Source organism: Tyto alba, unplaced genomic scaffold (genome assembly GCF_018691265.1).
Source record: "Tyto alba isolate M040663 unplaced genomic scaffold, T.alba_DEE_v4.0 Super-Scaffold_1, whole genome shotgun sequence".
Classification (NCBI taxonomy): Eukaryota; Metazoa; Chordata; class Aves; order Strigiformes; family Tytonidae; genus Tyto; species Tyto alba.
The window spans coordinates 33,369,359-33,891,766 of record NW_024881261.1 but is presented as its reverse complement, the minus strand read 5'-3'; the positions used below and the strand labels follow the sequence as shown (position 1 = coordinate 33,891,766).

Below are 522,408 nucleotides of genomic sequence, written 5' to 3'. Positions count from 1 at the left end.
GATACCTAAACTCCAGGATGGTGAAATATTTCAGTTCTTCTAGACTTTGAGATTAGAGTCTGGTGAAGAGATTTGCTTTGTCAGATGAAACTACAGTTTTGTCCCCGTTCTGTCCCCTTTTTTTCTAGATCACAGTCTTTATACTGTCACTGGATAGGCCAGCATTTATTTACTCTGGGTTGGAATCCAAGGTATGTACTATGCAGTGAGATGTCTTTAAGGTGGCTGCTTACCACTCCTGAATCCTCTTAGAGTTCTGCTCTATTAAAAGGATCGAACAGCATTTGCATGGGTCTGTTTCTCCTGCAGGCAAAATTCCTATTGAAATGGATGAGATACCACACACACACTTTGGGCTTTGAGGTGCCACCTAATGAATTTACACGTTATCACTTGCCTGTGTTCCAAATCTGCTAACAGAAGTTTGCTCTTTGTACTGCATGCAGGATAAGACAGTGTGTTAGCAGCAATAATCCCCATCCTTCAGGCTCTACAGTAGGATAATTCATTGTCAGTTAACTTATGCCTTTGCCTTCAGCTAAGAGAATATAACTCATGTTATAGATTCACTTTGCACTAGCAACCAGTGTAGTGAGACTATTGTATATTTATACATGCAAATTAAATCCCTCACTGCTGCTTACATAAAAATCTTGATTTCTGGTAGAAATATGAAAAGCTTTTGGATCAAGGCTGCAGGAGGCGAAGAAGAAAATTTGAACATCAGAAGATGCAAGAATGATTATGCTAATGTATCTCAGCTCTAGAGAAAATCAAACCAAGATAAAGATGTGATTCAGAGAAAGCAGTTAGCATGGGACAACAGAATTGTGATGGCTCCTTTATAATTGCTCAGCCTTACTATTTCATTTCTAAACAGGCCATACAGCTACACCATCCGTCTGGGCTGTTCTGCAGCAACAGATGTTCCCAGGTGCAGGTCCTGCATCCTACCCCCCACAACATGGGAGGGGCACAGGTTACAGTGAAAACATTATAGTATATTGCTGATTCATCTCAAGTCCTTTCCTGTACAGCACTGGTACCCTACAGTCTGTCCTTGGGCATTCAGAAGAGCCCTGTAGCACCTGTTGGACATGGTATAGCTATTTTTGTCTCATACTGAAGGATATTCCAGAACAGCAAGGACTTTACCCCAGTGTATGAAGGATCTCTGGCCAGTCTTCTTCACTGGAACAGCAGAGAGTGGAAGAAGAAAAGTTCTGTGGCAGCCAGGTATTGGCCTGTTTCGGGATTTCAAGATAAAAAGTATAAAATAAACAACTTTCAAAAAACACTCAGAAAGTCAGAGACTGAGTCACAGAACACACAGGGACCAGTTGAGTGACAGCCTGGACAGCAGTATTTCAGGTACCATTTAAAGATTCTAAACTGGGGAGAGGTAGATTCCCTGTAGATAGCAGCTGTGGTTTTCAGCTTAAAAGAAAGGCAGCCTTCACCATTAGATAAAATTAGCAAGCTGGGTGCCATCCCTCCATACTGCTCAGGTCTGAACAGACACATTGGAGAATTTTCTTCCCCCCTGCCCCCATTCTAGCTGCTCTGAAGTTTTAGATAAGCAGGCAGGTGACAGTACTTCACAGGGAGGAATTTCTTAAGAAATTTCTTGTCTTTAACACTTTTTAAAAAGGATTCTTTATTCCCCATGGGGATTGATATTTTTTTAAGTTATAGCTGTTTAATAAGGATTACAGGGCATTCCAGGTATTAGTGCTGAATAGTCAAATTATCCTCCCAGGTTAAAAAAAAACCCTGCAATTAGCATCAGTTTAAGAGTATATGATTAAATTTGCATCTTAGTCATTAAATATAAGCTGGTCATTCTGACTGGATGATCAGATGTGATTGCCCCAACCTCCCAGCTATTATAAATATTAGTTGTATACTACATATTACAAAGATATTTCTTTAAGTTTCTCTCCTGGGTCCATAATTAGACCTACATACAGCCTGCTTAAAAAGTTTTGTGGATTCTTGTGCTGATTACAGTTGAAAACGTTGATGTGATACAGAGTGTCTGGGGTTAATTTTTAAATACTTAACAGATTTCATCATGTGAGGAAAGTCTGTTACATGATGATGCCTTTTCCCACAAGCAGTATAAAGAGGTTTCTAAGGGGCCCCCAGGGACTCTCCAAGGCCAGGGGAGCTCTGTGAGTCCTTCCAGTTCCTGCACAGCAGAGGCCACAGGAAGAGCTGCACTGGCTTGCAGGGGATGTGATCGAGTGTCACTAGTCCTGCGGTCTGTAAGACATCCAACAGCACTCTGTAAAACAACCTCAGATGTAAGCACTCACACACTTACTATTCATCTTCAGAGATTAAGATTTGCTTCTACTTCGTAGCTGTCTGAGGGGTACACAGAGCTTTTCCTGCCTCCCTCGGGCAGCTCGGCTGAGGCAGGTACTCCCCAGTTTTGTTCCCCCTTTGTTTTGGCTGGCCAAGAACAGTAAAATTTAAGTACAGTGAAGTGCTTGCTGGACAGAGTGCATCTCTCCGGGAGGTGCTGCTGTCAGTGGAGCACTGCAGTTCCCTCAGCTGCACAGCCTTTCCTTTCTCAGGTTCCAGGGCTAGAAAAGGAACAGTGGTAATGAGCTGTAGAGACTGATCTCTGCACTTCACGGGGTTTTTATTTGCTCAGGGGGGACTGTTTGTTTGTTGTAGTCATAGCAAGGTTTGTTTTGTGGAAACTAATTCGTTAATAAGGTAGGAGGAATAAGAAATAAAAATGACTCCATCAAGAGATAAGTGGGTGGTTACCAAAAGATAATTGAGTAATTAAGTTAAAGACTTGCTTTCCTTTCTTCTTAGGCCTCTCCAGTGTGTCTGAAGGTGAGGAAGGGTGAAGCTCAGCACAGGTGTTGCTGGGCAGAACTCCCCTGTAACTAGAACTATTTGTTCCCCCACAGTTGGAGAGAGGCGGGGAGGCTGGTGCCTCAGAGTTTGTTAGAAGCCATAAAATGGTTCATCTTCAATCTTTTCTGCTACCTATTGGCTAGAGACTACAATAGCTGTTGTTGGCCTGAGCTTGCAGCAGGGCTCCAGGGAGGTTTCTGTGGCCTGCACTAAGTGGTGGTACGTGGAGCACATGTGCCACGCACCTGTAAAAGACAGGCACTTGCTGCATAAGCTGCAACTATAGGGACAGCATTTGATGACCTTGCTGTTCTCTCCTAGCTCCATGGCTTTTGTTTTTCTCTAGGAAAGGATACTAAGGAGACATTCCTCACCCTCCCAGCCCATTAACCCAGGGTAAGACTCAGACCAGGAAGGCAACTTCTTAGTTAGAACTACATTCTCCCCCCTGGCTTCAAAAGCTTGTTTTCTTAAACAGGCACCAAGGAGAAATCCAGCAGTTCTGCCCATTGCCCTTCCATTCCTTCTAAGCTGTTCTTCAGTTCTTGTCAGCCAGGCTGCCCACACAGAGCAGCAGAGCTGCAGAACTTGCCACATGACACTGGGGATGTGAAGAGCTTGCACGAGTTCCCAGATAATCTGGAAGGGCTCATGGACAAGAAGCTTTCTGGGAGTTAATAAATACACAGAAAGTATGCCTCACTGAGCAATTTCCAAAGTCAAACAAATAGCTGGGAGTTTTCAGGAGAGGTATCACCAACTGGTCTTGCTGTTCTTTGTTTCTATGGGCATCAGGTTTTGGCCACTGTCAGACAGCGTAAGGGTCAGATGAATCCTTGGTCTGACCCAGCACTGCTGATCTCTGTGCTCCAAAAATGCTGGGATGAAGGTTTCAGTGCAAGGGGGGAGATTTTCCCACTTATCCACGTGCTCCTTTGCAATGACCTCTCTAACTGGGTTCCTTCCATGCCATTCTGCTGATCACCTCCATTATTGGAAGTTCTCGTGAATGATGGCAGCGTGCATAAAAATAAATCAGTCACCTGTGCTTTTTGCAGGTTAACATGCAGCACTTCAGTGTGCCTTTACTGCACCTCCTGCACTTAATGGGATTACTGCCCATTCACAAAGACACATCTTGACTGGCTGTCCATCATCCACAAGAGTCCGTAACTGCTCTAGCATACCTTACATATCCTGGATATTTATTCAAAAGCTGTACCATACTGGCTCTGGATCGTTATCTTTATTTTGGAGCAGAGTTGAAACAGATGGCTTTACCAGGGTCATGCAAGTGATCAAGACCTGCCCCTGATCTCTCCTACAGGTACACAGCTAGTCATAATCAATTCTTGAATGGACTGTTAGGTGGAAGCTACAGGTTCTACTAATTTGCTCTTTCAGTGTTTCATCCACTGCTGTTTTCTTTCAGGGACCCATCACTGTAAGACAGATCCTCTCTTTTAATTCCCTTCTGGTCTTAATTGCAATACCTAGGGAGAAAAATGCAGCCACAACATTTTCCCCCTTGTCCCTTCAGCAGTCAGCTATACTGTCATTTGATTTGGCAGCATTTGAGTAAAGTGCTAATCAAGTCAAAACCATTTGATATGGGCACTTGACATTTCATGAGCATCCTTATTCTTTGATACAGGCTATAATTGGGCATAGGAAGGGCAGGCTGGCACAATCACTGTATTTGTGCCGAGTTGTCTGCACATTTATAAGGAGGGATATACTCCAGGAAACCAGAAGGCTTTTCAGGAAGAGTTGGCCCTTCCAGCCTGCTAAGAAAGCAGGCATCTGTACTTAAGAGTTGTGTTTAGCTTGGGGCGGGGGGGGTGTGGGGTGTGGAATTGGATAAGCCCAAAATCATGGAAGGTGGAAAGGCTATCAGGGAGTAACTAAGCAGTCCAGTAGCATGAGTTGAATGGCATTAAATGAAACTAACACATGGCAGGTTCACAACCAAAAGCATCTCTCCACACCAGTGTTAGTTGAGCTGCAAAATTTCTTGCCAGAGAACACTGGCTGGAAGCTCACACAGCTCCCAAAAGAAGCCTTTGGGGAGAAATGCTCTCCAATACAAGATCATCACCTCTGCTTCGGGGACTTGAGCCCAAGGCACTGAAAGTTGGGAGTATACCACCAAATACCATTTCATGCTTACCTTTGCTGCATGTTTCCCCCAGCATCTGCTGTTGGCCACTGTCAGAGGCAGGATTTGAGGCTGAGCAGACCTTTGGCAATCTGCTTGTGCCCGTTCGTCCCTGCGACCCTCTTGTTAAGGACACTCCTACTCCACGGCAGAAATACCCAAGTCTGCTCTTTCTCTCCCTGTGCTGCAGGTAGCCTCTTGTATTTGAGGAGGTTGGTCTTCTATCTGGTGTCAGTTCAAGAGCTCATCACTTACCTGTTGGCCAGTACAGGCTCAGCCCATGAAGGGGGGATGAAGAAAGGCGGAGGAATTCATCCCTCATCCATTCCTGGAAGATTATAATCTTCCTGTGTTGTTCTGTACAAGGGATTAAGTCTTTTTGAAGAGGTCAGATCCATGAAGTGATTGTGTCCACAGACAGAAAGACTGCAAAACACAAGTCCCTTTGAGCACGGGAGTCAGACCAAGGTACCAGCTCCTGGAAATAAACTAGACTAGTCCTGCCCAATATACTTAATGATAAAATCTGGCCTTACAGTCTACAGCAAACACTGGTCGTTGTTCTGGATGATGCTCAATTACATGAGAACACACAGCATGAATAGGATGTCCATCAGGGATTTTGAAGCACCTCGAATTATTTTGCCCTAACCAAGTACTTAAGTAACATGCTCTTAGTGTTGTGATCCCCAGACTCACCTACGCTGCCCTGCTCTTTAGGAGGCCCTTTTGCCCTCTGGGAGTTAATCTTCCAGTTCTGCAGTTGCATAGTAGCATATTTCTTTAAAAGAATAAATCACTGATATCAGCAGTGAGAGCAGGGAGATATGGAGATGGGTCTTACCTTAAGTGTAGCCATTAGCCTGTTGCTGACTGTAGAGCGCCAAGGTAAATACTGTGTCCAGCCACCACTTCTGCCTACCCTCTTTGTCTTGCTTCTTACTTACTTTGCTTATTTTCACACACAAGGCTGACAAAGTACTGTCACTGGGTGTGATACACATCTCTTCCATTGCACTGGGAATAATCTTTCATTATTAAAAGGTTTTTCAATTTTCTTAAGGCCTTCTACCACTTTGCCAGTGTAGCATAATCTATTTTGTTGAGTGGTTTACACATTAAAGTGCATGAAGTTGTATTTATATGTCTCTGATGAGCTCTTCACTGGCTAGTGGATCAGTGTTGTGCTTTTTTTTTATTGTAGCTTTCTACGTTTGCAGTGCAATTTTTCACCTAAAAATGAGGCTTCAAACCTGCTGACTTCTGCCACCTCACATGAGTTCCATTCTCAGCTCCTGACAGACAGTGTAGGACCTAGCATCCTCACTGCAGCAGGAGCTTCTCACTTCTGTCCAGAGCAGCTGAGGACCCTTCAAACAGCAAGCTGCAACTGTCCCTCTAAGTTGCTGTCCTTTGGTTTTCCAGCTTCATGCTCTTACATTAAGTTTTCTTAACCATGTATTTATATATAGTTTTAAAAGTTTAGGTTCTGCCTACTGTTGCCTTTTAAATTGAAATGGTTCTTTCCTCCCCATACATCCTCCTCCCTCTTGTAGCTTAAGATTTTCTTAAGCTATGTAGCAAAGTGTGGGCATTAAGCGTGATTAAAGATGACTGAGTATACTCACATCAAGGTACAGGGAAATTTAACTCAGTTTTGTGCAAGTGCGGTACGTGATGGAGAGCTTGTGCAGCGCATTGGGTAGGACAGAACATGGTGGTCAGAGCCATCAGACACAGACGAGCCCTCACTATTTCTTGTGAAAGAAAAGGGGAAACACTCCTCCCAGGTAAGCCAATACCAAACTGCAGTCACAGCACATCACTTGATCTATCATAAGTGACTTTTGGGAAGTGCCCAGGTTCAGTTAACTGAGAACTATGTTTATGTAAAGTTCAGTGCCAGGTTTTTTTACTAAGGACCCAAACCTTAGGCAGAACACTTATACTGGTCAATAGAGTAAACATTGAGTCTACTGATACCAAAGTGGTTAGCAAAAAACACAGCTTTTCCTAAAAACAGGTTCAGAGAATTTAGAGTTCAGGCAGCATGGTGTCTTTTGTCCTTGCTCTGCATCAGTGGCATCCTGTTTTGCAGACTGGGCCCTTGGAAGTACTGTGCATACTTCACTGCCTTCCGGACTGGGGAGGGGGAAAAGGAAAATAATCTTTAGAGGCTGAGGAGTAGATGGTAGGCAACTCAGGAGAAGCCAGGGCTTCTTATTACACACGTAATCACCACTGCAGGTGGATTCACCTGCATTCACCGTAGCCAAGAAGGGTGTTTGCAAGCCTGCATGCACACAGCTCCTAACCCTTCCTCTTGCACCATCCCTCTGACCTCCAGCTGCAGGGAAGCAGTGGAGCAGCTCGCTAGGCAGTACCACAGGTGAGCCATCAGGACAACCTTTACACCATTCCCTTTGGGTGTGTGCCAGCAGCACAGGTGTCTTCTGTTTGGCTGTGCTTTCTGCTGAGTTGCACATATTAAAGCCTGCCTCAGATCAAGTCTGCCTTTGCATAGCTAGCATGAACATAGCTGTGCAGATAGTAGGGAAAGAGCATCACATTCCCTCATAAATAGGCTCAGTTCCTTTGTTTTGGGATATTTTACCCACCTGCTGAGGGTTTTGACGGTTGCTAGGAGCAGAGGAAAATGTGTCAAACAAAAAAAATGCATTACAACATCTAAAAAGGGTAAATTAGAAGCTGAATGGGATGTTGAAAGCCTGATTCAAGCAATAGGAGTGGCTGATCATTAACTTTTCCATAGTAGATGAGGCAGTGTTATAAAAGCATATTACTAAGAGTAATTAATTTAGCACCATAACACCACTTTTAAGTAGGTAAATTACCCCACTGAATAGGGGAAAAGTAGTAGATAAAAATACTCTGTAGAAGCTAATTCTAAGTACCTCAGCTACACAGAGAGCCCCACGCCTGTTTGTTCCCAAGCATTATACAGCACTACAGCAGCAATACCCTCTGTAACTTTGAGCAAAGCGTTTTCCCTGCTCTAAGGGATCAGCTAGGATTCACGGTCAAGATATCCCACGTGAAAACTCATCCCCACAGTCGTTAGATGTTTTACTACTCATTTCTTAATTAACACCTCTTTCTTCAGCACAACAGTGTAGTATAGCAGCAGGAAGCAGAGACTGAAGTCTTAAGACAACAGGAGCCCACAGCTGTTTCCTTACAAGAGGCATCCTACAGTGTTCCAAACTAGCCCGAGGCCAACCCCAATCAAACCAGGAGGAGGAGGTTTCCAGCAGGCCAAAGTCTTAGATGCCAGGCTATAAGGAACCCCTAGCTCAGCCTGTCAGTTCAAGCCAAGTAAGTATGAAGCCATTTACCTTTCATTTCCTTTAGCTCGAGTACCACCTCTCCCCACCATCCACAAGCTTTCAACTGGACAGCTCTGGTGCTGGTTTGGGTTTTATTCCCCTCCCGTCCCCCTGAAGCCTCTGCAGCCTCTGCTCTGCCTCTTCCTCCTCCCCCGGGGCCTTCATTCCATGGCCTTTCACCTGCTAGGAGAGTGAATATATTTCAGATATAACATAGGTTTTCATTTATGTTTCTGTCTATCTTTTTCTGCTGAAATCGTGTTCTATTAAGCACAGTAATATCTTATTTCTTTCGTTATGCAAGATAAAATGGTCTACACGGAAAAAAAGTTTTAGGCTTATTTTTTTAGCAGAGGTCTATTCATAAGTTTTGATATGTCCTGTAAGGAATTCTCTACTACAGACCAGCATAAAATTTGGAGCTTGGATCTCAAAATGAGCCTCAAACAGGATCTTGAGGAAAAAAGGCAGAATTCTGCTGACCAGGAAGGAAAGAGATAGGGGTGTTTAATCCTTTGCTGTGGGCTACTGCTTTTCCTTCATTCTCCAGTTGAAGTTTTCCTCAAATTGTTCAAGTATAACTTTTTTCTTGGTTCCATGAGGCAGTAAAGTGTGAGGGAAAAGTCTGTTTCAGTGTTATTGTCCTTTGTACGATAAAAGGAAAACAATCCTTCATAGTTGTTCTGTGACCTACTGTACAGGTGACAGGTTCACCACTTCCTCGGCAAAGCAATTCCTTTGATGTTCTATCTACCCATATCATATATGCTGCATTTGTTAACAGCCTATGGTTTTGTAGGGAATATATGCGTGTGACTGAATATATAGTGAAAGTATTTGGGACATTCATGTATTTTAGATGTGCTTATCTGAGGCTCTCTGGAACTATGTTTTTATCAGCATGGTGAAGCTCTCGGGGATGCTCTGTCAATCTGGTATGTGGCCTAGGTGAACATTCCTCACGCTGTAATTTTACCTGCTGTAGGGAAGATGCTTCCTACCATGAAAGCAATTGTTTAGTGGTTTATAAAACAGATCTGTATGGGTTTGTCTGGCTCTCTTCCCTTTGCCGACTCCTTTCCTGCCACAAGCAGGGTTTGCTACTGGGGCAGCAAGGGACGCAAGACAGTCTGGGGTGGCAGCTGGGAGAGCTGCCCACAGACCTGGGAGCAGGAGCACTGGGGAGGCCAGTCCCTGCGCGGGGATGGGGGCGGCTGAGCCGAGCCCCCGGCCGCCTCCCCGGGCCCTTGCAGAGGGCTGCAGTGGGGCCGGGGCTGCTGTGGGGCCTGGGCTGCTGTGGGGCCGGGGCTGCTGTGGGGCCAGGGCTGCTGTGGGGCCGGGGCTGTTGTGGGGCCGGGGCTTTGCATGTCAGCACGGTGCCTGAGGCCCTTCGCACAAAGCGGTGGCTGTGTCCTGCCAGCAGATCCAGGCTGACAAGCCAGATTCCAGTACAGCTGGTTACTATAATGGTGGGGCATTTTGCCTTCCAGTCCCTCTTGTGAGGTCTAGAGACTTTAAAATGAAACAAGAAGCCTTCTAAATGAGAGCAGAGACCCTGATAAACCCTTGTATCTATAGGACATTAAGCCCACGGTATTGATGCCTCAGTTTGGTTCTGGTAACTGGTCAGAAAGCCTTATGAGTCCAATAGAGATCACATAGCTCATCATTTATAGCCAGAAATCAGTAGAATAATTATAATTAATAAACCTTCACTTACTTTTATGTCAAATCTTTCTGACACTGACCGATTCCTCCAGCTTGCGTATAACTCCCATAGCCTGAAACTCTTCTGAATGAGTCCCACACTCATGTTCAACAATCTCATGGGTAAAATCTAAAAAACTGACTTTAACTCCTCAATAGGTGAAAGGCTTTTGGGGCCCTTATAAGGGATTTCACTGAACGGGAAAAAGCTTTCCTTTGGAAGCCAACTTATTAAAATGGCAAAGTCAAGCACTGTCAAAATCATGGCAAATGCTGTGAGCCTGTCACTTTGAAATTGTAGGGGCAGATGGTGAGAAACTTCCCTGCTGGTCAGGGAACTTTCTGAAGGCTCAGTTACTTAGACCAGACTGATTTTTTTAATAGCTTTTTTTTATAAGAACTAAACTTGGATTACCTCCCACTTATCATAGTCTAAAAGCATATATCACCTAGTATAGGCCAGCTGCTTCACGGTAATGTCACGTCCCAGAATAACCTTTTAATTTGATCGTGCCTTTGGTAAAGCAAGGAAGCCGGTAAGCTTGTGCCTTGTTCTGCATTCCTCCTCAATCTTAGCAAGCCAGAACTGAAATGCAGTGGCATGTTGGTTTTGTTTTGTTTGAGGTTCCCCCCCCCCCACCGAGAGACTTGAAGTAACAGAATAGTTTCAGGACAGGGCCTAAGAGCTAGACAGCAAGACAGTCCCTATTCAAACACAAAGAATGACTGGGAGAATAACCATTGCTGAATGTGGGCTTGCTACCGAACTGGGAGCTGCCCTGAATATGCTGATAACCTGCTCTGAAGCTGTTCAGAATTTTGGAGGTTTGGTGTAGTTTTGTTTATCCTGTTGCTGCTGAAGAAGCTTTCCTTTCCCTGGTATTTTAAAGGCATGTGTTGTGACCTGTCACTTGCTAGATTTGTTTGATGTGAAATTTGAGTCTGGCCATGGAAAAGCACGCTGCAGGAATGTGTTTATTTTGCTCTCTGCTGGAGGTAACACTGAAGAGCTTAGTTGCCAGTTTTGTTGAAGTTTCAGCTCAGATTTGTGTTGTAAATGTAATAATCACATTTTAAGAGGAAAATTGGCATGCGGTGTCTACAAATAGAAGGTCCAGAGCCTGCAACTTCTCTTTAGCTTCCTCCAGACTGTGGCTTTCCCCAGGCAAACAGCCATATTCACATGAAACTCATTGCAGAAATGGTGCTAGAAACACCAAAGCCCAAAGTCACAGCTAATGTAAATCTTCCCTCGACACTAAGGGAGTCTAAATCACATCTACTAAGACTGTTGGCTTCGTCAGCTGGGAGATACTCTCCAGATTTCAAAAGACCAAATGGATTTTAAGTCCATTTACTCCTATCCCAAGAATTAAAGAAATCAAATCAAACAAACAATGAAACCAAAGCAAAAACATTTGTTAGTGCTGCTTGGCTGCAGAGAGATGGCAAAACAGGATCTCTTGCTTTGCAAACACTATTTAAAATAACTGGTAGAAATGGGCAGAGAATACTCTCACTTTCAGTTCAAATGACAATACAGTGGTGTTGAGGACTAACTAAAGCATTTGATGTTTGTTCAAATCTTAAAGAAGGAACAAGCACTGCTTTCTATTATCCATAAACTTGCCTTTTTCTAATCCAGGGCTATTCCTAACTACGAAAGTATTTTCAAACTGTGGGACATGCATGACATGAGAAAATTTTACATAGTGCTTTACTCATCTGTGTAAAATGTTTTTTAATTGCAGTAGACCATGATGCCGGAGCTAAAATTCATTATTCTTACTGACGTGAGGGCAAATTAAACCCTACCTTATTTCTAGGCTTGTTTTGGTTTTTTTTTTTTTTTGCTTTGAAGAGCCCAGCATAGCTTTTATTGTACATGGCAGGAGCAGCCAGAGGACTCTAGTTAGGACACATGGAATAATTTCCTAAGAAAAAAAAGCATTTTCCATATTTTTCTTTCTAGTAGCCATTCAGTAAGAAGTTGAGTGATGTCTCGAGCTCCCCAAACACAGGGTCACTGCCACCTGCAACGCTTGCTGGTGCCTCTCCCCAGGGTGCCTGCGTGCAGCCTCTGCTGCCCCATGGCACACCGCCGCCGAGAACGCGGCTCTCCAACGGGACAGGCGGAGCTGCAAGGCTCAGCGCGCCCGCGGGGCAGGAGCACAGCCTGGCTCACCCTCTGGGGTTTTGAAGATGCACGGTAAGAGTTAAATCACTGTGTTGATCTGATCGTTGGCAGGGTTGCCATGAGTTGAAGAATGATGTATGGCGACTCTCTGAGTTAAGCCAATGACAGATTTTACTAAAGACTCTCTTTTTCTTTGTACTCAATCTCTGTCCTTAGATTTGATGTTACTTGTGGAGATGAGTACATTATGTGTGATTTTTACACCTTTCAGTGGAAAAACGCCCCATTATAAAGAAGCAGCATTAGTATCTTTTTCCCACTTAACAGAACAAGTACTTTGCCAGGGCCACATGTTATAAGGGAGGACACCTGCTGTATATTTACATTTCTTTATGCTCTTTGGCTATGTGTAAAATGCATTTTTACCTAGATCATATTATAAGCACTTGAATGAGAATTGGAAAATGATTGGTGTATTTTTCCATTCCCAAGGACAGCTATCAAAGTGCATCTCCAACACCTTAGTGCCTGCATTTCTGCCTCAAGCAGCTCAGTGAGAAGAATTATTAGTGCAAACTTGTGTTAGTTATGTATGTGTACCTCACTTTGTACATTATGAGGAGGAAAAAAACCCTAATGCTTCAGGTACCAGCACTGGGGTGAATTTTACCAGGCATGTGACCGTACGATCCCATGCCTCTGAGAGCAAATCGAGTCATCTGGGAAGTATTTTACATAGTTCTGCTTTTAGCCAAAAGCTTTTGCATTTAGCAGAACACCGTATCAACAAATAAAAACAAGACCTTATATTTATAGTCAGTGCTGAGGACCAGATTCTCAACTGCTATAAATTTGATTTTATTATATTTTTTTACCAGCAGAGAATATAATCAAGTTTATGAAAGGTACTTAGAAAATGACAGACTGCAAAACAAAAGCAGAGGCACAATTTTGCACATGCATATCAAGTACAGAATGGGAAATCTAGAGGTTTAGCATGCAGACTTCAGAAAAAATCCACTGTGAAACTGGCCACTGTGGACAATTGATAGGGATTTGTGAGGCAGATTATGAGCCTGTTGTAGTTTAACTATATTGACTGGCACTTCTGTGATATTTGCTTTATTAAGCATAGTCATTCTGATCATTAATTTCAGCATGAAATAGTTTTACAGAGGCTTTTGTGTGTTAGCTTAAGTGATTCTTCACTAAAGAAAGAAATCAGTATGTCAGTATGGTACTGGACATCTTTGAAGTTAGCAAAATTTAACTGCCCAGATGTTTCATGAAAGGCTTTCAATTCAGATAGTATTTTCAGCCTGGCTGCCTACCAGAAAATAAATACCCTTCAATTTTTCATGGAGCCAGGAGAGTCTGATAGAGTTTTTCTCCTCTTCCCTGCCCCCCTGCAGTGGTGGTTCGTACTGAGGTACCAGAGTGACACCTCGTGGTCAGGAGGGAGGCAAAACAAAGAAACTTTAGGAATAATAGGAGAATATAATTTTTATACTAAATACACATCAGGACTTTACTAGGTCTTGTCATAGTTCATCTAAAATAATATTTCCTACAGCTCCATTATTTTTATTTTCATACATTTATGTAGTAAACTCCAAATATTAAGAAAATAATCCAGAGAAAAGTAGCAGATTTCTGCAGTGAGATTAAAAACACACTTCCACAAGTGGAAATTTTTTTTTACTAATAAAATCATTATTATTTCTCAGAGAACTTCTAAGAAAGGCTTCCCCATAAGTTATTTGGTTTTCCCCCTTATGGGAATGTAAAATAATTTAAGCTTTCTCATCCATCTGCTAGTTTTATATGTTCTACACTGTTTCAATTCTTCCTTTTATCCTTTTGCCTGTCACCAAAGGATGCTGAGTAACTATTAACTTCCCAGCAAGACAGTAGTCCCAGTACATCTCGGGGTGAGATTCTGAGCTGGGTGAGGTCATTTGTAGAAGCTGTAATTCCTCATCCTCAGATTATAGTTAAAAAATAGGATCAAGACAAATCTAGTAGAAGAGAACCCCTCTTTTTTTTTTTTTTTTTTTTTTTTTTAAGCCAGTGAGTTAAAAGACATTTCAGAAACACATGCCTGCATTGGGGAGAAAAAAGATTGGCAGGTGTCAGGCCCATTTGTAATACAAAGTATTAAATGTTGAGAGCCCAGAACAAACGTAGTTCAGCAAACAGCTGTGAAATATTTACACTACTGTCCACAGTTTACACAGCAAGGGGTTGAAATGGAGCACAGAAGCTCAGGGACTTGCTCACACTGAGTGATGAGTGACTGTTCCGAGATAAACACAGAAGAGGTCGAGATCCTGTAGGAAGCAAGCAAAGATGACCCATGAAGAGGGACACTAAGAGACTTAAGCCTTTTCCCTGCCTGCCTTCAACTAGTCAGATTCTTTCTGATCTCCACAGGTGTCTGAGGACCTGCTAGGTCACAACAGTAAGCTGTTCACAGTATGATCCATTAAGAGAGCCTACAGGTTGAAAAGGACTGACCTTTCCTTTTATCTCCCCATGCCACCAATTGGGAGCATTTTACAGCCCGAGCTGTCCTCCAGTCCAGTATGAAAGAGTCAAGATGGGTCAACCTCAGGTATTAGATAACCCTTCTCATTGTCTTTGCTCCCTGTTGGAAGCAAGACAGGCAGAGTCAGCCCATGGTTTGGTTATGATGTTCTTCCTCTAATCACAGTCAAGGAGACTGGCCTTGAAAAAAATCCATCTCTGATGCCTCTTAAGTCAATAGGCTCAGATGACAGAGGGGAAGAAAAGTAGCACTGAAGGGCAGTTGGAGATGGAGGGAATAACAGCAAGGACTCCTAATAATACAGGCACAAAATCTTTCGTTTTTTTTAAGGCAAAAATAGCTCTTCTGAAAGACAAACAATTGGTGGGAAAAGGGATAGTTAATGGGTCTTGTACAAAGAAAAACAGTAGGTGCAGAGCAAATAAAAACCAGGGAAGCTCCTTTACACCCCAGTGGATTGTAAGGGTCCATGGGGCATTGCTTGCTAAACACATCCAAGCTGTCATGGGAAAAACATGTTCCTCCAGGACTAAGGATCCATGCTGGAAATTGCCAAGATCACAGGTTTTGATTCTCCGTCACAAACACTTTGCCTTGCACATACTGGATATTTTGGGAGTTGTAGGGAGGACCTTTTAAAAATTAAATTCAACAGGTTACCACTTAAAATAGTTTGGAAAAATATTTTCTTAAACAACCCCCTCCAACAGTCTAGTCTAAACCCTACAGAGGTCAGCAGAAAGACTTTCACTAAATTCAAAGAACTGAATGTAACTAATCCTGTAAATCCACTGATTATTGCCAAGGGATTAATACCTGTCATTTAAGCAACTAGGAGAGACCAGCTACCACTTCCCATTCTTCCATTAAAGGCAATCAGTCACCTATACTGGATATATTGGAGATCAGTCAATCAGTAACAGCATCAATAGAGACTGCTACTGATTCAAACACAATGAGAATACATTGAAATAGCCAGCAGACCACGCTGAGTAAAATATGCCCAGCAACAGAGGTGAACACCCAGAACCCTGCTGACATTTACATGTTAGGAAACCATACTTTAAACAGGAATACACAGTGGGAACAAAACCAAGAGTCATTACCTGAAATCAGCTGTTGACACAACAGATGTAAACCAGAGCAGCTCACAGTCAAAGCAATGGGAAATTTTTACATTACTCCGTAAATCGATGCAGCTTGTCAGAAAACAAGGCAAGGAACCTGGTTGAGAATGAATAGTTAGGCTTAATGAAGTACGGCCTCTGTATCAGTGTTTTGTTATTCTCAGTCTTCACAAAGTTGATGTAAAATAAAATCAAATAGATATAGTAGTAGTGCTATGTCTTCAGGCAGGTCTGTAGACACCAAGCAGGCAATCCTGCCGTTCAAGACTGGCTATTCAGAAGTAACCCCAGATACTGATACAGGAATGCCAGTAAGTTCTCAATCATTTGCTGCATAAGTTTTATTTGCTGCTTAAAAGTAATTTTAAGTGTAGCAAATGCAGCTACAATCTGGCTGAATAGATATTTTCTTTATGCCTCCAGCAGATACATTTCCCATCCTCTCTGGGCCAATATAAATCTTACACCTACCCCATGCTTCAACAGATGGAGTAGGAAGGGAGCCCCTTTGTAGTGCACTCCAGGTCAACCAGGAGGTTCCTTAAGTAATTAATGGAGGGGGAGGTTGTTTACATGCTCCTCTTTAGCACTGTCACAATAGCTTGACATCCCCTCCTGGAGAAAACTGATAATACAGATGCTGAAAAGAGATCTACACACAGCAGTGAAAAGCTAAACTCAGTCCTCTTTTAGCACTGTAGGAATTAGATCAAACATGCACTTACCAGCTGCTGCAGGACTGTCCCAAGGCAGTGCCTCTTCAGCCCCTAAAAGCGTGGTACCTCCCCAAGCTGCTCTCTTGAGGTAGTTCACAGCAGCTCTAGTCTTCAGTCAGAAACCAATTTTTGCATAAGGGATATTTTCCAATTTTAATTTTTCAGAGGTGTGCAGCATTTTCCTTTGCCTAAGATTTTTTTTTTTTTTAATCATTAACCACCTTCCTTTTGTCACACACATTATTACCTTAACCTTATTCCCTTTGGCACTAGCTCTCTGCACAGTGTAAAGCAGCAGGTAACATTCTCATTTCCTGGCAAACTGCGTGGTGTTCCAGAGGACTCAGCTTTGCCAGGTGCAGTAAATACACTCTTCTGGTTCCGGTTAACTGCGGTTGCATTCTGTTGAAGTTTTTCTTTAGCAGCTCAGAGTGAGACTAGTCCTTTACTAGTACTGGCAAATTATCACTAGTTGTACCTTGGGTTAGGACAGACATTTAATACCAGTTTTAGGTGCTGTAAAAATATATTATCAAGCCCTCTAGATGCAACTATAATCCACCTAGTGAGGGACATGGTTATGGATTATGAGGTACCATGCTTAGCCGTATGCTTTCAGAGCTGGGTAGGTAGGTAGGTAAGTTGTGGGTGAGGGTTGGTTGGTTGTTTTTGCCTTTTTCCTCTAGATCAAGTATTACCAGATGGTCTGGTAGGGCCAACAGAGCAGGTTACAAATAAATCAGCTGCACCTTGCTGACCAGGCTCAGAACAGTCATATCTAACCAAGCCTTAAACAGACACTGCTTTGGTAACAAGAAGTTGGTTGGCTGGAGCAGAGGTGTCGGCCCCCTGCAGCAGGGTGCCAAAGACACCACACAGACCCATTTGGGAAAGCACAGCACAAGGCTGGTGAACAAAAGCCAGGACAGGTCAGGAGGGGAAGAAGTTCCTGACTCAGGTCTGAGAAGCTTCTGCTTTCCAGAGGCAAATAAAAAAAAAAAAAAAAAAAAAAAAAAAAAAAAAAAAAAAAAAAAATCTCTCCATAAGGTGCTTCCCAGATCCGACTGAGATTTAAATAGTGCTGTTTCAATCTCTAATTTAGAAAAGAAATTAGAAATTCTGCTACGCTGCCCTTAGAAGGGTTCTGATATCAGGTTTAGACCAGAAAGGAAAGAGCAAGAGTCTCAAACTAAAAGCTTTCTCCATTGAAAAAATATTTAGGAAACTTCTCACCTGTATTTCACCCTATTCATTGCCTTCAGATCACCCTTTCTTTCTTGCATTCTTTCTGGTGCCCGCATTTCTTTTGTCCTGTGCTCTGAGCAGCCTCCCACCTGCTTATAAAGATCCCTTTTTTTTCTCATTAATAACAGTTCCTCCTTCAGATCCCCTCAAGAACTCTTCCTGCCTCTCCTCACAAGAAAAAGATGAAACCCACAAAACACCACTGTGTTGAACTACCAGACTTAAGAGCTAACATTTTTTTTCTCCTCCAGACAAACCACTAGACCTCTCTCTGCCCCAGCCCTGACTACTCTAAGATGGCACATGCTAATGCAGAGCGTTCCAACCTATGGGTGGGAAGTGCTGGGTATCAGTCTTCTTGGACTTGCCTTTACCGGAAACGTTGTTTTCTCATTCATGAAACTTCTGGCATTTCCTACCCTAGGAAATACTGGGCAAACAGTATGATTTGTAACAGCACACACAGCCAATAGGGTTTAAGAATGAGAGCCTCTGAGAAGATGAGAGACATTTACACTTTCAAAACCCAACATGACTCTAGGAGTGGCTGATGTATGACAGGGGAAAATATTTAAGACATGAAAATAAGCAAGAAAGAGATACCAGTTATGATCAAATTTCTAGGTGTTGCCAAATGAGAAAGAATCTGGATTAAAAGGGAAATGCACAAAGAGAGGAATTCTGCACATTTGATAGCAGCAATTTCAGGAAAAGTTATCTGCTGACATTGTTCCATCTCCAGGTGCTGTAAAGACACATAGCCAATGATAGGAAAACACCCACAAGAGGATAAGTCACTAGAAGAGAACAGATTGTAAATGAAACTTTGTTTGGAACGGGTTAAGTCTGCAGCAGAGCATGCCTATCATCTAACCCTGCTGTACCTGTTTGAATTAAACTGGATTCATTGAACACTGCAGCACAAAGGCATTGCTAGACGTACTGTCCCAGGAAGGACCACCGCTGACCCTGACATCTGCACCAGCACGTGAAGAGGTACAGGTTCATTTTTATACCAACTTTTGCAGTATTCACCCTTCAAGGATTTGGAAAGTAAAGTTCTTTCTCTTTTCTTTGTTCCCTGTAAGATCTCTATTTTTAAGAGCCACTTATTTTAAAAGCAGCAGATGGTAATAACATATTCTCCCTAAAATGAATGATGTCTGAGTAAAATAAAAGCAGCTGAGCTCAGTCTACAAGTATCTAGTAGGAGGTTGGCTATTTTGAAAAGAACAAAGCTAGCTAGCACTTGAAAACTTTAAAAAAACACCACCAAAACCCTAATTTGATCCTATGTAAAAGCCTGTTCTTATATACACTGAACTTCATCTGCACTACTTTTTAATGGGATGGAAGACAAGCAAGTTAAGTAAAACAGCAAGGTTATTCCCTGCTGGGGTTTGCCTGTGCTCTAGTAGAAAACATGCTTACTGAGCAGCAGCCATAGCACCAAAGGTAATACTGATGCCACATTCTGGAATTTTGTTTAAAATAATTTTGCTCTTGGTTGAAATAAAGTAATTTCACTCCCAGTTCTTAGAACATTCACAAGAAAGATATTGCAAACTTGTGGAGCCTTTAGAGAGGATGGCTATAGAAGCCCATAAAGGTAACTTTAAATTCAACAGTTACATTATTTACTAGCAAAACAGTCATTTAATTACTAAGTAACTTTTTACTTAATCTACTACACTTAGAGTGGGGACAGGGAAAAACACACTTACTACATTAACTTCTAGTAACTTCAGAAAAGGTACAATGTTTTCTATTTCCAGCTAATCATTCTCCATCTGCAGCTATGAAAAATATACTAGCTCTTGCCTGGTGGGCCTATATCCAACTGTTTAGTACGATCCAATTGTCTGGACATCCTAATAAAAATTAAGAACCAGTGAAATCCTGCCAAGCACTATTATGTCCTCAACTGAAGGACAAATGTTGTACTATAGCAATTCAGTTCTCACAATACACAGCCAAAGCGCTATCAATAAATAGGGCTGCCAATTATTACCCACAGTGAGGTAAAATCCCAAAAGTACAAGGCACAAGTTTTCACCAGTGTACAATGGAGCTTCAGATGGCCAAAACTGAGCATCACAAACCTTCCACATACGAGGTCTAGACAGCAGGGCAGTTACAAAGTGTAGATGATGTATTTTTCTTTAAGGCAAGTTATTTGCATCATTGATAACTTAGCTTCATTTGGAAATAGAGTGCAATTAAAATGAGTCATGTCTTTGGGTATGATATTCACCACCTTATCTGACACAGATGGACACACCTTTCTCTGTCCTATTTGTTAGGAGTACTACAATGGTTCATTCAAAGCTACAATGCTAGCTGTGTTATTCCACCAGTCATAACAGTGCCTGGGTAAGCAAGAAAGAATGCAGACTTGTAGGAAATGATTGTCTGAAGAAGCTTAAACAAGCTTTCTTTAGAAATTTTAGTACTAAAATCTTAGTTAAGATAAGCTAAGGAGTTCACTGTACCACATGAAACAGAGACAGACGCAAGTACTGACATGACAAAAATAGGGCTTTATCAGTACTGCAAGCAACAAAAATATCTCAGTTTGCCTATCTGAATTCTTCTCCACACAAAGAACTTCGTCTGTCCATTATGAGGAGACAAGCTAAATGTTAAGGTGCCCAGTATTTGCTTAAACAGATTAACTTCTGATTTTCAGAACAGATGCTAGCAGGTTTTCCTCATTTTCCTACACTAAGGTAACCAACCACCTAGCACCAGCCATCCAATCCCTTGGCCTGTAAAGCTCCTGTCAAGTTACAACGTTCAAAAGCAGATAAATTAAGTCCCTAGTTTAATTTTTTCTTGAAATTGCATCCTATCACTGGTGTTAATAGAAAGGAGTCAGCCATAGCAATCTAATTCCCCTCTGCCTTCAATTAAGAAGTAACTTTCTATACACACTATTTCAGAAAAATCTCTCCTTGGCTCTCCTTTGCTACATGATTCCATTAAGCCGGCAGTATCTTGATGCTTCTACAGATTAAGAACCACTCTGCAGAGAACAATGCTAACATCCCAACTGGTATTTACATCTAAAAATGCTACTTGTTAACAAAAACTAGGTCTAACACTAATACTTTCAGTTACTCTATAGACAACACAATAAGCAGCTGAGGGACAGGATGTCATCTCCACTACTTCTGTTTCAAAGCATCTTCAGCAGCAGTAGGACAGGGCTCTTGCAAACCTCAGTTTATGAAGAGTGCATTGTTTTCCTTTCACATGCCTGATTTATAAACTTAAAATACTTTCATTACTATTCCACACTTTGCTGCAAGCTTTGGCTCCTAACCACCAAGTGAAGTAGCACCACAGTGCTTAGATCCAATAAAACTTAGGACAGAGGTGCATCCTGCTCCTATTGATCTATCTGAAAGCCAAGAGTAGAGGTAGCAATTGCAAATCTAACATACAGTCAATTATTAGTATATACCTTTGAGTTTTGGTTTAACTTTTTACAGTACTCTCACCTGTAAAGTTAAATGCTGTGGAGCTTTAGAAGGCTCCTGCTTGAATCACGGGAAAGTCTACAGCATCTCAGTCTATAATTCCGAGCAGTCGTGTTAAGTCAACATTCTCTTGACTACTCCTGGGGACAGACTAGTTTTCAAATTGAAGCATAATCCAGGGGGCTCTACCTTTAATAAGAATCAGAAGAGAGCTCTATTACTGTTAGCAATAGGAAGGGGCCCTGTTAAGCAGTTACACATCCATGTAAAATTTAAGATATCCTACCTTAAACTGCTCCAGGAATTGAAACTATGCCAATTCACAAGTTAACATGCCAACATCTAGGTAAATTCTCAAACCCTAAAATTAATTTGGCCATCTACTTGGCTTAAGTAGTAAGCTGCAATTCTTGAGTTCAAAAATATCTCGATTTATATGTCCTTTGGCACATTGACTGCCGTGCTCAAGTAAAATTCTAACTGACATTATACTGAAACAACTCAAACTTCCAAGGAATTTCCTATCGTATCTTCCTAGCATATCAGGAAGAGGAATTTAATAGTTCAGGTTAGCTGCTTTTTTTAGACAAGTGATAACTTACAAACACATTCCAAGAAAACAGAGTCCTTTTGTGGAGCATACATAGAGTGGAAATAAGTTCAGTCCTTCACTGGCTTTAAAGCTTTATTTATATAAAGTTCACTGCATTAATGGCAGCAATATTTGCATTGAACTCAGAACTAATAGGTTAATATTTACATAACACTTAAACCAAAACAAACTAAAACACAGCCACAATTTTAGAACATAGACACACACATACAAGTTACAGACAAACTTAATAATAAAAGTAATGACAATTATTTCACTCTGGATGATTTAGTCCAAAGGTCTATTTCTTAATCAGATTAGCAGGAAGAGTGGATTTGTCCAAGTCGTTAAAATATGGATGGTTCAAGGCCATTTTGCCAGAAATTCTTTTTGCAGGATCGTAAATTAACATTTTCTGGAAGAAAAAGGAAACACATTTACTCCCTTCTGAAATGGGAATTAAAATCATGTTAAATGGATAGATATTTAACCATAGCAATAATGGGGCAACCATATAGACAACTTCTCCCCCTATGCTCCATGGTTTCTCATAGAAGGAGAGGTTATTTCCACCTACAGGTCAGTAGTGGTGCATAACATCTCAGAAAGTGAAAGAACACATTTATCCTCCTAATCAATAACCAAGCCCACGCCTCGATCAGGGTACCATATGCACTAAGCTAAATCCAGAACCAGGCATCAGATGGCAATCATAATTAGTCTCAGCTTCTCAGCTGAGGGAAATTAATAATCTTTAGACTGCTAAAGCCCAAAATGCTTACAAGGACTGGAAAAACTGATGTTAGGTTGCTTCTATTCAGCTTGGTACAGCTGTTTACAGTTCAAATACAAGAGTGATCACTCAGTTTCAGAATCCAAACAGGGAAGTATACAAGCAGGTAGAACCGAAGAAACCCAGTTTTAAATTGAAGTAGCATATTGCAAAGAAACTCAAGTTTTAAGACCTCAATAATAAAGTTGATGAGAGCAAATAGAGGGGATGCTATAGCTGTTAAAATAGCCTTCGAAACTTTCTAGAACAGGCAAGAGATTTGTTTTGCTAGCAGTTTAAAAAAAAACACATCTACAGTTTATATCATATAACAAGAAGCCAAAAAGAATAAAGGAATGCAGAATTTAGCAGTTTTCTACTAGACCTAAACCTAGCAAAGTCCCTACAAAATCTTTTTGCTTTTATTTCTTCTTAAGAAAGGAAAGTAATTTCCAATTCAAGTAATCAGAATTCTACCAGCTGCTTCTCCCCTATTCCAACAAATTAGTCTTCCAGAAAAAAGCTTAACCAGTATTACTCTGCCCAGTATTCAGTCTTGACAGTTAACTTTCTCCAGACTTCATCCAACAGCGAGTCTTCCAAGTTGATTTAAATCTCTGAATTTGCATTTATATTCTCTGAACTCCTGCCAAATACAACACTGTCTCTGGATTTAACCTTGCATGTCCAATTTTACCTTGTGACAGGTTCCCATTAGCTATATGCCAGAACAGCAGCATCCTATATAGCTTATACTGATATCAAAGGTTCTCTTAAAATTGACTCAAAAAAGGGCAAAGCAGTCTGGGACAGTTTTTCCTGGAACTTAGTGTCTGATAGACAAAAGCTTTTGATGACAGACATTAAGTGCTTTGAAATGCTGACCATATAAGTCATTTAGCTTATGAAGATCTTAAGTTTATAACCTCACTCAAGCAATTGGTCTTAACAAGACTATGTAGCCCATTTTCAAAGATAGCTATTTCACATACTACTTCCATCCGCAATAGTCTATAGGAGAAATTAAGGTTTTCAGTGACACATCTGAGCTTGTGCTCTAGAATGAAATATTCAGTTTTGTTGCCTTTAAAGTTTTATTACTGCTTCAGGCTTAAAAGTGCTATAGGAAACTTAAATAGATTCCAGATGCTGAAGAATTCAGCCATGCCACTGTCACCAGGCATTAATAAGAAGCTAAAACTCCCAACATTTATTAATTTAAGGCAAAACTATACAAAATTTTACAGAATTTAATATGCTTTGAGATTAGCATTGTGTTAACACTATTTGAGGAACTAGTAATTTCTTTTCCCATTTTTAGCAGCAGCCCAAAATGTTGGTTTTACACAATGAAGCAACAAGGTCAGATGAGTACTTAGCAGGCCAGTTACATGACTATCAACCAGATTCACTTGCCTGTTCAATTGATTTTACTTTGTAAATACAATCAGTAACAATGCTACTTCAAACTGATTTAATAATGATGCTGTCAGTGGACACAGAGGAATTATTCGCACCATAAGTCAGTTATCTCTGTAAAACAATACTTCTACAAGGTTCAGAGAGCTATCCAACACAACCTTGCTTAACAAATGTTGTTCAGGTTGCCAGGCTGAACTGTGGTTCTGTTCTCACAAAGAACAATTGTGCGAAATGGTGGTCATTTGAGCTTCTTGGGCAACACTGCTTCATTCAGAGTATTTTGCCATAGCCATACCAATATGGGTAATAAACTACTTTGTGACTGCTTAAAAACATGAGCCAGCTACACAGATTGTTGTACAAGGTTCCCCTTGGACCAAGATCATTCTAAAGTTTCAGCTTATCTTCCAACACGTAAAGCAGCCACCCCACATCCCCATATGCAAGTGTGCACTGGCTAAATGCAGCTTTAGGAGAGCCAAAGGATGTCACCAAGGTACATTGTTATACTTAGGTGCATCTAGGCTCACACCTAAGATGCGAGCTGAATTAGTTCACAGTGGCAGCACATGAGCTAGAGGAGCACTAAATGGAAAAGCCTAATGAAGAGTTCGTCAAATAAAAGCTTAGTGGAATAGTTCAACTGCATGGGCACAGAATTAAAATAAACTCACACTAGATAAAAAAAAAAATACAAATTAAAAGTTAATCCACCACAGCCAAAAATCTTTAATTCAAAGGTTAAAGGCAATTGAAACAGACACTAGACTGACTTAAACTAAATGCCTGGTTTCACAGCTGATCAATAAATTCAACTGAATAAACAATGACAGAATCAGCTAAGACCACCATGAAAGCTTAACCAAGATGAGCCCACCCAGATTAATCCACATAGAAAAACATTTCCAACTAGGTGAGCAGTCATACAGCCACATCACAATCAGTGCTGTCACCAGGAAGGCGACAGCTCCAGTTTGTGGTCAGGTGCCTGGACTTAAACCTGTTTGTAAAAGCTCATCCTCATTTTCAAGTTGAACCTGACTTATTAGTATAAAATAAGCTGAGGCATAATTGCTTAATAAGATGAAAAGTAGTCTATTCATCTCTTGTGAAAGTGAGTCAATGTCACACAAGTTCTACAAGAATGAGAGCCCATACTACTGCTGAGTTTGAAGACCTCCATGTCTTCATTCTAGCCAGGACCAATTAGTATAACTTCATGTGTTCTAGCATATTTGAAACAACCTGTTCATTCTCTTAATCAGCAGTTTAAGAAAGACCACTTACAGACAGCAGATCGAGACCATCTTCATCTAAGTTTTTGACATGTGTTCCAAGGCTGCTGGGTTTCCACTTGGGGAATGTGTTTTTATAGTCCTGCAGGGATTCCACGTCAGGCCATACCTCATTGTTGGGGGTCCCTAAAGCTCTATGCAAGTATAAGCAAAATATTAAGCACTCCAGTCTGAAATCTGTATGCACCATGATTTTAATAAGCTCACAGCACTTGCACAATGCTGCACAAGTAGAAAGGAAAGGTTCAGCCTGACATACCTGAAGATTCTGAATAGCTGGTCAATCTCCGAGTCCCCATGGAAAAGCGGCTTTTTAGTTGCCAGCTCGGCGAATATGGTACCTATGCTCCATATATCTACTGGAGTAGAGTAACGAGCAGATCCTAGCAACACCTCTGGAGACCTGTACCACAGTGTCACTACCTATTGAACAAAGAAATTTTCATACATTTATAGAATCATGTCCTCTAATTGACTGCAAGCACAATGGCTCATTCATTATTAAGCAGCATTCACAGGTGGGGTTTTTTTTTGTTAAAACAATAGCCAGTGCTAGAAGTTTTAGTGAAAAATATTAGTTTCAAACTTTTTTTATAGACAAACTCCACTGCAGTAGTTTCAACTGCAAGCAAAGCCGTTGCCTACGCTACTTCCCAAAGAGCAGGAAGCCTTTAGCACTTAGCCACTAAAATCCTCAAACCAAAGCACTCTATGAAGCAAAGATGCCCTTATGAAAGTGAGCAACGAGTTCCAGCCCATCTGATTCAGTGTCAAGGTAATAATGGGATTCATAAGATGGTTTGGAACCTTGGAGTAAAAATCAGTCAGGGAGATGGAAAACCACTGAATAAAACAAAACTAAAATATAACTTCTTGATAGTTATGACTTCAAAAACTGTGATTCTTTTTTAGATGTTTCATATTCAGTTATTATCAGGAACCTAGGAAGCGTTGTCCAAATCACAAAGAGGATGTTCCAACTCACTTCATGAGTGTATACCCGCACTGGAATTCCAAAGGCTCGTGCCAATCCGAAGTCCGCCAGTTTAATCACTCCCTTGTCATCTATTAAGAGATTCTGAGGTTTTAAGTCTCTGTGCAGAACTCTTCTTGAATGGCAGAAGACAATACCTTGCAAGATTTGATACAAGTAACTCTAGAAAGGATGAAGTGGGAGGAAAAAAAAAAGTAGCCTTTAATACAAGTTAGTACTCTGCAACATAAAGCTGCTCCCTTACATCAGCTCTCCCCAAAGTAGAAGCAAATGGAGATCCAAAGCACAGCAGATATTGAGTTAATATCAATCTTAAAATACTGCCCCACACAACATCCTTGTCTCTAAACTGGAGAGACATGGATCTGATGGATGGACCACTCAGTGGGTAAGGAATTAGCTGGATGGTCACACTCAGAGAGATGCGGTCAACGACAAACGGCGTTCCTCAGGGGTCGGTGTTGGGACCAGCACTGTTTAACATCTTTGCTGGTGACACGGACAGTGGGAGGGAGTGCACCCTCAGCAAGGTCACCAACGGCCCCGAGCTGTGTGGTGGGTGACACGCTGGAGGGCAGGGATGCCATCCAGAGGGACCTGGACAAGCTGGAGAGGGGGGCCCGGGCAAACCTCACGGAGTTCAACAAGGCCAAGGGCAAGGTCCTGCCCGTGGGTCGGGGCAATCCCCAGCACAAACCCAGGCTGGGCCCTCGAGGAGCGGCTGGAGAGCAGCCCCAAGGAGAGGGGCTGGGGGGGTTGGTGGGGGAAAACTGCCCGTGAGGCAGCACCGTGTGCTCGCAGCCCAGAACCCACCCGTGCCCTGGGCTGCAGCCAGAGCAGGGGGGGCAGCAGGGCCAGGGAGGGGATTCTCCCCCTCTGCTCTGCTCTGGGGAGACCCCCCTGCAGTGCTGGGGCCAGCTCGGGGGCCCCACCAGCAGAAGGACACGGAGCTGCTCGAGCGGGGCCAGAGGAGGCCACAAAGATGCTGGGGGGGCTGGAGCAGCTCCCCTGGGAGGCCGGGCTGAGAGAGTTGGGGGGGTTCAGCCTGGAGAAGAGAAGGCTCCGGGGAGACCTTCGAGCAGCCTCCCAGTGCTTAAAGGGGGGACAGGAATTGTGGGGAGGGACTCTTGATCAGCGGGTGAAGCGGTAGGATGAGGGGTAACAGTTTCAAACTGAAAGAGGGCAGATTTAGATTAGATGTAAGGAAGAAATTCTTCCCTGTGAGAGTGGTGAGGCTCTGGCCCAGGGTGCTGAGAAGCTGTGGCTGCCCCCTCCCTGGAAGGGTTCAAGGCCAGGTTGGACGGGGCTGGGAGCACCCTGGGCTGGGGGAAGGGGTCCCTGCCCATGGGAGGGGAGTGGGACTGGGTGATCTTTAAGCTCCCTTCCAACCCAAATGATTCTATGGTTCTATAAAGCTACACAAAATGAATTCGTTACTTAAGCTTAGTTTAAGGCAGTTTAATTTCAGTATTTAGAAGAATTTGAAGTGACATATGAGAGCAAAACTTGCATTCATCTTATCCAGAGCTGCTGCTTTAACCTCTCATTTCAATGAGTTAATTATACTGAAAATAAGAGCTGTTTATAGCCTTGTAGGTCATCTTTAGATTAATTTCTCTCTTACGTTAAGAAATTGTCCTGGTTACCTTAACACGTGAACGATCCATATATTCGCCAGATGGAATAGTATCCAAGTATTTCTTGAGATCCATGGAAAGGAATTCAAAGACGAGGTACAGTCTTGAATCCTGCATAAGAACATCCTGAAGACTAAAAGTTGAATATACAGTCAACTCCATTGCAAAATGGACAGACTCACTGTCACATTTCCCCTCTCAACAGGGATAGAAGCTGGCATATCCACATTCCTATTATGAAAGTCTTAAAAAGCTTTCAGTCTTCAAAGATTAACAGACTTTGTGAGTTATACTATCATGTAGAAAATCGAATCTATCTGAAATAGTGTCAGATAAAAACCTATATGCCCCTTCTTAAACTTGTGTTCCCTCGTGCCTAGAATCAGACAGAGGAAGTTTGAGGAAAAAATATTGTTGCCTTTCAAAAGAGACTGTGGGTGTTGGTGCCTAGCTTCTGTTTGAAGCTGGCTTATTACAGCAGAGCCTGAATTACTAGGAAGGTTTAAGGAATTATAACAGGGACCTAGTCAACAGCGCTAGATTCGCACAGATTTTCAAGTATCTCCTTCATCCTTAATAGATTATAAGGGTTTCTAAACCCAAGCACACATACATTGAGACGCTCCACTGCTGCAACCTGGCCAGTTCAAGGCACATAAGAAAAAGTATTTTGCGGCATCAAAGAGCAAGTAAATATTTTGTGGGGAAGGCAATAGCTGCAATCAATTCTACATGTCATGTAGTCACCGATGGAAGTTTCACTCATACCTCAGATGTGCCAGCTATGACAGCGTCATAACGCAACGTGTAAATCTCTGCTACAAAACAGCAAGGAAGTGATTGATGACACAGGCTCATGCAAGAACACTAAAGTCAAATGATCTATTCCAAGGTGGCAAATGAAATTCTGAGCCTGACTAAAGTAACAGCTTCAACCAGCTTTCATGAGGTATGATGTCTCCATTCTGACAATAACGACTCGGAAGATAATTTACATAAATTATGAAATCAACAAAAATTTGTTCAATTCCTAGAATGAGAAGCACCATGAATCTTAACTGGAAAACTGGCATAAATACAGGATTTAGGACTATAGCTATTTGCTGCAAAGCAGACACTGTATTGAGTAGCTCTCACCTCACTAGAATGATGGAAAAATTTCTTATCTGAAGGGACCTAGACTTCAAAGAGTTTAGCTAAATACCAGTATATGCATACCAGACTATATTGGGATGATGCAGCTCTTTTAATAAAGAAATTTCTCGGATAGCAGTACTTGGAACACCTTCCTCCTCACTTTCTAGACGTATTTTCTTCATTGCAACCACTTGGCCTGTGATTTTGTGTCGACCTTTATACACAACACCATAGGTACCTGAACAAAAAGACAGTAAAACGCATATAGGAAATACCAGCTTCAGGTACAGGTAATTCATTGCAAATAAGAACTGCTAACATAGGCAAGAGTCCTTGCAATCAGGTATTTTTTGTTTAGGTTTTTGGCTTGATTATGAAATACTACTTAGTTTTGGCAGTTTAACCATGCAATAGTTTTGTTTGTTTGAAGCATGCCACCCCTAAATAGTATCAGTTGTTAGGACAGGGTACTTAGTAGCTGAAGTGCGAAACCCGGCTATTTGGAACATGTAGTTGTAAGATCAGATACTATTCGAGTTTCTGGTTGATTAATTTTCAGGCAAGATCACTATACCTCTTCATCCCCAAGGGGTTATGATTTTGCCATTGATACATCATATCAAAGTGTTAAAGGTTTAGCTGCAAAAAAAAAAAAAGTAGCTCTCCCTCTGTAATCAGATCTATCCATCCCTTGGTCAGATCTATACAAACACCTCTAGCACAATCCTCAGTGCAGGAGAGAAGGTAGTGCTGTAGGTCCCAGCAGAAGCTAAAATTGGAACCAGGAGTAAATTTCAAATCAATAATCTATTTTAATCATTCAGCATTCACAGCAGAAGCCTCAACAAACTAAGACAATTTAAGTGTTCTCTTTTCACTCTTCTTGAAGCATTACTCCCTCAGATTAAGCTCAAAATAGTTTCAGGAAGAGTCATGCTCAAGGCTTCAGTTACAAAGTTTTGTTGTAAGATTCAGGCCCACACATTTTGCAGTTACCTTAGAGAGTGCTGCCTTAGAGTAACATACTGCAAATTCTCAGGTCTACGTAAGGCTAAAGCATTAGAAAACATGCTGACTTCTACATTTAACATAGGCTGGATTTCCAGTGAAAGGCAGGTTGTGACCAACATCTGCACTGAAGCAGTCGTCTTAGTGCCTTACAGTAAGTTAATTGCTAAAATTCACTTCTCCAGAGAGGTTTACAATCTGCTCTTTCCCTTACCTAGATATAAGCTGAGCAGAACTATCCACAAAGCACTACTCCCTACCACCAGGTCTGAGCAAAATAAGCATACCATGCAGTACAACTTCAGGAGCAACTAGTAAACAAGTTCAAACACAAAGGAATGGAGGAGCTTCCTAAATTGAAAAGCTGGTTTCAGGCCTCAGACCACATTTTCTTTCCTTCTTGGAGGCAAATCACACCATTAGCCATTGATATGAAGGCAGACGCTCTTTACCCTGATCAATTGTTTCAAATAGACCATGCCATCTTCAAAAGAAGGGCAGTCTGAAAACTTCTACATAGAGATAATTACTGCAGTAAACCACAGGCTTATTTAGCCAGTTAGTTGAATGTTTGCAGTTCCTCTAGTAGCCAGAGTGCACAGAGCTTCTGCAGCACCTGAGAACTCAAACAGTGGAGCATTGCAAAGCGCTCAGTTCTCCATACTTACCTTCCCCGATCTTCTCTATTTTTGTGTAATCTTCCATTGCTGTGGTTATCTCTGAAACGAACAGGAAAAAAAAAAAACGTGAGGGTGAACAGCTGTTGTCCTGAAGGCAGATAAGTCACTGAAACTATGCCAGGTCTTCAGAAGCTAGTTTTGTCTTCTGTAATTAGGATGTAACATGGAACACTCACAACTCTCCTCAACAGAAATACAGGGTTTTATTCAGCGTTCCAACTAGAAAAAACTCCATCCCAAAGCATGGGTGGGCATTAACTCCAAGGAAAAAGATGCGTTTGTTAAAAAAGCTCCTCCAAACAACTACGCACCTACTCATTACTTTTATGTAGTTACTCATTAGCAGGGACCCTACTATCTAAAAATCACAGGGTTTGGCGGTAGCAACAGAAGGGAACACCAGCTGCGTATCGCTTGAGAAGTACAACCTTGCGAGCTGCAAAGCTCAGCTAGGGTGCCAGGCGCGAGGAGGCACTACCGCCCGGAGGGCCGGACGGCTCACCCGCTCCGCGCTGCTCCCGTCCGCCTCGGCTGAGCTTTAACGCCGGGGTCGGACGCGGTAGGAGGTAACGAGGGAGCGCGCAGCTGCCGACAGCCCCGGGGGGGGGGGGGGTGTTTCCCGAGCTCAGGCAGCCGCCGTGCGAGGGGGGAAGGGCAGCGACCGCTCGCCCCTCGCCCGCTGACCGCGCCGCCGAGCTCCCCGGAGCGCGTTTCGGGTGCGGGCCCGGCTCCCGCCCCGCTGTCACAGCGAGGGGCTCAGCGCGGCACCGGGGGAAGAGCACCGACCCCGCTGCCGGGCCGGGCGGGCTCAGCCTGGGCTGAGGAGAAAACGACCGACCCCCACCACCGCCCTCGCCCGCCCCTCCCGCAGCCGTTGCGCGGCCGCGCGCACCAACGGCCGCCGACAAGCGGCTCCCCAGCCCCACCGCGGGGCCAGCGCTGGCCCACCCGGGCTGGAATCCCCCCGGTGTGGCGTTCCCCACAGCGCTCCCCACCACCACCGCCCCCCCGGTTCCCCTCACCTGCAGAGCCGCCGCCGCTCCCCGCTGCAAGGACACCCCGGGGCTGACGGAGGGGGAACGGGGGGGCGGGCACAGCGCATTCGAACTAGCCGCGCGCCGCCGCGCTCCGCCAATGGCGCCGCGCCGGGATGATTCAAAGCGGCCAATCAGCAGCGCCCCGATACGGCGGCGCCAAAGCCCGGCCGAAAGGCGGCTGCTTGCTTCTTCGGTAGAACCGGCGCGGCCGGGCGCGGCAAGCTGAGTTGACGCAGCGGGCGTCCGCTTGGTTGGCGGCCGGTGTGGGGGGGGAGGCAGGACTGGCGGCGCGGGCGGGTGGTTTCCGATAGTCTAAAGCATTTTTGCCCAAATGTCGGGGTGCGAGGGCACTCGTGTAATGGGCTGCGCTGGGACGGCTCTAAGGGGTGAACTGGTCGCTGCTTAAATAACACGTTAGCCTGCTTGCGTGATATGGGGAATATAACCATGTTTGGATCGAGCTGGGCTTGTGGCTGCGGCTGCTGCTTCTAATCAGACAGATCTGTTAGATTTCGGTGCTGCAGATGGCCAAAGCATAAATTAATTACTTCTGGCGGCAGAGGTGCTGATCTGTGAAGTACTGCTGTGACTCTTGAAGCTGGTTTTAAAGTACGCACATTAATAAAAGGTCATCGGGTAACTTAATTCCCCAGAAGCTGGGACATAGGTCTGTAGGAGAATCAAAGCTCTGTATCACTGCTCCCAGGTTAAGAACAATTAGTCCCTATGCTATCATGGTTTCCGAAAGAAGGGTCGGAGATGTAAATAGAGGCACCTGCGCGCTTTGCTCAGGGAGTGCTCTGGTGGTTGCAACCTCACTCCAACAAGTACCCAGGATGGAGTAGCCCTTGTGTTTAAAAAAAAAAAAAAAAAAAAAAGCCTGAGAAAATACTATTCCAAACATTGCAAAACTATGTTACTTAGAAACTTCAATGCTAAATAGATTTACCAAGCAAATGTGTTTCTAGTTTTATGGGTCTTTCCCCCACAGGATAGTTTCACTGTGGATTCTGTGATGCTGCTGACCCACCCTGGCACCCGTTTCTCACCGGGACCCACAATCCTGGGCCAACACGCTCCTGTGGAAACCTACAGTCCCTGCAGCAGTGAGGTGCAAGCACCACTCCACATTGTTGAAGTAAGTGCGTTTCTTAATTATTTCACTGCACTGGTTTACAACATCCTTGAAGGATGACGTTGCTGCTCCTCTTCAATGTAAGCAGGGCAGGCTGCTGTATACAAAAACATACAGCTTCTCCCCTAAAAACATTTCTTCGGGTGGGTGATTTCAGCAGGCAGGACTGTTTGTAGTGTACTTTCTTCTTCTCTTCCCTAGCCCATGGCAGAGGCGAGAGGCAGCTCACCCAGCTCCTTCCCGCCCACACGTTTCAGGGGTAAAAATCCTCTGCTTTCCCCTCCCTCCTGGGGAATTTTTGCAGCATACAATGCGCATGCTCTCAGGTTTCTATTTACCTTGAATTGTGCATTCCCAGCAGTTGCTGGAGATTTACCAGCCTAGAACAAGGCTTTTGTATCTCTGGGAAATCCCAGATGGAAATACGGCCTCACATCTTGTGCAGTTCTTAGGAAAATATTCTGACATTCCCTGTCCTGCACAGCCACAGAGAAACTCTTCCCTAGGAGTGTGACGCCCAACACAGCCAGGGCAGCCCAGGCTCAGTGATGCACAGCTCAGACAAAGTGTGTGTGACACGGCCCTCGGGCCTGACTCTGCACCAGCAGCACCCTCAGGCTTTGCAGTGCCCCACAGCTCCCCCCAGCCCTGCCCCGGGTTGCTTTCTACAGCCAGCACAGGGCCAGAGCTACTGCTGCTGACTCTGCTGCAGTAATCCTTGTCCAGAGACCTTAGGAAGGTGGCCAAAGTGCACCTTCTTCAGATAAAAAGAAAACATGTCTGGGAAATCCCAGACATATGATAACCTTAATTAACTGGGGGGGGAGAGGGGAAGGGAGGGAAGGAAGGAGAGGATAGCAGTATCATGAATATTTAATACCATAAATTAAATTATATTAAAATATATACAGATTATATTTATACATAAAATATACTGTGTCTGAAAGTACTGAATACACTGATCTGAATTTTCTTAAAAGCAACATTTTCTATTTTTTTTTTCCAGTTTAAGCCAGCTTTATCTTAAATATACATAAATATTTCCTAGTTGTGCTCGTACAGTCATTTCTGTTAGACCCTAACCGTTCGTTCTCAGAGTGCTCACTGCATTTTCAAATTCTTTGAGACTACGTCTTTTTCCTGTATATCCCACTGGCTCATGAGTTTTGAGTGGTAAAGACCAGGAGGCACCAGAAGGAAAGCTGGTCAGAGGAGGACAGCTATCTCCTACCCAGGAGCCTGGTAGCCTTACTTCTGTTTCATGTGCCAGGAGACTGCTCAACCAGCCAGCGCCATACAATGCTGTGACCTGTGCGAGGCGGTGGTCCCCTCGACTGGTGCCTGAGATGACAAGTTTAGCCTCTTCTGCTACCTCAGAAAAACCCTAGGAGGTGGATGGCTTTGAGATCCGCCCGATTGCCATGGCGCTCGAAACCCAACATAACTGCCCCTGCCTTCCCGTCTGCTCTTGTGATGCTGCCTCAGTGCACATATTGTGCTGGCTTAATCTCAGGTAAGCAACTCAGGGAGATTATTTTGCTGCGGTCTCAGTGTTCGGTGGACTAGCAGCTGTGTACAAACTCCTTATAGCAAGGGGGAATGCCGTGGTGTGCAGTGGTTTCCTTCGAGAACAGCAGAGGTTGTTTTGCCCTTAGGGCGTGCTGAGAGCGCTCAGTGGCCATGGCAGAGGGTGTTGACCGAAAGCAGCTTATGGCAATTTCAGCTTGTCCCTGTCACTTCACAGCACGGGGTAACTGTGCGTACACCAACAGAGCTCCATGCTCACACTCAATGTGCTCGCTTTCTCCATCCTTCTCTGTATAACAGTAAGCTCTAGCTGGCTTGCTTATAAAGCAGAGTATGTGTAAGGATAGACCCGTCGTGGCATTAATTTGTCAAATATCAGTCTGACAGTCCTGTTTACCTAGCATTTTCCTCCCTCTCACTGTTGCCTGTGTATTCTTAGGATATGAAGCATGTCTCCTTTCTGACTGGACAGTGCTTATCTCGGGTTGATCATTGCTTTAGATGTGGCAGTAGCTAATGATACTGCTTGAGATGAGTGATACAACTATTGACTTTTGCGTGTGAAGGGATTTACTGTTCTGCTGGAAGGAATAGTCAGTGGGCTCACTGCTGCAACTGAGCCGCAGATGGACAGAGATGGAGAGATGTGGGACTCCCTAGGACCGCTGCTCCCCTTTACAGCAAAACAAGGATCCAAGTGCAAAACAGAGGGAAAACTCAAAGGCAAACAGCAAAGGAATGTAGGTCTACCTTAACAATATGATATGAATTACCATTATATAAATGAGCAAAGGGCACATAAGTTAAAACCTCTTCAGCATCCAAAACTTCCACTTGCTTGAACGGCAATGCTATTTGTGCAGGGCATATAGGATCAGACCTACAATGCCAAGCTTGGATTACAGTATTACAGTTGCATTCGTGGCTAAGAACCCAGTGTAATACTCTGAACAGCTCCTTCTATGCCGAGTAGAGAGCAGCTGCAAGAGTCAATATCGTCTTGTCTTTTGTATATTAATCATGTTCTTCTCAGCAATAACATCACTGTAAGGAAGAGAGAACGTGTTTTCTGTCTTTACATAATTACGTGATTAAAAAAGGTCAACTGCTTTGTGAATACCAATGAGCATATCTAAAATTGATTGTGTTAACTGTACCCAGAAGCAGATAAATACAAACATTGACTGGCTTCTTTTAACATTTATTAAAAACAAAAGATTATTTTGTTAGTATGACAATGCAAAAGTACAGCAAGAGAGACTTAGTAGCATTTAGGAAAGCAAGGTAATATTAGAGGGATGATATCTCTTTAATGCATAGCTCAGGTGATGCATTTAACCTCTTAAATGCCTCTTGTTATGCAGGACAGTTCCCACGATCAAGAAACACGGAGAACTCCTCTGCTGCTCTTACCCTGTATCAGCATTTTGACTGGATGCCAGAAAGCAAAGTGCTCCCAAGAACTGTTTGAAAATAAAACAAAAGGATGGAAGCTACTAAGAAAAAAAGAATTGAATTGTCACTGTCTTATGAAATCATGAATATAAATATTTAAAATACATTTAAAGTACTTGCATTTAGGTTCAAATTATTTTTAAGTATCATTTTTTGTAGCATAGCATATAGCATGCACTAAACCACTTTACCTAAAAACCCCAAACATTGATATGATCGCAGTAATGAAAATATCATAAACTATCCCTTCATTTCAAATAATGAAATCGTAGATAGAAGGAAATGTCAGCGTGATGGTTATTCAGGGCCTTGTATCTTCCTGCAGCAGACCCTGGCTGAATTTGAGATCGGGGGAAGCTTTACCATGAACCCTGCAGCAGCACAGGGAGAGGAGCGGGGCACACAGGGAGCTTGTGGGAGGGAGCAGAGGGGTGCGCAGAGCCCCCCCGCGAGCACATTGGGGTGAAAGCTGTGCGATCCCTAGATGTAAAGTCTGAAACCTTCCGTCAGCTCTGGCCTTGCAGAACTCCCATCCCACAGTAGGGAATGCTTCTCTGTCACTGGAGCTCTTCCTCTATCGTGGGACACACAGCTGATTACACACAAAGCTCTAGAGAAATACCGGTAAACACCTAACCTGGGTTTTACTTTAATAATTGTAATTGAATGAGAAAGGTGAACAGGGCATATGTACCAAGACAGGTGGGGGAAGAAAAAAAAAAAAAAAAAAAGGCACCTTTTGTTTCTCTAGATCATCTGGGCAAAAAGCCAGGCTCCACTGAAGTTATTGGCAAAACTCCCATTAACTTCAGCTGGGCAAAGCTTTCACTCCTGACCCACGTAAAACCAACCTTAGGAAAAGGTGGCTGCTTCCTGATTTTAGTTTTTGCATGTCACGTGGCTGACAAGCCAAGGAGAAAAATAGCAGAACCCAATAAACTGCTTTTAAATTGCTGTTTGGATGTATAACAGCAGGAGCTGTGTATCCAGAGTAGCGTTTGGAGTTTGGCTCCCAGACCCTGCTGGAGGCCAGCAGCCCCCCAGGGCTGGAGAGGGCTGGTTTTGGGGTAACTGCGGAGGGGTGGTTAGCAGAGCCCCCCAGCTGAACAAGGCAATCTCAAGCCCCATTCCGTTGGGCTTTGTCCAAATGTAAAGCCCTATCACTATAGCCATAGCAATATAACTCCATTAGCCACCTTCCTCAGGTGGAGATGATTATTCTAGCTAAAAATCTTTTTGCCAGTACAGCTGTTTCATTTCAACCAATAATACTTTTTTTTTTTTTTTTTCCAACTACCTCAGGTTTTCTCTGTGCTCCTTATCTGTTTATCCTTTTTCATCTTTCGACAACCACCTGCTACTGTGCTCTATCAGATCAAATGCACTGCAATAGCACATTTAAATTCCGAACCTCTGTGGGGGGAGTCTGGCCTGAAACCGCTCCTGAAGTAAGGGAAGTTAACTTTTTCCTTCCCTCGAGGTATTATTCCAGCTGCCAAAACAAGGAGGTATACTCTTCCAGGTGAGGCTATGCATGAGACAAATGAGGTATGTAAGCCTGTGGAAATGGACTCTGGATTTACATATACACGTCATTGAATTTGTTTAAAAATGATTCCTCCTATTAACTATGAAAATAGAATTACAAAGCACTTTTTACTTCAAGTAAAAATGCTTGGTGTTTTTTTCATTTGTGGTTTTTTTTGGCTTGTTTTTTGTTTTTGTTTTTGTTTCATTTTAAGATGTTCCTTTCTTTTACAGTCTGCAAATCTTTAATCTTAAGTCTTTATAATTTTATTTTCCAAGGAGCGATGGCAGGTGGCATGCAATAATGACATGGTATGTGAGTTGTATACAAAGAGCGTGTGGCCCAGCCCCAGAGCTGCTAATTGCCAGTGACAGCACCGCTTGTCGGTGGATGGGACCAGCTCTGCCTCAGGCTGTCTTTTAGCCAGCATGGAGGTAGGTTGTGATCCTTTCTTGGCCCATCTCCTCTGCTTCCCTGAGTGGGCTGAGGAAATGAGTCACATCCAAAATAAAAGGGGTAAAGACATTCCGGGGAATTAACTTCTACATATAAGACACAGCCAAGGTCTTTAGTTAAATATTTTTATTTGGCTTTATATACAAAGGAAAAAAAGTGTATGCTTTCTAGAGAGAGTGGCAAGCAGTTAGTTACACAGTATCACAAAAATGTATAAATGCCTATAGTCAGTTTATACAGCTGGGTATCTAGCTGTATAAATTACACCTAGAGCATTGAGGCCAGTGGTAGTAAAAAGTAACTGCATTAAGCTGTTATCAGCAATATTTCTAGGTAAATTAGCTTTTAATGGCATTTGTTGTGTCTAACCGTTGCTAATTGGTAAATCAAGTTCTAATGAAAATGGGAAAATAGGTTGGTGCACCAGAACAGGCTTTTGAGATGGGAGGAAAAGCAAGATGATCATCAAGTCATTTAAGTCAAAACTAAGATAATCTTCTTTTACAATAGTGTCACAATTTTAAGTCCTGTGATAAATCACACTTTAATAAGCTCGATTAAAACATTTTTTTTAATGCTAGGAGAAAGTAGAAGCAGAACTGCTGTTTTGATGAATAGAGCAGGTCCGTGGTGTGAGGTTGGTAGAGCTGTCGGCCTCGGGAGGGGGGGAAGAACAGCCCCAGGCTGACTGAGCCGGGCTCCAGCGCGTTGGAGTGAGTATCAGCTAGTCATCGTCCCAAGGAGCAGCTCCCGATGGCGCTGGGTGTGCGAGGTATTCTCCTGCCGCTTCTCGCGCGTGAGCGACTCGGAGTTTGCATCGGGCGTAAATCGACTGCCCTGGTACCACCCGCCGTGGAAAACCAACGGCAGCCCTTTAACGCTGGTAAGGAATTCGTCGGTGCCATGCGAAGCGATCTGGCTGGCTTCTTAGTTTTGTTTAACCCGGTTGAGTCGGGCTCCCCCACCGGCACCTTCCAGAGTGGTTGTGGGGGGGGAGAGGGGCAGCGAGCCTGCCCGCCGGGCCGCGGCTGGGCGGGGGGGGGGGGAGGCTCCGCTGCTCCCCGACCCTCCAAAGCCCTCCAGGTAACAGCCTCCCCCCCCCCCCCGTTTTTCCCCCGGGAGATCGCGTTGCGGGGGGGCCGGGGTGTCCGGCCGCTGCCCGGCGACGGGGCGGGTCGGCCCGGCCCGGCCCTGCGGCGGGAGGAGCGGGGAGGCAGCGGCGGGGCTCGGCTCCACCTGAGGGGGCGGCGGCGGCGGCGGCGAGGGGCCGTCCCGCCCGCCGGCGGGGGTGAGCCCGGGCCGGCTCTGCCCCCGCGCTGGGCGAGGTGAGGAGAGGTGCCGGGGAGCGCTGCAACATGGCCTCCGCCTCCTCCGCCTCCTCCGCCTCCCGTCCCGCGGGACGGGGCGGCAGGGACCAGGTGAGAGCGCGCTGCCGTCGGGCGGGGTGAGGGCAGGGGCGCCCGTACCGGCGGCAGATTGTGCTTTTCGTCTTTATTATTATTATTCTTTTTTTTTTTTTTTCCCCTCCGTTCTCCTCCCCGCTCGCTCTCGGGCAGAGCGGGGCCAGCACCCGCCGGGCTGCCAGCGGCGGCACCGACGGCGGAGCGGGGAGGCGGGGGGGGTTGGGAAAGGGGGTCGGTCGCGCTGCCGCGGCCGTTAACGGTCGCCGCCCTCAGCGCCGGGGCCGGGCTCTGCCCCCGCCCCGCGGCCAGGTGCGAAGGCCGGGAGCGGGAGCGGCCGCCTCCCCCCCGCCGCCGAGCGGGTGTGCCCGGCTCCGGGCGGGGAGGATCTCCTGGAGCCGGGAGCGTGGCGGCCCCGGCAAAATGTCTTTTTTTAAAAGCCACGGCGCGGCGGTGATGGCTTGGCGGGTCGGGTGGGCGTCGCTGGCGCGTTGTTCGCACCTCGGTCACCGCGTGGCGACCGTGGGGGCTGCGGGCCCCCGCCGGGAAGGGCCGGAGCCGCCTCCGTCCTCACCCGGTACTCGGCCGCCCGTCGCGGGTCGCGAAGGGGGCGGCGGAGCCGCGCCCTGCCGCTTTGGGGGAGGGGGGCGGGGGCACCGAAGGGGTGTCCGCGCCCAACCGGCCTCAGCGGGGTGGGCAGGGAGAGAAGATGCTGCGAGAGGCTTTGCTGGAACGTGGCGTGGGCGGCCACCGGAGCTGTTTTTCCTCCTCCGCAGCGGTTAGACCCGGGCCACGGGGTCAGGTGAAGGAGCCCTACAACAACGTTGTCTGTCCCTTCGGTATTCGATGTGATCGCTTTCTGTTTATTGCTCTAACAAATGCTGCCTTGTGTCACGAGAGTGCGGGCTGGCCTGACATTCTTCCAGCTGAACACAAATGGCACGATCGATTTTAACTGTGAAGACTTGTGTTCTCAGGGCAGAAAAAGAGCACACTTGGGCCCATTACACAATGTCTGACCAGCAAAATGACACTTATCCCACTAGAAGTAAGTTTTAAGGGATTGGGAAAGTGTGATAAATGTGAATGATTATTTGGTTGGTTGTTTTGTTTTGTTTTGTTTTTTTGAGGGGGAGAGGGGGCAGACTGTATGCCCAAAAGTCCTGAAACTAAAACTGAAAACTCTAAGATTAAAGCTATAATTAACCAAGGGTGAATAAGCTTTATCCTTTGTTCCTTTTTTTTTTTTTTTTTTGGTGAAGTTGGTATCTTTTGAATCATTAAACCTCCCTGCTTTATAATGCCACTTTTGCTGCTGCTTGAAACACTTAATATCCTATCTTCTCTGCCCAGTTATCTCTTTCCTGGTAGAGTGCTATGGTTTCTCATGTTTCTTCTTCCTCAAATCTGTCCAGTGTTCATGCTTTAAAATGGAATGTAAGTTAATGCCCCAAGAGGACTGATTGACTAGAAGTAAAGCACTGCTCTGGCAGTCACGTCCTCTAAATTCTGGCTCAGCAAGCTGCTGTTTGCCCTGTCCATCACTTCTTCACTTTATGAAACCTGTGGTTGAAGGAAAGCTCCCAGGATGTGAAGATGGAACTTCTTACTGTGGTGTTGGTACTCCAGGCATTTTTGATTCCTCTTTCAACTGTTAGCTCACAGATAAATGGGTAAAATGTGGCCTCTTGTGTGTTCAAAGTGGGCAGCTTCCAAACTTCCTCTGAAGGATTTGTATTCTAGGCTGTGTTGAAGCACCTAGTCCTTAAAGAAGGTGACAGTTCTCAGTCTCCAAAGTGCTGATGTTACATCTTGGGCTTGGAGTAGCCTCAGGACTGTTGGGGAGACTCAGCTTTGTTGTCTAGACTCTGATCTTTCAGAACATCGAGGGCAGTAGATTTCCCATTGTCTTGAGAAGGCTGCTAGGTCACTTTTAGGGTGTCTCTTTTTTGTGGTGGAGTGTTTGTTTTTTTTTTTTTTCCCCCCATAGGGTGGTAGGTGTGCAAGATGCTCAGACCTTGACACTTAGTGCCCTGTGTTGAAAATGGGGGCATGCTTTGAAACAAAGCTGTCAGTGGTTTTAGTGAGTTCCTTACAAGAATCTTTTCTGCCATCGTAAATCTCGCTCTGATGTCCTAGATAATTTCTGTGGGAATTTGCTAACGCTCATTGCTTGATTTCAGTTACAAAATTATACTGTACTATTGTGTGCCATTGCTCTGTTGATACTTGCCAGAGGATAAGGCTGGGTATTCTTGTTCCTGAAAAGATTATCACTTCTCCCATCTTTTCCACATATTAATTTATTTGCCATATGCTTTTTTTTTTTTTTTTTTTAAGATGAGATCTATCTGTTACAATGCAGTGATTTGCAAATTCATATGAATAATTACATGTGGATAAGTATTTTCCTTTTTTTTTTTTTTTTTTAATTAGATTTCCAGTCTTTCCAAAGATAACTTCTAAGTTTTGCAGAGGGAGTCAAAATTGTCATAATGGCATTGGGAAGAAAATAACTTGCCATTGAAGATATTTTTCTATTACTGTAATGCTTTGCTGTTAATTATTATGGTGGCTCTGTTTGCTCTTCATTTCATTTCAATGTATTCTAAGATGTTTTGCTCAGAAGTTTGTATTTTTAAAAAGCAACAGGAAGAATAGAATGCACTTTCTTTTTTTTTAGTTCTTTTGCTGTGACAGTTCTGAGCCTCAACACTGAGTACTACTAAAAGTAAGTTAATTGTGCTTGTAGGTCACTGCCAGTGCTGTGTTTTGTTCTTCAGTGTTTCTCTGGTCAATTTACAGTGCTGAAAGTTTGGGGATTGTCTATAGTTTACAGGAGACCTGACTTTGAATTTTTGAAATGAGAAACTTACATATACTTTTTTTTGCCACTTCAAATTGGAACGTTGGTGGGAAAAGAGGTGGCAGTGGTCATATTGCTGTGCAGGGGAAGAAAAAACCCAAACTCTGTTTAAATATGAAAGCCATGTTGTTCTTGCATAACAAAAATAATTTACTGTTGAGGTAGAAAATGTATTTCACAGGATAAGCTTTCAACTGTGATCCATAAGACTGCAAGTCCAGTCATAGCTGGTCTCAAAAACCAATAATAAACCTAAATTCTCTTCAATAATTGAAAACTTTGGAGAAAATTGTAGCTTTGCAGTTAAACAAACAGACAGTCCCCCCCAAACTCCCTGTCTGTGTAGTACGCAGATCAGACTACCTGAGTCCCAATTCTACGCAAAAATTCAATGTAGGCCAGTTCCGGCTACTGACGTCTATTCTGGTTTTATCCTACGTTTTTATCAGTTTGTCTTTGCTTTTTTTTTTCCACTCCAAAGTTCTGCTCTTACTTTGTTTTTCAAAATTCAGTGATCTTGACACCATGTAAAAACTGTTGACATACTAATCCAGTGGTTGATCACCTATTAAAAACTATTTTTGCCACTCTGAGGTGTGAATATTTCCCATATACATTAGGTTTCATGATAAGCTGTTGACAATGGTACTTGTATTCCTGTTGGCATGGCTCTCGGAATGACAAAATAAGACCTGGCATGTTCCATTAATTCTGAGAAAAGCATGGTTTTGCAATCTTTAATCAGGCAAAGTTTCATTAGCTCTTTGAGGGAGTTTGACAACGATTTGGCCCAAGGAATCTCTTTTTTTTTTTAACAGCTCATGCCACTTGTTAGCTTTTTCCTGAGAAGCAGAGTGGCATAGAATCTGGGGCATGAGATATAAAATATTTCTGTGGGTTTTATTCTTGAATTCTGCAATGCATAATGTTAAATAGGTATTTATGGTGCTGATGTGTCTGAGGAAAATGAGAGTCTTGAAGTCTGAATTTTCTGAAACAAAATCTTCATAATAGTTTCAAATATTTTTTTTTTTTAAGGTAATAAAACTAATTTGAATTCCATTCCTTTGTTCCTTGAAAAAATTGAGAAATTAGGCAAAAATTGGAAATAAAATATTACTTTTTTATCTAGGGAGGAAGGGGGAAAAGAAGGAACTCCAAACTGTTATTCTCATGTTCAGTAGTTAAATGCCAGAACTTTGCTACTCTTCAGATAACTTGCATGTACTGCCTGCTGGTTGGTGCTAGTAGCTCTTGCTCTCGGATGTTGAATTACATTAGCATTCACATAAAACACGTAGCAAATAATAGTTGTTTGCACTGTATGTTTCTGCTGTCCTTGCCGTTGGGATGCAGTATGACTGTGTAGAGAGGATATGTTACAGGTTGAGAATAATGGGTGAGGAGAAGGAAGTGGACAGCAAAGAAAATTGCTTTATTAAAATATTGGCTAGTGTGATGGTGACATTCTGAGGAACCTTGCTCTGCTTGTGTCAGTCATTGCTTCCTTGTTCACGTGATAATTGCGTACTCTTATAATCTTGTCCCGTTTTAGTAGTGTCTTGAGCAAAACGTGACTTGGAGTAGCGGCTGCTCTTCCTTCCTTCTTGTGACATCCCAGAAAAATAAATTCACTATTAGCTACTTAATTATATTGTAATTTCTTCTATTAAATTTATTTAAGACTTAAGTTCTCACTGGCTTGGCGAAGAGAAAAAGGTGTACCTTCTTTCCTTCGATCTCCTTTTAAAATTCAAAGTTATTCTCCAAGGGCATGCTTAGGTTGGTGCCCCTCAGAGGAGAAATTGTTCAAAGTTTCCATGTAATATCTGATGTATGCATTATGACTTTATCTGTAGTTGTACCGATTCTATCTGATAATGACTTAGAAAATGTTATGAGCTAATGAAAGTTCTGCAGAGCTGTAGTTGGGAGCATTTGTGGGCTGAAACCTTCCCATCCACTCTGTGTGCTAGTGCTAAAGCAAGAGCTGGCTAAGCTTCTGCAGTGACCTTCTGTATTATTTTAAACAGGTTGTGATGACAGCTCCTTTTAGTAGGAGAAACTAAAGCAACATTCTGCAGTGACAGAGTAGTTGATAGCATATGCATGTCATATGAGAGCTTGTTTCTTACCAAGAGTCTTCAAAGACACTTGATTTTAGTTTTTAAAATGTCTGTGATGTAGCATCTATTTTTGGAAGGCATTTTTAAAGTAATCTTAATTTCCAGATAACTTGCATAGAGCAGTTATAAGATCTTTGAATACTACAATACTACTGTTAATAGCACTCTTTTTTTTTTTTTTTAAAAAAAAAAAAAAAGGATTATGGATTCTCTAGCTTCCATGACAATTGGTTTGCTCTAAGAAAAAATACAAATTGGAAAGGTTATGAGTGACCTTACTGGGATCTAATAATAACAGAAGTTGTTCTGCTTTTAATTTTTGTGGGGTCAGAATTTCTGTCTGCTACTGTGTTGAGGGTCCTGATTATGCAGTTGGTGAGGAATTACTTAGCGTTAGGAAGATGTTCAGACATGTGTCTCTATTTTTCTTCTGAATTTGAAAGTTAGAATTCTGAAGTCTTCTGTGGTGGGAAACCTCTGTTTTCATAGAAACACTATATGCAAATGGCTCATTTGTTTTTGCCACAATTTACTATTCTGTAGATTTTTGTTGCATGTCTCGCTCTTAAAAGATTATCTACTTTTCTCAAGCCTCACTTGGGGAGAGGGGGGGAGAAGAGAGTTTATTTAATTTCTTTTTCACCCTGTAATCTCAGACTCATTTCTGTCACTAATAGTTTTTGCAGCCTCAGGCAACAGAGCAGTTTCTGTGCAGATTCAGTTTCCTCAAAACACTTGTTTAGTTTTAGGACTGGGTCTGAGAAAAATAATCAGGCTATTGCTGGATTTACTATGCAAAAAACTCCCAGTCACACCAGAGAATAGATCTGACAAAGCTGAAAAAATAATAATTAGTTTTAGCCTTTCCTTTTCTCGTAGAGATGAGTCTGGTCTATGTATGAATCCACAATAAATTTTAAAAGCACAAAAATTGGGCTTTTGTAATGGGAAGGCAGGGATTGTGGGCAGAATGGGGAGGGGGGCAAGCAGCAGAACTGCAGGTGTTGCTTATTGAGTACAGTTAATTTGAGTCATTAGAATTTTCCTTGTTTCTTCACTTTCTCCATTCTTTTAGAGCTTTCTGTTTGTGTTGTGGAGGAATCCCAAGAGGCAGACTGCTTTGTTTCTGTACTGCAGGACTGACCCACCCTTTTATGAAGGTGTTTTGGGGATTGATGCGTAAACTGCTGAGCCAGTTAGGCGAGGAGGTAAAGAATAAGTCTTGTGCATGGGGAGGGGGAAGTATACAGGGCTGAGTGACCCTAGCATGCTCTCTAAATTATATCTTTGGGGCGTAATAAAACACTAAAAACTTAACATAAAAGGTGAGTCAGCTGGCCTTCCTTTCTCACAGTCAATGCTGCATTCAGGGAAAGAAAAAAGAGTGCTAAAGAAGAGTAATCCAATTACAGGTGGAAGTAATCTATAATATTAAAAAGTAATGGTAATAACATATAGTGATAATCATGTGATGGGTGTTAAGGGAGAGGTTAATTAACTTGGCAAAACCAGAAAGAGCAGTAGTGTGACTTGACAATAATATTTGAAGGAAAAACTATAGGAATGAATAAATCTGGTAACTGTTTCCTGAAATTATTAACTGCTTGCCCTCCGGTGACCTCAGTGCTATTCTATAAAGGAAAACATTTTATTGACAAGCTTAAAAATAAAAAAAGAAGAGGGCTCAGTATGAGTTTTTGAATTTATTTTAGAAGAGAAACTACATGGCATGTTTTATTTTGGTAGTGGTTGTCATTTTCTTTTGTTTTTGTAGATATCTTGGGCCATTTCTATAAGTGACTGTCTCTCATCAGAATTTACATTTGAGGCACAGCAATTATGTCATTGCTCCATATCTTTACTCATATGATTCCTTTGTGTAATATCTGAGGTACATAAACTGGTACATATATCACCCAGAACTGTGGAGCAAGTTGCCTTTAAGGTGTGGTAAGTGGTGAGGTAAAGGAAGTCCAAGATGAAGATACTCTTACACCACTTCACTGGAGAAGATTACATGCACCTAGACTTGCTCCTGAAGTTGTTGGAGATTTTAGGCGTAATAGCTACTAAGAGATTGTGTTTAAGTTTTGTTGGATTTTAAATTAGGAAAAGTTAAATATCCACATGGCTTATGAGTATCTGGCCTTAAACTTTTTGTTAAGTGTTTTTAAATCTACACCAACATGTCAGAAGTTCTTGCTTTCAGTGTCCATTCTAGTACAATGTGGAGCAGCTGCTCCGTGCTTTGACTGAGGTAGCATAGGCAGCTTGCTTTTTATTTAACCTTGGCCTCTGTAGCAGCATACTTTGCCTCATTACATTCGCACTGTTGAATAAGAAGCTGCCTCTTTTTTTTTTTTTTTTTTTTTCTCTGCACAGCCTTATAAACCTCAATTATTTTATTTGGTGAATTCAGCTCAAATTTTTAGGGGACTGTACCTGCAACCTGACAAAGATGGGAACAAGTCCAGCATGTTTCAGGATGTGAACTTACTCCTTTTGTGACATTCATTTTTACAAGTGATGACTTGTTGTGCCACAGACTTCACCTCATTTTGTAGGTGAACAATCTATAGGTGTGATTCAGTGTTTTGAATCTCCGATGGCAGAGCTAATTTCCTTTTATTCTTCTCTACACCTTGATTCTGCTTGCTTCTGTTCAAAGAATACTGCAGAGAGAGCACATATGCATGTGTCTGAGAAGGCAAATAATTTCACAGGTCATGACTTTGCAAATGCATGAATCAGCCTTACACTGGAATAGGAGCCTCTGGTGGGAACAAGTTACAGTGAATAAGGAAAAGGCAAGAACTTCCTAAATGGCACCCGCCTCTTAAAAATTTGCTGTGTAGAACAGCACCAACCAGTTCAGGTGCTCAGCTTTTATATTCAGGAGCATATGTAGCCCACAAGGCTCAACCTGAGACTTGCTTGGTCTTAGACTCGGTGCTTGTATCCTCAGTTGGGAACTCAACCTGTGGCTTCAACATCTCATTGCAGTGCCATAGTTCCTAATACCCTAACACAGCAGAGACCTTTGTCTTTTCTGTTTTGCTGTTTTTTTTCTTTGCCTTATTCCCTGTACCCACCCACCCACCCCCACCTTGAGGCTTCAAATCTACGGTGCTCTGGTGATTCTTGCAATCCTTTCCTATAAACATGTCTGTTCCCTGTTTTCCTTCCCTCTGGTATCACTCTGTGAAATGACTTTAATTCAGTAAGGTACTATTGTTCTTGAAGTTATTGCTTTTCCTTATATTGATACAGGTTAAACTTTTTTCAGCCTTTAGTCATTTTAGTGATGTGGCTTACAGCCCAGTTTTGAAAAGTGTTTTGTTGCTGTAGTTGAGGAGAGACGGACTGTAGCAATGTTGTTACAGGGAGCGGTGGGGGAGCAGGGCAGGTCCTTTGCCACCTGGTTTCATTGCTGCCAAAAATGTTATGTAAATACATTGAGACTTTCCTCTGATTTCCGTGATGTAATGTTTCATAAATAAGCACTAAATTGTTTAAAACGCAGGTGTCAGGCATAGTGAGTTAAATACATTCAGAAACAATGTGACAAGTGTCATGAGTAATATGCTTTTCCAATGATCTTCATGCAGCATGCAGGAGCTAATCCTGAATTCTGGGGAAACTCACTGGAAACAATAGCTTTCTACAAGAGTATGAACAATAGTTATGTGTTTAACTGTGTTTGATTTAGTGGTTGGAAAAGTCTGGCACGAGCAATAGGAGGGTCAGTAAGTCCTAAATGAAGCTGTTTTACCAAGTCTGATGAAAAACAGTGATAATTTCAATATAAAAATGATATATCCATCCTACTATTCTAATTGAGTCATAAATCAAACAAGTCAAAAAAAAAAAAAAAAGGGAAGAATGCACATGCATCAGTCTGTGTCAGTTCAGCATACTTTCTCGTGTGTGGCCTGTATTTCTTTTCATGGACTCCATCCCTGCAAAGCCACTTTGTGGTCTCAGTCTTGATGTGGGTCAAAAGGGGAAGATTGTTAACATTCCTCCTGCCCCTCTCCATCACCTTCATCAGCTCTCAATGGGTATCAGTCTTTTGGGCTCGTGTGGGAGTGGTCAGTGGAATTTTGTGCCACTTGTAATCACTCCTCCAAATATTTCTCTCAATCTGTGTCTCATCTGGACAACAATCCAGCTACCATTTTTTTTTTGTTATTATTATTATGATTTGTGATTGATTTAGTAATTGGAATGCAACTATTGCTGGTATACTAGTATTTTCATATTTTATTAAGGTTCACATGCCCATCAGGAAATCTGTGATACAGCTAAAGAAACAACTTTTCTAAAAGAAAATAATAATTCTAGGTTGTGTTCTCTGTAATTGCCCTTTAAAAGTTGTCTTGTCCTTGGTTGGCAGCTTTAATACTTTGCTTATCTCTATGGCTCTTTCTCCTCACTTCAGTGATTCTGCTGTATTTGTTTTGATACTAGTATAGTTTCACCGTGACATCTTTGGTTTTACAGGATAGAAACAGCCACATTTTTGGGGCTAGATTTAAACTGCTTTCAAAGTGAAGTGCCCTTTGTTCTTCAAGAGAACTATACTGGATTGTTATAAGCAGTTTAGAATTGCTTGTTACAGTGATACAAGTAGCTAGCAACGTGACCCTGAAGAGATGAAGGACTTTTTATTTTATGTGGCATTTGCTCCAATGATCATAATTCTCATGAAATGCATGTCTCTTCTGCAGTCTCTTGTCTTTAATGTGTCCGTCTTGCTAAAGAACTTGTTAAAGAACATGGTGTTGTTGAACAATATTCCCTTGATCAAACTGGAACAAAAGAAAATACAATATTCAGTAGTGGTCTATAACTTGAAAAGTAAATGTACAAAGATCATTAACCTCATACAGAGCTCAAATATATTCCCTGTTGGGAGGGGTGGGGGGGAAATATACCAAATATTGTTAATTGAAAGGTTAGATATTGGGGGCAAAAAAGCTTAGAAACAGAACCTGTTTTATGTATCCACTATAGATAATCATTACTTAAGAGGAATATGTGTAAAAAAAGATACTAATAAGTAACAGCAAATTCCATAAAGCTTGTGCCTTTTGTTGTTAATATTTCTTTTATGCCCTGCTTTTACTACAGTTAACAAAACCAGTGTATTGTAGTGGAAGACTGAAACATGGTAATTTTATTTAGTCATCTGATGATATGTTTGACTAGACTGTGACATTTAAGCATCAAAAAGGAATACTATTCAGATTGTTCCATGGAAGGAGAAGTAATTGTGTTGGACACCTGTAATTTTGTCATCTGCTTATTTTTGTGTCAGTTCCACACACTGCAGATGATTTTGGCAGTTGAGCATGATAAACATGTTAAGCTTTCTGCATGAAGGATGCCAGTATCTGAAAAAACCTTCAGTGCTAGTGTAAATAAACCACTTGAATATGTTGTGGTTTATTATGTAAAACCTCTTTGTTCTTGTTTGTGACAGTTGTTGCTGATGTAAGTATAGCAAATCCAGCTGTACTAGTTACTCAGAAGTCCTTGCTAGAGTGTTTTGATGGTTAAAATTACATATAGTACTCTTCAATAGAATGCCAAACTTTAAGAACCTTGGAAAGCACTGATATAGGTCATGTATTTTTGAGTATAATGTATGAAGAAGTTTGAACTTCCTGGAAATATGTCCTCATGTTATAGTGAGTTTCATATAGTGAGTTCTGTTAAAATAACAATAGGGGAACAGCTAAGAAATAGTAATAAATTTTACTGCAACTGCCTCTAACTAAAGGATGAAAAGAAAATATTGTGTGACTACTGCTCTATGTCATGACTTCCATTGGCTGAAACAAAAAATGCAATCCTGTTATTTCTTAGCAATACTTTATAAAAAAGTTGCATGTTTGTATTTAATGGGATCACAGGCTTTAGTCGTTGTCATCTGTACTCATCACAGTCACTGACTATTTATGCCTTTCTCTACTCTTCATTCTGTGGCAGAGTCTGTACAGTTGAGGAAGTGGAATTGGCTTTGTCCCTTGTGTGCAGAGCTGCTGACTGGTTTGACTTCTCATAGGTGTTGAATGGCAGTGACTGTCACCAGACTTGGAAGAAATGCAACTCCTCTTAATAACAGACCTTGAGACTATATGATCCTATTGTTCAATACTAATTTAGGTGATAGAATGAACAGGGAAAGCAGTGATGGCAGTATTGAGGATTGACAGATTATTTATTATTATTAAAAAAAATAAATAAAAATCTGTGCCTATTTTTTGAGACTTGATTGGAGAAAAGATTGGGATGAAATGTAGAACAGCTTTTCAGAGCTGCTGAAATATCTAGAGAAATAAGTGATTGATATACACGTAACTTTTTATATTTAAAAACATATATATTTGAAGTTTGTTCAATAGCTGGGAAAGAAGAAATGTCAGAGACATGAAACAAAGGGAGCAAATAACCAGACAGTATATGTGGCCAGATTGCTAGGGCAGTAATGTTGGTAGGAGGTCTCGGCAGCCAAATTATTTCTACCATAATGATGTTGATGCCTGAAACTCTGACTCCAGCTGCTCACCTCTGTCCTGCTGGCTTGTATTTTTGGCAATCACCTTGTAGGAGTTTCAACCCAGAATATTGGGGTGTGTTAATGAAGGAAGGAGGGGGCCCATGGAGTGTGGCCTCTGAAAGTTGAGAGATAGAGCAGAAGGCAGGGTAGAAAATGAATTAAACTGAGTCTTTCCTGTCCATCAACAGTACCTTCAGCACTTAGCTGAATGGAAGCTCTCTGCTAGCAATTCTGCCAGGTCCTTCACGTTCAGTTGCTGGGTTTGGCAAAGTCTATCCTGTACAGATGCTGTCTTCCATGGTTTTATGGAAACTTTATTGTTCGTTTTTGCTGCTTGCGATGCAGGTGTTTATACCCTGTATAACTAAATGTGTTTGGCTGTGATTGCAATTAATCTGGTACAGAAATCTGGTCACTAAGAAATGAACCATGCCAAACAAAGCTTGGGCTCAAAAACCTACTGACATTGATAGAAAACTTGAAGCTGATTAGAAGTGCTGAAGTGGGTCTCTTTGTAACTGGCGTTATGGTAACCTTCTCTACTTCAACATCAGTTTTTTGTTCTCTTTCATAGTGAATTAGGTAGGTAATGATAAAACTTGCACTGCTTGATATTGTTCTCCTCTCTGTTTTTGAGTAGAAACACATTTAGAAAGTAATTCTGTTGGGTTCAAATGTCTATTCACACAAAGCCCATAAGAGAAAGGCCATCCTTGCATTTATTTTATTAGGAATCCCTTAACTTCTAGTGTAATGCAAGACTTGCGTTCTAGTGGAGTAAGCTGCAGTTTTACCTCCCCAAGCCCATTGAGTCTCCTTCCCCAAAAAAACTCCACCAGATAGTGAAAATGAATGTTTCCTTTCTCTTCTGAGTTCTTGACTCTTTTCTCCATTAGGGTTATAGGGAACTTTCGAATACTGCTGTGAGTGAACTCTGTGCTTTCTGGTACTTCTGTATGCTCTGAAGTCTTGGTGTGAGTACCAAACCAGAGAGGACCATCCACAGCATTGATATCATATTTTCGTAAAAGCCTACATTTTTTCCCTAAAGATCTGTAGTGGAAAAGCACTTTCTGCTCTTTGAGATTGGCAGTAATGCTGTCAAGCACCCATCTGAAATGTATTCTTCTTGTTTGTTTTTAACTACGACTACTTAACTCTTGGCACTTGTCAACAAAAATATCTATCTATGCATTTTTTATTTTTTTTTTTTTTTTTGGTATTTAGCATTGTGTTCTGTGTAACCAGGCAACCCAACATGAAGTGAGGATATAGAACTTAAAATAGAGAAGTGTGCACCACATGTCTTGGTGAGGTTAGTGTATGGGGCCAGGTGAGGAAAAGTGGAGGCTGAATTTTTAGTGCCAGTCTGGCTGTGAGCAGTGCCTCTGGGACAGCAGTTCCCCCAAAACCTGTGCCAATATGTAGGTGTCTTGCACTTCCTCTGATGGAAAGAATGTCTTTGCTGTTTTACCTGGATTTGTCAATATAGCTGTCCCCCCCTCGCCCCAGCAGCTCGCCAGCTGCTTTGTTTGTGATCCCTCCTGCTTACAAGGGTGGGTAGATGTTTGTCACTCTTGTCATCATGTTTCTTCTGCTCTGCTTTCCTGGCAGACACTTGTACCTACCACGTGGCTGATGACTCTGTGCAGTCAAAAAGCTTGTTGAATGCTGGTTGGGCTTTTGTCCATCTGAACTAGTGATCCCCTCAAAACACTAGTGATATTCTGATCACACTAAATATTTTGCAGAATGTGTTCTTTCCTATTTTTAGAAACACTTCCAGTTAATTATTGGTTTACTTAATACAGACATTGATACTTGTTATAGTTTGTCCTGCTGATAAACAGATCTTTGTATACTGATACATGGCAGCTTGGGAGGACAAACTAATTGGAATGTCTAATAATAAGCAAAAGCTTTTATTAAAGATGGGAAGGCCACTAGACTGCACACCTGCTAGTTATAAATAATGAATTTAATTTGAAAATTAATCAAGGGATTTGTTTAATTTTACTACCAGTTAAACCTGTTAAGAGCAAAGGAATTAGGTAGCAATACATTACTTATTTCTTTTTAATGTATAAGGATTTTTAAAATCTGTATTCAAACTCATAGGTTGTTATTCCTTATGAAAGATTGTACTTTATATTTAAATAACAATTACCATAAATAACAATAAGTTTTAAAACCAATTACTAAAGAAAACAATGTGCTGCACTATTTTTTCTCCTTCCCACATCCCCCCTCTCAGCTTAAGGAGAAAAAAGAACAACTGTATGAAAACTGATCTTGTTTGGACATTAGCAGTAAAACTCCATTTATCTGCTTTGGTTTCTTTGACATGGCTAACTTCTAACAAATGAGCTGTGTGCTCTTCAATTGAGACTCAGTGGTGTGTGTATTCTTGTTTCATAATCATGTTTAAATGATTAGCCAAGTAGAAAATTGCATGCTTAGTAGAAAAATAAATTGAAGAGGGTAACATTGTAATATCAATCTTCACTAAACTGTAGTAAAATGCTTTGAAATGGAAGAAACATGTATTTCATGACATACTTTAGTGCTAGGAGAAAGTTCTCTAATTTGCATTTGTATACAAATAGTTTTTCTCCTGTGCTTAATTAGGTGAACAAGTAAAAATAAATCTTGAAATTCAGAATGTATGTAATATTTGGGAATCTTTTAAATGTATAAACTCCAAATATCTTAGATTATTCTATCCCTTCTTATTGCTTAACCTCTCCCACCTCAACACTTACTAGCAAATATCAGATTTAAAGAAATGCTTTTGGTATGTTATGCATTTTCCTAGTTCCTTCAGGATTCTTTAAGATTTATCGTTTCAGGAGGAATTATAAACTATCTAGGACTGCACTGATTTTGGCAGATTTTCCACTGCTCTTAGGACATGATGAACATCAGTTATGTTCTAAACAAATGGCTTCAGGGTGCTTTAGGGCACAAATTACACCAGCCTAAGGACAATGATGTTTATGGTCACAAACAGCTCAGGAACATCCTCTAACATTCACTCTGTGATTACAGGGCAGTCTGCACTACTTGTCTCTCAGAACACTGGATGTTTAGGTTCATGTATTCTCATTTTTATGCCTCAGGAGGATTGTGAAGATTACTATTGTCAGTTCACGCCTTATTCTCAAGGCAATGTTCATTGCGCTGCTGGCCTAAGCTGGGAGTCATCTTGGATGGGGTCTGTGCATTGTAACACCCTGTGATTGGAGGTTGTCTTAAAACAAAGTTATTGCTTTAAAGTGCAAGATACTTAAGAAGAGATAAATTTTAAATTGTCTTAACAATAGATATCACCCACACTATCGTAGTGTTACCAACACTTCTCAAAGTCCCAGGGTTCCTAGGGATAAAGTGTGGGTCTCCGCATTCACCTGATTTCTATAACTGGGGGCCTTTCATCTGTAGCAATGTTTATTTAGGCACCTACAGGGATTTTTGACTGGTGTGTGGATGCTCATGCCAAACAGGTTAGAGACAGGCTTAGGAAAGAGTCAGCCACAGGCATGGGACTTGGGAGAGTGTAGGGAAGGAACCAGAGTGCCAAAGGAATTCCGCCTGCTAAATGGCCAGGCAATAGCATGGTTAGAAACAAAGCTAAAGACTAGGAAATTGCAAAGTTGGCATCATAAAATAGGGTGCAGGGGAAGCAAGCAGGACTTGGCTGGTGTGAGAGGTTGAGAACTAGAGCAGGTACGAGAAAGATCAGACTTATGAGCAAAACTGTAGGTGAAGACTCTCCCTCATGGTAGATTCTCCTCATGTGCTGGTCCTTGGTCTCCTGGCACATGTGTCTGACAAGGACTACGTTGTCCAGATGACATCTGGCCAGCTTGACATTGCCTTTGGATCTTTAGGGACCTGTGCAAGACAACATCAAGGTTTTGGAGCCCTTTAAAGACATGATGCTATTTTTGTGTGTGATTTGGTCTCTAACATCATTGACATAATGGGATTTTATTTGTCATAAGTTTAAAATAGTAGCCAACATATGTATGAGATGATATTTAATTTAATGGTCTTGTACTGTGGAGCTATTGATTGTGATATGTTCCTGTTGAAATGAGATGTTTTGACGGATTTCTAACTTTGGATCACATGCAATACTGGGAATCGCAACTATTTCCCCCTGCTAAACAAGCATCTTGCACTGTAAGTCGGATCCAAATGCCAAAGTCTATGAAAATGTGATGCAGTCTTTTTTTCTTTCTCTTTTTTTTTTTTTTTTCTTTTTTAGCACGTTCTTTCATGTCCTACAAAACTTAAAATATAGCTTGTTGAGTGCTGGGACATGCTATTGGAGTGGAGCACTTCGGGATTAGCAGATGGACTTTGTTTTTGATTAAGAAGGGCTGGGTTTTTAGGGGAGCGAGGGAAAGGAAGATTCTTTTAGTCTTCAAAACCTTGTATTTTTAAAACTAGTGTGATCCTGGAGAACTGTAGGTGCAGTATATGTACATAAGCCAGAAATGTATATGACTGTTGGCTTCAGATCCATATTTGTAACAGCAGTCCTAAACCAATGCGAAGAGGGGAAAACCCACCACATTTGGAAAAATAAAATAAAATAAAATAAAAATCTATTTCTTGGTGCTAATGGAAACCCAGGTCAAAGTACTGTAAGTTAGAAATAGATGAAAACTGTAGAGCAGGCAGAGAATAGGTCTAGCTTCACATCTTTTTCTAAATGAGTGATAAATGTTTTGCTTCTACAAGCCATATTTGTATACATAAGCACTGACTGTAATGTGTTAGAAATTGCTAAACCATCCAAACTGTTGTAGAGTTGATGCTTAGAAGATGTAGTGAAGCCATTTCAAAGCTAGACAGTGTGGCTTGATTTGGTCAGACATTTTTTATCAAACCAGACCTCAGTATATCTGTTTCTCACTTGTCCGTTCCTCCCCATGCCCAGCCAGGTGGCTGTAGGGTGGCTTGTGGTGAAGGAGCCTTAGTTTCCCTGTCAAAAAATGAGATGTTCTTTCCAGAGAATCTGCAACATTGTTTTACTTGCATTTTCACTAACACTCAGATTTATTTGAAAGGCAAAATACAGTAAGTTTTTCTTGTGGTAAAGAGAATTGTGGGAAGGAAGGTGGGAGATTTTACCTGCAGTTTGTGATGTTTCACAGGTATTTCATAGTTTACTGTTACTCTGATGCACTGGATGTGCTTGGGGGAGAAGAATCTAAACAGAGTATTCTGAGAGATGCCATGAAAGAAAAGAAAAGAGCAACTGGTCTCAGACATAGCCCCAGTTTGTGTTTGCTTGTTTGTTAAGCCTATTACAAACCTTAAAGAGCTTAGACTTACATGTGTCAATAATTCACTTGTGATGCTCATTGATGTTTAACTGGTGTCTGAAGCAAATGAGTCCAGCAATTTTTTGGGATGCTTTCACTTCCCTAGAAGTTACAAACACAATAGATGTGATGTTACTTCTAGGTAACTGGAACTCAAAAGAAGTAGGAAAAGCTGGGAGCTGGGGGATGGGATGGGGACTTGTTTCTTTCCATCCCTCCCTCCCTTCTGTCTCAACAGTCAATTTGAATTCAGGCAGGCCTAAGTGAACAAACAGGGGGGAAAAAAAATCTGATGTGTACTGAGAGCCAGCCTGATACAGGACATGGAGCAGAGATAAAGCAAGAACCTACAGCTTTGGGTAAACCACGTTATGGTGGACTTCAGCCTTGATATTTGGAAAATAAGCAACATTAAATGATGTGTTGTGGTAAACTTTGCAGCTGTATCCCAGACAGATATCTAAGAGACTGCTGGTTTAAGATGTTTATCAAGTGTCACAAAAGTTGGTTGCTGATCTTAACCCTATTTAATAGGACACTAGGGAGAAAGACCAGAAGCCTATTTTGCAAATAGGTCTTCCCCTTCAAATTAAATATGGTCAAAGAAATGCTTAAAATGCTGGTGAGCATAAAGGAGACTTTGATGAATTACATTTAGGAACTTGATTCCAGATTTCTGGAGTCACTTTCTGAAAATTGTGTTGCTGTTTTGTGGGTTGTTTTGTTTTGTTTTTTTTTTTTTTTTTTTGTATGTGACCAAAGCTTTGTCTAGGTTGCGATTTAGTAAGGCTTGTATTTTTGGTGTTTTTTTTTGGTTTTGTTGTGGTTTTGTTTTCTCCTGTGTTTGGTTTGTTTGTCTTTTTAATCAGAGTACAGATTTGCTACAGGAGAGGAGAGGGGACTGTAGGATCCTTCTTCCCCCTGCTAACTTGATGTGGTATCTCACATGGGCTCAGGTCCTGTGATGGGAATTCCCTCCCTTCCCTCTTTGCCCTGTGGTTCTGAACATCCCTGGATAGCGCTAATGAAGGTTTGCATTTAAGTGTATAAACATTGACTACCCCTAGTTGTTCTAGAGGTATAAATGACCATTCAGCTTGAATTTTAAAAATCCAAAATTGTGCTACATGATCTGGTATTACTGACATTTATTGCAGGTGGGTTTGGATCTAGGAGGAAGGCAGTTTTTACCCCCTTTAAGAAATTGGTCTTTTCCTGTATGTACGCATAGACAATCTGAGTTCTTTTCCAAGACATCTTGCTGTTCACACTCTTTTTATAGAATTGTTATAAGTGCTTTTATTTACTCTTGTGTGTGTGTGTGTTATTCTGTAGTTTGGATCTTTGTGCAATAATGGAAATACAAATTGCTAGTCTATTTTCAGTGTCTAGTAATCTTGTACATTATTTCTCTCCAGGGTGTTTCCAAAACTACTTCCTTTGCTCAGAATAAGTGGTTTTTTTCTATATCATCAGGCTAAGGCAAACAAAGTAAAAGGTTTTCTTGTATATTCTTAATATTTCTGTAGTGTTACAAAAGAACACCAGTCATGTCAGTACTGACAATTATCAAGGACTCTCTTGGTGAATAGATAGATAAGGAAGAAATATAGAAGGAGAACTTTAAGACAGACTTGCATGTTTCTGCAGTGAATGGAGAGTATGATTGTTTGAACTAGTGATAGAAGGAAACTCGTCAGGTTCTCTGAATGCTAACTTAAAGAAAAAAAAATAGAGCTAAAAATATTTTAGTCACCTAACAAAGAGCAAGTTGTAATCCCTAAGTTTTGATGTAAATGGTTATACTCAATTCTATAGTGTACATCTTGAAGTGAGGGGAGAAATATGAGGCCTTGTTTAGTTTGAAATGTTGGAGGATTCTTTTAGTTTGTTTTATTTTTCTGTGAAGGGGGTTGTCCCCTCCCTGGGAATAAAGTAAAAACAGAAATTGGCTTACTCCAGTGGCTGCAGAAACTAGAAAGTGGGAAATGCTTACAATTTATCAGAGAGAGAAGGTCCTTAATTCAGAAATGTGAAGTATTTTTGGCATAAAAACCTGCAAAGATGGCAACAGCTATTTTATCTTAAATTTAAGACTCTGGCCTTAAGCCATTTGACTGTGTTTGGATCTTGCCAATTTAGGCCCAGTCTATTTTTCATCTAATATAATCCAATTCCAAATAGTGCTGAGAGTTCCCTCCAACAGCTGCATGAAAAGGCATTTTGGGCACCACAAGTGATACAATTGAATGCTGTATATCCTTTTGTCAAGTCAGGCTTCCAAGAACCAGCTTTTATGGAAGAAAAAGATAATATGTGTGCATTTCTATACTTGCCAACTATTCTTACCTTGCCGTTGATTTATTTGGCTAATCTGATTCCTTTTAGTCGCAGGATTTTGGGGTTCACTCTTTCAAGAAAGTGAGCAAACAGAAGTCCAATGTAGAGAGGGATCTGAGAAGCAAATTCTTTGGGGCTGTGTAGATAATGTTCATAAAATGTAAGCAAAAATAATGTCTTGCAGAACTGTGAGGTCCCCAAGAGTGGGAGGTAGAATAAGCTGTTTCAGGACCTGTGTGGACAGTTCTGTACACTGAAGATCTCATATATGAAAATTTTGTACACTGTATTTTCTTTGTAGTTTTATCTGTAGGCTAAATTAATCTGCAGAGTTTAGCTATATTTTCATGTATAAACTTAACGAACGTCATCACTTAGCTATAAGAACTCAAGCATGGATTATCCACTACAGAGCCACAAGTATTCTTGCAGGACTGTTTTTAGGGGAAAACATAAAAAATTGCAGGATAAAAGCTCCCTCAGAGCTGCTGCCTTTTTTTTTTTTTTTTAAGCTTATTTCTGTGATCCAAGTTTACTGTATTGTTTCCTGAATAACTATTCAGAGCCTGGAGTGGGTGCTTAATTTTACACTGAAATTAAAGTCTTCTGGATCACTTTCTACTATTTTCACTGCAGCATACTTTAATACAAATATCTCTGCCTCATAACAAGAGCAGCAGAGTAAAAGAATTGCTACCCAATTAATACTAATATCATGCTATTTCTCTTGCTTTTGGCTGTCTTTCAGGAAAGTACCTGAAAATATCTGTGCCTCCTGTTGGACTATAGCACCTGATGAATTGTTTTCCAGAACAGGGAAATATATCTGACCTGGAGGTAGAAATCAGTAGCAGTGTTGTGACTGTGAATTGTAGTCTTCCTGGAAGACTCAGTGTAAGATGTAGAAAGTTGAAGTGAAGTCTTATAGCTGAAGCTAAAACACATATCTTGTGCTGAGTTCGTGTAATAAATAATAGGGTTGTTAATCAGTTACCATAAGGAAGTTTGGTTCAACTAAGTGTTGTAGGCATGAAAAATTCTCTACTATATTTTTGCTATAAAATCTCTCCAGCAGAAAGTGAAAGGAAAGAACTTTTTTTTTTTTTTTGTTTCCAAAGCATAAATGATTCCAGAGGTAGCAGGTTGAACAGCTCCAGGACTAGGAAATTACAGGTTCCTTTTATTGTTTGTTGCTGTGAGTTTTTTTGGTCATTAAGGATGCATAAGAACTGTTTAATGTGGGCACTTTGTAGGCTGTTGAATCACGGTACCAACATTCAGCCATCCAGCTAAATCACTGTTTAGACTTGCAATTGTTTCTTTAGGGGAGGAATTGCAAGTAGGAGGTAGAAAGTTCAGGGTAATAATTTTTCTACTGTGTTAAAAACAAGCTCTATACCTATTGTATGCACTTGCCTCTAAAGTATAAACAATTTATACTGTTGAAAGCACCGAAGGCACTGGAGAAAGGGTGTGATTTGTAGCTATTTAGGTGAAGGAGAACTATTATTTCCATTTACACTTAACTGATTCAGCCGCAAAATTGGTGCTAAACTAATGTATAGCTCGACCTAATGTATGGGATCTGATATGCAAAGTATCTTTATTTGCTTAATGCCCCAGAGAGGCTGAAGCTGTGCAGGTCTGAAGAGCTTTTGTAGCAACACAACTCTTCCGTGAGGAGGGCCGTGAGGGAAAGCTGTGAACCTTGCTGGTAGCTGCTTCTGTTCCTCTTGTCTGTGTCCAGCTGATTTACTGTCTGTGTCCAGCTCATGTGGCTGCTGTCAGCAGCAGTGCTGGGAAGGCAGCAGCCAAGCCACAGGAGCTGATGGGAGCCGGGGGAGAGAGGGGAGTGTGCAAGACTTGAGTTACAATGACTTGTTCTCCTAGTTCTCGTTTCCTCAGCCTCTGCTGGCTGGTAAGCATGCTGGTAGGAGCTGCCAGGTGCAAGAAGGAAGATGGAAATTGCGAGCAAAGCCAAGTATGGGAAGAAGACTGATTCCTAAAACTGCCCATGGTGGCTCTGCTAACAGAATGTAATTGTATGGGGATAACTAGTTGAGAAGAGAAAGATCCCGGTCAAACCATGTATATATTTTAATCTGCTGAGTGTGCTATTGTATGACCTGTTAGATACATAACTCTGCAATGAGCTGACAGAATGTTTTTGGTGAGAGAATGTACTTTTCAGCTAAATTCTCCCGCACAGTATTCCTTTCTGTCAGCCCCTCCCTGCTGACACTCAAGACATTTGAACTTCTTGTCTGCTTTTAATTAAATCTGACAGAGCAGGAACAGTTCAAAGTTAGTTTTCTACAAGCTTCATGAAAATAGGTGGGCAGGCATATTCACATTCCCAGTTTATCCATTGTAGTGCAAGTTTAGCCATATTACTACACAGCAAAGAATCTAAATGGGGGTGGGGAGCAGACAGGGTAAGTTCCAGTGTTTACAAAATGCCTTCCTTAATTGTGTCACATGCTCATGAAACAGTTGTAGCACCAAGCTTTGTTAAAGTTTACCAAAAAGAGAGTTGAGAACCAGCTCTGAGGCTCTGTTCAAAGCTGTGAAGCACATTTAAGAACCTAAGAAGTGTTTTGTTCCCTTTGTTATACAGTTACTAGGACCATGTGCTCAATGGGAATACACTTACCATTTTCACAAGAAGAAGGTTATGGCATGGTCCGGGACTCCTAAAAAGTTACAAAACAGACATCATGGGATCTTCATGGTACTGGCTGTGGACTTGTCTTCCTGTAGCTTTGCCACTGTAGCACCTAAGCCAATACTGTCCAGTCTTCAGACCTCCTCCTCTGGGGACCTAACGGTGCTTTGCAACAAGCCTTTCAGAATCAGCACTTTGCTTTTATTTCCTGCTAGTTGCATTTCCTTGCTTGTTACTTCCTGCTTCCTCTTGTCTGTGCTTTTGTTCCACTTATGTCAATGAAAAACGTGGTTTATTTTTGTTAGTTTGGTGTTTCATGAGAATGGCGCTTTTTTTTTCTTTTTTTTTTTTTTTTTTTTTTTTTTTTTTTTTCCTCCCCTCCTTGGCTTGGTAGTTCCATTATCATCCATACAACTGGGCTTGGTGGTTTTATAGTGTGGGCAGAGGGAAAAGTGAGGTAGTGATTAGTAACTGCTGGTACAAGTTTAGGGGCTTAAACAGAGTGGTCTCTAATTCCTTCAGAAATCAGACTGAGTCCTTTGGATGTATAACAGGAACATGCAGGCAGAGTAACTGAGAGTGCTTCCAAGTCTTCGAGGTTATAATCCTTGGAATGAAATAAGTATGCAGTGTGCCAGGAGGAGGGACAGACATTTTTAGTTTATCTCTGGGGGAGAGGCCAATTACCAGTCTTGTACCCGTCAGAGAGCAGAACTGGATTTATATTTAGGGAGAAATTAGACTGGCATGAAGATTTGCAGATTTATTACAATGAAGTATTTTGTTAAGCAGTGGTTAATTATTAGTGAGCTGGGAAGCTTGTCCAGTATGAGACTTCCTTTTAAGCCTGCTGTAGGCTGTTGTGAAAACTCATTTGAAGGATCTGCAGTTTTCTCACATAGTTTCTGTTTTTATCCATAACAGGCTTTGTGTCTTGAGTCATGTTGTGAACTTGAAGTAATACAATCCCCTACCATGACATAGGATCTAAGCACTTCATTTTCTGCAATTTGACTTTTTTTTTTGTTTTACACTAAAAAAAAAAACCTGTCAGGGAAAGTTTGTTTTACCACTTCTGTTAAAGTAATAATTGGAGTGTATGTTATCTCAGAATATGGATTAGATATTGAGAATATGTAAAGGCAATGTGTGTGTGGAACTTAAGATAACAGTAGTAAAAATGAATGCATTTTATGCTAAATGGGTAGATGTGGAAACATCCTACCATACTAATTTTATTGATTGAGATGCAGATGTGCTTAGAACTGAGCCTTTAGAAAATGAGTAGATTGTATTTACACCGTTCATAGTAGAACCATGCAAATCAGAGACAAAGTTTAAAACTGTGCTTAAATGCATGGAAAGAACTGAAAGAAAAATGAGTGTTTTGTTTACTATTTTTTTTACACAAATACCCATTATGTAAAAAGATCAACAGCGCAGTTGTGATCTATTTTGTGCTTATTTGCCATAATGTTAAGCATGACACTTGGAATTCTGGCCGTGTTGGGAACACTAAAAAGGATGGATCTATTTTTGATATTTAATACACTGATGAATATGGTGTTTTGATTAGTGTGTTTATATGAGCCTCTTTGTCAAGGAGAAAAATAAAAACTATAAAAATGTTCAGTAGCCAAATATGCTTTTATAAAATAAAAACATTTGTTGTGTTTTGCACACAGTTTTAGAAAATACAAGAGTTTCATCTTGCCTTTTAGGTCTACATTTTTGTTGTAACTTAAGAACAATTTATGGTAAGAGTTTCTGCCTCTGGCAGTTTTGGTTCAATTGATTTATTCAGTCACCTATCTGTTTGCTTTTTAAAACTTAAATTACCAGTTTGTATGAGGCAAGTCCGTATTAGATCTACCTGGCAGATCAAGGTGACGCTAAAACTTAGTTACTTGGTTAAATGATTGTTTTACATTGTATTTGTAGCCTTTGTATTGAATGGACATTTCTATAGATTCTCAGTCAAAAATCTTAAATCTAGTTTTCTTAAATTTGGATTCAGAAGCCTAAGTTAAATGCTGTACTACAAATGATCATTAACGAACTAGGTTTTTATAGAACATGTTAACGTCAGTATTGTTAAACATGCTTTTTGTATTTTTGTCTTACTTTATTTCCTTATTACTGGCTTGGAAGCTCTCTACAAGCCTAATTTTAAACATTTTTCCAGTTCTTTAACTTCATCCATAAATTGAGTTTCAGTACTACATACCCTACAAACTTGCTAGGCACCATCTTAATTACAGTTATCTTTGCCATCTTTGTAACCATCAGGAAAAAGCTATGCCATATGGAAAAAGAAAGAGTGTATACTTTCTATTTTAACTTTTATTTGCAATTTCTATCAGTTCAGTCTTAAAACTGTATAATATACTAGTGCTGATGTAGTGTACATGGTGGAATGCTTGCTTTCACTTGTGTCAAAACCCAAGCTACCTGGATAAGAGCATTTGGAGAAGTGTAGTTTTGCATTATTTGTTCTTAAAACAAATGCGTTCTTTTGAAGTGGATACACACAGGTCATGTGACTCTTTAAGAAAAGATTGGGGAAGAAAACCATTTTCCTCTTGCAGTAAGTTATAAATAAAAGTGATGTATTAAAACTGTAGCACTGCATCAGAATGCTGTGGTCTTATGAACTGTGTCTGCATAGGTAAGAACATACAAGGATGATGGCTGCAAACAGTGAGGTTAATTATATGACCTATTTCATAATGTGTGCATTCATATATATTTATAACGACCATTTAAAAAGTTTTCTAGTCATTGACTTCTTTCATACATGTCACATGAAAATAAGGCATGGTGATTTTTCTGTGCCACTTTTTGGTGGTAGGATCTGAACCAAGATTTTATTAGATTATGTTTTCTGGTTTGCACATAAACAGAAAACTATTAAATAAATTCTTCTAGGTACTTATTTGTATCACAGATATGAAACCTAGCCTATAGATTTAGTGATGTGTTTAGAGCTAAAATACAGTGTAGTTCCCAAACAAAACTATTTAATATAAATACTTTTGTTCAAGCATGGTAAGGAAATTGATTAAAGAACTGACTGTGCACAAATATCTAGTGGTGTTTTTTCCTCTGGTGCTATGATAAACTAATGAAAAAGATCTACCAGAGTGCAATTGCTGCAGTGTTTGTAACAGGTTTATTTCCCTAGATACCAGTTTCAGAGATCTCCTGGTGCCTTTCACCTAAAGCATTTAAGTCTGAATTCTCACTGGCTTTAATTTCAGTGCATCCCTGGTGCTTTGCTGGATCAGAGATTTAGCTCCTTGTTGCTTCTTTTGAATTTTTTTTGAAGGTATTTAATAATTGACTTCATACATCTAATGCTGTTGGTGATCTTGGTGTGGCTGAGCTCTGAGTGTGCTTGGAGTCGTGCACCCGGATGGCTTTCATGGGCTTGTGTGTAATATGAATTGAATGTATGTGACTTCCAGTGCAAAAGGAGCAGAGCTTGTGTCTGAGTGGTGAGGTAGGAGCTGCATGCTCCACTTTGGCCTAACATTAAATGAGGCTTAAAAAAAAAAAAAAAAAAAAGGTAGTATGCAGCTGAAAGCTTCTCAAAAGGCAGCTGACCATATAGAGGTCACTGCAAAAGGGAGGATTTTGTGCTTCTGGACTAATGCCCTTGTGCCATCTCAGCACTTGCTAGCTGAGAGAGCTCACAAAAATTACAAATATAGCAAAAAGATTTTGGTTGTTTTTTTGGTTGTTGGTTTTGTTTGGTTGGTTGTGTGTGTGTGTGTGTGTGGTGATTGCCACTTTAGTGAGTTAAAAAGGCTTGCAGGGGGTCTGCTGAGTGCTGGGGGGAGGCAGGAGTAACACTGGAGGAGGGTGAAAGGGGACCTCTCCCCTCTGATGGCAGTTTTGGGTGGAGCTGCATCTCTCCCAGTTTTCCAGAAACCCGAATCCTTCATTTCTTGTGTATGAAGAACAGACCTCTTTGCAAAGTGGCTAGTGTCTTGACCATTAGCCTGAGGATTAACAGTTGTTGTTTTGCAATAGAGTTGCAAAACAAAACTGTTTGCTGTTTTAGTATAAGGCGGCCCTCATAGTTGTGAAGTACATAACCAAAGATGTCTTTTCATAATGGGTATGATTGTATTTAAACCTGCTATGTAACATATATGTCAATGGACATATCCAAAGGCATATTCACATCTTGGAAGGGCTATGAATAACATCAGTAATGTTATTCAGAAAAATCACTTTACTAGAAGTGGTATTTAACTCCCTAATTTTGAAATTATTTTTCAAATACTCCCAAGTATATGTTTGAACATAATCACTGCAGAGTATATCTCAGTTCTCCTCTACAGGAAATCTGTAATTTGTGATTGATGCAGTTTTTCACTAGAGAGGGACATTAGTAAATGCACAGAAACTTCATAAAAGGGTTTTTATACTACAAGAGGCTTCTCATTAGATAGTCCAGATATCGAGAGATATCAAGAAAAATACACAACTCACTTAATGAAAAGCTCTGGATCTCTAATAATTGTTACTAGCAGCAATTTAAATGTCAGTGGCAGTAAATGGCTGTTCTGCTAAGCTGACATTTGCATGCATTCCACCTATGATTGCACAAACCTAGTAACCAATACAGGGTTCTCCATGTGTGGTGTACAGTGCAGTAACATGATGTGTATTTAGTGAGTCACTGGACTTTAAAGCGGATAGTATTGGTTTTAGAATTCTTAGGATGGGCACATTGGTACTGTAAAGGTCATCTACACCAGTCTGTGGTGGTCTGCACTGAATGGGGTTAGTAGTTTGAAAACATATTTGAAATAATAATTGTGTTGCAGAACTTTGTCTTATACCGTTTGGCCAGGAAGTGAGAAGGGTCTTGGAGAATGGCAATCAGCAGGAATGCTTTTACAGCAGTAGGAATTTGAATTTGATTTTAAGGTATTAATATTAATCACCTGTTCTCGTGCTTTTAGACATTCAGCTCAGCTCCCTTGTCTGGTATGTGCCTGCACAATCACAGCAACAAAGCTTACTGCATAACCTGAGGTGTTACATGTTTAACCTTCACAGAAACCACTTGGTTAGTACTTCTTAGCCGACCTGACTAAATTGGTAAATTTACTTATTTAATCCATTTGCTAATGGTGATTTACTATTGCATTTACTGGGGGGGAAAGAAGCCCAACAACCACCCAACACACACACCCCAAAGACCCCAACAACAATGAAGAAAATCAGGGAGAGGGGTGTGTTCAGTCTGTAGTCTTTTAATGGTGTAGTTAGAAACCTGTTGACTTCAGTCTTTTGTGCTATTTTTCAGCTGAAAGACATGTTTTCTGCAGACCATGGATAAGTCTATGATAAATTTCTAAAACTTATGATGATGACCAAGACCTTTAAATTGCTTAGCAGGCTAGGTGGTCAGACTCGATATCAAAAACAGTGAACATAGTTGGATATGATGGCTCTTATATATGGCTTTTCTCTCCAGCAGGAGTGTGTGTAGAGCTCTCTATTTTCTATAAGCAAATACAAATGTGTGTATTTGGTTTTGTGTGTTAAGTTCAGTGCTTCTAGGAAGCAGCAGACTTCGAGTGCATCTGTTGTTTCACCTTTCTGCAAACATTGCAGGAAGGATTGATGCAAACCAAAATCAGTGCATTTGCTGTGCACATGGAAAACTTTTTTAGTATGTGCTGTAGACCATTGCATATGCACAGACCAGTGAGGGAGAATGCATGCAGTACAGTTTCTCTTAACACTTTGACCAAAAAGTATACTGCCCTGCATTGCCAGCTCCAGTGTGGGATGACAGAATACGCATACTGCAGTTGTGTTTAGGATTTCTTTGCTCTTAAATTATCTTAGAATAACGCTTGGATAAAGGTAATTATTTCCCCCTATTTTTTTTCTAAAACTTTTTCTGTAGATAGATAAATTTTTTGTGAATTACATAGGTAACTTTCCCTTACTTGCCAGAAACCAAGCTTATTCCTTGTTTACTTCCTTAATAACACTTTCACCTCTGTGTGTATCTTTCTTTGCCTGCCGTCAGCATCAAAATGTCCTGTGACCACCTTTGCTGCTTAATTGCTTCCTCTAAGTTATGCTCCGTGTACTCAGGCCATTTTGGGGAACAGAGGGAGGAAGCTACTTTAATTTCCTGCATATTTGCTAGAAGCAATCACCCATTCTATCACTTTTTTTTCCATCAATCACTGTATGGTATTATTTTGCCACGTTTCACTGATTCGGGTCAAGTAGGATGACTACAAAGATGTATATCCATTTCCAGATGAGTACTGGAATATAGCCTGAGCACCATGTTCCAATTATTAATTGTACTTAGTGCTTTATTTCAAGAATTCTAGTCTTTCTTTTTCTGCAAGACATGTAGCTTTCTGTGAATAGCTTACTGCTTTTGAAAGATTAAAAAAAAAAAAAAAGTGCAAGGCTGTGTCACCACCTTTGATCAGGATTTGGTGATCTTAATAAAAAACTAGAATGATAAATCTAGATTTGGTCACTCCTGTTTATGAGTCCCCACTTTACTGTTTCTCCCTCTGCCTAACTATATTTTACAACTTGTTCATCAAGTATGTAGGATGTGCTACAAACCCATTCCATTTTTCATCACCTTAAAAAAAATAAAAATCCACCTCTATGCCTTCCTGCAAGTCTCTGAATAGTGTTTGCCAGAACATCCCCTCCCCAATGTTTGTAACAAAGTGTTATAAATCACATGCATACTTTTATAGTGTCATAGGACAGTGGTAATTTTGCCAAATATCACTCGTATCATGTGATGTTGCACAGCAACCTTCGTATAATGGCAATACCAGACACTCATCTCAAAACAAATATCCTGGAGCTGGGAGACATATACTAAGAAAAAGTAGAAGAACTTGAGTCCTAGAGCTGCTAGTGGGTGGGTGGTGTTAGTAATTCCAGTGGTAGTGTTTTAGCAGTAGTAGTTTCAAGATCTATAAAGAAAAGGTCTCATATAAACTTGTAAAACCTTTGGCTTTTACGATATGTCAAGAACAGGGGAAACAGTACAAGGTTTTTATTGTGTGAAATGTCTTTCTTCTTTTCTCTTCTCCCACCTATATCAGTTAGTTTAATAAAAGGTAACGCCCCTCTGGTTTATTGTTGGAACTTATAACTACATAACAGCTCTGAAGTTGGTATCATTGGGAAATGAATGAAAAGTGTAGGAGAAAGACTAATTCATGCATTGAATAAGTGAAAACAGCAGGAACAAAACTGAACAATAAGCCATTGTGATTTTCACACTTAGGTAGAATTTTTGTACTACCAAAATCTTGAGCAAGCATATAGAGAGTTGTTTTAAACACATACCTATCTGTGAAAAGGCATGCCATTTAACACTATCCAGTGTTTTCAATCACTGTATAGTTAATTGGAGGACACTTGCCCACATTCAGACGTTTTGAGAGTGTATCTTTCCATGACAGCCTGTCACAGATGAGTATTTATGATGCTGACAATTTGTCACAGATCCTGATTTATGATAGCTTTAAAGCGACAACAGAGTTTGATGGCATGGTTCACTCCTACTTACTTTATGAAGGAAACATACAAAGGAAAATCAGCCTAAAATTGTTTTAGAATGATTTACACAGAGATCAGAGGTGCAAAAAGATAAGGGAGACCCTCTTGTTGATTCATGAGGTTCAAAATGGACCCCCTAAACTCCTGATGAAGCCTAGGAGTGGCTGGGTCCAGACTTAGTCTGAGGCTTGGTCAACAGTTGGCATCTAAATACAAAGAGTAAGGAAAACCTTCTGCTGAGTCACGAGGTTCAGAATGGACCCCCTTGCTTTCTCAACTTCTCAGAGAGGAGTCTAGGTGCAGCTAGATCCAATACTAGTCCCAGACTTGGTCAATGGTTTATGTCTAAAAGGTTATATGTGCACAATCAATCCTTATATCGCTTAGGATTTAAAAGTGTAGTATGCTATTAAGCACTTACTGATCCATCTGGGCATCTGATGTTAGTTTGCTCCAAAGTTTGAGCCCTCAGTTTCCAAAAAGTGGGGTCTCAGGCATCAAATCTTATAAAAATAAATAATTTGTGTGATACAGCAGCAGGATCAGCTTGATCTGGGTGCCTCTGGCAAAGGATGGGGCTGGAACAAAGAAATCCTGGGGCAATGATACCCTTACAGATGTTCTCCCACCCCTCACTCCCTCCATGTGCCTTTAGTCCAAAGGTGATTCTGGCCTGAGCTGTCTGACGTGTTACTGGATTCCTTCACTGTCTTCAGGCAGACTGTTTGTTATTGTGTCTAGTTGCAGGTGCTGTTCATAGTTCTATCCTTGAAGCCTCCTTATCTTCTGATTTATGCTGGATCTGGAGGCCCCTGTTTTGAATAAGTAGTTACATGTCAGTAAATCTATGGAAGTTTACAACTTGTGGCCTAAGGTTTCAGCAAATCTAACTGCTCATGCTAAGTAAACAGCATACTAAATCACACAACATTATAAATCTAAGTGATTCATTCTATTTCAAACTTATTTATTGAAGCTAAACAACTAATATCTCTTACTATTGGGAGGCATCCCCGCTCAAGGGGAGAGTTGCCTGGTGTGCAGTCCAGTTGCCATCCAAGGAGAACTTAAACTGGGCTCATCCAATGATTTGTTGTTGGTGAAAGATCTCTGCCTTGAGGAGCAACCTTGAGAGGCATCCCAGCTCAAGGGGAGATCATATTTATGGGATAAATGATATGGCTGCCTTATTTATGGGATAAAGTGGTTGGCTTGTAGTCAAATTGCCTACAGTGGGAGAAGTATGCATGAGACTCTTTGTACCCACAGCTTTCACTGTGTTGCTCTGCTCCTTTGTGGGTTTCCTAGAGGAGGTCTTGGCCCGGCTATGGTTCAGACCTTTACCTCCTTTGGAGCCTGTACCAAACTACTACTGGTTTGGTTAAGGGTGGGTGGTGTGGATCGGTCGTGCAGCTTAGCACCTACTTGCTCATAAAAAGATGTAGTAGAATGTACAAATGGCCAGTAGATGGCATTGAGGCCTCGCTGCTGCAGAAACCTTAGTGTGTCAAAGTCCCCTAAATGCTGTTGGAGTTGTAGAATCATGTGGCCTGACTGTATTTTTCTGGTTTAGATAGTTGCATGTTTAGATACATATCTTGTTTGAACAAGCATATTTTAAGTGGTATGCCGAGTAGTTCAAAGAGGGCACAATTTTGTTCCTTAAAGCTATTGAATAACATCTGGCCATTATACAGAATCAGGAAATTCCCTTAAGATAGTGACAGATTTTGTGTTTGGGGGTTTTCTTCTTGGTTTGTGAGGTTGGGGATTTTTTGGTCCCACTTAAAAAATGGCATGCTTTTTATACTGGGTATTGTTTTACAAAACATCTTGTCTGAAAAGTAAAGAAATTACTGCTTTGCTTTGAAGCATATGCTTCTGAGGGCTATTCCCACACACAATCTTTAAGTGCTTTACTGAACTGGGTAACTCTGCACTCTGGAAGGTTGTAGCTTTGTCTCCTATGCTTTTCTCATACATTTAAACAAGGAGATTTGGAAGCTGATGTCTTTTATCTGTAATGTATCACTAATAGGCTTTTAATGTCTTAATGGATGGAGAGATATGTGTTGAATGAAACATTGGAAAGACCAAAGCTCATCTGCTTCTGCCCAAACCTGCAGGTCCTGTCTATCCTGCTTCCTTCTGAGAAATTCAGTTTGTAAGTATGTGTTGCTCTTGTATTACTGTCTTGGTTGAAGATGGATACCTTTGGCTACAATGAAGAAAGCATTTCTAAATGCTTCTTTCTTATATGTGTGTGTATATATATATACACACACGTTCATTATTGTAGTACAGATTGTGTCTACGTAGGGGCAGTAGTAGCTCTTTGTTCTGTCTGCAGTGTGTTACATATGACTCCCCTAGCTTGCCTTTCTCTGATAATTGATCCTTCTTTTCAGCTTTTAATCAGTTTAGCAGGTTCAAGTGCCATCATTCACATCTATGATTAGTCCCTAATGTAAGACAGCTATTCAGTAACTGTAGTGTTGGGGGGGGGGGGGGGGAAGTAAGAAGTCATCACAAAGTATATTAACTGAATAGAGGGAATTTAATTAAAGAAAATGCAGAAGGGTGTTATTTTTATTTTTTTTTTTTACAAGGAAACACAAAATAAGTAATAAGGTGGGAAGGATTAACAAGATTTAAGGCTCTCATAGTCCAAGCTGACTGGGGCAGATCTTAATACATGTTTCTTAGATGGGACTTATGGGAATTCCCACCACTTCCAGGAGATGAAACCTTTCTAATTCTTAATAGAATTATCTCAGTTACACAGAGAATTACTGAGACACTTTAATTTGCTGTATTTGGGATATGGCACCTTGTTAATCTTCTTAACTTACCTTGCTTTCCTGATCACCATCTTTATCAGTGCTAACAATTCTCCTTGTATGAGACAGGTCCTTGCATTTTCCAGAGTAACACGGAGAAGTCTACAGACCTTTGTCCCACACCAGTCACGTCGTGCAGCCCACATATGTAAGACTGCTCTTCTGTGTGCATATGTCATGCATGTATATGACCTAAGTGGATTTTTAAATGAGATCCTACTGTTCTTCACATGCAAGAACTGAAATGAACGGTATGTGGTGGTGTGGTTTCCATATGTTGTGTATGCTCAGTGCCATGCAGTGGGAAAGGGTTAAAAGGTTCCTGACAGAGGTGGTGCCACCTAGCAGGGCATATGTGGAAAAGCATCCTGGATCAAAAACCCTGTGCAAGACATTCAGGTTTGGTGGAAACAAGGAGGTAATAGCATTCTCTTGCATCTCACTTGGAAAGTGGAGAGACTCTTAGGTGGAACAAGAACTGTGTAAATTTGCTTTACATACAGCATAACTACCAACTATTACTTGGCATTTATTATTGTGAAGAAATAGAAAGTCCAGACATACAATCAGGCCTCTATCCCTAGACATGTAGAAATTCTTCTTTTAGGACAGCTGTATCCTTTGGTACAATATTCCAGGTCCATCACCAACTGCCCATCCTGGTATGCTAGACCATTAGCATGAACACAGAATTCCTGTGCTTCAGCTCAAGGAACCAGAAAGAGATGAGGAAACCTGTTGTACAGAGCACTGATTGGATAAGATTTACTCCTGCTTGTTGGTGTTGCAACTTTGTGTGCAGGACTGTCTATCCTGCTAAACCTTCTCAGGTTAAAGGAGTGCTTTCAAGACCAATGCTCTTCCTTGGTTAAGTAAAGAGGTTTGTTTGAATTCTGGCTTTCCTTAGGGTTTCTCTTTTATTGCTGTTTGAGGGGAGCTGTCATTTTTTGTGGCCACATGATGCAGTCCCTTAAAAAAAAATGACCAAAAAAAAAAACCCCAACCAACAACAAACCAAACAAACAAAAAAGAAAAAATAAAAAACCAACCAACAAAAAAAAAATACCCCAAACCAAGCAAAAACATTTCTTCCTTTAATTCATTAGCGAATGACATAAAGCATTCTAGCGAACAAGTCTGTCTTTTTTTTTTTTTTTTTTTTTTTTTTTTTTTTCAGTAGTAATTGCTATTGCTGACCCCAGATCAGTTAAATACTGTATTTTTCTATGTAGGAGATAATATTGAACTACCTATCATGTCCCCTTATGTAATATAAAGCTGTCCCAAAGAAAGAGGAGTGCAAGAGAATATCAGCTTGGAAAAAACAAACAAGCAAACAAACAACAAAAAAAAACCAAACAAAACAAAAACAAACAAACAACTCAACCTAAAATATTAATGGAAGAATAGGGATTGGAATAAAAGAATAGTTTCTGCCACACACATATTGGTGTGCTGTTGTGTAATCTTGAAATTCAATGCAAATACATTTTTCCTATCTTGATAGCCAGTTCCTGTTAAAACTAGATCTCTGAGTGCTGACAGAAGAAAGGCTGGGTTGTATACCAGGCACTACAGTATTTAGTAGAATTAGTTAAAAATTAATGACTGTGCAGTCAGTCCTGTGCAACCAGGTTAGATACAAGAAGATAAATTTTGCACTAAGTAATGCCATATGTTATCATGAAAAATAATGCAAGCTCTGTTTCTCTGTGGAAAACTTTGTTGCCTGAAGGCCCACCCCAGGTTACCTTTGTTGCAATTTGTTAATCTGCAGTGTGTTAAACTGCTTAAAAAAGCAGTTTGACTTTTTCTCTTTTTGTTTGGGATTTAATCTATACTAATTGAAGTTTATGAAACAAAAATGTTCATTTAACTTGATAAATTTTTTTTGGTCCTGTGATACAATTTCAAGGAAATGGATCCCAAACTCAACACCAGGTCTGCATTTGTTGTTGCTATTTCATCCCTCACCTTTTCCTCAGCTCTCTCTGAACATGTCAGTTAACATGTTTCTGCAATTCACTGAAAACTCTTAATGTAATCATAGCCCATGATTACACTAATCTGATAATTCCGAATGTGATTACATTGATTTAATGTTATGTGTTTGTATGCATTGATTCAGTCCATTGCAGCCACAGCCAGCAGTGTTTGGAAGCAGAAGAGGGATTTGCCAGATTAGCCCGGTTTAGTTTTGTGATGTAAGATACACTGCTACTAAGATATATCTATTCTGTAACGCTTTGGCCTCAGATGAAGAAAATCTTTCCATCGTATCTGTTTTTGACATTCCTGCAGCAAACTGGAGAATGACTTGTGTTTGGGTTACAGCTGTGAGATAATTCTCCGTCAGTGAATGAAGATGTCTTTTTGTACCCTACCTTGTGGAGTTCACACAAGTTGTGAGTACTTGTGGTTCCTTCTGGCCACTGCAAGCTAAAAGTAGATTAGAAGATGGATGAGTAGAACTCATAAACCTGATCTAGGTCAGAAAGATGTCTGTCATGTGGGGCTGCCTCCTCTAGGTTTAAGGACTTTGGCTGAAGGGACAGTGGCTTGGGGTTTCTGCCACTGGGACTGCAGTCATTCAAAAGCAGTGAGAATCTGACACCTGAGCAGCTCTGCAACCAGGACACCATTGTGAAATATCTTATACGAAGCACGTTTCTTTATCCCTTTTTGTTGACCTCTGTGCTCTGTCATTTAGGAAATGCAACAATTGATCTATTTACACCTGGAGGATGGCTAATAAATACCTGTTACAGATCATCTTTCAAATGCTCTTGCATGGATTTTGAGGGTGAGAAGAAAATAAATCTTATATCTAATGCTTGTCCAATGTTTATATTTTTTGAGGAGGAACTCCTGCGAGGAGGCTTAAGGTTATAAAGGCAAATAACAAGATATGAGGAAAAAAAATATTATATAGAATTACCTTTGGTTTCCCCACTGCTGGTGTGAGCTGGATCTTAGCACTTGTGATCTCTGGGAGCTCTTCAGTCACCTAAATTTTTGCTGTCTTGATGTGACTTATCACATATAGTGCTTCTGGGACAAGCAGCACTGTCTTTCCAGCTGGTGCCGCCTCTTTTCTTAAATGATAGGCAGTTGCTGGCAGGGTACCTGAAGATGTCTTAGATTTTGATAACTTGTGTAAAATATCTAGAAAGTGTTCTGAAATTCATCTTTAGAGTATTAAAAAAACTAAATTGCAGCAGATGTCACTTAACTGATAATTTTATCACTTTTAATATCAACATTTTGTTCTGATATTTAACTTTCAACACTGGATCCTTTTTCTCTAGACAAATAAATGAAAAACTCTGCTCACACATGGAGTTGCTGGAACACTCCTGTAAAGTAAAAGGGATCTCTTGTCATAAGCCTCTTCTGAAATACCAAAGCAGTTTCCTGTCCTTGCAACGTGAATTGCAGTAGTTGTCATATGGAGAATAGATACAGGCTCAGTACAGCATTCTGTGCTGGGTAATAATAGCACCTTTTTGGTGGCTGCAGAAAACACCAAGCATTGTGTACAGATAACTCTGTTACATCATGGACTGATGATAGTGTTTATGTACAAGTTGATGCAAACTTTGGGTGTGTTGACTACAGATTTTTGTTGTTGTTGTTTGTGGAATTGAACTTCAACCATAGAATTGCCTTGAAATAGGTTTTTTCCATTTATACTACAGCCATGTAATTTTTACACTTTGCCATATTACTGCATATGTAACATTTTGCAGGGTTCCAAAAAACATCGAATCTCACACAGGAAATGTACAAATATATTTATAGTTTTTCTTCTAAATGATACGTGAAATATTTGGTCTCCAGACATCTTGTCTTTTAGGTTTGCGTTGCCATGGGCACTCATTAGTATTCCAGGGAGGCCTGGTTGTCATGGCAAAGTGTGTAGTTGTACCGTGTTCCCATGGCAACCTCCACCATTCTGTACCTTTAGCAGATCCGCTAACAAATCTGCCTGGGTAAATCAAAGATGATTTTATGGTAGCATTAATGTTTTAAATAGCATTACCATCCTACCCCTAGGTGATTTGCATTGCAAATGTATTTGGTAGGTTAATATGGACCATTGGGTCAGTATAACACTGCGCAGTTTTGGATTTAAGGAAAATTGTTTTCAAAAAGCAGCAGCAGGGGATAACTTGACCTCTAAAGAGGTTAAAACAAAATTGTGGTGTTGAAGCTGTTTACATTTTTCACATGTTCTTGTGTGTGTCTGGATTTGAAATGAAAACATTTCTGAGCTTGCAGCTCCTGCCTTGAATGACCTTCAGCAGTAATAACCTTTCTGTGTACATCCTGGTGCATGTGGCAGAGTTTTGGTCTTTGAACCTTTTTTTTTTTTTTTTTTTAAGTAAGAGAAAGCAAATTGGTACACAGCTTGCTCTGGTTTGTTTAGGGAGCAAGGTATTATTGCTGATGTGGAACTACACTGTTGACAGCTATCTTTGGATCAGTAAAGTTTTCTATCCATTGCTGAAGAAGTCGTCTTGATGTTGGAGATGTTTAGAAATGTGGTAGACAAATTAACATCTGTCAGCTCCTTGCTGATGACAGGCTGTTTACTTGTCTTAAATTTTGTTCCCCAGTGGTACATTTTTTTTTAGTTTATGTAATATACCCAGTCAAGGAGCTGATGAAAAATATGTGTCTTTCTGAAATGCTCTGAGATGTGAAGTGCTATGCATTCAGAAGTGGAATATGCCTATGTAGCCTGTTTAGACCGGACAGCTTGACTAGCCCCTGTACAGATGCCCATCCAGTGTCTATTGGTCACTCATAGAAATTAACTAGAAAAAGATACAATTGGATGGAATATAAAAATCTGCCCAATTGTTAAAATCAAATATCAAAAAATTATAATGCTGTATTCCTGAGAAATGACACATCTGGGAGAATTTCATTCTGCTTAGCCATAAAGTATAAGGCTTTCTGCAGCCCTAGAGAGTATGTTAATTCTGTTGTGGTTCTGATTGTTTTTTCGTGGTTAGCAGATAAAAACAGTGACTTAAAACAAAAAAGACTTTTAAACTGATTCAAATTATTTGAAGATTTATACATTAGAAATCACTTTATCAGCTCATATCCTTATTCTTTTGCTTTAGGTTGATAAAGTGGGTTTGCACAGATCCCTTGGCCTCTTTCCCAACTGTATTTAGAATTTCAGATATTTTGTGGAGTCTTTTTTCTGTAAGCTGTTTCATTTTTCAAATATCTGTGCTGAAAAAGACTTTTTTGAAACCCTTGCTTAGGGAACACCATGAACTTAAACGTGAATTGATAATCAAACCAACTAAGTTATGTTTTCAACCAACTCTGTCTTTCAACATATTGAAAGCTGACAACTAGGAAAGCTAATGCTTTTTCTCTTCTACATTTCTTCAAATTGGGTTTGCTTTCAAATTGAGTCAGACTGCACGGCCTGAATCACACCAGTACTTCTGGAAATGCTATCTCGCAGTACTCGTAAAATTGAATAAAAGCAGCATGCTTTTAAGCACTTGGTTAAAAAAAGAAATACACCATGTGAGGGGAAAAGAAGGTACTTTCATTTTATAAATTTGTTAATTCATTTAAAAAATATCTGCAACATTGATGAAGTTTTGTTTTGCAATGGCTTAAGAATCTCCTTCAGTAAGCAGCTGCTAGGTTTGTTTAATAATTGTAATTTGTATGTAGGTGTAGCAACAGTTAAACACATGGCTCCTTTGAATCAATGAGTGTGAAGAGGGGCGTCTGCAATGGCCAGGACAGGCTTTCTTTTTGTCCTGGCTACCACTGATTCTTCATGGAGTCCTTTCTTATTTTAGGTAGAATTTTTTCAATGAGCGGAAAAGGATTTTTTTATAATGATGATTTATAAAAAAAGTAAAGGCAAGAAGTGCAATATGATTAATTTGCACAGTGAAGAGCTGTGCTGATATGAGCAGACATTTAAGCATCTTTTTTATATAAATCTAGAATTGAGCAGTAAAAAGTGATGGAAAGCTCATTTTTATATATTTCCCTTTCTGTCGATCACTTTTTTTCCCTCAGTGACTGGCAGACTAGTTTAGAAAAATTAAGAATAACTGATGGAAATCTGGAAACAAACACTTTTAAAGGTATTAAGACTGTGGAATAAATTGCTAGAATTGCACTGGGATTGTGGGAGTTTTTAGCAGGCGTCACCTGCTGTAACACTTTTATCCTACTTCTGTACATTGCTGATGTTGGTTGTGGGGGCATTTCTGTTTGTTTCTTTCTATCTTTTGTATTTAGTCCCAGTTAGATTAAGAAGATGGAAGGATAGAGGAGGAGAGGATAAGACTTCTCAATCATCCTCATAGGTATAGAAACAGAAAAAACGCCAAGAGACACTTGATTGTAGCCTGCATTTTTGGTGCTTGTAGTTTGGAAGATGAAAACACTTCTCAAGTTTAGAGCTTTCCTGAAGGGAGCTCCCACAGATTTCTTTGTCTACTGCCAGAAATACTAGGGGCATGCTCAGGCTCTGCCAGTGGAGGGCCTTTCCCTGAAGCACTGTATTATGAATTAATACAATTAATTCATATGTATTTACATAAATGAATGTACAAATGAAAAGGAGAGTCCAAAATATCTCACATAAGAATGCATGGCGCTTCAATGTGCATTCTTGTGCCCTTAATCTAACCTTGCAAGCAGAGCTGATGCTTGACTATTTAGAAATCTATTGTCCATGATCTTTTACATAGAAATGTAACAGTTGCATTTACTGAATGACCCAAGCTTATTGCCTAGTAACTTCAAATTGTGAGTTTTGTTTTTCTTGTCAACTGAAACAATATATTGAAAGCAAAAATCTTGAAATCTACTCTTGAAATAATTTTAGTCTGTAGGTGGTTCATAAGCAATTGATTTTGAAGTGCTTGCTCAGAGTATGAACAGTTCTTATAGAATGATTCCATTCACCAGGAAGAATATAACCTTAAGCATTCACATGAAAAGTTAAATTTATGTTACATAACTTAAACTTTTTGAATAGCCTATCATAATCACTTTAGCTGTCATTGCAGATAAGTGTTGTTTGTTTGTAGCAATCAGCTGTGAAGCATATTATGTGAACACTCTGTATGCACTCTTTATTCACTGCAAGCATTTGATTGCTAAATGTATTAATGATGAGATTTCTTCATCAACAGCGTCTTCCTCAACTCAATAATAATATAACCATAAATGTAGACCATTGGTAGAGGAGATCAGTATCTCTCTATATAGCCCGTTTGGGGACAGTAGAGTAGAAAACGTGTCTGTCCAGCTTACTGTCAAAGAAAGGGAAGTGACATGGTTGTCTCTTCCGTGATTTGAACTTGGAAGCCTCTTACCTTAAGTCATGGATGTAGCTAAAAGTTATACATGACCAGGGCACTATCCAGGTCTTTGTCACAAGTGCTCAGCATTCAGTAGTGGCTTGCTTGTTTACCAAGCTATTTTCTGGGTTTTATTTTGGCTTTTCTCGATTCTTTTTTTTTTTTTTTTTTTTCCTTTTTTTCTTCCCCTGCAGCAATGAGTGAATAATGGGCTTTATTCCTCTCGTATCTAAATACAGAGATTTCTGTTGATGAGAGTACAGGGCTAATTGCATGAAATTAGACACAGTCCATAAGCATGCTATATGAGCTCTTTCTTTCAATGTAAATGTTAGGATATTATGCTTAGGTAGGGGGGAAGGGGTTTGGTAAAGTAAATCTTACATAATGATACACATGGAATTTTGTTTGCCACTATTTTTGCTGTCCTAATATTGATGATACCCTTATACAAGTGCCTTTTGAATAGAAGCTAGTTGAAGTAAATTGTGTGGCATGAGATGACTTTGATTTTCACCATTCTATATGCTAAAAGTCCTTATCTTTTAAAAATAGCAAGTGTGAATCTAAATAATATCTGGAACACTTATTAAGAGCTTTCTAATTAGCTATTAATTAGCATGTCAGTAGATTGTAATGAAATGTTAAACTAGATGCTGAGCCTACTTACAGGTCTTTAACTTAGAAAACATGTAGATTGTCTAATACAGCACTTCTGTACAAGTTATTACTGTAAAAGAAGGCAGCAGGTTGGATCTTGAAAGGATTTTTCTTTTAATTGAGCAATAAAATCCAAGCGAATAGTCTGTTCTGTTGTTGATATACTGGAGCTGTAATAAATTAAAATGAGGAAAGAGAAAAAGGCACAAAGCTTGAAACAAACCAACCCAGACAACTTGAACCATATAACATGCTAGAAATGCAGTCCTGTAACATGTTAAATAATGAATATTACATGCATGTATTATTATGACAATACTGGGAGAGAAGATACTGTTTGTCTTGATAATGTTTTTATTTAAGAGAAAATTCTTTTTGTTAGAAAAGTGCTAATTCAGATAATAATGCCATTTTACCAGTAGTCTTAAAATACTAATCATGTTTTAAAAAGTCTTGCTACAATGCAATTTAGAAGATAGACATCAACAACTGTAAGTACTGGCTAGTATATGGGCGTCTCTAGGGGCACTTAAAATGGTTTGGGTGGTCTCCTGGATTACCAGTCGAGACAGAAAATTATTTTTCCTGTATGTGTGACCTGAACAAACCCAGTTCTCATTAAGGCCTTGCTGGGATGAGTTTATAAGTGTGGCTTGCACTGGAGATAAAAAAAAAAAAAAAAAAGTAATTTCAAAGATTTGGACTTCAGGCTCCAATTTCTGTGGATATGTTCTACTCTGTACATACGGAGGAGCAGAAGGGGCATAGAAGGAAGGATTGAGGGTATCTGTCATTGATTAGCATGCAGTTATCTAGAGAGAATTCAGAAAATGGGTGACTCACCATCCCAACTTTGGTATGTATCTCTAGCAACAGTGCTGTGCTCAACAGTGGTGGTTGAGTGAAAATACTCTGCGTGCTGCCGTTGTGTCAGTAGTTGCAGACCTGCATACGTGCACAGAGGAGCAATGCTTTGAAGCTAGTCTTCAGAATGCTGCCGGTGCCAAAGGCAGCCTTAACAGGATTGGCATCTCCCACTGCAGCCAGTGGTGGCTCTCATCATGTGCTTTTCTGACACTGTGTTTTTAACCCTTTCTTAAGGAGAAGCATGGATACAGAGGTACACTGGGAATTATTATAGTCTTGCAGGACTCTTGTTCTAAAGCAGTACTAAACTGCATTGTGGAGGTTTTTCTACATCTGTGAAAGTGTAATCATATGAGGGGGGTTTCTGCTGCTGAGAGAACCCTGAAAACTGAGCAAGAATGTGACTTCTGTCTGGTAGCCGACTACAGCACGTGCTGTCTTGGTTCTGGAGCTAGCATTGCTCCTTTGAAACATGCAGGCAAGCTGGGGATTTTGCTGCTTTGGCAGGTAACTGTGTCAAAACCGGTGTTGATGTGCTTATGGGTGCTGCAGCCGTCTGTTGAAAGCAGTGTGACTGCGGCAGCATGTGGCACAGGTAACCAAGGTGGACGCAAACAGTACAGGCATACTAGCAAGCTGGGAGGTAGTTGCATACCTTGAGTGGGACAGCTTCAAAAAGATAACAGTGTCCGCTGTTTCTGCGTAGCCTTTAAGTGTATTTTTTCCAGTAGAACGCTCTGAATAAAAGGTAGTTTTAAAATGGGAATAGGAAAGGACTGTATGTGGAAATGTGTCCAGCTACAGGACTTGAGGTATTGGATGTGACCTGCATAAATTTTGTGCAATGTCTTTATCCTCTAATAAGTAGGAACCTAGAAATAGAAATATGATTGTGGCCCCTACTTACCACTTGTGGAGAAGTCTCCTTTAGTCTAAGCATTGGACCGTAATGAAAGGAGGTTTTTCCCTTTGGGAATCAAGCCCTTTATACAAAAATGTAGTTCAGCAATTGAGCTAAAGAATATCCATTAGCTACCAGTAATAGCACTCGTATCCCCTTTGCTAGATTCTAGCTACTAAATGGCAAGACATTAAAATGCTACAAAAGCCTGTGTTGAAATGGGACTAGGCACATCATTTAAACATTTAAAATGTACTAGTTCCAAGTGATAAAGAGCTCCTTAGAATTCATATATCAGTTGATGGTGCAGGCACCAATTTATAGGGAAAATACTAATCTTCTGTAGCATAGACAAACTTCTCAGAAAGGGTTGCTAATATATCCATGCCTGTTTTCTGTATTTTGATTAACTGTGCTAGTGTGTGATAGGACTAACCTGAGCCTCCCATCTGATTTCAGCACAAAGAATGTGCTGTGTGAGAGGGAGTACGGGACTGGAAGGTGTGTCCCTGAGAAAAGGAGCTCAGGAATATTGAAACATTTCCCAGAAATGTTATGATATGGGCTTTTATTATTTCTGAAATACAGAAGCAATAAGACAAATGATTGTCTAAAACTTTTACTCCTCCATAAAAATTCAGGATTTCTGTCAACAATACAGAGAAATATTTTGTTTAATTTGAATCATTATTGAAAATGCTTAATTTTTTTCTTGTCTGTGTCTTAAAAAGATGAAGCTTCAGAAGCCTGTTATCAAATTGCTCTACTCATTATTGGATTGGCAAAGCTTTTTTGTGGCTGTGTGTATTGTTGTGTTTTGTTCAAGCTATAAAATAACCCTTAGTGTTATATTCTTTTTCTCCTTCTCTCTCATGAGAGATATTGGGTGTGTTCCATATAGTTCAGCTCAGTGTCTTGGTGAATGCGGAAAATAAGTTTCTGCCTCAGGGTGAGAGACTGAGGGGACTCCAACTGTTGCTGAAAATACTTCCATCTGCGTGCATACCACTAGCTAGTACTTACTCATCACTACATTGCTGACCATCCTTTAATAAAGTCCTTTCTGCTGCTGTTGGTATCCTGTGATTTACTTTCGCAACTCATTAGACCAAATAATTCTGTTGCATAACAGGTCTTTCGTATTGGCTGTCTGACATAGTCAAGGCGGGTTTTGTTGAAGAATGCATGGAAGTTTGGTAGGTCCCCAAATTTTTCTTCTTGATCTTCTGTTAATTTTTTTCACTGATGTTCCAGTTTAACTGGTCTTGGCTGGCATGTGGATGTTGTAGTAACTGTTCCAGGTAATGGGAAACATTGTATGGTTCTAATCCCTTTTCATCATGGAACAGATGTCAGGGTAGACCTTGTTTATGGTGCCTAATCAGGAGCTAAATTATCTAAAGTTGGAAAGCGATTAAATTTCTTTCCTCAGAAATCTATTTACACTACCTGAAAATGCTGCCTAACATCTTCACTGATGTCTGTTATTCTAGGCTTACGGGTGCCCTTTCATAAGTATCAACTTAAAATCAGTATTGCATGAAATAGCATACAAACCATGTGTGCATCTATATGCACATAGAAACACTTCATTTAGACACATGCACACACATGTATTGGACCACCACTCAACAGAATAATCATGGGCATAAACCTATACTGTGGTGCTTTCCCTTAACCATCTGCTGCCAAGTATTTCTATGGGAGCCAGGATGCTGTACATCTGTGTTCTGTCAAACTCTGCTTTTATATTGGAAAAGGCACACAAGCAGCCGCAGGAATAACTGACTATTGCAGTATTGTCATTTGTAGCCTAAAAGTAGATGGATGAGAAAATAAATCAAGAGCAAGAAGGAGTCCAGCCTATTAAAAATGCTATCATTCAGAGTACTCCTTGTACCTTCTGTGTTTATGGAAAGTACAGATATATTCCACTTCTCCCCTCACTGCAAATCTACAAACCAAATTCCTCAACGTCTGGATTGTCAAAAAGATTTTATAGATGTCTGAAAGTGATAATGCTGGGAACCTTGATTATAGAGTTCAAGAGTTGTCAAAGGAAAACTTCTTTCCTGAAGCAAATTCTAGGGAATATGAAGACTGACATTTCTATGGAGTGTAAGAAACATGGTGAAGAGCTAAGCAGCAAGGTATACTTGTCCTTTTGGCTACTACAAACACACAGCAACAATTTGCTCCAATACCAATGCTCCAAGGATTGACGTGCTTGGTTTTATTGAGCCACAACTCTTTGGTAACCAGAATCTTGTCTAGGGATGCAAACAAATATACTATAAACATTTAATTACTTTATATATTTTACTGTGCAGCCTCTTGTTATCTTCTTTTATTAGTCCACTGTCATAATTCTTCAATTGCTGGATTCCTTTACCTATATACCAAGCATGGAGAAAAGCACCAGTGCTCACATCAGTGAGATGCTTGTATAAAGTAGCTGGTTAAAGTCATATTATATATTCCCTGAGTGTTATGGGTGAATGCTTCTCTACCCTCTGTATATTCTCTTTACAATACCATAGGCATTACAATATCACACACAGATTGTAAGAAACCACACAGGTTGCACAGACTACAGAAAATACTGATTACTGGACTGTTTGGCTGTTTTGATTTTTCTTATGCTTTCCATCATGCAGATTGCAAAGGTACAGCAATGTATTCCATTCCATTCATCTATTTCCAGTCTTTTGTAGCATTTCTTCCTGTTCTGTGGAAATCAGTCAAGAATCTAGTGCTTTTAGCTGGTCTGTAATTTGTTCTCAAATCTAATGTGCGGCTTAGTTTACCAAAAACTATAATAACTGCCAAAGCAACATATGTGAGTGACATGAACAGTATTGTAGTAAGCAGCCAGCTACACTAGCATCTTAATTCATCACTCAGTATGGGAGAGTGACAGTTTAGCATATGGTCAATCTCTTCAGAAGCTGGTTTGTTATTTGAGATATATTTAGGACTATTTTGTTCTTCCATTTGGGAAGTAGCTTGAGTTCGTAAAGCAAATTCTCCTTGAGCTATTTGACTATTCTTTGGTGGTGTTCAGATCTCAAAGTTAGAGCCATGACTGAATTGAAGTTGCTTCTTCTGTGCTGTAAGAGAATGGCAAAATTAAAACATGAATCATTCACTAGGAATTGTAAAGACCTCTTCAGGTGTATTAAGGATGTATTGTTGAGTGATCTGTGTAATATTTTGCATAACTTATGAATTAAAAGCAGAACAGTATTTACAGAGGCAGAACCTATTGTTTGTTCAGAATTATAGCCAAATAATTACTGAACTGTTTTGACTTTATGGTGAGAAAAATTAATGAATAGTTCAACAATGCTATTTGGTTTGGTTTGGGTTGTGTTTTTTTTTTTTTTTTTTTTTTTTTTTTTTTTTTACTGATTAATAGTAAAGTGTTTTATATTAAAGTTAAATCTTGGAATAAGAACTTGAGAGACATGAAAATACTTTATTCTTTATTGGTGAGGTTATTGGACAGAATACATTAATTTGGGAAAGGAAATACTCTGAACTACTTGGATTTTCATACGATATACAAAGAAATAGCTAAGTTTTATGTAGATACTGTTGATAATTCATTCTGAATTCCCACTCTAAAAGAAAATTTACAAATTATTACATTCCTGCTGTGACAAAAAAAAACAACCAACCAAACAAAAAACAAACAAAAAACCCCCCACAAAAGCAAGTATGCATCTCGATCTTAGCTTCTCGGGGGGATTTTAAGTAACTTGTGTACAAACAGTAGTAAATGAGTAATTCTAGGCAGTGCTCTTTCAGTGGGACTGTTTCTGTAATAAAGGTAGTAATTTTGATTAGTTGATATTCAATCTGAGCAGTCAGTGACCGTACAAGTATACAGGCATTACAACTAAATTTTATGATATTATATGTTTTACTTGGAAAGCAGAGATGTGGCTGCAATTTAAAGCTTAGCGAAATGTTTTTCAATGGCTATGGAAACTGCGGCTCTCAAAGTGAGAAACTATTCTGTGAAAGACATAAATATTGTTAAAAAAAAACAACCAAAAAAAAAAAACAACTAAAAACAAAAACAAACAAACAAACAAAAAGAACACAAAAACCAAACCCAAAACTGAGGAAAAAACCCTAACCCTGAACAACTTCTGAAATCAAAAAACTTTGCATTTCATGTTAATAGCTGGGCTGATCAGATACATATTTTTACATTTTAAATAGATTTAAGACAGCAAGTATATTAATGTTCTTTACTGGGGTTGTGTTGTCATCAATTCTTACTTTTTCAATTTTTATGTTTCCTTGTGTTTTGAGCCATAGAGTTGAGACAGCTAGACTTCCATAAAAGGCCAGTGTTTCATTAGATTGACAGGTTCAGTCTGCTGCTTTTTCACCTGAAGAACTGAACAGTTGGATAGTCCTGACTCTGTAGAGATCCAAGAAAATTCTGGGGACTTGTGTCATAACCCCATGAAATCTGCTTGACCTCTTTCCCAACCCCTACTAAGTAGTCATTGCTTACGTAGTCATGTCTTTGACTACTTGCCTTGTTGAAAAGCATTTGGTCCAGCACTGTGGGTGGCACCTGAAATGCAAAGCCACCAGGTTGCTTAAAACTAGAGCATGTGGAAGAACATGGTCTGTCCCTGTTGTTTTCTAAGTAGGTGAAGAGGATATCTCTACTGGGTTTTTTTGGTGTTTTTCATGTTGTGAGGTTGTGTGTGTGTCCATCCCCAGTCTTCATCATGCAGTTTCTTTGCCTATGTACAGGTTTTTCCAGAACTGGAGGGATGTCCTACCATCTCCATATTTCACAGCCTTTAATTTTTTTTTTTTTTTTTTTTTTTCCTTCTTGAGGAAATTAATCTTTTGCCACATGAGAATGCATGGATCTGTTTAGAGAAACTCTGTGAACTGATTTCCAGGACACAGGTATTTTTTCATGTAGGACATTTAATTGAAAACAACTGGTATGTGTAATATTCCTGTGAGATAGGAAGACGTCATAATTCTATGAGAAGTTAAACACTTACGGTGACATCACTCAATTGTGGGATGTGAAACGTGTTGTGACATCAGTCAGCTGTAATCTGTATCGTGACTTCATACTTCTGATGCTGATACTCCAGACTGTATTTTCTGTAAGGTGTAGTGTGTGTATTCCTAGGATCTTTGTTACAAAGTGATGATGGTCTTTGGATTGTTCCACAGTAGACCCTACTAATAGTATTTTTTCATGTAAGCATTATGTTTATTTTTGTACTACTATGGAGATGGTTTTGCCTATCAGTTTTAATTATTTTCAATTTAATTTTCTTTATTTTTAGGTATACCACAAATTCTACCTTCCAGGAAGCCCTAGAAAGGTAAAACCTTAAAAATCCCACTTCTGTTGATTCCCTGGGTTTACATGCCAGCATGGGTTTAGTTTTTATCTTCAAAGTATTGCTATAATACTGAGCTTACCACTGGAAAAAACGGAGAAAGGCATACTTGTAACATCTTTGGGACTGTCTGATCTTTCTGAGCAGTTGTAGAGAATGTGTTCATCTACTGTTCTTACACTTTGCCTTCACTGTTTTGAAGCCTCTTCTAATTCATCTGTTTCTCTAAGCATCTGTGGTGCTGCTCTGCACTGCTTTAGTGTTCCACATCACAGAAGTTGCTTTTTTTATGTGAGCAAATAAACAGTAACTCTTCACATGAAATCACATGAAAGGCACTGTCCATTAGGATAGCTAGTTTACACATCTTTGACGTGACAAGCACTTCCTCACTACAGACCACTTGCTACAGAACTTGTTTATGCTTAACAGCCAAAAATTCTCTGTCAGTCATTAGAGCTGTGCTCACCTGTGGTAGAAAGCCAATCTGTTCAATGGTTAGATAATATTAGGTATATGGACCTTAGTGTTTAACTATGGCCTCATCAGCTGAATGTTCAAATATTCATCAGTTCAATGAGAAATTAAGATATGCTGTTATGCCTGTATTAACAGTGTGTAGTGCTGGCATATGAATCATTACCCCCCTTTCCCTCTAAAATATCACTTGAAACCTGCATGAGAAATTTATATCTTCAAATGTTAGAAATCTCTGTACAACTTCCTCCTAATTGCCTTAGTTTTATTCCAGTAACTGGTGTATACACCTTTTTCTCTTATGTCAGGTTAGAATAAGGTGAACAAAGTAACCAGATTCCAGGAATTTTTGGACAGGAAATGTGTGTATTACTTCCCTCATTTTCTTTTCCCTCATTTGTGTTTGTTTTGTTCTTTTTTTTTTTTTTTTTTTTTTTGGTTGGTTTGTTTTTTGTGGTTTTTTTTTTTTTTTTTTGGTTGTTGTGGTCTTTTTTTTTTTTTTTTTTTTCCCCCCCCCCTCTTGTCTGGGTAACATTTTCCTTAGATGTAGCCATTGGCAAATTATAAAGCAAGATATTGCATAGGTTATAATTTACTTCGAGATAAGTTTCTCTGGTTTTGTACTGCAACTGGATAGAAGTGGTTCTTCCTTGTTGTTACTGTCATCTGTGGAAGCAAAAGTGAACAGTGGGGATACTGGGGGGCAGATGTTTAAAGATCTGTGGTATCATCCAATCAGACAGATACATTGACCGCATATCTCAGCTTTGTCTTTATTCCACGAAGGTGTGGAAATTCAACTTTTTGGGAATACAAATTGTTGCTTAATATAATAAATACCTTTTGTTCACTTAACATATATTTCTCTTTTCCAGTAAAAGCATTTAGCAGAACTGTTTCCCACCTAAGTTTCAGATTTGCTGGACCTTAAAGTATCTAATAATAATGCAAAAAGGTTCAATGGACAAGTCTGTCACCCAATTTTCCATCCTATATTTTTGTTCTGTGTTTTAAATACTAAGGCTTGGAAATGCTCTGAATTTTACTGTTATAAGCATTGTATTTTGCCATCAAAGCTGCTGTGGTTCAGCTGAGAGGGACAAACACGGGTTCTGAAAATGCCATCATCTTGGTAGAAAAGAAACATTTTTGATCATACTCAATTCCATATCTTCCAGGTGGCTGAACTAGGCTCTCACATTGACATTGTGACCAGTGACTGAGGAATGAACTGGTACAAAAGTCTCTCGGCAACACTGTTGGAACTTGAAAAGCGTAATAGATTTAAAGGAGGCAGAAAATCTGCACTGAGCTGTGGAAGAATAAGAGGGTAGAGAAGGAAATGGGTGAAGCTGGCACTGTCTGCCTTGAATCCCTTTCCATGTTCAAATTAGAGCACCTTCAGATGCCCTCTGCCGATCTTAACCCATTTGATGGAAGAGCCATGGCTCTTGTTTTTAATCTTGGGCCTGGAAGACCCTTTGAGTGCTCTGGTAATCCATTGCCCATGAGAAAGGAGGGAAGAAAGATGAAAACCTGATGCTTTTTGCTAAGGCTGGTTGTCTAATTGTTTTGATTCTGTGAAACAGCTTTTGAATTGAGGAAAATGAATTTATCTGTTAGCTTTGAACCTACTGAAGTGTTATGTATTCAAGTTGTGTTGCTGTTTCCCTGTTGTGTTGTGCTCATACTCAACCTGAAATTGAACCCTGCAGTGCCCATGATGAAGAGAAAAAGGAAGGAACTGTGGGATTTTCCAAGAAACAGCAGGAAATTGTCTTGCTTGGTAGGCAGTTCTCTTCTTACCCTTCCTGCTTATCCCATCTTAGCATTGAACAGTGGTGACAATTGACCGATAACTGCTGGTGATGGGTATCACCAAGCTATACTGACCACTGATGACCGTTTTCCTTTTCAAGTCTTGTACCTCACACAGACCATACATGAGGCCTCTGTGTCTGGTGGCTGCTGAGCTCTGTAGTAATACCGAGTTCCTATTTTTGTTCCCTTAAAAGCTTAAAATATTTTTAAAGTAGGTACCTAGATGAAATTATATCAATGTGTGAGTTATCGTATGTCTTAATAGCAGAGGCAACTACATTTTCCTTCAAATTTCACTGACAATAGTTTAAACTAAAACTCGCTTTAATTCTTTTCTGTTCAAAGAAAAATGGAATATAAAAACATCATAAATAAGGTGATGCTTAAAAATACATGAAGATTCCAAGACATTGTGAAAAAGAGCTCAAACCACTTCTTTACATCGTGTATTTTTAAACTGACAGTCCTCGTCTGCAAATGTAATTGCTTTCTCTTCTGCCTGACATTAAGGATGTTCTTTTTATTGTTGTTCAGAAGGTTGTTTCTTACTGTTATAGCTTTAACTTGTCGTGACTCAATCTAAATTCCAACATTTTACTTATTTCAGGAGCTTTGAACAAGCTGATGTTTGAGACGAAAGCTTTTTTCATTACTTAAATTACATATTTGTGTGGGATGAGAATCATATGGCAGCATTTTAGAAATCTAGTTCACCACTTCAGTCTTTTGTGCCAGTTATCTGTCTGGTCAGGACTTTGATACAAAGGTTTGGAAATTAGAGTTGGCATCTGTAGGCTTTTTTGTTTAAAACTAAATTGAGTTAATGGAAATAGCCAGAAGTAGGGACTGGGAAAAAGAAAACCAAAACAATCAATCAATCAAACAAATAAACAAACAAAAAAAAACAACCAAAAAACCAAAACCAAAGCTCTGAGGCTGAGACTTTCAGTTGAAGACAACAGCATGACACTAAGGCAGTAATGCACAACATGGTAGGCACAAAGTTGCTGGAGGATAAATGGTTCTAACAGAAATATTGTAGAATGATTAAGCACTGTTAACTGCGTCTGTTATATGGTGGTTGCTGATCCAGGTATATGCAATCTTAGATCCTGGAAGTTAGGAGGCACAGAACATTTTTTTAACCCTGCCCTTTTTTTTTTAACCTTCCACCTAGCAGATGATGATGTAGTAATTGAGGATCCTGTTGATCTCTCTGTGCAGGAATTTGTGGCACAAAAAACCCCAAACTGAACCAAAAAACAAAACCAAAACCAACCAAAATAATTTTCAGGAATATGCTGACATGGAAAGCGTTGTATTTGACTTACTTGACTTTTCTCTCTCTCTCTTTTTTTTTTTTTTTTTTTTTTTTTTTTCCCCACCATATTGTGTCTTATACCTAGGATCTTTGCCTGGGAAGTAGTTGGTTCTTCCTCCAAAACTTGATCTCCAAATAAGAATTACTGTGTATTGTCAACCAGTAGGGCAAAAAGAAACAATCAGTGTGTCAGCTTTGGTTCTTCAGCTGATACGTAACACTGCTTCTAGTTGTATGCCCTTTGTATTGACTTTTTAGCTTTTTTAGCTGTGTTCTTGCTTAGCCCTGATGTGCATCAAGATATGCATCAGAAGTCTTCTGAGCTCCTCTATGAAGATAAAAATATAATGTAACTGCATAACAAATGGGTGAGTGTTAAATGGACTCTGTCATGGTTTTCTGCCCTTTGTGCTTATGCTTATTAGAAATCTCAGGAGGTTATTTTTAACACAGATGGTGTTCATATGTTTCTATACTTAAAAGCTACAACCAGGATTTTCAGTTGTAAAATAAACCTTTATAAAGTGTAAAGTTCTACGCAGAGCGCTGCAGTTAGGAGACAAAGGTGTACTGACTGGTAGGTAGTAGAGGCAGTTTTAAGGATTTTAATTTAAATATCTGAGGCTCACTTGATATAAAAAGGACAATTTACACATACATTTTACAAAATTTTATGTAAATCAGATGTATGAGAATTGGGACAGGTGAAGTAATTTAGATGCAATGTGCTAGGTGGTAGAGCAGGAAAAAATTCCCCAATTGTGGAGGTTTTTTTGTGTTTGGTTTTGTTTGGTTTGGTTTGGGTTTTTCTTTTTGTTTGTTTGTTTAGTTTAAAAGCATATCGTAATTGGGACTTCCAATTTCAGTTTTGTCTGCTGTGTAACTGTGAAAACTCATAACCGTTGGGGGGAAGTAAGCTTTTTTTTTTTCCTTTTTCTGGAGTACAAACCAGTCAGCTAGTACAGTTATTTTTGGCAGTTGAATATTGCTTTAGCTAGGAACCTATTGTACACTATTCCTTTTGGAACAATTTCATAAATACATAAATCACAATAATGGTTCTCAGCAAGACAGGTTGTTCTTTCAAGTTTTAGATATGTTTTGGTTTACTCCATGCAAATGGACATTAAAATAGTAAATAGAAACAAAAGTTACAAAGCTCCATGACAATTAAGTCCCATAGAAATGGTAGTAGTGGCTATCAGTAACATCAGCAATCAGTAAAATCCTATCTGTTTAATTTTTCCTAGTATCAGTGACCTATGTGCTGGTTTTTTTTTTACTTATTCAACTTTTTAAGTTAACTGGTTGCTATTGGTTGTTACTTTATGTATTCACGTAACAGTAACAGTGAGTTTTAGGTTTAGTTAATATTTTCTGCCTTTCTCTAAAACAGATTACAATTTTGAATATTTCTCTTCTAATTACAAGAAAATCTTTTATTTCTTAATGCAGCAATTTTATATGCGAAGTGCTAGGAAGGAGGTTTAGGTTCCAACACTGTATTGTCCTGGCTTCCGAAGTAACAGACCAAAACCGATGCCTCGGCAGAAGATGGCAAGGCTTCTGGGCTTATCTCCAAACTTCCATTATGTGATTGCTTTGTTATATCTGGACAGCACCTGTTGGAGGATCGGTAGTAAATGAAATCTCAGTTCAAGCAACAGCTGCTCACAGAAACAATCAGCTAAGGACAAGGAAAACTCCTGGACTCAAGGAACCCTTATCTTCAGCAACATCAAGAGATTACTCAAAAGATGGAGTAAGAAAACTAGTGAAGTATGCCTGAAGTTTCTGGGGTGCCAGTCACTTTAAAGCAGTCTGCTTGAGAAATGGTGATGATTTTGTACTTCTTGTGTATAGAAAATATCTTATTTTCTAACATCCTGCCAGTAGCAAAACTGCCTGACTTCCTCAGAGCCAGAGATAGGGAAGTCCTCTGCTGAAGCAGAGAGAAGAAATTGTTGTGATGGGAAGTATAACTTTTATTGGAAATTTTTTTCAGTCAGATCAGAATTGTGAAAGGATTTCATCCCTTCCTACTATTCCTCAAGACAGAGGTGAGGACTAAGATTTCTAGTAATCCGAGGAGTGTGAGAAACTGGAGGAACATGACCCAGAGGGGTTTAATAGAGGTTGAAGCAAATGCATTGGAACCTGTGGAGGGGAAATTAAAATTGTAACTGCTCAGCAATGGTAACTTGACCAATGAATGATCTGGTACGGAGGGCAAGAAAGTCCAACTGCAGAAGGGGTTGAACTGGCTAGAAGCAGAAATGCTGGAGACAGGGTGACTCCCTGTACAGGAGTGAAGTTTCCCTTGGTGATGAGAGAAAAAACAGCCATAGCATTGTGTTGTAGTGATAGTGTAATGCCAGTATTTGAGCAGTAGAGTTGGTGCTGGGAGATGAACCCAACACTGAGCTGAAGTGTCCCATGCTGATGCTCAGGATTGGTGTTGGTACAAGTGTATATAAGGAATCAGCTCCTGATGCAGTTTTGCATACTCCTTGTAAAACTGCTTATGATGGTAGAACTGTCCATATGCATTGTTCATTACATGTTGGTTTTTTGTTTGGTTGGGGTTTTTTTGGTGTTGTTTGTTTGTTTTGTTTGTTTGTTTTTGTTTTTTGTTTTTGTTTTTTTTTTTTTTAATATATTTAAGCAGAAACGTGTATTTAATTCACCTCAAGGGATGCCATCAAAATTCCACAACACCTGGAAGATACAAAGTATGGGATAAAAGGAACTGGTTGGGTTGTTTGGAAACTAAAAGTGGAAAGAATAGCTGTGGTGGGTTTAATGGGTGTGGATGGTGAGAAAGACCTTGGAGGCAGAAAGCATATGGGAAGAAACAAATTAGGGAAAACACTAGCCTAGAGAGTGAAAAAGCAAGTGATGTTACACTGAGATTGATACCAAAAATGTAAGTTATAAGTTAGCAGGTACTCACTTTTGCCTGGAAAGGAATTAAATAGTAGGTCTGAAAGGGAAGTATTGGATGTCTCAAAACCATGAGCAAGAGAGGGGGAAAAAACTCTGAAAGTGGATAGGTGGAGAAATTAAGGGAAAATCATGTGTGTTTCATGCTAGGATGGATGAATGCCACATAGCTGTCATAAGCACTGATCCTAGAGGCTGGTATGCATGCAGAAGGCAAAGTCAGATGTGTGACCAAGGTGGCATGTGGACGGAGATGATGTGTGTACAGAAGGCATATGGAAGAGACAGGTGAAAACGGAGGGATTCATGTCAAAATTCACTGGCCAGTATGAGGTTTCAGTGGTTGTGCTGAGAGATGGAACATTGCACACACAAATCGGCAAGAGGCAGATGAAGTGGTGGAAGGGAGAGTGACAAATAACACTAGTTCAAAGGGATAATGAAGGGGAAGGAGTGTGAGTTGGAGGAAAGGCAAAAGGAAAAAGTGACAAAGTTACTTTTAAACTCCTTTGCAAAGAATATAATATTCACTGTGCAACAGTAGAAAAATTAGATGCCAACTCTATGCATATAATGTAATTGGATAAGCATAATCAAGTGAAAGATGGGATTGTACTTTGAGTAGTTCCTCTGTTCATACTCAGCCTGATAGAATCAATCAGTTGATAAGCTGTTATGGAAAGTGAACAGTGCTGTCCTTCATTTTTAAGTTACGAAAAGTATTGACACCTTGAAATGGTGTTTGCTAGCTAATTCTTGCATCTTGAAACTGAATTGTTATGTAAATTGGAGACATTTCAGTGCTTAAAAGGTGTTACATGTGCTGTATGTACTTCAGACTTCTACTGGTCTGTAAGTGTGTTAATAATGATGTCTCCATGAAGTATTTGTGACATGCTGTGGAGTTTAATAATCAGATGGGGTTAATCAGCTCACTTGGTCAGCCAGTAAGACTTTGAAAGTGGCCATCTTAAGTATAACTATTCTAGCTAAGAGTTATTTGAACTTGCATGTCATGGTAATGAAAGTGTAACTGCTTTTCTGGCTATCAAAATTGTATAAATAGAAGCTGAAATTTGCGCTGAAGAACAAGGCCACATGCAGATAGTGAAATGTGCCTTATTAATGCAGCATATGGAAAGCTGTTCCTGCTAATGCCTTCTGTTATCAGAAAAAGTATTGCCATTATTGTTGAAGACTCTTGCAGCAAGAAGATGCTGTAAGTGTTGCTATATAAATAATGTGGAAATGGCATGTGGATAATGTGTAAGCATTTGTCCTGAAAAAAGGCCAGAGGGTATGATTGCTGAGATGGAAAGATCCTTTGAGCAGGAATGCTAGTTCATGCAGCACAGCAAAATATCAAGAAAGTGGGATTATTTTTCTTTCTGATAATGATCCCCTGGAGTTATTTTAAGGGCCTAAGTAGTGAGCTAAGTGAAAAGTAACACTAAAACAAATTGTCTTCAGGTCAAAGTCAGAGCTTTCAGTCTTTTCTTGCTGTTGTTTCTCTTGCTTAGAATAGAAGCATATATTTAAACCAAACCTTTTACTGAAATTTTCATTTGATACCTCTACTTTTTTTGGTAAGATCAAAGTTACTGTCGAGGCCTGCTTCTCTTGTGAATTTTCAGATTAATGATAACACTAATCAAAAAAGTGAACACAAATGAGAAAAACAGGGAAACAAATTTAAGAACTTATTCTGTTCATTGTTGTTACAGTAGAAATTATATCTGTAAATCTCCTTTAATGCTCTGTGGCAGTTTCATTTGTTGATGGATGGAAAGAGAGCTTTTTTTTCATCTAAGGTGATTTCATGGCTATAGTAATTCACCTGTTTTGAGCTTGAAAAACTTAATGCTAACTTCCCATATTTAAAGTTCTGGAAAAGCAGTGTTTGTTTTGTGGAAATTATACCTGAAACTGGAAGCTGACCAAATGACCAACTTGAAAAGCTAAACATCCTTAGAGAAGGAGGCCATTTATAATGGCAGTGTAAAGTGAGCACACCAGTTTGAATTAACAAAGAAAGATTGGGCAGCCCTAGAGAATTAACTGTTTTGGTTTTGCAAACTCAATTTACGTTGGCGGTGTTGAAACCAATGCCAGTGTTTTTATTTATGCCATCATATGAATTACTTGCACCTGTGAATTAAAGATTTTTAACAGTTTTGACTAGAAAGCTGCAGTTGATACTCACATGTGCTCTAGACACACTTGTGACTTTTACCTACCATGGAAAATGATACTAAATGTGATGGGAGAATGCTGTTTGGAGGCCAGAGGAGCAGATCTTTCAGAATATTCCATGTTTGAATCCTATTTGGTATGACTAAGGAGGTACAGGTCATGATGTTTGTTAGCAACTCTCCATATAGAAACAAGGTGGTGGAAAGCCTTAGGAGGTGGAGGAAGCTAAGGATCCTGAGATGGTAAGAAGGAAAGAGCCTTTTTCAGCTTCTAGCTTCCCTCTCCAGTCAGTTTCCTTATGTTACCTGGGAGTTTAGCGGCTGTTGTGCTCTTTTTGTCATATACTACTTTAGCAACATTTGACTTCCACTGGCACATTGAAGGGCTTAGACATGACGCATGTTGTCCCCATGTTGACTTTTCTTTTTTCTGCACTTCAGGACATTGTTCTTCCAGAAGCTAATCTTAGGCCAGTACAGTGGTTAGAACTGCTAACAGGAGCCTAAAAAGAGAAGTAACTACAAGCTCAAGAATGTTGTCTGGATAAACAAACAAAAAAACCCCAGTGAAAACAGCAACAAAAAAAGGGCTTAAGTATGTTTGACTAGTGCTTACAGGTATCAAAAAACACCTTCTAGAAGGCTAACGGTGTGCAATTAAACAGATATGTGATGAAGAAGTATATGGACTAAAAGAATGTACTCAGTATCACCAAAAGCAGCAAAGTTCTCACTGGAAGAGTGCTTCTGATTAATTTAGGACTGGCACTGAAGAAAATCCCCAGGAGAGCTTTGTGTGCGTATCCCTTAGATGATTGGTGAGCATTGAAGATGTTTTTGAGAGGAAACATTTTGTGCAGTGAGGTAAAATACAGTGCTAGGGAAAAGACTATGTTTACTTGAATAAGATTTTAACAGTGGATTGGTATTTGAGAAAATAGTGCTTTTAAGTGGAAACTCCTGACCAGAAGGGGTTTCCTTTAATATCTCTCTGTGCCTTGGGGGGTGCAGGCTTTTCTAGATCTACTAAGTGTCTGGTTACCTCACATGTGCAGCAGAAATAGTCAAGTTCTCTTTAACCCTGAAAACCTTTTGAAACTGGAGGTAATTATCCCTTAATAGGACAGTGAGTTGGCAACGGGATTGTAAGAACTGGTTCTAATGATATTTTCCTACCTCAAAGTTTGGCTAGGGTACGGTACCGTTTTGGGTATTTTCTAAAAGGAATTCTGGAATATTTTCAGAGTCTGCAGAGAGTCTGGAGTCCCAGCAGTGAGGTTTCTGGATGCATCAATATTACTTGATATCAGTTTTGATCACTGCCACTTAAATAAGTACTGTGAAGGGTGCTATTTAAATAAAGTTTATCCTACTCTCTTGGAGAGATCTGAATTATAACTAGCAGACTTTTTCATTCAGGGAACATGCTTTTACTTTTGAATTCTCTGGCATTATTTACAAGGCTCTTTGAATGCTGTGGTGCTTACTTATAAATTTTTTCCTCTGTATTGGAATTACTATATTTTTCATGTTTGTAAGCTTACAGATTAATCTGAAATGAAAGATAGTCCAAACAATTACAAAGACCTGTTCAGCAGCAACAGGGGTTATTTGTTGTGTGTGGATGATGCAAGAGGAAATTTAACACGGGAACCCCTTTTCCCTCAGGGACCTTCTTCTGCAACCTCATGCTATATGGCTTCTATTCCTCAATAGCTCTTCAACTCTCCATTCAGCAAGTTATTAGAGTACTTGAAAGTGAACATTTCTGGAAGAGAGCAGGTTGTATGTTAAAAGCACAGCACAGGTAAACTCCTTTCTAACAACCTGGCAAAATTGGCACGTTCAGTGTCCCTTTCAGTTGTGTAACTCACATCATAGCTGCAACATTTGCAAGATGCAAATAACTACAAATTGTTCTGTTTTATTCTATGCAGCCTGGTTCATGGTTTCAGAAAGACAAAGTTATTTTCCTTTCCTGCTGCTTATGTTCACTTAAGATAAGCATTTCTGTAGTACCACTGTAAAAATTGCAGATGTGGAAGTCTAGGCCTTAAGTGCACTTTAAGCATTGCTTTGCATATGTAAGCTTTATATGCCATAATGACAAAGTACATCTTGCGTTTTAGCTATTTAAATGGTAGCTTCTTTCTCCCAGTCACCTTCCAGCTGATGAGCGGAATAGGAAAATATTCTTGGGATAAAGAGAACATTTTGGTGATAGTTATCTTTTACTGACTTTTTTCCTTTCAAGTTTTGGATCCTTCAAAATGCAAAGGGTCTTCTTTTTGGTTTCCTTAGGACTTCTTAATTTACAGAATCTGAAATTTTCATCATAAGAATTAAATGAATGTCAGTCTTGCTTTCTCGTCTGCTCCTCTAAAGAGCATAATATTGCATCTTAGGTAACTGGTTTTTATTGTGAGGTCTGTGCAATGGTTCCAGACAGCAGTGATTGGTGTTCTCTGGTATGATGGCGTGGCCTTTGATAGCAGCCAGATGTCTGCCCAGCCACACTCTCGCTTCTCTTCCTCCTCCTCAGTAGGATAGGATGTGAAACTAAGATGAAGTTGGTGGATCGAGATAAAGACAAGGAGATCACTTACTAATTACCATCATGGGCAAAACAGTCATGAGTTGAGGAAAATAAATGTCTTGCCTATTAATAAAACACAGTTGAGTGGTAAGAACGAAAGAAAAAGACCCTCTCCAAAATGGTTTGTTTCAATCTGGTATAATAGTTAAAATGAAACTGCTTACAAATTTCAGGGTCTTGAATATAAAGTATGAGAAAAGTCTATGTTACACTGAAGGAAAACATTGTACATCTGTGAGTGTAACTTCTATAGATAATGATGATCTTGTAGATTTCTAGAATTTAGTTGACTTCCTGGGAGATATTTTCTTCCTTTTATTTGCTTTTCTTCACTGATTTCAATAAAGATAATCTTGAATTATGTTAAATAGAAGAGAGCAGTTTTGGAGCCTGCAACTTGCACGAAGTTTGATACTTTTAATACCTTCTGCTATATCTGGTTGTGTTTTATATTTAATGCCAAGTGTTGTTTCCAGTTGCCATAGCATCAATTATAAGACTTCATGAATTAATTACTTAATTATGGAGCTTTTTCTGCTCATTTTATGAGAAGCTGAAAATCTCCCTTTCTTTTAAAGCTATTCAGTAACAACCCAGAAACTTGAATTGGTCCTTGGCTAAAATTGAAAATCCATATTTTGCACGAGAGATTAGATTTGTGATTACAGAAACTGGACAAGAATAGTCATGTGCACTCCCCCCCTGCCCAGTACTTCACTGATGGTTTTTGTGGGCTCTTTTTCTTAACCTGAACTTAAAGGAAAGACAGTTTTAGCTGGTGCTCCTCTGTGGTTTTTTTTTTTTTTGTTTGTATGTTTTAATAGAAAATCTTTTGTGTAGTTCCAGGTTTGAAAAGTTTCTTGGAAGTTCTATAGACACAGAAAAATCTGATTTACAGGTGGTGTTTGTTTTAAATCTTCATAATGTGTTTTAGACATAAAGCTCTATATTATTATGGTGTTATAGACCAACAGATTGTAGAAAGAAACACTTAATTTTTATAAGGTTCTGTTGAAGTAAATATTTGACAGACCTTTATAGATGAAAGTTGTTCCTCTTGAGCTGTGTGCAAATTGCTTTCATAATTGCAAGTAGAAGTGAACGTTTTTTAATTGATAGGCACTGACCTAAGCCAGTTAAAAATTATTATGATGATGTTAGTTCTTAAAATGCTGGGTTTTGTGAAGAAAATTCTTTCTGGTAGATATAGTACGTATTGTCATGTTGGGAAGAGATGAAACTCCAAACTATTTCTACTGCTTACATGAGATTTAAAAAAAAAAAAAAAAAAAGAAAATCACACCAAAGCAAGAAACTTTTGTTGCTTTTAGATGCTGAAAGTCGCTGCGACCCTTCAAATTATGGGCACAGCAATAGAGGGAAAATAAATATAACAGTGTGTCTCTCTTTTTTCATATTACCAAATGATTGGATTTAATGCATTTTCCTGTTTGACCTCTTACATGCTCTCTCCGATCTAATCTCACTTGCTTCTCCATTATCTGTGAATTTATTCCTATCCACCTGTCTTCTAATGAGAGAAATTTAATCATGGCCAGTATACAGACTTGAACGTAAATTGGATATGGCTTATTTGGTGCTGTGTGAAATAACGATGGCCATCATTTCACTTATTTTTGTATGTGTTGTAGCTGGGCAAAAACAATTACAGCTTTTGTTGCTGGAGATTTAAAAACACGCATACACAAACCAAAAAACAAACAAATAATTTGTTTACCATTAAAATAATTTTATTTTTCAATACTTTTTCCTTTCTAAAACATGGATCAGGAGAAAGATATTGTATGAGAGAGAGGAGTGAGAACAACCCCTTCCTTCTTACCCCCTGCCCCCAAATATTTTTCCTTGATGATATTTTTGTCAGAATTGTGAAATAACTGAAAAATTTCAAGGAAAATTTCCCCTTTGGAGAGGAAAAATTCAGATATGATGGCTTAAATAAACCAATTAACCTCAGGACTATATTTTAATATAGCTGTCTGTATGCAACTATAAACAGATCTATACAGGTAATGTTAAACTAAATTATAGTATAGATTAAAACTCATCTGGGTATCTAATCTGGGGGTTTTTTGTTCTTTAAAATGCACTTGGGCAGATGACTGTTAAACATCAGCTCCTGTACACATGTAAGGCACTGTTGGGCGTAATAGTGATGAGACTAGAAAAAATTTTTGTTCCTCAGTGGAAACTAAGTTTGAATGTTATGCATTTTTCAGTTAGTGCTATAACCTAATACTTTTCTTGCAGTTTTAAGTGGTGGTTACAGGAGGTACATAGGATATAATAGTTTAAAATAAAAGGTAAGAGAAGAAGAAATTGTCACCTAACCAAAATGTCATGAAGAACATTTTTCTCCCTAATTAGGGAGAAAAGCTGCTGGATACTCTTACTGTGTTATGCTTCAAATGTGGTCCCTAAGCAGAGTTGCACCAACGTAACTTTTTTCCCCATGTTTAAAAAAACCCAGCTTTTATTACTGCTGCTGCTGTGATATCACCAGTAAAATTCAGATGAGTGTCTGGCTTAAAAAAACTTGCAGCCTGAGGCCTTAGAATCAAAGCTAAATTTGGGTTGTTCAGCACTTACTAGTTCAGTGAATTTGTAGAGTTGTGAATAATCTGTCATGACGGCTTATACCATTTTCCTGGTTGGTGAAGCTACTGTCCTTTTTCTGTGATTGTCAAAAAAAGCATTATTTTGGGGAATAAAGAGGTTGTACATGCAGCTATGTATAGATTGGCTTCATCTGACTCTTACCTTCCGTTGCCCCACATACTTGTTTCAACAGGGTTGGCATTAAGCTGAATTTAATCTACACCAGCCACAGAGGTGATGTTTTGGGGCACTGTTGTCTGATAACCAAGCTGGTGAACCTCTGCAGTGGCCAGAGCCCTGCCCAGCTGGCCCGATGGCTCCCTGTGGAGGAAGCACCGTGGAAAGGTGACACACGCCTGCCCCCCGCCACGGTGCTGCGACACGGCCTGGGAGGGGGAAAACCAGCCTGGGAGGGAGAGGCAGCCTCTTGTATCTTAAATGTAAACGTGGGAAGATGCTGCATGCTGGGAAGCACTTTGTGATGGCAGATAAACTTCTAAACCCTGACACGGCTTCTAATGTAAAGGGACCTTGAAATACATAGTCTGAAATACTGCTTTGCAGGGTGGGGCTTCTTTGCCCCACACTCTGGTCCTGTGCAAGTTTGTCAAAAATGGGCTGCTCTAGCTTCCATCCTTCCTCTACAAGATTTTACTGACAGCAATATGCATACTTAGTATAAAATTTGCCATCTTAGTTTAGTAATATGGTTTGTTTTTCTAGGTTTAAACTTAAAAGAACCCTTATAACAGGAAAAAAAAGAAAAAGTCTTACAAAATGTGAAAGGGGTGAAATCAAAACCAGAATCCACCATGAGGTACTTCAGCAGGTATATAGCAATTTATAGAGCCTGGATATAAAGTATGTTCTTTTTATGTAACTATTTTCAAACAGTTGGCAGAGAATTAACATTGTTCTAGCTAACAAATTTTGTAGGAATTTTGTTGTATCATTCTTTGTTCCTTACCTATTTTTGGCTTGCTATCATCTTGTTAATGAACAGGAATTCTTACAAACTTCATTTGCTGAAGGATGTATCAAGGCAAGCTAATTTCCCCCTGTAAGGCAGTGAGGGAAGAAATTTAATATCTTGGTTTTTTTCTCTCCCCAAGAGTAACTTCCAAGTCACACTGGGCTTCGCTCCCAGACTCCCCTCAGTTCCATCCTCAAGGGATATGTTTGTTCTCAAGGTTCCTAAATTCAGTTAGCTAACATATGTTAAAGTAATTGTGAAGACGAGATTGCTTGGGTCTCGATTCATGTTAGCATCTCATGTTCAGCCCTGGACTTCAATAAAAAAAATTAATTTTAACTTGTTAACAAGAGTTAAAACCTGGGGTGCATTGCCTTTGCTTCTATTTTATTCTCAGTTAGACTTTCTAAGATCAGAATAAATATTTTTTTTAATGTAGATCTTTGTCCTGAAGGAGTTGTAGTAACTTCTTTCCTGATAGCACAAGAGTTTGCAGATCTATTGAGAGTTTGATCAGAACGCTCACACCTCCATTTAAAAGGAGGAGGGAGATCAAGTGGGGCAATGATAGCCTGTAGTAAAAAATAGTCTTCAGGTTGGTAGCTGAATCTATAGTGAACCGTGCCAGTAACGAGGCATGGTTACTAAGTGGTAACCACCACTCTATTCTCATAACCTTAGCATGAAGATAAGTAGGGTTTGGGTTGTTTTTATGTTGGCATGGAATAATGGACACACATGCACCTTGGCAAACAAGAGCAGATTGGCAAATAGGCTGTGTTTATTAAGCCTATTATAAGTTAATGAACTCAGTAATGGTAGTATTTGAATTGTCACTTTTAAACTCCTATTTTTCCCAAATTATGGAATTTGAAAAGGAATAGAGACTGACCTAAAAACTATTTTTTTTTCCTATCTTTTAATGTCTTCATGAAATGTTTCCTTTTGTATTTGGAAAGAAAATAAACATTGTATATAAAAGGGGTATGGCTTTTAGTTGTTTTTTGTTGGAGAAAGATGATTAGAGTTGATTTGCCTTCCACCCTCTCAGCAAAAATTCCATTCCTGTCTAGGTAATACTTGATTTGAATTTTGGCTTATCATAGCGCAGAATATTGCTTGAGGTACAAGAGGAAGTACTAAGCAATCCATCTGCAAAGTGATTTTATAGTAAACATTGAATGCCACAAGTTTTTGTTAAATTAAGCTTGTGGATATTGACACATAGGAAAACTAAACTGGCTTTTTGTCTGCTCTGCTCTCTCCGCATTCTTAGTCCTTTGGTTAGACTTTGAAGTTGTTTGGCTATTTGGATTTGGATGTTGTTTTAGTAAAGCAAGTAACTCTGTCATAGCTGTTCTTTTTAAAACACGTTGCACACGGTTACAGAACCGGTTACCAATAACAAGTTGCATACCCCTTGCTTCTTGCATGCAAGTCACTCTAATTTATAAATAGAGCTGTAGTGATAGACAGAACTTGGCCTATCCTCTTGTCCTCTTATGCGAGTTATTTTGATTTAAAAATAGAACTGTCCTAGAACTGATATGTATCAACGGGGCTGTGAAAGTTCACTTCTAGACGCTACTGTAATTAAGCAGTAACTTACAGGGAACATACTGTGTGTGTTCTCGTCAATAATCTAGAGGTTTCAAGGTACAGTAGTATTAATTTCAGTTTTTCAAGGAGTTATACAGTTGCACAGTGTTACACGTCTGCGTATTGTTCCTTTGCTGCAGCTTACCAAAATGTAACCAAAATAAACATGTTCACTTCTATAAAAATAACTGTTGTGAGCATTATTAAAAAGAAAATGCTTCTCTGAGCAAGGACTCTCTAGACAATAGGTAGTAACTGTATTTTGTATTTTATCGAACTGCTCCTTTGATCAATGCGGTGTTGCAGTATGTTTAAGCATTGATTCTTTCTGAATAGCAACATTTCCTTAGAATATTTTAAGGTAATTCTGCATTGGTATTGCTCTGTCTTAATTTTGTTTGCTTTTTTTGACTTGAGGCACACTTTAAATTTTTAAATCTTCCTTGATTTCTATTGTTTTTCAAAAATAATTGGGCTTCTATTCAGGTTTTATTCTCATGGCAGCATTTTAATATGCATAAGAGACTTTTCTTGGATGTTTGAAATTCTTAATTTTTTTCAGGCAGTCTGGTTTGACTTTTCTGTTTTCACTTAAGTAACCTTAGGCATTTAAATACAAAGTTACACAGAGTATACTAAAAGCCTGAGTATGGAAACCGGTTAGTTTGAATACTTTCTTTAGTATAATTTAGAGACAGACTGATGTCAGCTGTCACTTGATAGTAGCCTCACTATCAAAGGTAATATTTGTGGGTTTTGCAGAAGAAAAGAGTTGAAAGGCATGATTTGAAGATTTTTATTTTTTTTTTTTTCTAAAAACCCTTCCTAAGAAATCTCTTGTGTTTTTCTGTGAAGTACTCATATCTAATATATAAGCTTCTCCTTCTGTCATAATGACTTTATCTAGAAAAAAAGAACTGGGCAAATCTTTTGAGGCAAGGAGGAAATGGAAAAAAAAAAAGCATAAAAGGGTCTAAATGTTGACATACGAATGGTTATTTAAAACGGGAGAAGATAGAATCATTACATTTCTTTTCAGCAGGGTTGCTATGGTTAGCTGAGCAATATAGGGGGAGAGGAGTGTGAGAGATTTTCCTACCTCTCAGAGCATCTTGTGACTAAAAAATTCTTCAATTGCTTATCTGGATTTTTCCTTCATGTTCTAAATATACCAGTGATTGGGAGATTACTCATTTTTTGTGAAAATGAGAGAGAAGAGAGGAAAAATTAAAGGGGTTCTGAAATAGGTAGCCACTGAAGTTATTGACAGTTCAGAAATAACTAAGTGCACTGAGTTAGGGACGGGACATGAGTCCTAAAACCTAATAAATACAGTTTTCATCTCCTGGTCTGGACTTGAAGGTACGCAGCTAAATAACCGAAGCTCAGGGGAAACCCATGATATTCCTCTGTCTGCATACCTGAGCTCAGTGAATGGTTTGAACGTGTCAGCTTCTTGACAGCTAACAAGTTGCTATGGAAAGAGGACTTTTTTTTTTTTTCATTCCTGAAGAAGCATAACTGTTCTTTATGACCCTTTCATTTAAAAGCAATACAAAATCACTTTATATGCATACAACTAGCTAAGCATGCCACCAATTACACAGGCTTTCTTTTAGCTAGCCAATTTAATGTATCCAAGCCTTAACTTGTTCATAGAAGACATGCTTGAAATGTACTTGAACTCTACCTATTTGTACTTATTTCAGAAAATAATGTGTTGTCCAGGGGGATACACACATAGTAAAAAATAGTCTTGAAGAAAGGAGGTTTGCTTTGCATGTGTGTTGGGATAGGATGGTATTTTGAGTGTTTAAGCACTGTTTTACTCACTGTTAACCAGCAGAGAGCACTTTAGTTTATAACATAACATCTATAAAAATGTGGAATTGGGAAATGCTGGGGTTCTTTTTCTTTCTCTGAGACAGCCATTAAAAACAAACTGCCTGTGAAAATTAAATTCCTCATTTTGTGCATTATCGTCAGTGTTTGTGTTCTGTACAAAAAGACAGCCTTGTAAGTATAGATTTTATTGTATACCAATGACTTAAGGGAAGATTTGAGGTAAAATTTATCAGTAGTCTCTTGACAGTGTTTATTTAAACTCTGTACCTACAAAGCACAGTTCCTCAAAATACCAACCCTACCAGGCTCATGTGGAGAATAATCTCCCTAGTTTGGAGCCCCAGGTTCAGATGGTGCCGGTTTGTTTCCAGCACACAAAGACAAGTGAGCACAAGGACTTGTTGCCAATGCACAGAAAAGGGATTCTGTGTGGTGGTGCTGTTGTGGTTGCTCACTGAAATTCACTGCTAGAGAATGATACAAGGAGAAAGCTTTGAGGCAAATAGCATTATGAATCAGTGCATTAAATCTTCTTAGTCGGTGGTACGTGTGTTCATTGTCATGAGTGACATGCTACTGAAAATGAGGGTGAAGGGTGGGAAGATGTGAAAAGATGAGAGGCAGGAGGATCCTGATACTGACCTTAACCCCTCCCCACATCAAAAATCCCATTTATTAGTTGGAAGTTGCATGTTTTTTTTTTTTAAAAAAAAAGAAAACAACAAAGATCCCCCTCCCAAATCACAAAACCCCACCCCCCCTCATTGTCACTTGCCACCTCTGATGTGACTGGGGTCCTCAGAAATGGGCAAATTAGTGTTTTGCTAACTCAGGTCTGCTGTGTGAGTGCAGTGGATGGGGCTATTGCCTGACGTTTGCACTCCCACCTCACCATCCCCCAGCTAGCTTGGTGGGAGGGTAGAGCATCCTAAGGGGCAAGGATGTAGGCATCTGTGGAGGTACCTAAAGAGAGGTGTATAGTCTTAAACGTGGTAATGATATGATTTAGACATGTCTTGAATGACTGGTGTCGTGGCTGTTGGTAATGTGTGGGTTGTTTAATGTGTCTTAGTGGTCACAGAGAAGAGAGAATTATCACAATGAAGTCTGACCTGTCCTGTTTGTTTGTTGTTTGTTTTTTTTTTTTTCCCCATGAGATGTGTAGAAAATTAACCAAAGCATTCTATGGAGTAGGTCAGTAGCATGTGGAAACATGATCTGTAACCTGCCAGTCGTGCACATACGTGAGGCACGTAACACTTCTGTGAGAGCTGCGTTAGTAGAGAGACTGTACAAATCCTGTCATAGGAACAGGCGTACAAGGGAGGAGCAAGCTCTCACAGGCAGGGATAATTGTAAATATGTATTTTGCTGAAATATTGTTGCTGCTTTTATGAGATGAATAATTAATATTATAAACCTTACTGTTTAGAGTGGCAATTTGCAGGTCCTTTGGATGGGGATGTGGTGCTGTTGGAAACATATCTCATCTAGCAATTTCTTCAGCAGCGTGTTGTGCCTTTTATTGTTTGAATCTGCCTGGGAGTGGCTTTAAGATCCAGTAACCTGATCTTTTATCACTCTTGGAGGCTTCCTTTTCTGGTATGCCCTGATGCATTCAACACATGTCGGTATTGTACACGACCAGCAATCAGAGCAATTCAGGCTCACTTTCTCTCTGTCTGCAAGAAACGGCAAATCATCCGCTGGTGAATCCTTCTCAGACTTGTCAGCTGTCTGCAGCTAATTTCTGTGTGGCTCATCAACCCCGTTTAAGAGACTGGAAGCGCGGTGGATGACCAAGCTAGAAAGCATTGACAAGATTTGATCTCAGGAGTAAAGGCTAGTTAAGAATGAGAGAGGAAAATGGCTCTTCTGTTCTTTAGGGGAATCGGACTGATTTGAGAACACCCAGTTTCTCACCGAGGAAAACAGAGCAAGCTATGAGCAATTCAAGGCTGTGCAGGAGGAGCAGAGGCTGCCTTTAAACAGCAGTTATTCTGTTACTTGTCTGAGAAACGTCAGCAGATGGACTTCGGTTTCAGTGCTGTGAATATTTGCAGTGGCTTTGCATGTTGGAATACAAGCAGTGATCTCTCTTATTCCCCTTCCCCTGTATATTTACCTGCCGAAAAATGAGTGAGGAAGCAAAGGAGAAAAACGCTAAACCAGCTCACAGGAAAAAGAAAGGAAAAAAGGTAACTCTATATAGACGGGCTGCTGTAATGCCTTTTTTCAGTCATTTTGTGTTCTAGCAGTTCGCTTCTGGGTGTGGAGTGGCTTTGGTTTGATAATTTGTTATAAGGATGATGGTAGGATCGGGATGGTTCTGTTTATGCTAGATGCTGATGGGTGTGTTCTTTGCTAGAATCAGTAATACCATCAGAACTCCGTTGTTTTGCATTATTTAAATATTTCAGTGTTTAAATATATGTTAGGTATAGAATTTCAGTGTGGTTGTAGTCTTCATAGTGTATTCCAAACACAGGATTAACCAGTAAACAGGTATCTAAATGAAGCCTTTTTAAAAGGAGAGACTGATAATCAACATGTGCTCATGTAAATGAACATTATGGACATTGCTAAGGAAGCAAGTTTTACAATAGGCTTTTATTTATAAAAAGCTATGGTTTTTAGTGTATGCCACTTTGATCAGTTTTATATGTTTTGGGGGATTGGGAATATTGTGGTTAAACTAAAAAAATGCCAGTTTCAGTAGAATTGATTTATGTTATGGTGTCTTTTGCCTGAGACTGTACTTAAAAGGATGAATTTGATTATTATCTTCTATGTTGCCGTTTTCTCCTTTGCTGATATCCATGTAATTTCCCCCTCCCATTTTGAAATGGATGATTTTTGTGTGTTTACATTCAAGAGCCAGATTGTTAAATCTTAGAAGTTGACTTCTACAGGTTTTTCTAACTCATATTTTAAATATTAACTCAGTATATTAATTTATAATGTCAGTTTCTTCATACTGTAGAAAAAGACATCCGAAGTGTTTATCATTGTTGCAGAGAATATATTCAGACTCCCACCCTTTATTTTCTGAGCGTATGTTTGCCTTCCTACCATATGAAAGTGTATGACAGCCTCATAGTTAATCCATTTCCTTGGTGAAGGATTCAGTAAAGACTGTGGAAAAGCAGATTAAACCAGATTGCCCTCTCTTTTCTACCAGAATTGCAAAGAGCAGCTTTGGAAGGAAGCAGGGAGCAATGTAATTGAAATCACTTTTAATGGTAAATGAGGATACCTTCCTGACATACAAAATGCTTCTATCAGGCATGATAGATTGCCTCAGGGCTAGAAGATGTATCTACAACTAAATTCTGGGGTGGGTTTTAATTTTTGACTGTGTTAATATTTTTGCTGTGTTATACCAATTATTTTTATGGCGTTCAACAATCTAGCTGTAGTGTTAAAGCACACACCAAGGTTTATGGCTCAAACTCATATAGATCCATGTCTTCTAGAAGACCAACCCAATATCCAGCAAGACAGAGCAGCCCAGGTGATTTAGGATTAATCAAAGTCTGGAGTCTCACCTGTTAGTCCATCAATGACTGGTGACAGTCTACCTGTACCTTCACCTTGTAAAGGTGATACTCTCTATAGGTGGGAGGGTACACCTGCCCTGTCCAAACCCACCCTCTGTTGCCTGGTACTGTGTGTCATTGGTATTGGGGTGGGTGGGTGGGTTGGGGGGAAACTCAGGCGTGTTTACGTTTGTGAGCTACTGCTGTGAGCATTGAAGGCCAATGGCACAGCGCTCATTTGATGTCTTGCAAGGTAATGGCAAAGCCTGCCCTTCTGTCCCTCGAGCCTTTGCTGCACCAGCTGTAGCTCACGTTGGGCGTGACTGTGAACCATTACGTTTCAATGTGGAGTGGCCAGAGCTTTTTAAACCTGCAGAAATTGTTGTTTCAATGCTCTGACTGATTTTTCTTCATGCTGTTGGAATTGTTGAGACTGCTGGGATGTGCTGCGTCAGGCTGAAGTGCGTCCCTTGTGACTCGTGCACATTAAGGCTGCTTACATGTCGGTGTTAAACACAGGCCTGGGCCAGAATGTGCCCAATGGAAAGGGAACTACTTTTATTTTTTTAAACAAGAAACAGCCATTTCTTCTGGTCCCAGTAGAAATCTTCCCTACTTTTCACAGTTCATTGGGGAAAGGTTTTAAATATATTGTTTTGATTCAGAAGATAAATCTCTGACTGGTCAATGAAGAAACACTTAGTTAACTCAGGAATGCTCTCCAAGAAAAGCTTGATAAACAAATGGTGTTTGTCTGTAAACTCCTGAGTCAGGTAAAAGCTTAACTGGGTCTGGGATTCCAGTGAGTTGCACCACCTGTCCAACCTAAAAGTACATAGCCTGAAATGGGTATTTCCATGGCCGCCTTCCTGTTCTTTTCAGATAGTGACTTTCTTAGCAGCTGTGCTTTCTCCATATTTAGCCTTTCCCTCGCTTTCTGTCACATTTATCTTCAGAACTGAGTGGTGGCAAGTCTTCCGTCTGCTCTTTGACTGCTGAGGTACTCATTCATATCCCATTCCCTCTTCATCACCTCTTGGTTTTCCTGTTCTAGCACAGTTTCTGAAATAAAGATACAGAAAGAACTGGACAAGAGCAATGGAAAGGTCATGTAGTTTGCTATAGGGAAACCACAATCAGTAATGGGTGTTCTGATTTTCTGGAGCTCTGATTAGGATGTACCACAAAAGTAAGCCTTAACCTGGCAAAGTGTATCACTTTTGAGCACAAAGACATACAATAACTGCATTTAGAACAGATTGGCCAAAGCAGAAGATTTTCAGCAAGTATGCTGGAAATTTCAGTCTATATGGAGATGATGAAGATAAGACACAAATCAGTAGGTGTTGCTGAGATTTATTTTGAAGGATGGACAATTTAGATGAAAGCAGAACAATATCGTGTTTAGCACTGTGATATTAAGTAGGGATACAGCCTTCAAAGGCTAATGAAGGCACCGCATCAATATTTATTGCTGAGGCTACACTGAACAGGATTAGCTCTGATGAAATAGAGAGCGTAATTAGTTTCTCTCTTCCATTCTTCAGGGTTCTTCTCTACCAGAAGCCTGTGCCTGTTGCACTTGAGCTTCAGTTGTCCTGCAATTTCCAGCCATGCTTTTACAGAGTCAGTGTTTTGAAACTGTCAAGTTAAAACCCTAGGCATTTTGGAGAGGCTTTATCTTGTATGTTTGTGTCATCTCTTTTTGGTAAATTTTGGAATCTCAGTTATAGAAGAGCACTGAACTTGGCTGTCAGTAGATAAGATGTGTTTTGATTTTTAACAAAAGTATTCTTTCCTCTTATCCTTCAAACTACCAGAATGAAGTTAGCCATGAAAATACTTGTGGTATTCTGAAGTTTTAAAAGATAAGCAGGAATGCATGAAGAAGAAATAAATTAGACTAGCTCAAAAATTCTGTAGTAGAAGAGTTTTTTTCAATTCAATTTTACAGTGTTTTGCTGGGCACCAGTCACTCCTGAGTAGTAGGAAATTTCACATTAAACTCTTAAACCAGCAGCTTTGCTGGAAACACGTATTTTTTGTTTTGGGGAATCTTTATTTTACCTCTTCACCTACCTCCTCCAAGATCTTCAGACAACCTGCACAATTAATGTTGCTTATGTGCATCTCAGTGTATGTACAGTATAAATCAGTAATGGAAACTCTTCACAGAAATGTGTAAAAAGAGTTTATTCTTAAATGTACACAGGAGAGAGAGCTCATGCTGAACCCTTAATGTGATTCTAGAGTAATCTGGTTATCAATCTACCCGCAGATCACTGTAGCATGATTTCAGCATTGCGTTCCATTGTTTTGTGTAAAATAAGAATATGCTGTGCAGGGAGGAGCGAGTTGCTTATGCAGCAGATGGAAAATCAGTGCTTGGGGTCAGAATGTTTAGGGTGGCCAACATTATGATTTTTGGACTAATAGGAGGTTTAGCTCACTCCACTTTTCTTGAGTCGGTAGCCTGGGCTCACTACACTGGGAATACACTTTGCAATTTCTGCCAGGGAGTATGTGCTCTCTTGTAACTCCAAGGTTTGATTCAGCACCGTTAGTGGCTGTCTCCAGAGGGGACTCTTCTGTTGCTGCACAGGGTTGAAAATATGGTCAGCAATGTGTCTTTATTGGAATGAGAAGCTTCAATGGGCGTTTGTGTGGGGATAGATAGTGAGAGGTCAGAGGTTCTCAGATGTGCTGAGCCATTCCTCATTTGTAAAAATGTGATATCAATAGTGGTTTGGGAGAAGAGCTGTCCCTGACTACTGGAGCCAGACTGGGTCCTTTATAGGCAAAGCCTGCCTTTACTGAAATAGCATCACTGATTTTAGTGGGGATGGTATTAGGGGATTTGGAGTCTTGGCATTTCGTCTTCATATGGTCAAATGATTCGTGTGTGTATGTATGATTACAGTGGGACTTCTGGTGATCACAACTCGGCACCTGTGAAGACCAACTTTTGTCATGACAAGATGAGAACTGGTGTTTTGTTTCTGAGATTCATGGTGGTTTCACACTTCTTTCAAAGCTGTCTTCTACAACTAGATTTACTGATTTGGTTGCATTAATGAACCATGTTTATCTATATATGTTCAGTTCTTATACAGAGTATGGTTGTTGGGAGAGAATATTCACTGCTGTTTGCTCCCAGTGGAGAAGCATTCATTGTTAATGGTAAAGAAAATGTTCATGGTAGATTAAATATTTGGTAGCTTTTAATTTATTCATAAAATAAACTTATTACTTGGAGTGTAAATTGATTTCTAAATTTGGTTTGTTCCTGACAAGCTGAGAAATTAAAATCTGCTTAGATTTGTGAAATAAAATGCAAAAAGACTCTACAAGGAAATTGTCTCTCTTCTTGTCTTGGTAAATAAGGTTTATACTATGTTGTTAATTTCGTTTCTGTGGTTAAGAAATGGTTCTTACAGATTTAAATTTGACTGTATGGGGGATGGTCTTAAACTCTAATATGTCAATGCATCTCTATGCTGAAAATTTAATTCAGTGGCATAATAAACAGATTTGTTTTGGCCTTGCTTGCCATTTTCTATTCATTCAGCTTTAATGGCCATTTTATTGATGCAATAGATTCTTAACCTCAGGTTTTCAGCAGATATATTAAAGAAAAAAAACAGTACAAAAAGCCCCCCAGAATTTCTGGAATATAATCCTCATTTGCACGTCCAAATAGGAAAAGCTCAAAACCAGTAGAATAAAGTTTTAAATTATTTTGATAATTCTTATTTGTTCTGTTTTCTAAAACTTGAGGCTTTAAAATTGTGTTCCCTTGAACCAAACACATTTACATTTTCTTGCCATATACAATTCTCTGCATTTCCCCAGAAAATTAAAATGCATTGGTTCCTGTCACATTGATTGGAATCAATTTGGTACATAGTAATATCACTGCTTTCCTTTTATCAGACTGGAACAAAATAAAGCATATGTAATGGCAAGTTAAGCATCTTATTGTTTTGAAATGAGCCATTTCAAACGTTCATTTCCCCTGGAAAAATACTCTAATTGATGTTACCCAGCTTGAGCAGTATTAGTCAACAGCTCCTAGCCCCATATGGTTAAAAAACTGTAAGCAGATATTATTGTCATAGTCTATATTAAATTAAAACAGCAAGGTGTGTTACGTAATTGAATTTTTAACATAATTCACTTTATTGATGAGTGACAGAACTTGTAACCTGAATAACAATCCTTCCATTTGCTGCTAAATTACCACTCCTACTGCAAAAAAAAAAAAAGTGTTGTGGGTTTTTATTGTGTGTATTTTTTGTTTGTTTGGTTTGGTTTGGTTTTTGTTTTTTGTTTGTTTGTTTGTTTTTAAAACACGCATTTTTAGCAGAGGAATCTTGCAGTTTGTAAGAGAAAATGAAACCTGGGGGAGATTCTTGGATCTTGTGATACAAATTCACCCTACAGTTTTAGGCTTTCTCCGGAAAATTCAGGTGTGAATAGTTCCTTCTGAAGGATGGGTCTAGGAAATAGAAGTAAGATTATGGGTAAGTCCTTCAGCTGATTTTTTTTTTTTTTTTTTTTTTTTTCTTTTTTTAGTCTCTTCATTCACCAAACTTTGCTTCCCTTGTTGTGGGAATTTTCCCCTTGCTTCAATGAGCCATGTTTTCATCTGCTATAGGACCAGCGATTTCCCAGTGTTGCCTTCTTTCTGAGGCCTTTTTTTGCCTTTTTCTTCTTCCATTTCAGCATTTCTGAGCTGTTCCTTCCCCGAATGACCTTGGCTGTCGCTGCATATCCTCCATCAGGAAGTTGATGGCCTTGAGTCTGTTTCTTGAGTTGAATCTTCTGTTCTCTCAAGACTTTCCTCATGTTTCACTGGACGCTTTGTAGTGAGTTTCCATCTTTAGAATAGAGCCTGTACATTTTCACGGATACTATCACCCGAAGAACTGAGGCCCTGCAGGGGGTCTGGCTCCTTGGTGGCCTCTCTTGGGTGCAGTGTGGCAGAGCACATGTGCAATGGGCAGTGTTCCAGGGTGGCTTGCATGTGGGTTGTTGCTGGTGCTTGACGCCTTAGCTGGAGGACTTCCAGTGTCTCCTACTCTGTAAGTTGGGGACTTACAGTCCAGGTCAGGGTTGTCTCCTGCCATAAATTGCTTTATGTTCAATTAGATTACAGTTAGATTGGATTACAGAAAGTGGGTGTGAGCTACAAGAGATGCAGTAAATCAGCTTCAGTTACATACTGCAGTTTTGCAATCATCAGTGAGACAGGAAATGATATTAAAGTTTCTGTAATAGTCTTTTTATTAAACCACTATGTAAACTTAAGCTTGCTCCAACTTCATATTCTTCTGAATCATATAGAGACTCTTTTCAGGTTCCTGAGACCCTTTGGGTTCTGTGTTTAGCACCTGGGATTTCCTTTTTCCAAACACTGTGACTGATGCAATTATAGAATTCAGTAGATCTTAGTGATAGTACCTAGGTAGGTCTAGTAGGTGTTAAAATGCTTATCACATTTATACGATGGCTATGTCTTAAACTAAAAACACTTTGATCAATCTGTCAATTACAGATAGAGAAAACTAAATGCATCTGTGCATCCCCCTCTGACTTCCAAACAAGAGCCTGTATATCTGCACAACCCTTACTGGGCATGGGCTTGTTCCTCAGTCTGTTTCCCTCTCTTTGACTTTGTGGAGGTGGTGGTAGAACCTGCAGCTTTCCTTCACCTCTGGATGACTCCAGGCAGGAGTAGGGTATGGTGCTCTGCCAAATTTCAGGGCCTACAGTTGACCAACGCCCTGCTAGGGGGGAACTATCTTCATCATACTTTTCTTCAAAGTACCAAGGTATCTTATCCAGGAAGAGATGATCACTAAAGTAGACAATTTAGGGTTTTAAGGTGAAAAAATAGTAGAGGGTTTTTTTCTTATGTATTTGAAGTTCCATATTAATTGCAAACACTGGAACCAGGGTGCCATGCCTAGCTGTTGGATCTTTCACTTGCCAAACAGATTCAGCTTCAGGTTTTAAATCTTAATGCTATATAAAACCATTTTATTAAATTGATAAATGTTAGGTCCTTTTTTCAAGTGATGAAGCTTCTGGTATCTGATCAAACCAATAATATAATTAATTCTCCTTCGTCATTCTTCTAAACAGCTCAGATTTCGAGTTTGGAATATGAGCAATAGTTAAATACTTTATGGACGTAATAGAAATCTCCACCTTGCCTTTCAGTTATTTTCTAGCTTGCTAATGGGGGTGCAGGTTGTTGCATTCCACTGACTGCCAGGTTTTGGGTCATTCAGTTGAAAGTATTGGCTGGATAAACTGAAACAAGCACGAACTTTGCTATCCTTTCATTCCTGAAGTGGCATGGGGCAAACCCTGCCCTTTTCCCTTAGCACTGAGGAAGAGGAACAAACTGGCTGGATGGGGAAAAACTACACATGGGAATTTTTTTTTGGTCTGTAATATACACTATGTCTTATTATGTCTAAATTAAATGCATAGCTAAGTATATTTAAGATACTTAGTGTTACCATCATAGACTTATTTCAGGTTTGTGCTTACAAGAGATTTTGGTTGCTGAGAATTCTCCATAGTGCATTAGCAGTTTGTGAATGTAAACAAGGATTGATTTGTAATTTTGTCTGAGTAAATTTTTAAGGAGTCATTATATTGTGAAAGGGAATAATATAAAGCAGTGTGGTGCTTCATGTTGTTCACCATTAAGTCTATTTTGTAGTGTTATTTAAAACTGCTGTTTAGGAGGAATAAGAAGTTTTTGGGTAATAATGGTTATACAACCACTGTGTATTGCTGTTTGTGTGGCCTTTTTCTTCTCATTTGATGTAAGCTTCTATCAATGTCAAAATGAACAGATAACTGCAAGCTGTGTTCCTCCTTCTCTTTTTGGATGTGCCATTCATGTGATAATTGGTAGTGAAATATTTTATCGATTTTTTTTTTTTTTTTTTTTTTTCCTTAATGAACTAATATACAAATAAGAAGTTACAAAGACGACCAACAGTTTTGCTGTACTACCTGGTATTTGCATAATTCCCCCTAGTGGCATTTTTATGGAGATCCTCTTAGTCAAGGGGTGGTTGATGCTTTAATCAAGGTCTCATCACTTCTGTTCATTGGTTTCTAAACTAGAAAGATGTTTTCTGAAAAGATCCTGAACATATCTAGGATTCATAGTACTGATAAGATCTTGTTTATCTGAATGTTTCTAGTGTGTTGGGAATTTGTAATTATCTTGGAATTTGTATCAGGGTAGTGAATGGGAGAATCTGGGAAAGGAGGAGGTGGTGGAGAAAGTGGGATTTTCAGATCTGTCCAGGGTTGTGTTTCTGTGGGCAGGAGCAGGGACTTGCCCTCTTCTGCTGGTTTCCAGTTTTTTCTTTCTGGGTACCTTTGGCTGAGGCTGTGCCAGGGCTTTTTTGCATATTAGAAGCATATGGATATACTGATCTTTCAGGGTCTGAGAATAAATGATGTTTGCTAAAACACTCTAAAACAGGAGGTGCTATGTGTGGTGAGGATGAAATTTATCCTCACGGAGATGACCATCTTCAGGCAAAATCTGTTGTGTGTGAAGGGTGTAAACACAGAATATACAAGCCTCAGGCAGTGCTACAGGGTTTACATGTACCCTAGTTAGATGGTGATACAGAGGACTCTCTTCCCCTTTTCCCTGCTCCCCTAAACAGATCTGTAATTTCATTTACTTAATTACTGTGGTGTGTGGTTGGGAGGCAGTATTTTTACTCATTAGTAATTAATATTTGCAGTAGAATGCCACTGTGGAGTTTTCACAGGGGAAAGCCCTAGCAAATAGGGCAGTGTAGCTTTGAATGGTTTTCCAGCGGAAAATTTATCATCAAAGATGGTCTGTGTGACTCTAGCGGCTGGGTCCACTCATACTCTATTGAGTCTGAAGGACACATCCCAGAGAGGGGGTTTATTTAAGTGTCCTTTTATGATACAAAATTCTAAATATTGGGATGCCAGTCCATCTTAAAACATAGTGAGATTCAGATATTTCAATCATCCAGGCACTGCAAATTTAAGCCTATTTGTGTTTTCTTACATCATTTATTTTGTCTAACATTCAGTTTTCAAACAAGTTTTAGTTTGAAACATTTCATGCTCTTCATATGTGTTCATTACATAATTCTTGTACAGCTCCTTCAAAAGAATGAAAGAACTGGTAAGTACAAGTGACTGGAAGTAATTAACCTCTTTCCTGTCATTACTACTTATGCTACACCGTTCCTTCTTGTTTAGACCCCCTTCCACACAAGCTACATACAACTTCCAGGCATTTTCTTGCCACATGGTCAAAAAAAAAAAAAGTATAAAAAATTTCGGTCATTAGGAATATCAGCTGAAATAGTTTTGGAAGATAAAAATAGGAAGAAGTATTTCCTAGGCAGGTGAAATCAGTGAGTATCTTTGCTTGTATAGCTGACAGAATCTTTCTATTGTGTATCTAAAAATGTGCCTCGTGTATGGAGAGGAACAGTCCCAGATGAAAATGAAGTTTTTATATTATTTTAAAATGCATCCATGGAGCATGTAAGGATATTATTGGCCTTTTTTATTTAAAGAAAGGGTAGAAGTATTGTGAGGATAAGGAGAGAGATAGTTTTAAATAACAAAAAAACAGACAGCTAATGTGTATGACAAGGAAGATATGGATCTGAATCAAAATACAGTTTGAATTAGCTAATACAAACCTGCTTATCTTACTAATATTTTAACAGGAAGATAAAAGGTAATGCAAGGGTGATGCTTACTGTGGTAATACTGTAATCACCTACTAGCAAAGTATTTGAGAGAAAAGGTTTCAAAGAGCTGTAGCAAACTTGTGTTAAATAAGGTTTTGACAGTCTTGTTCTTCAAGCAGAATTCAGCAGCCAGCTTTTTTTTTTAGATACGCAGTATGAGAAAAATACTCTAAAAATGTGAAAATTCTGAGGAGTTGAGGAGTTTTTAAAAATTTAAAGACTCTTGTTGTGGAACATCATACTTAGCAGCGTGATAAACTTAGCAATTTATATACTTACATTTATTAAGTTACTGAAGATCAATTGCTGGCAATTAAAATAAAACCGAATAGGATGTCTGTTCATCCATGGGTATTGATGAAACTATACAGAATAATGAAATACCGTATTTGCAGTAAGGCTTGTAGGTGATATGTCTGAAAGCTGAACATTTGAAGGTAGAATAATGTCCTGAAACATTTTAATTTATGATGCGATTAAACAGAAACTGGGGAGAAAATCCAAGACTGACTGTTCAGTGTAACTCTTAAACAGGAGCATAACTTCTTTTATTGAATTTATGAGTATAGTTAATCTCAAGAGCCTACAACCTTTGTTTTTAGCCAGCTCTTAAGTGTACCAATCAGTTTGACTAGCTTTGTAAGTGCTAGCCTAACCAGATTTATGCTGAGCGTGTTAGCATTACTGGTCATTTACTATTTTGAGGGGAAAAAAAAATCATATGATCTTTCTGGAAACATTAAACATTACCTCTCAGGAGAGAGATTTGAAATTTCCTTTAAAAAGTTCCCAAGCCCTAGAAATAAAAGTCCATATGTGCTGCAGGATCAAGAGGGCGCAGCAGTGCCAGGCTGGGCGGCATGCGGGGTGCAGGTTCCTCCTGCATTGCCCCCTAGTGTTTTGGTCACAAGCCAAGCCAAAACCCAACCCAGAATAGAACCCAAAGGCAACAAACTTGAAAAGTTATTTGCCTCTACCTTAATTTTCTCTTACGGTGCCAAGCCTTTGTATTTATTCTCAATGGCGTGTCAATGCCACTCCATGAATTTAACTGCATGATTCTGTTCCCTGTTTTTCCTGTTAAGCTGACAATAAAGTAGGAGCCTGTGACTACAAATACTCTGTTTAACTTACTCTTTCCAGGCATCTTTTTTTTATATCCATGTCAGGATTTACCAATACAGGTATTTCCCCTCTATCAGTGTTTTCTCCTTTCCTTTATATTATGCAAATGTGTATTTAACAGAGAATGGTGTCCTTCCTATTCCTTGTCAAGTCTCAGGCTTTTTACTCAAGTGAAAATCTGCAGTTCCGTTAAATGAAAAGATGTCTTTACAATGAAACGTTTCACTCTGAGCTGTACAGCCAGCCTTTGACTTCCATACTCACAGTTTTGCAACAAGATCTTGAAAACAAAATTAAGACATGGCTCATCACTCTGTTTTTTCACTTCTGTACATGTATGTATGTATTTGTAAGGAAGATCCATTGTAGCTGAACTGACCCTCATGTCAAATGAAATACAAAGCGGGCAGGGTGGGTTTGGAGGGGCAGTCAGCAGCTCTTTGCAATGACCTTGACAGGAAGAGCTTCCGGGGGCTGCAGCGCCAAACTATTCCCTGTAGTGGAAGCTCTGAGAGTGAGAGGAAGGCAGTGCAGATTCTGCCTAATGTCTGGAGTGGGTGTTTTTATCAGCAGATTGCAAAGCATGGTATTTACAACACCTAATTTAAACTAGGGCTAAACATGGCTCATTTTCTGGAAATTATATTTAATCACAGTGACCTGTCTACTTGATAACGGGTAGGTTACTTCCACTGCATACCAACAAATGTCCATAACTGGAAGAAAAATGAGGCTAGCGATCTATAAAAGTTTGAGTATGAGGCAGGCAAGCTGGCTGCCTCTTAAAAGAGAGTTAGTCTAGCTCAAATCTTAAAAACGCTGGAGGAGATATGGCACTCGGTGTTTTGGTGGGCCATTCAGTGCTGGAAGAGCAGTGCTCTTCTGACCTGCAAGGTGGCTGGCTGTGACCCCAGCTGCTGTCAAGGGCGGTGTGGAAAGGAGGAATAGGCACTAGAGAGCTACCCTAGTCCTTGTGCATTTTAAAGACTGCATAGTTTATTAAAATACGAACTATTTTAAAATGGTGCCATTTTCCTGCAGCAGATTGGAGGGGGGGACAGGGACAGGGAGGAAGATCTGGGATGAGGTTTGGTACTAGGATGGGGCAGATAGAGAGTAGACCTTTGTTCTTATAGTGCTCACCTCACTACTTTTGTTACTGTTTTTCCTTTTTATGTATACGTTAAATTTCATCATTTGTGTGTAGCGTACTCCAAAGTAGAAGGGGAAATCTGTTTGCAAAGGATGTGAGTGAAGAATGGTCAGCATATCCCTTACAGTCCTTTTTTCCTCAGTCATATCTTAGACACCAATAGATCTGCTAGGTCCGTTTGCTACACTGTAGTATTCTGTGAGGTCTAAAGTGTGTGTATATATATAAAAGTATTCACAATGATAATAAAGTGGCTTACAGCAATGTCAGGAGTAAATTTTTGTATTGCATCTTAGGTCTTTTTCTCACCTTTTGAATTTACTGTGAGTACACTGAAAAATCAAACCAATTGATCCCAGCCTTAGTGGTCCTGAAATAACGTCCTTTTCTCATCTTGTCCAAATCTCTATAGGACAACCTGAAAGGACAGCAAATTTTAGTACACAGCATGACTACTCTGTATTACTAATGTCAGCATTTCTTCTTTGTAGTCATTCAAGCTTTATTTAGGGTTGGTGTTACTTGGTTCTATAAAATGACTCTAGAAGAAAATGGCATTATTTTACTGGTTCCATATTTATCTTGATAATACTACTGATTTTTATTGAGCAGAAGTTCATAAAAATGGGAGTTCATGCTATTGTCTGAAACAGAAACTGTGCAGGTGCTTGTCATCTTTTCTGTTTGTTCATTTTTCATAAGTCCTCCTGAGTTTGGAAATAAGGAAAGGAATTAAGATAGGCGCATAAAATATTTTTTTGCGGGGGGGGGCACGTTGTACATTCAGTCTAATGAGGAATGCTGGAAAGATGAGAAAAACCCCACAATACTTGAACTTGTGCATTGTCTTGTTATCCAGAATATCATCTCTTTAATTGCAACTCAAAACCTAGACAATAAAAACACAATAACACTTTGCCCGTGAGATGATAAAATATAGTTTGAGGGCTTTATGTCAAATGCCGTTACTGTTTTGTCTTCTGATGTTTGCTACTTCTGCTGGAAGCTATTTCACAGCTGGGATGGACAGGACTCCTTCTAAAATAGGCAACAAAATGAGGTTTTGGAGCTGTGGTGCAAAATGTCAAAAAAGATTGTTAACTACTGCTTAAGATTTGGAACTTAAAGGGTTACAGTCAAGAGCTCTAGTGAAACAAGGGTATACAATAATTTTTCCAAAGATTACCTTAATAATGATGTAGGGGAATGTGGGCAGAATCCAGGTCTGTGATACAGGTTGTTGAAAGTGAGCACACAAACCTTTGCCCCTTACACCTGCCATCACATTTCAAGCCAAAGCTCCATAACTAGCACAAAGCTAGAATAGTCCAGACTCCTACCAAAAACTGTGTGTGTTTATTTTACTCCCATGGCAAGGATTAATATTCAGTAGACTTTTGTCTAAAACCAAAATTTTCATAAGGCAAAGTAGGAGCAGAGATTACGGAGTGCTCTAATTCTCAAGTGTTGAGCACTCGGCAGCTTCACTGAAGAGTGGGAGTTGGTTGTCTGTTCAGCAGTTTTAAAATCAGGCTACTTGTTCAGCCTGACTTAGCCTGCGTGGTTTTTTAAATGCATTACAGCACACTTCTGTGAATGACTATTAACAATGCCATTATGCAATTCTTTGCCATTCATAATGACAGGCATACTGCAGAGTGCATGCAGAGATAAACCCAACAAAACTAGGAATGGATTTATAATTAGATCATGGGGGAAGGGAGGAGAGAAAGTAGCTATTTGGAACATATTTTCACTTTATGTCTTTATTTCTGAAAATGTGTGATACGTCCATCTGGAGCTAAGCAGTATCTGTGCTCAGTCTGTTGGGAAGAGCATGATGGAATGTTCTGACAAGCCTCTTCTCACAGCGGCTTCCATCCCTGGAGTAACTCTCCCCTTACTCGGTGGTACCAGTCATCTGTCTCCTTAACTGAATCAAGATCTCAGCTGCAGTTAAGAGATAGTCAGTCATCCATGGGATAGAAGAGGCTGAAAGAATCCGTTGTAGTGTTGGCTTGATTCTTCTTTCCAGGAATTTCAGCAACTTTTTGTTAAGTATCCCACTGCTATTACATGTGGTCTTGTAAGTGTTTTACTTTTCATGTTGTTACTGGGGTGTGTGCTTCAGCAGAAAAGATAGTGTCTTAAAGGCTTGGATACATAAGCATATAAATGAAGCATATTTAAGAAAAAAAAGCTCTACTAAAGATTGCATATCTGAACTGTTCTCAATTCCTAAGCATGGTGCTAGATGTATAATAAAATGAAACTGAAAAAAAAAATCAATTGATTTCTGCAGGTTAATTAGGGACTAAGGATCTAAGTGGCCACTTAGATCAGGACTGTATAGAAGAGAGTGGCCTTTTGCATTTTTTAAAAATTTCCTAAGTAAATAACTTCTTGATGCTGTGTTAATGACAACAGTAGATGAATCTGTAGTTTTTACTGAGATTGGTGAGGGCAGTTAGTGCTAGGTAGAGTGCAAGTTCAGCCTTGGCTGCATTGTGGTCTTTTCCCTAGTGTTGGAATTTAAAATGATGCCACCTTCTGCAGAGTTACAACTGTTAAACTATAAAAACATTTGAGGAGTGTTTCCATTGCTTTTGGTGAGACTGGGGTGTAGTAGTAAGCTACTCATAGTGTTAGGAGGATTGACTGAGCAGGGGAACCCAGGCCTCATGAAGACAAATGTGGGTCACGTGCCGGCTGTTGGCTGACCGTGGGAGCCAGAATCACTCCATGTACAATGATCCAAACAAGCCATGCTATGCTGCTGATCTGGATCAAAACTTGGGGGGACTGGATAGAGAAATTCTGACTTCTTTCCTGGTCAGAATTACTGTTTCTTTGCAATCACTGTGCAGAATAGCGATGTGAAGTGTTAGCAGGCAGTCAGCTTTTGTGTCTAAACCAAAGTCATGAAGAGCTGAAAACAATCACATTGCAGGATTGAGACTGTCTTGAAATTTTATGTAGTCTGATTCATTTTATCCTTGGAACATGTACACCCAGGTGGGATTTTTAAATAACCTTTAGATTTTTTCATTAAGCTAATGCATATTAATTCATGGCAGAATGAATCATATCTTGATTCATATTGTACACTGCTTGGATTTAGTCACTAATGCAGAAATTAGTGGTCCAAAAAATAAGAAAATGTCATCTTATTCACTCAATACTATTATTATATTTTTCTTCTAAGGTCAAGTTTTCATATGAAAGTATAATGCAAATAAACACATCACTCCTTCAGTCCTTTAACACACAATTTAAAGGAAAAATGAGTCCTTATTCCTAACCAAGAACCCACGTATAGAATATGTGAATATTACGCCATCAAGAATAAAAGAAATGCAGAGCTATTATTCTAATTCTGATTCAGCAAGAGAGATAGGCAAGCTGTCCTTGTTTTGCTTCCTAGAGGGGAAAAAAAAAAACAACAACAAAACAAAACAAAAAAACAAACCAAAAGAAACCCAACAAGCATGGGATGGAATAGACCCTTGGATTTCAAACTTTGCTTCAGTCATTGCTCAGAAGTGTATTGTTCATGGAAATCAATGGATTGGGAGGAAAGTATGGAAGAACCAAGCCCTTATCTGCATCTGACTGCACTGTTTCCCACAGTAAAGCATTACCAAATCCAAACCTCAGGCAACTGTCATACTTCCATTGCCAAAAGAGAAATGTGACTACCATTACAGCAGGAAAGTGATTGTAATATCCACAGTTTACAGCATGAGTTTAAATGATTGTTGTCTACAGCAGCTTTATATTTGTGCTGCTGAGGCAAGAAAAAAATGCTTTGGTAATATACATGATGTGTAACCAAGATGCAGCATTTTGTGTTTCATCCTCCAGCTTCAGTGTTAGTATTTGAAGCTTTTGTGGCTTGTAGGTTTTTGTGGGACCTTTGCATTTCACCTGAATTGAACAGAACCTGTTAACAAGTTTGTGTTTGCAAAAAATCCAAGTTGGAAAGAATGTAATCAATGATTTGGAGGAGAAAGAGTAGGTTTGGGGCATCTGCCTTAAAAGTGGGTTATCTTCTAAATCTGACATGTCATTGCCTTTCTTTGTCTGTATTGCAGTGGAAAGTGGATACATGCTGCTTCCCACCCAAATTCACCATTCATTTCCTTCATACTTGTTCTGAATGGGTATGAGCAGCTACCAAATCTGCAAGGCATACAAGGGTTGGTACCTTAATAACTAGTGTTTGCTGCCCCAATTGGGAGGGTATCCTGAAATGACTAGTAATAAAAGTAGTCAAGGATCTGTGAGCGTATGGCCTTTCAAGGCAAGCTGTAGTTGTTCCTTAAGCACACATACCTGGAAATGAGGATGTGGGGGTTTTATATCTGTTTAACAGTCACTGTAATTATACTTTTGTTCCATGTTTATAGTTCTGTTCATTTGAAATTAATAGGGCCAGTGAAACGCTTTACAACTATTATGCTGCAGTACTTACGTGCCTTCATATCTGAACTATCCATTAAAGTTAAAAATGAGAATTCAATGACTGCTATGAATATAGGAACAGCCACTCACTGTATGATGAGAAATCTGTGGGTCGTCCCTTCCAGTTTTTGATTCTATCAACACCCAGGAAATAGTAGCTTGCTAACAGTCAGGACCTCTTATGACTTGTGAACATGATATGAGGGTGTATAACAACAGTGAGTTTAAACTCAGCTGACGGTTCATCCGGTGAGGATTTGCATTTTTGACTTATCTCCAACACTTCCGTTGCTTCGCAGGGGCACGAGTGTGCATCTGAGGCAACACAGACTGTAGTGAAAGGTGGTAACCATAGTGCAAAACTTAGTCACTCTTTCCAGGTGCTATATTTTTAGTACATACCAATGGTGGTTGAATATCTAAATAGTGCTAAGTGAATTATAGTAGTTTTGAGGAATTTGGTGATTTATGTACTTGTATTTCTTTGTTTAGAATTGCTGTATATTCATTCTTTTTCATAAGACTTTTTCATAATCATTACTTTAAAACCCCACCCCTTAGAACTTTTCTTAAATGACTAGTTAATTAAGGCCCAAGTGGCGCTTAATTCTAAATATTTTGTAACCCTAAGAGGAATTTAAAGACAAGAATCCATTTCTGTTGACTAGGACAACTTTGCTTTGATTTTTGCTAGAAAATGTATGCATCTCCCTGCTGAACAAATGATTGGCACTTCACTAATTTTAAGTAATTCAAATAATTACAGCAAGCAACTTTATTCAGTAGCATGATCCATTGCCAGGATAAGCATTAGCACTAATGGCTATCTCAGCAAAATCTGTGGCAGCACAAAATGGCAGTGTTGGCAGCCTATCTTGTGATGAATTATGTTGTGAAAAATGATAAGGTCTGCAAACTTAGGGAGAAACAAGAAAGGTACATTCCGGTTCAGTTGAAATTTGGGAACCAAACCCCAGGCATATAAAACCACTTCTAACTGCAAAATGTCTTAGCTAGAGCATAGTAATCCTTTTATGCATATGTGCTACGTTTTGACTGCATACCTGTGTAGGGCCACGGTGCCAGCTAGCTACATTCAGGCAAGATGTGGCTGGAGGGGCTTGGCGTTGCTCTCGGCCCTCAGCATGGTGTTTCTGATGTGTGAGCTTTCTGATCTGCTGTACAGCCAGGAAGTCTGATGATGGTCCCTGGGGTTTGTTCCCCTCCTCTGACACCAAGAGGGTGATCCGAAGTGATCATTTCTATGCCTTGTAGTGCAGGATTGTTGTGCAGCTACTACCATTAAGTCCTCTCATTTGCTAGCTTTAGTAAACCCAAGGAACTGTAAATAAAAAATAGAGCAGATTTTTTGAGGAATTCAGAGTATATTAGGGGAACATACAGATGGAAGCCTGGTCCCTTTGACATGGTGGTATCGGCAAACTAACCTGTGTGAGCTGCCAGAGAGATGCAAGCTGGAGGGTGTGATTGCAGCCTGACTTTCCAGAATGAGCTTAAAGGGGTGTGATCAAAATTGAGTACAAACGCTGCAGGTATCATACTTATCTGCTCAACCTGGTCTATAATAAAAACTTATCATAAAGCTTGAAAAGAAGCAAAAAAGAATCAGGACAGTATTGTGTATTCATGGTAATTTATCTGTTTGTTTATTTTGGCTACTGGCTGTTGATAATTTATGTACATTTCAAGTACAGGAACTTTGGGGAAATAGTGTTTCAGTATAATATCTAAGTATAGACAAGTGGTTTTGCTAGTATTAATATCTACCAAAATATATGATCTCATTACACAGATACAGAAATATCTATGATCTGTGATGGAATGCAAGATCTATATTGTTCAGAGTAGTTACTTTATTAAGATACTTCTGTAGCAAGAAGGCCTTAATGTGTGAAGAAACCACATTACAGACCTCTATCTTTTTCTCTCCCTCTCCTCTGCATAAAAAGGACCTTTCGTTTAGGCTTTGATTATTATTTTTTTTTCTGTCATTAGAAGTCCTTCACCCAGTTATGTGTTACAGAAATGGAGGAAAATATTTTCAAATATAAATGCTGTACTTAACAGATACAGACATTTGGGCTATTGTGGTTACTATGGTGAGATCTGTAGCACATAAGTCGCTTTCTTTATGTTCTTCAAGCAGACTGTTTTGAATTTCCTAGGATCGTTTACAAGCTGTAATGGTATTAATCTATTTGTATCCTCTTACACCATGAAGCAAAGGAAGTGCTTGAAAGCCCCTTAATATAGATTGACTGGAGAAGAACAGATTTGTCCTTCTTGCTGTCTGTCTGTCTGAAGTGCCCTGTGTGATGGGTGAGCAGGGCTGTCGGGGGGAGGATGACCTAATGTACCGCAGGCAGGAAGCAGAGCTGAATGAGAGATGCCGTTACAGGGTGTGACTGGGGTAATATAAATCTGCTAAGGAAGGGGTTTTTTCTTGTAGAAATGACCATCAAAATATGTGCAGAAGGAAAAAAAAAAAGTGAGTACATACTCATCAATGTCGGCTACTTATTGATAGGAGCACATGTTAATTCCTTCCACATAACATGATAGGGATCCTCCTTTCTATTCCGGCTTCCCTAAGCCAAGTGACACTTTTTTTTTTTTTTTTTCCTCATGTAGAAATGTTTTTTGTTTTGCGAAGCAGAATAATCCTCACAGCAGACCTAACAAGGAACCATCTCAGGATAGCATGGAAATTTCATGCTTAATCCACTATCTACTGGTTCAGGCCAGGTTTGAACTGAGAGAAGCTTTTGTCTGGTAACTGGGAGATGTGTGGGTTCAAATCCCTTTATGGAGAGGAAACAGAATATTTGTCTTTCCTAAATCCTCATGAGTAGGAGTTAAGCTATAAGGTCAAAGGGAGAAAAGGCAAGAAGAGCATGTCAGTATACCATCATGACTCTTTTTTCTAGCTGTGTTACTTGACAAATTTGAAGTGTGTCTGTAATATATCAGGCTTAAATAGTCTTTTCAAGTGAAGTTTCTGTATATTGGATAAATAGTTGCATAAATTATTTCTGACATGTGGCATTATTGGCTTTATGTACACAAGCGTATTTAATATTGCTGAGTTGGTATTGCCAAAGTCTGATCTTCTCTGAGTGCTTCTATGTCACTACTTCATTCATTCAGTAGAAAATTTGCAAAAAAACCTCAGTATTTTGTCTTAATTGCCAAATGCAGTAATGATAGCAGTCAACTAAAACCAAAGTGAAAATGAAGTATGACTTGTTTATTTGTGGAACAAGAGATTAAACTTCACAACAATTATCTGAGTTTAAATGTCACAGTTTTGAACTAGTTAGCTTGCTGTCTTTAGTCTACTAGCACTAACTTCTGTTTGAAAGATTGGACTTTCAGATAGAAGCGTTAGGGCACAGAGAAATGGAAATATGGCAAACCTCTGTCTAGGAGGATAGAGGAAGAAAAAATGGCAGCAGAACATAGCCTAAAGTAACAGGGAATAGGCAGTAGACATTAAGGGTCTGAGAATTGGAGCAATATAAGAGTGACAAGAGGACTCTGATCAGCAAGAGGAAGCTTAGAGCTGATGTAGCAATACAGTTTGCAATCAAAATAGAGAGGCAAAGTAGCAGGCAACACCAGCAAAGGTTGAAACGATGAACAAATTTGCATCCTATCTACATTAATGTAAAATGGAGGATATTACTTGCTATCTTACAACTGCGTAGTACACACGTATCGGATTTAGTAATTTTCTACCTGTGTTGTAAAATTGCCATTGATACCTCTCTCTACGTCTGTAGCAAGATGTACATTTCAGTCTGTTTGATTTACACAAGTCTGACTGAGGCTTACATATAGCCAATATGTAAGCCGATCACCAGGATACCTAGATTCCCTTTTTCTACAATTCTCAGTGCCCCACAATTTTGGGTACCATGCTCGTTCTCTGTACTCTAGGTCTTGGGTAGAGTAGTTTAGAGTTGCTGTGATACTACTTGTTTCACTGCACATTGCAAATAAAGCTGGGATCAAACCCAAGAAGGTTCAGTTCGTAGTCTCATGCTGTAACATCTGAACCATTCTCACTTGTATACAATATAACTAACCATCAGAGATGCTCCATGGTTGACAACTTCAAAGGTAGCGCAGAATATTGTAGGTGATTTATTTCACAGCTTGTAGCAAAATTGTTTCCTGTATCCGAGACCTGCATCAAATGCCATTATATGCAGTTTACTGACCTCAAAGTAAACTGATACAATATAAAACATAATTATCTTTCCCAAGTACTTTAGTCTTTAGTAGGCTTATAAGAGTATACTCTGAAAGCAGTTGATTGAGTATTTTTGTAGTCTAGCAAGAATACAATTTTAACAGTAGCAAGCCCCTTATAATTTAAATGCCACCGTGTAGACAGGTACATTTGATCCTGTGAAGTCTGCATTAAACAGGCTGAGTTGGGTCAGTGAAAATGTAAGAGTTGAAATAAAACTGTTAAGTGTGGTTTTTGACTGTTGTCTACCTAGCTGCAGCGAAACAGACTGAGGCCAGCCACGAAGATCTTCCAAGCACTGATGTGATTCATAGCATGAACTACCAAAAACTGACACCGCCTCAGGATTAACAGCCAAAAAAGCTGCTGCATGTGCTCAGGGCGTGTTTAGTTACCTTGCTGTATCCCTGTTGTGGCAGGCCAATACTTTAATTCACGCTGCCTGGTTTTGCCTCTGTTGTCTTTTGTAGATTCCACCATTTCTAAGACAGTGGCACTCCTGGGACTAAATCTGGATGTTAGTTGTCTCCCCTCACTATCATCTCAAAAATCAATCTGGAAATGCTAGAGAATGGTCGTTTCAGAGGAGAAAAAAGTAGAACTCCTTTAGTTGTTCCATGTACTACTTCTGTTGTATCTTCTCTTTTTCCTTCAGTGAAATTTTCAAGGGAAAAAAGAATGTAGTTAAACCAACTTTAGGATAATCTATGTCTGCTTTCTAGAAGGCACAAGTTAATGAGTGCATCTTCCTCGGGACCACAGTGAGATATGTGAGGATAATGTCTGTTTTGCTTCTATAAAGTAGCAGCGATGAGTTAAAAAATGATTATTGAGGGAGTTACTCTTAGAACTCTTGTATTCGGAAGTTTGAAATTCTGCAAATGGGGACTCGGGACTGGAAGCTTCTGCATGAAATCATGGATGACAACATATCAGTGCTTGTTCTGTCATTTTTTTAAGACTCTTCATCTCTCGGTTATCAAGTTTTATACTGGAAATGTAAGAAAAGCATAGCTGATGGTAACTGTTTATCTGATGAACTAAATCAATAGCATCCACTTAAACTGGCACAGTTATGCTAATAAGCATGGGTTTCTGCAGATTTTATGTATAGTTTTAAGGCTTTTTATGTGATTAATACATATGCATTTTCTTATTTAAAAGAATCAGGCACATTAATGCTGGAAACAATTTGAAAATGACTGTCTCTCTTTGGGGATGTGTAAGTATGGGAATATGGAAGACAATGGGAAGAGTAATTTCATTCTCTGACTGGTACATTGTCAGATGTAAAGGCTGCAAATAAGACCCTGCTCGTTGGAAATAAAATCTGCTGCTCTCTCTTCACAATGAAGAGCACTTAGTGTGAAAACTTTCACACTGTCTTGTACTGTATGCCACAAACTTGATATAGGGAGAAACACACTCGATTAACACTTTGCAGTGTTTATGTATTCAGTAACAATTTGCCCATCTTCTCACTTTTTTGCCTTGCTTCTTCCATTTCCTGCTCTTCACTACTGTGCACAATTTCAGTGCAGTCTTGATGTCAAGTAACACCTCTCCTCAATGTAAAGGTAACATTTTTCAATATGGTTCATAGAAGAGATTTGAGAGTTTAAATAGTAACTTGGCCTCTTTCTTCATTTACGTGTCTTAAAGTGTGCCATTTATCTGAGAGGAAGGCATTTTAGGTGCAGGAAGCTAATCTTAGCCTTCCTGTTTAGGGGAAAGTGTCTTCTCTCTAGAACCACGTGTGGCTTGTGAACAGTCCCCAAGTGGCTGACGTGCCAGAGCTTATAAGCACATGATGCTGTAGGCGTGATGGCTGCTGAGAAACTGGAATTGCCAACTCTCAATTGCAGACCTCACTGGGTCTCTCTGAGACACTACTTCCTAGCAGTGGGGTGGAGCTGGGCAGTGCGGGTAGAATTTCAGGAATATTCTGTGTTAAGGGTATGTTATCATTCCTACTCAATCCCACTGTGCTCCTGTGCAGTCTCACTGGCTTTGTGGCTCTGTAATGAGAAGATGATAGGAGGACCCACAGAATTTAGTCTGTTATGTGGTTTTCTACTGGTATTTCTGATATGGCTTTGAAAAATCTCAACTCAGTTTTGCAGAAATGTCTGTGGTTCTTGTGTCCATGACAGAATAAACTATAGGAACCACAGCAACACACAAGCAGGGGGGCTCTGACCAGATCTGAACAGATCTTCTGTCAGTTCCACAAGCCAGTGGGATTTGGTAGTAGGTTTTCTAAATCTTTGCTATGCAAGAGTAAGGGGAGATGAAGGACTGATGCCATCTCATAGAAGGTCTGTGTTCATGTCTGAGATGGAAACAGAAAGCATTTCTGTCTCCACTTTCAGTATGTGGGGATAACAGGCGTTGAGGGAATGCAGACTTCCAGCTAGTACAGGCAAATGCTCCTAATCAAGTGGAGGAACACTTCCATTTTGTGTTCCAGTTAATTTTCAGTCATGTCCGGGCAAAATGGAGGAATCCCACAAAGGACCCACCGGGGAAAAAGCAACTGATGACAATCTAAGAAATTGAAAAATCCAATTCAGTCTTTGTCACCAGTTAAAGCTGAAACTGCTTAATTTGGAAAAGAAATCAAACACAGCTCTGGCTTATCACTCAAATTACTTTTGCATTATTTCAGCTGATTTCAAAGCCATGTAAAAGGGCAGGGGGTGCAGGAGGCAATGTCTCTGTTTAATGCACAGAAACTCTTAGTTCTCTTAATGTGTTTAAATAATCAATGACACTGAAAGGAAGGAATGTGATGGTTTAATACAAAATGTCTTAGAGACCCTTCAGTCTTTTCCATTGTCTCTTGCAAGGAGAAGAATTGCTGTTTCCTTCACAGGTGGTATTCAGCCAGCCAAAACCTGCTAATTATTTGTTGTCATGGTTATCTTCTGCGTATATGCCATTCACTGGACAACCATCATAAAATATTGAACATCCATGCAGGACAGTTCAAGGATATTTTGGGTAGTAAAGGGTGGTGTGTTGATAATGAGAAAGCAGTCAAGAAAAGGAAGACAGTTTGAAAAATAACAGCTTATAACTTGGGTTGCTGTTTTGATATGTAGAAGTGTCGAAGTTGAGAAATTCCTATTTAATAAATTATAATAATGATTTTTTTTTCTTAATAGTAGCATACAAGCCACAGTTTTCAGCCCCCTTTTATGCTGCAGTCTGTGTGAGGTAAGGACCTTTACATCACCTAAACTAAAAAATTGGGGAGCAAAATACGTGATCAAGGAGAGCAGAATGACCGAGACAGTTCTATGTGTCTCTAAATTTTACCTTTTAATTATTTATCTTTTGCATGGAAGATATAAATTTTGAAGGCCTATTAGGATGGAGGGCAGTAATAATAGTAACAAAACAAAAAGGTTGGAGAGCAAGCAGGGAGAAAACCTGTTTGTGGAATGAGTAGGGGTAAGGAGGAGCAAATGGTCAACCTGCAGCAGGGAAGGGCTCAGAGTTCAGTGTAAGGTGACCACTGTGGCACTGTTGCTGTCCTGGCGTTTTAGCTGGGGGTTTTGTTAGGTCCTTTGAAGGGAGTCTGTAGGATGGAGGGGCTCACTAGATATTTTCATATTTTTCCCCCCAACTTTTGTGCAGCTTCTAGGCAACTGACTGCTGCTGCTTATCCAGCAGACCTTGACCTGATCTCCAGAGCCCCTGGGGAAGCTCTATCATCTCTGCCTCCAGTGAGGATGGAAAGGGGGACAGAAACTGTCTCCATATTGTCACTTCTGTGGCTTTTCTTATGAAATCTTGTATTACCCCTAGCTATACGTTCTAGCTGTAAACCGAAAAGCAAGCTGTTTGGCAAGCTGTGATCAGTGAACCAGTAGATATTAGGACAATTAAAATAAGTTAGCTCTTAAAGCAATGACACTTTCTTCTTTACTATAAGTCATGCAAAGCCTGGAAGTGGCTACTGTAATGGTATTCTGATGTTTGTATTTCTATGTAAATCTTTTACCAGGTCTCTCTAGAAGCAATATAGACTGGGTTTGATTGATAATACCACACTTCTCGAACACACTGTAGTTTCCCAAATAGTCTTTGCAACTTGAGAACAGTGTGACGTGGGGAACTGAATCTGTGGAGCTTAATGACTTTTCTTAACCTTCATTATCTTCCCGTTTTCTACCCTCAAATAACTCATTTTCTAGAGCTCCATATGTATGTCTGCACAGAGTGGTGCAGACAGCTGTCCATTTAGTCTGAGCTCATTGATGAAAACCAGCTGTAGTGTGGAAGTTCTCCAGCCATGTTAGTACAGTGCTGCATCTGGAAGTCTGGTGTACCTTTTATGTTAGCTTTCCGTTTCAGTATGATTTCTACTAATGGCCTCAAACCATACTTTTGACAAAATCTTTCTGTAAAGGTGCCTGGCAGGCCAAAGAGGTGTGCTCTTTCTCCAGGTGGAGATCACTTGATCTGTGCAGAGCTCTTAACTGACTCACACAAATAAAAAATATTTGGCAGTGACACTGCACAGTGAATAATGTGGCACCTTTTACTTACGTTGCCAACAGCTTGAATCTCACTTGCAGAGAGTTTGTATTGTTGAACTTGAGTTACTTGCTGTTATTGTACAAAAGGAAGCTTGAGTAACAGCCTAAATAACTTAGAGAAACAAACTAGATAGCAGCCTAGCTGAGAATTGAGAAAGATGGGAGCATATAATTACCTATTAGTTCATACAGAATGCACAACATTAAACTGATATATGAAGTACAGTATATAATAGAAATTCCAGTGATTTTAACACATGTGGGAATATATATCATGTTTGAAAATAGAAGACCTAATTAAGTTGTTTTGCGTGGCGAGTTACAAGCACTGGTTTATTTTTAAAGGACTTTTCCAGCAAAGCTATGGTATAGGCTCTCCAAGTGACATAAATGAAAATCCTAGTAAACTGCACAGCTCTTCCAGAATAGCATTTTTGGTTGCTCTGTGTTCTGCTTCCATTAATAGTGTGAAGGTCAGTTCTTTGAAAAACTCTTTAGCAGGTTTGTTTTCTTGGGGTGGCTTTTTTTGTACGAGGCTTCCCAAAGCATCTTCCAGTGTCCTTATATAATACTCTTATTCAGTCTAGATCATCAATATTGAATATTACCCTTCCAAGTTTCCTACAGTGTCAAAATAAATTCTTCCTTTCTTATAGTTTATGAATCCAGGTAACCATGGCAAAATATGGTCAATATTTTATTAGCCCCACTCTTAGTATGGTGCATAATTGCTGTTGTGTATTTCACAATAGCACAAACCCACACATGCTGTATGCTTCCTAACATCTCAGCAGGATTTTTGATGCAGATAAATGTTGTGAGCTGAATTCACCTTTTGGGGAATGCTTGTCAAGAAGATTGCTGTAAACGCAGGAAGAGGGATGCCAAAATCCAGTTTTGCATGATCCTTACGCTGTGGCCCACCTGAAATTAGCCGACTCTTTCTGTCTGATGCCTTTGTGATTGCAACTTCTGAGATGGGTACAGTACCTCCCTGAGCTCCAGCTGGCTTCAGGAATTAGGACTAATACCTGCAAGCATTTTGGTCTCTTCCAGGATCTGCAAAGCATGCTTAACTTATCTGAAATTCATAAATTCATAACACACAGAGCTAGGAAGAATCATGGTGATTAAACTCTTCCACAACATGAGGCAAAGAATTTCACTCTGATTTCTTTAACCAGCTCCATAATTTGTAGTTCAACAGAAGTATGTTTTTTAGAAAGGTGTCTGAGTTTGCTTTAAAAATTTTCAAAGTATGTATTGTACTTTTCCACTAAATAATTTCCTTAAGTGTCAATTGGGTGTGTTTTTTTTGTATGCTGGCATTAGTGTAATTCATTATGATGTGCTTGTGCTTGCTGTTTAATGAGGTTGATTTGGTATTTATTGAAATAATTGAGGGATATATAACACTTGTGAATACCAGTTCCATGAGGTAAATTTTGGTACTTCTGGATAAAGTGCCAAGTGTTGTCTTGATGCCAAATAAGGCATGGTACTTCATGGAAAACAATGCCTGTGTTGTGACTGAAAGGATAAGTATTTCCTTTCATGAAATAAGTAGTGGATCAAAAGCAAGCTCCTTGTTATTTTCTTCAGCTGTGGAATTAACTGGCATTGTACCAAAAGCCATAGAAATTATTTCAGTGAAGAAAGCATTAAAACTACTATAGAGCCACTGTTTTTCTGAAAAAATTACTGAGAGAGAGAGTGTAGGAGGGAAGACTTCGATGACTGTGCAAAACTTATTCTTTTCATCAAATTTTGGATTATGTTTGTATCAGCCTTCTCAGGTAAGTGCTGCTGTCAGTATGTACAACACATGTCAGTGGATTTTGGACAATCCTTTATAACTCTCACTATATTTTCAGTCTTTACCTTTTCAAACTGTCCTTAAGAGAAGCCTAGTAGAAGGCATCAGGTTTGCTCAAGAGCCTTTTGGGATTCTGGCCATATATGCAGTGATAATGTGGAAAAACTGATCCTAGCAGCAGTTTTGTTTTTAGCAACTTCCTCGATTTTTTTTTTTTTTTTTTTTTTTTTTTTTTTTCTTTAGAGTCCTGGCCTAAAGATACTTAGCAAAGAGTGAAGAGAAGAGATAGACTGTGGGTGGGGGATATCTGTGACATGGTCAGATGATGAATTTCTAAAATGCAAATTAATGCTCAGTGCTTCATGGATTTCATTGAGAAATAAGTTTTCTTGTGTCCCAATTTCTCAGAGTTCCAGCTTGTTAAAACCTTGCATAAACTAAAGTTGGAGCCATCTGCAGTCACTAAAAAATTAAGCTCCAGGAGATAACCACTACATTCTGGTTTAGTTTGTACATCTGTTATTGCTATGTGTCTTCACAGGATTATTGGGCAGAAAAAGTATTTTGCTTTAGCCAAACAGTAAGGACAGACACTTCTTCATCCTTGATGCTCACTGTAAATTAGAATGAATGTGTTTTCCTCTAGAAAAGCATTTGACTTTTTTTTCCTGCTAAAGTAATTATATATGTAGTGAGTTTCTGTTTTCAGAAATTATTCTGGGTTTTCTTCGGCTGTATTGGGTTTTTTTTGTTGTGTTGTGTTTTGTTGTTTTTGTGTTTTGCTTTGTTTCTTTCTTTCTGTGGGGCTTTTTGCCTTTAGTAGATTGACCCATGAGCTACCAACCCATCCTCTAGGAGGATAAAATGTCCCATCAGGTATTGTTAATGAGCCCTTTGTGTTTTAATTTGGCTCTACGTGAACATGGTCACGTGTGATTAAAAAGAATGCATAGGGTGGATATGTGTTTTAATTGCAGCCTATCTAAACTGTTCAATGGTGCAAGACCAGTTAAATGTGGATGGAAAAATTTTTTTAAAACAGCTGTCTCAGTCATTTTCAGTTTAGTTGTTTTTATCTGATTGCAAGACAGCTGTGGGTTTTTTTTTTTTTTTTTTTTTTTGCTTCTAACAGCTGTGGTCAGGAGTGACTTATGACCCTCGAGTTACTTTTATGAGGTGAATAGTACTCATAATCTGTAGATAACCCTTCTCCTAAAAATAGAATAGATTTTTCTTTTCAATATAATGCAAGTCGTCTTCTGCTGTTGAAAATCAGTGTTTCAAAAAATGTGTCATTTTCAATGCTAAAGGTTTTTTCTTTCTATGTCTTGCAGTCTTTTAGACATCCGTATTTCTCAACAGTCCTTGTTTCTTAACAGTGTATTGCAAGGCATGAAAAATAATGCCTGAAAGACACAGCCAATTTATTTACTTATTTTTTTAATTTATTTTTAAATTTTTAAATGTAAACGGAGCAAAAGGGAATTTCACAATATTTAGTATTATTAACATCTGTATAGAAAAAAACTTCCCAGATTTACATTCCTTTACTGACTGCAGATAGTAAAACCTGGAACCATACTGCATGTTGATGTCATAAAATCAGAAAAAGTGAACAGAAGGAAATCTACCTTATTTGGTAGAAATCAGATCAAAAATCCACTTAATAAATCAACAATCTTGTTGAGTTTCATTAAAGGATGTGACAAATTTTATGTGAGAGTCAATGCTCCAAGATCTAGTAGTCAGCTTCTTACAGTTTGTCCTGCCAGAGTAAACCCCAGGCCTCTGCTCAGCTTGTTAACTATAGGACAACAGGAGATGATGCACAGGGATGTGAATTCACCAATTGTTGGCATTTGCAATATTTTATGTTCTGGGATGGTGGTTAATGTTGTTCAGATCAAGGTTCTATATTGCCTTTAGGGACATCATATAGGTCTCTCTTCATCTGTCTCCCCACCCTACTGGTGGGAAGTTCTTGGGGATTTGTGATCAGCTCCCGTAGGTGAATGTGACTATCAGCACTGTCACCAGTTGTGAAACAACCACCGTTGCTCCTTAAAGACAGGCTTGAATAGGGACTAGATCATGATGCTTCGGAGATGTCTGGAGTCTCAGCTGAAGTGCTGATGCAAGCCTCCGTTGACGTGTGCTTTCCTGCAGACCAGAGAACCTCAGAGTCTTTTTTCAGATTGCTTGGTTTAGACATAATGTGTAGAATTACTGGTTTGCTGACGATAGTATCTTACTGCATTTAGTGCAGTGATTTTTTTTTTTTTTTTTTTTTTTTTAGTTTTCTGTTTATTGTATGAAAAAAATAAATCAATCTTTTGGTTTTAGTTAACTTTTTAGTAGCAGAAGGTAACAGTATAATCTGGAGAACAACACTTAAGACAATAGGGTTATAACTTAAGAGCTGTGTAGAGCTGATGCAAAGTTTGACTGGACATGTCTGGAGTGGGCCCTGAAGATGTGAGATGTTCTTTCCTAAACTGTAGCTTTTTATAATTTATTGATTTGGGGTTTTTTTGTTTGGTTTTTTTTGGGGGTTGTTTTTTTTTTTTTTGCTTGCTCTATCAAATATCACCTCTGTCTATGCCAGCATCTGTTTATCTTGACAAAAGTCATAATTTTCAGAATCCTACACATTTTTGAGAGAAGATACCATGCCATTGACAGAGCTTTGACTTTTGGAGGCAATACCTAAATGGAGCTCAAAGTTGTGCTGGTCCTTTACTGAACATCAATAGGGCACTGTCACTTGACCAGACTTTTTTATGCTGCCTTTATATTAGATTCAAAACCTTGTTCGATTCCATCCTTCCCACCTCATACCCTAGCGAAGTCTTCAAAAATTGCTTACTCAAGTTTCGAAACCTCTGAAGTATTTTGTTCTTGTTCGTACTTGTTCTCCAAGATGTTTTTCTATTCTGATGCTTTTTTCCTTACTTCCATTCTGACTAGTGCTTCACTTCTTTCTACTCCTTAAATAACTGTGCTTTCCCTATCCAGATGTATTAAGAAGGCAAGAAAAGTTGCCTCTGCATTATAAAATAGTGGGTCAGTCTTAAATGGGGGGGAAAAGTAATGTGTTCCTTTTTTCATACCTATCCTCTGCTAACTTTGACTGTGCTGAGAAGTCTTCCTTCTCCTTTCTTTCTCCTATCATCTCTTGGCTTGGCTTTTCATACTGCAGAGTTCTAAAAATCTGTCGCTTTCTGTTCACTTCTACTGATGTAAAGTTGGCTTATGCAATGGTTTTCTCTTGGCTTGGTTTGTTGTAACTCATCCCTCTCCTGTCAGCTCAGACTACCTTTTTTACCCCCAGACTTGCCGGGTGTTTGGCATTTGCTTCGCCATGCTGCTCTTTTCATCTCTGTCTTTCTTCATGAAGTTAATATTCTGTATCCTGATTTCTAAGACTTTTGCCCAGCTCAGTCACTGTCTCCATCCCATTCTCTGCTTTTCACACCTTCAGAGATCTTAGTAGGGGTCTCCTGCATAACTTTCAGCTGATTAGGTTTTGCTTTTTTTTTCTTTTCATTTTGCCTGGCTCTGGTTCAGAGCAGGGACCAGCTCTTCCAGTTCTCCCCTCATCTTCTTTACAGAGCATATTCAGGCAGGTGGAAGCATATGACAAACTTGGTGTAATTTTTAACTGCTGTCATTCTGTGGAAGATTGGGCATTAGAAAGCAAATGAAAATTCTTGGTTTATCTCTTATGGGAAGTGTGCTCATTTATCCTGCGGTAACTTGTTTGCAGGTGAAGAAATAAATCTGAGACCCTTGGTTCTTCTAATTCTCTACCTAATCTAAGTTTGTTCCCTGGAAATGCAACAGTTGCAAATAACTTCATTACTAGTGCCTTTAAGGTAAAATGTAAGATTTCTTCATAAATTTATCCTCAAATTAATTACTACATTCTGTCTTTCAGAACGTCTTTTGACAATGGTCCATTTGTCTATGTGGGGTGTTTTTCTAAATAATGCTTCTGGTTTCCTCAGATAGCAGAACTTTGATAGCAAAGAAGAGCTTCCAATTCATAGGTCTTTGTAGGAATGGTGCAGGCATTTTTTGCCGAGGTAGCTGTTCTCTCCAGTGTAACAACATACTGCAAAAATTGTCCATGCAAGGAAGAATCCTAATGCAGGAGGTCCTGCTTCACATTCATTCTTTATGTTACTCTCTGGATAAAATCAATACTGAAGAAGGTCATTTGCCCTCATCTTCGAATAACCTTATGTCTTTCAGCACAGCTGCTGCTGTTGTGGTTTTCTTTTTGTGCTTCAGCCTTCCTTGCTGTTACTGCCTTTCCAAAAGAGCATAGAGAATATATGTGCACCTTGTCCTTTTCTTAGTTATTGCTGTTAATTGTGAGGTCTTGAATCGGGTCTGTTACTGTTTTGCAGAAATGTCTGCAAAATTGCTACTGGCCACTTTGTGCTCCTGAGGCCATGCTTGCAAAGCTCTTAGCCATTGCTTTTTGTCCAGCTGAGACCTTTTGTGGGATCTCTTCAAAGGCTGTGCGCATGATGGCTGTCCCCATTCCTCTCAGCTTATCCAGATCCTTCATGTGATCAGCAGCTGTGGAAGCTTTCGGAAAAGCTGTTAAATGGATATTAACTCTGTATATTGCCACTGGCACTCCAAACAGAAAGTAGTTTTCAAGAAAAGGGAGGAAATGACCTCCTGGGTTGCTGGTTGCCCCACCAGCTGAAGAATTGCCTTGTTCACTTACAGACTGTGAACTAATTTGCTCACATAAGGATGGGCCTCCAAGTGCTCAACACTTCCAGCCGAAGAACGGCTAAAGAGAGCGAATGCCTATTCACAATTGGATTCCTGGCTCAGCAGCTAAGCATTATAAAGCAGTTTAGTTCTAGGTATGCTGTGTGTCTGGAGGCTACATACCCTGTGTCAGTAGAGGTTGAGTGAGATAATCTGATAGGTCACTTTGGCTGTGGCTGTGTGACACAATGCAACATTAATGGAGACATATCAGAAATCTCTGTGCAAGTTCTTGGAAGCAATGCTGCTGAAAAGTAGATTGTACTAAACTCAGGCTTTATGTGATATACCTGGGCTGTTCCTGATATTTGGGTTAGCTTATGTACATCTTAATTTCTTATTTTCATCGTGCAGTATGAACTGCGTATAATGAGTCCCTTTTTTCAACCAGATATCTTTGAAGCTCTAATTAAAAACTTGTGAATAATATGTTCCCAAGTTACAGTAAAACTCTGTACTTAGCCTAAACAACACACTGTAAGTCTCTTTTTATATAGTGAAACCTTTACACACCTGCAAAGCTACTTCAAGGTTTAAAATTGAACTATGCATTTATTCAAATAAAAATGATAAAGTTGTGTACATTTGTGACGTGTCTGTTTATAAAGGTGTCTATATGACTAATGTGTTTACTTATGTATTTCCTTGATATTTTTCTCTGTTACGAGATTGTAGGAGGCTTTAAAATTAATTTTGACCTTATCAGTACGATACTGATATTAGTTCGGATCATGAGATTTTTCTTATATTCTGGTTGTGTTTACTTTGTTGGTGAGTCTATGCTTGTTGTTATCGAACATCTGCACCCTGCATTTGAATAACTCAGGGAATACCTTCTTCTGAAAGCATCCACATTTTATATTGAAATATATTCTAAAACTAGAATTCATTTGATTTGTTGAGAGACCTCCTAATTCTTTCCATAATCTTTCCTGCAGAACAGTTGATTTTCTATGTAAAATATTATAATGTTATATAAACACAGAGGAAACTAAGCTATAAATAAGCTTACTGTGTAGATACTCTGTAATAGTTTTTAAATAATTCTAATACTTGTTTATAAAAGAAAATAGCCATTGTTTTTACCAATGTGTTACAAGAAAATTGTTGAAGAAATTAAAAATTGTATATGATGAGCAAGCATGAATGATGAATTGTTATTCTTGGAGAGATGTAATTAAATAATATATGAACTGGTTATTCAGAACAGCTGACAGCAAATTACTCTTTCTAGGTTTTCACTTGCTATTTATTGTCTTACTAAAAATGCATGAGTGACCTAAATTTAATAAATTTATGCTTGTATTGTAGTCTAAGCAGAAATAAGTAACCGTATAAAGTCATTATAATAAATCTTCAAAATATATGAGAATATATTCTCATTTTCTGTGATGCATGAGGAGCCCAAATGAGTACTTCATATTACTAAGAAGCCTGTGTGCACTGCACTGTTGTTAATTGAGATTTTCTTTGTAAAATCTATCGAATTGGAAACATTTGTTTAATAAGCTATTCAGTTATTTTCTCACAATTGACGCACAAATCCAGTTCTTCCCAACATCTGTGACTGTAGTATGTTAAGAAAAGGAATGCATGTTTTTTTGAGCACCCGTACCTTTGCAGGATGTGTATTTTCTTGCACGGTGAATGTTACAAGTGCAAACTGCTTTGAGACTGAAATCGGGAGTGGGGTTTACTGCTTCTATTTGTGGCTCCTTTGAGCAGCCAGTTGCCTAGGAGATCACTGGCAAAACCCCAGCAACTACTTGCACCACGTTAGCCTATAAAGTAAGCGCTGCAACAGATCTAGTGACAATCATTAGACACTTCCTGAGAAAACACCCTGGAGGTTTTAGAAGGGTTTATATTTCCACCACCTGTTTCATTGTCACATCTGCTCTTCAGCAAACATAAAGGGAAATGTTTATGATCTCTAGATAAATATAATATTTGTTTCTTCCCTCAGTATGACCAATGTCTATTAAAAAACATTTCCTTTCCTTCCTCATGTAATCCTTCTTTGTGTCAGAGATAATTAGCAGCCATCTAATAAGATTAGTTAACTTCTGTGATTAGTGAGCTCAAACCCTGTGCTTTTCCTTTTGCAGGTAAGTGAATGTGGCACTGAGCATCCCTATCTGCATTATTGTCACTTTCTTTGGCTCTTGTTTCTGATGCCAATTTATGGAATGAAAACAATAAAGGCAATAGGAGAATACTGACATGCAGGTACTGTGCATGCTATTGGAGTTTATATTCTGAGGAAGATGGTAAGTGCGATATTTTCCATCTTCGCATACGTCATGATAGCATTTTTAATAATTTGCTGCTGATATCTAGCAGCAGTCTCTTGTGCTCTTGGAAACCGGCTCTATGTGGCATTGCTGAAAGAATAAAATGAGAGCTGCTTTGTTGGGTTGGTGGATACTAGTTTTCTGCAGATATTTTATTTTTTTACTGGATTGCAGGACATGCTTCTCTCTGAAGGGTTGTTAGCATTTTCCTTTGGATTTGGATGTTTCAGCTTGGAAACCAGATACCATTTGAAGAGATGTTCCAGCATGGTGTAATTAAACATTAACTGTCAAACTAGGAAGAGATGTTCCAGGGTGGTGCAATTAACTGTAGATTATCAAACTAGAAGGAGATACACACAACCAGAAATGGATAGTGTGTACCCTGCTGAAAATGATGGGATTTTTAAGCTGAGCATGTGTCAAGAAAATATTCTTAGACCACTCAGAGGCTTTGTAATTAAATCTAATTTGAACAAGATAATTGCATTACTTTTTATAAATTGGAAATTAGTCAGTCAGGTTTTAGAGGTACTTAAGTGTGCTCCAGGAGATGCCCAATGCAAGGGAGATTTTCAGTGAAAGAGAAATATACTGCTGTGAACTGATATTTAAAGGAAAAATAAACGAATTAGCTTGTTCATCTCGGTGTTAAGGCAGATGGAATTCCAAGTAAGCTTAGTATTATGCTGCATTTTCAGAGAAGGCAAAAATATGTTTAGCTTTCTACAGCAGAATTTATTCATAGTCTAACGTGCTAATGCCTTTGAGTAGGTCTACTTAAATCCTTATAAACAAGGGCTGTTACCAGGACTGTGTTTTAAATGCCATGTTTTACATCAAGTGTCTCTAGAATATAACTAGAATCATTAATATTGGGTGAATGCCTTTAAAATGTAATGTCCTCTTTAGTCCCTGCTTTGCTCACAGATCTTCTAAGGTGTTTCAAAATACTTTCAAAGAGACAAGTTACTCCTCTGTTAGGGATGCAAATTTCTAGCTCCTCATTGCCTTTTACACTTGCAGAAGACACAAAAGCCAGTCTACCCACTACTGTGATGCTTTCTCCACAGTCTGGTGGCAATGGCAAATGAGGAGTTTTCCTGGTATATTCAGAAGGTTAAAAGAAACTCCTCTAATGTTGATACACCAGTGTCTGTCACAACATTGCTTAGCCTTAACAGTCGCAACTGCACAGACCCATATTTCTGTGAATTAATTGAGAAGAGTTTTACCCCTTAAATGTGAATTTGATTATGGGAAAGGTCAGTGAGATTTGCTTCATGGAACTACTAGTTAATTCAGTGCAACATGTTTTATGATTAAACAGTAGATTCTGGGAGAGCGCCAAAATGATTTCCTACCCTTAGAGCATAGAAACCCATGAATTCTTGGGCTTTCTCTTTGTGAATGGATTTCATTGCTTGTTGTAACATCTTCTGTCATCTTTAACATATGGCAAAATAGCTGAAAACCTGTTTACAATATTAGTTAAAACTACTTACATAACCATTTTCAAGAGTCTTTATGGGAGATAAAGTACCAGAATATCAAATATACTATTCAATAGATTATAAAGAAAAAAGTATAGACACTACATATCTGGGTTCATTGTCCCTGAACGCCTTACTACAATTCTCATGGGATAATTATTTATGCATAAACCTTTTGTTTTATAGAATTTTTTTTTCTTCTGTCTATATACTTATGTCTATATGTGTGAATATATTCACATAATATAGGGTTGGGTTTTTTTCTGTACAAATGTGGGTTTTAAACAATCCTCTGGGATATACGTGAAATAATATTTATAGTTCCAGAATATTTAATCGTTCATCTGCATTTGTTGAATAGGTGGTTTACATTATGGTATTCGCTATTACGATCTCTCCTTGTTTAAAACTAGTATGATTCACAAAATGCTATGAAATGTCTGGGGTTTTGTTTTCAGCATTGCTTACATGCACAAGAAATTTCTGTGACAGGATTATCAGAACAGTAAAGATTTGAAGACTGACTGTGGCTGACTGTAAAAATAATTTTTTTCACTTTTATAAAAGTTACCTTTATTTTTTTCTAAAGCTTGGATTGTTCTCACTTATTTCATATTCTGAGGGGGAGTTAGTGGGAGGGAGGAGAAAAGGAGCAAGGAGCCCCGGTCATACTTAGGGACAATTATTCTCCTGCTCTCTCCCATGAGATGCCAGAGAAAGCTGTTTTGTTGTCATCTGACACGTACATCAGGCAGAGGGGAGGGTTTGTAATGAAACATGGGCTATGAGGTTATTGAGTGTGTTGGGACCATCCAGCTGGAAACACCTGATGGAGTGAGACAATGTGAGAGTGAGTTTGGGATGACAGTTAGCTGGCTTGATCAACTTCAACAAGACTGAGGTGGTACTGAAAGGGAGAGAAGGCACTAGAAAATATGGAGACTGTAGTGAGATCCAGCCTGACAGAGCGTCTTTGTTACTCAGGTACCATCATCTGTGTCTGTCCACTTAAGCTCATATGGCTGTTTTACAAGCTCAGGGAGTTGTGCCTCAGGCTAATTTCAGTAACTTAAATTGGTGAGCATCACTGGTTCGCCTGTCAAGCTGTCACATTTGAAATCCAAGTTGTCACAATGTCTTAAATGCACCCTGCTTTTCTTGTTAGGACATTACAAAGTAGTAAATCACTTGAACAAAACATTACACTGGGCTGTCCTAACTTTTAGTGAATCTGCAGGGATGGATGAACTACTGGCTTTGTCCTGTAGAAGGAAACTTCTAACTCCCTCAGGAAAGTCTTCCCTCTCTTTCCCCAGCAGGAAGCACGATTAGTTGTGCTCGTCAGAAACAACTAAATCAAGAACTACCAGAATAATGAAGATGGGAGAATTGTGTGAATGCCCTAGCTCTTCTAGGTTGCATTTCCTTTAGGTCGAATGGCAATGTCATATACTGTCCTGCAACTTTCAATGATGAGGGCTGTCTGACATGATGTTGTGAGGACTTGAATTTCTCTGTATTAATTTTGCTAAGCTCCTATAAACACTGGGACTGAATTACTAAAAAATACTGGCAGGTTAAAGATTTATTGGCATTCTTGTTGACTAACCTCTACAACATGCAGGTAGTTCTAAAACTGCAACGATATTCTCCCAATGGAGGCCTAAAATGGTGTCATATCACTGCAGCATTGCAATTTTCCCTTGTCATTTCTCCCATTCTGTAGTCAAAGGTCTTTGGGGAATCTATAATTGTCAGGAGGTATGGGTTACATACAGATCTGTAAACCCCTAGTTTCCGGAAGTAGCTGAGTTATTAAAAATGGATAAATTAAAACCTCTTGTTTGGAACTGCAGTGCAACAGGTACGTTAACAAGTTAAAACTGGTGAATATATTGAGTATTTTCTTCATATATTTATTGGTTACCTCTAGAACAGTGCTAATGGCTCTTGGAAATAAGTCTTCTGATAATCTGCTCAGATCATGGTAACTTGGTTAACAGCTTTGCTCTTATAACATTATATATATAAATGTACTTGCAATAGATCTATTTAGTACAACATACATAATCAAACATACTGCTTAAATTTTTAAATGAGCCTGTATTCATCCTCTGGTTTATTTTATGCTTGTGAAAAGCATTTATTACTTTAGCTTTAATTTTTGCTAATTAACTTATGCTTAGTAGAAGCTACTGTTTGCATTAAGAATTGTAAATGAGCATTAATTTTTGAAACACCACCTGCTCATTATTACATCCATGTTCTATTCTTATGGCTGCAAAGTGCTATTTGTGAATGACTGATAACTGTATATTAGATACCCATTAGCTACTTTGCATCTGAACCTACCAACTTATTCAGAAGTCTACTTTTAAAGTATGCTTATTTGATAACATGCACAAACACACAGACTCTACAGTTGTTGGTAGAATGAAACCCTGAGAAGCTGTCATTACTAAAAGTGTCAAAAAAGGGGTAGTAGTATCCTGATTCATGGTTGTTTGTTTGGTTCCCTCCCACCCCCACCCAATTTGGCCATTTATATCATGTGCTCTATTAACTCCACAGGTAATTTCCAGTGAAAGTGAAAGATTTTTCAATGTTGGCGTTGTTACGAATGTCAACACTGTCTGCCTCAGGAGTAGAAACTTTACTGAGGTCACCTGTTTCCCACCTGAGATTTTTGGTGTTGTAGCTTGTGAATTACTGTGGATGTGTGGTCATGCATGTCCCCTGAGGCTAGGTTAAGATTTGTGTGATTCATTATTTTCCTCTTTTGCTATTTTTAATTTGGAGTTCCAGAGCAAAACTTGCAGACTGAGAACCCGACTCCACAGAGGCTGATCTTTCAAGGATAAGTGAATAAATGAGTAGTTAAATTTCATTTTAATGAAAAATAACACCCAACCCTCCCCAGGTGAAAATGGCTGGTTAGGTATTTTGCAAGTGTTCCATTTAGCTGAATTTCACTGTAATATTATGTTTTAAAATGTGTCTATAGTTAGTTACTTTGTGATTCTTTTCTACTATATTCATGGGTTTTTTCTTATACAAAAATTACCATGATTAATGATCAGATCATATCTACTATTTACCCTTGCTATTTCATTAGAGGGATGTCCATACTAAAAATGCTATCCTGTTGTTTTCTGTAATATAAAAGCAGAAGGTAGTCAATTCAGTATGTTTTCCAGTAAACCTCTCGCCTCCAGTAAAAATACTGGCAAATCCTTGTTTGTGAATCACATGGGTTTGCTAAAGTTGTTGAGGTGAGAAAATCTTAGCTATAAACTTTCCATAATGATGGTATGACTTGTATATTCTCAGAAACTTGTGTGTGTATATTCTGCTTATATGGGTGATAATTATAAAAGTAGAAAAGTTGATGTAAAAAAAAATTTTTTTTGAGAGATATAACTATCTTCATCCATTGTGTTTCTCTGGTAACAATTAGAACAGAATGAAAGTTGCAAAACTCTTCCAGTCTCTCCCTTTAGCCCTTTGAGATTGGGGAGCGGATAAGGTGAGCACTGCCCTGCGTCAGTTGGGGATCCTGGTGAAGTTCAGAGCAAGGCTTGGAAAACACATAGCTTGCTATTTGTCCATGAAGGCTCTGTCTTATTTATGTTTTACTGCTCATTCCTGAGGCATGGTGTTAATGTCTTCCTTGGTGTAATGGCAAGTGGAACTGAAAATGCATTTCATGACAGAAGAACGCTCCATCTCTCCTTTTAGCAGGGAAGGCAGTGCATTATCTGCGCTTCTGCTCCTTCATGCTGACTTGTTCTTGGCTGAAGCTCTGTCCCAAGGTGCGCACTGAGGAGGTTCCCTGGTGGATCCCCCACAGAGGAGAAACACTACCGGTGTGGCATAGCAGGCCGCCCTTGCAGAGGTTTAGAAAATGCTGTCAATTCATATTGACTGCATGAAGACCATTCAGTTCCAGTACTGGAGAAAGCTATGACTATATTTCGTAGTTTCTGTAGAATTCTACCTCACCTTTAACTTTTTAATTAATGCAGTTCTTGTCTTGCTACCATATCACACCATCTTAATTTCTTTGCAATTTTTAACTTGGTGTAAGACACTGGCAATGGATTAATTAGTGTGACTACAGGCTGAAACTGGTTTTGTCTTCTCTTTTTGCTGCATCTTCTCAGTTATATACTTGCCTCATTTCTGACTGTGAGAAGAATTTAGTTCTGTAATGATGGCATAGCATTTTCTACTGTGTTGAAATGAAAGTATACAGATTTTAAAATGAAATGTGCATTAGCTACATGTTGGTAGAAAATGACCTGTATGACTAACACAATTTTATATTGATTATATACTGTGCTAATCTTGTTTGCAATTAAGTGGAGGAGGCATACCTATACAGATGTCTTACTTTTAATATTAGAGGGCTTTGTATGTTATTGTTATCCCAGTAAGATGCTTGAAGCTTAGCTTAGCTGGAAAATGTAAGTTCAAGGAATTGTTCCTGTAAGGTATTGTTTTTATGGCAGCACCATTTCTTCACTGTTGACAGAAAGCAAGTGTAACGAAACATGGGAATCAATAATCATGAAGAGCATTGCATAACTTTTCTTACTGACTTCTTACCAAGAGTAAGTCCTTTGCGAGAAAGTGATGGGAACGTGCTCATTTATGGCTATTCTTCTGGGCAAGTAGAACTAAACTTCTGGTCAGACATGGCAGGCAAACTCTAGAGTAAGAAGCCTTAGGATGTTTAGATTAACGTGATGATGATGATGTTACTACTAAAGTTGCAATGGGCGAGGCATACAATGAGGTTTGGAGGGATGTCATATAGGACAGAAGGTTTTTGCAAAGCTAGACGGAACATTGTGTTTTCTGAATCATTCCCCATAGCTGTAGGAATGAGTTATAAATACTGTAAAAGGTTCATTCTCAACAAGATGCATTTGCAGTGTATGTGAAAATAACCCTCACCTTTGTAGAGAAGATACAGGACAGGGAATTTGCACTGAAGGGTCCATTTTTATGAATGCTGAGGCTTAAATGCTTCCCCAAAAATTCTGTTGTGCTTTCCAGGGTGTTGAGAAGTTGGATTTATGCTTTTCATCATAAATTGCATAGATTCCCTCTCATGGAGGGAAGGCTATTGTACTTTTAAACCTGACATGGAAAAATATCTATATAAACCAAGTGGGTAGCAATATGCAGCAGAAAGTGAGAAGGAAGGCAACAGTAAAAGGGCCGTCTATTAGGGTTACAAAATAAAAAGTTTAGCACCTGATGTTGGAAAATGGCTGCAGTATAGATGCACATAATATTGACTGGTTTTCTTAAGGCTAGTAAGGATCGTTGTATTCAACCTGTCTTGATTTTTATTTAAAGCAGAATATAACAACTGTACATAAAGCTGTTTAAATTGCAATACAATTTTTACAAAGTCTGTTCCTTCATTTGAAGTTTCAAGTGACGGGGAGTTCACTAACTGTCTTGGTAAACTATTTTGTTAGTGAAATACCCTCACTGTTATTTTGCCAGGCACGTATGCCTGAATTGAGATAGCAACGAGGTGTATTATTAATCATCGAAATCACACAAAGGCTTTTGACTGTCTTCTGTGTCTTACTACTCTGGAAACAAAAGTAGTATGCATGTTGGAAAGGTTGTTTTCAAGAAAAAAAAAAAAGAAGGGAAATTGTTTACCACCTCAAAGGTATTTTCTTACTCAAATATCTTCTTTTGCTTTAAATACTCAGCTAATTGCTTCCCCATTAACATACTGAAGGAGGTATTTTTATTGTCAAGGGCTGGCTTTTCGTTTAGGAAATTAGTTGTTCTCAGGGGCTTCAGGTCCCCTATGTAAGTATGAATCCACAAGAAGCTTTTCTCACCTCTTAAAAATAGGCCTCTATTTCAGAAAGCAAAATTCCACCCTCAGTGATGCCTGTGTGCTCCATTTGGTGCTCAGAAATGAATTTGAAAATGTAAGCTAGAAATGGCATATGCTCTTTGCCTTTGAAAAAGCATGGATTCAAAATGGATAGACGAAAGTTCTTGTCATCTGTCTGTAACAACTCTCCTGACGGTGCCTGAAATGGCAGGGACAGACGGACAACACTCATGGATCCCCCTTTTTCCCCACCTCAGCCTCCCTCCTTCACTCCCAGCCCCTCTGCCTCTCCCAACTCCTCTCGGCATTTTCCCGCCTCTCGTCTCTCCGTCCCCCTGAGGTGTCCCCTGAGGGGCCGCCAGAACTGGCCTCCCTTCAGCCCACAGGCCGCCCTGGGTTGTGGGCACCCCATGCGCCTGGAAAAGGAGTCAGATCTTCATTTACATGATTCGCCACAACTCTCACTCGAGTGAAGTTTATTAAATTTTGGATTCTGAGCCTGTGAGTGGTGCGGCGTGGGCGAGAGCAGCACCTGGAGTGGGCCTGCAAGGGCACTGCATGTCCATTTTTTCAGTGGCTGCCTGAAGCAGGTAGGAGCGAGACTGAAATCCGGTCTCTTGTTTTGGCTGTATAACTGCAATATGGAGGTACTTGTGTAGCTTCATTTCGGGTCTGATCAGTACAGCTATGCATCATATATCTGTGTATTCTTGGCCACTGTGCTTCTGTATTATATGTGAGCAGCTACCCAAGTTGTGCTACTGGTTGTACTTAGTTCCTTCAGCAGCATTTTCCACAGGTGTTATCACTGTACTTTGCCTGAGAACAACAGGAGGAGATTGGGGAGATATTAGATTTTAAAGTCAGTGCAAGCTTGATGAAGTAAGTGGATCAAAGATAACTTCATACAGTTGAGAATCTGGCCCAGGATTTTATTCTACTTCTTTATATTGCATGAAAACAGATTTAAAGCTCTTTCAACTGCACTAATTGTGACTCTTTACTCTCACTCATATTCTCAGTTTGGGCTGAAACATGTCTGCAGGAGAAAACTTTCCTTGTAAATCAAATTTCCACAATATACAGCAGATCTCTCTCACATATGCATACACACTGTAAGAAAACCCCAGGGCTGCTTTCATGCCACTGAGTACTAATTTTCACGTATATATTTTTCAAATGTTGTTTTCAGGGTGTTGTAGTGAATACAGTAGGCTGTTCAGCTGCCTTCCTTTCTCACATCTTCCCCATTGTGTAACAGAAGTCTGCTGTGTATAATTAACCTGCTGCTTGTTGGCAGAAGAGAAGACGGACAAGCTCATTTGCTGTGGAACTGCAAAACTAAATACAGCCTGGGCTTTGCCTGTTGTAATTTCTACCATTCAGGTGGCTGAGTGGGACATTCCCCTCATGACATTAAGGGACATGTAACAATACACAGAGCTTTCAGCATTTCTTCTTAATCCTCACTGCGAAGGATGCCAGCACGTGTTGCCTTGTGCAGCCTGGCTTTAAGATATTCTCATCTGCATCTCTCAGACAAAACAGTCAGTCTAACAGGAGAAGTTAATTGGGTTGAGATGATCCACTCTTAAAATTTGCTAGCAGATCCGAGGCAATGTCCTTTATTTAACCTATAGAATGTAATTCCATGTAATTCCTGGGCCAAGTGGTTCAGAGAAACCACCTTAATTACTGCAGACAAATAAACTGGAAAAGACTCAACAAAGCAGTATTTGCTAGAGTGTGTGAATGTGGCCAGTCTGGGGTGAAACAACATTTAAATACTTATTTCCCTTTGAAAGTAGAAATTGTTTGGATTTATCTTTAATGTAGTCCCTTAAATGCAAACACTGTAGATTATACATTAAAATCCAGTTAGTTTACTGTTCTTTTTCCCCACAGTGACCTGGAGTTGTGAGATGAGAGGAATCACCTTATTCATTTAAGTCGGGGTGTTTTTATAGAGAACTTGTTTCTTATCTGTAATTTTATATGAAAGCAGATGTCTCTGTATATATGTTTGATTTCTGTTTTTCTGTGATCTGGTTTAGAGCTTTTTGCCTTCAGTGTGCATTTCCCACTATTGTCACCCAGTTTTTGCAATTTGTAACTGCTGGACTTGGATGTCTTTGTGCCAACTGGAACTGTGTGATTCCAGTTCTTAGCCAGTGAGGCTCGTTCTAAGTGGCTTTGAAGTGTTGCTCTTGATCTCTAAAAACTTTGGCAGTGTTTCGATTTTCTCTTTTGGCTTGTAGCACCATGTATTTCTGAGTCCTGAGATATTTAGTAGCTTCTGATGCATTAGGAAAACACTCTGTGATTCTTAATAAAAAAATGGAGACTTTTATGTTTTTACTTGCCTCCTGTGAGTTTTTTCTGACAAGTTCTGTACGTAATTGCTATGTTATATTTCTAAAACTCATTAATTCTTTGCAAATTATCCTATAGTTGATTACTTATGCTTGATGTTGAGAGAGAGGGTGGTTTCTTCACATTTTATTTGTAGGTATCCAGTTTAAAAAGAAAAAAAAATTCTAGAAAAATGTCAGCAGAGATCTATAAAACTGAATAATGTAATTATAGAATGATTCTTCTGTGATGAATAGAGACATGAAGAAAATCACTCAATCATTATTGTGCCAGTTTTCCATGGTACTGCTTTGAAAATGGAATCATTATAACACCTCATACTTATATCATCCTTTGACTAGATGATGTACATCCTGATTGCAAACTATATATAGTAGTGACTTCACTCACCACAAAAATGTAACAACTGTTGTTACTCTGTGTGGCACTGAACATGTTAATCTGAAACAAAAAGAAAAGAATATTATATTCTAATGAAATGGCAGTGAATGTTTAAAAATAAGTTGAAATTTCCCAAACTGGAGTTTATCTGGGTAGTGAAACTGGCACTGAGGTATCATGGAATCTGTAATGATCGCAAATGGTCAGGACCTTGCCTTGTATTTAATTTGCAACTGCAACAGGGCAGTTATGCTAACATCATGCTGGAGAACTTGTTCAGCACTCACTTGCTTTGTTTCCCTGAGTGTCCAGGTGTTCCTCCAAGCCACATTAAAGCACCAACCCAGCATAACCCTGTTCAGGGAGGCAGGATCACAACACATAGTGGTTTTGATTTGATTAATTGTTATTTTTGGCTTTCAAATACTGCTCTGTTTGTAAATCTTCTGACACCTTATTCCCAGTTCAGTCACTATGGATGGGGATGATTTTGCTTTCCTGAACAAACAGATCATACAGAAATAACTTCTCATGGAAAAAAAACAGAGTCCCACATGTGACCTGTTCGTAGAAAAACCGAGGTCATTCTGTCTGACGTTATCATGACTCATTCCTGCTTAACATTTTGATTCTACTGTGGCCATTGTATTTGCAGATTTTGATAAATACAGCTTGACAAACAGTAAACCCTGATGTATAGCAGTGGGACACAGCTGAAGCACATGGTACTTTCAATGCGTGTCTGAAACACCTTCAGGTAGCTGCAATCTTAGAAGCACTGATTTAAACTACTGTGATTATGCTTTTGCTCACCAATGTCACATTATTATTGAATGTGTTGTGATGAAGTCTCCTGAAGTTATGTTTTCAGGGCTGTAATGTTAGCTAATGTGCTTTGTAGCAGGACAGAATCGACTGAACATGTTAAGCAAAATGTCTACTGATATGAGTGTCCATGCAGTACTTACAGCTGTCAGAAACCAGCTAAGTATCGAGAGTATATGCAGGGTTTCTGAGAAAGGATATATACAAAATTTGTCTAATAATGGAACAGGGTAAATGCTCGTCAGTGCTGACCATTACTTTGGATATATAAGAATCCACGTTTATAAGAATATATACCCATTAGTGGGAAAGTGGTCAAAAAAGAAGTAACACCTGAAAATGAGACAGCACAAAAATGTGAGGTTGAAAGCCTAAGTTGATTAGAGGTTCAGATAAATTGACATTAGTTATTAAGAAAACGAAATAATTTTCCTGTGCTGCGTTCCTGTTGGTCTTTACAGGGTGTGTTAAGAGGTATCTTTGAACTATTTTAGGTGTTATAGTGCTATTGTACTAACCTGTAATACAGGACAAAACTAAAGGAAATAGTCTTCTTATAGTGGGAGTTCAGAAGTTTTCTTTCTCTCCTCCTCCAGTCAGCAGGATCTGGTTCTGAAGCAGGCAGGTCTGCTGGTATTTTTGATCCTCTCAAGTTGCTGCAAACTAGTGCCTGACAGAGGTTGCTTGTTCAGCTCACACAATGTATTTTTAGGGAGGATCATGTTCTAATATATACTTAATATTACAGATGTGAAAAATATACTCTACTGTGCATTGTACCAAAGCCATTGGCAGCTGTTTAGATCCTCCTTTGTTGTGTGTCTGTGTACACACTGTGTGTGTGACACGGGCAGCAGATTCTAATGGGAGTCAGTAAAGAGCCTGTTGTTCACTAAAAAAAACAGACTAGCTAATCATTTGACTCATCCCTTAGAGAACTATACTGGAAAGAAAACCAGCATTTGTTCCATCATTGTTTCACTTTGGATATCCTTTGTCAGATTTCAGTAGCATTGTTACATTAATAAATACCATCAGTCAGATTTCAAGAAGTGCAGATGTTTTTTGTTAACACCACCTCTCTGTAAGATGTCAGAGGGATTAGGCTGCTAAGGACTCTAGTCTACCAACACCTCCATAAGATGCTGCTTTTCTATCTCCGATCTAATTTCTAGTACAGACCTCCTATAGCATTGTACAGATCAGCAAAATAATAATAAAAATAATTTTCTTAAGTGTTAACCTATGCAGATAATATTTTAGCAAAAAAAAAGGCTATCATTGGAAAAAAATCTTACAAGGTAAATTGAATTATAAATGACTGACATCCTTAGGTATTGTAGACATGTAAAATAGGCATTGCCTAAAATGGAGTCTGAATGGAGAGAGCCTAAGGCACTTGGTAGTTTGTGTGAGAAACGATTGTGAATGCTGTGTTCCACATTCTGACGTCATCTTTAGCATCATGCTATTTTATGTAGTAACTACTACGTAAATCGTTTCCTATCCTGAAGATTTATTTTATGTGGAAAATACATGAATATTGCAATTAAAGCAGGTATGTTAGCACTCATCCATCCTGTGTTTATCTGCATCTTTATTATTGCTTGATATGAATGCAGCTAGGTCTCAGTTTAAACTTAAATCTATAAATATCATGCTTTAAAAATGAAGTTACAAAGCTTTGCGTATCACTAAGGTCTTCTGATTTAAAACAAATCCCATAGGCTGAGTGAGCCTCACTTTCAGAATTGTTGAGATGCAGAAGGAATGTTGTGCAGGAATTGTTATAGGTTGAATAGCTTTTTCTTCCACCAATGATTACTTTAATTTAAAATATAAGTAGGTAAACCACATCTTTTCTTCATCACTTCTAAAACATGGAAATGATTTCTTTTGTAATATTCTTTATTTTGACTTCTTAAAAAATATCTTCAGTAGGCATAATAAAACAATATATACTTGAATGTTAGTGTAGGAAGAATTCAGAATCCTTTACAAACAGAAGGCCTCACAAAAGGATGTAGAAAATAATATTTTGGGAAAACATCACCACATTTGGGGGAGCAGTTTTGTACTACAGTCATTATTACTTTCCTGAAGGTAAAATTCTGAGGTGAAATCCTACCGAAATCTATTCCTAAACCAGCCTTTCAGCCTTTGGCTTCTGAAACATCCAGATCTTATGTCTTTAGCCCTGCACAAGTAAGAAGGACATCTCCTTCTCCTCTCGAAAGCATGGCAGTGGGATCTCCTCAGAGCCTCTCTTGCATGCCAGGTTCGCAGAGGTGTGTGATGCATCCCACTGATATATTTTGCTGCACATATGGGTCCATCCTGGCCCAGCTGGGCTGTTTCCCTTTTTTTCTGGCAAATGATACTGTAGACTTCCTCTCTTCATTGCACCCTGTCATCCTGGTCCAAGCTGCATGCTAGTTTATATCTCTGTATCTCACTGAGACAGCTTTGTTTTGTTTGTATTTTTTTTTTCTAAATCCCACCGATATTAATAATTATTCTGTCAAGTTTAGTTAAGGTATGAAATTGTTTTTTCACTCCTAATAATTCTCTATTCAGGCAGGGACTTGCTTTGCTTCTCTGTTGGCTGATCTAGGCATGGGATATTGTGCATGTGCTTTGAAGGTGAGTTGTCTGGATTTAAATTACCAAGTCTTTCAAATAGCTTTAAATCCTTTAGCTATATGGAACTACACTGCTAAATGTATTCTGTTTGTTGTCACCAGGGGTCCTAAAACACTTATAGCAGAGTCTATACTCACCTGTACTAGCACATGGAGGTACAAAGGCCATCCAGAAATTGGGATCAGGGGAGAGACTCTTCCTGAAATTGGCCAAGTAGTCTGCTCTGGGTGTTGTATCCACCGCCATGGGCAGCTGCGTGTGTCCCTGGCACGCTGATGCACATGGAGATAGGACTGCCAGTATCTTTCAGATGGCCTAGTGAGTACTGGGCTGCCTTATTTTATTTGACTTTTTTTAAATCCTGAGAATCTTCTTTCCATGAGATATCCTTAGAAACACTGGGAGCTAAATCTGAAGGTTGTTTAACTTCTGAGTTATTTAACTGGGGAGCTGGTTGGGATGACATGATAGCAGATTTCCCTGGCAGATGAGTTTTTTTTGTTTTGTCAGTAGACAGTCTCTAATCTCTCTGTCTTCAGAGTGGTAATTGTATCTTGCCCATTTCTGTAAGATGTCTTCACTTTAGGTGAATTAGATTTATTTTGCTTTGAAGGGAAGAGCCCAACAGAGCGAATGAAGCATTTCCATGAATAGCATGTGATCTGGGTTTAATCTCACGCGTATTTTGTTTCCATTTTAACTGTATGAAGGGTTAGGCCATGACACAACATGGAATTTCACTAAATAGGTTAATCATGAAAGAAAGCAACATATATTATTTTGGGGTTTTTTTGGGGTAGAAGAAATAAGTTAACAGCTTCTATTAGCTTTTTTTTTTTTTTTTAATAATGTGAAGACAAAGCAGTGTTGTACCAGTTGGTATACTGACAGCAGAGTTTTTCCAGTAAATAAATGTCAAATGGAACCACCCTATTATGAGCATGGCAATTGTTTTATAAGCTTTGCTGTAAGCGTTAGATTCTGATTTTCAGAATAGATTTGCAATTAATTTGTGCTTCAGGGATAACTGAAAACTGCTTTTTTAGGTTAAGTAGAGTGAAAAAAACCTATTCCTTGAAATATCTAGAACCCTAGTATGCCAAAGGATATACACAGGCAGCAGAAAATAAATGTGCAGATGGGAAGGCCTGAAAAAAACATCAAGTGCAGATCATGAATTTATGCACATTTCTGACATTGTTGGATGAAAAACGCTGCTCTTATCTTCTATGGGTAACCATGGCTACCGTGTGATGATTTTTTTTTTTTCAACACAAAATTATACACAAGTGCAGGAAAGTGGTCTTGTCTCAGCTTGAACCATATGTATTTGGGTGATAAGGATTCTAGCCAGTGAATGTGGTTATCAGTGTGGCACACGTGCTTCTTTAAAAATCGGTTTGGATTTATGTCTTCATGTCTCCATTAGTCTGTAGAGGGGAAACGGCACTGGATTTCCCAAATGTACTGTTACATGAGATTTAGGCCATCTGCTTTTCTGTTAATATGTGTATGTTACCTCCTCGTATTTGAGTTAGGATCAAATATAATTTGGGGAGGGGGGGCCTTAAAAAGCAACACAAACTTAACTATAAAACACTGTAGCTTAAATTTTGCGATGGCTTGGTGCTATATGCTTAATTATCAAATACTTATTCCCTGAAGATTTATGTCCATTTTAGATGAATATGCTTCCCTGCTTGATCCAGTTTGATTTTCATTCAGATTTTCAACTTCCTCCTGAACTTTGATGGCAGCAGAGATGAGCCGTGAATTCCTAACCACTGAAATCTCTGTAACATTAGGAGGATTTGTACAGAAACCGATAACTTATGCATGGAGCTAAGAATACATTTATGTTTATCTCGACAAGTGCATGAGTTGTACTCCAAGAATGGTGACTGTGAATCAAAAGCGCTTGCCTCACATGGGCGGTGAGGTAGCCTGCTGGATCCTCAGCACTGTCCTGGTTGCCAAGCACTCTTCTGAGCAATGTTCTCTAGCATAGTGGCACATCAGTAATATTGTACCTACCGACAGTAGGGATAGTTGTTGTATGGAGAAAGCAGCTAAAACTGCAATTTATGATGTTTAAACCTTTATGAATAATTGGTTTACTAGTGGGAATTATGCTTGTTTAGAAACATAATCATTTGAATTATGGGTGCAGGTACTCAAACTTCTGGTAATAGTGCTTTTGCTGTGATTTGAAAGCATCTGAATTTATACTTACTCTCTTGCATTTTTTGCCACTTTAGGGGATTTTGTAACAGACAGTAGAAGAAAGGTTTTAAGCAATGTGTCAAAGAATGATTTACCTTTCTTGTCACAAACTTTCTGCTGCAGCACAGTGAATGCTCTTCTTAGGTGTGATTTGGCTCCTGAAAGAGGTCTATGAAATTAAAAAGGGTAATTTTGTAGAACACATTAATGAAATTAATACAGGCAGCATGTTGTAGGTCAGGCCCTGATAGCTGAGAGAGCAATAAAAGCCACATGGAGAGATACGGAATTCTGGTGGATTGGGAGAAGGAGAAGGAACAAGAATAGTTTGTTACTTGCGATAGATTAAAGCTGGTGCATGATTCACAAGCAGTAGGCTGGGAAAAACTTTACAAAATTCAAGTAGCTTTCTGCAGATGTCTTAATATTAGAGGAGATGATGTTCAAGTAGTCTTATAGTAGAAAAATCGTGACAATGTATGCACTTCTATATAAATGGATACATGAGAGGTATCTTTCAAAATGTAATCCACAACTGAAAAAGAGCACTGGGTTGCCTGCTTTGGGTAGGATAGCTGTTTTAGGCAATTATATCTTCATTAAAGTTAAAATAATTCATGGCAAATTGTAACAAGGATGAAAAATTCAGGAACATGACTGAGAAAGCAAACAAAGATCCTGCTAAAGCTCCTGAGAAAGACCAGAGTAAAGCTATGGACTTAACCTACAGCTGAAGACAATGGGTACAAAAAGAACAAAGTATGTATGGCAGACAGAAATTTCCCAAGATACTGCAGAATGAGGAGGAAAACGGTGCCACGTGACTTTTTTTTTTTTCTTTGTGAAAGTACAGATCAAAACAGGCAAATAACACATGAAAGTTGGAACCTGGGTCCAGCAGAGAAATACATAATAGTTGAAGATAGCCCTCAAAGAGTAGAGTAATTGTAGCAGCAGAAATCATAACGCTGAGGAGTGCCTTATTTTCAGGATGCAAGCAGTGACTCATGAGGATGAGGTAGCATATATGTGACATGAAAGCAGTTCAAAACAGCAGAAGTAAATGATTTGTCAAGCTCAGATTAGCATCAGATGTAATGGCAAGTCAGTGACACGCAAGCAAGCAGGAAATTGAATGCCAGAGATGCAGTAGGACATCAGTGACTCTGCGAGGCCGCAGAGTCTTCCTCAGCAGTGGGCAAGAAAAGAAAACCAAGCTGCAAGCAAACCCATGAAAATGAAAAATATCTGGTGGCTTCCTTCTACTGAAGCAGTGGCTAGGAGCAGCGCTAGCAGTCCTAGCAGAGCACCTCTGAACTGAAAGTAGTGTCTGTGCCGGAAAATCAAGGATAGAGTTTCTGTCAAATAAGAGGAGTAAACAGCTGATGTTGGCAGCCACTGCTTGTGCCCCCAGATGCTGAGGTGGCCCACCACTCGTCTGCAAGTCGTTCTGGGCTGTCCCTGTAGAAGGGTTATGACTCACAGGAACTTCTGGGGAACATTGTCAGACAATGACACTGTGACCACCGTAAACTGTGCAGACAAGCAAACTGGCAAGCAGACTGTTTCAGATAATGGACTCTAATTTTCTTACAGGGAGCTTGCCTGTGAATAGGAATTTGGGCATGTTGCAACATCAGTTTACCATGACCAGTCAAACAGTTAAGTATGGGTATTGTTTAATGATTTTCCTCCAGAAAGCTTCAAAAAGCAGAAAAACTACATGGCAACCAGTTCATCAAACAGTCCTTTGGAAGTTCATGTGAGTAATGCTGTAGGGAAAGCTTCATGTGAATAGAGAGATAAAATTCTGCCTCTGGCAACTGAAGATGATTGCCAAACAGAAGAAAAATACCTTAAGTTGGCTACCCGTAGGAAAGTACTATCTTTCCAAGTTATACCTAAAAGACACTGTTTGGATTGCATTATTACTTCTAAATGTGGTATAGAAGGAAGTCATATACATTGAACAGGTAAATCCTAGTTAATGTTAGATAACTTTAGATAGCTGCACTTAGTAAATCCACCTGATAGAATAGTTACAGGTGAAATATGTGAAAGTGTGGTGAAATATTCTACTTTGAAAAGCTTGCTCTGCTGAATGTAGTCATCAGAAAACCACAGAATATCTGGTGATAAGAAAATTACAGGAAGCAATGAATGATTTAAAATAAAAAGACAAAATAAAACAAAAAACCAACAAAACAAAACCAAAACCAAACAACCTTTGCATACCCAGAACCACTAGCATGTAGCCATGTTCTTTTCACAACAAAACATTTGATTTTGAAGTAAACCAAAATGCATGCATACACATTATTTTATAAAATAGAAAAGCAGGACAAAGCAGATCTCTCCAACTCAGAGGAAAAGATCCCTGTTCCCATTTTAGAATTTTTGACTTTTATTTCTATATGTATAATGATGACTGATACCTAAGATGATATAATAGGATATTAAATATGTAAGAAGATTGTGCTTTTCATGATTAATTTGTCAAACTCTATCAGATATGACCGAAGAGACAATATAATAGATAGCTTCATAATGGATGACACAGCAGGATATACATGGGGAGATTAATATCTAGAATCTTTGAAGATGTGACGTGCTCAATGAGGAAAGATTATATCCCTAAAGGAAGAAGCATTACCTTGATGCCTGTTTCTTGTCTCATCCTTAAACACTGACCGCTTGCTTTGCCTGTCTTCTTTTGATCCCAGTTTATCTTCAGTTGTGGAAAATCCTACCATATCACTTGCTTATGATTCTGCTTTTTCCTTTCAGTGCCCTATAAAACCCAGGTCTTTCTTTGTTTGTTTGCTGTGGGTTTTTTGGTTTTGGTTGTTTTTTTTTTTTTTTTTTTTTCTGTCTTTCTTTCTGCTTCAAATTGAATTTATCTTCTCTTCCTCACCATGGGTTAGGTAAGCTCCACCCTACTTTCTCTCTGTTTTGCAACAGCCTCAGGCTTCTCTCTTGTACTCTTTTCTAGATGCAAATCCCTTAGCTCTTATTTTTTTCTTCTTTGCAGTATTTGTCTCTTCTTTTGTTCCCTTGCTTCATCAGGGTTTATTTCCCACATGCCCAGCGTTCTACATTAGAGCTGTTTTCACAAATGCATATCACGTGTTTTCTGCCTTCTGTTTGCCCTTTTCTACTTTCTTTTATCTGGGGATTTTTGAGCTCCTGCTTATAATATGCAGACTTTCTCTTCTGCAGTGACTGAGCTGGAAGGGATGATTTTGAGGGGTGGGTAAATCTGTTTTTTCTCTTTGAAAATTATTCAGAGGCTGGAAAACTTTGTTGGACCTGCACTCAGTTAAGAGTCTGTGAAAATAAAATAGAAGAGTTTCCATCCTTTAACTTCTTGTAGTATTAGAATGGCGTGGGAATTTGTTAAAATTTACTGGGGAAGGAAAAGAAGTCAAAGGTTTAAATAATATGAAGGTAGGTTGTCATATTGGAATGTTTTTTGCGTTGCTTAACATCAGTTAGCGCACCTTGACCTTCCTCATGATGATTCTGAGAGCTCATGAAATCACATATTCCCTCTATCTGGCCCAGTTTAGTAGCTTTAAGCAAACAGGTTGTGTTATAGTGAATATGTATTTGGGAGAACTGAGCCTGTGCTAATAAGCCTTTAGGACATCCTGAATGATAATAATTGACTCTGTGTCAGGGAAGAGTTCCTTTGTGCTTTACTTAGTATTTGGGCTATGGAGAAGGTCAAAGAATGAAGTTACACAGTCAGTGATTAAACAATTCCTGGGTGTTTTGTCTGTTGAAACCTACTGGGTAATAGGCTTAAAAATGTAGAGGAGCTGATGTATGTAGGATATTGTGGGAGGTACTGTTTGACATCTGCCGAGGGGATATTATGCTTTTCCTCTAGGTTTTGTGAATGACATTCTGCTTATGGAGGCGGGACTGTGAGATACACTCTTAACGATTGCCACTGATAAACCCAAAGACTTAGTGAGGGGGAAAAAGTCCATAACTGAGATTGTCACATTCCCATAGAAGAGAATTGTCTCCTGTAGCTCAGTGTGACTGTTCATTGCTTCCTTGCAGCTATCCCAGATGCAGACCCTTCAGGCTTCCTGTGCCTTCAGATGTGCTCAGGTTGCAGTTTCACGATATTTTAACTAGATTTGGCAGCTGTTGAAGAAGGCAGTTCTGCCTTTACTCTTCTTCTTCTTTCCAGCCACTCATTCCTGCGTTCCTTATGCTGTTACTACTGTTTGAGCATTCATTGGCTTAAGTGAAAGAACTGATCCAGGCTGAAAGACTATTTTTTCTGCTTCGTTTTCAGTTGATCAATTTATTATTCCAGCTCGCTGTACACCTTGGGCCAGGAACAGGGAGCAGGAGGGAGGACAAAGCTCCTTGGTTTTTAATTTTTTGGAGGGGATGAGGGGAGCATAAAGGGGAACTAATTTTCAGGCAAATTTAGAATAATTGCAACATCTTACTGTCATAGTTTCTTCTTTTCTGACAGTGAAATCATGTGAGTTTCTTCTGGTTTGTTTTTTGTTTGTTTTTTGTCGTTGTTTTTGTGGTTGGTTTTTTGGTTTTATTTTGGGTTTGTTTTGGTTTTTTTTTTTTTTTTTTGAGCTTCTTAAGTGACAGCTTAATACCACAGACCACTGCAGTCAGTTGCGATATGTGCCGTGTACTACACCCCAAATTTCTGATTTGTTCAGACACCTTGTTAGAAGTGATTCCTGGGCCTACCCCAATCAAAGTCAAAGGAAGAGCACCAGAATGATTCTTTCTGCTGGAAAATTATAGCCTTCTCATACATAGCTGTTATCAGAGTCTCAAGTAATCAAGTAATATAGTAGCACCAAAACCAATATAAAATAGCATTAGTAATAAAAATGTCTGAAGCTCTCAGATTAAATTTTTCGTATACTTAGCATTTATGCATTCTGAATGTAGAGATAAGCCACAATATTATTAAAGAACTACTGCAGGTCCGTAACTATTGAAGAGACATCAGCCATGATTCAGTATCTAGAATTATCTGTGAGTTAAGGTTAATAAATTTACTGTGATATGTGGCTTCCCTTATGTATTTTATGTTTAGTAAATGCCACCTGTCTCTAAGAGCTACTAGTATATGAAAAAGATGTAGTGACACACAATAACTGTAAAAAAAGCACAAATGTTTTTTTATTAAGGACACAGATGAATGTAGCAAGAGGAGTAAATAGAATGTATAATACTTAATGTCTCTATATAGTGAACCGTGTTTAAATTCATATGCCTCTTGTTGCAGCTTTTGAGTGAAACACCCTTCTCTACATGACAGTTTCAAAACATCCTTTTGTTATTGATCTTAGTTTCTACCTTCCGACTCCTTATAGTGGCTCCTCTGCTTTCATAAAAATGGCTTTGTCAAGCTCACTCTCCCTATAGAAAGGACCCCGTGAAACTGGTCCTGTGGTTGATCCTGTGAAATGTTGTCACACATGAAATTTTTTGTTGCTCCTGCAGAGGAAGGTGATGTCATCTTTTAGTGAAGCTGTTGAAAATATTTTTTCTTCAGTCCTAATCCAGGGTAGTTCAGTTCTGCCCCTTCAAGTTTTGTTGCCTGTAACTTTACTTAATAAATTGCACAGAAGCAGTATTTGTTAACATACCTAGCCAATCTGTTTAATCATATTTGAATCTTCTGCTTCAAAATCCATAATGTAGAAATTGCTTTCTAATTGTTCCTGAACTGTGTTTAGACTAGAAAAGACTAAAGCAAAAATAAGTCAAATGATTCCACTTCTTCCAGTCTATGATTACAAAATGTGAATTTGAAGTAGCTGAGATATTTATTTGCAAACAGCTTTTGAGCATCACTGTTCAACAGTGTTTTCTTTAATAATGTTCACTTTCTGCTAACTTGTATTCACAGCAAGGCTTCATCACTGAAATGGACCTGATGTGGAAGTGATTTAACCCAGTCATAGTTCAGTAAGCAGTTTAGAGGAATGTAGACTTGAAATATCATTGTTACTGGTGGTCCCCCCTATATCCTGGTCAGCTGTTTGAGCCCAGCAGCAGTGCTGTACTCTGTCATGCTGTTGAGAGAAACTCTCTGGACCGCTTCTTCTGTTACTGGCATGGGCTGAAAGCTCATTCAAGCAGCAAGACCAAATCCATCTGCCTCAACCCCACTATGAATGCAGGTGTTTTACTCTGTTCCTATTAATTCCTTCTGTGGGCACTGAATTGCCAAATGGGACTTGGAAAATGATGCTGGCAAAATTAATAGCTACTGGGAGAAGGTTGATTGGAATTTGACCCTGCTTGGTCTTGCATGTCTGGTATTTTCCATGACACATCCCACAGTGCCTTTAAACAAAGGAATGGGTGGGCACCAAGTTGGGTAGGAAAATGATGTGTCGGGGTATCGTTGGATATCTACAGAATCTACAGCTGTGTAGACAATATTTCTGCAACATACTGTCTTAATCCAGTATGTCCAAGTGGTAAAATGTTCCCCAGTTTGATATAGTCCAGCAATTGCACAGAGACTGAACAAACCAACCCAATGTACTGTAGTGGCCTTCAGCATGATATTTCCTCCATGCCAGTGGCTTCTGATTAAATAAAGAATTGTTGATTGTTGGGTGAAAGATGATGTCATGTCTTGTTTAGGAAATTATTGATGGCTTTTGTAGAAGGAAAATTAAAAATTATGCTGTTGGTAAGAGGTGGAACAGGGTGCTGTTGTGTTGTCTCGCAACTTGTGTTTTGTAAGGCTCAGCTATCTGGTGAGCCTCTGCCACTTCTGCCCAAGTGCCCTTATAGGTACTGCACAGGGCACGAGCTTAGCAACTGCAGGGTTGTGTTTGGCTTCTGAACCAAGGAAACCTGTCATCTTTTCTGATTGTACTTTGTTTTCCAGAGTAAGGGGTGTTTAAACAGGAAAAGAGATTGGCAGCTCAGTTCATTCTGAAACTATTATTTGATTTGCAAAGGGGTAACATTAACTGTGGATGTCTGGAACCATGTTTCTGTCTTCTCCCTCTTTCCTGGTACCTTTTTAAGGGGTCAGTCTGTCCTGCTCAGAAGGCTTGAGCTCAGGATGGCTGACTGGAAACACTTGTAGTACTTGGACTGCTTTGTTAGCTGTTCTCAGTATGTATCACCTGTGTTGGACAAGGAATCCAAATGGCATAGAGAACTTTGTGTTTTGAGATACCATCAATTTTTTTTCAGGTTCTAACTTAATGGCAGAGACCAAAAGTGTTGGTAAAACTTCAGGTGAGTTGTAACTTAAGAATTGTTAGAACGGAAGTCTTTTGTTGATATCCAAGGTAGAGGAGAGCACACCATTTGGAGAACACGATTTGTCCAAACACTTTAATTAGTATTATGTAGCTTCTCTGTTAGTATCACAGCTGCACAGTTTAGTTTGACTGTAGGATCCAGCTAATTATGTAATGCTGTGGTGCAAAGTAATAGCTTATTTGCTAGATATAGTTCCAGAACAAGAGAAATTGCTTCAGTCATATGAAACGGGGCAAAACTTATCAACCCTGATTTGCTAAGGAGTAGAAATCAGCAAAGGCAATTTGGCAAAAGCAAGACACTGAAGTGCAGTCTGCTATTGGTGTGCAGCAATGCCTTAGCTCACTTCGGTGGAACAAGGTTTAAAATGGTTCAGTCACAAATTGTTCTGGAAAATAAATACACATTGCCTCACTTTTTAAGAGAACCAAACCCTGAGAATTAGGGTTTTTTTTGTGGCAATGAGGATTAGGCTAGTTGAAAGAGAAGTATGAGACAGAGAAGAATTCTGTATTTGCTTTTCCATGCAAGTATTCTTCTGCCAGAGAGATGAATCAGGTTCTTAACCTTTGTTTCATCACTGAAAGTGAGTACCCCGTAGAGACAATGTGCTTTTCTTGTTGCTTTAATCTGCCGCCTTAAAAATGCTTCAGGCTTTGAGGACCACAAGTTTAAAATGGTGTTATGTGCATACATAAAATATTTTTCCCTTTCTGTTTTTAGGGCATGTAGAAGTTCCAACCACAGAAGATATACACCTTAAGTACCTGTATTAATAAGACATTCAGCAGCTAAGCTTGGTCAGCAACAGCAGAATGGCATGCCATACTATCTTGAATGAATGACATAATTTGCTGTAGTTCTCATAGCAGTCACATAGCTGTGAAATACTTTGATTTTTAGACCACCATTTGCCCATGACTTGGTTGCTACCAGACTTAAGGACTTATTTTGGAGGATCACAAATATGGTACAAAACTGTGAACATCATGTATAAACTTCTATACCGTATTATTTTGCTGTGCTGACTGGCTCTTTAGCTGGGCGGGACTCTTCTCTGTTTCTTTTCTTTTCCCCTTGAACCTCTTGCCCTTTTCCTTTTCCTACTGTGAGAATGCACCAAGCGTGGGGTTGTAGGGAAGGGTGCGTCCTGGAGGGGAACCCATGCAGAGCCTCTCGGCTGCTCTGGCACGCCAATGCTCTGCCGTGTGCGTGAGTTAATTGTGGTTACAGCAGTGGAAGAGGAGGAAGCCTGAGTGATCGAGTCTGATGGCTGAAGCCTGTGATTTGACGTGTATGTTTCTTGGAAAACACACTTTATATTTCCTGTAGACTTTACTCCTCTGAAGCTTTAAGGGTGCATGTGGAAGTCCCACTGACTTCCAAGCGCAGAATCCACATGAAATGCTGTATGTGAGTAACGCTTTAGAGGCCTAGGTTTCACAGAACAGCTGTTACTGTTTCATGGTTTGGGTGCAGAGAAGAGGTTTGATCTAGACTTGTAGGTTTAAGTGCTTTTCTTTTTTTCAGTTGTACTTCAAAATATCAGTATTTTTATGGGAATTCAAAGAACCTGCATGCTTAAGGTAAGCCCATTTGGTCTCATCTTCATGTCTCCGTTACATTTGCTTTGAGCTTTACAACCGAAACGCTGTTGTTCTGCTAGTCCTAAATCTTATTCCTACTAAGCACTGCAATGGACAGTCAAAATGCTATAGGATACATTTTAGATAAGTGTATTTGCTTTTGTATATAAAGAAATTTGCTGAAAGTAGATATTGAATAATCCAGTAAAATTAGTGGCTACACATCATGTAAAAATGATCTAGATGCAACCCGATCACAGAAGTCACTGTGAAGATCAAGCTTTTTTTCCCCTTAAGCAAATTCAGAGAAAAGATGCCATGAACAAATATAATGGTTAGATAGCACTAGGTCTTCGGGGAAAATGGCCACATGCTTGTTATAACCAGTGTTTCTGTGAGTGTGCTTTTTTGCCTGAAGACTTCTTTTTGCTAACCAGAAATGTCAGTGAAAATGATGTGAATTGACAAGATGCAGCAGTATACCCTGTAGTTTGCCGAGATGATGATTAGGATAATGCATTCTCATGTTTCATTGTAAGCCACAGTACAGTGAAATGTTACTGGCTGGATTAATGGCGACTGCAGACGTGTTTAAAACTCAGTCTTACGAAATGCCTCAACTCTTGTTTGGCTTTTTAGTGCCACCAGAGAAGATCATGCAATCAGCTGTTCTGGTTTGGAGATCTGTGTAGTGCAGATTCATGGGCTTGGCTGTGGCTAGCTTTGTCTTAAAGCCCTTGCTGCTGAATTCCTGGTAGCTCCGCAGATATCCCAGGGAATGTAGACATTATCAGCCCGGAAGGATTTGCTTGTCCAAAGAGTGGCCAAGATTAGTCAGAGGAAGGGCTTTTGAGTTGTGGTCAGTCACTGATGATACAGGTTGGCTCTCTGTGGGGATGAGGACTCATGGCAGAAGGATAATACAGCTGGTTTTCTGAGTTTGAATTCTGGTCTTCATGCTCCAACTGCAAAGCAGCATGCCTAATGTTAGGGCTATTGCTCAACTTTTGGGCTGGATACCAGTTTAGCACCTGGTGAAGTGGTCAAGCAGTTGGTGCAGTCTTTTACAAGTAATAAGGGTTTAGAATACTAAGGTCACTGTTTTGTGGGAAAGAAATATTCTCTTCCCTTTCTTCAGATTACTTTGCTGTAATTCTCAAACCAGTCATGAATAACACACCCGTAGTTTCATACTCTGTTAATATCCACTGATAAATAGGTCCTAGCTTGCAAATAAGTTCACCTCTGGCTATCTCATCTTCCTTTCCTAAAATAAAAAGTATGATCCTGTAGGAAGAGATTGGAGGAATTCTGCTCTGTTCTTTGTTGGAGGTTGACTGTTTTCAGTTAGTGGCTTTTAGTGCAACGCTGTTTTAAGCTGTGAATAGGCAAGCTGCTATTTGTCTAATCAGGATTTTTCTGCTCTTCATTTAACTTTGCAATATGTTTTATGGTTTGAGATCTTTGGATGGCATCCTTTGTTAAAGCCCACAACACCGTGAACTGTTAACAGATTGCATTCACTGCTGTGTAATACAGTGTGAGGTTCAGGTAGCATTACAATGAAAAACATGAATGGTTTGAAAATCAGCCTAGTTTTGTTTTGGTTGTTTATCTTAGCATCAGCAGTAATTTTTAAACTAATTTTTAAGGAATCCTTAGTAAATATGTCCTTCGGAAGCTTCTTTTCTTTCTTTAAGTGGAGAATAGATCAATTCTAACTCTGATAACTAGGATACCTTTTTATTTTCTGTACAGTTATACATGTGTGATTAAACTTGGGTAGACTAATCTTTTTTTTTTAAAAAAAAAAAAAGATTAATGTCTGCTAGGAGCAGATATTTAGGAAGAAGCGTTCTTTGCAGTCTTCAAACTCTGTAAATGTAATGTGAAATTTATTGGACTGGACCTTAAAATATGTAGCAATTTAAGTCAGCCCAGTATATTTTTGCAAGCTCTTCCAGAAACGATGTATATGTTTAGGTTGAGTTGTACTGATGCTGGGTTATTAAAGTCTTCAATAAACAGATCTTGTTGCTAAAGCACTTCAAAGACAACTTCAGGAAAGCATTTTTGCTCTTTATCGATGAACTGTTAGTTCACAGAAGTTATAGAAACAGACAAAAGAGAAAGCATTGCGAGGAGTAAAGAAAAAGAACCCTTGAATTGGTTGAAGTGGTTTGATGAGAATATTATCATAATGCTGTATGAAATACAAAAGACCCAAGGATAATTTGGAAAATTGGATAATACATTGTCTTGATTAGAAATAAGGAAATGAAACAGGGGGGAGAAAAGCTGCATACAATTACATACTACTTTAGAAATGTAAGAATTTTTTTTTCTATAGAGCGACCCATTTTTGCCCCCCTGTGGACAGAAAGTGTATGGCATGATTTTTTTTTTATTTCTTGAAAACCTGTGGGAGATGCTGAAATCAATGAAAATCTAAGTTACACAAATTCTGAACCATAAGCTCAGTGGCATTTTAAACATCGTTTAAATTTGCAGTTGGCTGGTTTTATTTTACATTGCATTGGCAAAAATCTGAGATCAATTTTTTGCTGACCTCAGTGACCACTTCAAAGCAGCTCTCTTGTCAGTCCAATACTGAGGGCAATTCCCTGCCATGCTCTTTGAGAGCACATGGTAGAACCGTCCTTGGAGGTACAGGTTAAATGCTGATAAATGGTGTTTTTTTCTCCCTTCTTGTCCCTCATTCTCCTACCTCCCTTTCAAAAAAACCACACAACAACAGCAGCCTTCCCCCCAACAAAAAAACCCGACTTCCACCCCCCAAGAAAACCCCCCACAACCTATAAAATGGAGTCGGAACCTTTGGTTGAGTATGTTTTGGGGTTTTTGCCATGCCTGGCTTACTGTACTGGTCAGGGACCAGATGTGACCAGTCTGTGCCCTCCTGTGCTGGCTGCGTATTAACCAGAAGTTTCACTAAGCAGAGGAAACAGTCAGGCTACCTGGTCGAATAAGTTGTAACAAATACTCTTTATTGCAAAGCAGCCTGGTGATGAAAGGACTCTGAACAGCGTTATACAAGCGAGGGCGTTACTCTCCAGAGCCAGCACTGACCACAGATGTGTGCAACAGCTGCTGCCCTGCACCTCCTGCCCACAGCGCAGAGCTGGGGAGGCGGGTGGTCGGCTCCCTGGCTGCTAAGGCATGCTACTTTGCCATGGCTGGGTTACAGCTCACACCCTGTGCATGTACATTTTTCTGGGTTTGCTGCTGCTGAATGGGCGCAGACCTCACCCCAGCCACCCACAGTGCTCCTGGGCTGCAGTTAATTTGTTTTATAGCAATAGTATTTTTCCTTTTTTCCAGTTATCTGCAGGGTATTCAAGCTGATGTTTGCACATGAAAAACAGACTTACTCTGAGGCAGTCTCATTTGTCTGTCTAGCTTTGTGGGCATGATATAAATACGAAGTGGGTGATTGGGCTTCAGGTTCAAAAATATCAAAGCGTTACATATTGTAAACACATTCCTTCATTGGAACTGGTAGCCTCCTTGCTCATAGCCTTTTCCCCAGACCCCAGCCACAGCAACAACAAAAATTTTCTGTACTCATAATACTGTCTGCTCTGATCCAGTCTCTGGATTGCTGTCCATTTACAGAGTTGTTTCTCAAACTGACAAGGGAGTGTTGGTTGCAAATCCTGTCCTGACAGATATGTCTGTTCTGTTCTTACTAATCATCAGCAGACAGGATCCTGGTTTTGCATCTTGCCTGAAAGCAAAGGGACCTTGGATAACAAAGGGAAGATGCATCCTGCTTTTGTTAGTTTTTCTAAGTGTAGAAGAAGTGCTACAAAAATCAGGGAAGGTGAAGCAGTTGTTCTGGGCAAAATATTGCATTTCTTATTCAGATATAATTCCCATTTATTTGTTTATAAGCATGTTGAGAATACCAAAGTTTGGGTGGGTTCCATCTGAGGCATGTATTCATTCAGCCCAATATGAATGATGAGAAAACAGTGCTTTCTGTGATTGCTTTGGTTTTAGACGATTTATCTATATTGATCCACTTAAACTGCTCGACTCCATCACTAGGATTGAAGGGAAGAATACTGCTCAATTACCAGTAGGGTAGCTCTTGTTAAAGCTGTATCCAGCTTGTCTTCATTTGTTAAATTTAATGTTTGCAAGTGTTGATGATTATACCCATTCTTGTAGTTTTGGGCAGATATTTGATACTTTACCATAATTATTATGTGTATTCTCATGGTAAATCGAAGATTGTTAAAGTTCTTTCCATGCACTTTTTAAATGTTCACCTCTGCTATTGCTGTATCACAGCAACTGTATCAGATTCTCATGAAATGACAGTGCTGCTGGCCATTCTTTTATTTTTTTGCTTTCTCCTTCATTCTTGTGGGTGATTCATTCCTATGAAAACAGTATGGCAGAGCACTGAAACATGTCGTGATCAGTGCCATTTGTCTTGGGATGACGACTTATGGTTAATAGGAAGAGAAAGAAAAACTGTAGCTCTGGGCCCATCTACAGATAAAAACTAAATGACAATTAAGTGAAAAATTGTGTTGTGCTAGACGGCACCTACAGTTCAACTCTTTTGCATGTGTTTTTTAATATTTAGAATAAAGAGTGATGGGTGGTAAGAATAATATTTTTATCAAACTGTCCCAGTAGGAACTGTAGTAATAAATTCATAGTTACAAAATGCAGCTTTGCTTGTAGTCCTAGCTAGAACAAAAAATGTAAGACACATGCCCATTTTGCATAGGTCGTTTAGATCAGCCACAGGAGCACAGGATTTCTCTCCCACAAGTGATTTGGTAACTGGGAGACTGAGGTTGGGATAAGAAATGCAACAGCGATTCCAAACCACAAAAGCAGAGCTCCTGGAGCTGAAGCCCTGGGCAGTCAGTCACAGCTGGTTGGTGGCTTGCAAGCAGCCTGAGGAGGGTTAGCAAACTTTCAGGGTAAAAAAACCAACCAGCCAAACCAGCCTTCAAAATGTGTCTGGCAGAAAGTATTCCAGCTGGATGAAGGACTCTCCTCCTCACAGGCAATCAGAAAAAAAAGAAAACAGATGCACCAGTGGGTGTGCACCTGAAATGCTTGTAATTGTTTAATTATGCAGACCTCAAAGTATTGAATAGTATTCTCCTGCGACGTCTCACACAAAAACCTGGATAACCCAGTGTTCATACAAGTTCAGAAGCAGAATGATATGTACTACAGAATGGTATGAATGGTATTATGTATTATACTAAAGCAGATTTTGATGTTCAAACACAGCAATTTGGTACTGGTCTCATTTTGATATCTAAAACCAAATGGCTATTATCCAGCCTACTGGAAGGCTGATTTGCTAGAGTGCACACCAATACAATCTTGACATCCTTTGGTTTAAAACAGCTAGCTAATAAGCATTGACGTTGTTCTCCTTCCAATGTCACAGTATCCCAGAATGACTGTCAGACTTACTTTACTTGTCAAACTATTGTTCAGGCAGTTACTTATTTATATTATGCTTTGTTTCTGTCCAGACATCAGCAAATCTGGCAGTCATTTCAGAGCCTGTAGCTACTCCTCTCTGGTGAAGATATCAATAACAGATATTTTTACAGCATGCAGTCTGATGTCTGTGCTCTGTGTAGCAAAGTCATATTATTTATCAAAAAGAAGATTATTTTCTAATATTACTAAAGGAAAGTTCTATGTGACTGTTATTACAGAAAAAAAGAATATCAGCATGCAGAAACCTGTTAGCAATTGAAATACCTGACACTGGCCAGAGGTGCAAAGTGATAGCATCATTTTAAGAAAATCTGTGCGCAACAACTTGGTTCCCTTGTGTTGTCTCTGTGTATGCCCTGTCACAATGATACCCCTTTAGCTGTTATGCCTGGCTACCTATAGCTGAAGTTAATAAATAGTTCACAGAAATAAGAGAAGATACTGATGTTGAAATGCTGAAGTTCTTTTAAACTATGGCAATCCAGATTTTCAGTTGATCTTTTAGTCTGAATACTTCATTTTGCAATTGACTGTCCTGTTATAAATACCAGGGCTTTTCTTCCTGAGGAAAGAGATATTGCTGAAGTATTAAATCTACTATTTTTGCAAGGATTTTTATTTTTCAAACCCACCGACCCTTATTATCCCAAATAACAACTTTTGCATGACCAGTGTTCAGACTTGACTTGTGTATGATGACTTGTAAACTCATGGTCCATAAAATAGTCATACAACGCTTTAGATAACCAACATGATTTTTAAAGTTCTGTTCTTTTTTTTTTTTTTTTTTTTTTTTTTTAGTGTTCTAATCTCATGAATCCCAAATAGAGCAAAGCAATAGGAATAAAACATAATTATTTCATTTTGGGCTACTTGAAGAGACAGTGAGTCTCTTTACAAATGGACACAAATTCTTGATTCATCTGTGTTTTGTCTTGCATTAATTCCAGAGTTTCTCACCATTTTAGTGCAATGAACTGTCACACAGTCTGATTTACAAACAGAGGTGGGGGATAGAAATCTAAATCTACAATTTTAAGTCCTAGAAGGAAAGTCAAAGCCCATCATTGCCTCCAATCATGCATTTTGTAGCTTTTTTCCTTTTCTCAGCTTAGCCTGTGACCTTTCTGTTTGGAATGGAAAGAACAAATTCAGCTGTATCTCTCTGCTGTTTATTAGTTGCCCTTAGATGTCATGCACACTTGCCCCCCTTCCCTTTCTTGTTAATAAGTTCAGAACATATTTCTGTGTAAACTCTGACTGTTTGATTTCAGATGTTTAATCTACTAAGAATCTCTGAAACATCTTCTGGTTACTACTGTAATCTTGTAAAGCCTTTCTTGGGAGTTAGGGATGTGAAATGATGGTTTGGTTTTAATCCTGCTCAATACAAAGTTGAACATATTTGTGGATATAAATATGCAGAGGCAATGTTTGTGAAAATTCCCCAAAATTAATGTGAAAATGGTTTTTCAGGCTCTTTCTGTTGTTTGTAGTTAAAAGTTCTAAAAATGTTGTGAAACTATCACACTGCTTGTGGTTGTAGAATGATTTCCCTCCCCCTGGATTTTTGTGGCCTTTTCAGTGTAATTTCTCATGTTCTACAAGGTGTCTTGTATTTAGTGTTGAGGCTGATTTATCCTGGTTTTCCTCTTGTATCCTACTTTCAATGTTTCATTTTGCTTGCAGTGGCTTACTTTGGGAACAACGCAGCAAATACTGCAGTTTTTTTTTGGTTTTAATCACATGCTTTATGTGAGGGAGACACTTCAGTTAGAATGATATAACCTTAAGAAATTTAAATGTTTTGTCTTTCAGTTATGTTTGTGGCTTAGATACTTGTTCATCAAGAGTGCTGCTTGGAAGGCAGATGGATAGACTTTGCTCTTGAATGAAGCTAGTGTTAATTCCTCTTGCCACCTGCCCCCTCAAACATTTGGCTCCAACACTACAGCAAAGCCCAGGAGGCCAGAGGCCAGCCCTTATGGCTGTCTTCTGATGGCAGAAACCATGTCACTAACATCTTGTGAACCTGATGACTGCGCTCAGCTTTCCTCTCTGATGCTTTAATAAAAAAAGAAAGATTTCATTACAGTATAGCCAGCCTATAAAAAGAAAATAAAGCAGTAGAAACTGACTTCCTGCATTTTTTGAAGATGAATGTGAATCATTTTTGTTTTGCTTCTTAACAACTCTTGACAATATTTATATTTAACTAACGATGTTTTCCATATTTCAGTCAGAGTTGCTTGTTTTCTCACCAGTTCTTTTAGCTGTGCACACTCAAATGCTGATTATTCCTTATTGGTTGTTTATCTGCAATATTGATCAGCTGCTTTCATCTCAACTGCTTGGTAGGAAGAAATATTAAATGAAGTTGAATATGATAAAAATAGTCATTTTCATCTATGCCAATTTCTAGAACTGGCTTCCAGATTTTTCTCAGTTCACTTTCTCTCTTTACTGATGTGTATTTAAAAGGTGTTTTTATAACTTTTAAAAAATAAATTTCTGACAGGCTTTCCAGACATTATAACCACTGATAGTGGGTTTTATAACTGCCCATTTAGCATTCTTTAATAGTAAAGTTGCTGGGGGAGGGGAACCTCAATCCATCCCACTCCTACCAGTTTGATGCCAGCCCCAGCCAGCAATAGATGCCCAGAGCCTGGAGGGGGGATCACAGGGCAGCAGGAGAGCACCTGAAGAGCAGCACAAAGGAATTCCAGCCAGTAAATTGGCTTATTTGGGGGCTGAACTTAAATGCCTCTATGCAAACGCTGGTAGAGTGGGGAATAAACAAGAGGAGTTAGAGACATGCGTATGCCTGCAGGGCTGTGATTTTACTGGCATCACGGAGATGTGGTGGGATGGGTCCTGTGACTGGAGTGTTGGAATAGAAGGATACAGGCTCTTTAGGAAGGACAGGCAGGGGGGACGGGGTGGGGGTGTTGCTCTCTATGTCAATGACCAGTTGGAGCACAGGGAGCTCTTTGTTGGGATTGGATGAGGAGCCAACCAAGAGCTTGTGGGTCAGGACTAAAGGGAGGGTAGGCATAGGTGATGTTACAGTGAGGGTCTGCTACAGGCCACCCAATCAGGAAGACCGATCTGATGAGGCCCTCTATAAACATATGGGAGCAGCCTCACGATGACAAGCTCTGGTCCTCAGGGGGACTTCAACCACTGATACCTGTTGGAGGGACAACACAGCAGGGCATAAGCAATCCAGGAGGTTCCCAGAATGTGTTGATGATAACTTCTTTCTCCAAGTAATAGAGGAACCAGTGAGGGGAGCTGCTATGCTGGACCTTGACCTTGCCAACAAGGAGGGCCTGGTGGGGAATGTGAAGCTCAAGGGCAGCCTTGGCTACAGTGACCATGAAGTGGTGGAGTTCAAGATCCTTAGGGCAGCAAGGAGGGTGCACAGTAATCTCGCTACCTTGGACTTCAGGAGAGCAGACTTTTACCTCTTCAGGGATCTGCTTGGTAGAGTACCATGGGATAAAGCCTTGGAGGGAAGAGGGGCCCAAGAAAGCTGGTTAATATTGTAGATACAAATAATTTGCGCAGAGCTCTAAAAATATTCCCACTTGATATATTGCCATTAATTGTTCTTTATGTGTGATGGGCTTTATGTATATCTATATATATGTGAAAACAAAGTGGAAATTAGTTTTTCTTCCCTCTTTTCTTCCTCTCAATGTTTTAGTTGTTTTTTTTAGCTAACTCTTACTCTATATAGAAGTAACAGTGAAAACACACTGAATATTGCTGTTTATTGTAGCTACCTGATGAATCCTCATAACAGGCTCTCATGCCTTTAGATAGGGCTTGGTACACTGTAAATATATCACAAAACACTTAACTAAATAAATGATGGAAAGTAACATGATTGAGTGCAGTGGTTTGGCAAGCTCACAAGGTGAAGTGTTGAAGCAAATGTTAACCAGGTTAAGGAACAAACCAGAAAAATTACTTGCATTTTACCTGTAATAACAATGGATTGGATCTTTTATCAGAAAGAACCCCACAGACAATACTTGGCTTTTAAATTTGGGGATTCTACTTTGTTGACATGATAGCTTAGTCTGCTTTTTCTTCCCCTTTCCTACCCAAAATACCTCAGCATCTTCCCTTTTTCTCCTTCATCCCTGCTCCCCATGACTGTTTTGCACTCTATGGGTACTGCGTCTGTATAGATTGTGTTCTTAGGAGCTCTCTTACTTTTTTGGAAGTGTATTATCATAGGATCTTAGAACAGTTTGGGTTGGAAGGGACCTTTAAAGGTCATCTGCAATGAGCAGGAACGTTTTCAACTAGATCAGGTTGCTCAGAGCCCTGTTCAGCCTGACCTTGAATGTTTCCAGGGAATGGGGCATCTGCCACCTCTCTGGGCAACCTGTGCCAGTGTTTCACCACCCTCACTGTAAAAAATGTCTTCCTTATATATAGTCTAAATCTACTCTCTTTTAGTTTAAAATCATTACCCCTTGTCTTATCTCAAAAGTCCCCATCTTTTTTATACACCCCCTTTAAGTATTGAAAAGCCACACTAAGGTCTTATGGTTGGTTTTGTGTTGATACTTTTGAATACAGAGACGATTCTGTGGATTAGAATTCTCAGAAATACGTATATGTCATGGACTTCCATACTTCAGATCCCCCACTATTTTTGCAGTGTCTATGTTGTGGGTGGATTGGAAGCCCCACATGCTTGTAGCTGGTTGTTCTCTCTCGTTTCTAGCCTTGGTGTGCTGTTCAGGCTCCTCAGGTACTCACTCTGCTTCCCAGTGGTGTAAATAAGGTAGCTGAATTTAGTTTATATGTTTCAATAGGCCACATGTCCATCCTAACAGCAGTACTGCACTGTCCATGCTTAGCACAGGAGGAAAATAGGCTCAGAAGCAAACAGTTATAAATTCAGGGGCGGGATGGACCTTGCTGTCCCCAAAGTGAAAGCTGGCTTGCCTCATGTTTTCCCTTGGCTGTGGGACACTGATCACCCCAGGCTCGTGTTGCTCTTGTGTTAATTCTGCCAATGTAGCTCCACTGAAAGACTGATGAAAGCAGTTATTGCATATGACCCCTTTAACCTGGTCCTTAGCTTCAGATGGGATGTCTACGTACCTGCTGAGTGACCTGGTGCTTCTCTCTGCTCTGGGGCTTCTCTTCCAGAAAGGTGTTCATGTGTTGGAGATGTTAGCAGAAGTTTCCTTCCTCCTTTAACTTTTGGGGAAGGATGTGGAGGCTCCTGCCTTCTCTGAGTACACAAGTTTGGGAGTGCCACTTACAAACCCTGGCACAAAGCTGCTGGGCAGTGCATGACCTTCCATTGCGTGGGAAGAAACCTTCCCCTTCTGTGCTCCTGTAGCCCTGCGGTGTTAAGCCCACCCTCAGCACACAGCTGCTGCCATCACCCCAAACTTGTCAGTGGTTTGGTTCTCAAATCATTTGCAGTTTTGCCCTGATAAAGGACGGACTGCATGAACTCACCTGTTTGGTTTTCTAGGTGGAGAAATGAGAAGATAAGTTGCTTATACCTGTCTTTAACGCAACACGGTTGTCCATTTTTACTACCTGCTCTTAAGTTTACTTCAATGAAGGTAGTTTTCAGATCTCGGGCCAAAGCCAGGCTACTGTTAAAACATCGCATCTTTTTGAAGAGAAAACAATGGAAATATTGAATAGGAAGTAAGACATATAACTGCTGTAAAAACAAGCATGCAACCAGCAACAACCTAATGATTGAGCCTGGCTAATTTGGTAAATCCTGTAGCGGACTTTTGCTTTTGCAATTATTTAGCTGTCACTCTCTGTGAAGTCAAGAATATTTAAATAATCTTGAATCTAAACCAAGATTATCTCCCTCACTATATAGAATGTTTGTTGTCTCCCAGTTCAGCTACTTGGAGAGCCTGAATGAAAAGAATTCCTCTGAATGTAAATTAAAAATGCAGTACATGTGCGGTTCTACAAAAATCATTGAAAGAGCTTAGTCATACAGTAGCATTTTATTATTTGTAAATAATTTTGGTTTAAGAAACAGAACAACTGCACCCTCTAGTGACAGGTTGTACGTGTACCAGAGGATCAAGGCAGCTTTTGAACTGTGGTGTTGCATGGGAAAAATAGAGATTTCATGTTCTAGAACAGGCGAGTTTTGATGGAAATAGAGCATTAGTTATTTTTTAAATGTATTGATGAGATTCTTAGAGCATTGCCTTTGCTGTTAAGGACTTCTTAGTCTGTCACTGAGTGCCAGACATAGTGAATCGCTATTTATGTTGAGCACATTTGATTAGAAAGGAGCTGTCACATTACTTGTCAACGTGTCATGTCATGCTTTTGGTTACTGCAAAAAGAACTTACTTCTTGTTAGGAATATCATTAATAAAACCCTGTATGTTTGAATGGTGTAATGTGACAGCGTGTCAAGTGTGCTATAAGCAACACCGATTTTTCCTGTAGGGAAACAAGCCATGTTAGGGTTATTTGCATGCATTAGAAATGCACAGCTTCCTCTCTGAACTTATGCTATCTGTGAGCTTGCTGCTACAATGCTGCTGTAATGATATTTTCACTGAAATACTCATAAGAAGTCAGTAATGAATTAAATGTAATTGCTGTTAAGACTTCCACATGAAGGTTGAAAGTGCATCTGTTGATACACAAGAATGTTGTTAAAAGACACAACTAAACTAAAAGCAGAATAGTACGTTGTTGTTGACTCCATTCAAAGCAGCTCTGATTCGGCCAATCTTTTGGCTGTAGGTGCTTAGCTAGAATGTTGGGTTTTGCTAGACTTTTCTTTCTCAGAGCTCCTTAAATGATCTTGATTTTTCTTGGAAGCATTACCTTTCTTGCAGGTTGCTGCCAGTGCGTTGATATTGCTTTGCTTGTCACCTGCTGGTTCATCGGTATTGCTTCCTGCCATCCCTACTCATCTTTGCAGGTTTCCTTCTGGTGACTATTCCTCTCCCTTAGTGTCTGAGAGCTGATATGCCTTCAAATGGAGTGGCGGTTTCATCAGCGAGTGAGGCTGTGTGTGGTGTTGGCTGGAATAGTTGTCAGATGTCAGGATGTGCTTGCCATATGTACTTCCTGTGGAGCTTTTCCTAATCATTAATTGCATGAGTTTGGAAGTAGATGTTAATCAGCAATGGAACATTTTGTTGTTTTCAACACTGAGATTATATCTCATAAAAATAGTTTTAAAAGGCATTGAAATGTTCACATCAAAGTTATTTCCTTTATTGCTTCTTGTTGACTACTAACACACATTTATTCTTTGAGGTATTATGTTACTGTTGCTTCAGCTAGCTAACAATTAGGTTTTCCTCTCTAAACACAGATATTTCATAAAAAATATGGAAATGTACTATTATAGGATGCCTGTAATCAAATGTTGACATTGTGATATATTCACGATTAAAACCTCATTCTGATATATTCATGTTTAAAACCCTATTGTGATATATTCATGATTAAACCCCCATTTTGATATATTCATGATTATAACCCATAAAGGTGTGTTTTAAAAACGTTTCTAAAAGGAAACCATTGCAAATATGCATCAGTTCTTTAAATATAAACTTCAACCATTTTATTTGAATGTCAGAACACCATAGGAGCTGAGCTCTCTGAAGACTGTTAAATCTTCACATTTGTATTGGCCTGTGGTTAATGGTGAAAAATTTGTGTGCTCTGGAGCTGATAATATTGATAATGTATGTGAAGTATAGAAGCATAAATGATGCATGTGTGTATTTTTGTACTTGAAAATTTTCATTGCTGTAAGTATCATTAGATAATACTTAATGTAATCTCTGGGGTAGAAGACCCTACTCCCAATTTAATTTGTATTTATTTAAAATCTAGTGAAAGAAATATATATTTTTAAAGCAAATATTTAAAAGATCAGGCTTCATTAACTATAATATTTTGTAAAAGGCAGAAAGTTGCAGATGGCAAAGATCAGCAGAAAGAGAAAGTACTTTTCACTTAAAATCCCCAAAGCAGTAAAAATATTTTTTTCAAAAATCAAAGGTTCTTATAAAAAGACTACTTTTCTTTCTTCTCTGCAACATCTTATTATTAAGAAAATTCCAAGGCTGTCCGCATTATGTGCCATGTTGCAGTAGCTATGTCATTATAGATGGGATTAGAGTAACTACTGAGATGACTCTATTCTACTTCCATTAATCGTTTCTGTTGTTCAAGGACGTTTCCATTAACAGAGCTCAGCAGGACAGCGTGAAAATCTGAAATCAAATCAAGAGCCCGGTTCAAATCCCAAAATAAAATCTATATGTAATTTTCTCGGTAGATATAAATTTAAATTCCAGTGACATTTCCCAACATCTCTACAGCTAATTCAAATTTATTGACTGTATGTACCTCTGTCTACAGGCTTCTGAAATGAAAAGCGCTTCTCATATGTACGTGGGCACTCTCATCTTTGGTTTCTTACAGGACAAGCCATCACATTTACTGAGTAGCTCTCATGTAATGGATAGTTCAGGATGACCCTAATGAGCCTTTGATTTTATGAATTCAGAAACTGTTTCAGGAAAACAGACAAGTTGTTAACTCTGAATTAATCACTGAGCTGTGAATAAGTACTTTTAAAAGAGGGTATCTTCTAGGTGCCTGTGAAAGAAAGAAAGAAACAAACCCCCATAAAACTATGTTTTTATGGAGTGCCATGAAGTATTTCCAGTTAGTAGCACTGTAAACATGGGCAAGAGTGTGCCAGTGCTTTGAAATCAGCTTGTCCTCCTGTACTGATTCACAAAACAGGTCCAGGACCTCTGGTAACAGCGAAAGCTCTTGTGGACCACCCAGGATTTCTCTTCTGTTACTGAAATCCAGTTCCATCTTACACTTTGGATCAGGTATAAACCTGCCAACAAGAACTGTAATTTCATCTCAAATTGGATGAAAACCAGGTTGACTAGATTAGTCAGGCTGTTTTTGTTGGCTCATGTCTGTGATTTTCAGTCTGGAGAGCATGTTATCTTTTCTGGTCTTTATCTGTAAGTGCTGCAGACACTTGTTTGTTAATTGGTGGTTTTGAGCTCCATCTCCTTCACACACCCTACCCCCCCCCCCCCCCCCAGCTCAATCTTGTTAGTCAACTGTATTGTTTTTTTCTGGCTTGGGTAAGGTTTAGGAGTCAGGCTGTATTTTTCCTCTTATTAGTATCAATATCTCAAGTTTTCTTAAAAGTTTACTCTTAAAAAAAAAAAAATAATTGAAGGATTTTCTAACTTGCATCAGAATTTATTCTTACGGTGACACATTTGTGTGTTAGCATTCATAGCAGTACCTTAGTAACAAATGGTGGTTCCTATAAATACAATATACTGCAATACCTTAATGACAAGTGGTGACCCCTATAACCATTTGATCAGTTATAGGACTTGTCAGAAGGCTCATTACACATGATAATCGTAGAAGAATTTTTGCATGCTGTGAGAGGGCTGCCAGGTATGGTTTTAATTCCTGTGTTGGCATTGAGGAATATTTCTACAATGCAATCTAAATGTCATTTTGAGAACAATTGCAATTTACTCTGAAATAAAATCTTTAGTTGTGTTATTTTAGGTATTATGTAGAGGCTAACCACATTAAGTTGATGCAATATCATGTTCCTTTATTTAACTTTCTTCTGTGGGCTTCAGCTCTGTTTAAATAATGCTCATTTCTTTCTTACTAAAACTATGCTATTTATGATTTTATTTTTTGGAAAGTCTGAAAGTATGCAACTCTAGGAAAGCTATGTGGATTTATACAAACTATAAAGGATGGTGTTGTACCTCCTCCCACCCCTTCTTTTTCAGAGACTCTTAACCAGAATTTGTTCTGCTTGAAGTAATTCCTTGTGACTTAAGGTGGCATCTGCCTGGTAACTACAGGAAACTGCTGCTGCAACAGGTGATGTGATTTTGAAGGAGAATATTTTTTTTTTTTTTTTTTTTTGTGAATCTACTGTGTATGCACCAGTTCTAGGTGTTCCTAGAGCTAAGGTCACTAGCTTTATAAAATTTGCAACAAAAGGTCTGTTGTAATTTATTGATTAATATATGTTATATAGGTAGACAGTTTGGAGGCTTTGCTCATTCTCAAACTCAGTATCTGCCCTTCTCCTGAAATGGGGTTTGGGCAGAAGGGAGGGGTGGTAGTGGGTTTCAGGGGAATAATGTGATCATGGCATGTAAAATGGGAGGGGTTTGAACAAATAAAGTGAGAGGGGAAAACAGGGAGTATTTATCAAAAATCTACAATGGACTGAACAGTGATACTTAAAATAGTAGGAAAGTTTTAGATTTGGGAATCATCATGAAAGGATAAGGGATTAAGATATCACCGTGCGACTGGGGTAGAAATATATCCCTGAATGTGAGACTGGTTGTTCAGGCTGTGGAGGGGGGAGCAGGTTGTTGGTAGTGGCTCTGGCCAGTTTACATGGAACCCCGGGCTGTGTGGAAGGAGTGAGTGAGGTGGCAGTGCATGTGTGTGGTCTGCCCTCGCAGGCGGGGGCTCTGATCTCAGATTTACTCTTGGTCTGAAGGAGGCAACTGGTGCCATTCACCAAAATTCATCAAGTCCTTGCAATACCTTGCTTGCATCTTTATGTGAGGTATCAGAAGTGAGCCTAGATGGTAGTCTCATGGGGGGTGATGGATGGTTAGAGATGAACCATGAGGAAGCATAATTTAACCTTCAGCAGAAATGGATGTAGCCAGTTTTTAAGAAAATAGTGTGAATGTGTTTGGCCTTCGTTTTATCTGTATTGATTAATCTGCTGTAGTCCTTGCTTTGTTAAAGAGGCAGACTCAGGGAAATCAATACCAAAAGGTAAGCTGTGCCTTCCTGTAGCAATGAGATCCTTGCAGCCTGTCTCAGAGCGGGCCGGCAGCTCTCCTGAGGGCTAGGCAGCAAAGGCCAAAGAGGAGCTGTGCTGAATCACTGCATACCTAAAGAGCTTTGGCAATTGCTGTTGTCTTAGTTGGCATTGCTGCTGTGAAATCTTTGGATTTTGTTGGTGATTAATTTTTCACAGCTAGAGAGTGAAATATCTTGTTTAATTCTGTATCCTTTCAGAGTACTTTTCAAGTACCACCAAGTAATTCTACATAGCAGTTAAATGAAAGTAGTACAAGTAATTATGTTGTTTATGCTGCTGTATTTTTAACAATATTACTGATGTTATACAAGACTTGAGCATGATGGTTTTAAACATGCTGTGTGCAGATCATGTCATTGATTAGGTGTTTAATGCTCTTAGCGCTTTTAAAAAAGATAAAATTTGATTCACTTTTAACAGGGAAGCTTGAATATAACCAGGCAGTGAACTAAAAGTCTCATGCAGGTTTGTTCTCTATATACTTGCTTCATTACACGGAGTTAAATTCAAAGATCATGTCATTCTCCACAGTTTGAAATTTGTTAGCATGTTTCTGGATATTCACAAGAAATATCTTATGAGATAGGGATGCAGAAGAATGATTCATCATGGAGGTTTAACTATACCGCAGAGAGGCACCGATAACACCCACAATAATGAGATGCAAAAGTGATAGAGGCAGTTTAATGTATTTCAAATAGATACAATTTATATGTGTGTATATACACACACACACAAACAATGTTTGTATATATACACACATGAAAGATGTCTTAAAAAGCATTTTCACAAATATTATATATATACATTTGCATGTATATACGTGAAAATGTGTTGTAGAACATTGCTAACTTAACCAACCGAAGCAAATCCCCGATACTGGCATTACGGACCAGGCTATGGCTTTATTCTTCAGGGCAGGAGGCCAAGCTGTGCCTACAGGGGAAACTCCCACGTGTGGGCAGTCAAAAGCCCGCAACTGTGCGGCAGCGGAGCTGGAGCCAGCAGAGTGCTTCATGGACCGTCTGCAGCTGCTCCCCATAATCTTGCAGTTTTGGTGAGAGCTTCCTTCCAGGAAAGGGTGGTGACATCACACATTGGTGCTGAACTGTCCAAAAGAGGTTTGGTGCAATCTGCCAAGCCATAAGAAACCAATGAACCATTCCTAGGTCTATGTAACATTTACCCAGTGCAATTCTAGGGCTCTCTTCACAGATTAGTATGTATTCTGAATGTGATTTAGTTGTATATATAAAACTCCATTTATTGTTTTTCCTAGATAGTCCACAAGGTGGTAGTGCACCAAAATCATGCCTCTGTACATTATGCTGTGTAATAATTCTTTTTAAAAAAAACTCATTTCAATTTGCTGGCAATTCAACAACAACAACAAAAAAGATTGTGGGTTCAACTAGGTTAAGCAATATTTTGAAAGTAGATATAGTGGAATTCATCTGGGTAACTCCTATTAATGCTTGTCATGCAGTTAAATACGTTATTTCAAAAGGCTCTGTGCATCTCCGAGATGGATTTCTATTCTCTGCCTTTAGGAGGAATGCTTACAATTAAGAATTAAACTTCAGGCACCTGGTGGGACTTGAATAGTTACTGTCTAGTTTCACTTTTTCACCGATTAAATATTTATGTTGGCAGTCTAATTTTTTACCCTATTTCTTTTAATATGCATCAAAAATACTAACTTTCATAACATTCCTAAAATCCCCTGAAATCAAGATGAGAAGGAAAGATTTCATAGGGAATCACTTTGGTAATTTCTGTTGACTGCAGCTTCCACTTATCAGGGAAAGGCTGTTAATCATTCCATGTGCTTACATCTTAGTTTCCCAGAACCCATTGTTCTGGGATGGATGGATGGATGGATGGATGGATGGATGGATGGATGGATGGATGGATGGATGGATGGATGGATGGATGGATGGATGGAAACCCCTCTGTTTTCTGTTCTTCTAAACTTCCCTTCTTGTGCATTCTTCAGCTAACTCTGGCTTTCTTATCAATCAATCAAAATTTTGTCATTGGTGCTATGATTGCACCCCATCCTTGTTTTTAGCTGCTGCATGCAATTTTGCTAAACTAGTTTCCTGCTATTTAGTGCAGCTCTCCTGACAGACTGTCACTGGCTGATGATTTTGCTTCATGTCATCATTAGAAGGAATGAGCCCAATTCTTTTCTGTGTAGTCTGTACCTCTCTGATCTTCAGGATTACATGGATGGATCTTTGCGCCTATTTGCAGGTGGAAAGGGAGTCCCGCAATACCAGGAATGGTGATATGGAAAAGGATTTCTGAAGAATTAGAGGTGCAAGTACAGGTGCTCCCAGACTTGTAAGCCACTCTGTCCCTTTCTGGGCCTCCACTGGGTCTAAGTGGCATTGATTCTGTCTAACCTAGAGATGGAGAAAAGCAATACCATCTTATGAATGCAGTTGCCTTCTCCATCAGTCTTTGATTGTGGGAGAAGCATGGGAGTGGGTGGTCTTGGTGTGAATGGTCCCTGCTCTCCGCTGACTGACAGCTTCATTGCTGAGCTGTCAGATTAAATTGTCCGAAAGCAGCATGTCCTGTTGAGTCTTGCTCAGACAGGGACCGGTGAGTGTCCCCCTCTAGGATGCTGCACAGGCATTGCCTCCCTCTCAGCAACTTGGGCCATTTATCTCAGTTTCTCCAAGCAGCTGAGTGTGCAGTTGTCCCCTGCAACCAGAAGGGGGTTTATATGGGTTGGACAGGGCTATGTGTGCTGTAGGGAAAGCTTTTCCACACCCTTTCTTACACCTACATGGAAGCAGCAGGAGGCTGTGCTCCAGAAGTGGTTCAGGGGCCACAGGCTGGCACAAGTTTTTAAGCCTTTGAAGTGCTTGGGCTGGAGTTGCAGATTTGGGAAGATGAACTGGCCAAGTGGTCCCAGAGCCTGTGGATGTAGTGTTCAGAGGATGTGATGATTACCTGCACTATCACATGAACAAGAATGCTGATTTCTAGACCTGCCTGGACGTTTATAATTTTAAAGAAAAACAATTGGCTGCTGGTGGATGATGGACAAGTGAGACAATAAAACTGGTTAATAAATACCAGTTTGTGTCTCTAAATAGGTGATAGCTGGATTAACTGTAAACTTTGTGGATAGGTTTAGTATCAGATGTTGTGAGCTTTTTTCCATTTTCTTTTTTTTTTCCTTTCTTTTTTTTATTTGTTAGATGGTTTACACTTTGACAAATCTATTAACCCACATTTGGCTACAGCATTTGCCTGCCAAATCTAGTTTTAAAGTAAAATCAGTTTTTTGAGCAATTGAGGCATAAAATAGTCTTTAATGAAAATAGCAACAGACACTTAATTCTACCCATTCCATCCAGATGTCATAATAATGTGAACCGTCAAAGTGAAAAGTCGCTTTTGATCAAAGGTTTCTTGAAATCTATATTGATAGAAGGTAGTTGATATGATATGTAATTTTACCATATTCCTAGTATGTCTTTTGAATATTGTGTGGTAAAAACAGGTTTGTTTTTTTATCAGATTCACTTATAAATTACACTGAATTCCTTATTTTTGGGGTTAATCTACGGTACCAGCTGCAAATATTTTGTTAATGTTGTTCTGAAGCGAGTATGCCCACAGGGCACATTCTGACATACTTCACTCCCTTCGCTGCCTCCTCTCCCTTCTTACATGGCCTTGACTACTTGCCTATGGCTTTATCTGTGCCAGGTATGACACAAACCCTTTACAGTTGCCAATGTGAACAGCATGTCCTGAAAACAGTGTGATCCAAAAGGGAAAGAAATGTTCTGCTTAGGGCCAGGTCTTGAGTGGTTATGTTGAAACCTAATCTCTGCTCTTGCAATGGCTTTGCATGGTCATTTGGTATTTCCTTGAAAATTGAGGACTTGTCCTTTGGGAGAACTTCATCTCATTTTTTTTTTTCTTGTTAATTTTAAGACTCCCACTGTTCGCTTTCTCATCCTAGAAGCTGGAGCTTCTTCACCATGGCAAACAGGTGATCTGAAAAGTAAATTGTCCAGAGGATGGAGTCAGCCAGCCTTTTTCATTATCTTGATGCATATAAGATAGTGGTAGTCACTAGGCTGTCTACATTTATTATTGTGTCTGTCTGGACTTACACTTGTGCTATAACTTTCTTCCCTGCCGAAGAGAAGATAAGAAATGAGGCTTTAAGTTATTCAGAACTTACTTGAGAAAGATTTGAAATATCAGTAAAACATGACACTGTTGCTTTTGCTAGTCCAGGTTGGGTGAGTTTGCTTTAGTAATAACAAAACAACTGAACAACCCAACCCAAAATACTGAAATTTGAGGGAAAGAGAATCGGTTTATGCACTTCTCACTACCGTGCTCTTTTGTGAAGGGAGTTTGAAATCCCAGTGATGACAAACTTTTTTCTTGCTTTGGTGAAGTGAATAAATTCTGAATTGGATTTATTAATTCTGAATATTGAGCTGAAGTTTGTGTCTTTTGATCTGTGATGGCTGGAGGAAAGTGTTCATAGTGGAGAAGGCAGAAGGGAGGTACCTGGATTCTGATTTGAGTGTAGTAGCAAGGAATGAATTCTTATTTGTATCTGAGAGGAGACCTAAGGTGTAAACTCAGCAGTCATCGGGTAGAGACATAAGAACAGTCAAACTGGGAGGAGTGACTGCATAGAACTGTAACAACAACAAAATAGTTGTTGTAAAGGCTAACAGTCAACCAAAACAGTTATTGTTTTGGGTTTGTCTCTTATGTTGATAAAAATTCAGATGAATTTAAGCAAGGCAGCAGGTCCTGCCCAGTTACGCTGTGCTATGTTTTTCCAATGAACCTCTTTGGTTTCAACTTCTTTTTTTTTTTTTTTTTTTTAGATGTATTGGCATCAGTTAGCTTTGTGTTTTGCAGTTGTGAAAATACAGATCTCAAACCTTGAGATAATATCTGGTCAAGATGTGGAAAATCATTAACATAAAACTGCAGCAACTTACCATAAGTCTCTGGAAGCAACTCTGAATGTTTTTATGCTCAGTCATCCAGAAGTCAGATTATTGCAAAGCTAGTGGATCGTTCATAGAATAGAGGCCAAAGTTCACCACTTTACCTTTTGAAATGCTTTACTCCTGCTCTTTAGACATGTGGTGCCATGCTGCCTGTTTCAGCAGATCACTGGGAAAAGCTTTTTAAACTTTAAGGTGACTTTCCAGCTGGGTTGTATTTAACTGATTTTAACAATACAAGCAAAATCCAGCCCCTTATTGGGATGCTGCCAAACCCCTGGATCAGAGAATATCTTGTTGCTCATGCCTCTGCCAAGATGTTACTAGCTTCTGTTACTTCATTTCCAGAAACTCCATCTTGTCGTAAAATATTTCTTATCAGTTACTTAGCTATTATTTCATTTGCCTCAGTAGAATGACTCCTGATTTGTGTATCAATATAATGAGATCAGAATCATATCCTTTATTCATAAAACTATATAATGATTTCCAGCAATTTCATATCCTTTGTGGAGTCTGAGGACTACTGGAAATTACATTACAGTTTTTTGGGGAAAATGACATTCAGTTATTTAAATCACAGCTGTATAAAGCAGGTGAAATGTAAACACATAATTCTTCCTTACTGGAGGGGGAACTGGGCAAGTCTAATGGATGCCTTCATTCATCTTTTACATTACCATATTTAAATAGAGCCATGTTGTTTTGGAATTCTTTTTTTTGTTAGTACCAACAATTTAGAACATGTAGGTACTTCCTTAATGTGTCTGTTCACAGTCCAATAGCATGATCAAAAAGGTAAATAACATCAGGAGTAATTTGGAACAGAATAAAAATCAAAACAAACTCATATTCCTTTATTAATTTGCAATGTTCTTGCATTGAGAAGAGCTTCTGATGCTCCATCACCTCATATCTCCTCACCAAAAGAATGTAAAATGAGAATAGATTAAAAGAATGGCAAAAGAATCAATTCTTGTATGAGGGGAAATTAAATAGAGTAGGTCTGTACAGCTTGGAGAGGAGTAAATAAGGGGGAATATGATGAAGGTGAATAAAATCATGCCTGACGTGGAGAAGACGAACAAGGAGTGAATCACTGGTGTTTTTATACAATTTAAAGGAAATACTGTTTCTGTGTGCAAGGTACATTTAAATTGTGAATGCAGAGAGTATCTGTGGCTCTAAAAGCAATTTCTGCTTCCTGACTTACTTGCCTACTTAATTTCTTTATACTTGCATCTTGTTACTTTGGATACAACAGATGTCAGTTCATGCAAGCTTCATAACCAGAGGCCTTGAAAACACTTGCCAGACACTTAAACAAAAGCACAGCATCAACATTAGGCTTCCTTTCCATGGAAAGGTCTGGAGGTTGCCATCCCTTCTAGACAAATGGCCAATAAAAAAGAGCACCCATTTTCTTATGCCCATGATATGATGGTCCTCCTAATTTTTTCCTTCAAAACTCCATGGAGAGAGTTTAGAGAGGTTTGTCTTTATTACCTCTAGTCCTAATGTTGGAGCTTCCAGGTGGCTGCAAGTATACCCAGGTTGTCTTTTTTGGTTTACTGCTTCTCCAAGCCTGGTTTTGCAGGATCTTCCACAGTAGAAAAAAAACAAGCAACCAACCAATGAACCAGCAACTAAAGCAGCAAACAAAAAAAACACCACCACCCTACCAAAAATAAAGCAAAACAACAAACAAACAACAAACCAGCCTCAAACCCAAACTCTGTCTCTTATGTAGCTTATACTCTTCCCAAATTTAGGTAGAAATGGACCAAAGGACATTTTCAGAGGGGCAAAATCCTGTTTAAAGTCCCTGAGTCTAGTGTTGCCTCTTGGCCAGGCCTTTCTAAAGAAGACAATGTGCTAGATACAGGCACTTAGATGGAATTTAATCCATTCGAACATGGCTCATATTTCCTTTCTTGGAAAGGAAATTTAGACAAAAGCTATAGCTTGCTATTTCTTGCTCTCCCTTGATTTAAAGGTCCAGATTTTGCACAAAGGGATAGCACAAGCCTTAAAAATTACCGTTCACAAAACCATCTGTTGTGAGTGAGCATATCATGTAGCCAAATCTTTTTTCTCTGTGATGTTGATATTGGTAATTGTCCAAATTTCTAAATAGTTCTCCAAAACTGTAATTCTTTTACTGACCAGATTTTGGCATACAGTTATCAAAAATTGTCCAGAGAAGCATGGCTTTATGAGAGTATTCTTTTTTCCTGGTAAATTATTTTAAATGTTAACAAATACGAAAGAAGAAAAAGTATTTTACCACTTTGGAATTTAAAATTCCAGAGCATTCTAGGTTTATGTTCCTGGATCAGATTGTTGGGATAATAAGCTGTTTCCTTGTCTAGCATTTTAAAACCATCTGTGTTCAATAATCTTACCAATATGCTTGGGTGGCTACTCATCGCATCTGGGTCTGCCAGTTTGATGTTTTCCTTAGCAGTCTTCATAACACTTGATAACAAAGGTGACGAGCACATTTGATTTGTGCTTGGAGCTTAAAAAAACCAAAATACTTATTAAGTACCCAACTGTTCAGCTTTAAAGATTCTTTAAGTATTCCTATAGGACATCTTTGCACAATGGGGTCTCTTGTATATGTTTTTTTTTTTTTTTTAATACATATTTTATTGGATCTTCTTAAAATGGTTTTGAGGTGTCAAAACATCACAGAGAAACGTCATAAGAAGCAATGTAGAAGGCTATCCTCATGTTCTGCATCAGGGAGAGATGTCTTGCTAGTTCCAATTGATAAAATCTTCCTTCATTTCACTTAAGTGCACTTTTTGCTGGTGTACTTAAAGACAGCGATCATCTGTGTTTCTGCAACTTCCATTTGGAGAGCAGTAGAACATGGAAAGAGTGCCTTTTGTAGGCAGTTGTTTTTGGTTTTAATCAGGTTCTTCGTATGATCTGATAATATTAGCTGTATTGATAACTTGGGTTTTTCCTATGCAAGATTGCATTATTCTGATTCTTCATAGGTTCAAAATCCCATTTGGGCCTTTCCAGTTTGGCATCACATAAATTACTTCCCGTGTTTGGGGGCTTCTAAAATGGAAAATATAAATTGTTCCACTGAGAGCGTAAAGATCTGTCCAAAAATCTGCTAACTGAAGGAGAATGTTGAGGGCTTCAGCCTGGCTTACTGTCATCTTTTCTAGATGTTCTGAAGTTTATTAATCTTCCCGTTTACATATTACTGGGCTAAATAATTAAAAATAAAATTAAAAAAATGCAGAGAGCTGTTGTTCCACAAACTGTTCCTAATTTTGCTGTCATTGTGCTTAGGTGCTGGTGAAGGAAACTGGAGGGATGGTGAGGGTGGGCAAACTGGCATCTGGGGGAAGGGCTGGAACAAACTCGTAGCGAACCTGTGGCAGTAGCCTAAAAGAACTGGTGGGAACCTAAAGTTGTGCTAGGGGTAATGTGGAGACATATGATCCAAACGTGCTATGAAAAATCAGACCTAATCAGCTCCTCTTTTCAGCGAGCAACTTCTATAAATTTGAAAAATTAGGTGGGATTTTGGACAGTGTAACTGTAATAAATTAATATACACATCCAACTGAATATGCAATTCATATAGTAATGGTTATTTTTCTTTTAAGGATAAAAATGTGTCTTCTAGAGTGGCTTCTGTTTATAACTTCCATGTACTGGCAGGCCTGCCCCTACTCCAGACTGCACTGCAACAAACTGCCAGGGCACTTTTCATTTTTTTCTGTAGGCAAGCAGCAGTAGCCAGCCCTTGTGGTGGAGGTCGGGCTGACCCAGAGCTGGATCCAGCAGCATTCCAGGAACTGGCGCACGCTGGCGCCATAGCAGCCATTCTCTTCTGCGATAAGACTGTGCCTTCTGAGACTTCACATGCTGTAAAACCTGAAAAGAATATACACACTTTTATAAAGTTTTGGAGTGTGACACTTGAGCATCCAGTGCTTAAAGCAGGTGGGAATGAGGCTGGAGGATAGAAATCAAGCTGGCAGTAGTCCACAGCCTTCCCTGACACCAGTTTTTACTGATGGAAAATCTTATCCAGTGCTTTTAAGTTGTTGCAAATTAAAGTGCTTTTCTCTCCCATGGTCTATCTTTGCGTGTGAACTCAGCCTCTATGGCCCTAAATACACAAATATTTTACTAAGGCAAAAGGTGCTTCAGTTATGCGGGTATGATGTTTGTAGTACATTTATTATGGAGACAGTAGGTTCTGCCCCATTTTAGAAGAGGCAGACAGACCATGTGTCAGTACATAGTGCAAATATACTGTAGCATGGGTGCTCTTCCTGCCTATCCATCAGGAATGGAAAACTGTCATCTGCTTGTCTTTTTTTATACATTGGATTTTGCCTTGGATGTTGCTGATGGAACACTGGTGAATGCTCACTTCCTTTTCCCTGAGTTTACACACTTAACTAGACCTATGGCTGGTGTTAATTTTCACTGTTTTGGTAAACTAGAGAAAACAATATAACTACACTCAAAAATAGATGGCTCCAGGCCTCCAGTAAGATAGGAGGGAGAGGAAAGTGGCAGCAAATGGCGTGTTTTATGCCCTAGTCCCAATGCAGTATACGCTGTAACTTGCTGCTTTTGTGAAGTAGAAAGCAGGTGGAAAAAGCGAGTTACAGATAATTAAATTGCACCTCAATTTTTATTTTATTTGAGGTGCATGCTGCTACTTTTTATTACTGCTGATAGCTTTGCTTTTTTTTTTTTTTTTTTTTTTTTTTTGAATTTATGGTGTATTGGGAAGTGTCTTCATAACAGCAGGAATTCTAGTCTGTGCTTTTCTGTCTACAAAGTAAATCTAGAGGTTCTGTGGTTTAAAAGCAAAGGCATTGAAACATAACAAGATTACACCCTGCCTGCATTAACAGCCATGGGTTAAAGCTGCAGAATAGGACTTTCTTCAAATGAAAAGGCTGAGTATGACTTGTTGTGGGTGTAAGAGTACTGGCACCATTTTTGGATCTGTGAGTGCAATGATGAGATCATGGTTATCATAAAGGCTATTATCATGATGAGACAATTATTCAGCCTACGCACTGGAAGCCTGTGCAAACTAGCTGATTGTGATTAGTGCTGCTTTTTTTTTTTTTTTTTTCACTGAATAGTATGTAAATCGTTCTTTTGCTGTTCACAAACATACAGTTTTTGTGATGCAGTCCAAAACCTGTTTTTCATTATCACTGTATCTGTAGCCTCTGCCAAACTACACAGCTACTCAAACGGCATTCGTACTGGGTTGTGGCCTCTGTAACTTGAATGCTGGGTAGCCTGTCTTCATACACCCTGTGAATACCCATCAAAATATATACTATAACTCTAGAAAGAAATTAATCTTCAAAATTTTTTTCTGCTTTGGTAAGTTATGTAATATATATTTAGAAGAGACACATTATTAACTACTCTGACATCTCTAAACAGCTGTAATTTTATGCAGTGCTTTTGCAGTTTTCATGCCAAAAATGTTGCAGTCTCTGTGAAGAGGCCTTATAAAATTGCAATTTTACATGTGCAGTAGAAGAGAACATCTTGTTGTGTAAGGAAAAAAATGGTGCCTAGGACTTTTACTCACAGAAGTAATCAAAATGTGATGATAAGATAAGAGATGGAAAAAGCCTATTAGATCATCTTAGCCATTATCTTGACAACGCAGAATTGTTCATTACAATTCTGTATTTTCTAGCTCAGTTTTAAATGGACAAGTAATGCGCTCCTATCATTTTCTTTAGAGTTCTGTAATGTGCCTGTAATTTAGAGCAGACTTCTCAGCATATTGTATATTTCTACATTGTTTATTGTGTTTAATTCCTCTTCATTCTTAAACCCCTGATCTAATTGTAGATTATTTTTTCGTATTCTATTTTAGATACATTGAGAAATACACTTTTAAGACCTTAAAACTCACCAGAATAATTCTGACACATCACTATTCTCTTTTGATTTGGATAATCAATTGGAGCTCTGGTATCTGCAGCAAATGCTTCTGACATGTGAAGCATGCTAACAGTCATAGATTTTTATATTATATACAACACTGAAATCAATAGAATAGGTTTTTTGCTGTCAAAGTACAGATTTTTGGCAGCTGGGATGTTGGTGGTCTTCTTGGTACAGTGGTCATAGGATGGTCATGAGTGTCACAGACATATGTATTGCCAAATGGATCCACATACGTATTTGAGAAGGGAAAGCTGTAAAGTTTCCATTCTGGTCATAGTTAGAAGTTCATATTACAAAGATATTGTCGGTAAATGATGAGATAACTAGCCTTATAAGTATCTAGTATGTAGTTCCTTCAGATTTCTAGTCTGGCGAGTGGGCAGGGAGACAGGAGTTTTCAGTTTCTTCAAATGTTTATACATTTGATAATGTAGTTGGATTTTTTTATGTTTTAGACACTTATGTATTAGACTTCAAAAGCTTACTTATGTATTAAGCTGCATCGGGTAGATCATGTGTTTATCTAGGACACAGGGATTTCTTGATTCATAGCGCTATTTAGGGGGCTATCTGACCCACAAGACACTCAGGTCTACTTTTGCGTTTGGGTTTTTTTGTTTCCTTGTTTGTGGATTTTTGTTTGTTTTTCTTTTTAACATACAGGTTGTATTAGCAGTTTCCCAACTCTGAACATACTACATCAACCATTTCAGTAGTGTTCAGCACCTGCCTTTTGCAAAGGAGCTATGCACACATGTTCTTGCTTTTGTACTGTCCTGCAGACTTTCATGAGCCTCTGTAATAGTACGGATCCTATATGTCTTTCCTAAAGGTTGATGGTGAAGTTACCGAGTTTCTCTTGCGTTCCGTTGCAGAACATCATTATTCTTGTTAAAAATTTTCATATTATCTTACCCAAATGTGAGTTGCTGCAATTTAAACTTTTTATTCCTATTACTATCCACAGTAATAGTGCAGAACAGACTATTTCCTTCTGTGTTTTGGCAGACTTTGATGGACTTGAGGACTGTTGCCATGTTCCATTAGTCATCTTTTCTTTATGCTAAATGAGGTTGTGTTTTACAGACTTCTGATTGCTCTTGTTTTCCAAATATTCATATCTTTCTGTCGGCAGAAAAACAGAAGTCAGCCACAGTATACCTGCAGCTTTGCAAATGCTGAATCGAAGAGAAAGAATGTTTTATTGTACAGGCTATACTTCTACACTCTACTGTGCCGTTTGTCTTTTGTCCCATGTTGTACTTGCAGTGTTTTATACCCTCCAGACCCTGCTCAGTAACAGCCTTTATTTGTTCCCTAGCCTGTACAGATGTTTTTTTGCCCTCCTTATCATTCTCACTGAAATTCACCTGTTTTATTTTGGTTGGCTTTTTCCCCAAACCATTCCTCTACTCTTATAATTTTGAACTAAAATTTCTCTCTATAACAAGCATACATTTCTTGTAGTTTCCTGTTTTCCTCATTGGTAAAAAACTTAATTTTCTGTTGCTCAAGTCATTAATGAAAACACTGGAGAGACGCAAAGCCAGGACAGACTCTTGCAGATCATCCATCCATTTTGACAAGGAATATTAATATCTCATTCCTGAGTTCGGTTGCCAGATCCTTCTTGGATTAACCTAACAATCTTTTCATCAACGTATGTCCCTTACCTTGCTTATGAGAATTTCAGGGGCAAGTATTGCTTTTCTTCTGTCTTCCACATCTGTCACCCTTTCATGAAACAAAATTGAATTAATTGTATACACTTTCCTCTTGACAAATCCAGATTGATTGCAGTTCATCCCATTACCTTCTGGGTGATGACAGATTCTTTGTTAAAGGAGTTTTCCAGGACTGGAAGTTAACTAGACCAGTCTACAGTTTTGTTATCTCCTTTCAAATTTTCTTCCCCCAAACTGTTGTTTCAAGGTTAGTAACAAGTTTCCCTTCAACAGTCTTTTGGTATCCTGCCTATTTTCCATGAGGCCAGAAAAAAGAAACTAACCATCCCAACACCCCCAAAAAAACATAGTAGTTAGAATTTAACCTTAAGCCTGTGTAGTTCAAGTGTCCTAGCATGAACTGCATGGAGTTCACCTCGTTGTTACGTACCTACTTGAGTACCCCTTAAGTTGTTCCACTTCTGTTCTAGGGTGACAATTATTTGTTTTCTTATATTCTGCTCTGTGTAGTATTGATTATTTAAAGTTTAGGTTCATCAAATATTTTGGATAGAATTTAAGCTGTCTTTAAAAGAGGAACCATGTATTTGCCTCTGAATAGAACTTCCATGCAACCTTCCTCCTTCCCAGCCCCTACACAAACTACTTTAAAATAAAACAAAATACAAGAACAGAAAGAAAAGCTAGTAATAAAAAAAAAAAAAAAAAAAACAAAAAACCCCAAACAAACAAGAAAACAACATTTTAAAAGCACATTTGGTTCTTATGCAGGTTCGCATCCAGTCACATGGGTTTGCCTGTTTTAGGGGGAAAAGAAAAAGCAGAGGTGGGGGAGGCAGGCAAATAAGCAAGATTACAGTGAGGACTGGTATTTGTCTTTGCTAAGTGTGTGTGTAGATATGCATGTCCAAAGCTATTACTAACCACAGATTCAGAAAAGCATTCAGTATTGTTTTGTGAAGAAGAGTGCTTTCAGAGTTAAAGCAATAAATTCTTCACTTCTACAGCTGACAACTTTTTCCTAGAAATTTAATGTCTGAAATAGGACACACTGTTCCAGCTGAGACCCAAGCAAAGCTGTGTAGGAGAGAGATTTCTTTCCTATGTCTTCAAGGCTGTTACTTCTGTTTTTACATCCACAGTATGATATTTGCCTTCTGTTAACTTATGTTCAGTTTGCCATACAATACAAACAAAACAACCCCCCCTCCAACTTCATAATCTCCAATTCGCAGCTACCTCTCTCGAAAGGAGGAGTAATACATTCCTCCTCACCCCCTGTATACTCTGTATTTAGCTTACAAACAGATCAGGGCAGTCATTGCCTCTTACTATGTTATTCTGAGTAGGGCACTGATATTACCTGGGTTTTCAGGCACTACATCAATGCACCTATTCTGTGATAATTACGATAATTATACAGGTAAGTGTTTTTTTCATGTGCTGGCTTGCTCTTACCAGGCCAAGAAAGAACTTGGCCTCCTGTGGACATTAATAGCTTTATGTGAAATTCATGCATAAACAACATTTCTATATTTTTGTAGTGGCAGTGAAATTTTTTTGCTTTTGACCAGTCTCTGGTAGTTACCTTTCTTGTTTCAAGGGTTTGTTCCAGCAGGATTTTAGCACTGAAATTCTAATAGCTGGACTTTGTTGGTGTTTTTTTTGTTTGTTTGTGTTTTTTTTTGTGTGTGTGTTTTGTTTTGTTTGTTTGTTTGTTTGATTGTTTTGTTTTTTTGTTTTGTTTTGTTTTTTTCCCTTTTATCATCCAAATAAAATACTTTTTTTTTTTTTTTTTCTAAAATGACCCTGAATGATCTTTAATATTGGTTATTATTTTCAGAAAACTGAGAATTTTTACATGCCACTGTTTTAAGTGTAAACTTGTAGATTTTATGACTGGTATGTGAATTTACTTATGGGAAAATGAGAAAAATGTCACCTGAAAAATATGCATTTGAGAACATTCTGTCTCTTGTTATTGATTGTTAATGTTTCTGCTTTTTACATTTTTTTTCCTATAAAAGTCAAGTCACTGCTGCATAGAGTGTGCAGAACACTTACAGTGCTGAAATCTTACTTGGGCAACATGTTGAGATTTTAATGATTCCCTGACTTAATTATGCAGCGGATCCTTTGGGAATGAGACAAAGATGGTCATTTGAACAAAGGAAAAGGAATAATGAATAATTAAGGAGTCTAATTAAAGGAGTTTCTTATGCTGGAGTGGATTGGGATTTTTTTTTTTCCTTTGTATTTTCGTATAAATTGTGTGTATATTGGTAGGAAGTAGGGCCCTCACTGAAAATTCTGCACTTAGTTTTGCTAAAATGGGAAGTCTGCAATTAAAGTCAGAGTTAGTAAATATATGCCCTCTGTACTTGTTGAGGGAGCCTAGGTGCAGCCTGCAAGTGTGGAACAGGGAAGGAACTGAAACTGCAGCTCTCTTTGGCTCAAGTGTACCTGTTTTCCTTGTTTTAGGAATAATGCATGGTAGTAGTAGATTTTTTGCACGTGAAAGTAGCTCAGAGAAACAAAAAATGAAAAATACCTACCATACAAAACAAGTCAAATAACTATTTTTCTTGTACTTTCTGTGGTTTTGCACCACAGAAATCAAACAAGAAATTGTATAGTTGAAAGTCTTGGGGCAAATGGCAAATGCTGGAAACTTCAAAGAAAGCCTTTTCTTGTGACCTTTGTAGATGGGTGCTTTGTTGCATTTATTCAGCAACTTTTTCCTTCAAAATAAAACAAGTGAGCTGCTTTTGATGCACAGACCTTGGCAACAGAAAAATATACAGGCACTGGGTCACTTAGTGCAGCTTCTTACTGTTGAAGGCAGGTGGAGGAAATAACCCATATCATAAGGTGATCAAGTGCTGTCTTTGGACAAAGTTACACATATTTTCCCTTCTGTGGCTGCGTCATCGTTGGGAAGGTAGAATAATATTTTCATGGTCCCTGTATCTTCTGAAGACAAAAGGGGCTTACTAGCCCTGGATACACATTGCGCAGTGATTTTTGTGGAGGCTCACTTCGTCAACATTTCTTTCAGCCTAAAGTATAAATTTTTGGCTGAAACATAACAAAAATCAAAGAATATTAAATAAAGGGTGCTGGAAAATGACCTATTAATTACAGGCAAAGGTGTTGCATCTGTTTGTGACTGTTGGTCCCATCCCACTCTGTTTGGCAGCTCCATTTGCTTAAGCAGATTCACATATTCACACCTTTGCAGGCGTCGCAGTTCTGCAGTGGTATGGCTTTTTACATAGCTTTTATTATTCTGGGACTGCTACTGCTCCAAAAAAAGAGACAGCAGACAGGGACTTGATGCCTAGTAACTTGAAATACCACAAAGACATTTCCTGCTGCTGTTTTGGGTTATTTTTAAACCACTCGGAGTTGTGGCATTTTCCATCTGAGACAAGCAGGGGATAACTCCTCTTGTATCTGTTCAGGGACTAGATGACCTGGCAGAGGTGCTTCTGAAAGCCACACAAGGACCTTCGTGATACCTGCTTTCATTATGTTGAAGGAAACCCCTCCATGGGCTCAGTGTTTGCTGGATGTGTTTGTGATTTGGCTATTGCTTTCACGTGTTGGAGCAGAAGTTAATGGAGGCAACAGTGATTAATTGTCCACTCAGGGTGAAGTTTGTAGCTGAACCATAAAATCTTGATAAATGGGTTTTTGCATTTCTTTTTTGAAGCTCACCAGGAAGGAATAGATCCTCCCATCGTATCACAGACAGTGTTCAGGTTATGCATGTGGGAGTGCAAAACTGATACAAAGGCTACTTCTGGACTTAATCTTGTATGCAGGGATAGCTTTTCCTGGCTATGTTAGTGTAATTTGCAGAGGCATCTAACAATTCCCAGATCAAAACTCTCAGCTTGATGCCATGTACCACCATCCCACTGACCTCCTGGTTCCCTTGTTGTACTGGGGCTTGCAGTAGCAAAACTAGGAGTGCCCGGTGGACTAGGCAGAGAGTTACTATGAAACTAGGAATCTGGGGAATGTTAATATACTGAATTTATGGTTTCAGAACGTTATCATGTAGTTCCAAACAAGGGTTGAAAAATATGGCACCAGCTGTGGTCTAGTGTCAGTCCCAGATACAGCTTCCACCTGTTAACATGTTTGAAACCAATTTACTACCATTTCATGGAGTGATCTTTGTCAGCATCCTTAAGGTACCGATACTCTATATGTGAATTTGAGTCCTGGTTATAGTCCATTATTTAGATTGCAGGAAAAAACATAGAAAAATATTTTCTAAAAGTGCATGCTTGAATAATTTCAGTGGTTCTCAGTAAATGTAGGGGTTTAGTAATATTTCTCTTGGTGGAGGAAGAATAGGAGGAAAGGTTTTTGTGTGTTTGCTCAGCAACAATTTAGAGATTACATATTTTACTCTTACCATGTTCCTTGCATCAGATACATTTCCTGGGTTCCTCAGCAATTCCATCCACAAACCCACTCAAAACCTATCTTCCAATTAGTGTGCCTCTATAAATAAGATACAGCAGTATCTTTTTCCTAGTTTGTTATGAGTCAGAGATGAAACGTTTTACACCATATTCACAGAGCAGTTAATAATTTCTCATGTTTAGCTCCTTTGCTCTGTATAGGCCTCAAACAAAATCAGCCTGTTTTGAAAGTCAGGGATGATAATGTCCAGGTCCTGGCTACTCTGCAGTCTTCTACGGTCACAGTTTCTCGTCTGCTGGTGCCTGAGCACACTGTTTCCATCTGTCAGTTTGTTTGCAGGCAGATTTACCATGCCTGCATAGTGGCTTGGGATAGTTGAAGATTTATTGTCCCATTTTCTCTGCCCCTGAGGCCATGGCTTGAATGAGCCTTGAGTCAGATTTTGAACTGTCCCGATTTACAATGTAAGTCTTAAAGGGAAACTGAAATTGGTCGTTGTTTTCTGTAAATGTCATGCCTCAAACTGGAAGTTAGTGATGAATTCGCAGACTTGTCATCCATCCTTCTCATAGTGGGAGTATGCTGGACTGCAGGAGGTGTAACTTCATCAGTTAAGCCAAACTGTGTTGTGCCTGCATAGAGGAATAGTAATTTAGCAATTAATTCTGTGAGCTTGAATGTGACTGCTTCTTTGAGCTTGTTTGAGCTCAGAAAGCAGGTGATATGTTTGGACAGGGCTTAGTGAAAAGCATATTCCATGATTGTTTTCTATGTGGGTGTTTTGGGGAGCTTTGAGTTTTTTTGCATTTTTTTTTTTACGTTTACAATTGTTACCATTTCTAATTCAAATATCCAGTGAGGGCAACAGGGTCATTTAAGAAGTAGTGAGCCTCCTGGTAGGATAGTACAAATACCCCCAGCTTCAAATATCTGGCCAAGTATCACTACATCCCTGAATTTGTGTAATTTCCAAAGATTTTTTTTTTTTTAAGCTGTTGTGACCTAAAGAAGTCAAATAAGAAATAAACCATCATTCAATAAAATTCCAAGTTTTATACTGTAAGTTCAAAGAAGTTAAGGGACAAGCACTATAAAAGTGGTTTATAAAACACACTTTAGATATTGCCCTTCGTAGTGCAGGCATCCCTTTCTGGCCCTGTCATGTTTTCTCCAAATTTCTCTGGGATTGTTATTGCCAAAGCAGAGTTCTGCTAGAAGAGGCAGGTGGTGGTAGAAACTCAATGCGACAAAACAGAAAGGCAAAACAAGACCTAACTTTTCTTATTTTCCATTCATTTGCGACTTAGTGACCCCGATTTTCTGCATGCTTGGAGTTGGGTCCATCCTGCCCTGACATCAGATGTATGAAAAAGAGAAAAAAGTAAAACTAGATGCTAAATAAGCTTTTAATTTTGTAGGTTTGGTTTGGATTTTTGTTTGTTTTTAAGACACAAGGCCTGCTAGTCTAATGCATAGGCAGACAAATCTTATGAGACTCCTTAGAAGGGTTCTTTTATGAGTTAACTAAGTTTCACATAGCATTTTTTTTAAAACCAGAATCCTTATTTCTTCTGCTTAGTCTTTTACCAAAGTGTTATTTTCATGAATTGGTAAATTGATATTGCCCCCATTTGTAGTACATCTTGTTCTTCTTTCTTCTCTTTTTATTCTTACTTCCACTGCTTTTCTCAACAAAATAATCCAGAGCAGGACTATAGCAGCAGAAAGTTAGACTCCCCTTCCCTCTTTTAACATTTTTTGTGTATCAGGTAACTCATAAATTAAGAATTTAAGAGTAACCTATCAAGAATTGGCTTTATTTTTATTCATGTGTTTTCATTTCCTTTGCTCTCTCCTCTTTCTATTCTACATATAGTATTTCTTTCATTCTTTGGGAAAATGTAACATACTTTGTTTGCCAGTAAGAGTTGTCATAGTGACCTTTTAGCACTGTGTGTGATTATAAGCCTTTTTTGATCCATAGTGATCTAAGTAGTGTAAATATTGAATGTTTCTGTGGTGTTCCATCTTCCCTAAAAGAGCTTAGATTTTCATAGATCTATTTTTTGGCATATTCTTAGTAAACCAGTATTTTCATGATTGTCTCTTTCTTGTTGTTTTGATTTGTTTTTTCTTGTGCTGCACCATTATTTAAAATAAATGTAAAAGTGATGGTACCATCTTTGCTCCATAAGCTGCTGACTAATTGATAAATTAACTCCAATAGTTAGATTGCAAACACTTTTTCCTCCCTATAACTTCTTGTGGTTTTTCAAGATCTGTCTTAATGTTGTGTGCTGATGCCGTTTTGCAGTTTCTCTTTTAGTCTAGTTTTACAGAGAGAATAGCAGCTTAAACTAAGCCAAATGACACACTTCACTTTCAAGGTGATAAAATCATTCCCAGCCATTATTATGATTCTGTGAGTAAATGAAGCTAAGTAGACGTTATCCTTGCGCTAACAGAAAGTGTAAATTTCCCATCGTTCAAATAAGATAGTTTATCATTCTCAGTAACTTTATCAGGACCCTATGGATTGTGCTGAAACACTCATTGGCATTTCATTAACTTCATAATTAAGGGTGAAATCAAATAGCTTAATTATTTTACCGAAGTCTGAAAAGAAGCACTTAATGAATTTTTCCAGTACCTAATTCCCTTGAAGTGAGTTATGACAAATCTGGCATGAAAACCTTCACAGTTCATCCAACCTTCATCTAGCATTCACCTTCTAGTGAATGATGCCAGTTCACCACTTCCCCAAAAGCAGAAGTTGTCCATATACGGTCTTTTTTCCACAGGGATATGAATCTTTTACACCCTTTTTTTTGTAACCTCTTTCCTTTTTGAGGCCATTCTAGCCTGCAAGCTACAGAAAATCTCCCTAGTAGTGCTCCAACTATAAAGGACTTTTTTTTTTTTTAATTTTTGACTGTTGATTTATTAGCTACAGCATAATTTCTCAAAATCCTAGCTTGAAAAGGTTTTTTTTTCTTCTCAGAACCTAATTTGAGGAGAGTTTGGACTCTGTAGTTAAAGCAAGGATTGTAATCCACATAATAAAAATATCTACATTTGGTCCAGTTTGTTAATTAGCTGAAAAGAGACTTGGGAAGAAGTAGGCATGGCTGACCGATAAAATCCTTGTGCTTATCCATATCACAAGGGATTGGGTGAGTTCACTTACTACCCTCATTTGTGAGAATTCTCATTAATAAAAGCTTGGGCTGCTTTCTACCTGCATAGAATATGGCCTGTGCATAAGGTGGCATTAGGGTTTTTAAGCTGCATTGGTGCATAGTATTCTGTGCCAACATTTTAAAAAGTATGCTTCAAGTATTTTAAACATATAACACCTTAATACATTATGTGTATTTCCATTTTATGAGGCTATTTAGGCACAGATTACAGGCTAGTATAGTTAAAAGGTTTATGTAACGTCGCAGGATTAGCTAGCAAGTGGTGAGTGACACAGCGTTCACTCCATTTGTGGCTTGAATAAGAAGTTGGTTTTCTAAAACAAAGGTTCATGAGTCTTCCAAATCCAGATGGAAGTGTGCTGGGAGTAAGAGGGATCCAACTCTACTGAGTTTTGTTGAATCCATATTCAGTTCTGATCCTGCATTATTTCTATAGCACTTCCCTGCTAATAACTGTGTTCTGTCAGACAAAGGAAATAATGTCAACTTTATTTTACAGAGAAAGAACTGAGCTTCAGAGAGAATAACTGCTAAGGTCATGCAGGCAGCTTGTGAGCTAGAAAGTGAAGCCTTGGGTGATTTTTCTTTGCTTTATTTTTCTTTGCTTTTTTTAAATAGGCCCAAGGCAGTTTTCCATTTCCCGCCAAAATTTGATAGTTTCTCCACCAGCCTCCTTGAGATACCTTCTCCAGCCCCCTTAAATGAGCAGTGTTGCCCAGTTCCACTCCCCAGTAGGGCTTCTGTGGTACAATGGAGCCTTCTTGCTGCTGCCCTGTGCCTTCCTTAAAGAGCTGGGCCAAAATCCAGATACCTGCCTGAATGTGGCCTTTGACTGCTTGTAGTTATGCTTTACAGTTGAAAGCCTGCTCTGGGCATCCTTTGGGTATACTCTTTGACTCTTTGAAAATAGAAATATGTTTATTCAAGCTTCTGTAGCACACGGAGAAGTGGGAATCTACTAGTTCAAAACCAGCCATTGCCCAAATGCAACGTTCGTCTTTCCACAACTTTCCAAAGGAAGCATTGTATGAGTCTTCAGAAGTCTTTTAGATGTGGAGGAGCAGTAGGAGGAGGTACATGGTGGTGTGTAGTGTAGGTACAGGGAGTTTGGGTACAGACAGGAACCTGTGATTTTACTGCATCAGGAAGAAAGGTCCCTAAGGTCACATAACTGTGGTCTCCATCCTTGAGCATTTCTTAAAAGTCATTCCAAAATAAACAACTTGTTAAACCTAGTTGGTTAGCCTGTGAACAGAAGACAAACAGTGCACTATGTGCTGCCTTTTGGACAACATAAGGTGTGTTCAAAGTAATTTTCTGTTTTGTAGATTTAAAAGATTATTTCACTTTTTGCTGTGTTACGTGAAAACTAAAGCAATGGATGCTGGGTGCATGTCATTTACTGGACCTTAATAGCCTGGAATCACAAAATGTGTCTCAAGTTCAAGGGAACAATATTTACAACCTCATGAGATCTCTCTGGATTTTATGCTACACTTTGAAGATTCAATATGATTTGGCTAATTACACTTGAAAAAAAATTTTTAAAATTTATTTTTACAGCAAATTCTGTTTTTTTCCTTCTGGAAAGAAATGCTAGTGTCATGTAACATACACCAGTTTCACTTGTGGGGACTTGTGGTTCTCATCTGAAAGAAATCAGACTGCCTTAAAATGCTAATCTTCATTACTGTGAAGTATGCTACTAGGAATACCGAGAAAGGTTAAGAACAGCAATCTCGATGCAAGCTGCTGATTGTTCGTATTTGTGTAGAAAAAATATGGTTCCTTATTTACTAGATCCTTGCTCTGTGTTCATCCTAGTAAAAGATCCTCCTGCAGGCCTTAACGCTGCTGCTATTTTACCTCCCATAATGAATATTCAAAAGCTGCAGTCATTGAGGACTCAGGTGGCAAAAATAGTAAGATGATTGAAGCAAGCCTTGACATAAAAGCCTAAAAGTACATTTCCAACTACATGGAAATAGTGTCGATTTCCCTTTCTGACCACGTAAAAGAACGGTGCCAGGAAATCTCCCATGAATTAAATGCCTGTTTCACACACTAGTGTGATCGCATCTTCCTTTCTGTATGATGTGTTGTAATAAGTATGTTTAAAAAAAAAGGGGGGGGGGGGAAGACAACAGGGCTTTCTGTAATCCTCTCTCACAAAATGTATTGGAATTGAAAAATGGGGTATAAAGAACACACTGTTAAGATAAGGCAATGCATGCATTGTTTTCTACATAATGCAGTCAGGGTCTCCATGGTAAAAAGAAATTTTTATTTTATTTTTTGTCACCATCAGCAGTTAACCTAAAGCAGGAGCTGCTCCATTTCATTATAGGTTAAATGGCTTACCATACAGAACTAGCTGAGAAACGTACATCATTAACGCTGTATTTTTAAACGGGTTTTAAAACATGCTTTAGGATTAGTGAAGAAAATACAGTACAGCATATGTTATTGTTCTGGAATTTTTTTCAATAGAAAGCGCTCCTTTTCAGCATTCCCCCTTCAGTGGAGTCACTTAGACACTTCCAGCTGGTGGCAGGGGATACAGCCATAATACAGCTTTCTCTGTCCCAGCTGTCTTTTTCATTACGTTAAATGCGTTACGATGGCTGCACTGTTTTATAAAGGTTCAGGTGCAGAAAGGTATAGGAAGAAATCTGCAACTATGTATTTTTGCAGTGACTGCAAGCTTCTGTGAGATCTCTGAATCCTGAATGTGTTCCTGGCTCTGGTCACAGATTTCCTTCCAATCACTGGAACATTTGCTGTAAGGGCTGGCTAAAGGTGCCTGAGGAAATCACCTTTTACAAGGGAGCATTGTTGTAAAGGATTTTTAATGCATTATGGCTCACGCAGCATCACAGTTAAAGAAAAACAGGGATTTAGAAATTAATGCTGATGAAGAAACTGAGAAAAAAAGAAAACACAGGAAAAGATCCCGGGATCGGAAGAAAAAGGTATCTAGATCTGTGCCAAATTCTGACAGGGATTCTTTTGTTTTAATTTTCTTACCTTGCAATTGAAGTATCAAAGCTCGTTCTTGCGTGTAACATGGTAGCTATTGGAGTAATTTGTTAACGTGGTAAAATAGCATTGATAACCATGGCTGTGGGGTTTGCAAAGCAATTGAATGTTTAATTGGATATTAGTTGATTGCAGTGATGATGCAGAAGGTGTGCATTCATTTCCCAGATAAATCACTTGTGTTGCTGTGATATGCAAACTGTCTGTGAGTTGAAAATAGTTTGTAACCATGATGTGAGGTTAAATGCTGAGTTTTCTCATAGGTTTAACAGCATAATAGTTTAGCTTTACATACATGTACTTAAAAGGGATGTGTGGAGGCAGATTTTTTTTTCTTTGTGTTGGGACTGTGTCACATGCTTGGCTTCTGAAATGTCCAATTTTGGGATAATGTTAGAGAAATAAGGTGTTTCAGTGTTTCTCTTTTCTGTTTCACAGAATTGAGCTGTAACAATCTGTTATTAGTAACTTTCTTTTGTTAGGGAAATATGTGACTGAGATCAGAGAGCCTGTTTTTTTCTCTGCTGTAGATTTGTCTTAGCTGCAGAAATCCCTCCAGCAAACTAGGATCCGAAAAATTCAGTAGGCACTGCATTGCTCATTGTTCAGTTCAGGAACCTCTGTGTGATTCCAGTCTTACTGTTTCTCACCAAGGTATAAAGCAAAATAGTTATGGTTTGTGGCATAATGACAGATACAGAGGCCAGCCACTTTGGCAGCTCTGTGGATGTGTCCTTAAAAATGACACCTTTTACTCTGCTCCATAGGAATAAGGCCCTGTCATGATTTCTTGTCTTTGGTTATATTTTATTACAATTTTGCAAGAACATATCAAGAAGTCTTAACAGAAACCTGGGTATGTAGTATTTCTGTGTGCCTTTGTGAAATCCCCCTAAGGGGGGATTGGATAATCTTCATATGCTCAGAGAAGTGGTGCATGTGCTTCCTAAATGACATGTAGATTTTCTCTAACATATGTGCATCTTTTGGTTGGGTGAGAGTCAGCATTTTCCTGCCCTTTTCTCCTTTTTCTCTGCCATGGCAGTACTATACATAATGAAAAGCACTAAGAAACCCACTGCCTTCTGTTCAAGTGAGCACATTAGGAGACTGTTTAGATGGCTGCAGCGAATGTACTGCAGCATGTTAACTGTAGGTATTTTTTCTGTGTGAATGTATAAATACAGATCTTCTGAATCACCTTACAATATGAAGGAAAGTGTGAAAATAAGATTGTGTCTTTGGGGACAATTTTGAGGTGCTGCTGTTTGACCTGAATTGGTAATATTTTTCCTGACTGCTGGTCAGGTTATGTGCAGGTCTATGTTCTGTGGCTATCAGGGTGGGTGGTTTTTTTTTTTTCCCCCAGCTGAAAATGAACCCAGCAGTTAAGAATTTTAAGAGCTGGCCTGTCAACCCATATTTGCCTATGGCTTGTGAGCTAAAATGTATAGTCTCTCAGCTAACTCATGATGCAGGAAGCCCACGTTGTACTTAATGTGCTCAAGTTTAACAATAGCGTGCCCAACCATATCCGTATACTGTCTTTGTGTGAGGGTGCTTTCTCACAGTTTGTAATTAGAACAGTGTAGAAAAGATGTGGCAGTGAGAGGCTCTTGATTCAGTGAGGTGAGACAATTGCTTTGTGAACCAAAATGCTTTATTGTTTATACAACACAGTGCTGTAGAAAGGAAATCTCTTAGCAACCAGAGTGGCACATGGATAAATATCAGCCAATTAATCTCAAATGTATGGATTTTCTGGGCAGTGTTTTATTTTTGCATCTTCAGAATGGGATAAAAGAGAGAGCTTTTGCTAGCTGCTTTTGGGTCGTGTCGTCCTGTCCCTCCCTGTGTCGTTGTGTGTCGTGTCTGTCCCCCCTCCCCCACCCCCTTCATGTCACACTGGAATTTGGTAGTTTATTCCAATGTCTTTCTGGGTTTCCTTAGGACTTCGCAGATCCAGGGCACGTAGAGTGTCTCTCTACTAGAAGAATAGAAAAAAAAAGCAGCAATTGCTTCACTTAACATTTATACGTTTGGACATCAGTCTTCTCCCAGCAAAGACAGGATTTTGCCACCCAGTGTATAGGGAGTAGGAAGTCCAGTAACTGTGGTTTGCCATTTTGTACTTTGCTGACTATTTAAAACATTTTCCCCCCAATTTTTCCACTATGAGTTGTGAGTCACTTCTTGTTCCTCTGCACCACCCACAAGCAAGCAGTACTCGGGGATTTTTTTCGTTGATCACATGATACTGCATAAAGCTAACCCTTTGCTCAAGCAGCATACAGAAATATCCTTTAGGGTCTTCCAATCACATTGGAACAACAGAGTGTGCTAACATTTCTGGATAATTTATACAGTAAGGAGACCAAGACAACCAATGGATAGAAAGTAAAGCTGCTGGGAGTACCCAGTGTCCTAGACTTGATGATCAACAGTCATGCTGATTTATGTTCCTATTTAGTTTGAGGATTGCAGTCTGAGGGTAATATTTCACTGCTTTTGACTGGTTATATAATTTACATTGTAATAATGTTTCTGTTAATGCTTGCTTCAATACTTGTATGAGAGAAATGACCTTTTCAAATATATACACAAAACAAAACCCCGTATTATATCCAATCCCATTTAATTTCAAGGTGAGATATTTTCAAATTGCCGCACTTAGCTCTGTAGAGGTGCTGTGCCTCTGTGCCCTATGGACCCACCACACACTCACTTTGCCTGCATTCAAGACATTTTTGAAGGTTCAGAGCATAAATAGTTTAACTCATACAAGAGAAAGGGATGGGGCCAGCAAGTGAAGTGAGTACAGTGAAAGGTCTGCATTATACAGGTTTCCTGTTTATTCTGTTCAAGTTTGTATTACAGTTCTGCCTCTGGATGGCTGTGCAGTGTCCTACACTGCAAATAGCTTGAGTACACCCAAGGGCAGACCTGAGCCTTAAATGATATCACAGAACAAGCCAAGACACCCTTAATAATAAGTAACTGATAAGGATAGTTTGCTTGATTCCTTATAGTGCGGCTGTGGTGCATAGTTTGGTTTGTGAAAACTAGAAATTGTTTATCCTGTAATAATGTCTGGAAATAAATTAGTTGCTTAGTCAGTGTGTTCTTAAAATAAAGGTGAAATCTTTGAATTTTTTGTGTGTGTTTTCTGTTCAGTACATAGTAGAAGAGAAGGGCAGGTCTTGGCACATACTCAATGGTTTATGTTTTCTACAATATTGAGTAGGACTGAAGTGGTTTCCATTTGTGTATAATGCTTAGGAGCTAGCATGTTCTTTGGGAACACAGAATAGCTTGATCATAACGCACAGCCTGGCTGCTGCCATCTCTGAGATGCTAAAGGCTGTTGCTGTCACATCCTCTGCTGCTGCAAACTTGTGGGCAGCAGGGAAAGTAATGGATGCCAATGCTGCAGATCCTGGTAATTTCATCATAAGGCTCACAGTGTTTGAAGGTTTTACTTAACTTCTAGGTATGCTGGAAAAATTGCCCTGCAATTTCCTAATGGGTATAAATTGAAATGCTGTGTCAGGAATGTTCAGCCCGTAGGTGTGTGACTCTTCATGTGGCTTCAAGGAGCTTGTGCGTCTTCTGGGCTGGGCTGTGCTCCCAGCTGCGAGGGCCTGTGGGAGACGGCTTGGACTGCCCGAGGTAGCAGAGCTGGAAACACCTCTCAGGGGCAGCGGGACTCCAGGAGGGCACCATCATATCCTAGCTGGGAGAATCCCACTGTTTCCTTTCCCCTCAGCTCACTCAGAGCCGTCAAGTGTTTTATGGATCTCAGCCATGTTCAAGGTTTCCGTACGAGTCTGAGGTTGAAAAAACTCACCATCTGCACCCACACAATTAACCTGAGCAAAGGGTGTTGTGTGCAGACCAGCTTCAGTGCAAGTGGCTTCTTCAGTTTGGTTCACAGTGATAATTAAGCAGGTTTAAGGAAAACAGGGATAATTCTTTCTCTGACAGGCAGGTGTTCCTGCCAGGGTTTGCCCTGTGGTTTTAAAAAGCAATTCAGCTTGGAATTGGTACAGTTTTCACATGCAAACAAGTCTACCAGTTATCAGGTAAAGCCTGAAATGTGAGCTTCTAGGCTTTTAACTCAGATAACAAGTACAAATCCCCATCCATTTTTAAAAAATATTTGATTTCATGATTTTTAAACAAATCTCAGGATTAGAGAGATCTGTTTCATGGTTTCTGAACAGTTGAACTTGACAGTAGTAGAATCTAGATAGGTTGGACATAAGTGATCATTCCTTAACTCAAATTGTGACCTATGGTAAATGAAAACATTGTGTAGATTTAGGGCCTGAAGAAAAAAATTCTTAAGTCAGTGCATTTTTACTAGGTGAGTGGAAAATTTCGGTCATATCCTTGATTTTTGACATGATGCTCTGGCAGAGGCAAATCTAATTAAATAATTGAAAGATATTTTGATAGATATTTAGGGGTACTGGTGGATAGGATATCTACTAGCATTGTTGAATTCTTACCAGCATGGGGTTTGGTGGTGAAAGAATATTTCAATTCATCTGGAAAAACAATTCCTTCTTTGAAGATGACCCCCAAAGGAATGAAAGATTTCATTGTATTGTGTGGGTAGCACTACAGCATCATTTGAAGTGGGCACTGCTCAATGTTACTTTGTTGTTTATAAAGCCAGAAAAAATTTTGCACTGTTCTATATTCATGTTTTTATTTAGGCAGGTTTAGAACATTCACCTTTTACTTTTCACCTTCTTCATGCCTCAGGATTGTGCTGCCACAGCCAATGGCCATTAGTTATTATGGAAATTTCAGTTTGAGTTATAAGCCACGTTATGCATAATGTTACCAGCTCGTGGTGGGAGGAGATGGGGACGAGGGAGGACTAACAATGGGAGACCTTGCCATAATAGGAAGATTGCTCAGTGACCAGGCTGAGAGCTGGACTCCCAGTGAGCGTAGATCAATAGTTTCAACTACCTGGCTGGTATTAATGGAATCTTTTATCCTTTTGGTTTTTCCACTTGGGCTAGATTTTATTTGGATTTACTGGGAGAGCAGAGGGGGAGGGGAAATGTCTCTTCCGTGGGAAAATGGATGTTTTTTGAAGCAAAAGAAAGTTCAAAGATGATGTTTGGTGACCAGTGATTAAAAAATAAAATAAAATAAAATAAATCTCTTTATGCAGTTATGAATGTTCAGCCCTGTGCCAAAAGCCAAAGCACTACTAATTTCAAGTTAACTTGCCTGCACTGATGGCTTCAGGATAAGTTATACATACTTTGATACAATTCCCCTTGGCCATTCACTAAATGTTTGTTATTGTGAGCCAAAATATTTGTTGATTAGTGGAACTGACTCAGCACCTGCTAAAATTGAGTGTAAGACTCAGTTGGACCTAGTTGACTAGAATGGGCAGTAAGAACTAGGCTCTTGGTGTATGTGATATGGGTAGAGAAAAGAACCAGAGAAGAAAAAAGTCTGAGCTGTATTTTTAAAAAATAAATACTTAATTCCTATACAAAGCTTGAGATATTCCCACATTGATTTGAATGGGAGTTCAGACAAAGGGTTGGATTTTCTGCTATTCTCTAATTTGTACAGCTGTTTAGGCCACTGGTAGAGTGGTAACGGGGATTTTCTGACAAAGGCATTAGGGCTAGCACAGGACTGGGGATATAAAGGCATGGAGAACTGGGCTTTGAGGGTTTGATAGGGCTCAGGGTGCCTGTCCAGTTGGAAACCTCTTAGGCCTTTTAGCAACTCTGCAAGATAATGCCTCCCCATTAGACTGGGATGTGTGGGGGCCCTTTCAGGTAATGAGCACAACTGAGATGACACAGCTGTCCCGCATTGTTCCTGGCTTCAGTTATCTAACTTAGCCTATAGCCCTATATATTAAATGGAAAAAGATAAGTGTCTTCAGAGGATAATTCAGTGTATGTGAAGCAAGTTAAAGCAATGTCCTCATTTTCAAAGGTATCGAGTATCCTCCAGCCCCGCAGCTTCAGCCAAGAGCTTTGGGCATTCTGCAGATCAGGCACTGGCATCTCTGGTGGATGTCTGGGATCATATAACACTTTTAAAAATCTTTCTCGTATATCTGTTGGCTGAGCATGGTATTTGTGTGGAGCTCCGCTTTGCTGGCCAGTGTTCCATGAGGTGGCTAGTTACTGATCTCCATGGAAGAGGTCAGATTTTGTTTTTATTTTTGCAGAGATTGAAATCATTGTGTGATGACTTGGAAGGGAAATTCAACAGAGTGTTTCTTTAGTATTTACTCAAGTAAGACTAATGCAGAGAGGAAAACTAGATTGAAATAAGAAGATTGTTTTGCTAATTGAAAAGAAAATTCACTTGGGATGTATTTATTTTTTTTTTTAATCATAAATTTGTCTGTAAGCTGAAGTTCTCCTTTATTTAGGAAGTTATGACTGTTTAGTTATATGAATTTGTCCCACATGAGATTGTTAGTGCTCTGACATGTATACGAGTAGCTCAATGCCTTTGCATTATGTACCTGAACTAAAACTTTATTTTTGCCTTTGTAGTTGCAGAAAGATACAGGACATATTTTACTGTATAGTCACCTTCATCTGAGCATTATTTTAGAAAACTTCTAATCATTTGTTTTAACAGCCTGAGTGATGTATTTTACCTAACTTTTTGGTGGTCAGCTATGTTTTATTCACAGTTTTGGATTTCAGCTTATCATGCGGCTAAAGTGTCCAATGTATTATATGTTGTGCCATCACAGTTTAGGTATCAATTTGAAATCTCAGTTTGAGTGTTCATTTCAGTATCTTCCTAATTTTTCACTGAAAATCATTCATAATTAAGGAGAAAAAATACAAGGTAGAAGGGGTTCACTTAGGTTTTTGATATCTTAGTTAATGCAGAATATATCCTACTCCATATTTATCCAACTGGAATTAATGCGACTTTAAAGAAGTAGTTACTTCTTGATAAAAGTGGTAGTAATCGAGCCCTCTGTTAACACACTGATTGCTCACAAGCAGAAAATGAAGGTCTGTACCTTAACAGGTATCTGCTGCCCCATCACAGCAAGTTATGCAGACACGGTGTCTGCATTTATTTAATGGGTGTAACATGACATACACTGTAGTGCCTTGTGGAAGCTGCCTCAACAAAATCTCCATCAGTAGCATAAAACGTGGTGTCTCTGGCGACCCCATCTCTATCAGGAGCCAGACAGGCTGCCAGGTGTGCCTGGTGCTTCACCCATGGAATTAATAATTTGTACATACAAAAAACCACTGTGATCTTGTCACTTGCTTCCCTTGTGAAGGAGGGGACGCAGGTGTCACTTTGATACCTGATCCAGCATCAGTGGAAATCACTGCCTGCTTTCTGCAAAGCAGTCTGTAATGGCGTGTAGAAAATTGTGGTTTGTAGATTCTGAGTAGATTTCTGAACAGCTCTCAGTTTTGGTGCATATTGAGGGAAAATAACTGGTCACTAAATGAGTTTGAATTACATTCATGTATTCCACGGTCATTTGTAATACCTCTTAAATAAGTACCTATGCAGAGATGGGATGAGGGTATAATATGTCAATTGTTTGTGTTTTTTGTAGAATATGGAAGGTATTTTTGAAAGCAGAGAAGTGTATCCTTTTTTTTGTGAAATCTTGTCATCTCAGCTCTGAGCTACAGCCCCATTCCTTAACCCTGTGGCCTCTGCCTTTTGAAATAAAATGTTATTAAGTACCCAGGCTCTGCTGGAGTAAGAATGCTGGGAGAGAAGTCAGAATTGGAGACTGGTAGTTGCTGAAGTCTGAGTGCTGTGGAAGGATTCCTGGAGCTGCTGAAGTGATTGTTTTTGCATAATCATATTTTAAAAGTAAGCACCATGAGTATGCAAATCCTTGAACTCTGATAGACTATAAGAAACTAGTAACCAATCGGAATTCATGTACTCACTTGAATTCACTAGCACTGAGGAGTTACCATGAGGTGCAACACAGCTACTTTTCTCTGCTAATGATGATGTGATCTTCCAGGCTGGGGATGGTGCTCTTGTAAACAGCTGCTTGCAGGGCATCTTTGTTCTCTGACTGCTGAAGACTTCGACCTGAGTACAAAACCTCATACCCTCTACAAGTAAAGGATTTATACACGGCAAAACATATATGTAATGCATGTACCATGTGAGTGAGTTTGTATGCGTACAGGGCAGGAGCAGGAGTGGAGGTGGTGAGCAGGGCTCGTTGTAACTCCCCACCTGTGTGGTTTGCACCAGACCATCTGTAGCCCTGAATCAGGCATCTCCAGAGTGTCCCTGCTTCCCACAGTGAGTGTCCATCTGCGTTAGGGAGCACGTACACTGGGAGAGGTGGTGTGGTGCTGCCAGGGGTCTCGTTGCAGAGGGGGAGTGTGTCCCCTTTGCTCCTGTGCAGCAGCTCCTGGAAAGCCAGGCTCAGCCCAGCACCAGTGCTGTTGGCCAGCCTGGGCCCTTTGGGAGAAGCAGTTCATAAAGTTGTTAGCAGTGTTTTTACAAGTGTACACTCTGTGGGTATATATAAATAATTTGTTTCTTCATGTATGTAATTTACAGAGTGATTCTGTTCCATTGCTGTCCTTGGTTCCTAAAGGATTTAAATCCTTTTTTAAATGAAAAGACAATTTGAAAGAACAAGTAATTAGATAGAACAGATCAAAAAATTAATGGTCTTTCAAACTTCTGTCAATTTTCTTTTGAAATTCTTCAAATGACAGCATCACCAGCGATTTCTGCATCACATTCTGTGTTCATAGAGCTCAGAACAATTCACAGGTCAGTGCACTTGTTGCTACCTACCTTTCAGTTAGAGCACACTGATAATGCATATTCTAAAGAGCTTTCCTTATGGGCAGTGTTAAAATGAGAAACCATAGTGATGCTATCCTGTCTATACCCTCTAATAAATCATACTTTTACTTGCCCTATTTGACATTGGCAGAAGATACAGTTGTGGAATTCCCTTTCTGTTCAGCACATTGGTTAATTTTCTGGGGGATTACTTTTAAATGTCAGAACATAGAATAACTCTGTCAACAACTTCCTTCAGTTAAACAAGATTGGCACAGCTAGCTGGGCAGTTGTCCTTCCCAGCGACGTGTCTTGTGTGTTGTCCCAGTGCTTACCCATCTGCAGGTCATCTCCAGTGTTCTCTGGGAACCTGTAAAAAAGCAGAACTGTGCAATATCCACTTGTTAGACATTCCCTCTACTTCCCAACATGAGTTTACAGAACATTTTAATAATAGAAGGCAAAGGTGGAACTGAGCCACTGGCTGTAGCTAGCAATGTATAACTTTCTAGTCATTTTTCCAGGGTTGTAATCAGAGTATCTTATAAATAGAGGTATTCATCACTTTAGATGAGATTCTTTTATAGGTTGAGTAATTTTATTTTCTCCCACACAGATTTTTTCTTTCTCCCATAACTTCATCACTGCTTCTTCTGGACCCTACCATCGTATCTCTGAAACTGCAATAATTTCCCAATCAATAATCACTAGCTTAATATTTATTTTTTTCAACCATCTCATCAGCTGAATTTACCATTGGCCTGTGAGGAAATATCAGCGCCTGGCTGGTCTGAGTCTGAAACCTGTTCTCCTGCCCGCTTTGGATTTGTATGAATCTGGTAATCATCTCTGGTGCTGAGGCTAATGTTTTCATGTCCAGACTGTAAGAAAATTAATGCAGATATTATTCAGAAATAGATTTCTGACTAGGCCTTGAAGCACAGGCAAAGTGTTCTCCACACCTGAGGGGAAAGATCCCCCGAGCGATACGTGTACCGAGTACCTCATGGTGCAGCAAGTTAAAAAAGAGCCTCAATCTATGTGTGAGTAAGTGCAGCTTTTTCCTGTAGTGCTGAGGAATCCTCTCTCAAAAGAGGCTTTTTTTTGGCCAGGCAGTAGCAGACAGTATGTTCTAGAGGGTGGCTGTGGATTGTTTCCTTTTTCTTACACAAGACTCGGAAAAGTTAAAACATCCCATAGTGAAATATCTCTGAGGAGTGCATGGGAAAGGCTTTCTTTATTGCATTTTTACCATCTAAGTGAAGAAAACATCTTCAAGGAGACTCAGGGAATGCGCTGGATACCTGCAGTCCTAGTTTTTCCTACCACTTGATTTAATTTGAAACCACCAGCACTTTGAAGCTGTTAAACATCAAAATTCTGATAACTAAAGACTGCTGTTTTTCTACCAGTCTGAAAAGATTAAAAAGACATTGAGAGGAAAACATCTCTCATGACAGTGGGTGCACAATCAAAGTTTCTAAGTAGGGCAGCCTGAGGAACAGCCAACGCTTTTTAACAGTTATGGGAAAGTGTATGTTGTTTGATGTTCCTGTCTGATATTTTCCTGTCTACCTTTTCTGTAATATCCAAATGTCTGGTTATGCTTAAAGAAGACTTAATAAATGTTTTGCACACTCAGCACACACTACCCACATAAAAGATAAAAGTATGCAAACTTCCAAGTCTTCCAAGCAACAAACAAAGGGTAGGGGGTTCTCCCACTGACTCAGTTTGATCTTAAGCAGTTTATTTAATCTCTGGTTTTCCTCTCTGTGAAATATCTCCACGTTTTTCTTCTCGTGCATTTTAAGGATCTTTCTTCCGGTGGCAAGCACTGACTATTTTTCTGTTCTTGATATAGAATATATTTTGTGTGCCTTGCATAAGGACCACTGCTACAAAATAAGGCCCATGCAGGGTTTATAGTTTTTTAATTACCTCAGAGCTGCTCAGTGCTACCCTGGTGTGTGACCTATTGGCTGCATCCACAGCTCTCTGGAACATTTTTGCTGGTGTCTTGCCATAATTCTGGAGGAGAAATGTGGTTTTTAACGAAGTATATGCTTTTTAAAAAGCTTTTGGTAGAGAGGAAGCATGCATGGTAATAATTTTTATTATGGCCCTTGGTAGTCAGTATAAATATCCAATTTACTGTCATTTAGTTTAGCTTTCTCGTCTAGTATACTAAGCCATTGGCTAAAGGCTGTTTTAGAACAACCGATCATACCACTTAAGTTGCAGATGAGAGTGTGTTGTTTACAAAGATTTTATAAAGGTTTTTCAGTATTGTGTCTGTTTAGCCCACCCAACATACAGGAAAATTGTCCAAATCCTGGTTTTAGAAGTGCATGAGTTTAATCTAAATGTGGATAAATGTAGTGTATTTTGTAACGTATGTATCTTCTTGTTGACCTAAGTGCCTTTTACCCTTGAAGCTAAACTCACTGAATTGTGGTCAAGTCATAGGTTCAATTAGAAGAACCACTGAACACATGCAATAAATTCAGCTTGAAAGGCCACATGCACAATATGCCTTGGGTTGGAGAGCCAAGAGATGCTGTGACCAAACAAGATCCGCAGGGAAGCTGTTCAAAATCGTAGCCCTTTGTTCCCAACAGCAAAGCTGCCCCTTTCTCCTTGTTTACTACTAAATGCAAATGAGCAAACAAAGCTGGTGCACTTTTAAAACAAGTCAGTTTGAAGGAAGATGAAGGAAAAAGGAATGAAAGCAGTAGAAAGGGCCTCGATATTGAAAGGAGAGCAGCGATTAAAGGGGAGATACAGGAGGAGTGACTGGGGCTGCTGACCCAGAAGTTTGCATTTATTTTGGCTCTAACTAGCTGCTGGAAGATGAACTCCTTGTTCTGAGGAGCTCCTTATTAACCCACAATGTTTTGCCCAGGCTGAGTCAGTAGATAAAACCCGGGAGGGGAGGGAGCAGAATAGGACAAAACCAGCAAAAATTCAGTCTCTGCTGTGGACTGGACTCCAATCCCTGCTGAGTTCAGGGAGGCCTGTGGTTCCTTTCAGGACAGTGCAGATAGGCTCTGTGAACAGTGCAGGTGATGTTTGGCCGATGAGGTGGCTAAGGGGATGGCTCTCTTCCTTGAGAGCATCAGCTGTACTGGAAGCGAGCACACACAGTGCTGCCTGCAGGGCGGCTGTTCTCTGATTGCATTGCTCCTGTGGGATGGAAGTTGTCCTTGTGAATCCCTCCTCCCCAGACAGAGATGCTGGCTTGTTGGGGGGAGAAGTTCAGACATCGAAGTAGGCAAAAAGATAAAAACCCTCTAGCTTTATATAGCAGGGTGAGAAATGTAATTGGTTGGAGGACATCCAAGAGATTGCACCTGATTAAGTCCTTGAAAAGATAAGATACCTTATCTATTACCTGGTTGAATGAATTTATACTGTGGATATGTGGCCTAGAACTTTTTCAAGGTCCACATACAAAGAGGTAACCACAAATTAACCTGGACTTGTCGGTTTTAAGATATTTCTGGTATGAAATTAAGCAATTCCTTTACACCTACAAAATAGAAATTGTTCCCTAAGATAGCAGTCTGCTAACTAAAATATATGGTTTTGAATTCTTAAAGTCTAGGAGTGAAAACAAAATTCAGCTTTGGGTCTTTTTGTGTATTTCTTTTTCATTTGCAGTAAAGTTTTCTCACATTTTCTTGACAAGTCAAAATCTCTGTCCTAGTTTTCACAAGACATGCTCTCTGTGCCTGCCTGTTTCCTAGAAAACAGTTGTCTGAAAGAGTTGCCTGAAAAAGGAGTTAATAACTCAAAAGGAAAAAAAAAATCACAGATGATGTTCATATTCAATCTAAACAATATCTTAGGGAAAGATTGGGGAAATATACAAAGAGAAAAAAAAAAAAAAACAACTGTGGGGAGAGCAGGGGGAGATCTTGCAAAGCTAGCCAGCTGGAGGCTTCTGACTGGAACTTTGCAGTATGGTGGGTTCAGTTTTGTCTGTTTTATTCACAATAGTGTTGTTGTTTTTTTAGAAATGTGCATGTTAACTAGTGCCAGGTGATTTTGTTAATATCAGATGTTTTATGCATGTATTGTTTAGATGAATATCTTGTCCTTTGCCTCTTGGATAGTTCTGTTCATGTGAACATAAATTGAATATATGGAGTATTATTAACATGAGGGCTGCCTGGAATCAGTTTTATTTCATGGGTAGCCGGTTGATCTGGTTAAGTAAATGCAATTGTCTATAGTTCTTATGTTTGGCAGTTACAGATTAGGTCTGCATAGCTTTAGGGAGGATTTTCTAGCAGTACAGTTTAGGTTTAATATGTAGCAACCATATCTTGAAAACATCCTGCTGTTTGATGAGGAGACATTAATGCATGCTCAGGGGAAGAGTGGTGACAAGACAGGACAAGGTCAGAAGTAACTCGGAGGGAATGTATTAACCAGCCTTATAATGACACCGTGCACTTTTGCAAATGGCAGAGCCAGAATGTTTAATAGTGGAGCAGTGATAATAATGCTGGATTTTGGACTTCCTTCTATAAGGAGAAAAAGGTAGTTACATTTTGTGGTGAACTCCGTTGATGGCTGTCCTGGCACTGCACACTAACAGTCCAGTGAAGTCAGTGGAGGAAAGCTGGTCCTTCAGCCTTGTGTTGTTAGCGTACTGCTGGTATTTTAGAGAACATTTTTCTTCCATTCTGATATATTGCAAACATTAAGATTTCACTTAAAAGGATGCGTCATGTCTTTTAAGTCTAGTTACCTTGTACTTGAAATGACTTTTAAAAACGTTTGACCCACGGGCCATGGCATTGTCGCCTTCCCTGGACGATGCTGCCAAATGCAATGGGAGCGCACGTGGGAGCCAGTCAAAGCACTTGTAGCGTATGTAGCCTGCAGGATGTGGGGAACTCGCCTATCTCATCAGAGAGGGAATTAAATAGATCTTCCCTTCCAGAGAACTAAGTTCTTTTGCATTAGATCAAGGAAAGGTTCTCTTTGATTTTAAAAACCTCTAGCTGCAAAAGATGTATTGGCTGTTGCAACTGAAATGCATAAGAAAAAATGATGCTATGCACTGGCCACAGCTTTCAGTTTTCAGAAAGCAAAATATTGTGCAACTAGACAGGCCTATCTTTATGTGTTGAGCTGACAGGAAAGAGAAACTTTGGGCAGCTTCTTGTTTTGAAATATCTATTTAATTTTTACTTCTACTTTCAGTCAGAAAAACAGACAACAAAAAGATGCACTGTTGTTTCTCAGAGCTCACAAATGACTAAGCAAACCGCACAATATCTCTACTTCTGTTGTCATGGGTCTGGTTAGTCAAAAGCGATAAATATTCTGGCACTAAACCAGCAAAGTACTTAAGCGTGCACTTAAGTTTAAGCCTACTTGTAATTCAGTTGAGTACAGAAAGAGCACTGTGTGCTTAAAGCTGAGTTCAATCTTAAGTGATGTGTTGAATGGGGGCCATGGTGCTCACCCTGTCAGAACAGAGAGGTTTTAGAAGCAAAGGTCTGTCCTGAAATGCTATCGGGCGGTTATCCCAGCCCTGTGCAAACAAGGTTGGGTGTGAGCACCTGCGAGCTGGAGATGACATCGTTTACCTCGAATAGTAGATTGAAATTTTTGGGATTCCAATCTACTCCAAAATGTGGCATTTTAAAGTCTTTATTCTCTGCATAGGTGCTTTTTCTTGTAGTTTGTTTTTGTTTTTTAAACCCACGTTAGCGATATTTGTACATCAGTAAACAGTGGTCAAACATTGACAGTGAGAAGACCTTGAAGATGAGAACAATAAGTCCATTAAGTAAGGCCAGGAGGACCACCTAGCCCTAAGTCACAGCTGATAATTGCACTCATTTATTTAATCATGCTTATTAAAAATCTAATTAACTTATTATATGGCTGGCCTTACAGGGGTATTAATCCAATATGTAAAGTGTAAGTATATAAACTCTCATTTGGGTAGTTATTTGTATGCCACAAACAAATGTAAATTTGGAACATACTAGCTAAAGCCTAGCAACTAATTCAGGACAATTTTTTCAGATAAGTTTCGTAATTTGAAAAATACAGCTTTTAATATACTTAAAGTCACAAATTTGATTTCAGTTTAACAAAGTATGAAGTCAATAACTTAATGAACACGTTCTGAAAAAGAAAAAAACCAAACAACTCATAAAATGTTGATTTAAATTTTGAAAATGAAAAAAAAACAATCAATCACATGAAAACTTTGTTTTGGCATGTTGAACCAGAGGATTTTATTTAAAATTTTCATTTGTTTTGAAATTTCTTTGCAAGTTTTTTGCAAAGCTGAAAATTCTGATTACAGTGTGTCATTTATATTCAGCAAGGGATTCCTAAAATAATTTCTGTGTAATTTGCTGTTTTTTTCCCAGATTTTTTTGTTGCTGTGAGCAAAGGGAGCCATTTCAATCACTAACACTGCTCTCCTTGTGACAACTCTCAAAATACGTCATGAACCTATAGCAAATTCAGTCTTGTGAAAACTATTAAGGATCAGCTTACACTAAGACTGCAAATGAAATGAAATACAAGCCCAGGGTGATGGCAGTTAAGCATTTACCGTCATTCTTGACACATCCATGATTCTGGAGACTCAAATAAGCAGCAAAATAGTTAAGTATCAGTGTTATTCAGACGAGTATGTTCTTTGTGACATTGCACAAGTATGTCTCATCTTGTGAAGTGAGGTAAGTTAATTTACTAAAGTGTTTTTCTAAATCCAGGAGTGAAACATGAACATGTCCAGTATCATTAATGCAAGCATTTCACGCTGTGTGCTCTTTTAGTGATTCAGCATTTGAAATGGTATTAATACTAATTGCAAGTAACTAAAATCAGGGCTGCCTGCTGAACTGGGGGTGAATTATGCACCTGGAGGTTCAAGACTTCCCATCTTCCCATTCTCTGCACGGGAAGGCTTTGTACAGAGGTGTCTGTCAGGATGAGGCCCAGTGCTAGAGAGAAACGCAGTAATTCTATAAGCATGTTGATTTACACATGTGCCCTTCCTTTTTCAGGAAAGCAGACAATTTTTTGACATTTTGAAACCTTTTACAAGCTGGTTTAGGTCAATGGATTCAAACCTAAGATTGCTAAGAAGACTATTTAAAATCACAGCAATTATCTATTTTAATTTCCTCTGCTGGAGAGTACCCCAAAACATTCATTATGTGGAGGGTATAATCTCTGAACAAATGACATGGTGGAATTAATGAACAATTAACTATGATCATACGTTATAAACAGAGCTGATTAGAATCCACACATGCCTGGGTGTTAGAAAGACTCTCTTTTGACTCAGCTTTGTGTTGCTGAGGTAGGACTGTGCAGCTCTCGCCTCTTATTCGCTGTGTAAGCATAACATAATTTCCTCTGAGGTAAGGCTGCATCTCGCAGTTTTCATGTCAACCAGACAAAGAATTAATCTATTCTTCAACTTCTATGTGTGGGGAGAGTAGCGTGGAGGAAAATAAGAATTTTTACTGGTAATTTGCCTTTTACCCGTTTGGCTAGTACGCTTACATTACAGACTTTCTCCCATATCCTAGAGACTATTCTCCAGTATCCCATGTGGTGAATAAATCAGAGAGAATATTGTAAAGCTGGAAGAAAGGGAATATCTGTCCCCAGTAGCTGTTGCTGCACGGTGGTGTATGTAGCACGGAATGCAGTTACTGTGCTGTGCAATTTACTGTCTTCATTAAATCAGACAAGCATCAGGTGAACCGTAGAAATTCCATCTGCATTCACAGTGGGCTCCATGCATACTATTTACACTTTCTTCCTATCACTTTATTTAACTTCCACATGTATGTGTTTAAAAATGAATACCATTATAAATGATGGTGATTGTTTCAGAACAGTAATATCAGATACTGTGATCAAGAATATTTTCAAGCTTAAAGGGAAAATGCTTCTGTCATTTTAAAATAGAATCAGGAGCTCTTCTAATGTCATTGGGGACAGGTGAGGATTTGTTTCGGAAGCTGCAGTGCAGCACCAGGCAATGACTGGACATAGAGCTTGATGATTTTGCATCACATAAAAGCACTAGCTTCCCTCTTATCGCCTCAGTGCTCTGATCATCCTGAAAAGTGAGACAAAAGAAATGGTCCACTGTATACTGACCTTCATTGTAGCAGCAGAAACCTTTAATTATTTTATCACATTACTTGATAGCCTCAAGGGCAATGCATTTGAAACTAGGAAATTTCATTTGCAGAAATAAAGCATGCGAAATTTCTATTACATAAGGAGAGATGGTTTTTTACACATATACACTCTGTGCATATTTGTGCTTCTCAATGTATACTTGAGAGATGCTTAAGTAGTAACTTATAGAATAGCTCTTCAGACAGACTATGATGTCTGAATGATTTGTTTTGAAATAATAAAAAGTTTTTCCTGAAGTAAGAACAACTCAATCAGACACAACACTCTAAGTGGAGAAATAGTTTGCTTGAATTACACAAAGATATGTTCAAATGGTACTTTTAATGTTCCTAGCACGTTTATCAAGTGTTCTCTGCCGGTATCATTCTATGCTGGTAGGGACTATGCACCCTAACTATTAAACAATAAATAATTGCTTTGAAGGGTTTTTAGCAAAATCCTCAGAATTCCAAGGTTATTCGTGTTCATGATATTAAATGTTGGTATAGTAATTTTGTTTGTAGGATCATTATCTGATTCTCATGCGTTCTTATCTTGCATTACTAACTTCTTTGAGTAGCGTCCAGGTACAAATGGAAAGAAATAAGAGTTAGGCAGATAAATTCACAGATTTTTCTAGTAGGACTTGTTTAATTATCAAGTGTCTTTTGCTCTTAGTAGTTTCCATTTTAAACCATGATATATCCCATTATCTATGCCGTAATACTGATAACCTGAGATACAAATTATGAAACTGCACTTGCCTTTAGATAAAAATGCTTTTAACTAAGAATCTGAAAGTGGTTTTTAAATTAATAGGTACTAAGGGCTTTGGCCTCTCTCCTCTCTGCAAGGTCAGTGTGGAGTGCGTGAAATCTATCTGCACCTTGCGCAGGCATCCAGCAGTTACAGGGCTGTAGAGGCAGTGGCTTTGGCCAAAGACTAGCAACAAGCGTAAACAGGCCGAAGCACCCCTAGGGGACTGTGTTCCTCTTTGAAGGTCACAGACCAGAGTCCCTGGCTGGATGTCACAAAGGAAAGACCTTGGAAGCCTGGCTGCAGCTCACCATGCTCCGGCTGTGGAGAGCCAGCGGTGTTCTGTTCACTGTGTTCGGGTGGGTGGAAGAAAACATAACAGGTTTTGGGTGAAGGTGCAGGGGAGTGCAAGAGAATACGCACAGTAGATAGCAGGCTCTGTCCTTCTTGGTGCCTTCAGCTTTCCCTAGACTGAGCCCCAAGGAAGAGAGCATCTCCCTGGGTCTGGAATATCCCCTCCCACCTGTTCAGTTTTAGAGCCACTTGGCTCTTTTGGCTGCCCTGCCTTGAGCAGAGCTACAGTTTCCGACAGCGGTTGTAGATGTGACAGTTTGCTATTAGAAATGATTTGTTACCTTTGGTATGAGAGAGAGTGAGGTTTTTCGTTCTTCCGTCTCAGTATCAGGGAGTTTGAAAGCAGCAAGACTTGAAAGTTTAACTTTCAAGAATGGAAGACTTGTCCTAGTTGGTGGCTGAAGCATGTGTAAGCAAAGGCAAGGGTCCAACTCTGCAGGGAATTGGGAGTTGCTGTTTCAATGGGATTAAAATGAAAATCTTCATAGAGGGAGATGCATTCTCCTTTAGAGATGTCTGTTACATACTGATCACTAGGCAGACACCCTTCTACTGGCTCTTTATGAGGCAGCTCCAGAAACAATATAGTTTATCAGACCATTGCTCCTTACAGGCTAGTTATAGCAGCTTTCCCATAGCCCTGTATTGCTATAATTAGGACACTGCTGTCCTAATGCACATGCTCTGCTTCCAGAGTCTAAACAACTGTCTTTTCAGGGCTTTTCACTGTTTACTGTGGACAGACTAGACTGTTCAAAGCTGATGTGACTGTCCTGGATCCAGTTCTGCAGAAGGTCAGGAATATGCTCTTTGACTTCTACCAGCCAAAGTAACATGCAAGGTTTTACAACTGAACTAAATCTCCTGAATCAGCTGAAGGAGCATCTTCCTTCAAATGCAAATTTTTAATTCTAAGGAATAAACAGCATAGTCCGCAGTTGAAGTAAAATGCTTGCAGAGGACATATAATATTCTTTTTTCAGGATAAAATTAATAAAAATTGTGGCTTGATGTGTTTTACTTTTTTCAAGAAGCCTTTCAGGATAGAGAATGGATGTCTGGAGACCAAACCAAGAAAGTGTTGATCAATACAGCCGAAGGAACTCTGCAACATTAGTTCCTCAGCCAGTAATGCAATTGCTTAATAACTGGTGACATTGATTATTGAGGAACTGAATACTGTGTGCTAAAAAATGAGAATATAGATTAATTTACAACAAAGCAGCTCATCTTTCTTCTGGCTTTCAGAGAATATCTGTAACCATATTGTGAGCTACAACATGTTGATGACCCTGAAGAAGCAACAGGGCACTAAGATGGATGAAAAGAAGTCAGAGACCTAGTTGTAGTCTCAGTGTGATCTTGGAGCGTGGCCCAGTATCTCTTGGACTACAGTCTGTTTAGACTCATTGAGCCACTTGTCACTGAGAGCTGCAGGGCTTAACTCCTCTTTTTCCTCCATCCACCCCCAGAATTTGCATGTTAGTATTGCAGGTGTTCAACTCGCCTTTGGATGGCCATCAGTGGTTTGGGGACACAGCAGTGCTGGCCCAGTGGGAATCAGAAGTGGGTGGGAGAGGCAGAGAAGAGTGCACAAGCACCCTTTCTTTGTTTGCAGCTTAACTTTAAGATCAAAACGCACCGTCAGCAATTTTATGGCTTGGTTCTTTCTGTTGAATAGAAACAGAACCATCTCCCAGCCTCTTAGCTCTTAGCTGGATCACAGATTGTTCTGTAGCCCTTTCTAGTTCCAGTTGTAAAAGTGTAAGGTAAATACCAATACATTTTCAAAATACATTCTCGGTGTCTTTGTTTAGCCTACAGGTGTTGTGGTTTGTTGTTTCTTGTTGTTACTAAGTTGTCATCTCTACACCATCTCCAGTTTCTCAGTAACCTCACCCACTAACAGAACAGTATTTGCTAATTAAAAAATGACGCCTGGCATGCTCTCAATTGTTTTACTGATAGTAACATAAAATCCTGGAAGAAAGGACCATCTTTTTCTCCTGTTATAGCTTTGTATGTGAGTGATCAATGTGGCTTCAGTTTCATTAGGAGCAGGAGTGAAACCGACATCGGCTCAATTCAGGCTCTGCGTTCTCCCCATTGCCTTCAGAAAATCAAATTGCTACCTGTGCTGGCAGGAGACATTCAACTGCAAAATCTCCTTTTGTCCCCAGCCTGTCACCTGGCTTATCTTTTCCTGCAATTACAAGGAAACAGAAGGAAAAATTGCTGAGCCCAATTCCCAGAACTTTATGGTTTTGGCAGTGATTTGCTTTTAGCTTTAGGGTTCACTGCTGTTCTCTTGTTTCTGTGCTGTCGTGGATTATGCAGATGTCAGAACTTTAAAGCCCAGTTACCTTTGTTTCCACAAACTTGATTGCAATTTTGGTCCCAGAGGTTACTGTGAAAAAGCAAAACAGTATGAGTATTGAAAATCTGACCCTAAAAGGTATGTTGCTGTTAAATCTCTGAGCTTTAACATTAAAATATTTTAATTTTCTATTAAGAAACTGAAAAAACCCCCTAGTTGATAAAGTTTTCACCCTGGTATGCTTTTGCTACACATGAAGCATAAATCACTGCATCAGTAACTTCAAAATGTTTGCTAAGGTACAAACGATATGCCAGAGAGGAAGCAAAGGCAGGTGTGATATGCGTGTTGACTGACTATACAGTGAATGCTTACTAATTGGGAGGTTTAAGCTCAAGAGAAAGCTACAGACTCTGTAGATGTAACTGTTCTCGCAGAATTACAGACAAATGCAGTAGGGTTGAAGACAAAGACGTAGAATCTTTGGACTTGATCCTTCGTAGAAAACAAAGTACATGCTACCAGAAACTGTCTTTTACCAATACTTTCCACTTTCCTCCTCCTTTTCTCCAACACACTGAACATATGTTGATTTACTTTCTATGTAATATTTGGCCATATGTTGAACAAGTCCTCTAGGAATGACTTGCCAAGTGTCAGAAAATGCTCTGCTGTGGCAAATTGACAGGTAGACTAATGTTATTCTCTTTTAATGATGTTTTAACATAAGCAGAGATTTGAATGTGTCTGAAAATATATTTAGAAGGAGGGACTGAGGTTTCTTCATGTAATACAAGAAAAGAAACAACCATGAGCAGTGGTGTAAAAATCTCCCCCCTTTCATCCCCCAAGTCATTTTTATTAAAGGAGAGGAGAGTTTAGACTTAATTTCTTTTTACGTTGTGCTTTATGTGGTTATTTACCTGTTTGTTTGACATAAGTGTTACAAAATTCTGGTCTGTTGATGGTTAGTCTCTTGCTTCTTTAGATTCAGATGTAAATGGTTCCACTATGTATGAAGCCTCAAAGAAACAAACCCTAGCAAGCAGGTTTATCCCATTTAATGCTTCAAAGAGAGAGTCAAGAGTTTTCCATTTAAGCCTGCCAGCAAGCATATACACAGCAAGGAAGAATCAGAATATCCAGACACAGAGATTTCTTGTCATTATTTAGAATAAATTGGAATGTGTGATTTCTTTTCAGCCATATAACTTTATTTTGCTTATATAAAATGTATATTAGTTGTGTGCAGAGACTGCTCTCTGTATGAAAAAGAATGAATACATTTCGTTCCAGTTGCATCTTCTTTTGATACTGAACATTAACATTTTTCCAAAGGAACAAGTGATTCCTGGGTTCCTCAGAGAAGATTGTGTAGGCAGGGTTTTCTTGCAGTATCATAAGGAAGAAACCTTCAAATGGAAACTTTTGAGTGTATATATAGTGAAGCAGTAAAATCAGACACATTTTTGTGGGTGAGCAAATATAAACTCTTAAAGACTTCAGAAACTGAAACTGAAAATAACACCAATTAATCTGGAAGCCTTTCTGCCCTCCTGATCTGGTCTGGGGTTGTCTTGGTAATGATTTCTGGGTTTGCTTTGGTTTGTTAATTTAGTCATTTTAGAGTGAAAGTGGAAGGTTTGAAATTGTTACATTGTACTAAAATCCTTGTATGGATAACTGTTATTTGTTGCCTGTGGCTTCTCAGGAGACTGAGCAGAAGGTGGGAACAAGTAGCCCATCTTGGGAGACCATTTTGACTGCAGAACTGTTGTGGAATTTGGCACATCACCAGTATGGTGGCTGTTTGTTGTTTTGTTCATTTGTGTTTTTTTTTTTCAACTGAATTAGTAGAACTTTTCTTTACAGGGTTGAGTTTCACCTTTCCCATGAATGTTATTGTAGTGTATGGAATATACCTACGATATTCAGTTCTCAATGTTTCAGTAAGCACGGGAAGTCTGAGGCAAACCATAACATTTACACTCCTTTTGAAGGGTTAGCATTAGCCAACTTTTTAAAGCAGTAAATGATGGTTTTTATGTGCAAATATAAATGACAATTTGTATGAGTTTACATATATGTATGTGTACACACACTTAAGTTACTGAATATGCTGTATATTTATCACAAAGTACCAATGGAATGACATAGCCACAATGACATAAAAATGGTATTAAATATGTCTCAACATTTGATTACATTTTCCTGCATTTCTTCTGCAGTGCTTTCTGCCCTGATAAAATGAATGGCACATCAACTGCAGCTTATTTTTCCATCATTAAACAATTGACAATGTGTTCAGTATTCCAGCCCAGCTGATCATGAGGTAAAGTGTGACTAAAAAGTAGATCATCTGGTGGATGCTCCAGTGTTTGATATCTCACAAAGGGCTCCTTTCTCTTCTCCAGTGTGCCCGTGCAGCTCCTACCACAAGCAGTAGGAGCTGTGTGTGCCTATTTGAGGCGCATTGCTGTATCTGAAGCACATGCTCTGTTTCTTCGTTGAAATTAGCACAGCAATAAAGACATCCAAGCCAAGAGCAGCCAGTTCTTAACTATGTGTATGTTCAGCAGGTTCCAGTGTTAGGTTTAGAGGCTGAGCTTCTTTTTTATGTTTGTGGGGTTGTTTTTTTTTTTTGGTGGCCTGCATATAGTCCTTGGCATAGGGTTGTCCATGCAGCATTCACGCTTTTCATAGTGGAAGATGACTGAGGGTGGTATTAGACATGTCCATTAACTATATATATAGAGTCTTGCTCAAAGAGGGATTATCTTAATTTCCTTTTTTCATGATATGACCCTTTTTAGTAAAACTGCTGTTTTGTAGACACACACTCTGCAAGTGCAACTGCTGAAGGTGCAACTTTGATTATTCACACCAAGCCTGCCTTGGAAGGGCCATCCCTGGGGGGACAGCAAGTACTACAGCTGCCATGTCCAGGCAGTGCTGAAGCCACTAGATATGATACACAAACAAGGACCTTGGTTCTATTTCTGAATGCATGTGGGCATGTGAGAAGGGAACTTAGCCTATCGCATCTCTTCCATACTCCTTTCAGGTACAGAATTGCAGAACTGAGATTAATTTGGACTAATGTCAGAGGGCTGAGCATCTTCCTTTGGAAGGCTCCTGTTGCTAAATGTTTCATTGCTTTTTCATGGCTGCAATTGCTTTATAACATTAATTTTTCAAGCCTTGTGTATTTTCCAAATGTGGCTTTTGACTGTGTTGAGACACAGGCCATGGAGGTGGAAGTGGTGTGTTACTGCATTTGTCTTTGCCTCTGTGCTAAAGCAGGGCTGACCCCTGTTGGCCTCTCAGTTTAAATGTTCTTCTGTATCTTAGTGCCTGGAAGCTTAAGAGCTTTGCTTTTTCCTAGTACCTGACAAGGGACCAGAAACTTGTGGCTCACAGGCCAGATACAGCTGGAAGCTCTTATGAATGTTGTGTTTTGGCTGTCTGGGCTGCCAAAGACATTTGGAAATACTCAGCCCTCTGCAAAGAGTCAGTTCCTCACACATGTGTGGGAATTTGTTGCAGCTCCTTTCCTAGCCATCCCTTTAGTAAAAAACTGTATAGGGACTGCATTTGCACAGTGTTTGTTCTGCTATCCTAGGATTGCCTGTATGCCCAGAATTTGAACGTATCCACATAAAGCCTATACTCTAGCTTTCTGGCTGCATCGTAGACTATGAGTATATCTGCGTGGCTGTTTGTCTTGGCAGTCTCTTGTGTTCCTAAGACCAATGGCAGAGTTAATGTGGACAGTCATCCTAGGAGCACGTCAGCATCTAAAGAGATGAGAAGGCCTTCACAGCAGAGTTTATTCAGGTCCAGCCAGTCCGAATGAAAGGTGAAGGTAGCACAGGTTTATTTGCAGAAGACTGCCCACCCTGCAAATGGCCAACTTACTGAAAGTATTGATATGAACTCAGTTTAGAAGTAGAAATCAGGGACAGAGTACTCAGTTATGAAGCATTTCACTCTTTTTCTCTTAGTTGTCATTCTTTTTCATATGTATGTTCAGTATATATTTTTCTCCGCTCTGGCCTGAATTTTTTGTTAAGCTTTCTAATACTTCTAGAAGTTGATAACTGGGAAAAAAAAAATTCTTATTTAAATGTGTGAACCTCATACAAGCAGCTGTACCTTTACTGTGCCTGTGCGGTCCTGGATTGGTTCAGGTATGATCCAGTCCCTATGGAAATCAGTAGGGTTTTTTGCACTAATCTGAATCGATGGTTCTCAATAACAGGTCATTGTGGCCTGCTGGAGCCTTATCCTTCTGTCTGAAGCCACGAAAGGCAGCATGTGTATTTGGCATGTACAACCTGGAAACTGCTTCTTTGTCATATAGCACAGGGATGTAAAAAAATCATTGACAAAATGGAGTTAGGGTTTTCATAAACTGAAGGACTAAAGTGCACCCACACAGGTATACCTACATGGGGTTGCTCGTAGCAAGAGGGCCAGTGGCAATGTGTTTGGCTCAGAAAGCTTCAATTGCCAGTCAGACAGTTCATGCAAAAATTGTAAATGGTCCTTTTCCACAAAAGCTAACCTTTGGTGCACACACACATGTGAATTTTAAATCAAACTGATTGATCTACCTCATAAGTGTAATTCTGGTATATTCTCTTTTCTTATAAAACAGCATCTGATAGCGCTGGAGTGAATAATTCTATATTTGGCAATTATTTATGAACTGCAGATCTCATAAACACAGCAGATGCATTTCCTGGATGGCAGCCATTAGTGCATCTGGGGACTTATTTACTAGTTATTGGAAATATTGGACTGGATGGGAAAAAGAAAAGATGCTACCACCTCTTTGTAATTTTCACCTAATTTCTGAGGTGCTCCACAGCATTCCTTCCCAGAGATTTGTCACATTAGAAACAACCTTTGGCATCTCTCAGATATTTAGTTGTCTTCCAAAATAATAGTGTTCCAGCATATGTTGCAGGCCCTGCTTCTCGGAGATTTGTATCTGAAGCCATTTAGGAGAGCACCCTCCTGATTTCTTTAAGGAAAAGCAAGAAATCCTTGCAAAAGGTTTTTCTTGCAAAAGGATTTTCTTCTTGTGCCATGTGTGACTAAACGTTAGAATGAATTTTTAGAGTAGTTGAGAAATTATCTCGGATTCTCTGTGATTTTCTGTGATCTACATAAATGTATAAACTTAGGACAATGGGGGGGCATCTTGTTCCCTGGGTGTGAAGGCCACTGAGAGGAGCAAAGCAGCAAAGGGGTGTCAAGTCTCTCTGCTGTTTCTCCCTTGGCCGCCTCAGTCGCCGGCGAGTGCAGCGGTGCCGAGCGCGATGCTTTCCTCTGTGCCGTTAGTACACCTGCCCTCTCAGGCGGGTGCAGGGGCTCCAGCTCATTTTACAGGCATCATCAAATTCCAGCCGCAGGTGAAACTTGGAGGAGCAAAAAGAAAAATTGTTCTGAGATATAGTGGAACCCTTGATGCTTTTTCATATTTTGCAAATGCAAGTGTGCAAGAATTACTGCTTTCAAAACTATGGAGTAACATAATGGCGAGAAACACCTGTTTTATGCTAATCTTGAAGATTTCATATCCGTTATCTCAATGACAAGATAGGGTGTATGTTACACAGTTCATCTAGTTTTCTTTGTTTTGTTTTTGTCTAAAACTTGCCTCAGTGGTGTGGGGAGCATTTGATACCCTTTTCCATCCTTCTTACTCTCATTCCTCCTGTCTTCCTTTCTTCAATTTTTCCTTCTGTAATGCCTTTCTTTTGAGAAAGGAGAGTTCCAGCTGTAATAAGGGTAGGCCAAAAAGATGGGATTTGGAGTTTTTTTTTTTCCATCTGTGCTTGAGGGGAGAGGAGAGATGATTTCAGGCCATTAAACATGTAACAAAGCATGTGTATGCTTGGGCTTAATATTTCATCTTTCTGAAATTTAGAAATTCAATTTTAATATGGACTTAGTCTAGGGAAGAGCGTATTCTTTATGATACAGAACATTTTGTTCACTGTGTGTTAGGATTTCAAGTGTGAATTTTATGGCACTGAGATTGAATCCCTCTGACTTCCCCAGGAGGCAATGTCAGTGACGAGGTTTGCAGCATCCACTTCTGTTCATGGAATATATTCTTATTTAATGGAAAAGCAAATGTTGAGTCATTTCTTTAGCTGTACATTATCTTATTCCTTTTACACACTAGTTGTATGTTGTATTTCATATATATTAAGTAAAACACTGAAAAACACAGGAAAAAAAAAACATGTAAAGTCAAATGCTCATAGAAAAACACTTCTGATAGGCTTATGAGAAGATACCTGTTTGAATGTTAGGCTTTAATGTTTGGTATGTTACTGGCTTTTTCCATACTGAGGTGGGATCAAAAGAAACAGTGCAGCAAGGGACTGAAAACTTAGAAGCACAATTTGATAAAAATACTCCATTTGTGTGATGATTGCTTCTTATCTTCATGATGGTTGGGGGATTTAGTATCATCATTACTTGAATATTTTGGAAGAAACTGCATTTTATTTTTTTAAAAAATATTATTTTAAAAAATTTTTATAATTACCCTGTAAATGGCTTAATAACGAATATTTATTCTACTAGTCATAATAGTTAGTCATTTTGAATATGAATTCATTTCCAGTCTTCAAAAATGTCTTGGGGCATGTTAATCTACAGGGTGGATGTGAGTGTCATTTTTGATAATTTTCCATCACTGCATCTTTCCAAGAAATATCTTAAATTTTCTAAAGGGCCATTAGGGTTCAATGCAAGATAACAGGCATAGCAGTAACATGTAGCTCATGAGTACATGATTCTCTGTTCTCTTTTGTGCAAGAAAACAGTGTTGAAATGCAATCTTTCAAAGTGACCCATGTTCCTAAAAATAGGTTAGTTGTTTTTCCAAAAAAAATGGGTGGAAGTGGGGTAAGAAAAAAGACCCACTTTCTCTGCCAGTGGGTCTTTATGAATTTCTGGTAACACTGTTCATGTATTGGCTTCTATGTGAGCCCTTAAACTCAAGGAAGGAAGTCAGAGAGGATGCTGCAGAATACATTACTAGACATTTTAAATAGCATACTGTATATACTGTGTGCACCTTAGGGCATTTTGTAAGGTAGCTGTTTGCTGTGAAGACATATCCTTGTGTTCTATCCTTGCATCTGTCAAACCCAGGCTTTTTTCTTGTCATATGAACTCCAGGCTTTCATTTCATCACGTCTCAGAAGCTGAAGTCTCAAATCCAGGTCTGCAAATACTCTGTGGTGGAAACTTCTACTTATGTGTTCCTGCCATTGCCCAGAATTCATACTGTGTCTGTGGACTAATGGCTCTCACTAATCTGTGAACCATTAGAGGTCCATGGAGTATTTGCTGCTGAGGTGACCCTTCCCTCTCATTGCTGCTTTAAATGAAAATAAGTGGAAAACACCTGATTTCTGTAATGGCTATAGAGCGTGTTGGGTCATCCATAGAGAGCTAAGGTGTATCTGTGCAATAAAAAGGAGAAGAGTCAACAAGATTATTTCAGATGAGTGATTGCCATCATATGACCATGAGCTTGAAAGGGACAGATGGTGCGATCTGTCTTCACACACTGCGCAATCCCTGTACACGCATCGTCCCCTGTGCGAGAAGACAGGCTTCGGTGAAAAAACTGCCCCAGCTGCCCCCATGGACAGGATCCTGCTGTGCTGAAACACACGGGCTCTGGAAATGCAGACCTGGCAGCACGAGCTGCTTGCAGAGCCTGGGGAGGCCAGGCTCCCAACCTGCTGCGTGTGCTTAGTGCAGCAGACAGTATTGATCTTCTGCACCTGTGTGAGGGCGAGCAGGAGCTACAGGAGCACACATGGGTCAGCACATTTACAGAAATCTTTTCCTCCATAATGGCTCTGTTGAAGTCAGTTGACTCAGTTGATGCTGGGCTTGAGCAGTCTCCCTCAGGTCAGTAGGTCCTACCTACAAATGTGGGTCATTTGGCAGCTTCTCCTTGCTGCCAGGGTCACTAGGGATAACGCCACATCGGTAAAATGGCTGCTATAAGCAGGACACCTGCACTGTCAGTTGTAATTAAAATCTTTGGCCCAAATAATCCCTTCTGGATTCAGATACCAAAGAGACTTTCCACATTTTCCCTTTCTATGCTGAAGAGAATGTCAGCCCCCAGAAAGACACAGCTTCATCCCCCTGATTTGGCAAAGGACTTTGGCTTGAAGCCTACATGAACAGGGAGGGAGTGGCCTTGGGTCTGGAGAGAATCAGTTTAGACAAACAAGGCCTGTTAGGCCCTGGTGGCGTAATCCTTGGACCTGACAGTTTTTGTTTTCAAATCAGGGAACATACAGGGTCTTTGGAGCAGGTCACCTTCCATCTGAAGAAGTAGTGAACCGGGTGGACACAGGGTACTCACCCAGTGATGGTGGTGGTGGTTTCCACATGATGCCTGTTTGTATTGGATGAAAATGACAGGAGCAATAAGAGAATTGTGCGCTAGCATTTGTGTGCACGAGTACCTGTCTCAGTCTCGTACCTATCCATTTCTGGGAACTAAGAAAGGGTAGCTTCTTTGTGCCAGCTAGACTTGGTTTGAAGTTAGGATTTCTGACGTGTGCTTTGAGTTTTTTTTTGTTTCGTTTTCAGTGTCAGTATAGACAACCTGGCCTTTAAAATGCTCTGACTGGTTGAACTGAGTTTTTCAGAGGCACTTGAGTTGTGGTCACAGCTTTAAAAAAATATAAAAAAAAAAAGAAAAACTAACCACCTCTCACATTTCTCTGGGCAAAAGATAGTCTTGGCTGCTTTGTGCTCTATTTGGGCAGGGTGTATCCCACCTAAATCTCTGATCCTAGTGTCTGCTGCTGGCTGGCTGCCTTTGCTATGGCTGGCTCGAGGCTGACACAAGGCCTCGGGATTTACTGCCTCTTCTGCTTTTTCTGTAGTCACCAGGAGGTGATCTCCTCACTCCAGAGTTATGTTGCTTTTATTCCTTAGTCTATACAAAATGTAGCAAAGGAAAAAAGAGTATTTTCCTCTGTTCTTGCCCAGTTGCTCACTGGTGAGAAGGGACCTCTTCAGACAGTTGGAGCTAAAAGTGCCCCTTCCAGGAGGCAAGCATCATGAGGGAGCTCCATCACAGAAACAAGGAGCTGCGTCCTGGCAGCTCTCTGGTGTCTGTAGGTGGTGGTTCTGGCAACTGCTGTGCTGTTCTATAGAGAAGGCTCTCTAAATCTCAGTCTCCGGAGATATTTTGTGTCAAAACCTGATTTACTATGTTAGCTTAATTTCGAACAGCACGCTGCTTTTGCCAAAGCCATGAGAATAAAAATACTTGCTGAAAAGATGTTTTACAATTTTACATGGTTTTATGTCTATTGATTGTGTGTTACACGGGTTTACTGAAAGATCCCTGTCGATGTATTCCTATAAAGAAGCTAATATCTTACTGAAAAAATTGCCAAGTAAAGATAATCCAATTAGGCTGCTTCACATAGCTGAGTTTCTAAATTATTGATGTCTTAAAATTGGCTGCCTTATAATGCAGTAAAAGCTGCATAGAAGATATATTTAGCTGTAGTCATGTTGCAATATTACTGTGCAGTATTTTTTATAAAGGTACACAAAACAGTTTTTTTAAAGAGACTTGTTTTGTTTCACAGAGCACAAATACAGAAGGGTATGTTTATAAATTAAACATCCATGAAGTACATAGCAGGACTTGGCTGAAGTGTCTCTGCACCTGTCTGTTGTTAAGCTTCAGGGAGATGGCTCCTGTCTTTAAAGCTAAGTATGTGCATGGTCTTCTTTGCAAAACTCGGGCCAAAATCTAAATTTTCCATATTGCAGTTGCCCAGAGGAAAGTCCACTTGCAGCTCAACTTGCTGAAGGAAGCTATTTTTCTGCTGTGGCTCTTAAACAAACAAATAAAGAAAATAAAAACCCCACCAAAATCCCAGAGCAATTGAGCAAGTTGAGTGGCAGCAGTTCATGTACACGAGCTCCATAGACAAGGGCTGCAGCTCTGGTGGCTCCCTGCAGTGCTATGGGATGGCTGCAGAAGTCTCTCTTGGGCAGCATTATCTAAAACTATTTAGAGCTTTAGTTTTTTAAACCAATGCTTTGAAACTCAGCAAATAGACAACAGCTGTGGCACAGTGATGCTATGTATTAAGAGAAAATAAGGAATAACCAAAGAAGAGTGCTCTGCACTAATCCAATCTAGAGGCGATATTAAAGCCATGGATCACAGTAGCAGCGTCTGTATCCAAAAGCGAAGGGATGAAATGTCCTCCACAGACAGATTAAAGAAGAGCTATTGATTACTGTCCCTGTTATCAAGCATCTGGGACACTAATCAGCATCTCAGTTGTGCATTTTAGTAACGAAGGAGAGCAATGATTCAGTGGTTGGGAAGGCAGCAGGATTAAGTGGGAAGGAAGGAGAATCGTTATTATATTTATTCAGCTGCTGTCCAAAACGGAACAGTAAAACCCATCATGATTGATTTTTGTTTTCTAAGAGGACTATCTAAAATATTACTCCAACAAAATATCCTGTTTTAAACATAACCTGGACAAGTTTACTATTTCCCATATGTTTTTGTTGAAAACAGCTTGCTAAATCTCACATACTCTCTGAGTAAAGGCATTGTGCCAAAGAGGGAATTAACCCATTAGTCATTTAACAGTTAAAAGTGTCTGTTAAATGAAATCTGTAAATCCCAGTGAGATATTTCTGTTCAGCACTTGTTATTTGCTGCTGTTATGATGACAGTAAAACATAAATGGAGAAAACTGTGTACTTTCTCAGGTCAGATGGCCATCTCACCCACACAAAAAATGAGGAAAGGGACTGTTTTGAACATCTTTGATGTTCAAAGTGAGGAGGTTAACCTAGCTTTCAGCTTTAACTAGGATCAGATTCAAGGCACCCGAACTAGGACCTTCATGTCCATCAGTAATCTGTGGGAAGAGAGTGACACCTCCAGAAGCTGACTTGGGCACCTTCTTAGAGCAGTTCAGCAAACCTCTCTCCCTGCCTGTGGACTGTCACTGACGTTTCTGAGGGACCTCGATTGAGCACCTGAAGTCACCCAGGAAAAACTTGGTTCTGTCTGCCTGTGACAGACCTTGCTCTTTTGTGTGCATTGGCATTCGGCTTCCCCATGTCCAACCTGTGACAGCTTGTACCCATGTGGTCAAATCCTATCCTCCCAGCGGGTATCTTACGGCTGTGCCGACCTGAGAGGGGGCTTATCAAAATATTGTCATTTATGTCTATGAATCTGTTGTTCATTGTAACAGAAGTAAACACTAATGCAGGAGGGCTCTAAGTTCTGGTTGGCAAGGATGCTATTTAAACCACTGTCAGCTGAATGTATGTAAAAAAAAGAAAAAAAAAAAAAGGGTTGGAAATTCCAGTTCGTACTTTCTGCAGAGTATGTGTGAGGAAACTGGGAAACTGAATCTTTCTTAGTTGTATTTCATTCTGCAGTTCTTGAGACCTCATTAATAAAACTATACCAAACTATTTTTGTATATAATCCTCACAGGTTCTCCATATTCTCCTTTGGCTTCTATATATTACACAGCTTTAAAAGTGTCTTTCAAAAAATAGCAAGTACATCCTTCCCTATTGCGAGAAATCTAAGCCATTTAGGGTTAGCATCTAGTTTATTGGCTGATTGTTGTAACTGAAATCACATGGCCATAATTTCTGATCATACTGGATGTGCTCAAGGTAGGCTGAGAGCCCTAAAAGTTGAAAAACAATGGAAAATGTGAGTCAAATGTGTGAGGCTATTTGCATTAATTTTGCAGGCAGACCTGAGATTAAGAATGTGGTGTTGTTGACTTGTTGCATTATTTACATATTTCCTTTGTGATTTCTATCATTATCCATTATTTCACTGTATTTTTAATGAAAAAAAATGTTTATTTTCCTTTGAAGACTTCTGAAAGATTTTGCTAACTGAATAATTCTTAGTAAGTTATGTATATCCAATATTTTTCTGTGCGTGAAAAATAAAAGAAAAAAATATGGTAAGAAACCTCTAAAGTTGGCACTGAAAATGCCAAATGTTTTGCAACAAATGTAGCCATTAGCTGAGGTCAGCAAATAAAGACTACTACTATGGGTAATTGCCACAGCTCCGGGAACTGGGTTAGGGAGAATTTAATTCCCAGAGCTGGAATTTGGTCATGGCAGCCATTTACTTCTAAGGTTGCGAAAGACAGGCAAGACTGTAACGTGCTAAGGGATACTGTACTTCACCCAAGCTCTTACTGGTAATAAGTGAAATACAGCAGCATAAAAGCATGGGGGAGATTTTTGATGTAAATTTACACAGTTGTACAGATGTGTTAGCATTGGAATAGGCTGCTCAGAGAAGTGAGGGAGTCACCACCCCTGAGGGTATTTAAAAGACGTGTAGATGTGGTGCTTAGGGACATGGTTTAGTGATGGATTTGGCAGTGCAAGGTTATCGGTTGGTGGATGATCTTAAAGGTCCTTTCCAACCTAAATGATTCAATGGTAGAGTGAGAGGCATGTATTGTATTAATGTCCAGTGAGTTTTTAAGTGGTAGTTGCACTTGCAGAATCTTTTTACAAATAAATACCAACTTAACTCTGAAATCTTGTTGATATTTGAAGGCTGTATGTATCATCCTAGTAGTCCTACCCTCATTGTGTTTTAATCATTCTTTTACAGTCCAGTGATTTTCCTGATATCACGGTTAATATTCTTATACAATATGGATTTACATGATGGACTAAATTAAGCAGAAGGAGACCACCAGGAGCAGCACATCCACCAGCACTATTGTCACGAGGCAAAGCTGTTGCTCACCTCTTTAGATTCTTTTGTAAGCTGTTAAGAAGTGATCTTTTTTCAGCCTTATATGCATATGGTAAGATTACATCAAAGTGCTGAAGTAGTTGGTAACAAAACTACAGAATGCTAGTTATTTGCATTCCACTTGTATCTCTACTAAAAATCATAATAAGGACAAGAATAATGAATTTTCATTTGGGTCATACATACTGATTTGATATTAGGCATGTGGATGATGCTTAAGTAGAATACCACTCTCTTGCCAGTAATTTTAGGAAATATGATTCATGTCAGTAGTGACATGACTTTCCATCTCAGAACAGTCTGTCAGAGCTCCCAGGAGGGCTAATTTTAGTTTAATATTCATAGGTTAACTAGCCCTTATAGAGGAGCTTTTCTGCTTTTTTCTATTTACATTTCAAATAATTTCATGGAATTGCGTGGGAGCAAGAGAATTGTCTGCTGAATGATGATGGATACAGTAGTGTTAATAATAATATCATTAGCAGTGCTAAGGAAATAAATAGATCACAGAAGTTTGCATGTGCCTTATTTATAAAATCCCATAGCTGTATATTTTTCCTTCACTTACTATATGTATATTGCTATTTTAATCTCAAAGGAGTATTCCTTCCCATCCAGCCTGTTGAATGGCATCTTCCATAACCCAAACACCACATATCCCCTGGTGAAGGTTAGTGTTATGCATCCACAATGCAGATTCATTTTGCCAGACTAATAATTTACAAAGTCCCTGAGCTGAGCTTTCATGATAAGTACCCTCTTCAAGGGAGAAAGACATTTGCTCTGTAAATCAGAAATGACGGTTTATAATAGTACTGTGAGATTGGGAAGAGAAGAGGGGGAAATGGAGCTGAACTCTGCATTATGGAGGGTCTGTAGTTTCTTATTACAGTCCAAAGAATCCTGATCTACAATTCTTTGCTAATGAATATAACAGCTCTGCTGCTCACAGGACTTTGTATGCAGGTGTGTAGGGAAAAGATTGCCTTAATGCTTTAGTAAAAGAAAAACTTCTTTTCATTTTTAATGTGGGTCTGGAGGAGGAGAGAGTAATAGTCTTGTTTGTTCTTTTTTTTTTTTTTTTCTTTGTGTCCATTTCCAGTCAGATTATAAGAGGAGCTTGTAAACCTATATTTTTTTCTAATCTGCGGGCTTTGTAGTTCCACAAGATGGTGCTTACAACTCAAATCAAAATGGAAGTCTTTCTCCTCCTTTTAAATTCTCTGCTGTTAAATCTCAAATGAGCTCCAGTGTTATTGTGGAGTGTACTTGAGTGCTGCAAACTACATGATATTTTTCAGACAGCATGAAAAATCCAATTGAACTTAAAGCAAAGGTACTAAAGTACATCAGTAAAGTACCGTTTCTGATACATTCATTTTCCCTTTTGATTGTGTTTGTCACTTTATTTTTTACAGTCAAATAATTTATAATGCCTGACAATTAAAAATGGGATTCCTTAATAAATTATGTGGGAGTTAGGTAATATTTTGTATTCAGATTCAGAAGTGCCTTGCTCTAACTTGGAGCGGGAGTGGTACATGTGCAGATCTAAGCAGCCTTTATTTATTAATGTGAAAAAAGATGTCTTTTACTTAGTGGTCATATTGCATTGTGCCTTGGGAGTGCGTTACTTCTCTGTTCCTCTTTGCTAAAGCCAGTAAAATCCAGTTGATGAGGTCCATGGCTTCCTTTTGGTTTAAATTCAGGATCAACACTATTCTCTGCAGCTATCTGTCTGCATGTTCAAATTTATTGGACAGGGGAATATTTTTATAGATATCTAACAAACTTGAACTCTGTGTGTGTGTACATGCAGTGAATTATTTATCTAAACACGGAAATGAGTCTTTGAAAAGATCTGCTACATTTCCTACCCTTAGAAAAAGCATAGGTAAGTTACTGGAGAGATGACTTTACCCAAAACGAAAACAGGATCGGTGATACATTTATAATGTATTTTAGATGTCTTTTAAAAACCACATGAAAGCCTTGAATTCTCTGAGATGGCCTCAGCACGATTAGACCTCATTAGCTACTGCCTTGGGGAGAAGAATTGGGAAATGTAGAAAAACTCTTGGATTCTGAGATTATTCACAGAAGGTATAGATACAGGATTGATGGTTTGTCCTGGCAGTTCGTGAGACAGAGTTACGTTTTCAGTTAGTAAAATCTAGCGTGCCATTTGGATGCAATGATAATTTTGGAGAAAGCTCTGGGATGCAAGATAAAATACTGCATTTTAAAATTATGTTAAATATCAGTACCTACTGGATGCAGGGACAATTAGAAAGTGCCATCTCTATGTTATTCGTGAAGTTTTAATTGTTCATGTCTTGCTCAGAAAATGAAAAAGTGTTGTGAAAAAATAGGAAGCTTTTTTCTGTGAAATTATAATGTACTTGCCAAAGGAAAATTTAATTGAGGTTACTGGGATGACATCTTATATACTTGATTTTATCTTCTTGTAGCATTTTAATTTATAAAATTCTAGTGTTTTATTTTTTCTTTTCTTCTTTTTTTTTTTTTTTATTTAAAGGAAAAAAAATAGTGTATTCTGTCTTACATGATTTTAGCCATGTATTGTCAACAAAACTTGAACTCCCCAAACCAGAGTGCACACTCCTGCCCCTACCAACGAATGCAGCCCCGATGCTGTTGGGACAGTTCTCAGGAGGGTGCCCATCCCCTCAGCTCTTTCAGGGGGTTATGCAGGGTGCTACCCTGCCCTGTGATGGCTCCTCTTGAATCCCCAGCACAGTGAGCCAATGATGCTGCTTCAGTGGGGCCTCAGCTCCTTGGTTATTTTGTATACAATTTTTATTCTACTAAGGCAAATAGATAACTATGGGGAAATTACAGGTTTTTTTAATGATTGGCTTGTCAGTTAAATAGGATTTTTGTTGATTGGAAAAGGTGTAACTATCGGTGAGTTTTGAGATCTGTAAAATAGATTTATAATGGAAGAATATACGCAGTACCCTAAATATAGCGGCTGCTGCCTCCTCCATAATGCAGTGTGAACACTAGCTAGTTTGTCCTGCCAAGGGAGCGCTTTTTCATGAAGCATCATGTAGGTAATACAGATATAAGAAATACTATGGCTATACAGTAATTTTAGAAGCCGTGTGAAAGCAATTTAACATCAGATAAGAAATAGCAGTTCACAGAGAAAGGAAATGTGAGAGCTAGCTACAATAGTAGCTACAGACTTCAAGATTTCCCCCAGAAAAAGAAATGCAATGCTAAGTAGGTTAGAAAAAAACAGAATGTGGCCATGTGTGCTGTTGTAATGACTGCATTATTCATGCAGTCATTCCAAGGTGTATTTGTGCATCTGCTCAAAATGTTTGGTGTGAAATCAGATATCAGAAGCTTTATGAACCTGTTTGACTGATGTAGTACAGATTACAGCTATAAAAACCAGGGCAAAACCCAATAGTACTGTAACCTTGTATAATTTGAAATGCATTTTGATAAGTATAGCATGACTACCAGATACAAAGTGTGATGCATGAGTTAATGCAGTGCAAAGAGGGGTACATAGCTCCTTCAGAAAAATCTTTAATAGTTGTGACTCTTGTATTTTGCCCATAAAGATAGGAAAAGGCACCCTAAATTTTTGAACAAGTTTGAGGACAACTGCTTTATTGTACAATAAAAGTTCTCTTGTAGATTAAAATACCTGCTGTATAGCTGGAGAGTATTACACTACAACCCAGTATAATCCACTATCAAATTGCTATAAGTTTTGAATGCTCAGCTCTGTCTTTAGGAATTATTCATCCTACAGTTTCCTCCTGCTCTCCTGTCCGTAACTCCTGGGAAACCTTGAGCATCAATGCAGTCTCCGAAGCTGTCCTTTTCTCTTCCTTTGTAGTTCTAGTGCAACTTCAGAAAGCATCCCTCTTAAATGTGGCCAGCATCTCATGTGTGTAAAACACTTCAAGGCCTGCAAAATCAGTAGCAGTGTTTCAGGGACAGCATTAATACTTAGCCAAGCTGCCAGCACTACAGTGAGAACTGAGACACATTTTTATACATTTGTGCTGACAAATCTAAGTCCTGTTTGGAATGCAGTTTGCACAGCTGTCCTTATCCCCCAGAAGCATGTCAGAAAGGATCTTGATGAGATAATTTTTTAGTCATTTTATTAATTTTCTTCTGGTTTGGAGAAATTCCTGAATAACCCCAATGCAGAAGAATGTTTACCCCTTCCTGGTGTAACACATCTTGAGGTTATTACATCTAACATTTCTACATATTCTTGGAAAGTGCTATTCACAGCCTCAGCTCTGTTGCAGTAACAAAGTTGAGGCAATAGGACTCTAGTGTTACTGCCCTACCTAAAATCTGAGGAAGTAAAAGTTGTGGAAGTTTCTTGTATTTGCTACCCAGACATTTCAACATGGAGTTAAATCTAAGCAATGGTTTTGTACCTGATCAGAGCACTGACCTCTAAGAAGCAGGAAATTCAGTGAATTATATATATATTGTTTTATAATTACTCCACACCTTGATTTTTATGCCATTGAATAGCTTGGAGTGAAAGTTGAGTAAGAGAAATCATTTGAGATTTTGCTGTGACTATGTTGAAAAGGGACAGTGCACTCAAGATTGTGTAGTGCATGGTGCTTTCTTCTTGATGCACATTTTCTTTGAAAATAATAGTGCCGTATGAAAGGAAGTTGATAGGGAGAAACCTACTGAACAGAGCACTTACTGGAGGCTAAAACTAGATTCTGGTCATTTTCCATGACAAATACAGGTTAATATTTTAACTGGAAATGGCACACTGTAACTGTGAATGGTTTCTGTATAGCAACCTTTTGACCATTGGTGACTAGTTTGTGTGTGTCCTAACCATCAGCCTATGTTAATACTGAGACTGAGGATAACTTTTGAGTGGTGCTGAAATCAACCACAGTTAGAGCAATTAATTTTTCTTTGAGTTCATTACATTGTAACATCTTATTTTTACATCATTGTAATGATTATGAGAGATTTTAAACTTACAGTTTTCCTTGGAAGTCCTTCCAAAGTATAATTTGAATACATTTTAGAGTACTTTGAAATGTTAACTCTTAAAGGATGCAAGGTCCAAAAATCTTGGCAGTGCCTTGGAGAACATCAAGCCGTGGCTCCATGTGAGCAGCTTGTTCTCCCATACAGCATCTATAGGTAGGGCTTAGATGGATTTTACGTGTTCAGGGGCATCTTGTTTTAAGCTCCCACTGACTCTGCTGCTGAGTGCAGTTTGCCTGCAGAGGAGATCTAATGCTCCTGTATGTCATGGAATCATTAGAAATAGGGTTGGGTGTGATGTCAAGAGCTCCCTTTGTCTACCTTCATCCATAATTCTTTGCTAATCTCCTCCTGCCCATTTCTTGTTTTTATTCTATTTTTATTCTAGTGTTCTTAAACTCTGCACATGTTAGAAATCCCATCACTTTATAGGCAAGCTATTCTCATGTTAGTTTTTTCATGGAAGTTTTACCTTTTGTCTGCACACCTTTTTACAGTGTAATAATTTGACTGTAGTCTGTACACTGGAGTGGGTAACAGGCTAACTGTTGTTTAAAAGCCTTAGTCGTGATATTGCTCTATCAAATTGTCTCCATTGCCTTTGGGAAAAGATTCAAAGGATTAGTTATAGTTAGTTAAATGGTTCCATTTTTCTGTTACTGACTAATACCCTACACCATTTGTAAACTCAGATTAGTAAGACACTGTACACTAAATGATAGCAGTACTAAATTGTGCATGTTTCACAAGGCATTGGACACCCTCATATGCCCGTGGTGAGTGGATACACTTGCATACTGTTCTTGGTATTTCTCTTTTAATGACACATACTTCTATTTTAATTTTAAATGTTCCTTTAGATGGTCCTTGAGGAAAGAACAAAGTCAAGATGTATAGTCAAATATTTAATTAATGGGGCGGTGAGGTGCGGGGGTTGACTAAGGGCTTGCAGAGATGTTCAGTTGTCGGGTATCTTGGACAACTCCTGCTTTTGCAGTATTGCTCTGGGAGTATTTTACATACTAGAAATTTTTTCTTCTGTGCAGAAACCACGTCTGAGCATTTTGCAACCATCTGGCAGTTCCGTGGCTTCATATCGCAGTTATGTTCAGAATAAGCCTAAAAGATAGACAACAGAGAGAGAGAGTGTTTAGAAGGGCTTATTTGCCAGCAGTCACATTTCTGGTATTTAACTCAACTTTAGGATGAAATACTTTGCTGTTGTCACCATGAATCTTACTGATTAATTCTTTGCTCCTGGCAATCCTGGAATATTGAAAATTGCTAGAAATAGGATCCAGACTGAGTGCCAACTTTTTGTCACATGGATACCGTATCCAATTGGACAGTATACTTCATGTGACACTCCTGATACTTTAAACTAATTTTTTGGTATATTCTTAAAAAAACTGAAAAGTTATTTCTGAACTGTTCATTATTTTCCCATGGTGTGGTTCAATAATATGGTTAGCATGTGATTTTTACTTCCCTATCTATGTGTTTGCATACGTATACACCTATAGAAACCATCAATAGCCACTGATTTTTACTAGCCTTCTAGTATTATTTTCTGTTAACAAATAGAAGTTCCATATTTAGTGAAAATGCTGAGCTCTGATGCTCAGATCAAGGAACCTCTACTTTTTGGAATTTTATGCTCCAGTGAGGTATGTCAAAGAAGGAGTAAAGCAGTTGCTGTTTTCGATTTGTACAGAATCCCAGTTTTCAGCATGACTTGGAACAAGATGCATGGTATGCAACAAGCCATCTGATTAATCAGCAGAGAATTTGCAAACATCAGCAATGCTTCAAGATTATATAGAAAGATCTGATACCATGTCTCCTTGTTCTTTCCATATATAGTTCTTTGCCCTTGCTCTTCCCCTCATCTCCATGAGAGTTCATGTGAGGTCTGTAGTTTAACGAAGCACAGGGCTGCCTGGACACTCTGGCTTTTGGATTGTCCCTTCCTAATTGGCTTTTACTGGTTATTCTTCAAGCATGATAATGTCAAGACAATTTGCTGAGGAGTCAATCATGTGATTTTCATCATGATGCTTATGTAAATGCTTCTTCCAGTTTGCAGCTTTATTACCTCAGTATTTTTCAAAGGTGCCGTCCATAGCAATTCAATGACATGGGTGTCTTCTAGGTGATCGGTGGGAGACAAGGAAATCTTAACAAAACTGAGGGCTTTTTCAGTTGGCTTAACTGAAGCTGCTTCTCTTCGTGCTTACAGGGTGGTATAATGAAATTCTGCTGCTTTCTTTAGTTCTTTGTGATTTGAAGAGTGTAGAGTGGTGTTGACAGTGAGAAGTTGCCTTAACCTCCATTTTCACACAGCAGCTGATCATGGGATTTTGTGGCAGTGATTTTGCAAAATTACCTTTCTCTAGGATACAGGTGGAAGATGTGTCTCTTCCATGTAGAAGCAATGTATTGAAGGAGGAAAACTGCTGAAGTCTCAGTGGTGGAAGTCTTCAGGGATATATGTTTCATTTTGGACAGGAAGTTTGGGTTTATCTAACAGTCTGTATTCCACTTGGTCGCAGTTATTGCTATTCCCAGGGGAAAGGATTATTCTGAGGAAAAATCTGCTGATGTTTTAGCCCCAGGGTCACTGAAAGTTAAAGGAGCTTAAAACTTGGGCATGAAAAACACAGCTAATGGATGTAAATGAACTAAAAAGTGCTCTTTCAGAAAGCTTGAGGTCATTAGCAGGGCAGACTTGAAATATGTAATCTACTCTGATAGCTTAAGAGAACAATACAGGGTTAAAAAAGTGGAATTCTAAGTGGTTTTGTAGGTAGTGGTTCAGATGCTTTTGGCATACCACTCATACCATACATGTATCGTTTATTTTAGTCTGTAATCCTGTGAGCCCCTTGCCCTGCTACTGAAAGCAGAGAGGCGAAGTGCTGACGGTGCGGTAACAGGAGCTGTTACGGATCTTGACAGAGTAAACACTGCAGCGCTTCGGTGTGTGTCGTTCATGGGCATTTTGAGTATCTGTAGCGTGCTGAATTTCACCGGTCACAGTAGGGCTGGCTTCGAGGCATGCTGTTTTAAAGTGTTTGGAGACTTCTGAAAAATTACTGTGGGCTATCCTTTAAAAGCAATCGCATTTCAGTTTTTGAGTTTGACCCTAGCTGCTGCTGAGGAAGAACAGGACGAGACCACGGGCTTCCTGTTCACTCATTTGGAAAGCCTTTACAGAGAAATTCTAAGTGTCTTGTAGCAGAAGCTACAGGATTTCCTTTGTTTAGTTCTGCAAAGCTTTATTTAGCATGATGGCAGATGAATATCCTTGTCACAGTTAAGAAGAAAAAACAATAACTAAAGAAATTACAATTTTATAAATACTTTATATTCAGGAGCAATAGATTACACAGGAACATAAACCAGATTTTCAGGGGCAAAAAAAGTGTGTATATCTTCGTCTTGCTGTGTGACTTCAACTTAATGTTTGGAGTATTGTTTTCCTATCCTTATTTTATAGGTATATTTATTTTTTGGTATTGTTAAAAGAGAATGTGTGCTTCTGACTATAGATTTCTAATTCTGTGAATATTCTAGCAGATGATCAGAGCAAACATAGAGTATTTTCATGATGGATATGGTTGAACAGGGAGATTAAAAAAAAGTCATACACAAATTACGCCAATCATTTTTCCTTTTTATAACTAGGAAAAGACTTTTTTTCCTGTAGTTGTTTATTTTCAGTGTCCACGATTTTAACAGTTAAAGTATAAATGAGTAAATGTTCATTTTCTCTTGGTAGTAGCTTTGTAAAATCCTGGTTGAGGTTAAGTGTAATGTGTTTGAGGTGGTCTCTTAGATGGAAAGAAGGGGGAGTCTGTCCGATGAGCTTCACCGTGCCTCTCTTGCTGCATGCAATATGTGTCTTCCCTGGCTTCACATATGAACCTGTGGCCTGTGGGTCTCAAGGAACTGCTTTGTTCACATCTTATTGCTGTTTGTAGCCTTTGCAATGTCTGCAGCTGAACGGCTGTTCTAAAGTCTCAGCTGGGGCACACATTAGCCATTATTTTAATGACTAGAACAGAATTTTAGATAATTATATTCAATATCTCAGATACTACCACTGGTTTCTGTGCTACAAGTTTTTAAAACTGAGGGCCCTTCATAGGTATAAGTTGCATAAGCACACATCTGTATTGATGCTATCTGTGAGGTATTTGCTCTCTGAAAAGGGTGCCTGAAATACCACAGAACTACAAATCCTCTGCTCTGGTGGGCTTCAGCTTTCCAAACTGTTTGAAATGTCATCTACTGCAGTTTCAAATGAAAAAAAATAATTTCTATTTCTTCTTACAAAATCTGGATCAGTACCTCCAGATTATGGTTCAAACTATTTCAGCTTGTCTTTCCCATTCTTGGGAAGATATTTATATTGTTTGTATCTCATGTCAAACCATGTTTTTCTTTCTGCTGAATTCTGCCATGTGTTGCTTTGTTTGCAAGTCGCTTCCAAGCCAGTAATCATAAGCGCTCCATCTGGTTGGGGAGCAGAGTAGTGATAATGTAGAAGGACATTTCCACTATTCTATTTAAAAGAATCCTCCATCTGTACCAAATCTACCATTTTAATGAGATTGTAAAGGGGTTTTGTTGTTTTTTTTTTCTTTTTCAAAGAGGGGAGGAGATGGATTGTTGAGATTTTTTTTTTTTTCCTTGCATATCTACTCATTACATGATTGTATTAAAGGCCCTTTCTCTTTCCTAAGCTAAGAATGACTATAGGAATTTGCAGTTCATGTAATTCAGGATGCAAAACAACAAAAGGATCCTGAAAATTTTACCCAAAGTCTATAGCAAATTGGTTTTGCCATTAGTACTGAGCCTTTCCTTTATTACCCTTTGTTAATAGCAGGCATGTGAGAAATCATCCTGAATGCTGTAAAACTGATCCACAAGGTTAAGAAAAATATCGTGTCACTGTGATTTATGACGTGAGGTTTCAGTAATCAGAGCCGAATTGATGGATGTGAATGTGCTGAGATGACTTTTCGGTGCTGGCAGATTTTAATTTTTCTTCATGCTTTTCTTTTGTAATTCTGATCGTTGCTCTTTTAAAATTAATGGAGAGAGAATTGGACAACTGCTCTTGTGGGAATGTCACAACCTAAACCAGGACAATTTTGTGGAGGTTAATAGGCAGTGGTTTGGGTCAATCATCCACTGGTCTCATCATACTAATGTGAACTCGAAAAGCCAAGAGCCGCCAACTGGAAAAGCGAAGTAGCTCTAGCAGAATAAATGAGCAGAGAGTGGGTAGGGCAGAGCGGTCTCAGCAGAGCTCCTGGAGGGAGCAGGCTGTCACCCAGACCGTGCTGGCACCATCCATGGGACCTGCGCTGCCTGGGGAGCAAGGGGCACAGCCCGCCCCGAAAACAGACCCATTCAGAGACTGTGTTGAATCCTTTTCTCTAAAAGCGTCGTTCCTCCTTTCCAAAGAAGCAGTCATTCAATTTTAGGAGAGCTGCCGGATTGCCAGTTGTGTGTCACCAGCCACCACCCGCTGACAGGAGGTTGCAGTTTGGTGGCACCCAGTGCTGTGGGGACACCACCCCACAATGGGCTTGGTCTTCTGCATGGACTCTTGTGAGTTTCCATAAAACTGCCCAATTTAATCCTTGGCTCTACAAAAAGAATTATTCACCAAGATTTAAATTTCACATGATTCCCTTGAATCCTATAGCAGAAATATTATTTCCTTTTTCCTTGTTCTTAAGCACCTGTTCAAAGACAGAAGGGTATTTAGGCACCTAGTTCTTAGTCAGAGCCAAACCCTGTTCAGTTAGAAACAAAAATTCAGTCACTGGATAGTAACCCTGTGACCTTGGGCTTCTAGAAGGGGGATGTTTCATTTTATTATTTTTTTAAAATTATAGTTCTCAGTCCTCAAAACAAATAGTAGTGCTAAACCAAAATTCGGCTTTAGAAATTGAATATTTCATAATACTATGTGTTGTTGTGGCAGGTTGCAATAACAGCACTGCTGAGGTAGCTGTGGTGCAGATGATTGAAATCTCTGCTACAGGGAGCTCTGCACAGATACGTCAGTGATGTAAATTCACTTAAACTGACTTGGTCGTCGACTTGTATTTAAATGGAGGTGGAAAGCTCCTTCACCCCTGCAGACAGCTGTTAGCTTCTCTGTATTTAGTCAGTGGCAGAAGCGGGTCTTAGTCATAGACACTATAATTCCATAAGCAAACGTGCAAAAGCAAAGAGTAGTTGTTAACAGAGTGCATAGTCAGTGATGTTAATGGAGTTCTTTCAAGCTAGATCACCTGAGTGCGTAGCCTACATTATTTATTTAGTTATACATTAGGGCCTCAAATTTTGCACCATCTGAAAGATTTTACTTAGATATTTACCAACAAGTCCTGCATTATAACCCAAGAGCAAGGAGCTACTATCCGGTGGCTGGGCTCTAGTCAATGTAAACATGGAAAAATGTTTTTTGAAAATTGCAAATTATCCTTATGATATTTTATATCTAGATTACTTCCTTTCATAGACAAATGAGACATTGGGCGTATCTTGACTGACAAAAATATTAGACCCTGGTTATTTTTTTTCTCCCCTCGTCTTACCCTTTGTTGTTTTGTGTGCCAGTGAACATCTGTGCGCAGCTCGCGTCTGAGGTGAGATGTGTAACAGACAAGCACAGTGCATGCTGTGCAGGTGCTTGTGGCATATTGAAGAGATTTCAATACTCCCTTTCGCAGAAGGTGGACACTCTTTAAAGGCACTCTTAGTAACTGTAGGGAATCCTGAAGAAAATTCCTGCTGCTGACAATAGCTTCCATTAAAAAGGAAGAGATCTGCTTTACTGAAATCATGAACCTCTCACTGGGCTTCCGTCTGAAGCAAAATAATTTTGTTCTTGGTACTGCTTTTAATCTCTCTAGTTTAGAAACTTGAAGTATATAGAGAGCAGCCTTTTAGTTCAGGAAAATAGCCTCTAGAACCAACGGCACAAATCTATCATAATTAGTCATCAGAAAATCTGAATAAATATAAAATTACCATGGAGTAGGAGGCAGGCATATGTGGTATTCAAAACACACAGAGTGTAAAATGATGTTATTGTTGCCTTTAGAAATAGTTCAAAGTAGTCTGCATTAGAAAGAGCTGATAAGCAGAATGACAAAAGCTTGTTTCATGAGTGATTCCAAGCAGCAGTGGTTTTCTGATCAGCTGATGCTGCAGCTATTTTGGGTATTCCACAGATCATGATTACATACACGGGGAATGATTGGAGGCAGCAAATATGGTAAGTGAGCCAGGAATCCTGGGACATGCTCCGTTACTAACTTAATAGTCTTACAATCATTTGTCCTTTGCCATTTAAATAGCCAAGGGAAGTCTAACAAGTGACTGTGCTTAGTTCCCTTTTTATTTAAAAAAAAAAAAAAAAAAAAGAAAAAAAAGAAAACCACTTCCTGAGGCTGCTATTTTTAGCAATGGTGCAGTGTCCAAAGTGTTAACTAATTGAGTCATCAGGTTTCATATCTGGCCACAGAAAATGGCAGTGGAAGAGGGAGAATGCTTTCCAGAACAAGTAAGCATTTGTGGATTCTGAAATAAGAATGAAATCTGCATATCGAGTTTCTTGTATTAGTGTTTTAAGTCTTTGTATGAGACAAAGCTGGATGTAGGAAGAGGTACGTTTCAGCTTGTTTGGTGTATTTTGTGTTCTGACAGTTGAATTACGGTATAGGCTGAGGCGGCAGTCGAATGGTATATGGAATTATTTGTTCTCTTTCCTTATCAATGGCTACATGCTGTTCAGGACACGTTGTAGAAGACGCTGATGAAAATTGCAGAAACATTTTGTAATGTTTTGTTCTGTGATCAGGGCCTTAAGTAACCTAGAGATATGTAACAATTCTGTTCACTGAAATGTTTTAGCAAATCTTGCGTATTTTGAAAAAAGTTAACTGAAATCTATGCTTTTATGATGTAATTATTAAATAACACATGTCTTCTAGTGTCAATGCATAGGACAATTAAACTTCAAAAGGTGCCTGCTGTAGTGTTAGTAGTATGCTAGTAGTGACCTGTAAGGAGGCACCTGTATCGCTCTTCCTCTCAGGGATAGTCCCAGTAACCTCCAAGTTGCTCCCTCTGTGATTTAAAAATTCCTAAAGTGAGTTAGCTGCTGTGAAATGACATCCCTGTACTCTGAGGTTCTTCAATAGCTTGAGTTATTCACACAAAACCCACCAAGTTAAAACACTTGTTCGCCAGGCTGCTTTACTGCAGAATTAAAGTACCTGTTTCCCAGGAAAGTGTGGTATCGTACTATTAATGAGTGCCAAGGTTTGTGGAAACGTCAATTAATGGCAGTATTTTTTTTAGTTAGAGATATTACCAATGGTAGCAGCCAGCACTTTACTAGATAATTTCCATGTCAGCGATAGCTTTGTGCTCTGAAAAAATACTGCAGCAAGTGCTCTTAAACGTGTATGTTGTTGTTTACTTGCTGTCAACACAGGCCTGGATTGTTGTTCCCTGTTAAAAACCATCTTTGAAACTCTGATTGTTTTCTGGTGATGCTATTCTTGTTCATAAATGTTTTCATAGTTTTGAAAGTACTGGTGGAAATTAATTTATTTGGCAGATTTTCTTCATGAAGCAATTTCTTGTAGGAGAAGTTTTTGTTACATTCAAATGTTTTATGGTAGTTAATTAAACTATTTTTTTCAGTCCTGAGAATATTATTTACTCTCTCCTGGCTTTTTTTTAGCACAATATTAATCTTCAGGGTGATAAACATCTTTGCTGATGCTTTATATGAGCCCCAGTAGTACAGAACTTGATGCAGTCCCGCTAGTTTGTGTGTGCAACAGTTTGGAGAGTAGAGCAAACTGAAAATCTCACTGCCCTCGAGCCATGGCGTTGGCATTGTGCTGGTCTACAATATGCTCTGCCCCTCTGTGTTGCAACAGAATGGTAATTACTCTTGCTTTACATGGATTTGTTAGAAGTTGCATAGAAACTGGTCTTTCTGTTAGTATATACATTGTTTATTGAAGGTAGTAGCTATTTGAAATGGAGTTGAGTGATGGAGAGGGAGTACGGTATATTTGTTTTGTACTTTTTTTCTTGCTGATTATGGTAAATTCTGTTTTCATTCCATACATATTTAAATCACCTGTAGGTTGCCCTGTGTGCTTTAGGCATAAGGGATAAACAAGCTCTACTTCACTATGTGTTTATTTCGTAGATTTGTTATTCAGAAGTGATACTTTAATTAACATTGTATAGTAATGCCTTATTCCATCATCAAATGCTAGGGGAGATTACTGTATGGGGCTGGTAGGCAGAATTGTTGACCATAGCTTACTTCTGTAAGCACATAATAAACTGATCTTTACTTAAGTGTTTAAACTAAAAACTAATTCTAAGCCTGTGTTTATTAAAACAGTATTTTAGACCAGTTTGGAAAGTATTAATTCATTAGTGAAATACCATTATTTTCTTTGATTAAACAATGATGTGTTTTCCAAATATACTTCATTCTGATGCTAAGAAACAGTGGTAACTTTCAGATGAAAACAAACTGTGGAGTCTGGATAAAGTGAAGTGAAACGTTTGAATAGTTCTTTTATTTTTGTCAAAGAAGTTAGAAGTCCCTCCCAAGATGTTCAAAGATACTCACTTTCCTAGTGCACACACAGTGTCTTTGAAAGCCAGAAAAATACTAGTTCAGTTCTATAACTGAAAAGTGACTGTGTGAAAATGGCACCATCTAATCTGCAGTGACTTATCTGTATATTTAGTAATTTCTTCTCACTTGAAAAATAAACTATGCTATGTTGTATTTTCTTTCCCCCTCTGTTCATCTCCAAGACCCCACACAGCTAAGATTGTTTTCACTGTTACTGGTTTCATCCTGCTGTAGCTGTAAAACCTGGTTCTAGCTTTGCCACACTGTTGGTTTAGACTCCTAATTTTGTTTCAAAACGGAATCTTGTATTGAAAGTCAGAACTTGATTCTAGTTTAAAACACTTGATAACAGTTTCAGAACCCTGAGTTGTAGTTTTTGCTCAAAGATTTTGTTGTTTTGGCTGGGAAAAGCGATTTTTGCATTGGAATCTGGGCTAATCTTCAAACCTGAAACATGTAGAGTGAGGAACAAAACTCTTGTAAACTAATTTACATTTGCTGCATATACCAAAGAATACATTTCATCCATACAGCCCCAACAAATAACTGCTGTCAGAGAACTTTCCGTGCCATTGCACAAATTTGCGACAGTGAATGTCAGTGTTTAATCATGAAGGAGGAGAAGAATGGGAGCGCTGGGAAATGTGGAGTCTGGTGGCTCTCCTGTGCCCAGGCACACTGCTCTGTGCAGGCCACACAGTGCTGTGGCCCACATCATATGGCATCACCTCCAGAAGAAAGACAAATTTTCCTCAGTGTTTCTAACAGTAACAACAGCAGCGTGAGTAACACCTGCTGAGGTTTGCTCTGCTTTGCCTTTGGGGTTTATAGTAATATGGTGGATTACAGAATGGATCTGGAGTTCCTGGGTCTTATCTATGACAGCAGAATCAAATGGAAAACAAAATACAGGCAGGTTATGGTCAGCAGGGAAATTCAGCTCCTGTAGAAGAACATGGCTAAACCAGCACAGCCCAGAGTATTCACTGATGGTATTCTCCAATAGGTTTTATACATCCACAGACCAAGATTAAAATTGTCTTCTGGTAGGTTGCTTCGCTGCTGCATTTCGGAACTGTTAACTCTCCTGTGTGAAATTGCCCTCATGAATTTGGGAAGTGCTAGTTAGGTTTTCCTCCTCCTGAACAATGAAAACGTACCTCAGATAGTCTTTGGCTCTAAGATGTTTGAATCCTTTAGTTTATTGGTTCTGTCAATTCTTTCCCAGTGTACCAGGGCATATATCTGTCACAACAGATCATAGAATGATTTGGGTTGGAATGGACCTTAAAGATCAACCAGTCCCAACCCCCCTGACATGGGCAGGGCCCCCTTCCCCCAGCCCCGTCCAACCTGGCCTTGAACCCTTCCAGGGAGGGGGCAGCCACAGCTTCTGAAGTCTTGAAAGCTCTTCAGATAATTTCTGATGACCCTTCAGATTCTGTATCTGTCACACGAGCTACATGTGCTTTTCCAGCCAGAGACTCTCTTCAACAAGGTATTCGGGTGTGTAAATTGGAAGAGGTTCTTTGCTTCTGACAGAAGTCATAATCCCTGCTATGGAAACCTATGCATTGGGATTTATAAACTGGTAAAGCTTTGTAACTCCTGTAAGCACCCTGAACAATGTGTCAAAAAATTTAAAACTCTAGTAGATAGCTTTAAAACTAGCCATTCAAATATGCCTCAAGCCTACAAAAGTGTAAACTTTAATTATGTGTGGGATTTGCAATACTTGAAGTGTAAATTGGTGTGTTTCTACATATATTTTTGCCACCTCAGAAATGGCTTGACTGGTTATCATCAAATGATCTTTCAATTTAATGATGTTCAGACTTCCAAGGCAGAATTATTTTGGTTTTCAATGAGAGATGCATTCAACAGCAGGCAGAAAGAGATCTGGAAACTTCTGAATTCACTGTACTGAAGGCTCTTAATAGGTTGTCTAGATACAGAAGAGGTTATGTAGCTTGTCTGTAGTTCTTACAGCTTGGTTACTACAGTGTTTTTAGGGAATATTTATGTGCATTACACTTCCACTGCCATGCAGTTTGTTCCACTTCACCACCAGTAACTTCCACTTCACCACATCTGATGGAAGCATATTTACATAATATTTTTGCAGTGAGATTATTTTGAGTGAATAAAATCTCTCTCCCTAAAATGAGCAATATTATCTGATTTAGGCTTATACTGTTTTTTTTCCCATCCAAAATTATAGACAAATAAATAAATTTTTTTAAAGTATTTTGAAGAGGGTTGCTAAATTTTTTCCTCTCCTTTCTGCATCCTGATTCTAAAAATCAGATGTACACAGAGAACGGGAGGTGGACCAACTGACATAATTCATGCAGTGATCTGAAGAATGTGACTTTAGCATGGAAATGGCTTTAAATTTGAGCCTGAGATGTGCTGAAATTGTCCCCATGCTCATTGGGTAGTCAGTTTCTGAGAAAAAAATAGCAGGGAGGAGATCAATGGCATCACATCTAGCTTGACGTGTAAGAGAGTTATCATCTTCAGGTGAATATAGACATAAGAAGAAATCCTTGAAGCACATCCAGCCCATCTCTTTGTGACTGTGGTAGCAGTTACGAAAGCCAGTGATTTATTTTTCACTTGTAACTGTATGATAGGAAAACTTTAGAGAGTGAAAGATGAGTCATTACAGGCTCAGGAGTTTCTTCCCAAAGTTTGAAATAAACTTCTAGAAGTTGAGGTTGCCAGCCTGGAGAATTAATCTTGAATTTTGGATGCTCAAATCTTTTGCTTTCAACTGTATCGGAACCTTTTCATTGATTATACATGTGAGTTGGTCACAAAGGGCCTGGTTCTTTGCCTGATTGCATGCTTCTAATGAAGTACAGTGATTCACTGGTGAAGCTAGTGATTTTACTGGTTTTAGGACCTTGAGCGGAGTGTATCCCAATTTACCTTGTCATTCAAGTTTGTCTTTTCATACAGGGCAGTCTGATAGCTGAAAATTCATCATTAAAGGAATCTTGTTTTCCTATTAACAGGAAATAATTCTTGTGATTTGTTGTTCATGTATATTTAGAAAGACTGTGTGTGTTGTGCAGATGTGCGTTGATTTTGCAGGCCTGACAAATTAGGAGCTTGCTTTTGATGCTACTAAATTAACACAATTTTTAATGAATTCTTCAGGTGAAGCTGACACATCAAATTTGTGTTTCAAAATCTCAAAGCCTCAGCTGTGCAAACTGGCAGAGAGCATTGGAAGTAGCATAGACCCCCCGCCTCCTGTCTGAACATTGTTCCTGTGGGACCAGTTTGATCTGTTCAGGTGTTTTCAGTTGGGTTGTCAGATGTTAATTTTGTTAGAATTGTGGTTAAATTGTTCTATATTTGCTAGATATTTGTGGTGACAAGTAAATAATATGGAAATTACAGCTTTAGGGGCATTTTCAACTTGGATGTTATGTTCAACATGTTATACATGCTACATGTGGATTTTAGGCAAGGGTTTCCCATCTAACTCTGTATGTGTCTTTTGTGCCTTGGAAATCACAGCCCCCTTTGCTCTTTGTAGAAAATAAAAAGAATAACAGGCACTTTTCATTTCTATCTTGTGCTTGAAAGTTCTTAGGAAGCAGTCATCCAGGCATTTAAAGACACCCAGGGTGGGATTAGTTGCATCATAAATCACAGAACTGGCTAGATTTATTGTCTGCTGAAGAAGACTGCATGCATAAAGTCTAAGCAACTTACAGCTGTATCGTAGCTTCACAGCAGATGTTTGTCATTGCAAGCAAACAACTTGCTCTAGACCTCTTGACGCTGCTAAAGGCAGGGATAAACACCTCTTGTACTGGAAGCCCTAAAAAGTCCTTGTATGTACCAGCCTTAACATCTCAGGTTCTCGGTCCCTTTTCAACCACCTTCCATTCCAAAACAGGTGGTTAATTTTCAGTGCTAACAGCGAGTGCAGATTCAGCATTTTGCCAAGGCAGACTCTAACAGGTAGAGTGCTGCAAGTGATCTTGAAAATATTCTATATTAAGCCTGTGTGTCAAAGGCTTACCTTGTCTTGTGGTCTAACAAGGGAAGAGGCTTATTTGCTTGCATGTTCTCCTGGTTTGATCAAGGATTTCTAGAAAGGAGGAGCTGAATGTAAAAATGCATTTTCCACTCTGTTGCGAACTGCTTAAATGTGTGATTTTCATTTTATTTTCTCTACAAGCATGTTAAGATTGACTACGGTACAGGGACAGAGCCTCAGCTGTTGCAAGTACAGTTGATAATAGATTCACATGCAATTTTTGCAGAAATCAGAGAAAATTCAGAAGTTTCCAGATCTCTTTCTTCCTGCATTTGAATGCATCTCTCATTGAAAACCAAAATAATTCTGCCTTGGAAGTCTGAACATCATTAAATTGAAAGATCATTTGATGATAACCAGTCAAGCCATTTCTGAGGTGGCAAAAATTTTGCACACCTCTTCTGGTTTGACCAAGAAGAGGAGTTTCATACAGCCTGAAATCAGGGTAATTTTTAACTTGTAAAAAACATATTGTAGTTATATGGTTGGAATAGGGCCAATTATGGTGACATTCCAAATAGAAGAATATTTTTGGCAACTTTATCTTGCACAATACAATAACATGATCAAAGAAAGTTAATGATTAAGTTGCATGATAGGGCAAACAATTAGAGGGATTTGTTTGGTTTTTGACTAATAATTAAATAATTTCTCATTCTGCAATCATGGTCAAAATAGCTGGCCTTCCCTAGCTGAAAGAAGTTTCCTTTGAATCATTGGGCAGTATGAATAGAGCTTTTTCCATTGCCCTGTGGTTGTCTTTAGGGCTGTGATCCCAAAAGCATCTCTCTGAAGGATAATTAACAGCAGAACTGCAGAGAGCAGTTGGCGCCAGGCTGTCACATTCTTATCAGGAGAAAACATGTATGGTAGTGTGGTATGTAAAGCATGAGTACAACCATAGTTGTTTGCACAGAGATCATCACCTCATCTGGTGCAACCAGTCCCCTTTCTAATAAAGAAGGTACAGGTGAAATTTTTTAGTGCCAGTTTAGTTATGAGGTAGTAGGGAGAGACAAAGCAGGATGGATGAAGGGTTTCCCCAAGAAAATGATATGTTTGGTTTATTTCACATGGTTCAGACACTGCTGTTCACTGGCCAGTATAGTTTATTGGAAATAAAATTTTGTCCCTTACCAAGTGAGTATAACGTATTTGCTTGGAGGAAGATTCCAAATTAATGTAGGAGTAAAATTTCAGAAATGCTAAGCACTTCTAGTTTCCAGTGTAGTGCTTAGTGCCCATGTGAGTTGAACCTTACTGCAGAAAAAATGCCATCAGCTGCAGTAAGTCTACCTTTATCAAAACAAGCAAAATATGTTATTGGCCGTTTCCTCAGATCATCTTGTGCTGCTGCAAGACTAGTTTTGTTGAGCACATTTTCAAATGGAAGTAACATAAGTTCATCCCTTAAAATGAGGTCATTGCCTCCCCCCACAACAAATGTTAGGCATGGTTAGCATCTTTTTGTTGGGACTCAAGCCAGAATGCATCCTGCTCCAGCACAATGGGAACCTGCTGGGGGTTTCCCTTCACAACAGCTACTGTTAAAGATGGAGTGAAAAACAAAACCCTGCTCCAAATGTGAAAGAAAGACTGGATTTTTAATCTGAAAAAGAAGCCACTGTAAGCAGAACACAAAGGAAAGAGAGATGAGCATAATAAAAATACCATCAGTATGGGAGGGGCATGTGCACATTGAAAATAATGGCTTTGCACTTTTGAGGGCTCACTCAATATTACATACTCTGTTTTCTGAGAGGACCCTCTCTAGTTGCATGGAAAAGCCAGGCCAGACCCTGGGTTGAAAGTCAGTGCAAATTCCCTAACACTTTTTGTCTTCACTCATGCTATGTCTCTTACTTCACTGGGAGACTTGGAGAAAAAGATGGTGAATATATAGATTTGCTCATGTGAGTCAGCATCTGCATTTTCTCTGCTAAAATGGAGACTTAACATAATACCCAAGTGACTTAGGAGTTAGTCTTTCCTGCAATAGAAATGTTTTTAACTTGCATAGCTTTTCCTCAAAATGGGGAAACAGTTCTCAGGTCTTACCCCTGCACATCGCGGGCTCTGCCATCCGCTGTTTGGCAGGACTAGAGGCCCTTCGTGTGAGGAAAGGGCTGGGAAAAGGAGCGCTGTTACCAGCAAGGCTTATTCAGCCACAGCCCTTCCCTGAGATGTCTCTGGGATGAAGGCTGCTGAGGTGAGCTCCAGCTTGGAAAACCTGTTGTGGGCTGCAGGCAGCCCGCTGTACATAAGAGAATTGAGTTTTTATAGCATAGTACATTAAAGTGAAATACACAGATTTAAAGAAATACACATTGCGTAAAAACTGTATTCATCAGCCAATCATCTGTGTTTATGCATTTCTTAAAACTAGAAATAGTTCCTTTTTCTTCTAAGAAAGTGCAGGGGGAGAGGGAAGAAGTCATACCATCTGTGAAGAAAAAGCTTGATATTATGCACGTGTCAGTACTGGGACTCTCTAAAATTCAGTGTTTATTAAATATTGTCTGAATAATCGTTTCAGAACTAAATGTTGTGCCCAGGATCTGAGTTCTATCTCTACCAGAATTAACACACTTCTAAGAATCTTGATTTTTAAATTTGAGTCTGGATATAGAGATTGAAAAGGTAGCATCCCCAGGGAACACAAGAGGGAACAGGGAAAGGCTTCGGGGACACAGCCTGGCAACGTAAATCCTGTGCAAATGCACGGGAAGGGCTGCAGTCTTTGTGGCTGACTCCAAGAACATCCCAGATTCAGGGTGCTTTGATGTATGTCCCATGCCTGTTGTTCTCTTGATATTTGTCAAGACAGTGGAGAGTCAAAAGCCAATTTTCATCTTCATTTCATGTTGGGATTGATTAAAAAAAAAAAAAAAAAAAAAAAAAAGAAGCAAAGCAATCTGAATAGATTGCTAGCATACAGAATGTCTCTCAGGAATATTGAATTTTAAGTAATTAGTATTGGAGAAAATTTTTATTAGATCTGTTAAGGGAACGTCCTGTAAACATGCTGTCTGTGTGGGCTTTGTCTTTTGGACACCAACTATCGTGGAAGGTGGAAGTAGGTATATCAAGAATAGTTACCCACAGAGGGAGCGCTTACATGTGTGGGTGTCCTGAGCGATGATTGGAAGCCTAAAATCCATTTTTCACCTACTGTGTTTTTAATGCATTTAATGTAACAGGTCCTCGATCAGTCTTTGACGTGGGCTTCCAGGCACGATGGCAATCCAGATAAATAATTGTTAACACTATTGGGATGCTTGTTTGATCTTTCAAATCCTTCAGTGATTTGAGCCTAGGCTCTGATGCTGCTTCTGTCTGTGTAATACAGAGGGTCTACAGGAGACATTGCTTTAAACAAGGCAGTACCAATTGGAAATTACATTTTTCTGCTCTATTGTGGAATTTTTAAAAAAAAATGAATTTAGGCTTAAAATAGAAATATAAAGTTGAGAAAATTTTAGGCTCAGAGATGTGAAAATTTTGGTTTGACACTGTTGATCAATTTTTACTGACCCCTACATTTAGCTTTTGTAAAAGTTGGATAGCGTTCATTGGTGGTTCTGGGTTTGGAAGTGGAATGCCCCAAAAACAAGGGTATTCAAGGCATTTTGCAAGGTAGAAAAATCTTGTAAGACCCTTCTCTAGAGGGGCTGGAATTGCTTTTGGTTTCCAAAGGTTTTGGCTCTTTTTTCTCTCTAATGTTATTGCTTGTTTCTGCTTATGGCCGAGACTGTAATGGATGGAGTGAATCCCAGAAGCTTCACTGAACTTTTTGCACAATTGTACAACCTCAGCTTGTTTCCCTCTGTGCAAATCTCAAAATTTCTGTGTGTGGTGGCCCAGAAAGGGTGAGTTAACCAGTCTGAGACAAGTTAACCCAGTTTGAGGGCTTAGGAGCTTTAGCCAAGGTCAGGAAAAAAAGTTTTTCCCCTTCCTTGGTGCATAGGGATGTGTTAAACCCTGGCAGCTCGTGTGGTTTCACACACTACCAGCTCTCATCACGTTCATGTAACTGGAAACCAGTAAGGTGGAAACTGGAAGTGCCAACTCAGATCAGCTGAAGCATGGGAGGGTTTGCGTTCCCCCCACATGCTGTTAAATGGCAGCTTCTCTGGGTGCTTCCTAGCTGTCGTGGCAGTGCCTGTGCGTGTCAGTGCTGCTTTTTCTGTACGGTGCCCCTCGTGCGGGGGGGCCTCTCCCTGCCTGGGAAGGGGGTTGGCAACCTGGCCGCTTGTGTCAAGGATGTTTCTGGACAGTTTGAGGAAAAGGAGTGAGTTTTGAGCGATGACTGGCAAAGGAGGACACGCTGTTTGTTTGAGGCATTTCAGGAATAGATTTGTGCATCACTTTAGCAGCACCTGAGCTAGCTTAATTGGAAACATTTTTATATGTCCCCACACTGGAAGCGTGACCTAAACTTTGTCCTTCCTGTTAGCGAGAAAGTGCTTCCAAGAGAAGTCCTTAAAAAACATAGGCATCGCTCTCCCTCTACAGTGAAACAGCAGTCAGCTATGAACGTGAATATCAGCTATTCATCACTCCTCCTGCCTCTACCACCCCACCCCCCCACACCCCCCCCCCCCCCCGCCTCCATTTTATTTGAGCAAATAGAAAGCTTTAAATGTTTCTGAGTACGAGCAGTGTTTCTTGTCTGGCGTGCATTAATGTGACTGGCGGGAACTGATTTTCCATAGCAAGCTTCTCTGGTGCATCCCTTCCCCACCCAGAAGCAGCCGTAAACAGCTGATGTTAATTATTGTCCACCTGCTGACTGTGCCAAACAGACATGCCATTACACTGTGACAAAAAAAGGCTCCCGGTCTATTAAGTCCTCCCTCATACCTTTAGTAATGCTGATAAAATGCTGACCTGTTTTTTACCCCAGTGGCTGCTGTTGCTAAGCACTGAAAATATGACCTGTCTCTTGTAATAATCTGCATTGCACAGTTCAGATGATCATCCAAATGGAAGTGTTTTACTGCACCTCTCAAGGCAGCTATTTTTCCCCATAGTCTTTACAGTCAGTTCTGCCCATGTAGTCTGTAGCAGCACCTTGTTTTTGATAAATCCTAATTAAACATTGGTATTTGAGGGCTGTTTTGTTGTTAGCACATCGCAGAAATTGATTTGTAATGATCAGCATGGCGTGCTTGGAAAATAATGATTAAGAGCAAGGAAGGTTGTAAGCTGGTAACTTACCATTGCAAAGTGGAATGCCATGTGTGCAAAACTCAGGAGAAAATGAAGTGTCCGTAAGTAATATTTCTCTCCTTGTAAGAGAGAGCTTGTTGTATTGAAAGTACTAGTTAAATAGTCTTGGAGCTTGTACTGATACAACAAAGAAAGCGGACTTCATACCCACTTGCCATTTTTCTGTCATTATACCCAAGACTGCTTCATCCTGCACGAGGGTGACTTCAGATGGGCTTAAAGCAATGCTTGCTTGAACAGAACACCCAGTTTGCAGCAGCTGCATTGACAGGAGAGGAGAAAAGTCTATAGTAAATCCAGAAAATGGGGAGGGGGGTGGAATACTATTTGAGCACTGGATAAGTAACTGAGCTTTGGGGCCAGGGTGTTATGTATTTCAGCAGTTACTGGCTTGAGTTATTTTCTCTACAGGTAATTGTTTAAGTCTTTTAGAACCTTAAAGGATCATAAAGCACTTAAAATTGTAGTGGTGTGAGCCTGTGATGAAATGATACTAAGGAAAAAAAAAAATAATTCCTGTTATACGAATGGAGGAGAGGGCACAAAAAAAATGGGTTGACCGTCCAAGATGCTAGGGAAACCAGTGGCACAGATAGAATCAGAGATGATACAATTTGTCCCTCTTGAAAGCTAACCCAGTTCATTCCACTTGCTCCAAGGCAGGATCAGCATTATCTCTAAACCATCCTTGGTGGATATTTGCATAACTTGTTGTTAAAACCCTCCGGGCATGGAAATTACTTTCAGTGATTTTTTCATGACTTAACCATCCTTTCTGCCATCCTCACAATCAAGCTGAAGTTGTCATAAAGCAAATTTGCACAGCTATCTTCAAAGAAAGCTCTGAAAAAAAAAGTGAAATGCAGTTTTGGTAATGGCACTGTACCTAGAGATTTCTGGCTACTTCACTGAATGTGGACAGATATTTGTAAATCAGATGCGCCATAAAATGAGGGAGGATGGAGAAAATAAAATTTAATCAGACATTAGACTTTTAAATGTCTTAATTTGTAGGATCGTGTTTTTTCAGTTGGGTAATCCAGTCCTTCAACATCAAGTATTTTGGATTTTTTAAAAATCTGTCATGTGAGATTTCACAGTACTGGTTCGGTCTGTTCAGCTTGGACATTCAAGGTGGTGTGGCACTTTTGGAAAGAGCAGAGTTGTTTCCATGGAGTCCTATCCTGAGCCTCACTGTGCTTGTCTTCCATGCTGGGTACCAGATGTGTCCCTGGCTACTGGCCTTGCATGTTAGACAGTGCTGCATAATTCACCTTTATATATGAAGTCAAATTTTATGCTGCCTAGTCAGGTGGCTAGCCTGTTTACACCAGAGGGAGTGTGCATATAAGCAAGGAGGGTAGGATCTGACCCATATTTGATAAGGCAGTTGGGGATCCTTTAATATCTAGTTAAATGTATGTGCAATATGTTGTATCAGTAGTAACTTCTTTGTCAGGAAATACGTTTTTATACTGTGCTGCAGTTTCTAATGGGGTTTTTACTTTTTTCTTGTAGTCTGACACAAATGCAAGTTACCTGAGAGCTGCTCGAGCTGGCAACTTGGAAAAGGCTCTCGACTACTTAAAAAGTGGAGTGGACATCAACATTTCAAATCAGGTTGAAGAATATTTTGATCAAATTTGCTGGTTATACCTTTATCATTATTTCTCAAATCTCTCTTTATATTTGCACTTCATGTCAATGAAAGCATACCTGTTTTCTAATGAGCCATGTTTATATATTTTATCCAATTAAAACTTTTTTTTTTTAACCCCTTACCAAGACACCATTCCAGTTCCACTTGGATAATGTTGTGCTATTTAACGTTATCTTTCATTCCATTTGTATTCCATCAGAACATGAGACAGCACACAGAACTTGAGACCCCAGAGCTAGTATATCTGACTTAATTCATATTCTTCCTTTTTAATCTAGTTCTTGTAAAGTTTATATAAGAGTAGGTTTGGGAAGCAGTCTTCTCACTGGGATATGATAGTTTGTCTCCTGATATGTTTGTTATGCTGGAAATCCTTTGCCAATCTTTCCTGTTGCTTTTTGTTTATTTCCTCCTTTTTTTTTTTTTTTTTTTTTTTAATCAGAATGGGTTGAATGCTCTCCATCTCGCTTCCAAAGAAGGGCACGTAGAAGTTGTCTCTGAACTGATACAGCGAGGTGCCAGTGTGGATGCAGCAACAAAGGTCAGCCAGGCCTATCTAATTGTCCTCTTACTCACACTGATGTCATGGGCACAAGGTGTTGGCCAACTGATTCCAGACATTACTGCAGCAGTAATTGCCCATCTTCCACTGGTGGAGTGGTCTCAATAATTGTTTAATAGAAACTTTTTTTAGATCATTGTAAATGTCACAGGTTACTAGGGATGAGATTTACTGAACAAATTGTAGATTCCTGTCTTGGTTTCTGTTCATGTCTTTTAGAGTAACTTACCCATTAGAAGTATTAGCTAAGAGTATTTTGTTGCCAGAAATACTATATTTTAAAGTGGAATATGTTCTTGATAGTATTGCCATGTATTCAAGCTCAGGTTTTGTACACTTTTCAAATATCACTGTCTCTCATTTCAGAAAGGAAACACAGCATTGCACATAGCATCCCTTGCTGGACAAGCAGAAGTAGTCAAAGTATTGGTTACAAATCGGGCCAATGTCAATGCACAGTCTCAGGTAAAGTAATATTTTTCCATTTGGTACTATCTAAAACTTTTTTGACATTAAAATCGTTCTCTGCTTATAAACTATAATATTAGTAAGGATATTTGATAGATCTCATTGTGTTAATACTGCCTCTTGAAAACAGGGTTTGATAGATTCAGTAATATGAATGTAATCCTGCTAACATAAAAACAAAACCAAACCAAAATTTTGTTTTGGCTGTTCCACACACATAGGTAACAGGTGCAAGGACAAAGTTTAAACACACAGCTGCCATTTTATTATGGAAGTAGGCATTTTAGTGAGTGTCGTGCTGAGTTCATTCCCACCTTGTAACTCAACATACAAATTAAAACTTTAAATGTTTCCAACTCTCCCCCTTCTATTCTACCCCTTGCCAGGTGGTCAGAGTGTACCAAGAGACAGCACGGATATATTAAGTCTTGCCCTTCCCCGCAGGTGTGACAGTGCACTGAAATCCCAGGTTGTGTTCAGGTCTTTTCCCACACGGGATGTCAGCCATCAGTTGGCCCGAGTTGTCCACCTCATTTATCAACAGACAAAGCACAGAAATAACGTCTCTGTTCTAAGTTGTCCGGGAGCCACACAGATGTGCACCTCTGGGGATGAAGAAAATGGAGGCACATCCAGGGGTGTTTGCAGGATACTGGAAGTGATTGTGTAATAGGCAGGACAGCAAAGCATATGTACCCTTTGGCCTTAGACCTGTCCTCTAGTGTCCTACGAGCTGCTCATTGTTACAGTGTCAGAAGAGATACTGATAAAACAGGATAATGGGAGAGAATTTGTTCAAATGAGAAGAAACCTGTTTCACATAATTCAGCATCTCAGGTTTCACTGAATCCCCCCATTCCTTGTACACAGAGGTACTGCAAGCATATGCAGAGCTTTTAAGTTTGGTCAAATCCTTTGAATGAATGTTTAGGTCAATTATAGAAAATCTGAAATACAGAAGCAATGCTGGTGTTAAGAGCAAAGCAGTAAAAGGAAACAGAGAAAAAACTCTGGTTCAAAAAAAAAGCGTAAACCACGGATTGTTGAAAGCCAGGTGGCTGTGGCACAGGAGGTGTCCCTGCATGCCTGCTCCATTCCTGTTCTCCCTGCTCAGGGGCTGGCTGGCAGGCAGTGTCAGAGAAGGGATCATATTAAGAGATCGTCTTCCCATTTGGCCCAGAATTGCCATTCTTCTGTGTTATAAAGATGTGGACACAATAGAAAATGTTTGTTAAAAGGGAAAATTTAAAAATTTACATTTTAAAGAAACTTTTTTTTTTTTTAATTGGTCTCAACTAACATGAACAAAATGTTTAAGAGAATCTATTTCAAGAATGTTAGAACTTTGTGATATGTATTTCATGTTTCCTTCACCTGGACAAAGAAAATAGGTGGCTCAGTTCTTTCTTACTCTTTTATACTAGCTAGATACATCAATATTTGGTTCCAGACACCATATAATTTGAATCTAAAGAGAACAACAGCAACAAAAAGTAGTTTTAAGTAAAATCTTCCGTGACTTTTAAGAAGTAAAACAAAGCAGAAATATTTCCAGTGTTTTTCCTGTTAAAGAAATTAAGAAGGCTTTGAAAGGATCTTTCCTGTTTGTGTTTGAGAATTTGTGTATCCAGCCCTGAAACTAAAAATAATCTGATTGTAAACATCTTATATAACTGCATTGTCTGTACACCCTAAGGTTTTGCCACATTACCCTTATTTTGCTAACATATGAGAATTAAAGATTTCACACCCACGCCTCACCCACCTCCCCCCATTGTTGATGCCTTTGACATCTTTGCTTGAGAGGCAGGTGTATTGGCCATCCCACACCAACACCTGGCAGTGAGACACCCCAGTTGGGATTAGCCTTTTTGGGAGGTCCCTGGAGCTCCCTGTTACCAAATTGCTCCCAGACCAGCTTGGTCCATGGTATTGAGCATCACTTGAGCCCTCCTAAACCTTAGAATAAAGTTCTGCTGCATTTGGCATATCCCCGGAGAGACTACTCAAAGGTTTTTTGTTTTGGTTTGGTTTTTTTTTTTTTTGATGTTGACCCTGTTTTCTATGAGTTTAGCTTTATCTCCTGTTCCCTTGAAGGTAACAGATCTACTCTGCTGACAAGAGCCAGTGTTAGGGATGTAAGGCCTTCTTTTAAGGACAGGTAGATTTGTTTAAAAAATAATAATAATTAAAAAAAAATTTTTACTGAGTCTGAATTTTGTACCTCTTCTAAGGGCTATTTATTACTGTTGAAGACAAAATGCTTTCCTTAGGCTTGTGGCTCTCTGGCAATGTCAGCCCCTATTTAAAGAGAGAAGAAAAGCATAGTATGGGGGGAAAGATGTTGAAAACCCTACAATAATTCAGCATAGAGGAAAAGGTTCTGCTCTGCCTCCAAATGCTAATAATACCTGGTTCTGAGAATTTTTGTCTATTAATTATTTTCTGAAACTAATAATTAGGAAGTGTTTCCTGCTTCCTTTCTAAATGCAAATGTTTGAAACTAAAAAAAAATTAATCTTTGTTTCCAGCTGAGTTAGTAAATAGATATGGGGTATGCCATGAAATGATAGGGAAAAATGCCAGGCTGCTGCTCGCTATAATAATAACCTGTAACGTGACATATTAGGTACTTTAACAAGTGCTTTCTGGCTTCTTTGTTTTTGATTAAGCAGAGTTTTGACTGTATCGTAAATAAACTATTAGGCCTTGGTTCTGGAGAGTGCATTAACACATTGCTGACTTTATTCTTTGGGTCTGGTAGGACTTCAGCGCCTGTTTTATGCTTGTAGTGATGCTTTCCTGCATAGAGACAAAATTATCAAAATACTGAAACAGCAACAGACCTTGCAGCCTGTGCAAGCCTTGTAAACATGTGGCTTCACAGCTGCTCAGTGTCGTGTTGATTATAAAGTTCCTCTTAGATCAAACATCCAGTTCACGCCGTTTCCTCTCCAACTGTCCTTTCTTCTGACCTCCTATTTGTCTCTGCTGCCGGCGAAGCCTGCATGCTTGGCCTCAGGTCACCTGCACACTCTGTGCTGGACGTGTGCCCTGCAACTCTGCCCCATTGCTGCGACAGTCAGATGTCTCTCAGCTTGTTTCAGTACAGCTGCTGAAACTCATCTGGAATTCACTGCCATAGGTCTTAGGCTACAGTTTCCCTTCATCTCTTCAGAGCCCAAAATGTTGATGTCTTTGCTTTGATGCAAATATATGGCTAAACTCTTCTCAGCTCATCTCTGTTTGGCTCCATTGGTTTCCACCAAAATCTAGGTCAGTGTCCTTTGTAACTGTTCTAGCTGAACTGTTGAGCTGCTCCCCCTGTGCCTTCCACCCTGTCGAAATGTCTGCCCTGGCTACGTTGCAAACGTGAGAGTGCTCGTACGCTCAGCCAAACCCAGTCATGTGGAAGCACTTCCTGAACTTTTCTGTTACTTAAGCCAGATGAAATCTCTCTTCTGTTTTACTTGTTATTTTTAACTAGCCCTTACCTCCTGTTTTATTTTGTATTTCCCCCGTGCTGTAGGGTAATCACCAGAAGCGGTGTGTGGTACAGCGAGAGGTTCTGGGGGGGGATCTGAGGAGGGAGCAGTTGAAGAGAGACGCTGTTGCCCCCATTGCAGCTGACACTGCATGAAGTTTACTTAAGAGAAGTCTGAGGTTCACAGAAATCCCGGTGGCTTGAGATATGAAAGATAATGAGAAAAAAATAGGACCGTAACAGAGCCCACTGAAACCTCAGTGATCTCCTGGTCAAAACATTTCATGGCATCATCACCCATGCTGATACCATAAAGAAAGGGATCAGACAGAATCTGGCAGAGTAATGCTGAAGTATGAAGGGCAAAAAACGGATCATGACAGATCAGAGGAAGAAGGGATTGTTCTTACTGCTGATGCTGCTTTGGTTGCTTCAGCAGTAACAAACCGCTCAGTTGATACTATATGGACATTTTAAGTTGTTACTATAATATGTATTTACTGCTGGTTCACGATTCTGTGGGACTGAGGGACATGTAGAGCTACATGAAAGCCAAGCAATTTCAGGTGCAAATCAGCAACTTCTATAAGTTTCTTTAGAGATATCTTGATCCCAAGGCAGGTTTCATGACATCATTTTGCTGTTTTGGTTTTGTGAGTGATGTCAAAGCCATAAATTTCAGAAATACTTAGAACAACAAGGGAAAGTACAATGCCTTAATATTAGTACCCAAAAAATAAATTTCTGGAAGGCTGTGACCTGTATACAGTTAAGACAAAGACAAAGGCACCGACTATAAGAGGAAAGCACTTGCCAAAGAGTTAAGCGCTGCAGCTTCTAATACTTATATTGCATTGATTGAAATCACTCACTTAAGCATAATTTGAGAAATGCTCTAATGTGGTCGGAAACACTGTTAAACCTCTGTCTCAGACTGCTGAGAACCAACAATCCTCAGATTTCCTGGTGCCTGAAATATGAAGTAGCTCAGTGACCACAAGCAGGCTATGCTCAGAAGGCAGCTCTTTGAGGAGATGAAAGGCATAAGTAGCTGGCACAAGTGAAAGAGAAGTCAAAGCTAACAGAAAGAAGAGAAAAAATTGGGGAGTATTCTGAAGAGCCGTAGCTCTTGCTTTTGCTACAGACTTGTACTGTATTTGCCTAACCCATTTTGCATTTCCATTGCTGTGGCTGCGTTTATCAGGAATCATAACTCATCTCTACCAAATGGTCTGTCCAGATTGTCTTTTAGTTTGACTTCATAACATGTAAAAGGAAGTATTCTCGCTGTGGGAATTGTGTCTGGTCAGCTGAAAGATTCCACTGTGTCCTTTTAAATATTACTCTTTTTCCATCTTCACTTAAATCAAGGGAGATCACACCATTAACTGGCGTATCAGCACACAGTTTATTTGGTTTCTTCCTAATCTACCTGAGTTTGGCAGATATGTGGTATGTATGAAATGTTTGTGGAGTGTTTACACTCGTGTTTTTCTATTTCAGAATGGTTTCACTCCACTGTATATGGCAGCCCAAGAAAACCACCTGGAGGTTGTTAAGTTTCTTCTTGACAATGGTGCCAGTCAAAGCCTTGCCACAGAGGTAAAAGTTTGAATTTCATACTTCATGAGGAAGTGAAAATGTGCTTCAGCAGTGATTCTTGCCAGTTAATATCAGACTAGTCTTTTAAATATAAAATTAAGGACCAATAAAAATTTCTCCCTGCGAAGTGTGCTAGTGACTACTGAGTTACTGGCTTTTCAGCAATTTAAACCATCTCTTGCCATTTCTAAAATAAAAGATTACTTTAACTAGAAACAGTTCTAAAAATAGATGTGTTCTTAGTCATAACTGGTATTCTTTCAGGTTAAGTGCTCAAACAGGGAAGCTGTGTGCATAATATAAAATTTCTCTGTGCTTTCATTAAAAAGAGTGAGTAATGTGGAGGGCGACCACAAAGCAAAAACAATTCTTTACCTACGCTTTGGAGTCAGCCCTGAGATATAAGGGAAAACCTAGGATTACTTAGTGCTTGGAGCATTTTCTGAACTGCATTTATTGCCATGTTGATACCCTCACTGTAGCACCTAGTTATCCCATCTGGTCCTGCAGTGATAATTTCCACCTGACAGAAAGACGCAAGGTCCATCCTTGAAGGTGTTCTGTGATCTTTCTAGACGAACACTTCTTATTTCTTGCTTTAAAGAGTAATTCTAACTCAATGCAGACTGGAAGGAAAAAAAATAGCAGATATCATTGAGATAGGTTTTTAATCTGATGAATTATCGGTTGTCTTAATTCCAAGATTTTGTTATACCACCCCACCCCCCCATCCCACCCTCTCTCCCCTCCCCCCCCCCCCAAAAAAGGTATTTCAATATGTACTCTCTCTATTTATTAAATCATGATTTCTCTATCTGAACTGATTCCATGACGGAAGTAATGCTTATTTGAAAAAGTCCTATGTTTTGCAAAATACGAAATCCAAAATTAGTTTATTGCATCACTCTACCTCATAATATCACTGTATAATAATGGATGCATGGAATCTTTTTCTTCTCTTCTGATGTCAGCACTGTAAAAATTGAATCACTAATGGACCAAAATCGTGTTTTCAAAATCACTAAAAATTAGTTATAACTAGAAGTGTGCATCAGAAACTGCTTTCTGGAAATGCTCAAAGATATGAAAGCCAACAAATACCAAAATGAAATAATTTAAATCTGGAAAATTAATTGCAAATTGTAGTTTTCAGAACACTAATTTCTATTTCTTTGTAAAAGCTTGGAAACAAAGAAGCCATAGGACCCCCACAGATGTGCAATAGATTCAGACTTCTGAAAATATTCTTGCCACTGTATGATTTTCTGAAAACATAAATTTTTAAAATTGTGCATGGGTACTTGGTGGTGGTTTTTCTTTGGTATTGTTTTTTCCTTGAGCATTGTATGTCAGTTTAGGTTGAGCTTTCCTCCAACTCGGCTTTATGATAAGGTACAATCTAATTTTATCCATGGAAAATTCCTTTGAAGATACCAGACTACAAAACAACGTTGCTTTTATTGCTTTGCTTGTTTGTGGTAGTTGCTTATGGGTGCTTTTTTATTTTATGCTAGTCCAAATTTCCATATAAATCTGATTTCTCTTTAATTTTGAAAGTGTAAAAGCCTTTGTTATTAAGTGCTTGCCACTTAGCTAAATATTAATTAAAAAGAAAACTCTTTAACAAAGGTGTTTTAATCTAAATAAAAAAGTAGAACCGATTATGTTCTTTAAACTATTTCTAGTTTGGGGGGGTTTGTTTTGTTTTTTTTCTGGAGTGGGCTTTGCCTTATGTTTTAAAGTTGCTATTTATAGTACTGACATCAGGGTACTTGCCTGCAATTGCTTTTTGGGAGTTGGCATCTTCAGAGAGCATGTGGTGGAAATGCATTCTTGTCGGTGCTAATATTCTGGGTGACAGTTTGCTTGGCTGCGGTGCGGTGATCTCTGCACACACTGAAACGGTGGGCAGCTCTCATCAGTTAGGAAACTGAGGGTATGGGGGGGGGATGGCAGCTGTTTTGGGATTGAAATGAAGTCCTCCCTCCCATTTGTCCACTCCCTCTTCCCTAAGGAAAGGAGAAAATTATTTCCTAGGATTTTTAAAGTATTTTTGTTGCCAGCATTTTTAGCAGAAGAGAAAGCCCAATGAGAAAAGACGTAGATAGCTAGACCACTTTTCTCCGTGGAGCTGCTGACTATGCCACTGCCACCAGCTGTACAAACAGACCGGGAAGCCGACGTCTCCGGGTCACTAAGGCACGAGCTGTCACACTCAGGGCTTCTCCAGGCAGGAGCCTCCATTTCTGCAGGCACAGCGTTGCTAAATTGCCAGAGCCCTCTTGTGGGGATGCTCATGGACATTTCAGGCCTTCAGAGCTACACAGCGTTTTTCACACCCTGTGCCACTCTCTGCCCTCAGACTGAGCCTGCGCGGTTGTTTCACGCCAGGAGCTGCTCGTGGCCTGGGACCACAGCCCAGAGCCCTGCCCTGCTGCTGGAGGCGAAGGGGAAGGCTGTGGTTAAAGAAGTTCAAAAAAATTTATGGGGAAAAAAAAAAAATCTTGTTAGGACCCCAGTAATTTTAGGGATTTCTTTTTTTTTTTTTTTTTTCCTCCTCCAAAATTTTGAAAAACTGCTCTTTTTCAGAACTCTTCCCGTTTCTCCTCCTAAATTGAGGTGTTCTTTGTTTGATGAGCCAGAAAGATAAATTCCTTATTGAAAAGATTAATTCTAGTTCCCAAAGTTAAAAAGTTAACATTTAAACTCTGCACTTTTGATATAGGGTGAAGACCTACATTCTTCTGTGTCATTGCTGCACTTCTATTTCACACTTACATAGTTTTACCATGACAAAAGTAGTTGGAAAGTGAAAGAAGGTGTTTACTTACAGAACTGTAATGAAGTTTGGTAATATAAGCTTTGGATATATTGATTGAGACTAAAATGTAATAAATAGATATTCCAAGTAGTAATTTGCATTTGTGATTTTTTGAGTGATTTATGGGCATTATCCTGGGCAAAGCTGAATGTGTTCCTGGATTGGAATGCCATGTAAGTGTTTGGGGAGGAGCAGAATCTAAATGACAACTATTTCATTCTTTAGTTTTCTAGGAATCCATAAAAATATAATTATAAAAACATCTCCGTCTGTACTTTTCATGTTTGAGGAATCCACCCTAAAATCTGTTAAACAAAAATCTTCTATTTTTCAGGTTTCTTATGCTACACTACTTTGGTTGGCTATTTGCTAGTCTGAAAGGAAATAAGTTTTGCTTGTAAGAGGATTGTCCATCACTTCTATATAAATTTTCATACATGGAAGTTGTAGTAAAATAACCAGTACATTGGGAGAATGTGATATTCATATGCAAATATTATTAGATTTTAAATCCACATATAAAATATATCAGAGGATAGAGCTGAAGTGCTGTTGGTTTTTTTTTCTTAACAATGCCTACATAACCTGTAGCTGTGAGGGGAATGGATGATAATTTGGTATGGAGACATCAGTAACAATTGTTTTAATATTTCAGCTTTTTATACTTTTTTATGTTATTATACACATACTTATTTATGTAACTGTTAATTCATGAGTAATTTCACACTTCTTTTCTCAAGTAAGTCATTTTTGTTTGCTTGTGTCTTATAATTTTATAGTGCCAGAAAGGTGTTTTGAGCATTTGGGACCTAGTTCACCAACAATTTACTCCCAATTTCATTATCTTTGCAGGGTACTTTTAATTTGCACCTTGTTACATTTTACGTTTGGATGTAAGCCAGTCCTGTTCCTAATGCTGACATCTCTTCCCTAACCCCTTTCCGCCCCCTGGAAAACTTGGAACATATGTTGAGAGTCCCCGTTGTATGTTGCAGGATGGTTTCACGCCTTTGGCAGTAGCTTTGCAACAAGGTCACGACCAGGTGGTTTCACTGCTACTTGAAAATGATACGAAGGGAAAAGTCCGTCTTCCTGCCCTTCACATCGCTGCTCGCAAGGATGATACGAAGGCAGCGGCTCTGCTCCTGCAGAACGACCACAACGCTGATGTGGAGTCAAAGGTCAGTTGTGAAAAGAAAAAAAATGTTTCGTGTTTTTAAGTGCTGATCACGTGTTACATCCAGTGAAGATCTTCCTTAGTGTGAAGTATTTTGCTGCAGAATTACACATAACCTTCTCCTCTAGCGTGTGATTAAGAATAATGTTGCATTTGCTTCCTTTGCCTCTTTCTCTCCCATTCCTGTTTTGTTTAAAATAGAGTTAATTTCTCCTGTAGAAACTTTGCAAATGGAAAATAATAAGCAAAATGTTATTAAAACTATTCTCTTGGGAATGAAAGCCTCTCCTGCAGTGATGTGCTATAGGTACTGTACAATTAAGTAATTTGATTAGTTGTTTGTGCAATTGCTACTTTAAGAACTTCGGTAAACATGTAACAATTAACATTCAAAATACTCAATCATTCAGCTTCCATTCAGTCAAGCTTCCTTTGTGTGCCGATCGTGCTGTCATCTGAGCTGCCATGCCACGTAGCAATCATGAAGCTTTTTGCATCCATATCACCAGTGGTGAACTAACCGTTCATTTTTTCCCCCTCTTTGCTTCCAAATCTGTTAACCTAGATGATGGTGAATAGAACAACAGAGGTATATATAAATATATATATGCATCATCACTCCTCCATGACTTAGTGCTGCTGCATCATTTCTTCCTCCTCCTTTGTGCATTGCCTTTTATAGGATAGATACCTGCTTTAGATGAAATGAAGTAGCATGTGCTAGAGAAGACTGTAGTTTAGATACCAGGGCTTTCTGCAGCTGAAACTAGGGTTTAAAAGTAAGAGTAAGCGTTCCTGGGAACTAACTGTCATCATAAAAGAGCCATATTATGTACGATGGAGTGTTCAGGGATTCTCATGGAGCATATGTTTATCAGATGTGTTAAGAGCTGCAGACAACCCTGTCATGTTGTGCATCCAGGTCTGATTTTAGGCTTCTGCATGACACTTACCTTGATGGTGTCAGCAAATAGAATGATCTGAGAGTGGTTTTATATCTGCAAAACTCCCAAAGCAAAGGCGGTGGCAGCTAGCATGGCTTGCTAACAATTTAGTAATGCATCTAGTTCCCATAAGGTTTCATACTTTGTAGGACTGATGGAATTGCTGCATGTTTTAGCATTATTTTAAAAGGAAGTAAAACTACTTAAATATGAAAATAAGTTGCTGAAGTAATTTTATCAGTAAGGCATCTTCTAATTAGGATGGTAATTCGTGGTGTCTGAACATAACCCAGTGTGACTGCCCGCAGTGGGAGACTGATCTATATGGTACTAACCCTTGGAAAAAAAATCCATATTAATAATTTTAGTCTTTGATGTTGTTTTCATTTGCATCCACTTTGAATTTATAAAAAAACAGTGAGCAAGTATCATTAAATTACTTGTATATGAACTTCTGCAAAAAATCCCTAAGAAATTTAACTTGTAAGACTGACATAATACTGATAACAACTAGGTATGTCTAGTTAGAAATTAATTTCTTATAAAAGACAGATCAATGCTTTAATACTCAAATGTTTTGCTGTTGCTTTTCTGGAATAACTGAAAGTTTTATCCTACTTCTGGTCTTCTAGAATAGTTATGTTAATTTTTTTCCTCCTGCATAGCAATATGATTTTATTTAGACTCTCTGAGAGTCTATAAATAAATGTCAGTGAGTGAAAACTAGTACAGAATTGGAATGGTGACTTGCAGCAGACTCCTACTACTAGCTTTTGTCAGTGCTGTGATACAAATGTTGGAGTACCAATGAGATATAAAAAAATAAGTATCTATGGGTTTTGTTTTGTTTTGTTTTTCCAGAGTGGGTTCACTCCCCTCCACATAGCTGCTCACTATGGAAATATCAATGTAGCTACGTTGCTGTTAAATCGAGGTGCTGCTGTGGACTTCACTGCAAGGGTAAGTGTGAAGTCTTAGTTATGCTTAGTTTGATTAATCATCACTTTGAAACACCTTTTTGCCAAAGGTGTGGAAGGTACATTGCTCTTGCCAGCCTGACTGCTCTTGTTCTGTTACCATGCAGTATAAAAGGGCTTTCCTTGGGCTGCTGAACTGAACCTGAACTCTAGTCCTCACCTCTGAAAGCCTCTGTTTTAATCAAAAAGAGCTGTTATTTTCATAGTTCCGGTGTTGCAGAAGGTAGGCTGGGATTCAATAAGGTTAATGCTTCCACCTATAGCTTTAACATATGGCAGGAGTGCTGTCCCTGTTGAATTGTCCCAAATATGCAGTTACTTCCAGTGAAGATGAAGTGCAGGTGTAATGGTGAATGAAACACCTGTGCCTTCACTGCATAGGTGAGATTCAGATGATATGTAAAAGGACATCTGAGAAACTGTAGAGGTGGAAAATGAAATGAGGTATAGGAATGGAGCGGAGTCAATAATGGGAGCTGTGTGGCAGCAGCCATGGTAGGGTGGAGGAGCTAACCCTCCTGACCCTGTAAGCTGTGCACCAAAGTCATGACACAGCCCAGGTAGTGAGAGAGTGGCTCCTCAGATGTGTGGAAAAGGATCAGGAGGCAGGAGGGAAATGGTGTGGGCATTCCCGGTGTCCCCTTGGCTCCCTCTGGGCTGGGTGGGCTTCAGCTGCACCTTCTTGCTTGGGGAGTGGGTCCGTCCTCCCACGGGCAGCTGGACTGCTCTGTGAGCCTGGTGCCTCATCGCACAGCCTGGGCTGGAGGCTGACCATATCTGCTGTCAAGGGTCGGGTCTGTCGGAAGACCAAAGAGGAAGGTTAGAGTGAAGGAGTGTGGTCAGGGTAAGGAGGATGTGGGAACAACAGAATGGAAGCAGGAGATGTGTAAAGGACAGAAAAATGACAGGGGGGAAGTTATATATAGTTGGAAGAGCAGGAAAATAAAGAAATGTATATGGACAGGGATACAACAATACGAAGGGCAAGGAGAGAGATTGTGCCAGACATGAGGCCAGAGACAAAAGAAAGGCAAATGCAGAGGTAACACAAAATTTAATGAGCCAGGATAGAGGACTAGAGAATGGTAGGGTAGAGAGGGCATGGGCAGAAAGCTGAGTAGGTGCCATGAAAGTATGCAAGGCTCTAAGAAGGGAAAAGCAGGGAGAGTGATTAGGGGATACAGATAAACAGAAAAGGGTCTAACATTCAAAATAGGTTAGTAGTGGAAAATGCTGGAGCTGGAACTTCAGCAGGAAGTTCTTAAAAATTTGTTTGCTCATTAGCTTCGTCAGTAATGGCTTAGGCTGTGTAAATAAGAAGATGCCTATGGAATTTCTGCTGACACACGGCCAGGAATGGTTGTTAGTAGAGAAAGCGTGCAACAAAACATGGAAATGTGTTGTGAAATTCACAGTGGAAAACAGATCAAACGCTTGGCTAAAGAATGCATGTATTTGTCCTATTGGTTTCTTGAACAACGTAACAACCAAGAAAGAGGAGGACCTCTCTGTATTAGTTGCTCACGGGATGGTATGTGTGATATGGTAAAAAAAATAGTAGTCCAAAAAAGCAAATGTGTTTTCAGGTTATTTCAAGTTATTTCTGATATAGAGAAAAAAAAAAATCAAAACATCCAACTAAAAAAACCCACCGAACAAAAAAAAATACCGAAACAAAACAAACTGAGGCTGTTCAAGAAATTGGCTCCCCAAACCTTGCCAAAACAAAGCCAAGGAGGCGATGTGATAGTGGTCCCTAGGACAATAAGGAGAGAAGCTCAAAGGAGCAAGAAGCATTCAAACTGAAAGCAAATGCTGATATAAGAGTAAACAAGTATAAACTGGCCATGAATAAATGTTGTGTAGAAATTTAGGTATTTAATATTAATAAATTTTAATTAATATTTAATATTAATTTAATATTATTTTATTACATTAAGAACTGTTTAATATTAAATTTAATTAATTATAATCTGGAGCAACCTTTCAATTAAAGTAGAAAAAGCAAAAAACCCAACATGTATTCAAGATTATATTTATGAAGGGAATTATGTGTCATAGATAGTTCAGCGGCTTCTTTTCAGAGATTTTGATCATGTGTTGTGTTTATTACTTTTACAAGAGGAAGAGTAGTATAGTATTGCTTAGACCATTTGCCACATGCAAATATTGTAGTATTTTCTTTCACTTTAGATAGTTTGCATATCTAAAAACTTGAATGCTTCTATAATTAAGGAACATATTTACATGAAGCAAAGTGTTTATGATAAACATTGCAAACCCATGAAAACAATAAAAAAATATTGTGTTTATTTGGTACAGAAACTACTATTTTACTTACAGCACTTCTCTCATTTACACAACCCCACCCCACCCCCAAAAAAAAAAAAAACAAACCAAAACAAAACCGCCCAAAACAACCACCAAACAACCAAAAACTTGAACAGTTCTTTTTGAGAGACTGTGATTAATAAGGGGAGTTGATGGAGGGTGTGGTAGAGTAGGAATAGACATTTCAAACAAACACAGACCCAGAATGTTTTCCTTAAGTTGTAAGTGGGAGTGCAGGTGAAAAGTGGTGGTGTTGGCCACTATTCATTCAACATAGCATCATTCAGTGATTTATTAATGAAGATAAATCCCCAAAGCTATAAGACACTTATATGACATGATCTAATACCTACTAATTCTGCTGAGAAAAGTACTATCAAGATATTGGATCAAGCTGATAGTTGAGTATCAAAGCTAAGGATCAGCTCTCATATATCCCCCACAAATGATGTTTTCCAAATCACATTTATCACTCAATGTATTTCATGTTATTGGCAAGAGAGGGGTCCCAGGTTAGATCCACATGAAGTTCACAAGCTAAGAGTTGATTTGAGGGTTAAGGGTTTCTGGGAAGGTTCTGACTATGCGTGCTTTGCTTTCACTGATAACGTTGACCTCTTATTCCCGAGTCCTTAAACTGACCAAATTAGAGCACTGAGGGGTTTCAAACAGTCAAAAGCTTTGCCATTCTGTATTTGACAGGCTCTAATCACAGGACCAAGGAAGACGAATGGAGTCTTGGGCCAACTCTTTCCCACTCAGAAACAAAATTAGAGATTAACAATGTTACTACGTTAGCAATTAGCAGCATTTAGCACCAGTACCACTAAATATCATTTGCCTACTCTTGTTTTAATAAAATAATAAAGTCTTAGGCTTCAGCAGCTGTGTCCTGGATTAAGGGCACTGATGGAGAGCACATCCGAAGTAATAAGGCCATCCTCCCCTCCTCTTCAAGATCTGGTATTTCCAGGTTCTCCCTCCATTAGTTGTCATCATCAGAGAGGCAGACTGCTCAGATAGCCCGGGAAGTGCAGATGAAATGACATCAGCCCAAAAGAGCAGTGGGCTGAGGCTGTGACTCAGAGCACTGAACGGCTTGTTTGTGCTTGTGATAGCTGGGTGGGGACATCCAGGGAGCACATTTCTACTGTGTGGTGGTTGAAATCTAGATAAAGTAGCTATGACAGAAGGAATTGTAGCATAAATAACTGTATTATGGAGTTGAATATTGTTCCTTAGTGCTTATCAGACTGTGGATAATGAAAGCAGTTCACAGAAAGATTAGTTAGATTCTGGTAGAGCAGTGAATTTGTAGGCAAACAGAGCACTGGTAGAAGTTGCATATAAAGTACAATTATCAACACCAAGTAACAGAGTCCTTGCTTGATCCTTGATTGCCCAAATTGCAAAACAGACAGAGGTACTACTAGGGCAGGTACTAAAACTGACCCAGAGGTGTAGCCTGCCACTGCCACCTCGTTGCCTCTTGTTCTTTTAGTTTCTATAAACAACATCCATGATGTGCTGTCTCCCTTCTGGAGGAAGGGCCCTTACTGGAGTTGTTGGCAATATAAAACAAGCAACAGAGCAAAGATATGGAAGGGTGGTAACCCAACTAAAATCACACTGTGTGTATGTACTGTAGCTTTCAGAAGTACAAAGAGTGAATTGTAGGATGGGGGTGTCAAATGCACTTTGTGCTTTTACAAACCACCAACCATTTTTCCTTCATTCTTGATAAATAAATATGAATCAACACTACTTGTCTATCTCTCAATTCATGTTTAAACATTTTAGGCAAGTATCAATTCTGGGGAGAGATTTGAACAAGAGCAGAGAATTATGGTAACAGCAGACGCTTGTGTGAAGGAGGAAATGTAAAGACAAATGTGTGAGGGCAGGATAAATAGCAAGCTCCCGTCATTAGTGTAGTGAAGGTGGGGAGGGGTGGAGAAAAAGTGAATGGGTGTGTAGGATGACGGCAGACCTCTGAGCCTTAAGGACAAGGGCAAGAGTGGTGAAAAGAGGAGCTGATGAAAGGATGTAAGAAAGATGAGGGCAGACCTGTGGCAAAGGAGCTCTCTTCAGCTGCTCTGTTTTCAGTGCATTTCTGAGAGGCCTGAGGGAAGAAAGCGGCTCCAGCAATGAAGGCAGGGAAAAATATGAGCTTGATGATGGCTCTTGGTGTGCAGGCAGGAGGTGAGCAGTGGTGTAAGTAAATGATGTCCCCAGTGATATGCAGTAGCAGCTGCTCCCCTCACCCCTGCCGGTATACACCTGCCTGCCTCTCAGCTGTCATATACTCCCTTGTTCCCTTTCTTTCACTGCATCTAGGAACAATAGGCATAGCTCCAGGAGCTCTTACAGGTGTTACAGTGCTGGTCAGCCTGTGGTACCTGCTGACCATAGGGGCTGGGAGGCTTGGAAATCTACCTGCGTTTGGTTTGCACTCTTCCAGCCCAGCAACTGACTTCATGTCAGCTCTTCCACTGAACTGCATTAGCACTTCTGTGTCTCTGCTTTCTTCTCTAGCCTTGCAGCAAGTGCAGGTAAAATGTCACAGTATGGGAAATTTCATGTGGGATGGATGGACATAATTGCGGTAAATCAGCTTGTGATGCCCTGATTCTACCTGTTTACAGGCAGGCAGCTCCAAGAATCTCCATAACCTTGGTCCAAGTGAAACAAGATTTCCTTATTGGGCTGGACATTTGCCATTTGTAGGGAAATTGCTTGACTTGGGCTCAAACTCTGCAATAAACCTGTTACCATTACTGGCAGGGTATGCATTGCAGAACTAACAGGCATTTAAAGTCTATTCATCATCCTTTTTCTGTAGCACATTTTCACGTGTGTGGCTATATGCTTCTCTGAAACCCTTCAAAGCTAAAGAAATCCCTTCATTGCATCGCTATATTTCCCTCTTGCTTAACTGGGAGGCAATCACATATAGGTTAGAGAAGTGGAAGAAGAAAATAAAGGGTAACTGAGGTTGAAGTCGGTCCTCCTTTCTTAGACACATTAAAATGTAAGTGCAGTCTTTCCCTGGCTTTGAAAGATTGCATCAATTCCAGGCACCATACTCTTAGAGGGCAGATGGCACCTGACATTGGAGAAGTGTGGATAAATCCCAGTTACAAATTGAAAGAAGGTCAAAGACCTTTAAGTCAATCTATTTTATCATTTTTTTCAACAGGAAAAAGTAATTGCTGTTGTTTTAAGAAAAATATTGTTCATCAGCCACTTGTGCCTTTGAATCAAACCGTATCTGGTGCGGCACCTAGAGTTTTAATGGTTTTGATATCTATTTCCCATCTTCTGGAACTACCAACCTAGTGATTAGTATGGAGAAGTGAAATCCACCAAGTGGGTTCTCCTGTTCCAGGCTTTCAATTTAGGAGATCTGTTGTTGGCATACAGTGACCACATGCATAATGAAAACTGCTGTGCCCCCAGCCTAGCTGCTGATTCTGGAGCTGGACACTGTTGCAGGGGCTTCATGTCATGGGCTTGACTTTCTTTACCAGAATCAGGTAATTTTCAGCCTGAGGGTGGGTGGGGTGATGGAGAAGAAGGACAGGTCACAGGGATTTCTTCTTCTTTAGCTCTACTACTCCCTTCAAATTTGCTCTAGACTGCCTTGCACTTTGATATCTAGGACTTGGAAAGGTGTATCCAGATACATGCTAAAGCACCTAACAGCTATTGGAAGGAATGAGAAACCAGTTTCATTAGCAGTCTGATTATACCCATGGTATTCTGTGCAAGAAATCCCTTTTGCTGTAAATCAGGCCCCTGCAGAGTGCCTGCCCTTTCCCATTGAGGCCTCGCCTGGGCACCCCCAGGAGTGGTGCACAGGGAGGGCGGGCAATTTTATCTGCTGCAGCCCCCAGACAACTGCAATGGAGATGTGTGTTCAGGCTGCCCTCTGCTAATTCAGCAACAAGTAAGCTCAAATCAGTGTTTCTCCAAGGCTGCTATGCAGACCAGGGAGGTGAGGAAGGTACTTTGAATAAACTGTATTTTCTGGGACTTACAGTTAGGAAAAAGTTATATTTTGGGGCTTCACAGTCTTCAGATATCATTCTTCTGACTGAGATTATCTTCCAGTTGCAAGATCTGGCTAGCACAGGTGAGGAAATGCCTCTGAAGCTCCATCTGTCTCTCAGGAGCACAGTGGATAGAAAGGAAGGAAGAAGGAAATTGTTCTCTGACTTCCAGAGCAACATCTGAAAGAAACCTCTGTGACCCGCACATCCACTCCATCCTCGAGCAAGTCAGAAGATTCAGGTAGCAAGGGAATACTCTAAATGAAGATGACCTCTGCCCTTATCTTTCTTGCCAAAGCAAACAGGAGGTGGTCACTGTGCCATAAAACTCCATCCCAGCCCTGTGAACAGCCTTCCTGATACACAGCACTCCTTATTCTAGAGGAGATCTCAGTTCTGCTGGGAGTGGGCTTTGCCTGCAGAAAGTTTGCTTGCTGGAAGGTTGAGAAAGGATTTGGTAATGTTGAGAGGGTGGTGTGAGGACAACATGCATTAATGATGATCCTGGGGCTGAGGAGCAGAACACCATTAGCCCATCAAATAGAGCAGGCAGTATGTAAGTGACAGTAACAGAAGAGAAAAACATTTTTTTATTTCCCTAGTGGTAGCTTGCCATAACAGTTCCTTGCTATACTCTTCCTTCTTTTCTTCCAGGATTCATTTTACACATCTCAAGCCTAAAGAAAGATAAGTACATAAGCATAGAAGAAGTAAATTAGCACAATGTAAGACTTATTAACATTAAGTAGAGGAGAAAAAAGATGAAAAATTATGGACTGTTGTAAGGTTTCCTGGAAAGCATCTAAGTGTGTGTCTCTACCTATAATTTCTTTTATTTATGAAAGTCCTATACAAGTCTCAGTGATTCCAGTAACTGCTCCTGGAATATAAGACTTTTCTCTACAGGGCTTTTTTTCTGTGTTGTAGCTCCAGTTCTGTACTGGAGAGAATATTGAGTGCTTTCATATACAACATGTTGATGTAGCTTCATAGTTGCATATGACAATATTCACATGCACAGCACAATCTTCCCATACCCTCCAGGTAATAGTGGTAATGTCCATGCAGTGTTGTTGATGACATTTCCAGTATATAGCAACCAACATTATACTCTTTCCTTAAGAACCCATAATGATGGAGGTATTTTCCAGACAGTATAGGAAATTTCTGCTTTAGCAGTCTGGCTATTTTCAGCTTCTGTTTTATTCACACATTCTTTGTCAATATTAAGCTCTCCCCAGAGTCTGCTCTCAGCTGAGAAATGAGAAGGACTATCTTACTAAATTCCATGTTAATCTGAACGTTTTGGTAAGAAGCTGTGGGTTTTTTAAAAAATCAAAGATAAGTGAATTTTTTCTATTAAAACCACACTCCATTGAGGGGCTGGAAGGAGAGCTCAGAGGTGGAGGTAAGTTCTCTCGTTGGTAGTGAGGAGAAATATCAAGTCCCCATGATGCTGGCAATGAGTCTTCACAGTCCCTCCATGATCTGCCAGTCAGTCAGAATTTAAAACAATGCAGCACATGGCTAGAAACGATTTACCCGTTTTTTGGTGTGCTTTTCTTTAAAGGTACACTTCAAAACCCAATATGATACTATAAGTGCAAACATTTACTTTTCTTACTTATTATTAGCATCCTTATGTTTGTAAACTCAGTCTGATGGGAGTAAGAGTCAATGCCATAGGGCAGCATTACATACCAGAAACCAGGGGGAATTATTCATTTTCTAAATGCATTAAAGTAAAACTTGTAAGATGTACTGTGTTTGCACTCTGTCAATCTTAAGTTTTTCCCTATTTTTTTCTGACTTCCTAACCATTCGTGTTGCTAATTGGTAATAGTAAGGAGTAATTCTGACTACTGTGGTAAACTGTGACGGATAACGCCATGTGTTGGAGGGGAGCTGATTTCATTTCAGATAGGAAATGTAGGTGGCTTATTTCTCAGCACAAAATAACTCAAAATTTTTTGAATTTTCATGTGAAGCTGTACAGAGAGAACTACAGCTGAAAGGGCTTAGTGTTTCCTCTGATCAGGCACAAGCAAAAGCCACTGAATGTAAAATCAGGTTACTCTTCACCCATCGTATTTTTGGTTGTTGTGAGACTCCAAAGGAGGGCACAGACCCTGTGTGGGAGGGTGGTGGCTGCAGCAGGCAAATGGTTAGAGATAAAGGGAAAATAGCCATCCACAGTGTGGTGAGGTATAGAAAAAAATTGCATGCATCTAATCTCTCACACTGAGCTATATACAGTTTCAGAGTACTTCAAGTCATATACCCCAGGAAATCTGCCAAGGGGAAGAGGAAAGGCTATGTGCTACTTCATAGTCCTATGAGCATTTATTGCAAAGTTTTAGGTTGCTATTCTCACAAGTTGCTTTTCATATTCCCTGTAGAATTTGTTAACTCTCGAGTTGAATGGCAATTGGATCTCAGTGTCGAGGGGTCTATCTGAGACATTATCCAGCCTTTGATATTTCAACAGCGAGGGCAAGAAGCTCTCCAACAGACATTCCAGATCTGAGCCACATCTTTTAATGGCAACTTTTTGAAGGCATTTGAGCTTTATTACTGCAGGAAAATATCTTCAAAAGTTTCCTGATTTACTATTCTATCTTAAGAACAAAGGGAGAAATTTATAGAAGATCAAACAGATAAAAATAGACTGAAAAGACAGCAGATGCTGTTGATTTACTGAAGAATTCAGAACCTTACATTTGGTGACTATATTGTTTGCTGATACCACAGTTTTAGTGTTAATAACCTACACCCAAGCTGCACATATTATGCAGCTTTTTTAATCTCTAGTTTCTTGTGACAAGTACAAACAACTCAATTTTGAGTTGCTTGCTTTACGTTTTGTCATCAGAAACATTAATGATGGTGCTGTCTGAGGTTTATTCGCTTCTCAGTTCACATCCTTAGTCTCACTGAGAGATGGGAAGGGGCCCACATGTGTGATATGTCTGGGTATAATTCTTTAAGCCTTGTCACGACACAGTATTGGCCAAAGACAAGTTGCTTGCCCTGAGCTTCAGTGTGCAATTATTCAAGCATTCACATAATGCATCTCTTCATCTGCATGGAGTCAGAACTCTCAGCCAGCAGAATTATTACTTCATATTGTTCGCTACCAGTAAAAACTCAAAAAACTAAATGGCAAAATTAAACACTGAATAGAGACCTGCCCCCTCTCTTTTTTCCCCTTCATTTCCCCCCAGTGTTTTCCTGAGCTGTTAGGGCTGAAAAAGACTAAATATGCTTTTTCTTCTTTGTCTCTTAATTCTTTTTATGAACTGTCTGAATAGGTTAGTAGAGTATAACAATACCTTCATCCTCCTTCCCAGAGAGAGAGTGCTGCAGTGCTCTTTTCCCAGGAAAGAGGAGCTGAGTTTGATCTTCCATAAGGGCAGATATTTCACTGGGCGTATAGGGTTTCATTTGCTTGATTACTCCTGCTCAATTTGTTATTTCAGGGTAGCTCTGTGTAGTTGGTTTTCCTAACTGTGTCTAAAGTGATCACATCCTTTATCCATCTATCTCTTCCTGATGTGACTTTGCTGCCTATTTTTGACCAAATGTAACTCAAGGTCTCAAGATCCTAGAGACATTAAATTTATATGCTTTTCATAAAGACAGGTGATCAAATGGAGGAAAGATGGATTGCTAGCTCTCCATCTTGCAGAAGTAAGCTCAGTCCTTATTCAGTGCTGGAGAATTTCCTCTCATTCCCAGCCAGGGTGCTTGCCCCTGTCAGAAGCTGAGATAGAACTGCACCATCCTGATAGTTTCAGTACTAATAAGGAATATGAAGGTCATTTGAACAGGCCTCCTTTTTGAACGTGAAAGTGGATATTTTTAATTTTATTTTTCCTGTTGCAAACAAACAGTGTGACCTGAACCTTAACTGCTCAGTGGAAGTAATCTCTTCTGGAGCTGAGGTGTGTATCTGCCAGCACTCATGCACCTACTCTAGAATCAACTCTCCATTTAAGACAACAAGAGCTTTGAGTGATTTGACTGGCAAACAATTAGATACGAAGTGTATATTCTTATGTGTTTATGCCCTTCCTTGTGCTGCACTAGATTGATTCAGCTTAGTGTCCAGGCAAAAGAGAACCAGACTTCTAATATGTATTTGTCCTACCTTTTGTAATGTTGTCTCTTCTTCCTCTGTTTCTTTATTGATGCATAGAGAAGGCATTTCTTCTAGTCTGTGTAAGATACAGTAAATTATTAGTAATAAATTATTTTGATGTATTAACAGGGCACTCAGTTCTATTAGACTGAGTTAAGCTATTTGATCGTCAGCCCTAACAAGTGGAAGACAGTTGTCCTTCAGTCTAAATTACCTGCAAGTACCCTTTACTTGAAGACGTGAAAGTTATTTCCTTTACTTTTTTTTCTCAGGAAAGTAGAATTCATCTCTCCCTCTGACCTCAGTAACATCTTTCCTCCTGGAAAGAGAGGAAGAGCAGAAAGTATCTCCTGATAATTGTTTTTCCCCTCTCTTTTTCTGTCTTCTTTGTGTCTGATACAGTAATAAACTGACCCCATATTATATACACTGTCAACTCCCAGTCAAATAGAATTAATTCTTCTTTTCAAAATCAACTCACAAGTTAAGCGATCACAGTTTTACATCCCTAGAAGAGCTAGACGTAGCATGCTTTTGTTTAATGTACCAAGCATCTTTTGGTTTTACTTCAATTTTTCAGATAAATTAGAAGCTACCCTGGAATAGTAGTCACTTCGACGTTCTAACCATCATTAATATTGGAGAAAGAAGCTCTGTCATTTCTTCTTGCTAAAATGTATTTTACCTCTGTGATAATATTAATTAGCACTTTCTAGTAGCTGTGAGTTAGCTTCATAGCGAAATATTGTGTAAATGAAAATGTAGCATACTGGATTAGGGACTCAGCATTATTATTAAGCTGTGAGTCAGCTTGTCACATCTGAGAGGGGATCTTTTTTCAGTGCTGGTTTTCTATCACTCCACTCACCTGCAGTTTTGAGGAAGGACCATTAAACGGTCTGTTGGCCAGGTAAGATGCTTGTACTGCTCTCCAGCTCTGTAAGGTGATGGGTGCCGTTCTGATTCTATCAGCCGTAGGACACATGCTGCTTTCTGCTCAGTCGCAGGGCAGCTGGTTTTACGCAGCCAGCTGTTCGCGCTGCTCCTGAATATACAGAAACATGTTCTTTAAAATTCTGTTTGTCTTCATACAGTGACTGCACGCTCTATTTAAATCCTTTTATTTTTACTTGGCTCCATATGATCAAATATATACTGGATGTGGCCTTCATACACCACAGGATAAAGGATTCATCAGAGCATGAAGAAACGTCCTAGCTACATCTTGTTAAAAAAGTGTGTTTGTGTGCGCATGCATTGGTTATGTAACTGTCCTCGATGTGCAGCATCGCTGCGTGCTGCTGGCCTGCCGGGCGCCACTTAGGGAAGCATATACACATATTTACAGTCTCATTTGCAGTACAGTATTACGTTGACTAGAGGAACAAATTCAGTAGATGAAATTAGTGATGTAACTGAAACGAAAGTGCTTACGAAGCTTTCAGAGTTTGCTGATAATGTTCTGAAATAAATAGCACTGGCATCTTGTGGCTTTTGAATTAGACCTAGGGATGTAATGGTTTTATTTATTTTCCATGGCTCCTTCAAGGCCAGTGAAGTTGTGAGGTATAAATCCTTATTGTTACGTGATCAGTAACAATCATAGCTGAATTAAATTGCTAGGGCTTAGTAGAATTACATAAATTTAACTCTTATACCAAAGCTGAGAACTGAGCCGCGATCATGTCTTATATCTCTAGACACAACTTGATCGTTTGTCTTCATAATGTATATGTCAGGGTATCAGGCCAGTAATTCACATGTGTGAATAAAGACAGCTGCCCTTTGCTTTCATTCTTCTAGGGAAAAAACCCCTGTATTATGCTTTTGCAAACTGGGCATAATTCATTCTGTGAGCACACATCACAGAGTTCATGAAAGAAAGATATATAGATATTTACTTTCATGTTGTTTTCTTCCACAGAATGATATCACGCCTTTACATGTTGCATCAAAGAGGGGAAATGCAAATATGGTCAAACTCCTACTGGATCGAGGAGCTAAAATTGATGCCAAAACAAGGGTAAGCTGAAGTGTGAATGCTGTGAGTGACTGTGTGGAATTCTTGCCTCTGACCTGTTAGTTGCTGTACAGCATAAATCATACATCTTCCTGGCAGGCTACCATAGCTGCACTGCATTTCTTTTTTTATAAAATGGTCGCAGTAGGATCTAACAATTTACATCTCTTAAAGGAGTGCGTGAAACACCACGTATGGCAAAGCTCAGAACCAACAATTTTTCATATTCTCTGTAGAGCATTTAATTGGGAGCTGCTTCTAGCTACTTGTGCGTAGAGGTGAATGTGCAGGAAAATAGTAAAAGACAAGAATTCAATTCAGATATTTCAGAATTTAAATGCTAAAAGAGTAACTTTGAACAGCAGTGTGTGTTTGCCTTTCATGATCCACGGGACAGTGTCACAGAGCACGATGTTGGTGCCGAGTCTCACGCAGCTCAGCCTCTGTCTGGTGCTTAGCTGCTGGCTTGGGTTTGTCAGCAAATGTGCCAGACATAGTGACAGTTTACATCAGGTTGACACCTAACTCTACTGAGTGACTTAGAATCTTGATGCATGTGTTATACCTAATTGCAGTAGTTAGAAACCAATCAAACCAGTTTAGGGTTATTTTATTTGTTTATACGGTCAGGTTGACACCTAACTCTGTCTGCTGAGTGACTTAGAAGCTTGATGCATATGGTTATATCTAATTACTGTAGTTAAAACCCAAACAAACCAGTTTAGGGTTATTTTATTTTTTTTACACAGTGACAAAAAGAGAAGGAAAATGTTCAAATGTTTGGAAGTAAACCTAGAACTAGTGGTGCTGTGGGCTGTGATGACAGCCTTTGCAACACGCTCCTGTGCACGTGAGGTAACCTTCAGGAGCTGTGCCTGTAACTTTTGGGCAATTGTAAATTCTTGAAATAATAGCTTATCTCCTATTCTTCTTCTATTTTTAATTATTCTTTATCATTTCCACCAGAATCACTGTAAACAAAACAAAGGTATAACCTAAGAATATTTTTTTCTACAGTTATTACTGTATTTACAGGTTTCTGTTTGGTTTTCCAGTGTTTCAGCAGTCTGAGATTTCCTGCAGTGCTTGTTAAGTCACAACTGTATTTTTTATTTCTGTGGCCAATTCAGAAACTGGGTCAATATATTTTGCCATCTCTTCACTCTCTCCACGTATTTCTCTTTAGTTCTTCTATTTCTTTCTAAAATGTTTCTGGTTCTTCTAACTGGGGAATATGGGAGAGATGACTTCTCATGGATAATGTAAACCATGGGTATAATTTCTGGACTAAAATACCAGCCTCCTCTGTGCCACGTGGGGACTACCAGGCTTGGGGGGTGTGGGCCTTCCACATGGTGGGGCCACATTTTGGTGATGTGACTGATGTGCAGGGAGAGCAGGGAGAAGGGATGTGGCAAGACACTATTTGATTCCTCTCTGCAAGCATTCATAAGTCTCACTGCAGCCAAAATGTTGGGGACCACTACTTCAAATAGTTGGAGTCCAGCTTGTTCTTTAGCCTTGGTTATGAAAATTCGTGACCTGCTTCATTTTCTGTATCACAAGCTCCAGGGTCAGAGAGTAGGATAATTTATGTAACTAAAAATACAAACTGGGACGGAAACAGGATTTAGGGAAGAGGGCAGAAGCATTAACAGCTCCGGAGTCTGGCAGAGCTTCCCTGTGAGGCAAGAGGCAGTGGATGCGTGTGGTTCATAAAGTGGTTGTTTGTTTTTTCTGGATTTCCCCAGAGACTGCCTGTTTCCCCAAACACCCATCCTCTCACTAAATCAGAAGGGATTTGCATAACTTCTCCTGCTTGTGCTGTACGTGTGTCACTCATCATTGCACTTCTCTGGCTGGCATTACCAGAGGCATCATTTTCTGGCAGTTAGTGACTAAGTGGAAGTTTTGCTCCCGGCAGCCCTGACTCATTCTGGCAAGGGTTTATCAGGCCGTGGTCTGGACGGCATGTGCCTCTGCCCAGGAGGCTCACTGAGCTGAGCAGACAGCTGCAGGATTGAGAAAAGGGAAGAGCATCGCTGGAGTAGATGAGGAAGGATTTACAAATCAATAAGAGAAGCAGTAGAAGTCTGAGAGTAATGTTGTGCTAGATGAAAAAGGAACATTGTTTCAGGAGTGTCTGCCTAGTTCTCATATTCAAACCAAAGATTAATTTCTGTGAGCTGTTATAACACATGTTCCTGCTAAATCTCTCTTGTTATTCCTGCCTGACCCAATGTTGTTCTCCAAGGCAGAACAATTGAGGTATGTCTACTTTGCAGCCATTTCATTTTTTTAAGCACCATTCTTTTTTTAGTGTCCCAGACATAGAATGGCCTTACGAAAATACAGGATGACAAAAGCTTCAGACTTATCCTTTTACAGCAGCATCACCACTACTGAATATATTGACAGGCAAAGAGCAGCCAAGGCTATCTTTTCTGATATGTGTATTGAGTCATGCCTATCATCTGGATGCCCAGGCAGAGCCTAGCCTCATGGTGTTGTGCAAGGGGCAGGTGTAGGTGCTGAATGCACACACAACTTGATAAACAGATGGGTTTTGCACGTGAAAATAAGTGAGGCTCCTATAGATTTATACATGTGAGACCTCTCTCTTTTATCCTTTATATTATTGTTATTATTATTAAGAGGTTTAAAAGTGATGAGCAGAATGACTTTTTTTTTTTGGTTGGTTAAAATAGTTTTTGCCTTGGACACTGTGATATAATTTAATGCAAATGTTGATCATGGGACACCAAATACCTCTTTAAAGGTGAATAGCAAAGTTTCTGTACTCATATGAAAGGACAAATATTCTTGAAAATTGCTTGTTTCTTTTGCTTGGAGCCAGAAATTCCTATGCCTTTGTTTCTCCTGCATCAGGTCTGTAATTCACCTTTAAATGAGTGTGCAGAAGATACTGTTTTGTGTTGTTGACCAAACACTAACTGGGCCAGGCTTTGCTACTCTGACTTGTAGATGGGACAGATTTAGCTATTCAGGTATCGTTTTCTGATCTGCAATCCACTCTTTGTATGGCATACTGGAAATGCACTCCACATAATGTCTATTTTTATTTGTCACAAACATACTCATTTTATAGATAAATTCACATAAAGCCTTTCCTGAGTATTAAATGATTTGGTATAATGATTTCTTTTCCTTAGTCATTTCCATGAGCATGTGTATTTGCTGCTGGCAGATGGTCCTGGAAACTGCAGTGCTGAAGTATTGCACAAAAGGTTAATGTGAAGGGCTAAATCCTTATCCTATTTAAATTATTGTAAAAGTCATCCATGGGCTCCTAATTTCTCTGTATTCATTAGGACAAGGATTTAAGGAGCACCATAAATATTGTTGCACACCAGCAAACTGTAGTTAGGAATTGAGATAACAAGTGAGCATATGAGATTATTCCCCAAAATGATCTTACAACTATTTTGAGGCTCAGCCATTTTTTGTTCTTTTAGTTCACTCTTTTGTTGCATTGTTTATTTTAACCAGCTGTTTATCTTCACTCTGTCCTTTTTTTGTGCAAGATATCTCACAGCTGGTAGTTGGGGCTTTGTACTAAATTTGTAAGCCTACTCCTCAAGACCTGTGTGCTGCTTTTGTTCATGCAGGGCAGCTTTTTATTGTTCAGGTTTTTAACTAGCATTCTAAGAAAAGACCTGCCTCATGTAACATGTTTACTGAATGTTGCCCTAATTATGTTTTCTCCGACTTCCAGAAAAGACTTTAAAAAATAAAGCTTAATTAGAGAGGTTGATTAAATTAGCTTGATTTGCTTTGGCTGTCTAATACTGTATATGCCAAAGCAAATTTGTCTGAAGCAGGCAGCAAGCAAGTTTTAGCCTGGATTAACAATAAGTGTTTATATTCTTCATGCTACTGATTTTGCAGCTAAATAACAGGCCAGCACTCATATCTGCATGAAAACATGTGGGATATGCTCTTTTAAGATGCATCAGATCACACATAAGCTGCTTCAGAAAAGCCACACGTATTAAGATATAAAATAACTACAAGGATAACACTGACTTGGCACTCTGCGTTTTGCATGTGTAGGAAGAGCAAACATCTTTTGTTGCCTTGTTATACAAAAGGGGCAGTTTGAAATCGTGCCAACGAAGTGAAGAATTCAGGAGATTTAGAGCATGGAGGGGCCATGAGATGCAGAGCCCTGCTAGGCTGAAGCTCATTCATGGAGACTCCCTAAGCAGCGATGGGGGTAATAAACCCTGGAGGCAGCGGTGATTGCTCCCATGGGAAGCACACTTTCTACCTCTGGCTCAGGGGAGTGGAGTGCCTGTCACACTCCTGCCAAGGCCATGGTCTGGCCCTGCGATTTGGCTCAAAGTCTAACAAGCTCTTGCTGAATATGTGCATCACCATAAAGTTTTTACTGGGTGTTGTGCTTAATTTCATCACTCATAGACTGGGTTAGAAGCTTGTGCGTGATGATGTGGGAGTTGTGGCACTGAGGCTACCCATGGATTTGGGGTACAGCCTAGAAGACCCTATTATGTGAGGGAAATCCTGGGTGAGCATTGACAGGGAAGGGGTAGCTGGGGAGCAGAGGGGGAGGCTGCTCTGTACTTACCCGTGCTGCTCAGGGGTCCCTCAGAGCCACGGATGGTGGCAGAGAAAAGCACTGCAGCGAGGAGGCTGAACTGCCTGACCCGTCATCTGCTAACCCCAAGCCAGTTGTGACCCCAGTGTAACAAGATCAGGGAGCTACACAGGTGACTGAGTCTCAACAGGGACCTGAACTTAGAGCTCATTTATTTGAGGGTGCTTGTGTTGAAAAAAAAAGGCTAAAGAAAGAGCAGCAGCCCCAGAGGATGGGTGCGCAATGCTTATGGGAAGCTTGTGCCTAAGCAGAACTCCTGTTGTCCTCCTGGCTTTGCTGGAGCTGCTCTCAGTCTCTCTGGAGGGATAGATAATACAGATGATATGATTTATCATGTCAGCATATCCTTAGAGAGTCCTTAATCTGCAGATTATTGTCATAATAGTTTGTAATGGCTTTTCTGAGCCATTGCAGACAATCATATTAAGGCAAGTTTGTTTCCTGATACATATAATATATTTTGCACTTCATATAGTATAGTCTATATGAACAGAAAATAAGCAACTAGAAAATCTCCTGACAAAATCAGTGAAGTCTTGCTGAGTTCAGAGCAGTCTCTTCTAATCTCAGATTCTCTTTTTTTAAACAAAATCTTTCTGTGATCTGTGTTTCAGATTGCCTCTGCACATTTCTTTACATGCTTTTAGTGCCATATAACAATTAACCAAGCCAGGTGATCAGTGGCTTTTCAGAATGCAAAAAAATCTCTGCAGCTAAATGAGCTGTCTTCAAGGTTATTTGCTCTTTACAGGTGGAGTCCTGACATCAATTTAACAATAGCTATAGATCAGCTGTCCCAACAAGCACCTACACTGCACTGTAGTGTTGTGTCATGCCATGTGAAGCATCTGGTGATGGTGACTGCTGCGTGGACCAGAACGAGCTGTAGCTGGCCAAGTGTGACTGCCTGCCATCTCCTTTGCCTCATTAACCTTGTCAGCCATAGGCACAAGCCTGAGGGGCCAGGCACCATGAGAGGGTTGGGGCACTGTGCTCTGCAGAGCACTGAAGTAGTTTTATGGATCTAGTCTAGTGCATGAAGATGATCAAATGTGTCTCATTCTCTGTGAGCTTGGTATGTACTACCCATGGTACACTGGTGAAATGAGTGTGGGAGGGGCATAAAATCTGGAAAACGTTCCCTAACTTACAGTTTTGTGCCTGATTTCCTTGAGTATCTATATTAGATGTACCTGGATAATATGATAATTACAGGGCGTAAAAAGAATGAACAGTCTGATGTACATGATCTTCAGCTTCTGCCTACAGGTCTCTATTTACCTGGCCTTGGTTTGTTTGTTTTTTTTTTTTTATTTTCTTTCCCATACATGTTTTTTTTTTTTGTGTGGGTGATATTTTTGCGTTAGTCATTTGCGTTCTACTCAGTACTTGATATGCCCTTGCCTGTGGAAACTGCTGGTATGAGAAATATGCACTGCCTTTTTTAAGCACTTGTGAAGTTAGAGCAAAACGTTTGCAACTCAGCTGATAAACGTACCATTCATGGATTTTGATAGCTTTTTTCTTTGTCTTTACTTATATGTTTTGAGCAATACATCTTTATTTTGTGTAGTATCATTTTAACACAATGCCCTTCACTGTACTTCATGGGCTGAAATAACAGAAAGAAGCAGAAATGACAATAACAACAGCTCCAGAGATGCCAGTAAGAACATAGTGGTCCAAACTGTGTTTATTTTGCATGAAGAAATGGCTTCCTGAGTCCTGATCAAGTTAAGTCTGAACCAAAATCTTTTATTCATCTACATCAAATCATATGCCTTACTTTAAGTAGAAGAACATGCACAGTGAGAACCATACACATTTTAAATAAGACTAGCAGAAAAAGTTAATCACAACAATTTCTGTCTGCTTTCATAAGCTTATTAGGAGAGGGCAAGAAAGTAGAAGCAGGGAAGTGTAACGCTCTGAATCACTACCTCCCTCTCCCCAGCTGCCCTCTACACTTTGCAGTCCTTAAGCTGATGTTCTAGTAGAGTGTAATGGTTTAGGAATTATCAGGAAAGAATATTGTAATTATGCATGGAAAAATATGTTTAAGGAGGTGTCTTAATAGTACTTGCTACCATAAAGAGACAGACAGAGAGGGTGTGGATGTGCATGAATTAGCGAGCACAGGATGTATGAGAAGGAATTTCAGATAATCCTCCTTATAAAAATGATGTGACATACATATTTTAGACAACACAACATATGTGTTTTATGAGTACCAGAAGACACTGGAAAAAGGCCCCTTCCTTTATGACTTGTATTTGGAAAACTAATAAATATTTATCTTTCTTCTTTATTGGTTTCAGTCTTTCTTTATAAAGGCTCTTCTTTTGACATATGTAGTGAAAATACAATATTGTTTCTGTGTGACAGTATCTCCTGCATATTTGTTTTGCTTGTAACAAATCAAATGTTTGCTTTTACTAATTCTGAAAACATTAATTTTTCTTTCTTATTTTCCTTGAGACTATGACATGACTATTTCTAGCAAGCACTGTGTCATACAGCATTGAAAAACTCCATGTGACTTTACTCGCAGTTACTCAAGGCATATATGCTATCTTTCATCATAGCACTCGTGTACAGCAGGTTACTGGAGCATTGTAAACAGGGCACAGGTCAAAGGATAATGAAATCAGTTTGGAATAACTCTGTTAATGTTAAAAACTCTTCCTCTTAAGAAATGTATTTCTAATACAATGATAACTATTACTAAGCCAACTTTTCTAAAAGAGATATTGACAGTGTGCCTTGACTCTAGACCAGTCATTCAGCTGGAAGTCACACAAATACAGTCTGCATGACAGGAGACAGAACTTAATCTAACATACTTGTCTCACCTGGGATGAAGAGAGTTTTCTCATCTGCTATCTACCTGTCAAAATCAGTGTAATAAAAATCTTTCCTACTTAGACTTTTTTTATTTTTTTTCTCTTGGACAAAAGGTCTCTCCTTTGACTTTAATGCATACTGACAAATAAAAGACCCAGTGTTCTCAACGGCATGCAGGCAAAATTTACCTGAAGTGCAACCTCATCTTTTTCTTGTATGTGCATTTACCACTTACTGTATGTACAGTGAGGGCGTGGAAGTAGCCCACTGCATGAGCACCAACTTGATACGATTATTTATATGTTAAGAAAATCAGAGCCAAAATGTACTCTGTCCATTTGAATAAACAGGTTCAGCTGTTCAGTTGCATAAGAGCAACATCCTTCAGGAATTAATTAGTTTCTTAGGACATCATAAATCTTTCTAAAAGTGCACAAGATTTTAATGTCTCTGAAACTAATTGAATATAATGCTTCTGTCACACAGGATGGGTTGACCCCCCTCCACTGTGGAGCAAGAAGTGGCCATGAACAGGTTGTAGAAATGCTGTTGGATCGTGGTGCCCCTATTCTTTCCAAAACCAAGGTAACTGGTACTGTTTTCTGCTGGGTTAATCCTTGTACTTTTTTTTTTCAATGTGATTCTGCGTGTCTCATATACTTAAGGGTTCGACAATAACTTTCCTATTTCATAGCTATTTAAAGTAACTGTGTGGGAGATCTCCAAAGTGAATGCCGTATGTAGCACACGTCTGCATATGTAAAACGTTTTAAATTGAGATACACAAGAAAAGGTTTCAGTGCCAGCCAAAAAAGCATGTATGGTAACCCTATCCCTCAGAATTTCAGTAGTTGAAAATTTCTGTATCTGTCCTGGAATAAATACAGGGTGATTACAATATATCTATAGCTTGCACTAAATTACCCTAAGGCTAGAGTAGAGATAAGAGATAAAAATAGAGCAATGTCTCTTTGCAGAGACAGCTCCTATTTCCTTGGACTTAGCCTGATTACCAGTTTCTTCACTTTCTATCTCTCTACAGTTTATCATGCAAAATTCTTCATGGGAATTTCAAATCACCTGCACCAGGGTGTGCAGATTGCTTTAGACCCAAGGGTTGGCATTAAAGCATGCACTTGCCAGAACTCTTCTGTTGGTGGTTTCTGCTGTGCTGTTACTGCTGATTTTAAATCTCAGTGCAGCAGCCTGCTTTGTAGCACCACTACAATCCGTGACTTCCCCATTCAGGTTTGACATCTGAGTCGTGCAGTTTGTCGAGGTTCTTTCCCAATATAACCTTCCACTACTTTTTTGTTCTCTAGGTCTGTAAGCAATATATTTCCAACAACATTTCTTCTTTCCTTCTATTATTTCTTTTCTCTCTTCTGTCATCCTGTCCTATTCTGTCTCGGTTCCCTTCTATATTCTGCTTTTTTCCTCCCTCTTATTTGCTTTTTTTTTTCCCCTTTACTGGAATATATTTAGCATTTGTTTGGGGAGGTTGGCACCAGCTTTCCTCTGCTCAGTGAGTCACGGGCAAGTGCTACCATGGGTAATCTGACAGACAGGATCCACCCATCCTCTGCACGTGGAGTTTCCATGGACTCCCACAGCCCTGACTTTCAAACTGCCCAAGAAGCGGGGAGACAGCAAGGGGCTGTCTAGGAGCATCTTGGGGCACGTCTCCACACTGCTGCCACTCTCACAACCCAGACCTCATATTCCAGAGAGTAAGGTTCTTTGACACTCCCTGGTAGTTCAATTAATTACTTAAAGAAACAAAAAAATGTAAACCCCATTGCTTTGGTTTCCACCATCATAAATGAGAATGTCTCCTAAGGAACTACATTCCTTTGTTGCACAGATTTTGTATTGTTGAGTGTTATCCCTAAACTTAATCTGCTGTTCAAGGCCTGTGAATCTTCTTGAGAAGATTCACACAGCCTTGCCCAGAGTTCACTATCCGAAGTCAGGCAGATGAGAACATGGAATAGTGGGTTTGAAATAGCCCAAGGCTGAAAGGCTTGCTTTGGATGTTGACCTGCAGAAGTGTATATAAACACCTTCAGCAAAATGGAAGGCTGCCCTCTGAAAGAGGGAAAACTATGCTAGGACTTAAAAAGTGAAGAGAAGAAAGTGCCAAGCTTCCTGAGTTTCTCTCTGATGTGTTAATTCTACTGCTTTCAGAAGGTAAGGTAAGAAGTAGCAGTATTTTTGAATGGCATAAATGAATCCATTCATGTGGCTCTAAACTACAGTACTGTCCTCTGCAAAAATAAGTGGCTCCATTCTCTCCAAATTAAGTCCTATATTATTGGAAATAGGGCACATCTTTGAAAGAATTTGAACTGCACAAAGTTCCTTCATTGTTATATAAACCTCTTTCAGAAGACTGCAGTTTGATAGCTATTTCCTGCTAGAGATTGTTTAGTGTAATGCTGACCCTTTTTCACACTGGAATAACCTTAGATTTATTTTCAGGGGAGGCAATGACCTATTGGATTATCTGGGGTTTTCTACAGGAAAAAGGAAAACCAAATTGTAGTCCTGAGTATGCCAGTGATTTTCTGTGTGAGAAACTACATCTCTGTGTATAAATGTCCATCTTTTTTAAATCACTGTTTTCCCAGGCTTGTTTGGCTCTCTTAGGTTTTGGTGGTTTTGTTTTGTTTTTTTGTTTTCTTTTTTTAATTTTTCTTCTTCCCCGCCTTCCCCCCCCCAATTAATGGCACTTTCCCTGATTAAAGTCCTTTGACACAGCTACAAAATCAGCTATGTATCCTTGATCATTTTATGTTTGCCCGCCCAGGCATTTGATAGTCTATTTAATCTCTGTGGTCCTCTTCTGTTTTTTTGTTTTGTTTTGCCTTTTTTAAGGTATCATGTGACCATAAACATCTTTGATTAAACTTTAACTTCTTCAGCTTTTAATATTCTCTCAGCAATCTTCATAAAAAACAGTAATATAACAGTGTTTATATAGTGGGTCTGTCTCGAAGGACCAAATTACTTCTTATGGTCATTGATGACTGTCTCTTACAACATTGAATATGGGACGGGAGGACATTGTTATCTCCGTAATATTTTTATGTGAAAAGTAGGAAGGCAAAGGCACTGAAATATTAATTGACCTGTATAAGATTGCAGAGTATCTTCTACTGCAACAGAATTAAGAGCAAGCCTGGTTTAGGTGGTAACAAAAGACAATATTGCAATGATGTTTTGTCTTCATCAACTTCTCTAGCATCCAGTCTCGTCTCTTGCTCTTTTGTGTAAAATCTGGCTAGTTGCTGCACTTTTCTTATTCATGACAGATTTTTGTTAAATTGATGTATGGCTGCTCTGCTTCTTCTCTTCTTTTCCATCAATGTCAGCCTCTTTCACACAACTCTTTCCTATAGGGAAGTCCTATGTCATCTTCTCAATTTCTTACTCCATTAATAAGTGTGCTTTATTGACTCTTATTGTGAACAATGACACTTTTTGCCTGAAGGATCTTCCTTATAAAAATGGAACAGAACTGTGTATATACTTTCATGATTTTTTACTAACCTCTAAAAAGCATCATCAGTTATAAACTGTTATCAGGAGGACTTGGCGACTGAGGAAAATGAATCTTCTTTTATTTTATTGTTTAACTGCACTAGAAGACTGAAAACATTTAAAATGCATTACTAGTATCAAGCTTCCATGCAGATAATTGGTATCGTAGCCTTTGGGAATGGGAGAGAGGCTTATCCAAGCCAACATAAATCACAAGTGAGATTCCCATGAGATAATCTTACTTGAAAGATATAACTGTGTCCAGGAATATCTGCTTCTCAGCACTGAATATAAACTACTTCCAGATTCTGACAGTATTAGCCTGTTTGCTTTCACCATCCGTCTTCCATGTCACTTTAAAAAATGATTTCACTGTGGATTTCCACCTTTATTTTGAATGTTTGTCATTACTGTTATGATGTGGCCATGGGAAAGGAGAAGAAAAATCATCTGTTTCAGAAGCCTGAGATCTCAGCTGGTTTTACATTGCTACTTTGTCTTTGCTAACTGTGGTCACATGAGGGCACTACATCTGTGAGCAAAAGTTTCACTTTCTTGGTGATGGCAAACGTAGTGTTCTGTCACTCATTTATAGATTCTCTACTATTATGTGTTACCAGCATAGCTCCTGCACTTGAATCTAATTTTGACATTAGAAGAACCAAGTAAAAAACATCAACAAAAAAAGGAATACAAATGGAAGAAGGTGTATTGAGGTTTATCTAAGGAGCTAATGTACCTCTGTTAACAAGACCTTTTTCATTACGACGTATTTTTTAATCTTTTGTCATGAAATAGGGTCAGTCCTTTAAAGTTCTGAAAATTATTTCTCTTCTGTTTTTACTCCAGAAATTTAATGTATGTTGGCAGATTGTTGATTAACTATTTTAACAGTACAAGAAACAACTCTTCGTTCAGGTTTTGTTCCTAAATGTGAATCTCTCTCAGGTATTTCCCTGATGAAACAGCTTTACCACTGCCACTGGTAGGTCACATCATGATGGGCTCATTCAGATTTTTTTAGCCCAGTTGCACTTGAAACTTTTGCTGTTGTACCAATATTGGTTGGGAAGAATGGTCACCACAAGTGTGTAATGTGATGTAAGGCATGTGTACAACCCAAATTCAGGGAAACACTAGTGGAGGGATGAGGAAAGGTTGTAGTGATTACTGAGTGATGTTCTGGCCTGCTCTCTCATGCCTCGTATACGCAGGCTACATTAGAGTGGTGAGTTTAATCAAGTTTTTAAAACCAAGAAATTTCCTGGCTAGGGTATTAAAAGTCACAAAGTGCTGTTCTTCGCATAACTCATCAAACTTGAGCAATTTATTTGAGCTATGCCGGCTGATATAAACTATGTTTAGAGCATTGCTGGTATGGTGTGACTTTTTTAAATGTAGAGCTGCCTACAAACTCTAACCAAACAATCTCACAATTCCACATGACTTTTGCTGAAGTAAGAACCCTCATTGTTACACTGAACATGCTAATTTTACTTTGGGTGCTCTCTGGGCTTGTAAAATTCATGATACAAGAAATGCTTTAAGAACAACGCGGAGGAATTTCAGTTCTCTGAGCATCCTATAACCCATCAGTGTTGGGTCTTTTTGTTTGCAGAATGGTTTGTCTCCGTTGCACATGGCAACACAAGGGGATCATCTAAACTGTGTTCAGCTTCTGATTCAGCACAATGTGCCTGTAGATGACGTCACTAATGACTATCTGACTGCGCTGCATGTTGCCGCCCACTGTGGCCACTACAAAGTTGCCAAGGTTCTCTTGGACAAGAAAGCTAATCCTAATGCCAAAGCACTGGTGAGTACACAGCGGGTTACTATTCACAGCTAAACATTCTTCCAAAGTTACAGTGAGACTTATTTGAGAGTTATTTTCTGCCTGCTGATGGTTGACAGTGAGGATATGTTGTATTGCTACAGCCCAAAAGAGGATGCTCAAGGTTCAAAGCGTTAATAACGTATCATGCAATCAGAGTAAACCTTTGCTTATGGATGGTCAACATTGATTTATGAATTTCTGGTGTAACTAGAGCACTTCTGCCTCCTGGTTGATTGTTATGACTCTGAATAGAGAAGCAGCTGCAGACGGAACTGCTGTAGTTTTTGGTATGGAGAGAATTCTCGTTTTCTAAATGTTTGTAAAGAGAAAATAATCAGCAATGTTTAAAACTGAGAGAATTTTTATTGGCTTTCAAAGATGTGAAACCATAAAAAGTAAGAATGAGTTACATAACAAATATTTGTGGTATTTTATAATTATGTCAATAGTCATATGCCTTTCTCCTTTAAAAACAACTTCAGCAACAAAATCTGTTAGTGTAATTAAAGTGCATACAAACAGAATGCATTAATGCATTTTGTCCAAAATTATACTTGCGATTTGTTGGTTTTAAAATGTCTTTTTGAGTTGTTCTTCAGTAACTGTTCCAAATAAATTTACATTCTGACCTTAATTAGGATGACTGTTGGTTTCACAGCCTCATGCTCCTAACTCATTCAGTTCCTGAAATATTATGTGAGCTCCTGAAACCCTCACAAGTCAGGTTGGATTGACTCTTTTGAAAATGTCACAGGCTCCATAGATTTTTTTTTTTTCTCAGCCCCTCTGTTTTTTGTGTCTCATCAACCAGTCTTCAGGTGTTTTTGATCAAGATATTATGGTATATAGGCTTTGTTCACTATAACTAGCAAGTGAGGCGGCTTGTAGGCTTGTAATATTTATTTTTGCCTTCCAAAATAATCAAATCGTCATCAGGTTTAGCTTGTCAGAGTTGCTGGCTGTGGCCTCTGATAACCTAGCCACAGATTTCCTTTTCCCCTAAATCTTTTAGTGTTTCCTTTTCTTCTGTCCTGATTCCCACTCAGGATGATTAAGTAGGAGGAGCCTGAGTGCAGTATCTGGAGCTTGAGCTCCCTCTTCCCTGAAACACATCTGAGCTTACCCTGGACTTTGTCCACCACTAAAGAGAGAGCTGAGAGCTGCTTAACTGGAACAGACAATTGCACTGACCTCATGTTACAGAAGCATATGATATTCTTTACTCTATGGCAGCTAAAGAAGGTAATTTTGATCAGATCTGAGGGATCAGTTCTGTCAGCTGTTTTCAGAAATGTTCTGCAAAGGCTTTTTTGATGAATATACAGATCAGTATCAGCATTCACTAATGTTATTGTATCATTCATGGATGCTCTGGACAGCTTATTTTACTGTTTTGCTTGTTTTCTGTTGTATCATCTCACACTAAATAAGATTGTAGTTTTAAATGCTCACTCTGCTGTAAACAGTTTTTTTAAGGGATGGGGCATAATAATTGTAATTACAGTAAACTGGCAGATAACGTATGAAAAAAAGAAAGTAGTAAGATTAGTTTAGAAGAAGATCCAAATGCCAGAGCTTGTAAATGTAATGTGCTTTTTTTACCAGCAGTTCTGAAAGGTCAAAAGAAAACCTACCAAAAAACTCCTGAAAATGCCTTAAAAACTCCAGCAAAAAGCCCCACCCAGTTAACAGTGAATATGCTAAGCAAAAATGAAGTTTTTGACAGTTTTGGGTGAACTGAGAATTTTTTAAAAGAAATTATTTATTGAAGTGGGAAATATATTTCATAATTAAAACTGGCTATATGAAATATGTCTTTTTCTTTTTAGAAGTTTATTCACTCTTTTACATGAAAAATTCAGTGAAACAAAAACAAATCTGGGAGGTGTTTTGTTAAAAAAGAGGAATGTTTTATGTGAATTCCATACCCGATTCTGCTTTTTAATGACATACGCAATATCAGAATGTTCATTTACATTAATTTACAGAATGGTTTCACACCTCTTCACATTGCCTGCAAGAAGAACAGAATAAAAGTAATGGAACTTCTTTTGAAGCACGGTGCATCAATTCAAGCTGTGACTGAGGTAAGAAGTGGCCTTTTCACATTTGTCTTTGTTTTTCCTACAAAATTCATTGTAACTATATTGGTTAATATTTGAATATTTCAGAAAGAGCATGTATCAGTTAAGTCAAAAATTATTTTCAACTAGGTATTACCAAATAATAAAACTGAATAATCAAGTCAGTTGCCTTAGTGGATCACCACACCCAGACAATTCATATACTTTGGGAGTACAGTGGGAATAACAAGTGAAGCATAACCAATTAAAATTTTAAAAAGATCCATCACTTCTGCCAATTTCTGCCTGTAATTTAATGCAGTGAAGATGAAATTCACCCTGTTATGGAGATCAAGGTGAAGACGGTGCTTCACTCAAGTCCTTTTTTGAAAGGTGACTTAATTCAGACCTTGTTTTGGTTTTGCACACAGAAGTTACATTCACCCACCATCACAGATCATCACAAATCAGCTAGACAGAAATCAATATGCTGTTACTTCAATCAGCATGAGATAGTCTAGATCCAGTTATTGGCACAATTTAGAGATTAATTAAGTATCTATGGAAAATTTGGTTTGTCTACATGTATGTATGTTCTGGAGAGTTAGGAGAAAAGGTCACATAGACAAATGTGTGACCACTGTGGAAGAAGTCAGGTTAGAAAATGATAAAAAATTCCATTGATCAAACAAAGCGCAACTGAGAACGGTTCATCTCCCCAAAATGGAGGTTTTGTTCTAATTATTCAGTAGAAAATCATGCAACTCCCTTCCTAACTTTCTTGAGAGAGAACAGAGCCTGTCCCTGCTATGTCTCACATATCTCCAGACTAATTTTTAAAAACCATAGGTGTTGCAGATGCAGCTTTCAGACTCTAATTTGAAGTCTTGTTAGCAAATGATTGAGAAGAACCTTAAAGAGATTCAATACCTGTCTTCTATATTAACCAGTCAATATGGAAATAGAAAAATTAACTATTTAATTTTATCCCCTTCAAATGCAAAGAATTAAGAGAATGAAAGCAACAGCAACACTTAACTACACTGTCTCGTGTGAGTGAACCAGGTTAACAGTCTGATCTGTACTCTCCAAATTGCTTTTTCAAGCAAAAACTTTTCCAAGAGGAAGAGGTCTTCCTTTATTTCCCGATGTTGCCTCACCATGATCTCAAACCACATTTGACTGCACTTGTTGAGATTCATCATGGTACTTCACTGCAGGGCTCTACCTTCCTGCCTGCCTCTTTTGCTGACTGTCTATACGGTAACAACCTTTCCAGGCAGAACTGGGAGTTGGTATTCAGCATGCATACATAAGCCGCTATTTCTCTAGTCAGAAAGAAAGTTTATATCTGGCCATCAAAACAAATTAGCCATAGTGCTTCAGAGTATTCCTCCCCAAAGAAATCTAAGAGCAAATGAGTGTTGGTTGTGAGATGTGAATAAACAATGCAAATGCAGCAAGAGGAAGCAATACCAAATGTCACAAATAGTCACTGTTGCATATAAACTGTTGTTTAAAGGTAATACCTATTACCATTTCCTATTGTAAATTCTGTTTTCCAGGTAGATTCCATATTTCCATTTGTAGATACTGCATCTTTTTTTTCAGTTGCAGGCTCGAATCTCTGCAGTATGAGTTAGTGTTTGTGGTCAGTGATGACACACATGCATTATATTTCCTGCAGTCTATTATTTTAAAAGCATTTTAAAACAGGGACAAGAAATAACATACTCAACCAGTTATTCTGCCTTCCTGCTCATGTTTGCTGTTCTGCATGAGAAAGGAACAAAAGTGTGTTTTCCTCGCCTCTGACGCTCCTGAGACTTGTGTCCATCTATAGGGAAGCTGCCTAAATCAGGGAATTTCCAAAGATTCACTGAACTTTCTCTCTCTCTTGGTAGCAAAACCTCTTCCTGCAGCCTCTGGCTGACTGTTGCTACAGCTGTGCAGAAGCAGCTGTGAAGAGGCTTTAGGGTAATTAATTCTACATGGAGAAATATTAACTATTAATTGGATTTCTAAAGCAAAATCCTTGAGGTCATGCTCGGCTAAATGACTGCTCCCTTTTTCCCCTCTCCTTCTCTCTCCCTCTCTTTCTCTCCACTTGGCCTTTTATATCTTGTATAAGGGCAGTGGTGCAGATTTGTGGTGGTGTGACAAGGTCCTGAGGGAAGGGGGAATTCTCTGTGGCTCGTGTCATTTATGTTTGTGCCTCTCTGGCTGGATGCCACAGTTTTGAATTCCCTTTCTCCTGGAGAAACGCTGGGGATGGAACTCACCACTAAGTTCAACCAACCTTTTCGTTCATTGAAAAGCAACTGGATTTGATGGGGACAATGGACACTGCATCTTTTTTGTATTACCTGAATATTCTGGAAAGTCTTATCTTTGTACTGGGAATGTTTCTACCATTTGTGTATTTGGTTTTGGCTTTGTTTTTTTCCCCTGGTCCAAAAGGATATTTATCAAAAACATAAGGAAGAAATCTTTTTTAGCTATAGTTGATTTTAGTTGATGCAGAATTACTGAATTCCTAGAATGTTTCTATGTTTGCTTATGAGTCACACACATAGGTGTTAACAATTCTGTGTGCCTTCTAGTTTAAGCATGTGTATACGTTTTTGAGAAGATCTTCTTGGAATAGCAAGCACTTGAGTTTACTTACTTTAGAATAACTTATTTTTTCCTCAAGGCATTCTTGTAAAGGAGTGTGGAAGTAGGTATGTAAGTTCGATTTTGCTTTGGTTTTCAGTCGGGCCTAACTCCAATCCATGTTGCTGCCTTCATGGGACATGTAAATATTGTATCGCAGCTAATGCATCATGGAGCATCACCCAACACTACCAATGTGGTGAGTAACAGGTTTCCTTTCAGCATGGCCGAACAGTGAATGCATTATAACACCTGGGAGCAGCACCTTTGTGAAGTGCCTGATTCTGGTGCCACCTCCATAGCAGTCGTGGCTCCTGCTGGAATAACAGAAAAGTGCAGCCTGCGGACTCCTTGGGAGATGCTTGACAGGTTGAGGAAACCTCAAAAGAGGCTGACCATAAGCAGTCTCTGTTCTCTTTATTTTCTGAAGTAAAGAATGAGGACATACTGTAACTTCTCATATGTAATTTTTGGGATGTGTACTTGACTGTTGAGCACTGTCTTCCCAGGACCCCGGGGGCCTACCATTTAAGGAAAGGTCTGCTGTTATCAACAGATTGCAGCAGATTATTGGGACATATTGCCTGTGTCCATACAGCCATAGAAGTGTGCTTTTCTACTGGATGTGCAGTGTGTGCCCCAAGGCTCCTAGGGCATGTGTAAAAACTGAAATCATTGTTAGATGGATATTAGTAAGTCAGGAAATGGGAGGAAAGTAGAAGCTTGTTGATTCTTTTTGACAGTTTGGCCTCAAAATCTCACTTTAAACAGGTGTACTTAGAAGACAATCTTTTATTAAAGTCTTGTCTGCTAATTCTATTAGATTATATAAAAATACAACACCATTTGTACATTAGCAGGTGTTTGTACCTAAAGACATCTTAATGTCCAAAAATTCAGAAAGCAGTTTCCCTACTGAGCTTATTGTGGTTTCCTTGGATTTGTCTTTCATTAAATACATAAAGCCTTAGATTAATGTACTCAATGATTAATTTTTTTTCCTTTTGTTCACTCATTGCAGTAGTTGTCCAATAACAAATTATAGTAGGGGCATAGGGCATAGCAGAAGGAAAGCCAAATATATGTGAACCTGAATATACACAATTTTACATAAATTTTTTGTTTGACTAAACTTGGCTCTATTTAGATGGACATAATTTTTAACACTGTTAGTAAAATGCTAGTAAATACAAAAATTTCACTGTCTCTTCAGCAAAAGACTAGTGACAAAGGCACTGTTGTGTTGGGAAACTGACTCTGAAATAAACTGCTTTGTAGCATACAGCTAAAAGGTCAAATATTGTATTAATCTCCCATCTTGCTCACAGACAACTACTACGAAATACTCCAGTGGAGATTATTCTGAAATGGGTCACACATATTTTTGTATTTATGAAACATGTTGGTGTTTGCTTTTCCTGTAGTGTATTTTTAATGATATTTTGGTTTTGCTGCTGCGTGTTAGAGAGGAGAAACAGCGCTGCACATGGCTGCCAGAGCTGGCCAAACGGAGGTCGTTCGATACCTGGTACAAAATGGAGCCCAGGTGGAAGCTAAAGCTAAGGTAAGGTGATGGTCCATGTATAATAACCTTAGATCATCTGTGTTTAACAAAGCAAGGAATCATGTTCATCTTGCATGTGTCCTTCAGGAAGAGAAAGGGAGATGAAGCCAAGGGCCTTGGTGTAATGACCATTGATATTTTGTTATGTACTTTCTTACTGTAGTCAAATAATGATTAAATGAGTACAATTTCAAATAAATCTTATTTTTCATTGTGAAATTATCATTTGTGAATTGGCTCACAAATAAAGTTACTAGTAAGAGTATCTACTTATACAGAACTCTGACTAAATATTTATAGCAAATACACTTCATATTTGCAAGCAATCTGACAATAGAAGTGAATCATGTGGTCTGTAAATCATATCTCCAAAGGCAGCCTTGAAAATGAACAGCTCGTGCTCAGAAGCACAGTCATGCGAATATTTTCTAAGTAATTTCACACAATGAATGAATTTGTGTAAACTGCCATTGCCTGTGATCAATTTGTTATCATAAATAACAATTAAATACAAGCAATAGATTGTACACCAGTGCTAACATCAGCCAGGAAAAATTTGTGGGAAACAGGCATAAACTGGAAACATTTAAGAACCACGAAGCGTCTCCACCAGGCAAAGGAGAACTTCCCTGCAGAGGAGCATCATTCACATCCTGACACTCTCTCATCCTAAATCCCAAAGGTGTAAAATCACTGTTGTAGGATGTGCATGGGTAGAAGTCTCTCTAGCAGAGAACACTCCAGAACTACTCTACTGAGAACATGGGGGTAGCAGTGCTCAAAAGGTAGGAAATTCAGCAGGGAAAAATGGGGAGAGAAAGTTGTTTGAATGGATTTATGAGAAACAGGAAAAAATAGTCATAGGCTTTGTTGGCCATGTGGTTGCAATCGTGTGCTAAATCCAAAGATTGTACAACTGAGAATGGAGAGCACAGAAATACAAAATCAAATAATGGATAAGGAAAAAATTATCTATTAAACACTCAGAACAAGGTCACAACCAACCACAATATTTTTCACTGAAGGAAAGTAAACAAACAAGGAGACTCATGACAGGGCAACCCCTATACTTAAAACTATTAAGATTATTGTGTTCTGAATGAGCAGTGAGAAAACGATAGTGAATTTCAGCACCATGCTCTATCTTCAGTTACATCCACTGTAAAGATATCTACAGAGTACCAAACAAATTGTTGACCAGTAAAAAAGCACAAAGTATGATACTTACTGCGAATTACTAGGCAATAATAGGCTAAGCACCTCAGGTCATCCCAAACAACTGATTAAGTTGTTAAATGTTGCTGGGAATCATAAACAAGACCAAGATGTGAGCAATAGAGCTATACATTCACTGCATTTTAAGGTCTCAAATTCAACAGGAAACTCAATGCACCTTAGTGGCAAAGAAAATTGAGGCAAATCCAGATTAAGGAAAGTGATGAGTTTATTTACTGTTATGGATTATATACCTGTCTGGAATATTTTGTGATGCATCAACAAAGCACAAGGTATCTTTATTATATGACAAAGAGTAAGCCAGCAGTATTCACTAGGTAAGACCTCAGGAGAATTAACGCTCATCTGCAGTTTTGAAAAGCGATAGAATCTGAGCAAATATTTTCTGTCAAGATATGAGCCACTGTTTTCTTGCGTAGGACTGTATTGTTTCCTTTATGTTTTAGGATGACCAAACACCGCTGCACATTTCTGCTCGACTGGGAAAAGCAGATATAGTACAGCAGCTGCTACAGCAAGGAGCATCTCCCAACGCAGCTACAACATCTGGCTACACGCCCCTGCATCTTTCTGCTCGAGAAGGACATGAAGATGTAGCTTCTGTTCTTTTGGATCATGGTGCATCTTTATCTATCATTACCAAGGTAAGGGAGTTGCAAAAATGATGGCTTATATAGTAAAATACACCTCTAGCAAGTGCTACTTGTAAATTAAATGCTGCAAGAGTCATATACATGTACAAATAACGTAAGAATGAGCTACCTATTGTTAAAAAGGTACAAAGCTTCATGCTTTTACCTTAGACCCTAATGTATAACATATCCCAGTGATCGGACATGCGTTTTCTTGGAATGAAAAGAATGCAGGGCAGAAATTCCTGACAGGAGTTGATAAGCTGTTACTCAGCCTTATCCTCGGGTCTTTGGTGGTGTGAAGAAAGGAACTGACTCTTCCCTTTTTACAGCTGTTTTAATGTAGATAGGGCTTTGCCTTGCAAGGGTGGGCCTTCTGACCTGCAAGGGCACTTGGGAATCTGCAGACTTGCTGCCTGTACTCAGGACTGTGTAAGGGAATGGATGGACACAGCAGTATCTTTGTAGATCAGAGACAAACCATACCCTGAAAAAGGGTGCAGAAGGCTGCTCTATAACTGCTTTATCTTACAGAAAGGATTTACTCCTCTACATGTGGCTGCAAAATATGGGAAAATTGAGGTAGCCAACCTCCTGCTTCAGAAGAATGCTTCTCCTGATGCTTCTGGAAAGGTAGGCCAAAAGAAGCCACTGCCGTTTGCACAGCAAATATCTAAATGCACATAATATTGTAATAACATCCTTCTACCTACTTACCATCACACTAGTATCCATAGCCTGGGTTTAACTGGAATGGGTTTCATGTAATATTCAAGTCCCTGTTGGGGCAGCCAAGAGCCAACAAACTCTTTATAAAAGTGACTTTTACTATCATTAATTGACAACAAAATTATGTCCTCTCTGTACCTATCCAGGGGCATGGAGACAAATCATTCCACTAGCTTCCTGCCCAGACTATTTACAGTCTTTATCAGAGTATTCAGGCAGCTGGCTCTGCTCCCCCAGGTATCATGACAGGGGGCAAAGCCCAGCAGGGCCTCAAGCTTTTTAAACCAGCCCAGCTTGGATTTTTACATATCCAAGGGACAGTTTACTTATCCACTGCCATAAAAGAAAAACATTGCTGAGGGTGTGACCTCAGGGTCAAAATTCCTTACCTGCTCTGTCCTGAGGACAGCACAGATATGTTCTTCTCTGTTCATCTTCCCTGGGAAAAGTAAAAAGGGCTTTCACAGCTCAGTAAGGATTTTCAAATCTCTGTTTTATTTTTGATTCTAAAGTTAGGAAAGACTCTGGATACATGAATCAATAACAAATGTATTTTTCACCTTATCTACTTAGATTTTTCCAAACTCCTAAGTTTTCCCCGGAGAGGGTCTGTAACAGCACTTGTTTGTTCTGCATGTGTTTTTAGAGCGGTTTAACACCCCTGCATGTAGCTGCACACTACGATAATCAAAAAGTGGCACTCCTACTGTTGGACCAGGGAGCTTCACCTCATGCATCTGCCAAGGTATAAGTACTGGCCACTCTGGGGGAACAATACCTCGGCGTTTTCTGTCACTTTATTCCCTGTCTACCTCTGTTCTTTCTAGGCTGTATATGTTTGCATTTATGGGGGGCTCAGTGACCTGGTTTATTAATGTCTCAATCACATAAAGTTGTTAGAATAACTGCAGGTAAATAAAATAGCAGTAAAAAGAGCAAATATAGATGTAGAAATATTTAAAATCTCTAGTTTCAATAAAGTTCAGTCTCAGTGAATACTGAGCCTTGCTTTCACTTGTCCTGTCTCCTTAGTACCTTATCCAAGCCAGCCAATTTTATACCATTGCCTCTTAACATCTGTGCAGAGCAAGCTTGGAGTTAATGCCTTGCTTACACAGGGGTAGTTCTCCTGTATTGTGCCAGAGGATGACTTCGGAGGTGTGATATATCTCTTAGTATGTAATTAATAATACACTTCACAATACTTCTAACACAGTGTAAATGGAGTGGTGAGAAAATAAAACAACTGGTCACAGCCCCACTTCGATTGCACTTTACTGTAGGCAAGACAACGCATAGTGTAAGATTTCAGGGGATGTGAAAGAATAAATATTTAAACGTATTCTACTTCTGAGTAGAAGAAAGAATTTAGAGAAGCTTAAAGTGTTTGTATCTTTTGTGGATCCCACTTTTAAGTGTGGATCAATAATAAATAGCTGGGCAGCAACAGTAAATAAAACAGGGTGGAAGATATGTAGGCGCAAGTGAGGTAAGTGCACATGTAAATACCTCATCTGAAACAACCCGGATACATTCCTGAAATCACTGCAAAAACACTGTAAAAAAGGGAGAACTAGTGGAAAAGCCAGTATCATAGATTAGACAGACAGCTCTCCTTGATTGCCTTCCTCTCACACATGACTGAATACAGCCATAACACTAGAGACCTTCTGCATGGCTAAAGAAGATGATGGAGTCTGTCACACATGGTAGGCCCCAGAGTTTATAGTGCAAAAAAGAGGAAAGTTAGATAAACATGGATAGCCAGCAGCAACGGCACAGTTTAAAATCAATAATGTTGATAGTGGCAATCTGCCAGAGCAGAGCCCCAGGAGGTGGAGTGATCTCTGATCTTTTACTACTGCAACATAGCACTCTTAAATGCCACTGTGGGGAAGAAAGGGCCTTTTGAAGAGGATGAGAAGACACTGACCCAGTTTTCACTGAAAGAAACTGCCAGTGGAAGCTGCACATCTTGTAGGGTTAGGGATTGCAGCAGCCGCTGCCAAGGGCTCACGAAGTCCAAACCACGGTGGAGGTGCTATAGACCATGGTGTAATATTACACAGACTCATGTGTCGAGTCACCTTAGCTTCCACACCTGTAACAGAAGAGTTTTGCAGCTGCCACTTCAGGCCTTCAAGTGCTAGCTGTAAGTCTTCCTGAAAGAAAGCATTTGTTAGTATTCTGCAGCAAGTGAGCCACAGCAACACTGAGTGTCAGCGCTAAGTAAAATTAACAGTAGTATGTTTGTTGCTTTAGGCACCCACTGGGAAGTCATCTGAAAGATGATGTTGGTAACAGCAGATTATTTCCCAATTCTTTTGCAAATGTGGTCTAATAAATGTGTTCTGTCATATCTCATCACTGGCTGCACAGGTAATTTCTTCAGCAGCTGCTTTTCTTCAACACTCCTGTCTTTAACACTGATCTTAAGAGTGGCTTGTTAGTCTGGCCCAGCAGCATTTACCCTGAAGAGTGAGTGGTGAAAGGGTATGGGAAGTGGCCATGTCAGAGTACAGAGCTGTGATACAGTTATTCTGATGAACCATTCTTCTTTTTTCTAGGCAAAAATTAGGCTTGTGCCTGATCTTAATTTGGCATCAACTTTAAAATGCTTCTCTTCCTCTTTCCCTCACCCCCAAAACCTCAGTTTTTTCTCTATCCCTTCGTCTTTAACCATTTTCCCTTTTACCTCTTTGCCTTGGCAGCCAGAATTAACTCAATACCCTCCCTTCCAGATTTCTCCGTTCCCTTCTGCATTTATGCATAGTGGCAGAGCACAGCCACTATGAATTTCAGCTTTTACATTTTAGCCCTTTTTGCCTTCTCTTGACATTCTGCTGCTTTCAATTCCACTGAAAGCAGTGTATGCCCATTTCTGAGTAAAAGGCTTGAAGACCAAATTTTTTTTGTTTTACAAAATATACATGGGCTCCATTTATAATACATGGAGTTCAGCATATATGCAGGATTTAGCATGTAGTATTTAGGATTTAGTAGGTGCTTATGTGGCAATGACTGTTTCACATGTCAGTCTCATGCAGGAAGTCTAAGGATTGTGTTTGTTTTTCCTGAAGCATTTTATTTTCAAAGTGAAAATTCAGTGGCTGTATACTTCCCTTACTAATAGGGTCACTGTGTTTCCCCCATGTAATTTTGAAATATCTTAGTATCTAAGGTCTGAGCTGAATCTGAACTGAATTTTGGAGGTTACAGAACCTTTTCCACGTGGAGTTAGTACTATGCGTGTCTCACTTCCAGATGACTATTAAAGCTCTCTTGTGATCATTTGTGTGCCCCTGTGTATTTATCCCTTGCTCCTACCCTGCATCATCTTGCATCTTTTGTGACCTACCTTCCCATATAGTCCAGCCCTGCTTCCCCTTGGGGCACAAGATGGAGCTGAGCCAGGTGAATGCTTTGTGCCTTTAGATAGATTTTATTGGGCTGTGTAATCTGAGATGCGCAAGGTACTTACTGTATGAAGTGGTTTATGTAGCTAGGGTCTCATCCCTGCTGACCTTCTTTCTCAGTCACATGCATACGTGTACACATTTGCCATTTGCTTTAAAATTAGGGCTAATACATTTCTGAAAGACAGAAGGTTCTTGATTAAACAGGCATCACAATCTGTACCAAAAGCTGGTCATACATTAGTCAGTGTTTTGGTATTTGTGTGCTAATCAGTTATTCTTTATATGTATTTATCTATTTTCTGCCAAATCAATCCATGTTTAGAATTATAAAATTTTATCATGCAATAGATACTGCATTTTTATTTTTAGTAGTGGGCTCACTGGGTACACATATTGGAATGAATAAAAAAAATAAAAAATGCAAGACTCTAAAGTTACATGCTTTAATTTTCCCTTGATCTAGACAAAAACAGCCTGTCAGGTTAGGGTAAATGCTGCAAGAAAGGCCATATTTCATGTACGAAATGCTTTCATTCACACTGGGAAATGGGAAAAAAACCAAACAATAACAGCTGTTCTGAGTTATGAACACACATCCTGCTCTTCTGTTTGTCAAAGATTTTATGTACATTTAAGGAAAAGTGGCAAATGTCTGTGAAATGGAACTCAAATTCCTATTGCTATAGGTTGTGCTCTTCTGAACAGATTTTTTCCTTTAGAATCCTCCTATTTGTAGCAGTACTTTCAGAAACAGATTGCTTAAAGCTCCGATACATTCCTTTGTACAACTAGTTAATATTGCATTTGGCTATGCTTGACAGAATTTTTAGAACTAATGACTTACTTTCATAGAGTTGAGTAGGTACAGGAAAGTGATTCGTCACATTGTTTAATGAGTAGCTTGCAATGAAGTGCTTTCTCTTGACAGAATGGCTATACGCCACTGCACATAGCTGCCAAGAAAAACCAGATGGACATAGCAACTACACTTCTGGAATATGGTGCTGATGCCAATGCTGTGACCAGGCAGGGTATCGCCCCTGTACATCTTGCCTCTCAGGATGGCCATGTAGACATGGTGTCATTGCTTCTTACTAGAAATGCTAATGTAAATCTCAGCAACAAGGTAAGTGTTTGCCCCTGCTTGGTGCTAAGGCAATAAACAAACATGGTGGTGAGAAGGATAGGGGCCTGCAATTAAATTTTGACCGCTGTGATTCTGCATGCTTTGAAAACCACTACAGGTGTTTGAATACACATCATCATTTCTTATAGCAAAGAAGGCAGCCTGTAGCATGCCATGTCACACTGAATGAACTGTGTTTTGTAGTACCCAAGTTTTGATGATAGCACATGCTGCAGAGTAATTTATTAATTCATCTTCCTTCCTTCCATGTTATGCTAGTCTGTCAAAACATGCCCAAAGAGAAAATGTCTTCCTCCCCTCAGTGGTTAGTGGGGTTGGCGCATATAATTTATGACCCTCTAGATATACCTCTGCCCATTAAGCAATGGTAACAAGTAACTTGTTAAGGAAAGCTGATTTTTTTTTTATGGGATAATAACTGCAAGGTTGTCTGAGATTTTCTTCATTAATATAAGCAATTCTTCTTCCCCAAGGGGTGCTCCTTAGAGCACACTGGCTTTTTTTCCTTAGAGCACACTGGTAATTTCTCCTGGGGGCAGGAAAGGGAAGTTGGTAGATTTTAGTTTCTGTATGTATGAATTTATAGGCTATTAAGTCTGCTCTATAGTAATGTTTCTAGCAAATGTGCAGCCTTAATTTTTTCAATGATCCACTAGGCATCAGAGATATTGTAAAGTGCAGTTTCAGTATGGATTTATGTAGCTAAAGTAGAAAGGCAGAAGACAATTTTTTCATGGAAAGTATTTCTTATTCTCCGCAGGTAGAAAGACTCCATGTCCTCTGAGGCTGTGGGTAATGCTGCACAGGGTTGCTGCCTTTTCCTGTTTCTAACTTTAGCATTTGGTTACTTTTGGGCCCTCCTTCAGAAAGCTTCTCTTGCAGATGTTGATTTTTTTTCCCCCAGTCTCAATCAAATGTTTGGGTTTAGGCAGTGCATGATGTACTTTGTATCCCCACAAGGCAATTTGCCATGTATACATTCTATATCATATTGGCTGTGGTAGTTTTGCTGCTGAGGCTAATACAGAGAGCATGGTTGATGCTGCTTGGTGTTTTTTATTCAGTCCCACCAGAAGTTAATTATCCACAACATCCTTCAAACTGTTACCGTTCAGTTGTAATCTATAGTTTATCGCTATACTGATAATACCACCTTTTGAAAATAGTTTCCCCTGTTCTCACTTAGGGATGCACATTTCCTCCAAACTCAGCATCTACGTTTGAAGCCAGATGTGTAAAACATGCTCACTTCTGAGTTTTGCAATGGGAATAAAAAGAGCATTTGTTTTCTTCAGGATCCATGGAATTGTTGTGAACTAAATAGTCAGAGCCCCAGTGTGCATACTGAACACTTACTATATCTCTTTAGAAAGTTTGGCCCATAATATCCAGGCTCCATTAGGTAATTTACAGCTGGTTACTATTATATATTTGTGTAATGTGACCCACCTAAGCTGCGTTGTCATCAGGATTGCACGTTGCAGTACACTACAGAGGGATGGTCTCAGAATAACTGCCTTTGGTAGCAAGTGCACTGTGGACATGAGTTTGGGCTTAAGCTTAGGAAACTTAGCAAATGTTTCTGCCTGATGTGCCAACTGCTGCCACCCACACTTCTGTCACTGGTGCTAAAGGCAGTAGGAACAGAAGGAGAGAAAAAAGCTGTAATTTGCAAGTAAAGGATATTCTTGCCCATTTCTAGTGACATTTCCTCGGCAGATTCTCTGTTCTACCCCTTTTTACCTGAGATCTTTTATGTGACAGACAGTTGCATAGTTTTCTGAGGCTTTAAGGATTTTAGATCTCAAGTTTCAGGTGAGAAAACTAATGAGTTATCCAAAAAGTAAGAGTGTCAGTACATGTCATCTAGCAAGTCTGTATACTCCGTGGGTGGAGAGAAAGGGACCTGATATCAGAGAAATGTAGTTTTATCTTTTCTGTTTGTGTTAGAAAATTATAAAGTGGAGGAGTAAAAGGTAAGGATAAATCTGAGTGAACGTTACTTCTGGAAAACTTGTATAAGTTTCAACAATAATTCAGTAAAATTTAAAAATTCAGTAACTTTTTAAATCTTATTCATTCTAAGGAAGTGAATTAGTCAGGAGGTAAAAAAATACTATGTGACTTTTTCTTAGAGTGCTATAATTTGCTATCCCACATTTAATGTTGCATTAAGAAATGTTCCTTGTGTAAAAGAAACATTCTCTTCCTGGCTTTCAAATTGTACTTTCATGCACATCAACAAATATTATGCAGTGAAAGTAGAATTTATAATTTCTTTAAATTCAGTAACATGTTTTGAGTCTTACCAGTACCTCAATTTACAGTTTAGTATTCATGTGTCTCCTCTGAAGATTGTTACTTGTTGCTTCTAATTTACAGAGTGGACTGACGCCACTCCACTTGGCTGCTCAAGAGGATAGGGTCAATGTAGCAGAGGTTCTTGTTAACCAAGGAGCTGCTGTTGATGCACAGACGAAGGTATGAACACCACTGTCAACACATCTAATTTCCTTTCAAGGAGGCAAGAGCCTGCAGACTGGACTAATAATTGAATTCAGGGTGAAACTGAAATAACAGCAGAGAAACATTCCTTGTAATAAATTATTATAGAATATATTCTGAAAATTGAAGATATGTGAACTTGAATGTTTAGTGTTATGCTTAGTCTTTGAGCAGTAAGCTTGTTTCTTGCCAAATATTTAGATCAATACAGATTTAGACTGTATCCTACTATTGTGTTTCACTGAAGGTAAGTGGAATTGATCCATTTTTTATGTAAGGAAGCTTTTAGAAAAGATTGAGCTGTCTCCACAGAGTCATATAATCTTTTGCCATAAGCATACTCTCATCTGCTTTTGCTATTTTTTATACGTTACACATACTTTCCATTCAGCTGATAGTAGAAACAAAACACAGGAGAACTGTTACTGAAAACATCTGTATTTACAGCAAGAGAAACAACGTAAATGCAATGTAGGCATTCCTGGCTATGAAGTGGTTGATACCTTTTCCCATGGCTGAAGAAACTTTCTGAAATGAAGTAGTCTCCTTTCTCTGAGCTGATACTAAATAGCCACCCATAGACATGATTCTGCAAGTAAAGCCATTGTTCATTTGTAAAGATTACTCCCTACTCCTACATCTTGACTCAGTCTTTATGACTGGATGACTCTGAATTTCTAAGCCGCTTTGTTTTGCAGAGCATAGTGAGGCGAGTTATTTCATCATATGGGCACATTCTCAGGAACTGACTTTTTCTGTTGTCCCAAGTTCAGACTAGACCATTGTTCTCCTGATGGTAATCGTTAACCTGTTAGGTTGTCAGTAAATATTGCTCTACTCTGCCTTCAAAAATGGTATTAGAGATTAAATGTTTAACTCTTGAGGAAAAAGTCTTTTCACTGTTATCTAATATGAAGGATGTATGTGCAGTGGTGGTCCATTTCAAGTTTACTTGCCTAAAAATAGTTTTGCCTAAAGTAAGTATTTGGACTCCTAAGTAAGAGACCTGGTTTTCCAAGGTGTTTGGGATGGCTTCTGAGACCCCAAACAATGACGCCTCCCACTTCACAATACTGGTTTTAAGAGCAATATCATGAGTAAATTCCAAGAACTTGTGTACAAATGGTTTTAGGCTTACTAATGGTGTATACAGTGCTCAGAGTTTAACAATGATGATCTCAGTGTTGATTACACTTACATTCTAGTCTTGGAGTCATTCCTTCAGCTGGTAAGAATCAGCTGTGATCATATACTTGGACTGTAGCTGATCAAATTGGCTAAATGAACCAAGTTTCACAATTTGACCTGCACCTTTGTGCAGAGTAACAGCTTTCACAACTCTTTGTTAGGTGTGTGCCACAAGTTTGGTGCTGTGCTTGCATCCCAGAAATGTCCAGGTGTGTCAGACTGTCCAGCAGTATTATCACCACACTGACATTTCAGAAAGGGCTGAATCCATCATTATCTCTGGCTGTGGCTCAGCTGATTATAATCTGTGGCAGAGGGAAAAGTCATTGTTATGTGATTTTTCTAGTGCGTAATTTCAAGTGTACCAGCTACTGATTTTGATGACGTTATTCTGACATGAAACTGAAATAGTTCTGCTGAAATCCCAGGAGCTTCTCCAGCTTTATACTTTTGTGACATATCCTCAGCCTGTATATTTTACAGCTGAATCAGTCTGGGTTCTTATCATCTGCTGAATCATCCAGCAGCAGGTGAGGTCTGCCCTCGTTTATTCTTTGCATGATTTCCTCAGATGTATGTGGTTGCCTTTCTGGAGCTCGTTCTTACCTGGTTTTGGTTTCTGTAGCAAAACGTGGCAGAACCTGCTCTTTTAATTTGGTCAGAGCTGAATCACCTCCTAGCCTGTACAACTTGCCTGTGAGTGTTTGCCTTTCTCCCGCTCTTCTCTGTCCCACAAATAGTAAGTAGTCTAAAGAGACATTTACATTGACAGGTGCAGGCAGCCACGTGTCCCCTTTGCCTGCCCTCCAGTGTCCAAATAGGATCCAGTTCTGGACTAGTGGCCTTTTAGTCACATTAGCATGGTGGAAAGGTCTGAGATGCTGTCACAGATGAGAGGCAGGGCATGTTTGTGGGGTCTCAAGGGCCAGCCTGGCACAGTTGCACAAGCTCGGTACTGAACTTTAAGCCTGGCAGGGCGGCAGTGTGGTGAAGCAGACATGTGACTCCGTAGAGATGCACAGAAAGGGGCTTCAGTTTATCATTCAGAGATCTTCTCTGGGCAGAGATGAATTTCTAAATTGCATCTCTGATTATTGAACTAGTCAGTAGGTAAAACCATGGACAAGAAAAAAAAAAAAAACAAAAGCAGTCACATTTGACTGTCTGCAGCATGAATCCTCTCATCAGTAATAGTCACATCATTTTAAAGAAGCCGACAGTAAATCCCTTGTTGTTCACCCTAGTGCAAGTAAAGAATAGTTTCCCAGTATGCATCTGCTTCCATGGGACTGCCCCAAAGTTGTCGGGGAGTGGAGCAGGGACTGATAGGTCAGGCAAAGTCATGCTGTATTTAAGCAGAACTACTTTGTGGTGTAACAAATCACCTGTCTGGGAAAATGGGCATCACTCATCCTGTAGGCCTCTGTGGTGAAGAACACCTGCAATGGCTTGTCCTCCTGCCTGCCATGCTAATTTGCCCTCTCTGCTGTAGGGGACTGTCTGCTCCTTAGGAAGAAAGTGCCCACATGCCTTGCAGGATTGTGTTAGAGCGTGGAGTGAGCTTGACACTTACTCGCTGGCTTCTGCAGAATCCCATCTGCTGGGTCTGTGCGGCGGCGAGCCTCCAGGCTCCACACAGTCAGCCACATGGAGGTCATCTGCCAGATATCCACTCGCTACTGCCTGTGATGTAAGAAAAGTGCCAATGCAATACCATGTATTTTAGCATGGAATAGTTTCTAGATAAATTGATGATCATCTTGAGTTCCTAAGGAAAGAGCTGACAAGCTCTGAACTTCTGCAATGAAGGAAAAGTGTTATGCTGTAAGAACTATCATACCGTGACTGTGTGTCCTGTGCCAGTGAAGTTTAGATGATTAGCTTGTAAAATAGCAGCTCTGTAGTTACAAGCTCTCTTGTTTAGATGGATTAACTGTTCTATGGGGATAAAAGGTCTATGCATGCTGCCTCTAAAACCAGAGGCACTGGGGAGCAAGGTACAGCAGCAGCTGAGTTGGCTTCAGAAGTGCTGTTGCTATGCTTGCGTGTTTGTATGATACCATCCAGCATGTTCAGATTCATTACTTCGGACATGCAGTGGCAGAGATGTGGCCATCCATGCCTTAAAAGTCAGTGAAGCCACACATCTTAGGGTGGCATCATATTGGGGATCTCTGCTACCAGCAGCGTCACCACTAACCTTCTGGTTTTGTTCTCTCCATTTCACATCCATTCACTTTTGTTACTTCAGTTATTGTAGCCTAGATGACTATTTAGTAGTCTTTTTTGCTTTGTTTTGTCTCTGTTGAGATTCCCTCCTTATCATATTTCTCATTTTCCCAGATCAAGTAAGCATTGGTTATGTCACTCCAGCACAGTATCTGTCAACAGAGGGAGAACACTTTGTATCTTAACAGGTCATTCAATGTCTTGAGCAGGGACCAATCAGCTATCATCTTCCACCTCTGCTACCTGTTCTTTAATCATCATTTATATATAACTTACACTCCCTGTGAAAACATCTAGAATTTGCAATTCTGACACATAGGAGTTCTTAGACCTGCTCAGGTTCTGAGGGCCATGCACATGATTGGGGTTTTTCAGGTGATTAGAGGAGAAGATTGGGCAGAAACACATTTTGTATCTTGAAGCTGTAGCAGAAAAGAAAAAAAAATCCAATACTACAGAAAATCTCCTGTGCGGGAGATTAGTCTGTATGATTACGATCAGTTTTGGCACTAAAACTCATGAGCATTTTCAGAATTGCTCTCAGACCTGAGCCATTGCAACTGTAGTCCTCTCTTGGGGTGGTTTCCCTCCCAAGGAATTTTTTTCCTGAACTTTGTTGCAGAAAAAGGCATGAAAGGAAGAAGAGCTGATGGTTTTGAAGTCCATTTATTGATGGTGTTATGGGATCCTTCTGGTTCTGCTGCATCAATTAACTAAATAGCCTCTAATCCCAGAGCTGCAGGAGTCCGTCTCGGTCAACGCTGAAGAGTAAACAACACTGGTTTAGTGCACCAGAAGTAGTGCTTGAGAGGCCACGAGGCTGCTCCTGACACTTGAAGATGAGATTTGGTTATGTGGTTTTAAGCCTTGTTCTGCTAGACGGAGCTCCGATTGATAAGCCACAGAAAGTACCTTATCTTAATATGCAAGAAGCAAATAATAGAATGGTGTAAAAGTAGCAACACTAAAATGCAGTTCAGGTGGTGAAGTTTCAGAACTGCTTCAAAACCCTTCACATTTAGAAAGCATTAAAAACTGAATTTAGTATTCACACAAGGCATATTAGTGTCCTGCTGCAAAGGCAGCAGTTTTTGTCCATTCTGACACTACAGCTGTGTGTCTGAATTTAGGTTTGTTAAAGAGTTTTCAGTGATGAAACTATGTTATACAATATCATGCTTAACACAAGGAATGCTCTTCTTATCCATAATATTGGGAGTTAAAAATCAATCCGAGGTCCTGATGGTTATATTGAGGGTGTAAAAGCTACAATGGTACATGTGATGTTGCTTTTGTTGCAGGGCTTTTGTGCTGGGAGTTGGCATGAGTAAATATTGTTTCATGGCTCAGCAGGTCTCCACATGTTATTTTTCAACTGTTCATTCCATTGGATAGTGTTATAGTAGGATACAGCATTACTGTGATGGACTGGCAAAGGAAGTCTGATGAGAGAAGAGTGCTGGTTCAGTCAAGGATGAAGAGCAGGATTTGGAACTTTGATCTCCATTCTGGTCATTTTAGTCAAAGAGTTGTTACACTGCACTTCATGTTGGGTCTCTGCCAGGGGAACTGATGGGCTCACAGTCCCTGGTTGATGACTGTGTGGAAAATAAAGCCAGTATTAAACTGTCTTTTGTTCCTAAAACTGTAGTATTGGTAGGAGATAATGGTGACTGAGAGGTCATGATGTTCTTTTGCAGGTTGAGCTGGGCCTTTTATTTCAGATTTATTCAGGGAGATTTATTCAGGTCTGCCTGCCTTGTTCTGACAGAAGCCCCATACCAGCCCGAGTGCTACAATGGTTCATTACAGCAATCAAGATATTTATGTGGAAATTTCCAGCCTAAGAAGGTGCTGCAAGGTACTGCAACATGTTAGGCCCTGATTCAGCAAAGCAGTGAAGTGTGTATGTACACATAGGTTTGCCTGTTTCATTCAATCAAGGCTTGGATGTCTGTGTGATCTTTGGATCTAGAGCATTTTCTAGCCTTACCAACAATAATACTGTAGCTTCATTGTCTGACATTTACAGCAGAAAAACAAAACCAGAGCAGCTTGAGAGTCAGCATGACTAGAAAGATGCAGTAATTCAAGCTGTTAAGATTTATGGTCATTGCCAGTGGAGGATATTAAAGTAATTCACTGACATGATATACAAGATTTGTGATAATTTCCCTCAAAAAAAAAAAAAAAAAATGAAGGGCAAGAGAATAAGGGATGCTTTGTGTTTTTGTGTTCCATTACAATTGAAAAGCTCAGTATTTCTGACTTTTTTTTTTTTGGCATTTATTCTTGTGGCTTTTGATAAGCCCTTCCCAGCTGCTAGCCTCCCATATTGCTGCTCATTCTTTAAAACAGCTAGAAGCAGCATGGCAGCTGACTGCCAGAAGGTGATGTGCATCAGAGCTGTATTGAACAAAAGCCCTGATTTTCTTGGAAATAACTTTTTTAGTATTAGGATGCCCACTAGGTCCCTTGGTGCTTTGCCAGTAAATATAACTCTGAACCTAAACTGCTGTGCAGAAATGTGTATAATTGTGGGGTTAGGTTTCTTTGGTGGTTGGTTTGGGTTTTTTTAATTATTAGTAGCTTTTGAAGCAAAATATTTTAGCTTCTCTGGACACATTTCTATAGAGAATGGAAGTAGCAAGCTCAAATAGCCATGACAATAACAACTTTTCTAGTGACTTTGGTTGTGTAATTGCAGAATCTGACAGTTGTAATGTTTCAGAAAAAAATAACAGAATACCTGTTTTCTGTGAGGGTGTTGGGATATAAATATAAATGTTATACCTTCCTGAGCTAAAAAGAGTTGAATGCAGGAACCTGTACTGTAGCTGAGAAGCAAAGGGTGTCCCTTCTGGGTATCAGGCATTAAAAGGGCATTTTGCTAACTAGTTTTATTTCGACCAGTGCCTTCACTACAAACATTGCTGACTATAAACATGAAATATGTCCTCTGCCCAGTGAGATGTGACCCGCCGTGGCAGCTCTCTGTCACTGCTGTCAGTGACTGTGTGCTGCACCAGGCACTGCCTCAACAAACACGACCTGACGTGAGATGACCACAGACTGTGGCAAACTTAAAAGAAAGCACCCAGGCCCCTCCAGGGAGTTCAGGCAGGAAACTGGTATTTTGCCACCAGGCTAGCAGGTGCCCACATCGCTCCTCAGGACACGCGTGGTGCCTTGTAGTGGAGAAGCTGCCTTTCAGAGCCTGTGCCTCCAGCTGCCATACCTGACCAGGCCAGAAGCACCGAGAGCTTCAGAGGGAGCTTCCTTCACCTTCAGATCTGGGACACCAAGAGCTGTAGCAGGGAGAATAGTGTCCATGTCACCATGGTAATGTCATGATTTCTACCATGCCTTTGGAGGGGAAAGAGGAGAAGTTTTCACTTAGTCTCTGATTTAAACAGCAGGCTGGTCAGGAGGGACAAAGAGCATCAATAATTAATTCTCTGGCCATTTCTTAAGGTACCACATGTAAATCTTTGTATATATATTTTGTAGAAGGAAACTGAAGTTATACTGCAGTAGATGTTGGGGTTTTGATAGCTCCTTCTTCAATATCCATTCACTGTTACAGGCTGCAGAGTGGAGCCTTTACAGATCACTTCAAAGGGAAAGTTGAGATCAGCTGGTCTTGGCGCTCTGGTACTCTCCAGATTTTAATGTTTTAGGGTTATTAGCAGGGGGCTCCCAGCAGGTGGCCCTTGACTTTGGATTTCATCTCCCCAGTTGGTTTTATGATGTCTGATTTTTGCTGGCCTTGCAGGTCATGTTAAGAGGCCTGTATTTTGAAGGGGGAGAGAGTATTAAGTTCTTGTATGAGGAGGTTTCATGGCACTTTTTTTTTTTTTTTAACTGGTGTTTTGAAAGTTTGGCCATGTTTTAATCTGAATTTATCTTTGCACATGTAGGAGCAGGGACCACAAAAGCTGTGTTTGAGGTACACGGCTGTGAGTATGCTCAGCATTCTGCTGAAGACTCAAGACTCTGGCCAGCTTAGGGAGCCCAGTCAGATTTAGACCCTGGGCACTGCTAGGAAGCTATTAGGACAACCCTAAACTAACATTAACTGTAAGATGTGGTCTCAGCATTCAGTTCATGATGATTACACTTTAGCTAGTGCTCAGGCTCTTACCACCGTATGCAACTGTTCTGCGGGAAAGGTTCCTTGCAGTCGTTTGCATCTGATCCGGTGTTCATATAAGTCAATGGAAAGTTTCATTCTGCTAATGCAAATGGAATTTGGATCTGGCGCTGTTTCTTGCAATGATTAACTTGTCTTAGTTGTTGAAGCTAGTAGTTTCTTTAGATGGCAAAGTGTATATAATTAACTGAAGAAAAAATACCCTAATTTGAAGTAACTGGCACAGCTACCATCTCCTAGCATGTGTTAATACATCTGAAATTAGGAAACCTTGTGTGAAGTAGTATCAGAGACAAAGGGACATGAAGAAGATGGTGTGTCTGAATCCATGAACACTTGAAACTTCCCTCTAGTGGAAGTAGTTCACATTTGAGGTTTTCTCTTTCTTCTGAGCAGCTTTGACCTCATGGTTTGAACATGTGGTGTAGTGCTGGCTCCTGAACTCCAGGCTGACCTTGGACTTGCCTCCTCAGTGCTTTTGACCAAATTGTCTAACCTGGCCATGCCTCACTGACGTGGATGTACAAATGAAGGATGACAGGCTGCAGCTTTTAACTCCCTGTGTGCCTTTACCCTTTGGGCACCAGGCTTTTCCTCTCAGAGCAGGAAAGCAAAAGCACTTCTTCACCTCTGAATGCTATTGAGAGCAGCAGGAGCCTGGTCAATACAAGAGTAGCTCATCTTTCATTGTTTCTACCTACAAGGTTAGCTTTGGATCTAGTTCCGGATTGTTCCATCCCAAGTAGTCTATTTTCCTTCCAGCCGTATGGCTGCTTTGGGCTCTACTGGCAGCCGAGACATGTATCATGGCCACATTTCCCTATGTATATTATAACTGACCTCTCTGCCACTGAAATTAATGATCTCAAACAGCCTCGCCTCTTACTCTTTTTTTTCTGAAAGCAAAATACTCGTAGATTAACAGCAGTGCATGTTTGCAGTGTATTTTACCATGTGTTTAGTGTATTTGTGTTCCTCATATCATATATGATTATTTTTCCATAAAAACTGGTAATGGAGCATGGGGCCAGTGGAAGCCTCGCAGAGTAGCAAGAGGACATTGGCAGCGTAGTTTCATCCTGCTTGCAAAATAGTGAAGCCCCATGTGAGCTCCGGCCAAGATGACCCTTCTGGCATCTCAGAGCCCGTCAAGGGGGCCCATGAAACCTGACATTTAGAGGGGAAAGGAATCCTGATGACTCACCTCAAGAGACGGGGAAGCCCACTAATCCACCTCTGTGAGCCAAGCAAAGCACCTGCTGGAAAGCTGTCAAGCTATTAGTGTGAGGTGGGGAGGTTTGGGGAAAAGTGACCTCTCTGTGCCATGGAGAAAAAATAGCAAGTGTCTCATTTAGAGGTAGCCATCTCCTGAACTGTACTTTCCGCAGCTCTAGATTGATTAGGTTTGTTAAGGAAGAAGAGATAGTGTTGTCTTGCAGGGAAGATAAGGCAGGAAAAGATAATGACTTCAAGAAAGATAATCTAATCATTTCTGATACATTAAGCATCTCGAGTAAGCCCAGCTTTTTCAAAACTGCTAACAGTGTTCTCATGAACTAAGAGATTAGAAAAAAAAGCAGCAAGAGCAAGCTTTGGTCCTCTGTGTTTCGTTGCACTGTATGTTAAATGTTAGCTGTTGATTAAAGTGTTTATTAAAATTAACAGGTTTCAACATGCTGTTTGACTTATTTTAAATACGTGGGTTTTAATGTGAGCAAGTTCAGAGTCAGCCTAGTGACTCCTGCTTTGCTACCAGGAGTAGTTTTTAAAAGCCAGTTGTAGTTCTTAAAATTCTTGCCAGGTTTTTAAATGATATTTTTCTTGTACTAACTGGTTTTAGAAAAATTTTCAAAATGTGTGCACTTTACTATAAGAAGCTGTTTAGTTGTGTTTAGAGTGTTTGGTGGGAGAGTCTCAACGTTGACAAACATTTTTAGTCTGTCCACTAGTAATGAAAAATAAGTAATAGGAACACAAAGGATACATTCAACTTTCTCATCTTTGCAGCTGCCAAGAAAACACACTTTCCTCCAGTTTGCATAACACAAGGCCAGGCACATGAAAAATTAGGCCTTTCTTTCTTAGAGCCTCAATTCACCAGCTGGTGTTCCAGTTTCTGTAGGACTATATTGTTCTGACAGAGCTGGCAAATCAGTGGCATTGTTTTAGGTTTACCTTCTGGGTGTTGCAGTCAGAATGAACAGGCTGCCGATTGCACTGTAGCTAAGGGAGCCCTCAGCATGCCTGCTTTTCAGAAAGTTGTTATTACTTACTTATTTACTTATTTGTTTGTTATTACACTGTAGGAGCACCAAGCATTTGAACCTTACTGTGCAAGGCATTATACACACATTTATTTGAAGAGGTGGGCTCTGCCTCAGAGACCTGACAGTCTGACCACCGGAGAGGAAGGCAAATCTTTAATCAATATTGCATGTGTTGAAGACTACAGAAATACAAGGCATTCAGAGAGAGTCACAAAGAACAGGACTTGAATTGACATTCACGAGAAGCGTGGGGTTTTTTCCAAGGCTGGAGGATTTTTCACATAGGCCAAAGAAATAAAGCTTAACAAGATTTTTTGCTGGGTGTTTTTTGTCAGGAGACATGTGGGATATTCACATTTACTAATTGCTTATGTTCATTCTAGATGGGATACACTCCTTTGCACGTTGGCTGCCACTACGGAAACATAAAAATTGTTAACTTCCTTCTGCAACATTCTGCGAAAGTCAATGCCAAAACGAAGGTGAGTTTCCCGCCTGTGCCGCGCTCGTCCCGCGGAGGCGGCACGTGCGCCGTGCCCGCTGCAGCCTGTCCCTTTCCCTGTGCCTGCAGAACGGGTACACGCCGTTGCACCAGGCTGCGCAGCAAGGGCACACCCACATCATCAACGTCCTGCTCCAGCACGGCGCGGCACCCAACGAGCTCACTGTGGTAAGTGCCGAGGGGCCGCCGCGCTCCCCTCCGGATCGGTTGTCCCACCCTGCGTAAAGCGTTTGAGCAAGGGAAATGTCCCATCCCCCCATTCCTCCCCCCCCCCCCCCCCAAAAAAAAAAGAAAAAAAGAAAATGATGTGGTGGGAGAGGAAAAGAGCAGAGGAAGCCTATTTCCATCACCCCCACGTCCTCTATGCAATCATCTCTTCCAAAACTAGAACTGCAAACATCTGAAAATCTCTCCGTTTTCATCCCAGCTCTGTAAAGACTTAAAAACTTAGTTATATATCCAAAATATATTTATTTCAGTCACCGATGTGCAAACATTTATTTGGCCTTTATTGTGCATTCTTCTGAAGTTAATTAGCAGTTTCTACACTTTTCCTTGCTAACATTCAACTTCTGTTATAAATGTTTCAATTGCTAGAATGGAAACACTGCCCTCGCCATTGCTAAGCGACTTGGCTACATTTCAGTCGTTGACACATTGAAGGTGGTGACAGAAGAGACCATGACTACAATTGTAAGTACAGCTCAGTTCAGTAGTGAATGGAAGAATTTTTCCTAAGCCAGCGTATTCAGCTTTGTTTAGTTACATGTCTACTGAGATTCCAGTTTAATTTCCACCTATTTCCTTTTAGCGGTATGAAGAGGATATTAAGTCAAATGTGAGCAGTGTATTTTAAGGTAGTACACGCTATTAGGATGTATGCAAAAAGAGTACCAGCCGAGCAGAAAAAGGACAGTGTAAATGACTGGTCCTAGCTGCCATGTTCTTCTGCACATCTGGTTTAGGGCATGAAATACACGAATACGGGCTGGTTTGTAGTTTAAAAGACATTCCTACAGGCTTGTGTAAATAGAAGCTACTTCTGCCTGTTGAGAGGGTTTGCCAAGGGACTGCTGTATACTGGCTTGTATTTGGCCAAAGAGAACCTATTCCGATCTAAGAAGTGGTTGGGATTTACTTAAAAGCATGTCAGTGTGTAATTTCTGGCGTCTCCTGAAAGATGGTGAAAGGCTGTCTTTTGCAAGCAGCCACAGACAGCTCCTGCAGCCCCAGATATCCATTCACTGACATAGACATGATCTCCAGCCCATCTGTTTTGCCTCTCAGGAAGGTTTATTGCAGTGTTAGCCAAGAGAGAATAAAGGGACTAGCAATGGTCAGATACTACCTGCTGTCAGAGAAATGGTGATTCACAGAATCCAGAATATTGTTCAGAAAGATCTTTTGTTCACTAACATTTCGCCAGATTGATCTATGAAGAATACAGTTTTGTGAGGTGAGGAGCCTCCATGCACCACCATAGCAGTAAAGCCAAAATTGGGTCTTAAGAACATAAATTCAGGGCACTGGATCCAAATTTGCAAATTTGCTTTTTTCTTTCTGCAACTTTTTTTTTTTTTTTTTTTCCAATTAAAAGAAGTATGTGCCCCTATGTATTTTTTAGGTGTATCAGAGAAAGAAAACAGTTACTGTGTGTTCCATGTTTTGTCATCACCCATTTGTGTGGTCTATCAGTGTAAGCAGGTGGTTGCAATATGATGAGCGTTTGGGATGACATGCAGATTCTAGCTCTGCTACTGCACATGCCTTTTCTTCCTGTGACTTTCCTGGCTCTGGTCTATAATCCACCACACAAAAGACAAATTTCAGAACAAGAAAATATAAAGGAATGTGCCAGAAAATAATAATGATTTTTTTCTTAAAGCTTCTCTCTAGGTTTTCTCATGAACACATTTTTCTCTAGAGAGATTCCAGAATAGTTTTCCACAACCTGAAAAATTTGTTGGAGATTATCCAGGGTAGCATAAACTTGAATGATTACCTAGTATACAACTAGGTAGCTACAGGAAAAGTAAACCCACATTTTTATGAGAATAACTCCAAGTATCACTAGATCATTCTTAGCTTGTAGAACCAAGAAGCTGGGGGAGTTTGTGCTGCGTAAGATGGCTGATCGTTTATGTTCTATAGATAAAGAAGAGAGAGAGATGGTGAGTCAGGCTGTGAGTGGTTCTAGAAGAAATACTAGATGCCGAAAAGCCTATACTACCTCAAATACCTAATCTCAAGAGAAGTCCAGAAATAATTTCCATTAAAATCAGAATATGCTGCTTATCAGTCACAACCGTGTAATTGTCAGACTTCAGAAGTCTAGACATGAAATCTGATTTACAGCTGAGGGTCTTAAAAACTCAGTTTGACTGCTGAGATTTATTTTTTGAGGCTTGTGGCTAAACAGTTCCCAGTGGTAAATTTAATGAAACCAGGGATGAACATAGCTAATTTTACAATAATTTATGCTCAAACACCAATTTAAAAAAATCCTGTAGTGCTTGGAAAAAAAAAAAAAGTCCCGTGATTTTGCTAGTGTAACAGCAATGTGTTAAAAAGCTTTGCAAGTAATTCTCACAAAATGAAATAAGTGTGAGGCTTTTTAAAAGTTTTGTGATGTTTGAGCATGCAGTTCTGCCTATACCAAGCGATGGCAGTAGCCCAAGAAACATGAGCTGCCAAATGAGTATTCATAAGGCCAGAGAAAAACTGAAATATTTTAAAACAAATTAAAATGGAAAAGCCATTTTGTCCTCATGAACTTGTTAATGATTTCTTATTTGTAAATGAAGGATGAGAAGTAATGGTGGTTAAAAATAATATAAAAACTCCATGAAGATGGGAGTGTTTTTTTGGTGTGCGCTTTGTGTTTTTGGGTTTTTTTTGTTTGTTTGTTTGCTTGTTTTTTTTTTAAATTCCTCTGCACTCCTCGAACAGTAACTGCAGGGTCTCCTGCATGATCTAAAACTTTACCAGTGCTTGTTGTGCTGTACCCCAGCAGTAGCGTAAAATCTGGATGTGTGTGTCATTCATGGGGTTCACAGGTATTCTAGGAACAGAATTAAGGCATTCATGACATTTTTTTTCTGTTTCTTTTTTTTTTTTTTTTTACATTGGTCTTTGAGTCTGAATCAATGTAAACATCAGGATGAAAATTAACCAACCACTTCTGAGTGTCTTTAATGCACGAATTCCTTAAAGGGCATCATTTAGCCTGCATGTGGTTACAATTGTTCTCATTTGTGGGAAAAACACACAATTCATGCTGAGGCACCTCTGAAAAAATTCAGGTAGATTAAGCCTGCTCCCAAATTGCAGCATTTTTCTAATGACAAAGGAGAAATACTTCCCTCAGAAAGTTTAGTTTAAATAGAGATGACACATTTCTGCTCACAATTTAGATGACTATTTAAAGAGTTCTTACAAAACCCCTTAACATGAAACTCACTTCGGTGTATTTGTTTCTTCTTTTGATATTCTTCTAGGTTTTCAGCTCATGCTTTTTCTGCCATGAAAATGTGAATGTCATTTAAAGCACAAATATAATATTGCCTATTTCTGTAGTCTTTTTAAATGCATAGTTCAATACATCTGTAAAAAGGAAAGTGAATAAGAAGCTAAAAAATAAATATTGTTTTCCTAACTGCAGATAAAAATGTCCTACCTTGTGTTTAATTTTTAAAATAACTATAATTTTAAGAAAAAGTATGTCTGCACTCTGATTTTTTTTTCTCTTTGACAGACTGTTACAGAAAAGCACAAAATGAATGTACCTGAAACCATGAATGAAGTTCTTGATATGTCTGATGATGAAGGTATTAAATAATAAAAATACCCTCTTGCTTATTTTCCAGTCTTTTGTTGTTGTAAGAAATGTTTGTTTAAAAAAAAAAAATATAACAACGAAATGGTATTAGTTGGATATGGTCTTTGCACATTTATTACTGTTTTACATTGTTTTGTTGACACATTGATAGTCTATGCATTTATTTAATGATTTTGTTTATTTAAATCATGCAGTTCGTAAAGCCAATGCCCCTGAAATACTCAGTGATGCTGAATATTTGTCAGATGTTGAAGAAGGTATTTGTGCATTTTTGTATTGCAGTGATATTTAACTTAAGCCTCTGCCTTTTATTTCGTCTGTCTGAAAATTAATCCTTTCAGATAATTTTCTTATCCCACTGGCAATAATTACTGCTTTACAATTCTGCTTTCAAAAATTCTTTGAGCTACTGCTGATAATCCTCTAACTTCTTCTGAATTTCTTACTGCCTATTTTTTTAATCAAATTACCTCCACTTTCCTGGAATAGTCTTTTTGCTGCTGCTTCTATAAAGTAGAGAATTGTTTTATTATTGTGACTGATATATTCAATATTGGACAAAAGGGTCACTTTGAAAGAAACAGCTGATCATGGAAGTGAATGGCAGGAGGAATGAGTATTTTTGTTGTTTGGTTTGTTGTTTTTTTAAAAAATTCTGATGTGAATTCAGCTCTGAAATGGTTGATTTACACTGGCAGTGTGGACCCTTAGCCTTGGAATAAGTATTGTCAGTTTGTTGTGTTTGTGGGTTGGTTGTTTTTTTTTTTTTTTTTTTTAATAATATTTCAGTCATGACATTCAGTAAAACCACATCATATTACTTTTGTCCTGAAAAAAGAAGGTGCTGCATTGGGCTCAACATGTTGGTGTTTGTTAGTACTAAGGAAGCACCTTGTAGCTGAGATTTCTTCTGTATCACCCTGCAAGGGGATGTGAAATCTGTGACTGGCAACAAAGCCCTCTGTTTTCAGTGCCTCTAAAGAAGTCTCCTGAGCTATGGGCACAGGCAGCTTGCCCGTCCCAGCTCACTCCTCCGTGCTGGGCAGGTTTGGCATGGCTTCAGTGGTCCCCAGGGTATTTAAAACTCCTTTGGCAACTGCTTCCCTCCCCTCTACCAACATCCCCTGGTAGGTCAGACCTCCCTGGTTTGAATGTGCGGGAGTCTCTGCGAATTCCACCAGGGACCGCAGGTTTCCAGAGGCCACGGCAGGATTAGGCTCCCAGGTGACATTCAGAAACAGGAAGGTCCTGAGTTGATTAAGAGGACGACAGTGTCTTGAAGGTGGTTTTGTGCGTGCTGATTCACTTGCAGTAGGGCTGCAGTTTTTTCTTCTCTAGTAGGAAAACAAGTTTCTGGGTTCATTTAATTTTTGTAGCATTTAAGCAGCAAGGTGTAAAAGATATTTAGTTAAGTTCATTGTGTGCAGCTCTTATTTAATTCATGCATTGAGGCTTTTGGGTTGTTTTCAGTTTGTCATTGTGTTCCCATTGCTGCTGTTCCAAAAGGATAGTGTTCTTACCGTACACCTGTGTTTTCCAAATAACTCTCTTAGGCTATTGTGCTGCTCAGAATGCTGTATTGTTTTAACTGACTGGAACACTGATGCGTAATAGTGTTAGTTAATAGAGCAGTAACTATTGCTGGATCCCACTGCACAGCATGTGTCGAGGTACGGGTGAGAAACACTCCCATGTGGAGTCTGAATATTAGAACCAAAGATGTAAAACATGTCTTTTAATGTACAAGATTATTCTTAAGGCCAAATCTGTGGAAGACTTTTATAGTCACTAACTCTCAGTTTAACAAAAACCAAACCAAACAAAAAATTAAGAATGCAGGTAATGCAGTCAAGTCCTTGCCTAGAGACTGCATTCTGCACCTGTGCTGTTACTAGGAGAGCTAGGAGAGACTGGTTTATATTTAAAAGGGTCATTTTCAAATCTAATGCTGAAAGGGAGCTCTCAAATCAAATAATAGGTATTTTCTTAATCTGTGCTGAAGCATTCAAGTGTGCGAGGCATGTAATGAATTACAGGCTTTGAGGTAATAACCACTGGCCCATCTCTCCTGACGTGCACATCTGTAAAGACAATATACCAACGCCCATCCCCACAGCTCCTCAGTGTTGATATGCTATTTATATACAGTGCATCCACTTACGCCAGTTGAAATAAATATGTTCAAGGTAGAAATGCAGTCTGACAAATCTTGTACCCAGGGAACTGATTTCCAAGTGAGAGAAAGGCACAAATTTACCACCCAAATCCAGGTTCAGCCTCACTTGGCTAATGTTCATGTCATCAGCCAAAACTCTTCAGTGAGAGAAACTTGTTTAATGATTTCTCAATATGCCACAGTCCTCAAGGTTTCTCTCACAGGAAAAAATGAAGACTTGGGAAGTGGAGTCCCAGAGCTCAGAGACAAATGTCAGGAAACTGTTTCCTTGTGTTTACCTCTTGCTGTGCCCGCTAAATAAGTATTTACATGGAAATTCTATAATTTCTCTTCCCTGCCAAGGACAGTTTGGTTTGGAGTCAGACTGGTTGAGAGGAGAGACCTTTTCTTCCTTTTCCTAGACTACTTTGGCAAATCTGCCCAAATGAGGTTAAGTGCTGGGAAACTGCTACGCCGCAGAAAAGAAATGGTATTTTTTTGAAAGTTGCAAACATGACTTGGTGGGGAAAAAAAGTGAAGGCTCATCTTCGTATGTAGCAGAAAGCTTGTAGAACACTGTACAGCAATTCCGGTGCACGCTGAACGTGTGCTCTACTTTTATTTTTAAAGAGATTGCAAATCTTATAGATGTGAAACCTGAGACTGCAAGAACTGGGTCTTTCCTCTTACTGACTGAAGATGTGAGCTCGCAGCCGGGGCCCTGCCAGCTGGGAGCCCCAGCAGTGCGCCCTGTGGCCCCGGGGCTGGTGGGGAGCCAGGAATCAGCCATGCTAAAGCACAGACTGAGCCGTTTGTGGGGGGCCTGGAGGGAACCCCCTCCTCTGCAGTCTCATGCTCAGCCTTGGAGCATCCCTCTGGGCGGTTGCGAAAGTTTTAATCTGGTGGAGGAAGCTGGAGCCCTGCTGCAACTGCTACAACCCAGCGATGAGCTCTGTCACAACAGCCCCCCCCCCCGCCCCCCAAATGCTGCTGCTGCCTCAGAGGCAAAGAGACAACAAGCAATGGAAGCTGATAGAAAGAGGGGTGAGACTATGTGAGTAGCAAAGGGGAAAAAAAAATCCAAACCAAGAAACAATTCAGGTGCTGAGAATTTAGACTCATTGTCAAGAAACACTTATTCTTGAGCCTTTTTTTTTTTTTTTTTTTAATGTGGTCTTCAGTAGATAACAAACTTTTGGGTATAAATAAGGACACTGTTTTAAACCCATTTAATGGTGATTCGTCTCTCAGGAGGAGTAAGTATCATGCTAATCAGTCCCTGGCAGATTAGACAGATGTCTTATCAGGCTTGATCTCTGAGTAGATGCTGAGACACAGCAGTTTAAGGGCATTTAAGACAGGTCAGGGCATCCCCATGCATGAAAGCGTTATTGATCATTTTAAGAGGGGTTAATTTATTCTGTTTTTATGCTCATAGTTTTCTGAGTTTCTTTGCCTCCATAAAATTTTACAGATTCATAAAAGCTTCAGCGGTTTGGCATTGGCTCTTCTCCATCCTTGTGTGAAACCAAAACCTTGGCTACAACTAGATGCATCCTGCTCTTCCCTGTGGCTGTACCTCTCCTGCCATCGGGCAGCTCTGGACAGGCTGTGACGAGGGAGTGGCAAAAGCTTCAGGGATCTTTAGCAAAGCCAATGACAAATGCCCATTTGGATCCCAGGCTATGATTAAATTTTGTCTGGGACTTTTCCCAAGCCACATGATGCCTTCTCTCCTGTTGCCAGAGAGCCTGTATTTCTCACTGGCCTCTAAAAAGAGCACCTACCCTGTGCTCTTGCAATTCCCAGCTGTAGGAGACGTGCTGAGGGACCAGAAAAACGGGGAAAACATGGGAAAAGGTGATGAGAGGTATGGAAAAGCTGCTCAGGGAGAAAGGAGTAAAGAGAGTAGAACTGTCTATCCCAGAAAAAAAGCTGAATGAGGGGTAGGCTAGAATGTATAAAATAGTGAGTGGTAAAGCGAGCAGTAATGCTTGCTGTCTCTCCAGAGGGTCAAGAATAGGGGCTGACAGTGGAACCAGCAAGAGGCAGATTCGGTTTAAAAGGGCTGCTCTTCCTGCAACAGGCAGTTGAATTGTATGACTCCTTGCACACATCCTTGGTGTGGGGAACACAAAAAGTTTATGTGAGTTCAAAGTGTAGCTGGAAGAATTTAAAAAGGGGGGGAAAAAATACCTGTTCATGACTATACAGACCTCTTGCGGGTTTAGAAAATATGTGCTTAAATCACTGCCAGGTCGAAAAATGTCCCAGAGGACTTCCACTGTTTCATGTTCTTATTCTGTTCTGTGAAGCGTGACTGCTGTCAGAGACAGGGTATACTAGAATTGATGGGCCTTTGCTTTGACTTTTGGGGGCATTCCTCTACCGTTTGCGTTCAGAGGTTAATTTTGTCTTCACTTTTCCATGGGACCTCTCTCTGCAGGAATACAGCGTGCTGTGGGCAAGGACTCTGCTCCTTCCCTGATACGCAGAGGATTAGGCTGTGGCACGTAATTAAACAGAGTGGGATTGCTGAAACGTGTACCACCCATTTTGCTCCAGCCTCCCACGATCACAAAACAATGTCTGGAATTCTTTGAAATTACCCCTCCTAGATGCAGCTTTACCTTTGATGAGAGCATTTCATCAGAGTAACCCTGCTCTGGCTGGATTAGCTGCAGAGCAGGATAACATCTAATGTATTTTGCAGCTCAGTTTGGAATAAGGTTTTTATCATTCCCCACCTTGCCTTCGACAAATGATGCTCATACAGAAAATGCCTCGCCTGTTCCTTACAGTGGCGCAGCGCTTGTCTTCAGGTGTTGTGAGGGCAGAAGTTTCCAAATTTACTGGCCCAGTTGGCAGTTGCTTAAAGTCGCCCGGCCCCCTCGCCCTCTCTGGGCCACACGGTCCCCTTTTTTGCAAGCGCCTCGCTTTCCCCTCGGCACCCACGAGCACCCCACGCCGGCCGGGGGGCGGAGAGCGAGTGGGGGGAGCAGCACCCACACCCCGCCGCGGCACCCACGGGGCAGCTGGGGCTCGCGGGGGGGCGGGGGGGGCCCTGCCCCGGGCCCCGCGGGGGCGGGCGGAGCGCGGCGCAGCTCCGCGCTCCCTGCTCAGCCCCCGGGATCGGGTTACAGAAAAACTACACCCTCGCAGCACCCCTATTTACATACAAATAACTGGAGTGCCTGCATTTATGTCACCATTCAAGAGGCTTGCCAAGGGAGGCTGTAATCCAATCAGCAGAAGCTTTAAAGGGATGTCTGCAGAGTGATTAAAAGGGGCTTTTTTTTTTTTTTTTTAATTATAATTTCTTATAAACTGTAGTCGTTATTGTTCATTTTGTTTCATATTTGCAACGAACTTTGATCTGAGTTGAGAGGACAAAGATGCACGTGTCCTAAAATACATACGAAGAGATCAAGATGTTAAGAAGATCTCAGTTGTTGTGTGGAAAGCGAATATGACCCACAGGGATTAGTTTGCTTGTGCTGGTTTGGAGATTAACTCTAAATCACTGCTTAAGGACTAATAGGACTAATAGGAATTCTTGGAAACACCAGGGAAAAAATTCTTATAGACCAGACTGGTGAAAATGGCTTTCCAAAACAGTAAGACTTTTTAAAGTTTCACTTAATATATCATGTTTCTGTTTCTGGGTTTTTTTGAATGCTTTCTGGGATATTACGAACATTCTGGCTTTTAAACTGTTGCTTAAAATACTGGTTGTTGCTGGGCTGGAGGAGAAAGTTGCTCTGTTTGTTTGGCGTTTGCAAAGCAGTAGCTGAAGGTGTATTTTTAGAATTGATTGTTAAGTTTAAAACCAGAGCTCGCCTGTGGTTTCCTGAGCGAAGTGAATGGAAACTAGTCTGAACTCCTTGAATGAAAGTGGGGGACGTAGAGCCGGGGCTGCGGCATCACCCACCTTCGTGACCACGCTGTTAAAAGTTCTCTGGTGGGCAAGTTTTACACACCGAAAGAAAGTGCGGTCCCAACAAAGGAGCGGGGTGTCAGCGCCGGCGGGGAGGGAGCTCCACTCGGGGTTGTTCAGGGAACAAGGGGGGGGGGGGGGGGGGGTGGTAAAAAAAAAATCCTACAACCGCAAAAGACATATTTTGGACTTGCTGTGTCAATGCAGGAATGTAGGTTTGCATGATGTAATGGTATGCAAATGCTCCCAACGAAAGCGAGCTGCTCCGTTAACCCTTTGCGGCCTCTGCCCTCCTCTCCGGGGATTTAACTTTTCCAACTTTTCCTTCCTTTCAGATTTTTGCTAAAAAACCTAACTGTCCGCTCCTGGGGCGGTGTCCGCCGGGTGGTGCCCCGCGGCGGGGGGGTTGGGGCTGCCCCAGGGCGGGGGGGGGGTTCGGGCTGCCCGGGGGGGGTGGCGGGGCGGGGAGGTTTGGGGCTGCCCAGCGCGGGGCTTTGTTCTGCTCCCGCCTGGCCGGAGCTCGGCCCTCGTCCCCGACGGCCTCACCGAGCACTTACCTGCAGAAAATCGGCCCGGGAGCGTGAAGCAGTTCATTAAAATATTAAATAATTAAAAAAAAAAAAAAATCCCCGTCTTGCATGCAAACTTGCAAAAGTTAGTGAGAGATGCCTAAGGTGGAAGGCCCGCCTCTTCTTTTGCCCCGTCCATTCAGGCTTGCTGCACTTTTCAGTGCTGGTGAGCAAACAGGCTCTCTCACAGCCAAGTTTTTTGTTGTTTGGTTTTGGGTTTTTTTCCATACGAAAGAGCCTAACTTTAGTTTGTCAGCTCGGTCTGTTTGGTAAGGGAAGCAACAGTGAGTGCAGTGGTGCAAGGTACGGTAGAACTCTTTAGCTTGCTTAAACGACTGGGCAAAAGTCATCCCTCGTATAACTTTTCATTGGATTTACGTCAAGGTGGAGTTTTGCTTCTTACGTTTGCCCCCAATAAAATTATTTTCTCAGGCCCATTCAGGGGGTGGATGATTGACGTACTACATGGAAAGAGCCTTGGGGAAAGTGGGGGTGATGGGATTGATTCCTTGTTGGCGGGCAGAGAAGGGCGTTATGACTTACTAAGCACACAAACATTTACAACACATGTAGCTTCTGATTTCAGCCTGGCTTTTGTACTGGCAGGTGAGGATGCAATGACAGGTGATACGGACAAATACCTCGGACCCCAGGATCTGAAAGAGTTGGGAGATGATTCTTTGCCTGCTGAAGGATACATGGGCTTCAGCCTGGGAGCCCGCTCTGCCAGGTATTGTATTTGCTGTTTCTCGTGTTTTCTTGTCACCACAGTTACAAGTTTTTACAAACCAAACGCGCTCTTTCACACAAAGCTGGTGTCTATTTCGAAACAAAGTAGAGGGGGTGTACTTCCGTGTTACGATAATACTGCGCCTTTAAAGCATATGCTCATTGCAGTTTTGTTTTGTATTCTTTGTTCATGTTGGCTTCTTATGGCAATGATACAGAAAAGTAACTCTTCACTTTTTCTGGTACCTACTCACACTCTGAACATCTCCAAGGCACCTCTGCTAGCAGTTTGTAACTGGTCTAGAAACTGTTCTAAAACAGCCAGCAAAACCACGTTTATTTTCACTACTGCTGGTCAGATTGATACTCACATTAGAGTGTTCCTTAGTGGCCTAATTTAGCCAAAGAATGTAAATGCCAGAAAAACTGAATGAAAATCATTTTGCTGTTTGGGTGCTTTTATTTCTTTAAGGGTTCTAGCGAGTAATCCTGCCGAGATAGCCAATATTAAAGGAAAAGGCTGCCAAAAGTAAAAAAGCAGGTGTACCCTGAATTTGTTGCAGGGTTTCATTTGACAGGGAACAGATTACCTGTTACAGAAAACAGGCCAGAGTTTCTGTGAACCCGATAAAATATTGTAAGCTTAGTACAGTATCTGACTAATGTTGATTTCAACTCGGGTGTTTCTAGATCAACGCTTTAGATTTCATTTTTGATTCTTGCTAAAGCCTGCAGTGTGTGTTGCTCAAAACACTTAAAGCTGTATGAGCAGAGATTACTTCCATAGTTGTGGATTTGCAGTGTATTTACTGACAGGCGAATCGTACTGAAGCTAATAATTAAACCTCATAAGCTAGAACCCCGAGGACTTTTTCCTATGCTGTAGTTTAAAGATCTGTTTTAAAAAGTGAGTTCATTGTCTAACAGCAAATGGCAACTCCCATAAGGTAAAGCTTAGATGTCTGCCCCTCAGTCTTGTTTGTTATGGTTGCATTAGAAATGCAAGCAATGCAGTGCAAATTTGCTCTTTCATAGTCCCCAGCCATATTTTGCTTCACTTACAATTTTTAGGTAAGTTAATAAGTATTTATGTGATAATACGTTCACGAGGAATGCCAAAGTGCATTTAAATAGCCCATTAGCTGGCAAATCAGCAAAACGGATCTGAAGGGAGAATCTTAGGTCTTTGTAAACTTAATTAACAAAGCTGGCATGCTGCTTTTAAGCAGAAGTCGGCGTGAGCAAGGTCACCATACAGCACTATCAGATGTGGTCAGTCCCGAAGCACCGCAGTGGCAGTGGCGAGGCAGCGCGCTTTGTGTACAGAGCTGGGCGCTGACTTACTCACAGGACACCTTTTCACTCGTTGCAGTACTCTCCCGCACATGTCTAAATTCTCACTGTGCGTGTGGGAGAGCAGCATTTCACAGTCCAGAACTGTTAGGTAGATCCGAGGGCTCAATATCATGTTATCTTTTCTTTGAGGGAAATCTAATATTCCCATGCTTCTGATTTTAGCAGTGCCATTACTATTTGTTGCTGCGTAGCTCATTTTTTACATTGCACATGTTATGCTCAGAGGAGACAAATACAGTGTTTTTCCTGTGAAGTTCCTTATTTAGCAAAAAGTATTCTGTGGATGTATCTTACTGCTGATTCTGAGTGTAACATTAAGAAATAAACACATTAAATATATAAGCCATCCAGCCATAACATCTTGCTTTTCCTGTCTGATTCTTTGCTTTCTATTTCTCCTGTTTCTTTTCCACTGTAAATTGCTTTAGTCCAAAAGTCAGGTAAGAAGGCATGGCATCGTGTTACATCTTTCTGCTGCTGCCATTGCTCATCTTCATTGTATTCAGCATTTTAAAGTAATATGCTTTTGCGTTGGGTGGGGGTGTGAGCTCAGCCTTAGAGAATAATCCCCTGTTATAACAAATGTAACTTGATTTCTTTATGCAGTTTATCATGTACAAGTCTGCTTAACATATGCCTACAGTGTGTAATTAAGGTCCCAGTTCTGCTTCCAGCACAAGGAGGAACGTGTGCTGAGGGACTAGGAAAGTTCGATTAGCAATTACAAAAATGCATGAAATGAGTTGTAGAGTTTTGAGTCTGAAAAGTGTTGCTAGTTCAAAAGTGTAATATGTTGTTGGATGTTGCTTTTTATTAATTCATGTTTTTTACTACTTTATTTTTTGTCACGTAGCAAGCATGTCTAGGCCTGCAGCATGTTTTTAGCACATACCATAATGTATCTTCCAGGGTTAAGTGTAATGCACTCCTATGTTGCTTTAATTGGAATAGATTCAGGGTGATTCTAGTTATTTCTAAGTAATCTAACATGCACCAAATAATCCCCAGAGCACTGGAATCTGTATTTAATAATCAATAAGCAAGTTTCTTCTTTCTTTAAATGTCAAAATTATTATCCTTTTTTCTAAATAAATGAAGAACTAGAGTGTTTATAACAAAGTCAAAAGTGGTTCAGCCACAAACAGAATGACAACCCATAAAACTTGCTCTTAGTTAAACCTGCTTCAGCAATCTGAGCCACACGGGCAGGCGCTGTAACCTACCCACAGTTCCCCCAGGACCTGCCTTCATGGGTCTCCTTTCAAGATTAGGACATGAAGACATTTATCAAAGTTCAACTAAACACTTGAATACACTTTTCTGTATTTATTCTGAGGCCACGGCATTACTGCCAAAGCAGTAAACGTCTGTTGTGATTTTGCTTATGTACATTGTAGGGAAGAGGATATTTAACTGTAGTCAGATATTTATTATTCCATTTTTTCCCTGGTATTTATTTCACAGATTATGTATATTTTGCCATCTTATGCTATCCCTGGAAGTTGCATGTATTAATTTTTTTATTTTTATTTTTTGTTCATCTCATTGTCACCTGCACTTTCAATGATAAATGGTAAATACAACAGCCTCCGCTCCTTCAGTTCGGATAGGTCCTACACGCTGAACAGAAGTTCTTACGCCCGAGACAGCATGATGATTGAAGAACTGCTGGTACCAGCAAAGGATCAGGTATGTGCTGCATCTCTCCCACCAGGTATTCGTGCTTCATATTTGTAGGGGATGACAGGCTGCAGCCCCCAGCCGCGCTTGCAGAGACTATTGCTACTCTCTTAACTGTTGAAAAGGGAAAGAAGGTTGATGAGAGAAAGAAATTGTGGGTTTACCACATTGTGGTTTTGATCCTGCAAGAGATGGGGTCCCAAACCAAAAGGGTCTCTAAGGGACGAGTTACATTTCTGCATATGGGGTTGTCCACTAAATTCAATGGGATCTTCTGTCAGCTTAATGCTATGTGTATCCTTAGAGAGAGTTTTGATAAGCTGGGAGCAATGTGTTTTACACTGAGCAACCTTTGTCTGTACTCATAGCCCAGGGATTATGTTCACCTGTTCTATCTGCCTGGACAGAACTCCAACTGCTGTCCTTGTTTTTCCACCCCTGGGAAGAATTCGGCCTTGTAAAGATTAAGCTATTATGCGCTAACCAGTTTACCTATCTTCCAAACATTTGGGCAATGACTAATATGACAAAAGCAGAATCTTTTGACCTAATTGTAGCATGGGAAAGTCCTTCACATCGCTAATGCTTCAAATGTTGGGGTACTGTATGCTTTGTTTGCGAGTTCCTCAGCATTTAGGTTGGTAGACTTGCTTCAGATTTTCAAATCTAACTGAATTATTTAGGAGTTTCTTGATAAACAGAAGCCAGAGATCTGCTAGGAGGTTGAATAACAATTCACATAGAAATCTTTGCTTGGGAATTCAAGGACCGTGGAGTGGAACTGTTGTTTATGTCCTGGAAAAGCATATAAGGTGGATTGTAATGAAACAGAGGTTTTCCCCTGACATGTTCACAGAGGAACCTCTCAGCAGTGGCAGGTGTTCCTGCACGGAAGGGTTATTGATCTCTGAGGACGCTTTCATGGGGAAAGGGGTCCACAGAGCAGGACTCCTGTGTTTTAAACCTTGATTGTATTGATTTGTAAATTCTAGCATAGTATAAATTATCCAGTTTTACTATAGCTTTTGCAGGTGGTTTTGGTAGCATTATAACAATGGAGGAAATTGGATTCTGTCTTTAGCAACCGAGTGTTTATTGTTAGATTGTTACTTTCAAGTGAAATGCTGTAAACCTCCAATAACTTTCATTTGCAACAGCCACCTAGGGAGAGTTTCTGAACCCTACATAGCAGTAATTTTGTTGCCTTTGCTTGTTTTGAAGTCAGAAAATAAAATCTGCAACTACTGGCACTGGGAACAAGAAGTGGTCTTTCAGGATTGAGAACCTAAAGTTACTCTGACACTTCGTCCTCCTGAAGACTTCATTAAGTCTTCTTGATATGATGGAAATTTCAGAGGAGAGGAAGACTCTTCAGTCTAAGAATATATGATATTTTTTTATGATTCTGGCTATTTTTGTGATTACCATCAAAGTAAATGGCATTGATTTAGTAGCTAGAGTGCATTTTATCGCATAACAAGACTTAAAACCAACGCTGAACTGAATAACTCCTAAAGAACATTGTTCAAAGTGTGCACCATTAACCTGTTTTGTATTACAAAGTTTCACTAGAAAAATAAGAATTACTTACCTGTACATGGAGGTGTTGCAGTGACATCACATCATGTATAGGAGCTCTACTTTAGGGCAAACTTCTTAGTTTCTACGAGTGGTCACAGACCTCTGCTTTCTGGAGGATCTTGGGCAGTGCTGACTCTTGATCTGAGAAGGCAACAAATAAGAAAACCTCCTAATGCTGCGGCTGAGCAGTAGTGTAGGCTGTTTTCATTGCATTTACAGTCTTCATATTTTTGTGATTCCGGTTTTTGTCCAGCAATGATTGTGCAATTATTGCAGTTCAGTACCGGTCCAAATTTGTCACGTAAAATGAAGCCAGGTTGGAGGCCTGGCTGACAGTCTAGTTGTAAATGTTATTCTAATCCTAATCCTCTAGACAAGATTCAAGTTTTTCGAGTCCAGGAGGGGATCAGGAATGGTGAAGGTGGTAGTGGGAAAAAAATGTCAGTCCTGTCTTGAGAGATTAGTAAAACTATGATCCCCTGAAAAACAAATGACAGGAAAGCAACAAACTATCTTCAAGAAAATTGGACCCCGGCTAAAATTTTCTGCTATGGTTTCTGCAGACCTCGAAGTCCTGACAAAAAACATATCCATCCTCTGGAATCACTGTGTTCTTCAGCCCAGCTCATACCTATGGTGGTAGGCTTTACAGCTCTTTGGCTGAAGTGGGAGGAGTGCATTTGGGAAATGAAGAATACCCCTGCCTCTTTCCCATCCCTCCCTCTGTATGTTACTGGGCTTCTAGGTAATCTCTGCTACGGCAATAGAAAACAAGGAAAAAAGTCACCTTGTGTTCCAGCAATGGAATTCGTGGGAACAAAGATCATGGTGGATCAAAACCAACATCCTGAAAGTCCGTCTGGAAACTGATAGAAGTTAAGGCTGTTTTAGGGTATCGCACTACTTTGAAGGAGTGAGCCATTGCCTATCTGCATTTTCCGTTTCCATAAGTTCAGACCTGTCTGGAGATCATGGCAACAGCAAAGTCTCAGAGCAAAGGGAATTAATTATATAAAAAATATAAATATATAAAAGAGTAAGGGAATTTGTCAACCTCTTGATCAGGTTAAAACAGAAGATCCTATGGCCACCTCTCCCCAAGATCAGTGGGAGACTTGGGAGTCTTAAAAGGGTCAAACTAGGAAGATTTGAAACCAGTCTTTACTGAACCTGACTACCAGCATGACACGTTGTGTATTGAAGAAGAGTTTCTAATAATCCCCTGAGAAGTTGCAGTAGTCTTCATTGTTTGCATTTGGTGGTTTATTGCTGACCCTGTTCAACAGGGAGGTCTGAGTCCAGGCCATACTGTGCCTCATAACCTGGCTGGGGCAAAGTTAAAATTTCTGTGTCTTGGTGAGTTACCATGGACGCAGCAACTCAGACCACATCCAAACGACTTTCTCCATGGAATAATTTACATCAGCCTCTGAATTTAATCAGCCAAAGGCAGGATGAATCAGGCTGTCAGTTACATAGCAGCTTGATGAATCTCTTCTGTCTCGATAAATTCATCTGGGAGAAAGCGCAAATTCTTCTGTTTGCTGAACTCTGATATTGCACAGCCTGGATATTCAGTTATGCAACCAGCAGGATCCTTGCCAGCAGAACTATCAGTATTTTTATACATGCATTTGCATCTAACCATGCCACGCCCTTTAGCAATGCATACTTCATCTCTCTCGGTCCTGGGAGGGAACACCAGGACCTGACCAAACACAGGATGAATCCTGTGATTTGATGTCACCGATGATGTACCACCATCTGGACTGCTTATATTGCAATTTACATAGGAAGGTTTTTTTGCCTGCCTTGGAAAATCCAGCACCTCAACAGACTGACAAAATGAGATCAACAGATGTGTGCTGCGTGTACGATGCATGTGTCCGGCCATTAGCTTTTCGTACTCTATTTCTCTGCCAAAATTATTGGCTGCAGGCTTTGTGCTTTTGCTGGCTGTAAATATTTCCGAAAGATCTGTTTGAGTGTACTTTGTCAGAAAGGAATGCATCAAAAAATACAGTCATCTGAGATACAGACAGTATCTCAGGACAAAGGAATAGACCGAGGAACCCTGTATATGTATGTAGGTGAACCTACAATAACTTGGTGAGTGCAGTAGCATGCCAGCATAGGTTATTTTAGAGTAGTGGTATTTCCTTGGAAATTATGTGGCGCTCTGTTTAGTTTTCTGCATCACACTGCTGAAAGAACTTAAGCATTTTTCATCTGTTACAGCAAACACAATCCCACGTTTATTTGTTGATGTATGTGTCCTAGTGCATGCTTGGACCTCGGTGCAGTGACACTGTTATGGCTTAGCAAGCATTTGAATGATAAACACTAAATTGTGCTGGTTTTTCTCTTATGTTTCTTTGTTTTGTCCTATTTTTGATGGTAATGTTAATCACTGAGAAAAAGAATAAATTTATTTTTGTTTATCTACATTTTTTATAACTTCTGAGACCAACGGTCTAGATCATACACTGTTTGGTATCAAAAGTAATAACTCATTCAGTATGAACTCTTACAAAGTTAGATCGCTTGGAATAGCAGAAATCCACACCAATGGCTTTTCTGCCTAAACTGCGGGCTCTTCCAAAAATGTAGGAGAATCCCTAATGTTCTGTTGGAAAGAGCTAGAAAACTGTCTTCATGAAACTAATTTATGATACATTTTTCAAAATGGTGCTAATTAAAGCCACTGCTGTTGCTTAATTGCCATTGTTTTAATGACATTCATTTAATCTTTTATGTTTGATGGTGTATTTTGGTGTTTAGCACACGCAAGCTTGCTCATTATTGTTGTTGTCTGTGCTTGAACCATCAGACCTCAAGTACATATCTTACAGCAAAAACTTTAATGAAAACTGCTAATAAAAGTGTTAAGGTAGCAAAAGAAGGAGGCATTGAGCCATGTGCCACAGTTTTGGACAGATGACAGAGCAAAGATGTACCCAGCAGATATTTCTGTTGATTGGCAGTAAATTATAATATTGATGGGTTTTGGAAGTAAACACGGGCTGCTCATTTGAAATAAAAGAAATGTCTAAAGAGAAAAGTTTTTTGGAAACACCAGAGTGATGGGAGAGTTGCAGGTTCTGGCCAACAACAGAGCACTATCTGCTTGCTTATCTTGTAGAAACTTCTCAACAGAAGTATATTCGTGTGTTTATGACTGACTTTGCCAGATTTACTACTAATGCTAATATTTCCATTCAAATGAATTCATTTGTACTACTATGTGCCAGTACATTTAAAAAAAAAAAAAAAAAAAAAAAGATGGAAATAACAGAACTTCCCTGGGTAGAAGTGTGCGTAGCTCAGGTTTGACTCGGACCCACAGAATCTGATTTGAAAACAGCTCATGAGGTTTTAGACTTAACAGACTCTGCTGTCTCTAGGTATATTTGCCTGTAGCAGAAAACAACCTACTCACAGGAAACATTGACATCTTTAACAGCATGTTGGGAGAAGATAGTCTGTCTGTACTGCAGGACAGCTTCTTGACTCAGTTTTGTTGAAGTAACCTCTGACAGTGCTTCTTAAATTGTTTAGAAGCTTTCATATTACCCTGGAAATATGGGCATACAGTATTTGAAGATTTCATTTGTTTAATTTCCTAGGGGAAAAAGAAACAAATAAAAAAGACTATTTTACTCGAATGGCTGTGGTACACAGATAGGAGGATTTATAGTGTGAGACCTTGTTGCGGGGCACAGGGCGCACTGGGTGTTCTTGCGCATGTCCACGGGCAGCATCCAGAAACAAATTACGCCTCAGCGTCTGCCAGATGGGGCAGTTAATTATAGCACCAGTGTACCAGTGCTTCACAGGGTTAAGGCTATTTTTATAGAGATGAGTAGGGACAGTGGCACTCCAGAAAACAGTGTTCGTGTTGGTTGTACGTGTATAAAGACAAACTAAGCCCTCCTCCCACCAGGAGCTTGGCCGTGCATTCACAGTTTCAATTAAAACTCTCAGTGAAGTTATTCACAGGTTCTGCTTGAATAAGGGTCTATTCAGTGGCGGTTTCTGCGGGGGAATATTACACTGCCTGTCTATATGGTGTACGACTGCAGTCCAAATGGTAACATTTTTTTCAATCTTTTTAACCTTGCAGGTGTAAGTAAAGATTGGAGAGAGCCATAGTTGTAACTCAAGGAAGTAGGAAAAGTGAACAAAAATCATGCTTGATGATATGGAAGATTAATTTGTCAGTGGATTCCATGTTTCTCTTATGGGATTTCTAGTAATTTTAACACCTGGGGTATCAGCACTGTTATGTTGAAAGGGGCCAGATCTAAATTTAATAGAATTATATTAACAAACTTGTATTTAAGACAAGTGTTTTTTCATGTTAATTTTAGATTTCAATTTATCTTTCTTTATTATGTTTTTAAGCACCTGACGTTTCAAAGGGAGTTTGATTCTGATTCTCTCAGACACTATAGCTGGGCTGCAGACACCTTGGACAATGTTAACCTTGTTTCAAGTCCCATCCATTCTGGGTAGGTCACTTAACAGATTTCCTTTATCTTTAAATGTGGAAGTGTATTGTTAGCTGAAGAACACAGCCTGCTGATAACATGCCTGTTCCTGCTCCAGTTGAAGCCAGTGGCAAAATTCACACTGACTACAAGGAGGGTGCTTAATAACAGGAGTCAGTCTAAATTCTTGCATATCAAACCAAAAACTTGCTTCTGCACTTAATTTTCTGAATGCCGAAACATTGTAATCCCACAGGCCTCTCTTTTTAATAGTCCTGTTTTGCTTTTTCTGTTGCTTATGGTTTCCTTTTAAGTGTCATACGGTGATTTTGTTTGAAATGTATTAAATTATTTGGAATATGAAATCAGAGATGTAATGTTATGTTTTCTGTTCTTTCATAGAGGAAAAAATGGGGGGGTATAAATTTAACTTCTTAATTTATTTGTACCTCCAAACTCCTCCTGTTCTTCTATATCTGTAGTTTGATGTTAGTGGTACTATTCAGTTACTTATGAGTGATCACTGTAGTTGTGGTGCTTCTTGACAATACCACGTAGACTTGATTTAAATGCAAGAGTAGTAATGTTTGAATGCATATGGTAAAAGTTTACAAATAAATGTGTAAGTGAAAGGAATTAATGCATATGAGATTGTCTAGTATAAATATTTGTTGTTTAATTTTCCTGATCAGAGCATAAAATTTCACATCCTTTTAATTTACTTCCCCATTTTGTGACTAATTGCATTCTTATAATGAAGACGAGTGCAGCACATACTAAAAGATTTCAGTTGCAAAATGGCAGCAAGTGCCACAAATCTAAAGCTACAGTCCCACAATAGATGTAAGCATCTGCTTCTGCTGGACAGGTCTATCTGATGGTGGATTTTTGGGTCCTGAGCTGGTAAAACACTGCATATGGTCAATGCTAGAGTTGAAATGTCAGGAGTTGCAGTATGCAAGTCTGTTGGTTGTTGTGGAAAGGTGTGTCAGCAAAGGGCCTCAGATAGCTGGTAGTCCACCCATTTGCATTAAACTGTGCTCAGGCCACTCTTGCAATATGTTTAATTTCTTCATAGTCACTAAAAAGAAGAGATTCTGTAGTTCCTCAGCTTCAGTAGTTCACTATCCTTTGTTACAATATTTCTTCCCCTGATATTCAACTTAAAATTTCTTTGCTGCAGATTAAGCCTATTTCTTGTCATTCATAGCAGTCATGGCAAAGAGTATCTTACTGGTCCCTTAACAATATTTTATATGTTGGAAGACATGTAGTCCTCTCTTTTATAGACTAAAATGTCCCAGATCCTCCTAGGTGGTGCTTTCCACATTTCAACACGTTATTGTTGCTGTCCTCTGGCTCTTCTCTCTTTGATGGTAGTTTATTTCTAAGCCGGGATCACTACCTCTTTAGTCTGACACATGAGACATTTTATCTTAACCAGTCCCACAATGAGAAATATAATTTTGGTAACTGCAATTTCTGTTGACAGATATTTGTGATCTGCTAGAATTTCTTGGTTCTTTTCTGAAATTATGCAGTCTGGTTATTTTGTCTATGTTTTGTTGGCTTCTTGCCTCTGTTTGCGTTTGTCTTTATGGTATTTCAGTTTGTTGGTGCCAGACCCTTTTTCCATTTTAGCAAGATAGCTTTTATTTCTGATCCTATTTTCCGAAGACTTCTCAGACCTTCTTTCTGTCCAGTGTTCAAATTGTAAATGAAGACATTAGCTTAGTACATGGCCCAGGAAAGCACAGTGGAATCTCCACTTGAAGTTTCCTTTCAGTTTAACAGTAAAGTACTGATGGTATCTCTTTTGAGGTAACTTCTCAGATGATTGTGCACTTACCTCATCTATACTGTCTCTTGACTGCTTACTGAAATACCAAGACAGTACTTCCACACATCCACTGGGTAAGTTACCCTGTCAAAGAGGGAAGATAAATTCATTTGACATGAGTTACTCTTGCCACTTATGTTTTGGCTCATTTTTACTTTGAATACTGGGGGTGGGTGAATTGTGATCTTGATTATCCTTTGGGCCCTTATTAACTGTTGGATAATTTATTCCTGACTATTTCTGGTAGTTGGGGTTAGACCGATTGGTCTAAAATTTTCTGGCTCCTTTTCATCCTAGTACAAAATAGGTCTGATGTTTGCATCCTGCCAGTCCTCTGGGACAATACTTGTCTGTCCTTTGTTCGTCAGCATGCTCATTAATTAACCCAACCCTCCAAAACATATATTCTGTAGACATGGGATCTTTTGCATCAGCTACTTCAGACCTGCTCCCTTTGTACATCAGTCCTCGCTAACACCGACACGGCCTTAGCTGTTGCCCAGAGGGGCAGGGCTGCAGACCTGCAGCACTGGAGCAAATTCTGAGGCTGCAGGGGAGGGAGAGGATCTGAGCACCAAAATATTCTCTAAACAAGTATAGCTTTTCTGACCTGTCATGCTTCTCATTTGATGGATAAAATCCATCAGAAATGGTGCTCTGATCACTCAGTTCCTTTGTTAGGAAAAAAACCCTCACTGTTTATTTTCTTAACTGTGGCCCCATATTATAGTATGATACTGTTTGGTTTTCCCTCTTATATTCATCTAGGAGCAGTCAACAGATCTTCCCTTCACATCTTCCAGTACCTCAGCACGTCTGATACGCAGAGGATCATGACTTTTCACTTCTCTTCTGCCAGTCTTTTTCTGAAAAGCAACTCCTTTCCTGCCTGTTGGCAGAGCTCCATCCCCAGCTTTGTCCCCAGTCCCTTCCGTGGCCGTAGGGAGAGGTACGCTGGCCGGGGTCACCTGCTGTCGGCAGCCCTCATGGTCCCGGTCGACCTTCGGCCAGGGCCTGACCCCACCGCTCTCTGCGTTCCTCGTCCTCCCCCGAGCTCCGCAGCGTGTCGTGTTGGGGGAGATCCTCTGCCCTCTGCTCCCTCGGGTGGCTCTTTTCCCCATTTACTCACTGTCAGAACATCGGAGTTTGTTCACGTTTCTTAATAATGCAGACGGGGAATTTTGGGAGCAGGATGTGGAGATCCAGCGATGCATCAGTGAAAGGGGAAGAAAGACGGAATTGTTGGCAATAATTTCGACTCTTCTGGTTTTTCCTTTTTTTCAGCCAAGATACTGTTTTATATTTTTTCTTTTTGAGTTCAGATAAGTTGTTTTGCCAGCATATATTTTGAACAGGCTCCACTGTAAGCAGTACATTGAAATGTGTCATGAATCTTGAGGCCTCTGGAAGGGTAGACCCTTCACCAAAATGACCTTTGGCTTTCAGATGTGAGCTTATCCGTGAAACTTTCCCAAACTAAATTGTGGGTGTGCTCTCTTCGTGTTTCCTTTTTTAACTCGTTGGTTTTCTTAGCCAAAAGAAAGAAATGACTGTCTTACACTGCTTTCCATATTGAGAAACTCAGAAATACCGAATCCAGTCTTGCAAGGTGGAATACATCAGATTAATTATAGTTTACTCCAACCTCCTGTACACACAGAACTAATTTTTGAAAGCAGTGTAATGAATGGCATGGACTGATACACCTTTCAAGTATCCTGCCATACATATCTTTGTACATTATACTTTGGAAAATAAACTGCTATAGAAAAGTGCAAGAGCTGGTTTTCCATGGCACAGCGGAGCATGTTTTGGGAATTAAATAAAGAAGTTGTGTTACAGTAAATTCTCTGTTGACCTAAGTAAATTGCAAATGCTTGTCTTCATATGCCTCTGCATTTCTCAGAGAAATTATGGACTTGTGCTGACTAATTAAATGAACTCTTCCTTTCAGATTTTTTTTTTTTCCCATGTGTGGTACATTTTATATGACATAGGTCACAGTATGCAAAACAAAAGCCAAATAATTTCTAAAGTTGCCCTTTGAATGTGTTGCTTTTGTTATTTTTCTGATTGTTACTTTTTCTTTGCGCTTATTATTGATATTTTCTGTTGCTTGCCTCTAATTATCTTACATTAATTTTTCCCATTTGCTTTCTAAATTATTTTGCAGCTATTCCTCTCCACTCCCCCAGTATGATTCAAGGTGATAACTCTGTGCTTTCTGTGAATCCTCATTTTATTTATTTACTTTTTAACTTTTTTCCCACAGAGTGTGTGTAGATGTTTGTAGTGCATCCGCCCACATCCTCATCCCTTCCATATATTCAAGTAGAAATGCTCATTAGCATTTAGCGTTGTGTTTTAGAGATCATACTGTAGTTTCCATTATTAGTGAAGCATTAATTTAGGTAAGCATCAGCTACTAATCTTTTTTTTTGATACAAAGTGCATGAAATACTGTTTGGAATTATTGTTATTGTTTTAAATGACAAATTACTAATTTGAAAACTAAACGAGGAAATAATTAATATATTTTTGACAATGATTATCTTTATATGGGAGCAATATGCATAAAGGCTGATCTGCTAAAGGTTTTGTCTTCACTGAAGGCTGCAGTGTGGTGTAGACACCAAAGCTGGCTGTAATGGGCTAGTTCCTGCAGTGGGGCATAAACTCATGTCAAGGGTTAACCTACCCTTGCTGTGAGCAGTGAGCATTAGCAGTGCTAAGCCCCAGGTTGCTAAGGCTGGGCTGACCTTGAAATCTACAGCCTAAATGTACCTGAGAACTTTGGGCCCAGTTTTTATAGGTACTCCTTTTTGACTTCCATTGATTTTTTTTTTTTTTTTTAATTATTAATTTAAAGTCAATTGATCTAGGTGCCTAGAGATTTTTGACAATCCACTCTTACATACTTGCATCATTTAAATACTTTGGATGGAGAAATAACATCTTATCTGAGTTCAAGTTTTGAAAAACTCTTTTTTTTTTTTTTTTGTTTTGGTTTGGTTTGGTTTGGTTTTTTTTGTTTTTGTTATTATTTCTCGACTGGCTTAACATGCTAGTCATCATGTGCATGATAGGCAGCTCTCCAAACCCTTGCTTTGAGCCTTGCCAAGCTCCCCGGGAGCCCCTCCCTGGTGCACGGACCAGATGTGATGTGCCCCCTGGGAGCTGCTGCAGCACCAGCCCTGAAGGGATGCTCCAGCCAGCCACCCCGCCGCCCTGCGCACTTCCACGTAGTCTGAAGTGGCCCCATCCTCTCTGCAGACAAAAACCATGCATATTTTTAAAAGGCCACCAAAGCACCAATTGTAACAGATTCCTTTCAGTATTGTCCCTTCGATGACCAAGGGCTGTCTGTCCCTGTTTCTATATTTTACTTTGCTTCACAGTAAATTTTAATGGATTGTCTTGAACTCTCTTCACAGCTAGTCACGAGCTGGCTCTTGGCCAGCCCTGAAGACCAACCATTGGCCCACCTTTCCACATGCTTGGTGGCATCAGCCTCCTACCATCAGCCTTCACCGCCCACCACATAAAGCAGTTGCAGGGAGAAAAAGCAACGTAAACATGCTGACAGGCCAATAGTGCTCACTGAGCAGAGGGGAAAGGGAACCAAAGGCCCAGGCTCTCTAGAGCTGGTGTCTGCTTGCTACAGCCTTTGTTAGCAAGCAGAAAAGTGTTCCAGACATCTGAGATCTTGTGTTCTATAAACATTAAAATTAACATAACTTACTCTATAATTTGATGATGGAGCATACTGTTTTTGACATAGATCTAATATTTGTAGAAAGCGATTCATCAAAGATCCCGTCACACTGAAACAATTCCTATTGTGAGGAATTATTATGTACAGTGTGTTTATCTAGGAGAGAAATGTGGATACAATTTATTTGTATGAGAACTGCTGTGAAATATCGTGAATCTTATTACATGATTCAGTATTGTAAAGTGTCTGGGGCATAAGAAATGATAAATTGGGGTTAGGGTTATCTCGGAGGGCTGTTTCACCACCTCATCTTTACTGAAGGAATTTAATTTGGTTTGAAGAAAGGCAATGTAGCAATTTCTTTATCTGGAATTCTGCTGGACAACCTTTCTGTCCTGCTTCATATATTTACAGCTTGTGTCCCTACCTGCCTGTCTCCCGCAGACCACTAAATACCAAATTTTGATTATGGTCCTGCTTTTGTGCAGATTTTTGCCACCCACGTTGGCCGGACTTCCAAATGCATCTTATTTGCAGGCCTGGCCAATGCACATCAGCTGTTACTTTTTATATCCTGCTGGTCTCAAAAGCAAATGTAACAAGTTTTACACAAATTCCCATGCATACTTTGGAGCACTTGGAGAGGGGGGTGGGTATAAAGAATCTTCTTGGCCCCCCTGGATTATTGGCTCTTGCCCCTAGTTCAGTTTACAGTAGGGAACCAGGAAATTGAATGGATTCACCTATTAATCATGTGCAGGTTTAGTTCTTAAGATCTGGAAGTTTTGGCAACAGCCTTGAAAATAGTGAAGCAATAGAGCAGATGTGCCAGCTATGTCAGCATCTACATATCGTACAGGAGCAAACAAAAAAATGTATTGGCATCAAGACTGAGTTGGTAACTCATGTCCTTCTTGATACTGGCCTGTTATTGCATCTTCTACCCGAAGCTATTCTTTCTCAGCAGCTTATGGTACAGAAGAAAAGGGGAGGTGTTTTGGAGTGCCAGAGGAGACACCCCACCACCCCAATAACTGTTTAGCCCTGCAGGAAGCTGTACATTTTGATCCCCATAAATTGGAAGGATTTTTGCTGCAGAGTTTTGAAACAGGCTGAAGTCCGTTTTCAGTCCTGGGAGGAGACTCCACTGTTCTGTCACTGTTCTGTTAAAGACAGTAACATTTCATGTGTGGAGCTACTCAGCATTTTATAGATGAAACAAGCCACGGCTATTAAAGATTATTTTTGTTAGTAATCATTACTCCCTCGCTAATAAAAATAGTTTTACTTTTAAATCTACCAGTTACCACTTACAAATATAATTAGTTACTCTTCTATTATTAAATGGAATATTATGCATTAGAATGACACTGGCAAATGTGATTTTTCTTTAATGTCGCTTTTTGCTAATGAATGTCATCTTCACAGAGGAGTAATGGCATGTTTTCCTCCAGAGTGCCAGCAGCCTAAATAAAGTTATCTGGACTTGGTATTCTCACTCATTCCCCATCAGTGGAAGCCCCTAGCAGCCTGGACTGACTGTCACCCATGGTGTCTGCACTCATCTGCCAGCCATCATGAGTGTTTGCAAATGAGACTGGGAGGAGGTTTTAAAGACTGAGATCCCCAAAATAATAAGCATTTTTGATTCCCCTTTTTCTACACTGTCTGGTTCCTTTCTGCATGAGAGGCTAATGACTCTTATTTATGGACAGTAGAGCTAACAGTAACAGAGGAATGTTTTTAAATTCTAATAAACCACTACTAATGTACTACCTGTGTACTCCTTTAATCCAAATTACTCAGTAGCACCTGTTTGTTTCACCATGATGTTGCTAGACCTTTAGTAATTCCTGCTTTTGATAACCATTAGTTAACATGTAAGTATAAGTTTTAAAAGAATCTTTGTGTTCTTTTTAGTTTAGCTGGGATTGGGAGGAATTTTCTAATAATGTTTTAAAGGCTGTGGCAGTTGAATCCATGCTGATCTCCTGCTTGTTTTGTGACCATTTTCATTGATGTGTTTCCTTTTTCCTACAGTTTCCTGGTTAGTTTTATGGTTGATGCACGTGGGGGTTCGATGAGGGGTAGTCGCCATCATGGAATGAGAATAATTATCCCACCACGCAAGTGTACAGCACCAACCCGCATCACCTGCCGCTTGGTAAAGAGGCACAAACTGGCCAGCCCACCACCCATGGTTGAAGGAGAAGGATTAGCGAGTAGACTTGTAGAAATGGGGCCAGCAGGGGCACAATTTTTAGGGTGAGTTGTTCTATGAATTTCATTGTTCATGCTCACATTGCATCTTTCATTTCCTTTAACCTGTGGTTCTAAGTAGTTAAACATTGACTTTACCTCATTTGAGCATGTAAGATAGGCTACTTAACTTGAAATATTAAAAAATGCCAACCTGCCATTCCTTCCAGAAAGTACCCTTGTATTTTAGAGGGGAGCTTTGCCTCTATGATGACTGCAGGGAGGAGCCTAAGGTAAGGAAAGCCATGAAAAGGCCAGGTCCTGCCCCCCAGCTACTCATGCAACCTGCCTTTGGAGTCAGGAGGAGTCGTGCACTTGTAACCCAGAACAGGTTTTGACCCTCTTGCTTGTAGAGTATCAGAGAAATATCGCAAAAAAAAGTGTCCTAAAGTCACCAGCAGGGACCCAAATATTGAGCTCTGTTCCCTGTGCCACGGCATGTGCACGGCTCCTGCCAGCGTGGCTGGGAGCTGCCTGTCTCTGTCTCGTGGAGCAAAGCCACTGAGGCTGGTGGCAGAACACTTACTGTAGAGCATCAAGCAGTACAAATGCTAGGAACTGACTTATTTTTTTTTTAAGCTTAAAGTAGGGGAAACAATCCACTATGATGTGGCTTTTTTTTTTTTCCTAATTATAAATTTTGTTCATTACAATGAGTGGCACCCTGGTGTAAACTGCTGGTTCTGTCGGGAATGACAGCTTGATCCTAATTTCCCCTTCTCGTTTCTCTTCCTGCTGCATGGATGTTATTCAGTAAACTGCATCTTCCTAACACTCCTCCCCCTCTAAATGAGGGTGAGAGCATGGTTAGCCGAATCCTGCAGCTTGGTCCACAAGGAACAAAATTTATTGGGTAGGATATGTACGGAAAAGATACAGAATGTCTACAGTTTTTCTTTTGTTTCCAATTTTTTGTTATTCCCATTTTATTTTTTTTAAGTTTTCTAAAGCTTTCAGTTGATTTATGTCACTGAAAGAAAATCATAGTGGCTTGATTTAATATAGCTCTGCTACTACCTTGTGCTTATAGGCATGTAAAATTCACTGCCAGCATTCTGCTTTCATAACTTCTGTGCTTTTGTAATTTTTTAAATTTGAAGTGTTTCAACTGCATCAAATACATTTTAATACACAGTGATAGTCCTTTAAGTTCGACCCTGTGGTAGAGAAGGTATTTACAGGCCTTGAGTGAGTCTGTTTTGGGAAGAGCATTTATAAAATGTGATTGCATATAGTCTATTTATGAAAAACTATTATTTAGAAAAAATGTCATTGAGTGAATGACTTCATTCAGAAATGTTGGAGAAATACTAATCTTTTCAACCTTCAAGAGGCATCTTGTTAAAATAAATTTATAAAGCCAAGGATGCTACCGAAAGGAACTGCAGTGTATAATCTAAAACTGTAAGAATGTTTCCGTATATTTTTGACTGTTGTTTTCAAACCATATTGTGAAATTTATTGCGTTAGGTTTTCAAAATATTGGTGAGTGTTTGGTGTTCCAAACCTGTTCAATACCTTCTCACTAAGTATTCTTGTTAAATGTCATGCACAAAATTGTGTGGTTTCTAAATATTTAGAGACAGTATCTGAAATATTAGCCTGCAAAGATTGTACTATAGTGTTAGTCTTCAGTTTGTACTTTTTTTTTTTGAATTAGAGAGTAAATATATTAAGCAATGTATTTGAAATTTTTGATATTTACTTGCTGTGCACAGTGGGAGACACCAGCTACATTCCTCTTTCTTGCTAAAGGACAAGATTAGAGTAGTAGTTTGAGTGTTCTTAAAAGTAACTAAAATATGTATTAATTAAGCAGTCTTTTTCTATTTTCATGGGGGGAAATGCTATATAACTCTTCTCCCTTAGTATTTAATGTGAAAACTGGACTTCCAACTAATTTATGTTTTCCCTCATGATGACTGCTGTGATTTCTGTGCCCAAGTAATTGATTGGTTAATGCACCCGACACCTTGCAGGTGTACAGTACCTTGGAAGTGCTGCATACTTCTCCCATCCTGTGATACTACTTTTAACTGAGTTACTACAAAGCAGTGAAATCCTTTACAACCTCTGTAGGAAAATAATGATACTGTCTATTAAATGTCTTAAAGCTGCATAATCCATAATTGTTCACTTACTGTGTGATTTCAGTCGGTTTGTCTTAGCATAATTTAAAATGCATATCCTGCCTGTGAAGTGTTTGGCAAAAGTGTCTGTTTTGTTAAGGAATGGCACATGAAGTGAATGGTGGTTTCTGTTGGTTGTTCACAATAACTGTTCAGTAATGCACTTGCAGTCCTCTGTTGAAGGTACATTGTCTGGTGACATAGGTGTATTTATTAACCACCTTCTCGTTCCTTTTCCTTCCCCCCCACCAAATGTTTGACAGTAACTAATATAAATGTGGTCGTGATGTTGCTTAACTCAGAGAAATCCATTCTGAAATGATCTAAACATTCCCCAGTGATGTTTACAGTGCGGATGCTGCAGCTGTGATTTTGGACATGAGAACCAGAAAGTGAAGCTAATGAGAAACAACCTCTTGTGTTTCACAGGAGCTACATCAACAGAGAGCCAGGGAGAGCTTTGAAAAGTTTGAGACTTAGTTTGAAATTTAAAACCCACATGCATGTGCAGTTCCTGCTGCAGTCAGTAGCTGTTGCATGCATTTGGAGATCTGGACTGTTTCTGAACTGACTTTGCCCCTTTAAATCCCTTAAGCTAAATCTGAATTTTGGCTGTGTTAATGCCAATTAAAAATCAGCATTGCTGTGTGTGCTGGAGGCAGGTTGGATCACCTACATCCTGGGATAAATGAGCAGGGAGAACTCTCCTTAGCAAAAGTTGCCACTATTTTTTCATGTAGGCAGCTGTTTCAGGAGATTTATATTAAAGATGAGCTATATATAATTATTTTCAAGTTATTTATTAATTATAGTTTAAATGATAAAGGATTGTGCAGCTTTGGCAATTTTAAAAGCTTTTAATTTTGAAATTTTTTACCATGACAGTACTATTTAAAATGACTGTAGTTTTCTTAAAGACTTAACACCCGTAGGAAATTAAGGGCAGTGAAGAGATGCAGGATTAAAAATAATACGATTCCTTTTTCTCTAGCCCTGTCATAGTGGAAATCCCACATTTTGGATCAATGCGAGGAAAGGAAAGAGAACTAATTGTACTTCGAAGTGAAAATGGTGAAACGTGGAAGGAGCACCAGTATGACAGCAAACATGAAGACTTAACTGAAATACTCAATGGCATGGATGAAGGTAAACATTTTCTCAAAGCTTTAGCAAGCCTTACCTTTGTGCAGGCTCACTAACATGAGCAGACTAGAGCAATCTAAAGTAAAAACAGTGCAGGGAGTATCTGACTTTGGGGAATACAGTGTGTGTTACATATTAAACTAATGGAAAGAGTGTAAAGAGAAATTGTTCAGCAGTGGCCTGGAGACATCCTGAAATGAGTGGTAAGTTTTGGTCAGAAGTCCTGCCAAGTTTAAACACAGTTGCTTTACAGCATGAAGTTGAGAATAACATCCCAGCTGGAGGTAAGCATGTTTCTGCTGCTCAGGCAGGGCACGTGAAGGTCATTCCAAACCAGCAATGAAGTGTAAATAACCATTATGCGAGACTTGCCCACAGATGCAGACCTCGGCCCATAGACCATTCTTCTTTGAAATGCTTTGTTAGAGGTTGCCTCCCACAAATACACAACCTGCTTTCCTGATGCCCATCTGGGAAGCCTGGCTCCCTTGTTTTGCTTGGATGTTGCTGTTTATGTGAGAGTCCTTCAACCTGAGAGAACTCAACTGTACACAATTCATCAGAAGATGCTGTGACAGATGGTCCCTGTGGACTCAGCACGGGTAAAGCCAGGCTGGGGCTGCAGTGATCCCTTGGCACCACTGCTTTCTTTTCTTAGCAAGTATTTTTCTATACTTGTGCTGATAAACCATTGCTCGAGCTCTTTGCATTTGAGTGTGAATGAAACAGCTTATGGTTTGGACTTCAGTTTTCTGTAAGGGTTTAGCCACAGGATTTTCTCTGGATAACCTCCTACAGAAAGTCACAGTATGGTGGGGTACAAGCTGCAGGAAAGTTCCTTCATTATCAGCAAAAGCATTTGAAGGAAATGATCAGGCTGTGGATGGCAGCTATGAGAGGTATCTGTGAGCAGGCTCTGCCTTTGATCTTGGCCTCTCCTTGTTTGAAGAGGGCAGCCTCAGCAAGAGGCATGCTTTGAGAACAGGGAAAGGGAGTTGTGCCTGTGTGAGGGGCTCCCTGGGCATCTGAGATTTTGCATTATTACAGATTTCCTCGTCATCTGGGAACGGGAACAGCAGAATGGGCTTGTGTAGTATTTTCACTTCAAAGTACTTGAGCTGCATATGAGCTTGTGAAAATACCGAGCAGTTGCAAAGATCTGCTTGTTATACGATGATCTATCATAGTTATTTATTTCAAAATAAATATATTAGAACCACTCAAGCAGTAGGGCAGAAACACTGCAAATGTTGGGTCAGTGTTTTTGGAAAAATACAATAAACCTCATCACAGAAGGGTACCTAAAAGCAGTGGAACAGGCAAAAGAGTGAGCATGGCCCAGGATAGTATTGCTTGGAGAAGAATTGCTTCAGGATCAAAGACAGTAGTTGCAGACTTTCTGAAAGAAAAATCTCACCACTACCCACCTTCTCTAGAATGAGATAAAAAGTACCAATGATTTGGCATATGGGTCACTTATTGGTGCCTCGTTAGTGGTGAAGTAGTCATAACTGATCAGCAAATAATGCTTCATGTGCTTTCCAAAATGAGCTTAGTTCAATTTTGGGATAGGAAATCTGAGCACAAAGCCACTGTTCTAAAGTGGTCCAACTTGCATCACTTATGAAAGAGCTCTCCAGAGGTACCATATGGATAAATTAATATTTTACAGAGAAGAGAGCTCAATAAATAAAAATACTTTGAGAGAGGTGGGTGTGAAGCCCTCAGTCCTTAGAGCCTAAAATAATAAGCTTCACAATTTAGAGCCAGAGTACAACTTTCTGATCTGGTGAGGGTTTCAGGTGGCTCTTCCCTTCTGGGGAACTGCTGTTTGAGGCTAGTGGGTATATGTACAGCCAGTGAATCACAGAAAGTATGATGGACACTGGACTATTCCCTTAGAGTGAAAATATTTGGCACCTTAAAAGCCAAGCCACAGAAATGCCTTTTACCAATCCAGGCAATCATTTATGGAAGGGAAGGGATAAAAAATACTGCAGACACACCCAGAGCATTCTGTTGATTATTTGCTCAGTTCATTTTAGCTTTATCATTCTTTAGTTAGGAAAACAAAACAAAAAACCCCTCCATTAAAATAGTACAAGGGTCTTGAGAAAATTCTTCTGCAGTTAAATGACACCTTTTCTGTGTAAAATGTCTTCCAAGCAATGACATAAAATTACAAATTTGTAGAATTAAGAGCAGGTTGGGTTTTTTTCATCTTAACTTTTACTGGTTTGTTACAAAATAGTGCAATTAGTCTTGAAGGGAGTATCTTGCATGTCAGAAATCATAACTTTGGAAGAAGTTTTATTCCAGATATGAAGTCTAGAGGAAGAAGCAGTCTTTAATTTAAATAAAAAGCAGTCACATAGTCATTTTCAGAAGTTTAGTGTCTTTATCTCTAAATGCCATAACATGCTGCAGGAGTGCTTGGGTTTCTGTTAAAAGCAGCTGGTCCGTTTTGTGTTAGGCCTGCTGTAATTCACCAGTTCTTTCCTAACTGTGTACCGAAGGAGGGAAACAAGGCTTTTATTCCTAGCTCTTTAATATGCTGACTTTTTAAAGACGCAGTTTTTCCTGTTTTGCTCTTCCATTTAGCTAGTGGGGATGAGAGCAAGGACATCTTTGCTCCTCGCCTGCCATGGAGACTGCTGAAAACCTGCCTGTTCTTTACTGGAAGCAGCACCATCTGCTGGAAAACCTCATCACAGACTCAAAATAATCCAGAGCAGGAGGCAACACTTCAGGGCACTAAATGCAGGATTAAACAGTAGCAGAATTTTGCTTTTATTAACATGAAAGAACAATGAACAGTGATGTAAAGAGTCAGTTTTTCTTTGATGTGTCAGGTTTCTGCTTAAATACTTTATATTCTAAAGATGGTGCTGTCCTTAGGCAAATATAGGTCTGAGAGAATACAGGGGATTTGGCATTTTTAGGAAGAGGAGGAGTTTGGTTCCAAACACAAGGGTAGCAATTCACAGCTCTCAGCCATATTACATTTACTTAAACTTGAATCAAGTAAAATATATATTTTATTTTTTTGTTAGGAAGAAGATGTCTGTCTTGTAATCAGTAAATAGGTTATGTTTCAGCCAGGCTCCTTTTAGATATAACTTGTGTTTGCTTTTTACATTCCTGCGGCCTTTACAGGTACCTGTAGACAAATTGTGGGCATAAATGCACACGCTAGGGCAGCTAATCTTTTGACAGCCATTTGCCAAGAAATGCAAATATTTGTGGCTACAGTATGCTTCCAGCTGCACAGTGTAGTTTCAGATGAGAAGCAGGAGTTTTTACATAATTAATTCTTTGAATTTACAGATCAAACCAGAGTGTGACCTTAAGTACGTTTTAAGTTTAAAATACCACCATAAATCACTCTACAGTGATTTTGCCACATTTCCAAGAAAAATTTTTAAGCCTACTGCTGTTAAACTTTGTGTTGTGAATGGCAAGATAAGAGACTGTGCAAAAATAGACAAAATAGCACATAAAGGACATTGCCTTGTTTGAGGGTGAGACTCGTGGCACTGGGAGTGTCTAGTTATATATGTGAAATACTGAAGCTGGGAGCGTGGGTCTAGTTACCAGCAATTTTTAAGACAAGTCTCACTGCCCTCAGCTTCTCCTTGCCCTTTCCCATGTGCTCTTTCTGCCTTCATCCATCTCCTGTACCTTTCTCCATGTGAGCGCTGCCTCCTGGATGCCCCACTTTTAGTGCAACAATTTCTTCAGGGGCGCGTCTCTGAATGGGAGAAATTGGTATTCTGTGCTTCTCCTACCTTTCGGTCTCTGCATAGTGACAAGGTCAGCTCTGCTCCAACCAGTACTGCAGGAGGGTTGCAAAACGCAGGGAGCTGTTCCGTCGGCTAAGTACAGGTGAGATTTGCTTTTGTCAGTGCTAGCAAAACTCTTTTTAAGGCCCTGGTAGGGGAAATCAGATACCAGATCACACAAAGACACCTTGAAGCTCATGAAACAGCCAGGTGTTTTGTGACTCCTCTTACTCTGTTTCCAGTCAGAAGACACTTGTTTTGTGTTACTTTATCTGAAAGTAAAAACCAAAACGTTTTAGACTTGGGATGAATTTGATCCACAGTTGCTTCTCACCTGACAAAACTGGTGTGATTGCTTTCCTTGACCTGAGCCACTCTACGTGAAGTCCCTCTCTGACCTTGGAGGATGTGGCTGGGTTTCTCTTCTTCTCTCCAGGAACCTTGACATAACACGCAAGTGGCAGCATGGACTAGAGGGTGGGGAGGAATGATCTTCCTTTCCTCCCTCATTTCCTTCTCTCCATCTCGTGTCTCCTCCATCACTCTCACCAACCACCTTAGGATAAGGGTATCTTACACCTGGGTGGCAGGGGAAGACATATATGCACAAGGTATTCACAATACCTTTCCTTTGACTTGCTAAAACTTAATGGCCATAGATGGTGTTTGGGCTGTCAGCACGAATGTGGGAGACTGTGATCTCAAGAGACTCTTCCCAATTCTGCTACCAACCTTTCTGCTTTACCTGTCTCTGCTTTGCCATCCCTATCTGTAAGATGAGATGTGTAGCATACTTGTCTGTGGTTAAACACGCAGCACACACCCCCCTCAAACCCCGACCAACCAAACAAAAAATCCTTCAAAGTTTTTAATTGAAACACATTTGAAACACATTGCATAGGAATGAAGTGTCAGCAACTGAGGAAAATAGCAATGATGATAGCTCTTTCTGTAAAATGCATGAGGTGTGTTTGGGAAATGTGACCTCTCCCAGGACTAGTTTTCCCTGTTTCATTAATTCTGTCATGCTAATGCTGCATTTCTCATGGCAGTCACAGAGGTGGTTTGATTGCTCATCATCTTTTTTTTTTCTGTTAGAGGGCAACTTCATATAGAAGCTTACATATGTATTATCTAAACATACCCTCTCTATATATCGTCCAGCTCCTCTCCATGCCTGATTCTTGTTCTGCCACTGTAATCTTCACATCATCTTCCTCTTCTAAAGGAGAGCACCTGCCATGTTCAAAGGATTTTGAAATGCTCTTATATAAAACACTAATTTTCTACTCGAGGGGAATTCTAATTATCCTCCATCTCTGTGAGCATTTTGCAGTGGGTTTAGTCTCTAGCAACAAACAGGAGAATGCATAGGATTTCCCAGTCAAGATTATACCTGCCTGGGATTTTAAAATCCAGTTTGTCTCCTGCACAAGCCATTGCTTCCAGAGGCTGAAGGGAGAATACATAATTCACTAGAGGGCTTCAGATATCAATCTCTGAGTCAAAGTAAATGGAAGCTGACATTATGATAAGAAATTATCCTCTTCTGGTAGGTACATATGATCCACAGCAACACTGTGAGATTAATCCAAATCACCTACTGAAAGCTTAAAAATGGAAAACTGACATTTTACCAACTTTATATTCTAATTCTTTTGGAGCTGTAATTGAGCTTACATGTTCAGAGGAGGAAAATGTCTCAGGCACATAAAGAATTTTACAAGTGCTTTTTGTCTTGGTACCATTTCTGGTCCTCCTGCTTTCTCTGGCTGCATCTGATAGAAATGACACCTTTCTAGGAACAAACTTTCTTCTTTAAGAATGTGGTGCCCCTTTTAAAGAGGAAAATAAGAGTGGAAACTCTTGTGGAGTGCTGGAATTAAACCCGGTTACAATAGCTAAAAAGGAGAAAGGCCTGACAATTGTATAATTATCTCCATTTGTGAATAGTGTTTATATCACAGGGATTTCATTAGTGCATATATATATATATACACAAACACACGTAGTTGCATAATTAGTTGTATTTGTGACATATCACAGAGTTTTCCTCAATGCGTGTATATCGATGTCATCTACTTAATTACTTAATATGGGTAGATACTCCATGCACCCTTCTGAGCCATGGTGACCCTATGAGCTGGGAATGTGGCCAAAAGCACTAATTGTTGATGACCTGGTTTTGTTCCAGTTGTCTCTGAGGATGCATTAAGTTTCTCTAGGAACTGAGGAGCACAATGCAGTTATTTTGCAGCAGATGCCCGAATGAAAGCCTCGCGTGGGAAGGGATCCTTGCTGTGGTTTCACTGGTAGAGCTGGCAGACAGACCTCTGTCATATCCAGTTTGCTGCAGAGTCCGGTCAGGACTGTACGGATGCCAGTGCAGGAGATAACTTTCTCAAGTGCCTTAGCTGGGCAAACTCTGATTGCTCACTTGGCACGAAGTTAGAAAGTTCATTAACTGACTGATTTCCTGTGGTTTTCTGCATGTCGGAACTATGTGAGTGAAGAAGCTGGAAATACATGTCCTTTGAAGGTGTGCACAGAAACATCAGTGCCCTTGTGCACTTCCAGATATAGATGAGAGAGGGAAGATGCTTGACCATCTCCTTCAGACCTCCTTGGACGTCCATGCTGTGTGACAAACCTGCCATTCTATGGCAACTGCTGCTGCAGATACTGTCCCACCCTAGTCCTTAGGTGTCCTGGCAGATCTGTGTGTCCAGTGCTGTTGGCCCTCATTGTCAACATTTATGCAGAAGTTCACAGAGCAAACCAAAGTTTGATAATTAATACCACTGAATATCTTTTTTTTTTTTTTCTCCTGTAGTAAATAAAAAAAGACTCTTCAAGCATTTTAAGGCATATTCAGAACTTCACACTCACAGACTTGTCTGGTATGAACCCGAGCAGGTAATGCCTAAGTGTTTTAACTGTCTTCTCCCCCCAGAGCTGGACAGCGTTGAGGAGCTGGAAAAGAAGCGTATCTGCAGGATTGTCACAAAGGATTTCCCTCAGTACTTTGCGGTGGTTTCGCGAATCAAGCAGGAGAGTAACCAAATCGGCCCCGAGGGCGGGGTGCTGAGCAGCACGACGGTGCCGCGCGTCCAGGCGTCCTTCCCTGAGGGTGCTCTAACCAAAAGAATCCGCGTGGGGCTCCAGGTAAAGGTGCCCTCGTGTTCATACCCGCAGCATCTGCAAGCACATGGTTGGTCTTAATGCATGGGGCTTTCAGCGAAGGAGCCTGCTGCTCCTCAGTAGCGAGTCTGCAGGTGGGCAGTATTCACACCGGAGAGCTGAACTGGGCTGTGGCTGCCCAGGCACCCGCCGCTGCGCAGTCCCAGTGTCCTGCAGCAAAGCAGCAGCTTGTGATTGATGTCGCTGGGCTGCCCTTTGCCATAGGAATGTGTTTGGTAAGGATTTCATGCAGCTCTTTGCCAGCTGTTACTGGGTCAAAGACGTCCCATATACATCTACTGTAGCTTAGGACATTCACCATTGGTGTTCCTAGTGATGGGTGGAATCCGGGGAGAGCAAATAGCTTAAACTCTCCTTAAACAAACTGCACAGAAAGTGGAGAAATATTCTGTAGGAGGTATCCTTTTCTTTGAGTTGTTATCACTTAAAATTACTTGATAACCTGACAAGTCTGATGGGTTCATGAAATAGGGATACTGGTCTGGATTCCAGTGCTTGGAATTGACACTGGAACACTCCTGTTAATGATATTTAACATCTAAAGATGATTAATCTTGAGAAAATGGAAGCTCTGCTATTATGGTTATACAGCTGCCTTTCCAGGGCGCTCTAGTGTGAAGGAAGCATGATGTCTCCATATGCAGTGTTGTGACTGCTGAGGTTGCAACGTAGCTGCATATTCTATGTATATCAATACATTGTGCTGTTCGAATAATGCAGCACGTCACAGGTTGGCCTCATTGAAACAGACTTGAAAGCTTTTTTAGAAGAAAGGCAAATGGATGCAAAACCCCATTTCTCACAAAATGTATGTCACTTTTAAGTTAAAGTCTTCTGTGACAAAATCTACAAAAATTCTGTAACATTTCATCCCATATTGGCTATTTTTCCTTCCCGTATAAAGTTAGGAAACCTCTCAAGGCACAAAATGGTGGTAAAGTCTGAAATTTGCTTATAGCTCTCCTACAGCTTAATGCATTCTGTATGACTTTGACTCAAACAAGCATTCCTTTCCTAGTAATCAATAGCGGAATAGCATAGGAAGCACTGAGTACAGAGGTAAGTCGGAGTACACAGTGTTCCTCAGGAGCACAGATTTGGCAGATGTGAGAATTGTTCAGCGTCTCCAAGGCAAAATAGGCCTCTTTTTGCATTTTGAAATTCTATTTAATATCACCCATCGCTGTAAATTAAAACCAAACCAAACATGCTCTGAAAAACTCTCAGCAAATACTGCAGGCAACCTTCTGAGGTTTATAGTTTTGCTCTACAAGTTAGCTATTACGAAATCATAAGTGGGTTGTTGAAAAAAATGCTAAGCATGAATTGTACTAATAATCACCCTCGAGAGCTATAGGAGAAGGCTGCCTGGGAAAAAAAAAAGAAACAAAATTCCACAGAAAATAAAAGGAAAATGGAATTATCTTTTGGAAAACAGTTCTACATGTCTATAACCAATTTGTAGCTCTAATTTAAATACTTTCTGTGTGTTGACAGGCTCAACCAGTTCCAGAGGAGATTGTTAAAAAAATCCTTGGAAACAAAGCAACTTTCAGTCCCATTGTCACTGTGGAGCCAAGAAGAAGAAAATTTCATAAGCCAATAACCATGACAATTCCTGTGCCGCCTCCGTCGGGAGAAGGTGTAACCAACGGGTACAAAGGGGACACGACGCCCAGCCTTCGACTTTTATGTAGCATTACAGGTTAGAGAAAATCATGCTCTTTGCAAAGGTTTCTGTGACAGCAATGCCTCTGTGCTCATTCTCATGACTGTACAACTCATGCTTTCCAGTGAGGGAACATTGGTGTGCTTGGTCCAGTACAGTGCAGATCAGTTCTCCTGAGCAAAACCAACTGAGGTCATTTGAAAGGCTCCCCCTCATTCCCCGGGCTTTGAATCTGGTCTCATGCCACTGTAAAAGAACTCTGCCAACAAATATTAAATGCTGTTTTACATTTAGCCAGTATGAAGAATTTCAGCCTTGGCTATTAAACATGGTTGTCAGTAAAAGTAGTTTACAGAAATAATTCTGTCCTAGCTGATACCAAGGCAGGGTTTGCTATTAACTTGTAGGTATGTACTTTGCTTACATCAGCATCATTTTCCAGTGTGTAACCAATGATTTAATATATAGCATGTAGCTCAGCTGTTGGAGAACATTATCGTCTAGGTTCCCATTTTATGTGTGAAGCAAAGTAACTTAAGATAGAGATATTCTTATGTAGTGTTTGAAAGAAAATCTCCATGGTTTTATGTTTACGTAGGAGGTACTTCACCTGCGCAGTGGGAGGATATCACAGGCACCACTCCGCTGACGTTTTCAAATGACTGTGTCTCATTCACAACCAATGTTTCAGCCAGGTATGGTAACAGAGCCTGCCAAATGCACCTAGGGAGTAACTTCCCATCATTAACAAAATGCGTAGTTGTGGGGTTGTTTTTTGGCTTCCCATAAGACTTTTGCAAGACTGATGAAGCGGTAATGGGCCAGATGCTTCTTTGTCACTATGTATCAGCATCCCACACATCCAGGGTTGCACATGAATCTTTGTCCTGGCCTTTTCTGCTGCGGTGATGTCTCCTGGCAGTCACACGTGGTGTTTCTTCAAAGGTTGCTGTGCCACACAGGAGTTGTTTTTTCTGCAAACATCAACAGAAAGGGAAAGTTTAAAATGCTCATTCAATAGAAAAATTGGGGGGATTCATAAAAGCGTATTTGTTTAAAAAGTTAAAGACATTCAGTTTCTGGCTGTGGGCTTTTTAGTTGAAAACGATGTAAAATTACTCCCACAAAAAATATCATTTGCCAAAAAATCATGATTTGAAATGAGCGTTGATGGACTTAGTGGACTTACTTGCTGACTGGAGGTGTTCAAGAGGACCTGTACTAATCATGAATCCTAGTGGAGAAAATTCCTGGTATGCTGAGTAAAGAGTTTATCTTTCAGTATATAACATTTGCACCTACAGAAAAACTTTATAAAGAGAGAGAATTGCTGAAAGAATCAAAGAGATCAGGGCTGAAATATTGTGGAAAAGATTCACCCAAACTACAAATTAAAATATTTACTACTTGTATCAAAACTGTCATCAAACTCTTAATCGTAAGGTGAGAAAATAACAGTATAACATCTGTCTGGGAAAATTCACTTGTGGGCATATACGGTTTCAACCTATATGGGAGATGTGATTTTGCTGTACGTATATGTTAAAAAGGAGGTTGTTTTGGCAAATCCAATGTACAGTGAAGCATCAGCACATTACAATATACATACTGTGTGGTCACAAGAGATTCAGTTTCCTCCCTTTGGCTTCAAACGAGGCTTAAAAAAGACAGTTTTATGCGATACCAGTGTGAGAAGTGTCAAATAAGTATATCAACATTTCATTGCCAGGTGTTCCCATTTTTGGATCACTAAAGCTCCACTGAAAGTAGAGGGAAAATTACAGCTTTGGGAAGCCTGCAAGGACAGTAAACATGCAAAATGGTCAAGGATCACATGACATGGCTTCTCTTTAAAGGCTTAAGCAATGTTTGAGCATCATGAAAAGTTGATTTAATGGTTTGCTTTTTCCCACTCAGATTTTGGCTCGCAGACTGTCATCAAGTACTAGAGACTGTTGGGCTAGCAACACAGCTTTATAGAGAATTAATATGCGTTCCTTATATGGCAAAGTTTGTGATATTTGCCAAAATGAATGACCCTGTGGAATCTAATTTGCGTTGCTTCTGCATGACTGATGACAAAGTGGACAAAACTTTGGAGCAACAAGAGAACTTTGAAGAAGTTGCAAGAAGCAAAGACATTGAGGTATATTTCTTACAACTGGTTTCCTCCTTGAAAATGGGCAATGTGTTTTCCAAGAGGCAGCAGGTCCTGCAGAAGCCACTATAAGCCCAGTTAAATAGAGGTTCACAGCAGGGCTGTATCAAAAAATTACTTGAAATGAGGTCAAAAATGACAAGGCGGGAGGAACATGAGAACCTGTCTCCAAATGGATGCCCCATGCCAGTCTGCAGTGGGTTTTGCACAGGCTGCTGTCGAGTAGCTCTGGTTGAGCCTTGCAAACAACTGACCTGGAATTCCTCCTTACTGCCCCCGCAGACACACAGCCATGGATAGGACTGGCTTGTGGTGAATACGTAGTCACCAACACACTGCTTCTTGAAGGAAATCTACACATTCTTACTTCAGAAAAGCCACACACGTAGCTCACAGTTTTCCAAACTGCCCGCACTCAAAATACCTTGCCATAATGCACAGCGACTTTCTGATTGGCCGTTGAATTTAATCTGAGTGGAGACTAAACTCAGGAACTGTGATGGGGGAAATCATGATATACTTATGTGCATGGATCTGTTATGAAAAGAGGTTGTATTGACTTCTATTTATTGCTTTGATAGGTTCTGGAAGGAAAACCTATTTACGTTGATTGCTATGGAAATCTGGCCCCTTTGACTAAAGGAGGACAGCAGCTTGTTTTTAATTTTTATGCTTTCAAAGAAAATAGACTGCCATTCTCTATCAAGGTAAAAGCAAAACAAGCCAAATAATTCTGCTGATATTTTCTCTCCCCCAGTGCGAACACTTTTTCAGCCCAATAGGACTAACTTGCCCTGAGGATGTAAGTGTCATTATTTAATATGTGAATAACACGGAGACAGTGTTTTACGTGAAGCCACAAAACAGCTGCTGGCAGAGCTGGGACCAGAATATCTATGCTATGGATTCACAGCCTTTTATTAAAACTATATCTCAAGTTAAACCTCCCGAATATTGCCAGTAGATCACAATTTCCCAGGGACTAAGCAAAGGAGATGCATTCAATAATATACTGTACAGTAGAACAGCCTCCAAAAAGTGTGCACAGACTGTTCATTTCTAAATAACCATGAAGGGGTGCTCACTTTACTTAACATTATCCTAACTGCTGTGCAAAATAAGTTTTTAAGCATTTTGATGAGCACAAGTCTAAAACATGGCAGGAAAAAAATGAAGGTGAGCAGAAAATGTCTCTCAGTAACATCCCAGTATGAAACAGTCTGGTTGGACTTACTCAACATCTTGTCTTGCATGGATTTGCCATCAGGGAGCTTCAGGCTGATCTCTCTCATGGTGACACCTTTCTTCCTTCAGCACCTCAGGCTGAGCTCCAGCTCAGGGACATTGGCCTTTACCCAGTAGATAGCTTCTTGTGGAAAGAAACTCTGAGAAACTCTCCAGAAACCTCCTCTAGGTAGCTGAAGTACTACATACTACTACACTATACTAAAATTTCTTTTCTAGGTAAGAGACACCAGCCAGGAACCTTGTGGTCGATTATCATTTTTGAAAGAACCAAAGACTACAAAAGGACTGCCACAAACAGCTGTTTGCAACTTGAATATCACTCTGCCAGCACACAAAAAGGTATTTGTTAGGAAAAGTAAACATTTTCTTTAGGGTTGGATTGGTTTTATTTTTGCTCCTTTAGTTTTTGTCTTTTTCCTTTTTTTTTTTTTTTTTTTCCTGCTAGTGATAAAGAAACCCTGTGAAGTGCCAGTAATGAGAATGCTTTGGAATATGATAAAAGCTTTTTAAATTTATGTTTTCTTGGTTTCTTGTATGTAGAAACCTTTTAAAGTCTCTTGTTACTGTGGTGTCAAGTTCCTATAATTTTTATGATTCTGTTTACAGCTCATGCTTCAGCCTGCAAGTCATAGGTTTATGCTTTCAGTAATGTCACGTGTTGATTTGCATTGGATGTAAGATTATTTTTTTTTCTTTTGTGTTGACATTTTGGATTTTCTTTGCCTTATAACTCAGCTTGCATTTTGTGCTCCCAATTTGGTCCTTTTCATATCCTGATATTCTTTTCCCTGCTGTCCATTATAATATTCCTTGTCTCTGCAATGCATCTTGGGACCAAAAGGAAACAGAGTCAGATCAAGATGATGAGGTAATACAAACACTGTCTTCTGTTTTTATTTCCTTCAGATTTAGTGAAGAAAAGTAATGTTATAGAAAAACCGAACAACTATTTTTAACTATGGCATTGAAATGATACCTACAGAATAACCATATCCTTGACATCTGATAGTCTGTTGCAAAACAGTAGAAGTGCACAAATGTGGAAAAAACATCATTATATATTATGAAATTAAACCAAGGATTGAATAATAACAGCCTAAAGTTTAACTAATTTTCTTCTGAAAAAGGATATAATTATAAAATTCAGACCAAGTCCATTTTTGGCAAAATCAAGAAGAGTTCATTGGATATGATTTTACCTCTTGGCATAATACAGCCAATGCTTTGGTAACTTCTATTTCTGAGAAGGAAAGAAGTATTGCTGAGGCCACAATAGTGGCCTATAGTATTTTACTCCTGAAAACAAACTGGATCCTTCTGAAAAAGCAAAATACCCAAGAGCAATTTCAAAATATTATGTACAAATCTGTTTTTAAATAAACCTCAAATATTTGCAGCTTAAAAATCCACTGTTTGCTAGAAACTGCAACATTAGATTGTCAGGAAATTGAGTGGGTTTCACTCATTAGTGGTACTAATAAATGAGAACACCTTGTAAAAGAAACTACATAGATGTATCCCATTAACCCAGCAACAAAGTTTTGTTCTCTTCCTGGTGGCAAATAAATATCAGTAGTCACCTGCTGATTAAAATAATTAAAAAAAAAAAAAGAAAACAAACCAAATCAAAACACTCCTTAGATGTTAAAAAATAATAATAGCATCCACATCATTTTGTCTCCCCATGATTTATTCCCAGTGAGCTACTATATAGATATAACAATAGTTTTCTTTCTAAACAAACCATATTTTTAGCCACATAATCAAGTGAGCAGATCTCTGAAGGACTTTTAATATTTAAGACATCACACTAGCAGCTATGCCACTGAACGCAGTGGTTTATGATGCAATTTATTAGTTAACAATAATAGTCTGCTTTCTAATCTGCATCTTTGCATTTTGTGCCTATTAAAAAAAAAAATCCCCTCCCATGCCTTTTTTGTCCTTAATGTATTCACTTTAAAGCCAGTGTACTTTGTGGTGTATGTGCTTTCAGGACAAATTAATTTGGGGAGAAATATTTGATCAGTCTAAGTTGTACTCTTATGAATGTTTTATGTCTGTATCTGTAGTCTTTTGTGTTGATCTCCTGTTTCTAGCCAAAGGTGGTTTATTTTTTAGAGAATTAATAATATCATACCATTTCTAGTATTGTAAAGCAACTTATTAAGTGATAATGGGATAATATAGTATTGAGATACTTTAAGGCAGGATCATGAGCTACATCTGCTATCTAAGCTCTTCTACCTCATAAGCAGAGACGTTGTGAGCAGGAACGAACCCACGGGATCATCTCTTAGGGTTGCAGCCCCTTCCCTGCTTTCTCCAGAAGGGTGGTCATTCACAGCAGGTTTCTGCCACCATCCAGTAGCCACGCTCCCTGCTCCACAGTGCCTGACACTCATTACCTGGCAGACAGGAATGGAGACTGGCTCTGCCCATTCCCTGCCTGCTTGCCCAAATTTAGCTTCAGCATGCCTTCCTGAAGCTGAACGGAAGCATCCGTTCTCCCTTGTGGGGATGTGTGCCACAAAGCACGGCCCGTCATGCTGAGGTTTGGTGGTTGTTCTGCTCCAGTGGGGCACAGCGATACTGAAGGCACTAAACGGTGTTATGTTTTGTTGCAGACGGAGAAAGCTGACCGGCGCCAGAACTTTGTCTCCCTTGCTTTACGTAAGCGCTACAGCTATCTGACTGAGCCTGGAATGAGTGAGTTGCTCTTACCAAAGTACTAAACCATATATACATGATTTTTCATAAGAAGAGACATTTTTTCTATAAACGTTGTATTTGGTGTCACTCTAGAAATAAAAGAAAAAAGAAAAAAAAAACACCTATCTAAAAAAAAACTCTTGGATGGTCTGTGAACTCTTGTGTTGTGAGAGCTTGAAGAATCCTGACTGGCAAATGACATGTGTTAGCTGAGTAAAAATATACTAAGTTTTTAAAATGCCATGTAGCTCCAGCGTAGGAGGATTGAAAATTCCTTTCAAAAAGAGTCTGTTCCTCTTCCCTTTGGAAGACTAGAGAGCGCTGTTGTAGAAGGGACTGTTACGCAGAAGTTCAGGAAGGCTGGAGAATGCCATTCAGATAAGTGCTTAGATGTTTAGATGCTTAGCCAAAATGGACTCTCTCATATTTTATATTTTCCCTCTTCTTTCTCCTCCCCTTCCCTTTTTCCTCTGTTCCCTGCAGACGCTTTTTATTCCCTGGCACCACACATTGCTTCCTCTTAAACTTATGTTATCCTTGACCAGACCTGTGGCATTCCTTTCCTTCCCTGTTGAATACAGTAATGTATTTGGCTTAGCTTTTCTTCCCCCACCTCTCCTGTCTGAGGTTGACTGCTATTGTTCCCCATTCCCAGGCTTTTTCTTGCCTTTTATGTTCCCCTCATGACTTCTCAGTTGCTACCCTGCAACAGACCCTTTGATATAATTCCATAAAATCCATAGACAAACTTCATCGGGTCTTGGGAGTTTCCACTGGATGGCTGCTGTTTAATTATCCCATAAGATCTATGGCTTCTTTGGATCAGATGTGCTCCAGAGTATATTATACTTCTCAGGCCCGGAAGAAGACTTCAAGCATATAACATCTGAAGAAGCTATCAGATCTGCTGAGACACCTTGATGGACTGTTAAGGTATCGTCAAAGGCATGATGGGAGCTGAGAAAGAGGGAAAAGGAAGCTGCTTGGAAGGAGTCTGATGACTATGTGTGTTGCTTGTAATTAGTTTTTCAGGCCTCATTGGAAAAAAAAAAATAATAGTCTTATTTATTAACCAAAGGTCCATTAAGTCTCATTTGCAAAGAGTTTGCGAGGAAGAAACCTAAACCCACTTGAGCTACACTCAAAAAAAAGATGGGTTAATGCAGTAGAAGTTCCTGACCATTCTTTAACTATTCTATCCCTTTTGGCAATAGTTACTACTTGAAGCTATGAGCTACCCAAAAAGGGGTGTGCAAAACCGATGGCGTTTGCCCGGAAAGATTGTAGATAGCGTCTTGGCCAGCAGCCTGAGCACCACCTCCTGTGCACATGTAGCATGTAGTCAGCAACTGCCACTACCACCTGCACCATGCTGGTGATTGGGTATGCACCGGTGATTGGATATGAGTGATGAACTTCCACTAATTTCCAGTGAATTTGATGGCACAGCTCCCCCAGTTTTGGTAGCAGCAGGGGTTGTTCTTTTTACTCGCACAAGCTCATCTGTGAATGCACGTGTGCACAGTTTGTTCCTCTGCCCCCCTGCCTGTGCTGGTGCAGAAGAGAGTGAGGCAGATGGAACATTCCCCTGCCTCCCTTTCCTTACCCCCCTGCTCAGGGAAAGGGACCAAAGGGCCCCTCGGCTCTTCCCAGAAGTGAGGTCCCCACAGAAGAGGAGTGCTGCAGTGGGTTAAACCTGCTCGGTCCTGGCTGTCTGCTTGCTGCTGAAGAGAAGCAAGGCTGGGTGGGGGCCGCTTGTCTGGGTTCACTCAGTGCTTTTAGTTACCAGCTGCAAGCAAGGCAGTGTAGTTTTGGTGCACAGAAGGTAGCAACTAACATCTGCTTTCTGATAAAATCTTGGATGCAGAGTGATGGAAACTGTTAAGGCCAAGAGTGTCCACTAGCCAAAAAGGGCTGTTATATAAAACCACTCTTTAGAACATTATCCCACTCTAAAGTCCTGCATGGTTGCGGGGATTTCTTTGTTATTTCAAAATAGTAAAATTGCCCAGTTCCCTGCTGCTTGAGTTATGTCATAGCTGCACACACTGGTAAATTACTTGATGTTCTTTGTACCGGTTCTTCTGCAATAAGGAACACAGAAAAGGCATCTCAAACATGTCTGAATCTGTGATTTAACGGGAGAAGGAGCATTTAAGAGGGGGGAGCCTGATGGTTTGATTGCCTCACTAGCCAGTTGTGATAGATCACATCACAGTGCAGTGGGGTCCCCTTAAGGACATTTCCAAACACAAACTGCTGAACAAGTTGTTTTGTTCTTAGTTCTTTTTTGAATCATTTTGGGGTTTGTTTCTTGGACTTGGGACTGTGTGAACTTTTGGTGAATGTTAACAGCTGCTGCTAATTAATCTTCATAATAAAGTCTAGCTCATTTAATGAAGTACACTATGTTTTCTTCTTTGGGGGGGGAAAATTAAGTATGTTTGTGCTTAAAAAGAGAATTACAAGGGGAAAATGGATGTTTCTTGACATAGGCTGTGCCAGTCAGGCCTAGTATTCAAGCTCTCTTCAACCTAAATGTTCTCATACTGCAATATCACCAGCCATCCATATCACCTTCTAGGCTTTGATTGGCTTCTGTGGGACCAGCACATTTCTCCTTGCAGGATATGGACCTGTGGTATACCGAATATTCACTATTCTATAAGAGTATGTGTGGTTTAACGGTTTAGCATTAGCCTTGTTAAGCTTTTTCACTGTAAGTTACTGTCTGTCTATAAGACAGATCAAGCAGGTTTGACAAATTATTAGTGTAACTTCAGAGAAAGGTATGTTGAGTAAGTTGTTTGGATATTTTAGCTCTATTTCTAACTCTAACTTCAAAGAAAAAAAGTCCCTCTAAGTTACTTTCAATATCAACTCTCTGAATGTTATTGCTGTATCAGAGGATATGTATGCTGTAATGGGATTCCCAGAAATACTGTCTTCTGGCATGAGTACCTCCTGCGATGCAAAATGTGGTTGATGATGATTTTGTTCGAAATGCCTATGAATAAGCTGAGTGTTCTGGGGGATGATAACACTTACCAGGTTTGTCCTTGCCAGGAAGTTTTTGCATAATACATTGTTCTTTGACTGCTTTTCTAATGTTACCTTTTGAGAAATGTAAAGTTGAACAGGTCTGTCTTTGAGCTGATACAAGAAATCTCCTCAAAAGGTACCAAGACACTACATCTTGTAGAAAAAGTGTACTCTTCTTTTAATGGCCTCTTGTGAAATGATTTTGTAAGGTTTACATATTTGTGCCTAGCACAGCATACAAAATGTATTAATCTGTGTGCTTGTTTTGACATGACATATTGTGCATGAATAAAAACTGATTCAGTTGCTTTGCTTGCTCACGTTTATCATATACCATACTTTCCATATTTCATGTATGACATATGCTTCTTAAAATCATTTCATGTCCAGTTTTACTTTAGTTTTTACCAAACAAAAGGAATATCGCATGAGAAAGAAATGCAAAAATTCCTTTTCTTTATTTTTATTATTTTTTTTTAAATATTGACTCAGAAAAGCTCTTGCTCTTATTGGCTTTGTGAGTGTGAAGCATATCCGAATTGTGCATGGGAGAAACAGATTTGAATTTATTCCAGTTGCTTCACAGTTTGCACATCAGTTGCCTGTCACTTAAAGGAATTTTGGCTTCTGCATGAAATAGTTCTGAGTGGTTTAAAAAAAGATTTTAGCTATATAATGTCATTTTACGCAAGTTTATATTTTGTATAGGTTCAATATCTGAATAGAACAACAACAACAGAAATTATTAGAAGGATAATTCTAATAGTTACGCAAAGCAGAGACATACCTAAACAGGCAAAATAGAACTGTTACGAATATTTCAGAAGTAGCACATCAGAAAGTCAATAGGAAGTAAGAGAAGAAATTTTGTTGTGGCTTTATTTTTACCGTATGGATTCCTTCTTTGTGTTTTCTGTTCTTCATTGTTTGCAGATTTGGTTGCTATGTGCTTTCAGTCTTTAATTTCACGTTGCTTTTTAGTTTGGACTAGTCATCAGTATATGGCTCATTCCTATTTTTTTCTTTCTTTTTTTAAATCTTCTTTTGCCTCCTTCATCCGAACTCATGCAAACAATTGTACTTGCTTTTTGTAATATTACAACGTTTACTGACCAATTTTCTTCTCTGGTCTCTCTGTTTTTCAATCATTTTTGTTGATTTTTATGTTTGATTTTAATTTAACAATTTAAGAAACAGTTGAACGGAGTGCAGGAGCAACAAGATCCCTACCTGCTACTTACTCATACAAGCCATTTTTTCCAACACGGCCCTATCAGTCATGGACAACAGCTCCAATTACGGTGCCTGGGCAAACCAAATCAGGCTTCACTTCCTTATCAAGCTCTTCCTCTAACACTCCTACAGCTTCCCCATTAAAATCAATATGGTCTGTTTCTTCTGCTTCTCCAATCAAATCCACATTAGGAGCTTCCACCACATCTTCAGTTAAATCTGTTAGTGATGTAGCATCTCCGATTAGATCATTTCGGACAATCTCTTCACCAATAAAAACTGTGGTGTCACAGCCTCCATACAATATACAGGTTACTTCAGGCTCTTTCGTCAGAGCTCCCGCAGTCACAGAAGCTGCCAGTCTAAAAGGGCTGGCATCCACTACCACATTCCCCTCTCGGACATCTCCAGTGACTACAGCAGGATCTCTCTTAGAGAGATCATCCATAACCATGACGCCTCCAGCATCTCCCAAATCCAACATTAACATGTACTCTTCAAGTTTGCCACTTAAATCGGTCATCACATCAGCATCTTCACTTTTATCGTCCCCTCTAAAGTCAGTGGTGTCACCTGCTAAGTCAGCAGTTGATGCTGTTTCATCCTCTAAAGTCATGATGGTCTCGTCTCTCTCGTCGCCAGCAAAACATGTAGCTGGGCACACAGATGTACCATTGCTTAATGGATCTGTGTCACCTCTGAAATACCCATCTTCTGCCAACTTAATAAATGGATCCAAAGCTGCAGCTGTTTTTCAAGACAAGATCACTGCAGCTGCACATTCTGCAAGTTGTGCTGCTAATGCAGTTGCTGACACGGCTGAGAGAGTGTTTTCAACAGCTACAACAATGTCATTTTCTCCACTCAGGTCATTTGTGTCTTCAGCACCATCAGCTTTCCAGTCAATGAGAACTCCTCCCGCAGGTGCTTTGTACACAGCCCTTGGGTCAATATCTGCAACTACCTCATCAGTAACTTCATCAACAATAACAGTGCCGGTATATTCTGTAGTCAATGTTTTGTCTGAACCAGCATTAAAGAAGCTCCCAGAGTCGTCTTCACTTACAAAATCAGCTGCTGCGTTACTGTCACCTATTAAAACATTGACTACAGAGGCACGCACACAGCCTCCTTTTAATCGAACTTCATCTCCAATAAAATCATCCTTGTTTCTAGCACCCTCTGCTCTCAAGTTGTCCACACCATCTTCTTTATCCTCCAGTCAGGAGATATTGAAAGATGTTGCTGAAATGAAAGAGGATCTAATAAGAATGACTGCGATATTGCAGACAGATGTCGCAGAGGACAAACCGTTCCAACCTGAGATACCAAAAGAGGGTAGAATTGATGATGAAGAGCCCTTTAAAATTGTTGAGAAAGTGAAAGAGGACTTAGTAAAAGTTAGTGAGATTCTGAAAAAAGATGTGTGTTTAGAAAGTAAAGGGTCTGCTAAAGTATCCAAAAGTGATCAAGGACACCTGTCTGAGGATGACTGGGTAGAGTTCAGTACAGAGGAGATTGATGAAGCAAGACAGCAAGCTTTGACAAGCCCTCCTATATCTGTTCCAGAGAAGGTCCAAATTAAAACTAAAACCATGTCGGAAAAGGATTATAGCTTGTCAAAAGTTATTGATTACTTAGCAAATGATATCGGTAGCAGTTCATTAACAAACATAAAGTACAAGTTTGAAGAGGGGAAAAAAGAAGGTGAAGAGAGACAGAAACGCATTTTAAAACCAGCTATTGCTTTGCAGGAACATAAACTTAAAATGCCTCCAGCCTCCATGAGGCCTTCAACATCAGAAAAGGAGTTATGTAAAATTGCAGATTCCTTTTTTGGAACAGATACTATTTTAGAGTCTCCAGATGACTTTTCTCAACATGATCAAGATAAAAGTCCTTTATCTGACAGTGGCTTTGAAACGAGGAGTGAAAAGACACCTTCTGCCCCACAAAGTGCTGAAAGCACAGGGCCAAAGCCACTTTTCCATGATGTACCCATCCCTCCTGTCATTACAGAAACAAGAACTGAAGTAGTTCATGTTATCCGCAGCTATGAACCATCGTCTGAAGAAATTCCAGAGCAGAAAGCAGAGGAGCTACCAGCCTCAAGACCTACCCCTACGTTTATGGAGCTGGAGCAAAAACCTGCTGGATCTATTAAAGAGAAGGTTAAAGCTTTTCAAATGAAAGCCAGCAGCAGCGAAGATGACGACCATAAGTGTGTCCTTGGTAAAGGTGTCCGAGTAAAGGAAGAAACTCATATCACTACGACAACTAGGATGGTTTATCATAAACCTCCGTGTACTGAAAGCACGTCTGAAAGAATTGAGGAAACAATGTCTGTTCATGACATAATGAAAGCCTTTCAGTCTGGCCGTGACCCTTCCAAAGAACTGGCAGGTCTGTTTGAACATAAATCGTCAGTAACATCCGATGTTAGCAAGTCTGCTGAAACTTCACCCCAACATGCAGAGAAGGACAGCAAAATGAAACCCAAACTGGAGCGAATAATAGAGGTCCATATTGAAAAAGGTAATCAGGCTGAACCTACTGAAGTCATTATTAGAGAAACAAAAAAGCATCCAGAAAAAGAAATGTATGTATATCAGAAAGACTTACCTCGGGGAGATATTAACTTAAAAGAGTTGGAAAAACATGATGCTTTTCCTTGTTCAGATGAACAAGGTCAGCAAGAAGAAGAGGAGCTCACAGCCGAAGAGTCACTTCCTTCTTATCTGGAATCCTCTAGAGTTAACACTCCTGTGTCCCAGGAAGAAGACAGTCGCCCTAGTTCTGCTCAACTCATGTCTGATGACTCTTACAAAACACTGAAGCTTTTGAGTCAGCACTCAATAGAATACCATGATGATGAGTTGTCAGAACTAAGAGGGGAGTCTTACAGGTTTGCTGAGAAAATGCTTCTTTCAGAAAAGCTAGATGTGTCTCATTCTGATACTGAGGAGTCAGTTACTGACCATGCTCTACCCCTTAGTGCAGAGTTACAGGGGTCTGATAAACGATGCAGAGAAAAAGTAGCTACTGCCCCCAAAAAAGAGATTCTCTCCAAAATCTATAAAGATGTGTCTGAAAATGGTATAGGTAAAATATCTAAAGATGATCATTATGATAAAGTGACAGTGTTACACTACACTGGAGATGTTAGTAGTCCAAAACATGCGATGTGGATGCGCTTTACTGAGGACAGATTAGACAGAGGTAGAGAGAAGTTGATATATGAAGACAGGGTGGACAGGACTGTTAAAGAGGCAGAAGAAAAACTGACTGAAGTATCACAGTTTTTTCGAGACAAAACAGAGAAGTTGAATGATGAGCTACAGTCTCCGGAGAAAAAGCAGCATAAAAAAAATGGCAAAGAAATACATTCTAGCCAGAGCTCTGCCAGCAGCAGCCCTGAGAAGGTTCTGCTCTCTGAATTGCCATCGGCTGGTGACGAATGGAGTAAGGTGAAGCAGTATGCACACGATGGGAAATGCTTTCCCAAGGTGGATGAAAGAAAAGCATCCAGTTTGCCCAGCAGTCCTGAAAAAAGGATATTTGTGCAACCTGCAGAGGACTCTAAACAAACTATGGAACACAAAGGAAGTGCTCAGCAGACTGGAGTACCTGAGGTTTCGCAGACTGGATTTCAGCTGAAGCAATCAAAGCTCAGTTCCATTAGGCTAAAATTTGAACAAAGTATAAGTCCAAGGAATAAGGACGTAACTCAAGAAGAAAAAAAGCTGGATGGTCAGTCCAAAATCCCAGTAAAGAAATTGCAAGAAAGTAAGTTACCAGTGTATCAGTTTTATTCCAGAGAGAAACATGCAAAGCAAGTAGAGGTCATTGATGGGAGCACGGCTTTACAGAAAGAGGTGAAAATACAGGAAGATTTTGTTCCAGGTAAAGGGAAAGCCATTGAAGACTTTCGCGCTTCAGACACACAAAACCAAAGAACTGAGATGAGTAAAGGCATGCCAGAATACTTTTCCGAACCACAGGCAAAGGACCTGGCATATGGCTCAGACTCGATAACGAAGGGACACTGGGACAAAAAAATCTATAGGACGTGGGAAAGTCCTGGAACTTCTAATCATAAAACACAAAAAGAAAAACTTTCACATGTGCTGGTTCCGGATACAGTAAAAGAAAACCATGTTGATCATGCTGAAGTTAAAACTGACAAAAAAAGTGAATTTATCACTGTGACAGAGCACAAACTGGCAGCAAATGGAATTCATTCAGAAGAAGTGAAGGAACTGACTGTGAAATCTCCCTCAAAAAGGGTTTTATACAGAGAATTTGTTGTCAGGGAGGGGGAACGTAATGGTGAAGTGGCTGATAAAATATCCAAAAAGAAAGAAGAAATTGCTGTGTCCCATATTCCAGTCAGAATTGTTGAGGAGAAGAGAACCATGCTTGATGGTGTCTATGAACTTTCAGCTAAAGTATCCCAATCGGCTGTGATTAAGGAGAAAGTTGAGAGGCAGATTGATTATGTGGAAGATGAAAAAATAAAGCATTCAGAAATCAGAAAAGTTACCAAGCAGCAGAGCTCGATAGGTCTAAGTCCTCCTGCTGAGGAAATGGAGATATCCCCTAGCAAATCACCAGATTCTTTAGAGTGTAGTCCAGGAAAGGAATTTCCTTCAAGTGAGCTAGTTGACCCCGGTGCCAATGATTACTTGGATAAAGTTGCACCGCTAGTAAGCACTGAGGGAGTAAAAGAAATTAAGACCTTACCTGTTTATGTCAGTTTTGTTCAAGTAGGAAAGCAATATGAGAAAGAGGTGCAACAAGGAAATATTAAAAAAATTGTCAGCCAGGAGAGTAAGACAGTACAAGAGACAAGGGGGACATTTTACACAGCTAGACAGCAAAAACAACCTCCTTCTCCACAAGGTAGTCCAGAAGATGACACACTAGAACAAGTGTCCTTTATAGATAGCTCTGGTAAAAGCCCTTTAACACCAGAAACACCGAGTTCAGAGGAAGTGAGTTATGAGTTTACGTCTAAAACACCTGACTCACTAATAGCTTATATCCCAGGCAAACCCAGTCCTATACCTGAGGTATCTGAGGAATCAGAGGAGGAAGCAGAGGCTAAGTCAACATCTGTAAAACAGGCAGAGGTAGAGGAACCACAGATTGACAAAGCAATACCTAATCATATAAATAAGGACTCTAACAAAAGACCCAAAGGTAACAGAGTTGCCTACATCGAATTCCCTCCTCCTCCACCACTGGATGCAGATCAAGGCGAGTCAGAAAAGAAGCCTCATTATTCCACTGAGAGTGAAATGGAGATGACAGAAGTGAACTTGCAAGATGAACATGACAAATGCCAGCTGGCTGAACCTGTCATAAGAGTACAGCCGCCATCTCCTGTGCCACCGGGAGCGGATGTTAGTGACTCCAGTGATGATGAATCTCTCTATCAACCTGTTCCACTTAAAAAGTATACGTTCAAACTGAAAGAACTGGAAGATGACCAGAAAGAAACCTCGAAACCCAGAGCCCCTGAAAAGATTGAGAAACAGAAAGAGTTAGGACATCCCACTTCTGGGAAACCTAATGAGTTTGACATTGGGCTTGATTCACCCCAGAATGATGTAGTACAAAATGGGAGTAACAATGACCAGTCTGTCACAGAGTGTTCCATAGCAACCACTGCAGAATTCTCCCATGATACCGATGCGACAGAAATTGACTCTCTTGACGGTTATGATTTGCAAGATGAAGATGATGGTTTAACTGAGAGTGATTCTAAACTTGCAGGTCCAGCAGTTGAAACCAAAAAGGACGTATGGACTACAGAAGGCATTCTAAAGCAGACTGATCGCTGCTTTAGCCAGAGTAAGCTTGAAGTAATTGAGGAGGAAGGCAAGGTAGGCCCTGAAGAAGACAAGACACCTTCGAAGGGTCCAGCTTCTGAAAAAGCCGGAGATAAGAGCGAACCGAAGTCAGGGGCACAGTTTTTCACTTTGGAAGGCAGACACCCTGACAGGACTGTATTTCCTGATACCTATTTCAGTTACAAAGTAGATGAAGAATTTGCAACACCTTTCAAAACGGTGGCCACCAAGAGTCTAGATTTTGATCCGTGGTCCAATAACCGAGGTGACGATGAAGTGTTTGAGACTAAATCAAGGGATGATGAGGCTAAGCCATTTGGTCTGGCAGTGGAAGACAGATCTCAAGCAACAACACCTGATACAACTCCAGCCAGAACTCCAACAGATGAAAGTACGCCAACTAGCGAGCCCAACCCCTTCCCATTTCACGAAGGGAAGATGTTTGAGATGACTCGCAGTGGCGCAATTGACATGAGCAAGAGGGATTTTGTTGAAGAAAGACTCCAATTTTTTCAGATTGGTGAGCATACTTCTGAAGGGAAGTCAGGGGACAAGGGGGAAGGGGATAAAAGTACAGTCACTGCCATCACACAGCCACAGGCAGGGGACAACACTGTAGAAACAAACCTAGAGAGACCAGTAGAAACAACAGCAGTTGAACATAAGCCCATCATCCAGGCCAGTGGAGATTGCATGGAACAAACACTTGGTAGTAACTCACTGGAAAAATCATCGGCAGCGGTAAACGCTTCTAAAGTCGATCCCAAATTGCGCACACCAATTAAAATGGGAATTTCTGCTTCCACCATGACGCTGAAGAAAGATGGCCCTGGCGAAGTGACAGATAAGATAGAAGCTGTGATGCCAAGTGGTCAGGGCTTAGAAAATGAAACTGTAGCAGTGATTGCGAGTTCAGCTTCTAGCCAGACAAGCTGTAGGCAAACAGAAAACACTGAGTTTCCAAAAGATAATTTTAATAACAACAACAATTTGGATTCATCTGCTGTCCCTACAGATGATATTACCTGTAATGTAGTGCTAAAAGAACATTTGGAACCGAAATGTTCCCTCCAGAAAGCTAATCAAGCGAAAAGCACTTCAGGAAAAGGTACAGGGACAACACAAGGACACAGAGTAAGAGATAAGCAAAAACCACACGGAGAGCAGCAAAAGTCAACAGAGTTGGTAGGGGCTAGAGGAAAATCAAAGCTTCCTGTAAAGGCCAGCTCAGTAAAAGAAGTCTTTTCACAAAATAAACTCCAAGGCAATACAGGGAGTAAAGTGAGAGGGGCTAGTAAGCCTGACAAAGCAAAACAAAGTAATTCTTCTCCCTGTCTAGAAGCAAGGTCTAGGATTCCTGTAAAAAATACACATAGGAGTAATCTAGCTAGAAGAACTCCAGCCCTGCCAAAACAAGAGCAGGTAGAGAAAGAAAAAACAAAACAGCTTCCTTCTAAATTACCAGTAAAGGTAAGATCTACCTCCGTCACCATGACAACAGTTAAAGTGAGGAAAAGTCAGCTTAGGGAGGTATGTAAACATTCTATTGAATATTTTAAGGGAATTAGTGGTGAGACATTAAAGCTTGTGGATCGTCTATCTGATGAAGAGAAAAAGATGCAGTCAGAGGTCTCTGATGATGAAGAAGACAGTACATCAAGGAACACATCCTTATCAGAAGCTACTCAAGTTTACCAGCCTTCCATTACATCGAAGTCTACTAGAGACATGAGAACAGAGGCAGCATCTATAAAATCAAAGATTGAAAAGGCCGACAGTGAGAGGAGGAGGAGTAAGAGGACTGGTGAGAATGAAGGCAGTCAGGTTTCTGGAGCTCTCATGGCTCACCTCGTGGAGATCAAGCCTAGTTTGTAAAACTTTCAACTTGTTGATGCTAGTGCATGAACTGTTGTGATTGCCTGTGGAGTGACTTAACTGTAGTTTTCATTCTGTCATTGTCATCTGTATGTGCTGTCTTATACTCTTATTTCTTCCTTCAAACAAATCCTGTACTGTAGAAAGCTAGTGAAGCATGCCAAAGACATTCATGTAACTCAAAATTTGATGTAATTCAGAAATTGAAAGATTTCTTTTGTGACAGCGAATTTATTCTGTCAGAGAAAATAGATGATAATCTGGCCTTGGTGGTTTCCACCAGTAATTGAACAACTTGTGTACAGTCTAACAGCTAGATTGTCAGCATGTTTGGTTTCATTACACGACATTATGTAGTTTGGCATTTGGCTTTACACAGGTGAAAATCTAAAAGCTGTGAAAAAAATTTGCTTTGTAGGATATTAGGACACACAACCATTCTAATAAACAATATAAGCACCGGTAACTTAGTCAAATTAAAGCTATTATTTATAATAAACTATTGTCCAGTATTGTGGTTTTCTGTGCAAAACCTTTTTAATCAAGAAATTGTAAATCACAGGTCCACAGAGTCCATGTGAACGGACAGATATAAGGATGGCAATTGTAGCTGATCACCTAGGACTTAGCTGGACAGGTAAGCTATTCTAATATTGAAATTAGTTTTCTCTATTACATTTTCAGGTAGTCTTTTACCAAAAGCCACAGCAAGGCTGCGTCAGGCTCTCCTGAATTCACGGTGATCCCAGCCTCCCAAAACATGCAACACATTTCTGGGCAAAGATGCCTAATAGGAAATTATCCCTCTTGCAATAAATCAAACAGAAACTCATAGGGAAAATAGCTGAAATGGCTCTCTTCTCAAGACGTTCACCCACGGAGATGAGAGGCTCGAGGTACTGGGGCTCAGGGCTGCCTCTGTGTCTGGAGAGCCATTTCCCCAAAGCCTTGGAGGTTGCGGGGAGTCCAGCAGTGCCCCAGCAAGCCGGTGTCGTGCGTGAGGTTGCCGAAGTGTGTGCCCGCCGCACCTCCGTGCCTTGATGCGCAAAGCTGGCCCTTCGCGGGCCTGCAGCCGCAGCAGCCAGCTCGCCCGGGGCGTAGGTGACGACAGCACTGGTGCTGAGCTGCACAGTGAGCTCAGAAAGAAGTGACAGTCACCAGAAAAAAACACATTTTATAAATCAGTGGTGATGAGGTAGTCTCCACGGAGGCTTTTTTCACCATGTTCAAGTGGCTCAGTGAGTGTAAATACGATAACAGCTCACAGCAATGATTGAAATTCAAAATTATGTCTGTTTTAGGAAATTAAAGGATGCATCTATAATGCCATGTTCATCATTATCTGTAAAGTTTGTGTCAGGCAGTTCTGTTGACATCTGTGTGATCTAAGAATGATAATATTTTTAAGCCTGACAGGATGATTGAGGGGTTTGTGCTTTGTTTGGTGTTTTTGTTGTTGTTTTCTTTTCTTCCTTGCTTTTTTTTTTGTCTTTATAGAACTGGCAAGAGAACTGAATTTTTCTGTGGATGAAATAAATCAAATCCGAGTAGAAAACCCAAATTCTCTTATTGCTCAAAGCTTCATGTTGCTAAAAAAATGGGTTACCAGAGATGGGAAAAATGCTACAAGTAAGTTCAAGTAGTTATTTTTGTTGTTTATGTTATAGCCAATTTCATCTGTTGCCTGATCTAAATAGGTTAAACTGAAGAAATCCTTATGAATGTCTTTTGCAAACCACCAATGAAAAAAAAAAAAATTTCAGTTATATTTTTACCAGAAGTCAGAAACATGCCTCATTTATTCAGTACATATGCAGAAGGAAATAATTTGTTCTCCACATCCATAGTTGATGGGAGAAGTAAAGAACTTAAATTCCAGTAAAGAAAATATTAGGGACAACTTTCCAATAGCAAGGAGCGTGAAACACAGAAGTAGGCTGCCTGGAAAAGGTGGGTAGTATTGCAGGTCAAAAGAAAAGACTAAGCCTCCTTCTGTGAGGAGCGATGGAAACACTGGTTCTATGCTGATTCTGCTGGTTTTATCCGTGCATTTCACTGTAATTGCTCAAATAGAAAGAATGGTTTTGATTTTTGTGTTAGGTCAATGGTGTTCATTACCATTCTCTAATCCACACACTCCTACACAGTATTTGAGTCTACTTTGATCTCTTTCACCGTACGAGTAATTTCCAGTATTACTGTGTTCTCACAACAAGGTTACTGTAAATGAGAATTCACAAGGTACTGCACGAATAGCCTTACATGCATTATTACTTACACGGCTACCTATTCTGTTGTTCCCTGAAACAGAATGGTAAAAGGATTTTTACACTCCTTTTACGCTCCAGTAAAAGGATATTTTGTTTCAGTAGTAAGCAAATACATTCTTTAAGAACTCTCTGACCTTATTATTTGTGCCTTTTGTGTTGTAATATAATTATACTTGGGGGGTGGGGAGGGAAGAGGGGAGGGAAGACTCTTAATAGATGTATATTTTGAATAAGTAGGCAGCAGAATGACTACTTAGAGAAATGATGGGGTTTGCTAGAACCAAAGGCACTGGGACAGAAACATATACCAGCAATTTATAATTAATGCAGTGTGAATGAAACTGAGAAAGATAATTACACAGTTCTGCAATGCTGAACTTTTTTCTGACATGTCTTATTTGTTTTTCAGCTGATGCCTTAACTTCTGTATTGACAAAAATTAATCGAATAGATATCGTGACCCTGTTGGAAGGACCAATATTTGATTATGGAAATATTTCAGGCACCAGAAGTTTTGCAGATGAAAATAACGTTTTTCATGATCCCATTGATGGTAATTGAATTCTATGGTCATATTTAGTTCAGTGACGTGTCCAATAAAACAATAATGTTGTATAAACTAGACTTTAAAAAAAGACAGTAAGTTCTACAGAAATAATTGTTTTTAATGAGAAAGGGTTTTCCTCTCCTTTACACTCATGGTATGACATGTAGGTTGCACATTAATATCTCAAAGAATAAGCCCAGGATCCCACAAATATTTACCTGGGTAGGTTGTTCCCACCAGCCTCAGTGTCAGTTGACAAGACCTGAATGTTTTTCTCCTGCAGTAGTTGTGCTTTGAGGCTTGCCCATGTGTATTTTTAATGTACTTGGTATTGCAAGCTTTCAAAATTACTTGGAAATGTATCTATCCCTTGGCTTCCTGTCTAGATAAGCAACAGTAAGAATTCTTCAAAGAAAAAAATAGAGGGAAGAACAAAGGGGGGAAAGAAGTGCTTGCGTAGAGTAAATTAATGTGCAGTTAACTGCCAAGCCTCTTTGAGACAAGTGAACTTCCATTACTTTATGATTTTCACTTGAACATTTCTACAATGGCAGTAGAAAAATAAGAAAATGTTTTATTAGTGCACGAGAAAATACCTTTTTCAGTCTACTAATGGGTAAAGGTGTGTAATAATTTTTACATGGAAGCTGTACCAACTGAGAACAGAATTGTACAGGTTAATTTTGAGCCAGATTAAAAGGATAAATGAAGTTCTGCTTGTAAATCAGAACTGCCATAGGTGTAGTTGCTGTTTATCAGGATGTTAAAGATGCTAAATATTGGGTTTTCTTCTTTTAAATGTTATTTAACAGACACCAGGTTACTACAATCTTTACTTTGATTTTTGTCATATGTATTATAAACAGCTCCTTAAATAAGATTTTTCTTTTGTAAGTCACATTTCCTTTGGGTTTTGTAATTCGTTAAGTACGTATTGTGTTTTCTCTGTATTTTAGTAGGATGGTTTTTTCCTCAGTGCACATAAGCTCAGTGTGCCTCCATTACTGAGCAAGCGTTGCTGGTCATCGAATCATTGCATTACAGAAATAATTTTCTGTTGACATTTTAAGAAAGTTGCTCTTGAAATGTTGCTTGCACCTTTTAACAGTAGCATCAATGTCTATGAAAAAAATACGCTTCCCTGCAGTTGCTTTCTGTCTCTCCTCTCCTCTGAACCTTCCTCAAGCTTCCTTTCCTCACCAAGACCAGACCGCCTTTGCCTTTCTCTCAGCTGCTTCAGGAAACAAAAAACCAAGCCCTGTTAATGCACCTCCTTTTGCAGGCAGCACAATGTCAAGTTAACCCCACGGCATGTATTTTTTTCCTTTCGTAGGTTACCTAACGTATTATTTGCTGGAATGCAAACTTCAGATTTTGTTGTCACTTTTATGTGTATATTCAGTTTAATCCTTTTGTACAATTTTCTCATGCTTTCATCAATTTTTCTTTTCTTTTTTTCTCTTTATTTGATCAGTGTATCTGATTGTACCCATGTCACCAAGATCACCTCACTCTCCAGGATCACCAAGATCTCCTTACTCACCACAGTCCTCTCACCTGTATAACTTTACTGTACCTGAAATATTCATATAGCTCTCCCTTGTTGTGTTTGTGTTCTCCTATCCCTTTGTTAACTTCCTTTTTTTAGTTTTTATCCTGCTGTGTGTTTAGGTCTGCTATTCTTTAGTATCCTCATTAGGATCAATTTCTGTTCCTCATTCTTTAACTATTTCATTCCTGTGGCTTTATGGTTAAATTGGAGATACATATTAGTAACATTATATTGCTGGTATTGTGTATTTTTATATAAAAGTATATTAAAAATGTGGACTCGCTTTAGAAATAATACCTACTGACAAAAAAAGTGGCTGTCCTATGTTATGATCTACTTCTGTCTTTAAAATACATTTATTAAACTTCCAAATTAAAAAAAAAAAAAAAAGGTGAGAAAGATTTACACAGTACGGCTGCAGGAGATTGTATTGGATATAAAGGGACAACCACCCTCGTCCACATTTGATCTATTGCATGCTCATAAGACAATCTGCTATAGCTTGAAACTGTTAAAATGGCTGCAAAAACAATTGCTGAGAACTTTGCAGACTGTTTACAAACTAGTCAGAAGTACTGGCTTCCCTGTACTATTCATTGGCAGCACTCATTTTTTGTGCCATCTATTTAGGACAAAGTAAAGCAATCTATCAGAAATGCATTTGTTCTTCTACACCTGCACCTCCTCATACGTTTCATACTTTATGTAACTCATGAATCACTTGACATTTGCTTATTTGTTGCTCCATGCTTCATCCCAGTCAGTCCAAATGTGCTGTCTTCCTTAGGTTATCCCGCCATTCAAGTGGAACTGGAAACTCCCACTGGGTTGCGCTTCGTGCCACCCACCCCTTTCCATCAGGACGATTTCTTTAGCGACACCTCTAGCCTAGAGTCACCCCTTAGAACTCCCAGTAGACTGAGTGACGTGTTAGTGACCTCCCAGGGACACGTAGATGGTACAGCAGCAGCACCGCCAGTGGTGACTGAAGAAGACACTTCACTGGACGACAGCAAACTCGATTTCCCAGTGCCTAGAGAAGGAACACCTAAGGATATTTCCGTAGGCGAGAGCCAGTTGGAGGAAGTGGACCTTAAGGATTTTCCGCGGTATCTTGGTAGTTATGGCGGGATATCAAAAGATGCTAAACAAAGGCAGAGTGAAGAGACTAGTAAAACAGGAGTAAGGACTGAACAGCCTGAGAGAGAAAAGTCTGGTACTGATGAGGAGATGACGGAAGAAAAGCTTAAATCTCTGTTTGAGGACATTCATCTGGAAGAAGGAGCTGAGTTTGAGGAGATGACGGAAGAGAGAGTATGGTCAATTCTTAAAGGTGTTCAACAAGCAGAACACGAAATGTCTTCAATTACAGGTTGGCAGCCTGACTCGTCAAGTGTCACTGAGCCACCGACATCGGGACGCAGAATAGGTGGTAGCCTGCTAGATCGCTTGGATGATAGGTGAGCAACTTTGTTTAAGAGTATGTGTGTGTGTAAGCAAGCCTTTCCATGCTGCTTTTACCTCTAGGAGCAGTGCTGAGGCTGCTGTTCTACTATTCTATGATAATATGTATATATGCATGCATATATATACATATATATTTTTTTAAAAAAGAAAAAGTAATAGTTAACTCAATTTGACCTTAGACATATTTGTCTTTAAAACTGTATATTTACTAGGTTTCATTCTTATCATAGGTATTTCAGAAGTAGTTCACATTACGTTTAGTGGATAATATTACTTTCCATGTTCTGTATCTTGTGTATTTTGATTTTTAATTGGTGTAAGTGATGCACAGATATAACTGGAATCAACGACTATAAAACGTACATTATCTGAAACCAGGATACTACATAACCCTTATTTCTTGAGCATCTTTTTATCAGTCATTCTTTTCATTGCATCTCTTTGTCTTCCCTCAGATAACTGTTACTGTTTCCATAAGCCAATTTTTAAATTGTCACTTTTTATAACACTTACTTCAAGCATGTTATGTCATGCTGATTTACTAAACTTTTAAAGAGATGAGTTATGAGGCCTAGAAGGTGAGACTGGTGATACCAAATCCGTCCAGTCCCATGTGTTGTCTCCCAGCGGTGACTGCAGAGGATGCTCAGGGAAGGAGGAAAGTGGACGTATATGCTGTTTTCCTCCAGTACTCGCCCAAGCGCCACTCGCTTTTGGTATAATGGCCTGCTGAGATAGATGCTTTCTACGTATTTATCCTCAGTGCGTTTCTCTTGCGTGAGCTTTTGTCAGCCTCCCTTTGGACCTACTTAAGCTTTCGACACTCACAAAATGCGTTGCCGTGCTCAGTCTCCTGGTACCCACTGGGTAAGAGCTCCTGCCTGCCTTTGTTTTCAACATGGCTCCCATGATTACTAATTGAAGGAGCCGGGTCTGCATGAGCTGTAAATCAGCAGAGAATGATTATCTGCAGAGAGATCATTTGTCTGTCGGCAGTTTACATCCTTTGCAGCTTTGACTCAGGATGTTTTAAGGTTCTAGGTAGCATCAGATACTCTCTTATTGAATCCAGTGGGGATTCGGCCATTGATTTCAGCAAACTGATTGTCTTTCAGGACTGTAAAGCACTTGCTCTACTACTGATGAGATGCCTGTTGTTAAGCAAGCATTGTTATTCTGCATTTTATATTGTGTTAAATTAGTAAAATAGATCACTTCTAGAAGGTAAAGTGCTTCCTTAAGAAGATAACATATCCATTTCAAACTAGATGATTTCAATTTTCTATATTTTATAAGAGACTTGCCAGCAAATAGCTATAGTATTTTCATGTGTACAGACACAGTGCTTATCTGAAAGCAAGCAAAAATGCGGAAGAGAAGAAAACCATGCATAAGAAGTGCAGGTTAAACCTGCCTGTAGGTAATCTGAGGCAAAATTTTGGTTAACTTTCTGCCTTGTAGTAACCCTCCTTGCCTTTGGCTTTGTGTATTTGTGTATTGAAACTCTGCACTGTCTAAGGATTTATTTTCAGATACCAATATTTTTTAAAAAGCATGACTTATCTGGAGAGCAGATATTGTAGTTTCAGAGAAAAATAACATAAACTCTTTGGTCATTACTGGCAATTGCACAGGAGCAGATACTTTTATCACGTCCTTGGTTAGAGAGCATGTTAAAGAATTAGTGCCTCAGGGATTTATCTCATGATTATACAACGGAAATGGTAGGTTTTGTGTATTTTAATTTCTCTTTTTCCTTCTGCCCTGCCAAGTGGAAAGGGATTAACATAAACCTTTCAGCCTTGTTTCCAGTGTTTACCATATTATCGTTGCTTCTGAAAAGATGCCGTGATGCAGAAGACAAGGCTATTAAATAGATTGATATTTGCAAGCTGAATTTAAAATTTTACTTTTCTCTGTTTGAAGCGTATGTGCTAAGAATGAAGGCTCAGTAAGAGGCTCCAGTGCTTTGTCCTTCTGGGTATGATTTAAGCACTGAACAGCTGTCTATTTTTTTTTCTCGTAGTTCGGACCAATGTAGAGATTCTCTTACCTCATATGTCAAAGGAGAAGCAGGGAAGCCAGAAACAAATGGAAGCCTATCTGAATCCACAGCAGAGGCGAAAACTAAATCCTACGTCCAGGAATCTTTAAATGATGTGGGAAAACAGAGTGACAAAGAAACCCTGAAAACAAAGCCCCAGATTTCAACTGGTACTGATGAGCAAACGTTACCATCAACAGTATATCAGAAATCTTTGGAAGAGGCTAGCAAGCCAACAACAGAAGGCAACAAAACATCTGTGCCTGTCAGTGTGAAGAAGATGAGCTGGAGTACTTCTGAGGATGGCAAGCCAAGAACAAGCATCCAAGAGGAGGAGGGAGCAGTAATGTCTGAACAGAAGGTACAGTATGTCCTGTAATAATTAACTGTGTGAGGAGTCCCTATTGCTTGACATACTGCTTGGCATAATTTAATTTTTTGTAAGACTTGTAATGTTGTTTGTGACAGGGTTGGCTTTTTTTTTTTTTTTTTAAATCCTTCTTTATGCCTTTTCTATTTATTGCTAAATTAAGAAAATGGAAGTTGGTGGAAATTTATATTCTGTGGTGTGAATAGAAGGAGGTGGAGTCGGGGCAGGCAGAGGAGCCAAGCAGGGCTGCAGAACCCTCTGCCTGACTGGCCCCAAGCCCTGGCAGAGGTGAGAGCAGCTTCAGGGACCACCGTCCCACCTCGGTGGGGAGCAGGGCCCTTCCCTGCCCTGACGTGCCACCTGTGCAAACAGTGCCAAGCAGCTCAGCTGTCCTCCATCTGTTTCCAGTAAGGTGATGCCACTGGTTTCCACTCTTTTTGTGACACTGAAGTGAGCAAAGAGATACGGGGACTCTTTGGCCACTTTCCCGTTCTTTGTACCTAACACTCTCTGCATTTTTTACTCTAATTTGCAGAAAAATTAATTTTGGGTGATATTTAATCTCCTCCTTCTGTTTTTTGTTTCACGGCCTCGTTCATCCCAGTTACAAAGCTCATCCAGCATCAAAAGATTTTCAAATGTGCAAAGCACTTTTACAGGCGATGGTTCTTTCTTCTTAAAACACTACAGAGGGGCTCCCCTTTGTTTCTACCCTGCTCGGCTTGCACATCCTTAACTGCAGAACCTCAGTTATAAGTTGCTTTCTGACGATGAAGACTTTTAATAGCTTTGTCAGTTGCTTGTATTTATTTCCCAGAAGCTTAAAAGTGAAGTTGATTCAAAGAATGGCTTATAGCCCCGTAGCTGCGTGCACCTCGCACCCCAGCAGTGGGAGGGTTGCCACAGAACAGACCACAGGGCTGGCAGGGAACCAGGCTGAAAAAGGGAATTGCAGTTTCTTCTACATTCCTCTCTCTGCTGATATTATCTTTTCCTGGGCATAATACAGGAGGAGATTATAACTTCTGGAAGCGAGGTATTTCAGTGGAATTGCTTCTACATGATATAGCTGCTTTTTTTTTTTTTTTTTATTGTAGCATAATAAAAATGTTGGCTGTGGTGGGCTGCAATAAATCATTCAGGTTTAAATTAGTTCATTTTAAACTGTTCTTTCGATTATACAACCAAGAGTTCTTTTATTAGATGGTAACATAATCAGTCTCAGCAGTTATGCAGCATATGATTGTTATTATCTTGTTATTAGTTCGTGACACAGTTGAAGCAGTGATCTTTCCTAATGTTCACTAATTACTGGAATACTTTAAAAAAGAAAGAGCCTTCTGCAAAGGCAGGTAAAAGCAGTGGCAGTTTCTTTAGTGTTGGTAGGCTTTGGGGCAGACCTCGGGCTGATATTATTATGCTCAGTTTAATCGCAGGGACAAGCGTAGATGCACACTGTAACATGCAGAGGGTGTGCAGCAGTGCTGCGCTTCGCCCTCTGGATTCCCATCAGCGAGAAGACAAATTGTCATCCACTTTCGTGTGCTCTTTACTTTCTGATATCCCATCGGGATTGGGAAGAACAAGCCTGTGCTTTTCTTATGTGTGCTTTTAGCACTACTTTTGCTTTATTGGTAAAGGTTGATAATCTTATCTTCTGAATAAGAAGTCTTTTTATAGACATGATCTTTGAATAAATTGGTATCAGAAAATAATGTCATTTCTAAACATGGGTCCCTCACAAAGCCTGAATGGGTAACAAACTAGTGTTTGTTAGAATGACAATTGCTTCTCATACCTTCTTAATGTCTCTTCGAGAATATCTTCCAAACAAATTTGAAGTCAGTAGTTTAATTTCTAACACAGTCCAATTCGTGGTGAGACGTTTCATGTGCTGTCATGAAAACAGAGAATTTCAAGCACAGTCTTCCTGCAAGGTTTTCTTCAGAAATGCTCTGTAAAGAGAAAAGTATGAAAGAAACAGATTTATTTCTGTTGAAAGAAAGAGGGAACAAAATAAAATTACTTCCCCAAGTAAGAGATATTTTCTGCGACCCATGGGGGAAGAGCTAAGAAGCAATACTCATCCACCTGCAGGGTGAGGGCTGCGTCAGTGTTTTGGCACACAATTTGCAACAAGAGATAAACTCGGATGATTGATATCGGGCTGCTGCCTGGTGACGTGGATGAAACAAATTGTTGGCCTCATCCCAAGTCCACATAAATGCTCAAAAGTTTACAAAAGCAGTGCAATGACAGTGTAGGCCATATAATTCTCTACAAATGCTCAAGCATCTGATTCCAGTGATCTTTTTAAATGAGAGGAACACAGCTCTGTTATCCCAAAGAGGTTGATGTCCCCTGTGTGATCAAGGTGACTCCCAGTGTCAAAATTCTATCACAAAGAAACCACTTGAAGCTGTTTATTAAAAACAACTTTTCCTCCAAAACCTTTGTGCCCTCTGGGAATCTTCTGCTTCTTGGTGCTTCTTCAGGATAGGGTTGAATTATAATTTTGTCGTATATAGATTTGGCTAGTGTCAGAGGACAGCAGCAGACTCTACACGCAGATCAATACTGTCATCCTGCCCGAACTGCTTTTTGTTATATAGTCCTTTTTCTCCTCCACCCACCTATGCCTACTCTTATTTTATGCGTAATTTCTGAGAAATGCTTCTTGTTTGGGATGTCTTGTGCCAGATTCAGAAAGAGAAACAGAAATGCAGTTAGCAGCATCCACTATTCATGACTTCAATATCAGGGGCTCTCATTGAGTAATTATAGAGACAATTTTCAAATTTCTCTGTTCAGGAAAATGTTGGTTTAGCCAAATGTCCTGTGAGAAGGGCCTCTGCCCTGTGTCTGTCACACACATAGGTATGAAGCCCTCTGGCAGGCCTGTGCACACAGAGCTGCTGAGCCCCAAGGCTAAGGAGCTCCTTGGGTTTTGGAGGGGACGACTCTGGGGCTGTCAGAGGGCACCAGGACGGCGCAGACACCTGCGTGTCGCTGTGGTACCTCCTGGCACCAGGCTGAGACCAGCATCAGGTTGTTTCCCCTCACCCGGAGCTGAGATCTTCCAGTTCCCTTCTTAAAAAAATGCAGAATGATTGTACTTCACACTACAGTTTTGCTACTTAAATGCAGATAAATACCAAGTAGGAAAGCCATTTACATGGAGAAGTTCTTCAAAATGCTTATTTGTAATCTGTGTGGAGGTGCTCGACTGAATATTTCTGTATGACTCCTTTCTTTATGAGAGAATTCACTTCCCATACCTTGTGAATCCATATAATTTTTTTGAAACATTAATTTTTTGAGGAGAAAAAAGAAAAGAGTTATGACAAGGGGTTTTTGTACATAAAATTTTTAACAGCTACTCAGGCTGAGAGTTGGGGTAGTTCAGCATGGAGAAGAAGAGGCTCCAGGGAGATCTTATAGCAGCCTTCCAGTGCTTAAAGCGGGGGACAGGAAAGGTGGGGAGGGACTCTTTATCAGGGGGTGTGGGGATAAAATGAGGGGTAACAGTTTTAAACTGGAAAATGGTGGATTCAGATTAGATGTGAGGAAGAAATTCTCTCCTGTGCAGGGGGTGAGACACTGGCCCAGGGTGCCCAGAGCAGCTGTGGCTGCCCCCTCCCTGGAAGGGTTCAAGGCCAGGTTGGACGGGGCTGGGAGCACCCTGGGCTGGGGGAAGGGGTCCCTGCCCGGGGCAGGGGGGTTGGGACTAGATGGGCTTTAAGGTCCCTTCCAACCCAAACCATTCTATGATGATTTAGAAACTCCACAGATCAGATGCATTCCAAATACCATTTTCTAAGACTTAAGAGCTGCTGGGATATTCCATACCTGGTATACTTATCAAGCTACAGCACGTCTAGGAGCAAAAAGACCTCCTCCCACCATATACTTGAAGAGCAAAACTGCAAGTCATAATGTACATAATAGAGACAGGAAAAACACTGTCCATCATAACCCCTGTTTTCTTCCCGTAGTCCTGATCAGCATGTTCTGTCTTGCGAATGTGCTGTTCAAATGTACTAAAACTGCATTTATTAGGAATATAGTGACAGTGACAGTGAGATTGAGAGTGATTCAAGCTCAGGTGAAGAGCAGAGAATTACTACAAGAGTTTATCGACGGCGGTTGATTCTGAAGGTATTTTGTGATTTGCATTGCTGAGGTGATGTTGGCATGGACATGGGTTTGGACTGCTGTGTCAGAATGTCAGTTTTGGCATACTGGGGTCCTTCTGATAGTGTGCTTTCCATTGCCAGTATGTATTTATAACCAAGTGGTGGCCTTTCTTTGCTTAACCCAGAGGTTTATGGTTGTCTTCTGCTGGAAAACAGGTGTGCTGCATGGCATGTTGTGTCCTTCACTGCCTCTCTTTTGCATGGCATCTTAAAGACTACAGCTAGATGCAGTGTGTTGATGTGATGTAGAGCAAAATGAATTACCAACAGATATGGGTGACAATATTTTCTTTTTTTTTCTGTTTTCTTAAAAAAAAAAAAAATCTAAATTACAAGTTAAAAAATTGCAGGAATGTGTATGAGTGGGATATAGGAGAGTATGAGCCAGGTACTCTGGTTGAAACTTGTGGTCCTAAGTATTCAATGTCTTCTGGAAAACCTCCTCAGAATAGCAGATGATCCTGATGTAAAACCTACCAAGTTAATAAGAGTCTTTGCATTGCCTTCAGTAGGCTTTATTTAGTATATTTATTTACAGATGACCTTTATTTACAGCACAATATACTTTATATACTGATAACAATGGCATAGTCATATAAATAATTGCATTTGCCCTCATATTTTTTCTTGTATGGTCATATAGTATGGCTTCATATGCCTGCAGCATATAGCATAAGAAAATGATTCTGCATCGGAAACCATTATGTTAATCCCTCAGCAATTTGCAGGGTTTATAAGATTCTTGTTAGAAAATCATGTAGTCAAGCCATGAAAAAGGCAGCCAGCCACTGTAGTGATATTACAGCAGTAGCTGAGTTTGCCTAAGATATAATTGTTACTTTAGGAATGATTCGTGACACTCTGATTGCACATGTCCGAATTGCTGTTACTCGCATGCTTCGTGAAGAAGGGTATGGATACAGGCACCGCACCTTGTGTATAACACGGATGGCAGGTAGGCTGCTCTGCACAGCTACTGAGCTGCCCAAGATAGAGGCACTTTTGGAGGAGGCAGGATGACATTTCTGCCTGTCTTCACCCTGAGTTTCTTCAGTATACCCATCACTCTTCCATTTGCAACAAGGCAGGAATTGCAAAAATGAGCTCAGCGTAAGTGTATATTTTGTCCAGAACCGCATCTCTACAGGTGGAACCTACTGCCTTCCATGAAAAGCCCTGGGCAGGTCGGGGTAGAACCCTTCGTCGGTAATTCCCTCTGCAGGTGAGACATCACTGGTCAGAAATAGGAATGTGGTTTCTGTTTTCAAGCGAGGCAGGTGGACGAGTACAGACCCTCAAATGCTGTAAGAGCGTTTCTGGTAAGACATAAAGTATCCCCGTGCTGAAACTTTTAAAGGCTGCGTAGTTGGCCTGTGGCTAAGGTCGCCCACCCAATTTATGTCGGAACTATTTTAGTGTCCACTGGTTTGGAGTCAGGAAATGTCAGAGTAGAAAAGAGAAAGTTTGTAAAAGGCAGCCTTCCCTTGCTTTCCAAGCACATCCGCTGTGTTTAGAGAGAGGCATGGAAAATTGGTTTTAAATGTGGTGCTATAATTTGGGGTTGAACTTTTAACAGAGCAATGGTAAAGCAGCATACATAGTGTTGTAATGGCAGCTGGTGCAGATGCATTCAGGAGGGTGTGCATGGTGAGTGGAGGCGGCTGAACCTGCTCTGTTGGGAACACATCTGAACTGGATTAGAGCTGTACTTGCCTCTTGATTAGAAAATACATGTGATACTTCTGTCATTTTCTGATGATTTATAGCTTCTATTTTAACCCCCACTCTGCTTCTCAAGACAAACTTGGAGCAAGGGAAGTTTTCAAAGCAGCGATCATCAGGCCTTTTAGAGAAGGAGTTTGATAGTGGAAACAACCATTTTGATAAGTGTATCTTGATCATGTGAAGTTCATGAAATGGTGCTTAACGCTGGTAGGGATCTGGACTTTAATTTCTGCGTGTTCCTGGGAGCGGAGGTTCAGTTTGGGTGAACTGAGACCACTGCGAGAGCATGCACGAGCTCGAGGAACAGTTCAGGGAAGAGGTCTCAAGTAAAAGTGCTCAGAGACACGGAGCAGCACTCTCAGCCTGCAGAGTTGTAAAAACAACTCCCGTGTTTGTGCCGCGGGGCCTGAGTGCCCGGCGAGAGGGTGCTGAGCCCAAAGCCCCAGCCCTGGTGCCCCTCTCCAGGGCTCGCACGGAGCCGGGCTGGCATCGCTCGCTTGCACAGAGAAGTAGCGAGAGGGGAATCAGGCTCTCCTTCTACTCCTGTGTTTTCTGACACTCCTGGCTAGCCAAATAGTTGTTAAGGGGCGATGTGGGAGTAGGAGGCAGGGACGTTTTCCCTCCGGCTCTCCTGTCCGGCAGGCAGCAGGCCTGCCGCACCCTGAGGATGAAATGTGCCAGTGCTTTCCTGCGGTCACACCTGGAGCACTTCCCTTTTCCTGTCTTACGTTACAGTTACTTAGGAGCCAGCCCTGGAAATCTTTGTTGCGTTTGCATTCTCCGGCGTGAAAACCGAACACCTGAATAACCCGGGCGCAGGCTTCGCGAGGGGCTGGCGGTGCCGTGCCCGTGCCGCCAGCCCGCTCTCCCGGGGAGGGCCGCCGGTGCGCCGGCAGCCTCCGCTGCGCCGGGCAGCTGTGATGCCCCTTCACGGCTGCCTGCGTGCTGCATTGAAAGCAAGAGAGGTGCTCGCGTGGCCTGCAGGGATGAAGTCCGGTAAATCCAAACCCTTGAGGGTGAAGTGAGTCCTGTGGCAAAAAAAGGCTTTGCTGTGTGCCCCCCACAGCTACTGTCAGGGCTGAATTGCTTCATTACCTTTGTCCTTCTTTCCCAACTTGTTTTTTTTCCTTTCAGTGCCATTCTGCATTTTTGCTAACACTATTATTTCTGTTTAACTGCTACCTTAGTTCTCTGTCCTGGCCCAAATGTGGAGAGAGGCTTTTCTCTTCCCCGGAGGTATTTTCCCAGCAGTCCGAGAGCTGAGTCCTGTCAAGTGTTCAGCGCTCTCAAGCACATTCCCATGGGATTTAGCACTTCAGAGGGCTGAGCCCATAAAACCAGACAAGCAAGGACTGATGCCCATTTCCACATGTAATAGGATCATATTCTAACCTCAAGGTAGTGCAGATGTTTTTGGTTTTGCTTCCTTTCCCCTCTTCTGTTCACATGGCGGATTGATGGGACGGGGCATTGCAAAAGAAATGGGTTTTTATGGTAGTGCAGGAATGCAAGCAATTAGCACACAAGGGAGAAATAAGAGTGCTGCCACAATGTGCACATTCAGAGCCTGATCCAAAGCTCCTTTTATTCAGTCATGACAGAAATCAGTGTCTAATTTTTCATGCTTTTTCAGAGGTTGTTAAATCTTTCATGGGTACAAATTTTTGGCAAAAACTGTTCAGTAAGATTCTTGCCAAAAGGTTTATGGTAGAATTTTGTAATGGAAAACAAAACAGATTTCTAAGCAGGGGTTATTCAAATCTGATGTAATTTTGTATCTTGTACTTTTGTTATTTCTTGCCAACTTTTATTAAAGATTTATTTGTCTCTTTCCATGCATGTTGCCCATGAAACCCCCCATTACTGATTTGCGGAGGTTTTGGTTCAGCCTGCACTGGAGGAGTGGCATGGGAGCCTGAGCAGCAGTCAGTCAAAACTAGAACCGGCAGCTTTCGTGATCTTATTATTCAGAGGAAGCTTATTTATGGAAAGTGAAACTGTGGCCATCCTGTCGGTGAGAAGAATTAAGGGCCTGTGCCCCCCGTAAGGCACGGGGGAAGCGTTTCCACTTGTGTACTCAGCTGGGCCCAGCCTCGCCGCCGCAGTCCCCGTCGGGCTGGGAGAGCTGCTCTGTAAGTGCCCTCAGCCCGTCTCGCCCCGGGAGGGACCGGCAGGCTTGGAGCAGCACAGAGGTAAACTAAAACACAGGCTACAAGTGCTTTTTATAGGGTCTGTCCCTCATGTTGTCCTCCACACAACAAGCAACTAGACCTGTGACCCAGCTCCCAGTACCAGACTCCACTCTGCCCCATTTGTGGCACCGTTTCCTTTCAGGTCTCCTTGGCTTGCCTCTTGATTTCTTGGGGTTCCCTCCCACCCCAATCGCTTTAATGATACATTGGCCAACAAGCAAGAACAGGCTCAGCACAGGCAGAGAGTCGTGGCATCTGATTAACAAGGTCTCCCTGAGTAGGCAGAACTCACTAATGAAAATGACCTTAATGAAGGATGTTGGTTTCTACTGCCACTGCCACAGAGGCTTGAGACCCCATGGAGACCGAGGCACAGCTGCTGTTTATACGTTACAAGAATGTCATCTCCAGACTGAAAGGATTATGTCTTGATGGTGGCTTAGGCCAGTAAGGGAAGAGGTCTGAGTGGCCTGTACAGCTCCTGTTCCCGTTTCAGCATTGCCTCTGGTCTTTGGCAAAATTAAATATTTAGGGTCTTTCTATCTTGCTTCTTTCCGTCTGCTTTTAAATTCCTTTTCATCCGTCTGGGTAAGAGACATCCAGCCGCACCTTTTTTCTCCACTATTACAACAACACTAGATGTATAGGACGAATAAAAGGGACTATTATCCCTCTAGTAACAAAGCAAACATGAAAGAAAACCAGAGCTCTGACAAATCAGCAGTGAACTTTGGCACAATACTGCAGCACGGACTGTATAGCTCCATTTATCTGGCGGTCCCTAGGAACACCCATAATCTGCAAATAAATGTTAAGAGAATCAGCGGAGCTGGCGGAAGACTTTGAGGAAGCTGCTCTTTGCTTCTCCTGCCCTGGAGAGCAGCAGAGAGAGGATACCAGCTGGTTTTGGCAGGACTACACTCCAGCAAGCAGGGTGACATTAAAGCACTCTGCTTTGCAAAGCTTCCTGGCATGTTCTGGGGCTGAGGCTTGCAGACTGCAGCCTTTGTATGGTTTAGTCCCAGGGATATAACCAAGCTTCCTAGTAATCGCGGTATTAAGTTTTCTCCCTGCCTTTCTAAAGCTCTTGGTATTGTGACAGTGATTTCGGCTGGTCAAGGGTAAAATGAAGCCCACATAAGTATGATGCAGCAGAAAGAATTTTATTCTTTAGCTGTGACGCAGATGCATCAGCTTTGTGTTTAAAAACAGCTTTTGTTGACAAGGTCATCTAATGTGCCATTCTAACCCAAAGCTGGTTTGAGATCTGACAAGTAGAACTGCCAGTGGGTAAGGGCTATTTTTCCCTAGCAAACATCCATCTTTATAACTGCATAGGATTAGAAACATCAGTAAATCAGATCTACCTCCTGCCAATTGTGAGCCCTCCTGCAATTTGTTTAACTACCCACCAGCAAGAGAGTTGTGAAAGCTGGATTTCACGCATGCTGACTGCTGAGTATTTACAGCATTTATCCTTAAACTGTGCTTAAAGGAGCATGTAGCTAATCAAAAAACAAGATTTACCATCCCTTTAAAACTGCATTGTCTTCCAAGAGACGTCTTTCGGTGCATCAATACATTTTCCGTTTAAAGCTGAGCACAGTAATTCTCACTGACTTGTTTTAAGGAATAACCTTGTCCATAGCAGCAGGAAGGAGTCAGAGGATGGGTACATGCAAGCAGCGCTGGCATGCCAGGTAGTCTCGTGACCCTGCTGCTGGCCATGTTGTTTTATTTCTGTTTTTCATGCGTTTTATTGTAGTGGCTTTGGAGATCCTATTCATGAGAGGGAACCTCTCCATATCTCTGTGCTCCATGGGGTGGGAGGGATGTCTGGGCCAGGGTTCCCTCCTGTCCCTTAGGGCACAGCACAGGAGCCTGCTGGGGAGTCTCCGAGCCCACGGGTGGGAGGCCAGGAAAGAAACTGTGCAGCTAGTTCCCCATCTGCTATGCTTCTGATTAAAGTATTAAGTCTCCAGAATCAGTATTTCCCCCCATTTCGTTGTGGCTAGGAAAACCCACAGGTTTTGCTTCCCCAAACCTTTACCCAGCCACCGCCGCCCTGCTGCAGCAGCACCGTGCTGTTCTCGTTTCTGCTGTCTCACTCGTGAGAAAGGAAGGAGCAGGCTGCCGGCGTCAGGGGCCAGCCCCTTACTTCCCTCCTCCTACGCATAGCCTGACATCACTGCTTATGGGCAGGTAGATCACTTCTCCTTCCCGTGACCCCTCAGCCAGAGTCCTTCTGGGGAATGAATTGTGTGGGCCCAGCCCAAGCTCCCTCCAGCTGAAGGTCTCAGCAGCCGTTTGTCCTGCTGTGCTTCTTGGAGGGACGGCACCGTTCCCAGCCTGGGCACCTCAGCCAGGTCCCTTCAGCCCCAGGCGAATCTCAGACCCAGGACCTCATCCTCACATCCCGGGGCCGCGGCGTCGGCCTGGCTGTGCAGCCTGCCCCGCTCTCGGCGACGCCTCCTGAGCCACCAAAGTTCAACCAGTTTTGCAGTTTACATATAGCCTGTGAAAGCGTGGGGGAAAAGGCATGTAGAATGTCTGAAACTGTTTAATCGCTTAATTATCAAGGGGTGATTTCAATGCAGCTTTCAATATGAAATAAGCAAAAATTCTGCACTTCTGACTGATGAAAACTGCTGACCGGGGGCTCGGTTAGCAGCAGGGCCGTGCTCTGCTCTTCAGTCCTCCCCTCTGGCTTCTGCCTGCTGCAGTCCCTCTAAAGCGAAGCAAATGGAAAAGGTTGGCTATAGAAAAGACCGCAAATAGCTTGCAAACAAAAGGAAAGGTTTATTTGGTTTAGAGCTTAGAAATAGCATACAAGCCTAATGTTATAATGTACATATTGAAAAAGCTATGTTTGTAGGGAAAACAGTTAAAAAAAAGCAAACGTGGCATCACTATGTTTGTTCATTGTAGAACAGTGCCAGGAGCTTATGTAGACAACTATCTAGTGTGTAGGCCACAGCAAATAGGAATTATATTTGCTCCATGCAGCTTGGTACGTGGAAGCCTTGTGAAAGCTTGATGCTGAGCTGTAATAACCTCATTTAAAACGTTATTTTGATGTTAATGTTGATGTAACATGTTTTATACAGTGTTTCTTTCTGCTTCCTCCCTCTAGCTGCCATTTTTTTCATAGTGGGTTGAGGGTGAGGGGAGAAGAAGAGTTGTAAGGATTTTTTTGTTCATTTGTTTGAAGGGTTATTCATTTACGTGTGGAAATTTTTCCTATGTAGGCCAGCTACATTATGATTATATTTGTTTTATTTATATGAAATAAATAAGCACAGACGATGGATATTTTTGAAGAATCAAATGCAGTGCTTGCTTCAGCACCCAGGTTTGGAAACGTGACTTTATGAAGTAAAATTGTCAAAGTTCTTCTGGAACACAAGTTCGTGACTGCCAGCTAGCCTTAGACTCTACGGTAATGTCATTTAGTTATAATTTGAGCAATAATTCTTGCAGGTGTATTAAGTCACTAGCATAGCAGTTAGGAAACTGCTTTTGCATTTATTTACGCGGGTCCTATAAATTGCTGGTACCACAAGAAGCGATGGCTGGAGTGCTGCCCATCTCAGTGGGTCGGGCGCCAGGCTGCCGAGGCTCCTCGGCAGGCGTTGCCGTGCCAGGAAGTGTCATGTCACGTAAGGTACCTTTCTCCATGTTGTAAACGCTGAGAAGTCTTGTCTTTTGTGCGTGTGTTTAAGATCTTGTGTTTAGCAAGCTAGAGGCAGAGCTGTCTTCTTAAATCGCAGATTTCCCCCACCTTGTTTTGGTGTTGACCACGTTTCTGTGTGTGCTGGGCACTGAGAAGCTGTGAAAAGCTAACGGATGTCTGATTAGAGATTATACCGTCATGAATTTGTGCCTCCATCTCGTAGGACTCAGACTGACTGCAAGATGATTTGTTGTCCAGAGAGCTTCATCTCATGAATTAGTTAATAAGAGCAGTGTTCTAGAAGCTCACTACAGGCTATAAGGACACATTCTGTAGAATAAATGCGCAGGTATTGGCATGCTAAATGAGCAAGGCTTTCATACTGTTTGTGCGACATAAAGCAAACTGTTACATAAAGTTGAAGCTAGCATGTGCTTGTTGCTTGGTTTGGTGTGGAAATATGTGTGGGTTTAGCAGAATATAGGCTATTTTGCTAATCTTATAACACGTTCTTTAGGGTGAGGAAGCAAAAAACATTCCTGGTGAATCTGTAACAGAGGAACAGTTTACCGACGAAGAAGGCAACGTCATCACGAGAAAAGTAATCATGAATTACATCTGAGTCTTTTCATTCAAGTAACTTCTTTTAACATACTTTCTCCCTTTAGAATCTAGGGAAAAAAAAAAAAACAAACGATACTTTTCATGTATTGCTTCTCACAGATCACCCGGAAGGTAGTAAGACGCGTTGTTATCCCCCATGAGAGGAAAGCCGGTGAAATGGTAATGGCACGGGGACTACCAGGAGATAACAATAGACGCAGAGGGTTGTGTTGACTGCTAGAAAGTGCTGCTAGAGGGCTGGAGGTTTGCATTTAACAAGAAGCCTTGGCAAAGTGCGGTGCTTGTGAATATTGACAAGTCGGGCGTTTGGGCGAGGGGGCGGGGGTCTGTCTTTGTGCTGTGTGCGGGCAGGGGCCGCGCCAAGGGGGCCCGGCTGAGCTCTGTCGGCGCAGAAGCATTAAGGTCTGCTTCTGTACAACAGGCAGCAGGCTTAAACCGTAGGTTTGGGGCCTGTTTTGTGCCACCAAGAAGAGCCGTGTCCGTGGGTTTGGTTAAGCCCTTGCCGGATTTGTGCCTTACACCCGTAGGCGTAGTGCGTTCCTTTTTCAGCAGCCCAAAGGAATGAGCTGCAGGCTGGTCTCCACCGGCCTCGCGCTCACCCCTGTGCTGGTGACTGAGGGTTTGCAGGGCTCGGCGGAACGTGAACGTGCCCAAGCACCGGTATCCTTTACAACCAAGCACCTAGACAGGATTTTGTCCCTGACAATTAAAATCAGAAGTCCTTCTGCAGGGCTAGGCTGTGCCCAGCTTCAGCGCGCCCCAAAAGAAAGGAGGGCTGCGGGAAGGGCAGACCCCCTGTGCCCCGGCCCCTCTTGCAGGGGGACGCTGGGGTGCGGGCAGGCGTGGGCAGGCTGTTCCCCAAGCGATCCTCTGTCCCAAGGAGGCCGCGGGGGAACGGGCAGCACCTTGGGAGACAAACGGCTTCAGGGCAACTCGTGCCTTTTTCCTCGGCGCGTGGCCCTGGGAGGTCTTTGCCCCAGTAAAGTTGTCACTGGAGTTAATGGAATTTTTGTCTTAAGTGAAAACAGATTCAGAAACAAAGATAGATCACAAATGCTCTTTATCTGGTGGTATCGGAAAAAAAAAAAAAAGGGAGGGGCAACACAGAAATACGAGAGTTGAAACAAACATCTTTCCATCCTCTCTTTTGTAGTCTTTTATCAGGGAAAAAATAAATCCTGCCCAGCAAAGGGGAAACATTTTCAATTTGCTGCACCAGATTAGATTAGTCGGAAGCTACAAATAGTTACAAATACATCAATGCAGATCACCCGAGGGGTAAATTCTGCCGATAACCACACATAAACAGATGCCTTTCTCTGATGTGAATGAGGCTTGTGATTACTGGAGTATTTATTTTCAGATGATTATTGAGCTACTTTTAATGAGCAAAAATGAAGTTCATTTTGGGGTTTGCTGTTTTAAAGGCACTGAAACCTGCCCTGCTTCCCGCTGTCATTGGTTTTACTTCTGCGCTGCTTCAGTGGTGGGTTTTTTTGCTGGCTTTTTTTCCTCCTCCCTTTGTTTCATTACTAACCCACTCACTTTAAAGCACAGACGTTGTGAAACATCATAACAGCAGCCGTGGCCTGTGCTGTTGGAAATGCCCGCCTGTCCCGGCTGACCTGCGAGGCGGGTTGGGAAAGGTGATTTCCCTCGAGGCGGCGCTGAACCCGGCTGCGGTTGATGGCGGGGGCTCTGCCGGGCGGGCACGCCAGCCATGGGGTCGTGCTGAAATTGTAGACCCGTGTCTTCTACTTGCAGATGATATTTCAGGCCTGTGCTTTTGCAGCTCAGCAGAGTGGATAAGTAGATTGCGTGTATCTTTGTAATGAAGTGTTGATGTGATTTAACTGCTTTTTACTTATCCTGTTACAGCAAAATGTGGTGCCTGTTTCGGAAGCAGGTTTATAATTAGAGCACTCTCTGCAGACTATGTTTAATGTTTCTACTTTTCCTTTAAAGCAGGGAGAAGCTTATAAGGTTAAGACAAAGAAAGAAGTCAGACACGTGGAGAAGAAAAGTTACTCATGAAAGCTGAAAGCCAACCACTGAACGGTCAGTGTGATCAGTTTTCTTCCACTGCTGATGCCTTTTGCCAGCGCAGCACTGCGCGGCACGGGGGCTAGCACCTGGGCGGCGCAATAGCTTGCCTCTGCTACCTTGACACTGCTTTCGAGCTGCAAAGCTGCAGAGATGGCCCTTGATCTTGTAAGCAGAGAATGACCTTGAGTTCACATATAGAAACTGAGATTTCCTTCTTGGAACGTAAAGCAGAGCACTGCTGACTGATGTGTAAGATTTGAGGGAGTTTTGCAAAATCTAGTGTTTGTAATCCGTGACACATTCAACTCCTAAAAGTCAATTTAAACATGAATAGTGAAGGAGCTGCACACCAGTAAACCTGCTGGGAGTGAAAGGCTTCTTTCGCTGTCAGGCACGTGATCTGAGGGCAGTTACGCAAGTCAAAGTCCTTGTAAGAGCCAGTGAAGTGTCTCAATATTTGCCAACAAATAATCCTTACCAACTGTTTCTTGTGAATTTTATTGATCCAGCCTTAACAATTGTAACGAAACACCAGCTGAGAGTGTAAGGCCTTCCCAAAAGAGAACCAAATGCAGAGACTTAAGACACCCTTGCCAGGCTCTGTAAGGGTGTGCTGGAGCACTCTGAAGCCAGAGGCTGCTTTGTCTCGACCACGTCACCACTGCAGTCACCCAGGAAATGTGCCTGCAAATACGGGAGCAGCCAGCCTGGGTCTGTCAGTGCTGGTCAGTCAGCCGTGGCCCTGTGGGTGTTTACCACGTTCACGTCTTTTTTTTTTTTAATCTACTCAGAAGTTTTCTCAGCTTTGGTGGGTTTTAGGAATCGGGCAGAGGAAGAGTTTATGAAGTGAAAGTCTATGTGTAATCCTTTTCCTATACATCTGGTGTGGGTTTGACTGTGGGGTTTAAGAACAGGGTAAACGGGACCTGGGAAACGTACGGGACAGTGATGTGGAGTAAAGGGCAGCAGCGGAGTTTCTCCTGAGTCACTAGTCCCTCCCCCCGAGGGCTGCGGGGTGAGGTAGCCCCCAAAGCCGCCCAGCCGTGCGGGCTTTCTGCGCGGGTGAGTTATGCCGTTTGAGGCCAGCAGCTCTCGGTGTGTGGGATCTAGCTGAGGGCTTTATGGGATCGAGCCCTAAGGAGAGAGCCCTGCGAGGCGACTGGCGGGCTTCCAGCCATCTGGTAGGCACCTACTGCGTCCACCTAGCACGACCGCTGAATTCCTGCTTTTATTGAGCTCTCCCACGTGTGCTAATAGAATAATACCACTTCACGCAGCTTGCTGCTCCACATACTCATAAAATATTTAATGTTTTGAAAAGGGAGGCGATTCTTTCGACATGCCTGTCTCTTTCATGGAGCTCAAGAATACAGAAGGAAAGCGAGCCAAAGGGGTGGTGCTGCTTGTATGAAATTGTGTCCCAGGTTGGCTCCCGTGCTTCTCCGCTGTCAGTCTGCAGAGGGAAACCAGTGGAAATCTGTGAATTCGAAGGCACTGAAGGCAAGATGGGGCACTGAACCCCATAAGCAGTGCGGATAAAGCGCCTGCCGGCATACAAGCGTGATGCAACGTACACTGGGGAAAAGGGAGAAGCACTTAATTTTAAAATAAAATGGCATTATCAAAGCAGTCCTTGCCTAATGCGTGAAACATACTCTGACCTTCAGAAAGCCACTCTTGAGTTCCTCAGAACCACATTTGCTCCCATGACTGCTGATGCATTTCTCTTGTGATTTCCAGTAGGCAACTCTTCCACGCTAGAGCCCTTGAGGAGCTCAAAGAGTTTTGCTTAGATTATAAAGCTTTGTCCCGTAGGATGAACCTCCGTGGTCCGAAGTTTGATATGATAAGCATGATCAAATGTGCATTAAGCAATTGCGAGCCCAGTCACGAGTCTATTGAAAATATTTTATTTGAATGCAGAAGTGGATGTACTTGCACAGACAGGGGATTCCGATAGAAAACCAGTTTGCTTCTTGATCACAAAAGACAAAAAGATCCTGTTTGGGAGGCAGAGGTGTTGCTTTTCCTTTGAATGCCTGAAAAAAATCTCAACGTTAGCTAGATTTTGCTGTAAAAAGGTCTTTGTCACCATTACAAATAAACCCACCGCAAGACAGAGAGTGAAAGGAAAAGCCAAGAACTTTTGCGCGCAGTTCTGCAGGCCGGGCACCACGTGAGCCGCCCTGGCTGCTGCAACGTGTATAGGCGGCTTGTAGCGCCGGGATAGATGCACGGCAGCCGTGGATGCAGGCAAGGACAGATTGTTTGGGCTCCCGTGCCCTGCCTCCCCGCTGCCAGACGTCGCCGTGGTACCACAGACGTCACGAACTCGCTGTCCTTATGTGCATGGCTGTTCTGGGACGGGGGAGAGAGCAGGGGCGGGAGGCCCCGTCCCCCCAGTGCCGTGCGCGGGGGGCGGACGGGGCTGCTCCTCTTCCTCCCTTTGTCCCTCGCCAAGCCTCCGAGAGGCTGGCCTCCGCGGCCCTGGCTCTCCCGGTCACGTTCCCCCAGCGACTGGCAGGGGTGGACGTGCAGGCTTTCCACCGCCGCGGGGACGCTCGGAAACAAACGAACGCGTGCCGCGAGAGCAGCAGCGCTCTCGTTCTGGAGCTGGTGCTATTTCTTCCGCTACAGAGGGTCCCCGTCCCCCGTCGGCGTCGGGTCGGACGAGCCGGTGCTTTGTCTGGGCCGCTGAAACGCAGCGCGTTGCAAACGCGTTTGTGAACCGGTTCACGAGCAACGTGGGCGTCTGCAGCGGCATCTTCCCTTCACGCTGGGAGCTCAGCTAATGTCGTTACCCAGCTAGAAAGTGTGTGATTTATCCTATTGCAGAATTCCATAATGCCAATTAGAACTTTCCCGTGTAGTCAGGGGAAGGCAAGAAATTGATTCTGACAAGATACTCTGAAATGATTTGTGCTATCTTCTCTTTCCGTAGGTCTGTGTGCTTTTACTGCCAGTATTCTAGAGGGACACTCGTGGAAGAAAAATCAACAGGAATTAAACATTCACCTATAAAAGTGTGCGTGTGTTTGCTGCTTCCACACATTAACCGCATGGTTTTTATGCAAAAAAAAAAAAAAAAAACAAAAAAAAACCAACAAAAAAAAACCAAACAAAAAAATTAATTTAGCATGAGCCAATTTACAGAGCATGGAAATTCACGTTCATTCACAGGATTGGAGGGTGCGCCGTTACCAGTGCAGTGTATATACAAGATGCCATGCTGTTAACAGCTTCTTTCGAGCAGTTTGATGTCATCTCAAAAGAAATAAATTCCTGTGGCCAGAGGGGGATGTACGAAGACGAAATGGTTAAACCATGGAAAGACACTAAAATTACTAAAATCCACAACAGCTCGCCTTATTTTTCTTGGACCCAAACTGTCAGGGTATAAAACACTATTTGTTTCTTTTTTAAACATCAATAGTTTTGCTGTAAATAAATAACACTGTATAAATTCTAACAAAATAGAATAAATGTTGATAAGGCACTGCCTTTTCGATCACAAACAGAATATTGCAAATGCATTGAGCAGGCTAGGTGTCTCAAATGGCTGCACCTACAGGGATATTCTGGGTGTATCTTCACAGATTCTTGTATATTAGCAATTATAATGTTTGTATATGCAAAAACGCTAGCTTGATTTTAAAAAAATCTTTAAAATCTGCTGCAAATTTAAATGATTCCCAAAATGAGGAATTCTGTAGTTCTGTGAAAATTTTTCTTCAGAGTACTAATATTTTGATGCATGTGTTTCACCTTATTTTGATTAAATCTTTTCCAGTTTTGCAAACACTATACCGCAACATGAAAAATAAGATTTTATCTGTAAACACAAAGCCCTTCATCTAATATTTGTTGCTGTTGCCAATTTTCAATGAAATGACCTAAAACCCATAACATATACAGTAGTTGCATTACGGGGAGGGGGGTGCTATCTGTTCTCGCTTTATAACGGGGGTAATGCTTGCAGCTTTAGAAGTGGGTTGGTGCTCTCAGGAGCACAAGTTTGGGATGTTTTTAAATGAACTGAAGAGAAATTATTAGCTAATAGACTGGCAGCACGCTGTAAAATTATTACTGTATTGTGTACTGGCTATAAGATGTAGAATCTTTCAGTAAGCCAATCATCTGTAATCATCCTAGCAGTGTAATATTAGGTTGTTAAGGCTGCTGTGTTTTAAAGGGCATTTTTATTTGGGTTTTGGTGAAATACTTTAATTTGTTGATTATATTCATATGGAAACAGCATCCATTGATAATAGCTCTAATTACATATGTATGAAAACAACAAACACTGGATGATCTAGTTGATTATTTAAGCATAAAATAAATTGTGTTAAAACTCTTGGATAACGTGCATTTGGCCGTGTTCTTGCACCCCGTAGGCGTGCGGCGTCGCGAGGCCAGCTGTTAACCACCCACCCCTGGCTTTTTGCTGCTCCTCCTCTCGGTTTCTTTTGCCCGACCCACCTCCTCGTCTTCCCCGTGTGGCAGGCCGTCCCCTGGCCGGCTGGCTCCAGGTGGGGGCAACGGGAGGAGAACACGGCACAGCCAGCCACGTCCTCAGCAGAGCTAAGGAGACCCACCTCCGTGGGACGTGGGAGAGCCCGCGGGCGCGGGGAGAGGACCTGTGCCAGGGGGGTGGGCGCAGGCTCCTCTCCAGCGCGTGTTAACTCCTCGGGACTTCCTTCCGTCTCTTTCGCCCCATCGGCAACCAGGAAAAGCACTGCCGAAAGCAGCATTGGTGGGACCAGCAACCAGCTCACTGCAGATGATGTCAGTAAAGTGTACATCCCCTGTACATTCCCTGCACTCACTGTGTATTATAGGTGATGGACTACTACATAAAAATATATATATATATATATATATATAAAATCTTGCCAGTTCAAAGCTTTGTAGTCAGCATCACCACACGCTTGCTGCACTGGACTGCAGGCTTCTGCTTGGGTGCAACAAATAAAATTTATTACTCAGGGTCGAGTTTTACCTGGCTTTTAAGGCAACGTGAAGGTGACGTATTTTCCCCCAGCTTGGCACCCGAGGACAACTCAGCCTCCTTGTCTTTACCTGCTGACCCACACGGGAACCGGTCCTCACCCGGGGTCAGTCAGCAAAGCTCTCCTGGCTGTGGTGAAAGGCACTTGGCTCCAGGAGAGCATAACAGGTTGGTTTGCCGGTGTTTCTGAGCTGCTGGGGCTGCCAGCTTTTGAAGTAGGGACAGTAAGTGAAGCGGTTTTCATCATCTTAGTCAGCCAGTCTGTGTTGCAGTGCCTGTTTTACCTAGGTCAGGATACCGCTGGTACAACACTGCTGGTTCTGGTCCTTATGCCAGAGCCCGGAGGGCAAATGCCACTTGCGCCACCGGAGAACAAACACATCTTATTGCAGGTCACAGTCCAGCAGCAGCGATCGCGCTCCTGGAGAGCTCGCCGTCCAGGCGCCTGCCTCCCACTCCCAGGTACCCAGATCAGCTGAATGAAAAAGGATGTTTTCCCTAAATGGGGTGCAGATGTATATATTTAATATTACATTGTGATTTTACATCTGGAAGGCGAGGCTGTGGTGACCCACCGGCCGGCAGGCAGGAGCAACGCTGCGGGAGAGCCTCACTTCACCCCTCCGGAACAGCACCCAAAAGGCTGTTTGGCTGTTTTGACGCTCCAGTCGACTCCCTTCCCTGCCCGCTGCCCGGTGCCCCGCTCGCGCCCGGCGCCGGCGGGGAAGCAAGCCCTGGTCGTACCTGGAGCGGTGGCTCTGGCAGGCAGCAGCTCTCTGTGCGGACAGAGGAGCGGTGCTGCCCGTGCGGGCAGCGCGGCACCTGAGCAGGCTGCGACCACGGCGGAGGGTCTCCGGGGCCAGCGGCGGTCCCAGCCCTCCAGCTCCTGCCGCGCCGCCGGCGGCTGCCTCCCCCGAAGCGCTGACACCGCGGAGACGGTGAGGGTTGGAACGGGAACTCCGGCGCTGAATCTGCAGAGTTTAAAATAATCGCATTAAACGTTGCACGAGCAGGGTTTTCCGGGTGCTGGTTTGTTTTGCACTGAGTGTATTGGTTCCAGCGGTGGCTCGGGATATTTGGGAAAAAACAAGGGTGAAGCGTGAGCAGTCATTTGAGAAAGAAAACAGAAATCTTGCCAGTACTAGCAAAAAGCACAGACGGCCTTGGAGTGAGCGAGGGCTCTACCTCTCACATGTGCTTTTGTCTTTTTTTCATATTTTCTTCAGTGAGAACACTCCCCTTAGAGACAAAATTGTAAGTCATGGAATTTTTATTGCATGTATTAAAATAAACTCGATTGCTAAATACAGCGTTCTTTTCATCCTTTCACATTTGATTTAGCACTACCTAATAATAATGCTGCAGAGTATCCTACTGTACTTTTTCCATTTCTGAAAGAATACCAATTACATTTTATTTGTGGCCGGTAATAGTTTTAATGTCAGAAATTCTAAGGGCTCCCGTAGTGCGGAGCTGACATTAGTGGGATAAATGGCAGTTGCTTGCAGGACTGCAGCACCCTGCTAATTAATGCTAATTTCCGGGGGGGTTGTTTAACACGGGCTTTGTCTGTGGCGAGCACTGTGCAGGAAATCGAGCCGTGCTCTAGCGGGGGCTGCTGCAGCCTGGCGTGCGGGGCACACGCCCCCCCAAACCTCTCCATGCCCGCTGTGGAAGGAGTTTATAACCGGGGCTTCTTAGGGCTCAATCAAGTCGATAAAATTTGATGAAACTCACTGAAGTCCGTCAGTGGCAATTTTTATCGCGTCACCTCTACAATGACGGCAAACTCGGCGCGAGTATCTCGGCTGGGGGGGAATCGGGAGCCTGGGTGGGGGCAGCCCTCCCGCCCCCCCCGCCCTCTCCCCAGGAGGGGGGTGCGAGCCGGGGGGCTGGGGGTTGCCCGGCTGAGGCCGGAGCGGGGATCCCGGGCAGGGTATCGGGCGAGGGGCTCGACCTGTGTCCTGGCTACGTGCACAGCACGTGAAAAAGCCACTGCCAGCCCATTGCAGTTTTCCGACAGAGACGCAGACCCTAAGGTAGGGAGAGGGCAGAAGGGAGAGGTGGACCCAGCCTGCTACAAAGTGCTTGACGTAAAAAATAGACCATTACTGGGAGGGAGAAAGGTTAGTAGAGGACAGAAAAATGAGCTGCTCAAGAAAAATCTAGGTACGTGCCACATTTTTCATAACCGCTGAGGCTAAAAACAGTATGCTAATTGTGTGTGGCTTTATTTATTTGACCCCAAGTCCTAGAGGAAGACGAAGATTTATAATAAAAGTTTTATTGGTACTTTTCCCATCACGCTAATGTTCAGTTATTGAGAGCCATTTGGGCTATAAAACTGCAACGCACAGCGATCTCCCCTGTTCACCAATTTCCTTGGAAGGCTTCCAGAGGCTGGATGTCCTTACGGCACGGCCAGGCCCACAGAACCAACCTACTATCAGCTCTGAGAGAAATTCCCTGGGAGAAGCAAAGCCCCGGAGCTGAAGACGTGTCAGCTACAGGGTGGCTACCGCGTGGCACGTTTCCACAGTCAGATACTCTACCCCGCGCAGAGCCTTCTTTTCCGATACAGGTTTCTGATTAAATAATTGTTGGTCAGAAAAGCAAAGCAGCGTGGCGTTGTTTACCTCTGAACTGCATGTTAGAAAACCTGTTTTATCCTGCATCGACAGACACTTTAATCCACAATATTGGTGAACTGGGGCTTTTTCTGCTCATACGAATATCATTCCAATGGAGGATTCTCCCCTTCAACAACCCTCCCACAATGGTAACATCGCCACATAGGGGCTCCATCTTCCCTTTTGAATATTCCCTTGTATACAGGTCATAATTTTTTTATTTATGCTCATTCAGTTTATTTTCCTAGGATTATTTTCCATTAATTGCATTTTAATGCGACTTTGCCTTTCCTTATTTTTTTTTTCCCCCCCTCTATTTCAGTCGGGTACTCTGAGTACCATACCAAATTTTTCCTGGGGTTAATTAGCCTCAGTTGGTCTTTTTCTCTTCAGTCTATAACTACTGAATATTTTAATAAAATTATATTGTTATAGAAGGCCTTCCAGCTGATTAATGGACCTCTGGAATTATATTAAGGATTACATTAAATCTCTGAACATACCTCTTCTAACCCCTCATGCCTAGCAATGTATTTTATACAAATATTTCAGCTGTTGATGTGAGTTTATGAAGCACTGTTTCTAATTGCCCATTACCTCCTGTAGTGATAGTTTCTGTGAATAAATTCCTGCCTTTTTATTGCTGCTTCTTGACGTGAGTATCAGCTTTGCGACTATTATAGTGCCGGTGACATTTTGAGATTCTTTATTTGGACCAACACCTCCCTTGCCCCCTTACAGCTTTGCATTTATTTTTTTGTACAATAAAAAAATACTGGGGCGAGGAGCGTGGGGACCTCGTCGTGCAGGCGCTGTGGTGGTGACAGGCTGGTCGTGGTGGCTTTGACTGCCCCGTCGAGCCCCTCGCCGCCTGCAGCCGGGCAAAGCTGCAGTGCGGGGCAGCCTCTGCCGTGCACCCTCAGCCTTTAAAAGGGGGGTTTGCTAATTGTGCTTATACCGCATAGTTATACTTTTTAATTGGTTTGGTTAACGTCTTACAGATGCGTAAAGCATGTGATTTTTTTGTGAGGAGGGGGGATAACTAGGATAAAATTTTCTCTCCCTGTTTAATCTATTAATTTGGAGTAGTTGGCTGTAGTTGTAATTCAATATGCGGGTGTTATTTTTTAAATGACTGAACTGTTGTTATGACAAGAGGGATGCTGTCTCAGATCTAAACAGCAAGGGCCCTTGAGTTTTCCTCCCACTCCCCCACTGACTCAATGTTTGTCATTGGGCAAGTACCTCAGCTCACTACCTCCCCTTCTTGCCTTCCGGGGCTATTGTGCGAATTAATTAGATAATGTTTCAGCACAGCTTTGAACTGGAGAGTTCTGCAGAAGTGCCAAGTTATAATTTATTGTTATGAAAGCCGGCGTTGCTGGCTGGGAGCGAGACCTCTGATGCAAGCCCAGCAGAGAGGGACGGCGAGGCGGCCGAGGGAAAGCTCCCCTCTCGCCTCGAGATCCCTCCTCTCCGTCCCCGCCGCCTTGCAGCACCTCCAGCCCGCTCCAGAAACGCTCTGCGAGTGGCAGCCCCGGCCCCTGCGCGGTGTGACCCTGGGCACACAGCCCCCGGCCCAGCCCGCCCGGCCCCACAGCAGCGCTGAGGACGCCGCCCGCACCTCCCGCTCCGTTTTCAGGCTAGTTTGGGTATCTGAAGGAGCGGCGGCCACGTCCGCTGGAAAATTATAGCTCTCCAAATCAGCAAAGCACTTAAGATTAACGTTGATAGGTCTGAAGAGTGGCTTAAGGTTAAGCATGCCGTGGGGCTCGCTGGGTAAGATTAGCCCAGAGCAGATGCGTGTTTTGCTGATGCAGGTTTTCAAAATATTTAGGCCTTGATTCAACATGACGCTCAAACGTGAGCAGCCTCACTGAAGGCAATGGAAATAACTGGCTGATCAAAGCCGGGCAGCTGGATGAAGAAAGAACACGAAGTTGCAAACCTGTCTGTTTAGAAATGAGTTTGCTTTGAGGAGCACGTGTGCGTGCGGACGGAGGCGACGGAGCAAACCGGCTCGCGCTGCCGGCGCCAGCGCTGCGGAGTGCGTACCTGAACCGACGCTTCCTCACCGCCCGGCTGTGTTCGGCCAGCTTCCCAAATACCCGCAGACCTATTTAAAAGCAATTCTATTAAATTGTAACAAAACAGTGCCCGTTATTTGTCAAGTCCTGATTTTAACCCCTCTCGGGCTTTTTATCCCAAACAAAGCTCGTGCTGGTGGCGAGGCTCAGCCCGGGCGCTGCTGTGGGGCCAGGGAGCCGGCGGCCGCCCCGGGCGGTAGAGCTTGTCCTGCCCCTGCAGACCCAGGGGTTGCAGGGGGGTATTTCAGGAGAGCACCGAAAAGCTCTCAGGAGACCTCGTGGACATCACCTGGCTGGTCTGTGGAGCCCTGTGCACCTATAGCAGCATCTCTCGATGCCGATGCTCTTACGTTTTGGGAGGAATCACACCTTAACAGAGCCCAGGGACTGGAGATCCAATTAAAGGCATCTCTGGGCTCAGTATGGAGGTAATGGGATGCAGGAGTCTGGCTCATTTTCCGCAGGGCCGGGCGGGTGGTGCAGGAACCTTTCAAGCCATAAAAGCCCTGTGCAGGGGCAGGGCTGTGCCAGCGCTGGATGGGGACCCCCATTTCCCAGCTCCCACCCCATTTTGAGCTGTGTTTGCATGGCAGAGTCTTGTGCCGGGGTCCGATGGGCAGGCGTCGCAGAAGACGGTACCTGTGCCTGAAAACTTGGAACGGCCCTTTTACTGCTTTTCTTGTGCTTAAGAGACCAGAAGTAAAATGACCTGCACTTACATTCCCAGGCAGGGAAAAAGAATAATTACTTTACAGAGATGGAATTCCTTCATATATTACAGCCATTAAAAAGAGTAAAATTTGAAATTTACTGTGGCATGGAACAAAATAGGTAGTGCAGTTACAGATAATGAAATCCTTACTTGCCATTAACGGAAAAATTACTGTTGTTAAAAGTCCCCTTCATAAATAATTGAGAAACCAATTATACAGTCTTGGTGACTAATTTATCCAGGAGCAATACGGACCACATTATGCCATATAATGAATGGCACGTACGCGCCGTTATATCTCGCTGCAACTCGTGCCTTTATTCAGCTGCTCGGTAAAGAAATAATAAAAAAAAAAAAAAAGGAACCTAATGCACATACTGATCAGGAAATACATTCTCTGGAATGAGAGATGGGCGCTAATATATCTTAATTTAAAGCGGTTTTACAGACGTACAGAGGCCTGAATTCACGTGCCGTTTAGTCCCCGTGCCGTGAGGGGGAGCGGGGCTGGGGGCCGCGGCCACCGCCATGTTCCCCCTTTCTCGGCGGGGTGGGGGGTGACCCCAGCCCCGCCTGCCCAAACCCGGGGGTCTCTGTGAGCAGCGCCCCGCGTGTGGCCAGGCGGAAGGGAGCCTGGAACTGGGGGGCACAGCTGGAGGCACAGGGCAGCCCTGGGGGCCTCTCCTGCCCCACGCACTCCCCACGCTCACCTGGCAACGCTGCCTGCGTCCGGACATGATTTTACAGACGGGTTCTTTTAGAACAGCAGGTTTTCGGTTGTCTGAAATGCGGATAAAGGAACGCCGGGGGCTCTGGCCTTGCGCCGGGATCCGGAGCAGGGCGCTGCGGCGGGGAAGCCCAGGGCTTTCCTACACGGTTTGAGCGAGGAGCGGTTTTTCCTACATACTGAGGTAAAAAAAACAGGGTTTTCGTGCGAGCTGCTCGCCACGGGTAATGTAATATTTAGACGGAGCCTTCCGCGCAGAAGCCGTGACATCGGGGCCGTCTGAGCCGGCGCTACAAGTGATTTTTTTTTTTTTTTTTTTTTTTCCCTCCTCGCCGCTGGGACACGCAGAGCGGGCGGGCGCTGCCGGCGCGGGCCGGCAGGCGGCGCTGTGGGCGGGCGGCGCGGGCGGGCGGGCCCCTCTTGGCGCGCGGGGAGGCGGCGGCGCCGGCGCGCGGCGGGCACCGCCCCCCGCTCCCCCCCCCCCCCGCCCTCCCCCCTGCTCGCCTGTCGGCGCGGCGGGCGGGAGGGAGCGGCGGCGATGGCGGACAGCGCCAGCGAGAGCGACACGGACGGCGCTGGCGGCAGCGGCGGGGGCGGCGGCGGCCCGGCTGGAGCGCTGGCGGCGGGCGGCCCGGCGGCGGGGCCCGGCTGCGGGGTGGCGGGCGGCGGCGGCGGCGGTTCGGTGGGTAAGGCGGGCGGGATCGTGATCTCGCCGTTCCGGCTGGAGGAGCTGACGAACCGCCTGGCCTCGCTGCAGCAGGAGAACAAGGTGCTGAAGATCGAGCTGGAGACCTACAAGCTCAAGTGCAAGGCGCTGCAGGAGGAGAACCGCGACCTGCGCAAGGCCAGCGTCACCATCGTGAGTGCGGGCGGCGCCGCGCCGGGCCCGGCGGCGGGCGGGAGGGCGGGCGTGTGGGGGGACGCGGGTGGGGGGGGTCGTCCGTGTGTGTTAGGGGGGAAGGAACGGGTGCCCCGCCGCGGGGGTGTCCGCGCAGGGCGGGCCCGGCCGCCGCCTCCCTCCCCTCAGCCCGGCCGCGGCCTTCCCGCCCCGCCGCTCCCTCCCCGGGGGTGGCGGTTGGGGCGAGTTTACCTCAGGCGGGCCCGGCTGTCACCGCCCTGGGGCGGGGGGCGGGCAGGTGGGGTCACCCCGCGCCCTTCCCGCCCTCCCTGCGCCCTCAGCGGGGACACACCGGGAGGGAAACCGGCGAGGAACCGCGGTGGTTGCCCCGCCGCCCCATAGCCGCGTGGCCGGCCCGGCGCTCCGAGCGGCCGGGGCTCGGGGAGGGGAGGGAGGGGAGGGGAGGGGAGGGGCGGCAGGGTTTTGAGGTGAGGAGCAGCGGGGGCCGTGCGGAGCAAGAGCGATGCTGGATCGTTCCCTGAAGTTTCTCAAAGTAGAGCTTTTTCTTCGCATATAAGTAATCTGCGGAGATTACGGATTATCTCGTCAGCCGTCACCTCTTCAGCCACCGTGTGGAAACAGCGAGTTGCAGGGTAGCGTCTTAGTCGTGAAGAAGCGTTTGATTTATTTGCACTGTTTTGTTAGCTGTGGTATTTCAAGAGGTTATTTAAAAACTCATTTAAAATAAACCCCTTTAAAACAATGTGAGTAATGCACTCACACACACCACCCTGTCCTGAGAAGAGGTTGGCTACCGGTTTATGAACACTACGAGGATGATTGGGAGTTTAACATCATTTTATAGGATGCTGTTTGGCGTCAATCCTCAGTAAAGTACGTAGGACAATACAGTGAATGTGACATTGTTTTCTATGAGTTGGGAGTTCAGGAGTTTAGATCGGGGGTGTTTTTGCTAATTCAGTGGTTAGTGTGATTGTTTAGATGTAGTAATGATCATGGCCTGCATGCAAACAAAGTAGGTAACACGTTAAAGACAGATAAAGGGTAGCCCTGATCTTTGTATAGGCTCTCCTGTACATCCTTGCCAGTGCGGATAGAGATGCCTTGAGAGACACCGATCCCACCTGCATGTGCTCTTCCTCTTCTGGTCTGATTTTTCACAGGGGTTACTTTATTACAAATGTAACAGCTATATTATTGATAAACAGTTTTTAGATGGTCAGTATATCTAGCAAAGAAATGGGGCTCGTCGAGGCAAACCTCTCATCTGTTCCCAGTAGTAAACATTCAGTGTCTAGCAGGATGTGGGCCGGAAGAGTGCATGAAATACAATACAGAAGTAATTTATTCAAGGATGACAAATATAGTCCTAGTTGGGGAAACGTGTTCTTTGTTAATACTTTATGAGAAGCGAACGTGTCTTAATTAGGTAGTGGCATAGTGCCTTCTAATGTTGAAGGGGGCTAAGACATCTTGTCAGTCAGACATTTTCTCTTTGCCTGTTAGAAAGACACAGCATCCTTCTGAACCCCTGGTAGGGATATTGTTTGTAAACAACTCGAAAAAAATGTTCGTGTACATTGAAGTTCTTTAGGTGCCATCTTTAGGGACTGATTATCTTATATTTTCGTCAGATTTTAATTTACAAAAAGGAAGCATTTTTCTGAAATCTAAAACTCGGTGTGTATGCTTTTGACATCTTGGATACAGAGAGAAAAGGTGTTAGACTTTTATAGCAACCTGCAGGCTGTCTGGAAAACTGGCATCTTTAGCAGACACTCTGTCTTTGGTATGCTAAACTGTGTGCACAACTGAGTAAACCACTTCTAATTCAGCAAGTGGTGAAATAATGAATGCAAAACATAACTTTTTTTTCAGGCCACTGAGACTTTGTGCTGTGGTTTACATAGTCCGTAATGTAAACACATCTGCAGTCAAAATGCTTTGTTGTGTTGCTCTAGTATACAAGTGGCTGGAGATGAACTTTATTGGAATGCTGAAATGTGTGCCATTTGCATGCAAATGTAATTAAATAGAAAGTTTTCTGATTTTCTCCATTGTGATTCTAAACCTTCGTCAATTTGCTCCTCCGCCAGCCAGCTCAAGCTCCTCGCCCTGTTGCCATGCTGGCAGACGGGTGCTGCATACCGGTTTCCTGTTGTAGACATTGTAGTGTCACGAATCAGCTTTGATTTTTATCAAGTTCCAATGAGAAGTTACGAAGCGCGTCTGAAGCTGACAGGTAGCCCAAGTAGCAGGTGAAATGTCTAAACCTGTGTGCTGCAGGTGAAGGTGACCGCTCGAACCGTGCGGCTCTTCATCCGCCAGCCTTTCGCTGTCCCGTCACTTGAGCTCCATTGCGTGAGTACCACAGAGGCTCTTCCCTCTCTCTAGCTCCTGCCATTGTCTTCAGTGGTTTTGAATATTTTCCCTTCAGGATTTACCAGGTAGAAGGTGATGGTCTTCTTCCTTCCTCTTATGTCTGTGCTGGTGTAGGTGTTAGTATGACATCTTTGTTTCCGTGTTTGTGAGTAGTGTTACTGGTGTCAGTGTGGATGTATGCAGTTTGGGAGTGGTTTAAACAGCTCACTGCAGAGGATCCTATTAGTTCTCTTTTGTAGCTAACCCTTGTGTCATAGGGTTGAAAATAAGCGTTAATTATGCATAGGAGACCTACGTTAAGTAGTTGCACTTGGAAAACTGACTGAGGAAAGGTGTCGACTTGGCAGGCTTGTATGCTCGCTAACTTTATGTGAACTCTCATCTAAAACATGTAAAAACAGATGTTACTTTAATACTGAAATTGGTAAAACTAACTTGGACTAAGTGTACGTCCAAGAAGATGTGCAAACTCCACGCCTTCCAGTGGACTGAAATGCAGATGAAATCATGCCGCTGTTCATGTGCAAGACTGTGAAATTAAGTAAATGTACATGATAACTATCTCACCTGCTATTATCAGTAACAAACTTTGAGGGAGGGAGCAAAGCAGGGAGAAAGCTAGGTAAATTTTGAAGTGTTACTGAGCAGCGCAAGAGCGTTACGTTACAGGATGCAAAGTTTCAGATCAAGTATTAAGAAATAACTGAGACCACTTGACCCATTTGCAGAGAGATAATTTATATGTGTTTAGCAATCTTTAATCGTATGATCTCATGATATGTTTCGGCAAGGTCTTTTTTAGGAAATGGAACAGATGGTGCCTAGGTTGGGAAAAATCACACACCTGAAGATGTGTGATGTGCTTGAGATGTGAAGTAGTGAGTTTTGGTTATAGTGCTGCATTACCAGAAGTGGATTTCCTGTGTGAACTTCCTTAATGTTTTGGTGGAAAAAGGTCTACCGAAGAGTTGTCCCATATAAGGGACTAAGACTGGGACAGCACAACTTCTCTAGTTCAATAAAAGTACCGTCAAAACTGAGCAATGGTGGTGGTGGGTTGACTGCTTTTCAAACGATTGAATTGTTGCGTGTGACAAAAGCTGAAATATTTCAGCTGGGTGTAGGTATGTCTTGGTCAGGAAGTTTCTTTTGAAGTTGGTAGAACTTGGATTTCCAACTTGTTTTTTTTCTCTTTTTCAGTGTTTGATATAACAAAGTCACCCTATTTCAGTGAAAGCCATGAAGCCTTTAACTGATACTTAAATATTTTGGTTTTCTTTGTTATTGTTTTGAGCTGACAGGCCTCATACAAACAGAGTGCTTTTAATAACAAAAAGAGTTTTAGTCCCTGACTGCTACAAGTACATACATGCTTACTCTTGGTTGTTAGATTCAGTAATTTGTGTAAATTGGCCGACTATAGTCAGGCATCTTCTGTAGTGTTAGAAAATTAAAGCATAATAAGCCTTATTCTATTATTTTTTTTTTTTAACTGAGATGAAGATAGTGTATTTGAGAAGCCTTAATTTAAAAATGTTCCTCCTGAAGAATGCTTGATGTAGCAGTTTTAATGCTTTGTAACATGGATTTTACAGGAACAGCTTATCAGGGTTTTTTCCCCCTCAGTTTGCTCTGTAGGGAAGGGAATTATCCTAGGAATCCCGACTTGTGGTGCTGAGTGGATCCCCAACAGGATCATCAATTCAGATGAGACAGTCTGGTCCAAAATGCTAATGGCATAAGTAACACTTGGATGCTGGTTTTTGTGGGCTTGCCGCGAGTTATGGCTGCCTGGTAGTGACTGCTGCAGCCCTGGCTGCCAGGGGCCGATGGGCCCTGGGACTGCTGTGCGCTGCTGTGGGCAGGAGGGGCAGGGTTTGACTGAGACACCTGGGCTACCCTTGTCTCCATAGCTCAACCCTGTGCCTCTGCACCTCGGCTCTCAGCTTGACTTTTTTCATTCCCTGGGCGCTAGCAGAGGTCAGTTCCATCTCTTGGTCTTCGATGTGTTTCTGCGGAGCGATGTGAACAGCCTCCCACCAATTGGGAGAAACAATGGAGGCAAAAGCCTTACTCAGCTCCTGTTTCCTTGCCCCTGCTTGCAAATCCTGAAGACATTTGTTGCTTTTGATAACAGCCATCTTCTGAAAACAAACAGGATTTCTGGGACTTGCAGATCAGAAAAATCCTGTGTGGTATCGTAGACTTGTTACAGTTTTCTCAATAAACAACCAGATTTAGATGCTGGAAATAAATATGATTTTAGCATTTTGTTCTCAAGGAAATGTGCGGTGGGATTTGTGTGTGTGTATGCGTGAGATCTGCTGTCATGGGTCTTCATGGAAAACGTCAGCCTGGATAGATAGTTTGGGGAAGTGAATGGGTGTACTACATTGTCAAAAATCTCCTGCAAAAATGCTTTTTAACAGCTTTTTTCTTTCCTGGAGTTTGCACCGGAATTTCAAAGCAGAACACTTGTTCCAGTACAGAATATGTCTATTAATAGTAGGAGAAAGGGCAGGATAGGCTAACTGAAATGAAATAGGAACCTTTAAAAGGTGCTCACATAGGGGCACAGGGATGAATGAAAGAAATCAATTAGTAGCAGCTAGAGGGGAAAAAGCAAACGAAGAAAGCAGAGAGATTAATATTTTAAAAGAGGTATCTGTCAGTCTGTTATTTACTCTTTATTTTAAAGTAGGTCTTGCTTGTGTGAAACAGGCTGACTTGCTGTTCCGTGATGTCTTCTGTATGTGTGAGAATCTTGCTTGGGGCTTTTGTATCCCATTGCACCGTTTGTAACTCTAGTTTGTAGCTGGACGAAGCTAAAAGTCTAACTCAAAAATAACTTATTTTAGGAATGCTCTGTTTACCTGATTTTTAGAGTAAAGACAACATTGTTGCTAAGATTAGCAAATTCATGCACAATGAAACTCCATCCAGAATTTTTCAGGAAGAGCAGGCACATAGGAAGAGAGCATCTTGTATTTGTTTTACGTTTGCCTTAGATTCTCAGGAAGTTTCTATTGAGCTTCTACAAAACGTCTGTAAAGGAAAAAGGAAGCTTAGTAATGCACTTTAGCATTAACTGTTTTGGCCCTTAGGTTAACATGGTAAAAGCAACACTACTTGCTGTGCGGCTGGTGAACTAGTAGTAGAAAGGTATGTTGTCATCTGCTTCCATTCGGTAGTTATGCGCAGTCACTGGCATATGGAGTTCCCAGGGAAAAACATTGTCAATGTGGTGGTAATAACACTTTACCATTTGCCTCTGTTTCAGGCTTTCTTCAATGATGGTTAAAAAATAAACAAGAAAGAAAGAAAAAGCGTTAATGTTTCTGAACTTAATTCAAATACTTAATAAACAGGAACGCTTCTACTTTCAGGGAGTTTGAGGCTTCAGAGGGTTGCTAAATCATCCACTTTTATTTGTGTCACATCTTCATGTTTTTTTGAGTTGTTCTGCCTTAAATCTCGTTACTTGCCTTGAAATGTGTCTTTGGGAAAGGTATCCAGTTTTAATTTGAGGACTCGGAGAGGTGAACCACCATTGTGCTTGGAAAGGCTCTGGTGTCCTGCCTCTGGTTCTTCCCATCAGCTTTATCAGGGCTGAGCCTTTTGGCTTGGTTAATGAGTCTCCTGGGTCCTCTGCTTTCTCCTTATGAAGATACAGGCTGTAACAGGCATCTTTTAGTTTACTTTGACAAACTGAACTAAGCTTTCAGGCTCTGAGATGCTGGAAATCTAATGTGCTGGATCCCAAATTCTGTGGGTATATGATGCACTTGATCTAGTCTAAACACCTTTTCCTGCTTCAAATTTGCACAAATGTTTCCGATAGCTTAATTTGGAACTGACTCATCCAGTATTGTCAGTTGTCTTTCATGAGCTTACTGTTGTGTGCTCTGGTTAATTTGGCAGAAATGCAGTAGCGCGCTGGTGCCTCTTCCAGGTCTGATTTGTACTGCTGGATTCTCCAGAAGCACCTGGTTTGGTGCTAATAATTGTGCAGCCATAGTCTCAGGAAGGGTATTTTCACCTTTTCTGGGATTTTTTTGAGGGTCTCTTCTGTAACCCTTCTATTTTTCTTTGGAAAGAGGTACTAACACCTGAAGTTTCTTCTCCCCCCCCCCCCCCCCCCCGTATCAGTTTCACCAGTGCTATGTACAGAACTGAAGGTGAGCTGTTTCTCTGGGCCTTGGGCAGCAGTTGGTGTTCCAGCACTGCATGTGAAGCTAGTCTGGAGATGGTGTTTGTTTCTTCTCTCCATGTCCATTCTCTGGAAGAACCTGCTGCTTTGTAGGGTTGGTCCTTTTTTTCAGTCACTCAGCTTTGGTAGAATGAATTTGTTTCAAGTTAAATAAAATGTAGAGGTAGGTGTCTGTTCTCTATTATTATTTTTTACAGTCTTGCTCATCTTAGTCTCCCGGAGTTTATCAGAAATAACTTACTGAAGAATAATGCGCAGTAAATATTTTTGAATATCATGCTTAGTACATGTTGGTATGAAATTTCTAATGAAATTTCCCACTGATGGGTATTTCTGATGTCAGTAAGCCACTTCGGAAATCCTGCTGTATGCTCTGATTATTTTATAACCATTTAAAAATAATGTATGGTATGTATTACTAAACCAAAAAGTCATATGGGTGCCATATACACAGCCTACACCTTTGCAGTTACCTTTATTACAAATAGTCCTTGGCTGGGAGATGAATCTATGCTTATGGCACAACTTGTTCTCTATAAAGCCATGCTGAATGACCCTTTTTATGTTTCTATCCTTTATACAGTAAATTAATTTGTTTCCAGTATTGCCATTGGGTTGATACCAAACTATGATAACCTTCTATCTCTTGCTTGCCTTTAAATATTACCCAACAGCTTTACCTCTTTTGTCTGTTACTTTATTGATGTTCCCATGTTTAATAATGGTGGAATGTCTTCAGTCAGTAAGAATACTGGTATATTGCTCTGAATTACTTTGGGAATGGAAGTGAAATAAGAACTGAGATTTTTAGAGTACATTTGGGAATTGTTAATAACGTAAAGTTCTTGGTGTTTCTGTGGGCTTGCTATTCTACGTAGAAATTAATTTTGCTTTTCTCTTAAGTGAACTTTCTCATTGAGGTTGTATCTTGAATTGTATGTCAGAACTGCTTTGTAGTCAGCTTTTACTGTAAAAGGGCCATTTAATGTCAGGTTTGAACATTTACTGAGACTAATGGCCATTATTTCTTGGTGTATTTCCAGTGACTTAAAAACGTTTTGAAGGAGAGAGTTGTTTTAATTTTTTTCTGCATTGTACACCTAACAGTTTTGCTTTCACTGGAGAAGAAAAATATTTGTGTATGCTTCTGTTGTATATATGCTAAAAATTTTTAATTTTATTTATTTTTTTTTTCACTAGTACAGTACAGGTCACTTGCCCAAACGAGTATTCTCAATACCAAGAGTTTTGCATCATTCATCTCTGCTGGTTTAGATGGTAGAATAAACTCTTAGGTTCTTTAGAGGTTCTAGCTCTGTTGCTAATCCCAATATTGCAAGGATAGTATAGCCAAGACTTCAGAATAATTTTTGAATCCTGGAAGTTCTGTACTTCACTTAAATTACGGTTTTGACTGCAGTGGAGTTCAAATTTTACTGCTGATTTCAAAGGATCATGGAAAGCGATTTTTTTTTTTTTTATTTTTTTTTTTTTTTTTATTTTTTTTTCCCCCAGAGTAGGTGCACGGTCTGTGGTTTTCTTGCATTTGTTAATTCTGTTTACTTGTCCTCATTGCTTGTTTCCTCCTACTGCTAATACTGACTTCGCTTAATATTGAAGTTCTAATTTTCAAAGGCCTTAGCTTTAACTGTTGCTATACATGGGGTGGTTGCTATACATGGGGTGTATTTTCACCTATAGGCTGTCAGTGCTAAAGCTCATTGTAGTAAGAGTGAAAATAATACTGGTGTGTGCCACAGCTGTGGTGAGCAAGTTTATGCATATGCTAGGGACTTCCACAAAAGGTTTTGTTTTCACACTGCACCTCATAAGGTGTGCTTGGGTGGGATTTCAGGTGGGGACTGGAAGAGTTGAAAGCTCTTGGAAGGGTGACTCCATGGCAGCTGCAGATGAGGCTGGTCAGGCAGCTGGAGTTATGGGGCACTGCAGAAGGATGGATTGCAGGTTTCTCACAAACAGATCTTGAAATGTGATTGGAATGAAGAAACAAGACAGGGCTCTCCTCCAAAGGAGCAAAAATTGTCAGCAGTAGACATCTGATGTATTTCAGCATAGGCTGCTAAAAGCAGTGAGGGAAACAGTTGCTTTACTGCTTTTTCTTGGGCTGGAGGTTAGGAGGAAGTTGCTGAATTTAGCAGCAGAGCAAGAGGTGAATCCTTTCTGTCTTAAAGGAAAAAAAAAAAAAACAAACAAAAAAAAAACCACAACAAAACAACAAAACAAAACGAACAAAACTGAAGGAGGAGAATAATAGGGACAAAATGTACAAATAGAATTATGCACAGGCTTTGGGATTTAAACAGAATGAAAGGAAAAGAGACAAAGATGTACTTTAGAAGAGAGGCCAAAAAAACAATATAAAGCAAATTCCCATGGACCTGTAACAGAAAACATTCTCATGATGTCTTGCTTTCAGCACAGCAGCCTGGAGGTGTCCAGAAGGGAACATCTCAACTTCCACTTCTTCAGTGAAGTCCTTCTGTCTGGCTGAAGAGGTGTCTTAGTTTTAATTAGGTGGACTGTTGTTGTCCGATTTTGATGTATAGGATGAGGTAATAAAAATGAAGGCAAGTTGTTTGAGGTGAACTATTCCACACTAAAAATGGAAGTGTCCAAGTAGGAAAACCCAAAGTACAAATTAGATAGGCAGGTTTCACGTCTCTCTGTGGGTTGCAAAGACTCCTTCACAAAAGCTAAAGCAAAATATTTACAGAAACACTGAAGCAATTTTTAATCCTGACAATTGAATTTGTGATTTTTTTTTCACCTTTTCAGTTAAAATACAGACGTTATAGGCTACCTGTTGCCTATGGGGGCAGTCCTTTCAGCTCCTGAGAGTCCTCTATCCCTTCGTGCCTTCCATTGCAGCAATTTTTTTCCTGGAAAAGAGGGTATTCCTTCAGCTCATCGACTGATACTCTTAATTTATGGAGAAACTCTTAGGATAAGGCTGTTTTTCCCTTCTTGACTCTTGATTTGACTTTGTTTGAAATTTCATCTTCTGTGCATTAATATTACATGCAATCTGTTTTTCAGTTTTGGGTAGGCTTAGTTGAGGTAAATGAGTATCTCTTCAGCTCTGCTGTAGATCGAAATGGCCTAGCAGTGTTTTAGCTATCTGTAAAGTTTCCTCAGATGCATTAGTTCTTTAAACTGCCTAAAAATGTAATGTTTCTGCTTATTACTCTTAGTTCTTTTATTGTTGTTGATGCTTATCATATTTAAAACTCATACCACTTACATAAATAATTCTGGCAACAACACACTTGTTCCTGAATAAAAGTATAAATGTTTAAGTGGTAAAACCCAACAATATTAAATGGGCTGTAGAATGAAGTTATGCTTCTTTCTGGGCCTTACAGTTTAATTTCTATTTTCAGCAGAGGTTGTTGGAAGGTTTTATTTGGTTTGGGGGTTTTTTGTTGTTTTTGTTTGTTTGTTTTGTTTTGTAGTGATGTGATTTCCACATTGTTTCCCTTTACTTTCAAATAAACAGCAAAAGCAGTTACTATGAATTCTGCAAAATGTAGGGGTTTTTAATCACCATTTTTCCAAGAACTTTAAACAATATGTGTTTTTTGCATCTGTTAAGGAGTAGAAATTTTGTCCTGGATATTGTTGCCAGGAACTGATTTGTTAGGCAAAACCCCTGTCCTCACAGACCCTGAAATCCTGACTGGGTCAAGAAGAGGGACACCTTCAGAGTCCTTTTTCTAGAGTAAATTTAACCTGTGATGTAGATCTTCAAAAAAACCTCCCTTTTCTCTGAAAATTGAGACATGTATCTGGAATTTCTTGCTCTATGAGTGGAAAGGTGGGTAGGCATTTCCTAAAAATTTCTCTGTGTTAGACCTACTTCTCCAGTTCTGTATGGGGTGAATATTCAAGGATGATTGTATTTCCCCCACACCCTGCAAACCTCTGTTTGTAGAAAACAGAGACAGAAGGTACAGAGCAAAGTATGTGTTCTTTCATATTCCTCATCATATTTTCATACACTAAATTGATAGACTTGTTTCTTGTCTTGAAAGCCTGAGAAGAGATTGCTCTTCAGAATACTGAGGTATGTACTGTAAGATGTCCAAACTGTAGACAAGGAAAAACCAGAATATTACTCTACTCACTGACTCCCAGGAAGTATAAGTAGAAACATTTGTTTGCTGTGATGGAGTTAGAGCTATTATGTCTTAACAGTGGGATGAACAGCGTGATGTTTGCTTTGTGAATGTGTTTTTTTGGAACAAGGTATGATTATATATAATCAATAATAAGCTTTGTCTCCAGCACTTGTGGATCACTGAGAAAATGTTTTGTTAGAAAACCAATGTGTGTAAGAGGAAATTAGGGGAAATTTTAAAAGGAGCACTCTTAAGAGGTTAGTTACATTGAGTGACTAGGGTCACCTTTCTGGTGTGGGGAAAAACATTGCCATCCCTGATGGTTATCTAAGTTGTATTTAAACTAGTCATTTAAAACAAACAAACTCAAAAAAAGTTTTAAAGAAAGTGAATCAAGAAATAATATGATGAGCACCTCATGCTATAGTGCTATATTTTGGAAACCCCAGAACTGAATTTTGATATGGTAGTCCTCCTCCCTAGGTTCAGTAAATTTAAAGTAAGGCAGGTTGATCAATGTGGATATACCACAGGTTATACACACCTGAAAGAAGGATCCACGAGTGCTGAAGGCCACTTGGTACTAGAAGAGAAGGATGCTGAATACACAGGCTGTGCTCAGGACCCAGTCTAGAAGTGAGGAAACTTGTGGTTTTCTGCCTGGGAACAGGGAGAGCTGCTGATACCTGTGGCATGCCAGTGGCACTGCGTGTGGGATGCCATGAAGCAGTGGTCTGACACCTTCTCTCTGGAAAAGCTGGGTATAACAGAACTAAACTTTGACTCTTACTGTATACTCTGATGAAGAAAAAACATTCCATATTTGCATACTTGTAATGGTTTACGTGAGCTACACAAGGTGAAGTAGGATTTTCATGAAGGTTATTGGGGGGGGGGGGGGGGGAGGAGGGGGGATGTGTGGGTGAGTGACTATTAAATCTCTGCTCCCTGCTTTTGTTTGTGGTGTTTTGTCTTTGAATGCAGAAACGGTTGTGGCAGCAAAGCTACTTTTAACAATAGTTTGCTGTGGTTGCATTTTGAGCAGAAGTTTGTTATTTTAAAACACAGCTCAGTGTCTGTTAGGGCCAACATACATACCTCTTAACAGAAGCTGTCTAGTAAATTAGTCACCAGTAGTCTATTCTTTTGCTGAATCTTTTGCTCTTCCTACTCTGAAACTTTGGGAGTATGCAATATTGAGTTTCCTAATTGGTCAGTCCAACAAAGTAGACCAATTAATGTGTGGGTACATAAAAGATGAATGGTGATTTATCAGTGGGCAGAAAACAGGCAAAATAAGTATTTAAAATGTTAGCTTAATAAGTGTTCATGCATTAGATATCGGATATTACAGAATAATTTGGACTGATTTGCTGCAGTACTACATTTCTTGTAGGTTTTGCTACGGAGTGGTGGTGTTGCTGAGATTGAAGCTGTTGTTGATTGTTGGTTTCTAAGTAGCACAACACATCCAGATTACATTAAACTTGAGTATTTCAGATGCAATTCAAACAAAACCCCAGAATTTTAAAAAGATGGTGATTCTAATTGATTGTGCAGGATATGGAGAATAATTAAAAAAAAAAAAAAAAAAAAAAAAAAAAACAAAAAACACCACCAAACCACCAACAAAACAGTATATACTACAATAGTAGCTATAAGCAATTTGATTTCTTTTTTTCCTATCTTTCATGTTCAGAAACATACATGTTCAAAAATTCAGTCAAACTAAAAATAAAGCTACAAATCTAGTGATGTGTACGTGTGCATCCTTACGACATTTTTCAGCAGCTTTTATACTGAGGCTGAACAAAAGCAAAAGCTGTTCCATGTGCTTCTGTATACTATTTGTTTTACACTGATTAACTAGCAAACAGTTTACAGTACAAAAAAATCACCTGTAAAACAGCAGTGTCACTGGCAGTCAAAGAGTAAAGTGAAAACTTCTGAAGTAGTCAGCAGTAAAGGATTAATACAGAGAGGTACTTCAAACTTTGGTTCAGTGTTTGATATGACAGTGTTGTTTTATTTTCCATATTGGCTGTCTTTCGTCAATGTAAAGCTTCAGTCAGGTATAAACTTAACAAAAATGGGGAAGACCCTAGGAAAGCCGCGCGTATCTTCTGGGGGAGCGGTGTTGCTTAACCTTTGTGCTGGGAATGGTCACTGGGCTCTGCGGGGCTGAGAGGGGAGCTGTGGGATACAGTCCTGTGCTTATTGCCTTCCGGGCGTGCTTGCATGTGTGGCTGTTATGATCCTTCTGAGGAACACTTAACATGTAGTTTGAAGAAATATTTTGCTTGTATGCATTGTACTTGAGGATTTAGGGGAGCTGGGCTTGTTGCTTCTGTGTTCTTTACTTGGTTTACATGTTCATCAGAAATCCACTGATAATGAAAATGCAAGAAGTGCAGGAAATGTATACTTTGTGTGCATGTGCAGTGATGAGATGGAGAAATGGCCTTGTGAAATAGAGCCATTTGGAAAGGTCTGCGGGCTAGATTTAATTTTCCTGCTAGGTCATTCCTGCCTTGGCCTGTAACTTCTGTTGGCTCAGGTTACAGCTCTTGTATACTAGAAATAGAGACTCTAGCCCTGATAACCGTCTGGGAGCTTGTTCTACATGATGATGTTTAAGTGACTGAAAAATAGGTGCTATAGAGCATGTGTCTAATGAATAGTCAGATTGTTAAGGTTGTAATGTTGAGTGCTCAAAATAGGAAATGTTTAATGTTTGCCTGTACAACCTTGCTACCTTTCCTTTGTGGTGCTTTATTGCCATATAGTCTTTAATTACATTAAGACTTGCCTAACAGCGTGTGGTCATGGTTAACCTGCTAATTAAAAGTTATTTTAGGTTTGATACATTTTTCTAGACCCTGTCTTGACATTTTCTTTATTGCAGGAAATACGGCTTTTTCACATGCTGCATTTGTGTTAGCTATTTAATGCCAGTATTTTGATATAACAAAAAGAGAGTACACTGTAATTTTTTAATCTCTTTTAAAAAAAGGCATTTCGATTATTTTTTTTAATTATTTAAGTAAATTCAGGAGCTGATCATATTATGAATTTCATGTAGCTTATTCTACCTTGTTTGTAATGAATCAAATACCTTAATTTTATAAACATTTGTGTTTGTGAGATGAGTCTGTGTTCATAACTTGCTTATTTAATTTTCACCACTTGTGTGTTTCAGTTAGGCAGGACTCTTGCAGGTCAACATCAAAACGCAGAGAGAGAAGCTGTTTCAAGTGTTTACAAATCTGAAGTGGAATGCAGTTGCATACCACCAAACAATTTACTTTGTTGCTGATGCTAAGAGATTATTTAGCATATACGAATACTACTGAACTTTGGTGTTTAGGAAGCTGGTCAGTTCTGAGGGCTCTTTTAAAGTGCTATTCCTTGTTTGGCTTTCTAAACCACAAGATGTATGCACCCATATCTTGAAGGTAACTGAATTTTTGAGAGAAGGTCCCCTAAGGCTGCGTGAGTGATGTTGAGCTGAAAACATTTGACATTTGGTCATGGTTAAAGCTGACTTGGGAGAAAAATGTATGTCTTATGTCATTTGACTCTCCTCATTTCTGCAGTCCGTCTGTGGCCGTTGCAGAGTCATGCGGCGGTATGCTGAATCACTTGGTAGGCATCGAGTGAAAAACTTGCCGTGACTGGAGTTAGCAGTAGGAGTGTTGTGACAGAAGAATTTTGAGGTGTCCAGCCAAACCTAACTGACCTTTTAGAAAGGAGGGGGGTGGGGGGATGAAGGGGAGAGAGAATTTTCAACTGTAAATGGAGATTAAAAGGAGCTTTATTTTAACACTTTAAATAATTGCTTCTCATACAGATATTCTGTTATTAGTGTAATAAACAGCAGATACTTTTTTTTTTTATTCCCTCTTACAGCAGAACTCATCTGCTGAGTAGCTGAAATGTAATAGGAATTGTGTTTCAAGGAGGTTCTGCATGTGGCTTTAATGTTACATGATAGGTAACATTTGGAGTAGTTGAAGTTATCAGGTTGAGGTTCAATACTGATTCTTTTTTTTTTTTTTCCTCTGTTAATGTGTTTTGGAAATAACATCTGGTAAGCTGTTTGGTTTTTTTTAAAAAAACATACCAAGGTTTTACTGATGATTTGTTGTTTTCAAAAGTATGGGGCTTCTAGGAGATACTGTATACCCAAAGATAACATTGCACAGTTTGCTCTCTGTGTAGCTCTGTTACCCCTGAAAATGCATCTTAAAGAAGGGAAAAGGAAAAATAAAAAAGTACTTTTATGTCAGAACTGAGGAAGTGACCCTGGTTAATCAGGAAATCACACTACAAATTATACCCAGAACTTTAATGCCAGCTCACCACTCGAACTACAAGAGCATTCACTCTCTTTTCTATGCAGACAGGCCACCCAGCTGAAAAAAATACCTTTGCTTGGGGGGGAAAGCTGCGCCCACATCATAGTGGGACCGGTGGAACTTCCTTGTCCTTCAGCCCGGACAGATAGAAGTGTGCTGCTGGGCAGTCGCAACAGTTGGCAGTAGCGTGAGCTGTTAGTCTCTGAATTACTGGTGACTTCTGTTCCTGTGGTGGTTCATGTTTCTCCTTGTCTGAAATGCACATGGTATGTGGTATGTGTGTTTCAGGTGCGGCTGGAAGGTTTGTAGGAAAAAATAGCTCCAGCCTGGGAGAGCTGCAGTGTGAGAGTTCTTCCTGTAAGGGAACAGTATCAGCTCACTGGAATATTTATTGCATTTGTAGACCAGTAGTTTTCCGTGCTGTTTTAAACTGGTGCCAGAAGTTACAGCCAGAGCAGTAACCTGAGTTAGTACTGCTAGAGGAGGAGTGTGTACTTCAGGAGAACTGGGAAACTTAGATTTTATTTTATGCAAGAAGTGCATATTCTAAAATCATGCCATTGTAACTTTCTGCACTTCACATCTTTTTTACCTCATCGTATTTTTTAGAAGGACTCTTGGAAAGGCTGCTTTCTGAAGTGACAGCTTTAGTTCAGTGTAACATGTGCAGCAACTGAGATCATCTCTTCCTGAAGCTGCCCCAACCTTTCAGTCTATATTCAGTAGCAAAGATTGAGTTTCTTGTGTGCAGCAGCCAGATTAAACTGCTCTTCAGCTCCATCTGCAGGTTTATCCTGTCCATAGGGTCCTGGCCACAGAAATAGCACCGTAAAAAAATGGATGAATGGTAAAGAGGACATTGCAGCTATTGCCTTTACGATGAGGGACCTTCAAGAGATCAAAACATGCTTGGTAGGCTGTTTTCAACAAAATCCCCTGAAATCTAATGTCACCTCTACTCTGGATGGTACTGGAGACAGGTGATGCTTTGTCAGCATGCAAGCCAGGTATGGTTGGCATCTGGCTTTCAGGTGGTTGAGTGTAGGTGGCTGGAGCAGTTTGTGAAACACTTGTTACTGTAATGGTGTGTGAAGTGAAAGCTGAAACTAAAATACAAGAACTTGTTCACATCTGATCACTGATAATACTGTACTGATACTGACTAAGGAGTAGGTATTACGACTGTTGAACCTGCTTGCTTACTTACAGTATTGGGAAGGTTTTTGTAAAGCTTTTAGGAGAACTAACTAGGGGGAGAAGATTGCATAGAGAGCTGTGATGTATTTTTTTATTTAAAAAAAAATTTTATGTACTATGTTCAAGCTGATGCTTCATCAGAAATACTGGGTTTTGCTGCTTCGTAAAATAGTGCCACTAGAGCAGCGTGGTTGGGGTATGGTCCAGTGATAGAGAGCATCCCACCGTAAGCAGAAGCTGTGGCCTCTGCTAGAAGCAGGAGGACAGAGGAAATCTAGCAGTGTGAACTTGGTCTGCTAAAGGTGTATCTACAGGAAGAAGAACTGAGAGCAGGAAAAGACTCTAACACGAAACTTTTCAGTTTATGCTGTTATATGCAGCAAGTGGAAAAATAACTTCTAATGAGATTCAACTCCTAATATGATACTTAGTTACTATATAAAGTGTAGGAGAAATATGTTTCTTAATTCCTTTAAAATTAGCTCATTGAATTATAAGCTCACAAGGACAGGTTTTTACAACACTTCACACATCAGCTCTACTAGTGATCAGGATTTCACTTGCAGCTGCCATAGAAATAATCGGATTTTTCTTCCTAGAAAATATGAGGGGGTTTATGTGCATGAGGTGCTTTTTTTTCCCCTTTTTATTTCTTGATTTCTTGCAAAGTAACATGATAGTCTTTGCTGTGTATGGTATTGACCACAACAATTACATATTTTCCTTAGTGAATGCTTCCATGAAATGCTCCGAGTCAGCTATACATGGCATTTTGAGACACTGGAGACAGGTGGATGTGATGTGGTTATGCAGAAAATCTGTGATGGAAGTAGGTTGCTTGTTTTGGGTTTCCAGCGAGTGACTGATCAGGTGTTATCATTGTATATCACTCAATGCCTTAGCAATTTACTTTGTAATACAGTATACAGAAAGAGTGAATTGCTTTTAGTGTTTTTGGATGTTGAATGTGATATGGATAATAGAGAAGACCTAAGAACTCGGTACACTCATGGAAGACCTACTGTCTTTGATTTCCATGATTTCCATGTTCTGTTTCTCTTTTTTTTTGCTGATCACATCAGAGCCTCTCTTCAAATGCAGGTACTTAATAAGAAGGCAGATTATCCATATGGAAACACAGTGTATTAACGTCCAGAAAAATATTGCAGTGACAGAGTCTGTGCAGGAAATAGTAATCAAAACTGACTTTTTAATGACTGTTTTACAACATCAGTTTGATTATGGGCTAAATGAATAACAGATTTCAAGATTTTAGGCAATATTAAGGTAAGCATGAATGATTTTATTACTTAAGATAATTGAACTATCTCCAAGTAATGAGTAACAAGATGAAGGAAAATTTTCAGAATGGGATTATGTGGATTTAGGAGAAATGCAGTCATTCATCATGTACTTTTGTATCCAGTATTAATAACTGTATGATGTTTTTTGACTAAAAGTTTGTGTTGAAATTTCTGACCCTTGGATAATTTACGTGGACATTCATTGTATTAAAAATGATGTGTGGATATCTGGAACTTACAGTTCATGCTTAGATTTATAGGGTTCCTGTTGCGTGTTCAGTTGAGAAATATATTCTTTGTATAATGGAGGCAGATGTAATCAGTCAGCTTTTCCTTTGAGCCAGTTGAATGCAAGCTGGTGTCTTGCACAGTGTAGGCAGAGGGGGGTTGTTGCAGAGCAATTTAAACAGGTCTAAATTGTGGCTGTTCATTCTTAGTTTCCATGTGCCAGCACTCTGCCTGTGTGGTCATCAGTTTAGGAAGCAGATCCAGGAAAGAAAAATGGGAGGAGGAAGAAGGGAAAGGATTAGGTTTTGGGTGTCTCCTGCCTGTGCTGGCCTGCTGCCTGGCTGCGTGAGCACCCGTGCGAGCACAAAGGAGGTGCAGTGCTGTTTGGCTAGGAGTGGGCTGGGATCTTGGCAGCCCATGTTCACGCTGGCCTATTAATGTAACACCAGGATCTGGCTATGAAGTGTTGTGCAGGCTCAGTGTTGTAATGTGATTTTAGAGCTTTTGATTGGTGCAAAGCATGAGCGGAACAAATCTGTGCAAGTTAGAGATGAACAGAAATCAAAGCAGGAACACCCTGATTCTTTTCTTTTTTTAGAGCCAAGTGCTTTGCAGTTAAATTTTAGGTAAGCTTGGTCTGTGTTATTGTCTTTTACTGTCTGAACCATTGAAAAGTAGACACCGGTAGAAATTCTGTGTAGTGAAGGCTATGGAGGAGTTGATTTTGGAACAGCATGCATGAATTTTAACTATTCGAGGACAGTGCACTCTTGCAATTTGACTTGTTTACTCTGTTCTGATGTCTCTAAAGACATAAGGTTGTTAGTAGCTCTAAGTAAGCCACATTTAGAAAGTGATAGTTGATACTGAGATCAGATAGATTCCTTGACTTTTAATCCTCTGAGACATGATCTGACAATTTAGCATTTCTTCAGAGCTTTTGGACAACTCTATTTTCTTGATGTGACAAGTCATAATATCAGTGCTGAATGTGCTGGAGTAGCAGTTCTCTGCCACTGAAATATACAAACCTTAGAGAGGAGGTGCTGTGCAGGACCTAAGCTCCTTTTTTTTTTTTTTTGTTTGGGGGGCTTTGTTTGTGTTATTTTTTATTGTTGTTTTTGTTTTGCTTTGCTTTTTTCAGGTTGGGTTTGTGCCAGCTCTACTGATGACAGGGAGGAGGGAGCTGGTGGCAGATAGATATTAGGAAAGGGCCAAGAAAAGAAAGCTATAGAGATGGGAGAAGACACAACAAGTCAGATAAAGATGTGAAGAGAAAGACTTGATGGAAGGAGAACTCAGCTGAGAAGTTTCCAAACCACTGCTTTAGATTTTATGATACTGGTGATATTGTGAGGAAAATTTACAATTGTCCTATTGTTTCACCAAATCTAGACACTTATGTTCTTTAAGTAACTTTTCTTGTAGGCATTGAAAGTGTCTCTGTTTAAGTAATTGTCTTTTGGACTACTAGAGAATAGATCATCCCAATTAAAAGATCACTGACATAATGAAGTATTTTGAGTATTTTCCAGTGTACAATATGTTTAAATAGATGGTTATTTTGGCACATTTTAAGCAGAAGGTTATGGAAGCTAAGTTTTCAGTAAAACTCTAGTTATACTTCTGTTTCGGTTCTTAAATTTACCTCTATCAAATTTTACTGAAATAAAACTTACTGAATCTTTACATGTAGTAAGCTGTATGTTGGTATAGTTTTATTAGAATCAGGGCAAATCACAGATCTGCAGTTCAGGTGATGTGCATTTTACTGCATGGGATGAAAACACTCCTCAACACTACATAGTCTCATTTGTTACAGGTGATGGCTTGGGAATTCTGTATTTCTGTCATTCTGTTGTTTTGGGCTCTTTTTGGACTGTGGAGTTAAGAGTTGGCTCTCCCAATTTGTAGCTGTGATCTTGCATTTGCTCATATCAAATACCCTTCATGCTCTTTTAGAGCAGACTTCCAAAAGGTAACTTTTGTGTTCCATTTATCCAGTTTCTAATATGTACATTAAAAAACCATACAAACATCTGAACTGTAGGGAATGTGAGGGAGGGAAAGTGCTCACAGTCTGGCTTTCTGTGCAGCAATCCCTAGGTGCTGGAGGAGAGCTGAAATGGCAGTTGTCTTCTCTAGTGATTCTTCATGGGGAAGATTTCCAGAGTACCTCTCCTCTTGTGAAATTTGGAAATCCTCAGGGTAAAGCTACCACATGGCATTTTTTAAAGTTGATGTTGTATGTAGTGAAGTAGCAGTTCTGAGAAGTAATATAAGTAAGCTTTCCTGGGCAGGTGGTTGGGTAGAAATCCTTGTGAGATGACTGGGTAAAAGAATAAATGCATTATTTGACTTCTAGAAAGTGGGGCTAGGGTCTAAGGAATCTGGAAAGAAGACATGGTGCTGAGTGTAGCAGTCTCAGAGCTGAGCTTCAGCTCATTGTGAAGAAAGTTTAGAGAGGGAGTTTGTTTTTAGGAACAGAGTAGGTAAAAGTAGGTATCTGTGAATCAGTAATGCTTTTATAAAGTTTAAAATGTTGTGGATTTCATGCGTTTGGTTGGAGGTGGCCACTTTAAAGCACCAGTATAGTTTCCCAAGTTGAAAGATGGGGAACAAAAAAGGAAGAAAGTTGCTACAATGTTAAAAAAGGGGATGGTAACAGCCTTTAGATCCAACCTACTGTTTTCCAGGATGATGGGCAAGATTAAAAAAAAGAGGTGGGGAGTATTTAAAAGGGAATGGAATAATTGCAGCTTTGAATGTGGAAACTTGCTCTCTTTTTACTTAAAAACTATGTCTTTACTTTACAGCAAGCAAGGGCAGAGCAGGAAGAGGAATTCATCAGTAATACTCTATTTAAGAAGATCCAAGCTCTACAGAAAGAAAAAGAAACACTTGCAGTAAACTATGAAAAGGAAGAGGAATTTCTCACTAATGAGCTCTCAAGAAAATTGATGCAGGTAATTGGTGCCTTTACTGATGTTTCTAGGAGGAGATTCAGGACCAGCTGGTGGCTGAACTTTTTTGGTAGTGTGAGAGCAGTCAAGGGGATGTGGTTAGGTTGTAGCTGTTGTAAAGTTGACACTTGATAAAAGCAAAGTAATAGAGGTGTAGTTAGTAGGAATTTTTTAATGTGTTGCTTTAAAATTTGAATCTGCAGACTCAGTTTGAAAGTTTGTCTAGAGATACAAAGAAATGGATGTAACGTAAAGTAACTGTCATACAGAAGAGAGTTACTGATTAATTTAAAAAGTTAGTGAAACAGACTCTTTTCTGGAGTATTTGGTATTTAACAAAAGTTCTGAAATATTAAATTTATATACAAGAATGTGCAGTGATGCTTGAAGGATAAACTTGAAGTTTATCCGTACTTCTAATGAAACAGTTGCTTCTCTTGAATTAAAACACATCAGTTGTGTGCTAAAAATAAAAAGTTAAAGTTGCTGGGACAATTTAGGGCAGAGAAACTTAGTTACCCAAGTTGCTAATTCTTGGAAAGTGGGTAAATATTAGTTCAAAGCATTGTATATGCTTGCCCTGTTCCGACAGACTTGCCTAAATACCCACTTTAGGCCTCTGTAGGAGACAGGGTACTAAGTCAGGTGAACGATTGGAGTGATCCACTATGGCTTTTTTCATGCCATTACTTATAAACTTTGTGATGAAAAACTAGTCCATTTTGAACATCCTTATTTGTGTATTGTAAGCGGTACTTACATTCTGCAGCTTGCAATTTAAGGCATGTTTAGCTCACTTCTATGACTCTATTTGATGCCTATTATAACACAGTAAGTTAAGTATCAAGATGAACTATCCTTGACCTAGTATCACTATCTCCCTTTGCTATTCTTGAGGACTGACAAGAATGTTTCTGAATAATATGTATGTTTGCTTTTGAAGTCATACATTTTTATGAAAAATAGAGAAGCAGATGGCAGTAAAATAGGGGTATCGAGTGTTCTTTCTTAATTGAAATAAGATGTAAATACCACAATAGAAGAAGCTTTCCACTGAAGTCTCATCCAATAAAGGAGAAATGGTATGTTGAGTGGTGGTGTTTAATTGAAAGGGGTATGTAGAAATCGGTTACAGGACCAAGTTACCTGGGACTGTACTATACATTGTGTAGGGCAAAGTAAAGCATAACTGTAAAAGCATGAATTATGCTTGATTTGGCTGAAGGGTTTTGAACTCATATAATGACCTCGCACACAAATTTGTACTGCACAAGTTCTACAGCAACTAAATTGCTATGTCTAGTAATTGCTTAAAATATGCTTAGCCTTTTTCTTAGAATTCAATTTAGATTGCTTTAAACCTGTATCTTTAACAGTTCTTAAATTACTAATATTATGCAAAATAGGTTCACACATTACAAAGGGAAATATAAGCTTCCTGTCAACCTGAAACTTCAATTAATTTTTATTCTTTTCTGCTATGGACTTCCAGAAATTATCCTTTGACTGTTGCCCCAAATTAAGGACAGGTAACAATCTACTGTTCTCAAAATGGCCAAGGGAGTGCCTCGTACTGTGCAAGCATAATGCCCTCGGCATTGTTTGTTTATCCATTGGAAACCCTTAAAGGGTGTAACTTAGTTCTCACTAGTGAGAGAAAGATTCAGAGAAGCACATATATCTGAAACAGAATGCAGGCATAAAACTGGTAGAGTTATTCTTGCCTTTTGTATGGCATCTGGAGAAAACCCTGGTTTGGATTCAGCATCATCTTGTAAGTAACTACATAGCCATACCTACAATAATATGGAGGTAAAATTCAGATCACCGTCTGCTTTTATTAAACAGTATCTCAGTCTATAGCCTTACGCTTCATTTCATGTGGCTTTCCTGTAAGCCTCATTTAGTGTTTGATAAACGTGGTCATGTCAACCAGATTTTAAAAGGTGACAATTCTTAAATGTACCCGTGTTCCAAATTGTTAATCCTAAAACTGTAACTTCCCTCATCACTATTAGCAGTTTTTGGAAGTAAATTCTGAGTTTGTTCTCTAAATAATAACCCAGCTTACTTGAAAAAGAGAGCAGCTGTCAACATCCTGTTGATGTTGGTAGGGGTCGTGCCTGTGAAGGGTGAGAGGCATGGAATATCTTGCTTGCAAGTTCACCTGTTAACTGCAGTGCACAGAGGATAAGATGTTAAGGGATATATCAAAGCTGTGGTGTAAAGCATATTTAAAGCTGTGGTGTAAAGCATATTTGAAGCTGTGTCAGAGGAATCTGCGTGGTCAGCAGGTTTTGTAGTCCATATGTCTGGATGACTTTTCATACCTTTACAGTGGCTCAAGAGTTGCAGTACAGGTGGACTTGTTTGTTTTAAAGCAAACAGATTAATATTAAAACTATTAGTCTGTTTGTGTGTATGCTGAGTGCAGATATCATTTCATAGCTTGATTATGTCTTTGATGTGATAAACTTGCTGTGAAATGCAAAAAATGCATATTAATATATTCTCCTAAGCATTAGTAACACGCTCAGCAGCTTATAAATTTTACAAAGGAAATGGTCCCTTCCCCTTAAAGAGCTTACCTGTACAAATAGGAAACATTTGAATATTACAGTATGTTTCCACAAAAATAACTTTCTATCTCTACAGTGATCATGGATTCAGGAAGTTGGTATTAGAATATTGGCAAGTTGCAGGCAATTTTCTTCGGTAGCAAGGAATTGAAAATAATACTGAGATTGATTTTTTTTTTTTTGTTTGTTTGTTTGGTTTTTTTTTGTTTTTTGTTTTTTTTTTTTGTTTTCTGAAAGTTTGTCTGTTGTTTGGAAGTTTTGATTCTTCAATTATGAATCCTGGAAATTATACCCATGTAGACTGCCAGATAAAAAACCTGAGAGGAGAAACTCCTGATATTACAAATAAACTCATTTTGTGGAAAGGAGGGCATTATTAGCACACATCACGTGGTCAACTTAGTATTTATTACAATATGTTTTCTAGTTGGGATTTGTTACATCAATGTAGTGCTAAATTCCCAACTGTTTTTCAGACACAGAAAGTTAAGATGATTGCAATTTACTTTTTTTTCTTTTTCCCGAGCTTTGTGAGTACCAATACTTACAACTACCTACTGGGATGTAGCAGTTCTGTCTCTTATTAGATGTTTCAAGACTGATGAGGCAGTTATAAGGCTAATAATGATAATGCCCACTTTGATTGACAATTGATAAATGCCCACTTCCATTTCTGGTATCTTTGCTCTGGAGAAAATTCTGGATAAATTAGATAGATACTTTTCATGATGACTTAACCAGAAATACAGTAGTCTCCAGTGGAAGTGTGGGCAGTAACTGATTGCCCCACTGTCCTTTGCTATTTGGGGTTAAACTAAATCTCTTGTGTTTGCTGGGCAACATTGGTCTGACCTGGAACTAGATTTTGAAAATTCATGCCTTCAGACATTGTGCATCAAATTGCTTCCTGTTTTTTGTATAACTAAGGAAAAAAAAAGCATATGAGTCTGTTTTGTCTAAGACTTGGCCTTTTGGAACAGAGGGAGTGGTAAACTGCAAATGATTTGTAGACTCATTGTTTTTCAAGTATTTACTAGTCTGTGGCTGTGTCAAAACTACTGTCGTATTATTCAGTTGAAAGCCACCTAGCAGAGGGACTTTTTTCATAGTGTCTGTGTGTTTTTTGCTTTGTCAAACCTTTGTTTGTCACAATTGTAGGGGCTTATGCATCGCATTCAGAGTGGCATCTGGAATGAGCTCCCAGAATGTTAAAACATTTTAAATGTGAAAGCTGTCTGCCAGAGCATGAGCTGCAGTGCTCCTTGCTAACAGCGTAACAAGAATTTCCCAGTTCAGCATGATGTGCATTACTGTTAGAAAACACAGTTACAACAGGTCTTCAATATTGTAAGAACTTAATTTTGAAACATTTTACTGTATGGCAGACTGATTCTAAACATACACGGTAGCACATAAAAGAAGGTGTTTTCGCTGGAATAATACTGTTTTCCTGTTGCCAGGCTTTCTGGTGCCATACCATTGTTTGATAATGCCTGTTTATAACTGCGTGGCACTAGCTTTTACTGCCTCTACTAGCCCAATAAATAAGTGTACACTTTTACTAGTTAAATTTCCTTTAATTAGCATGATTTTTAATTTTCTAGGCTGAATGCTGCAGAGATGGAGTACATGCATCTCAACAGAGGTTTTGGAGTAAACAAAAGCTTTTCATCACCTACATTCCTGAAAGTTCTTAAAACCTCATATACATTCACTGTATTTTCCCATGTACTTACTCTAGTTATATTTTTGTCTGACTAAATCTCTGGAAAGTTTGGAAAGATATTTTTATAGAGTCTTTGATCCCTAGTTATTATAGAGTGGTAGTAGTATTTTGCAGAGTATCATTTAGAAGTGTTTTGATGCAGGCCACGTTCTTGCAGCTGTGTACGTGGACTTGTCGAGTTACTGTTTTAAAATTTAAAGTAGTGAATCTTGAAAATTTATTTTTTTGTAAAACAAGGCTGCTCAAAAGAGTAATTAAATTTTAATATTGTTTGAACTTAAAGTCAGTTATTCCTTAAAATGTGCAACAGTTTTCAAAATCAAATACAGATTATTTTTCAATACCCTTATATTTTTGGAAGTACAAATTGGTTCAAGTATCTGTCCTTGAAAGTAAAATGTTAGGACATACCAAGATAATAGCATAATGTGTAGCCAGGCAGATTAAGTAATTGGGAGGCTATACAGAACTGCTTCTTATGCAAGTCTGATTCTTGACAATTCTTTCAAAAATTATAAGTCTGTAAACATAAGCTCTTACCCTTCCTGCCCTCCAAAATACGATGCGTCAGCTCAAGGATGCAAATGGGATTGTGTGGAATAAACAGAGTCAGCTCATCTATCATTTATTTGATGAACATCTGGACATAAAGAGGAGACAAACTGCTGATAAAAATTTATTAATAAATAGGACTTTCAGGATGCAGCAAAGGAGCAGTTGACAACTTTTGAGGGCTGGAATACTAAAAATAGACTCTTCAGTGTAGTGTACAAGGTCATAGTCTGCGGGATAAATGAAAGTTGGTTTTTTTTAAGGGGGAACTTCATCTGTCAGCTCCATTATTTCATAAAAACACTTTCCAGTGTCCCAGAATAAGCCAGTACAGTAAGGAAGTAAGGTAAATGTGGTCCTAAAATGGTGTCAGGAAACTTAGTTCTGTAGAGAGAGAAGGATGTTACTGTAGTTGTATAGGACTGACCTGAGCTAATTCATGCACTCTTTCTGCTGCTAAGCTTTGTATTTGATAGCCCTGTTCTCACTTTAAGGTACTATCTCTTGCACCAAACCCATCTCTGATCTTAAGTAGCTGAAAATTCCCCCAGTATCTCTCCTACAGTTTTCATATACAATTCAAGGTCTATAAGATACTGTCATCAAGGTGACACATTCTAACACGTTTTTTCCTTCTCTTTAGCTGGCAGCCATATGTGTATCTGTAAACAGCTGTTACTATAATTGCATATAATTAAAGCCAGTTTGAAAATACTCTCTTACTTTACTAAGTAAAATAAACACTGTTCACTAGTGTTTTACCAGTGGATGTTTTCTCATTGTTAGCAATTCTGTTTCTCAGCATTAGGGTTCCCATATTAACTGGTTTTTGTTTGATTTCGTTTGTTTTTATAATCAAAGCCAAAAAAAGAGAAAAATTATTTTACCCAGCTATGAGTGGCAGACATCATTAATGTGTATTTTGGCATGTGTTATTAGTATTTTTCATCCACTTTGAATAATGAAGCCGAAAGCATGAAGGGGAGTAGCACAATAAAGTAGGTCCATCAGAACATCTGAGAGGGCTTTCATGTTATAACCCCTTTTATAATCTCAAGGAGAAAAGTGTTTGTGGGTTTCTTTTTATTCTCAGTCACTTTGCTTTCTGGTATATTTATGTTAAAATCATAATAGAAGATATTCCAATAATAGATCTCTTCTGATTTCACTTTGTTTTCTATTCAGCTGAAATGGTCCTTTGGCTGCAGTATGTTCACACTCCCAAGGCAGGGTTTAGTAGATCCTATACAGCAGCTACAGACCTAACAAGTAAGCCTCATCAGTTCCTGGGTGATGGAAGCTTTGAAAGGAATGCTTCCTTTCCAGCAAGCTTTGTAAAGGAATGATTTGACAAGAAAATTGTGCTATTGCAGCTCAGTTTGTTTTAAATAATATGGAAGTTGCATTTGCATGAAGCACACAAGATCAAGAAACAGTATTTGTTGTTAAGTTGGCTTGATGATCTGCCTGACTCACTGGACTGTCTGCAAGTGCTAGCAGTCCCCAACCACATCTGGCTTTAGGCTGAGTAGGAGATTCTGGCCATGTGCCTTTTCACACAGTTCAATTTGCTAACTAAATATAAGCAAATTTCAGCAACTGGCTTTGGTCTCAATTTTTAGTTAGGTAAAAAAAAAAAAAAAAACAACAAAAAAAAAACAAAACAAAACAGTATCTAGCTTTTTCGGTAAAGCAAAAGAAAGATGGATGAAAATGCAGCAAATACCTTGAGCTATGTGTTAATTCATGTGTTGTCTGCTCCTTGGGCTCTTTGACTGTCTTCAGTCTTAAATTGTAGCTGCTGTGTAAAGATGGGGAAGGCAAGGAGAGGGGTTTACAGTGTTGTAAGACTAAATAATGTCCTTTTCGTAATAAACCTTTTGTTTTCCAACCAAGCTTAATTGCAATACTGAAATAAGAAACTTTTGATTTAAGAATCAAATTTTTGATTACCAAACAACACAATGTTTTGATTTAAAAGTGTGAATATAAAGTCATCTTCTAATGAAAATCTCACTTAGCAGACCTGTGTACTATCACAAAATAAATGAAATGTCTTTATTTCCAACTAGACATTTTTTAACAAAATTTTCTAACCATTTGATCAAGAGCTGCCATGATAATCTCAGTGATTGTCATGTTGGAGCCTAGATGGCTTCCTCAAATGCATGAGAAGTTCCTTGAGCATCAGGGGTTTTGGAAAATATATTGTAATTTAGTAAGTGAAAGGAATAAATCTCATTTATTTTTAAATTATTATTCTGGTGTTTAATTTGTGAAAAATAAAATCTTGAAGCTGATAAGCCCTGAAAAGACAGTTAAACTGCAAAATTTTCCCGTACATATATTGCCAAGTAGTTACTGCCTGCCTAGCGCTCTCTCCACCCAAGCCTTTCTGCTCTGAACTCTGCCAGGCTGTACTTCACTGACCATTTTGCCTCTAAGTAGCAGCAAAAGGAACTGAATTAATGAACTAGCAATTTTAGCTTCTTTTAAAATCAAAGTATATGTCTTCACTGTGGATATTCAGCAGCCTCGACTTGTGTCCATGACTGTGAGGTGTGTCTCCATTTCCTCAGATTCTCCTCATGCATTCAAACACTGTATTACATACTATGTGATAACCAGAAGAACTGGCATAGAAAATAAGCAGGTGGAAAAAAGTGCCTGCAATTTTCAGTGGATGGCCAGAGCACGGTGTAGTTACACTGTTGTCTTTTGTTGATACTTGCTTTTTCTGAAGTCAAATTCATTATTTCGTACCATGGTGCCAGTCACACTGTTTTATCCACAGGAAGACTTGGATCCCTGTCTCTGAGGGATTCCATTGTGATTTTAACTTTAATCTTAAAAGTGACTCTACTCCAATCCATAATTTGTGTTTAAAATACGGGGCTTTTTTTTGTTTCCATATGCTTGAGAGTTTAAAAAGTAAAGATTTTCTTCACTGGAAATATTAATAAAAAAAATTTCCCTTGAGTGTTAAGAAAATTTATAACATTGATTTGAAATAACCAGTGCTTTTATGTCATCAAAATATTTGGATTCCTTATAACAGAGGAATAGAAATTAGATTTATTATTTTATTTTTTCATTTTTATGCTATGTTGTTGCACATCACTTTCAGTAGTATGACTTCAGTCATGATTTTAAGCTTTCAGCTGCCTGGGAAAAGAAAGTTGCCAAGACCTGGATTTAATGCTTTGGATGCTCTTGAGATGATGTGTTTAGATTAAAATTAATGCTTTTGTGAACATTATGATAGATTTTTGTCTTTTGAAATGTGTGATTATTTTATATGTTATATATAATATGTCTTTTGATTTGACTTTATTAAATATTTCAAAATGTAGTTTACTTCCATCTGCTTTGTAAATGGAACAGAGTTTAAAATGTTGCTTTTTGAAGGGCTGTTGAGTGGTTTCTGCATTTCTGAAGTCTTTTGAGAATTATCAGTAGAGAATTTAACGTGCAGTAAGAATAAATGTGTAAATAAATGTGTAAAAGGTGCACAATGCTTCATACTTTTATTTGTGTGTTTAAAATATTTCCATGTCTCCTAAATTTTTAGCTGCAACATGAGAAAGCTGAACTGGAGCAGCATTTAGAGCAGGAACAGGAATTTCAAGTGAACAAACTGATGAAGAAGATTAAAAAACTGGAGAATGATACAATTTCGAAGCAGCTCACCCTGGAGCAGGTAACTCATTATTTTCAGAATTATATGAGTGTAAAATAAGGGATTCTGAAAAAAAAGAAAACCAAACTTGTTTTGTATTAGATTTGACTTAATTTTTTAAGTATGAAAGAAACTGCACGACATCAAGAATATAGCTTTCAAAGCAGTAAATCATTAACATAACTTATTATGAGAAACTTGGTTTAATTTTTTTCATGGCCATTGTAAGTTTTAGTGGCCTTACTGCAGGCCTTCATGTCTGCTGCACATGAAAGCTGTGAGTTTCACAAATGCAGCTTTTTTGTAAGTAATGCTTCTTGTTGCTGTTCATCAGCTTCCACTCTCATGCTGCTAGGCAGAGAGACTGTCACTTATGATAGTGGTTAAGCACAACAGTAAACGGTATGTATGTGGTCTAGTTGTGCTCTAGGTCAGCTTTTTGTGGCAGCTTGGATAGCACAGGACTCAAACTGAGTTGTCAGCTGTGCGTATACTTAAAAAGATTTGGGATTCGACTACATCCAACTGCCTTTCTCCTTAGACAGTTGTGAAGATTGCAGAGATAAAGCTCCACTTCTTTTGGTCATGTTTCCACTGGAAGTTTAGACATTGGGACTGCTCTTATGTCTAATTTTAGTCATGTGCATCAAAGCATCTCAGTGGCATTAGTAGGAGTCCTCTTGACTTAAAAGGCAAGCTGATGAGACACATAGGCTTGTTAAAGATGTTCAGTTTTTCTGGCTTGTGGAAGTCCAATCGTTTGGGTGGTGTAAACATAGTACATTATTTCTGTTGGGGTTTTTTTGTTGTTGGTTTTAATTAATGGCTATTTTAATGATGAAATGGGTTATCTTGATTCTTATGATAACATTCGATATGGAGAGATCTGTGGAACAAATTGAAAAATAGAAAGGTAGGAAGATGTAGTTGCCAGCAGATACTTAACCAGCATCAAAATTAACATGAGATTGAAATAACTCTCTTAGCCACAAGGTGGTGGTGGCGGCCACTTAATCAACATGCAAAGTAAGCTTGCATATTAAGCTGGTTTAGTATTTGAAATGTTAGCATGAACCACAGCTGAAATCTTAATGGTATTTTCATATCATTGTTCTGGGCAGACTGACTTGTGAAATCATAAAATTTGAAACTTGTTGCTACATTTAATATCAATGACAGATTGTTCAAAAAGCGTGGATAATCGAAGGTCTTTCTCGTAAATATCTGACCGTGAAAACTTAGTTTGTTTATGAAGATGTTAAATTTGGCTGTCAAACTTAGAAATTCCATGCATATTTATATGTATTGCAATGTATACCTTTGTTTTCTCTTACAGTAAGGTATAGTAAATCTCAGGTTACTTTGAACTTAAGCATGCTTTCTGCTCTTGCACAAATTTTTAAAAAAGCTTATTGTGCTAAGCAACCTGTTGAAGCAACAGCCTTTGGGGCATATGCTGTACCTAGCAAGAAGCAACCAGAAGTTGTGAGTAGGGCAATGTTGCCTTTATTGTATATGTAGAGAATTAAGGAAGAGACATGGCCATAACTCCTCAATGTAACATTTGGGAGACCTGTTAAACAGGGCTTGGAATGAGTACTTCAGCAATGATTTGAACATAATCTAGGGGTGCATTACTAGATCTATCACCATAATCAATAATCAGATAGTTCACTGATATGTTCACTAAACTATTGTTTTTAAAATATGGAACATGAATTATCTGTGCTTTGTGTCCTTCCTCCTTTGCTTACTCTCATCTGAGCTGCTTAAGGCACAGGTGATGGATAGGTAGCCAGTTTGTAGCAGTGATGGTTGTGTAGAATGTTATTCCTAAATAAAAAAATCAAATTGGGTCTTAGGGTTCAAATGTAACCTGACTCAATTTTCTTAAGTCAGCTCGAAGTGACAGAACATTCTTCTCCGAAGGCTAACGGGGAAGAAATTTGCAACATGTGACTATTTAATTAACTGAATGTCTCAGTTAAAATGAGCAGTAATATTCTGTGTTATAGTTCGGTGGTTTGATAGGAAATAAATAGCTGTCGGTTTTGTTTTACAGAGGCCAAGTGTGTGTAGTCTTGCTGTTACTCTTTTTAATTGCTTTTCTATTTCATACAGTACAGTGAGAATCTAGAATTGTTGCAGTTAGGAGATAAGAAATAAGGACTAAACTTCTAATAATTATCTCCTATGTCTCCTTTGAAAGGAGAACATGAAATGTGTAAAATATTCTGGAAATATATTCTTGGAGAGTAGCAAAGAATTAAAGCTACAAAGGGGAAGGGGAAGATGAGAAACAGAAGTGAAATTTGGGATAGTGGACTTAGACAGAGATCATATTCAGCTTTTACTGATTTGGAATATCTCCATTTTGGGAGGGAACAGTTGTACTTGTTAGTAAATTGGCAAGAAGACTGAAGAAACAGTATTCCAGGAATAGACAGGCAATGGATATTTTAGCTGCCTTTGAAGTAAAGGAAGTATATGCATGAGAGACAAGAAAAAACACAATTAGATTGTGAAGAAGGTTAAAAGGGTTTTTTCTCTTTCTCTGAAGGGAAGATTAATGTCCGAAAAGGCAAGCAATAGTTCCTCATTTCCCTGTTGTGGTGGTAAAAATTAAATGATGTTTGATTGGAATGTAACTTTGAACCAATATAGAATAGCACCAGTATTGATGGAGCTGCTGGTTTGGTTTTGAGATTTAATCCTATCCTGCTTATTTTACTTCAGAATATTATCATGTTCCTAACAAACCCATTGACTAGAGTTAGACTACATTTCAAAGTACACTTGAAACTACACAGTACGAAACAAATACACCTATTCTCTGAATTCACAGCTCTGGTCAGGATGGTGCAATAGCTTCTCCTGTAGCTTCGATTCCAGGTGTTCATCCTCAAAGCTTTAAGATCCTGATACCAGGAGGAATTGGGACAACACTCAAGATCAGGAAAGGAAGATACTCGTTTCCAGCATATTTTCATATTGCTGGAAATGTGGAGTGTTAGATCTGTTTCACAGCCCAGTTTCTTTGGTGTTTCATCAGAGCATGTCCATCAGCCTTCAGGGCACAACACAAGCCTCATTTGTGTATTGCTGCTGATGATCTGACTTTGCCATTGTGCATGCTCACCTGCATTCAGGTTTCTAATTAATGAACTCTGCTGCCTTGGTGATGGTTGCTATAATAGTAAAAATTTTTGAAATCCAAAGTTATAAATAATTTATACCATCTTCAAATTCCAGTGTGCTGTTCTTCCTACCATTAAATGAAATAGATTGATTTTCAACAGTATGTTTTTGTGGGTTTGATGCTAGATCAAGACGACAGTTGTAAAAAGACTGTGTCAGAGCAAGTGAGTCTAAACTATGCTGCATTGAAGTGATGCAAAAACCATTGCTGCAAAAGTAGTGACCTGCAGTTAAACTTTTTTTATCATGTGTTTATATAGGTGGCTATGCAGTGTAGTGAAGATCTGTGTGTTGGTAATGTAGAAGCACAGTGTGCAGATTCCCAGGATGTTTTGTATACTTTCTTCCCTCTGAATGCTGTCAGCCCCAAGCATTGGCCAAACTGGCTAATGAGCAGTGCCCTAAGACAAAGCGCCTCGTATCTCCCAGGTCTGAGCCCTTTGCCTTTGTACCACTCCAGCTGCTGATGGTGTGGGGAACAGCATCAGTCAGGATCCAAATTCTCACCCCATGTGCGGGGCTGAGGCATAATATTCCTGACGTCTTTTATATTCAAGTGTACATTCCCTCAACTGTTAATGTATATCTGGAAACTCAGACATGGAAAGATATACTAGACAGTGTTTCTTTTTCCAATCATGTTCCCCGTTACCCATCGATATATGTCTGTTTTTACTTACAGTAACTAATTCCTCTAAGCTTTAATGAAGAGCCTTGTACTTGCATTAAACTTGCGCTGTTACCTGAAGTGCATAATTTTACATTTTGTTTGGGTATCTCAGTATTGATTTAGTGGTTAGCAGAGAGCCCTTATAGATTTAAATGCTGTAACAGTACTTCACCCAGTGAAGCAGTAAACAAATCTTTCCATTTTGTAATGTGGGATTATTTGCACATCAGAAAAGTGGTGAGTGTTAACTAAGGCTTGGCTGAGAAAAATATCTCCATGCTATTTGCCACGTGTGAAGGTGTTGATATATTCCCATGTTTCATTGCAGCTAACTTCTGGAGTTCAGCTGCCAGTGTAACTGAATAAGATCAGCTGTGTCTTTTAGTATTCTTGTGTATTCTTATTAATAATTGCATTTTACTAAAATACTAATAGTAGATTTCTTCATGTGTGGTTCTACATTATATCTGCTTTTATTAGCTTATAGTAGAATCAAGAATGTTTGTTCACGCAGTAAATGAATGGGAATAATGTCAAGTGTTTATTTTTATAAAGGCTTTGCAAAGATAGAAATATATTTGTTTCTGCTAGTAAGGGTTGATGCAGTAACAATTCATAGAATCATGGAATGGTTTGGGTTGGAAGGGACCTTAAAGACCATCTAGTCCCAAACCCCTGCTACAGACAGGGCCCCCTTCCCCCAGCCCAGGGTGCTCCCAGCCCCGTCCAACCTGGCCTTGAACCCTTCCAGGGAGGGGGCAGCCACAGCTGCTCTGGGCACCCTGGGCCAGTGTCTCACCACCCTCACAGGGAAGAATTTCTTCCTTCTATCTAATCTAAATCTGCCCTCTTTTAGTTTAAAACTGTTACCCCTCATCCTATCCCCACACCCCCTGATAAAGAGTCCCTCCCCACCTTTCCTGTCCCCCCTTTAAGCCCTGGGAGGCCGCTCGAAGGTCTCCCCGGAGCCTTCTCTTCTCCAGGCTGAACCCCCCAACTCTCTCAGCCCGGCCTCCCAGGGGAGCTGCTCCAGCCCCCCCAGCATCTCCGTGGCCTCCTCTGGCCCCGCTCGAGCAGCTCCGTGTCCTTCTGCTGTTGGGGGCCCCCGAGCTGGCCCCAGCACTGCAGGGGGGTCTCCCCAGAGCGGAGCAGAGGGGGAGAATCCCCTCCCTGGCCCTGCTGCCCCCCCTGCTCTGGCTGCAGCCCAGGGCACGGGTGGGTTCTGGGCTGCGAGCACACGGGGCTGCCTCACGGGCAGTTTTCCCCCCACCATCCCCCCCAAGCCCCTCTCCTTGGGGCTGCTCTCCAGCCACTCCTCGAGGGCCCAGCCTGGGTTTGTGCTGGGGATTGCCCCGACCCACGGGCAGGACCTTGCCCTTGGCCTTGTTGAACTCCCTGAGGTTTGCCCGGGCCCCCCTCTCCAGCTTGTCCAGGTCCCTCTGGATGCCATCCCTGCCCTCCAGCGTGTCACCCACCACACAGCTCGGGGCCATCGGTGACCTTGCTGAGGGTGCACTCCATCCCACTGTCCGTGTCACCAGCAAAGATGTTAAACAGCGCCAGTCCCAACACCGACCCCTGAGGAACGCCACTCGTCACTGCTCTCCACTTGGACATTGAGCTGTTGACTCCAACTCTTTGAGTGCGACCATCCAGCCAATTCCTTACCCACTGAGTGGTCCATCCATCAAATCCATGTCTCTCCAATTCAGAGACAAGGATGTAGTGTGGACAGTGTCAAATGCTTTGCACAAGTCCATGTAGATGACCTCAGTTGCTCTTCCAGATCGTGTCAGTTGCTCCTCCAACTTAAGGCAGTTCACACAATTTTTTCTTTACTATTTTTATGTTGCTCCTTTATCTGCACAAGGCAAACATGGTTTCTCTTCCACTTCTGGCTTACTTAACTGTGATTCTTCCACTAAAAAAGTCTACAATTTTTCAAAAGAATAAGTGTTGGTGTAGCTGACAGTAAATTCAGTTCTCACTTCAGACATGCATGGAATAGGAGATATCTTTGAATAGGCTTGTCATGTTGTCAGTGATTGTGTGTCCAGGTTTCAGACTCCTCCTTATTGGCCAAAGACAACAAGTTCTATGAGAAAAATTTCCGTTAAGAAGATGAGAACTGCAACTCCTGAATCTCTGTTTTTCAGTGACCCTGTGACTAGTGTGTTGTGCCTGATTTTTGTCTCTTTGCCTTCTCCTTGCTGTCATAGAGCATCATGTAAATTGGTATTGTTATAACAATGATTTTTCCTAATGACAGTTCCTTACAAAAAGTATATTTCTGTCATTTTCATTGATTTTCCTCTCCAGCTAAGACGTGAGAAGATTGACCTTGAAAATACTTTGGAACAGGAACAAGAAGCACTAGTGAATCGTCTCTGGAAGAGGATGGATAAGCTTGAAGCAGAAAAACGGTTTGTCTTGTTACAGTGTGCTTGTTAGTATGGGAGAGATATTGTTTAACACATGATGCTCTGGATTAAATATGTTCATCTGTCCCATAAGAGTTGTTTAATCTATGAAAACCTGAAGTTAAAGCAGTTATAAAGCTCCTTGTTTACATGATGCCACATACTTGATTGCGTAAAGTAGATGAAACTAAATAGTATAAGAAATGATCTGGGAAAGCTAGAAAGAACTAGCTGAATTTTTTCAACTGCTGATAGGCTTTTTAAAGCTTCTGGTTTGAGGTCAGCTTTATATTCGTGGCCCAGAGCAAATAACGTGGTATTTCAGTGTATTTGTTATATGAGAAGCTCTTGGGTTTTTTCTATCTGCTGAAAGAAAACTTCAGCTTTTTCTCAGTGGTGTGCACTCGTGTTATTGAGGCTTCCTGCTGCTTCTTCAATAAAAGTTGAGACAGTGAGACTTAATATTCCCAAGAAAGCTAAGATTAAAAATATGTATTAAGGCAACTCTCTCTTTAATACCGTATTATAAGAACTCTGTTTTTTGAGGGAGCAGAGAAGAGATGACTAATACGTCATGTTTTTCTACATGTTTAAGGACACTTATGTTGGTGTGACTCTGTGAATCTTGACTGGGGCCTCAGAAACCACCTGAGCCTAGATGAACTGCAGGTTTTGTAGTTTTATTTTACAGAGCCCTGCTGTGTGACAGGTGCTCTGAAGAGCCATGTGTGATATTCAACAGTGGTAAATCCATAGCAGGCTGGGCCTTTGGTAGGATTTCTGTCCATCTTGGATGTAAAGCTCCCTTTAAGCCAAACCATTTCTGGTTTAATTTGTTGCAGACTGTATGCCTTCTTATGAGGAGCTACGGTGGACTCAGACCATGCTTTCGTACCACTTTGTATGGTACATGTGAATACTAAGCCATGCAAAGAGTTGTGCTTGCAGAGTGCTGTCCCTGCTCTTCAGGGCAGAGTTCGATCTGGCCAACCAACATGTTTCTAGTGAAGAACAACTTTATGCTTTCAGGCTGAAAAATACATAGTATGTTAACTCCAAAAATCATCATTTAGAACATTTAATACCTACCACATGCTTATTTCATTACAGGAGAAGTTCATTACTCCTTAATTTACAATCAGTTGAGGTATTTACAATCTTGATTATATAGAATACCTTTCTGTTTGGAATTTAAATAAATAAACTAATAAAAAGCAGGGGGAGACTGTTTGGCTATGCTTCAGAAAACGTCTGTGAAGTTTTTTCCTTTGATAATGGTGAAATGCAGAAAAGCTGGTGTTTCACCATAGACATACTTTACTCATATTTTCATCTTGAATATGTCTTCTTCCTCTAAGAACATAACTGTAAAAGCTCATAAGAGATTAAATGATTTGCTTAGAAATGATTTTGTGGAATAAGCAGCATATGAGTATAAAACTGAGGTCAACTATTCTGAGGTCCAGAATTTGTTCTTCCTGAACTGTATGCAGAAACATTTGGGTGTGTCAGTTTCTGAATATTTTAGGAAATACATCTGTGCTTGGACAACAAATTTTACCTCTTTTTATTTTGAATTAAGAAATAAAGCATTATAAATCCTCCCCAAATTCTCTCCCCCAAAACAGTAGTTAAAATACATCTTATATGCCTGTCAGAATCCTTGCAGTGGCTTTGTGAGGGATTTAAGGGGTTTTCTTCTCATTAGAATTGAACGTAAAGTGTGAACTATTTTTCATACAGAATTTTGCAGGAGAAATTAGACCAGCCAGTATCTGCTCCACCGTCACCCAGAGACATATCAATGGAGATAGATTCTCCAGAAAATATGATGAGACATATCAGATTTTTAAAGAATGAAGTGGAGAGGTTAAAGAAGCAACTGAGGGCTGCACAGTTACAGCGTGAGTAAACAACTTGTTTTAAATTAAAAAGTTTGCATAATGTAAGATTTGTATATATATACTTTTATGAGTTTGAATTTAAGGTAGAAGTGGAAAAAAATAGGGCAAATGTGAATTAAAATATTCTCATAATTGCAGTATTATTGCTCACTGATATATTTATACTGCAGGGGTTTTTTTAGCTTTACTAGAAGGATGTCAGGAAGAATCACCAAATATTTCCTGAATATTTTGGGCCAGCAAAAATGTTTGTTTCTTTTTTCTTTTTTTTTTTTTTTCAGAGACTTATCAGTATTTCAACATACAGATTTTTCAAAACATACTTATGGCCTACTTTTGTAAGAATCTTTTCTAAATTAAGAATTATTCAAAATAATTAACAGCTAGCAAAATAAAGGTCAGTTATATATGAGAATTTCACTTGTTAACAATTGCAGCTATCTTTGTATAATTGTTTGTGGCTGTATTAGACTGAACAGTTGTTCAAGCAGCGATTCGACTTCACAGTATAGGAGAAAAAGTAATCTTATTTTGTTCTTACCTATGTAAGATCACTTTGAAGGTGGACAGAATAAATAGTTGTGTAGAAGTCCTTGTGTTTCTGTTGTGAAAAATTTCACAGGCCCTTGACCAGGAGTGGAAAGCCTGCTTTTTGCCCTGTCTTTCAAGAGAAGCTGTGGCTCTGAGCACATGGTCTCAGCTGGCAGGAAGGTTGCTTGCGCCTTCCTGTGATTTTTACAATACCATTCTGTCATTCCTTTGTGCGAAATGTAAAATTTCTATCTGAGTTTTATCAGTTCTGCATAGCTACTAGTCAGTAGCATTGTATTTCACTTGATAGGTAGGTAGATACCTAGCCATATAGGCAAAAATTTTAGTGGGTGGGAAACAAGCGGTATTTTCCCCCTCTAGTGTGCTGGTCTTGACAGGCTAACTGGAATATTTCAACCCCCCTTTAGAGAAGTAGCTTGCCAGAGACAGTGGCCTTCCTTAAAGACAGGGATGATGGAAGAGTGTCCTTTTGCAGAGGCCTTGTGCACAAGTTTATGGGATTAATAATTTGTGTCAGTTAGAAGATAAGGACTGCTAATCTTTGTACTTGATAATTCTGCACTGCAGCCTTCACTTACTGGACTTCAGAACGAGAGGCCTTAGATTTAATATAATCTTTGTACTAATCTAGCCTAATTAATTTCATTTCAAGTATTTAGTATTTTTAAGTGGTTTCTTTTTAAATTATTGTGGTTTAGAGTAAAAATTTAGACACATTTAAAGTCAAATTCTTATTGAAAAGATGATCTGGGTTTCAAAGTACTTTCCCTCTGTGAACGGATTGAACAGCTGCAATATGAATAGCAGTACTGATAGAAATGGTAGATGTGGTAAGGTGCAATCACAAGATGAGACTGAAATACAGGTTTTAGTTTGGTGTTTGTAATATCTGGTCATTAGAGATTCTCTAGTATTCATAAATAATAAAATCTGCCTACTAAATTCTGATATTGATATTACATTTTATATTACTTGAAGTAATTATAGTCTAGGAACTGTTTTGGTATAATAATTTTAAATAAGGGATACTGTTACATGTAGAAGTGATTTTTTCAACAGAAGAAAAAAAAAAATCACATATTGCTGATAGTTCGGGAACAATCTTCTAAAACAGGAATATTCTTTTGATTGAAAGGTGCTGCATAAAGAAATGATCATAAAACATGATGAATGGCAGTTTGGGTTTTTTTAATATCAAGGAGTTACCTGTAAAATTGATCATTTCAATTGAGGAGAACCTCACAAAATACATTGTGTGTGTCATAGGTCTTCATGTGTTCCATTTTATTTAATCTGTCTAAACATTTTGTAGCTTTCCATAACTTTATTTTATTACTTTTAAATAACCTGTGATACCAGACTATTTAAGTGATATTTGCTGAATTTGTTTAGAATTGCAAACTCAATTTGCCCTTTGATGGTAAAGAGTAAACTGCTTCTTGGCTTTTAATATTGCTACATTTTCTTCTGGCCAATCTCTATGATAAGATCTGTAATTGAAAGAATGCTGTGGAATATATAAGGTAGCAATTTAATACAAGTTTGAGTGTTTTGTGTTTCAGAACTTGTTTTGTGCTTCCACAGTAGAAATACACCTTTAAAATAATTTCTTCCGTGTGTTGCAGTAAAATCTTTGTAAACGTGGAATTGCATTATTTTAATGAAGCAAGAATCATTGTTTTTCTTCTTTATGGTTTTAGTTTTATTTTCTTCATGTCTTTTTTCCTTTCTTTCCAAATACATTTAAGAAAATACTTAAAACTTATTTTGCTTTTTACCTTTTATTTCCAAAATTGCTGTCAACTAGTAATTTATTTTAGTATCTACTGTTCTGAATTAGGCTTTGAACTAACAGCTTGGAGATGAGAATTTTAACTGATCCATCCTGAGCATTTTCTACACCCTCACTCTTGAAGTACCAGAGTGGAATTAGGCACAACATATTTGCTTCTCTGTGAAATTGAATTTTAATCAAATTTTAACAAAATTCTGAATTTCAGATTCAGAAAAAATGGCACAATACTTAGAAGAGGAGCGACATATGAGAGAAGAAAACTTGAGACTTCAAAGAAAATTACAGAGGGAAATGGAACGTAGGGAAGCGCTCTGCAGGCAACTGTCAGAAAGTGAATCCAGCTTAGAAATGGACGATGAAAGGTTTGTATTTTCTAGCCATCCAGATATGTTGGCATTGAGCTTATTAATCAGTACTCATACTTCTTTTTGAATATTAAGTATTTATAGAAATAACCTGTCTATAGGTTTAATATACATACTAAATTGAAGCATAGTCCAGGAATATCTTCAATAGAATTGTATCTAACATGTGGAAATTGTATTAGATTTAACAGTGAGAAATAAAACATTTGTATCTGAAGATTGCTTAGGGTTCTGGTAATATATATTGAAATAAATATAGCTGTGGAGCTTACATTCAGGATAATTCAAGAATACCTTTATTTTGTCCCTAACATGGTAACTTCAGGGAATTCTGTGAGGTAGGAGCAATGTCCATACTTGAGGCTCATTTGTCCTTTGCAGAAAATAAAATGTGTTCAGCCAAATACAAGGGATACTGTCTAAAGCCTTAGAGAGAGGAAGCATTTCCAGAGCTGTTGGGTTGTTCTTGATGTCTAAACCATAACATCCTTGATTTTTTTTTTTTTTTTCTCTAGTGCAAGCTGCATTGCTTGCACTGACCTTCCAGATAGTCTTGTGTTTTTTATGGTTTCATATGATGCCTTTAAGTGTTTTCTCACATCATAATCATGTGACAGTGTTATATCTTGAAAGAGCTTTTTAAGTACACTTTGAATAAAACATTCTTATTTATCAAATGCTCATCATTTTGTTGTACTGATTTACATTATTTTGGATTTGTAGTGGTCTTTTAAAAAGAAAATAAAAAAGTTACGTTGTGCTGTGTACTCTTCTAATACTGAGAGATTTCTTCTTGGGTCATTGGTATATTTGTTATAAGCCATAATTTACCAGAAACAAAACAGCAGATATTTGTTTCAAGGAGCACCCTTCAAATTCCAGGTAGTGTTTTCATTTTAATGAAATACTAGGCAACTGACATACATTGCAGTAGCATCTGTTATTAAGATGTAGTGAATGCTCTATAAATTAAATTGCTAGAAATGCACAGTTCTGGTGTTTGAATCTACTTTTAGTAGCTTCATCTTTTCTGCCAATATTTACATTGTAATGGAATTAGAGTAAAAACCTAAACCTATGTGAATTATCAGTATTAATCCAGAAATGTAGAGTATCCTAATAGTTTTTTTTTTTGTCAACTAGTTGTAGGTAGTGGTAACCAAGAAAATGCAGGAAAAATTGATTAACTATTCCATACTACCAAGAAATGTAATTGTCATGTTGATTTTCTTGGTACTACAGAGGCATGACAGAATTGCTCCAAAGCAGGTATTTGCAGTGTAAGTAATACAAAGTAAAGGGAAGGATGAAACAGGTATTAGAGTGGTTAGTCTTAAGAGAACTGTGTGGACAAAATAATTGTGGAACTACATGCAGTAATGACTTTAAAAATGTAGATTTTTGTCAGCTTACATTATTTTCCTAAAAATGGTGGTGGTGATAGATCAGATACCCAGTTTTTTCGGATGCATTCTGTTAGCTGATGATACTTACTTTTTGTGGATGGGGTAGATGAAAATGCATTACTGAATGCAAAATACACAGCTCTCCCCAAACTTGTTCCTTCTGATTAGCAATAGTTTTGTCTTCTCAATCCTTCATCCTGTTCTCTGGAGTAGTAGGGAAATGGTTGAAACCAGGAACTAACAGTGTGCTCCTATTCCATATCACCTGATCCAGGTACTGGGAGGATTTACAGAAAATTGTCCTTATGTAGAATAAAATAGAGTTAAATCACAAAGACCACTGCTGTGCTGCAATACATGTACTGTCTGCATTACAAATTACTGTGTGTTGCAGAGGTTGCCTAGTCAGTTCAGTTTTGCTAACCTTGCCACTGGAAGCTCTTTAGAAGACTTAAACTTTGATTTGCCAGTTTCTTAATTTTTTTGCTCTTCTCTATTGCAGCTACTTTTATTACCTGGTCTACACAAATTTAAACCAACCTTGGTATCACTACAGTACACTGCCTGTTAGGTGTTGTAGCTTAGTAAAGCTGAATATTCTGGTTTAAAAAACAGTAAGATGCAGTATCAGAACATGTTTCAAATAGTTTATGAACTGGCTCACAGACCTCGAAGTAGTCATCATTGTGAGTTCCATCAAATAGGAATATTTTTAATGCTGCTCTATGTTGTGGGGTTTTTTCTGTGATTTGGAAATAAATGTAGCTCCTAAGAATTTCTGAGAACACAGTGGTAGAAGGGGAGACAAGTAAGAGTCAGAAGGCTGTTAGTTAGCTAATTTTGCCTGCTGCTTTGCTGTGTCCAGTAAACAAACACAGCTAAATGTAATAATATAAACCCAGGTGCACTGATTTGCAACCGTATGTGCAGGAGAATGTGAACAGAGGAACCTCTAATCTAGACAATGACTGAAAAATCTATGGAGAGTGTGTAAGTAAATCAACCTGAAAGCTGCCAGCATTAGTGCTGTTGAAAAAAATACATGAAATTACATTTGAGTTATAAACAGTAAGTGGCAAGTAGGAGCAATTGGTATGTTTTTTCTCCTTTTATTTAGCACTTGATGGTTGTGAAGAAGCTTCACTGTATTTAGTGAGTAAAGTACAAATAAATACCACTAAAATTATTACATGTGGGGAAAAATGCCTTACCTGAGGTTCTTTAGCTTATCACAATGAAGCGTGGGAGGTGTCTTGCAACACAACCTAGAAGTGTCTTTAGTGGGAGAAAGTCCTGAGTTCAAAGGTCTCTCTGTTCCAGTGGCAAAAGACATGATGAGTAAATGGCTAAACGCTGAGTCCAGAGGGATTCGAGTAGGAAACAGGGCATGTTTTTAACTGTGAGGCTGATCAGCTGTTGGAACAAAATATCAATACTTTAATGATTATTTCCTCCCCTTCCCCATTTCATGATTTCAGATTACTTCTGAATGCCTTTCTGGAAGATACACTCCAGCCAGACAAGCTGTTGAGTTCAATGTAGAAATGATGTGTAAAGTGCAAGAATGTAGTATAGGTCAGATTGGGTGGTATGATTTATACCTCTGGCCTTAATATGTACTATTCTAATAGAATGCAACTTGTACAGTTTTAAGTGCAAATGACTAAGATAAGCCCAGCTATTTCCATTGAAAGTTAGGTCAGTATCAGCCTTCAGCAATGATGGGAGTTCCTGTCATGACTTCCTAAAGGTGACTGGTCCTTCATTAATCTAATGTGATTTTTACGGGAATTGAAAAAAACACAGTGAAACATTTAAAACATGGCACATTTTAAAAGGTTTGATCTAATTATTCTTTGCCTTTTTTTGTTAGATATTTTAATGAGATGTCTGCACAAGGATTAAGACCTCGCACTGTGTCCAGTCCTATCCCTTATACACCCTCACCAAGTTCTAGCAGACCTATATCACCTGGTAAATATTTAACCCGGTTTCTAAAATTATTGTATGCATCACATAGTAACGTGCCCTTTTAATATATTTAGTTCAGTAGCCTTTCAAAGGTAGTCTGGAGAGAAAAACCTGCATCATAAATGTAAGAATAGTTTTGCCTTAGATGTTTTCTAGTGCATTATGTTTTTGGATGGTTCTGTTTTACACTGTGAACAGATATTAAAGGTCAGTTAAGTAGCTTAACTTGAACTTCTATTTTTATTTATTTTTTGCTCTCTCATTTTCTCTCTTACTGTCTTGTCTCTTGTTTTGTTTTGTTTTTCCCTTCTCTCCCTGCCCCCGAAGTTGCCCAACAGGATGCACAGTTCAAACAGATTTCTAGAGTTTGGTGATGAACTAGTAATAAGACTGCTGTTGTGCTCTTAATAAAAACTTCGTATAGAAGTCTAATCTTGAACATGTTAGAAAAAAATCAATTTTCATTTCTCTTTAGTAGAGGAATGGCTTTTGTATTTCTGCTATTTTCCATTGTAAAACAGTAACTATAAAATTAAGAATTCTTGTATCTAGTACTTTGTATAACAAAGGCAAACTAATATTTTCTGAGTTTTTAATTACTGAATATATTTTTTAAGTCAAAGGAAATGTATTTGTGTTACTAACACATTTATTAACTGACATTTAAAATTCCTTAAAATTGTGCTTGGACATTCTTTAAAAGTTGTTGGCCAAACATGCTATTGGCCCAAAAGTTGTTGGATGGTATATGGCAATCACAAAGTCACTTGTACGTAACGAAGCGAATCCTGCATGCCCTGCTTTCCCAAGTTCACCTTCAGAACCTGTTGGGCAGAGTCCTACAGCAAGGGCAAATGAAATGTGCTCTACACTGATGCATTCTGCAAGACAGAATTGAGACATTTTATTACACAGGTCTGCTAGAACATATGAATTGTCTTTAAACTCTTTTAATTTTCAAGATGGACTTTAGTTTTTCAGAAGGACTCAGTTTTCATCCAGATGTTGCAAAAGGAGTAAGCATGTGTGGAAACTAGCTATGGTCATAAGCCATGTTACAATGTTAGAGATGAGCATTACGATAGAGTTTTTGAAGAGGTTTTGGGGCTTCTGAAATGAGCCAAATCACTTGACTTCTAATGTTCTGTAAGGTATGTTACCCAGAAAACAGTTTATGTTTTCTTATCCTTTTCCTGTAACTGGGTGTACAGAAATGTAGTTATGTTAACAACTGTTCTGGTGTAACTATTGTGGACATGCATGGTTATACGTGTGCAGCCTTTGTAATAATACAGTATTCAACTGCACATTGTATCTGCAGTCCACACAGTGGTTATAATTAAAAGTATGTGTAGGTAAAATTATCTGGTAACTTACAGGCTTGCATCCTAGATTATCTAGAAGTGCACCCAATTTAGATGCTGATGTGTCAATGCAGGAGTATCTTGTTGGTTTGTTTCTACGCTGGGACTGAAGCCCATTCCTTGTTCCCCGTGGACTTCCCATCAGTAGTTGGTACAAGAGTGCTGCATTCTAGTAGGAATTATGTCCCACAGGCAGGACATGCTGAGACACAGTCTGTAGCAGAGTTAAAAATAGCACAGCTGAAAGGATCATTTCTAACAGAGTTCACAGTTTTGGTAATGTGGCTACAGTATAAGTTCCAGACTAGCACTTCTGCACACGCAGATATGTTACGCTCCTTCACATCTGATAAATTAAGATCCATACCTAGGAAGTTTCAGACTTCAGAAAAGTAGCAGCAGCAGTTTGTTAGAGAACTAGTAAGATCAATAGGGGATTGTCTACAGCTACCTGGGGTTTAGGAATACAGTAATGGATGAAAACATAGTTTTTGAGAGTACTTTATATCTGAAGTAGTGTGGTAAGACACTGTCAGAAGTATCACCGCAGAATAATACAACAGTTATATTTTGCATCAAGTAATTGTATGACTTGGTGGCCTGGTTTCGGCTCAACCTATGACTTTCCTTACCTTTACCCTTCCAATTCTTTCCCCCATCCCCCAGGGTGGGGGAGGGTGAGCAAGTGACTGTGTGATGTTTGACTGCCAGCAGGGTTGAAACTGTGACATTTGGCGCGTTTCATTTGGGAAATGATGTGCCTGAATTTGTAGAAACACAATCTGAAACTAGTTAGAAATGCTGTAATGTCATATGGATAGGCAGGAAGGTTTAATGGGTCAGATTCTGGCTCCTGAATCCCAGAGCCTTTTGTGCTTGCATGGCTTGAGATGCTGCTTTTGAGGACTCTTTCAAGCCAAGATCCTGCTAAGATTTCTAGCACAATGCATGGAACTTTGAAGATTGTGAAAGTATTACTACTCCTGGGCAGCTGGGGATTAGTTACTCTAATTACCAATTAGTCTTTAGTGTAGATGAACTGTTCTATGCTTTGCTTCTGCAGCTAGGCTAGACAGAGATTTTTGGACTGCAGAGATGAGCTAGCTTAGATGTGTGTGCACTACTCTGTTACTGCTTCTTTGACTACTATGTAGACTTGCATTTGTAAAACTTCTAGAGCTGGTTTATCCCAATGCAGTTGAAAATTGTAATGTTGCAAAGATGACTTAAAGCCTATTTTTTGGCCTTTTAGTGTTCTGGGCTCTTGTCTCTGACTTTGCAACACATTGTCACCTACCTGAACATTGAATTGTTTCTGTCCTTGTGCTTACAAAGCCACTTAGTTATAAAACATGTGCTGTATAGGCAATTAGATTGTGTAGTCAAAAAGCAATTAATTTTGTTAATCTGCATTGTTTAACTACACTAAAGTGATAACGATTCCATTGGAGTCGCTCATAATTTGCACCAGACATACATTGGAGATGTGGCAGAATCAAACACAGAATAGAAGAAATCAAGGGAAGTATGTTTTCTTATATAACTTTGTTAGTGATCTAAAGCTTGGGTGTTGTTTGGAGTTCCTCCCCCCCCCTCCCCCCGCCAAGATCTTGCCATCTTGCCTCATCAATTGTAGACACAAACAGATACGTGCAGTTAAGGACAAAGCTGGGTGTTGGTGCATACTGTAGCTGCAGTGGCACTCTTTTACGCTGATTTAGTGTTGAAGTATGAAAACTGTTAAATCCAGTGTGGTGTTCTAAAGGTCCGTTAAACTTCTATAAATTTTTTGGTCATAATTCTCCAAAGCAGTTGCTAGTGTCTGATACTAAACAGCTGAGAAAAGACTTGTTTACTACCTTACTGATATTTTTGTCAGAAAGCAATAATGAGCTAAAGGGTTTGGAAAATACGCTGTTTTGAGAAATGCTCAAAATGTTCAGAACACTTCAAGGTCTGAACTTTAAGCACTTGCCAGTTGCTGCTTCTGTTTACTCTGGTTAGCTATACAGATACGCTTTATTTTTATAAATTAGTCCTTACAGAAAGGAAATATTTACATGGAAGAATTAAGATATTTTCACTTTTGAATATTAGGCTTTCCTTAATGTGAATAAAACGAGTTGTAATTTTAAATGTTAGTTGCTAGCCTAGTTCAGCTAGCAACTAATCCCAGAATGTTTTAACTTTGCAGCCCCAAAGATCTTTGGGTCCCTGCCTGTAAACACCGAGGCAAAACAGGAAGAAGCCTGGGTGCAGATCTGGTATGCCTTGGGGAGCCACCTACATCCAGTTTCTTTGTGGAAACTCATAGTAGCACAGTGCTAGGTGGCTTCTCCAGGCACAACCTCTCTGCTTCTCCAGACTGTATTTTTTTTCAGGGAACCATTTCCTGTGAGAGAACTGGAAGGCTGGATGGGAATACTTGTGGACTAAAACTAAGCTGCCAGGGGATCCTTACACTGTTTATGTTAAGCGAAAAAGTTATGTTTAACATTGTGTAATGTGTGTTTTGAAACGTATGGTAGCTTGCTCAGGAAAAGAAACTGATTTTGCATCACACTTTTCAATATAATGAACATTTTTCAGATGTCTAATCTGCCAGCAGTCACCAGTTGTTAACCTGTCATTGATTCAGAACTAAAAGTTTTTTAAAAACCTCACACTTCAGTTTGTAATATAAACAAGAATGTTGATGTTACCTTGTTTTAACAATTTCTAGGTCTGTCATATGCAAGTCACACAGTTGGTTTCACACCACCAACTTCACTGACTAGAGCTGGAATGTCTTACTACAATTCCCCAGGCCTTCATGTGCAACATATGGGACCATCCCATGGTATTACAGTAAGTATTTAAAATAGTAAATACTTGTTACCAATGTCAGTTTGTTTTTTAAAAGTTACAACTGTTTGTCCTTAAGCTTTTTTACAAAACATTTTTGTAAATGTCTGGTTTTGTCTCCTTACTCCAAGATATCTATTGCTGCTTTCTTCAACCCCGATTTTCCTCTTCACTCAGAAACTGATTCTTTTTGGAGAACCTTATTTTCTGCAAAAGAATAGGATGTATTATCATCTTAAGGAGAGTAATAGGTATCATCTTATGGATCAGCAGGCAGGGTGTGAGAAGTGATGTTCTAAGCTACTAAGCCTATCCCAGGAAGTAAAAACATTGCTTTCATTTTTCTCCTAGTCTCCACCATCTGACGGATGAGTCATCTGAGGTTGCTCCAAGCTCAGGTTTTCTTCAGGATGACACACAATGCTACCATCATGTCACTGTAACAGGCAGTTAACTCTTATTTTCTATTCTCATTGGCAAAGAAGAAAGTTAATATAAACATTTGTTAGGGCAATTTCTCCTGTCTTTCAACTGGATTTATTTCCTTTTTACCTGCAATGTTTGATGCATTTCTACTTAATCATGTTTCTTCTAAGTATTTGTGGAGTGTAATGAGTAAACAGAGCCTAAATATTGACCATTTGGCAAAATACCATATAGTTGTTGTATCATAGAAGACCATTTTGATTTTTCTCAACAGGTATGGTAGTATGTAAATATCCTGCAAGGCTTTTGCATACACACGTCATTCAGATGTAAAAGCATGTTTCAATAGAACTTTTAGTAGAATGATAAAATATGGCTGCTTCTAAAACAGTTTAGGGGAGTGTGCAAAGGTAATGGTTAATTTAATTGAGCAAAGATCAGTGGGAATGCTTCAGTGGTGGGTAGAACAGCAGGGAAGCTGGAGCTCAGCAGGAAGGTCGTATCCTGGACTGGGTTCAGCCCACTGCTGTGTGTCACATGCGTTAGTCACAGGAAGATCTATATGCTTCTCCTAATTTTATAAATAAGTTTTTCAAGGAACTTGTTCTATTTAGTCTCTGAGATACTACTCTTTCTGAAACTGTAAATGAATTGATGTCACATTGAGTCACTATGAAAAAGATAATCTTCAGGACAAAATACTAATTGTTTTGAGAAAGGTGTTGAGAAGTAGCTCTTGGCTTTGTCTTGATACTGAAACTAAGTCCCTTCATGCTATTAGATATATGCAAATGCAGTAAATTATTTTAATTTTCAGACACATCAGTCAGTTGTCAAGAAACCCTTGTCTTTTTGCACAGAGCATTAATTTATTGTACATAGTTGTGCAGAAAAAATAGATACAATATACTTTATTTGATTAAACTGCAGCTCGATTCTTGACTCTTCATTTTTGATCTCTGTTGCAGAATAAATTGACTTCACCTGTAGTACATTTGGTATAACAGTGTAATCATGCTTCTCCTCAGAGTTGATCATCTGTGGTTGATTATAATTGTGGGTGGGTGGTTCATCATGCCATAAGGTTCTTGATTAATGCTAACTGAATTGGTAAGTAGTGAGCATTTTTGTTTCAAAAGTGCAGAAGTTAGTGTTGTGCAGCATAATTTATATTTGTACATCGCTAACGTGAAAGAAGATTTCCCATGCCCCTGCTGGTTTGTAAAGATAAAGTGGGTTTTAAGTCTTTGTGTTTGAATGTGCAGGTTGTTGAAAAATCAGTGGTTTCTGCTGAGGGGAGCTGTCTAACAACTGCTTCACTCCTGCAGCTCAAAGGGTTGTAATCTTTTTTTGTTCTGCAAATAACAATTAGTATTATGATTTGGTCATGTTCGGGTGTGCAGGCTGAGTCTTTGAGCACGTTAGAGATTCTGGGCAGACACTGGCATTTGAAACTTTTCCACCCACACTCAGGTACCATTTGGTTGGACTTCATACACCAACAGCCTGAAGTTAAAGGGTCATCAGCACCTACCACCTACTGGTTGGGCAAACACAAGGGGGAGGTGCTGTCTCTGCAGTATCTCTCATTTCTTTTTAGGTTTCTGGTCATCATAGGTAAACGAATCTTCAGGACATATGTCTTGTGTTCATTTCCTGCAAGCTGACAGGAGGGAATGCGCGTTCTGTTTGATGTCAGAAGAACTTCCCTTTTCCTTTGCTACTTCATTTCAGAGTGATGTTTACTTCACGTACAAGTTGTATTGTGATTCTTGCAATGTTTTGAAAGGGATTCTTCCCACATAATTGTTTAGATTTTGTTGTGGTTTTTTCCTTTTTTTTTTTTTTTTTTTTTACTTTGCCAAGGTCAATAAATTGATTAGAGGACTTGCACCTAACATTGTTCAGGAGTGTGTTAAACATAATTTCAATATTTGTTCTGCAGAGGCCTTCACCACGAAGAAGTAACAGCCCTGACAAATTTAAACGTCCCACTCCTCCTCCTTCTCCAAACACGCAGACCCCAGTGCAGCCACCTCCGCCACCACCTCCACCACCTGTGCAACCTACGGTCCAATCCGCAGCATCGCAGTCAGCCACTTTTCAACATTCAGTGCATCCCTCCTCTCAGCCTTAGTGCATGTGCTCAGCAGTCTGTATGTCAGAAGTGGACTCATAACATGGAGCAGTTTACTAAAAGCCAAAGGCTTACTTGGCATATTTGGATTTGACTTATTTGCACTGAGGTTATATAGGCTTCACTGTTAATTGTGTTGTAAACGTTTGTATAAAATGCAGCCAGTGTTGTGGGTCTACAACACTAACTTAACAAAGTTTTCCATCAGTGTTTACTTGAACTACATGTATGTCCATTCTCTGGCTGGAACATTTGCTACTCTTATTTGGTAATACGGCATTATGTCGTTTTGCTTGGCTCCAAAGCTTCATTTTCCTGGCTTTTAGGTTTGTACAATTAAAGGGATACCTTTTTATATTTTTTCATGACAATTTGCAGAAAATTAAAGGCATGATGGGCTATATGATAAATTCTGAAATATTGCAATGTTTACCAAGCTTATGGAAAATCAGCACTACGTTTCAGTCATTTGAAATAACAGCTTCTAGTGCAAAAGTGAGTCAGACACCCTAGTCAGTGCCCAAGACACATACTCTATTACGTAGTAAATAAGCTTAATTCAGCACACAGGACACATCCATAATTTTCCTGTTTAAAAGCACCTCAAACGCATGGTACAGTCGGAATCTTACAGTGAGGGAACTGGCTTGTTGGAGCCTGTGGAATGTACAATTTGTGGACCTTAAGATTTGATGATTTCACTTGACACTTACGTTAACCTGTAAGCTGCCCATACTGTGTGATCTGTCACAGTTAACTTCTGTAAGTGTGGTCCTGCCCACAGGTTACTGATAGCTGATTAAAGTGTGCTCTTGGATTTATTATTTTTTTTTTTTGCTGCAGAAGGCAATGTGATTGTAGAGAACAGCTGATGATCTTTTTTTTTTCTTGCTAAAATATATTAATTGTGACTCCCCTGAAACAAAGTTTGAACAGGTATTCTAAATGTTCAAAAGTCTGTTAGAAAATAAGATATCAGATGAGCGTATAGGAATACATTGGTGTAACACCCAAAATGTTGTATTGCTTGGTAGAAACAGTACAAGAAAGTAGCACAACATGGCACTATGAATGCTTATTTAGCAGCCTAAGCCGGTACAATGTATAAAGAAATGTGTTCTGAATACATTCTTTCCATTCATTTAGCACAAATAAATCGGTTTCACTTTGCAGTGGAACAAAGTGTCACTTATTGATATTGACATCTTACTCAGTTATATTTTTCCTGAGGTTCCTTGTTGAGTACTGAGGTTTATATATTATTGATGGTTTTAAGTGGTTTACCATGGTTTTAAGTGGTTTACCTCATATATATGGATATTGTGGGCCATGGAAAATGACAAGAGAATGTTTATTTTATGAGACTATGTATCTGGCTATAATCAGAGCAGAACATGAGTAATTTATCTTTTGTTTACAAAAGTTTGTTTGACATGCCTAATGCTTTATTAAGGACATTTTAAAGAGGGAAGTACAGCATTCTGGTCGTATACTAACACCTGTACATGTATTTTCATGTTTGCTGCTCACCTGTTCAGTAAGAATTGCAAACTGGAAATATTTATAAAATTAGTGCTCTAAATCAAAACAGTAAATTAAAATAATGTTGTAAAATGTTCCGCTTAAGGCAAAACTAGAATTTCTTCACTGTAGCTATGTAGTTTCAGCTCTGAGAGAATTTAGAGAAATTCATATATAGTCTATTACACTTTGTAAACCAATATGGGATCAAGTGCATTATCCAAATACATTAGTTATGGTAGAGACTCTCCAGTCAACTGATTCTCAAGATTGTGTCAGACCTAAAATTTGACCAGTGCTTCCATCAGAAAATAATTGACCATAGCAAGTGCTCACTTTTCCATAGAGGAAACTCAGCTGTGAGCATTGTAATTAAAGAGCTCCTGAATCAGTGGTAGGACTGCATGTGAGAAAATTACAGGCAGTCAGAGGTGGGACTAGAGATAGGATTGGTTTAGTTTGATGCTTGTCCTTTTGTAAACATAAGACAAAGAAAAAAAAAATTCTTTTATAAGTAGGATTCCAGCTCAAGTATACTACTATTTGAAATGGTGCTCTCCTTTCTCAAGTGCTGTGAGAATCTTGGACATACGGCTCTGCAGAATGTGAGCTCGTAGTTGTGGTAGTATAAATGCAGGGGAGAGGGGGGAAAACCTTTGACAGTGTTGTTCTAAGATTTTTAAATGGAAAATTGCCTAGAATTATTTGCATTTGAAGCATATTCCAAAACTAAATTTGTGTAACCCAAGTTCAGCTGCTGTTATAAAGTGTCTTAGTGAACTCTCCTTACTATTCCAGTGGGACTGTTACCAGAGAAAAGTAAAGAACTGACAAATGTATACTAAGTCTTGAAATTGTAACAAGGCGCTAAATTGGCCTTACCTAAGAACGTTGAACAAACATTTGCTTGCAATCACAAATGTTAAACTCTATTTGTAGACTTTTTGAATAAGATGAGAAATTGTGCACAACCATCTCCTAATAAATGTAAATGGATTTTCAGTTTTCCTTGTGAATTATAGTCATGAATTATGCTTCTGTAGCTGTGATTTTATCAGATCTCCTATAGACTGGAGAACTCACTTGACAGTGAGGTCCAGCTTACTCTAAGGGCTTAAGTGCTTGGCTTCTTTATCGCAGCCTGGGTGGGTTCCTGTTGTCATTTTCATTGCTAATGCCATTTAGTTGCGCGCTGCATCATCACTGGTTGTGTAAGGCCACAGAAGCAATTTTTAGCTGTGATGGAACATTTTGTGAGTGTACCCCTTTACAGCTAAATGTTTAAAAAAATATATATCTACTAGCTGTTTCTGCAGTGCTTTCCTCTCTGACAATCAAGCAGCTTTCTTTTTCCTTTTTTTCTCAAGGGATCTGGCTTGGACAATGGAATGCAGCTGACAGTCTGTAGAGCATTAAGAGTTTATTTTATCCATGATCTGTTCCAGAGAAGTTCTTTGGAAGACGAGGTGGGACTGTTTGGAGATAGTCTTCCAGCTAACAGCCAGATAAGATTATTTTAATTACATGTACTCCTCTGAGAGCATATTCCCAAGGGCAGAAAGGACTGTCGGAGTTTTTCAAGAAAATATCAGTGCTTTTCTTTTGGCAAGTGCTGTACTGGAGCTGAACAGAACAGGATTCCTTTCCTGTTAAAATGTTCATGTTCAGGAGTCCATCTGCCTGGGTGGAATCCCTGTGTACTTTAGCTGAGTGAAAAATGCAATCTTGGAATTAATAAAAACAAGCAAGCTTCCTGGGATCTGTGAGAGCTGCACTACTGACAGGAGACAATACAGACTCTCTGTATTTTGTTAAATAAATGGAAACTGATTACGGAGACAAATAAGAGAGATTTGAATACTTTATCAATCAAAGAATGCAGTCTCTCATCCTCAGTATTGATTATTACTTACTAAGAAGATGCATCCAGGGGCCTTGTTTAAGTCTTGTAGTAGTGTTTCTAATCCTAATGCTTAGTGTTACAAGCAGTGTGAGTTCTAATACTGTTCAACTTTTTGATGTTTCGTTTTTGTTTCAGTCATGGCAGTCTTTCTTTTTGATCCTTGGGAGTCTACAGAGCATGGACTATGCAGAACATAATTCTCCAGTTCAAGCCATCTCATAAGAAACCAGAAGGTTTATGAGTGTAAGCTATAAAATTATAATACATATATGTGTTACAACAACCTCCTTGAGGGGAAAGATTTGTCCTCTTGAAGAGAGAAAACAGAGCCCCTAACTGCCAAATGGACTGTATGCATAGAGACAATCTGGTTTCCTCAGTTCCGTGAGGAGCTGAATTCCTCTCCCAGCCCTTTTCAGATTCAGACTGGAGTTCTTAATATCTTAATTTTTTTAAAATTCCACATCTCACTATACTAAGTACTCAGGATAACCTTCATATTCCTTTTGGGTAATAACCACTAGTTCAGTACAAATAGAGGTTAAGAGTCATTGCCACTTTGTGGCCTGGAGGAAGTCACTGAATATGCCAGACTGTGGCCTTTATGATGCAGTCGTAGTTCAAGTGGGAGTGTGCATTCATACCATGATTTTTTTTTTTTTTTTAAGCAGCTGTTGCTGTTCTTGCATTAGTAGCGTGCCCTGACGAGGAAATAAAACCATGGAGTTTGGCTCTGCGTTAACAGACAGCTGCTACATTAGGGAGAAGAGTGCTTGTTCCTATTCAACTGGTTAGGCTCCAAAGAAAAGTACTACCTCATCTTTAGGTTGGGATGATGTGGCTGCAGGGTCAGGAGAAATGTTGTGGGTGTGCTAGATTTTATTCTGCATGTGTTACCTGGGTAGGAGTCTTTCCTCACTGGAACTGGTCTCTGGAGGTTATAAAGCTTTTGTAGAGGAGGAGAGAGGAGTTAGGACAGATGGTTGAGGGCTGAGTTTGAGAAAACTACATGTCCCTGTAGTAGATTGCTGCTTAGAGTACTCTTTGGCTAGGCCTGGCAATCGCCTGTACTAAAACTACTTTTTTTTTTCCTGTGTGGTTTCCTTTCAAAAAGTGCAGTGTTGCAGTTCTTTAAGTTCTGACATTGATACCTAATTAGAAAAACAAAAAAAGCAATTCCCCTTTCAATACAGAAACATTGGAAGTAGTCTTCTATGTGCAAAGGTGGGTTCTCTCACAATATAAATTAATACTGTATCTATAAATGAAGGTGTTTTATTCTAGTGGTAAAACCTAAGCTGTCCAAGGCACTTTAGTTTGTGATTGCTGACTTTTGTTTTGGCAGGTGTTTCAGATAAAATCTAAGCCTCCTGTGGAGGAAGAAAAAAAATCACCTGACAGCTGTAGACTGTACCTTTCCTGCAGAAATACAGCAATTTCCTCCAATGCAAGTAAAAATGGAACAAGCATCCTTGAGCTTTTTTGAAGCTTATATTTAATTTCAGTACCTTGGTGATTGCTCTCGTGTAGAGAATCTATGAAGTCTCAGTATCGGTTGGTTGGGTGTCTAGCTGGTTATTGCTGTGTTTTACTGATCCTAGTGAAGGAAGCCTGTTCAAATGTGGATCAAATGTATAAATCCACTGGTTAACAAGAATGGTCAAAGTGCAGATTTGTTGAGCATGAATCCAAGTGATGACTTTAAAAGCATTACACAGTGTTGGTGTGAGTTGGAGCTTATCCTTGAAAGAACCTCAGAGACAAAGAAGTTGGGGTTTTTTTAGCAGGTTACATTTTATTCCTGTATTAGCTGTATTGTTGCTTTGTTGTGTATCTCAAGGTGTTTACATATATTTGTAATTGTTACAATGTGTCTGTAATCAAGCTCATCTGTGCCTTCATGCAGACTTCCAATAAACACATGATTTTTTTTTTTGTATTTACTTGTATGGGATGGATGTATATTTCCTTCTGTCTTTCAGCCTGTCATCACTGGGAAAAAGGAAGAAAATGAGAACTAGGAATCAGAGAAAGATATGCTCATCTTTATTTTTGCTGTCTTTGATTCTAGTTGGGTCATTTCTGGTGTTTTCATTTAAATGGCTGAGTGGAGAATCTGGAGATTATCACATTTGCATAATAAAGTTTACATAGGAGATGATCCTTGCTTTGGATTAGGTGAACATTCAAAGTACAGTCGTGCATGCTTGACTCCATCCATTTTGCTTCTATCTTGGAAGAATATAGATATATTTCTTGAGTTATTGTGGGAAGATTCGAGTACCTTTCTCCTCCTGAATTAAACATGTATGTTTAGCCTTTTACAGCTGCCTACCAGTGAGAGTTCAGGCTTTTTTTGCCACAGCAAGAACTGCAGTATCTTTTGGTCTTAGTAGGTCTGCTTACCTTGAGGGTACTTTCTGATGATTGTGGGAGTAGGAAAAGAGCAGAGTTTCATCTTTTTAGCACAGTTTTTCTAAGCTCATAGGGACAGAGATGTGTATTTGTACAAAGTTATAGGAAAACTTTTCTTACATGTTTTAAGTCAAAAGCAGTATACAACAGTGCAACTACTTTTCTAATCTGATACTAAGTATGAGAGGAAGAGAGGGGAAAAAAATGTTTCCTTGCCTGTGTTACAGGGTGTGCTGTCTATTTTTGTGATTCAGAAAAGAGTGCTTTTGCCATTTCTTTGTAGTAGTAAAGGTAATCAAACCTGATTACAGTTAAGTAGTTTTACTAGTTGATGGATTCAGTAATTTTCTATTGGAGATTTGTCTTGAGAATCTACCGTAATTTCTGCTGGTTTTTAATTTTTCGTATTAAAACATGAATCAATTATTGTATTTAATAATACTAAAGCATTAACCAGTTTGAACTAATGGATATCTTTGTTAATTGTAGTGAGTGCTTTCTTGATACTGGGACATCATATTAACTATCTTTGCATAGAAACAGGAGAAAATCGGGCATAGTGTACTATAACTGTAGTGTTACAGTTGAATTGTAAGCTTTATATTTACAGTTGAATTGTAAACGTTAGATACCTAAGGACAATGGTACACATTTGTGAAAATTCTCTGTGTACTTTGTTGTGTCATCCCTTGTGAAATCTCCGGTTTTGTCACCTTTTTATTGTATGCATTCATTCATCAACTTTGCTCACAGCTCACCTATGTGGCATGCTCAGTAACTTTTGTAAGTATTATTTGCTGTATCTGGCTGTATTGTCAAGTTTCTGGACTTAAATCTTAAAATCTCAGTAGCACTTAGCTGTGTTTTTCCTGTATTCAGTGTCTGAGTCTTGCTAAACTCATTGGTTGAAGCCACTTGTCTCTGTCTTGTCGTTCAGCTGCCACTCAGGGATTTCTCTGCGACCGCACGCTCTGCTCTATTCAGCACAGGCCTCTGCATGCAATGTAAAGCATACTATTCCGTTTTAACCAGTAAAGTCCCTGTATTATGGTGGCTGCAAATTCTTGGGCATCAGGCTGTGGAAGTGCTTCAGTGAATGCTCTCTGTTCCTGGAACACGTGCACTACTTCTTAAAATGCCTTTATTCTCCTCTCTCCACTGCTGCAAATGCCAAGCAATCGGTAGTTCTGCCTGTCTCCTTGCGCCTGCCGCTGACACAGCTGGTGGGCTGTGAACTGGATGAGTGAGCTCTGTTGATGCTGTCTGTCTTCATGCATGTCATTTGTTTTCTCTCTGACATTTGACTGAACAGGAGTGAGTCACTTGAATACTCGGAAGACTCAGAGGACCAGATGAAAAGGGAAAGATGATTCATGTGATTGGTTTAATTTCAGGTTGCCTTGTTCAGGTGATCTCCCCTTCGGATGGTTCTGTTGTATTTTTTGTGGTGCTTGTACCCCTTTATAAAAGAAAGCAAGTTCTCAGCGTTGCAGGAGTTAACTTAGAAATTCTAGTAAACTGCTGAGTGAAGGAGAATGATGCATTGCAAAGCAAGCGATTTTAATAAGCCTGATCCTTCCTGTATGTAAAGATGCTGGCTTGGATATCAGTCTGTTTCACGTGCTTTTGAAGCCATACCATACCTTTCAAGGTATATGGTATATCCTTCAGCTTAGAAGCAAGAAGAGGTTGAAGTCAATCCAGTGTTTCCCAGATGGAGACTGAAGGTACGTATAAAGACCATTAGTTCACTTGAACACAGAAAACATTAAATACAAGTACTGGGGAGACTGAGATGGGAACCTTGCTTTTAAGACTCACGGCTCTTTGAAAATCTCCTCTGGCTTTTCTCTACTCCTGCATGGGGAAGAGTCTCTTCATGCCAACCAGGGAACTGGTGGTGATGCATGCTATGACAAACGTCTTTCCTTTGGGTGATACGGAGCAAGAGTTGGAGTATTTAGAATGAAGAATAAAAAGTGGAGGCTAGATATGGCTTGTGCTTGCAGGGTGGAACAAGATTAGTTCCAAATTCCTTGTATTAGTGAAAATGCTGTACAGTATGCCCCATATTTTTTTCTCTAAGGCTTGAACAAAATCTGGCGTGTGAATTTAATGAAACCAGAACAGTGATCTGTGGGAGTCTCAAGTATCTGTTGTGCGACCATCTCCATCTTTCCTAACAAGGAGGGAAATACTGATGTCTAGTGGGACTGATTTAAGCTTCACAGCATGAATGCTTTTCTTTGTCATACTAGAGATGAGTTAGAGAAATTACAGGAACCTTATAGAACCATCTGGGTGTAGCCAGCTGTGTTCAGGGACCATAGTATGTCAGAGAGCACTTTTGTAGCTTGCGATGCCCTTTGTAAAGCTACATGTCACAGTGTGGAATGTATTTTGGGGGCTGAACTTGAGAAGTACACCACTCCTCCCTCCTTTCTTCCTCAGTCCCTATAGTCACATTCTGGCTTTTCTCCTATAACTGAAGGTCCCTTCAATCCAGTGTGGAAAAGCAATGTTGTGAACTGAGCTCTTGCAATTCTGGATCTGAGTGCATTTTGAAAGTTACTGCTGAATGAAACCGGTTGTAACTCTCTAGTGAATCTTAACACTCTCTTGGCTGTCAACAACAAAAAAATAAATGGAGTAGTAGTCACTAATGAGTAAATTTTATCGTTCTGTCTGGAGATGGGAATTTAAGATCTGCTGTGACTTGTCTTTTTTTTATGCTTCCTAAAAATCAACACATGCTATCTACTTCTGCTTATTTTCTAGTGAGGAACAGAAGGAAGGTTAGTAATGTGAAGTAATTTTGCAGTTCAGATGACTTGCTTTGGAATATGCAGATTTGCTAATCAGCATCACCGAATAAGAAAAAATGGTTTGGATCACTTGTATGTGAGTTTTTGCAGTCCTGATATGAGAAGGGTTGGATGGTTACTACTTTTTTTTTTTTTTTTTTTTTAATAACTGTCCTCTAGGTGTTGTTACTCTCCTTTCTGTATACCTGCCTGCACTGGGACAGTTACACTGTGCTTAGTTACCCTAAGGTGGACTGGGTGTCCTCAGGACCCTCTGAGCCTTCAGGTGTCCCATGTCCCGTGGAGTGGATCCAGAGCTGCGGAGGCGGCTGGGAGAACAGCATAACAGAGCCTTCCTCCACCCTTGGAGCTGAGTGTGGAATCGAGTGAAGACTGGAGGGTGCAGGAAGCACAGGCTGAGGTCGCTTTGCAGCTCTCGGCTCTGCAAACAAGCGTGCTGTTAGCCTACCAGGTTGGTTACTGTAAGGGCTGGAGCCCCCCACCCGCCGACTGTCAGCAGCTTTCTGTCTCTGCGGAAGCTGAAACCGGAGGAATTTGCAGATAAAAGGCCAGCTCAGCAGCCCTTTCTAGTGGGCTGTGCTCCGCAGCTCTCTGCCACAGCCTGATGATCCCAAATTCTAAGAACAAGCCAAAATGCCGTAATGGCCAAAGAAAGCACCTGGTGATTCAAAAATGGCACTGGACTCAATCCTGTATCTAGAAGTGTGCCTAATACAGATGAGTGACACTGATAAGCAACTGAAGAAGGATGTTAGAATGTCATTCTGCCATGAGAAGCAGGAGAAGAATAGATGGATCTGGTTGAAAGGGAAGAGTGGTATTTGAGGCTAATAAAGAGGCAGAGAGAAAAGAGGACAGGTATTCAGATACCTTTTGACTAGCCCTTTCCTCTCTGCCTAGCTAGGACTACAAAAGCAACTCTCTACAGTCTGTGAACAGCCCTAAGCTGAATAACAGTAATAGGGTTTGTTTCTCTTATGCAGCAGTGCTGGCACCAGAAAGTATCAAAGCAAACTCCAGTTAGATCAGAGAACTGAGAGCTGGATGAACATCGGGGAGACATACTTCCTGGAAAGCTGGGAACAGAGAGGAGATTAGAGGGCAGTGCCAGATGGAGAAGTGTAGAAGAACTTAGCAGCAGGGAAAAGAAAGGAGGGAGCCCTGTGGGAATTGCTGGGATGGTCGATTACCCCAGAGGACTGAAAGCTTCTAGAAGTGGTGGTACAGGAGCCAGGATGAGTTCCTGAGATGTTAAAGGCTACACATGACCCTTGGCAATGAGGCACCCTTCTTTACCTGGAATAGGTTATAGTTTTATGTATCAGTATATACTTGAGCAAATGGGGGAGGAAAAGATTGGCATTGAGCCTTGGGGTTACTCTTACGCTGTTGCATGTCTTGTAGATCTACATCTACCTCTTGAGCTAATCTATCAATTATCTAGGCCTCAATGTAAGTAAAAAATATAGCACAGCCTTGGAAGTAGAGCAATTAAAAGTTCTTAAACATGATCAAATCCACAGCTGCAGTGTTGCATATCGGCAACATCTTAATTTTCACAGAAACCTTGGCTGGAAATTAGTTTTCTGTGGATGAGTGATTAAAATGATTAAGACTTTTAAACCTAATACACTCTTGTGTTGCTTTTGCTTGTCAGGACATACTTCTGAATAACTTTAAAATCATCTATTCAATTTTCCTGCACAGAGATTTTTGCAGCAGATTTAGTGAACTGTAACTGTCATAAGTTTTATTTAAATTTATTTTCCTGGGTTTTCTTTCCAAAACAAGTGTTAGCCATGACAACATACAAAGGATTTAAACCTGCTAAAACTTACTGAATTCCTCACACTATTAAGGAACTCTAGGATTAGTCTGGCTGTTGTCTTGAGTGTTTAATTAAGGACAATTTTTAAACTGTTAGTTCCTGAAGAGAACAAAGTGTTTCCAAGTTAACTGTTTCATATTGTGAAAAAGTCATTAAGTTTTTTTTAAAAAGCTTCTGTGTAGCCTAAAGCATCGCCTACTTTTAAGTGTATATATATTGACTCTGTGTAACTGAAATTAGTATCTGAATTGGGAACATATTTCTAGCTGAAACACTGCAAGAGCTTCCCAGAGATGCTCTGGGAATGCTGTGCCCTTTTCCAGCAGTCTCCCTGATTTAAGGGATGATGTGTTACAAGAACTATTTGTGTGAGTCAAGATTGCCTGATAAAGCTTTGACTTTTATGTTATATTTTAGGAAACCACCTAACTGAAATGATAGCCTTTTGCACTAAAATTCATGTTAACTGTAATTTCAGCCCAAATCTTACTTAGATTCTTGGGAAAATGTGGTCTCTTGACAGCAATAACCCTGATAAGCTTGTCTGGAGCATTTTTTTTTTTTTCTAGAGAGTGATGTTGTTAGGGAAATCTCTATGCATGTGCAAACGTGGTTAGAAATATCGTTAATGTCCTGCCAGTTTTGCCACCTATCTTAGCTCTACCCATCTGCCTGATCTGTAAGAGAAAGGCAAAACCAAACCCACTTTGGATTGAATGCTATAGCACATTTTTAGCACTGCCAGCATGCAAGCTGGAGACCAGCATGGAGACTGCTCGCAATAGGCTCTCATTCCAGAGTTAAACGGGTTCAGGCTTGTTCCTATCTTTGTGTGCAAAGGGTCCGAGGGGAGAGACGTACAGAAAGAAAATGGAAAGAAAAACATGAAGGAAATAATTGGCTTCTGTGAACACCATCTCCCATGTCTACAGAGAGCAAGAACCCCTGAAGGGTTTATACACTTTGAACTTTTAACATTCAATTTGGACCACTGTTGCCAGGGCAGGACTGTCAGGCAAGGAAAGAAAGACGCTGTTGCGGTTCTAGTGTTTAACAATTTAACTTAACCACCCTCCATTTTACAGAATGTTGATTTGAATAATGAAACAAGTCATTATGAGCAATACACGAAAACAGTTCGGATGTGCCAGGGGAATAACAGGGGCGAAGAGGACACGATGTGAACAGAATTTTGCCTTTCTGTTGCCTAATAACCGAGTGAAGGAGGAATCCAACTTGTTTTCTAACTGGAAACGGACCAGATTTCGGTACTCTAGCAAGAGTTAAGTAGCTTGCTTTTTCCAGATACTTTCACTTCACTCAGTCTTTACAGAACTCTGTTCTTTTGAAGTATTTGAAATAGTCTGATTCGGAAACTTTTTCTCAGTTTCAGGTTTCTGTTAAACATAAGAAGGTATCTTCATTTTCCTCAGTTACCTCTTTGAAGAAAACTATAAAAGTAAGCTAGTTTCTCTCCTGAAGAGTCCTCATGTTTAATTGATTTGACTCAGGATGCCTCATGATAGTAATAAAATTTGCTCAAGATTTGCTAAAGATTTACTAGGCCAAGCCATTAAATGTTGAATGAACTATACACTGTTAGAACTGATTGTGACTGAGAGTGTGTTTCAGGCTACAAAATTCATGTCCTGAATAGTTTATACTGGTACAAGCAGTCAAAGTTGTAGCCTGGTATTTTTGTGTGTGTGTGTGTGTGCGCAATATAATGAAAATATATTTAAACCTCTTGCCTTCATTGTTCGGTTTGGGTAGGTTTGTTTGTTTTGTTTTGTTTTTTTTTTTTTTTTAGTTTGGTTTGGTTTTATTTGGTTAACATGCTGTCAGGTTTATTTGCCCGCTACTTGCTTCTCTTGCAAATCTTGCTCTTTGGTCTGTACTGCATTTTAGCAATCCTCTATAATTGCTGGGGCAGCTTTCCTTTATCACTGCAGAACTATGGTTTAGAGTTTTTTTCTTTAGTTCTACAAATGTCCTATAATTTACAGATGATAATGAACCTGCCAAGCTTAGCTGTCATGTTATCATAGTCTCATCTGCTGCTAACAGTATAACTTCCATATTCTTACATGCTTTTCAGTTATTTCCTGCCTTCCAAGTGGTTTGCTTTTTTTACAGCACTGCCACTTGCATTTATGAATAGCCACCTGATCTGATTTAAAATGTATTAATGCCAGAAATCTTTTACAAAGTAATTCAGCAAACATCAATGAACGTTTGATCAGTTTCCCAAAACACTTGGATTTGTTGAGGGCTGAAATTGGCACTTACCTAGATATTGTGGGTCAGCTGTTGTTCTTGTTCACACTGATGAAATAACTAAAGTGAGGTTATTTTGGACTTAGAGGCAGAAATGAGAACTGAATTTTGTTGCAAATTCCAAGTGGATGAGTGGGCTTCAAAATTAACTTTGACATCTTCTACACCTTCCTAAAAATTTTAGAGCAGTTTCTAAACTGAACACTTCCTCCAAGCCTCAGATCTCAGAGTTGGATGAAAGGCACAGCAGCGTTATTACCACTGGAGCAAAAGGAGCCAGGTCACTCTTCTCTCAGCATTTATGCCCTGATATTAGAGTTGCCCACATGATGCTGAGGCTTCGCTTTCTTCCTCCACAGCAAATCCCCCAAAATAGAGCAGACAATAAAAGCCTGACACTTGCTACAGCTTTCCCATCCAAGCTGGCCTAAGGCTGAGGTGGGGGGAGGTCTCAGCAAAGAGCAGAGACGTTTTTGTTTGTTTTCCCCTCCCAAGTGCTCTGCTCAGAGGCAGGGTTCCTGGCTTTGCCTCTTTTGTTTCCAGAGCAGTTACATAATTACTTCAGGACTTCAAAGTTAGGTTAAGGGAAGCCATTAAGGATGTTTTCCATCTCTGGACTGGAGAAAATTAAGGTGGTTTGTCAGTTTACCCTGAAACAGTAAAAGTTCCCTTTAAGGAAAATAATTATTTTCTGCACGTGCAGCTTTAATTCACTGTTGGCCTATTCAAATTTAAAATTAATCTCTTTTTACTTGTTTTACTTCAACTCTTTTAACTAGGGTAAATTTGCTTTAATATTATTCTCCTTAGTGGTGGAGATATATATATATGTATTTTTTTTTTTTTAATATTTCTGCAGCTTTGAGCAATGGCATTTTCTGTGAAGACCCTAGCCCTGTATTTAAGATGCTGTTTAGTTGTATACAAAGTCTGTGCCAATTGGCCTCTTGAACAAATTGTAGAGGCTTCTTTTAATGACTATTTGGGTCGGGTAGAACAGCAATGAGAAGGTAAATGGAAGAAGAAATGTCAGTTTGCACACCTCTTAACTGTATGGGAATGCTTTGTGTGTTAAGAATAAATTCCAAGCCTGTGTAGAGATATTTAAAACAGACTTTCTCAGATGTCTCAACTATTTCCAAAATAGAAAAATAAGTATAGCCAAATAAGGATAGCTTTTTTCTTTGTGAAACAAACACTTTATTCTTTGTCTGACATTCCCATCCTTTTAATATCCTTGCAGATATTGTGCAGGGACTTTTCATTACCCAAAATTGAGCCACGTGAATCAATGGAGGAATTGCCTTCCTCTGAGGCAAAACTCATCCCTAACAGTAGAGAAGAATCTGAAGAGCTCACACCAAGACCAGCCCACCTGTACCTAAGTTGCACCCCACTGCAGAACCTTGGCTTGGCCCTTGGTCTCACGTTGTAGTCATGGGTCTGGCTTGTGCGATCCCCCACTGTTCAAGGTAGGACCGCTTCCTTCTCTCAGGAAACATTCTAGATCCCTGCTGAAAGGGGTTGTTCTTTGTGTTTAAAAAATGAGTTTGCTTTGGGGAGGGGAATAAATTCTTCTCCAAAGCCTTGTGGATTTAAGATAGAGACTTCACTGTATCTTAGATGTGAGACACAGTCTAATTTCTAACTGTTCAGGCAAATTCTTTTCAAGTTTTAATAGCTTTTGTTGGGGGCAAGAGAACCAAAGCAATCTCTACCCAGAAACTCTCAAAATTAATTTATGCTGGATGTGAACATGCTGCAGGATTTCCACGGTAGACCTGTTTATGCCTACTAGAGTGTACTTCACTGTTCTCCAGTGACATTGTCTGAATGCCATCTAAATCAATCAAGGTCTATTTATGTATGTAATAGCATTGGGTTTTCTAAGATTGAGGTCAGTGAGCTGGTGGTTTAGCCTCTTTCTCCTGATCTCACTGTCAAGGTGGGATTGCCTAGTCTGAAACACACTGGTAGGCAATTTGCTGTTTGATGCATTGCTGATATGCATAATGCACAGACGTTTTCACCCACTGTTTTTGAGCCCAGAAATTCTGTAGCTTAAAGGAAACCAACACACAATAGATGCACTCTGCTCTTTCTATCCTTAGAGGGAGGTGTTCTCTTATGCCTCATTCATATGTATCTCTTTGGCCTGTCGTAACAGTAAGTCTTATGAGCATCCCTTGTGAAATAAGGGTAATGCCAACTGTCCAAAACTCAAGTGTTATAAAGAAACTTTCTCTGCTTTGTTCAAAAATGAACAAATGTTTCTAAATGTTGACAGCAGTTATGGAGAGCTGATCATCTGAATGACTATGGCACCCCTGTGTGATTCTAGCTGCTGCTAACAGTCAGCATCTGATGCCTGATTTGTAATAAGCATCAGGTGTTCGTAAGACTTTTAAGGTGCCCCAGTCAGCCTGGCCGTGTTGTGTAAGGAGCATTATTTGTGACAGGGGTGAGGAGTCTTTTTCAAGTGGGGAAAAAAACACAAATAATGGCAATGGAAAGTAAACAAAACCCTGATGCTCACAAAATGATACAGGAGTACTGTAGGGCTTTGGACAGGACTTGCTGTGTGGATATGTTGTACTGGAAGTGTCATTAGCAGCACTGAGAAGAAACCACCTTGCTTGGCTTGTTATCAGGACAGGGTTGAGTATGTAATGTAGAATGATATAATGGTTTGGGTTGGAAGGGACATTAAAGACCATCTAGCTCCCACCCCCCTACCAGGGGCAGGGCCCCCTTCCCCCAGCCCAGGGTGCTCCCAGCCCCGTCCAACCTGGCCTTGAACCCTTCCAGGGAGGGGGCAGCCACAGCTCCTCTGGGCACCCTGTGCCAGTGCCTCACTGCCCTCACAGGAAATAATTTCTTCCTTATATCTAGCCTAAATCTACCCTCTTTCAGGTTAAACCCATTACCCCTCGTCCTATCACTACAGTCCTTGATAAAGAGTCCCTCCCCACCTTCCTGTCCGCCCCTTTAAACACTGGGAGGCTGCTCTAAGGTTTCCCCGAAGCTGCCTCTTCTCCAGGCTGAACACTCTACTTTCTCAGCCTGTCCTCATATGCAAATATTTTACCAACAGTTTGTTTTTCTAATTTTTCTACTTGTTCTACTGCTTGCTGCAATGATTACTGGACAAGTTGGAATACTCCAAAGTAGATTGCAAAGGTTTCAAAGATAGATCTTGTTACACAATTTAGTTGGTAGATGATGTGCGTCAGAGATGAAAGCCCCTCTAAGTTCAGCTATTACACTGAGGTTTGGAACCATCTCAAATGCTGACCCTGCACAACTCTGACTCTGGGTCAGCACAAGAGTACAGAACTGGCAGATCCCGGGCTGCTAGCCTACTGAAATACAACATTCTGATCCTTTCATCTGGCAATCTTTGCCATACACTCTGAGTAGCAAAGCCTAAAATCCAAATAAAATTTAACACAGGTACAGTTATACATTTATGTCTGGTTTACAGGGAAGTTACAGAGGAATCCCCAAGTTGTTTCAGTGTAGACATACTTTTTTATAATTGTACTTTTTTGGTAAGGAAGCTCAAGTGATCCGTAAACAGACAATGGTTTCCAATTCTCTTCACAGTCACTGGGAGGATGATTCACATAAACTTGGAGAGAGTATCACATTGCAGTGGTAGAACACACCGGATATGTTTACATCGTAGCTGTCAGAGTGAGTACATTTCTAAGCTAATTTATTGACGGTACGTTGTCCAAGCTCTTTGCAGATGCGGTGAGATTGCCAATACTTGAGATAGGCAGTTTCAGTATAGCGCAGTATTTATGCTGCAGAATACAAGGATTGATGATTCGGAGGCAGAGCAAGCATTAACAAGTGGAGGACAGGAGTTAGCAGGAAAGTACGGCAGAGATGCCAGGATTTCTGAGTGGCGGAACAATGACCCACACCTGTCCAACGCAGGCTGTTTCCTGCCTTGTCGCGTGTGAGCTGCTGCAGAAGCTGAAGGAACGTGTCTGCGCAGCCCCTGCTTGCCTGTCCTTCGCAAACCACTGCGAGGTGAAGAGCTGGGCCTGAAAGCTACAGCCCCTTGGTGAGCTTGCTTCTCATCTTGAGAGCTTAGAGCAAAGGCATGATGCCAACAGGAGGATGTACGATTTTCTGGGTTAATGTTTCGCTTTGGATGTAGAAATTCACTTGGAAACTATTTCTTCAGGAATCGGTTATGATTTTGCCTTATTGTGGGCCTGGGGGTGAACGTGAAGCCTGCTTGCCAGTGCTGAGTAACTCGGTGTGAGTCTGCACTAAATGCAGACTAAGGGTGTTTACAGTGGACAAATCTATATTTAGATAAGCCCTGGTGGCAGCTTAACATAGGCTTAAAATAAACCTCTTCCATTGTGGAATCTCCCTTTCCCTTTTGTACCTCCACTAACTGGGTTTGCCTTGGCAGTACAAAATTAAAATACATAGGCTTTTTGGGACACTTTACAGACACTTGGAGATAAACTGTGAACTGCTTTACCATGTGCTGTATTGCCAACAGATCAATGCATAAGCATAGCTAGAAAAAGGCAGTGTAATTTGGAATTGCGGTCCCAGCCCGTGAAGACCCAAGACTAGGCTAAGGGCAGTACTGGAAATAAGACTGCATCTTAACTGGCAAAACTGCATTACACAGAAAAAAAATTGACAATATTTGCATTGAAATGAGATTGCACTGAGATGAATTTAGGTCACTGGCTGTTTCATACTGCTACTATTAGTCTCTCCATTTCATTGACGGAAAATAAATGCCTTCCTCAGTATTTTAATGTAGTTAAATAAGCGAGGGAAAAGCTAACTCAACTCTATTAAATGAACTTAATACTTAGGCAAGATGAAAAGTGTATGCCTGTACTCTGCATGGTCTCACAGGAATGCATTATGCTACTTCCTGCCCTGATAAATGTGTGCCATTGAACTTCAGTGTTCTCTACTGGCAAGTGGTAGATGAATTGTCAGCCGGGAATAAGCAAACACCACTTCTGAGGAGCCGTCTCCAGTATTCATGCTCTACCTGGTGACTACCTCAACAAAAACACCTGCCTTTGATATGCTGAGATTGTCATCTTCTTGCTCTGGAGCTGAAGTCAGCTACTTGGCCCATTTGCAGAGGCTATTTTACATAGCCTTTACAAAGACTGAAAGCTATCCACCGGAGGGGAACTGAGGATTTCTAGGGCATCCAACCAACACAGTATTGAACGATCCAAGTCCCGCTGGAAAGTCAGCAGGCATGTGATGAGGTTGGTAACAGCCTGCTCCATGTCATGTGCTCAACAGGCAGAAGCTGGAGATAGTTCTGTGTAACAAATGAGTCATTATTTTCTTAAAGGACATTCTTTATGCATTTTTCCACCTCATCATGCCCGCTGCCACAGCTCTGATTACTGCAGCCATCACCCAGGAGTTTGTAGCATGGAACTAGAGGGGACATTGGTATTTGCTTTGTTCTAGTTCAAACCGCTTTTCAGTAATACTAAGGATCTGGTTCTTCTCTATTTTCTGTCCATCCACTGCTGAAAGTAAAAATGTGTTTAACCAATTTGCATCATATTCTTTAATAAAGATTGTTATGCTAGACTTTTAAGGCATGAAGCTAATGCAAAATAAAATTTAGAAAAGAGATCTGATATTCCTGATTAAAACCAGAAAAGCAGAGGTAGCATAAACCATATTGTGATTTTTTTTTTTCTAAATATGCAGGTATTTTCACTGACATCTGGTTCTCTAACATAGCCAAACATACTTTTATATGCAAGATTTGCTCCTATACGAGGTGACTCTGACCCTTGCCTTTCTTCTGTAAGGAATCTTCTTCCTATCTGTAAAGAAATTCGAATCCCTTCCCTAAAACGATAAGTGCGTTCTGAGATATCCTAGTATAATATGGACCATCCTAACTGGGTTTTAGCTTTACTGTGAGGGACACTTAACAAGGTCAATGCTACATGGGAAGATGGGTTTGAACAACAGAAAATTTGTATATCAGTAAAAATAGCACTTGTGGTCTATACTGGCATTGATCTTGCTGAATTTATGGCAAACTTAGAGGTCATGAGAGACCTATGCCATAATTAGAATGTACTACTTGATATTCCCTGAAAGAGGATACTCTAGAAAAATGGAACTGATAAATTTCCTTGCTTGGAGATGCGGCACTAATTTATTTCCATTTCACACTCTTAGCAGATGCGCTTCGTGTTGCCAGCACTTATTTGTCACTTCATGTGCACTATTGTATTTCAGTTGAAGTATATGTGATTTTAAAAATAGCATTAAATTATTGTGATTTTTCCTTAATGTTCTAATACATAAAACATCATTATTTTACAAACCCAAATAGTTCCTTTATCAGTTTAGAGAATGCAAATATATGTGGCAGTGTCAGGAGATTACATTACGTAAAAATTGTCATAGTTCCCTAGTTTATTATAATGAACTTTTACTAAGACAGTTTACTTCTGAAATCTTCAAAAAATTTCCTTGCAACTATGTTAGTTGATTGTGTTGCATAGCAAGAGTATTTAAGTGAGAAGGAAGATAAAATTGATTTTCTTAGATAACTTTTTCCTGTAATCTTTCCATGTCTTCATTACCTGTATGGGTAATGTAAGAACAAAAAAAAAAACCTTTCAGTCATGTAAAAGTAAAAAAAGAGATTATAGCTCATAATTTTTCAACCTAAATGACTGCTACGTTTCTTTTGTTAGAAGTTTTGCAGAACCATAGGATGGTTTGGGTTGGAAGGGACCTTAAAGCCCATCTAGTCCCAACCCCCCGCCACGGGCATGAACACCTTCCCCCAGCCCAGGTTGCTCAAATCTCCATCCAACCTGGCAGAAGGTCTGTATGTGATGTTTATTTTGCACACATATATATAGATTTGAAGACCAAAATAGAAAACCAGTTTACAAGTCAGCGTTTGGAAGTATGCAGCTGAACGGTTTGTCAGGCGGTGGTTAGTCTGGTGATACTGTTCATCTGAACACCTATTTCAGGTCTCACCCGTCTGATGGGACCTCTTCCGAAGATGTTGGTGGTGGGGACATGTCGCATTGCGTGTTGCAGTGACAGGCAGACTGGGCAGGAGGAGGCAGTTCTGTCACGAGGTCTGCATCTCCCCAAACAAAGTAGGCTAAGTTCCCTGTCAGCATAGCTGTGACGGCACCAGGGGGGTTTGTAGTACTTTATTGGCATCTTGGGGGAAATATGTGTTCTTTGCAGCTTAAGCAGTCTAACTCCCTTTCACACAAATCTGAGGGAAGGTATAATGACCTTGCTTAATGTGGTCAAACAGCACTTGACAAGCCTCACTCTTGCTGCCTCTCACATGAAGGCTTAAATTATAACTACTGAAGTATTGCCTTTTAAGGCTGCTGAAGACAAATGTGTGTCCTTTAGACTCTCTAAGTGCACAGATATTTAATGCATCTGCATAAAATAAGCTAGTCAAACTAGTGATTGCTTTCCTCACCTTTTTTCCCCTTCAATCATTAATGGACATTTTCCACAAGAAAGTTAACAAAACACCTAAGACAACAATGAACTTTGGACGTGTTAGCTTGGCCCTTTCATTCCAGAGTCTCTCCTCCTACACAGATTGCATAAAGACTGCAAATGTACAAAAGGATGCTTCCCAATCTGGACCACAGGTTACAGGACAGTAGTTGATCAAATATTCGGAGTTGTTTTATGTTTTGAGGTTTTCTTCCATTGCAGATTATGTACCTTCTTTTTAAAAAAACACACATAAACCATCAAATAACTAAAAAAACAAAACAAAACAAAAAAACCCATATCTTCCCCCCTTTTACCCAGAGTGATAATTCATTTTGGGTCAGTTTTGAGGTGTTCAGCACACCAGCTGCATTACTTGCCAGGAAGGACCCCTTCCAGTAGGGCTGTATGAATACCCTCTAAATTTCTTCTCTGTGCCCTCACTCAAGAGCTGCTGCTGCTGCCCTGTCTGCAGCGTGGAGAACGTTTCTAGATCATCTGTGTGCTGATAGAGTTGCTAGTGACCTAGAACTACACATCCTGCTATCGTGGTTTACCAGGTAAGGTGGCTTTTTAACTAGGTGCTGCTCTCATCTCTGGTCATGCTATGTGAGTACCTTTATACTTTGTATTCTTAAACCCCAGAGGCTGAGGGAGGGAGGAGTTTATAGGCATTATTCAATGTTTTACTTCCTTTTCTATTTCAAAGTGAGGATTTAAGAATTCGTCTGGAGATGTGTGAGACAAAAGCATGGTTATGGAAGGTGTGGCTATGGCACTATTGTAATTCACTTACCTTTGAAGGCCCTGTAGGAAGGGTTTCTGAAGTGAAGATAGGAGAAGATTAATCAGTGATTTGAAATCTAAGCCAAATGGCAGTTGCCAAAATACTGTAGGCCAAGGGAACAGAAACCTAGGGTTGGAGGGAGCTGCGTTGCTTGTTATGAAACCAAGGACAAAGGAGACATGGAGGAGGGACTGTCTTCCAGCCTTTTGTCTCTGTGGCTTATTTTCACAGGTCTGCCTCTTGCCGGCAAACCTGTGTTCTCAAAATTATGGTATGCACTTGACTGGCATGTTCGTGTGAAAAGCAGAGTTAATTAAAAGTGGGGGACTTGTCATCAGGAGGGCATCCAAAGAAGTTAAAGCAAAGCAATTAGAATCAATGTGTGTTCATTTAAAGTGCATTTTTATTCTCAAGTGGGGTTTCTCATTCAGGTCCAAAGCTGCCTGTGATCTAAAGTCTGTTTGCATCTGACTAAGACCGCTACCTCTGCATAAAGATCCAGTGTATTTCAGTGTACTCTGTAACTGATATGTCTTAGTTCTTCTGAATGATCCTGTACAGGTAAACCATTATGAACTCCAAGCTTATTTTATGCAATAGTCTAATGACTACTTGAAAATACATGAATATTCTTCTTTACCTTTTTTTCTGATGCTCATAGCCAATTTTGCTAGAGTGAAATGTCTTATGTTTAAATTTAGTCCACACCATCGATTTTTAAGCTTCAATAGAATTCAAAAAAACAAAACGCTTTTATTGAGTGCTGTAATGGGAACTGGAGCTTTATATGCTCTTGTATGGGAAAAGGTTTTATCACACTTATTAGTTTTGTATTGAAGTGTAGGGAACAGCACATCTTGAATGGTTGTTTCAGAATTGCTGTTTTCCAGCCATCTCTTGTGTGGCTATGCAATGATTTCAGTTAGCCTTTCGATTTCAGCCTGCCTCCTGGAGCCCAAGAAACAATCAAAGCAAAGAGAGGCTGTTTACTATCTGGGCAGCTGTCTTCAGTCGTTTGTTTCTGCAAACCAGTGCACGTGTGCTCCCAAAATGCTGTTCTTTCCCAAAGAAATCTCTGCCAGTATCAAGTTAGCCTTGCTTTTCTTAATACTTAAAGCAGTATCTCTTGATGGACCTTAAGCCCACTCACCTCTTTTAGTTGTGTACTGTATATGCAGAACAACTCATTCCTTTCTCTTTGCAGTAACTTCTTATAGTTCTTGAAGAGTGTTATTGTGTTTCCCCTCTGCCTTCTTTCTAGGTTAAATGCCATTTATTTCAGTTTTCCTTCCTGGATCAATTTTCTAGAGCTCTGATAGTTTCTGTTCTGTCCTTTTATTTTTTTTTTTTTTTTTTTTTTTTTATTCTTCCTTCCTCCTTTTTTTTTTATTCTTTCTTCCTCCTTTTTTTTTTTTTTTTTTTTTTTATTTCTTCCCTTCCCTTTCAGTTGACTGTCCTTTTTGACATGAGATACCCAAAACTGAACCGTATCACAGCTGAGGCCTTCTCACCTCAGAGGTGTCTTAGAAGTGAGTCTTGAGTTTGTATCGTTCTTCTGTCAGTCCTTCCAGTGGCAAGTATTAATTCTGATATATACCTGAACACTGTGAGGGGGATCTGTGAGGTGGATCTAGGCACTTTAAAAGATACTTGAAGGTCATGAACCTTTGTAAATATTGCACAGAGGAGTAAATCTGGACTGCAGGTCTGAAAGGGGAGTTATGCCGTATCTGTAGGAACTACACCGGCTCTAAATATCTGGGATGGCTTCAGAATTCCAGCTCTAGGAATTTCACTCAACTGAGGGAATGTTTGCATTTCCAGCTGCATTTTGTGTGGGTACCTGAGCTGACCTTATTGGGTAGAGATAGCAGCAGCAGCGCTGTCATGCTGAATGCACAGCCAGGGCTCGAGCCTGATATTTGCCGAGTATTCAGTCAGCTCCTGCAGCAGATTTTGCAGTCTGGGGGGCGAGAGTTGCAGGTGGCTGAACTTGCGTGAGCTGACAGCCACCTGGTCTCCTATGTCTTGGCAGCGCTGTACGGGCCGGGCACACTGAGCCGGGCTCGGGCTCTGACGAGCCGGCTGCTCAAGGCAGCGGCCAGGCTGATCCCACAGTGAGCTCTCTCTTACCTGCTGCCTGCACCCCTGTTTGCAGTGCAAGTCTGCGGCCTCGGGGCAGCGGTGCGGGCGGGGAGCCAGCGCCCATCCCCGTCCCGCAGCGGTTGCGCTGGCTCGGGTACCCGGGCGGGTTCAAAGGGGCTGCGGTCCCGCTCCTGCCCCCGGGCCTCCAGCCTGGCCGCGGGAATCAAAGGAGCTGGGGATGGTGGCAGCGGGGTTTGCGGCGCTGGGGACGGGCAGGGGCAGCCGCCGGGGCACCGCGGTGAGAGCCGGAGCCCCGCTGCTGCGCGGAGCGGGGAGAGGGGGAGTAACGGGGGCGGCTCCAGGCCGGGGGCCACCCTCGACCGGTGCCCGGTGCCCGCCTCGCCCCGGAGAGAGCGGGGGCGGCCAGGCCGGGGTCCGCCCGCGGAGCCGGAGGAGGGCAAAGCGCCCGCGATGGAGGTGAGGCCGAATGGGGAGCGGCCGCCCCACGCCTGCCCCGAGGGGCGGGGGCCGGGCCGGGACAGCCCCCCCCTCCCCTCCCCTCCCCGCCCCGGGGCTGCGGGCGGAGGCGGTGGCGGCCCCCGGCGGCTCCTCCCCCCGCCCGAGTTACAACCGGTTCGTGCCGGTACCGGCCGCGGCCGCGCCCCGCCCCGCCGCGCCGGGGGATGCGGGGCTGCCCCCCGCTCGCCGGGGGCGGCTCCTGCCCCCCCGCCCGGCCGCCCCCCACCCCACGGGCCGCCCGCCGCTGCCGGCGCGGGGCGCAGGTAACGGGGACGGCGCCGGGCCGTGGGGGGCCGCGGGTGAGGGGGCCGCCGCCACGGCTCGGCTCTCGGGTGGGAGGCCTCGTGGGGCTGTCCCGGGCGGGGTGTGTGTGTGTGTGTGCGGCCGGGCCAGCCTGAGGGGGGAGTCTGTAGGGGTCTCCGCAGCGCTCGGGTGTCGGGGAAAGGAGCCGACCCGGGACCGGGGTGCTCGCTGGTGTGGCCGCATCCCTTGCGGTGCCCATCGACGTCCACCCCTCGGCGCTGGCGGCGGGTACCTCCCGGGGTACCTCGCGGGTGCCTGTCGTTGCCCGGTGGGCGCTCAGTGGTGTCGGTGGGCGCGGGGCAGCGGGCGCCCGTCGGCATCGGTGCGTGGCCGCCGCGGCACCCATCGGCGCCCGGCAAGGCCATGGCTGCGCGGGAGCGGCGCGTGGCACGACCCCGCCTCGCCGCGTGCGTGGCACAAGGGCGGCCCGCCGTGACCGCGGGGCGCTGCCGCGGGTGAGCCCCTTCCCGCCGAAAAGGGGTCTGGGCGGGCGGGAGGCGTCGAGGTGTGAGGTGGCCCTCGGGGGAGGGGGGGGGGGGGGGGCGTGGGCTGGCCCCCGAGGGCGTGGGGAGAGGCGAGGCGGGGGCTATAAGCGCCCACCCATCCCCACGGAGGGCCTGGCCGAGGGGGAGCGGAGGCGAGGGGGGCTCTCCCTCGCAGGTGGCGACGCGTGGGGCGGTGCGCGCCACGCGCTCGTTTCGCAGAGGAGCCCTCCTCCGGTAACGGCGGCTTACATCTGCCTGCGTGGATGCGTGCTAGTGCCTGACGGGCAGCTGTGCTCGCGGGGGGGTTTCCATCCCCTGTGAGGCAGCGAGGCTCTGGGAACAGGTAGGACTGGTTCTGCTGAGCTGACAGATTTGTACAAAGCTGCCTGGGTTATGTGCTGCCCTGGTTGATGCTTCTTTAGGTGAACTTATTTTGCACGATGGAAAAACATTATTATGTCGTCGGTAAGTTTCGTTCTGTTTTTTTTTTTTGTTTTTTTTTTTTGTTTTAAACTCCACGCTTCTTCCCTTGTTAGGCAGAAATGGAAGAAAAAAATGATGTTGATGAGCCTTGTCCATAAATAACAAAAGGGGAAGCAGAGGAGCATGAGAAATAGGTAGACCTGAATGCTGAGAACTGAGAGGGAAATAGATGCATTCAGTGTGAAAGAACTTAAATATTTAAACGTGGGGAGCTCCTGTAGTTAGAACATGAGTTAAAATCTGATGTCATCAAAGTACAGATGCATCTTTTTTCAGAGCGTTTAATACAATGCTTATGCTGTTGTGTCAGTACATATGCAGGTATTTGGATACAATGGATACGTTAAAAACAACTGTAATACATCACTGCCACTCTAATGCTCTAGGTGTTACTCACAAGCTAAGGGTAGCAGAAATTTCAGATGATAAATTCAAGAGCGTTGCCTGAAAAATAAATAGAAGTTTATGTGAAATCTAATTCAGCTTAAAATGAGGGATGTTACCGTTCTGGCTGGTACCGTCTTAATTTGTACCAGTGCCTTGCAAAACTGGAATAGCTGAGTGTTAATCACACAGTGATTCTGCTGACATTGGCTTTCTTTGCAGACATGTGCTGCTCGCAGAAAGCAGCATAACTTACGCAGACTCCGGTTGCACAAATAACAAGCTGGAAACAATCGTATTGCTACTGTCTTTCTCAAGATTCCCTTTGTCACAGATTAATATGAGTTTCTGTGCTGAGGGCTAACGTTTCAGTCGTATTCGTGTTCTTTAGACCAATTATTTTTTTGTGCTTCTCTGTCATCTTGAAGCCAAATTTTAAGATTTATAGAAAAAGAGCTCAATATTGTGATACAACTGCTTAGATAAAAGAAAGCAGTTGCAGCCAGACACCTTTCTCTTTCCATATTAAAGCTGTTGTTGCTCAGTTCATTCTCAAAGGTTTCTTTTTGTTGTTGTTGGTAAAGGCTTTCATCAAGCAGCTCTCTTCCTCTGATTCTTATTCGCAGTGAGTACAACTCACTGAAAAGCTTTTTCTGACCAAACTTCAAGTTACTGTTTAATTCTTCATGCTTCGTTTCTCCATTTCAGTATTTTTGATGTAACTAAGTTTCCTGCAGTCTGAAACAACATCCTTAGGTTTTGTGAACAGTAAGGTTTGTAAAATGGTTCCTACCTGAATCTTAACCCATGGTTGGTTTTCCGTTTCCAGGATCACACAAGTCTTCCTGATTGGTCCCAAGAGAAAACAAAACTATCAAGCGTTCTCTTCTTTGTGGGCTTCTGCTTCGTTATTTTTGATGATCGCGCTTATCTGTAGAGTCTGTGTCCTCCTTTTGCACAGATAGAAAATAGTAAAATGCACTTTGGACCCCTCCCGACCCCGCTGTGTTGATGCACAGATTCGATGCCCACGCAGGCAGTGCTGAGAGTAGCAAAGCTTTAGTTCCTGCTGTCAGTTCTTGTCTGCGTTACTAAGCTTTTATGTGACAAATTGTCATTTTCATTAAATTATTTAAGCATTAAATAATGTACCAATAAAACGTGTATTGATATCCGCGGTCCCAGCAGCAGCGTGGCTGACTGGGATGTCACAGCAGAAGGTTCTGGGGAATGGGCTCCTCACACAGGGCTCTTGGTGCACGTGCTCTCTTCAGGAGGACTTTGTGCCTTCAGGGAAGTTAGAGAATACACTTTATTTTAGGTAACGGGCACACAGCAGTGTGAGCCGAAGGAGCAACCTGTGAGAAAAGGAAGGAAAAGCCAGGGCATGCTGGCTCTTAAAGACAAGCTCTGGGACTTTGTATATCTGGTCTTGCTTTGAGGATAATTTCTGGAGGGGGAAAATGACAGTGGTTTTCACTTTTTGCTTGACAGTTGCAAATGGCTTGAAGTGTTTAGAAGACACAGATGGTTTTTGCTGCCTAAAATTCTGTTATTTAGCTAAAAGATGCCAAAGAGAACTGAAGTGCAAAATAAGAGGCATCGGGAGGTAGAGGGCCTGCTCTCTTTCTGCCATAAGTTGGGAGCAATTGGTTAAAGTCGATAAACCTGTGTAGACTTGCAGCAGATGAGGAATTGATCTGCAGTTTGGGTTTTTGTTAGTCTTTCTGTTAGCAAAGACTACGTGACCTAAGGCTATGAAAACTTTTTTTCTCTCTTGCCCTCTTCTCCGTTCCTCCCTATCAAGTGTTTAGAATAGTGGAACTGAACTCAGAGTTGTCTCTGTGCGAGATTTTAGGGCATCAATTGAGTGGAAATCAATACAACAGCTAAAATGTGTTTGTTTTCTAAAAATTACTTTTTAAGCAAATATGAGTTGGGATTATTCACTGTCTATTTCCATTATTTTAGTTGTTTTCTGAAAACTTCCTTGCTTTGTCTCAGTGGAAGTGTCTGTTCTTAAAGCTGTTATGTATTTCCACCATTTTTACTCCAGTCAGGGACAAAACAAGCCAAGTGATACTTGTTTAATGCACAGAGAGATGCATATGTCAGCTCATTTGGTGACTGCATACAAATAGTTTAAATATTTTGTGTAGAAATACAGAGATGTCATTTTGTATAAAGGTTATTGTTGTAGGAAAGTACCTATAAGCAGCTTTTTAATGTTTTGCTACCTTATGGTGTGATACAATTTCTGTTTATCCCAGCTGTCACCTTTGCATCTCATGTAATCACGGACACTTACCAGACATTAGAGGAAATAAATCAGAGGTTACATTTATAACCAAAACATATAAATTTACAACATTTGTAACTGCAAATATTGCATGTTGAAGGACTGTCAGTATGTTAAAACTGTAAATCACTCCTAAAGAACCTAGAATGTCTAAGTTCATTTTATGTTAGTAGACAATATTTTTGTTATTTTGGGGCTCAAGGCTGCTGTCAGCTGTTAATTAATTGAGCGGGGATCAGTATTTCTCCACAGAGATAACTTGATTACTTCTGAAGTTCCTCTGAAAAGATATTAAAAAGAAGAAATTTAATGTGAAGACACCATTTTTTTCAGAGCTGTGTTCACTGTTGCAGTGATACTTTGGCTGAAATCTTGTTTTGCTGCTTTTTTCCTGCAGGTAGAGTCGCCACGTGAAGTTACATTTGTAGGAAGCTGAAGGACTTTTTTGTCATCATCTGTAAGTAGCTACCCTCAAAGTAATGTTTAAGTGCATCGGTAAACTAGAACTGCTCTTTTTCATGCCTCTCTAGTATTTTTTCCTAGAAACTTTATACTGTAGCTTTTTTGTAAGTTTTCCATGCGAATTCTTAAAAATTGCCTGACCAAAAAGAGTATGAGGAGCTTGAATGGAAATTCAGTTACTGTCTACTTGTTTACACCATTGGTTTCGTACAGCAGTGATGTTTTTCAGTCTCCTCTGGGTTGTAAGTCTAAAAGGCAGTACTGTGTGTTTATTTTTCTGCTTTGCCTCTTGGGGGTCTCCTAGAGCAGAACTGTTACTGCTACTGCAGCAGTTCTAATGTGTAAACTGCAGTGTGAGGACAGTCCGTGAGAATATTTCACAAAGAAAACAGGGTAAGATCTTATCTGTTTCTATTTTACAGGGTAAAGGAAATAAAATGGTTGACAATGACAGGCCTGAGCCAGGAACAGAACATGGGTTTTGTGATCATCACATTGTCAGATTGCTCCTATTGAGAGGGAGGGTGGGTTAGTTGTGTGCACAGGGACTCACAGTCTCACTGGAGTCACCCAAACTCCAAAGCAATTTGGCCTGGAAAACCTCTAAATTCTTTGCTAGATTTTAGAGGTGTCGGCCCTTACATTGAGAAACTAGCCTTGAGAAGGTGGGAGGACAGTAAGTTATTTAAAGCCATAGATGTGTAGGTGATGGATCTTGCTGTGCAAAGGGGTGAGGTGGTACTTAGAGTCCAGGAACCGGTTGGCAGTTCGGGGAAGGGTGATGTCTGCAAACTGCGCAGGGGGCGGACACTGTAACAGGTTATAGGAGATTTTTGTGTGTGTATTTAATACTGTCATGTCTTGGCATATATGCCACACCTGTACACAGTTTTAAAACTCACTTCACTTACTAATACTTACAAAGTGCTTTTTGGATGCTTCACTTATCTACACATCACCTTGTTGACAGAGCAGGGTACTGAACTGTTACTATTTCCAGAATGTCAGTCTTCCTCTTGGCCTGCCCCTCCCAGAGTACACTTTCTGGTGGCAAACACCTTACTAAACTGCCAGGCACTAAGCTGAGATTACAACTAAGTAAAGATTTTTTAGTTTAGTGGTTTGTTTTTTTTTTTTTTTTTGGACCTTAAACAAATATAGTATGCTTGTGATTTTTTTTTTTTTTTCCCAGTCCTAAATTATTTATTTGGATTGTTTTATACTTGTAGCTTTTCTTGTCCTTCAGGCCTATACGTTTCACTCGGGATATCTGAGGTCTTAACAGCAGGTGGCCATGTGATTCTCTTGCTGAACTGTAGCAGATATTAATGCCTGAGGTCTTCACAAAACCTATTTAACACTCAGAGTGAAATGTTCCCCCTTTCTGTAATGCAGTGCTGATGTATGTATGACTTACTAATGCTTTGTGTACCGTTCCTGTGTTATGCAGAAGAGGTAGAAGTACCAAATGGCAGCTAATTTTCATTGCCTGTGTGCTGCGTTGCACAGATTTCTTGAAGGATGGTTGAAATAAGCCTCTGTTTGAATGTGCACTCCTCTGTGCAGCTCGCTTGTATTAGCAAACGTAGGTCAGTCACATTTCTAACGCTCTGTTCTGTTTGGTTTTTGTTTACACAGGTTCTGCCTGTCCATCTACACTCCTCTGACAAGATGGTATTTCGGAAACCACCAGATGGTGGCTGGGGCTGGGTGATTGTTGTCGTTTCCTTCTTTACTCAGTTCTTGTGTTACGGATCACCGCTGGCGGTGGGAGTCTTGTACTTAGAATGGCTGGATGCGTTTGGAGAAGGGAAAGGCAAGACTGCTTGGGTTGGATCACTAGCAAATGGAATCGGATTGCTTGCCAGTAAGTGTAGAAGCAGCATCTGTCTTGAAATGTTTCTTTCTAATAGATGCTTTCATCTGTGTGTGCTTTTGGAGTCAGACAGCTGCAAATGATAGAATGAGTATGCTGCATTTTTGGTTTAGGTCAAGATGGGAAAGAATGTTACGTTTATAGTTCTATTATACATAAATCAAAACAATATAATGGTAAAAGAGCAATAAAAATACTACTCTTAGAAAATTAAAAAAATATTGTATTTGAATAAACTAGAAAAACCAAACTCTGGGAAACTGAATGGTAATTTTGTTGATGGGATTTTTTTTTTTTTTTTAAATGAGGCTTTAAGACTAACATTTGCATTAGTATCTTTAAAATCAGAGCAGACTGTTAGTCTGAAATAGTTCAAGTGCTTTAAGGAAAAAAAAAAAAAAAGTCAATTAATAAGCCAGTTACTAGTCTTTCAGCCCTAGAAATAAACCCACCAGTTTGGGTGAGCGAGGGCTCTGTTTCACTGTTTGAGAAAAAAACTGCTTTTGAAGCCTGGAAAGTTATCTATAACAGTGGCATTAAATAAAACAGCTTTACTGGAAGATTTTCTGCAGTAAGACATTGTCACTTAGAGAGTAGCAGCAGGTTTTTAGGGAAATGCATAAACTTTGAAAATCCATAGGTCCTTTTTTTTTTTTTTTTGGTTTGTTTTTGTTTGTTTTGTTTTTGTTTTGTAATATCAAGCATGGGTATTATGCTGGGTAATATCGCTAACTTCTGCTTTTCAAAGATTCATCATGGGAACTATTATCTTTTTGCTGAATCTGGAAAAAATTGCCTGTCAGCAGAGCAGTTGCCATAGGCAAAAGCAATTATGTAGCTTAATGGACAAAATGCAGCCCAGAATTCTGAGGAAATCTCTCCTTAAAAGAAAGTTAATGTTCAAATAACAATAGAGACCTGAATAATGACCACTGCTTTGTATGATGCTGTAACTGGCCAAATATTGGTGTCACGCTCGTATTCGGTTTTTATATCACTAGGTAGAACAGAAATGGGCAAAGGCAGGTGGATTGTTAACCACAAGAAGACTATACTCAGTCCCAGGGTGTAAGTGGACAAAGGACTGTAGACTGCTCTTCCATCATACTTTTTATTTTCCTGTTTTAAAGGCATTAACTTCTATTATTAATGGATCAAGACCTAAATAAACTTGAGTGAGGGAATGAAGTGGGGAGAAAAGAAGGATAAACAAGATAGTTACTGAAGAAAAAACTAGGCAGAAGGAGATTGCAAGAGAGGGGGTGAAGAAAAGCCCTCTCCCTGGAGACCACAAGTCTCTGGCTCACTCCTCTGACCTGAGCCTCAGTCCTCTTTCTCGTATGTCAACACCACACCAGTTTCCAGATTTCTTAGTGCCCTCTGTCTTGCCACTGTGAGCAATTGTCAGTAATTTACTTTAGAGCAAATAAAAACTTACGTGACTGAATAATACAAATAAAAACTGCTATTGTAATTGATTTTGGTATAGAATGATTAAATTACTTGAAATTTTGACAGGTTAGGAGGAACGTTGTCTGTCAGCATACTTCTTTCAGTTTGGGATTCGGAAGCTTAATAATCATTCTTATTTATAATGCCTTCAAAGAAAAGTACAGTTAGGGGCTTTTAATTGCATTGATGTTATCAGAATTGGCTGAAAACGAAATATATGTTCCCTGATTTACGTGAAATGGAAGATCCCACTGGCTTATCGAGCTGGAATCTGACCTTAATGATAACTCTACTTAAACTAAACTTGTTGAAAGGGCAGTGTAAGTATCATAACCTCTACATAGAACTAGAACGCTCTGGACAAGTTATGATTTTTCATGCAGTTCTCATAGCAGACCTTTTTCAGACCTGGTCACTAATGTAAAGAGCATATGTGTTTTCAGTGCAAAACCATTTATATAACACATTGCAAAGCTAGGGCCTTTTCATGAGTATAGGAAAAGAGAACTTGCTTCTGTTCTTATTTCTGTTATTGCAGGTTCCACTATTCCATGCCAGGTGAGACTGCTGTGTGTTGTAGCCTATGTTAAGTAGATGATCAGGCTAATTGAATTTTGCTAAATTAACATATTTTCACGTATGTGAAAAGATATTATCTGTAACTTAATAACTTAACAATCTCCCCAAGCAAGCTGATTTCAGCAGCAATATTGCGTTTGTGAATCCTAGTAACAGGACAGCTTTACCCAAAGCCTTTCAGTAATGCCCTTGCCTTTTACTGTTAACTTGACTCTTCTAGTATTTGTTGTTCTTTCCTTTCTCCTCCTTTATTTTGGTTTTCAGTCCCTGATCTGCTTATCCAAAGACATATTTTCAAGTATTGTTAATCTCAAAGCAATCCATGTTACATGCAGAAAATACAGTAATTCTCATTTGATTTAGAACATGTTTGTTTAGTACATCCTCTGTCTCTCATAACTTTTCTCAGTGGTTAATTCCCTCCTTAAAAGTATGCAATCTTATGATACAGGCTGCTTAGTTTTAGTTTTCAACTCATTAGTAATGTTATCTTTAAGTGGTTTATTTTGAAGTGCCCCTGAATTAGTGTGGTGTATGTCTAGAGACCACTTCTAAATTTTCTTTTAAGCCTGTACTTTGATACAGTCTTTTTGCCTTTGATATAAGACACTTCTGCTCTTTTAATTAAGGTTCTTCTGGAGTGTAAATAAGACTCTTCTGTGAACCCTCTCCAACTTAACATTGCTTTTCTGAATCTGTAGATGCCAGACTGGAAAAAGAATGGCAGTTACAGTAGGCTTGCAGCTACATACAGGAAATAAGTTAGTGTCCATTTTCTTAAGGAAGACTTTTCTCATTGATAGCACTTGAAGTCACATTAGCTAGCTTTTGTAACAGTGGAAGGCAGTTGCAGTGACTTTGCTATATTAGTACTGTAATTTCACCAAAAAGAAGAAAATGTCCTTATATGTATGCCAGCTGGCACGGGAAAAGGTTCTGTGTGTCTTCTCCCCTTCCCTCTGTACATGTAGTCTTAAACGTTTTCTGAAGTAGCTGGTGCTGGTGCGTCCTTTCACATTTGCTGTGCTGGTGTCCTTTCTGCAGTGTTTACGTCTGACTTGTGTGAGAGCTAAACTTAGACTCAAGACATAGAAACCCAGTACAGCACCTTGTTTATTGAGATGAATTTCCTAGCCACCTGGTGTTCGATTTCTGCCCTCTTGCTCAGAGCACAGACGGTGTTGCTGAGGCCAGTGTTCAGCCCTGAGCTGGACTGTTCAGCTCATCAGCTGGGGAAGAATATGGGACCAGGGACCCAGCAGATCTTTCCCTTGCAGGATGACTGGAGTTATAACTTCCTGTGATGTGACCTTACAGTGTGCTGGAAGAAATGTGCCTAAAACACTGAAAGAAAAGCAACAGTACAGGTCACTGGTGAGACCTCCTCTCCAGTATTAGGTGTCATAGTGCTGATCAGGCTAGAGTAGATGTGACACATGGCTCCAGGGATGGTGTAGGGCTTGTTGCATAGGAAGAAATTGAAAGAGCTTAGCATGTTTCCCGTATGAAAGAGGCCAGAGGAGGATATTATGTTGTTGAAAATTGTGTGTTTCTCCTGTACCAAGTGTTTTTAATTTTACATCCATATGGAGCCTGAAATAAAATCTGATCCTTGTTACACTTGTTAAAAGTAAATCAGACAAAGACCTTGGCACCTGTAATTTGCACCACAGCTGTTTATAGTAAGAGTTGACTTCACAGTATTTAGCACTGCAGCAGACACCAGCAATATGTCTTTTGTTACCACTCCCCTTTATTAATGGAAAAAGAACAAAGGGAAAGTTCTTCCTTGAAAAGCATGTCTTGATAAATTAATAGGTTTTTTTCTGCTGGTCTAAGGCATTCAGTATTAAATTTTTAAAAAGCTCAATTTTGTGTTTTCAACCAATAATTTTACAACTCTAAAAAAGTCTTTGCCACATCTACGTGGTTTTGGACAAAAAGCTCACACATAGATAGCCCCAACTCTAAACTATGGAAGCTATACATAATTTGTGGGGAGGGGAGAGGGTGTCCCAAAGATTCCTCCGAAGAGGAGCCCAGTTTATTTAATAATTTTATCAGAAAGGAGCAGTCTTTTCAATCAGTTGGAAGTGGGTTGCTCTCCAGTGTAAAAAGGCTTTTTCTGATTTATATTCTTTGGAGACTATTATATTTATTATGACCAGGTTTTAGCAATGCATTTAATACACAAAAAGTGTTCTTGCCTTCTGTCCGGTGGATTTTACGTACAGTCCACAAGCGTTGCTTCTACTCTACAGTTTCAACAGGCTCGGACAGATACCTACAAGTAGGGTGGGTCAGATGGATGCAGGCGATAAGAAAAATAAGTCAGTTGTTCAGTATTGTTTGTTTAGCACAAGGTTTTGTGTATGTATGAGGTGAAGGATAGAGGACCCTCAAGACGAATGAGTGGAGGAAGAGAGTGTCAGTTTGCAGAATTTTTCTCTTCTTGTGAAAAGATTGAGGAAGAGTGTGTTAGTACTTGATGTCCATGAAATAAAACGACTTTGTACTTGTCAGGAGGTCGGAAGATCGTGGTAGTTATAAAGTTTCTCTGTGAGCAGCAGATGGCTTGTTTTCACATCTCAGGAAGGACTCACTGTCACATCTGGGTCTCACTGAGGGTAAAGCCTTTTCTTCTAAAAACGTCCTAATTAAAATATCAGTGTACAAATGATTCCTCGTGGAAGTTCTTCTTTGGTTTCTCTGCATGAAGATCTACTGTGAGAGCCCATTTTCTTTCTGCTGCTGCTTCCCATTTTGTCTAGGCATCTTCCTGACTGCACCCCTGCAGAGCCTGATAATTGTATTAGTGGCTGCTGAGCCCTGACAGGCTGTGTGCAGAAAAGCAGTGGCTGTCTAAGTGTCTTCTAAGTCTTTCTTCCTAGAGTTAGCTGTCATTCTTAAAAACTGAGCTGGTATCTTTTTTGGATAGAGTTTGGTCTAGTTTTAAGGTACATCTTAGAAGGAAAAAAGCCCTAGGGATTTTATTTGTAAAGGTGGTAAATAATTATAAGTCTTCAAATATTATTCTAATACCAGTGTTGACTCCTGGAGTTCCTTGGCAAACTGAACAAAACGCTGGCTGAAAAACCATTCTCCATGCTTACTGTTGAGGATTGCCACTGGGATTTTATTTTTATGTTGTTCACGTTATGGTGATAAATACATTATCAGTAGAAGGATCTTTTTGAAAGAGAGTCAGCTAACGAAAACCCTTCTGCTGCCTGAAGAGCTGTTTCATATGTGGCTGTACGTAGACTCCTACATTCTTCATAATGTCCACTTTGAACAAAATCCACAGGGCAGGAGTTCACAGAGCAAGCCTCAGTCCCACTCTGGGAAACTTGGATGTTTGACTAGAAGTAACTGCCTTGAACCCATTGTGCTTGAATTACTTGTAGAGAATAACATGTTTGTGTACAGTGAACTCCTGTGCAAATACCATGGTAATAACCAAAGGTACTGTGCGTGGTGGGAAAAAAAAATGCCAGCTCTTTGGGAAACAGAAAGGGAAGGAATGCAAAGAGGCAGGAAAAAGAACAAAGATGCTGGCTGTCATGGGGGTTTTCTTTTGTGACTTTTATTTTCCAGCAGTATGATTTAGGGGAGTGTGAAAGTAGGGCCTAGAGTGAAGGGGAAGATGGAGCTGTTTTTCTTCTCGTCCTGGAGACCTATAATAACTATTTTAATACTTATACTGGCGCTCCTTCTTATAAACAAGGCCATTGCTGAGCTGCCAGATCTCTTGCTGTGTGAGATGACACATTAATACTGAGCTTATTGGAGCAGGTTTTTCAGTTTTGTGCAGGTTGTTTTCCATGTCAGAGCAAAAAAAGATCTTTGTACTTTCTGTTCTCCTTTGGGATTATTTTTTGTAAGTGGGAGAAGCTGGAAAAGCATCTCCTTGGACCCTGTCAGAGCTGCTTTTGATGGTGTTCCAGAGGAGAGTGTCCCTGTCAGATTAAGAAGACATGTTTTTCAGCTCTCTGTCTCCCTTGTTCTGGCTTGGGATCAGAGTGTCCAGCTTTACCTCGGATCCTCTAGTAGCGATCAGTGCAGCCTGTACCAGTGCCACCACCCCAGGCTGGATGGAGACCTTCTGAAAGTAGCTGTGTCAAAATATAAAGAGCAGGTGGAAGGGAAATGCTGTTTGTTTTTTCAAAGTAGTGGGTCAGAAATAAAGAATGGAAAGAGTGCAAATTCCTCTGCTTAATTGAATTATGTTATCACTACCTAATGTTCTTTTAGTGTAGAAGAATTTTTTATGTAATACAGATTCAATCCTTTGTTTATTCTTAAATCCTGTGGTTTTAGGAAACATACCAATCTTAATTTGCCAGTTCTAGTAATTAATTCTAAGAATCAGCAACAATCTAACACTCCCAGCTTTTGTTCTCGGCAAGTTACTCTGCCCAAGTTATTCTGGCCAGCTTTCATTCCCATAGAGTGCTGATTCTTGAGAAGCAGCAAGCACTCACATCTTCCTTTTCATTGTTTGCAAAATCCAGATAAACCCTACTTCCCCAGAAGATTTTCCTTGATTCTTCTTTAACTCTGACTCTTTTCCTGGATAAGCCCCAACAGATTCACTTCCCTTTACGTTCCCTAGGCAGATGGCTCTTACGTAGGGCAAAAGTTCTGACCTGCCTTGCCTTTGAGGATCATTTCACCTGCTAACGAATCTGTGCTCCTGCCTGCCAGAACAGCTTGTCCTGTGGCCGGTAACCACAGGAAAACCTTGCCTACATTCCCAGCTGCTAGCTCCAGTCTGCAAACCTAGGCAAGCACCATCCTCAGCTCCAACTGTTGTTCACCTCATGTCACCTCTTTGGACTCACCTCGCGTCTGCTGGGAATCTCAGTTATGTGTGAGTCAGGGAGGACCAGCCTTAACAAATGGCCGACTCCGAAGTCACGGCTCTTGCAGATCGTGTCGACCACGGAGGGTCTTTGTATCGCTGAGAACGAGATACAAAGGTGGTGAGGGTTTGGGTTTTTCTGTTGCTGTTTTTTAAATGATGTCATTCATCTGTGTATCTAACCTCTCATCGCAGAGTTGCTGAGTTTAGGATCTTGGGGCTAATATATAAGTCTCTGTATGAATATTTGGAACTACAGGGTTTCAGATGAGAGATTGTCTTTTGCAAGCCAGGTCTCTTTGCTGGTTGCTTACTTATGCAGGGCCCCAAGCTTGCATGCTACTTCAGGCTACAACGTGTATTCCAGGTCACACACAACTGAAAATAAGCGCTTGTTCTACAACTTCTGTGAGGGGAGAACTGGCTGAGTAGAGGCAGAGTACGAATGTTGCCTGCACTTTGTTCTTGTTTTGAAGAACTAACCAACCAAGAAATATTGGGGGGGTAAAGAGAGGGAGAAACCTCTTCCGACCTTCGTGAACATTGCTCTGGACATTCTCAGTAAATGCCTTTTATTTTCCATAGTTCTACAGTAGAAACCAAGACAGGTATTAAACAGTTATTTGATAAAATACTGACTAGTAGATATTTAATTCCCTAGAAAATCAGGAAAGAGTAGTGTTTGTCTTTATCTGGTATATCAGCAGATATTTCCTCTATGTAAGCACCAGGTGGCATTCTTACCATGATTATGATCAGAAGTTACTGTTTTCCATTTCCGTTTTATAAATCTCATCTTATATCAAGATGAATACAGATACTGTCTTTCTGAAACACAGTTTTTGGGCTCTGACAAAAAATACCTGCTTGGTTAAAGCCTGACTGATGGTCTAACTTGTTTTTCTACCTAAAGATGAAGAACCTCTTTTCAGAACCTTTGTACAAGTCCTTAGGTGTGTAGTGACAGTGTTATAGTCTAGTATGAACGTATCATCCTATTTTAAATAATGTTTTGCTTATTCTCTCCCTCTCAGCCCCAGTACCATTTGCCGGTCTTAATGTCAGCTTCTCCTTGAGCAAAAGATTTGCAAGCCTGATCTTGTATGTTTTTATAACTGATGCTTTTAAAGAATCATGTAAAAATGAGTACTCTGAATTGTTATTTAGTATAGTTATATATTTAAGTAATAAACATTTCCACAGGCTGATATTTTTTAGAAGTTCTTCCTGGTGCTGGTATTTACTAGGAATGTTTTTCCTGTTTTTCCTGTAGGTCCTGTCTGCAGTATATGTGTATCATCTTTTGGAGCAAGACCAGTAGCAATCTTCAGTGGCTTTATGGTGGCCGGGGGCCTCATGATGAGCAGTTTTGCACCTAACATATACTTTCTATATATTTCGTATGGGATTGTTGTTGGTAAGAAACACCTTCATATAGAGACTTAATCTTTATTATTTTGAGTCTTGGTTTACGAATCTGAGATGGGAAACTGATTCACAGAGGCAGTGGTAGTCTGTGACTTGATTTATCAAGGAATACTTTATTCTGGAGAAGGGTGTTGCACAGGCAGGCTGTTACTGTGTAGTAAAGTTAATGCATATATGTTCATCAGGGTTTGAAAACAGTTTGATCTCTGTTGACATGATTGTTAGAGATGAAGAAGCTGAGGTTTTACCTAAGGGGTGAAATCAAGCACGTCTTCTGCAGGCGTGAAGTGCCAACCTTAAGGGAATAATATCACTTCTGGAATTATGTCATGTACTCATTCTAATTTGTTAAATTAGAGATCATTAGGGAGCGATGTTGTTCTCCCCGTAACTGGATTGAACCTAAACCGCTGTGCTACAGGCATGAAAGTGCTGTTCTCCTAGCAGGTGGCGACCTGCCCCTCTGTGCTGCAGAGGGCTGCTGTGGGTGGTTTATCAAATTAACCGTGTCAGGGGTCCGGGCACCTCGCTGGCCATCCGGGACCCAGCAGTGTGCTGGCTCGGTCACAGTGCCCCGCAGGTGCGGCTCTGATGGTTTCTGGGGTTCTGGACTGAAAGCCATGTAGCCCTTCCACATCGCACGGAGCCTGAGCTGGCAAACTCCCCCAGCCCAGCCTGCTCCACGCAGGTTCTGCAGCCCGGGGATGGTCGGGGGAGAGGCGGGTGGGACAGTGCAGGCAGCCTGATGGCCCTGACGGCCTGAAGCCGGTGTGGCTGGTGCTGAGCCAGGGTTAAGAGGTACCTCTGTGCCCAGGGTGCACTACTGCATTATCTGGGGGATAAAAGGGGGCGTTAATTTCCCAGAGTATGCTGCATGCTTTACGTCTACCTCTTTTTCTCAAGGGCTTGGATGTGGGCTTTTGTATACTGCCACAGTTACCATCACTTGCCACTATTTTGACAAACGCAGAGGCCTTGCACTTGGTCTGATTTCAACAGGTATGACTTGTAATTGTCATTCTCCCTAGCTTTTCAACTTTGATACAGCTACCATTATCCTGGCAATAAACCCCAGGTGATTATATTTTTCTAAGTTATTTCCTGAAGTACTGAAGTCAAAACATCGATAGCAATGAACAGATAAAATCAGGCTTCGGATAAACTAGTAACTACACTTGCAGGTGTATGGTATGGGTTATCCATATAGATGAGAAAAGGATATTTACTAAAATGAAAGTGGTCTCATGAGTAGTTTGGTCTGTATGCCATGGGTAATAAGAGGGGAAACTTTCCACAGAGCTCTCTGCTCCCTCTTCTTTCTTACACAAGATCAGAGGTGAGAAAGAGATTGGAGGTGCAGGGTATGAATGCTGGATCACCATAACCTCATGTTAGCTGTACCTTTAAAAGAGTAGTTGAAGTTTGGGCTTATGTATTTAATACTTTTTTCCTTTCCAATCTAAAAGGAGACTAAATCCTTAAATCTTCCAAGGGCTCATCCCAGCTTTTTTCCCATGTGTGTTAAAGGGATCCTAGAAAAATGAACCTCTGATAATACAAGGAAAATTATTTGAAGGGTGCTGAGCAGTCTTTGTCTTCCTCTCTGTGGGTCTTCAGGTTGTGTGATGTTGTCCTTTACATCAAGAGGAACTGCTAAATTAATGCACCAAGTAGAAACTGTTAAAGAAGGCTGTTGTACCATGCCTTGCTTTCTGCGTTGTATGGAGTCTCTCATCTGATCTGTTTTCTCAAGTGGCTCTTAGTGAGGAGAGGCCTGGTCAGTGCAGTCAGTATTGTGGGGTATTAATGCCAGATCCATGACAGTGGAATAAAGAGGAAATTCTGCAGAAATGTTCCTTGGAATCATTTTCAGTAGCTTTTGTTAAGGATTCCAGGTAGTTTGCCTTAAGGCCTGATCTTACTGAGCCCTGGTTAATTTTAGTACCTGGAAGACAAAACAAGTCTGAATTTTATAATTATTTTTTCCTGTGCTTAGCACTGAATTATATAAATGGCTTTGATAGAACCTAGGGACAGTCTTTAGCAAATCATTTTACTTTGAAGTTTGTCGTTAAATTGACTTAAAAAACAGTGCTATGTATTGTGAGTGGACATCCATTGATCACAATGAATCTGTGCTCACTTCAACCAAGACCTTTTTCTTTAAATTGGTGGGATTGCATAAAACGTTTGTGTTCATAGTAATTGCTTACTCTTCAGTGTTTTGTTCTGAATAGCCAAATTTCTCAAATGCATGTTTGGCCCTGCAGAGCTTCAGAAATGCCTTTGGAGTAAATTCATACCATGTGAACCCCCTTCCTTAAACAACAAGCAGTCAAGGGCTGTTTCTAGAAGGGCTCTCGGTGAACCCCTGGTCTGTTCCTGCCTTAGAGGAGGAAGGTGGCAGCGAGGAGGAGAAAAGGAAAAATGTTTGTGTGTGAAATTTGAATGGTGCTAGTTCAAAATGGTACCTGAAGGGATACATGTATGTGAGCACACGGCAGAAGAATGGCTTAATAGTTCTTTGATATTTTTCATTAGGTATAGTATTGATCCTACTTGTTTCTAAAGTGTCTGCTAGCGTTAATAGTTATATATTGTTCAGATATTTTGAAAGGCTTTTCATTTTGTGGATACTTAGTAAAGAAACTGTGACTTCAAGAGAGATGATAATTTACGAGTTCATTAGACTGGGGAGAGAGGAGCACACATGACTTGACATTCCTATGACAATATATTAGCAGTTGCTGAAATGTAGAAATCTGTTGGTGTTGAAGAATGTTCTCAGTTCTTCAGTTTAAACTGATCTTATTTTCCTTTTATAGGCTCAAGTGTTGGACTCTTTATATATGCAGCATTGCAAAGAGAGCTTATTGATCTATATGGACTGGATGGTTGTCTGCTAATAGTTGGTGCACTGTCTCTAAATATACTAGCATGTGGCAGCCTAATGAGACCACTGGAGTCGTCTGATTCCCCTCCACCAGAAAAGATGTGTGTAGACAAAGTCCCAGATCAATATTTTGTTTACCATGAAAAAGAAAAGACTGTTGAAGAAAATATAAGCATCCTTGAAAAGGGCTATGTTGAAGAAAAATGTGCAAACAGTATGCCTGACTACAAACAGGATAGCATTTTAAATAAGAATGTATTAAGCTCAATAAATGTAAATGAGAAAGACACTTATAAAAAGAAAGTTGTAGAACAGACAAACTTCTGCAAGCAACTCGCCAAAAGGAAGTGGCAGCTCTATTTGAACTACTGGGAGGAAACCATGGTTCTTTTTAAGAACAAAGTATTTTCAGCTCTCTTTGTTGCCATTTTGCTCTTTGATATTGGTGGATTTCCTCCTTCGCTGCTCATGGAAGATGTAGCAAGAAGTGCAAACATCAATGAAGATGACTATTATATGCCCCTTATTTCCATTATAGGCATTATGACTGCTGTTGGCAAACTTACTTTAGGAATATTGGCAGATTTTAAGTGGGTTAACACTTTATATCTGTATGTAACAACCTTACTAATGACAGGAGTGGCCTTGTTTGCAATTCCATTTGCCAGAAGTTACCTTACATTAGCGATGCTTTCTGGGATTTTGGGTTTTCTAACTGGGAACTGGTCGATTTTTCCATATGTAACAACAAAGACTGTGGGAATTGAGAAACTGACTCACGCATACGGGATACTGATGTTCTTTGCTGGACTTGGAAATAGCCTTGGACCACCAATTGTAGGTAAGGTCAAGGTACATACTATAAAATGAACATGAGTTTGTCAGGACCAGACAGAATTAATTTGTGTGCAAATAGTTCTAGTTGGTCCTAAAACAATGGAAAGATAAAATCTTCGATAAAAATCAAAGCCTGATTTGCTTAAGCTGGCCAAGCTGATGGTGTTCTGGTTTTGGCTTTGATGAAAAGCACATTTCATGTCTAAGTGGTCAAACTGCATTTTTAGAATTTAGATTTGACCTTTTTTTGGGTTGGATTTTTGTTTGGTTGTTTTTTTTTCCTGATGTTATTCTAACATACAATACTGTGTTACATTTAACTCCTCCCTGATGTGCTTCTCTCTTATTTTCACCCCCAGGTTGGTTTTATGACTGGACGCAGGAGTATGACACTGCATTCTATTTCAGTGGCTTTTGTGTCTTACTGGGTGGATTTCTTCTGCTGTTGGCAGCGTTACCCTGCTGGAATGCCTGTACCAATCAGAGCTCAAAGCTGCCTCCAAATACTTACTCCTACAAAGTTGCATCTAGCGCTTAGGTGACAACTGGAAAACACTTTGTGCTTTTTTATATTATATAGCAAAGTATTTTAGTAATTTTCCACTTATTTATGAAGCCCCAAAATCCTTTTCCACTAGAAAAATTCCATCATTACTTGTTGTTCAGTTCCTTTTTCTTCTTTTATTTCTGTTTTAAGTATAGTCTTATTTTGTCTACTATGCACTGTGTTTTCAGCTTTTGTCTACTGTAATTTCCTTTCACCCTGTAAGGGGTATATTCTGCTGTATTATCAGCTGTATTTTTCTTTTTTTTTTTTTTTTTACGGGGGTTGGTGCAGAGGGGTGAAAACATTGAAGCAAAAATGAAGGCCTGTTCCTTGTAGGAGAAGGCTGGCATTTCTGTCACCTTTTATAGGTCTCCAAGCTGCACAATCAGACTTTAAAAAACAAAAATTTGCCTTATTAAAATGTAATACTGTGGCAAGGTGCTTATAACATCATGCTTAGATTAACTTTTTGTCTTTTTAAAGTTTTTCCAATTTACAATGAAGTGCCAACTGGGGGAGGGAGAAGAGGGGGAAAAACCCAACCTGATGTTGCATAACTGAAGTGAACTTCATGATGAAAGTAAAGATTCTTACTACCACTGCAACTAAGAATTATGTTTATAAATATTGCACATTTTGTGAAGTCTGTTTATAAAACTGTTGAACCAAAACCTTTTAAACCAAGGAATAAATACGATTGTTGAAACCATGAAAAGAAATGCTGACTTGGTTATGCAAGTTCATAATCTTCGGATTGATGTTGGAGATGTGCTCACAGAAGCCCGCAGGTGAGTGTTTCTGAGCAGGTCCCCTGCAGTCTGGCAGTACAGGGGCATCTCTTGTTGCACAGCTACAGTTTAGTAGGTTGAACTTGCTGTGGAGAGCTTAGTAGCAGAGCTTTCGACAAGATAGACCCAGTGAAAAAGGAAAAATGTGACAGCAACATCATCTTTGCTTTGTCATTTTTGGAATGGACATAGCAAGGAGAAATGTTAGTAACAGGGGGCAAGAAAAAGCGTGGGGGAGGGATAACAGAAGAGTTATGGGGGAAAATGAGGTGGAAAGAGTTGCAACACTAGAACACCAAACAGGCCAGTGAAGAGAGAGCCCCTGAAATGCACTGCCTGGATGCTCTCTAGCTGCAGGATAGCTCTGTGTGTGTGTGTGTTGCCTTCTTGCTTGTTGAAGCCAAGGCCCAAGGCTGGCGTGGCTGGGGGGAACGCTGTGTGAGGTTGGAGTCTTTCCTGAGCCAGGAGGGTGCTACAGCGAAGGCAGGATGACTCGGCTAGCTCGGCGCTGCCCTGCGTGCCCTCTGCAGTAGCTTTTGCCTCCATAGCTGCTCCCACACCAACGGTGTGTCTGGTTGCTCTTGCATAGCAGTCACAGAATTCTCCTATCCACCCTTGCGCTTTGGCTTCTGGCTGCTGTAGGTTTAAGGTCTAGTGGAGCACGGTGGGAAGCCTCGGGTGAGGTGGGAGTTCTTAGTCCTGAGTTACATCCTGTATGGTTGCCTGCAAATATCCAAGTAGTTCTTAGCAGTAATATGTGCCTCAAACATCTGCTGTGATTCTGGCTCATAAATAATCCTTAAGATAAAGAATTAAGCATGTAATGAGCAACCTTTATTGTCAAAGTGCTGTGCACAGTTACAGTGTTTGCACACCTCATTAAGCAAGAGCGATGTAACCTCTGAGTGGGGCAGACAGCTGTGCAAGTAATGTTCCTCTTCTGGTCCAAGGTAGGAAAATCCAGCTTGGCTTCAGACAGTTTTTTGCTGACCTGGGATTCACTTACGTTTGTTTGTATTAAAACCTGACACAAATAAAGATGCAGTTAGTTTGTCTCTTTGTTTTTTTCCTCCATTTGTCAGCTGGGTGTAACTACTTTGTGGGTTTTTTCCTGGATTGCTTATTCAATGAATGAAGAAAAAAGTATCGAGTGTTCAATATAGGCATAAATGCAGCTGCAGTTCCAAATTGGAGCCCTGGGTATCTGGTGTGGATTTGCACCTGTTCTATGTACTGTATGGCAGCTGTAGTTAGATTTCACCACGTAGATATAAAAGTAGTGCCATGTTTTACACATCTTGAAGAAACTGCAGTGATATACTAGATATAATCAGGGTATGTGTGCCTTCTGGTTAATACCTTTTAAAGTCTCTCACTTCCTGCCAACAATACATTCTGAGTGCTTTAAATATGAAACATACTAAATTAGTTGTCTGTTTGAAAAAATTCAGCTGGAATTAATGATTGGTCAATATGTACACACTTTTGTAATGGAAATGGAGTCTATTATTAGGCAGCTTGATATGTTTGGAAATATGACTAGTGACCCGCGATAGTTTTTTGATGTAACCCTACCCATCAGTGAGGAAAGAGCCCTGACTGTTGAAGAATTTTACACTGCCACTGCAGGCAATATATGTTAGGACTCCTCGTCCTAGCCAGTTAGTTGAACACTGTGACCGTACTAATTTTGGCTTCAATTGATAAACAAGACCTAAGATTTAATGTTTCATTTTTTGCTTTTCACTTTTCCAGTTTTGCAGGTTTCCTTTCCAACAAGAGATTTCTAGAGATGCTGCAACTTGAGTATTTTCTGAAAGCCTTTCCTTCTCCTGTCTGGCATGCTTCATTCAAATCAGTCCAAAGGTTCAAATGTTTTTTTGGAAGGAGGCAGGAGAGGTACAACATGATGATCTGTGCCTCATTTGCTTGAAAAGTAGGTCATCAGCGTTGACAGGGTGGTAGAGGTAGGTAGGTACACAGTTCTGCCATGTAGAATTAAATTCTGAATCCTCTTGGGTTTTATAGTCCCTGACAAACAGATCTGAAACAGAAGGAATGACATGCTTAAATAATTACTTTTTATTGTAGAAGAAAAAGTTACTGTTTATTGCATAAATTAATTGGTTACTGTGGAGTCAGTCATTAATTTATCTTCTTATTTTCAGATCTTAAGAAAATTTATTGTAGTTACCAAAACGCAAGACAAATGAAACTGCTAAGTTTTATTAGCTTTAAAGTCTATTCTGTGCCTTCCTCAATTGATGATCTTTACAGTTAGATACAAAAAAGAATTACATTCCTTTGGTAGCTGTTAATTTGTTTACATTATGCTGATACTAGATTCTTGCGTCACATACTGACATTGAACAGTGTGCTGAGTAAGGGCTACAGATCATACGCTATAAAAATTGATTGAGATGTTTGCATAGCATTAAACTGACACTGAGGTATTGTTTTATTGAAAAGATATTTCACTTAAGGCCTTTCAGGAGGGCCTTTCACATATATATGGTGAATATGTTGGGCTAAAAGTAATACTGGTCAGATTAAAAATGGCAAATTGATAAATGATACAGAAATCGGACAGGTATGTCAAAGGAAGTGGTAAAAGCTGCTTTATCCTATGAAATAGAATTCCTCAGATTCAGAGGACTCGTTTCAGTGATGTTTTGCTGTAGAATCAACTATGCTGAAGAGCCAAGTTAAAGACTTGTCAGTCTCCTTACAAGAAATAGTCTTTAGAGACATGTCGGTGTGCTCTCTGTTTACCAAAATCCATTTTGCTTTTTACACTTTTTTTTCAAAAGGATACTTGTGCTTTTAAATAAAGACTTTCAAACAATTGAAACAGCTCTCAGAAGCTGATACACACATGCTCATTTTGTACCATGCTATATGGTGTGATGATTTTGTTGCAGGAACTAAATCATAGAATCAGAGAGTGATTTGAGTTGGGAGGGATTTAGTTTAGCCCTGCTGCCACGACATAGTGATTTCAAGTTTCTCTGAGTAGCTGGTCTGTTTCTGGTTTGTCACCGCCTGCATGGCTCTGTGGGGGAAGACCTGACTCCTTTCTTATGTCCTCATTGTAAGGTCTCATGTTTTCTGCAATAGCTTCTTACGTTATTTTTCTTTAGTGTATCTATAGTTTTGTGCAACAAGACTGTTGGTCAGCTTTAGCTATTTTTTTTTTCTGATGTGTAGAGTATTTACTTGCTTGGGTTTTTCTCATTAGTATTAAATAATCACATCAGTCCAGATTTACTTGGTTAGCCCTAAAATCATTTCATGTTGCCAGAAACTAAAAGCCAAGGTGTCTGAAATGAGCAACTTGCTGAAATTCTTGGCCAGAGCTATAGAAAGAGAATAAAATATGATGGTGTGAATGCAGACCTCTCCACTTCTGTGCCTGCAGGTGCTCGAGTTCATTTAATGAGGAATGAGAGTCTTGTGCACGTGTGATAAGGAGGAGTGAAGACAGGACAAATCTTCTGGCTCTGAGGTCTCACCGCTGTGCTTTCTTCTCTTTGGATCTCCTGCATCAGGTGCAATTTTTGTGCTGTGCGCATGGCAGTTTTGTGAGCCAGAGTAAGGTGAGGGGTAGGAGAATCACATGCCTGGAACATGAGATTTAACACTGGGGTGTCTCCAGTCCCCTCGCTTAGCGTGCAACAAGCAGAATCGTGCAATGTTCAGTCATCAAATACATACCTTGGGAGTCTTCACAGGAGCATCCCTGCACCTGTTCCTTGCTGAGCCCCAGTGCTGCTGCAGAGTGATTAAGTACAGGGAGTTTTCCAGGCCATAGTTTAAAGTTGTGTTTTCTGCCAGTGGAAGTGCTTGCTTAAAGCATCGACAGTGCATCATTGTGGGTGCTGTGTTGTAAGCCCACTTGGGGAACCCCTGGAAATGCCTTTTTTTTTTTTTTGTGTCACTGAGATCAACTTGTCATTTTTACAGTGTGGGCTCCCATGTAACTGCTAGTGCAACACACCGTAGTGCGCCGCAGCAGGCAGGTGGGAAGGAGCCTGGAGCAATTCCTTTGTAAGCTGCCCATGTGGTCGTGCCCCTGCGCCGTGAGACTGCAGCAAGTGTTCTTCCCAGCTGCCTTTGGCTCCAAGCTTAATCATACTTGGTCATAGTTAAACTTGCAAAAACATTTTCTTTTAGTTCAAATTAATGTTTCCCCTCCCCCCCCCCCCCCCCCCCCCCTTTCTCTCATTGCAGGCTGACAATCATCTGACTAAACTCTTACCTCCTTTCCTGGTGTCACATCTCTCATGTTGAAAAGTAAACATGTTTTCAGTGATTAACAGTGATGACTAGGAGATGTTGCTGAGTAACAAGATTAATACCTACCCCCACCTTCCCTCCCCCACCATTTTGTACATGGCCAATGCTCTGACCATCTCTATATTTACAGATCATATCTAAATTTTGTGCTGCTTTTGTGGTTATAACTTTAAAATTTTATATATGACATGCATATCAAGTTGTATTAGGTCACGCTTTCTTCTGTTGGAATCAAATTGCCTTGCTGTTTAGCTAAAATGTCACTGGGTTAGAGTGGCAGTCTCCCTGCTTTGCGTTACTTAGGGGACCATCTTTGCGAATCAGGATAACTGCAATCATCTGGTGTGTCTTGAATGACAATAAATACTGTGTATGAGGCTATGCAAGGGTTCATAAAAATGCTTCAATTAATTAATATTTGCTTCAAAAAAAACAGGGCTATGTGGAGGTGTTCTCAGGGAGTAAGGGGCAAAAAATTACATTTATAAGACTGGGCTTGACAATCTGGTATCTCCCCAGGTATCAATTATAGGTAATGATTAAGTAGTGACTGTTTTGAGTGTGTGGATGACCGTTTTGGCTACCAAAAAGATTCCTGGGAGAAAGAGAGATGGGGAAGAGAGAATTCCCACTGAGCACACCACTTACTATGTTGCTTCAGAAATAGGAGACTTGAATTTACGTATGACAAACTGTATTACTGAAAACAGGGTTTCATCGTCTCACCTGGAACTGGAAAACTTGATGGACCTGCTGCTGCTGTCTCAGCTTCTCTGGAGGGAAGATCTCCCTTTTGAGGGTCTTTCACCTTTTTTGAGTTTTCTCTGATTTTGCTCAATAATTAGTATCACAAGACTGCAGAAGGCAGAGTTAATTGAACATAATAGATGGGAACAACTCATTTGAAACAATGTTGGATCAGTAAGGACCAAAGGTATTGAAATTCTATGCCATTAGAGAAATACAAATAAAAAACTGCCTCTGCCTGACTTTTACATGGCTTAGGGGCAATGTCCATTGGTGCAAGAGGATGCTGAAGCCTCCAGCTAGAATATTCCTCCTTTTCTTTTATACACACCTCAGGTGCTGTGCAACCTAGAAGCAGAGAGGAGGCAAGGACTAATCACATTTTATTTCTTTACAGCTCTTCAGAGATTTCTTCAAAGAGGTAATATTGTGTTGGAACTGCATTATTTATGCAAAATGGCAGTGTATGGTGCCAGAAATAATTGCTTCAGCTAGAGATTCAGAGGCCATGAGCTGTCTGGAGCTGAAGCTGTAAGCTAAGTTTCCCATCATCCATGGGAAGCTGTCAGAAACTGGTGACCAGTTTGTGGGTCGAGCCTCTTGGGAGATCTGTCTTCCTGGGAGGATGATTTGAGCTGCTGAAACTGGCCTGGTACTTGTAGCTTTTGCTAAAACTAGTTCAACAATTCAAATTCCCTATGAAAACGAGCAGGTAGGGAACAATCCATAATTACAAAAATTTTGTGTTGCTTTGTGTTTTGCTTTTCAGCTTCCTGTTTCTCAGAGAAATAAACCTTGGATCAGCCAAATTGAAAGGAAATTCTCCTTAGTTATTATTTCCTGATTACATTTAAATGCCTGTTCTGTAATTTCCAGTCAATGAACTGAATCTTATTGCTAAACTATGGCTGTACGTTCTTAGCAGAAAATCCAGGTGCCCTTAACCATGTATGAGAATACCTGCAGCAGAGGCCAAAGATTTTTTGTCAGTCTGTACTGCCGTGCAGTTGCAATGTTAGAAATAATAAGTTCTAGAGCTGTAACACACTTAGAAAGGGAGAAGATACTGCTTAAGAGATGTGAACGGAGGATTTTTCTGATCTTTCTCCTTCGGACTGAAGAAAGTGAGATGAGGCAACCACCAGCAAATAGGAAATACAAATACAAGTTTTCAGCCTGAACTGCTATTCCCATGACTTCCTTTTTTTTTGTGCAAACTGCACCAAGAAGCAGATTGAATATTTGCCTTTCTGTCAGGGATGATAAGACCCTGGGGAGGGAGGATAGTTTTTCTTCCCATGCTGTATTTCTTTCTTTCTTTCTGTGTTTTTTCCAGTAAGCACTACTGTATACACTGGCATATGAACTCAAATAAGGAACAGTGGTCAAACTGTCTAGTTGCAGAATAGCCCTTACCCCTGTGCTTTTATTTTTCCCAGACAGAGCACCTAACTGGTTACAACTAT

At 40.1% G+C, this 522,408-nt stretch overlaps 4 protein-coding genes and 2 long non-coding RNA genes across 31 annotated transcripts; 3 read left to right on the top strand and 3 right to left on the bottom strand.

Annotated features, from left to right (window-relative positions):
- Window positions 1-22,003: 22,003 nt before the first annotated feature.
- Window positions 22,004-32,005, bottom strand: CDK1 (cyclin dependent kinase 1). 2 transcript variants are annotated; one of them, XM_033004302.2, is made up of 8 exons: window positions 31,904-32,005; window positions 30,870-30,920; window positions 29,275-29,431; window positions 28,066-28,189; window positions 26,411-26,581; window positions 25,685-25,848; window positions 25,418-25,559; window positions 22,004-22,351 (listed from the first exon to the last, which is right to left on the bottom strand). In XM_033004302.2, the coding sequence occupies exons 2-8, from the start codon at window positions 30,904-30,906 to the stop codon at window positions 22,238-22,240; spliced, it is 909 nt and encodes a 302-aa protein (XP_032860193.1). In that variant the 5' UTR covers window positions 30,907-30,920; window positions 31,904-32,005; the 3' UTR covers window positions 22,004-22,237. The 2 variants fall into 2 exon arrangements, with proteins under 2 accessions (XP_032860193.1, XP_032860194.1); XM_033004303.2 differs by lacking the exon at window positions 31,904-32,005 and adding an exon at window positions 31,193-31,374.
- Window positions 32,006-48,647: 16,642 nt separating this feature from the next.
- Window positions 48,648-61,502, bottom strand: LOC116964490. Its single transcript, XR_004408767.2, has 2 exons — window positions 61,306-61,502; window positions 48,648-49,222 (listed from the first exon to the last, which is right to left on the bottom strand). It is a non-coding gene; the product is annotated as an uncharacterized LOC116964490 (long non-coding RNA).
- A 73,418-nt stretch (window positions 61,503-134,920) lies between these two features.
- On the top strand, window positions 134,921-414,502 carry ANK3 (ankyrin 3). Of its 23 annotated transcripts, XM_033004251.2 has the most exons (47): window positions 242,500-242,505; window positions 245,713-245,715; window positions 265,369-265,470; window positions 265,953-266,051; window positions 266,439-266,537; window positions 271,528-271,626; window positions 275,443-275,628; window positions 277,430-277,528; window positions 289,994-290,092; window positions 298,059-298,157; window positions 302,734-302,931; window positions 304,941-305,039; window positions 307,771-307,869; window positions 309,136-309,234; window positions 310,917-311,114; window positions 311,637-311,735; window positions 312,478-312,576; window positions 316,179-316,376; window positions 318,780-318,878; window positions 329,123-329,221; window positions 329,311-329,409; window positions 329,839-329,934; window positions 332,996-333,068; window positions 333,274-333,336; window positions 340,347-340,470; window positions 342,254-342,265; window positions 343,427-343,514; window positions 349,491-349,597; window positions 353,590-353,622; window positions 357,172-357,396; window positions 360,511-360,665; window positions 367,398-367,609; window positions 369,143-369,350; window positions 369,913-370,009; window positions 371,232-371,460; window positions 372,054-372,179; window positions 372,937-373,059; window positions 373,562-373,588; window positions 375,348-375,429; window positions 379,666-387,366; window positions 388,000-388,074; window positions 388,935-389,066; window positions 390,117-390,260; window positions 392,594-393,266; window positions 395,300-395,678; window positions 410,063-410,155; window positions 413,085-414,502. In XM_033004251.2, exons 2-46 carry the CDS (start codon window positions 245,713-245,715, stop codon window positions 410,129-410,131), a joined length of 13,524 nt encoding a protein of 4,507 aa, XP_032860142.1. In that variant the 5' UTR covers window positions 242,500-242,505; the 3' UTR covers window positions 410,132-410,155; window positions 413,085-414,502. The 23 variants fall into 23 exon arrangements, with proteins under 23 accessions (XP_032860139.1, XP_032860141.1, XP_032860137.1 ...); XM_033004248.2 differs by lacking the exons at window positions 242,500-242,505; window positions 245,713-245,715 and adding an exon at window positions 134,921-134,989; XM_033004250.2 differs by lacking the exons at window positions 242,500-242,505; window positions 245,713-245,715 and adding an exon at window positions 141,925-142,070.
- Window positions 414,014-421,569, bottom strand: LOC122152902. Its single transcript, XR_006164877.1, has 2 exons — window positions 421,291-421,569; window positions 414,014-416,122 (listed from the first exon to the last, which is right to left on the bottom strand). It is a non-coding gene; the product is annotated as an uncharacterized LOC122152902 (long non-coding RNA).
- Window positions 421,570-421,805: 236 nt separating this feature from the next.
- CCDC6 (coiled-coil domain containing 6) lies at window positions 421,806-477,898 on the top strand. Its single transcript, XM_042787970.1, has 9 exons — window positions 421,806-422,166; window positions 442,801-442,950; window positions 451,376-451,504; window positions 457,671-457,774; window positions 459,515-459,675; window positions 462,228-462,384; window positions 465,667-465,767; window positions 469,851-469,975; window positions 472,344-477,898. The coding sequence occupies exons 1-9, from the start codon at window positions 421,846-421,848 to the stop codon at window positions 472,533-472,535; spliced, it is 1,440 nt and encodes a 479-aa protein (XP_042643904.1). The 5' UTR covers window positions 421,806-421,845; the 3' UTR covers window positions 472,536-477,898.
- An 18,484-nt stretch (window positions 477,899-496,382) lies between these two features.
- Window positions 496,383-515,830, top strand: SLC16A9 (solute carrier family 16 member 9). Of its 3 annotated transcripts, none has more exons than XM_033004298.2 (7): window positions 496,383-496,482; window positions 500,571-500,630; window positions 502,274-502,502; window positions 510,680-510,823; window positions 511,738-511,833; window positions 513,660-514,568; window positions 514,924-515,830. In XM_033004298.2, exons 3-7 carry the CDS (start codon window positions 502,307-502,309, stop codon window positions 515,100-515,102), a joined length of 1,524 nt encoding a protein of 507 aa, XP_032860189.1. In that variant the 5' UTR covers window positions 496,383-496,482; window positions 500,571-500,630; window positions 502,274-502,306; the 3' UTR covers window positions 515,103-515,830. The 3 variants fall into 3 exon arrangements, with proteins under 3 accessions (XP_032860189.1, XP_032860188.1, XP_032860190.1); XM_033004297.2 differs by lacking the exon at window positions 496,383-496,482 and adding an exon at window positions 497,121-497,350; XM_033004299.2 differs by lacking the exon at window positions 496,383-496,482 and adding an exon at window positions 497,362-497,472.
- Window positions 515,831-522,408: the final 6,578 nt, after the last annotated feature.

Bases quoted from the DNA above. Each gene is read 5' to 3' on its own strand.
- CDK1 (XM_033004302.2), bottom strand. From the start codon at position 30,906: ATGGAAGATTACACAAAAATAGAGAAGATCGGGGAAG. The intron at 29,432-30,869 runs GTAAGTATGGAG...CTTTTTGTTCAG, and splicing joins AATAGAGAAGATCGGGGAAG to GTACCTATGGTGTTGTGTAT. The intron at 22,352-25,417 runs GTAAGTGGTCTT...TTTTTCTTCCAG, and splicing joins ATGGTCTCGATCTGCTGTCT to AAAATGTTAATTTACGATCC.
- ANK3 (XM_033004245.2), top strand. From the start codon at position 206,360: ATGGCTCACGCAGCATCACAGTTAAAGAAAAACAGGGATTTAGAAATT. The intron at 265,471-265,952 runs GTTGAAGAATAT...TTTTTTAATCAG, and splicing joins ACATCAACATTTCAAATCAG to AATGGGTTGAATGCTCTCCA. The intron at 275,629-277,429 runs GTCAGTTGTGAA...TTGTTTTTCCAG, and splicing joins ACGCTGATGTGGAGTCAAAG to AGTGGGTTCACTCCCCTCCA.
- CCDC6 (XM_042787970.1), top strand. From the start codon at position 421,846: ATGGCGGACAGCGCCAGCGAGAGCGACACGGACGGCGCTGGCGGCAGC. The intron at 459,676-462,227 runs GTGAGTAAACAA...TCTGAATTTCAG, and splicing joins GAGGGCTGCACAGTTACAGC to ATTCAGAAAAAATGGCACAA. The intron at 465,768-469,850 runs GTAAATATTTAA...AACAATTTCTAG, and splicing joins TAGCAGACCTATATCACCTG to GTCTGTCATATGCAAGTCAC.
- SLC16A9 (XM_033004298.2), top strand. From the start codon at position 502,307: ATGGTATTTCGGAAACCACCAGATGGTGGCTGGGGCTGGGTGATTGTT. The intron at 511,834-513,659 runs GTATGACTTGTA...TTCCTTTTATAG, and splicing joins ACTTGGTCTGATTTCAACAG to GCTCAAGTGTTGGACTCTTT. The intron at 514,569-514,923 runs GTAAGGTCAAGG...TTTCACCCCCAG, and splicing joins CCTTGGACCACCAATTGTAG to GTTGGTTTTATGACTGGACG.